We start from the raw sequence: 462,535 nt of genomic DNA, 5'->3' as shown, positions 1-462,535 counted from the left end.
TTCCATGGGACATGACAAAAATCATGAGAAACAATACTGTTTCTGTCCCATGACTTTTGGCATGTCAGTGTACAGTTCAGTATGAATACAGGACAATTTACATAACATTTAATAATAAAGTTTACAATTAATATATAAATACAGGAAATATATTTATTATAATTTAGAAGAAGGTCAGTTCACATTGTTCTGACATTCATATAAAGCAGTGTTTAAAGTGTAAAATATACTCTGTAATGTGTGCTATGAAAAGCCTGGCACTACAGCTGGTTTGCTGAGTCTATTCATTACAGAAATATGAATCCCATTTGCTTTCAGATAATAATTCTGGCAAGTTATGTTGTTTTATCATTTGTAGGATAGTAGTTATTACAAATTCCTTTCATTTTCTAATGGAACAAAAGCAAGGCATGGTCTTGTTTTCCTGTGCCTATTCTGTCAACACGTCTAATGAAAAATCTCACTTATCTCTTACAAAGAGCTGTAATGGATTTTCCTTAGAGTGTACGACAGAACTGGTACGCGAGGTTTAGATATTTTGATTTCAAGGTATCTAGTTCTCAGTCATATGTGTCATTGTAGTATCGGGGAACATTTTGCATCTCACAGATGAATATTTAAAGCAATCTTTATTGAATCAGTTTTGAATAATAATACTAGTCATATTATTTTTCACTATTAATGGTGTTTGATGTATTTTTCAGGCACAATTTACAAATAAAATATGAATTAAACAACTTACACCCCTTGCATCTTCACTTCACATTCTCAATCCATAGAGTTAAATATGATGTTTGCTCACCTTTTCCAGATGTTGTATATTGTAGATGTTGTAGAATTGTAAAACTATTTTATGTTGATGATTATGGCTTACAGCCAATGAAAATCCAAAAATCTGTGTCTTAGAAAATTAAAATATTATATAGGACCACTTGGTACTTTTGCCAGTGTGTCAAGCTGAATAAATTAAATCCGCATCTCCATCGCCATCATTTGCCCCGTTAAATCGCTTTTTCCACCGTCATCCAGCTCAAAGTAGCTCCACACCTCCTAGCTAGAATCTGGAGAGCCCTGACATTAAAAACAAGAAGCATTAATAACTTAAAAAGTGCACAAAAAGCTTATTTAAAACCATTGTTTACATCTCAAAATGCTAGCTTCAGCTCCATGCGCTGCCATTACTGTACTGAGAATAACATAGACATATATATACATACATACATACATACATACATATACAAACGTAGCAGCTGGCAGTCTATGTATGCACAGTCTATGTATATTTAGGGTGTTTGGAAAAACTGGATACATTTCTGGATACACGGATAAAAGGTAAGTACTTTTTTATCATGTTTTACTAAACCAAAAGTCAATTTTACTGCCTTGAGTGGCAAAAAGTTGTAAGTAAATATTAACCCTATTACTAGTTTCAATGGTTAAAACTGATTAGTCAAGTAAAAATGTACCCACAATCCTAGAATGGGCCATATACACTAAACCAACACAAAGTACAGTATAACTCAGGCTCCCAGACACTGAATGCGCCAGAACATATATCATAATCTCTGGTGGACATTACGTAATGACTTTCTACTTGTAGAGGAATGGTTTTAAATCTTTAAATGAATCACAGTCTCTGCGTCTGCAGAACTGTGAAGAATATGTCTGCTCCAGCCATCTGACTGTGAGGCAACTCTCTGCTCCAGTCTGAGGTAATAGAGGCTGAACTGCTCAGTCCATCTATCAGCCCACATATATCTCTAAATGGACTTTCAGAGAAAAAGGCCCCCCGAACCAAGACGAGAATGAACAGGCTAAATACTAGTCTGTCATTTTTTACAACAAAGGCTTTTGGCATGATAAATGTTCTTTCTGTACTAATAAGCTCCAATAGTCTCTGAAAGAATGTGAGAGAAGTCTATGGTTTCATGGACTCTGGCTGGGCTCTAATCCAGCAGATGAAATTCATAATCTTTTGACGTGTGGAGAGAGGTTTTTTTTGGAGTAATACCTTAATTATGTCGCTTCACGCATTTAGAATTTTCATATTTTCATTGCACTCAAATGTTTTAATAAGGAAGGGCGTAGAAGAGTGCACAAAAAAACAAAAGGATGACCGAGTAATACGATTATCCATTAGCTATAAAAGTGTGCGACACACCACGTTACAAAAAGAAGGAGATTATAAAATACATTTCAGGATGTTCTAATCCTTAAATCCATGTTTAAAGATAAGAAAGTCTCATATTATATGTTTCATTATTTAGCAGCTCTTAAACGAACAAAAAAGGAGCACTCTAGAGCACTGATTTACAATCTGTGGTGTCTGAACAAGGCAACATACAGCCAAGAACTAGTATTGATCGTGTCCCATGACTTTTGCCATGTTTCTGTGGGGTCTTCTGTATTGAATGCTCACAATCACTGAATTACTACAACCCACTGTGCTGTCCACTGTGGGTGGAAAGGACTTCAAGGCCAGTTAATCTGAAAAATGTTAAGAAATTTGAATGTATCCTCAAGTGCAGTCGCAAGGACCATCAAAAACATAATGATGAAACTGGCTCTCATCAGGACCACCCCAGGAAAGGAAGAGCAAGAGTTATCTCCGTCTCTAACGCACAGGATAATTTTATCAGAGTTACCAGCCTCAGATAAGAGCACCTAAATGCTTCACAGAGTATTTTGATTTGTTTAACCCTTGCTACATGATTCAGTATGTGTTCCTTCATAGTCTGGTATAGCAGGTCTCGACACTGGGTGGTGGTGATGGGGTAAATAAGTTGAGTAAAGCTAAGCTAAGTAAACAAAACTGTAATTCAAAAAAAAAAAATAATAATTATTTGAGTGAGTTCCCAAATTAAGTGCTTTCATTTATTTACAGTTAGCTTAGATTTCCAGATTTACACTAAGGCTGGGTGCAGCAGCATTATCATTAGCATCTAACTGCTAGCTGCCTGACAGTGCTACACAGAGAAACCCTGAGTGCTCTGGTAAGCCAGGGTGATTTTAGCTACCGGTTCATCCCACGTAGCTTGTTTTAACAAGGTAAACGAGTTGGCTACAGTCCAAATGGCGAAATAGCTAGCGCTGTGTTTAGTGGCTAATGCTAATGCTGCTCCAGCAGTGCTAGCCAGGGTTAGCGGCAGGCAACAATCTGATATTTTTGCCTCTGTATAAAGATGCACTTCAGCGGAGTGGCTTTACTGCTCCTTACATCCTGACTGATAGAATTGATACATAAGTCAGGTTGGTTTTTAAGATGCACTGATGAATTTCGGGAAAATTAAAGGATTTTAAGTGCACCTTGTAGTACACACACACCTCGTATAAGAGAAGTTTAGAGCGATGTCTTTTGTAAAGAGCTAGTGCTGCGGTTAGTGGCTAATGCTAATGCTGCTCTAGCAGTGCTAGCCAGGGTTAGCAGCAGGCTCTAGTTTGATATATTCGCCTCTGTATATCGCTGCAATTCAGCAGAGTGACTTTACTGCTCTTTACATTCTGACTGGTAGAATTGATACATAAGTCTTGTTGGTTTTTACGGCGCAGTGAGGATTTTTGGGAAAATTAAAGGACTTTAAGTGTGCCTAATAGTACGAAAAACACAATAAATTATCAAAAAGAGTTTAGCCTACTTTTTTTTTAATGTCCAAATAAAGCTTTATGCTAGAATTGAAAGCATCGCTGTGAGGATTTGATTGCATTCAGCACCTGTTCCAGTAGCTAGCTACTACTGTAAGAAAAGGTGTCCACAAACATTAGCATACATATAGTGTACAGTATATGGTAAATGAAGCTACATTTGGTTTGTAACACTATTATTATGCATTTATTATGAAGGAATGTTATGTCCTCTTATGGATATTTCACATCTAATGCCCTGTTGGTTTGTAAACATCAATTAAAAGCGTCATATTAGTGCATCAGACTTTAAATCAAGTAATTAAACATCAAAACATCATGTTGTTTTGTACAACACTGTACACACACACACCTCGTATAAGACAAGTTTACAGCGATGTCTTTTGTAAACAGTGCAGCAGATGTTGTGCCACGACCACGAGACAGCAGCACAATCTGTCCTCGTTTAAGAACATCAGGTCTAAGTTGATAAAATAATGATTATGACACAGGACACAGAGTCTCAGGAGGTTAATGCAATTCTGTTTAGTACTGATGCATAATAATGATTAAATGTTTGGATTTCAGCTCAAAAAAAAATCCAAAGGCTCAGAAACAAAGTGCTGTTATACGTTTCCTGCTCTCTCACCGTCATTTTTTATTCAAGTGTTTTGGACACCCAGCAGTGCTTCCATTAATATTCATACGCTCGCCCCTTCACATGTTTTTGAAGCTGAGTTTTTTTTGAGTCATTTTTCAAATGACATGCTTTGATTCATTGTATTCCAATGAGCAGCGTGTGATGACACAGGAAACGTCCAGAAAACAAAACAGAAAAATAGCCCCCTCAAATGTAAACTGTAAAAATAAAATACATTGAATTAAAGCTCACAGCAACATTCTCATAAACACAGAATAAAAAACAAAGTTGTTGTGAAAGTGTGTAAAAAAAAACTGGAAAAGACTGGAAAATATTACATGGTACCTCTAAAGTTGCCCTAAACTGAATTAAATCAAATAGGGTTATACTCTGTATACCTGTTTTAACTCTACCTCTTCACAACTTTAAAACTGATGCTCTCAAACACATTAAGAGACAAGAAGTTCGAGTAATTAACTCTTGATGAGTTCAGCACAGCTGTTAACTGAAAGCCTGAATTCCAGGTGACTCTACCTCATAAAACTGACCGAGAAAATCTAGCCAAAAGATCTGCAAAACTTCATAATGTAGATGAGAACATGTTATAATAATAAAAAAAAACACTAAATTTAAGTGCCTTGTTAAAATATTTAAATATTTTAATTGGTACAGTATGTATATGTACTGAAAATGTTGCACAAAGCCATATGTATCAGTTTCTCTTTTTCACTTTGTGGCATAATTTGTATCTTGTATCAGTTTTTACATGTGTCAAACGTTCACAATGAATGGACCAATAGAAATGTTACAAAATGACTACAAATGAAATCTGTTCACATGGACTTCCTCTTAAAGTTTGGTTTGGAAATACAATTTTATTTGCAGCATTATGGAAAGATATTTTTCTTACTAAACAATTCTGTATGTTTTTCTTTAGTATTAATCTACAATGCATATTGACAATAATGAAAATCAACTGCATTTAAGGCACGTCCAAATTTTTGACTGGTACTGTATAGAAACACTGCCTGTCCAAAAAAAAAGGCTCCACCTGGATTTAAGTAAGTAAATGATGTGGGGTTGATGCTGCAGTTAGTCTGCAGGTTTAGGTTCAGCAACAGTATGTGCTGAAAGAATGAGGTCAGCTGACTACCTGAATACACTGAATATAGACCAGCTTATTCCATCAATGGATTTTTTCTTCCCTGATGACCCTGATATTCCAAGATGAATAATGCCAGGATTCATGGGGCTGGAATTGTGAAAGAGTTCAGGGTTCAGGGAGCATGAGATCATCATTTTCACGCATGGATTGAGAGAGAGTTCACCACAGAGTCCAGACCTTAACCTCATTGAGAATCTTTGGGATGTGCTGGATGGAGAAGAGCTGCTTTGTGCAGTGGTCAGACTCTACCATCATCAACGCTGCTGCAAGATCTTGGTGAAAAATTAATCCAGCAACACTGGATTGAAATAAATTCTGTGACATTGCAGAAGTTTATTGGAACAACGCCACAGAGAATACTTGGCCAGGCTATGTATTTCTACAGAACAGGCAGTTGCAGACATTCTCACAATACTAAATATATTCAAGACTGTGTTCTACCACAGTTTAACATGTTGGTAAAGTTCTCGTTCACAGTTTCGAGGACAAAATGTTATGAAAAATGTGATTCATATCATTCATTATCATTGTGGCAAATGCTGCACAGTTGTAAGGTGCCTCATTGTTCGTTGCTCACCAGCACCCTTCATATACATCCTTACTGCCAGCTTCTGTGAGGACTGCACTGAAACAAAATCGGAAGTGCCTGCTAAAATGTAAAATATAATTAGAATTTAAAAACTATTTTTTTCAGGATGTGGGTAAAAATGTGTTTCTGTATTCATTTATCTTGTCATTCAGCTGCATTAGGCTGTAGCCTGAATTGTGTCTGTGAAGAAAAGCTAATTAGCTTGTTTGTTGAAATAACACAGTAGATCTGATTCATTGGGTGTAGCATATTTAGAGTCTACACTTTGCACCTTGTTAAACAAGTGTTTTCAAGGTTTCTTGCCGTATATTTTGGGTCTAAACATGGTTTTCATCACCACACCTGGAAAGGAGCTGCTGTTAGTACCAATTTTATCAGTTTTACAATTATAATTCTTGTGTTTTTTTTGTTTGTCTTCTTCTGTTAGTTTTTTTTTCTCCTTCTGTTTTTCTCTTTTTCTATTATATATGAAAACAATGTATTTTCTTTGTAGAACAAAGGCTTTTGTTATGCTATAGGTAAAGCTTAAAACAGTTTATTAATGGAAATATATGTAAAACGTCTCTCTCTCTCTCTCTCTCTCTCTCTCTCTCTCTCTCTCTCCAGAAAAAAGTACTTTGAGCTGTTTGAGCTAATTTTTTAATTGTAAAATTTGGTAGGATTCACTGTTCAGTTGCATTGTTTTCCAATACCTATTAAACTTTTTGTTTCACCAATGGCAAGCAAGTTTAAAAACTGTTCAAATCAACCTTGATTCACCTTAAATTTTAAAAAGGCTAAAAAAATGGGAGGGTAAGTTTGGAAGAGGCACTGGGTGATGTATGGGTTTAGGGGCAGGGCAGGAGGGAAAGCTGATATAGCACATGGCTATAGCACAATTGAACTTGTGAGAGAGTTGTAACCTTTTTTTTAAGGTTAGAAAAGGTTTATAACAATTTTAAGCAGGACTGGTATGTTTTATTACTTCAAAGGAATTTGAGCTATTAATAAAACAAAATATATGGTTTACGGTTTAGTGGCTCTCTAAAAAATCATGAGCCATGACTTTTGCCATGTCAGTGTATCAGTGTAAACTTCATTTATCAGTGGTCCTAATGTTATTGCTGATACCACAATGGTAAATAGTCCAAGAATACAGCTTTATTTACCCTATTTATTTGATTAGCTCCACCATGTGGCCAATATTGTTTTCCAGGTACAAATGGTAATCAATGGTAATAACAATACATTTTAATTTAATAAAGTATTTATAAATTGCAATTATAATAGTTATTACTAATAATTACATTTTGTTACTTTAAGTAAACCAAAAAACCCACACAAAACCTGTTGAAGGCAAGGCGATTATTTTTCAGACCTAATAAACATGTAAATCAATGCTGGTTAAAAAACGTTACTGTAACTACTTTTCTCAGACTTCAGTCACCAGTTGTGGTGAATTCCACTGTTGGAATTTCACCGGGCCGCTTTAACAGAAACAGTCAGTCACACTTGCATACGCTATTAAAGCAGCACAGTAACCAACACTTCAGCTGCCTTAGAATGACATTTCATCTGAAATGGCTTTATCCAGTGCACTGGAGTCCATTAGCTCTCTAATAGTTAGCAGCTTAGCTGATGCGGTGGCAGGCGGACGCTGCTCTGGTGTTTGTATATCATGGCAGGGCGAGTGAGATAAGTCTAGCGTTGGAGTGTGAGGGATAAGCTACCCCGTATCTGACCTCGCTCGCCTCGCGACGGGGTCAAACATTTCTCATTAGAGGTGAGCATACTTTCCCAGTATCAAAATCATACATCAGAAAGGTCACCGGCTGCATAATGAACTGTAAAATGTCAATTCTATTACTCCACATTTAAATATTGTACTTTTTCGCCAGAGGGAACATAAGTGATATTTACTCCTTTCCTGAAAGGCCTAAAGCAAAGATTGCTCTTCATTTGGCCTTAAGAGCGAAACCAGGATTGTGATTAAATGAAAGAGGAATATATCTGGGTCATTTCCAGCTCACAGAAAACGTTCTAAGAACGTTTAGCAATGTTTTTTTTTATTTCATTAAATTTCCAGGAAGGGTATACTGTAACTTTACAGAAATCATGTTCCAGGAACATTCTTGAAAATCGTATGACGTAATAATGCTCTAAATAACATTTCACACATAACATATCAATCTACATGAATACTGACATTATGGAAACATCAAAGTAACATTCCCAAAACTAAACATAAAAACACAAGAGACATTGCAGCAACGTTACCATAATGTAAAAAAAAATGAATTAATTAAATTAAAACATTTTAGGAGTGTTCTTAAATGTTAATGGTGACCTTTGGTCCGGTTACAATATATTCTGGTTCGTTTGTACCTTTTCGTTTAGGTTCAGGTGGGAACCAACAACCAACAACTGCACCAAGATTTATAAAAGAGACTAGAAGGTTCTAGGGGCGGGGCCAAAGGCACAATGGTCCCAGCTGAAATCTGATTGGACCCCTGATCTGTCACTCATGTACTTTTTACATACTGTAAAAATGCACATAAAAATGGTAAGAAGATTTTTATAAAGTTAATTTTATGCCTGATTTTGATCTTGCACCAGACAGCTCTGACCAATCAGAGGGGACAGTGTGTTAATGTGGTTTGTTGTGACAATAAGGTGCATTTAGGTTTTTGCGTGTGTGAAAAACAAACAAATCAAAGGGGAAAATATTTAAAGTAAGCAAACTTATCAACTGATTCAGACCAAATAAACCATTAGTCATATTGAAAGGATGAGAGGATGGACGTAATTGCAGATAATATACATTTAATAAAATGAAACAAGATAAAAAAAAAACAGAACACAAACACCAGAAAAGCAAAAAAGCACAATTTACAACACTGGGATGGCAAACTATAACAAAGACAAGAACAAAGACTAGGCAAAACTAAGAAAACAATAATACTGGGATCAAAAAAACTAACCTGATGCATACAAAGCATAGTAGAAACAAAAGGGCTTAAATACACGAAGAGGGTGAGGAACACTTGGGGAAGGTAACAAGGGGGCGTGGTTACAAACTAATGGCACTTATAAAACAAGGCCATGTACTTAAAAGAGCACATGGCTGGGAACACAAAACAGTAAAACAGAGGACACAAGCACATAGAACCAAGACAGTGTGACATCAACTACTAAGTTTAAATACGCCCTTAAAAAAGTTTTATTCAACTGAACCAGGCAGCACTGCGGACATGTCAAGAACCCCTCCCCCCCACATCACAAAAACTGTCAATAAAAATGGACAAAAAGTGCTTTAAATCGAAGGAGTAAATCTTTGAAAATATATTGTTATATATCACATCAAAACTGCCTTACATGGTTTGAATATAGCTAAGATTCTGCTTAGATCATCTCTGGTTGCGGAGTATAATATGGGGAAACAGCACCCCGGATGCCAAGTATTATGCTGAAAATGGCCTTAAATGTCTCTGCTAACACTCTGGTTGCCATATTGAAGAAAACTGTATATAAAATTGAGCAAAATGGGCTTCAAAGTGAAGGTTAACATTCCTTTATATGTGAAATATATGTTAATTTAAAGAGAATTCTCAAAAATACATTTTTACACAGTGTTTATATGAAATACAATATAATATTAATATGTTTTATATTAATATTGACGTACATGTTTTTGATCATGGTCAGTTTTTTTTTTTAATCCTGCTATCCAAACTTTAATAAACATCTAATATTAATATGGCGAGTTTAACTTAAGCCGAGATGTCAACACTGGATTTTTTTACAGCTATGGGAAATATATATGAAGGGAAAAGCTGGTAATTGTCAGTGTAATAATTTATATTTGCTCATGCAAAGAGGAGCACATATCTTCCCTCCCAGAAGGAATGTCTACACGAGCACGGGGGCTTCGAGCGGAGGGTGGGTGGCTGGGGGGAAGCAATGGAAGCCACAGCATTATATCAAAAGGGCATCTAAAGGAGAATGTTAATAATGATCCCTCTAAAACAATTTCCATTAATTTTCGGCCGCGTCACCAGGGAGTAATATCTACATGCCCGAGGCAGGTTTAAATTGCCCAGACAGCCCGTGAAAAGCACGCTGCCTCCCTAGTGTCCACCAGCAGCAGAGCAGGAGTGAGATCTCAGGAGAACACACGCCATCCGAGCCTATTACCACCAAGCAATGACACTGAGGATACGGCAGAGGATGAGACTCCAGCTGAAGATCCCTATTGTTTGTCAATGAGGAATGAAAGCCAATTAAGGTAAAAAATATCAAGTGCAGGGCGGATGCAGGGGGACAAAGACGAGCCTGTGCTGTGCATGTATTAAGTCTGAGCGAGTGTCCTACATTTAGCATACGATAAGTGCTTTCAAATTAGAAGATTAAAAAATATATACACAGTACAGGCTGTATAAATTTGGACACACCTTCTCTTTTTCAATGCGTTTTCTGTATTTTCATGAATATTTACATTGTAGATTCTCACTGAAGGCATCAAAACTATGAATGAATACATAAAAAAAGGTAAAATAACTAAAAAAATATAATTTGTATTCTAGTTTCTTCAAAATAGCCACCCCCCCTGCTCTGATTACTGCTTTGCATCATTCTCTCAATGAGCTTCAAGAGGTGGTCACCTGAAATGCTTTTCCAACAGTCTTGAAGGGAGGAGTTCCCAGAGGTGTTTATTAGCACTTGTTGCTCCTTTGCCTTCTTCACTCTGTGCTCCAGCTCACCCCAAACCATCTGGATTGGGTTCAGGTCCGGTGACTGTGGAGGACAGCTCATTTTTTGTTAAGTACATAAAACAAAAAATGTGTTTATTCATAGTTTTGATGCCTTCAGTGAGAATCTACAATGTAAATAGTCATGAAAATAAAGAAAACTCATTGAATAAGAAGGTGTGTCCAAACTATTGGCATATATATATATATATATATACCACTCATATAGATCAGTACAAAATGTGCATATATTTTTTTTGCATATATAGACAGTGTAGGTTCTGTTGGACAGAAGAGACAAAGTATTGATTTTGTGATATATAGTATCGTTTTCATTTGCGATACACTATCAACACATGGCATCAAATATTTTCACTAAAGTTTTACTAAACTAGATTTACTTAAAATTACTGCTTCATTACTCCACATGGTGGCGCTATAATCAAACAAATAGGCAAAACCTGCCATGAAGAATATTGGTTGTGAAATTCTGTGAAACTGACACCAATAATTCCATCATTCCCTTTAGTATTATTGAGTATTTTATCCTCTTAAAGTAACTCAGACGCTGAGATATATCAAGTATTGCAGAATCACAGTATTTTCATTATTGTGGGATGCCCTGTGATCTGTGATTCTCACCCCTATTACTGCATACTCTATTTTATGACTTCCTACTATTGTGGTTTAATCAATAACATTAAAACCACTGAAGTAAACTTTTCACATACCAAAAGTCATGGTACAGAAGATAGTAGGGATAAGAATGAATATATATTTTTTTTTTTTTCAATGTTAAGGATACTCATTTTGATATCATTGTTTCACAGCTGGGGCTTTTAGTTTTTTTTTTCTTTGCACAAGAAAATAAGCCTTGTATAGCTAAACCGTTTCTTTCACCGTTAATTTACCCTCATCATGCCCTAAGACTTTTGCCATGTATCATGAAAGGTAAATATATTACTGCACACTGTGCACCGGCGTAGCAAAGAAATGGACATGGACATCTGACTGTTGTCAGGTTTTGAATCAGTTAATACACCAGATATTTACCTGAACACATCTCATTTTCACACCACCACCATGCTCGTCAGTATAAATATATTTGTAAAAACCTTCACTAATTTAATGTGCAGGTGTAAGACATGAAAATGTCATATCAATGTCCTATATATACACCTTATATATTTAAGCAATAGAACACAAGAGGAAGTGTGTTATCACAAATAACATCACAGCCGTGATGTTATTTGTGAAAACACACAACCTCGAGTGTTCTATTGCTTTTATACAACAGTTTTTTTTTTTTTTACAAAATGAGTAAAGAAATGAACCTAACTACAAAGCGGTGTATGGTTCATCACAAATATCAGCACAGCTAGAAGTGTTCTACTAACTGTTCGGAACTAACTGTTGTATAAATTAAATATATACAATATATATATATATATATATATATATATATATATATATATATATATATATATATATATATATATATATATATATAATTGTCATGATGGGGCACAGAATACAGACACTCGCGGAACCAGTCAAGGATTTTATTAAAAACCCACAGGGTACAGAGAATGAGATTAGCAGTTGAAACAAAACACCAGTAAAGGTATACCTGGGAGCGGAGAGCTTAACAGGATAGTGAGGCAGTCCAGTGGTCATACACGAAGTAAGCAGTATCAGAGGCAATCCAAAAACAGAAACGATAAACAGTCCAATGGTCATATACAAGGCAGGCAGTATCAAAGGTGATCCGAAAAACATAAACGATAAACAGTCCAGGGTAATACACGAAAAAATCCACAACGAAGGCAAAGGCAAAAATCGGTAGTCAAAAAGCAAAAAGCAAGGTCATACACAGAAAATAATCACAGAAATAACGCTTTGTAATGTCGGACGAAACCTAGGCAATACGCGGCGCAGATGAGCGTCTGAGCAGTGCTTTTATACTAATGCTAATACTCAGGGCTTCCTGGTCGGAGCAGGTGAGGTGTCACGTGATCAGCAGTGTGTGTGTGTTGTCAGCGGGTGGTGCATTCTGGGTATTGTAGTTGTTAGGCTGACAACCTCAGTTGGAGACCAGTGTGGAAGGACAGGAAGTGCCTACAGCACCAGACATGACAATAATCTGTAATTTATTACAGAAATCTCTTTTGTTTGTAGGGCATATTTACTACCTGAATATTAAAAACAATAATTAAATTAATAAAAATTTAAAAAGGCTAGAATAGTTGCCCATATTAATCTCCATGTCTTACTAATGGTACTTTAGTACCATCAGCACTCTAGTGTTGCTAAAGCTCCAGTCAGACAGCAGTGGGAACATTCCTTCCCAAGCAGCTCGAAACTCTGTTCAAATACAATGTCAAAGATATGACCGATAAGCTATAGGCGTTTAATATTCTGACGCACTGCCAAAGTGCATCTCCCAAAGACAACAGGTCACCTACTTAGTCTGAGTGAATGCTGGACCAGCGATAGGAGCTTTGTTGAGAGGGGCAGGACGCGGGCCAGCAAATGTCATCAATCAGCAGGGGGATCTTCATAGACTGTCCGCTGGTGACAAGTCATCCTCTGCCACGTTGGCACTCGTTCTTTAAAGCCAGGTCATGCAGAATGGCCGGTCAGAGTGGGCACATCTCCTGGGCATCAGCACACCTGCCGGCCTGTCTGCAGTCCACCGGTTAACACGAGCGCACGTTCTTTCAGTGTTTGTCCTTGTGGTTCAATAGAAAAGCCAACACAGAAAAGAACAATTGAGATTATGTTGGCCTGCAGCAAGTAATATCAGCGTTAAATAAAGTTATATACTGTGTTAAAAAAAGTTCACAAATGTTCACAAGTGTAAACACCCTGCCTAGACAACCCAGGTACCAAAAAAGTTACATGAGCCCTGCTCTGGTTTTAGGGCCGGTTCTAGGGGGTGGCTAAGGGGGATGTTGCCCCCCCTCTAAATTTTGTTTTTGCCCCCCCCAAACGCAATGCAAGCAAGGACTAATTTTTTTAATTATCTCTGTAAAAGTCTCTAAATGCTTAACCAATCACGGAAACCCATTTTGCTGTGCAACCTGAAGATATTTCCTTGCTTATTTCTGATTGGCTCTTTAAGTCATATAAAAGCAGCTGACTATTTGAAGATTTTTTTATCAGAGACTTGATACCCTTCTGCATGTACTTTATGAATGTTTCTTTCAATTAAAATACACTGTAGGAAACCCTGCAATGCGTTGTTTTCTGTTGAAGACATGCATTGTTTTTATTTCTTTACTTCATGCATCAATTTTAGCCATTAGCCATCATTAGCTCTGACTTTAAAATTATGACTATCAACATTTTAAGTTTAAGTTTAATTTTAATTTTAAGTATGCTTTGAGTGTACATCTAAAATAAAAATAAAACTTAGATGTAAACTAGTAATGTGCTTGTATAAGTATACTTTTAAGAGTACTTTTGTTGCATATTTAAGTTTAATTTTGTAGTTCAAGTATACTTTGAACTATACCAAAAGTGAATTTATAGGTATACTGTTAGTTTACTACTTATAAACTTCTATTCCACTCTCTTACTTATTAGAATACACTTTTAAGCATACTCTCAGTAAAGTCTAGTACTTTACTTGTCACGTCCTCGCCCTGTTTTGTCTGTTCTCGTGCTTGTGTGTTGTTCCCACGTGGTCCCTGCTCCTCTGTGTCCCCTGTCTCAGTAGTTTTCCACCACGTGTCTCATTTGTAGCTCCGCCCCTTCCCCAGGTGTTTCCAATTCTTGTGTGTTTCATGTTACTATAAATAGCCCTCCTCTGTCACTTGTCCCTCGTTGGTCTTTGCACTAACCTCTGTTGTTTTGTCTCTCTGTGTTTCTCCACGTTTCATAGCCCTAGTTCTGCTCCGTGTTTATTTCTTGTTTAGTTTTCTAGTTTCTTGTTTCTTCCTCGTTTCCCCAGATCCCTGCTTAGTGTTTAGTTCCTTGTTATTTCCCTGTATATATATCCCTGCCTTGTTTAGTTTTGTATTTATTCAGTCCCTCGTTTGTTTCTTTGTTTATTTACTCCTGGTTTGTTTCTTTGTTATTATCTATCTAGTTTGTTTAATTTATATTCTCTGGTTTCTCTCGTTTGTTTTGGTTATTGGTTATTTGTTTATCTAGTTTCATTTATTTAGTTCACTCCCTTGATCCTTGTATATATCTCCCTGTTTTATGTTTAAGTGTTTACTTGTTTCTCGTTTCTTTGTTTATTTATATTTATTTATTAAATTATTAATTTTTGCCCTACCTGCACTTGCGTCCGTCTCCTCGTCTCCCTGCCTGGGTCAATCCTGACATTACTAGAAAAGTCTAGTACTTTACTATAAAATCTAGTGATTTTATATTTTAATACATACTTATAAGTAAAATAAAAGTTTTAAGTAAAATTTACATAATACTTACACAGTTTACCTCTATATTTTGTTTTTGCACTGTGACATTTACTACCAAGTTTAGATAAAAGTGTTTTTTTTATTCTTCTGCACATATAAAAATAAGCATGTTATATATTAACATATGTATGTGGTAATGGATTATAGTATAAACTAATGAAGCGTGTTAAAAAAACTCTTACACCTTGAAAGAATATTTTGTTATAAACTCTGACAAATGTTTATCTGTTCTGTGTTGGTTTATTAAACTTTACATTATTTAATTTTTAATTGTTGTACCCGGTAATGTATAGCACACAGTGCCAGTGTCCTTTATGTCAGTTCAAATTGTCTAAAAGCCCCCTGCTAAGTTTTGTAGCTGCACTAAACTTCTAAAGCAGTGGCAGCAAATATATATATATATATTGCATTAATAAATGTAGCAGAAACACTGTGCCCTCTGTGATTCAGACCGATTCTGTTTCATTTTGAAACTTGGCCCCATCTTTCTGAGCAGAGTATCCAGGGAGATGGCAGCCGGTGGGGGAGATAGGTGGATCTGGTGGCTGTGAGCTCTGAGTGGGAGGGGGGTTAGTAGTGATGGTGGTGGTGGTGTTTCTGCTGCTGCTGCTGGTGGAGGGGGCTGGTTTTAAGCAGAGAGCCAGGTCCAGGCTGTCTGTGGAGAGGACAGTCATGTCTTTATGGCTGTCCAGGGAGCAGGCTGTCCGTGGCAGGGGGTAATGAAGCAGAACAGGGCTGGAGTGGAGGAGGACCCAAGGACAACACTGCGCTCTGTGCACACTGCAAATCCTGCCTCGCCTCGCCTCTGCCTCGTTCACACCATCCCTCTCTTTCAGCGTCCATCCCTCCAGCCAAATTGCTCTCCGTGTGTCTCCTGGCATCAGCCATGCTCTCTTTCTCTCCCCCTCGCTCTTCCCCTCTCTCTCAAATGACTCTGCCTCAAATGAACACCCACTCACTACCATCAGCACAGAGACCCGAATGTGTCTCGCCCTTTGTCATCCGGACAGCCTCTGTCCTTTAGCCTAACGCAGAACAATACGTCTCACGCCTCCCCCTGCATGCGGCCCGTGTGATGATATGTCATGCAAACGGAGGCGTGCATTTGTAAGTAAGCGCACAAGGGCGCGATTTCTCACAGAACTCTGAGCCCGCCCGAGTCAAAGAAGACAAAAGCGCAGTGGGTAGGTCTAAAAAGGCCGCTTTTCTGCCGACAACGCCAAGTGAGCGGCAGAGGCTTAACAGGGCCGGGCCCCTGGCAACTGGAGCATCAGGGCAAGCCTGGGAGCCTGAGAGGATTACCCTGCAATGAATTTAGAGTATTGCCCCTGCAAACGTCCCTCTCTGAGCAGGGATTTTGACTCTGGACGGCAGCATGGCGGATACAGCCGTACACACCCGGCGAGAGCCAGCATGGGGAAGCAATCGAGCAATTTCACAAATGAAAGGAAATGAGACGACAGCATCCTCTGAAAAAAAAGGTCGAAACAAGGAAAACAGAAATAAAGAAGAACAGCAGGACAAGCTGCTGGAATAAGATAAAAAAAGGGGTGTTGAAAGACTGAGGCTTTGTACATATTGAGGTTTTTGTCTCCATTTTCAAAAATATCCCAGTCCAGGCCTGGTCCTGAATCTCCATTTGCATTTGGTAAGGGTCGTAGGTTACCTACAGACAAGAGGATCAGAAAAAACTGCCCGCAGCACATTTTGGTGCCTCTGCTGTGTTAGGTATTGTGAGAGTTACATTAAATTTAGCTGTAAATATATTATTAATCCTTAAATTGCAGAAAGAACAGAACCAATCCAGGTGCTGTCCATGTCTCAGGCTCATTCTGAACAGGCTAAGCTAATGTAAAGAAAAAAAGCAGACATGCACAGACTTGCTGTGTGACATTAGCGTTAACATTCAAAAATCTCTGTTTCCCCCGGCCATATGGCTCTGCTGGTGGTGGACTTTTCAAAAATCTCCACCTTGGAAGACGTTTTCGAATAGCTCTGTTTTCAGTGACCAAAAACGCCATTTTGGCATGGATGAAAGACCGAAACAGAGACTGTGGGCGGGGCCTGAGACAGAAAAAGAGAAAGAAAAGGGAGGAGCATGGTTAATGGAAAAAGTAGGATAAGTAAGAACTGAGAAACAGAAAAGGGAAAGAGAGATGTAAAAGATATAACAAGAGAGAGATCAGAGAGGTTTAAAAAAAGAGAGGAGGGAAAAGAAAGAAGAAGTGAGATAAGTACAGGAAAAGATAGAAAGTACAGGAGAGAGACAACAGAATGAATGCTAGTGCTGGTGTGTTTTGGTTAAGAAGAGATAGAAAGAAGAAGAGAGAGAGAAACCACCTTTTTGGCGAAAGATGCTAAGTATAATTCATGCCAGTAAAGCCATTTAAATTGTAATTATATTCCAATGGAAAAAAATAGAAAAATAGAAAGAGAGAGAGAGAAAAAATATGAGAGAAGGAAAGAGGGAATATTAAACAGAATGATAGAAATAAATGTGAAAAAAGGAGAATTAACAGTGAAAGCTACAGTTGATTTGAAATGATGAGGTTAGAAAGAGAGGTAGAGTCCAAGAGAAAAAGAGAAAACTAAGAGAAAAAGAGAAAAAAATTAAAGAGAGAAAGAGAGGTGAGAAGCAGAGAAACAAGAAGAGAAAGAGAAAGTTACAGATGATTAGAAAGAAAAGGGACGTGAGAAAGAAAGGTACAAAGTAAGGGAAAGACTGAGAAAATATGAGAGACAGAGAGAAAGACAGAGAGAGAGAGAGAGAGAGAGAGAGAGAGAGTGAGAGAGACAGAGAGAGAGAGAGAGAGAGAGAGAGAGGGAGAGAGGAAATATGTGAAGCAGCAACAGCACCAGCAGAGCCATGTCCTATTTACCTCAGCGATCCTGCCCAGAGAGACAATAAAATCCCTCTGTCAGAGTTATTTAACAGGAATCTGACACTGAGCCATTCCTCGTCCTTGTCACGGCTAACCTCGGGCAACTGTACAGCGGGACAAATTCCGACTGATGGTTTCAGAATTTATTATCAATAAAAACGTCTTGGAAAATTCAAGGTGCATCGGAATGAACATTGACTGGGGATGGCCTGGTGCCATCTACTCAAATGTTATGGAAAATAAATTGGCAGGAGCCATATGATAACCCCTGAAATGCCATTATTATTTAAATCATGTTCAAGTGGCAGAGCCCTCACAGTAATGCTGGAATGTATAACAATAGAAGTCTTTCAGAGGGACATTCAGTTAAGGGAGTTTTCATATCTGCACTTTTTATTTTAGTTAAATAAAACTCTAGCTCATTTTCATCTTTTTACTTTTTTTAGGTTTTGGTGGCACAGTGGCTTGGTGGTTAGCATGTCCACCTACTTGGGTCTTGGGTTCAAGTCCCAGTCTGGGTGGTGTGTTCATTTAGGTTTCTTTTGATACAGTCCAGTGCAAACACATTATACTGTAGGTTTGGAAAAGATTTGGCAACACAGAGACATGGTGTTAAGCTTGTTTGTCTCTCATTGCAGAGGTCCTGGGTTCAAGTCCCGATCTGTGTGTAGTTGTTCTTATGTTCTCATTGAGTTTGCATAGGTGCTGTCCTCCAGGTAGATGATTCAGGAAACTGATTCAGGCCAGAGCAAATAAATTATAGGTTTGCAAAGGCTTTGGTTGCATGGATACATGGTGTTTAGCTTGTTTAGCTTAGAGCTGGGGTCCTGGGATTAAGTCCCAATCTGTGTGGACTTTGTGTATGTTTCTACTGGGGACACTAGTTTCTTTCCACAGTTCAAAAAATAGACATCAGGTAAATTATATTAATGACTGTGTGCATTCAGTCCTGGGTCAACACCTTAATGCCTAATGCCTTAGTGTCCAATGCTGTCCTCCAGGTAGATGATTCAGGAAACTGATTCAGGCCAGAGAAAGCACATTATAGGCTTAAAAAATGTTTGGTGACATTGCATAATAACAGCGTGTTTAGCTTGTTTGACTCTCAGTGCTGGGGTCCTGGGTTCTAGTCCTAATCTATGTGGAGTTTGTGTTGGTTTCCACTGTGGACACTGGTTTCTTCCCACAGTTCAAAAACAAAGACATCAGGTAAATTTCTATAATTTGCCCTTGAATTAGTTACTCTAAATCGATCTGTTTTGATTATTCACAGTATGTGTGAATGACTGTATGCCCAAATATGGACTTGCACTCATTCTTAAGTCAACACCTTAGTGTCCAATGCTGTCCTCCAGGTAGATGATTTAGGAAACTGATTCAGGCCAGAGCAAATAAATTATAGGTTTGCAAAGGCTTTGGCAGCATGGAGACATGGTGTTTTGCTTGTTTGACTCTTAGAGCTGGGGTCCTGGGTTCAAGTCCCAGTCTGCGTGGAACTCTTCATGTTCTGCTTGAGTTTGTGTAGGTTTCCACTGGGGACACTGGTTTCGTTCCACAGTTCAAAAACACAGACGTCAGGTAGATTAAAATAATTTGCCCTTGACTTGGTTACTCTTAATTGCTCTGGTGTGAATATGTACAGTATGTGTATTGTCTGTATGCCAAGATATGAACTGGCCGATGCAGGCTTCTAATTGGACAGTCATTTCCAGTTAAGAGTATGCCGTTTGTGATTGGCTGCCCACTTTTCTTTCCAGAATGTGTTGGATGAGTACTGTTTTTTGTTTAATTTAGGGCTGAGTGTAAAATATTGTGCATATAATAAATTATTTCAGGGGATCTCATTTACTGTTACAGTAGGGTTTACAAACAAGTATACAATAAGGGGAAAAGTCCAACTTTAGCAAAAAGAAATTATTTGCAGAGCCATCAAACAACAAATGAATCAACAAAGCCCCTAGAACAAAAATAAATAAACAAATAAACAAGACAAAGAGGTGTTAGCCACACATGACTGTGCAGCGAGAGTCACCTCTATAGAAACAAATGGAGCAGTGGCGGCCATATGTCAGGGAGGTGGCGGCACTCTCTGCAGTTCAGCGGCCCCCTCTGACAGCAATGTGGCCCAAATCCCCCAGTCATGGCTGCCTGATGTGATGAATAGCCGCCCCTGCAAGGGAGACTGGGACCTGGGCAGCTTCAGCCAATCGATACGCACCAGAGGAAACACCTCGCATTTTAAACAGCGCCTGCCTCGCGTCTCCAGGCCGCAGCGCTCTCGAAACTCGAACCGCGGAAGGAGAGAGAGCAAGAAGCCGAGAAGCCGAGAAGCCGACGCACCGGTATGTAAGCAGGAGCCGAGCTGGGGGACCTCGTGTCAGCAGAATCAAGGTCGACGAGCCTCAGCGAGAAGCCAATCGGCAGGCCAGGATGCTTTCAGAAAGCCAGCGTTTCCCTGCGTGAGCGTCAGAACCTGCAGCTTCGACGAGTCGTGCCGCAAGTCGGAACCGCGAGCCGAGGCGAGAAGCGATGCCCCGTATAATGAGGGCTGTAATGGATATATTAAATGAGCGGCCTGGATTGTGTCCTGTGGGCACAGAACCTTCATTAGGAGTCAGCGTGAAGGCTTCAATCTGAGCGAGCCGAACGAGAGGTTGCGCGGTCCAGCCGAATCAATACGGCTGAACTGATTCGCCTCATTGGGCCAGTGATTCACGAAAATCACTGAGCTTCCACAGGCCATAAATAAAACATGAAAACTAAACAAATTCTTAAGGCAAATGAGAGGAGCTCTGTTTTTTTTCTTTAGATTCATGATAGAAAAAAAATAGCTGCACCCAGAAGGCAAAAGGTGTCAAAAGTATTCACATTCATCAGTCGGGAAGAAGTATAAATACAAATACTATTAGCTTAGGTTAAGTTCAAATGTACTAATAGTATAAAAGTAAAAGTAATGAAAAAACACATTTTTCGAAAAGCCATAATGACTAAAATGTTATATTAAAATGTTAATGTTGATACATTTGGGATGCACTTTGAATGCACCTGTTTCAGCTGTATATATTCCCATTAAAATGATACAAATACTATAGATACAAATACTTTTTACTCAGGTAGATTTCAAATCTACTTATAGGATAAAAGGAAAAGTCAGGTTAAAAACAACAATACGTTTTTCTAAAAGCCATTATGACTATTATGTTCTATTAAAGTATTAATGTTGATACATTTGGGATGCACTTTGAATGCACCTGTTTCAGCTGTACATATATGTCCAATATGAAAAATCAATGTATTTTAGTAGAATGTAAATAAATTAAAGCTATTAAAGCTTAATTGGGATGTTTTGAGAGCTGGAGTTCTCTTGAGTCTCTGCACGAATCATCTTCATACTAGCCTACATACGTCTGCTATGTTCTTGCTGGTGTGTGTGTGGGTGGGGGGGGGGGGTTGGAGGGGGGGCGTGTGCAGGTGTGATGTATCACAGTATAAACCAATAGGGAGTCAGAATATGATGGTATATGTTTATACTTCTCTACATCCAATCACAATCAGATTCACTCTATTTGGATGGAGAGATTTATCTGGATAAAGGTTTTTAATGAACGATGAAAATCTGTAATGAAAACAAGCTGAAATCAAATTGGAGTAACAATGCTTTTTTTAAAATGTAAGTAGTAGAAAGTTCAGATAATTGAGTGAAAATGTAATAAGAGTTATATAAAAAAAATTACTCCAGTAAAGTACAGATAACCAACCATAAAGTGTTTGTACTTTATTACTTGACACCTCTGCCAGGAGGAAGTGTTGGATTGCAATGCTCTTTTGAAGGAAGATAAAAGATAAAAATGATTTAATGTTTAGACTGACATAGGCAATATTCACTACCCACCAAGTGTCAATCCTGTCGGTTGATTCTTTCTGGGTTCAAGTAAAAAAAAAAATGTATATATATATATATTTATATATAATTTAAACAGCATTCCTAAAAAGATATACAGAAGAGACCACTTCAGTTTCTAAATCAGTTTCTCTGATTTTGCTATTTAAAGGTATATATTTCAGTAAAATTAACATTGTTGTTTTATTCTATAAACTACAGACAAAATTTCTTCCAAATGCCAAATAAAAATATTGTCATTTAGAGCATTTTTTTTGCATAAAATGAGAAATGGCTGAAATAACAAAAAAAGATGCAGATCTTTCAGACCTCAAATAATGCAAAGAAAACAAGTTCATATTCATTAAGTTTAAGAGTTCAAAAAGCAATATTTGGTAGAATAACCCTGTTCTCCTCCACCAGTCTTACACACTACTTTTGGATAACTTTATGGCACTCTGGGTGCAAAAATTCATGCAGTTCAGCTTGGTTTGATGGCTTGTGATCATCCATCTTCCTCTTGATTATATTCCAGAGGTTTTCAATTTGGTAAAATAAAAAAAACTCTTATTTTTTTCCAAAAGCTCTATAATTCTGTTTAGTTGTGATTAAATAAATGAATCTAAAAGTGTTGCAAGGGTAGACAGAACGAACCCACACAGCAGGCTTATAGGACAAGGCTAATGGTTGGAAAAGCAATGGCACAGCAGTCTTATCCATCCCTGCTACTGCTTCCCAGGCCTTTCACTGAGGCAGACATCTCCCACGTTTGATTACATTCTTCCTTAAGAGCTTCATTTTGCTCCTGATCTTTTGTATTTAAAGCTACATGTCTCTACTCCAGTGCTGTTCAGCATAGTTGGACAATAGAGGCAGTGATGGACATTCATTCTCTAGACTGTCTGATAAAACAAAAATGATGTTAATGTGGAGAGGAACCGGACTAGGTTATTTATAATGTGATAAAAAGGTAGTTTTGATTATAAAGATGTAATAACACACATATTTTCAGCCACAATGCACTGGCTGGTCCTAGATTCATAGCTGCATTTGATTAATTGATTGTTTCTTATTGTTTTTTGTGTCTTCATATTTTTTTTTCTGAGCAAGAACTAAGCAAATTAGATGAAACCAAATTAAATCAATTAAATGTACTTGTTCAACTATTTTTTACTCATGTTTTCGTAAAGCAGCTTAACAGAAAACTGGAAAAGAGGCAAAGGATCAACAAGTGCGCTAACAAAGACAAAATGAAGAAAGACATTTGGAGGAACAATGGAATAATAGTAATAATGATGATAATAATAATAATAATAATAAGAAGAAGAAGAAGAAGAAGAAGAAGAAGAAGAATTATAAATGAAAGCCATTAGTTTTTAACACAGATTTGAACTTTTTTAAGCTTTTTCTTTACTCTATTGAAATTGTAACAAGTGTGTGAACCAAGGTCATTGACAGATTTGGCATCCTCCATTTCAGAACAAACCCCTCTGGAGCTTCTTCACCAGAACAATTCCGGTCCTGACAAAAGTGGAGCGTCTTGGTTTTGGCACCCCATTTATTTTAGGTAGTGGGGTCTTTGGCTGGGACCCAGGCGACAAGTGAGTGTGAGGAAAGTGACACTGATTGTGTTCTTCTAATTAAACCCAGCCTGACCTCGGTGCTGGAAACCATTAGTTTCCGGTTGTAATCATCACACCACAGCAATTACGTCCTATTTGCTCCCATTTGCATTTGTGAGATTGCCCTGAACAATCAGGAAAGAGAGCGGGAGAAGAGCGGAAGTGTAAAACGGGGTGGACCGGGTGTCGGCTGTGGGTGAAGCTGAATCATGATGCTCTGAACATACAGTTTAGGAGCGGCTGAGGAACATATAGTGTACAGCGGCCATTACCAGTGGCATAGTGACCAGTAGAGCTGGTTTACTGGTGTTACACTCTGACACTCTGAGTATTGCATGTTCAGTATGTGGAATTTGAGGTTTCTGTGAGTTTTCATGGTTTATGGGTGACTTGTGCTCTTGTGATTTGTCTTTATTGTTGGATGCAGTGTAATAAAAACACATTTTACACCATAAATTAAATACATATTGCTTTTAGTAGTTTATTAATTTAATTAGTGTACCAGTACAAGAGTAAAAGGAATGGTTTAATATTATATATCAGCAAGCATTTCAACTGTGACTGATCTACTGAGCATCATCAGAGACCTTATTACCGAGAAAAAAGGACACTGACTGCTGTATGAATGGGATTTTCCTTGTAAAAGAAAAGTGCATTAAGTATATATATATATATATATATATATATATATATATATATATATTAAGTATATTTAACATGGAAAAGTATATACTTTAAACAAAAAAAAATTATATGTACTTAAATACATACTAAATGTACTTTTTTGGAACAACTTATGGCAACTTACTGTAGGTATATTTCAATTGTAATTAAGCTATATTTAAACACAAAAGCATTAAACTGTGCTTTTGTGTGCTTTTTTGTACAACTTCTACAAACTTAAGTAGATTTAAGTATGTTTTTTTAAACACCTTTTTTAATACACTTGAAATATATAGTAAATGTACTACTTTGCGTATTGATGCACATAATGTATGCTACTGGGAAAAAAACTACACTAAAGTGCACCTAAAGCAATATTTAATGCCACTGTATTTATTTTCTATCAACACAACATATAATTGAAAGCATATTAAAAAAAGTAATTTTATGGAAATGCAGAGAAAGTATATTTAATGTGAAAATGGACTTTTAGTATTCTTTACCTAATTTGAACACACTTTTAATGCTCTTAAGTATACTTCCTTTTCATAAGAGTTCTCCTAACATTAATCATGGCACCAGTTTAAGCATAAGGTCCCACCCTTCAGCAAGAACAGCCAATCAGCTCCCTGATTTTGCATAGAGCAGAGGAGCGTCACTGTACTAGGTGAGAAGTCCCCTTCCTAGCTGTGGAGATCTGGGCAAGCGCAGTAGCCATAACAAGCAGAAAAATTACGTTTCTAAAATGAAGATCCAACATTTAGTTGATGGATGACTGATCGTGCATGACTGGAAATAAAAGCACAGTCGCATTGCAGAGATATTCACAAAGTGAAATGACATGCCTATAAGGACTTTGGCATCATATAGTTGTTTTTGCATATTTGCTATTGCCTAATATTTTGGTAAGAGTATTAAATCAGTATAAAACAGTCTTTAGTCTGCTGGAACACTCTGAGCTCATACTGCAAGCGATTCATTTTTTTAATTATTTTATTTTAAAGATTTATTTTTTAAACAATTTTTGTCGTTTATGAGACTATTTTGTTTGAGTCACAAACAGATTAGTAAATTTCATCAATCAATTTCTTGATAAAAAGTCTTTAATAAGTGAAAGCGCAGCGTAAGTTCTACTAAAGACTCCAATGCTGCGTCACCTAATTACCTATCCAATCAGCTGTTTCCTTCTGCCTTTAAATAAGATCACTCATTCAGTACCTTTGCTGCCTTTCAGACGCTGATGGTCGTTCTTACCCTCCTCCTTGCCACCGCCTCCAGGTTGGTCCCGTTTGTTTGCCCGGGGGTTGGCTCCGCCCCTGTCTCCAACGTACGACAGGATCTGCAGACGATGGGACGATGACGGGGCCTACACCAAAGACTCTACTAGAAGAGACTGTTCTTTATATCCTCTTTATAATATGTATCTTTGTTTTGCTAAAATTGTTAAAACATTAAATAGTTCGGTAACACTTTAATTGGATGGTCCAATTTATGGCCTTGTTGACGCTCAACTGACATTCAACTAACACTGAATTGAATGTCCATTAAATTGAACTTAACCCGATGTTGAAGGTAAATAATTCAAAATAGAACCTAAACCTACACCTAACCCCAACCTTAACCATCAATCAACCCTAAAATCTAACCCTTACCCTAACCTTAACCTAAGCTTAAAATCTAACCCTAAACCCAATCCTAAAATATTAAGAGAAGCGTTTGGGTTAGAGTTGAATGTAGGGTTATATTCAATAGAGAATCATTTACTTTCACTTTTCAGTTCCCTTGCATTTAATAGACATGCAGTTGAATGTTAGTTGAATGTCAGTTGAGCATCAAAGAGGCCATCAAATGGACCATCCAAGTAAAGTGTTACCAATAGTTCAACTAACAACATTTCTTCTGGAGTCTTAATAGTAGAAGTGTTGGTTTCAAATAAAGTCTGAAACAATTGTATTTTGTTTTTTCTTCTATTCAGATTGAACATAAGCTAATTGATGATGTTTAGTAAAGTGCATGGTGTTTTATTCTCACCCTCAACAAGAGCAAAGCCAGCAATCCGGCCTGTTGTCCTTTTTTAATTTATAGAGGAGGATTTAGCAGCGTCTGCGAGGTCCTTTCTGGTGGGGGACTGCTAAACCCCAGTGTGTGCAAACTCCGAGGCCTCTTAAATGACACACATTATCACCTGCTTAGGCATGATGGAGCACCCCTCATTAACCGTAGTGGCGGCTCTGCTGCCATGGGAGAGGAGAGAGAGAGAGAGAGAGAGAGAGAGAGAGAGAGGGAGAGAGAGATTAGCGACGGGGCTCTGAGGTGGTATCCTGTTACTGTATTTTGGAAAGCCTACACAGAATTGCTGAGCTTCAAGTTTTATCGCCTACATAATATGCAGTCATTATCTCTAATGATTCTGGAGCCCCGGTGGGCTGCTGTTTTTGGCTGGAAAGTTCCCCGAAGCCCACAGCTCAGAGCAAACATCAGACAGTGGAGAGAGCCCGGAGGCACACAGGTGGTCTCAAGCTGGAGATATTATGTTTGTATCATGTGCATTTTTGAGAGCTCGCTGCATAATTTCAGCCGTGTTTACCAAAATGCTCGGCTGCTGGTTTTGTTTTTTCCTTGCATCTCATTGAGGATGTGAAGTCCTGAACTCCTTCCAATTAGCTTCACCTTCTTCCGTGTGGCTTTGAATTAGAGATAGACCACACAAAGCTGGACAGAGGTCGTATCTGAGAGAGCTGGAGCGACTTAATTAATCCGATTTCCTGCTGAAAGGGTTTAAAGTGCCCTTCAGATTTATGGCATCCTTGGTATAGATAGGCATTTTTTTGTTTCTATACCAAGAATGCCAAGAATTGTGGAGGGCAGTGTACATCTGTTAGGGCTGTGAATATGTGTGGAGCGAGGGAAAGTTCTGCAGTCTGTAAAAGTTTGAGAAAACAAGTTTTCCTAATTATTTCCGGATTTAGATGTAGTGCAATTCTCAATTCAGTTTTGTAACATTTACTGTTTTGTGTTGTTATGTATTAAAATAATGAAAATAATGAAAAAACACTAAATGCACTGTGTGCATTTATCCACATTATTACACTGTAAACCCAGAAGTTGTTTGAACTCAAATAAATTAAGTCTGTTTTACATAAAATTGGAGATTTCTAAACAATACTCAACTATTTTGAGTTAGTTGAACATTCGCAGGCACATATACACTTAAACTGAGATAAGTTTAATCAACTTATAATAACTGAGTTTAGTCCATTAACAGCTTCTTTTCCATTGGCTTCTGTCACAATCTATTTGCATACTGGGTGTGTCCCCCAGTTTGTAGCACTCACCATCAGTGTGTAGTGATTCAACCGGGGCTACGTTAGGTAAACTTGTAGATCACATATTATGATTAAATATTTGGTCTCTGTGTTGTAGGCTGTAAGAACAAGCATCATTTACTGAGCTGCAGTAACTCTGTGTTCTCTCTGTGCTCTCAGTACTTTTAATTCTTTACTGATTTCTTTCATCTACTTTTCTATGAGTATTTAAAACAATAGTTGAATGAAACCAGAAAGAAGACTAAATACAAGTTTAGGAAAATATTAATTTTAAATATAGATGTATATGTATTTGTTAAGTTCTCTGTACTTAAACATTATATTACTTGAAAATAAAATTGATTAGGTAATCGGTTATAACAAAAGTTTTGAGTTTAGTCAACTTATCGGGTTTTACAGTGTACTGACTGGTGCTGTTTATACACACCTGAAAAAAATAAACCTTAGCAAGTGACATTTTAAAAATTTAAGGCCATAAATCTTATTTTCTTCTCTGATAACATTTTTTTTTTACTAAGCAATGTGTAAGATTAAGACTAAGCAAGTGTTAGATTATTTTGCTTGTTTTAGGAATAATTATCTTCATCATTCTTACTTAGAATTTGTACCTTATTTTAAATTATTTGAACTCAAAATAAGCACAATTAAGCAGCAATCTGTCACATATTAGCCTGTGTCTGTCCTGTGTTTTCCCTCTTTTGGTTTTCTGTGCTCCTCTCTTTTTTTCTGTCTTGTGTTCCCAGCCATGGGCTTTTTTGAGCACATGGCATAGTTTTGTTGTTGTTCTGTCTCCACCCTAGCCATGCCCTAGCCCTGCCCTAACCATTAGTGATCTCACCTTGTGTCTTGTTTGTAACTCCGCCCCCTCGTTATCCAGTCCCAGGTGTTCCTCACTCTCCTTGTGTATTTAAGCCCCTCTGTTTCAGTGTTCCTCGTGGAGTCTTTTGTGTGCTACCTTGCTGTGTATGTGTCAGGTTGGGTTTTGATTCTAGTAATGTTGGTTTCTTAGTTTTGTTTATTCTTTGATCTAATCTTTGTTGTTTTAGTTATTTCAGTCTTGTATTCTTGTTTTGCGTTTTCTTGTGTTTGTTTTCAGTTTTATTTGCTGTATTTTTTTTGTTTTATATTATTAAACTTATAATATCTGCGCTTATGTCTATACTCTCCACCTTCCTGCGTGACACAATCAAGTTATTCTGATTCTTGTGTCCAAAAAGAGTGTCTTTTTTGCTTGATTTAGGTGTCACTTCACTCATTTTGAGACTTTGCCATTGCTTTTTGTAAGAAATCTTACTGAGAAAATTTAGCTTACCCCATTGGCAGATTTTTTTTTTTGCTTAATATACATATATTTGTCTTAATTTGCATATATTTCGTCTAGTTTTGCCAAAGGATTATTTGCAGTGCATTATTACTGTTGTGTGAGATCTAACATTTCTTAGAAGTCTCAAAAAATAAAAAATAAAATGCTACACTTACAATTGTAGGTGTCACATTTAAATACTCAGTTTTAACTGAACAGGATCAGGGTTAATTAAACAAACGTACATTTACACCCAATAATCAATTTACAGTACCAACTACAGCCACCCAATAAAACAGCTTTGTGAAAGAGAAGGTGCCTTAATCAAAGATTCAGTGCAATTAAAAATCAAACAGGGGCTTGTTAAGACAAATGAACAACACACACACACAGACACACAGGCAAAGAACAACTTAACTGAGTTTAAAACAAGACTTTGGCCCACATTAAAGTGGCCCTTCATCAGATAGACTCCATCAATTAAAGGGATGCTTAGCATCTCATCGCTCTGCTTTCATCAGATATGGGTTGAAATAACATATAGGAACAGAGCAGACTCAAGAGAAGAGCTGGCTCTCAGCCAACACACTATTATCAAGCCCCCCATCTCCAGAGAACCGCTGGGGATGGATGTGAAACCTCTCTTACTGACGGCCAGATTTTCACTCCGGCTCTCCACTCAAAGGAGAGACAAAACGGACCACTTGACCTTAATCTGCCCAAGTGTGAGCTACTGAGAAATGACATGCAACCTCAAAGGTAAAGGACAATGGCTTTTTTTCCCTCTTTCTGAAAGCCAATTTACAGACCCCGGGTAATTTCTCGACTCAGAACTGTTTCTGTTATGCTACGCTGGGGCCTTTTCTCTTCAGCTGAAATGAGGAATGGATAGTGGCCTTCAGTATTATAGTCCTTTATCACCCTGCAACCTGCTTCAGCTCTCTGCTGAATATCCGCCTGCAGGATCTGAATGGAGGTGAGATGCACAGGCAGATACAGTACCTGAGTGATAAGCTGTGCTGATAAGTTTAGTATCGCTCAGGAAAGAAGTTTGGTGTTGAAGCTGTAAGATTACTGCAGCTTAAAACTAATGTAAATCTATGTTATCTTAAATATTCTGTCTTTAGTTTATATTTTTAGTCTTCTTTAGAATTTATTTGATTGTGTGCTCATTTAATCCTTCATTCATCCATCTATTAATATATCCATACATCTATCAATCAATCCATCCATCCATGACTACATACTTTCAACTTTTCATTCCTTCATCTATCCAACCATCAATTGCTCCATTCAATCATCTATTCATCCACCTTTCTATACAGCCATCTATTCTTCCACTTATCCATCAATACATCCATCCCTCCACCTCAAGTTCATTTATCCATCCATCCATTTATTGAAATATTTTTTTTTATTCAGGTTTCCATTCATTTCTCCATTCATCCACCCATCCAGTTTCCAATTCTCCATATTTTCCATCCATTCAATGATAGAGTTATCATCCACCAATTTATCCATTCATTCAGGCGTCCATTGTTTTAATTAATTTATCATTTTTTCCCACCATTAGTCCATGCATCCATTCATCCATTCATCCATTCCTTTATTTATTTATCCATTTATTCCACCATTAGTCCATCCATCTATCTATTCATCAATCCAACCATCCGTCTGTTTAGCTATCAAGTCCTTCATTTTTTAAGTATTTATGCCATCATTAGTGTATCCATCCATCCATTCATCCATCCAAATATTTATCCATTCAACCAAAAATCCATCCATCTATTTCTCTATTCATTTATCCCTTAATCCCACCATTAGTTAATCCATCCATCCATTCAGCCATCAATTTCTTCATTTATTTATCCCTTTATACCACCATTAATGTATCCATCCATCTATCCATTTATACACTTAACCATAAATCCATCCATCCACCCATTCATAAATCTATCCGTCCATCCACAAGTCCATCAATCCATCCACTCATTCATCCTTTCATTTATTTAGTCGTCCCTTTATCCTATCATGGAAATGTTCTGGTTTTTGCTAAGTAAGTGAATATAATGCAAAATTAACTTTTCAGTTTTCAGTTACAGAATAATAACCTAAAATAAATCCTTAATACATTTCTTTAGGTTTAAGCTCTGCTACCAAAATAACGTCCAGTATTTTAATTAATATCTCAGTACAGACCAGACTCAGCGATGTGTTGCAGTGTTACAGAGCATTTTCTCACTGACAGTAAATATTAAACTTGTAGATTTTGATTTTTAATCAGTCTGCTCTGAATACAGAGCCGCTGTTCAGCCGTCCTGGCTTATCATACATCTTACAGAACTGTCAGCTCTGGTTATACAATAGTCAAGAGGACATGCATATTTTAGCGCTGTGTAAAACTGCAGAAATTAACCGCAAGTCAAATTCAGCGCAGAGACGCTGAACATAAATAAGTGATTTTGTATTAAGTTATTTGTTAACAATAAATATTCTGAGAGTGTCCCTGAAAGCATGATTTTTTTATATTTCAGATGTTTAATCTGTAATGCTCCGATCTTCTCCGAAAACAATGGTGCTTAACTTTAATTGAATCCTCAGGCTAAGATAATTATAGCTGGTGCATTTCAGAGTAGCCAGCGCCATTTGGCCCGGGGTGGGGGCTGCTTAGCTGCCCGATCTGTGCCAGTCATCCAGCAGCCCTAAAAAACAGCTCACACGATTCTGCACCATGCTGAGAGAAGAGCGGCTAATGCTAGCTGCTCCTTCAGCTTAAAGGCCCTTTTAAAAAAGAGAGATGTCACATTCATAGACACCATTATTAATACTTAACAGCATGGTGTTTCCTCCATCCTCAGGCTGTGATTAAACATCCGGATCAGTAGATGTGGACGGCCGTGGTTTCTCTGTCTTCTTGAATCCATGAAACAGCATAGAGATATATAGACTTATACTGTAAAATAAGTGCTTGATGAACAGTTCAAGGACAGATATGGAACATCTTTAATATTTTAGGCTCTTTAACTGTGAAAAAGGTTCTTCACTTCTCATTTACAGAGATTTTATTAAAAGCTGTGGCTGATAAACTGTTCCTCAGGTAGACTAACCTACAGCACCGTGCAAAGGTTTTAGGCATCTGTGAAAATAGTTTAATTAAAAAGCTTCATAAACCTTATCTGGACCATAAGTACCTACTGTATTTACTCAGTAAAACACTGGAGGTTTTACATCTTTAAAGCTTCCTGCATTGTGTCTGGGATTATTTAAAAAATCAATAATATAAACAGCTGGTTTGGTAAATCAGAGCTTAATGATGGTCAAAGTGTCTGACCATGAGAAGTTACCATGTGCAGGGTGTCTCAGTGCTGAGAAGCATAGAGCAAAAAAATCTCCAACCAAACCTCTGCTATTTTAGATTCTTCAAAGTAGCACCTCTTGCTTAGATAAAGACAGTTTTGCAAATCTCGGCTGGATTTTCTCAGTCAGCTTTATAAGGTAGAATCACCTGGAATTCAGGCTTTCAGTTAACAGCTGTGCTGAACTCGTCAAGAGTTAATTACTTGAATTTATCGCCTCTTACTGTGTTTGAGAGCATCAGTTGTAAAGTTGTGAAGAACTTTAAAAGAGAACTCTGGTGTAAAATTGACTTTTGGTGTAGTAAAACATGATAAAGAGTACTTACCTTTGTTGTATAGCCCACCTCTGCTCTCCTGCAGCTTTCTGAGATCCAGTAATTTTGTAGCATTTGCCCAGCACTCTTTACAACGGGCACTTCGGGGCATATTTTGCCCCAATAAATGGCTTTTTTGTACACAATTATCCAGGCCCAAAGTAGCTCCACATTTCATTGGTAGAATACAGAGAATCCTGACATTTAAAATGAGGCATTAATAACTTTAAAAGCTAGCTAGCTTTCAGCTCCAAGTGCTGCTATAACTGTTCTGACCATTTTAAATGTCAGGGCTCTCTGGATTCTACCAATAAAGTGTGGAGCTCCTTAGAGCCTGGATATTTGTGTAAAAAGCGGTTTATTAGTGCAAAATATGCCCCGAAGCGGCCATTGTAAAGCATGCTGGGCAAAAAGCAAAAAATTACTGGATGTCAGAAAGTTCCAGGAGAGCAGCTGTGTGATATTCAACAAAGGTAAGTACTCTTTTTTTTACTACACCCAAAGTCCATTTTATACCGGAGTTCTCCTTTAAGAAATAAATGTATGTCAATGCAAACAATTTTAAGAACTTTGAAAGTATCTTTAACTGCAGTCACAAAGACCATCAAAATTATTATGATAAAACTGGCCCTCATCAGGACCGCCCAAGGAAAGGAAGAGCAAGAGTTTCCTCTGCTGTACAGGATAAGTTCATCAGCCAGAGTTTCCAGACAGAGTTTCCAGCCTCAGAAATCGCAAGTTAACAGCTCAACCCCAGATAAGAGCATCTAAATGCTTCAGTATTAGTTTGTTTAACACTATTTTTTAAGTTACTACATGATCCATTGTACAATGTCCCATCATAGTTTGGATCACTTAAGTTTTTATTTACAGTGTATGAATAAAATATTGAATTATAAAATGTGCCCACACTTAACTGTACAAGCTTAGTATGTTGGTCATTATGATGTATTATGTATGCATTATGAATACAGAATTCATAGGAAGTGTTACCAAAAAAGCTTAGTGCTAATATACAGTTGCAAGAAAAAGTATGTGAAACCTTTGGGATTGATGTGTGTTTTTATAGGGCAGGGCAAGTTTAACCAACACATCCAGTCTCTTCACATTGATTGGACTCCATGTTGACTGACTCCTGGACTCCTCCTCCTATTAGCTCTTAGAAAAGTCATTAGCCTAGGGGTTCACATATTTTTTTTTCCCCTCTCACTGTGAATGTTAACATGTTGTGTTCAATAAAACCATGCAAACATATAATTTGTGTGTGGTATTAGTTCAATCAGACTGTGTTTGTCCATTGTTGTGAATTTAATTTATGCAGAAATCCCAAAGTAATTCCAAAGGGTTCACATACTTTTTCTTGCAAATAAATGTTCCATAGAGACGCTAGCTAAAATTAGCAAATGTCTAAAAATTGTGTTTGTTTTCTTATTTTTTGGACCAAGTTTAAACTTTTTTATGGCCTGAATTGAAGCTTTAGCTCTAATAGTCACAGTTCTCCAGTAGTCATCAGCACACCCACAGATCCACACAAAGAAAGAGGCACAGGTAGAAAACTGGAGGCTTTCAAGTGGGCTGGCATTATGTGCTGTCAGCTCACATGGCACTGAGGTTAACACTAATGGAGGCTCAGCAAGGCCACTCTGTCTTGCTTTTGTTTCTGAGCCGTCTAGACTCCAGACACTCGAGCCAGCCGGTACAGGGCCGCCGCTTTTTCCCTGCCACTCGCCGCAATTGCCTCCATTTAGCCTGTCAGCCGGCCCGGCCGAGCCGCGTTTCTCATTTGGTTAAGATGGAGCGTTCCTTTGCTGCTGCTAGATAAAGAAGAGCCTTTCACAGGTGGGGTTGTGTGAGGTGTCAGGAACAGCAGCCTCACACGGCTCTTCTCTTTAGACCGCTCTGGGCACCCGGCGCCAACTCGTTCCAACCCGGCCTGCTCAGGGGTGCAGGGTCTACGCGCCCGCGCTATACCTTCACCTGAGCTCATATTCATGTATCCACCCTGACACCGTCTGACACCTCCAGAGCACCCACCGAACGATAAATACAAGAAGTGTCTGTGAGGCTGAATATATATGTATATATATATATATATATATATATATATATATATATATATATATATATATATATATATATACAGCACAGAGTGTCTCACAGTTCACTGCTACCTCTAACAGCACAACCAGCCAAAGCGTAAACTGTGAACTGCAGAGACAAGTGCAGAGAGCCTGCTTCAGATAAAACATCACTTTCAGATGTAGAATGTAGACCACATTCTGTGTACACTCTGACTTAAACAACAGAAAGTTATTTTGAGAAATGTCACAGAAAAAATTACATTAAATTAAATGTTTCATTGGATTAGTAAATATAATACTAAAAATTGTAAATGTTAATTGTGTACCATTTACTATACACTGCTTTGGGAATTTTGAGAAACCTACATTCATCAGTAAAATATGCTTCAGGAAAGCCATTAAACCTTTCAGACCCACAACATACAACTTGAAAGCTGTCGTCCATCAGAATAGACCATGAACCAGCCAATGAACAAGTTATACAAGTATAAACCAATGAAACAGTAACTTGACCCCGCCCACTGCGCTGGAAAAAACAGTAGTACTAGAGCCATTGAGGCAAAGTATTGTTTTATTCTAGAAACTAAGGACAATATTTCTCCTAAATTCCAAATAAAAATATTTTAATTTAGAGCATTTATTTGCAGAAAATGCGAAATGACTGGAATAACAAAAAAGATGCAGAAAACAAGTTCATATTCATGTTCAAATGTTTTAAGAATTCAGAAATCAATATTTGGTGGAATAACCCTTTGGTTTTTAATCACAGTTTTCATGCCTCTTGGCTTGTCTCCCTCCACCAGTCTTACACACTGCTTTTGGACAACTTTATGCTACTCACACCTGGTGCAACAATTCAAGCTGCAGTTGGTTTAAAGGTTGATTATATTCCAGAGAAACTCATCATTTTTAAGTTGTCTTGGATTTTTTTTTTTAGAGCTGTATATCTTTAATTACATCTTCTTGACTATTTTTTTTTTACTTGTAAATAAGATGTATGAATGTAAAAATGCTAAGAGAATCCATTTCTAAATTTACAATAAGCCCAAAGACTTTAACTAGAAGCATGTATCCAAGCCATAAACCCGTACCTTTTATTTTTAAGAGCGCACATATGTGTATGTTTATTGGTGAATGCTCTGGATTATTTAAAACAGACAGCTGAGCAGAAAATCAGTCTGCTGATTGGACTGAATGGGGTTTAGTTTATTTTTATCTAAAAGGAATTTTAAATAAGGTCTCGTCTGAGCCCAAAGAGGCTGACGAGGTAAAGTTCTAGCCTCACTTTACAAAAGGTAAATTGCAAAGTAATTAAACAGCACAAACTTCAATCCCTGCGCTAATAACATTTCACAACTTGGAGAGAACATTGGACTCTAATTAGGAGGCTGTCACATGTGTGCTTTGAGGGAAATGTAGCGAGTGTGTAACGCGGGGACTGATGCTATCATTAGAGAGGACTGTCCCTTTGAGCTGGCAACTCTTTCAAGTTGCGCTCTCTTCCACGGCACGGCAGCCAACAGGTGTTTTCAGGAGATTGTTTAAACTTCATTAAAATCAAACGAACGTCTACACTCTCTAGTCACCCTAAAACCCACGGAACTAATGAACACCTCCAGACGGAACATGTGAGCAGTGGGCTGCTTTCATTTGCAGCCACACAGAGAAGAAGCGGGCGAGTATTAACGAGGGCTGATTGGACGTGCGTGCATTAGAGGATCATATTGATCTGATTTACTGAAAGCCTGATCTCTCAGCTGCCGGCTGCATCGCTACAGCACAGCTTCAGGGGTACGGAGGAAAAACAACAGGAGCCTCAGTGGAAATTTCTCAGTTGCTCAAAACTGCTCAGTTGACAGGAGTTAAGGGCTTTGCAGCCATCATACTAACAACACTAGACCATACTAAAAAACCTCTGTGGTAGATGGATGATCACAAGCCATCAAACCAAACTGAACGGCTTGAATTTTTGCACAAGGAGTAAAGGCATAAGGTCACCCAAAAGCAGTGTGTAAGACTGGTGGAAGAGGTTATTCCATCTACATGAATATGATTTTTTTTTTTTTTCGTTTTTTGCATTGTTAAAAGGTCTAAAAGCACTTCATCTAGTCATTTTCCTTGTTTTGATCATTTCTCATTTTCTGCAAATATATGCTCTAAATGACATTTTTTTTTTAGGAATTGGGAAGTAATGATGTCAGTAGGTTATAGAATAAAACAACAATTCAGTTAATTTTACACATTTTTATGCATATACATATAAATAGCAAAATCAGAGAAACTTTTATATATATAAAAGTTTATTTTGACATATTTTATATTTAAAAAAAATATATACAGTACAGTATACATTTCACAAACATAGTCATACATATTTTTAAAGTCCATTCATATATGTCAATATAAAATATTTTAAAAAATGCTTCACGTTATTTATAAAACATGTTTATACAAAAAAAATCAATCATTTGAAGTTTACTGATAATAATATTATTATTATTTTTTTTTTGAGTCATTTGGGTATCACTTTATTTGGATGGTCCATTACACATGTCTTATAGATGCTCATATAACATTTAACTAAATGTCTATTAAATTTAACTGAACTCTTAGTTGATTGTAAATGATTCTCTACAGAACTTAACCCTAAACCTAAAATCAAATTATAAAATGTTTAGATTAAAGTTGGTTTAGAGTTATAGCTGCAGAGTTGCATTCAGTATAGAATTATTTATTTTCAAACTAGGGCTATGGTGCATTTAATAGACAAGCACTACAACGTTTTTATTTGAATGTCTTTGAATATTTTTATGTCAGTAACATGGTTAGTAGTTTACTATATTTTATGTATTTGCTGAAAACTTGACCCTGAAAATGGTTCATGAATAAATACATAAATCATTACTAATTAAATTGAGAACAGATAAATAATCAGCACACAGAGTTGTCAAAACATTGTCTGCTTTCTTGCAAAGATGCTACAGCATTGTCCAAATGTTTTATCAATAGCATTGTCACAACTTTAGTCCTGTAACTTTTAGATATTTTAACTTTCTAAATATGTTTCATCACGTATTATGCCATATATATATATTTTTATTTACCACATTGTAAATTTCAATGTGTTTCAGTAGTATGTAACAACATTGTAACTATATATATAGTATATAGTATATAGCATGGTAACATATTCGTATACGTACACGTGTATGTGTATATGTATATATATACATATACACATACACGTGTACGTATACGAATATGTTACCATGCTATATCCAGCAGGAGGAGAGTATGACATCCCGGAGCTTTAGAACCCTGTGATATTCCTGCCCAGTGATGTAAGCGATGGCGTTACCATAACAACACACACACACACACACACATTTATGCATGTATTTACATGCATAAATGTGTGTGTGTGTGTGTGTGTTGTAAATTGTTACTGTGTTGTCATGGTAACGCCATGGCTTACATCACTGGGCAGGAACAGCACAGGGTTCTAAAGCTCTATGATGTCATACTCTCCTCCTGCTGGATCCTTTAAGTGCAGCTGCAGTAACTAGTGAACAGCAGTTATCTGTGATATGTGCACGAGAGACATGAACGATTCGGCCAGAGAGATTTGGAGTCAGCTGCGGCTGGAGGACAGAGTGTGCGATGTGGTCCTCAAAGTGGACGGTGTTCAGTTCAGAGCCCATAAGATCATCCTGTCTGCGTGCAGTGAATACTTCAGGTAAGACAGACGGACGACCCCTCGTAATCCGTCCAGCCACAGCAACGTCAGCTGTGATAATCACATGATTAATATTTAAGTTATTAAGTTTCCACTCAAGCTGCTGACTGATCATAACATTATGACCACCACCTTGTGCCGGGCCCATGTCTCAATGAGTCAAGAGAGGGTTTGAAGGCGTGAGGGGGGCCTACACAACATTAATCAGGTGGTTGTAATTATGGCTGATTGTGGTAAATACAGAATACAACAAGATTATGACCACCTTTTTTCTCTGCATCTGTTTCTTTGTATTTTTTATTATTATCCTCTTTTTTTGCACCTGTTCTTCAATACTCAAAACCCCACAGAATAGAAAACCAGCACAGAGCAGCTATTATTATTATTATTTAGGAAGTGGGTCATTGGCAAATTTTCCAAAACTTCCAAAAATGATAAATTAATTAAAAGAATGTCTTAACTAATCATTAATTGATACTAGTCAGAACATTATTAATAATTATAACTAACTAACTAATAACTAAATCAAAATTTGATGTCAGAATTAACACAGTTTTTTAGTAACTTTTCAGAGAATTCCTCGTGTTGATTGATGTTTATCTGTCTCTGTAATTTTCCAGAGTTCTGATGACCAGCATTCACTGGACGTGCTCTGAGCAGAGGGAGTACACCATTATAGATGTGTCTCCAGATATAATGGAGCTCATCATAGAGTACGCCTACAGCCACAAGACCGGCATCACATCTAAGAACATGGTGGATCTTCTGATTGCTGCTGACAAGCTGGACATCCAGGGACTCAAGAGCCTCTGCTGCAGCTTCCTGGAGAAGCAGCTCTGCCCTGAGAACTGCATCAGCATCTTGGGGTAAGAAAAACTGCCTCTTATGGGCTGGAATGTACAATGTGACCACTGTTTTGACGGATGCTAATTTGTCATAATGAGAGCTAGTCAGGCTAATGTACTGTATGGCCTCCACACTGGGGGGTTAGTTTAGCACACTGTAGCAAAGCCTTCCTGAATAAACAATTGCAACATTTGTTTTAGATAATATAATTTGAAATTGGTTAGGATTGGTGTGCACAAACCCAAAATTTGTATCTAAAATAAAGGAAGTCATTACAATTTATACACCAGTTAACCAGCCATGATCTTATTCATGATAATGCACTCCCCTCTCGTGTTCTATTGCTTATGTATTTAAGGTTCTATTCTCCCGGTTCTTCGTTGCAGGTTCTCTGAGTTGTACAGCTGTCATGACCTGTATCAGAAGGCGTACAGCTACACGCTGCTGCACTTTGAGGAGGTGATAAGGGAGCCGGTGGAGAACTTCCTGGAGCTCACCCAGTCGCAGCTGAGTGACATCCTCGATAACAACAAGCTGAGCGTGAAGCAGGAGGAGAGGGTATTTGAAGCCGTGATGATGTGGATTGACCACGCCCCTCAGCTCCGCTCAAAGTACATCCCAGTTTTACTGCAGAAGGTAAGGGGCGGCAGGAAGTCTCCAGTATCACGCTTAGCACATACACTAGGCTAATACTACATGAACTGTTTGTTATATTGTTGATTGTGTTTATCTCTAGGATTAAAGTCTACAACTAGTTTATTGATCTGCTTTGCTTTGCTTCTACTTTGTCTGTGTGATTAGGTGCGGATGGGCCTGATGAATCCAAACTACTTCCTGGAATTTGTGATGAAAGACCCACTGGTCTGCTCCAACCAGGAATGTCAGCCTATCGTCACTCGTGTCCTGGGAACTTTGCTCAGCATCTGCAGCAACGGGCCGACCGACAGCTTCTCCCAAGATCCTTTAAGCCGTCCTCGCACACCTAGCTCCTGCCTGTTCGCTCTTAGCGGCTGGAACAGTAGCTTCATCAATGCCGTCGAGTGCTATAACTCAAATGTAGACTGCTGGACGCCGCTTTCTTGGGTGGATATTGATGAAATCCCAAGAGGTTATTACGGAACAGCCGTTCTAGACGGGCATCTGTATGTGTTGGGGGGTTCCAACAATGGAGTGTACTTCAACACTGTAAAGAAATTGAACCCCCTTACCCAAACCTGGCAACAAGTGGGGCACATGCAGTTGCCCAGATGTTTCGTCACTGTCGCCGTGCTCGATGGCCTCATCTATGCCATGGGTGGCCACAATGGTCGCGAGAGGATAAGTTCAGTGGAGCGCTACGATCCCAAGACCAACCAGTGGAGCCTCATCTCATCCATGCAGGTGGTCAGAAGCGACGCCAGTGCGACCGCCCTCAACAGGAAGGTAAAGGCACGCTGTGGTGGTATTAACATAGCACGAAAAAAAAAAACAGATCTCAATTAATCTCAATTAATCCAAAGAATTCCAGTAAAATATTCATGTTCAAGCAACAGAAAACTAATGTGATAATGAATTTAAATAAACTCTTTATTTAATGGGATGATGAATGACATGCAGTGATTGTGTACTTACTTTGAAAAAGTAATCTGATTACTGATTACTCCTTTTAAAAGTAACTTTTAGTTTTATGGGCATTAACAAAGCAGTCAATTTTAAACAAGTTTAAACTCCAATTCAATCTCAAGTATGGCCTCCACACAAGAGGTTTAGTTTTGCACTCTGTCCAAATCTTTTGTTGTGAAAAGCTTGTGAAATTCATTGTTACAAAATAACAGTTGCCTAAGATGTTCTTGTATATTGTAATTGTAATTGTAATCGTTAGGAATTAAAAATTTTAAGAAGTTTAAAAACATATCTTGTCTTGCTACTTCCTCCAGATCTACATCTGTGGAGGCTACAACGGCCGGGAGTGTCTGTTCACGGCTGAGTGCTTTGACCCGCTGACCAATCGGTGGAGTTTTATTTCCCGTATGCAGTCGAGCAGGAGTGGACTGGGTGTTGCTGCTTTAAAAAATCTGGTGTTTGCGGTGAGCTCTTACTATACTTTCGCAAGTTTTGAATTTTCTATATATATATATTTTTTAGGACAAATCACATACAGTTTGTGCTAAACCTTTAGCACCAATATTTATGCTAAATTTAAGTTCATGTAAGTGAGCATTTAGCATTTAGCATCAAGGCTTCATGGTCATCAAAGTGTTAAAGACTGACATGTTTTTAAGTGAATGTTTCTGTATCTTTAATGCTGATTTGAATGTTGCTGGAGGAGCCTGTTAGGCTAGTTCTTACACATGGGTCTGATGCTAAATGTCTACAGTGTCAATGTGGGGTAGGTATTAAGCTAAAAAATGATAAATAACTTTAAATAAAACTGTAATTCTTGTTTTTTGTGCTCAGGTTGGAGGTTGCGATGGATTTAGACGACTAAATAGTGTTGAATCCTATAACCCCGATTTTGACCAATGGTCAATAGTCACCCCGATGTTTGAGCGTCGCAGCAATTTTGGAATTGAGGTAGTACAAAAAATTAATTTTCCTCTTTTATCAGTAACAGTAATTCACACTGAGATGGCAAAAGTTATGGGACAGCAGTATGTCAATTCTTAAGTGATTATGAGGTGATACCTCAGGGGACATATGTGGCATGTCAGCGTATCCACTGCAAAAATTGAAATCTTAGCAGGGTAACTTATGAATAAGTTCTTAATATGTATATAAATGCTTTAATGATCCTAAAATGAGAACAAATTGACATATAAGCCACATTTTAGAGTATTTCACTTGCTAAGATGTAATTGTTTGCAGTGTGTCTTCTCTTCTTGTTCACCATTATCTTTTCTCCTCTCCATTTTTACTTCCTCCAGGTGTTGAACGACCGGCTGTTTGTGGTTGGTGGCTTTAATGGTGTTAGTGCCACTGCCAGTGCAGAATGTTACGATGCCGTAACGAAGGAATGGTATGTATATCAGCTCATTAATATGAAGCAAAAATAACCGTTCATTTATGGCCAGCATCTGACAACTTGCAGCAGTGTTAATGTCTGTGAGCATCACGATGTGCTGCATCATTATCACATTACTGTTCAAAGAATTATATAAAAACACAACTCACATAAAAAACTGTACAAAATGTATAAGAAGCTCTTTAAAGGGAAGGTTAATTTTCCTCTGTATGTGTAATACTATGTTCATTCAGTAAAAATGTTAATAAGTGTATTGTTGCACAGTGTTAAAATGAAAGTAAATGTTATATTGATACTGGTGCTCCTAATCAGCTTCATACAGTTTCTGTTAAACAAATGTAAAGCTTTTCTGATGTTTTTTTGTGTTTTTTTTTTTTGCAGGTATTGTGTCCAGGATATGATGCTGGGTCGCAGTGCTCTCAAATGCGTTGCTTTGTGACAAATTCAGAACATTGCAGAATATTCTGTACAGCGGGAAGTTTGGCTCAGAGAGATGTCGTAATATACATACGATACAAATAAAAACAAAAAAGACAAAACTCTTGTGTAGTGGTTTAATGGTAATAACTAATGGTAATTAACTGTAGGTTATCTGATAAAGTTGTGTCAGGGTTATGCAGCAGCAGGGAGAGGACGCGGAGGCTGATTTAATGTTGACTAATACTGTACTATAAATAATGCAGATCAATAATGGAGAGTACTGTTTTTAGGAAAAATGACATACAGTTTGTGCTAAACCTTAATTTAAATAAATGTAAGTGAGCATTTAGCGTCAAGGCTTCATGGTTATCAAAGGGTTAAACATGGACATAGATACTATAGATAATGCAGATAGATAATGGAGATAAAGTACTGTAACTAAGGTAACCAGCTAAAAAACACATCAGTCTGAATAATGGTTGTAAATATGGGAGTAAACATATACAATTGAAGATAAATATATAAATAAATAAATAAATAAATAACTAAATACAAAAAAAACCTCCCGTAACAAAAATGGGCCAGATCGGTCTCCTGCCATAGCGTTTAATTTCGTTCAAATGTCGACAGTCAGTTTGCACTGACACTGATGCACCCTGAGCCTGCAGGACAGCTTGAGTCTCTTTGGAACTTGATTGGGGATTTTTCCACCATCCATACTATCCTGTGTTTTAATCAATCAATTTTTAATAATTTTTCTCTTCTCCTCTTGAGTATTTTTCTCTCCTTCAAACTAGTCCAACAAATCTGGTTCTGGTACCACAAAATCAGCAGATACTGTGTGAGAATATTGGAGTTTATCTTAATATTGGATTAATACAGGACTCCATTAGGAACCTCTACGATTCCATGCTGACATGTCTGGCATGTTGTAGCACTACAAAAATGATGACATGATGTCAGTGAATTACGAAAATAAGACAGAAATACAAGCTAAATTTATGTTGCAGGAAAATATGAATTCAGTAATGCAGCCAGAGCCCTGATTCCCCCAGGGTTAATAAATGAGGAACCAAAACAATGTAATCCAAGCCAAACAAGTGCTTAAAGGGATTGCTCTTGGCAACACTGAGTGCTGGATATACTGTGTGCACAAAATTACTGAAAATAAATGAATGGTGTAAACCCACATCATTTTCAGCATTTTCTAAACACTACATAGCATTTTCATTTACTGCATTAGTAGATTAAATATAACGTTATTACCAACTTCTTGTTTCCACACCTATGACCCAATTTGCCATTAGCCATATTGAACATTTTGGACACTTTGTAGTTCAATAATTACAGACTGTAGTTCTGTGTCTGTTTCTCTGCATACTTTGTAAGGTGGAGCAGCTACATAGAGTGGAGGACAGTGAGAGATTAAACACAGTGTTTAAAAACTCCAGCAGCACTGCTGCTGTATCTGATCCACAACACACACACACAAAGGGCCCTATTTTAGTGGTCCGTTTTAGTGACCGTCAACAGTGCACCGCGCAGCTCGATGAAGGACACGTCAGTTTGTCTTTGCTATCGTAACAACAGGAAAAGTACACCTTGCACCGCTCGACACCTGCAAAAGGCATGTATTGAGTCTCTTATTCATTTATAAAGGGTGTCTTTTGGACGTAATTTGAAATAAACCAATCAGCGTGTCACTTGCCATTCCCCTTAAGTGCACTCTGACTTTGATGGACTGCTATTTCAGGGGCGCAGCTACCTGGATGTAGTTTACATTGCCAAGATAGCAATACACCAAAAATTGACCTAAACACTCCTCATTTCTAGGCCACCACGACCATCAGTGTAGATGTATTCCCAAGAATTGCAATTAGACTGTTTGCCAGGTGTAAGATAGCAATGAGCATCGTGTAAGATAGGGTCCCAAGTATTGTATATAAGTACAATACAAATGTAGGTCTCGTTTATTTTCCATACATCAAATAATAAACACTAGGGAAGTGAAACAAACACTAAGGCCACTGAAACAAAGACTATAAAACAAAGGATTAATATTAATAAACAAGCAAAATAAGCAAAAAAGAAAGAAACAAAAAAAAAACAAACCAGAAACTAAACTTACACAAAACAGCAGGATAAAGGATAAAAAAAAGAGAAATCACACAAAAGACTGGGTCTACTAAGACAGGGTCAAAATACAAAGGCTAGCACTCACATAAAGACAGAGGGTCAAAAACAAAAAGCACAACAGAGAACAAAGGAGCACATGGAGTATTTATGCACAGGCACAGACAAGGGACACGTGTGAAAGTAACAAGGGGGCGGGGTTACAAATGAGAAAGGAGGGATTACAGATGAAAACAGAGCCATGTGAGGCACATGGAGCACATGGAGAGGAAAACAAAACAAGAGAACAGAGGACAGGAGCAGGAAGGACCAAAAAAAAAAATGAAAGACACAAAACTGACACAGGCTAAGGTGTGATAGATATGGTCATAATGTTTTGCTCGATCTGTGTATATTTATAAAGCACAAGTACTTTTGACTAAACAACAGCAAACACTGGAGAAACGTTTGTCCTAATGCCACAGAATTAAATGATATAATATACTCTGTGCCTATGTGAATGAGTGGAGAGAGAAGGAGCCTTTCTAAAGGTGTGATACAGATAAATCTATATCACTGGAGCTCTGGATGGACTCTGGAGACGTTTCTGAATACTATTCTCCAAGCTTGAGTAGGTTTTGATTCAGCTTCAGTTAGAGGAATTCTCTCAGAGGAAGGAGACGCTGCAGTGTATCTCATCCAGTGGTCTGGAATGAACTTTATTTGCTACTAAAGCCAGTTTCAGTGAACAAATCTGTATCATCTGTGTTTATTAAATATGCTATCAAATTTGTGTGTGCTGGAGGAGATCTGACCTGCTATACACATACTCTACACTGACATGCCAAATGTCATGAGACAACAATATATGAACTGGAAACTGTGAACTTCTTGCATAAGTTGTTAGGTGCTGTCTTGTGAGTGAGGTTAAGGTTGAAGTTTTAGAACACCCCCATTTTTTTCTCTTTATTTTTAGCCATATAATAACCAGAAATGATACAAAATCCAATGTATTATTCAATGAAATAGCAATGGAAATAAACTGAGTTTTGGAAATTAATATTAAAAAATGTCAATTTACAAAGCCTTTGTAGTATTTACACACTTACAGCACATTCACATTTTCATCATAATAACTAGAAAAAGACACAGAAACACAGAGAACTCTGTAACTATTAAAAGCAAAAGTCTTATCTTACAGATGGAGCCAGAGATCGGTGAGTACTGTTTCCTACACCTTCAAAAGAGTCTTAGAAACTCAGGTCTGGCTGACCCACATAGCAACAGCTTTAGCTCTTTACCTCAGCTTAACATGATTGGACTAAGTGTCCGTTTCAGCAGTGAAGAGAAGAATTAGAGGTCTGACAGGTGAAGAACTGCAGTAATGAAGGCATTAATAAGATGAGAAGATTAAAAAAGCAGCTTGTCCATACAGCACTGCAGCTACTGGACTGCTAAAAATAGGGGTGTTCTAAAACTTTTTACTGGTAGTGTACCTTTCATTGAATTTCACTCATGTTATTGTTGATTGCTCTGTACTGTATAATGTAATGTATTGTTCTGTAAATTTAATACATGCGTCCAATACGTTTAATAAAGTATTTACTACAAGGCAAAAGTCATGTGATCTAATATTACTTCTAATATTACTTACATTATTCTGTATATGGCATGTTACTTTTGTATTTTTTTATTTGGGCACTTGCTCTTTTATAGTTTTTTTCTGAAATCAAAGGGAATTAAAACAAATTAGTTCGTTATTATTTGTGCATTTTTCTTATTAAAATTATGACTCTTAAGAATTATTGTAAAAATTTCTTTAAAGTTTCAAAACTACTGAACTCTGGCGTCACTGGAGACCCCATGCTTGTCAGGACAAGGACTGATAAAAGTGGAGGTGGCATCTTCCAAAAGGCACGTTTGAAAACCGTAATATATTTCAGTGGTTAATTATTTCTTAATATTGGCATTTCTAATTAAGCAGCATAATTGGAAAGCCAGTACCAGCAGCTACCATTACAGCTCAGAATGATTAATTCATAGAGAAATTATTAATGAATGCAGCCTATTTTAATTGCTATGTAACCGTATTTATAATTGCTCGCACCTCCTCCCTGAAATGACGCGATGACAAATAGAAGTGTCATGTCAATGTATTAGCTGCTCTCTACACATCCTTCCATCAAAAGAAAATCCATCTCATTGAAAGCATGCTCAGTAAAAACAAATTAAGCCTGCATTTCATTTTCTATCTTAATTAATGCATCTGTTTTCAAGGTTATCATTTACTGCGACTGACACAAACAAACTCCAGAAAAAAAAAAGAAGAAAAGAAACTCATTCGGCACTGAAGAATGACAAATACATAATACAGCGAGTTGTATTTTATTAATAAAACATGTATGGAAAAGAGATTAAGGGATATAACTTCTGGAAACATGTATAAATAGTCACTGCAGCAGCAGCAGCAGCAGCAGCAGCATGACTCTGTATGAATATCAAGCAGGACTATCAGTGAAGGCAAAAGGAGGTGCGAGGTGTGCCGCTCCTGCAGCGAGTGGACGAAGGTGGCACTCCAGCCGGAATGTAATCACTGCTTAAGTTTTACATTCTCCCAGCCTTTCATCTTTTAAAGAGCTAATGCATCTTTTGAAAGTTCTACGAGTTCAGAGAGGTTGTCTGAAGGAGACTGCAATTAATGCTTTCAGAGAGCTCAAAAAACCCAGACTCCCAGAGTGCACTTCAACCTCTGCTGCTGCTGCCACTGCTGAAGTAATCTAAGTGCAACTCAAGCTGAGAAGTCTCGTGTCAACTATTGTAGGAAGTCCCAGTGTTTCAAACAGTCATATATTCATATCTTCAGCTGTTAACATGCTTAATGATTGACAGAATGTGCAATTTTTGAAAAGAAATATCTGTAACACTTCCTATAAATGTCTTAGGTCTATTAGGCTCTTTTACAATCAGTTATAACACATACATAGAAAGGGCAACAATGACCTGTTGTTTGCCAAAAAGTGAACCCACAGTCATCAATATTGTTGACCTTTCTACGTATGAGTTATAACTGATTATTAATGATTTTTAAGGCAGTTACAACCTAATTAGTAACCATTAATAAACTAATTGTAATCCGTTTATAAACGCTTTATAAAGGTAGTCTAATTTTAAAGTGGTAACAAAAGAACTCTTAAAAACTGAAATGCATCCAACAGTATGCTTAGGGAAAATATTAATAGTTTAATCAGTTAAAGTAATTATGTTGCTTTTGTTTGTTTGGTTTTTGTATTTTTTGGTTGCGATTTAGAAAAAGGTATTGAAAAAGGTATTATTTGGGTATCAGTACAAAATTTAAGGCACCTTATCATTACTATTATCGAAAATTTTAAAACAATACCCTGTTCTATGGTTGCAAAACCTTATTAAAGCAACATTAGGCTTTAATAATGCTGGTAAAGTGCATATAATGAAGACCTAGATGTAACATTTGTCTTGTTTTTATATAAAACAGCACTTCTTCTGGATTCAACTATTTTATTTGATATTATTTGATAATTACAGTTTAATACAGCATGTTCAGAAACATATAGGATCAGAAACACTATTTAAACCAGTAATTTGTCATCAGATATTAAGATTTCCAAAATATATTTTTAGATATGAACATGTAATCATATAAATAAAAGGTTTATTAGTTTGTATTTACATCTTTATTTTCTCCACATTGTTTTCTCTCTTACCTTTTAAGGTACAAATGTAACATTACATAAATGTATATCTAACACTTAACCCGTTCTCATTCCTTTAACTGAATACTGAATACTGAGGAGCTGTGAAACCCGACTGCCTATAGTGCATTGTTAAGCCTGCAGTGAAACTTGGGTTTGGCGAATGTCACATTTGAAGCACGTACGCCGCTCCTTTTCTCCTGGCACTGGTAAAAAATTAAAAGGAGGTGAAAACATGCAGCAGCTCGGAGAGAAAATGATGAGCTTTCAGACTGGCCTCTTTTGCATGCAAATCATATCTGAATTTCTCATTAGCATAAATGCATGAGCAACTCTAAATGCTTTTAATTTCCAATCTCAGCGAGCGGAGGAGTAATTTGTCACTGTCAGGGCGAAAATCTAAAAGGGGGAGAGAACTAAAGGCAGCCAAGGACTCCACACCAAATTGGAATCATAGGCAAATTTCTGATTTCTTAATTGACTGATGTGCAGTTCAAGCAAGCTGACTTAAAGGTGTAAATAATCACAGGAACGCTGGAGTCTGAAACTGGTAGGTGGATATGCTTCTGCGCATTACGCCAGTGTTACTTCAGGACATACTTTGCACAGCTTTTTTCGAATCAGGCATTTTAAAATCCTCTATTTTCAGCATAAAAATATCTCTCTTCTCTTCTTCAGTCTCCTCAGCAAGGAGTTATATGTTAGAAACACAATGAGTTCAATGAATCTCTTCACTAGAGAGCAGAACTGAGGGTAACTGAGTGTACTAAGTGTTGTACGTGGTTGTATTTAGTGAATTAACTGTTGTTCTAAAATTAAAAATCTCCTGTAAAAAAAACCTGGTTCAAAGCATGACTGGGGCGCAACATATTTAAAGGAGCAATTTGTGTGATTTAATGAAATAAACACACCACAATTAGATGATAAGTTAATAATAAATTGCTTATGTAAAATTTTACATTTCCAAACATCATTAACTACTTTGTGTTAGGTTATTAACAGTTGCTGCCACATATATACTACTTTTAAATAGGATATTTGACCTTGATTAACATACAGGTCTGGAAAAAAAATAGGAGACCACTTAAAAATTATAAGTTTCTTTGATTTTACCAAATTAAAAACCTCTGGAATATATTCAAGAAGAAGATGGATGATCGTAAGCCATCATCCACTCGGAGTGGCATAAAGTTATCCAAAAGCAGTGTGTAAGACTGGTGGAGGAGAACATGATGCCAAGATGCATGAAAACTGTGATTAAAAAACAGGGTTATTCCAATAAATATTGATTTCTTTTAAAACTTTATGAATATGAACTTGTTTTCTTTGCATTATTTGAGGTCTAAAGGCTCTGCATCTTTTTTGTTATTTCAGTCATTTCTCATTTTCTGCAAGTAAATGCTTTTAATTACAATATTTTTTTGAGAATTTGGGAAAAATGTTGTCTGTAGTTTATAGAATAAAACAGCCATGCTTTTTTTACTTAAACATTTACCTATAAATAGCAAAATCAGAGCTATATAATAATTAGGTTTAGTCTGTTGACACTGGCAGTTCAATCATCTCTAAAATGATAGAACTCCCTCCATCAGCAGCCAGACTCCGAGACAGAGCACAATTGGCCATGGTGCTCTCTCCCTTCATCACTTGCTTTGTGATGCTGGCTGGCTCAAGGGTCTGTTGGCTGATGTATCAGTGCTCAGGATATGGACATTTCCTCCAAGTGCATGGTGCATAGTGATGTAGAAAAATAGGCGGTGCCTTACTTTACATGTATCCGAGGAGGCATGTGCTTGTCCTTGTCCTCCTAGTGTTTCGAGAGCATTGCAAGTGATGGAGGGAGTACTAGTGAGTGTTTAGGTTATTGGGCTCAGTTAAGTTGGAAAGAAATTTAGATAAATAAAGTAGATTTCTCTTATAATGGGTCCAACATGGACCTTGTTTAGAGGTTCTAAAAATTGTCTAGGATTGTCCAGGAAGGTTAGCCTGTAATTTTACATACACAAGTATACATCACAATGTTATTAAAACATTTCTCACATAACATTCCCAGGTAGACAAATATTAACATTATGGAAATGTTAAAAGTTGCATTCCCAAAACTTAAAATTAAAACCTTTACACAAGTGATGCTGAAGTGACATTACCAGAATGTTAAAAGGGGACATATTATGCAAAACCTACTTTTTGTGTGCTTTTTGTATTTCTACTTGTGTCTCAACTGTGAGTAGAAAGATGTTGGTGTCAGGGATCATACTCTTCAATGAGACATTTGTATGGCTCCCTTACTGTGACAAAAAGTTTATCACAATAAGAAAATCTGCACCATCAACCCCCACCAGAGCCCTACCCACTACATCAGTTGAGGAAACACCATCTCGGTCATTTTGGTTGAGAACCTCAGATAGTACAGAACAGTATTAGCCAGCAGACTTCTTCTGAAGGAGGGATCTGTACCTACTGCCTGAGGCAAGTCAGCAGATGAGGAAGATGTTAGTACTTTTAAACAAGGAGTTTCTATCTAATAAGAGCTTCTATCACTGTCTTGATTATGTTTTGCCATTTAGCACAAGTTAACACTATGGTGTGGTAAATACTCAGCGTATATATACAAGGTGTGGCAAGGAACAGCTCGTTCGCAAAAAAGTGACAGAGCCCTTCAACGGCTCATTTTTAAAGGGACTGAGACTGGTAAGAATAAAGCTGGTGAGATCTATTTCTATATCTTTATTTGAAAGTCATTTAGTGCGAAGAGCTTGTGCACATAAATATGTTTTGTACTATAGCCCATAGACCTATTGTAACTTGTGTGAAAAAGGTATAATATGTCTTCTTTAAAAATGTTAAATATAAATGTTCTATGAACATCCAAAATGCTTGACAGACTGAACGTTACATATAGAAACCTTTTTACTAACCAAAAATTGTTAGCTTGGACAGTATTGCCTGTTACTGTAGACTTAAAGGTAAAACATTTGAAAAAAACTCCAGAAAAGTCTCCATCTCAGAGCGTTTTACAGAAATTTGGCTTCCGAACCTCCACAGCACCTCCTTCAATGAAGTACACGCAGTTCCCCAGAGCACCCTTGAGGATGCTGAAGTCTCCTTTCTCATACATCTCAAAGTCCAGCAAGTCCTGCAGCTCCTCCTGAAAGCAGGGCTTTGAAAATGTTCACACTGGAGATAAGACTGGAACAGTTGTAGCTGATAAGGCCCTGTTGAGATTAGAAGAAAAATGCCCAACGCTGCTGCTAAAATCCACTGCTCACATGCAGTGGCACTGCCTTCCCGCCATCACGCATTAATCTACACTTAAATATTTATTCGAACAAATTAGCTCTGTGAGGGAATGTACTGTACCTGCAGTCAAATAAGGAGTAACTGCATCTTAAACACATCTAATCAATAAATCAATTTCCATACCCGCCTGAGGGGCTCTGACAGCTCGGTTCCAATGGCTTTTTCATCAGACCACTTTCCGCGCTCTCTGTTTTTTCCACATAGTTTATGATTCCGTTCTTTAAAGAGCTGGAAAGTCGGGAGTGTCTTGTACCCTTCTTCATTCCCCTGTACTGGAAAACAGGAAACATCCATCATTTCTTACAGCACACACACTCACACACACACACACAGACACACATACACAAAATAATGGCAGGCAAACAATACTACTCTATGAGTGTGTGCGTGTGTGTGTGTGTGTGTGTACATATAGAAGTGCTGCCACTTATGAGGAAAAACAAAACACCAATTTCACTGAGCGATTGCAACCAATGCCCTGCTTTTAATAATCGTTTTAAAAAAATAAAATAACAACGTTCCAATCACAACAACATTAGTGTCACTCCAGTTTCAGCACAAAAGGGTTCAACAAGGAGATTACGCTGGACTAAGAGTGCCCTCCAGTGGTTCATACTGACAATACAGTAATAAGAAAAGGCATATTGGGTCAACAAAAAGGGAAATTAACTGCATCTTAATCTGTTTTGATCATAACTACCATCAATGATCCAGTTAGACTAAATGATAATGGACCTTCTTACTGTCGTATCCCATCATATCCTGTGGCATCTTGCCTAAAGGCGATGTACTAGGCAGTGTGTGTTGCACTGTATGTTACACTTTATACATAGTATTGTTTCCATTTGAACATTTGCAAATAAAAAAAGAATTTAAAAAACGCCACCATCCTATAACAACCAACATAAAAAGAAAGTGCAAATTGCGTAGTAACTATAAAATAAAATATACTTTAAAAATATGCACAGTGACTATATTTACTACTAGTTATATATTTTCTGACATTTATAAGGATTTTATTTTTATATTAAGTACACAGACTTGCTACTTGTAGCTTAAAATAACAGATATACAGCTCTAGAAAAAAAAATAAAAAAATTTTTTTTTAGTTTCTAAATCATTTTTTTCTGATTTTGCTGTTTATAGTTTTATGTTTGAGTAAAATGAACATTGTTGTTTTATTCTATAAACTACAGACAACATTTCTCCCAAATTCCAAATAAAAATAGTTATTTAGAGCATTTATTTGCAGAAAATGAGAAATGAAATATGCTGAAAAATATGCAGAGCTTTCAGACCTTAAATAATGCAAAAAAAAAACAACAAAAAAAAAAAAACAAGTTCATATTTGTCAAGTTTTAGAGATAGAGAGAGTTTAGAAATCAATATTTGGTGGAATAACCCTGGTTTGTAATCACAGTTTTCATGCATCTTGGCATCATGTTCTCCTCCACCAGTCTAACACACTGCTTTTGGATAACTTTATGCTACTCATTCCTGGTGCAAATATTCAAGAAGTTCAGCTTGGTTTGATGGCTTGTGATCATCCATCTTCCTCTTTATTTTTGCCATTTAAGATCTTCGGATCCAGCAAATAATCGTAAATTGTTTTGTTAAAGTATACTGTAAAAAAAAAGAAAAACATATATTATGTTAAAATGAGGGGGTAACTTTTAGCAAACAGTTCATTGGTTGACAGCTTACAGCTGGCAAGTAGCAATGGAAATAAACTGAGATCTGGAAATTTCCAAAACCTTTGTCTGTGGTAAAGCAGTGCTGGAACAGACCTTGTTATACTGCACTCTCTACTGCAGCATTCATACTTTTATCAAAATAACTAGAAAAAGACACAGAAACACAGAGAAACTCTATGACAATTAAAACTGGAAGTATTTTCCTCAGAGAAAATACAGATGAAGCCAGAGAGCAGTGAGTACTGTTTCCTTTACCTTCAAAAGACTCTTGGAAACTGGAGAAAACTGCTACAGGAGGAGTCAGGTCTGGCTGACCCACATGGCAACAGCGCCTTTAGTTGGGCTTAACATGATTGGACTAAGTCAGTTTCAGCAGTGAAGAGAAAAATTAGAGGTCTGACTAAAAATAGGGGTGTTCTAAAACTTTTGACCGGTAGTGTGTATAATTTGTGAGGTGTTATCTTGTGAGTGAGGTTAAACACTGGTCAGATTTGAAGTGAGGCCTGTTAGGGGCATAGGGACTCTTGCGTTCTATGGTGCATGATAAAAGTCAAGGAACATGATGAACCAGTCTCTGTCCCGTGACTTTGGGCATTTCAGAATTTTGTCCTACTTTTAACACATCACCTTCAAGATCTGACTGTTTCATTGCTCTTCAATGAACATCAATGATGTTCACTTAAACCATATATGTTAAGTCTATTTTGCTTTGTTGAAATGCTTACTAAATATAAAATAACAACTTTGTTCAACCACATTTAAAGGATTATTGTAAAATTTATACAGCATGTATAGACAGACACACACTCCTACCTGTCATCTAATAAAATTAATTAAAGATTTTAAAGAATACTCTGTGGCACAGACCACCTACAGCTAAATACCTGCCACTTTTAATTATATGTAATTATGTTTTGCTATCTTTGATGAATATAAATAAATCACAGCTGACAAAAAAATACATACTTTATTATGACAGTTATGACATCTCGTGTGACATATTCACTTTAAATAAAAATATTCTTTATTACCAAATATTTACATTATATTTGCTGTAGAAATGGCTAGTGACAATCAGATTGTTAGTTTATAACAATATTATTAATAATAATTAATTATATAGATTTAACTTCTATATTAGTGTTTTTTTTTTTTTTTTTTATTCACTGTTTATTCACAGTTACTGAATCTTCATGGGACATAAAGTCAACAAAGGCAATTTAAATACACTGCCTGGACAAAAAAAAACTCTCCATCTGGATTTAGGTAAGTAAATGATGTGGGGTTAATGATGCTGCAGTTGGTCTGCAGGTTTAGGTTCAGCAACAGTATGTGCTGAAAGAATGAGTTCAGCTGACTACCTGAATATACTGAATATAGACCAGGTTATTCCATCAATGGAAGAAAAAAAAATCATAAATCATAATAAACCATACAGATTTAACTTAAATAATTGTATTTTTATCCACTTTCTCACAGTAACTGTATCTGTACTGTGCTACTAAATAATTCACCTCAACTTTTGATTGATGTTTTGCAATATTAGAAATAAAACATATATTTATGTTTTGGAGAGACCATACAGTAAGAAGACATATGGGACTAGTATCATGTCCCATGTCTTTTGCCATGCCCCATGTAAACTAAAGAACACTGCACTGACCTGCAGGTTATATGTGTGGGGTCTCCTGAATTTAATATAGTGATTGTAGCCAGTGTAAATTTAATATAATAATAAATATACAGAAATATCACTGCTCATTATACTGGACAGCTCTAAACAGCCGTATAATTTAGTTATTTTAAATCATCTTGTGTATGTTTAGAATAACTGTATTCCCAGTAAAGCAGTTTTATTCTAACACTAAGTCTGAATGTCTGTGTGGTACAGTACAGTGTTTATATCCTCCCACAGCAGAGAGAATAACAGAGTTTTCTCAGTTGATTCCATGTTGAACTAAATCCATTTGTGTTTGGATGCGGTTCAGGCTCTGGACGGCTGTCCAGTGACACCCAGTTTTAGCCTGCTGGCAGATGCAGATACATTCTGCTCCAAAACGCCCAGGATTTGAGTCCATGATTTAATGTCTAACAAGGTTCTCTGAGCCTCTGGAAGCAGAACAGTCCTGCTGTTCTGTTCTATAGATAAGCGTATTCTGGACCACTCTAATTCTTACTGCTAGGTTCATACTAACTCAGTCTCAATGACACTTAGTAACCTCCAGTGTTGGGCACATTACTTTGAAAAAGTAATTAGTTATAGTTACTAAATGAGTTACTCCACTATAAAAGTAACTAGTTACCAGTAAAAGTAACAATTGCGTTACTTTTGTTTTAGTCGCCCCCGTAACCTCACCTTCTCAGAGCGTGTTTCATAAGCCAGATGAATAGAGTGCACGACAGCAAAGACGAGTACCTGCATAGAGGTTTGTCCATGACAAATTTCTCGTTCTGGGACTGTGCACATTGACCTCAGTGAGTTTGAAATAGTGTTGGTATTTCCATCTTTAAAAGGCTGTTTTGTCCTCCTCACTTGCCATCTCTCGCCACCATGCATGCGCTCCAAACACCCACCCACATATTTTCTCTGATTGGCTGAAGATATAATCATACTATACCTTAGCCAATCATTGCTTACGCGGTTATCTCATCCTTCCCTCCCTTGTGACTCACACACACAACGCACACACACACACACACAATTGCCCTCTTTGTCTGTATGGGCAAGGTTAACAAAAAAAACGTTTATTGCGGGGCTAAAGTAACGTGCAGTAACAGGGTGTCGGAAATGGTAACGGTGCTATAGTGACAGTCAGAGTAATTAGTTAGATTACTCGTTACTGAAAAAAGTTTAATTCAATGCCGTTATTCCCATTAATGGTAACTTCATGGTTCTTTAAAGTTCTACAAGGAGACTCTGCAAGCTTACAAAAAAATATAACAATTTAACAACTATCTCAGGGGTTTTCTAGGGCTGTGCATTGGCAAGAACAATACACAGGTTATGATTGGATAAATTGTGCTATATCACAATGCTGTAAGCAAAGCGACATATTCTGATTGTTTTGTCCAGAAAAAAACTGCCATAGTATAAAAAACATCAAAAGTCAAAAAGTTGGACACGCCGTCACAGTCAATGTTTTTATTTTTTATTTTCAGCAGTCTTCCAGACTATAAAGAAACGCATAAAATATACTTAAAAGTGTTAAAGATATAGCATACCAGAAACGGGAAACAGTCCACAGGTTATACACAGAGAGGGTAGAATCAGAGAGCAGGCAAAAATCAAGTTTGGAAAATTCTAAATAAAGGGTCAAAAACGAGAATCAAAAATACAGGCAAAAAAAAAAAAAATGTGTTGTTCAAGGATAAACCGTCAATACTCAGCAAAGAACAGGTAGAACTGAGCCCCTTAAATATGGTCTAACACAGCTGATTAGAATTCTGGTGATTTGCTTCCTGAAAGTGTAATGTGCTGTATCATGTGATCAGGATTAGGTGTGATGTCAGTGTGTGTGTGGTGCATCCTGGGCAATGTAGTTCGGCAGAGCTGAGTGTGGGAGATATAGGAGCGCTTTTAGCACCAGGCGTGACACTGTGGATCATTCAGGTGGCTCATACAGGGCCGTTTCAAGGCAATTAAGGGCCCTAAGCTAAATGGGCCCCACCACATATCATCACCCCAAGTGCACTGCTGAACATGTTCCAGTCTGGTTATATGCTACTGTCACTAACTAGTGGAAGGGGCCTCTTTAAGAGGAATTCGGATACAGTGTTGTTGTTCTTTCCTGCATTGACCTTCACATAATTTCTTTGACAAACTTATGCTGTGCAACAGAGGTAACTGTTGCTCTTCCTTTAGCAGTAGAGTCTTATTTTAAGGCAGATTCAGCAAAACATTTGTCAGGCGTGCATTATCTGACCCTTCATGAGTTTACAATGTGCTTAAATTAATTGACACATATTTCTGCTACAATAGATCAGAGATGGAATGGAAAAATAGGTTCATAAGATCATCTGGAGGACTGAAAAGAAATAGATATAGGTCTTTTTTTGTTGCTTGGTACAATGAGGAAGTTTTTGATCAGGCATGTCGGAAAAGGAGATACACTTTAATGTAGGTACAAATAAACAAAAACAAACAACTTTTTTTGTGTCATCTCTTGCTATTTTCTCCTGAAGGTGTCAGGAACTCCTGTGGGATTAGAACACTACTCACCACAAACCCAGTCTAATCCAGACACATTACTACACCAGCATAGCAAAGGACCTAACAACTATAACAATGATTTGATTGTAGAGCAATATGGGTAAATTGGCTAGTGAATTAATGAAGTAATTACTGTAGTTTTCTTTTTAGCTCAATCGGCCCTACAGGAGCACTTGAAATAGGAATATCCTGCTCCTGGGCTCTTATTATACAATCAGAGGTGTAATTCTTGCTTTTAGCCACCAATAAAGAGCACAAGAAATACACAACCATCACTGAAAGTGAAAGAAACATGTATATTATTATTTTATTTTAAATCCAATCCAACTACAAAACACTAACCAAAAATCTGGTAACTCTTAGTGTTTCATAAATCGAAAAAAGAGAAGTTTGTAGCTGCTGCTGTTGTCTGTTTAACAGCCTGAGGAAATCTTACCTACTGATTTTGTAGGTCAGTCTTTATATACATATATTTATATACAGCGTTTATATTCTTCTGTCTATATATATATATTTATACTGTGTGTTCATACTGAGATAACAGGACACATTTAGAATGCAGTGGGGTTTCCAAACACAGCCCAGCATAATTGCATAATGGGCTTCCTAGCAGACTTCAACGTATAGAGAGGTCACCTTTTACTCAATACAAGAACACAGCAGACCCGCGGATACCCCTTCAAAGGATGTGATTGGTCTCCTGTTGCCATGGCAGCAGTATCTGCATTTCCTTTCTGAAGGCCCGAGCCAAAGTCACCCGCAGGAAGTGCAGCACAGCTCATCCAGAGCCCCAGCGGAGCACACTTCACTTTCAGCACAGAGGCTTTCTGACAAGCTGACCCCTCCAGCACCGTCAAGCAGCGCACCTGGGGTATAGCCGAGGGGTCCGGCGGCTGCGCTGAGAGCTTCAATAGCAGTACTGTAGTGTAACACAGGAACTCTGCATCCAGTTCATCATTTAATCACATTACACCACGACAAACTGTGTCTGGGATGGGTTTGTCAATTAGCACTGTATTAAAAAATACATTATTCATCAGATGATTGGCCTGTAATGTGTCTCAGTGGGCCGAGCAGAATAAACGGGCATTATGTATTTAGGTTACAGAAATCAGACAGGCATTTAGATGATTTAGATTTGCTCTAGTGTCTCTGCTCATGTATTTCATGATCATGATTTCACTGTGGCACATACAGTTTTGAAAAAAAATAAGAGACCACTTTAGAGACCAAATCAGTTTTTATGATTTTGTTATTTATAGGTTTATGTTTGAGTAAAATGAACATTGTTGTTTTATTCTATAAACTACAGACAACATTTCTCCCAAATTTCAAATAAAAATATTGTAATTTTACATTACATTACATTACATTACATTACATTTGGCAGACGCTTTTGTCCAAAGCGACTTACAATAGTCAAGTACAATGTAAAATAAGTTTAAAGGTAAAAACAACTTTGGATAGGGATAAAAGGAGGACAAGGGGAATAATAGGATAGAGGTGTGAAGGAGGAGAAGAAGGAAATGAGGTTAGAAGTAGTTAGTGTGTTAGAGGTGTTAAGAGAGTAGGTGCTCTTTGAAGAGCTCTGTCTTCAGGAGTTTCTTAAAGATAGTGAGAGATTCTCCTGATCTGGTAGTGGAAGGTAGTTTGTTCCACCATTGGGGAACTCTGTATGAGAACAGTCTGGATTGCTTTGTGTGAGTGTTTGGCAAAGCGATGCGACGTTCATTGGAGGAGCGCAGCGGCCGGGAGGTAGCGTAAGCCTTCAGGAGTGATCTGTGCAGGTAGGAAGGAGCTGTTCTGTCATCACCTTGTAGGCGATTGTAAGAGCTTTGAATTTGATGCGAGCATCAACTGGTAGCAAATAGAGCTCAATGAGCAGCGGGGTGACATGAGCCCGCTTTGGCTGGTTGAAGACCAGACGTGCTGCTGCATTCTGGATCATCTGGAGTGGTTTTACTACACAGGCCGGGAGGCCAGTTAGCAGGGCATTGCAGTAGTCGAGGCGTGAGATTACCACAGCTTGTACCAGGAGTTGGGTGGCCTGTTGCGTCAAGAACGGTCTAATTTTTCGGATGTTATAGAGCGCAAAGCGGCAGGACCGAGCAACTGAGGCCACATGGTGCGTGAAGGAGAGTTGGTCATCAACCAGAACACCCAGGTTCCTAGCAACCTTTGTCGGTGAGAGAGAGAGAGAGTCGATACTTATAGAGAAGTTGTGTTGAAAAGATGGTTTTGCTGGTATAACCAGAAGTTCAGTCTTTGAGAGATTTAATTGAAGGTGATGCTCCTTCATCCATGAGGATATGTCAGAGAGACATTTATTTGGAGAAAATGAGAAATAGCTGATCTCAAAAAATGCAAAGAAAACAAGTTCATATTCATAATCACAAGTTTAAAGAGTTCAGAAGTCAATGTTTGGTTGTTTTTTAATCACAGTTTTCATGCATCTTGGCTTTTTCTTTTAAAAAAATTATGTCATTTTTTTTTACTGATTACATTTTGTAAAGTAGTTATGTTTTCCAATACAGCAGCAAAATAGTAAAACGTTTTCTTCAGATATTGATGTTAACATATGGACACTTTTTCCTCTTCAGGCAGTATTTACACACATACACACAAATTTATTCATAATCCATAAACACTGCTTTATTAGAACAAGTTAATTCCAATGTAAAAACATGATGGAGTGTGCATTATAAAACAGAGAACACACTATTAGAGAATAGACTGTGGGGATGGAGCTCTAATTTATGTGTAATACAAAAAATTATGTTTATTATTATAATTAAATCATATTTATAACACGGATTACATTGTGTTCAGTAATGATTCCTGTGCTGAATAATAAATTAATCACGAAATATATAAAAATATTAAATGTTTATTTTATTAGTGCACTACAGCGACACCGCTGGCCACATTGCGCTACTGCAGTATATTGGGACATGACTGGGTCACATGGCGCGTTGTGTTCAAGGGCAAAAACAAGCCCCGCCTTCGCCTGCGTTGATTGGCTGGTTCTTAGAATGGTGGGATTTGATTGGCTGAGAGGCGCCATGCGTTGGTAAAGCCCTCAGAAGGGGAAGAGCAGGGAAGCGGTGCTGGTGAGGAAAGCGTGTTCCACTCAGAGCGGCGCAGTTCTGTGTGTTATTCTCTTTATATTAAACCTCTGTGTTTATGCTGCTGTTTAGAGGTTTGAGTAGATAATTAGCTTTAATATGAAGGCCTGCTCTTACTGAGAAACACAGCATTACTGTTATATTAGTTATTTAGCTGATTAGCTTAGCTTGCTGTACTGTATGGGCAGAGCACTGTAAACCAAAATACAGGGTTCATATTCATATTTAAACTGATAATAACACTGTATTATCAATATTTACCTAAAGCCTGTGTATGATAGTTATTACAGAGACATATTACTGTTGTCAGACTGAAATAGAAAAGTGTAATTTATGGTAAAATCACTGTTTTTAGCCTTATGTTATTTCTATATGTGTAATTCTTACTTCTGGCCACTAGATGTCGCGAATGACCGTGTTATCGAAATTCATTCGGTTTAATTGGCTTTAGAGAGTTTAAATCCATTATATAATAAAGAGATTACACTCTCCTAAAATAATAATAAAATACGTTTTTCAGGAAATACATAAAAATATATTATAATTGTTATGACTTTTTACCAGACTTATACTAGTGCATCTCAAAAAATTAGAATATCATTTAAAAAAAGTTAATTTATTTCAGTAATTCAGTTCAAAATGTGAAACTCGTATATTATAGATGTATTACACACAGAGTGATCTATTTAAGTGTTTATTTCTTTTATTGTTGATGATTATGGCTTTCAGCCAATGAAAACTCAAAATTCAGTGTTTTAAAAAATGTGAATATTATAAAAGACCGACTGGTACTTTTGGCAGTGTGGGCAGAGTGTCCTGCTGGAAAATGAAATCCGCAACTCTATAAAAGTTGTCAGCAGAGGGAAGCATGATGTGCTGTTAGATTTTGCGTGAAAACACTCCACTGACTTTAGACTTGATATAACACACAGGAATGAAGTAGCCAATATGGCCATAAAATAATCTAACTATTTTTTTTTAGGGTATTTTTGGTGGTGTGGTAAAAATTTATTGATTTCAGTATTCATAATCCTATTCTGGTGCAAATAAAGTTTTTTGTTGTATAGCAGTTTTAAACATTCAGTAAAACAGATTTCTACTATAATCATTATTAGTGTATTTATGGGATGAATTGAATAGAAGAGTAAATTGTAGTGTTTTTTTTTAAGACTCTGTATGCACTGGCCAACAGTAGAAGCTGCTAACCTCTGCACTTGTCACTTCTGCCTCTGACAGTATACGTGACAAGTTCACCCAGAGGGGAAAAAGAGACCAGCCGTCCGTCTCATATATACATACACAGCATATGTGCACTCTGTGTGTGTGTGTTTGTGTGTGTTTGTGTGTGTTTGTGTCAGGGGAGCGAACAAAAACAGAAAAGGATGGTAAAAAAAAAACAGTAAACTGATAAATGTAAGAGGGTTTTGAGGCACTGCTGTCCAAAGTTTGGAGTCACTAGGAATATTTTATAGCGTCACTTATTTACAGCAATAATAATGAACACATTAAGATTAAAAAGGACTCTCTGGAGCAGATACACATGAACCTATTGGCAGCATGCCTAATGCCAGACATCTGATTAATGCACATGTTTTTCTTATTTTATAATCTTATATCTAATCATTTTCTGACCTGCAGGTTTTTACTTAATCCTAAAGCCCTGTATTTGAGTTCATACTTCAAATACTTATAATACTATATTATACTACAAATACTATATTATATGAAGTTTATCATATGAAGTGGTTTTAAGCAGCCAGACAAAGATGTCTGCATGTGTGGTTCTTAGTAAAAGGAATATGAACTATATTTCACATTTATTGTTAAAAAGTGAGTCTGATTCAGTGAAAGGACACCCTGGATAATGTCCAGATAAGGTTCTTCAAATTAGCACCTTAATATAGCGAAATAACTCCTCCTGTAAAGTATCATGGTCTTATTGGAATAGGTAAACAGATGGATCTTTGCTGTTCTTGTTAAAGGTGATGGCAGCGTCGGGGAAAGTGGCATTTGTTCGGCTGCCTCCTCTTCCCACCATCGGAGAAATCATAAAGCTATACAACCTGAGAGCAGAGAAGCAACTGTCCCAGAACTTCCTGCTGGACCTGAGACTCACAGGTGAGACAAAACCTGAGTATGGAACCCACAACCCTGTCATCAGTGGCCCAGTGCTCTGAACCACCACTGCCAGTAACTCTCTGTACTGTCCAGTAAAGACTTTATACTGGATTTTGGGATATTGCTGTGAGGATCTGATTCCATTCAGCAACAAGACCATTCGTGAGGTCATGACATTGTATGATCAACACCCCACCTCATTGTCTAATCCCCAACTCAGAAATCCCAAACATATTGGATGAAGAACCATTTCAGCCATAATTTCAGAAAACTTAGCTCCACTTAAGACTTTCACATTGCCAGCGGTATGTCACATTGCTTTCTGTTCTGCTCGACGCTGGTCTAAACACATCATTTTTTTTGTAAAACAGATCTGTACAATTATTAGAAAGCATCACAGTAAATGCCTTCATTATCACAATATGGATTTTGTTTTTATTATTTCAAAAATAATAACAATATTATTGTATCCTCAAATCAGTCGTTATGTGATTTCTGCTTTTCTGTCTCAGATAAGATAATCCGGCAGGCGGGGAATCTGAGGAATGCCCGTGTGTGTGAGGTGGGTCCTGGACCCGGGGGTCTCACCAGATCCATCCTGAACGCCGGAGCAGCTGATGTTCTGGTTGTGGAGAAGGACAAACGCTTCATACCGGGATTAGAGGTATGCAGATTAACATACACAGACATTTCTTTTAGAATTATTTTAGGAGTGTTATTGTGCTTCATAAGTTTCTTATTAAAAAAAAAGGTCAAAGCTCAAATCCTCTCTAACCAACTGTTTTTATGGTAATAAAAAAGCCATTCAGCTGTAAAAGTTCGGAGCATTCCTGTTATTTCTGAGCTTGTGTTGGATGTGTAAAAGCATGTGTGTGTTCCTGTGTGTCTCGCTTTTGAACAGCTCTTATCTGAGGCGGCCCCAGGCAGGGTCAGGATAGTTCATGGTGATATTCTCACATACAGAATGGATCAAGGCTTCCCTGCCCACATAGCCAAGAAATGGGAAGATGGTAAGAGAGATTTCATTTACAGTGGAACGGATTTTTCTGCATGAATGTCAAAGTAAGGACATTTATCACAGCAGTGTAGACAACTGCATTAAAACTGCATTAAACTATCAACATCTTTAGCAGGGCTGTGTATTGGGAAGAACTTGGCGATATGATGCATATCACAATACCCCCTGTTATGATTTGATTTCAGTAATGTAAGCTAGACAATATACAGTTGCAAGAAAAAGCATGTGAACCCTTTGGGATTATACTTGGATTTCTGCATAAATTAATCATTAAATGTGTTCTGATCTTCATCTAAGCTACAACAATAGACAAACACAGTCTGCTTAAAGTAATACCACACAAAAATTATATGTTTGCATGTTTTTATTGAAGACAGCATGTTAAAATTCACAGTGAGGGGAAAAAGTATGTGAACCTTTGGATTTAATAACTGGTTGATCCTTCTTTGGCAGCAAAAACCTCAATCATTCCTCTTCACTAAATTGTTTCATTTCAGCTATAATATTCTTGGGATATCTGGTGTGAATCTCTCTCTTGAGGTCTTGATGCCACAGCATCTCCATTGGGTTCAGGAGGTCAGGACTCTCCAGACGGTGTATTTTCTTCTGTTGAATTCATTCGGTTGTTGATTTATATCCATGTTTTGGGTCGTTGTCCTGTTGCATCATCCATCCTCTGTGCTCTGAGCTTCAGTTGGTGGAAAGATGGTCTTAAGTTTTCCTGCAAAATGTCTTGGTTAACTTGGAAATTCATTTTTCTGTTGATGATGGCAATCCATCCAGGCCCTGAGGCAGCAAAGCAAAGCAGCCCCAAACCATGATGCCTCCTCCACCACGTTTCACAGTTGGGCTGAGGTTTTGATGATGTGTGCTGTGCCTTTTTCTCCACACATATCGTTGTGTGTTCTTTCCAAACAACTCAATTTTGATTTCCTCTGTCCACAGTATATTTAGCCAGTAGTGCAGTAGTAGAACATCCAGGTGCTCTATTGCAAACTTCAAACATGCAGCAATGTTTTTTTTTTTTTTGGACAGCAGTGGCTTCCTCTGTGCTGTCCTCTCATGAACTCAATTCTTGTTTAATGTTTTTCTTATTGTAGATTTATTAACAGAAATGTTAGCATGTGCCAGAGATTTCTGTAAATCTTCAGCTGACACTCTAGGATTCTTCCTCACCTCATTGATCATTCTGCGCTGTGCTCTTGCAGTCATCTTTACAGGACTTTGCCACGCCTAGAGAGAGTAGATGTAACATTGTTGAACTTTCTTCATTTGTAGACCGTCTGTCTAACCGTGGACACACAAACATTAAGGCTTTTAGAGATACTTTTTTGGTAACCCTTTCCAGCTTCATGCAAGTCAACAGTTCTTGAACGCAGGTCTTCTGAGAGTTCTTTTTGTGCGAGACACGATTCACATCAAGCAATCAAGCTTCTTAAGAACAGCAAACTCAAAAGTGGTGTGTGTTTTTTATAGGGCAGGGCAGCTTTAACCAACACATCCAATCTCATCACATCCTGGCTTCAATTAGCTCTTAGAAAAGTCATTAGCCTAGAGTTTCACTTACTTTTTCTCGCCTCACTGTGAATGTTAACATGTTGTAATCAATAAAAACATGTGTGGTATTAGTTTAATCAGACTGTGTTTGTCTATTGTTGTGACTTAGATGAAGATCAGAACACATTTAATGACCAATTCATGCAGAAATCCAAATAATCCCAAAGGGTTTACATACTTTTTCTTGCAACTGTGTGTGTGTATATATATATATATATATATATATATATATATATATTAAATATATATAAAATTGCATGTATTGCATCACCGATTCTCACACAGACCTAATGTGAATGTGCAAGTATTCGTATTAAAGATGGTGTATGATATTGTATAATAATGTATTTTGTGTTTAATCAGATCCTCCTGATCTGCACATCATTGGGAACCTCCCCTTCAGCGTCTCCACTCCTCTGATCATCAAGTGGCTGGAGCAGATGGCCAACAGGAGCGGGCCGTTCGCATTCGGACGCACCAGACTCACCCTCACCTTCCAGAAGGAAATAGCGGAGGTGAGTGAGAACAGCAGGGTCCTGCATTATCTGCATCTCTTTAAGAGGACACGTCTGGTCAGACCTCCTGCTCACCTTCACTTACTTTGCAATTTAAATTTTCTCCTTGTTTCTTTTAGGAGAAAAAATGCTTTTCTCAACAAAACAGGTTTATAGTTATCCTTTGGGTACATTTATCTTCAGGCCTTAGCATTAGCTTTGTGTGTATCAACATTAGGGATGCAAATTATCGATTAATTCATTAATCATTAGTTGACTGGTCTTATCGATCGACTTTCGATTAATTGATAAGCGACGTTTTTCACCTGAATTTCAGTGTTTCAATAGGGCCTTTAGAAATACCAGCTAAATAGTTAAAACACTGAGTTCAAAAAGTATATATTATATTATGATAATTATGTTGTATTATATTATATTATATATTCTTATATATGCATTAGGAAAAGAAAATAGACATGTTTTTTATGGTATGACTGGTAATAAAAAAAGGAAATAAATTAAGGACTGTCTCAGTTCTTGCATTTGAAACATTAGACATATATATATAAAAAAAGAATAGAAAAAAACAAACAGAATATTATTGAGCCTATCGATTATGAAGAAACTGCATCTGGGCTATTAATTAGGAAATCCTCAACAATCCTGGCTCTAGGAAAGCAATGAGATTCTAAAAACCTGTACCATCAACTGTGTTGATTGGCATCCAATCTCTCTCGATCATGCTGCATATCCTCTCTGTAATGCCCTCCGCCCTTCTTTGCCTAAATTAACAATGTTGAAATGGTCCCACACCACACTTCTTTTCGCCTGCTGCATTTTGTTTTCAACCCTGGTCTCTCGCGAGACATGTTCACCTCTCGTTCTCACGCTCTGTTCAAGTTCTCTTTCAAGCATTCGTTTCGGTGTCTCACTATGGGATACGCCCCTTCCGCGTATGCCTCAGAAGCTCTATTCCACTACGCCAGCCAATGAGGCTGGCTGACAGCTGTGACGCTCGTGCTCACATCCCCCCGTATATAATACGGTGGCGCAGCGTCACCTCCTCATTCAAAACCTTCTTCTCGCTTCACACCAGAAGCCTCCACACACTCTCTCTTCTACAGGCCGCCTAAGCTAAACAGTCCACAGACGGAGTTAATACCTCCGTCGCCGGGCGCTTAGCGACTTTGAAGAGAAAGAGGATTTATTCTGGTCTTCACCATAGACCGAATATTTTCCTGTTTAGTCGGGTTGTCTCCAAACGACGGCTAAACGAACTAGCTAAGCTAACAACCACATTAGCATTAGCGCCGCGACTAGTTACTAGCCCCCTGTGCTAACGGTGAATAGATTGCCCACCACGCCATCGTCCACCGAATAGCGCGGTATAGCACAAATTAGCACACCAGCTAATTGTTTGCAGTAATGCAGGCAGTGCCGAGTGGAGATGGTGAACCCGCACGGTCGTGTCCCTGTGGGAATAAAATAGCTAACGGGACACGCACCATGTATGTGACGCTTGCCTCGGGCTGCGACACGCCCAGGCAGCGCTGGCCGATCCCGGTTCGTGCTATCACTGCGCGCGGTTCACCGTCAAAAGCCTACGCCGCAGGCTGGCGCGCCAAGTCAGCCTGTCGGGTGGGGACCCGCTCATATCAGGCGATGCGAATCCGCCCAGTACACAGCAGGTCGCCATGCCCGCTGCATCATCCACTCCCGCGGGGTTAAGCTGGGGTGACCAGCTAGACACCCTCGCCCCACTCCCCACTCTGCTAGACGCAGAAGAGGATGAGCTGGAGGGAGAAGAGGATGATATGAACGACGGATCCGAATTTCTCATCTCTGACGAGGATGATGAATTTGAGGATTCACCGTTCCTCCCCTCCGCCCAGATGGTAACACTCCCATGTGCCATGGAGGTCACTAGTGAATCGGGAGAGTCACCACACTCTCAGTTTCTAAATGTGGACCTCCAGGATGTGCTAAAGCGTGCAGCTGAAAAGCTGAACATCCCGTGGCCAGCCGTGCTAGCGGAGACTGCAAAGTCACGCTATGAGGGAAGGAGATTGCCTAGGGCGAAGCGGGCAGCGAGACAGCTACTCCCCATATTTCCAGAGCTTATGGAGGAGTTAGCTACGTGCTGGAAGGAGAAGCCCTTTACGGGAAAAACTCCTATCCAAGGAGGATCTGCTCTTGATCTGGAGCGTATGGAAGAAGAAGGACTTCTTCGCATGCCCCCCATGGAGCCCCTGGTAGCAGCACACCTGCATCCCAGCCGCTCAGCAGCCTCCAACCCCACGCTGCCCTCCAAGGCAGACCGCTTTCAGTCGAGCATGACCGATCGGGCTTATAAAGCGGTCGCCCTGTCTGCGAGAGCCCTTAACGCCATCTCCATGCTTACAGCCTACCAGGCTGAGCTGCAGGACGACGCGTCAGCCACGCCAGGCTCACCTCTATGGGAGGAGATTTGTGTTATCACGGATCTCTCCCTCCGTCTTCAGAGATGTGCGGTCCAAGCGGCAGGCAAAGCCATGGCCACGATGGTTGTCCAGGAAAGGGGCAGGTGGCTGAATCTCGCGAATCTCTCAGACAGGGAGAAAGAGGCCATTCTGGATGCACCGGTTGTGCCCAGGGGCATCTTCGGCTCCGCTCTCGCGCTGATGCAGAAGCGGTGCGAAGAAAAGAAGAGGGACGATGAAGCGCTCCAGCTGTGCCTACCCAGGAAATCACAGCCGGGACCTACAGCTCCTCCTCGCCCTCCTTTCACACAGGCTGCAGCCCGTCCGACTGTCGGTTTTCGTGTTCCTAAACGGCCGAGACCACAGCCGGATCAAAGCAGAAGCGCTGAAAGCAAGACAGCTTGGTCCAGGAAGCCCCAGACGCTACCACAAGCTGCCCAGCCGCCCCCCAACTCATCCTCACGGATGGTGAGGAGGCAGAAAAAGTCAGCCTGATGGGTATCTGGCGCGGGGAGGAAGCCAATCTGCCCCCCATTTACTGGCTCCTCTCCCTAATGTTCAGGCGAAACGCAGTTCAGGCGCTCCCATATGTTCTGTGTGCCAACCATGCCCAGTTCGCACACCAAGCACACCCTCACTCATTTCAGCAGTGATGTGTTCAATAAAGCCAAGTGGTTCTGTGTTTTATGCTCGTTACATGTTGCAAAACAGAATAAAACGCAAAATGTTGCAAAACATAAAAGGCATAAAGCCGAAGCCTCAGGGAGTGTCTCTGCTCTCTGGGCTAAAAAGCCACACACACGCTATCTCAGCACAGACAGGTCGCGCATGCGCAGTACACGACACGTGTAATCACAGTGCGCTGCCGCTGGAGGGCGCGAGAACCACATGGCTGGACAATTGGAGCACATGCGTTTCGTCCCGCTGGGTGCTCAGAACGATGCGAAATGGTTACAGGCTACAGTTCAACACACAGCCTCCCCATTTCACGGGAATCGTTTATTCTCGAGCCACAAGGGAATCGGCTCACATTCTTCAGGAGGAAATTTCCTCATTACTGAAGAAAGGAGCGATAAGAGTAGTGCCACCTGGACAAAATCAGGACGGGTTCTACTCTCGGTACTTTCTGGTTCCCAAGAAGGGGTCCCAAACTTTACGACCCATTCTGGATTTACGTGCTCTGAATAGATATTTAAGAAAATACAAGTTCAGAATGCTTACTCATTCAGCTCTACTGAAGTGTATACATCCAGGCGACTGGTTTACATCCATCGACCTGAAGGACGCTTATTTTCATATCAGCATATATCCCCCGCATAGGAAATACCTAAGATTTGCCTTCGCGGGGATAACGTACGAGTATTTGGTTCTCCCCTTTGGTCTCTCACTCAGCCCGCGGGTGTTTGTGAAATGCACGGAGGCGGCGATAGCTCCGCTGCGAAAACGGGGCATTCGTATCGCTACGTACATAGACGACTGGCTCGTTTTAGCTCAGTCGCAATCAGAAGTGACAGAACACACAATGTTCCTTGTGGAGCATCTTCTAAAACTGGGATTCCAGTTAAACACAGAGAAGAGTGTGTTGGTTCCAACCCAGTGCATATCTTATCTGGGGCTGACACTGGATTCAGTGTCGCTCAGGGCATGTCTATCTGCAGAAAGAGCTGCAAAGTTCAGAGTGTGTTTGGATGCCTTTCGAATGGGAAACACGATCCCATTTCGCATGTGTCTTAGACTTTTGGGCATGATGGCCTCAGCCATAGACGTTATCCCTCTGGGACGTTTATTCATGAGGGATTTCCAGCGCTGGGTGGCCTCGCTCAGGTTGGATCCGTTACGTCACTCGCGCTGGAAAGTGAAAGTCACGCAGACGGCGCTGATGGCTTTGTGTCAATGGAAGCGCGAGCGCTTCTTAACACAGGGGGTCCCTACGGGCGTCGTGCATGCTAGACGGGTAGTGACGACAGATGCGTCACTGTCTGGTTGGGGGGGCATTCACGAGGGCCGGACAGTTAATGGCAGGTGGAGTCACCGGCAGCGATCCATTCACATAAACTGTCTTGAGATGCTGGCGGTTCAGCTAACACTCAGACATTTTCTCCCTTTTCTAAAGGGCTGTCACGTTCTCGTGAGGACGGACAATACGGCGGTAGTGGCGTATATCAACCGTCAGGGAGGGCTGCGCTCCCGTCCGTTACACACACTGGCCCGCAGGTTGATTTTATGGAGTAGTGTTCACTTTTTATCCCTAAGAGCTACACACGTTCAGGGGATCTTGAACAGGGCGGCAGATCTGCTGTCGAGGGGTAATCCCCTTTATGGGGAATGGACACTCAACAGCTCAGTTGTCCAACAGATTTGGGAGCGTTACGGCAGAGCAACAGTGGATCTGTTTGCGTCATTAGGGAATGCGCAGTGCCCGCTGTTTTACTCGCTGCACGATCAGAGTGCCCCGCTGGGAGTCGACGCTTTCTCACACGAGTGGCCACGATCGCTACTTTACGCGTTTCCTCCAATCGCATTAATCTCCCCAACTCTAGCCAGAGTAAGGGAAAAAGGTCTGACCATGATCTTAATAGCTCCACACTGGCCGGGCAAGCATTGGCTGGCGGAGGTCACGCAGCTTCTCCATGGCAACCCCTGGCCCCTCCCATTGCGTAGGGATCTACTGACGCAGGCAGGGGGGGAAATATTTCATCCACACCCGGAACGACTAGCCCTATGGGCTTGGCCCGTGAGTGGTTTGGCTCAAGTGTAACAGAGTTACTGCCTAAAAAAAAAAAAAAAAAAGAGGGAGAGCTGCCTCCACTAGGTCCCTTTTTGGATACAAGTGGGGAGTGGTTTGAACAGTGGTGTTCAGAGAAACTTAAAACCCTGTCCCTATGCTCTGGGAGTTATACTTTATTTCTCACAAGACCTGAGAGTTAGGTATTTCCCCGCAGTTAAGCTGTACATGGCAGCTATTGCAGTGTGGCATGTGATGAGATAACATCCTTTAGTGTGCCACTTTGGGCACGGTGATTGTTACTTGCCTCCAAACCCCGTCTCTGTTTTGGGGTTTATCTTCAAATAGTACTCAGGTTAGCCTTGGCTAACATGAAATGTATTACGTAACAAAGACTATCGCACTGAAATTCAGAAGCGATTGCTTTGGCTTACACTGGTAAAGTGCCTTATTTAGATTTGGCTGGTTGACAGTGTGTTCGGGCAGGCTTGTCTGGCAATACGGGAGTTAGGATATCCCATAGTGAGACACCGAAACGAATGCTTGAAAGAGAACTTTAGGTTACTTGCGTAACCCCGGTTCTCTGATAGCATGAGTGAGGTGTCTCACCAGACCACCCTCCTTGCAGCGTGAAGCGAGGAAGAGGTGTGCCTGTTTTGAATGAGGAGGTGACGCTGCGCCACCGTATTATATACGGGGGGATGTGAGCACGAGCGTCACAGCTGTCAGCCAGCCTCATTGGCTGGCGTAGTGGAATAGAGCTTCTGAGGCATACGCGGAAGGGGCGTATCCCATAGTGAGACACCTCACTCATGCTATCAGAGAACCGGGGTTACGCAAGTAACCTAAAGTTACTTCAGTAGCACCCTCTAGCGATTAACCGCGAGTAATACATTTTGTTCGAGCAACCTCTTGATCGACAAGTAATCTAAAGTCGATTAATCATTTGCATCCCTAATCAACATGGAAAATGTGCTTTGCCGAAATAATAATTAATTTATTTTCTAATATATTATTTCAACAAATTGTTGAGGAATTTTTCGGTTTGACACAGTAACTTTTGTTTTAAATTCAGACATTATATTGCCCCTACAATAATTAGTTTGCCACTGTTATAATAATTATATAGAATCATACAAATGCAAATTTTAAATACTGTTAATCATGAAGATTTAAAGATGTAAAGTCAAATTAAAAAAATAAATACATAAATAAATAAAATAAATAAATAAATAAATATAAGGCTGACATACCAGCTCAGATACTTTAATAGGCTCACATTGCTTAAAAAAAAAAAAAAACATAATATAGATGATCGAGATCAGCAGAAAGGATTAAAGTAATCTCTCTATATATTGTACAGTAAGTTTAAAACATAATTTTTGTGGCTGCCCAAGATGGAGTTGATTTTCCTGCTTTCAATAATATGGACATTAAAAAATTATCATAAAAGGATGCATAGTAATGAATAATGATTACTAAATAATGAATAATAAATAATGGCAGTAAATAAATGACAGTATTATTAGAGTCCCCAGTACACTACTGTGATTGACAGTGTAAATGAACAGGGATCTGGACAGCTGGCCTATAGGGATGCAGATTAATTAAATGACCAATTAGAGCCTAATAAGCCAATTAGATGAGCTAATGCTAGCTAAATTAGCTTACTTCAGTGAGATCTATCTAATCTATCTGGTGGTCAGTTCCAGTCATGTTCCGCAGTATTCCTTTTAATTAATCAAAAGTTTAGCAGGTTTGTTACAGCAAGGAAATTATGGTAGTGAACTGTGCTAAACTCAATAACCCAATAACCAGATTGTACGCCATCAAATTAAAACACAGACAGATTAGTTGTATTAATCTTTGTATCACAAATTCATATTCATAAAGTTTTAAGAGTTCAGAAATCAATATTTAGTGGAATAACCCTGGTTTTTAATCACAGTTTTCATGCATCTTGGCATCATGTTCTCCTCCACCAGTCTTACATGCTGCTTTTGGATAACTTTATGCTGCTTTACTCCTGGTGCAAAAATTCAAGCAGTTCAGCTTGGTTTGATATCTTGTGATCATACATCTTCCTCTTGATTATATTCCAGAAGTTTTTAATTTGGTAAAATCAAAGAAACTCATCATTTTTAAGTGACCTCTTATTTATTTCCAGAGCTGTTTACATTGCTGTTTACATATGGATGATTTTGGAATGTTAAACAAACCAAAATACTCTGTGATGCATTTAGGTGATCTTATCATGGTTTCTGAGGCTGGTAACTCTGATAAACTTTTGACTGGTACTCTACAACTGCCAACATGCCAAAAATGATGAGACAGGAACTAAAAATATTGTGTCTCATGACTATTGTTATATCCCACACATATCCACTCACCTGTACTGTATGTGTGTGGGGCTTCTGCATTAAATGTGGACAGAAGTATCGGGACACCGGATTATTCATTGTATCTTCTGGAAAAAAATAAGAGACCACTTTTAAAATTATGAGTTTATTTAATTTTACCAAATTGAAAACCTCTTTGTTTTTTTGCACCAGAAGTAAAGGCATAAAGTTATCCAAAAGCAGTGTGTAAGACTGGTGGAGGAGAACATGATGCCGAGATGCATGAACACTGTGATTAAAAACCAGGGTTATTCCACCAAATATTGATATTTTGCTTTTGAACTCTTAAAACTTTATAAGTATGAACTTCTTCTGAAAGCTCTGCATCATTTTGGTTATTTCAGCCATTTCTCATTTTCTGCAAATAAATGCTCTAAATGAGAATATTTTTATTTGGAATTTGGGAGAAATGTTGTCTGTAGTTTATAGAATAAAAGAAAAATGTTCATTTTACTCAAACATAAACCTATAAATGTCTTAAAAAGTGGTCTCTTAGTTTTCCAGAGCTGTATTTTAGTAGATGTGAATCTTTCTATATGATGCATGTTTTAGACACACAGAAAAGCATTTTATGATGTAATCATTATATGATGCAATGATAACTCCATATAATCATCGTACTCCTCTGTGTGTTACACTCATATAGAGGCCCTGATGCTTTGATTTATTTATTTTGTATTTATTTTTTGTATTTTCCCCAGAGGTTAACAGCCAGCACTGGGAGCAGACAGCGCAGCCGCCTCTCCATCATGGCTCAGTATCTGAGCACCGTTAAAAGCTGCTTCACCATCCCTGGCCGAGCCTTCGTACCCAAACCAGACGTGAGTGTTCCTTCCTCCTGTCTACCGCTGCTCCTCACCTTTTACCCCTCCTACCCACACACACACACACACACACTTCACACGTGTTGATGGTGTCTCATTAAAGCCATGTTGAACCAGTGTCTTTAGATGTGACATCAGAACTAGTGACACATATTGTACGTAATGATGCCTGCTGGGCGTTTGGCACGCGGCGCTCTCGTGCAGCATGGTAATGAGAAGCATGTCTTCATTGTTGCATTTGCAATTAGAGGCTTGTTCGTTTGATTTGCAGCCGTTGCGTAACGCGTGCGGTTTGATGGGAAGCACTAGGGGATTGTGGGTGATAGAGGAGTCCCCTGAAAGAGAAGCCCCTCTTGCTGAGCCCACCCCCTTCTGTAAATATTTAATCCACGCAGGGTGTGTTGGCAATGGAGAGATAAAGAGAGGGAAAGTGGGACGGGGTGTGCGCTCTCTTACATGACACCAATGTGGCACCAATGATTATTTTATCACACGTTTCTATTTATTTTTTTCTGGTGCGTGTGAATGAGTGTTGGCCTGCCGCGGTTTTGCTTTGGGACATTATTCAGACAAGCGGTTGATAAAAAAATATGTTAGAATTGTGTTTTAACAGAAGAAAACATGCTGCTGTGGTATTGAGACGTGTCCACTGTGTATTTAGCGGTAAATGTAATTTATTGGTTCATTGGCCCAGTTGATTGGATTAGCTTGTTTTTGTTTTTAATGTTTAATTATCAGAAACCTATTGAATGATTGGCCTCACAGACACACGTCATGTTTGGTTCTGTTGATTTTAACTAAAGCATAATAATGTTTTCTCTCATTAAACACCAGAAATGCTTATAAAACTCAGGGTTCGTACGATCCGGAAAAACCTGGGGAAAAAAATAGCAATTTCCAGGCCTGAATATGTTTCGGAAAAATAAAAATACCCCAAAAGTTTAGGAAAAGTCATGGAAATTTGATCTACAAATCTTTGTGTTTGCGTTTATCGATGGAGAAAAATATGTCAGCCCAGAGTTAATTCAGTAATTTATCCCTACGCAATGGAGCTTTCAGTATCTGACACACTTTTTTAAATTAAAAATTGTGTGTCAGAATAATTTTAGGCTTACCAATATTATACCAATTTTGAATATAGTGTTTGTTTGATTCTTGGTTGTATTGTCTTTGTCTCTGCACTGATGTTTTAAAAATCATATGGTCATGAATATTTGCCTTGAAGGCATGAAAAAGTCATGAAAAATGTATTGGCTTAAATATATTGGTTAAAAAGTGTATGAACCCTGAAAACTAAAAAAAAAAGCTTAAAAAGCTTATAATTGCCTGTATTTAAACTAATATGCACTATATGGACAAAAGTATTGGGACACCTGCGTATTTAGTCAAAGGTTTTAAAAATAGTTAATTCTGCTTTTGATAAAGTAACTGTCTATATGGTCCAGGGAAGGTCTAGAATGAAGCATTGCTGTCAGGATATGATTGAATTTACCTCATTATTCACATATATTATAGGTTGTGCATTCCTATCGGCCAGACTTCAAAATACAAAGTATTGGATGGAGCTCCACAGCTCAATACTGGGGGGGTTTATACCCCATTATATAGGCCACATTTAACATTAGTGTAAGACTGGTGGAGGAGAACATGATGCCGAGATGCATGAAAACTGTGATTAAAAAACAGATATTGATTTCTGAACTCTTAAACCTTTATGAATATAAACTTGTTTTCTTTGCATAATTTGAGGTCTGAAAGCTCTGCGTCTTTTTTTGTTATTTCAGCCATTTCTCATTGTTCAGTGTTCTCTTCATTTTTTTAGAGCTGTAAATATACTGTGTACAAAACCAGTGACATTATGTTATTTCCTCACCCAAAATCACTAGTGAGCCACTATGTGTCTTGATTTGCTTTGAAATAAGACTTTAATATGTGTAAACACTTCTAATTAGGGGTGGGACAGAATATTGATATCATGATATGTTGTATTATATATGTTTGCAATATATTATTGATTTGTGCTGTCAAATATGAATATTTAATTATAACATAGAAGCTCTAAAATCCCTAAGAATCGCCCCCAATTTGACTTACTCAAGTCACTGCTTCATTAATCTACGTGGAGGCAACAAACAAATGAATAGGGCAATCCTGCGGTGAAGAATATTTTGGTTGTCAACATTTTAGAGGCGAGACAGCCGTGTTTGAGGTTCACAGGTTTGTCAGTTTCACGTACTAAACTCTGTTTATTCTTCTGTGCCAAGATAAATACAGTTTTCCATTCTAGGGCACCTTCAAACGCTTTGAATATCTGGTTTCTGTCACATCCGCCGTGAAAAATTCTGACACTTCTATAACGCTTTCAGAAATCTCTTTTAACATCAAACCACTCTGACTGAACTTGTTTACATCTTAAAAACTGAGGAAAACTGGTGAAATCATCCTTTAGAGCACACAATTGTCTCTGTCTTGGTTTTGCTGATGTGAATTCTGATGAATAGGTTTTTATACAGTCATTTTTAATGCGTATGATGATGATGTTGTTCAGAAAGGGACACATTGCAGTTATAGTAATATAACAGGCTGTAGTCCTGTATATGTTTCTCTTTATAGGTTATTGTCCTTCTTTCCTCATGTTCTTCAGTGGTCAGGACCTTACAGGAGAGAAGACCACAGAGCAGCTATTATTATTATTTGGGTGGTGGATCATTATACATTATATCAGCACTGCAGTAACACTGATCATCATGGTGGTGGTGTATGAGGTGTATGTTAGTGTGTGTTGTGCTGATGGTACAGTGAGCTGATCAGATACAGCAGTGTTGCTGGAGTTTTTAAACACTGTGTTTAATGATCACTCACTGTCCTCCACTCTATTATACACTCCTACCTACAGCTGCTTCATCTTGTAGATAAAATATAAAGTCAGAGAAAGAAGCTCTGAATCTGTTGCTGCACAGTTTGTAATGGTCATCTTCTAGTTCTTTACTAATACTAACAGAACGCTGTCCACAGAACACTGGTGGTGGACTATTCTCAGTCCAGCACTGATACCTGAGAGTGTTTAAAAACTCCAGCAGCACTGCTCTATTAGATCTTCACACTAAAGGACAATATATATATATATATATATACACTTCTGTTTTGAAGCTACACTGAGCCTAGGTATAGCCACACACCCTATGCTGTGGCTTAATGCACATCTCTCGTCCACTGAGCTGCCTACATTGCAGTTTTAAACTGCAGAGACATGAAAGCACGAACAGAGAAGTATAAATGGGAACAGCTGCATAAGGCACTCTCACAAGCTAACCAGTAGACAACGTGTTAACTCGACACAAAACGTATAAACCAGCCTTGACCCCCACTACCGTGCTAGTGTTATTCACTGCATTGCTTAGAATAATGATCCACCACCCAAATAATAATAATAATAATAATAATAATAATATCTGCTTTTTGGTGATCCTGTGGGATCCTGACTGTTGAAAGCAGGATTATAACATTTTAAAGTGCTAAATAGATCTGATTAGAAAATTAGAATAGAATAGGGCTGCAACGATTGGTCTTTATAATCGACAATGTTGATTTTTTTTTATTTGTCCACTACAAATTTAATTGCAGACTAATCGTTAATTTGTAACAGTACTGCATTACACAAAGTGCTGGAACAGAAGCGCAATGGGAGATGGGTAAATGTCTCACTCACGCAGTTTACGCTCAACTTAGTCTGTGTCTCCAAAAGTGTCCAAACACAACAGATATAATACATATTTACTCACTAAATATCAGTACTTTCCACATTTAAAGGACATCTAGACATTTAAATGCAATTAAATCTCATGTTTAGCTGTTTCTATCATTTTTAGAGATGAAAAACATCGCAGAAATAATCATTAATTAATCAATTAATCGAAAAAATATTCAGCTGATTAGTTTGTAATTATTGGTTGCAGCCCTAGAGTAGAAACATGGAGGTGATTATAATGCTTGTTCAGACTAAACTACATGTTATATGTCCCATTGTTAAAGCTAATAAAAATAATGGTTAATTCGAGGAATTAGAAAATGTATTAAAATTCAACCGAAGCATGTTTTACCTCTGAAAAAAAAAATACAGTTAATTACATAATATTTCACACCACACAAGATGCTGTGTCCTCACCTGCGAGACCCCTGCAGTTCTCATTAGACAGCGTAAGTCATTTGTAGGTGGAGAGGAGTTTAGTTATGCTGTGCAATTTGGAAAGTTGAATCTTTTCTAGATTGTTCTTCTTCTGACTAATTACAGTGTCCAGCGTTCGTGCTATTGTTCTGCAGGACTGCTTTAGCTGCAAATAAGCAGGTATGGATTGGCCTGGAGAGAGCTGTATGTCTGCTGCTGCTGCTGCTATGTGACTGAAGAAATTAAATTTGTGTTTATAGGCTTTCTGCAGCAGAAATTCTACAGCAGGAACTGAGTGAGTTCTTGTTTGCCACCCGCCGTGTGTTTATGTGTGTTTATGTGTGTGTGTTGTACACAGCCTCCTGTCATGCTTTCATCAAACTAAATGGATTGAGGCGGTCGCACTGTTTTTAGGCAATAACTGGAAGAATTAGCCTGCGTAGCTTTGTGCATTATGGCGAGTCTTTGGATGAATTATTCTGCTCAGAATGCTTAATTCCTCATTGAATGCCTTTTATAAGGTCGAAGGGAATTAGCAGCAAAATTTGAGGGCAGAAACAGGGTGGGTCTATTTATAATCACGAGCATTAACTGATATTGACATGCTGCGAGGAGTGTTTTTAATGTGGCTTGCCTTATGTCTGGCAGTCTTGTTTCACCCCTGCGAGGCTCCTTGTTCTGTCACATTGAGTGACTGTGGTTGTCCTTGAAGGCTTGTGTCCATGGTGATTGGCCAAGCCGGGCGCCTCGGGCCGCTCTTCTCTTGGTCTCTTCTGTCATGGATCACACTCCGAGCCCCCACCTGGCTGTCCAGTCACATGGCTTCACCCTCAGACATTGCTTACACAAAGACTGCTAATGACTCAAAACCTCAAAACTCAACATCTCTGAGCAGTGCTGATCTTCTGAGGAAAATAAGGCTATTTTTGGCGTCCTGCAGCGATTCAACTGAGCCGAGCTCGACTCCTGACTGTTTAATCTAGTGTTCCATATTCAGATCATTTATTTTCAGCCCATCATTCGCCTACATTTTCTTGAGGAGTGGCAGCAGCACATGGTGGAAATTAGGGGTGGGCGATATGGCGCTGAAATAATATCATGATATTTCATAGTATTTTTGCAAAAATGATACTCTTGGCCATATGACAAAACACTGAATAATAAAAAAAAAAAGATTTAAATAATACACCACTGCAACAACATGAAAATTAAATAATATGATAAATGGTACATCCCTAACTGAAATACTGACAAAAAGAATCGAAGAATTTTATCAGATTTATAACAGAACTCAGTGATCCAGAATGTCAGGTATTAAAGTAAAATAAGTGAAAATGGACAGATATAATCTGTCTCTAGTAGATATAGATATATAATGGAAATAAGAACGGGGGGGGGGGGGGGGGGGTAGTACCCTGATGTGATAATTAGGGGTGGGTGATGTGGCATGACGTTGTAGGGTCTAATATTGTTTACGATATTCAAAAATGTTTATTTTATTATGATATTATTGCATATGATACGATATGGCAATACAAAATATTAATCCATATTGTGATAGTAGTGGAACTATGGCTTAAAAGCAGTGAATTCTCTTTATGTTTTGCTATTAAATATGAAACTTTAGGGTATTTGTAGGGGTATAATTGTATATGTTTCATTGCTGTCCAATTATAAAACATAAAAACATTTTTGTCGATTTTCAGTTTGAACACACAAACTGTCCTTTACACTGTGCAATTTTTTTGATGAATAGGCCAATAGAAATACTTTAAAATGACTTCCATTAGAAGGTTTTTTTTCTTTCCTGTAAATCTTCCTTTTAAATATCATTGCAATTAGACCCTTTTTGGGCCTTCTGTTTCACACTAGAGGCTAGAGATAGCAGGGTCAGTGATGAGGCATATACATACATTGCAAATGTTGTTTTTCTAATAAGTACATTTTGTAATTATAATTATATAACCCACATTTGGTATATAGAGCATTGAGCTGTGGAGCAGTGGAACTTTGTTTTGCAGAATGAGAGTGCTCCATCCAATACTTTTGGGATGAATTGGGATTGATGAGGTTTAAGATTAATTTTCTATAGAATTAAAGATATACTCGATTCTGAAAAGGTGGAAAAATTGTTACAGTAAATAAAGAGTTAAGTTGGAATTAGGGATGTGCTGATTTGATCAGTGCCTGTCCAGCTATTTTCTGGATCAGGTATTGGCTATTTAAAGCCCAATCTAAATCTGATCCTTTGTTTTTACCACTGTATTCCTGCAGAGCGCCCTCTGGTGTTTTGTTAGCAACACAAACAAACTGTATTTCCAGTTTGCAGCTAAAACACTATCACTTATTGTATGAGAAAGTCTGAAATCTATGGTGTCTCCTCTTCGCTCTGTGACATCTGAATAAGTCTTTGTGGACAGGCCTCAAGGCCATTCAGCAGCTTCTGCATCACAGCAGCAGAGCTTCACAGCAGTGATGGCCATACGCTTTATGACCTGCCTGCCTCTGACCAGTGTATAAAAGCAGACGGGAGACAGTGGCATGGGAGCAGAAGTGCTGCTGATGCTGCTTCTGCTGCTGGTGATGTTTCTGCTGCAGGTGGTGCTTCTGCTGCAGGTGGTGCTGCAGTGTCCTCCCCCCACACAGACCAACACTCCCACTCACAGAAGAGAGTGGAAAGTGGCCAGAGACAGATTAATGACGGAGATCGATCAGAAAGCAGAGCGAGGACTAACTCAAACAGATAGTTGTCTGGGTGTCCTGAATAATGCCTTCTTCAGCTCCACCTCCAGCAGCTGAGGGGAGGAGCTTACAGATGTTTTTCATGTCCACAGTTTGAGGTTGTGTGATGCTAGCTAGTGCTGGGAGGTTAATTGATTGAGTTAATTGATTTTCAAAATAAGGTCATCAGGATTGTGCATCTTGACATCTTTAGTATGTCACAAAAGTGAGTACACCCACATTTTTGTGCATATTTTATTTTTGGGACAAGACTGAAGATATGAGACTTTGAAAAGTCAGTGTACAGCATGTGTTATATTGTGATTTAGCTGTACCAACAGCCATTAATGTCTAAACCACTGGCAACAAATGTGAAAACAGCCAGTTGCTACTGGAATCCTCTTTTACTCCTCCATGACGACATAACTAACTAAGCTGGTTAGAGACCTTGCACTCCTCCATCTTCCATTTGAGGATGTCCCACAGATGCTCAATAGGTTTTAGATCTAGAGACCTATTTGACCAGTCTATCACCTTCTTCAGCTTTCTCAGCAAGACAGTTTCATCTTGGAGGTGTGTTTTTGGTCGTTATCGTGTTGGAAAACTGCTATGTGGTCCAGTTTCTAAAGGGGGGGATAATTCTCTGCTTCAGAATGTCACAGTACATGTTGGATTTCAACTCCCCAGTGATGGCAGCACTTATAAAGCCCTAGATTAAGATGCTACCACCACCATGCTTGACTGTAGACAAGGGATATTTTCTTCGTACTCCTCACTAGGGCACTGTCAACCAAACCATACTTGGTGTACCGTACCCTTAATTAATCATTGGTGTGTTTTAAACTTAACATAAAATAAATCCAATCAGTGTGTCACTTGCCCTTCTTTTTAAGAGCCAGGTGTGCTCTGACTTAGTTTGGTATTTTAATGGTGCAGTGCTTGTATGCTTCTCAGCAAAAGGAACTGACCTGTGTGTTCTTGCTGTAAGGGTGTACATGCAGGTAATTAACAGGAACAGTCATGTTATTTTATTTTGTATGCTGTTTATTGTTGATGTAAAATTTGGGTGAGTTCTTGTGTTTGTAACAAGCAGGGGTGTACACACACTGAGTACACTATGTACCCTACAATGCCAAGATAGGCTGTTGTCAGGGTTTTAATCAGTCAGTGGTGCACCTGTGTTTTCTAACACTGTAATAGCAATATGCTAGAAATTTACCTGAACACACCTCACTTTTAGACCACCACACCCATGGGTGTAGATAAATTCATAGGTTGTGAAAGATTGTGACACTACTTTAATGGCATAGAAGCAAAGTGTGACAATAGACGTGGGTTTGTGGGGGGTGCCCACAAACATTTGGACACACAGATTGTGTAGGTTTGAGTGTTAAGATACTTATAAATTGATCATTAGCCATTTATAGCACCTTTTAAAAAGAATGTAATGTATTCTACAAAAGATATGTGTAAAATACTGTGTAAAAGACTAGTCATGTATTTAAATAAACTTATTTTATTTCAAGTATAAAGCACGTTAGTTTTATTATAAAATCAGTGTTTTACTTTTGGTCTGTTTGATGTCTGATGCAGCCTTTTTTCTGGTATTGGACGACTGCTGCTAACTGCGTATCGGATCAATGCTATCTCTGTCTGCAGCCTCTGCTGCAAACCACCAAACACACATCAAAACAGCTTCCCTCCCACCTACGAAAAAACACACAGGCCCAATAACACACTGTTACCTGCAGTCAGGACAATATGACTTAAGCTCTTAAGATTCTTAATCTGCAAGCTTATTATTCAGTTACTCATTTTCTGCTTAAATCTGACATGCCAAAAGTAATGTGACAGAAATTAGTACTGTATCATATCTCATGACTTTTGCAACATCCTATAAAAGCTTAATAACACTGCAGTGGCCTGTATGATATATGTTCTGAGTTTCCTGCATTAAATGTGGACATGATTTCTCCCAGTCACTTGTATATTCACACAGACAATTTAAGCCAGATGCTGCAGGTCACAATCTTTACCATTCACTATGCTTGCTGTCCACTGTGGGTGTTAATATTAGCTTTCTACGATGTATTCCCGATTCACCCGTTACACTGTGGAAATTGAATTTTCCAGCCACCTAGCACCCACTTCCAATCAGGTATTGCTCAGATTCTGATAATTTACTGTAATTTACCTTGCCACAAGCATGATGGTCCTTGTTCAACCTCACTCACAAGATAACACCTCACAGCATATACAGGTGTGGGTGCTCCCAAGCCAAGTTGTCCATTGGGGTAACACTCCATTAATCAATTTGCATACTGTTATCTTATGACTTTTTGGCATGTAGTGTATTATTCAGTTGTAAACTGTAAATTCTTCAGTAAATAATACCAATTTGTAGTAATAAACTGTGGAGATGTGTTTTTTTTTTTGTCTGAAACAAAACAAAATAAACAATTGCCCAAATGCTAATTTACTAAATATATTTTTTTGTAGCTTCTGGGCTTCTGCTACCTCTGCTAAAAAAATGTTAATGTTGGAGGAATCACTGCATTTTGTCTTAAAATAAATTTCTCATTGTCTGTATAAAACTTTTCACCAAAATTATTTTTGGACATTTTTGGATGATTATTTGGTAGCCAAATATTCAGTGCAATTGATGGCAATGTTGGCCATATATTTATAGCTTTTAGCTTGAGACTACACTTTATACCATTTAAGCTTTCAACTAACTGTATGCAAACATGTTTTATTTTTTTTTGTAACATCTTTAAACCCTGTTTTTAATTAACAGGTTAACTAAAACAATATATCTATTGGAACTAATAAAAAAATTAGCTTAAATCAATGGATTTTAAAGTAACGTAGCCAGTGTCAGCTAGCCAATTGTAGTAACACAATTGGTGCTGCTTTGTTCTTTTCCAGTGTACAGAAAGTATCGGTTTAAAATATCACCCAAATCTAGACATCGGTCTGATGCCGATGTTTCTAAAAAAGCTATTATCGGCTGATACTGATAGAATTCATTGTGCATACAGTACTTGGTTCCACAAACAGTCCCATGCAGTGTATAAGAGGTTATCACCAGATTAGGTTCAATACAAATAAAGACCAGATAAAGCCAAAGCAATTCTCATGACCTTGACCTGTCAGACGAATACAGTGTGCTTTAATTTGTTTGTTTTAAATATATATGATTTGTACAAATACTATTCCCGCCGTTCCATCACAGGAGGAAAGGAATAATAGAATATGGAATTAGAACAATAAAATCGGGGCAGCGGCTCCGTGGCAGGACCGGCTAGCGTTTGAGAGAGCTGCTTTTGACAAATGGGGTCAGATCCGGTATCAGAAAGGTTCCATTTGAATAAATGGGGTCAAATGAGGTATCAGGAGTATATGAAAGTTATTCCAATGTCTCTGAAGCCTGTGGCACCATTCTCTCAATATATCATAGTCCCAAGGTTAAATCTAAAAATACCCTGTTTAAAATGAAGCGCTTCGGCTGTTGGCCGCAGCTCATAATTAGTCCAGGAGAGCACGGTGCTGGATTACAGCTGAGTCCGCTCTGTTTACCTTTAATTATACTGGAATGTGTGAAAATGCTCTGTTTGTGATGAAGTTAAGTTGAGAAAGAGCAAGAATATTGCAGTATTTTATTAGTTTATTTAATATTTATTTATGGTTTACTTTGCCTGCCAAGGTCAGACTGGACACACTGTATGAAAGTCAATAGTCAGTCATTACGGCGTCTAAGAGTTCAATTAGTATTGATAACTTGACGTGAATTCTCAGTGATTTACAGCCTGGTCACAATGAATCCGCCTGTCAGGAGTTATTGATGATCAATTCATGATTGATGTCGGACAATCTTACAGCGGAAATGAGAGGAAAATGAGGCATTCCAGCATTTCCTGCACCTGCAGCATTTCCTTCAGATCACTCAGGCAGTGTCCCCTTATTTTTAATATCCTGTAAGTATAATTATGTTATCAGAGTGACCTTGATATTGTCCATTATGTTCCTTAAGACTAAATAAGAATAAACGTCTCTGGTATTGGATGTCATAATTATGACTTACTATCTCATAATAATGACATACTATCTCACTCATGACTTACTATCTCATAGTAATTAGTTACTTTCACATAATTATCACGTCTCATAATTGACTTATTGTCTCAATTATGATGATAGGTACTTACTGTCTCATAATAACTTGCTATCTCAATCAAGCCTTGCTATCTCATAATAATGACTTGCTATCTCATAATTATGACTTATCTCAATTATGACTTAGCATCTCAGAAATATCACTTACTTTCTAATAATAATGACTTACTATCTCATAATAATGACAAACTATCTTATAACTATGGCATGCCATCTCATAATAATTACTTGCTTTCTCATAATCATGACTTAGTATCTTATAGGTACTATAGGTACTGTCTCATAATAAAGACTTGCTATCTCATAATTGACTTATTGTCTTAATTATGACTTAGTATTTAAAAATTATCACTTTCTCATTATTGAGTTATCTCATAATAATGACTTAGTATCTCATAATAATGACTAACTATCTCATAATAATGACGACCTATCTTATAATTATGGCATGCCATCTCATAATAATAACTTATTTTCACACAATCATACTTAGTATCCCATATGTACTTACTGTCTCATAATAATGACTTGCTATTTCATAATTATGACTTATCTCAATCATGACGTGCCATCTCATAATTATGACTTACTTTTTTATAATTTACTTAGTATCTCATATGTACTTACTGTCTCATAATAAAGACTTGCTATCTCACAATTATGACTTACTTTCTCATAATCGACTTAGTATGTCATAGGTACTTACTGTCTCCTATTAAGTTGCTATCTCATAATTATGACTTACTTTATCATAATCATGACTTAGTATCCCATATGTACTTACTGTCTCATAATAACGACTTATCTCAAACATGACTTGCTTATAATAATGACTTACTATTTCATAATAATGACTTACTATCTTATAATTATGATGTGCCATCTCATAATAATGACTTAATTTCTCATAATTATGACTTATTATCTCAAATATGACTTAGTATCTCAGAATTATCACTTACTTTCTCATTATAATGCCTTGCTTTCTCATATAATAATGACCTACTGTCTTATAATAATGACTTACTTTCTCATAATTGACTTGGTCCCTCATAGGAACTTACTGTCTCATAATAATGACTTATCATCTCAATTATGACTTAGTATCTCAGAATTATTACTTACTTTCTAATATAATGACTTACTTTCTCATAATAAAGACTTACTATCTCATAATACTACCACATAATTGACTTAGTTCCTCATATGTACTTACTATCTAATAATAAAGACTTGTTATCTCATAATTATGACTTCCCCTTTCTATTATTGACTTAGTATCTCATAATAATGACAAACTATCTCATAACAAATTAGCATCTCATAATTATCACTACCTCTTTATTATGATATAGTATCTCGTAATTATGACTTACTGTCATGGAGGACTTTTATTTTTTTGGCAGAAATGGGCTTCTATATTATTGAGACATAGAGGTAAAATGTTGCTTATTTTTAAGCTTTTATAGCATCATTATCAGTTGCATAAAATTGTCTTTAAATATAATTAATGTAATTTATCTCCATTATTCCTGGGACAATTTATTTTCCAAACCAAATATATTCTGATGACGGGCCTAGTCTCTCCCTCTGTGTAGTGTAAACTAATGAGGGTGTAGGGATCCAGTTTAGTCACAGCCAGATGATTTTAATGCTGACTCACTTTGATCAGGTAGAATATGATGTTTCTCACAGATGTGAGTTAGCAGAGTTTGCTGTCTGAGCAGATGTTGCAGTATTTTACCTGTGACAGAAGCTGTGAGCAGTGCTGAATGTACATGTGCGTCAGTCACTCAGCTGCTGTTCACCACACCTATTTTTTTTTTTATTGTTTAATTTTTTCTAAAACAAAAACTAGTCCTCAATTTCAGCCTATAAGTGTGTATCTCTATACCGTTCTATATGGATCTTGACTTCTGTGTAATTTATAGCATGGTCTCAGTGAATCTGACCTTCATGAGTTATTGATGATCAATTCATGATGGACGTTGGACAATTTTACGGTGGAGCTGAGAGGAGCATGTCAGCATACGAGAAAGAAAGGAGCAATAAATTATACTTTCACCTGCTCTGTGAATGCTTGGTTTCAAAATTACTGACTTTTTATTTGCACGCCCATGAATATCCTATTTTCCACTTAAAGCGTACTGTAGTCCATTTTCTAGAATCAGTAGCACTGTAAACACATCACAGTGACATGAAAAATAAGAATAGGAAATGTTACAGAAATGCCATCTTGTTTGTTTATTTATATTTAAAAACGATACAAAAAAATAATTAATTAATTATGTTGAGAGTTAGTGTAAATATAACTAATTACATACAAACCAATACTTGTCTTATAATAATTATTTTTAAAATGAGTGCTGACAACTTTTATGGAGATGTGGATTTCATTTTCCAGCAGGACTTAGCACACTGCTCACACTTCCAAAAGTACCAATTGGTCTTATATAGTATGCAAATTTTCTGAGATACTGATTTTTGGGTTTTTAATTGATTTAATTAAGATATAATGGGGAAAATAGAACATTGTGAATTTTTCTTTTGATACAAACAGTAAAAAGGTTGTCATCTTCATTCATCATTATATTTCTAAGAACGTTCAGTAGCAGTTTAAAATAAGACTACTTTTATAGAGGGTTTATAAAGAAGGTTATTAATTGGCTTATGAATGCATGACAATTAATTAATAACCAGTTAAAACATTATTGTTATATTAATACCTGTTACAATCATACAGATGTCAAACAGCATTCTGCAAATGTCAAGGTACATAACATAGAATATTAATTTGAATATTAATTATGACTTAGTATCTCATAGGTACTTACTGTCTCATCATAATAATGACTTGCTATCTCATAATTATGACTTATTTTCTCATAATGACTTAATGTCTCATAATTATCACTCACTGCCTCATTATTATGATGTAGTATCTCATAATTATTATTTACTACCTCGTTATTATGATGTAGTATCTCATAATTATTACCTCATTATTATGATGTAGTATCTCATAATTATTACCTCATTATTATGATATAGTATCTCATAATTATTAGTTACTACCTCATTATTATGATGTAGTATCTCATAATTATTACTTAGTACCTCATTATTATGATGTAGTATCTCATAATTATTACTTAGTACCTCATTATTATGATGAAGTATCTCATAATTATTACTTACTACCTCATTATTATGTAGTATCTCATAATTATTACTTACTACCTCATTATTATGATATAGTATCTCATAATTATTACTTACTACCTCATTATTATGTAGTATCTCATAATTATTATTACTACCTCATTATTTGGATGTAGTATCTCATAATTATTACTTACTACCTCATTATTATAATTATGAGAAGTATCTCATAATTATTGTGCAAGATATTAAAAAATGTTTTTAAAAACACCACTGCATTTATAATTTGATAAAGTAATAAATGCAGTGGTGTTTTCACTCAAGTATATACCATGCTTTTGTTTTATAACAAACAATTATTTATCTACAGAACAAAACAAAACAAAAAAAAGAAAAACAAACTCACTTCCTGTTTCTCGATTGCAGAGCAGAAGGCTCACTCTGCATTGTTATTTTATTCCGCAACACCTCCCACTCTGTGTTCTCGTTCTGGACGTTTTCACACCAGAAAACAAAAGCGTATTTGGGGAAGCTGCCTGAACAGTTGTTTTGCTCCTAATTGGTCCGGAGAGCTTTTATATCCCGTGCTCCTAACCCTTCCCTAAAACCCTATTTTGGAAGATGAACGATGCTCAGCCACACAAAGCGTCCTATAAATATCCCGGACACCTTCTATTTACTGCAGCCTTAATTTGAGGTAAGAGGGCGTAGGAAGTATTTCAGCGCATTAAGCCTGTGCTTACTCCAGAACGTTACAAGCTGTGAAGCGTCAGATCTGATAGTATTATTTTCTTGTGGCCTCTTTTGTCTCTGCAGCCCATCCTGCCTGTCTCAGCAGTTTACAGCCCACCAGGCAAGGGCAGTATCATCATTTCTGAGAGCTACGCACTCGGGGCTAGTGCTGCAGAGACGCGCAAGTCCTGATCAGGGCAAGGTCATTTACTGCATGCACGTGTATGTGTGTGTAAGACAACCGTATTATATCGTCCAGTAGATGATAATGGTCTGTTCGAGGAAAAATGCCTCCTTTTAGCTGTGCTGAACAATAGCTGTGCCTTAACAGATCGTCCTCAGCCATGTATTATGGCCCACTATTATTGCTGATGGAGATTTGATAGCGGGAATACACTATTTCACTATTGCAAAGGCCCTATCAGTCATACGCTTATGAAGTGATTTATCCAGTTCTTCATACTTACCTGCAGAATAATGAAATGAACATGTATCACTGTGTCAGTGTGATTCATACACTATTTCACTCCCCCTCGCGCTCCCCCTACCCCTTGTGCTTCTCAGGCAGCAGCAACCTGTCACTCACACAGACACAGAGACAGCGCTGTGTATCTACTTCTTGTGTCAAGAATTGAAACATTGCAACATGTTGTGTTTGATTTAATTGACTTAAGTGACATTGCACGTCCTGCAATGTGACTATTGCGCATGCGATGAACATTGCGATGACTATGCTTAAATAATATATTGTGTAGCCCTAGAACGAGCTTTCATTCATCATTATATTAAAAATTTTTAGAATGTTCGGTAGCAGTGTAAAATAAGACTACTTTTATGGAGGATTTATAAATTGTTTATGAATTAAGTTATTAATTGGCTTATAAATGAGTGAGAATTAATTACTAACCAGTTAAAACATTATTGTTATATTAATAAATGTTACAAACATGAAGATGTCAGACAGCATGCTGAATGTCAAGGTAAAGAATATAGAATATTAATTTAGTCATTAAATATTTATACAGTATATTTCTATTTATAGCTATATCTCTCAAATATTGCTACCATGTCAAAGTGTTCTACCACAGTCTGCATATAGAGTACGTAATAGTGCATACAGAGTACATAAACACATTGTTGTTACTTCTTCTGCTTACTCCAGCGAATAAATCACAAAATGTCATTACCATACACTAGACTATAGGTAGCATCATTTCCTAGACTACATTATCATATCTCAGTGTTTCTCAATCCTGGTTCTGCAGGCATCACACCCTATACTTGTTAGTGTTTTTCCATGCTTTAACACACTCGCTGCACCTCTGAAAGGAATTGTTAATGAGCTGAATAATTGAATCAGGTGTGTTGGCAGAAGGAAAAACAATGATGTGCAGAGCAGAGTGGCGCCAGGACATAGACTGAGAAATACAGCCTAATCAGAACTTAATTCCAGCCTTTTAAATTACAGTAAATTATATTATTAGTGAAATATAGCTAAAAATAGAATGTTTAGCTGAGCATTTATAAGCTAATGGGAACCTACAGTAAATCTGAGTTTTCTTTCTCCGGCTCCTCTGGTCTCCCAAAGTAAATATACTTTTTATGTTAGTATTTCTTATAATATTTTCCTGTAGTCTAATAAATCTCTGCTGTATTTCACCTCTACCACTCCCCTCTGGATGTAAAATGGGCAGGTTTGAGTGACATTAGCAGAACCCTGACCAATCACAAGGCTCACATACTGTAGCTCCTCCCCCTCTCTTTGAGTCTGAGCAACCAGAACTTGTGAGCTGATGAACTGTTGCTTAGCAACCATCTTGGTGATCTAACTAGCAAGCTGTTTAAATATTCACCAAGAAAATCTGTTGGCAAAAACTTGACAAAACGTATGTAAATTTAGATGTATATGCTAATATTACGCCCCAAAAAAAATCTGCCAATGGAGTAACCACATTTTTTTTGTAAGATTTCCTAAAGGAAGCGATCACAAAGTTTCTTAATGAGTGAAGTAAGATTTAAATCAAGCAAAAATGTATTTATTCATTTTTTTTATTATTAAATCAAACCTGATTTTCTTTGGCTTAAATTTGGACATAAGAATCAGAATCAGTTGACTTTTGATTTTGTATTCGCATTATTTAAAATAAGTGTATATTAAGACTGTTAAAGTGTACAAAGTAAGGCTGATTAAGATAATTAGTCATAAAATAAGCAAAATTATTTAACAATTTGAAAAAAAAAATCTTGTCAGACAAAAAAAGAAAAACTTTGAAATTAGACAATTTCACTTGCTAAAATTTTGTGGGGTTTTTTTGTAGTTCAGAGATCAGCACAGCTTTTCTGTTGCAAGACTGTGTGCATTAGAATATTATAACCATTCCCACACAGTTCCTTAGGCATTTTTTTTAGGAGCGTTATAGGAAAAGCACACAATACTAATCAAGAAAACAATGCACAAAAAATACTAATAATATAAACCCAGGCACTATAGCTCTTGATGAAATGGTTTAGTTACTAGAAAAAATGTTTATAACACTGGCTCCATATCTGCAGCCATGGCTGCAGCACAGGCCTGAAAATACACAGTTAAATAAACAGAGAAAATTCCATCTTCTTCTCTACAGTCAGTCCTGTTTTGTTAATAAACATCCTCGCCAGATTAATCACGACTGGATGGATGTTTGTTCCAAAAATGAAACATTATGACGAGGGGCTGCCTGTGTCAATATTGATGTAATTGACCATGATGAGCTCAGACAAACATTAGTGTGAAGAGCGAGCCAGAAGCGCTAACACGCCACAGGTATCTTTACATACAGCCTTTATATAAAGAACCGTTTAAAAAGGAGTTTGCCAAGTGCGCCGGAAAGGCCTGCAGGCACATTAGGCAGAATGCAGATGATAAGAGATGGCAGCTCAGTGAGAGGGACACGTTCCGGATGCCAGGTCTGTATGACACAGCACACAGTGAGCCAATTCCAGCACCATCTCACTCTGGAGAGCGTTCAGATTGGCTGCACTGTGCCACAACCTGGATGACTAACCTGCTGCTGCTCTGCAGCCCACAAACCCTAATTAGACGCTTATACTTCTGCATCTTGTCAGCAGGCTTCTGTGCATTGGTGAGAGTTCCTACTGTTTTTAGGAAAACATTTCACAGGACTTTTACAGAGATTTTACATATATGACAATATGAAAACAGACATACAGTACATACAGCGCTGAAAAAAAAATGAGAGACCACTTAAAAAATAAACAATGAGTTTCTTTGATTTTACCAAGTTAAAAACCTTAAAAGCCTTCAAACCAAGCTGAACTGCTTTAATATGTGCACCAGGAGTAAAGGCATAAGGTTATCCAAAAGCAGTGTGTAAGACTGGTGGAGGAGAACATGATGCCAAGATGCATGAAAACTTAATAAAAAAACAGGGTTATTCCATCAAATATTGATTTCTGATCTTTTAAAACTTTATAAATATGAACTTGTTTTCTTTGCATTATTTGATTTCTGAAATCTCTGCATCTTATTTGTTATTTCAGCCATTTCTCATGTTTTGTAAATAAATGCTCTAAATGACAATATTTTTATTTGGAATTTGGGAGAAATGTTGTCTGTAGTTTATAGAATAAAACAAAAATGTTAATTTTACTCAAACATAAACCTATAAATAGCAAAGTCAGACAAACTGATTCAGAAACTGAAGTGATCTCTTTTTTTTTCAGAGCTGTATATACATCAAGCATAACATTAAGCATTTACCTGAACTTCATAATCTCATTACTGCAGATATAGTCTGAGTTGATAATCTTTAAAAACGAATAAAACGATAAAAACAAGTTAAACTCAAACTCTATTGAGCTTTTACTATACGATCATAGATTATATAGAAGACTAAGGTTATTTAAATCCTTCAGTTAATGTCATTTCACTGGTGCTGTGTTAAAAACTTCTTGCTTATTTTTGGTACCACAGTCTGTTTTCACTCATACACAGACTGAGAAATCCCAGAATATTCTGGTTAAGAAAATACATGGACTAAGAAATATAATTGAGCTAAAATACAGTCAAATGTCAATATAATAATATATGCTGTTTACATGCTAGAATAAGTACTTACTCATTGATGCCTTCATTCATCTACACTGGCATCTGTCAGGAGCAAGTGAACAGGCAGTTCTTGAAGGTAATGTATTATAAGCAGAACAAATGGGGAATCAATAGAATCTGAGCCACTCACTTGACAAGAGTCAAATTGTGATGGCTAGACAACTGATTAGTCAGAATAGCTCAAAAACATCAGCCTGATCCTGTGGAGTGTTTCCAGGAAGCAGTGGTCAGAACCTGCCAAGAGTGGACCAAGAAAGGACAACCAGTGAATCAATGACCAGGTCAAGGCTCATAGATGTTGTCTATGGTAGTCTCACCTCTAATATTTGATTGGACCGCCTTTAGCTTTGATTGCAGCACGCATTGCATTCATTTTTTACCAAGATCTTGCAGCAGAATTGATGATGGTAGAGTCTGACCACTGCACAAAGCAGCGCTTCTCCGTCTAGCACATCCCAAAGATTCTCAATGAGGTTAAGATCTGGACTCTGTGGTGAACTCTCTCAATCCATGTGTGAAAATGAGGATCTCATGCTCCCTGAATCACTCTTTCACAATTCCAGCACCATGAATCCTGACATTGTCATCTTGGAATATGGTCGTGTCATCAGGGAAGAAAAAATCCATTGATGGAATAACCTGGTCTATATTCAGGTAGTCAGCTGACCTCATTCTTTTAGCACATACTGTTGCTGAACCTAAACCTGCAGCCAACTGCAGCATCATTAACCCCACAACATTTACTCACTTAAATCAAGATGGAGACTTTTTTTACAGTAATAATCCCCTTAATCTGCAGTGAAAACATACAGAATAAAAAGTTGTGTGTCATATAAACATGTGGAAGCATGTGGACAAATGATTAACTGTATGTAAACATTGTACCATGAGAACCAGCCAATGGTAACCAGTCAATAAACTCACAGCATACAATGTGATGTAATCATGTAAAACCCAAACTTGTCGACAGCCTTTTTTATTTTCTTCTATCATGCATCAGATAGAAGATGAAGAATATTTAAATCCTTGAGTTTCAGTGTCATCTTGTGGCTGCGGTGTATTTTTGGCCTGTTTTCACTCATGCACACACTGAGAAATCTCAGAATACTCAGATTAGGAGAATACACGGATTGAAAAAAATCATTATTGAGCTAAAACCCAGCTCTCTTTATCAGAGTATTTATCAAGTATTATTACTGGATTTTACACTAATATAACTCAGGTTACACAGCAACACACAGTTCTGGAGAGAGGTTTTGTGCAGTCCCACCAAAGTTACATAGCGCAGTACCCTGGAGTTGCAATGAGCGAGATGCTATTCTACTTATTACAGTCAGTGTACCATTAACGTGCTGCTATTTTAAGGTACATTAACTACATAATGTTGCTTTACAATAGCTTTGCCACTTGGGAGCCCTGTGTAGACTCGAAAACAGACAGATGTCTTAATGTAAGATTATTGCCTAAATCCAACAGAGATGTTTCTGGTCCAGTATGATTTTTTTTTACTTTTGTTTGTTTTTATCTTTTGTCCAATAACCAAGAAACCTGTGATTTAAAAAAAAAGGTTGACCCATGTACTAAAACAGTTCAGTACAGTAATAGTAATATCCTCTTCGTAGTAAACTCCCAAATTCACATATTTATCAAATGAGACTCATATTCTACAAGGACATGTTGCTTCCACAAAATAGTTTTATTAATAAAAAATATAACTACTTGCACAAGCAGACTGAAACAACAGTAGATAAACATTTTAAACCTCGATTCTCTGCAAAATCAAAAAGTGCTGAAGCGTTCACGAAAAGAATTAGCTGCAGTTATCCAATTGAGAACCATTAGAATTTGTCACCAAACAGAACCAGGGGCCGCTCTGTTTTGCTTAGGCCACTTGAAGCTCATGTTATAATGTGCTAATAATAACAAGCTACACTGTAATATATATACTCTTAGTTTAGACTGGTACACTTTACCAGACCAAAATTTGCATTCTCTCCACACTAGTACTATTTACATTTCATCTGCCTTTCTTTGTGTTGTTGTTTTTTTTTTCTTTTTCTCAATGTTTCACCAAAATAAAACCGCAGTAAAATGGGGTTACACAAGAAAAGGTGTAAAATGTGTTGTCTTCTTATAAAGAAGATTCACTATAAACATGCCTGGGTGTTGGAACTGAGATCAGAACTGCATAATATTCTCTCGAACAAACCAAAAAGATTAGAACACAGAAGATAACAAAATAACAAGCTGCCAAATTGGCGATAAATACTGCTTTGTGGAATGTACGTAAAAAGGAATCCCAAAGCATGGAAAACATTTCTTTAAATATCCTGAATCTTTAAAGCCTCTCCTAGTCGACACAAACATTTTTTAGTTTATGATGGAATGACTGTCTCGGAATAGAACGAAAAAACCTGGAATTGGTCATCATGTTGGTGCTATGTAAACATCCATCTTTCCGTACCTGACAGGACAGAGGACGATCCTTTAAATCATAATCATATTACCTTCATCACTTCAGTCATTTGGCAAGCAGAACACAGTACATATAGATACATATTGCAAAAATAGACATGGATTTGGCACATTCTCAAATGAAACATGGCAGTGTATGGTTAACATGAGGGGGGAGGAGGGGTACTTATTGCATTGAGTAACGTGTGCATGGGGTAGTTATCATGGCCCAGGTGCTGACATTGTTGGCTGAAGGGTGGGCTAATCCGCCCCAGAAGGGCAGTGCGGCGCTCAGCCGTGCCCACTCAGCATGCCCACGGCTGCCTGCAGGGGGCGAGCTGGGCCTAGCCATCTGCTCACCCGTGGGAAATCTGTTTGAGAGGAAGAATGCACTGTGCCATCCGTCACTGCCAAAGCTTGCTTTGCCAGAGCAGAGCAGCAACATGGGAGATGCATTCCTCCCCTCAGCAAAGTAAGAAGAGAAGCATGACTACAGTAGCTTCAAAACCCAGCATACACACCATCCCACACATACACCCACACACACACACAGGCACACAGGCACGGGAGTTGTGAAATCGCGAATATCGAGTGTGTACATGCACTGCAAAACGTGCTTACAGCATGCAACTGTTCCTTCCTGGCTGCATGAGGCAGCATCCATATGCACTCATCCAGCCAGGAAAAACAGACTGAGGATGAGTATGGCAGTATGGCGCTGAGAGACGAAGAGTGGTCTGCTGCAGGTGGGAATCTGACAGCAGATGTACTGCTGACGCATTCGGAAGTTAAAATAGATGTTCGAATCTCGAGGGGAAAAGTGCAGTTTTGGGTAAAAAGTGGACATCAGCAGATCACAGATAGAAGACACTTAGAGCGTGAAAAACTGCAGCCTCACTGCCTCGAAAAACAGAGTCAACCAGAGTCGTCCAGAGTGTTTTTTAGGTAAATAACGGCTTTGGAAGATCTTTGTTGAAAGATCTACGGAGTTAAAGTATTATATTTAGGCTATGTTCAGACTGCAGGCAAACAGCAACCGATTTGTGTTTCAGATGTGATCTGGTAAGATCAGATTGAATTCAGATTGGAGTGGTGTTTCCAGACATCAGAAACCTATCTGCATGGGTTTCTTAGGTACTGATATAGGTGTCAGTCGCCAAGCTGTTGGTGTAGCTTTTATACATGGAAGCCAAAGAAATAGAATAGAAGGTGCATCATATGGCCCTTCAAACAATCGCCCTATCGCAAAGTTACAGGATCAAACTTTTTCATTGCAACAGACAAATTCAGCGATGCAGGTTGCTGCAGGTACATAATGAATGCAAAGTTCCATGCTGTAGACATGCTCAGCCTCACTGTCTTTGCAGTGTTTGTGCAGTGCCATCTGCAAAGAATTAACCAATGGGAACATGTAGTCCCTTGATAGGTGGCTTCCCAATTTCTTTTTTAAAGCTCTGGGGAACATTTTTACAGACTCTGTGGTAGGCTATGGTCGAGTCTGTTCCATCAGGTGATGCAAAATAAACGCAAAATTCTGATTTAAGCGTCCATAGCATCCAGATTGAGACGTCTAGTACATTTTCATTTATGGCATTTAGCTGACGTTTTTATCAAGAGTAATTATTTAAATGAAAGAGGTGGGCCAATTTAGAATTAGGAGTCTAGCCCAAGAACTTTTGGCTATTAGTGTAGCACAGCATTCAGTCACCCAGACAGGGAATTGAGCCCCAGTCTCACTGGCAGGTATGTTATCCACTGCACCACACCAACAAACCACAATACCACAGTATTAACGTACAGTACAAATCCAAGTGTAATTGCATTTCAAACCATCTCCAAATGTGTTTTCATGTGGTTTCTGCCTGTGCAGGCTATCGAAAATCAATCTAGATACAATCTAGATATGCCGAAAATATTGTTATATAGTATTCAGCCTGGCAGTCTGAGCATAGCCTTTGAAGCTCCTTTAAAGCAGCAGAATTGTTTGATTGGCAGGCTGCTGATAATGTCCAAATGAAGGTGAATGCGCAGCTGGGGTTGGTCCTCATGCCTCAAGAGAGAGGGGTGAAGTGGGTGTTTTCTCTCCAGACATTGATCCCTTTTGGACTGGAGTGACTTGAGAGAAAAAAAACAGCCTCCAGTACTGTGAGACAACAGAAGCACAGTGCCCGCCTGCAGTGCAAAGAGTGACACAGCCCCCCAGACGATGTATACACATATTTGGGTGCAGGACTCTGTTTCCATGGCAGTGAGTAGCGACGCGAGTAAAAAGCACACACATGCAGCTCACTCTTTCAGTGTGTGTGTGTGTGTGTGTAAGTTCGAGTGTGTGTATATGTATGCGCGGGTGTACACTTTTTTTGTTTGTGTGTGGGTGAGCGAGCAGCGAGCAGCATGCACTCAGCCTCAGCCTCAGCTTGATTTTGTGCGGGGGGCTAAATGAGAAAGCGTTGGAACAGCAACACGTCAGATTGTCCGTGTCTCATCACGTACAGGCATCACGTCCCATCCTCGATGTGCCAACCAGAGTGCGAGTTTCTCATACCTGACCCAGCAACCCCTATTCACTCTCTCGTCACGTCTACCAAACCCCCCAACCCCCCCCCCCCAAAACAATTCCAGCGCTATAATATTCTACAGCTTTTTTTTCTTTCTCTTTTTATATAGGCACAGGCAATGTGGCTATGACTCGTTCTCTACCAGGCATTCTGCTGCATTATGCACAGGCTCCAGTCAGCATGCTTAGGCAGGATATCAATCATTCTATCAGCTACCAAAATAAGACAAGACATTTCATTAGTTCTACTGTTACTCAAAGTGGACAGGTCCAGAAAACCATGAAAGGCTTGCAAACTGGCTTTCCCGTACTATTGCCTCAAAGAGACATCATATTGCCGACTTACTTTAAAATAGAGGTTACCAAAAGATTGTTAGCAGCTAAATGATTGCTTTTCATTTTCTAATCTTTGGGGAATGGGATGTAAGGGAAGGGGGATTGGGATGGGAAGGGGATGGGGTATAGTGAAAGATTTCCTCATAGCTAATCCACTCCCCAAGGAACTCTTAATACGATTTGCTTGGATACCGGATATCTGCATTTTATTTATCGTCTGCTCTCTCTCTTTCTCTCTCTCTCCCTCCGTCTCTGTCATTGCTTTCAGCTTCGGCTGCTACCGCAGCGCTCTCCCCGCAGCAGATCTGCTGCTGCTGCCTCAGTATTCACGATCCGTCTGTTCCAAGACGTTGCTTAGGGAATACCTCCACTACCGCTTGTGCTTGCCGATCAGAAAAAAGGGGGAGAAGAGGGAGGAGGGAGTGCATCAAAGTTGCTGTCCACCTCCCCCTTTCATCTGGTAATCGCCAGAGCCAGGGGTTTGTGCGTTTTTACGGCAGCGCCTCGCTCACACGTGTCTAGCTGAGGCTGTTTGTTTTTTTTTTTCCTTCTTTACACGTAGTCCTGCAGGCTGTAGCCAGTCTTGTTGTCCAGCGGTGATAGGGAGCAGTATTGGTGCTGGAGCTGCTCTTGGTGTTGTTGCTGGAGCAGCTGCTGCTGTTGTTGCTGCAGCAGGAGTTTGTCCGGAGGGAGTAAGATCAGGTCCTGAGGGCCATGGCGCTTCCCCGAACAAGACAGGCAGAAGATGGACCCACCGACGAAGAGAAAGCCTGCCGAGACGAACGCCACGTAGACTGCGCCGCCCGGCTCAAACTTGTTGCTTTCGGGCACGTTGGCATCCAGGAAGCTGACGATCACCTCGTTGGTGTACCACGACGCGGGCACCAGGCACAGGAAGCCAGAGGCTAGGAAGCAGGTGCCCGCCGCCAGCGCTGCGTGACGTTTGGCTCGCCGTCCACCACCCCAGCGAGTGCATTTGAGGCCCAGGGAGGCCAGGCACAGTCCCAGCGCTGCCAGCACGCAGGACAGCACCATGGTCGTGCGGGCCGTCTGCAGGTATGCGGGCAGTGCCAGCACAGAGTACTTCAGGGTGCAGCTGAACATGCCTGTGCTGTACCACGTGCAGTCCATCCACAGCCCCTGCATCTGCGAGATGGCGGTGATGATGTTGGAGCCCACGTCCGCACTCACCTTCCAGTTCGGCAGGAGCGTGGCCACCGTGGCGCCCAGGATGCCCAGGAGCGCCAGCACGAAGGCGAAGATCTGCGTGCCCGTGGACGCCATCCTGCCGCCGCGTCCTTCCGCCCGGCCACCATTCACCCAGGCTGGCCCCGTGGCTTGCCCGTCCGTCAGCTTGTCTGTCCGTCCGCTGCGTCTCTCAGCGGCGCAGCCTCCTCAGCATCAGCACCGGCGCCTGCCTGAGGGAAATGAAAGAGAGATTTGAGCGAGTCTCCTCCTCCTCTTCCTCCTTCCCCCCCACCACTATCACCACCGATACATGCACTTTTCCCTCACCGGGAACAAAGGGAAGGGTGCATGCAGACTGCCCAGAGTGAGCGTGAGTCCGAGACCGAGTGCGAGAGAGCGTGTGCGCGCAAGAGAGAACGAGTTTCAGAGAGAGTGCCTGTTCCTACTGATTGCTGAAGAGGGACCCTCTGATTTTGTGTTTACCCCCCTCCTCCTCATCATCATTATCATCTTCCTCTTCCTCATCCTCTGCCTGCCTATGTTTTGCCAGTGTCTTGAGCTGGCCTTTTCTGGAACTGTTTCTGGAGAAGCAGGGATGAGTTGGAGGTATTCACCGGGCTTCACTCTGTGCACTTAAAGCTGCAGCGTCTCTGACTGGAGAAAGATAAGGACAGTCCTACACACATTCAGGTAAATGAAAGTAGCTGGATGCTATTCCTTTTTTCTCTATTCTATCGTTTATCGCACTTAAGTGATACGCATTGTTCTGTTTATGTATAGTGTGGTTAATATATGAGTGAATTAAATATTAGAGTAGTTTTGAGCATTAGAGAGAGAGAGAATGCAGAAATGCTCTTACCTCGGCGGGTGCAGGTTGTTCAGCGGCGGCTCCCTGAACACAAATACCACAAACGCCCGGACCGGTGTGAGACTGAGCGTGAGAGAGCGTGTGCGCGCGCATGTGTTTGTGTGTGTGTGTGTGTGTGTGTGTGTGTGTGAGAGAGAGAGAGAGAGAGAGAGAGCGAGAGCGAGAGAGCGAGAGAAAGAAGGAGGAGGGGGACTTTAGAGGTTTTAACCGTGTCGATCCATTCATCTCACACATTTAAACCACAGCAGATGGGAGAGGAGGACACCGTCCATGCTAAGCTATGGAGATGATGCTGTTTGTTTACAGAGCTGCTTATTACCTTAAGTTAGCTAGCAGACTAGCACAGAGTAGACAGAAAAAAGTGCTGCATTATATCTACAGTATCTGCTACCTTCACAACCACTTTATACCCATTTTACCATTTTACTTTTAGCTTTTACATTAAATTTTACATTAAATGAAAGTTAGCTTTAGCTTTCATTACTAATATGCAATTAAAATTAAATTAAGTTATATTTAATATATTTTAGTTATGTATAGTTATGTGCTGTTTTTACTATTCTCTCATTAAAATATATCTAAAACAAGGCAGTTATGCAAATGAATGGTAATGCATAAACATTTACTTTATTAATTAAGACAAATAATAGTTGGTGTTACTACTAGCTAAATGACTTTTATTCAAGTAAATAAGAATGAGAAGTGAATGAAAAGATAAATGTTTTACTTTGCCACCTTTTACATATGTTTTGGTTTTATGCTAAAATGAATAATAATAATAATAAATGTACTTAGATTAAATAGTTAAACAGTTGTAATTTTAGGAATTCCTCATTTAGACACTTTCAAATCCCTTTGGTGATAGTAGACTAATGATAGTACACTTAAAAGTGCTCTAAATAGGCATCTTCACATGTTAGTAATATTAAATAGATATTTTTACTTTTAATTGTTTATCCTATTTGTAAATTACTTTTTGAGCTTTGCTTCAGAGCCCTTTGTGTTTCACAGCTTTGGCTTTTTGGTCTTCTGAAAGATCTGGTAACATAGCTGTAAAAACAGCATTGTAAATCCTATTCTTCTACAAAAGTGTCTTTTAATTGTATTGTGCAGTCAAATATTCTATGATATTTGCTTGTCTGACTAAGGTAATTAAACATTAGCTTGATTAGCTTGCTCTACAAACAATGATAAGCACCTATTAATTCCTGTCATGATAATTATATTATCAAACTATCGTACAGTATATGGATATGACCTGAACCATTTTTGCTGAAATGAATATTCCCTAATGGGTTTACTTAGTGAGAAATGCCTATTAATTTGAATTAACTGCCCTACTGACTTTAATATATGTGGCTTTTTTAAACATTTACTGTATATATACATTTCAGTTTCAGTGTTTGATTGATTATTCCTAATACTGTTGAATAGATAATTGCAATTTAAAACAGTGTAATTGCGCTAGTATGCTATAGATACAATATTGCCATTATATTGGTGGCATAAAATGATAAGATGGGTTATGGAACAATACTTTTTATATTGTCCAAAGAACATGTATGGTTATTACATTTCATTACATTAACATTTATGGCTTTTGGCTGATGCTCTTATCCAGAGCGACTTAAAAGTCCGTTCCTATTACAGAGTTGGGCTAATGTGATGTTAGGAGTCTTGTCCAAGGACTCACACTTACTAGTGTATCACAGTATAGTCACCCAGACTGAGAATTTAACCCAAGTGTCCCACATTATGTTTTAGCTCATAAGCTTTATTGTGGTGTATCATTGTGACATCCATACCTATTTCTATGTAATATTTAAATCTCTAAATCTATATTTTTAAACTGTTCATGAACAAAATGCAAGCACTATCAATCATTCATTTTTAGTAACATTTTTAAACAAAATGTTACTTCTGGCCACTAAATCACTGTGTACCCTTCACTTCTCATTCAGCCAGATGTTTGAGCTGCTCGGCGTGTCGGAGGACTTGTTCTCGTTCTCTGCTTTTCAAGGTGATCCCACAGTCCGGCCTCAGCAGCCCACACCTTATATACAGAATCCAAATACAAACCCTCAAGCAGATCACAAGCGACCACATGCAACTACAGGAGAGAGGAGAGGGAGGGGGACTACAGGAGGACTAAAGTCACAGCTGATGCCTTTCTGAACCTCCCCTTCACCCAGCATCACCACCACCACCACCACCACCATGCATGTCCCGTTTTCCTCCAATCCATTCTATTCCATTTCATTCCATCCCATCCCTTCCCCCTTTATATTCCTCTCTCCTCTGCAGAGGACGGAGAGGAGAGCGAGGGAGTGGCTCTACGGCCTTGATTCATGAATGACAAAGAGGGCAGGGAAGGATAAAAACGGAGACTGTATCTTTTTAATGACAACAAATGACAACAGCGTCGCTCTGCCTTAGCATCACTCTGAGAGCTCGACTCGCAGGAACGCGACCTGCACCACAAACAAGTGAAGAACTTAGTGTAGTTGGTGTGTGTGTTGTGTGCCAGTTGATTATCTTCAAGCTTTGTGGGCTTTCTCATTGACATCTCCTTCGTTACCAATCAATACGAGCAGGACGGCAAGCCAAACACACACCCTAGCAACAGCACACACCCCTACCCTTCATGGTAGTGGTAGTGCTGCTGCTGCTGCTGCTGACCTTCAATCGGCATGTTCTTGGTGGGTTGCTGAGATGTGAGTAAAAAAAAAAAAAAAAACGTCCTTTGCTCTTTTTTTTTTTTCCCCTCCATTATTTGTCACCTCACCTAGAAGAGGTATATATACTATATATATATATATATATATATATATATATATATATATATATATATATATATATATATATATATATATGATGCAGAAACTGTGCTAGAAAGAGAGAAAGGGAAGGAAATAAATAAATAAATAAATAAAGGAAGTAAACTACGTGGGGGGAAGGCTGTTAACATGTGCCTGGGGAGAGTGCTCGTGGGAGGTGGTGATGTGTGAAAGCATGGGAAGCTATTAAAAGTATGATGCCTTGATTTTATCACCTCTCGCTGCTCCTTGCTGAGGCTTGACTGGACAAGGAGATGGTCCCTTCTCTACATGAGGGATTTTTATGTCCAATTTGCATTTGCTTTATTTTCTGGAATTAATTGCTTTTTTCCCCCTCTCAGGTTCGCTTCAGAGCCCTTTGTGCTTCTTGTCTAACAGCTTTGGTTTGGAGGTGTTGCCTGATAACTCTAGTAACATGGCTGTCAAAACATTGTCCTGTTTTAAGTGTTACGGGAAGGAAGGTGTTCATACTAAAGCTGACATTCTTGTTAATAGTAATACTGTATTAATTAGAGATCCAGTGTGTTTCCAATGGCAAGAGTGTTTTTTTTTATTTTTTTTATTTTACTACGCAGTCAAATGCATTAATTGAATGAATCCTGCTGGGTAGTTGTGCCAGTCCTGCTTTTGTCTTTGACCAACAAACCAGGAGATGACCAACAAATCTGTGTGTGGAGGCACCAAGATAACCTTTTTTGGTTTGGGTTACAATTTTCTTTAAGTTAATAAGGTTCTATAATCAATGGCCCTACCTTTTTTAAATGCATACTCCAGTGCAGTATTTCAGTAGGACAATGCTCGTCCACATACTTCTACCATCTCAAGAACGTATCTTTAAGACACAGATACTATGCCATGTCCAGACGCATCGGCAGCCCTATTCCCAATTAGAAATGCATGGGATTCTGCTATTGGACCCACTATTGCAAGATCTATAGGAACTGTGTAAGGATATTCAAGCTGTATGGGATATATTATCTCTGGACACCATTAGGAACCTTTTGAACTCCATGATGAGATGTCTTCCAAAATGTAACATGACCAAGTCTTAAATTTTGAGATTTGTTTTTTGTTCATTTTTTTTTTTTTTTTATAATTTTATTTCTAATTTTTCCCCATTTTCTCCCCAATTTACACGGCCCAACCCACTCATTAGGACTCCCCCTATCACTAGTGATGCCCCAACACACCAGGAGGGTGAAGACTAACACATGCTTCCTCCGATACATGTGAAGTCAGCCACCGCTTCTTTTCGAGCTGCTGCTGATGCAGCACAGCGGCTCGGCTCCGGTACATCAGCTCACAGACGCCCTGTGCTGCAGACATCATCCTAGGAGTGATGTGGGGAGAGAGACCATCTACCCACCCGGAGGGAGCAGGGCCAATTTTGCTCCCTCTAATGCCGGCAGCTTGATGGCAAAGCTGCATGAGCGGGGGTTCGAACCTGCGACCTCCTGCTCATAGTGGCAGCGCTTTAGACCGCTGGACCACTCGGCACCCCTTGTTCATTTTCAGTAGCATTGCAATCAGCCACTTCCCACTGTGTGCACCTATTTTCGCAACCATTTTTTCAACAATGAGTATATTTTCTTGTTTTTATTCCTTTCAATAGCTGTAACTCTAACTGTCCTCTCGCCACATGCACATTTTAAGGGCCGGTATCCTAGAAGGCCCTCTCTTGGGGAAACACCTCTGCTGAGATGCTCAGGAGATCAGGCAGCACTTTAGGTTTCCATCCATGCCTTAGGCAGATTGTGACGCATTGGGAAGCACCTCATTCAGGCACAGCAGTGGCAAAGCTCTCTGCAGCAAAACGCAACCCAGCATGCACTGGTTCCTCCTCACGCTCTCCCCTTCCAGTAGAGGACAACCTCGCCACAAACGAAGTAATCGTGCTTGTCTTTTGAACGGGTCGTCATGATTAATGCATCTCGCCCTCGTGCAGGACTATTTTCTCTCTCTCATTGGTTTATGTATTCCCCAGATGTATTTTCCATTGTTCTCCTGGTCATTACGTAAGGGAAATGATGGTTGCTGTTAGCCCTGAGGGCCTGCCACCTCGAATGGATCATTTTCTGTAAGAAATGACACGCAACTTCACGCCCCCTTCGGATGGAGTGTCGGCACTCAGGTGAAAATTGGTGTGGGGACTTATGAAGAGTGTTATGAAGATGAATACCAGTGTCGTTCGGCTGTTCATGTCTTGTGAGGAACGTATTACTGTTAATGGTTGATTCAGAGACTAAAAAAAAGAAAAACTAAGCAAATTTAATTATATCTCACATCTCTGCCCTTTTATTCTGTAACATACTGTATTTCACCATTAATCATATTTGTTACTTTGTTACATTCGTAAATGTTAAGCTTCATCTACAGACAGATACAGACACAGATTTACCCAATGTTGTTGATAAATAAATTAAATAAATGTTAAACTAACTAATTAATAATTTAAGGTGTATAATATTTTTTATATATATATATCTGCCAGTGTGTGATTATGTACACCAAGAACGGGGGCTTTTATACTGATCTTATTGATATCTGAATTATATTGGATAAACTAAAATAAAATTTACAAAAAAAATTAATTTTAATATAAACGTTAAACATATCATCCAACTCACATCATTCAAATGTTTTGTAATACCCAATTACACTACCGACAAGTCATTTATCTAGCCAGCAAATGTCAGTTTGCTCAGGAAAAAATACTAATATTTGAATGAATGTTGTTAGTAAATAGTAATAAGTGTTGTAGTGTAATCCAGTTTTGATTTTTTGTGACCATCCAATACAGTCATCAGCCAGCACTGGTGTTGTGCTGAATTCTGACTCTCTGCCAGAATCTGTCATGCATGCTTCACCCAGCAGTATGTGAGCAACAGATTAATCAATGTCCTTTAAGACGTATTTGTGCTCCTGTTTCAGTCTGTTTTAGTTGGGTGGAGGAGGAGTGCAATTTTAGCACTTACTCATAAATATTCATGACGTGCATACGTTTCGCCTCTGATTGGCTAACAGCACTGTAACGCTCCCTTTACGGCTCTGCATAGTGAGGACATGAATCCTAATTTACGACTTAGTGACCCCCTTCCTCAGAAAAATAGTGATAGTAGCAACCTGAAGGAATCAACCAACAGTCTGTTCTGTTATTGAGTGGCTGAAAATGGCAGCAGGCTGTATAAATTTCCTGGTCTTGTTTTTTGTCTTGGTGGAGACGACCAACGAACCTGTCCGCAGAGACACCATGGAATTTGATGTCATGTGTTTCATGATATGGGGTTCAGATATGTATGATGCCAGATCCCCTTTGGTCTTTATTATAGGCACTCTGAGAGCCTAATGTTACATAAATTAGGTCCTGCAAACAGTGGGTGCACTGTTCCAACAGGACAATGCTCTTCCACATACTGACACAGTCTCAGGAGCTTTATTTAAAAAACACAGATATACTGTGTTGTGATTAGCCAATTCAGCAGAGTACATTTCATGTTTTATTTAATTTATTTAATTATTTATTTAGTTTAATTTTTATTAATTTCACGGTGATATCTAGAATAGAAGGCCCTGTGAGCTGTTTTGGTGCTTCTGTTTCAGGCTGTTTTAGTTCAGTGGAGGTGTGAATGGAGAAGAACGGCAGGATTTTGGCTAACAGCACTGTGATGCTCCCTCCACGGCTCTGCAGTGGGCGGTCATTAGCTGAGGTGGGCGGGGCCATGAATCCTAATTTACGGGTTGACATCAGTCCAGGGGATTTTCTTATTTCTTGCTCATTTTCATGTCTATTTTATTCTATCTTTTATTGGCTAATGCATGCAATGTAGGTTGAAGAGCAGTTTCACGTGCAGCATGCATATTTACTACTGTATTAAAAAAAAGAGAAAAATAGTAAAAGCACCCAGAAGGAATCAACATTTGTCATGTCACATGTCCCGAAAGCCTGGGGTCTTAATGTGATTGGATATTTAGTACAATGCCAGGTTCTACCTTCCCTATCTGGGGCGCTATTCCAGCAGGACAATGCTCCTCCATATCCTCCTGAGACCCGGACGTTAGCTTGGTGTGTATTTTTAATTTTTTTTCTAGCTATTTGGGAGGACCTAACAAGTATAAAAACTTAAAGACAAAAACCCAATGTCCTCATATTAATATTTTAAAATGCATCCTTGCAATTTGGGATCAGATGGAACCAATTAGTCCAAAAACTAAATGTTAGCCATTTTTTTTATATATATATTTTGTCCCATGTTTCTCTCTGGACTGGCTGTAAAAACTTTTGACTGGGATTCCCGCCATTTGTTTTTTTTTATCACTTAAGTGTAATGTTGTCATGTGACCACTAGATAGTATGGGCAGTATCTCCATATGAGGCTAAAGTGTCAACGATTTAAAAAAATAAGTATAATGGTGCAGAGAAGCAGAAATTGCTGCAGTCTCGAGAGTTTTCCTTTAAAACACAGATATTATGTCATGGCCAGCCATATCAACAGACCTATCCCAGATTTAAAACTTGTGGGAATCTATTTGCCTGGCTATCAACTCTATCACCATCAATAGCGCAAAATCTGCAGGAACAGGAAGTGAGAATATTCAAGCTGCATGGAATAGTTTATTGCAGAACAACATTAGGAACCTCTACATCTTCATGCTAAGGCATCTGTATGTGTAACTCAATAAATATGAGCAAGAATTGATCAAAGAATTTGTCTAAATGTTTTATAATTTATTGTTCCTGGTAACAGCATTGTAATCTAACGCTTCCTTCTGGGTGCAACTATTTTTTAAACCATTTCTTTTTGTATTTCTGTATTTCAAAAAGAGCAAGTATTAAGTGCCTTCTAGTGAAATTACATCTTTAAGGAGCGTCAGATTCTGGTGGGGAAACATAAATGAACCTGTGAATGTGCGCATGCAAACTATTTAACTGAGTAACAGTTATTAGGCACTTTAAAACCAATAATCTCCTCAGGAATGGTATGACAGCATGAGTAATGTATTCAGGCATGTCAGTGCCAGACCTTTATGAGCAATAGTTTTATGAGCTTATCACCTCATTCCTGAGAACATTCTTCAAGGGTAATGCCCAAGATTAGCCCAAATACTTGGAGAGTTGTTGTGGAAGTGAAGGCTGCTGCTAATTGTGGCTTAGTTCATGAATACAGAGCACAAGCACAGTAGTTCTTATATTGTGGAGTCTGCATAAATGAAGCCTTTGTAGAAGAAAAAATAGGATTAAATTAGCTCGAGAGAAGAGAGCTTTTTATTAGTGTGAATGTTGTGTCTTATGTAATGAGCCAATTTGGAGGGCAGTATTTGTGTGGAATTCATTAGGGGTTATGATTATCTTGCTTTATGTATTTTTTTTTATCCTCTATCTTCATGCACAGGCCAGAAAGAGAAACCCAGTTTTGTTAGACTGCTCCGTATTTCATTCCCAAGGATCTCTACCTCACCGCCAGACGAAAGCAAGATGAACGAGTGTCACGGAAAGAGAGAGTAAAGGGCTAAAGCAGGTTAAGGAGTCATTCCCAGGCTGCTGCACAGGAGTGAGCTTCACTCCACACACAGTATGACACAGTGGGTGCATCTTCAAGGCAGCGGCGATGGTGGTGGTGTAAGGGAGTGATTTAAGATGAAAGTTTCGCGTGTGTTAAGGTTATCAGAAGAGGATTAATGGTGGGAGCTGGATATATTACCGTCAAGCAGCAAGTGAGGACATGTAGCTGTCGTTTTCATAAATCACCCTCTAAAGTGATTGGGACAGCCCTGGTGGCTGAAATGCTGCTGCCTGTATAGTCTCAATATCGACTTACCCCAGCTGCCCTCCTAAATCAGGAGGTGCGGAATATAAATGGTCTAATTACTTGAGGAGAGAGCCGAATTAAAGGCATCCTTTTTCCACTGTCACTTTACAGCAGATGTGGGACCTTCCTGGCTTGGGCTGCATAGTTCCAGTTTATTATACACACATCTTTGGAAAAATAGTAATGGCACCCAGAAGGAGCAGACAGTCTGGCAAGACTAACCACCAAAAAGAAATTCAAAATGGCAGCAGGATATACAGTATTTAGGCTATATATGTCAACTAGTCCTGCTTCTGTCTTGGGGGGAAAAACGTCCAACAAACTCTTGTGCAGAGGCACTGCAGAACTATTTGGACACGTTTCACATTTCCCAAAAGCCTGATGTCATAATGTGGTTGGCAATTTCCCACAATGCCAGGTTGTACCTTTCCTATCTGGTGCGCTATTCCAGCAGGACAATGCACATCCATATACTGCTGCAGATTTTTCCTTTAAAATGCAAATATTATGTCATTGCCAGCCAAATCAGTGGACCTATCCCAGATTTAAAACATATGGGTATTTATTGGCCACACTAAATCACAAAATCTGCAGGAACTGTGTGAGAATATTAAAACTGCATGGGATTAACTATTGCAGGACACCATTAGGAACCTCTACTTCTTCATGCTGAGACGTCTGTATGTGTAGCTCAATAAATATGACAGAGTTGATCATATTTATGATTTTTTTTTTTTTAATAATTAACTGTTTCTGGTATCAGCATTGCAATAATCTGACATTTCCGTCTTCATGCAACTATTGTTTACTACCATTTCTTTTTTTTTATTGACGATGAGTGTAAAATCAGCATCCTTGCCTGCGTAAGTGAAGTGACAGACAGACAGGTGGCCAAATTGATTTACCTTAAAGCTGTACGTGATGGTTCCTCCTGCACAATTAATTGATGCAGATGAGTCAGTGGCTTCTAATCGCAGCTGTCACGCTTACCTTTTCCAGTCAGCTCGGACATAATGCGTCAACATTTGCGCCTCTAGAAGCAGAGCCGGCTTTGCGAAAGCCTCGCCTCTCGTCCCTAATTGATTTATAAGCAGAAGTGCTTCACTCGCTCTGGTCCAAGAAGCCCACAGCTGCTGCCTTCCCGCCTGCCTGAGGGGTGTCCTGCATCACTGCAGTACCGGCAGCTTAGACAAAAGTTAATAGTACACCAAGCCGGTGCGGTGCAGAGCAGTGCAGAGCAGAGCTGAGCTCTAAGAGAGCTCAGCACAGCACAGCACAGCAGCTTGGAGGAATCCAGAGCCTAATCAATTACCTTGTTTTTCTTCTCTCCTCGGACTAATTAAGTTTCTTCCCTCCCTCCAAAACCATATTATTCCACCCCTCTGCCCCTCTCATGGTGAAAATAGAGTAAGAGGGAGGTGGGAACAGCAATTAAACACTTTCATAGCACTTCAGCAGTTCAGAGCTGGTTTTGCAGGCATATATACAGTATATACGTACCTGTTTGTGATGTGGTCAGTCAATGACTGTTTGTCCTATTGCTGTTTTCCTATTTTCATCTTCATCTGCATCCACCAAATGATAGAACGTCAAGCCTTTGTTCGCTTCATTTAGTCCAATTAGTTCTTAGTCCTTAGTATCCAATAGTGATGGCTAATATCAAGGGGAAAAAACTAGCCACCTTTGGCTGCAAACAAGAATCCAGGATCCCTCCAGCCTCCGGTCCGCTTTGCTGCAGGTCGGGCTCTGGCGTAGAGGGGGGTTTAGACCCCCTTTGAAGCCCCATATGGGAATGACTCTTTCGACGACTCCCGACACACACTCGGATCAAGAGGAAAACGCCTCAGTTCACGTTGGGTTTGGCAGCTGTCTGCTTCTCGCCGATTGGCGTTGTGGCTCTTTTGTATGCAATTCCTTTTTATTGCCTACAATGAAAGGAAGAGGCGTCCCTCGGCAGGGGAAGAGAGAGAAAACGAGCATGCGAGGGAGGGAGATCTGAGGGGGAGCAGGGCTCTGCTGGGTCTGGCATGATTACTTCAACAGTTTGTCATATCAGCTTAGCGCTGACTGGAGGATTGGCGAGGCGGCAGGGAGAGAAGGAATGAACGAGAGCGCGATGAACGAGAGAAATGAACGAGAAAGAGAGAGAGAGAGAGAGAGAGAGAGAGGGAGAGAGAAGTGAGGGTCAGTCATTTGTTTGTTCTGAATACCGTCTCCTTCACTCTGGAAAGGGCGTCCAAACCATAACCTGATGTCCCAATACTAAAGGCACACCCACCATGAGTGACTGAGTGGCTGAGTGACTGTAGATCCTGCTAAAGGTCAACTCCTTGAAAACCTGGAGGAAACCAACCTTTAAATGATGCTGATTCTGTGTTTATTCACTCGAAATGCTGCATAATGCTGCAAAACACTGCAAACAGCAAGAAGCAGCAGCAGTGCGATGAGCGCCTTGCTTAGTATTCATATCTGAAGAGGCTTGTTTTCATGGCCCTTCAAACAGGTGTTACTGTGGCAACTAGAACTGGAGCTAGCTTGCCATCACATGCTGCGTCATCCCCCTCCTCCTTCTTTACCACTATTTCGATCCTTTTTAGACTTTCTTCCTTCCTTCCTTCTTCCTTTCTTTTTCTTTCCTTCCTTTGGCTATTTATCCAGATCTGGGTGGATGTGTGTACACATGTGGGATTGTGTGTGTGGCCTATTGCTATTGCTAGCTCTAGCATTCATAAGTGTGCATGTATGTGTGTGTTAACGTTGTTTCCTGTGTGTGTATTTGTGTGTTCAGGTGGATGTGGGGGTGGTCCACTTCACTCCTCTGGCTCAGCCCCAGATCCAGCAGCCCTTTAAACTGGTGGAGAAATTGGTCAGACATGTCTTCCAGTTCCGGGGGAAGCACTGCTACAAAGGACTCGAGTAAGTGCTTTCCACTCCATCTCCATCTCCTGCTGCACCTTTTCTGCTTTCTACCTCCCTGTGCTCTTTTTTTTAAGCCATAGTCTGCCTGGGGCTTCTGGGTAACCCTGTTCCTGCTGCAGAGCTGCACGCTGCTCTCCTCCTGGTACTCCTCCAAAGTTACTCGGGGGCGTAGCAGCGTTAAGGCCCATTTAACAAAGGAAGCAGTGCAAAGAGGGCAGCAATTATGAGTCATTGGGAATGTCATAGTGATACAAAGAGTGTGAGGGACTTATATAAGAGCAGCAGCAGCTGCTGCAGCAGCATGCATAAGCTGGCACTCTTTTTGTTTGGGCAGCGCAAAGTGAACATCTGCACGAAATATGCAAACGTAAAATATGCCATGTCACTTCCGTGCCAGACTGTCCTCATCTTAATGCTAACTCGTGGAGTCAGCATATGATGCTTTCCTCGTTATTCTTTCTCCCGCAGGAAGTTGTTCCCCGAGGCTGAGCGGCTGGAGCTGATCGAGGAGCTTCTCCGCAGCGCAGACGTTGACCCCACTCTCAGGCCTGCGCAGCTCTCCATCGCCCACATCCAAGCTCTAGCAGACGCCTACAGCAGGCTATGCAGGGAAAACAGCCAACTGTTCGACTACGAGTTCCGAGAAGAGCTGAAGCAAAAACGTCATAGCCACAGACGCAGCGACAGCAGCATCAAAAACAGCAGCATCAAAGATGGCATCAAAAGTAGCAGCACCAGCAGAGGCAAAATCGAGGACCTCACTCCTACCACTCAATAAAGAAAGGAAAGAGGAGAAATGTTAATGGCCGATGTTCGCACGGGGAGACAACAGACTGCTCTTAGTGGTGACATTTCACTCGGGGATGGGCATGAATTTTTTACGCCTTTCCTTTCCCTCTCCCTTGGACGGGAGAAGTGTGGCAAATGGCCAGCTGAAGTGTTACTGTGGCAGGAACAAGGGAATGAGTTACACCGGCCTTGGCTTGGCCAGAGGTGTTCTGGGTTGTATTGTGGTAACAACATCATTGCCAAGAGTTAAGCTGCATTCAGTCTGTAGCTCGAGAACTGCAGGTAGGAACAAAAATATATAAATAAATAAAAGCAATGAAAAATGTCACTGGCAACAAAAAAGTGCTGAAGCCCTTGTAATCCTCCTAATTTGCAACAGTGCGATAACAGAAGGTCCTTTATTAACAAAGTGTCTGACAAAGAGAATCTGTGGACAACTCAGGCAGGAAACATAAAGAGCAAGGAGCAATCACATTTCTAATTTAAAATCCTCCCCCTAAGAATTGGGACAACCCTTCAAGAACCTGTAGGTGACCCTGGCGAAATGATGTGATGGCAGTGGAGTGGTTTAACTAGTTAACTTCAGGGCATTGTATTTTTTTTACTGCCCATTTCATAATTTTATTCTGTGATGGAGAGCTAAAATTCATTTTTATTAGCTTTTATTTTAATTTTCCATTCCATTCTTTAATGTTGCAGCCTTTTGTCATGTGTTGCATCATTTAAGGTGGAATGGGAAAGTTAGCTAGCTATCTAGCTACCTAGACATACTACTAGTGATTTGTTTATGCTTGTTATGAAGAAAATGCCAATAAAACATTGAAACTACACATTAAACTATGGTAATATAGTGGTTATCATATTGTTTAACAAGGAAAATTCTCATATTTGTGGGTTTCTTTGATTATGTGATTCTCATATCACTCTGTTTTGAGTGTGCCTCTGAAAAACCTCTGTTTGAAGGCTCATGTAGCCCTAACACTTCCCCTAACCTACCCCTCCACCCTAACAAGAACTGGGACACCCTACCCCTACATGTGCACGAGAAAAACAAGCCAAGAGGTAAAATGAGAGTGGCCCCAAGTTTGAATTATTTGGGCTATTTTCCCTACTACAAAAGCTGTTCAGTTGGGAGCTTGGAGTTAGGAGTGAAGAGGAGAAGATGTGACATACTGTGAAATGCTGTCAAAGTTAAAAAGCTATAGGAATGCTTTAATCACTTCACAAGAAAAGAGTAAAAGCTGTTCCATTATGGCAATGTTTCCAGTGAAATCCTGTCAAGATGGCTGAGAGAAAAATAGCTAAGTGCAGGGGAACCTACTGCACAACATGGGGCCTGTACATTCTCTAGAGAGTGTGTTCAAATATGAAAACATAAATGGGTGGAATAGATTCAAGTTTAACAAAAAAAAAGGATTAAGAGTGTTGTGATGTCACTGGTGTCAAAGATTACTTTCTTAAAGGGGCGGGGTTATCCCAAGATGACAGGGTTAACAGGGAATTTTACTTTTGCAGTGTGAAACACTTTTCCTCAACGGTCCGGACGTTCAGACCATTTAAAGGAAATTGAGGCAGACTATCTTTAACCACTCAATATTAGACTAAGAAAAATAAGTAGCGTTGTGCTGAAATCTGACTGCCCTTCATCACGCAGCACTATGGGTTTAACAGATTACGCTGATGATTATTGTATCTACTGTAACTGTAGAATAACCCTTTTTATGAACAAAAATAAAAGGATTCTAAGGGGAAACAACTTATCAGGTCATTAACTTTAATGTTTTTCTCTAGGTTTACAAGAATTATATCTTTAGCCGGCTGTATTGTCAGTCCATCACTTCACTACGTGATTGAAGTCTGTTACAAAGTGAAGGATCCTTAATATACAGGAAACATTCAGACAATGTTGAAGGAAGTGACTGTGTCCATCACATCCTTAGGCCCACATTAGTGTGCCAATGGAGGTGAATTTGTGGCTTCAAAATGGTAACTTCACTAAAGAAAAAAAAATGGAAGTCAGGGTCAAAAGACTTTATTTAGAGGGCTGCACAATTTTAGCCTGGTTGAATCAGGTGCTGGTGTGTTTTTTTTTACTCTTGGTGTGGTTTGTTTGGGCTGATGTGAATACGTTAATCACACTCAAAGCAAAGAGCAAAACAACCATACCAACTCTTAAGAAGAGGTGGTCTCTGTCCAGTCCTAAGGCAACTCTGCATTGGTTGGTTTGTGGTGAGAATGTGATCTGAGCTCTATCTGATGAGACCAGCAAGAGTCCAGTGTGTGTCTGTCAGAGGTAACATTAATCAGAAACTGTTTTTTTTTTTTCCTGTATATTTGTTATTTTTTTTAGAAAATGGTGATGAAATGTATTGGTTATCATGTAGACTAAATGATAATGAATGTACAGTGAGTTATAAATTATTATTATTATTATTATTATTATTATCTTTTTTTTTTTTTTTGGACTTGAGCTTGACTACTAAAAGTCTTGGTCATCAACACTACAACACTTTACTAGTACATGTTAGCAAATTGCTTCCATTATCTAAGTAGGTTTGAGATGCTACCTTATTTTTTTGAGATAGTATGTCACTATTCAGAGACACTCATTATTTTGAGATACTAATGTATTATTTTGAGAAACTATAATTATTTTGAGATACTGAGTCATTTTTTTGAGATACTATATACTTATTTTGAGATACTAAGTCATTATTTTAGATACTGTCTCTTTACTTTGAGTTACTTATTATTTTGAGATATTGTCTCATTACTTTGAGATACTGTCTCATTATTTTAAAATACTAAGTTGTTTTGAGATAGATACTGTCTCATTATTTTTAGATTTTTAGAGGTTGTTATTTTGAGTTACTATCATAATAGGAGCTATTGAGTCATTTGAGATACTGAGATTTTGAGATACTGAGTCATTATTTTTAGACACTAAGTTGTTATTTTAAGGTGCTATCATTATTTTAAAATAATAAGTTATTGTTATGTCATAATAGGAGATAGTCATTTTGAGATATTTAGTCATTACCTTTAGATAGTATTATTTTAAAATACTAAGTTGTTTTTGCTATCATAATAGAAGATACTGTGATTTTAAGATAGTAGGTCATTATTTTGAGAGAAAATCTCTGGTAAAGGGCCAGTGTTGTGCCAAATTCAGCATCCCCGTCAGGAAAAGCACCCCCTCTCAGAGCGTATTTCGAAGTAAAGTTAAATCGCTTTTAACCAGAAGACAGTTCCTGGCGGGGGTGCTGAATTCGGCAAAACACCGGCACACAGTATCTGGTTAATGTGCGCTGCAGGGAGCCGCAGGGTGGGGGCGCTGTGGGAGTTCCCTATCGTTTGCGTCTCTCTCGGAAAACGGGTGGGGTAAAAACACAGAAACCCACCGCAGTTCGGGGTGGAGGAACCTGAACCTGGATGAGCCCGGTCTGAAGATTCTCCTCAGGACAGCGAAAAACCCCGCCGAGCCCGGTCTCTCGCTGTGAGTCATCAGGTACGGAGTTTATCTATTTAATAAACCTGCTCAAGTACGGAGTTTATATAATAAACCTGTAGGCGGAAGCGCCGCCTTTAGCTTTAGCGCTTAGCTCGTAGCTTTAGCTCTTAGCTTTAACTGGCGTTTTCTAACTACCATAACTCACTAGCTGAGCATAATTAAGCTCCAAACTCGACAGCCGCTCCACGCCTCTCCCTCAGAAAACAGTATTTATTCTCAGTTTTGCTGTCAGTTAGTGAAAATAAGCTGTACTGAGCTGTTTAATTAATGCTGTGTGTAGCTTTACCCCGGCTAGCAACGCTAAGGCTAGCTTAGCATACGGGCTAACTAGTGTTAGCTTACCGAGTGAACTAACACCACGAAAACACCTGGAAACGGTTTATAATTAACTAACTCAACCTACATACACCAACAGTACTTTAAACAATTATTAACTGACTCTAGTAAATACATTAAAATCATTACAAAAATTAACTAATGTCTCAATCCTGTTATTTATAACATTTCTAATCCTGTTTAATAATGTTTTTAGAAGTGTCAATTAATAATTACTGGAGACATCACTTACTACTTAACCATTTAACAGTGTTCATTACTGTAATAAGTACTGTTATTGTTATTTGTGACTTTTATTGTAAAGTGTTGCCTAAAAATATATTTTTATTTCAGCCTTCTGTCCGTTAAATAAGTCAATCTGAGTTATTAATGTTAAATTCAATTTTTTTGAGATACTAAATCAGCAAAAAAACATCTCAAAATAATGAGAGTATTTTGAAATAAAGACTTAATATCTCAAAATTATGAGAGTAATACATATTACGACTTAGAATCTCAAAATAATGAGTATCTGAAAATAACGACTTACTATCTCATGATAAAATCGCAATTTACTTAGCGTGGAAAAAAAAACTACAACATTTTTTTAACTAATGCCTTAATTCATTATTAATTACAATTATTATTGTTAAGTGTTACTAAAAACTAATATAAATTTTAACAGTCACCTAATCTGAGTCTTTCTTATCTAATATTTTATCTAAGTGGAGTTTTTTAAGTCAGTCAGGTTTGTATGGAAGCCCATTCCCACCGTCTAAAACAAAATAAAATCCAGCATATATATAGAACGCAGCAGCACGTCTGGTCTTCAACCAGCCAAAACGGGCACATGTCACCCCGCTGCTCTTTGAGCTCCACTGGCTACCAGTTGATGCTCGCATCAAATTCAAAACTTTTACAATCGCCTACAAGGTGATGTCAGAACAGGCTCCTTCCTACCTGCACTCGCTCCTGAAGGCTTACGCTACCTCCCGGCCGCTGCGCTCCTCCAATGAACGTCGCCTCGCTTTGCCAAACAAACATTCACACAAAGCAATCCAGACTGTTCTCATACAGAGTTCCCCAATGGTGGAACAAACTACCTTCCACTACCAGATCAGGAGAATCTCTCGCTATCTTTAAGAAACTCCTGAAGACAGAGCTCTTCAAAGAGCACTTACTCTCTTAACACCTCTAACACACTAACTACTTCTAACCTCATTTCCTTCTTCCTCTCCTTCACTCCTCTATCCTATTATTCCCCTTTGACCTCCTTTTATCCCTATCCAAAGATGTTTTTCCTTTAAACTTATTTTAAATTGTACTTGACTATTGTAAGTCGCTTTGGACAAAAGCGTCTGCCAAATGTAATGTAATGTAATGTAATGTAATTTTTTATTAAGTTAATTACCGTTTCATTATTTTAAGGTGCTCTCAGTGTTTTAAGATCTTGAGTAGTTTTGAGATACTATCTTCTTACTTTAATTTACTCTCTCATTGTGGAAAAATTATAGTAAATTTATATCACAATATATTTCTTCCTTTTGGTCTATACAGTATAATTCTGATAGCGATATAAACAGTATAAAGCCACGGTCCCTGATGTACGTAATCACACACTGATAGATGTGGGCAATATGGCAAAATATTATATCACAGAATTTTAAGATAATCTTATGATACACAGTACGTATTGTGTTTTGGCTCACTGACGATGCACCAGGAAAGTCAACTTCCTTAAAAATCATATTTAAATTCTCTTTTATACAGTACAGTGATTTCTGCAATTCTTTTGTTGCACATGATTCAGTTTAACACAAGTTTTTTTTTGTACACTTTTTGTAATTAAATGTAAAGTTAAGTCAGTGTTTGTAAGCAGTGGTGATATTCTCAATACAAATATTGATGATGCAATAAAATATAAATATATTGTCCAGCTCAAAAGTCATTACTTAAGTATCTCAAAATAATCTCAATGCTTCGCTCTGTCTGCCATCTGCCTCTTATCTGTTACTGGTGGATTTCATCTGTTTTGTGTGAAAGCAAGGGACATCCAGGAAAATTATTAAGGACATGCCTATCACTTTAGAAACCTACAATGTAAATAGGCAGTTTCAGTCACAGCTTTAGACATATTTTAGCAGTCAAGACGGTTAAATGTTTTATGCATGAATGTTCAGTGTTCACTCAGTCTGTAAATTAACTGAACTTTTTATTTGATTATTTTTTTGTTGTTAAATTACCTGGAATAACAATGTTCCAGGTAAACGTCCTAATTTATTGGTTTTGATTGATATAATGAAGAAAAAAAATAAATAAATAAAGATCCATTGCACAAGTATTACTGTCTCAAAAAATACAGGGAAGTAATTTTTGTAATCATGCTTTTAACCGTGATTTATCACAGACTATTATTGTGATTAATACAATAGTTTTTTTTTTTTTTATGTAATTGACACTTAAAAAAAAAAAAATAATATATATATATATATATATATATATATATATATATATATATATATATATATATATATATATATATATTTTTTTTTTTTTTTTTTTAAATATCCACTATTAAAGTATTACGAAGAAAAAGTCACAGAATATTATGGTGATTATTCAGAGTAATTTTTTAATCAATTGACACTGCTACATTTATTCCAGCATCGCCCTACAATAAATTGCTGATATCTTAAATATTTACAGCTCATTAAGTTAAAAAAAAATGTATGAATCTGTATGTATAAGTGTAATATTTGTTTCAATTTACAAGTTTGTAAAATTAACACGACAGTATTCTATGATTAATCACGCTGTCTTCTTCTTAAGACTTAACATTTTAATAGTGGATATTTTAATGTAAATAAAATAATTAATGTTTGTGTCAATCACTTAAACAAAATCAGATTAATCACAATTAAAATTATAATTAAAATGTCTTTTGGGAGGGAGAAAAAAAAAAGAAATAAAATCATTATGCGAATGAAAGGACCTCACGCTTTACTGCTACTTTTCAGAGCACAGCAGAAACTACACACGCCTTTCTCTGATAAAGATTGACAATTTTTTTTGTGATGTGTGCTTATTGATTTCCTGAGTGTCTATTGGTCAGTTTCACACACAAATCGGACAGAATCCACCAATGACTGATAAGAGGCTGATAACAGACTGACATGGCGAGAGCCAGCGTTATTGTCTCAGCCCTTGATAGCTGAAGACTCGAACCTTTAAGATTCATTTTCCTTAAAATAAATGGTATTATTTACATTAATTGTGTTAACGGTAAAATCACTAAATAAATATTTATTATACAATATTGTTGGTTGTTCCAGATCATTCCGCTGCCTGTTGCTTAATAGTGAGACTTACACTTGTTCACATTCAGCTCATGTAGCATGTTACAATGTTTATTTTAAAGTCTTGTGCATTGTGAAAGTTTATCAAATTCACTTTACAATGGCAGACATACTCAGTAGTAACCTATAGTGTAAATATGGAGCAGTTTTAGTCACAGCCTTAGACATCTTTTAATAGTCTGACTTATGGTTTAACATTTTATGTACTGGTATGAACCTTTTATAGTAACTATGTACTGAACTTTTTATTTTATTATTTTTCAGTTGCGAAATTACCTGTAATAATACTGCATTCCCTTAACCTCCACTGGGATTGACGTCAAACCCGTGTCGACTGTGTCCCAGGTAAGCATCACTAGCAGTACCAGATGATAACTTCTAATGTAAAGACTTAGTATCTCAAAACAATGAGAACATTTCAAAATAACAAGAAATTATCTATAAATAACGACATATTTATTTTATTTTTTTACTTTTAAAAAAAGAAATCTGGTGTGAAATGGATTTGGCGTGCATTCCGAAATACAGGGCTTTTAGTTGATGCTCCCAACAGGCTTAAAATGCTAGTGATAGTGTTGCCCATGCAAAGAAATTTCTCTTTACACCATTAACAAACTTTAAGTAGCTTCACACTTCAAAGGTAGAATTCTGAGGGCCCTGACATTTAAAGCGAGACACAGAACTTTAAAAATACTATTTATACGCACAGTACCTTTAGGTAGTTCTTTGGGCACTGCCATCTTGAAACTAAATTAAAAAAAAAAAAAATCTCAGTAAGTCGAGCGATGAGTACAAGAAAGAAAGGATACAGGAAAAGATTAAATTGAGTCTTTATAATCCTTGCAATATTTACCAACTCCAATCCATAATTAATGTGAGTATTCATGTAACTTATCAGCTGTAGTTTTGTTCGTGCTCATCAGATGACTTATTGTTACTTTATAGTTACGTTTTAGTTGGTGTGGCACAGTGGATAACACCACTACCTGCTTGTGAGCTACCACATCATGTGGGAGACTGGGGTTCAGTTTCTGGTCTGGGTGACTACACTGCGCTACACCAAAAATAGTCCTTGGGCAAGACTCCTAACACTACATTTCTGTAAGAGAAATAACATTGTAAAATCCCTCTGGATAAAAGTGTCAGCTAAAAACCTTGTAAGTGTAATTTTAAAATGCCGTTGCCCGCAGAACTGTGTGTATGTACACTTTCAAGGTTCTCAGTGCCTCGTTTTAAATGTCAGGACTCTGAGATTTCTACCAATGAAGTGTGGAAGTACTTTGAGCTATGTCCCCATCACTAGATTGTAAGCCTGTTGGGAGCATCGGCTAAAAGCTCTGTATTTCGGAATATTAGGGTGAATAGAGGGGGTCTATTTAACGAAAGTTTGGAGTTTTATCATGTTTTACTATCCCCCAAGTACATTTCACACCAGATTTCTCTGTTTCAGTTAAACAGTCAGATTTTAAAACATGCAGATGACCTGCAAGACTCACATTATGAGGTATATTTTTGCATGACAGCGAAGATCCAAAGCTTCAAAACCAAAAACCTTAGACTCTCATGCATTTACTATTAGTCGATATCTGTGTCAATATTGTTATATTGATCAGTCTCACTCTATTAGTCTTGTAAACATTTAGCAATTTTTTTAAACAAAAAAAATACACAGCACAGACAGTTTACCAGACATTGTTTATTTTTGTACATTTACAACACTTTTTTTAAATTCCTGAAACGTCAAAGGGATATACAGTATTAAAAATTAAGTTAAAGTACAGTAATTCGTGAAAAAATACTATACATATTTGGACATTAAAAAAAAGTAACCCTTTTTTACTTTTTATGGCAAGTACCCAACACAGCACGTTTTATTTTAACTGTGCTGATTGTATCCGACAGTGTGACTGTTTCGTACACTGTTCACTACACATCTCGGCTGCCTTACTAATTAAGATAAATTACATTACGACCCATGTCCGGATCATTTGCAGAGCTCCCGTGTATTATGTTGTACTTCAAGAAGAAAAAAAAATCAAGTCATTAACCCATGTTGTTTTGGCTTCCTATTAAAACAATAAATAAATAATAAAAAATGCATAAAAACTCCAATTACTCAATGATGTACAAATAAAAAAAAATGTAGGAGCAAAGCTAAAAAGTAGGCAAAATGTGTACGTAGTGCACAACAATACAGCAAGGCAGAGTCTGGAGAAATAATTATTCCTGTAGTTGTTTCAGAGTCCTCCACTTCTGTTAACACTGGAGGCAAAGCACAGTTTCAATAGTACCGGTCGCTGTGTGTGTGTGTGTGTGTGTGTGTGTGTGTGTGGGTTGACTGATTTTCTTTGCTTCAGTACTCAGACTATTAAATCAAGCTGGTATCAAAAGGGAAGTCACGTGACTTGGCTTGTTGGTGCAAAACCATCGCAGTCAAATGCTTCCTAACAAAAGTCAAGGTTAATTAGTTGTTTAGCAGGGAAACAAGCTCTAAACGCAGCTTTCGTGGAGGTATCCGTCACTGTGGCACTACTGAAGGTCAATAAATCTATAATTTTTTTTTTCTAGCTTTCTTTGAATCAGTTCATTTTCATTGAAGTTACCCTTTCCTCAGTTGCCAGCCACGCAAGGACAGGCAAGGTTGAAGACGAGGTCATACTCGCACACAGCCAGATGACATTCAGTGTAGATTTGATGTCTGGAGACATGCGGAGTTGTCTTCTCCAGGCACGGTTAAATCCTGGTGGACCTTAAAGCGTCGGCCTGCCTGATCACTGAGCCGACGGAAGTCTTTTGAAGCCGGTCAGCAGGTCAGGTGCAGGTGAGCTATGAAGTCGTGGCTGCGGTGGTGCTGGTACTGCTGCTCCCTGGCTTCTCGTTGGCATTGTCAAAGAAGCAGTCCTCATTAACTACAGAGGTCAGGCTTTGTACGCTGAACTCTCGCTCCAGCAGGGCATTGAGGTCCACACTGACCACCGCTGATTCCGATTGGCTGTCCAGAGAGCGACTGTGCTGCCGCATGGTCACTAGCGCCCCCTGGCGGCGCCTGAAGCTACTACCGTCTCCACCTGGCCTGCGTTTCACTGCACAAAAGTGGCGTCTCTGCAGGCTCTGAGTCTCATGCTGAGGTTGTCTCTCAGGAGTGTCTACTTCTCCTCCTTCAGGTTGGACTCGTGGAGCTCGTGGTACGTCGGACAGACGAAGCTCACGGAACTGAGCCTCGACTGAACCCGAACTGTGATCGGAATCGTGATGACCTAAACACTCGCTGTATTCGTTCTCTTCATCGCAGAGGATGTCTGATTCCTTCATGCTGCCTTGTCCAATGGATGAAGGATGGGAAGAGTTTTTAGGTGCAGCTCCTCCTCCACTGCTGGGAATCCCACTTCCCTCGCTGGCTGAATCCGAATCGAGGAGTTGGGACTTCAGCTGGTCACTTTTGGCAAGGGAATAGACGTCTATATGCTTACTATTGCCGAGCCAGAAACCTCGAGAGGAACCTGCAACACACAAACACAAAAACACACAGATGTTAAGACTCAAATGAAAGTGCAACCATCTGTTCCAGTCACAACCAGTTTTCCGCACACATATCATTGTGCACCGAGCACCAGACGGGTTGCGTCAGGGCAAGATTTGGCTTAATTTTAACTCCTTGAGCCTAAGGGCAGGAAATGAGTCAGCGGATGAAGAAAAAGACTGACCGAGTTTAGCAGAAGAAGGTAGAGTTCCCCTCACAGGTGGAAACCGGTCTTTGTAGGTTCTCTCAGCTGGATTAACGAGCTGGACATTTCCTCTCATGCCTCGCCGCACGTTCTCACGCAAGACAGAGCGGATCACCTTGACGATGTTGACTTTGCACTCCGGCATGCTGAACGAGAGAGAGAGTGAGTGAGTGAGTGAACACCATGTTCAGATTCTTGTCAGGTATAAATTAGTGCTTTTATTTTAGAATTGAACAAGCCTGTCTCCCACCTGCTGCACAGCTGGAACACCGTCTCTGGTCTGCCCTCTATTTCCGACTTGGTGTGGATCAGCTCCCAAACGCAGTTGGTTTCTGTGCCCAGAATGAAAGCAGATGAGTATTAATCCTTATTACAGCTGATTTGCATCAGGCTGAGAGACCCTGCAGGAGGGGGGGGCTCGTGGGGAGTATGCTAACTAGGGATGCACTGATGGAGCTGGGCAATATGACACTTTTATTGTATCAACAGTATCGTATCAAGAATATTATCAGAGCTTAAAGAACACTGACCAAATTGCACATTTTATTACAAAGCCTGTAAAGCATTTTTTTAATTGGATGAGGTGTAAAAAAAAAAAAAAAAAAACTCATCACTGTACTGCACGTGACAAAATATTAAAGCAAAAGTTAGGTTTTGCATTATGCATTATGTATGCATGTCAAAACATTGCGATAAATACCATGTATTGAGTGTTTTTATAGTTTGTGATAAAATATTTTTACCATATTGCCCAGCTGTAGTCCCAATATTAACAAAAGAAGCTGGATTGGGTATCATATAATTAGACCAACCAACCCAAACTTGCCCTGTGTTGGCAGCTACATGCCAGAATTCTAGGCTTCATAATTCAGGGTCAAAGTAAACGTAAGTCATGATACACATATCAAAGGAAAAAGCAATACTTTTTTTTTTTTTTTTTTTTTTTTTTTTAAAGTAACTCAATTTAGAAAAACTGCTAAAATATTTTCATTTAAATCCAAAATTTAAGTACCTTAGCCACCATCCAGGGCATGTGTACTGATATTTCTAAGAATCTTTCAGACTTTGTCAGTATTGTCCATTGTGTTCACATAGCTAGAGCAGCCCATTATTATGAACACAAGCTAGTATGTTGACTTTGTTTGATGTTTTTTTTTTTTTTTTTAGACCATTTAAACAGTTATATATTCCAGTTCTCAATATTCTAATTTATTAATAGCCATTACTCTTTAAAGGGATGCAAATGCATGTATATGCTACTGTATCACTGTTCAGGAGTATCTGATATTAATAGATGACATGTTTCCTTCACTAAGTATATCAGATTTATGTCCCTCATCTGCATTTATTTATTTATTTTTATTTTATTTTTATTTTTTGCTATTTCTTGATGTTTACAGGTAAAATCCAGTGTGAAATGGAGCTGTAGTGAAACGTGGTAAGTACAAACTTTTGTCTAATAGCCCACCTCTATTCTCCCCCAGCACTCTAAAATACAGGTCTTTTTGTTGATGCTCTCATCAGGCTTACCATGCTATTACAATGGTGCATAGAGTTACCAATGCAAATAAATCACTAGTCTTACACCATTATTAAGCTCAAAGTAGCTCCACACTTACTTACTGGTAGTTCTGAGTGCCCTGACATTTAAAGAGAGACACTGGGAGCTTTGTGTTCCCCTATCCTACCTTTTTGTTTGTGCTCATCAGTTGAATTATTGTGACTTAATGTCAAGATGGCAGCACACAGAACTACCTTAAGCCCCTATTGCTAGCACTGTAAGTCTGTTGAGAGCATTGGTTAAAAGCTCTGTATTTCAGAAAGCTGGGGGTGAACTGAGGTGGGCTATTGGACAATAGTTTGTAATCGTCATCACGTTTCACTATAACTCAAGACCGTTTTACACCAGTTTTCTCCTTTAACAGCAATACAGAGAAAGGGTCAAGCTGAACGAATCAGTTTAAAGCTCATGTGTACAGTATATTTATATATCTGATACCAATCCGATACCAAAGTTTACGTATCAGTATCTAAACTGTCTGAAGTCACATCAGTGCATCCTTAAAACTCACTAGAGAACTGTAAAGATTTTTCTCACCTGCTGTGTTGCCCAGTCTGACCTGCAGTGCTGAAAGTGGGATGAGCCAGCGAAATTTAAAATGGTCCTGATCTCCTCCATGAGAGTGTGCAGAACGTGGAACATTCTGAGACACAATGGGAATCAAGTGAGAGATCGTTTTGGATGAATTTGTTATTGTATTCACTGCACAGACTTTCTGACTGTCAAGAGTGAAAAGAGACTCACCATCTTCTTTTTCTGTTTGTTGTTCTCCCTGTAGACCAGAATCACCGCTTTCTTGAACACTTAAGAGAGGGAAGAGAGAGATTTTCTGTGAGCTTGGGAGCCCTTTAGACTCAGGGAATTGGTGAGAGGTCCTATATCATATTTCTCTGTGGAAGAATATGTCTGGCATGTCTGTAAGGAAACCATGTTTTCATATAAATCCATTGAAATTAATTCACAGAGGGATTTCTCTTGTATTCAATCTCAATCTATGACTGTAGAAAACATTAATACACTGGTTCAGATCCCTTCTGTTCTATAGAAATGAAGCCAAAGTTGCCTGCAATAGTATCAGATTTACAACCAGATCTGCAGTAGACTCACCCATCACGCAACCAAGTTGAGCACAGCTCCTTTATAATCAGTGTTGCCTAAAGACTAATCCCATTTCTCTTTTGTATCGCTAGTTATGGAAACCCTTCAATCGCCCGATACAGAAATATAGCAGTGGAGATCTAAAGTTCAGCAACCTAGATAACCTACTTATTTATTTAGTTTTTTTTTATTATTGTCAATTTTCCTTTTTCAATTCCATTTTTTGTAATGGGGAGCTAAAATGAGCTTTTATTAGCTTTCTTTCTTTGTATTGTTTAATTACACCTTAAATGTTGCAGCCTTTCCTGTTCCACCTTAAATGGTGCAACATACAGCAAAGTTAACTAGCTAGCTACTGAGACAAACTACTAGCGATTTCTTTATTTTTTTATGCTTATATACACATGGGAATACACATTGAAACTACACAAAAAAACTTCACTTTGGTAATATAGATGTTATAATTTTTAACAAGAAAATAACTTTTCTTTTGGTGGCTTGTGCCGCCATCTTGCCAGTAAATTTTATACTCCTCTGTTTTGAGTGTGCCTCTGAAAATCCTGTTTGAAGGGGCATGTAGCCCTAACACTTCCCCTAACACAATACTGACACAATACTGTCAATTCCAATGCATTACCCAATTAAAATTTTGTTTAAAACTGATTTCTTGGGAAATATAAAATTTAGCCAATATTAAAACATAATAATAAACAACTGGTAAGACAACTTGTCTGATTCTTAAGCCTATGCACGGTAGGCAGCTACAATCACATACAAACTCTGAGGGTTCCTTTTAAGCAGACAAGTTGGTATAAGAAAAGGTTATGGGAACACAGTGGGCACTTAAAACCTTTCCAATAACCCATTTTTCAAAATAGCCTGTATTAATCAGATCTTTATAATGTGTTCACCCCTCTAAACATACATAAATACCTGTGGAAACAAGAAATTCCTAAAGTGACCACTCACCAAACACAGTCAGCTCGGGCTCCTTCTTCATACGACCCAAGGATGGGAACGGGTTGAGCCAGATCACAGAGGAATGCATGAGGAATTCTCCCATGGAAATTTCAGTGACCTTTAGAGACGAAGATTTTATTTTTAAATGTCATAATAATACAAAATGAAAAAAGAGAAATATCTGATCTGTGGGAACTCTAACCACAGTAAATATATTTGTGCAGTACCTCTTTTTCTGGACCACTTTGTTCAGCCACAAGCTGGTCAAATACTGTCCCGTAATCCTCGTAGATCTTCTGCATCTCGTTTATGTGACTGGCCACTTTCTCCATGGCTTTCAAGGCCTCTGTAGCAAAGATGGGTCATTTGTTTATTAGTAAAGCCAAAAACTTGCTTTTAATACTATGATTTAATACAATTCCATTTCCAAAAAAGCTGGGATGTGTATAAAGTGTAAAAATAAATACAGAATGCAGTGATCACAAATGCCATAGACTATTTTTTGCCCCGATTAGAAAGAATTTAACATTGTTTAAGTAACTTTACCATTTCAAGAAAACTTTACCTAATTTATAACCTTATTGGAGCATCAGAGTTCAAAAAAGTTTGGGACAGAGCCCAACAGTGTGTAAATGTGCCATTCTTGTCTGGTGTAGGATAATAACTACTTATAAGTTGTGGGTCTGCATTGCCAGATTGTTTCATATTTACTATTTTTAATATTTCTGTTGATCTGCAGGCCAGATCAGCACCCACAGTCTTTCACTTCTATGAAGCCCTGCTGTTGTGACGGATGGGGTATTTGAAAGTGACATTGTCTGGATGGAAGCATATGTTGCTCTAAAATTTCTATATACTGTTTAGCATTGATATTTCGTGATCGATACTTGTGTGATGAGATTGATTCTTAAGTTTCAGTTTATCTTCGGTACAACCCCCACCCCCTGTGTTTTATCATCATCATCATAAATATAATTATTAAAGAAAAACGTACATAATAATAAAATAATCAATTAAATAATTCAAATTTGCATAATGATTCATTAAAACATTTGATAAATTGCTCTCCCCTAAACAGTAGGGCTGGGGCGACGCGTCGATTTGCATAACGCGCGTCGGCGCGTCGTAAACATGGCGGTGCCTGTGGAGAGCATGGACTCCGGAGAGCGATCTCCAGCTACAAAAAAACGCCGGCGGGCATCTAAAGTTTGGGAGCATTTCACGCAAAAGGGCAACAATGTGGTCCTCTGCCATATGTGCAAAATGGGGATGGTCTATCACAGTAGCACAACTGCTATGCAGGAGCACTTGAAGCGCAAACATCCAGGAGCACTATGTCAACAGAGTCACACAGTAAGTTACCGTTTACATCAGGGTCTCCGCGGGTGTCCTTAAAAAGACTTAAGGCTGTCTACCAAAGGTTTTAAACCTGCCACAGGCAGAAATTATACATTTTTGGTTTATATTTGTGCATGGCATTTCGCAGTTTCCAGAAACAGTAGCATTATTCATAAGTTCAGGTGTTTAGCTAAGCTAGCTGCCTTAAGTTATTTTAGCTAGAGCCGTCGGCGCTGCGGTGTTACACCGTTTTCTGTCACCGTCGGAATTTTGTGACCAGTGCTCACGGTTATGAGCGTTCATTGGCAAAACAGAAGCTTTCTATACCTACACCTTACCCTCAGCCCTAAACTTAACTGTTTTGGCCAGTCGGGGTAAACATTAGAAACGAACACGTATTCGAATCGGCCAGTGCACCGGTCTGCTGAGAACTACTTGCCAGTGGTCACAAAATCTAGCGGTCACAGAAAACAACACACGGAGGTGGTGTATGGGAGCTTATCCATTTTAGCGTAATAGATCTAAACAACGTGTTGTACATGTAAGTGATTATAAGTGTGGGGTTTGGTTTAGTAGGCTTGTGTTGTTGTTGTTGTTGTTGTTATTATATATAAATATAGTAATTTATCGTTTGCTTTAAAACGTAAAATAATAGTTATTTAAATATGTTTCTCAATAAATAGATTAGTCGACTAATCGAAAAAAATAATCGTTAGAATAATCGTTTAAAAAATAATCGTTAGGGACAGCCCTACTAAACAGAAGTAGGCGGTAGTAGTAAAAGTATATGTATTGTATCGGTATCGGCAATACTGGCCCTGTATTTACTTGGTACTGGATCAATACCAAATTTTGCAGTATCACACAGCCCTAGCTTCCACCACGGGCACCTCATCGAAAAAAAAAAACACCCTGATAACAAGCTGGATGGTCCATTTTCTCTTCAAGTGTTGCAAATTGCTTTTTTTCCCCCCCAAGACCACTTTTTTTTTTTTTTTTTTTTTAAGTATTTTGAGATGATTTGCTTTGCATTAATTTCTAAATGACCATATTTTTCCTTTTTTTTTTTGGATCTGTGCTTGTATTTTGTCTTCACATATTTTATGATAATCATGGATGCTGCAATATGTGTGTGATGTACCTGTGAGATGATAGTGCTCCTCACTGTCCGTGTCGGTCAGGGACACCAGCTCCCTCAGCAGCAGGGGATACTTCAGCACTCTTTGCACTGGCTTGATCAGATAGGACTCCAGCGTGGAGGAGTGCTGCTTGGTTGGATTCCTCGCGTCCAGGAACTCCTTAAAGGCTCGGTCTGTTTTAGCTGGAACGTACAGAAGAGAATGTGCATCATGTTCTGAGCTTGTAATTACTGTGGAGGACTTTGTGAGGACTGCATGTGGAGTAGGTGGCCTGAGGCTACGCGTGCTGCTTATGCCTCATCACACGTCCACAAGGAGGCAGCACAGGCTGTGCGACACCCCCTTTACGATCACTGCAGTAAAATGGCAACACTGCAGATACTGGGAACAACAAGGTGAGGGGTGGGGGGAGGAGTCATGCAGCATGTGTTCATGTGTTGGCGGTCCTTCTCTGAAGGACTGACGGAGAGAGCACTGCTGGAAAGCACTCCTGGAAGGCACTGCTGATGCGACAGCGCTATGGGATGCAGGGATACAGGGATGATATATTTATTTTTGGATGAAATATATCTCTGATTAACAGTCAGAGGGCTTGAACGCTGCCACACCTTCTGCACAAGTATCAGAGGTATTGGTTGCATTCGTGCTCAGTTCAAGAGGAGCTATTACAGCAATTATTGAGGCACTCCATGCCACAGCCGCAATGACACTTCAGAGGGTAATTGGCAGGCAATTAACAAGTCGACACAAAAAATCTTTAGCGCTGTGCGAGCAGAACTCTTGGCACAACAGAAGCAGTGTGTGAGATTGTGTAATTACCAAGAATGCTGACAGACGCCCACGCACAGCCTACGTCTCATCTGTGAGGCTAGTCATAGGACGGCCCAACGGCACGTGAGGGTTTTGTTTTGTGGTGGAAACGGCAGGTTTCCCTTCACCCAGCCCATTAAATTCCCATTCCTGTACCTGCTCGCAAAACTGTTGCTCTGATCCTGTAATGGGACGAATTAAAGAGACGCTGGGGTGCAATTTCCCCCCTCTTGATAGTTGCAGGCCAGCTGACTCTTTCATTCATTCTGCACTGGGCAGTCTGCCCGAGACTGAAAACCAGGCCAATGTTGCAGGCATAAATTAAGTTGAGCATTTATATTCAGTCACACACTAAGACTCAGAATTATGAGTGTGTACTGACGGTTTTTAATGATCCTAATGCCATTATAGAGCTGGCATTCTTTATGCTGGCCAAATTCCTGTTCGGACCAGATATTAAAATGTATTTGAAATAAAACTTGTACATGTTTGGATGACCAGGCATCTAGAGGTAAGTATAAATTATCACATGGATCTGATGCCCACCCTCCTTTTTCACAATATTAACAATAGTTAACCCACTAGTACAGCAGTGGGCAAGGACATGTGTGTGCCCTCTACCATACATGTGAAATCAGCCACTGCCTATTTTCAAACTGTCTCTACTGCAGAATCACTAGGCAGCCAACAAACATGTTTGGAGGAAAGCGACAGATCCCCAGCTTTGATACATTAGCCAACAAACATCCATACCAGCCAGCATCACAATGGAAACGATGCTGTGAGAGCGCCATCTACCCACCCAAAGAGAACATGCACACTTGTGCTGTCTTGGGCACCAGCTGCTGATGGCAGGGCAGCATGACCCAGTATAGTCTGCTGATCCACTCAGAGGTAGAGGATCTAATGCATTTTAAAGGTAGATGCTCAAGATGGTGAAAGCCTGATAGTTTTCTTTCTACTGCAGTGCAGCAAAAAATTCAATATTGTTACATTCAATACTTTCAGCCCTACATTCAAATAAGAAAGCATCAGACAGGCTCTGTATTTGCCTACATTTTTAACAATAAAGGCAACAAAAGGCATTTTCAAAGTGATGCTACAAAAGAAATCTCTTCTGGAACAGCTTTTAGAAAAGTATTGTCAGTATAATAAGGACTCTCTGGAGCAGATAAACACAAACCAGGGATGAGGTGGGGTTTATCTGCTCCAGTCTTGATCGAACTCAACACTCTACATGCATTTATTTATTATTAGTAATTGTATTCTGATAAATATTCTGATATTTTTGCTAAGTTAGTCCCTCTATTACACAGCGGTGAATGGATAAACCTTTGAATTATTAAATCAGTGCTCCAATGGTATACTGCGGCAATGTATAAAGATGGACAAAAATAAAATTGGCTCCTTTTGGTCCTGCCTGCTGCTCGCTAAGCCCCACCCTCACACACAATAACAACTCAGTTAGTGCATACATGCATAATGTCTAGGCACAAAAAAAACTATATATCTATTTAATTAGAATGTATTGAGCCAATAAAAAAAAATACATTTATTGATTGTGTTTAATCCAATACCCATATTTTTTTCAATCAAAAGTATTGGTCATTGTACTACACATGGAACTGATATTGTAGTGTAAATTACAATTCTGGTGTTGCACTTTTGCCTGTAACTATAAATCCACGACAGCTGTACAGTATGTGGGTCTGTGGCCACGTGGCAAGTCTGTTTACATTGCATTTATTTGGGGGGCGAAGAAAAAAAAAGAAAACAGATTTCCATTTTTAGACGTGAGAATATTAGCACGGGAAATACCACAGGCGAATTTCCGCATGTAAATGTGGGGGAGGGGAGGGGTGTCGCTCTCCTCAATAGGAGTTTTGCCCGAGGGACCACACAGAAATTTATGACATTAAGTGGGCTTCATTATTCACACCTAAAGGACAGGAATATCTAATTTCGCTATTTCAGTGATAATGATGCAATTTGACTGCAACGAACTTGTGGATGTAGGAAATTAAGATGTACCTCGTTCCAGAACCTTCTGGACCTTGATGTGGTTGGCACAAAAGCCACTGTAGAGTTTGAAGTGATCGGCGTAGTAGAGGAATGATCCACCCAGTGAAAACAGCAGCTTCTGCAAGGGGGAAAAGGATAGACAGAGATAAATATAAAGAGAAAGACAGGGGAAAACAGACAGATATAGAGAAAACGAAAGGCAGAGATGATTCATGAGACTCAGACAGGATGTTAAAAAGTGAAAAATGAAAGAGACATAGCATTATTCAGCTATTCTGAAGCACAGTGAGAGATTTCGAAATCATCCAGAACTGTGGAGAGACTGCTTTTTCAAGGCGAGCCGTGCTGTGCCCACCGCCGACTTCAGCTGCACTAAAAAGCCCTCCCCCATCTTCACATCTATGATCTGTCTCAGTACTGACAGCATGCACTTACACCCTACTACCAGCCCAGCCAAGCCATAAAAACACTCTCCATGCCTTGTCAGTACAATTCATCATTTCAATATATTACTCTCTTTCTTTCTTTTCTGGTCATTATATATAGAAATCTATTGTGTGTAAACGTGTACAGATATGTCAAAATCATAGGACAGCAGTATGTCAACTGATCAATAGATATTAGCCCATGGAATGGTTTGGCTTGGGAGTGTCTACACATGGTATGTGTAGTTGTGTAAGTTGTGAGGTGACATCTTGTGAAGAACACTGACCATTGTGCACAAGATAAGGAAGATATGGCAAAGCTTCTGACATGAATGATCAGAATTGGAGTGAGGCCTGATAGTGGGTGCCACTTGAATGGGATATTTCCATTCATCATTTAAGTTGAGTGGGAATATATAATTTCTCAGTGTCCATAGATCAACAATGTTGCTTCTATGGGACACACAATACTAGTTCCATGTCAGTGTAGATGCTAACAAGGTGTGTTCATGTATTTAAAGTGACTTGTTACCTTGAATTGCATAGGTGTTTCCAGAGTGCTGAAGTCTGGAGATGAAGCTATTCTCTCCTCCAGGGTTTGCAAGAAAACTTTCTGGAAGTCCAGCATCTCAGGTAGACTACCAAATAAGCTCTCCATCTGGAGAAAGACAAACAATTTGAGCAGATTTGATAAAAAAAAACTGAATCATTGTTTGGATAGTTGCATAAAGACCCCATTACCAAAAGATTCTAGTGGCAAATTGGCTAAAATCAGATTTTCTCTCCAAATCCTGGTTGCTAAGGCTGGTTTACACATGTATGTTTTAAATGTAATGTATATTAAACATCAAACCTTTCTCTGAACAGTTCACATTCCTAAACTGATGTTTATGCGCAAAACAGCAATACTTCACATAAAGCTTTGGTTTCATCTTCACCAGCATTACAGGAGCTACCAAGGAGTTCCTTTAATCACAGAGTTTGTTCCAGCCCGCTATAAAAGGGCATGTTTTCAGCCATGTCTACTTCTTTGGGTTGCTTTTTGTTTTGTTTTTATTAGGTTTTTAAGATTTTTTTTCTTTTGATGCTGAGTGCCTGTAGCCATTTATTTAGAAATGTCTTCAAATATATGTATATCACATGTAGCACATCTGTATAATCAGATTTGGCCACCTGCTCTGTGCATGTAACCTTAGCCTCAGTTATCCTAAGCGCAGTCCTTAGCCACTTGTTTCCTGCTCACTCTGAGTTAAGGGCATGTTCTTGTGTGTTAATGGGTCTTTAATGTTCACCACTCCTCTGCACCTATTGACTGATTTCTCCTCAGGGACTTCCTGAACCAACTTGGGGTCAAATCGAGTTCAGTGGGCTGCAGTACGGATACCAGCGAGGCCAGAATTATAGTCATTAGCATCAGTTACAATAAGATCCGTATTAGAACATGCTTAGCCTAGCAGCTTCAGAGCAAATGAGGTAGAACGGCTAAATGTGAATAAAGGTCTTTGATAATTCTGCTTTAATCTGTGGAAATTAAGAATTATTACTTCTATATTCGGCTGCAATGTAATATGTACTTACATAATTAGGCTACATATGGAGATACTGTATTCATTACATTTACACTTTTATATACATGGATTTACATTGTGGGTTGAATAGGTTTCATCTGATCCCCTATTGTTTGCTTTGAAACCAGGAAATTAAAGAAATATGACAAAAATGCAAAGGCTTATTTCCTTAAAAACGTACTGCATGCTCAAATTACTTTATTTATTAAACATTTCCTCTACTACTTACAAAAGTTTATCCTGCTTTTAATGGAATAAATGTCTCTACAGTCCAGGGTAGGCTTTCTACTAGATTTTGGTGATTTTAGTGAGCAAAAACAGCATTAGTGAGGTCAGGTTGTTGGACGAACACTTCACCTCCACCTTGAAAACCCAAAAAGTATTGAAAGGAGCACCATCATTCCATACAACGCAGGTTCTCTGCACTACAACTCAATACTGTGGGGCTTTATACCCCTCTGACCTACACCTGGAATATGGCACTGTGCCAAAAGCTTCCGGTTTGGGGCTCCGAGTGGTCCAGCGGGCTAAGTGGCCACTATGATCAGGAGATTCCAGGTTCGAATCCTGTTCATGCAGCTTGCCATCGGCTACCGAAGCCCTGAGAGAGCACAATTGGCCTTGCACTCTCTGGGTGGGTAGAGGGCGCTCTCTCCCCACAAGTTGCAATGGTTGCAACTTAAAATAACTGAAGGCATTAGTGTATGTTTTCAGTATTAATGTGTTGTAGCCTCAGAGCTGATCCTCGTGTTTGGCTTTACCTCATCCAGTGTGAGGAACGTCTCCTTCTGCAGAGGCTTCAGGTAGATTTCAAACAGGCAGCTCAAGTCCTAAGAGAGAAACAGGAGTCAGTCAGATACCTTCACACAGATAACCTCAATCACCTCTCAGGATTCCAGACACAGCTTCTGGCAAAGTCTATATGAATCATCCTCTCCCCCATCTTCCCCTGCCTCTCTCTCTTCCTCTCAATCACTTTCTCTTTTTCTAAACAAAAGATGTCCAAAAGTATCCAGTAGGGATGCATAGAATATTTAGCTGGGCAAAAAAGATAACTGGAAAACTCAGATAATTTATGTTGAACAATTGGTTTATTTTTATTTTTTTTACTTTATTGGTTTGATTTAAAAAAAAATATTCAGTATCCAATAAATATATTTAAATTGTAGTGTTATCGCCTTATCTTTTTAGGCTATTTAATTTATGCAATGGTGAAAAGTGGGAAAATTAATGAAATTCTACAAAAAAAAAAAACTGTTCGATATTTGTTAATCTTCCTCCAGCCAAAATTTTGCTTCAATTATTTCATTGTTTTGGGCAACAACTTTAATTTCTGTGCATTCTTAGTATCCAGACGGTTTAAATAATATACATCATTTTCTGAATATAAAACTTTCAGTAAAAGTCTTTAAAGATTTTAAAGAAATTAAATATTTTAATTGAAATTTTTACACAATGTAAAGCATTTGGCACAAATATTCAGAAATAGGTCTGGCCTCTTATGGGTTAAGAATAAAATAGTCTTTTTTTTTTCACAGAACACCGAGCCTATTTTGTTTAAAATAAATAAAAAAAATACTCTTCCTCCTCTTTCACTGCTCCAGCCGTGCGGTCCAAATGCTCAAATCCATGCCCAGCATCACCCACACAGATTCTTCCGGGCCGCTGTGGCCATATTAAGGCACTACTGGCAGACTGTCAGTTCATCAGCTTGGATTTTTCTCGTTAGGCTGATTTATAGCAGCCCACCAGTGCCAACGCAGCACATCATAGACAAATGGCTTCTGCTTTGACACAAGACACTCTGCCATAGCACCCCCACCTGCCCCCCACCCTTAACCACCTCCTACCCTCCAGATCTAAATCAGCAAATGTGGGGATAATCAACTGCTTTCCAGGCACAAATTATCCAGGAGGAGCTCACAGTCATCATCATCCTAGCCCCCCTTCAGCCCCCCAGATTTAATTCTGTTCTAAAGTTCACCAGCAGCATTAACTAGATGTGGATAGAAAACTGATTCCAGTAGGGACCTGCCATTTTTCCCCTTCGTTTGGACGCACGCCTCCACGTCTACTTTTATCCAGCAAACTGATGAGCCCTGGCATCTGAGGCGCATCTTCTTTACCTGTATAGAAGTTAATTAATTACCTGTCCCCAGGAGATCAATGAAGCATCTATCAGCTATTTAAGATACCCACTCTCTGCAGGAGGAGGCCTTTTGCTTTTGCCCAATTAGCTCCTCAATGTCAATATGAGCCACCTGCTGTGTGAATTATCTTACTGTACGGCAAAAGCCAATCTGGTGTGAAGGCGAGCAGTTACTTCCTCCAAGACTTGTGAAGGCAGTGACTGCATGTTTTTAAACAGCTTGTAATGCAGCGTCATCTGACTGTATGCTTGGAGGACAGCAGCCGTTTTATGTACTGTGGAACAGTGAAGATTTTTGTTGGCCAAAGATTTCTTTAGTAGACTATCATTACACAAGTGCATATCTATACCAGCCATTTTCGGTGTGAATTAACTGCTTCTGCTTGGTTCTGTTGAACTGTTTACAATGGCTGATTGATATTGGGGGGAAGAAATGACACTGCAATATATATCACAAAAAAAGTGATTTTTTTAAAATATCGAAATTTTCTAAAGCTTTCACCAGAAAATGATGGGCATGGTGTTATAATAGTAATAATGCACTCTGTGTATCCACTTTTAGTAAAAATAAATGTTATTGCGCAGGTAAATTCTGCCTCTGGCACTAAAGATTACTCAACCTAAAAAAAGCTAAAAAGAAAAACTAATAATAATAATAATTAAACAAATATTTAGCAATCATTTTCAGTTAAAAAATAAAAAGGAGGAGCTGCAGTGTAGTGGATGAGATTAGTGTATTTGTGAAGGGAAGTTTAAGTTTTCATTTTTTTGTTAAATGTTGCTGAATGAATCATAATTGGCCACAGCAACTCATATATTAACTTGAAAAGGCTACTAGTGTTGTGTAGTTAAAAGTGAGTGAGTGGGAGAGTATTATGTCTTACGTTACTTTTAACTAACAATCATTTGAAGTCATACTGCATTGTTTCCACAAATGCTAGGCTTTTTTTAAGTAACGGCAGCAGCCACTATTTTACGTGTTAAAATTGTATACATTATAGCCATAAAAGTAGTGAACATTGTGTAATATCTGGTTGTTTGGTCCATGTAAAGCAGGCAGAGAGCAGGGCCAACTGTATGAATAATGGAAATAGGCCAAGGAAATAACTCTATGCTTCTTTCTGCAATTCTTGGTATGAATGATTTGCTCATACTTGGTTCTGTTGAACAGTTATTAAGCAACTTACTAAGCAACTGGATTTACCTGTTTCACACTCAAAACTCTGAAAGAGAATATGATCTCTGTTTTTTATAGGATTGGTAGATTGATCTGTCAACTTCTACACCAGTTTAAACTGAACCAAGGCCATTTTCCACAAGAATAACCAAACCATCACAGATTTCAGGTCTAGCTTTAGCGATAGCAGTGTAGGAATAATAATACTGTAAGCCAACTGACAATGCAACAGTGACAACCACGAAACATAGTATTATTATCACAAGAAATGCTCCAATACCCAATATGTTATCCATTTTTCTGTTCATTTAGCAATACTAAAATATAAAAGAAATGGCAAAAATAATGTATTTCTTTTTTTCTTTAAACACTACTACACTACTAAACTTGCTTAATTGTACTGAAAAATGTTAGTTAAGATACAAATCTTAAAGTAGACCATTTAAGCCTAAGTATTAGCCTAGTAATTGCAGCGAGCATGCGGAAGAATCATTTTATTGAACTGGGCGGGTGTGGTGCGGTCTCCTTTCAGAGCGCATGAATCCGAATCCAGATTATGTTCAGTCAGAGAAAGAAAGAGAGCGCTCTCAGTCAGAAACTTCACTCCTTCGTTTCTTTGGTTTTACTATGAATACATTTGAATGAATGAGTTTCCTCTTCTGAAGTCTCCATTGCTCCACCAGCTGCTCGCATTCAGTAAAACTGAGCCGGATCCTCTTTTAGAGACTGTACGTGTGACATAAGTACATAAACACGTGTGACTTGGCCAGAACTCGCGCGAAAAGCGACCCGACACCACAGTTTTTAGAATTAATATACAGTATTAGACTTAGCAGGGATGGTTGTTCCAGCACACTGGTACCATTAAACACAATATTTTGTCCTTTCTTCACTCAGAAATGCTTCTGCTTTCAGTTTATAAACAAAACAATACAGACTGCCACTATAAGTTTCAAGTTCTTAACCTCTCTGTTTATTAACCTATGCCATCAGCAGATCACATGACATTTTAAGGGCTCTTACCTTGACGTAGGACTTCTCAGTGTCCACCAGCTCCTGGATGACCTTGCGCAGTCTCTCAGTGGCGGACATGTGCCGTGGGCAGGGTCTAAGCAGGGTGGGCTCCGGCCCTGCTGACTCCTTCTGGCTCTCCATCAGCCCCCCAGAACCCTCCTGGAAGGAGTGATACAGCGTACACACCGTCTCCACGCTCTACAACACACAGCAGACAGAGAGAGAATGGAGTAAGAGCCATGCGGATGCTGCTGACACATTCAAAATATCAGAGACACGAGATGATGCAAAACTTTCAATACTATCTTGTCGAGTAGCATTCCTCTGACAGTTTCGCTAAACAAGGAAGTGTCGCGTTTCTTCGAAAGTTCTGTTGTGAAGATTCAGATATCAAGTTTAAGATAAACTTTTTAAAGCCCTCATTCCATTACTGAAGGTTATCTGAGGTACATATGCATAAATAAAAGCCAAATATATATATATATATATATATATATATATATATATATATATATATATATATATATATAAATAAAGAAATATAATGGATATATTTTCCAGACAGAATTTATCATCTGCAGTTTGTGGAGCTTCCTCTTGAGCACAGCTTTGGCAACATTGGCAAATTTCCCCTAATGTATCTCTACAGTTTATTACGAATGACTTTGCATAGTCAAATGTGTCTAGCCTGACGGAGCAAAGCAAGTCTAGTGCTCAGAGAAATGCAGCGCCACCCCTTTCATATATTCTAATCTAAATTCTTTCAATGGAGAGGTGCCACCGCTATGACACTGCCTGTCAGCATGGATAAGACGCCGGGCACGATGACCGGCCAGTCACGGTGTCTCTTTTTTTTTTTTTCTCTCTCTAATCTTTCTGCTGAGATGCTTTTGGCTTTAAGGATCCAAAGCTCAAGGTAAAAAAAAAAAATGATAAGAGAAGAATATATTAGATGGCACTTCTGCCTTGGGCCGAGTTACTTTAGGACACCATATATATATATATATATATAAAGCACTGTCAGAATAAGCATAAATTCATAAATTTGAATCAGTTAATAATTGTAATATCTCTCTAGCTAAACACATAAACATGTCTCAACACCAAATAGTTGCGCAGATATACAAATACTCTCAAAAAAAAAGAGAGAGATTAATCTCAAAGACTAAAGGATTAAGTTCATTGAATGTCCATGAAAACAGAAGAACAATGAATATTTCAAGTCCCGGACAAAATTATTCATACGCAGTTGAAATTAAATGGGCTTTTTTAAGCCCTGAAGTTCACTGGATCGGCGGTGCTATTTGAGTGTCTTCGTTCCTAATGTACAAGAGATGAGGAGATGGGTAGAGAGCCAAATGAGGCACAAAGAGCAGCATTATAGCCGCATTATAATGAATCACAGTATAACAGAATAAGAAAAAAACATCCTGATAAATGACCGATAAATATATATTTTTTATCATTGCAATATCAATATGCAAGTTTTCACGATAAATACATTGAAAAAGCTGCAATAACACTGTGAATAATAACAAACATAAAACTGTATGACAACAGAGGAAGCTCTTTACGCTGCAGATTGTGCTCATATGACATAAGACTGGAGGTAGAGTGAGGTAGAGCAAGGTAGTAAGAGAGTGAGAGGTAGAGATCCACAGTGAACGCTGGGAAAAATCAGTGCACCAAAGTCAAATGATGAAAACAACAGAACTTGATGAACAGAAATGATGGCAACAGAACTTCTCGAAATCCAGATTCTGTTGTTTTCAGTTAAATAGAGGATATTTAATGGTATGGCACCTCACAATTTTGTCATTGTGTCACTCTAATAGTGTCAAATCAGATTTATTTGTAGCTTTTTACACCTGATGGAATCCCCATTGTGCAGTCCAACAGAACAAAGGCAAAAAAACATACAGCAACAATAATTATAAAACAATATTTAAGTAATAATAAAGCATCATCATTTAAAGCCATGATTCAACATAATTGGCAGTAGAGCAGTAGCGTTCAATCTCAGCCCCAGACTACTCCTGCAGTGCCCAGTGCTGACCTTTGCTTTCCATCAGCTCATATCTTCTGTGAAAGGTCACACTTGATCTGAGCCATCATGTTGAGGGCGATTCTAAAAAGTAATTAGTAGTAAAAGGGAGTGGATTATAAAAACCTCCACCAGAGGCTGAGGACAATTCTTCTCTTCTATCCTTGCATTTAGTAACACATGAAATGCTGACATATCATGTCACAGCCTCATTAGAAATTTCCCTCTGACCTCCTTAAGGCCCTATCTATAGATGTTTTATTTTTAACTTCTATTATTTTTGTACTTAACCTCTTCTATTATTTGCACTTCAATATTGTAAGTCGCTTTGGACAAAAGCTTCTGCCAAATGTAATGTAATGTGATGTAATCATGTTAATGGCCCAACAAAGACAAAGAGCAAAAAATCTAATTGTAAATCGTTGGATTTTGAGAATTGAAGCCATTGGTCAGAACTCATGTTTTTGTAAATGGTTAAGTTGCGTTTTATTTAGGAATGATTATGATTATGATAACCAACAATGAATTGGCCATCCATAAGAAAGTGTTATGAAACAGAAGTTTGCACTACTCTGTAACCGTTTAATTGCCATATTTTTTTTTGTATTTGCCAATTTAATTATTATTTCTATTTAATATAGATGATTTATACTATATACCATGTTGTATATATCTGCACTTTATCCTCATCACACATTTAGATGTTGGCATTGTCAGTCCTGCACTGTTTTGTCTGTTTAATTCTCAATTCTGCTATTTTTATTGTATTTATTATAACAGTGTTCTAGTTTTATGTTGCACAATTTGTTGCACATTCATTTGCACTTTATGTTGTATATATATTGTTTGAATTGTACTATTGGTGCATCAATTTCATTGTAGTGTGTATTTGCACTCATGGAATAACAATAAAAGCCTCTTAATTTGACATATATTTTTTAAATCGACAGATTTAAAATGTTTATAGCTACATAATGTATCATTTTGTCCTTAAAATAACGGCATTATGATTATATTCATGATTCACTGACTGTAAGCACTATGTGGAAGCAGGCCAGACTACACTTGCAAGAACTTCTTAATGCTGCATACAACCTCAGCCCACATGCTTCTTTCTGTATATCTCAGCTTGTCCAGAAAGGCACTGTTAAAGTTTGTTTGGAATTAAGCTTTTCAACTGTAGGAGGAGCACAAGAGCAATTATCTAATGCCAATTATCACATAATGCTTCTTAGTAAACAGAAGTTCTAGTAAAAGTGGCCTGGTACTGTGCCAATAAATAGGTCATTCAATGGCAAAACCGTTGGACAATGATCTTCCACAGACGCTCAATAACGTCCCGACATGATGATCAGGTTGTCTGGCATGTAAAAGAATGTAACAGCCATTGAATAATGCCAATCAATTCTAGCTGTCAATGACTTTGATTGATGAATACCAGAGTATAACAATAATAGAGGACCACCAAAACCAGTTCAGGCCATTTTAACCCTTAACCTGCTTCTGCTGGGCTGGTGTTCCTTGCTGACTGTGTGAAGAAAGCTGCAGAATAAGTTAGCATCGATTCCTTGTAGAGGTGAGCTCCACGCTCAGAGCTGCGTCAGCATTTCCACAAACACAATGGCCGCCTCAGATACCGTCCCCTTCCAAAAGGTAGAGAATCAATACCAGCATGAATATCACTTACAATAGAGGTCCCAAAATAACCGGCGGCAGCTTGTGCTGCATCACTCAGCGCCGTGTCCTCCGGGGAGCTGAGAACACAAGTGTGTGTGTGCGTGTGTGTGTGTGTGTGTGGAACCGCAAGAAACCCAGCAGCTCCAGAGCTCCCTTAAGGCTCCCTGAGAACGTAGCCAGTAAACAACGAGGAACCCACAGCAGTTTACTGCATAAACCCGCAGTTCTGCTCACTGCAGTGTGTGTGTGTGTGTGTGATTGTGATGGTTGATCTTTGGAAACAAACCCGTTCACCCCGTGTGCGACTTACGTCCTCAGACACACCAGCCAATCAATAAGAGCAGCAGGGAACAAGCCACAGAACAGTGTGTGTGTGTGTGTGTACATGCAAGAAGCGATGAGTGGTTGCACATGAGCGAAAGAGTGAGGGCTTTATAGAGAAAAAAAAACAGAAAGACAAAGATGGAGAAAGAAGCTATTAGAGAAGTGAAGGAGGGATCGAAAGAGAAAAATGGAGAAAGAAAGGAACTGATAGATAGAGAGGGATCTAAAGAATAAAATAGATAATGCGAGAAAGATAAATAGAAATAAATAGATAGATAAAGATGGAGAAAGAGGAACTGATAGAGAAGGGGTCTAAAGATAAAAATAGAGAGACAGACTGAGAAAGAGAGGAACTGATTGAGAGAGAAGAAAAAGAATGGGTCTAAAGATAATAGAAAGAGAGATGGAGAAACAGAGGAACTAATTGAGAGGGTAGAAAGTATAGATCTAAAGAAAATAGAGAGAAATGTAAAAAGGGAGGAACTGATTGAGAGAGAGAAGAAAGACAATGGGTCTAAAAAGAAAAACAGACAGAGATGGAGAAAAAGGGGAACTGATAGGGAAGGGGTCTACAGATAAAAATAGAGAGACAGAGATTGAGAAAGAGAGGAAATGATTGAAGGAGAAGAAAGAGAATGGGTCTACAGATAAAAAATAGAGACAGAGATTGAAAAAGAGAGGAACTGATAGAAAGAGGGAGAAAGAAGGGGTCTAAAGAGAAAAACAGAGGTGATTGAGAAAGAGAGGAACTGATAGATATAGAGAGTGAGAGTGGGGAAGGGACAGCAAGAGAGAGAGTGATGGAGAAAGCCTGATGCAGAGAATAAGCAGGAGAGGAAGACCGAGGGGGAGAGCATAAACTTGTGATGGGGTGATTGAGAGCCTCATCAAGAGCGTGAGAGAGAGAGAGATTGAAAGAGGGAGGGAGGAAAGAGTGCAAGAAATACAGGACGAGATGTGTGCAAGAGGGAAAGAGAAACATGAGGAGTTGAAGACAGAGGGTGATGACGGGCAGATAAAGACAGAGAGAGAAAACAAGTGATCAACAGAGAGAGGAAGGAGAATAGAAACCAGACAAAGATGAGCGAGAGAGAACAGTATAAATGCACAAGACTGAAATGAGAAGGAAAGAGATAGAGAGGGTGCAAGTGGGAGATAGAGGACAAAATGAAAGAAAAAGACAAAAAAGAAAGCAAGACAAAGACAGAGGGCAAAAAGGATAAGCAACATAGGAATGCAAGAGAGAGACAGATGAGTGGAAACAAGAGAAAGATTGAACAACAAAACAGAAAGATGGAGAACAATTAAGAGGATGGGAAATACAAGTGCAAGACTAAAAAGAGAGAGAAAATAAGTGAGCAATAATTGAGACAGAGTGGTATAAGTAATAAACTGGAGCAAAAAAAGAGAATGATCAAGGATGAAAGATTAAAACAGACTAAAAAGACTAAAACAAAAGAGAGAGGAAAAGAAACTGAGAAAACAAGTTAGCAAGAGAGATAGAGAGGAAAGAGTGTTGTCAAAAAGGCATAAAAGAAATTGGAATGCATTAGAGAAAGAGATGGTAATGAGCAGGAGTGAACGACAAAAAGAGAGAGAGAGAGAGAGAGAGAGAATGACAGTGGAAATAATGAAAGAGATAACTACAAGACTGAAACAAGAGAGAAAGAGAAAGAGAGAAAGATAAACAGAGAAGGGTAAAAATAACCAATGAGAAGATGGGAATACAAGACGATACGAGAGAATGATCAAGAGGGTAAAAAAGGATGGAAGATACAAGAAAAAGAACAAATATAGAGATAGAGATGGAAAACAAGTCAAACGAGTAAAAAAAAGGCAAAATGTGATGAACAAGGTAGGCAGACAAGAGCGAGAGACAGAAAGAGATTGAGAGAGTAATAAGCAAGAGTGAAGAACAGACAACTGAGAGGCAGAGAAAATAAGCAGAAAGGAAAACAAAAGAGAAAGAGAGAAACAGAGTGAGGGAGCTTTGGATGAGTCAGTGGCTTAGCCGTGGAGTTGGAGGAGGAAGGCGGAGGGTCTCTGGTGGAGCTGGGAGCTTTGCTGTGCTGCACTGTTTGCTAATTACAGTGTGGTCACTCCAGAGACTGTGTGCAGAAGTGGCTTCAAAGCTGGTCTGCTGAACTGGGGGGAAAGAGAGAGAAAGAACGAGAGAGAAAGAGAGAGGGACAGAGGCAAAAGGGGTGGGGGAGGAAGGAGCAGCCGGGCTGGATGACAGTGGATGGCTGAAGCTCAGAGAGTAGAAGTTGCCCGGCTCCAGAGGCGGCGGAGACGAGGAGTGAAGACAGGACCACCCACGTCAGCAGTGGAGTTCCCACAAGCTCATCTCTCTCATTAATTACACAGAGATTAGAGCCCCTCACAAACACAGAGCACAGGCTGTCTGCACTACACTGAAATACCAAGCTCCATCAGCTAAGCAGATTAAACGTTTAGTGCATGTTTAATAGACGTATGCAGCGTAAACAACATAAATACTGCATGGGCGAGCGGCAGTACCGAGTCATTAGATACGACTTCAGAAGAGCGAGAAATACTGAAAACTGAAAAATATGTTTACAGAAAAAAGTGAATTTAAACCAGTTACATGTGTTTTTTTATATAGAGTGCCGAGCATAGTTAGTTCATCCTTACACCACACACTGCCGTGCCTGTGATCATGAAGGGTTACCTTGGAAAACGGCTTGGGGATTGCCAATGTGTTCATGGCAAGGCGATGTGGAATAATTAGAGTTGGAGCAAGGCCTCCAAGAGAAAACAAGAAAATAAGAACGAGAGATAGAGAGGAAAACCAGCACGGTCAAAAAGGATTCTGAATGCATTAGAGAAAAAAAAAAGAGAAATGAGCAAGAGGGAAAGACAAAAAGAAAAAGAGAGAATGACAGAGGGTGGAAATACTGAAAGATAAAAAGTACAAGACTGAAACAAAAAAAGAAATAAATGAACAAGAGAGCGATGTAACAGGAGTAATAAGCAAAAGTGAAGTATATAAATTTGTAATTTGTGAGGCGGTTTCTTGTAAGGGAGGTTGAACAGTGGCCAATGTGTTCATGGCAAGGCGATGTGGAATAATCAGTGTTGGAGCGAGGCCTGACATAGGGGGCCAAATGAATGGGACATTCCATTTCTGGAGCTGCATGGGCCTTCTCCACCACAAAGAGAGAAGGAGGAAAAAGGTTCTAGCACATTTAACCAGTATTAAACTAGGTGTGACTATTTTGGACAGCCGGTCCTGTCTCTAAATATCTTAGACCAATTAGTGTTAAGTTGCAATTACCACAGTACTACTCTGTGGGGGCAATTTGCAGTGGTCTTGAAATTGCCCCAGATTTCTCTCATTGAAGCCTATGTTCATTGTTTTATAAAAATGTAAGAACTCTCAATGCAATATCAATGGGTTCTGGGCTTGCTAGCACTTGTGTGCTTGTATCATAACCTGGGTTGAGTGGGTTTTATTGGTGTCAGTTTCACAGAATGTGACAGCCAATATACTTCACTTATTTTAGTTGTGGTCACCAGTGGGCAAAGACCAGCCCTGGAGGGCCATCTCACCCAGCACAGCTGGAAGAACATTGCAAGGCTAAGGAAGAAAATACCTGAGAATAATAAGGCACTTCGTCTTTTCCCCTTACAGTACTGCACCAACACAGATCCAGGTCTTCTGAGCGCGCTCAGTGACCCAGCCCGGCCAGCAGGTACACCAACGCATGGCTGATCTGAGGCACTGCAGCACAGTGAAACAGCGAGCTAACAGAAAAGGGTTGTTCGCACGACGGGTGACCCAAATAACCAATTAAGAGATGAGAATGGGAGCGTGTGGAGGCGCGAAAGCAGGAGAAGAGAAAAAATAAAAAACACACAATAATGACACACACAGCTGACAGCTTCTGTCCTGATTTCCCTCCTGCTCTTTAAGATACAGATGACAGCTCCTCCAACGCTCTTTACTGAGTGTCAGTGTGTCTCAGCTCGACCATCTGCAGAATCCCCAGCCTGTCAGCACCATTACCACACCACTCCACACTTAAAATTCTCTAAACGTGTAAACTTGAACCCTGACCCCATCTAGAAAAGTCTTGAAAGGCATCAACTAGTTCGATATGTTAACTTTTACATGTTTGTGTGTTAAATTTAATTCTAAAAAGGAGTTGTGCCACATAAGTGGTTCCAGCTTGTTGTTAGGGAGTTGCCATATGGTTGCTAGGCTGTTGCTATTTGATTGTTATGGTGTTACAAGGTGTTAACTATGGTATTCCAGGGATTGCTATATGGTTGCTGTGGTGTTGCTAAGTGCCTGCTAGGTGGTAGCTATGGTATTCCAGGTGGTTGCTATTGTATTGCAAGGTGGCAATTGTAATGGAGTTCCTAAGTTGTTGCTATGCAGTTGCTAAATGGCTCCTACGGCTTGCCTAGTAAATGCTAGATATCCAAAGCGGTTGCTCAGATGTTGCCAAGGGGTTGCTGTGGTAGCCCAGATGGATGCTATTGTGTTGTAAGGTGGCAGTTGTAATGGAGCTCCTAAGTTATGCTTGCTATGCAGTTGCTAAATTGTTGCTATGGCTTGGCTGAGTAAATGCTAGAAATTCAAGGCGGTTGCTCAGGTGTTGCCAAAGGGTTGCTGTGGTGTATGTCATGTGATTAGTACTAGTGTCACATTAGGCACATTAATTAAAACAAAACAAAACTGCATTTCCTAATAAAAACAAAGAATGGATGTATAGCTTAAATGGTTCCAGCTAGCTGTTGTTGTTGATGTGTGTTAATATGTGATTGCTGTGATTGTGTTGTAGGTGAATGCTGTGGTGTCACAGGTGCTTTCTAGGTGGTTGCCACGGTGTTACTAGATGGTTGCTATAGAGTTGCTAATTGGTTGCTATGTTATCCCATGTGGTTGCAAGCTGATTGCTGTGGCATGCCAGGTGATGGCAACACCAAAGGAGCTGCCAGAAAAATCATAGCATTGTGGTTGCTAGGGTGTTTTTAGTTAAGTGCAAGGCGGTTAGGTTATGATATCCGAGGTGGTTGCTTAAATGTATTGTTATAAATGGCCGTAAACATGCCTTAAAACTTATGAAAAATTGTTACTATTAAAATTACTTTCAATATTTCTAAGTAATTTTACTCTAAAGATCATATTTAAACAGATGCAGGCAAATGTAAATACAGTAAAAGAAATAAATAACTGAAGTATCAGCAAGCAGTTCTAGAGAAATTCTGGTGATTTGCAAGCAATATTGTTTCATAAAACGCTTTTTCTGCCAAATTTTCTTGAATTTGCTTTAATGAAATGAGCCCCTGGACAATAAAGCTTGGTTCCAGATTTCTCCTCAAGCCCCCAGTCAACGCCCAAGTGGAAGCTTTCAATTCAATCACCAGCTCACCATTAATGATTTAACATTATTATTCACTGATTTACCAAACCACAACATCTTTATACAATATTATACCAACTAATAACACCAATAAACCGTTCAACTGTCCATTACACAAAGTGTAAACAGCACCATTGATGCCTCATGACTCACCTAATGGTGCCCATCTCTTCCCATGGCCTAATGCCAACTGTCCACTGCCCCAACAACTCACTCACCATGAACAGCAGCCTGTAGAGGATCCTCCAGGCCACTCTGGCATGGCGCTTGGTTCTTCGGACCAGGGACGAGCCCTTTCTCCTCAGCTTGCCTGTCCTCAAGGCCGGCATGGTGACAAAATGGTCAATTCTTGTGGTCAAATGGCTACTTCTCCTCCTTTAGACCCTCTTCTCACACCAAGTCATGTTCAGCATCTTCCTCCCTTATCTCAGAAAGTCTGAGAAAATCCTCAGAATCAGGCTAGGCTAACGATTTCCTCAGGGCTACTCTTTTGATGGGATACACCAATCGATCAGTAACCAGTTCTGAGCACGCAGGCAGAGGAGAAAGTGGACAAAAAGAGAAATGCTGCTGCCCACTGAAATCTGCATATCAATTGCTGTTCAGCAGACAAAAACCTCTGGCTGTGTGCATTATGGGAAATGCCTCCCCTAAACAGCATGACCCGCTGCAGCTTCCAGAGCACAGAAAGAAGAGGCCAGACAGTGGGAACGCGCTGCCAAAGGCCAAGGCCTTTCAATAACACCAGCACAATGCCGACTTTTCTGGCTGGTCTACGACCACTGCGTCCAAACCACACAATTAAGGTGGATTAGGCAGGGAAAGAGCAGGGAACCGGACAGATGCCATTAGTTAGTTCTTTGGGACTCGTCCCACAGCATATGGTGCAGCCCTACAAAACAATTTGGAGGTGTTTGAGATATCCAGGTTGATTCATTTAAGCTGTAAAACAACCCCACAGGTCATACCGTTAATGTTAAAACTGCTGAAACTGCTTTCTGTATTAAACAGTGCTGCCATTGTTGCATTGCCCAGGCATGCCTGCTATTTATTTCCTGCCATCTTAGCAATGACGTTCTTACTACCACTCCACCTGTAAGTTTGTCTTTTGCACTGAAAGGTGTTGTCATGTGAGCTGCATATTACACAAGCCATTAAGCATTTAACCTTAAAATATAAGCTTCAAAATCATTCTAAGAGGCATACAGCAGGCTTGGTGCACTGCTTATTGCACTATGTAACTTTGGTGAGGCAGGCAGAACTGCATAATGCAGCATAAAGCATTGACATGGCAGAGTAATATTACCAGGTTCTACAGAAGCAAGTCATCTTTCAGCAAATGCTGGAGCCATTTGGTGCTCTTATCTGGGGTTCTGTTAACTTGGTTTCTGAGGCTGGTAACTCTGATTATCTTATCCTGTACAAGAGATGGTAACTCTTCCTTTCCTGGAGCAGTCCTGATGAGGGCCAGTTTTCATAGCATTTGATGATCTTTACAACTGCACTTTGATGATGCATTATATATTATGAAATTATATATTATGAAATGCCATTCCAGGTGACTCTACCTCATAAAGCTGACTGAGAAAATCCAGACAAGATGTGCAAAACTGTCATCTAAGCAAGAGGTGCTATTTGGAAGAATCTAAAATGTAAAAAAAATGGTTTGGTTGTTTACTAGATAATTCCATATGCTTCTCAAATACTTCCATTGCTACAGACCAGCTGCAAGTTTTTGTAACCCATGACTTGTTTTCCTTTTTTTCAGTTTCTTTAGTTTTTAGTTTACTGCTCAGCTTTGTACCATGTAAGGTCACCGGATTTTGTACCATTTCAGGTTATTCACTGGACTTGAACTGTTTGAATGTCAATAAAACCTGGAAAAATTGGGACCAGCAGTGTATAATTAAGTTAGCTTATGGTGATTAAAGAGTTACAGGCTGGATTTGGCAACGGCACGACTGACTTTCCAATCACCTTCAGCAAACCTGTATCAAATCAAAGCGCTGTCAGTCTTTCAATTGGATTAGCTTCAGTAAAATTCAATCACAGCTCTGAAAAAGCAACCAAACCCCAGCAGCTGTCTGGTATGTCCTACACGTTCAACCAGAGATATCCTCATCTTTCATTTCCCTTTGAAAATCGCAAGTAAAATTCCCCTCACAGCTCTCCAGCTAACACCAGATTATTCCTCGGAAGCTGGGAAAGAGGTGCATTTTCAGGAAAACTAGCTGTAATGTGTTGTCTGGTCGCACTCTGCAGACAAAACAAAGGGATTGGACACCCCTGTTAGTAAACACAGCGTACTCGGAGGTCATTAGGCATGTGAGACGGGGCTTTGTTCATTCCAAATCCTGCTCTCCTGAAACTAAGCCTTGGCAGGTGCTATGCAACACTTCAAAGACAGCAGCGGTGGCACACACTCATACACACACATACACCTGCACTGAGGGGGAAAAAAACAGCACGACTGAACCCGGACCACCAGAACATTCAATTATACACACACAGACACAGGCAGAAACATTCACACTAGGATGTGTATGATGTCTGAAGTCTTCAGTAACACATATACCACATCGAGAAGCATGTGAACAATTTGTTCTGTTCACAATGCAGAGATTCGTCTACTCAAACACACAGCCAACACAGCCAAAATATACCTCTAGCCTTGAGTACTAATGTTGAGTTGTGATCTTTACCATGCTCAGCATGCTGCTACCTGCACTATGTAACTTCAGTGAAGCAGGAAACACTCAAACACTTATTCGCTCCCAGTGCTGCATGTAGGGTCATGTGACTGGTTCATTTAATGTAACATGATGACGTTCCATCAGTATAATAATATCATATGATGCCTAATGAACTCACACTTTCATAGGACTGGAGTGAGGGTACTGTAATAAGCTCAGCTTTGTGGTGTGCTGTCTCATGCTGGTCTGTATGAATAAAAACTTGTTCATGTATAAAGGCTGCTTGTTTGGAGGAGCTTCTGCATAAGGAAAAATGCAGTTATTTCCAATAAAACTAACAAAAAAAGGAGCAATGATTGAAGCGTTTGTGAAACTAGTGACTTGAGCTATGGTTAGAAAAAAGTTCTTATATTGAAAAAGAAACCAGAAATAATAAGCTGTGTGAAATAAGTGTAAAAAAAATGCCCTGTAACACTACATATAAAACCTGTGTAAAATCTTGGAATATCATGTGCTCCTTTTACTTTTAATGATGGTTTTCTCCTTTTCACAGGGTTGCAAACAAATTCTGTGTAAAATGTGTTCTTTGGTGTCTCAAAAAGATTTGTTTCTATTAATGAAACAGTAACGAAACAATTTCCCCATTTCTCTATTACTGACAATGTTGTTTATTATCATTTTGTGGCTATAGAGTTAAGACTTATTTTTTTCCTCTTCAAAAAACCTAATATAACTCAACTGTCCCTTTGAGCATCACGTCTCAACCAGCCTTAATTTACCCCATAAATTTTAGAGTGCTTCTCCAGATCCATATCAGTCCTTAGTGTGGTCCTCTTTTTTCATAAAGCTCATAAAGCAGGCAATATTTGTAAAATGCTGCTTGTGGAGATCTTTTTTTGCCACTGAAGCACATTTAGTGCTGAATCAGTCAACTCTGCACTAAAAGATTGTACAAGACAAGCAAAATACAAATATCTCCATGTTACTGCAGTGCTACAGCTCCTGAGTAACCTTCATGTTACTGTGGGGCATCTTCACCAAAATATCATTATCCTCTTACATGCAGTGTTTATATATCTAATATTCTTTATTTTGAGATTATTGTAGCTAAGCCAGTCATCAGTACTGCACATTTTAATTCCTTGCAGTTTTATGCATGTAAAAATGTAATTATTTTGTTTAATCCTACAATTTAGAAATGTGCTACAAAAATACATACGCCAAAATTCTTATTAATAAAGGTTTATTGCTGAAAATCTTGAATCTGCGGACTTTTGCGTTTCATCTTTTAAATTTTAATCATGTTTCTATAAGTCTCTATAGTGTATCCTTACACCATATAAGCTCCACACAGGCATCCCCCTTAATTCAGCGGATTACAAATTGATTGAGAATTTCTGTCATTTTATTTACTGTAGTATCATACGTGCATGTATTTATTTAGTTTTGTCTCTTTGTTACCCTTGTTATTATTCAGTAATTTCATATCCTGAGATTTTTTAATATTATTTTATTCTATTTTATTTTGTAAAAAAAAAAAAAAAATTATATATATATATAATATATTATATATGATAAATATATATATATGACAATCTTGTCATTTCTCTCCATCATTATTGTGACAGTACATCATCCAATGTTATTGTGACCAGCCTAATTATAATAGTAATATAATGTTATTAACTTATTTTTAACTTAGTTTGGCTTGTTTCAAATTATTTTAGCTAACAAATGCATCTTAGTTCTCTCTGTTAATAGAATAGTTAATTTATGCAAGGTCTATCAAAAAATAATGCATGAAAAAAGTAAAAAGAAATAGTCATCAATAACCAAAAAAATCTTGTATTATTCTTACAACAATGTAAAACTTAGATATATCAGATATTTATATTGTATTTAAGAGTATTAAATTTTTTAAAGAAGTTAAGTGAACTGTAAAAGCATGTTCCTGAGCTATATGCAGGTTCTGCAGGTGATTTCTTTATTTATTTACTCTGGATCACGTAGTTGATGCAGAGCAGCAGCACTGAACTCGGTAAGGTCAGAAGAGGCAGTGGGAGGCAGGAGGATTATGGCTCTTATGTATGTCTGCCAAGAAGAGGATTAGCCCTATTTGGTATTTTCCATGAGCAGGGCACTAACCTGCCACACCTCAACTCTCTCACACTAACCTAACTTACTTAAACACATTAACCCTTAATTACCTTCACACTCGTTTATACCTATAATCACAACCTAATCTCTGTATTTAACCTGTTCATTAACAGATACACACAGTAAACAGCAGCGCAAACCATTAACCACCTTATCAAATAACTGTTCACAGATTCTATCAGTAACAGTTATGCCAAACCACTCGCTGTAGAAAATATGGATGCCATGGTTCTGTTCTATAGAAATGAAGCCACATTTCTCCGTTATGTTGTCAAATTTGTAATCCTGAGTTCACACTGGCAAGCGACAGGTCAGGACAGACTATTCATATCCTATGGCAGGACCTTGCGACACGGAGTTGAGATTTTCTACGTTTTATGCAAATTAATTGTGACACGGGGAAGCGACATTCCAACCTGATTGGCTTCTAGCTTTTATTTGGACCAATCACATACAAGGTGGTTCGAGGTACTCAAGCTTCTGCTATCTGAACTTTTGGTTCCTTTCGCATTTCGTTCCTACCACACAGAAACGTCAAATACTCGAGTTATAGCTGCACAATAAAGAGGCCAAGCAATTCATCATACTTATACCATATTTTCCTTCCAAAATATATATTTTCAAGCTGAAATAAAAATAAGTGGATGGTGAATGCATATATATATATAATATGTAATATATATATATAATAATATATATAATATGTTTCCTTTCCATATATGTTGGTATATATATATATATATATATATATATATATATATATATATATATATATATATATATATATATATATATATATATATATATACCAACATATATGGAAAGGAAACATATATATGTTTGTATGTTTATATATATATATATATATATATATATATATATATATATATATATATATAAATAACATTCACCATGTCTTACTAAAATCAATTTATTTTAAACCAGTTTAGCAATCTTAATTTAGTTAGCAAATACATACCTAATACAAAGACACATTTAATAAATATTTTTTAGGGCCATTAAACCAGTACATTTTTTTGTGCCTTTTATCTTGTCGGAAGCTGGACCATGATACACGCTTGTTGAACACACTTTGACACATCCACAAGCGACAAATGAGGGGCGACACGAGCGACTCTTCGCATTCTAGTGTGAACGTAGAGTAAGCAAGAGATTAGAGGCAAAATTTGGATTTAAAATGTTTTTGTCGACCCGCCCCACTTTTTTTTTTTTTTTTAGACGAACCAATATAATATAGAAAATAGGAATCACAGAGCAGCTCATAATATACGATATCACCAAAATATGCTACCTAATCTATCACAAGACAATACTCTATGATACTTCAGAGCATCTGTTACTGAAGAGGATAAACAAGCCTAAATAATCAAATACCAGGAATTATGGATTTATTGGTGTCAGTTTCACAGAATTTAACAACCAATAGTCTTTGCCACATGTTTACCCTTTTCATTGAACTATAGCGCCACCATGTGGAGAAATAAAGCAGTAACTTTAGTAAATCAGATTGGGGAACAAGTCTTAGGGAGTTCAGACTGTCTCTGTTTCAATAAAAATAGCCATATTTGATGCCACATATCAATAATGCATCATAAACACTACAAAACAATCAGATATACAGCATTATAAACATTTCGCCCCACCATTAGAAATAGAAAAATGTGGCAATATTATCACAGGAAAAACTAACTATTGGAATTAGACATTGGATAGTGAGAGATATTTAAGAGGAGAACAATTTTTGATGGAAATTTGGTGGGGCTGTTTTGTCAATGAAACACATGGGGATAACCATTGTCCATGTACTTCTATAGTCACTGGGCCAAAACTATGACAATTGACTAGAATTAAAAAGAATTCAAAACAGGCTCAACATAAAAAAAAGATTATATGCTGTATTCTTAATGTATTATTTAGCCTAAAGAAGGCTGCAGCAGTGGTTGGTAATGATTGTGACCAGCAGCATCTGGCTATAATTGTCCATGCAAACAAAAAAAGGCGACTCCACAATATTAACCTGATACTGATATCCAATAATACAGGCACCATAATTCTCCAATATAAATGGGTGTGTCCATCTTTCATTATCCATTTCAGATTTTTACAGACACCAGTAACATAACAATATCAACAATATCAGCCAAGTACCTTTTAATCCTTTTATATTTTTTTAATTAAGCGATCCATTTTAATTGACCAATGGTGACAGCCCTGATGTCCAGTGTTCTCTCCCCACTGATAAACACATTCACTCCACCACATGCGACCCCTTACAGAAAGCTGGCACCACAAACAGAGATCTAAACCAATAATCTCCAGCAGCTGTTCCTGTAAAGTGCATGGAGGGAAAAAAAAAACTAAAACTCCCAGAGATGCCCAGGTAAAATATGGGATGTCCCTGGTGTGAGCTGTGCCCATTGCTCAGACGAGAACGTCCCGTCATGCAGTAGTAAAAGCTCTGACACACTGTGATTCATCCCTGAGGTGAGGGCTATTGTGCCACGCTGCCATCTTCTTTTAAAGCTCAATAAATAAAGACACTGGAACATAAATCAATGCACAGAGCCACGCAGGCGGCACCGCTCTCCCCATTATAGGCTCCAGAGCTCACCTTAAACTAACATCATTACGCTGCCTCTCTGAGGAGTCCCGCTATAGGCTTTAGTAATGCAGTCCTTTTGTATTAAAAGCCAGTCTGAGCCAATTTCAGAGGCAGACAGAGCCTATATATACAGCATTCACAGGGTTCAGTGTGATGCTAAACAATTAATATAAAAAGGTAATACTCAGAAAAGAAAGCATGGGCAGAGTATTATCTTATATACTGGGAGAGATGGATAGTAATGTGCAATATCAATGCTATCAGTGAGATTCACAGAATTGCACAGAAGTGTTAAGCAATAGCATGTGTTCAACATAAATCATACTAAGTGTTCTGCAGAAAAAAACTGAATGGAAAATGCCCAAAAAGAAAAAGAAACAGACAAATGACAAAAAAATAAATAAGATTTTACACTACAACAAGGTGGAAAATCTAAAGTACAGCTAAAAATAGCCAAAAATATATACATCAACAATCAACCACTGGTATGCCCAGATCAAGTGTTTCCACACCTCCCTTTGCTATCCCATAATACTATACTAAACTATTCTATACTATTTATATTACTCTAGACTCTCCTAAGCTACACTATACTACACTATTACATCCTACACTACCATTTACTCCCTATACTACCTTATACAACCATATCCTATACGACCCTACACTTTTCAATACTCCCTACCCAAGGCTACACTATACTACACTATAACACCCAATACTACAAAATACTCCCTATATACTCCCTATATTTTTTTCCTTATACTACCCTGTACTTTCCAATGCTCCTTATACTACAGTATTATATCCTGCACTACAGTATACTTGACACTACCTTACATAACCTTTTCCAATACTTACTTATACAACACTATACTTATAATACTCTCCATATTACTATGTACTACCCTATATTATCATATGCTACCCTATACTACACTTTAACACGCTATACTACATAATACTCATGATGCTACCTTATACATACCTTCCCTATGCTTACTTATACAGCCTTATACTTCACAACACTCCCCATACTACTCTACACTACTATGAACTACCGTATATTACCATATACTAACCTACCCCACACTATAACATCTTACACATCTTACCTAATACTCCTGATACTGCCTTAACAACCCTTCCCTATACTTACTTATACAGCCCTATACTTCACAACACTCCCCATACTACTCTACACTACTATGAACTACCGTATATTACCATATACTAACCTACACCACACTATAACATCTTACCTAATACTCCTGATACTGCCTTAACAACCCTTCCCTATACTTACTTATACAGCCCTATACTTCACAATACTCCGCATACTACTCTATACTACTATGTACTGCCCTAAATTACCATATGCTACCTTATATTACACTATAACACCCTATACTACCATATACTCCTGACACTATCTTAAACAACCCTTCTCTATACTTACTTATACAGCCCTATATTTTCAATACTGCCTATACAACTCTATACTATACACTAGGGGTGGGCAATATCATATCGTATACAATATATCGTGACAGAAATATCATGATATTAAAAATCCATATCGTGATAATAGAGATGTTCTGTCTTAAAAGTAGTCTATTATTTACTGTGAAGCTTTAGGTGTATTTATTGTATAATTATTTTAGTTTGCAGTTTATATGCATGCACTAAATATTCTGCAATATTATTTGCTGCATTATTTTATTTTATGCTATATTATTTATTTTGCCACATTATGATTATTCTGTTATTCTATTATACTATATTCCTGAAATGAATTAATTATTTTAGTTTTCCTATATCGCCAAGTATATCGTTATCGCAAAAATACCCTGAAATATCGTGATATTATTTTAGAGCCATATCGCCCACCCCTACTATGTACATTACCATATAATACCTTATAACACTATCTCTCCATATACTCCCCACATTCTCTTATACAACTATACATTATACTTACCTATACTATTATGCACTACTCTATTTGACCATCTTTGACCATCTTAAACTCCACTTAACAACACACTGCACTGACACCAAGGACAAATTACTGTTTACTGTTTACCAACATGGTCACTTACTTGCACTGAGACACTTTATCTCCACTGCTCTAATTCACATTATCATGCTGCTATAGCACACTTGCACTCTGGACTTCATGTTGCTGAACCTTCTACTCTCTATTTATTTTTTTTATTCTTGGGATATTTATCTATCTATTTTGTATATTCTATTTCTTTTATTGTATTCTTTTTTTATCTATATATCTATTAATAACAGCTCTTTGGGTGTAAAACTGGATCGTGAGATCACAATTTCGTTCCACCTCATGTACCACATGTGATGCGAATGACAATAAAATCTCCTTGAATCCTTGAATATGCTACCCTATAACTACCTTATACAACCCTTCTCTATAATTACTTTCCAATACTTCATATACTACTCTATACTACCATGTACTACCCTAACACCCTCAGCAACACTATACTACACTAACAACCTACCTCATACTACTTTATACTCCTCTATACAACCCTACCCCATACTTACTTATACTACTCTATTCTCCTTAGTCACTGCTGGTCCTGTCTGGTCTCTCTAAACAAAACTGTCATAAAACTTCTGCAAACAGCTGTAATGATGATTCATTCCAACAGACCAAGGTTCAGTTTCTCCATTCTGCTTGTTTCAAAGCTTCTAGTAGCCTACACCACCATTAATTATTTCACACAACCTTATGGCCGTGCATATAATCACTTTTATGAAACATCTGGATGGAAACCTAGCTAGTGACTGTTTAATGCATACAGATATATGCATTAAATTAGTTAAATTAGGCCAAGTCTATTGAGTTAAGGAAACAACTAGATTCAATATCTGTACACTTAAACCTAAACTCAACTTCTTTATTAAAATTTGGCACATCTGTAGCAAACAGCCAATTTATTATCACTGTATATATATAAAAAAAAAATTTAAGCATAAAAGTGTTTTTTTTTTTTTAGTCTATCAGACACTTCAGGTTCTGAAGATCCTGCAGCAGTGCAGATACATCACTACCCATGGTATCTGAGACTATGCTACAGATGGAAAAGAAAAGTAAAGGCTGAAAATAAACTGAAATACTCTTTACTATAGTGAGAAACGCCAGTGTTCCTCAAGCTTTGCACCCACAGTATATTGTAAGTAAGCCAAGTAGGTTACCAGGATCACTGATCCCTCAGTCGCTTTCTGGCACGCTAAGCAGGCGGCCATGTCCTCCAGCAGGTGGGCCAGCTTGTCCAGAATCAGCCGACGCAGAACCAGCAGGGTGGAGCTCAGGAAAATGTCCTTGCCCTCGTCCACACACTCGGGCCAGAACCAGCACATGGCCAGGAAGGACCAGAGGGCCTCGGCCGGAGAGTGCTCGCGGAGGAAGAGCTCGATGAGGGCGGAGAGGTAAATGCACGGCTTGGCATCGTGCTCGGTCCGCTCGGCCATCGGATCCGGCCCGCGCCCATCGGTGTCCGTGGTGGAGGTGCTGTAGGTCCTCAGCAGCTCGGGCTGTGCGTCTGCGTCTGGCGGTGTAAAGAGCTGCTCAGACTGGGGTTAACCCAGCGTGTAAGCTTGGATTATTAGCCAGCTCAAGGCCATATGTTGACTGGCGGGCTTAGCGTTCCCATCCCCCCCTGGTTTACGCTTAAGGGCACGGGTCAAGGGTCTGACAGAGGTGGCTATAAAAACACAAAAACTTTTGGACGTAATATCCTGCAGATTTCAGCATAAAATAAGTAAATAACTGGGTACTGAAAGGGTTTTCTTATTCAGTTTAGGTTCTGTAGAATAGGGGTGTGACACATTGTGTTATACACAGTAATACGGTCATCGTTTTAGAAACTATAAAAAAGCGGCATACTGACTTGAAAGAAGTCTATTTAGTATTTGTTTCATTATTTACATTGAAGCTTTAAGACTATTTCATCTTTTTTTTGTTGTAAAATGTATACAGTTGCACAGACAGAGAGAGGAAATTGGAATTTAATCCATATTTTAGCACAAATAAAAAGTAATCTACCTTCTGAACTCAGTAGTGATGCAGTAATCACTAAATAAAACCTCTAATACATCACCAGGCTCTGTAAAAAGTGTGAATTACATGAGGAATTGGGCAAAATTTGGTAAAATTATAAGTTTTTGTTTAAACAAAGGAAACATTAAAATTTCCATATTTATTGCATGCATTAACATGTTATAATTAACAGCATATACGTTTATTTGCATGCAGTATTTTGCACATTAGCTTTGTGGTAAATATTTTGTTACAATATTTATTTTTGTTAGTATGTACTTCTTAAAATTGTTTTGTTATAGTTTGCAAAAGAATGGAGATAGACTTTGCTTTTACTGACTGTATGGAACTGTTATTTGAAATTTACATGTATACTTTATTTACATTTATTGTTGTTGAAGTAAAATATTCTTTAAATTACTACAATGTTGTCAATGTTCTGTCAAAATATCGCTGACCCCTACTGTAAGCTCCAGAGGGATGCTGACCAAAGACACATTATTAAATTAATAAAAAAGAGCCAGATAGTAATGGGGTCAGGACTGGCTGCTGGGGGTGAGGAAACGCTAACATACAGTAAAACATTAAGAGCTGTGATTAAGGATAAATATTTTGCATGCTCGGCAATTTGTTACTAAACAGAAACTGGGTTATTCCGGCGCTGGAAAACAAACTGAACTGATGAAACCATTGTTCACACAAGTTAAATGTTATGAAATGTTTATCACCTTGCATTTTTCCAGCAGTCTCAGTAAAAGCTAAGCTAAACATCTATAGAACATATGATGATATGAAATAATTTTAAAAGTTATGCATTTCTCTGACATACACTGTGTTTAATCAAGTCTACAGCTACACAACAGGTGTGGTGATTATAAAGTCTTATTTTTAAAAGGGCAGAATCATTTAACAAAACAGTATAGTATGTTTATTATGTAAGTAATGTATATTGTATAAGTTTAGTCTATTTTTTGTGTTGTATATAATTGTGTTTTTTCTTCATATTTAGTGGGATCATGCACCCAAGTGTTTTTTCATTCATCTGTACACCTAAACTTTGGCAATATGACAAACTTGATTTGATTTTAATAGGTGGAAAAATAAATGAATAAATAGAGAGAGAGAGAGAGAGAGAGAACAGAGAGTAAAACAGAGAGAGAAGGTAAGAGAGAAAGAGAGAGAGAAAACAGAGAGAGGGTAAGAGAGAAAGAGAGAGAAAACAGAGAAAGAAGGTAAGAGAAAGAGAAAACAGAGAGAAGGTAAGAGAGAAAACAGAGAGAGAAGGTAAGAGAGAAAGAGAGAGAAAACAGAGAGAGAAGGTAAGTGAGAAAGAGAGAGAGAAAACAGAGAAAGAAGGTAAGAGAAAACAGAGAGAAGGTAAGAGAAAGAGAAAACAGAGAGAAGGTAAGTGAGAGAGAAGGTAAGAGAGAAAAAAACAGAGAGAGAGAATGAAAGAGAAACATAACGAAAGAGAGTGAAACAGAGAAGGTACGAGAGAGAGAGAAAACAGAGAGAGAAGGTAAGAGAGAATGAAAAAGAGAATAGAGAGAGAAGGTAAGATAGAAAGAGCGAGAGAAAACAGAGAAGGTAAGAGAGAAAAACAGAGAGAGAGAGAAAGAAAGAGAGAAACATAACGAAAGAGAGTGAAACAGGAGGTACGAGAGAGAGAACGGAGAGAGAAGGTAAGAGAGAGTGAAAAAGAGAGAGAGAAGGTAAGAGAGGGAGAACAGAAAGAGAGAAAACAGAGAGAATGTAAGAGAGAGAGAGCAGAAACAGAGAAAGAAAAGGTAAGAAAGAGAGAGAGAGAGAGAAAAAAGAGAAAAGGTAATAGAGAGAGAAAACAGAGAAAGTGAAGGTTTTAGAGAGAGAAAGAAACAGATAACGAAAGAGAGAGAAACAGAGAGGAAGGGAGAGAAAGAGTAAGTAAGAGAGAGAAAAAAAGAAAGCAAGTCACTGTCCAGGACTGATCTATATACTAAGATCAAACTGATCATCTAACTAAAAGCAAACATGGACAAAAATAACTGCAAATCTACAAATCAGCTGAAATAACTGTAAAAAAATCATCTGGAACTGGAGCTGCACAGAATTAGAAACGACTCTTGGCACTGTGTATGTGTGCAACTTTTGTTTAAAAGATTCAGTAAAATTCTTCTTCAGGTTGTTTAGGATGCATGAAGAGCTACAGCTACCTGAGACCTTTACATTTCTCAAAAGTTCAGCCAGTGAACAGCGATGATGAGACAATCATACATCCTGAAAGCCTCGGAGCTCCTGACCATTATTCTTATTCAGAAGGTTCTGTGACATTTAATTTTTTTTTTCTAGAGCTGGTATGTTAGAACAGATCAGAAACAATGAAAAGGTTGTTTTTGGATGCAGCTGGGGGTAAGAAGAAAGCTGTTCCTATAATAAACATCCTGCTCTTGTGCTGCCAGCGCAGTATTATTATTATTACAGAGACAAACACTGAATATTATTACAATAACTCAATAAATATTAACTGCTCTCACTTGTATTTCATCGCTGTCCAATGAAAAACATGCATCTCCAAATCAGCAACTTTACAGGAGAGAGAAAAAACCTTGTAAACCAGGGGTGTCCAAACTTTTTTGTTGGGGGCCAGAAGGAGAAATATATTTGAAGTCATGACCACACTCTGTAATAAAACAAATAATGAAATATACCACTTTAAATATTACATTTTCCTGATTAATTCATTTACACATCATTTTACTTGACTTACTATCTTTATCTTTGACAGTGTTGTGTAAACTAAGATTTTTCAAATTGATGTTTAATTTCATGATGTATCTTAATATTAAACACCTTAATTACGGCAACTTTTAGACTCTCTTGCCCGTTTTTCTGCGCTAGAAATGCACACCCTCTCCGCTTTTAGACTCTTTGGTTTGTTTTTCTGCGCTAGAAATGCGCACCCTCTCCGCTTTTAGACTCTTTGGCCCGTTTTTCTGCACTAGAAATGCGCACTCTCTCCGCTTTTAGACTCTTTGGCCCGTTTTTCTGCGCTAGAAATGTGCACTCTCTCCGCTTTTAGACTCTTTTGCCCCGTTTTTCTGAGCTAGAAATGCGCACCCTCTCTGCTTTTAGACTCTTTGGCCCGTTTTTCTGAGCTAGAAATGCGCACCCTCTCCGCTTTTAGACTCTTTGGCCCGTTTTTCTGTGCTAGAAATGCGCACCCTCTCTGACTCTTTGGCCCGTTTCTGACACCTAGCGTTCAAACTTTGAATCTCACATTATAAAAACCTGCTTAACAGCGGGCCAACTTTCATTCTATTTCTAAAATACCTCGCCGGCCGCTCCGAAAAAAGAAACGGGTCGCAAATGGCCCGCGGGCCGTAGTTTGGACACCCCTGTTGTAAACTTTCAATGGAAGTCAATTGTAAAAAGATTTTATTTCAGGTAATTTAGAAGAATTTCTATTGGTCCGTTCATCAAGAAATTTTGGCACAGTTAAGGGACAGTTTGTCTGTTTAAATTATGTAGTAAACTAAAATCAACAAAAAAATAGATTTTTTTGTGTTTTTTTTTCATTGGACAGCAACGATTTTTGTGTATTTGTGACCAACAGCAGCAGCAGCAGATGGAGGATCATGACCATCATCACTAGGCAAGTGCCAGCCCTCCTCACAGCAAGCATCAGAAACTCCCTGCTTTACAGTCGTTATCTAACAGCCCCATCATCTGCCGCCATCCAGCTCTAAAAGTGATTAAATCTACAGTATTATTAGTGGTGTTAACATGATCAAGCCCTGTTTCAGACCCGTAAATCTCCACCATGTAACTAAAATAAAGAGCTCTGAGCTTCCAGGCATCCCGTATCAGTCTCAGCCAAGCACAGCTGATGACATCACGCCCATCTTTTTTCCCAGCATTTCTGCTCTGAGGCATAAAACAACATTCTGAGAGAGAAACACTGACAGTGAAGATAATAATCAGATCAAGGCCCGGCAATCTCCAGCCGAGAAACGGCCCTGAATACCAATAGCATCTCGCTCCTGCCAGAAAACTGATGGGCGCATTAATAGACGCTGGGTTTGATTGAGACGTACTGCAGAATAATGAAATTCAGGATATTTCACAGAGGGACCAGAGCTCGTCAACGGACAAACAGAGCCAGCAGGAGGAGTTTACCCAGCCTAATCCACTTCCACTGATCAGAAACTGCCCAGCCAATATGCTCATGGAGGGTTTGCATGGGTGGAACGTGGTCTAGGAGAGTTTAGAGTGGACATTGGCCCTGAGTGGGTCTGTAGTGGGGTGAGCAATATATCATACTTACAATACACTCTTTAAAAAGTGAGTACAACTCTCACATTTCTGTTAATATTTTATCACTGTATCTCTCGCACCGGATTATAAGGCACACTATCAAAGAACGACTATTTTCTGGTCTATTTTCGCATTATGTGACACTAGTAAGGAACAGTGGTGTCGCCATGTTTTCCTTCTAATTCACCAGGTCTTAACGTGGCAGAACCTGTAAAGCTAAGCTAAGTTACGTAAACAAAACTGCAATTCTTAAAAAAAAATCTTTTAAACTGAAACGAGCACGGAATGTTAATCTAGACAGATTTCTCTCCTGAAAACTGTTTAATTGAGTGAATAAAGTGCTTTTGTTTATTTAAGCTCAGTAAGCTTAGATTTAAGTAAGACAGGGTGATATTAGCTAGTTGCTCATGCTAAATAGCTTGTTTTAACACGATAAACACACAGACTACAGTCTAATATACTCACCTCTGAACGGCGAAAGAGCTAGCGCTTAGCCTACTTAGCGGTTAATGCTAATCATGCTCCAGCAGTGATAGCCGGGGTTCCTAACGGAATCATGTAGCAAAGCAAACTGAGTATATAAATATGAATTCTTACAACCCTGAAAAAAACTTACTAACTAACTCTTAGCTCTGAGTGTGTAAAATGAGCAAATTTAAGAAACTTAATAAGAAACAGAAGAAGCAGAATAATACAATCGCTTTCTAACTCATCACAATTTTTAGCATGTCTTTTTATCTCTCTTGCATCCATTCCATGCTGCTGTGCCAAGGACAGTTTAATGTGACTCTGAAATCCAAACTAATGCCTTTAATTAATCCATTTAACACATCAAGAGTGCTCCATACATGACACCAATTAACAGCACTGTAAAAAAACAAGAGAATTAAAGCCACTTATCATTAGAAACCAACTGATACTTACTGCGCAGTGCTCCGAGTATTAAAAAAAAGAGTCACAAAACCAAGAAAGCAGACGAGAAAAAGGATTTACGTCCTTTTAAATAAATATCTCACAGCTACAAAAGCAAGCTTTCCCACAGAAGAGTGAGCACTACTCACAAACCAACAAACTAAAAACACCACACTCACAAAGTCTGTTTCTGTTTCTACAAAGTAAAGAAAGTCTGAGCTGTCTCTCTCTCTAATTCTATTACACAGAGATGATGTTCAGCCCTCCCTCGTTCAGCTTCCCTCCATTTCTGTAATTTCTCTGCACAGCCTGCCTGCTTCAGACAACCAGACTAAAGACTTCAGCCCAGCGTTAGCCTGTTAGCTCCCCGTCCGCGTCGGCTTCACCGCAAGGGGAGGCAGCGGAGCGTCTGGTCCGGCAAGCGTTTCGCCCTCAGCTCGGGAAGCTGCCGGTCTGTTTGTGACAGTAATGAGCGTGCTGTGGAAAGGCCACAGAGCTGTGAAGAGGGTAATCACTGAGTGATAACTAATGGTGCCAATCAGGCTTTGACACCGCAGCTGCTTCCACATGAACAAGTGGAAAAACACACGAACCAAACACCAACACAGACACACTTGTTTATGTTTTTAAGATATCAGAATTATACTGGTTTTGACAAATAATTGCTTAAAAAAAAGAAGTAGCACATATGAGCCATACTCAGAACTGATATTCGCTTACATTTTAAAAGAGTCTTCCAATGAAAAACCATATATTTGATATATGATTCAATGAACAAAGAGATATACGTCTAAATAAAGCATGTTTTAGTTTTTTAATCGCTGTCCAAATTAAAGTGGCAGTCTTATTATGTATTATTTTGTTTCTAAACTGAAAGCAGAAGCATTTCTGAGTGGAGAAGAATATAGATAAAATATTGGGTTTAATGGTACCAGTGTGCTGGAACAACCATCCCTGCTAAAGCCAATATATTCATTCTAAAAACTGCGGTGCCGGCTCAGTTTTACTGAACGTGAGCGGCTGGTGGAGCAACGGAGACTTCAGAAGTGATTCTGCATTTTATAAATTTTAATGCATTTGCAGCTTACAGATATACATTCTACACTGCCCGGCCAAAAAAAAAGTCAGTGTGTGTTTTTTTTTTTTTTTGGGATGCTGATTTAAATGGTTTCAGTTCCAATTTTACATTATACATGTTTATCTATCAGTATCAGCAATAGCAGTATCATATGCCTATAGTTATATAGACAATGTTTATAAAAAAGTACATATGTAATAGGCATATATAATAGGATTTGTGTATGTAAAAGTAGCAATCAAAAGTTTAGACCCTTTCTAATTCCATGTTATTATTTATATACTTACTTATATAATTTATATTATTTTCTACAATGTAGATTAATACTTAAGATATTAAAACTATGGAGGAATGCATATGAAAATTCGTAAATATGAAGTAAACAAAACAGTGTTTAATATGTTTAATGAAATATCTTGTATATCTTATTAAAATGCTGGGTCTTATTTATTCATTCATTCATTCATTCATTCATTTGTTAATTTATTCTTTTTCCTTGACAATCACTTTTCTTTGTATTAACTTGGATAGAATGTAAATGAGGGCCACTCTCAATATACTGATTTTTAAATAACCATTGATTAATTGATTGACTGATTATACAGTACTTTGATTCTTCAAAGTTGCACCTTTTGCTTTGATGCCAATTTTGCCCCACTCTTGGCAGTATTTACTCAGACAGTTAGAGAACCATTCCAGTTCTCCCTCATGAAGCAACTAAAAGAAGTTCTAGGAGTTCTAAAAATTACCAATAAAGAACAAATATTAAATTAAAATGTGCGTCCAAACTTTTGATTTTTTTTGGGTACTGTATGCGTGTTTACACCTCAGTAACCAACAAGACTTTAAACACTGTGTCCTGAAAACCTAGGAAAACAAGCGCACACAGAACCACTCTACTCTATTACTGCATCAGAGCCTCACACACACACACACACACAAACACACACGTCCGTCCTGCTGCATCAGAGAACAAACATCAGAGAGAGATGTTCCTAAAATACACTGTTTTTGAAGCTGTTCTGAATTTAGAATCAGAATCAGACTAGAAGCTTCTATTTATAGATTCAAGTCTTTTATTTTATTTTTTTGTCCTACAAAGCGAATCAGGACACGCACTCCTCAGAATGAGCAATCACTGGTTGTGACACGGAGGGGGAGATGAAATTAAATATCTGTGGACTGTTTGGAGACGCGCTCGGTGTGATAACGCGATTAGATGGGCCTCTCTCGCTCATGTGAAGCAGAGTTAACCCTTACCTTGCTGTGCTGCACTGCTCTGTGGTGGGGGTGCTGCAGACCATTCTCTACAGCTTTAGCTGCTCCGTCTCCCACGCAGGACACATCTGTGGAAACAGAGGGGGGAAATAACACTGATTACTGAAGCTCTCTACAGACGCCAGGAGGTGCTTTACAGGTGAACTGCTGCAGACAAAGAGTAGAAAAGAGCAGTATTCTGTATTTGTGATTTTCAGGCAGAGTACAGCTGTGTAGAATGAAAAACAGCACATTTTTTTTGTTCTTGGTAATTTTATTGAGTTTATTTCATTTTTAAATGTTCTAAAACTGTAAAAACTACTGCTATTTGACGCATTTAAGCACAGACTATTCTCAAATTTACACAAAATGCATCAAATAACACAAATCAAACAAATAATCATATTAATAATCATATTTTTACATCACAATACCAATGTCGTAACTGTTAAAACGTTTAGAAATTACTATTTGCTATAATAACCTTAAAAATGTAACTGTTTTTAAAACGGCAGCAATCTGAGAACTACCTTAAGGTACTGTGTGCATAAATTAAATGAGCCTTCCAATGGAAAAAACATATTAACATCTTTATGAAGGATTATAAATGCGTCATTAATAGATGACGCATTTATAAATAAATAAAGCCCCTTTTATTTTTTTTAATGGCTGTCCAAATTATAGAAATAAAATTATCTTAAAAAAATCCATAGAGCAGCAGAGGCAGTGTTTATTAATAGCAGTATATTATCTATAGCAGATAGATAGATTAGATAGGTTAGATAGGTTAGATAGACAGACAGACAACTGCATGCTATCAGCAGTTTAGCTCAGATAAATAAAACTATATTTGATAGCTGGGTTGGATCGAGATTACAGCAGAAGTAAGATAATTACAAATGTATGGCTTGAGTTTATAATTCAACGTTGACAGCTTTAATTTTATTTTATATTAAAATAAGCATTAGTGACTACATTCCTTTACCCTTCAAGCTTACAGAAATAATAATGATCATAATAAAACTTTTTGCAGTCAGAATAAAGCAAAACTCTCTTCTTTTCTCTCTCTCTCTCTCTCTCTCTCTCTCTCTCCCTCTCCCTCTCCCTCTCCCTCTCCCTCTCACACACACCAACACACACTCACACTCACAGAAGAGCACTTATTGGGTTTGAGATGTATATAAATAGACGTTTCCCTGTGGAGCGTGCTTTGTGCGTGTGGAACATGCCACACATTGTTAGATGTATAATAAGAGCGCTCAGCAGGCCTGATTTCATTAAGCGCAGTCTCAGTTACAGCGCGCATCTGATCTCCCATCTCAAAGACCTGCAGAGATAAAACAGCACCCCTACAGGCAGAGCAGCGCTACTGCAGCCGCAGGGCACCACTGCGCACCCCCACTATGCTCCAGGCTGATGATATTTATGGAATAAAAGAGAGTATAAGTGAGGATATAAATCACATTCAGGTCAGAAGATCTAATGAACTGAAGTGATACCAGGTATAAAAAAAAGCAGTGGAATATTTTCTGCTACCAGTAAAACCTTTTTTTAAAGTTGTTTTTCCTTATTTTTTATAATTTTCATTATAATTTCATCATATTAAAGATGTCAAAACTATGAAGGAACACGTATGCAATTAAACAAGCCAAACTATGTATGAAATAACACATTTTAGACTGTATAAAAGTAGCACCTTTTGGTTTCATGCCAACTTTGCCCACTCTCGGCTGATTCTCTCAGTCAATCGGCTTCATGAAGTATCTTAAAGGGGTTCTAGAGGTTTTATTTGAGGTGTTTGTCAAGTACCTTACAGCATGTGTTTTTCTTCTTATTTTTAAGTCTTTAACATGAATCTACAATGTAGTAAATAATAAAAATCACAATATTCACAATCAATATTAAAGAGGATGTGTCCAAATTTTTGACTGGTACTATATAATAAGTCTAAAGAGTTATAAAACGCCACTACACTACTGTTCTGATGTTCTGACTGTACTTTTTTTTAGGACTGTCACAGTAAACACATTATTGATTTATTGTACAATATATGAACATGACCTCAATCATTTTAGCTTATTTTGATATTTCCCAATTGTGTGTTCTTGCATGTTTATTTCCATAAGAAAGCCAAACGTTGTGCTCTCTCAAGGCTCTGGTAGCCGATGGCAAGCTGCATGACCAGGATTCGAATCGATAATCTCCTGATAATAGTGGCGGCACTTAGCCCGCTGGACCACTCATAGCCCAAACAAGTATTTAATTTGTTAATATTAATTAATCTCTTTACAATTCTCAGACTGGATTGGATAATAACGCTAATAATTTTAATCTCTAAAATAGAGTTGTGTGTAGCTTTTGTTTCCTGATGCCTGTGTTAACATGAAGTCATCTCAGAACCAAAAAAGGGTGGGAAAAAGTTTTATATGGTCGCCCGCACACACCTCACTTTATGTTTACTGATAGCTTTAATTAGGTCATGCAGGGTGAGGAATACTTGAATCATATCCTCTGGTTTGATGAGACCGGGATAAATTTATTTGGTTCAGATGGTGTCAAGTGTCATGGACCAAGACCAGCCTGTCTTGTCTACAGTCCAGCATGGTGGTGGTAGCATCATGGTCTGGGACTGTATGAATGCTGCCATCACTGGGGAGCTGAATTCCAACATGTACTATCATACTCTGAAGCTGTGTGTTGAGTTATTTTGAGGATACTACACATTTATAGTGTTATATAAGCTGCACATGGACTACTTTACATTGTATCAGTCATTGTGTGTCTCATATCTTCAGTGTTGTCCCATTAAAAGATTAAATAAAAATATTTACAAATATGTCAGGGGTGAACTCACTTTTGTGTAGGGCTGCAGCTATCGGTTATTTTAGTAATCGAGTACTCTACAAAAAAAAAACCGATTTGATTGATCAAGTAATCGGATAAAACATAAAATAAGAGATTTCATAAAATAAAAAAAATTACTTAATAATGAATGATCAATTGACATTAATACCACAAGTAATAATTTAATAAATTAAGTTAAATTATTTCAACTTTTGGTAAGATTTTTTGTAAGCAATAAATATAGGGCCTTAATCACTAATAAAGGCAAAAACATTGGCTTTATGTTGTGCATCTTAGCTAAATGACAACACAGTAAGTTCATGGCCAGCTAACTTTAACATGTATTTATTTATAAACTCTACAGCGCGTTACAGTTTACTGATTACATAAAGCCTGTATTAAGTCTAGAACTTAGTCTAGATCTCTGTTATAATAAACTAACAACACAAATTATTCACACAGTATTTCTAATAATCCACATTCCACAGCGATGCCGTTCTGTTATTAATCTCATTGATTTTTTTATAATTTAATTTTACCTGCTCTCTGCTCTAAAAACCTCCTCCTCCTCCACTTCCTACTTCCTACTTCCTGCGGGTGGGTGACGTAATGCTAAACGTGCTATTTCACATTAAAAGTCTGCAGTAAAGTCCGTGCTGTGTTTAAAAAAATTAATTCAACGATTCCTCGAGGCACAGAAAATTAATCAATCCATTTTTTTAATCGAGTAACTCAAATTACTCGAGTTATCGTTTCACCCCTACTTTTGTGAGACTTTTTAACCTGCAATAATCTAAACACAAATATAAAATGAGCCATATGTCGTAAAAAAAAAAAAAAAAAAAAAACAAATGCCCACAATATTTTCAATGCACAAAAATGTAAAAATAAATGAAATAAATAATTGAGTTGTGATTAAGGTGTATTACCACAGCCAATACGTTATGTGCTAACACAGTCTAAGTTTGCAGGTGTGAAAAAGAAAACTGCGATGTCAGAGGTGTCCGATTCTCTAGAAATGACCCACAGTCAGTTTCTGGTCATCGTTAAAGTGCTGATCACTGCTGCTGTGACTGAGTAAGTGCAACACACTCTTACTGAAACAGAGCGGCACACCACACGCCCGACCTCAAGTGTTTGTGGCTGGGTGTGTGAGTGAGCGAGTGTGATATCCTAGCACAGCTTTGGCTTTTCTTAGTAACTCATATGACTGTAGGCAAGAACAGCTCCTAAATATATACATCCAGGCAAAAATATGAAATGAATAAAAAACTATATATAAAATACACTGGGGGAACTACAAATACAGTATTAGAAGAACATGCATTCTAATAAATGCATTCAGCTGTACTGTATGTACAGATGGCAATAGAATAGGACTCTCTGGTGGACATGAATATGAACCTATTGACACCAGGTGTAATTTCAGCTGTGGGCCATTTAGAGGGGTCTAAAAAACCCAGCATTGAGATGAGGTCTGAAACAGTAGAACGCTATTCTTTGGAAAGATGGGGCTCCATTTAATACTTTGTTTTTTTTTTTTGTTTTTTGTTTTTTAGTTTGGGATGAAGTGAGGTAATTAACCATCATCTCATGAACACTTGTTGCTAAATGCAATCAAATTCTCACAGCAGTGATCAAAAATTTTACAAAAAAGAGAGGACAAAAGCAGGACAAACCTTTTTTTAATACCCAGTGTGAAAGAACAGAAGGGTACCAATACTTTTGCCCACGTAAAAAAGTACTGGTAAGTAAATGATGTAATAAGATGGCACAAGTTGCACCATACACGAACAGAGCCACTTTTTTTACATGTATTTATGTGCTTAATCCAATTAAACAAGACTAATTGTAAGATTATTATTATTATTATTAAACCTGTAATTGTGCATTGGGCAGAGTTTGCTGTACTTACAAGATCTAAATTACACTCAGAAACTCTTCAATAAAAGTCAATGTAAAAAAAAAAGAGCATCATTGGTCCATTATTTTTGTGAAAAAAACAAAAGGAGATAAATAAAGATAAAGGGTTTTAATAATAAACTCAGCCCTATGATAAACCTTTCGCAACTGATTTATACTCATCATACTCATAATGAACGTAAGACTTAAAAACTTAGACTTTTTATTACATTTATTTATGTGCTCAATTTAATTAAAATATGACTAATTTTAGGATTAGCATTATTAATTTATGCAATGAGCAGTGTTTCCTGTACTTACAAGATCTAAAATACACTCAGAAACTCTTCAATAGAAGTCAATGTAAAACAAAAAGAACATCATTGGTTCATTAATTGTGAAATATTGACGCAACGTGAAATAAAATAAAATAAATGAAGATAAAGGGTTTTAATAATAAACTCAGCCCTATGATAAACTTTACATAACAGACTTTTTTTTTTTTTACATTTATTTTAGGATTATTATTGTTAAACATGTCACTATACATTGGGCAGCATTTCCTGTAATGACAATATCTAAAATACACTCAAAAACCTGCAATATTTACATATTTTATCAATTAAACAAATATAAAATATTGCTGCACTGCCCTTTATGTACTATAATCAACTTATTCAAGTTATTTTTTTGCAGTTTTCCAGAACAGAACATAAGATACATAATAAATAATAGAAATATTAAAAAAATCATTTTTCATAGATTTTAGTCTATTCTCCATGACCTTATCCGTAAAAAGCTCTCTCGCCTCTCCACACTGATGCAGAGTCATTGAGATGTCATAAGATGTGGGCACTTACTCCACATCCGTCATAAACCTGACACAACAACAACCCAACCAGTGTACAAATACATGAGAAGCCTGTGAGGTCTCCAAAAACTCCCCAAAAGCCCAGATAGCTCTCAGAACAGCTTTACCAACATATACATACACATACAATTTATAAAATGTACAGGGGAAGGAAAAACCTTTACTCTTCAATAGAAGACAACGTAAAAAAGTGCATAATGTGTTCATTCATTATTAATTGTGAAAAAATTAAGAAGAAATTAAGATGTAAAACAACTAAAAATGAAGATGCAGAGTTTTAATAATATACTCAGCCCTATAATAAACTTTTCATAACTAACCTAATGTACTCATAATGAAAGTAAGATAAAAACCTGGACTTTCTGTTTCAGACAGACAGACAGACACATACAGAGAGACACTTTTCACCTACCAGAGCCGCTTCAAAACTTCTTCAAACACTGAAACTAACGTGCTAATACGCTAAAGCGCTAATGCACACGGTGACCCTGCTTCTTACAACACTCAGTCTGAGTGGGATGCTATCAGTTATCAGGCGAGTGTACGAGTCCGGCAGTCAGAACAGGAAGATTCCTCCAGCTGAAGAGAGCAGAAGGCAGTTTATAAGAGCTGCCGAGAGGAAGTACGTGGTGAGGTGGGGCTAACACCACAGCGCAACTTTAAAAGGCAGGAAAGGAAAGTTACTGCTTACTGCTGTAATATTACATAATACAGGTAATTCTATTATCTGATTAAATACAGTACTAGTCACAGCATAAATTCAGTGTTCATTCATTTTTTTGAAAATATTCTGCATTGTAAAATTATTTAGTAAAATTAACAAATTGCACACATTGTTGATTTAATTGTTTATATGCATAGATGCCAATAGAATAGGACTTTCTCGTGGACATTAATATATGAACCTATTGGCACCAGGTCTAATTCCAGATGTGGGCTATTTTAAGGGGTTTAAAGAACCCAGTGTCGAGGGATGAGGCGTAAGGCACTTCGAATGACCGTTGTGTATAAAAGGTCCTATATAAATAAACTTGCCTTGCCTTATATTTTTGTTTTTGTCACCTCTTGTTTAGATGACCGCTTTAGTCAGCTTTATGATTTAGAGTCACCTGGAAATCAGGCTTTCAGTTAACAGCTATGCGAAACTCATCAAGAGTTAATTACTTGAATTTCTTGTCTCTTAAAGTGTTTGAGAGCTTCAGTTAAAGTAAAGTTGTGAAGAGGTAGAGTTACAGGTATATAGTGGATAATAGCTCTATTTGAGTAATATTCTAATCCAGATTATGGCAAAAACTACTAAAATAAGTGAAGAAAAAGCATATATTTTAAGAAATGAAGGTCAGTCAGAAAACAAAACAAAAGCTTTAAAAGTATCCTCAAGTGCAGTTGCGAACACCTTTAAAATGTTATGATGAAACTGGCACTAATCAGGACAGTTCCAGGTAAGGGGGTGCAAAAATGGCATCTGTTGCACAGGATAAGTTTAGATAAGTTAAAAAAATAAAAGACTGGTACTGTATACAGGCATCTGTTGGGGCAAAGTTTACAGCTTTGGTCATCCTCCAGTCCTTTATTATTGCTTACAAGATACTGTTGGTAGACTATTCTCAGTCTAGCAGCAACACTGAGGTGTTTAAAAACTCCAGCAGCACTGCTGTATCTGATCCACTCACTGTACCAACAGCACAACACACACTAACACCTCATACACCTCAAACACCACCACCATTGCTGCCAAAGGAGGATCAACCAGTTATTAAATCCAAAGGTTCACATACATTTTCCCCTCCTCACTGTGAATGATAACATGTTGTGTTCAATAAAAACATGCAAACAAATACTTTTTTATTAGTTTAAGCAGATTGTGTTTGTCTACTGTTGTGACTTACAGGGGTCACGAAACTGAAACTCCTTTCATTTTAGTTTTGCTGGCGCATGTGTGTTTTATTATTGTGCTCTAAAACCAGGTGCTTCAGTTTCATTGTCCAACCCCTGTGGATAATGATCAGAACGATTTAATGACCAATTATGCAGAAATCCAAGTATAATCCCAAAGGTCTCACATACTTTTTCTTGTAACTGTATATAATAAACTGCATAGCATTTAAAACAAGCCCACAACCCAGCACACATTCACATCCACACATACTCACCCATACACCCTCACACTCTCACCACAGCGTTAACAAAGTAATGGTGTTTATGTGGAAGTGTGATGCACATTTGCATGCCATCTGTCAGGCACAGGCGGTTTCGGCTGCATGTGTGAAGCTTACATTTACAGGCAGGTCTGGACTACCTCAGCGATTCAGCACTAATGGGAAATAGTGTCAGACTAGTGGCACAACGTGAACACACTGTAGTGACACTTTTTAAAAGAAAAACAACACGCAACTTCCGCTTCTCACACAATAGTGTGCGTTATATTATAAATAAGAGAGCACTTCAGTTTCTGAATCAGTTTCTCTGATTTTGGTGTTTAGAGGTTTATGTTTCAGTAAAAAGAAAATTGTTGTTTTATTCTATAAACTACAGACAGCATTTCTGCCAAATTACAAATAAAAATATTGTTATTTAGAGCATTTATTTATATTTATAAAAGATGCAGAGCTTTCAGACCTCAAATAATGCAAAGAAAACAAGTTCAAATTCAAAGATTTCAGAAATATTCAATATTTGGTGGAATAACCCTGGTTTTTAATCACAGTTTTTATGCATCTTGTCATCATGTTCTCCTCCACCAGTCTTACACACTGCTTTTGGATAACTTTATGCCTTTACTCCTGGTGCAAAAAGTCAAGCAGTTCAGTTTGGTTTGATGGTTTGTGATCATCCATCTTCCTCTTAATTATATTCCAGAGGTTTTCAATTTGGTAAAATCAAAGAAACTCATTATTTTAAGTGCTGTGTATAGGGGGATCAATTATTTGTACATTTTCAGGACTAATATAAGCTGATTATACAGTATAACCCTAACTATATTATACAATATTGGCTAACAGCATTCATAACACAATTATTTTTCTTTTAGTGGTTGAAAAGTTTAGAATCACTTTTAGATTTGTTAGTATATAAAAGTCCTGTGTATGTTCACACATTTAAAACAATCATAAATAAACTTTATATGAAGTGAAATTTAAATGAATATCCAGAATATTGCATTTTAAAAACTTATGATCAAAGCTCAATGCAAAAAAACAATAATTACAGCCATGCCATAAGTAATAGGACAGCAGTATGCACGTTAATCATGAAGTGTCAATAATCATTTTAAATTATGTCTAAAACTAAAAAATACAAATTTACCTGACAGTGACTATATAATTTATCATATATTAAAGTCTCTTATTTCCAAACTAATACTGAATTTGATATAGAGGGGTTGGACAATGAAACTGAAACACCTGTCATTTTAGTGTGGGAGCTTTCATGGCTAAATTGGAGCAGCCTGTTGGCCAATCTTCATTAATTACACATTACACCAGTAAGAGCAGAGTGTGAAGGTTCAATTAGCAGGATAAGAGCACAGTTTTGCTCCAAATATTGCAATGCACACAACATTACGGGTGACATACCAGAGTTCAAAAGAGGGCAAATTGTTGGTGCACGTCTTGCTGGAGCATCTGTGACCAAGACAGCAAGTCTTTGTGATGCATCAAGAGCCACGGTATCCAGGGTAATGTCAGCATACCACCAAGAAGGACCAACCACATCCAACAGGATTAACTGTGGATGCTGTAAGAGAAAGCTGTCTGAAAGGGATGTTCGGGTGCTAATCCGGATTGTATCCAAAAAACATAAAACCACGGCTGATCAAATCACGGCAGAATTTAATGTGCACCTCAACTCTCCTGTTTCCCCAGAACTGTCCGTTACCACAATAAATGATTGTGGTCTAAAACCAGGTGTTTCAGTTTCATTGTCCGACCCCTGTATGTGGGTCACATTTGTACAAACCCACATCAATATATTGTGCGTCATTTTTTTTTTTTTTAAAGTGTTATAAAGAGTTATTACCTGTGGCAGACTTGGCTCTGTGATGGCGATACAGGAAGTCCTTCAGTAGCTGCTGCTGGCTGCTACTGCTGCTGCATGTGTGCGAGGAGGAGGCGGAGTCATGTCTGTGTGATGGAGGGTCTCGTCTGATGGTCAGATTCAGGGTCTGCTCACTGAAGAGCGTCTGGATCAGCACCAGGTCCAGAGACGACACTTCACAGCCGTTCAGAACCACGATCTCGTCACCCGGCCTGAGACCTGAAAATCATACAAACAAACAGAGCTGAAGAGAAAGACTGCAGAGACATGAAGCACAAGGACAACTCAACAACAGTATCACAAAAAAATATGATAATAATAATAATAATAATAATAATAGTATTGAGGAAAGTGTGCATGAAATGAATGAAATATGAATTAAAAGTCATCCTTTCTCTCCTGAACGTCAGTTTCTGAATCCGTTTCTCTGATTTTGCTATTAACAGAAAACGCTTCATCAGTCAGTTTATAAACAATAAACTAAAATATAAGTGTTAGTTTGCCACAGGTAACTTTTTTATGACAAAAGATTGGCCCAAAACCCATTTCATAAATCCATATCAAATATGGATATATTTTATGTACAACAGATTTTAATGGAGTTATAATTGTGTGCATAATTCATGTTTATTGTTTATTATTGGTGTATTGTGGAGCATACAAGAGAAGGTCCAAAGTGACACTACATTGTGACTGTTTATACAAATATAAATATTAATGCACATAAAAGTTTACATAATTAAGGTGTATTTGCATTTCTGTACTTTCTGTAATACAGGATGTACTGGAGCTCTGACGCTGACAACTTAACATTTTATATTAAACAGGCACATCATTATTTCAAAAAAAAAAAGTTGCTTTATTTTTTTTTTCCATCATAAAATTTAATTTATTTTTATATTATTGCATTATTTACTCTATGATAAAAAAACAGAAATGCTCCAAATTGCATCATGTGTTAAATGTACTTCAACTTGCAAAAAAAAATAAATAATAATAAATAAATTTAAATAAATTAAATGTAAAAAAGCAACTTTATTGGAAAAGGAAAAAACGTAAAGTAATTTTAAAGGTATTTAAATTAGTCAGTACATCATGGAATTCCAGTATATAAAGAACTGCTGCTAGAATAACAATATCAGAAATGTAAAAATTTGTAAATGTAAAAATTTCTTTGTGTGATACTGGTGTTATATACAGTTTGAGATCACTTCATTTTCTATATCAGAAACAAAATTCTCTGATTTTCTATTTATAGGTATGTTTAAAGAAAAAGAACATTGTTGTTTTATTCTATAAACTACAGACAACATTTCTCCCAAATTCCAAGTAAAAATATTGTAATTTTAGAGCATTTATTTACAGAAAATGAAAAATGGCTAAAATAACAACAAAAAAAAGATGCAGAGACTTCAGACCTCAAATAATGCAAAGAAAACAATAATAATATTAAGTTAAGTGTGTATGAAACGAATGAAATATGAATTAAAAGTCCTCTTCCTCCTCTGTACTGCAGATAAGTGTGTAGTTTGTGCAGAAATACCTTCACTGAAGGCGATTCCATCAGGGAGAACTTCAGTGACAAAGATGCGGCTGTTTCTGAGGCTGTCGACATGGCCTGTGACAGCGAACCCTGAGGGGCAGGAGAGCAGGAGGTGAGAAGCTGTGTGTCGGACTAAGAAGCCTGAAACCCGGGAGACCACTGATGCACTGCACCCCCCTACCCTCTACAAGCACCAGTCACTTACCGAAGTCCCCTGTGCTCGAGGGCCTGGTCATGCGGAGAGAGCACAGGTTCAGAGGGCTGATCTCCAGCTCATCATACGACTGAGGACAAGACAGAAAACAACTCATCATCAGACATCATAGTAAAATATACAGGTAAAATCTAAATATTAGCTCACCACAGGTGACTCGTTGGAGCGAAACCCTAAATATTCATATTAAAGATGGATATATTTTATGATCTACTGATTTTAACAGGTATAATTGTTGTGCGCATAGTTCTTTTTTATTGTTTATTATTTTTGTGCATTGTTTGTGGTATTCATAAAAGGCTTATTTATGTTACAATTTACTCATCATATTTTTTTTGTACTGGAGCATACAAGAGAAGGTCTAAAGTGAGACTGCATTGAGATTGTTCATCATACTCTATAAATATTAATGCACATAAAAGTTTACATAATTAGGTATATTTGCACAATTTCTGCAATACAGGATGTACTTCTGTTCAGATTTCATCTTAAAATGGCACAGTAAAATCTATTTGAGTTGCTTTTTTTTTTTTTTTTGACATCATAAAAGTACATTTATTTTTACATTACTGCATGATTTACTCTATGATAAAAACAAAAAAAACAGAAATGCTCCAAATTGCATGAGTGTTAAATTTACTTAAACTTGCTAAAAATTAATTTTAAAAGGAAAAGGAAAAAACTCTATTTTTGGAGAAATGTTGTCATTTCTATTAGTCAGTTCATCGTGAAATTCTAGTATATATAGTCATGCTGCTAGAAAAACAATATACAGCTTTGGTGGAAAAAAAGAGACCACTTCAGTATCTGAATCAGTTTTTCTGATTTTGCTGTTTATAGGTTTATGTTTGAGTAAAATAAACATTGTTGTTTTATTCTATAAACTACGAACAACATTTATCCCAAATTCCAAATAAAAAATATTGTAATTTAGAGCATTTATTTTGTGCAGAAAATGAGAAATGACTGAAATAACAAAAAAGATGCAGAGCTTTCAGACCTCAAATAAGGCAAAGAAAACAAGTTCATATTCATAAAGTTTTGATAGTTCAGAAATCAATATTTGTCATATCAGTTTTCATGCATCTTGGCATCATGTTTTCCTCCACCAGTCTTACACACTGCTTTTGGATAACTTTATGCCTTTACTTCTGGTGGAACAATTCCAGCAGTTCAGTTTGGTTTGATAGTTGTGATCATCCATCTTCCTCTTGATTATATTCCAGAGGATTTTAATTTGGTAAAATTAAAAAAAAAAAGTCCAGAGCTGTATATATACACACTATAGCTATAGACATGCTATAGATTTGCTATTGGTCCATACCAAGTCCTGCAGCAGCTCATGTCCTGCTGGAGTAAAAACCTGCATCCCATCATCACCACATCTGCGCAGCCGCAGACAGTGCAGACTTGGGTTGAGGTTCCTCATCTGGAAAGAGAGAAATTCTATCAGAACACAATATTTACAGCATATAACTCCAAACACCTCCAGACTCTGAAGCATCTAAATCAGTTATTTAATAAACTGGAAGTATTTGGTCTTATATTGGTGGTAAACAGGCTCTCTGATCTATAGCAGTTGAGTGTAGTACACACAGTGGTCAGATGGTGGCGTACCACGCCAGAGCAGATAGTGAAATGAGTGGGCTGCAGTAATTTGGGTTAAAATAAACTGGCTGTTTGTCACACTGCTGTCACACACACCCACACTCCAGCACAGAGCTGCAGGGCACACTGACACGATGAGCATCTGTGAGAACATCACGTTTTCACCATTATCATCCTCTGCTCCATTACATGTCTATAATATGACAGGTGTGTGTGTCCAATAAATGATCTCCTCTCCTTCTCAGGTCAACATACAGACCTGCATGCAAACACATCAATCAGGCAGGCTCTAAATAACAGGGTGGAGGAGGGTGTGTGTGTGTGTGTGTGTGTGTGTGTGTGTACCCACTGTATTAATACAGACTGTTGTTTATACAACACACAGCAGGGGTATTCAGTGTTCTCTATATGGGGATTGTAATGCACATCATCACATGTGACCTTTTGACCTGTTGTACTCTACTTACTCCAACTCCCATAATTCATAGCACCTTGCCATGAGCACATTGACCAGTGTTCAGTCTCACTCACACGATAACACCTCACAACTTAGTCATAATGTCCCGTGACTTTTGGCATCATTAAAGTCTGCAGGCCTACGAAACATCTACAGAGACGCAGGGAGGCGTTTTCTGAACTGACTCTGATCCCCGAGTTATTTATTTAAGATTTACCTGCTCAACACTTAGTTTAACTCTTAGTTTTTACATACTTTTATTATATTTATTTATATTTTCTTATATTTGTACAAATTAATGCAACAGACAGAGAACAAAAAGGCAAAAAAAAAATCCCTAACCCTATATACGTATAAAGTACCTGTAAAAATTAGGACACACCTCTTTTTATGTAACATATTTTCTTCCTTTTGATGATTGAGCACCAGTGTTCAACCTCACTCACACGACAACACCTCACAACTTATAGTCATGACGTCCAGTGACTTTTGGCATGTTAGTTTATAATGCTGTTATTTGACTTGCAGCAAAAGCTGTGTTTCCTATAGAAACACAAAGGTTCAACTTTTGTTGCAAATCCATTAACAGCATTATAAACCAACATGCCAAAAGTCACAGGACATCATGACTGTATAAGTTGTGACGTGTTATCATGTGAGTGAGGTTGAACACCGGTCAGAGTGCTCATGGCAAGGTGCTATGAATTATGGGAGTTGGAGTAAGCAGAGTTTAGATTCTCTGCCAGAGCCAGAGCCCAACCTAATGCCCGACCCCCCGACCACTTTTTCCAGGTCGAGTCAGGTCAAAAATAAAGGTCGGCATTTGCTTTTAATGCTATTTTTTATTTTATATAGTAACAGATCAAACTGTGTTTTAAAAAAGTTGTACTCTAGGGGTCCTGCATTATATGTTCAGTGTTTTGTCTGATGCTTTGTTCTGTAATACATATATATGCTACATATTAATATTCATACTTTTAAACCTTGTTAATTATATTAGAGTAGAGGAAAGTTATTATAAATTATGTCATTGTTGGTCTTTTTCGATTTAATGATTATGCCGTGTATAGATGTATTGCTGTTTTGTGTATTTTTGCACTTAGGCTGTAAGTTCAATATCAAAAAAAAGTTTGTTTTTTTTTTGTTGTTGTTTTTTTTTTTTTTAAACCATGTTAAATTTATTATTAGATTAAAATAAAGTGGACAGGGCTGAGCAGTGCAGTGGGTGGTAATGATAGCAACCTGCAGTTTCTGGCTAGAATTGTGATTGAGAACAGACAAGCGACCCTGATAGAAATCACAGGGACTTTACATGCATATCACAGGTCAGTTCAGTCTTCTTTAGCTTCATGTGATGTGCCAAAAGGCATGGGACACAATACTAGTCCCATGTTTAATGATATACTGTATCACGGCATGTCAGTGCAAATGTAATGAGCATGTTTCTTTGCAAAATGTAATGTTATAGTTATTTATTTTTTGCTGCACATCATTTAATTAGCAACTTGTTATAACTTTTGTAACTGGATCTTGTGAATACAATTTTGTTGCACTTGACAATAAATGATAAAAAGTCTCCTTGAATCATTGAAATAGGATTTTTTTTAACTCTCTCAGTAATGAAATGTTCAGTTGGGTCATTGTTTCAAAAGAAGTGATGATATCCTCAGTATGATTATTGTCAGCACCAGAGACTGTAAAAAAAGATGGACGCTGTGTCACCGTTCCCATTAATTTAATGAAAATGAAGCCAAAATCTTCTGCCATGTTTACAATCCTGATACCCGAGTCTGCACAGTAGAGACCAGAGGAGGGAGAAAAACTGTGGAGAGACAGCCTACTCATTTGAATAACCCCGCCCCTGAGGGCTGCCTCGAGGTCACAGGCTGCAGAGCGGAGCGGAGCTGACGGTCTGTTATTGGTCCCGCCCATAAGCAGCCCTTTTACAATAACCACATCTTTTTTGAATAGAGCTCAATAACGTTTTAAAAAACGAATTCTGTGGGGATATAAAAAAATATCAGTATAAGCAGAGGTTACACTAGCTGCTGCATTTAAATAATGGAGGTAGAATTACAGTATATTAGAAAAAAACGTGATTGAAAGTTGTCTGTTTTGCCATTGAAACCTATGGGGATGGGTGGAGTTACACAGCTTTCTGAAACCAAACAGCAGGAGATGAAAATGAAAAAATGAATGAATACAATACATTAAAATACCAATATAATGTTCAGCTCTATTTGAGTGAATACCAACACTTTAAAGTCTTAATAATAACAAGAACAATAATAACAATGCACTGTACTATGTGTTTTTCACAACTGACAACTGAAAAAAAAAAAAACATCCTGCATATTGTTTCAGTATTGTGTATTATGAATCGGTCCACCCCAAACACACACAGAGCTACAGTACACAGCAGTATTGCTAAGTCAGGGCAGTGCAGTGCGGCTCTTTTGACTCTGCATTAAATGAGATTACTACTCTTTATACATCAGGGAGATGAGGTTATAAAATCTCCCGGGAAGCTTCCCTGCAAAACCACATCATCTCTGGAATAATCAAAATCCCATTAGCGTCTGCCATCGTCCCTAATGCCTCCTCACAAAAGCCCTTAATAAAAGCTGCTCCTTTATAAATGAATGAACAATGAAAGAAGCGTTTACTGTCTTTTTTTTTTTTTTTACCTTGCAGGCCTGCGTGAGAACCTGCGTGACTGAGTGCTGGGGTTTCACAGCCACTGTAACGGCCTGGCAGTCTGGCATGTTCACGCAGGCTGGGGTCTCTGAGCCGCTGTTCCACTGGCTGCCTTCAGGTGGTGCTACAGAGTAAACATCAGGCAGGCCGTCCAGCCGCTGCCAACCAACCAAACAAAGAGAGAGAGAAAAAAATAAACGATCAATACATTTCATCAGAGCAAATGCAGAAGCTGGCACCGGCTCAAGCCCTGCATCAAGCTGCCACCATCTAAACCGCTTAGAAACAGAGTCACGTCAGGATCTGGTCGTTATGGATAATTCTGATTATAATGATCATGTAGCTGCTAAATGATTGCTTAGAAATGAGCGTCATTAAAGTCTGCAGGCCCACGAAACATCTGCACAGACGCAGGGAGGCGCTTTCTGAACTGATCCAAACTCTAACTGATCCCTGAATAATTTATTTATTTAAGCTTTAACTTGCTCAACATTCAGTTTAACTCTATATAGTTTCTATATAGTTTTATTATATATTTCTATATGTTTTTCATATATTTGTGCAAAATAAAATGCTCATAAAACAAAGATAATGTAAAAGATAGTGAATAAAGAGGCAAAAAAGAAAACATAAAAGCTATATACATATAGAGTACCTGTCACAAGTTAAGACACACCTCCTCTCATTTAACGCGTTTTCTTCCTTTTGAAGATTTATGATTTATGTTCGAGTTTGCACACAGCTATCCCATGACTTTTTGGCATTTTAAGTTCTAAGAAATGGTGATAATATAAAGTACCATTTAAAACTTTGGACACACCTTCTCATTTAGTGTTTTTATTAATTATTTATTTATTGAATTTATTTTTTACATAGTAGATTAATATTAAAGACATCAAAACAATTAAGACACAGTAAACTGAAAAAAAGGTGTTTTTCTTCCACAATCACCTGACCTGTCCTGATAAATAAGCTACTTCTAAAGTACAAAAACAGTATATACTCTGCTCTTAAATGGAACCAATTAACAGAGAGCATTAGAAGAGCACCAACACTAATAACTTTTAAATGCAGACTGAAAACTTACATGTTTGATCAGGCCTTCAGCTCAGCTTAAAACACTTCCGTTCCACCCACTTTTATTCTGTGACGGCACTTTTATATCATGTTTTATTCATGCTTTATTCTTATTTAAGTTTTATTTCCAATTCCTTGTTGTTCTTTTACATGTTTTTAAATTTACTTCCCTTTGTTTTAACCATGTTTGAATCAATTATGCTTTATTCTTATTTTAGTTTTTATTTCCATTTTTACTGTTATTCTTTTACATGTTTTTAAATTTTACTTCTATGTGTATTTTCTAATTTGCAAAGCACTTTGAATGACCGTTGTGTATGAAAGATGCTATATAAATAAACTTGCCTTGCCTTATATCTAAAGTAGAATCTAAAGTATAAAACATATGTATTCAATAGTAAATGTGCTATGTAAAAACATTATAATAAGAAAGACAGGTATTGTATATATTCAGAATAAATGAGAAATCATGAATATAAACAATATTTTTTTATAGAATGTTTTTTTTCTTTCAAAACTGAAGCTTATTCCACATTTTGGTCTATTTAAAATATATTAAAAATGTGCCCAAAAAAGTGGTAAGGAAATTTAAGCCAATCACACACCGGTGATAAAATTGTTTAAAATTATCCAAAAGATTTAAACAAATTAAAAAATAGGAAAATACTGTTTTTAAGTAAATACAAACCATCCATACAAATCCTGACGCATCACACATTTCCTATTAAAATCCACTGCATGTTTAACCACCACCAATCAACAGGTGACTCATAACTACCCCAAACACAAGTGCTTATATATACAGAACAGTCCTACACGACTCTCTGAGCTCGTCTAGAGACAGTCGTCACTGCGGTCGCCTGCCAATGCGTCACTCACAACACGTCTCACTGCTGCTCATTCATTTATCCTCATATCTCTGCTGTAGGAAACACCCCTCTCCCCCCTCACCGACCACTCAGAATAACAGCATGACACTTCAGGTGTGTGGAAACTCCTTCTCTCACACAGAGCTGCTTTCATTTAGCTTCAGAACGTTACCCAAACCTGAGCCAAAGTAAAGGAACCCGATGTTTCGGCAAGAACGTGTCACCAGCCAGCGAGACACCTCCAGACTGTGAGCTCAGGAGCTCAGTACGGGCTGTCACTTCTGAAAAATCACCATTTACAGAGAGACCATAGAGACCATCTTTTATTTTGTTGATGTTTTGTAGCTCATAACACTATTTGAGACCATGAACCAGCCAATGAAAAGCCAATGGAACAGTAGATAAGCCCCGCCCACTGCACTGGAAAAATACAAGGGCTCCTTTTTTCTAATTTTATGTTATTTAAAACCATTTTTATTCATATATAATAAGATGTTAAACAGGCATCCAATGCAATGGACATTAAAATATATTCAATATTTTAGTTAATTGGATTTCATTTTTTATATAGATTTTATATAAGAGTATTTTTGTGTGTGCATTACAAACAGAAAACAGCATTCATAACAGCATGTCACTGGAACATAATTCAGGTCTGAAAGGGTTAAAACATTTAATCGGATTAACCACAACAATATTCTGTGATTTACTGCAATAAATCACGTTTGTTCTTATTAAGACGCAAGTTTTCATAGTGGATATTTAAATATAAATAAAAGAATGAATGTAAGAAACGTCAAATGCAATTATATATATATATATATATATATATATATATATATATATATTATTACTCGCGTCAATTAAAATACTAGTTTATTAAGTCAACCTGGTGCGCTGAAATAAAGAATGCATGATAAATTGGATAGAGGAAAGTTTTTTTTTTACTTTATTGTAAACATCTCAGTTTGGTTGTAAGGATTTCTGAATTAGAACTTAATTTGCTAAATATTAAAGGGCATTTCCACACCTGTGTTTGGTTTCTATGTTTAAATATTTGCTATTGTCCCTTTGAAATAATGTGAATCTGGTCGTTGTTCTTTAGATCCTGTCAACTGACCAATAGAAATGCTCCAATCTAGCTTAGAATTAAATACTAATGAGCCTACCTAATCAGGCTTACACTTAAAGCATATGTTTAGATTAAAGCTCATCTTTAGATTAAAGCTCATCTCTAGATTCAAGGTTTATCTTTAGTTTAAGGCTAGGTGGCTGCTATGGTATCCAAGTAATTGCCATGGTGCTGCTTTGCATTTGCTATTGTATACAAGGTGGCTAAGTGGATACTATGTGGTTGCTATGCTGTTGCTATGTGGTTGCACAGTTAACCATCTGGGATACACTAGAAAAGTGGTTGCTATGGCCTCCAATTGGTTGCTGTGGTGTTCTTAAGGGGCTCTTATGGTTTCACAGAGAGGAGACTGCTTTGTTGTTGCTAAGTGGTTGCTATAAACACATTAGGCGGTTGCTGTGGTGTTTCAGGCAGCTCCTATGATGATTAATAACTAAAACTACAGCATCTCATTCATCCTCATGGGAATAAATAAAAAATCGACAAAAATGAATGGAAACCATAAATCAATTGGTTATTAGCTATTCTTAACTGGCGGGTCGAAACCCAAAAGTAATCCACCCCAAAATTAAAATATAAACAAAATTTTAAAAATATAACAAATAACTGATGATTTTATACTAATATTTTACATTGGGGGGGGGGGGGGGGGTGAATTCTGAATGTAGAGAAGTGAAATATCTAATTTTGTGGCCTTATTTATTTTGTGTAGTTTTTATATTTATTTATTACATTTTATTTATTATATATATATATTTTTGTATTTTTTTCATGTAGTTGTCATGTTCCTCCTCAGTTTCTTAAACAAAATGCCCATTAACTCAATTTGCATGCATCTGTTTGCTTAAATGGGTATTTAAAGGCTATTATTGAGAAAAAACATATATTTGGTTTATATTCTATAAAAGGGGGTCACGAATTAATGACCATGAGAAAATGTGGGTCCCGGGCTGAGACCAGTTAAGGAACCCATGTTGTACTCACAATTACACAAAACAGCACAATACACCAATCAAAATTCTTGGACTAGGCTCCTAAGTCTACATTAATATGTAACATGATTTAAATATAAGTTCATACATCCTCTGGACAAAAAACATAATCTAAATACAATGTACAAATGTAAAAATACTGAAACAGTATTGAGGCTTTATTGATTTTTCCTTCCCCTCCTAACAGCCACCCATTACACCCATTACACCCAGTCTGAACTCCTCTACTGACCAGTACCACAGTGTGTTCACTCATTCCTCCTCTACAGGCCACAGCAGCCCTCAACCTTCCATCACTGACCAGGGCCAGCAGAGAGACGTAAGTGTACCCAGCGCCTGACTTCAGACTTTCCTTTCCACAATGGTGGCTGATCTTTTATAGCAGCTTCTGTGTTTTTAAAAATGGAAACACGGCCGAACACACATTTAACGTCTGAGCTAACCACCACGCCATAACAGAATACGACTGGAGCAACGCCTCTTAGCAACAAGGCAATATTATGCCTACAGGAAACGGCAAAACAGCTCAATAAATAACTAAATAAATAAATTACATAAAAAATAATATTTCCAGGGGAAAGAAAAAAATGTGGGGAGGGGGACCATTTAGAACGATAAATACAAGGGTATGTATTAAAGTACGCATTACAGAGGCTGATCCTAATAATAAACCAGTAAACCTCAACTCAATAAAATGAATATTATTATTATTACTATATTTCACACAGTCTTAAAGAGGCTTTGACACAAAATACAGCTCATGTCCTCGAACACAGGGCCAGATGCATCAAACACAGGAAATGAGAATCTCGGAAAAGCTCTCCTTATGAAAGGGAATCTTTGTGAACTCGTTTCCATGGCTGGATTTAACCATTAACTGTACTGAACAAAACAGACCCTTCAAACCATGGAGGACTTGGGAAACTCCGTATTAATGAGCAGCATTGTATCCTCAGAGAGACAGTGCTGTTCAACATCAGAGCAAAAGTTCTTCTGTATGAAATGAAACTTTGTGCACTAGAGCAGATTGACACCAAATAAAAAACAAAATAAATAAATAAAATACAAAAACACACACACACACACACACACACACCTTTCTTTTCTCTCTTTTTTTTTTTTGGTAATATCATTTTATTTCTCATTTTTACCCCATTTTTTCCCCAATTTACACAACTAATTACCCAACCCACTAATTAGGACTCCCCCTTTTACAAGTGATTCCCCAACAACAGAAGGGTGAAGACCAACACATGCCTCCTCTGATACATGTTAATATTTCTACTGTGTTGCACAGAATTGTTTGGTGAAAAATACAGCAGTGTGTGTGCCTGCACTTAAATACACACAGTATTTCTTTGCATTTGAACAATCTGAGGAATGTTCTACTATTTGAACCATTTCAGTGTTATGACAAAGCTTAGTAAAGATAGGAGTGCTTTTCATTATTCACAACAGTGTGCAGTTGGTTAGACACAAATCTGGCAACCTGAAAGAAGTGTGTGCTATTATCTGGTGCAAACGTTTGATTGTGATAATGATATATGTCGTTTTTTGCAGTATAAATGAAGTATTTTGCAGTTTGGGTGTGTAGTTTTGTGAACTGTCTTTTGATAGTATACAGAATTGTGTTTTAGCAATTGGAAAAAACTATAATACTATCGAAAATAAAGCTTTTAATATTGCACGCTTGCCTCTGGAGTCTTCCTGGTAGAACAATGATTCATTTATTTTAAATCATGCATCATTTTAAATGCAGTGTTTCCTCTAATTTAGGTTCTAGTAGGCCCACACTCCATACCCTGTACACCTCATGTACTTTACAGACGTCCTGTAGTAAAAAAATAAATTGTTCCACCTCCTCACGTGAAACGTAATCATGAACGGAGCTTATGATTCAAAGAAAGAGAAAACCCAGGAAACACCCCTTTCCAAACACAAGCGTTAATTATAGAAATCAAAACAGTCTGAAAGCAAAGCTCATCTTCAGAACTGTAAAACTAGCCTTCAAGGCTGGACAGGCCTTCCTGGGAGCGTTTCTTACCTCACTGCTAGAAGGAGGAAGATAGCCAACTTGTTCTCCATCACAGTCAAAGATCTGAAAGAGAGGGAAAAATAAACACATCAACACCGTCTCATAAAACTCTTACTCACCCTGCAGCCAGACAGAGGTGGCCAATAGCAACGCAAACACTGCTGCAGACAAACCAGCACTCGGCCTGCAGTAATTACACACCAGCCACATCCAACCTCCTGCTCTGATACTGTCTGAATGAGGAGCAGAAGCCCTGAGGCAGACTGGGGTAATAAGCAGTGTGGTAGTGCAGGGGGACGGAGCTGAGGGACCAGCCAGGCAGACTCGGATTCAGACCTGTGTCATTCGGGGAAACAGGTTAACCCACATAATGAACTTCCTTTTACTGTCCTGAGCTCTACAGACTCAACGGGCTCGGGTTTGATCCCCACGACCAGACCTCAAACCCCTAATTGCTCCCTGGAACTGAAGAGGCTGCCAATCATTTATTGTGGTTGTGTGTGTGTGTGTGTGTGTGTGTGTGTGTGTGTGTGTGTGTGTGTGTGTGTGTGTGTGTGTGTGTGATCACTGCAATGAATTAAATGCAACAGCTGAATTACTTTCTTAAAAATACACCCACATAAAATAAGTTCAACAAAATGCAAATTCAAATAATGATCAGCTTTCAATCTTCAAAGAAGAAGACAATTTTCCCATATTATTTATTTAATTTACCTGACTTTTGATAAACTTGAAATACGTAATTTAGCAAATTATTAATCCGAATTTAAATTATTTTACTGGTTGTATTTTTGTATTTTTATAACTTGTGAGGTAATAAAATTTGACAGTCAATAAAAAGATTTTCAAAAGGATTTTTGGATCCATATTTTTCACATTCATGAATTCAAAAAGGAATTTGATTAAATCTAAATATTTATGGATATGAATTTTTAAAATCTGAATATATATAGAATTGATTTTTAAATTCTGATTACTTATGTATCTCACCATTTTTTAAAATCTGAACATAAATGGACCAATATTTATATATATCTATTTATAAATATTCATGAATATTCATGAATATATATATATATATATATATATATATATATATATATATATATATATATATATATATATATATATATATATATATATAAATATATATATATATATATATAAATATATATATATATATATATATATTTTTTTTTTTTTTTTTTTTTTTTTTTACAATTTGAGTATTTCCAGATGTGAATTTTTCAAATCTGAATTTTTGGCCTATTTTTATCAGCATGTAGTATTGTAGCTCGACCGCGCACATGAGTAATGTCACTTTCTGTGACAAGTCCATGCATTTCCACAGGAGGAGTGAAGTGAAGGTGACCAGTGACATTGTTTTATGTGCTGAAGATGATCTGAGATTAATAAATTCAGGACTGGTGACAATTGAGAGATCAGTGAAAGAGGCCTTGTAGAGTAACAGGCCTCGGGCAGAAAGATCAGTCTCTTTCACTTCTTCTTTGGGGCTTTTTTTTTGGGTCCCTAGTGGACAAAATAATAGAGATTTGATTTAGAGATGTACAGTTACAGGGCCTGCTGTTTTAACACTGTTTTTCAAGCATCAATATGAGCATCCATCAGCTAGAAGATGAAGATGTGCTGTGTTTCACTTGTTGTGTTGATTCATAGTTTTGTTGACGATGGAGAGATCACTGAAAAAGAGAGAGAGAGAGAGAGAGAGAGAGACTTAGGCTAAAAGATCCGTCTTTTTAGCGCTAGAAGCACATTTATTTATTTCCACACCCTTTTTTTAGTCTCACTGAACAAATAAAGAGATCTGGCTCAGAGATAGAGCTCAGAGGACGGTCCTCAGCCCCGCTGTGAGAAATTAAACATCCTTTTGATACTTTCTGATTCTACAAAAGAGAGGAAAATAACAGATACACCTTTTCTCTGAGGCGGATGCGCGAGGCTTCCATATAAAGGCCGAGCTGTTTAATATTTAGTGCCTTGCGCAGGTCTCTTACACAAACCATCTGTTTGTCACTGCAGGGCAGCATACAGCAGGCTGCAATTTACCACATATGGCTTTTAATAATTTATAAACCATTTCTCCCCCTCCTTTCTCTCTATCTCTCTCTCTCTCTCTCTCGCTCGCATTCTCTCACCTCTGCCTTCTGCGGTGTGAAATGAATTTGGGACTCATTAGCCGAGCCGGCCGGATCTCCCATTACCCGACACATGTCAGGGAGGGATGGGGACACTCCCCCAACAGTGATGGGAGCCACTTTGTCAGAATTAAGGCCACCTGGGAGAGGTGCGGAGCGTGTGTGGGTGAATGTGTGGGGGAAAGGTTTCAGGCAGGGGCATTGTGCTGCAGTGAGCAAAAAGGAGATATAAAAATTAAATAAATAAATAAAAAGAAAGCAAGCTAGCACTGGGGACTCTATGATATAGCATACAGCCAAAAACCCAGCTCTGATACAGTCTTACCTGAGAAAGGCCACTCTGAGAACAGTAGGTAATGTTAATGCAGTCCTTGTTATGAGAGATAGATGAAATAAAAGAGAAAAAAAAAAGAAGATAATCTTTTCACCAGCTAGAATTGCTAGTGTTTTTAAATACTTCCAAAGTCAATTTTAATTGGATTTGGCTTTAAAATAAGATGCATTTTAACTTAAAATGAGTTTTAAGGCGAGGCAAAGTAATATCCAAAAAAGACACTTTTGTGTTATTTATTGTTCCCTGCTTAAAATAACCTGCATGGCTAGCTTTGGCTAAGGAATCTTTTTAAATCAGTTTTAATCTGGTGTGAAATAGACTTACCCTGCGTTCACACTGGAAAGCGACAAAGCGACAGGCGACCATTCATTTCCTATGGCAGGGCGCGATTTGTCGCCGCGACACGCGAGAGGCGACAAAGCGACAGAGCGACAAGCAACACGGAGATGAATTTTTCTCAACTCTATGCAAATGAGTTATGACGCGGTGAAGCGACATTCTAACCCGATTGGCTCCTAGCTTTTCTTTGGACCAATCACAAACAAGGCGGTTCGACATCCTCTGAATTTCTAGTTTCTTTCCCGGTTCTTTCTGTTGAACGGGGTGGACCCACATCAGTCTGTGGGAACGGCTGCGTTTCCAGCGCAGTTAAATCACAGAAACGCACAAGAGTCCAGCAAGTTTGGGAGTTATAGCTGGAGAATAAAGTGGCCAAGTGATTCCTTTTTTGTGCCTTTTTTCTTGTCGGAGGCTGGACCATGATAAATGCGGTCGTTGAGCTCTACACGCCCACAAGCGACAAACGCTGGGCGACACAAGCGACTCGTCGCGTTCCAGTGTGAACGCAGGGTTAGGGTGTAGTAAAAGATGATATAGCCCACCTCCATTCATCCTCAGCATTCTGAAATACAACACTTTTAGTCAATGCTTTCAACAGGCTTACAATGATGGCGATAGGGGCATCATTCTAACTATTCGTTCGTTTAAAGATGATGTAAAAAAATAGCTATTTCTTTGCATGAGCAACTCTATGCCCCTATCTCTAGATTGTATGCCTGTTGGAAGCATTGGTTAAAAGTGCTGTATTTCAGAATGCTGAGGGTAAATGGAGGTGGACTATTCAAAAAACAGTTCATACTCGTTATCATGTTTCACTACAATAAGTCCATTTTACACCAAACTTCTCCTTTAAACACATTAAACGTGTGGACCAGTTGTTGTTAGCTCTTGAGCTCTTGGAACAATATAACAATATTGTGATATATCGTATCGTTTTCTTTTGCAATACATTATTGATGCTTGGCTACAAATATAGATATTTTGATTGAAATATAGGTGCTCTTATACTCCTCAAGACTCTCTAATTATTGTATTAATTAATCTATTAATAGAAAACATATTATGATATCTTGTAAAACGTCGTGAAGGGCCTGAACTAAAAATCTCCAAATTAGTAGCACCAATTTTAATTGGTTAATACCAAAGGGTTTACTCATATATTATTTCTAGCTTGAGATACAGAACATGACATCTTTTAAAATATGGTAATTATGGATATGTTATGAATTTTCTGATTTGGAGTGATTAAAAAAAGAGATTCAATTCACTTAAAATGTATTTTAAGAACAAACACAATTTTAGAAAACTATTAATATAAAACATTATCCCTAATTTAATGTTCATAACTAACTAGATTATGTTTCATAGTGATCTCTATTAGTTTTATTCCTGTTTACCGACAGTGTGTTGCCTTAAAGCACAACAAATAGTGTGGATTAAAGCTACTCAAGCAGAATCAAACTCTCAGAATAAATATTTAATATCTAAATCTGTTTAAATATAAATTTCCCGCAGCCAAAAACAGAAAAACAGAACAGCATGTTTCTCAGAGAGAAGGCGGAGATAGGAAATTGAACACCATCAATAAATAATGACTCTCAAGGTAATAATTACCGAGCTGACAGGATTTATAAAAGGTGCTTATTTGCTCTCGCGTGAGGAATTTCCCCAGCAACATGACGCATTAAAGCAGAATTTAACTCCACCTGTTAAACAAAGCTCTTTTCACTGCAGGTATTACTGCAGCACAGGGAAACCCTGCTACTGTGAGGCGCCTGAGATAAATCAGTCTCTCTGTGTTGCAGGATTATTAGTTCTGCGCTGGTTAAACAGTTCAGGTTAAATCAGTGGTGTAGAGCAGCTGAGCTGAATGTGGTACCTGTGAGGCGGAGGGTCTTTTATCACGGCCGCGTTTGGTGAGGCTGTCCAGACCTTTCAGAGAGGAGAAGACCCCCCTCCGGCTGCGTCCTCTCTGAGACAGAGACAGGGAGCGCTTCCTCAGCGTCGCCTCATCTCTGGAGCAGATCTGAGAGAAAGTTTTATAAACAAAAAATGCCAATCATTTGGCCAGTCTTTAAAGACCCCCTTCTGAGGGCATATCTTGAAGGCTACTTCTACTGCATGTTATCTACAGGGGTTGGACAATGAAATTGAAACACCTGGTTTTAGACTACAATAATTTATTGTGGTGACGGACAGTTCTGGTGGAAACAGGAGAGCTGAGGTGCACATTGAATTCTGTCGTGATTTGATCAGCCGTGGTTTTATGTTTTTTGGATACAATCCGGGTTAGCACCCGAACATCCCTTTCAGACAGCTTCCTCTTACAGCATCCACAGTTAATCCTGTTGGATGTGGTTCATCCTTCTTGGCATTGCCCTGGATACTGTGGCTCTTGATACATCACAAAGACTTGCTGTCTTGGTCACAGACGCTCCAGCAAGACATGCATCAACAATTTGTCCTCTTTTGAACTCTGGTATGTCACCCAGTGTTGTGTGCATTGCAGTATTTTGTGCAAAATTGTGCTCTTAACCTGCTAATTGAACCTTCACACTCTGCTCTTACTGGTGCAATGTGCAATTAATGAAGACTGGCCACCAGGCTGCTCCAATTTAGCCATGAAACCTCCCACACTAAAATAACAGGAGTTTTGTTTTCATTGTCCAACCCCTGTACATTACTCAACTGCACTCACTGTTTGTTACCTGCTATGTTTTTCACTCTTACAGCCCCCTATCTTTTATTTTAATAGAGTACCCTCAGGTCATTTTTTGGAGCGATTACATAAAGTAATCGCTAAAGGAGTATGCATGCACGTGCTGACTTTTATTTACTGCAATTGCACTTTAATGCTCACTACTTAACCCCTTAAAATGCATTGTACTGTATACAGGCTACAGGTGTAGGTGATACAAAACCTTTTTTTCTGTAGTAAAAAAAAACTTTACATTCTGAAAATGTGAGGGCTTTGAAATGTCCTACAGGACACTGCCTCTTTTCTGCAGGTTTAAAAATAGACAAAAAAAAACTAGAAAAACCTAATGAAACTAAAGGTTTGGAGGACATTAACTGTTTGATTTGTGTTCAGAAAAATATTAATTTTAAAATAAATTTCAGGAAAGATACAATTTTATGATTTTATTCATTATATTTTGACATTAGCAGATATTTTTGTTTCTATTACAATTATGCTTTTCAGTAATGTTCCTCATAAAACATAAAAGTTATGTTATCTTTATATAGAAATCCTAAAGATTTAGTGGTGTAAGGCAGGCAATTGACAAAAATCCTTGCCTGTTAAGGATTAAATAGCTAGACCCCTATTCCACCTATTCAAATATGCTCGACTTATCATGACTTAATTTCAAAATGTTTTAAATGGTGTAAAAATAGTGATTTTTTTTTTGCATGGGTAACTCTATGCCCCTATTTACTAGCATTGTAAGTATGTTGGCAGCATTGGTTAAAAGCACTGTATTCTGTTAGGCCAGGGGGTAATTAGAGGTGGGATCTTTAAAAAAAAGTTTGTACTTGTTATGTTTGTACATGTTTCAGTTCACCTCAAGTCCATTTAACACCAGACTTCTCCTTTAAACAAATTTATTATAAAAGTTAGCCATACTGGTTATTTTAATCAGGGCAAAATAAATAACACCAAAGTGTGAGGTTTGGATATTACTTTGCTGTAGTTTGAAAGCTATAATGGTAGCCTTATAGCTCAAAATTGTCCAAAATAACTTAATTAAATGGTAAATAAATTATTAAAATAGTTGGCAACTAATTTAACAAACGATTAATAGGGTCTATGGCGAGTCGTAAGCACTGCTGTGCTTTTTTTTCTCTCACTTAGTGTTACTAAAGCCTGCTAGAGCGTTTAAACAAGCAGCATGTTTTCCATTCCACCTTAAATGCAACAGAATTTTTCAGTATAAAAAAATGAAGCTTTAAAGCCTTTTTTAAGGTATTTTATGACTCTGATGTTGTATGAAAGTGTTTGAGAATCACAGTCAAGTGTTTAAATACTGCAATACATACACTGTTGTTGTGTCATTAATAATGATAAGAATAACAATTAAGTAAATCTCTGATTAATTATTGTGTGTTCCTTATATAACTACAACATTAGTTCTCTAAAATCTTCTGAAGTCTGAACAACATCTGGTGAAATATATATTAAATATGTTAATTATTTTATTTTTGTTCCTGATTAACAAATCTAAAAAAAAAGAAGTAAATAATTATCAAAATAATTGTTAATTGTTGCCCTACTGATAACCTGGAATGTTCACCACTGTTTTAGAGCTAGAAAGTCCAGTTCGCCTCACCAAACACTTTACAGGTGTAACGTGTTCAAATTACATCAACTATGAGACGAATTATAACAAAAAAAAAAGGTAAACCTACCAGTGCATGGAAAGAAGAGACGGAGAAGATTCCCAGTCGTCCGAGAGCAGCTTTAGACGGTCGGCTGGCCGTGGCCAGAAGACTCTTTGGGTTGGGCAGCTCTCCTCCCTGCAGGCTGGCCAGGTAACAGCGCATGCGGAACAGGTCGATATTAAACCTCTCCAGATTCTGATCCCACTGCTGGATCTGTGAATAATCAAATCAGACAGAGATTAAAACAGACTTCTGAATGCCTTTCATTTCTCACTAACATCGCTAATTAGCATTAGCATTAGCGGTTAACTGTGCTAAGCGTTAGCTCTTTTGTCGGTTAGACGTGAGTATTTTAGGACTGTAGCCTGCTGCCAATCTCTGCTAGCACTGCTGGAGCAGCATTAGCATTAGCCGTTAACAGTGCTAAGCGCAAGCTCTTACGGCATTTAGAGGTGAGCATTACATAATGTAGTCTGCATGTTTACTGTATCAAAAAAAGCTACTTGGGACAAACCGTTAGCTTATATCAGCCTAGCTCACTGAAACACTCAAGGTTCCTCAGTGTAGCACTGTCGGGCGGCATTAGCAGCTAACCACGGCTAGCGCTAGCTGTTATCTGCTAATGCTAATAGTGCTGCTCCCAGCCTAAGTGAAAATCTGGACATCTAAGCTTACTGTTAATAAACAAAAGCGTTTTACTGACCCAAATAAACAGTTTTTAGGAGAAAAATCTGTGAGGATTAACATCCAGCGCTCATTTAACTCTAAAATAAAACGCTTTCTTTTCTTCTTTTTTTTTATTACAGTTTTGTTTACTTATGTTAGCTTTACTTTAGTTACCCCACCACCACCCAACGTAGAGGACTGCTGAATTAGAAGGAAAACATGGAGACACCCTTGTTCCTTACTAGTGTACCATAATGCACCTTATAATCTGGTATGTCTTGGGTATGAAAATAGACGTTTATATAGACGCGCCTTATAATCCAGTGCAAATTCAGTAATCATCTGCACATTACAGCAACACAGCAATATGATAAGCTAGGAATGCACGAATACTATTTTAGTGAGTGATAAAGTGAAAGACTGAGTAAAAGAGAAAGCTAATAGATAAAGAATGAGGGTCAGAGAGTGAGAGAGGTGTATCAGCAGAGCTGTAATTGCTCTCAGATGTGAGAAGGTCATGATTGAACACACAGTGTAGGGGGTTGTTGGGGGGAGGGGGGGCTTTACTGGTAATGGCGTTGTGGGGGGGCAGGGTGGGGATCTCTCGTAAACCCCCACACTGATCATTTACTCCCTAACTAAAGTCATGGGAGGTAGAGGGAAAGGGAAAGGTCTGTAATACTGTACTGTTTCTCCACCCCCTTCCCAAAATCACCCTACCTCCCAGCATAAAATCAGTCTGCCCAGTCTCTCCAGTCTCTGGGGGGGGAGAAAATCATGCCAGTGCATTTTTACCACTCGTATTATTTTTGCTGAGGAAGGAGGGCGATGAGCACCATTACGGTTTTATGAAGTCTGCAAATAGAGATGGATCTCCACATTAAACAGCAGGCTGTGATGTCTTCCTGCTGATACAGATCTCCCCACTTCATTTAGTTAATATAAATAAATTATAGCGTACTGGAGTAATAGCAGAAAATGGGAAATTGCGTCGTCTGGAATGAACAGCATGGTGCAGGCGCAGCTAAAACCAACAGCAGAGCTTAAGACATGTTCGATTTAGTGTGCTTTTGGTTATCGGTGTTGACTAAACTGAGCATTTTAACATTAATCCTGCTTTTGCTTGTTGATTGAGCGTCTTTGCAATAGAATCAGAAAATCTAAATGAGCTTAAATCCATAGGTTTACAGAAGATATCAGTATGTTAGTTTGTTTGTCCATTTTTTTTTTTTTTTTATCATACAGATCACAATTAAAACACTTTTCCTTTTCTGCTGTATAAACATTTTAGAATGAATGTGTCCGTTAAAGCTGAGAGGTTAATGTAATTCATTGGATTACCTGAATAACTGTTTAAATACGACTTTAAAATGGTAAAATGGAGATTGTACATCTTTACATATAAAAGTTGCAGAGGGGAAATCACAGTAGACAGGCTGAAATTTACTTCTGTCAGAAACCTGTAAAGAACTCCTATGTGACAGTGAATTTCAGTGAGTTTTACTCTTTTCCTTTGTTGAAATATAAGGTTATGTTTGCACAGTGTTTAATATAAAAGCTGCATGTAAGGTTGTAAGGGGGCTGCTTACTATTTGTCGAAAGAAATACTACCAGTGATGGTATAGTCACTTTGAAAAAGTAATCTGGTTACTGATTACTGATTACTCCTTTAAAAAGTAACTTAGTTACTTTATGGATTACTTGATTTTAAAAGTAACTAAGTTACTTTACAAGTTACTTTATTAGTTACTTTCAGCAGCTGCAGACACCACCTCCCGCCGCCTTAACATAAACATTATAACCAGTTTTGCCAATACTCCCTTTATTGGAAAATGCATTTTTAACAGCAACAATTTATCTCTAAGTTGAACGATTTCCTAGAAAAATAAGTTTTTTTTTTATAAAAATAAAAAAATTAACAAATATTTTTTTTAATAAAAAATAAAATATGGTCTTTCTTGATTTTACTAAACATAAATACTTGTTTTTATAACAAATATATAAAATAAAGAAAGTCTTACTTGACCTGATATATTTAACACTGTAAAACTGAACATTGAACTTGTTGTTCTCTGCAGGGCAGCAAGGAGTGATTTTATAAAACAGAACCGTGTATATGGTCTAGACCAGGGATCACATATTTGCAGACTGGGGTCCGGGTCCGGACCCAGACGTTGTCCAATACGGACCCATACCGGACCCAACTACTGAGAAGGATTTAATTCTGACAGTGTTCATTTAAAGCACCGGAACTTTTCTTGTCTTTACGGTATACGCGCAGTGAACTTCCAATCACGTGTGGTGTAAAATCTTTAAATGCTCTCCTCTGCCAATCAGATTTGTGGCAGACCGCTGCCCTGGCTAGTGAATTGGGACTCGGCCGCAAAAAAAAAAAGCTTTAATAAAGAGAACTGGCGAAAAACGAAAACGGGCGGAAACTAAAGACACGCCGAGCGCGAGAGAGAGAGACGCGTGTGATTGGGGAAGAGCGGAGGGGGAATGGGTAAGGGAGCGGTGTGTGTGTGTGTGTGTGTGTGGAGGAGATGAGGTGGAGAGAGAGAGAGAGAGAGTAACGCACAGTGACTTAAATAAGTAACTTTAATCTGATTACTGGATTGGAAATAGTAACGCGTTAGATTACTCGTTACTGAAAAAAAGGGTCAGATTAGAGTAACGCGTTACTAAGTAACTACTAATAATTATATATATATATATATATATATATATATATATATATATATATATATATATAATATAATATTATATATAATATTTTAAGAGTTCAGAAATCAATATTTGGTGGAATAATTCTGTTTTTTAATCACAGTTTTTATGCATCTTGGCATGTTCTCCTTCACCAGTCTTACACACTGCTTTTGGAAAAATTTGGATACAGTTCAGCTTGGTTTGATGGCTTGTTATCATCTATCTTCCTCTTAATTATATTCCAGAGGTTTTTAATTTGGTAAAAATCAAAGAAAAGAATCATTTTTTAATGGTCTCTAATATATATATTATATACATTTAAAGGAAACGATAGCTTATGCATCACTTTAAATGGTGCTGCATTTATACACATAAAAAACTAAACTAATGTAAGAACTGAAAATCTAAATAGTAATGAAAAATTGCTTGTATATTGGCGAAATATCGAGATTTTTTTTTTTCCAATATCGTTCAGTTCTACTGTCAGTTTTTCTCAATTCTATTTTTCAAATAATTAAAATGTATTAAATAGAGCATAGACATACATACAGTCAGTCACAAAAACAAATATCCAACCCTATATTTCTGCAAACTCTGTATACAGTTATGTATCGGGCAGATATATACCGTATTTTTCGGACTATAAGGCGCACCGTATTATAAGACGCACTATCAAAGAACGCCTATTTTCTGCTATTTTTCCATACATAGGGCGCATCGCATTATAAGGCGCGTTAAGTGACACTAGAAAGGGTGCCTATATCAAAGTGAACAGGGGTGGCGCCATGTTTCCCTTCCCCCACCGGGGGTGGTCGCTTGCCGGTGGAGCGTCTCAGTATACAAATCTAGCTATTTCAAAGTCAAACGAGTGCTGGATATTAATCTACACAGATTCCTCTCCTGAAAATTGTTTATTTGGGTGAGTAACGTGCTTCAGTTTATTTACAGTAAGCTTAGATTTCCAGATGTCCACTAAGGCTTGCTGCACCAGCGTTAGCATAGCTATCCGCTAGCACGCTAGCTAGTCACCTAAACTAGTAAAGTTAACCCAAACTTAAACGACAGCGTTACACTGAGTAATCCTGCGTGTTCTGGTAAGACAGTGAGATATTAGCTAGCGATTCGTCCCCCGTAGCTTGTTTTAACACGGTAAACAAGCAGATTACAGGCTGATAAAACTCACCTCTGAGAGAGTTAGCGCTTAGCATCTAGCTAATGCTAGCCAGGCAAAGCAGCACAGACTTACAGGCCGATAACTCACCTCTGAACGGTGAACGCTTAGCGATTAGCATCTACCTCTAATAATACTGCTCCAGCAGTATTAAAAGTGCTAAATTTAGAAAATACTGATCTCTGAACAGTGAAAAAGCTAGCTAGCTAAGCGGTTAGCATCTAGCTAATGCTATTGCTGCTCCAGCCTCGGAGCGGCACGGCTCTGCACGGAGTGTGTGTTTACTGCTCCTTACACCTGACGGGTAAAATTTAGATAATACTGATCTCTGAACAGTGAATAAGCTAGCTAATGCTATTTGCTGCTCCAGCCTCGGAGCTGCACGGCTCTGGACTCTGTATAGCACTGAAACTCTGTATAACGCTGCACGGAGTGTGTGTTTACTGCTCCTTACAACCTGACGAGTAAAATTTAGATAATACTGATCTCAGTGAATAAGCTAGCTAGCTTAGCGGTTAGCATCTAGCTAATGCTATTGCTGCTCAGCCTCGGAGCTGCACGGCTCTGGACTCTGTATAGCACTGAAACTCTCTATAACGCTGCACGGAGTGTGTGTTTACTGCTCCTTACAACCTGACGAGTAAAATCCATACAAAAGGCGCACCGTATTATAAGACGCACTGTCAATTTTTGTGAAAATTAAAAGTTTTTAAGTGCGCCTTATAGTCCGAAAAATACGGTAAATGATTCTATGTGTGGTGTGGTTAGACATGCCACTTGCCACAAGAGGGTGTAAGTATGCTTCTCTCGCTCTTCATAATAAAACACTGGATAGTGTACCTCTTGGTGAGAAATTAAGGACTATTAGACAAATCTCCACGGTGGCCAGACTGCAACACTTTCTTGAACTGTACGGTTGCCAGATTTATCAACAATTACGCATTTATTAGGAGGGTATATATAAAACAATAATTCACCTAACATTGCAAACACTATTAGTGAGTAGGATACATTAACAGTTTTTTTTTTTCTAAATGCTCTGGCTAGGTTCTGGTTGCCAGATCTGGTATCATCCAAAAGACTTGGGCCAGCTCTGTAAGCGGTCATACATTCTGGAACCGGCCCAATTCTGGCTGCCAGAGCTGGGCCAGATGTGGGCCAGAGGTTTCTGCTGGCTGGGACATATTGAGAGAATATAGGCTTAATTAAGATTAATTGAAGCCGTATGAATCTCTAAAGGATCCATTAAACCCAGTGGAAAAGGGCTGGATAGAGATCAGGCGTTAGAGGGATAGACAGTGGAATCGTAATCTGAACCCTCATCATCAGTGTTTACAAGCTTCAGTGTTAATGCAACTCAAACAAATTAGTAACACTTTGGACTATAAATGCCTGTTGACAATTCTGAGAATGTAAATCTAAAGACTCACAATTGTATTTAATCAGCATGCTAAATATAGTAATGTCTCTGTTTAAGTAAAAGTACAAAAAAAATGAGTATTTTTATAATTACAAACAGATAGAGCTGTCATGATAATTATATTATCGACTTAATTTACAATATCTGGCCTCCATAATTTTTTATTTATAACCTAGGCCTATTACGAGAACTAGTTTTGGTTATATTGGTTATTGGACCATATATTGATGTAGAAATTAGTGCAAAAAAAAAAAAAAAAACACTTTAAAACCATTTTATGCCACATATATGCAATAAACCTTTAATTATTATCAATGTTTTGGCAATGCATACCATCTGTTTAAAGTTTATGGCGTATTTATATATTTCTAAATATTTTTTTACATAAAAAGGCATTTTGGGCATTTTGGGGTTAAAATACAACACAGTATTATAACCACTGAAAATCTAAATAGTCTTTTTGGGAATTAATACAGTATCAGATTAAATAATTCTTCAGTACATCAATATATTGGTATTGAGTCTTATCATTGATTTACTTTGCAATTATACAGTATTATTATTATCATTATATCAGTGGCATAAAATGACGATAATATAATTGATCGCAATAATATACTGTCCACAAAATAAACAATAAAATAAAAATAAAAAGAGTTATCGTGACAAGACTACAAACACCCGTTTTAATGAGCAACAGTAACTCAATGTCATCATCCCACCCAATTCCCACCAAACAGAGTCTTCTTTCCAAGTGGATTTAGTGGTTTACGACACACTGACTGGACCCATCTGGAACCAATGGCTAAAGTCATTAAAACTAATGTGGAATTCACCGTTTCTCCGCATAGATCCTTTTTCATTAGGCGCTCTGTTTTATGCACACTTTAAACAGGCAGACGTTTAATTGTATCAAATGTAGGATCATTATGACTCTGACATCTGAGGGACAAGAAAGAGACTTCAAACAGCGACGCCCAGCTGGCACTGATTTAACAGGACAGCACTTCAAAGTGCTCCAGATTCCCAGACTACGCTAACCTCTTACCCCTCTCCAAAATCCTCTGTACACCGCCTGGCACCCAGTAACCGGGATAAAGCCCGAGCTCGCTGCCCTCTGACCTGCCCTGACCCACTCTGACCCCGGCACCGGCCTTAGGAGACCCCACGGCAAATAACTGACTGCTAACGGGAATCGGCAGCACTGACGTAAGAAAGAAACGCTAACCTGCTAAACCTGATTTAGAACTAAAACATCTAAAGCTGGGCCTCCCTTAAGTGTGGACAGTGTAACAAGTCCTGCTGGAAAATGAAATCCTCATCTCCATAAAAGTTGTCAGTAGCAAAACTGCACTGATTTTAGACTTGATAATAAAACACAGTGGATCAACACCAGCAGATGACATGTCTCTCCAAACCATCACCGATTGGTGGAAACTTCACACTAGATCTCGAGCAGTTTGGACTGTGTGTCTCTCCACTCTTCCTCCAGACTCTGCTCCCTTGGTTTGGAGAGACATGTCATCTGTTGGTGTCATCTTTAAATCTTAAAATCTTACACCACTTCATAATTGCCTTTGCTTTTTGGAGATGCAGATTTCATTGTCCAGCAGGACTTGGCACACTGCCCATAATGATAATCTTAATTTTTTTTGAGATGCACTAGTACTTTGGCCCACATATTCAGGTGTGAAAATGCCCTTAAAGCAGCTGAATGTTTTTTTTTTTTCTTAGAAGGATTGTCCACAAACATCTGGACATGCAGTGTCCAATTTCGAATGGGAAGTTGAACAGGCTAAGCCACTTCTTCAAACCAGACCACACGAACACACTCAATATGTGAATCAGGAAGTCTAAGACAAACAGACAAACAGAAGCGACAGTCTTAAGACTCATCATCAGTAAGTCCAACACAAACGCAGAGCTGAGATCGATGGCAGAACAAACAGGCTGGATCTAAAGTAAGCACTGTCCACTACACTGTTTACACTGGTTCTCAGCCAGACAGTCAGTCAGTCAGTTAACTGACCGGATCTAAAGCAATCACTGTGAAGATAAGAATCTAAGCCAGACCAGCTCCACCTGCTCACCTGGTTCTCGATGGCCTTCCTGTTCTTGGGGTCGTTGACGATGGACAGCTGCAGCTCAGCCATCTTCTTCATCTTGCCGTCCATGTCGATCTTCTGCAGGAGGCCGCGGATCTGCCCTCGCAGCAAACGCAGGGTGTCCTCCTTCCCGTAACGCTTCGCAAACAGAGACGCACTGGCAGAGTGGAGAGCCGTTACCCAGTTCTCCAAGTCTGTCTGACTAGTGGCCTAAAAATCACAAAAGGAAATAAGAAAATATTCATTAGTTAATTAATTAAACATTCTCGCATTCATAGCAGAGAATAATATTTCAGTACTAGTAGGCCCGTCACGATACCAATTTTTTTACGAACTATATGTTGTCCCAGAAATTATTGCGATAAACGACATTATTGGCATTTTAAGACCATTAAATGGCCCTAAAATATAACATTATGATGACACCCTATCGTAACAAAGGAATTAAACCCTTTTAAAGACCAGGTTCTGTTCACACACCTAATTTTCACACACATTGTGATGTGCGGAGGGTCTGCCCCACACCATGACGTGAAGCCCCGGTCTGCCCCAGCTGGCTCACGTTGGACCGGCATAAACATGAGGCAACATGAACCTAAGAGACACTAAAGTTACGCGACTACAGATGCACTGAGCCGTTTCTCAGTGCATTATATTTTTTATTTTTATTTAAGTTCATTTTTGGTGTTGTTGGAGTGCATTTTTTCTAACAAAAGTTACGTTTTAAGTTTATTCACTGCCTGTTTCTGTGTCTCTCCGTGCATTTCATAAGTGCAAACACAATAGACGATATCACGTTATTAAAATTATTGAGATCATGTCCATTTATTGAACGATATGCCGATAATGTAATTGTTGTGACAGGCCTGAGTACTAGTACTCATTTAATGCTTTTATTTTTTATTTTTTCAACCTTTTAAATGAATACTGGAGTCTTCAAGACTATGAAGGAACACATAAGTAATCATGTAGTAACTTAAAAGTGTTAAACACTACTATCTGGGGTGCTGTTAAATTAAGGTGATTTTCATGAGGCTGGTAACTCTGGGGCTGTCCTGATGAGTGCCAGTTTCATCATAACATTTCTTCAAATATACATTTTGCTAAATAGTTGAGTAATTCCTGCCATAATACTTATTAGAGCATGATTTAAATAGGGTTATTCACTGTAAACCAACTCTACCTCTTTACAACTTTACAATAGGGATTCAATGATTAGTCGATATAATCGACAAGGTTGATTATTAAAATTTGTTGACTACAAATTTCATTGTCAAATAATCGTTAATTTGTAACAGCACCGCATTACAAGTGCTGGGAACAGAAAAGCAATGAGAGATGGGTAAATGGATTGCTCACACAGGTTACACTCAACTTAATCTGTGTCTCCAAAACAGATATATTTACACAAAAAATATCAAAACTTTTCATGTTTAAACAACATCTAGACATTTAAATGCCTTTTAAATCTCATGTTAAACTGTTTCTATTGTTTTTAAAGATGGAGGACATGGCAGAATAAATCACTGAATAATCAACTAATCAAAAACAAAAATCATCAGATTAGTCGACTACCAAAATAACCATAAATTGCAGCTGTACTTTACAACTTATGCTCTTGACGAGTTCAGCACAGCTGTTAACTGAAAGCATTAACATTACAGGTGACTCTACCTGACTCATAAATCTGACTGAGAAAATCCATCCAAGATGTGTAAAGGTAAATTCATCTAAGCAAGAGGTGCTACTTTAAAGAAGATTAAAAAATATAAAACATATTCTGTTTTGTTTAACGTTTTTTGTGTAATAAACAATTCCACATGTTCTTCTTCATAGTTTGAATGACTTTACAATACATCTACCATGCAGAACCTTTTTAAATAATGAAAATACATTAAAATCAAAGTTTGTCTACATTTTGATTGGTACTGTATCTCGTCGCTGTCCAATGAAAAAAAAAAAATCCATTTTTGACGATTTTTAGTTTTCTACCTAATTTGAACAGACAAACTGTTCCTTACACTGTGCCAAACTTTCTTGATTGACAGACTAATATAAATACTTTAAAATGACCTAAATTAAACTCTTTTTACATTGACTTCCACTGAAAGTTTAGAAGGTTTTTTCTCTCTCCTGTAAAGTTGCTGTTTTAAAGATATATTGATATATTTAGGCACAAATATGCCAAATCTAATATGGCAGGACCCTGACAGCGAGTGGAGAGAGTCCGGCAGTGATAAACAGTTTTTCAAATCCTTTCCCCATTTCTCTAAAGCCCTGCAAGAGTGTGGTCTGAGACACGTCACACGGAATCGTCTGGCTGACTAAGCAGGAAAATGTTATCAAAACCAACCAGCTTGAGTGCAGGAACGAGCTGCGGCTTCTACAGAGAAAAAAGAAAAAAAAAAAAACGAAAAACGCCACTTAAAATAACTCCTGCTCCTTATTTCTGGGCTGGAGAGTGAACAGCGCTTTTCAGGACACAGAGCAGACCGCTGGTTCCGCATGGACACCGTCCAAATGTTCAGCATTCCACTGGACAGATGTACTGCAGCCTGTAAACCAACTTACGCAGAACCCTGAAGCTGTGAAGGACGTGTGTTAGACAGGAGATACGATACAGAGGATACAATTCAATATATTAAACATGTATAAAATGTTAGCTAGGTCAATTGTCACAACACAAGGAGGGTGAAGACCAGCACATGCCTCTTTCAATAACCTCTTTTTGAACTGCTGCTGATGCAGAATAACCAAGTGGCATCACGGCGCTTAGAGGAAAGTGCGGTTCTGATACATCAGCTCACAGACGCAGCCTAGTGTTGATCCACATCACCCTAGGAGTGATGAGGGGAAAGAGTGCCAGCTACCCACCTAGAGGAATGAGAGCAAGGCCAATTGTGCTCTTTCAGGGCTCCGGCAGCTAATGGTAAGCTGCATGACTGGGATTCGAACCAGTGATCCCCCTCCCCCCCCCCCCCCCCCCGATCATAGTGGCAGCACTTTGAACCGCTGGACCACTCGGCACCCCACGTGTAATTTATTTATTCTTTTATGCAAATAAAAGACTTTATCGCATTATAGGTTTTATTTAGAGATGTAAACACTGAGTCTCTACTGTGGAGTTGAGTTTAGATTAGGTAGATAAATTTTCTTCATGCCGAAATATGAACTTAATTTCAGATCTTACACCTCTATCTTTATGTGTAATCTAATTATTAAAAATCAATACCGAACCGCAAAAACAAATCATTACTCAGGTAAAAGTACAGATATTAGGGTTTAAAATACTTTTGTAGAAATTAAAGTATCAACTCAAGCTTTTTACTCTTTAAGTAAAAGTGTAAAAGTACTGGTTTCAAAACTACTAAGTAAAAGTAATGTAAGCAGAAAAAAAATAATTTTAACTAAAAGCCATAATGACTAAAAAGTTAAGTTAAAATTAAATTTATGTAAATATATGAAAGAAGCTTAGTGTGTGACTGTTTTAAAAGATTTTTTTTATTAGTTTATTTTTCTTATTTATTATTACTTTTAATCTTTTTACTTTCTACTATTATTCATTTTATAATTTCTTATTATTCTCAACATTTTACTTTACTTTTACTATGATCTTTTTACATATTTTATACATTTTTACTTTTTGTATGTGAATGTATTAATGGTATTTTTGAATTTTCTGTTTTACATATATGTTTTATTTATATATATTAAATGTTGATTTAAAAATAGTACTTCTTTTATTTTTTGTATTATTGTTTTACTGTGCAGGTGTGATGGATCACAGTATAAACCAATAGGGTGTCCGAATGGTATATGTTTATACTTCTCTACATCCAATCACAATCAGATTCACTCTATCTGGACGGAGTCATTTACCTTATTGAACGGTGAGAAGCTGGAATTAAAAAACAAGCTGAAATAAAATAGGAGTAACAAGGCTTTTTTTTTTTAAATGTAAGGAGTAGAAAGTTCAGATAATTGTGTGAAAATAAAAGAAATTAAGGTATAAAAGTCAGCTGATAAATAATTACTGCAGTAAAGTATAGAAAACCAGCATTCCAGCATTTCTACTTAAGTAAAGATGTAATGAAGTATTTAAATTTAGTTATTTGACACCTCTGACAAAATATCACACATTTTACCTGCAGTTTTTAAAGGTTACTGAGATCTTGGTTATATAACTCAGGTGTGTTTTCTTTGTTTAGAATAAAGAAGAGTCTCTGGTTCCTCTCAGGCTGCTTTGAAGACTGGTCTTCATGGTTTGATGCATTTTTCATCAAGACCCCGCATCATCAATTGTTATGCCTCAAATACAGCAGCTTTAAAACATTGATATCAAACCTACTCCAAACGCAGTTACCTTTCTGCACTCGGCTTCCTATTTTTGGCATAATTCTCATTTTTATGCTGTTGACTGACCTGAAAGAGGTAGACATCGCCGTAGGCATTGCTGAGGCAGAACACGTTCTCTTTCTTCGGATGCTCGGGAACAGCCTGAACTATGCCGTCCTCCGCCAGCAAAGCGTAGCTCGGTAACATCTCTTGCTCCGGAGAACTCTTTCCGTAAGTCTCGTAGAACAGCAGTGTACAGCCTGGGGGGAGAGACGGGTAATAAAGCACGACCTCAATAAGATCTCAGGTAATTAAAAGTGCATATGCTCACACTTTCAGGGATATTAGAGTGTAGTCTTAGACAAATGGTGCTAAATGCATCTGAATTTGGCCTATTTTAAAATTAATATACAGTGTATATATAAATCTATATCCTTTGGGATAAAGGAAATATACAAAAAAATGCCAAGAAAAAAAAGCATTCAGTGTTTGGCTGAACATCTAAAAAAGAACTAACTACTAGTCACATATTTAGCTACAATAGCTATAGTGAGGTAAATTTATGCTTAGAATAACTGTCAAATAATCATGATTAGAAAAGCTCTACAGAGATAAATGTATAATTATACTAACTATACTGAGGTAAATGTATAATTAAAATAGCTATACTGAGGTAATTGTATTAGAATAGCTCTACTAAGGTACAGGTATTATTAGAATAGCTCTCCTAAGGTAAATATATTATTAGAATAGCTATACTGAGATTAATGTATAATTAGAATAGCTATACTGAGATTAATGTATAATTAGAATAGCTATACTGAGATTAATGTATGATTAGAATAGCTATGCTGAGGTAAATGTATGATTAGAATAGCCCTACAGAGGTAAACGTACAATTAGCTATACTGAGATTAATGTATAATTAGAATAGCTATACTGAGATTAATGTATGATTAGAATAGCTATGCTGAGGTAAATGTATGATTAGAATAGCCCTACAGAGGTAAACGTACAATTAGCTATACTGAGATTAATGTATGATAAGAATAGCTATGCTGAGGTAAATGTATAATTAGAATAGCTATACTGAGGTAAATGTATGATTAGAATAGCCCTACAGAGGTAAACGTACAATTAGCTATACTGAGATTAATGTATGATAAGAATAGCTATGCTGAGGTAAATGTATAATTAGAATAGCTATACTGAGGTAAATGTATGATTAAAATAGCTCTACAGAGGTAAACGTACAATTAGCTATACGGAGCTAAATTCATGATTAGAATAGCTCTACTGAGGTAAAGGTGTGATTATGCTAAGGTAAATGTATGATTAGAATAGCTATACTGAGGTAAATGCATGATTAGATAGCTCTACTGTCAAAAAATCATGATTATAAAAGCTATACTGAGGTAAATGTATGATTATAATAGCTATACTGAGGTAAATGTATGATTAAAATAGCATAACAGATGTTAATTCATAATTACAATAGAACTACTGAGGTAAATAAAATGATTTTTTTACCTTTCAGTGTTACCCAGTACTGTTTCCACTTGCGCCGGGCCACCAGCTCCAGCTTGCGGTCCTTGTGCAGGGTGAGCAAAGGCTTGAAGGACAACCATCCAGCTCTCCTGACCACACCCTGCTCTTTCTCAAACAGCAAATCCAGCTGCTCCAGAGATCCCAGCGTCTCCTGACTGCTGCTCTCCGTCTCGTCCACGGAGTTCTCCTCCCGCTCCTCTCCTCCGCTTCCTGCGCCCGTGTGACCGGTCTCCAGCTCCCTCATGAAGTTCTCGTAGATGTTCTGCCGCAGGGCGTCCGTGTCCATGTGCAGAGCGCCGGCTGAATCGCTGCGGGAGGGCAGGGCCTGGGACTGCGAGCGGGCCCGGGACTGAGCCTTGGGGTACCACAGCAGACTGGAAACCTGAGAGGGAGAGCTGGTGTCAGCAGTGAGGCCATCGACACCACTGTCAAAGCAGTCGACGGGCTCTTTGTATCTGGGCTCCTAGAAGATAGGGTGGAGGAGTGGTATGAGTGGTGAGATTGAGGTTGGATGCCTCACATTGAAGTGCATTAGTTTAGTTTAACTGCAGTTTTTGAATAGCAACAATGGCTGGTGTGAGTGCGACAATGCACAAAATAATAATAAATAAAAAACATATATGATACAGTGAAGTTAGGGCTGAACAATTATTCAATAATAATACACTGTATGCACCATCCATGATTAAACTGAGACTTCCAAGTAACACCTATTCGGGCTACTGTGGGCCTTGTCTGCTTGATTAATTATTGTTTTTGGTCAATGCAGTAAGCCTACTTAACAAACCTGTGGAAGAAAACAGGAGTTTGAGGCAGTGTACTGACCTACTGTAACATGGCATGCCCCTTGAGCCCTATGTTAATAATACACCCATTATCTCTACTGAGGTAAACGTGTGTTTATAAAAGCTCTACTGAGATTAAGAACATGTCTACTAACAAAAATTAATTATTACAATAGCTCTACTGGTTCGAATCCCAGTCATGCAGCCTGCCATCAGCTGCTGGAGTCCTGAGAGAGCACAATTTGCCTTGCTCTCTCTGGGTGGGTAGATGCTGCTCTTTTCCTTATCACTCCTACAGTGATGTTGATCAGCACACGGCTGTGTCTGTGAGCTGATGTATCTGAACAGAGTTGCTGCGTTTTCCTCCGAGCGCGCTGTGATGCTACTCGGCAATGCTGCATCAACAGCAGTTTGAAAAGAATGTATCAGAGGAGGCATGTGCTAGTCTTCACCCTCCTTGTGTTGTTGCATCACTAGTGACAGAAAATATACAGCTAAGTAGCAGCTGATTAGGTGGGACAATAGGCCTGGCTAAAATATTTGGGGGAGGAATAGCTAAACTTAGAAAAAGCATGATTAGAAAAGCTCTAATGATGTACATTCAAAATTAGGAAAGCTCTAATGAGCTAAATTTATGATTTCAATAGCACTACTGAGGTAAATCTATGATAAAAATAGCTCTACTAAGACTATATCAATACATTTTTGCAGAGCCATGCACCAGCTATATCCAAAGGTTCTAGGTCCTACTGTAGAGCCTATAAAACTAATACCTGACTTCCTTTTCTCTTAATGTGTTTGAGAGCATCAGTTGTAAAGTTGTGAAGAGGTAGAGTTACAGGTATACAGTGAATAGCTCTATTTCAGTAATGTTCTAATCCAGATTATGGCAAGAATAAAAATACTTTAAGAAATGAAGGTCAGTCAACCCAAACATTTTTAAGAACTTTAAAAAGTGTCCTCAAATTCAGTCGAAAAGACCATCAAAAATGCTACAATGATTAAACTGGCTCTCATCAAGACTGCCCAAGAAAAGCCAGAGCAAGAGTTTCCTCTGTTGCACAGGATAAGTAAATCAGAGCTACCAGCCTCAGAAACCACTTTAAAGTTACTTTCATAGGAATTTAAGTTTAAGTTTAATGCAAAATTGACTATTTTAATTATAGCTAAACCCTTTCGATGTACAAAAATATGATTGAAACTGGAGTGTCCACTAATCACACTGAGTGCAGCTGAGAACTTAACTCCGTCAGCTGTGTAGTGTTCTTCACAAGATTATTCTCTTTCATGAGAATGAAAGGCTACCTACACTCTATTACATTAGAGCATTGATTCTCTGCTGAACACACAGAGGAGTGCACTTCAAACGCAACCTGGACACGAGGGCCCTTCCCCAGGACTCGCCTTTAAAGTCTACCTCTCTCCACCAGCTGCCTCTAATTACAAACCAGGGTTCAGACGCCCCTGACCCTCAGCCCTCCACCTGCTGTATACAGACTCTCAAATTCTGCCTTATAATAATAATAATATTTCACACTGCTGTATCAGAGCTTCTCCAGATTAAAAAACACTGAGCGCAAAAACAAAACCAACGTCATGAGGGCAACCGCAGACACGAGGAGACGTGACACTCTGAGAGACGGGAGAGGAAGACGAGGAAGAGAGAGGGCCCTTTAGGCTTGTCAAACACTAGTTTTAGCTTTAGATGCTCGGCGTTCATGTGGGAGGACTGTCTGAGGCTGAAACAACGTTTCCTTCCTTTCAATATTTATTGTGCTTCAAAACTGAACTGTCACAATTCTCCAGACTAAAACTATAGACAGTTGCATTCTGATGTTTTATCTGTTTGATAGGAAATGTTTTTTTTTTATTATAAAGCTAAATGCCTGATATTATAAGCAGCAAGCAGCAGCATCTCTACATGATGACATGAAGAATAAACAATAGGGCACGAGATGTCGCAAGACTAAAACGTGACAATATTTCTCGTCTTACGGGAAGAAAAAAAAACTGTTCTGGCAACACAGTAGCAATGGTTGAGAGTGCGGCATTTTTGCTTCCCAGTGGAAAACATAAAAGGTAATAATCAATAATCTCTTAGCTCTGTAGTGTATTTGGAAAAAAAGAGTTCTGTGTCCATTTGCACTTGAAGCATAGTCTTAATATGACTGGTTATGGTTATATATTAGTTAAGTTACAAGAGACTTAGGAGAAGGAGAAAAAAAAAAAAAAAACAGAAACCATAGGCTTAATATGGATGGTTGTTGTTTGCACTTATTGTGTGTTTTTATTTTTAATTTACATTGTTTCTATATCATATAGACTCAATTTGTGAGAGAAACCAGTCTCAAGTTTGCGCTATATAATTTTGTCAAATAAAACTCTATTTTTAAAGTTATTTTTATTTTTATTTTATTTTTTTTTAATGTTTTAAAACCTCGGCTTGTCTCGTTATCGTGAACCCAGTATCGTGTCTTGTCTATTCCCCTGTGAGATGAGTGTCTCGTCACACCCCTAAATAGGGGTGTGTACGGCATACAAACGTTACAGTTTAGTTCACACCATGCTTTGGACCAAAGGGTTAAGTACACAATAATACAACTAAGAAAACTAGGTTTCTTTTCATCTGAAGTGTAAAGTTACAGTTTGTTCTATTCATCGCTGTTAGGTGCCCCCTTCCATTTCTAACTTTTTGATACAATATAAATCTGAACGTTGCTCCGTACATTGGGTCACAGCAGTATGATTCATGAATAGACAATTAGAAATGCTCCAAAATGACTTACATTTATGTTCAAAGATTTTTTTTTATTCTAGAGCATATAAACACACCTACATTCTTCCCCAATATCTATTTAGCATGACAGTAACAATATGGTAAACGGTTAGGACAAAACAAGACAAGACAAGAGACAACAAGACACGACAAGAGACGAGACGATAAGAAGAGAGACGATAAGAAAAGAGACGACAAGACAAGAAACCATAAGACAAGACGCAACAAGACGCGACAAGAGACAAGACGAGAGATGACGAGACGAGAGAAGATAAGAAAAGAGAGGACAAGACAAAAGACACGATGACAAGACAAGAGACGACAAGACAAGACAAAAATGGACAAGAGACGACAAGAAAAGAGACAACAAGACAAGATACCATAAGACAAGACAAAAGAGGACAAGACGAGAGAAGATAAGAAAAGAGGACAATACAAGAGACAACAAGACAAGACAAGAGACAAGACAAGAGACGATAAGAAGAGAGACGACAAGACAAGACACCATAAGACAAGACAAAAGAGGACAAGACGAGAGAAGATAAGAAGAGAGAGGACAAGACAAGAGACAACAAGACAAGACAAGAGACAAGACAAGAGACGACAAGGCAAGAGACGACAAAAAAGGACAAGGGACGACAAGACAAGATACCATAAGTTAGGACAAGAGACGATAAGACAAGACAACAAGACAAGAGACCATAAGACAAGACAAGAGACGACAAGACGACAAAAAAAAGGACATGAGACGACAAGACAAGAGTCAAGACAAGAGTCAAAACAAGAGACGACAAGATAAGACAAGACAAGACAAGAGACGATAAGACAAAAGACGACAAAACATAACACGACAACACATCTAATCTAAAACCCTGATTTTGGTGTACTGGTAATTCCTGAGTCTCCACAGTTACCTGTTGGAATACTAAGACAGCATGTTTTACTCTGATGATCATCACCATCCACTGCTGCACTGTCCACAGCCTTCTCTATGTTCCCAACTGTCTTGCCCCCACCATCAGATCATTCTCAAACCCCAATAACTCTCATAGCCTTGCATAAGCATGTTGACCAGTTTACAACATTAAACACGACTCCTTTATCATCTTTCATAAACTCCAGCACAGACACTGAGTCACTCTCAGACTGACGCCCAGAACTCCACTGTACCCTGATCAGCTGCTGCATAACTCTGGAGTCGTATTACAGAAACCCTGCACTGCCTAACCGTGAAACTCAGTCTGGAGCCAAGTGACCCACAGCACAAATCTCTCACACAGGTTAGAGAGAAGTAACACCTCCAGCAGACTCGCAATATCACTACGCTTTCTGATGAGACACTCTGGGCAGAACAGCTTTAACAAAACTAGAATAGATCCTTCAAACAAAAAACACATGGTGATTATTCATGCAATACATTTGGTCATTTACTTTTTTGAAGTAGATAAATGGTTATAGATGTTTCTATTGAATGTCTGAAAGTGTTATACTAATCAAAACTTTATTTATTTTGTTGCAGAATATTCTTGAAATAGAAAAGATACATGTTTTTTTTGTTTGTTTTTTGGGAAAATGCCTAAGTTCCGGTATTACATTCGACAGAGTAATGTTTTGTACACATAACATTATAGAAAAATAGTAATTAAAGGAGCAGCATGACTTTATTTCACAATCTGCAGTTACAGTACTTTATCTACAAAAACTAAATAACTACCAAGAGTAAAACTGTGAACACTTTATCATTAATAGATATTATGTAGACACATAGACAGATACTGTATGTACCTTTTAAATATCCAGCATTAAAAATAAATACTGGATATTTTAATATTATACCTTGTTAACATTTTTTATTGTATCATTATTTCACCATTTCTTGGAAAAATTTTAAAATACCTTAAACACACAGCATTTACCAATTAGGGATGCGCAATAGATCATTTGAGCATCATCGCAATGTGCAGTAGTCGCATCACTGGACATGCAGTGTGGGGCCCTATGATTTTTAGCAATGTAAAGAAAGAGACTGAATCACAAAAAAGCAAATTTCAGACAAAAATCCTTCAAAAAGCAATCAGCAAATCTGAGGAACAGATAAGATTTAAGGAAAAAAAAAATCATAGGGCCCTGGCAAAGTCAAATAAGGTGAATAAAAATATTCATGTCATGCCACAACTTAATCCAAAATTAAAGTTTGTGCAATTTTCATTATGTACAATCATTTTTATGAAAAATTGCAGTTTTACAGTTGTTTTTCAATACATTTAAGTGACTCAGTTGGACCCAAAGGATCATATGCACCTTTGAGCATATAGGTTTGACACCCCCTTTCTAAAACATCCCTGTGTTGGGTTTAAATAAAAAAAAATAATCAATGTTGAACTTCTACCTGGAACCAATTTAATTTCCATTCTATTATCATTACTATGATTTTACTAATGTGTAGCATTATATTTAGATCAGAAAACCATTTCAAAAGAATACTAGCATGATTCCCACACACACAGATATTCCAAAATATACCCAGAACATTATCAAAAGCACCAGAGATCCCGCATGCAGTCTAATATAGTAGCTACCCACCCAAAAACGACCTTGGCCTCCGAAAAGAACCCTCCGACTTTCCATGTTCAGAAAGAAAATTCAGCATCTCATTTCTCCACCAAGCCAAACACGTCCTGCACCAGTGCGTCACGATTCTCATCTGATAGTGCCCTGTGGCTTCTCACTCTCAGACAGCTGGCACTGTGAGGCAAGCAATATTGTTCACAACATGAGACGGTGTTCCTCTCCTTACAGAACAATAGTGAGGGCAGTGGCACCTTGCCCAGGCAGAGACGGGCTGATCGAGAACCCTTTAGTTCATCACTTCCTCTACAGCAGAGTCTGCTCTAACTACAGGTGATCACCAGGTAAAGGTGGCCAATATAAAAAGACAGAAAACAGCAAGACAGTGACTGCCACTGTACACAAAGAAAACTCCATAATCACCTCTTACTGACCTTAATATCTAATATCCAGACTAACTGATAATAAAGAAAACTAGTTTTCATCATCAGTTTTACTGGCCCTTGAGTAAAACCCTAGATATGCTATCTCAACCAACAGCCACCAACAGGTTACAACAACAGAGTTTCTGCATTACAGATAATAGCCAAATTAGGGAGTTAACACTATAGTTCACTGCTTGGCACTCTTGTTGTTTTCCTCTGTCTAAATTAGGGCTGCACAATATTGTAAAAAATGTACATTGCAAATGTTCTTTTTTTCTGTGATATATATTGCAATATTAAACAATGCAGGGTGCATGACGTCACCAGCTCTGCCCTTACCCACTCTGTCTCACATTCGGACTGATTAAGAGCTGAGTCAGCACTGAGCACTCAAAACTCGAGAAAAAGAGCAAAACAGTAATCGGCCCTTTAGTCAGGCTTTTAATGGCTTTTTAAAAGATAAATAAGAGCATTTTTCTGGGATTAAAAGCGTAAATTGAGCTGTAACTGGACATATCCGCACTGTAAAACTGTGCTGGACTGAGGTGCACAGCTTTCAAAATGTGTGTTTACAAGCACGTGCCCAACCATGTGGATGGAGGCCATGCAGTTACCTTGTGTTTACTCCTGCCCCCCCCCCTCATGCTTCTAAGGCAGCAGTAGGCTGTCACTTACACAGACACAGAGACAGTGCTGTGTATCTACTAAATCCTTCTGAGATTCTGATTCAGATTCAGTAGGATTACTGTATTAACCAGAAATTACAAATTCAACAACTTACCATAATACTAACCTAAAGACTGCACACAATAGGTAAAGAACAATGGGTGAAAGCTATAGTATATATATGGATATAGGTATAGGTGTGATATACATATATGTATATGAATATGAAAGATATAGGTATGTTTGTGGATTACAGGTCTTGTTTATAGTGTATAAATAAGCATGTACTTGGAAATTTGAGTTTGTTCATTGGTGGTACATGGTCTAAAAGGCTTGAGAACCACTGCTCTAAACCTAAGGCTAAATGACTCATCATATTTTTAAAAATCACCAAAAACTCAAACAGCTTAATCCAGAGAAACCACTCTTCACATATGTAATTATGACCCATAAAATAAGAGACACACCCTTAAATTTGACTTGTACTCTTGTCATTTTGAATTTGCATGTAATCAAATATGTATGTACCTCCCAGCACAAGTGATTTGACTGCAGTGTTCTTGTCTTTGTGAACACAGTGGTTATTCCAAAGCTATTAACCAACATATTGTGAAATATTGGGATACTGTACACAAGCTAATGTATTGCAAATAAATGTTCCCACCAATCTTTACATAAAAATTAGGACCCTGTGCCAATTATGAGTTATATTTTATAGTCTGATGGACCTTTAGATAGCTAAAAAATGACTAATTATGTAGATAAGACCTATGCGTGTTCATTTGAGATGTATATATTTGTGATATCTTTGCTTGTAACAGGCAATAAAGACATCATATTATTGAAAAATGGCATTGATAATGTACACTCTAAGATATAATTGAGTAGAACTGTCACTGAGGCAGTATCCTCAAGGAGACGTCATCTTCAGTACCTAGATATATTTTAAAAATATTTATACTATACTTAATTGTTTTTCCATACATTTAAGTGACTAAGCAGGACCCAAAAGATCATAGGCACCTTTGAGGGTACAGGTTTAACATCTAAACAATCCCTGTTTTGAGTTAAAAGTGTGGATTAAAAATGTATATGGTCTCATCCAGCACGACAGACCCTCAATACTGAAATATGGTTAAAATAATGTTAGTTTCAATGTTGAAAAAAATTTATATACTTAAATAAACAAATTAACTCAACATTGAATTTTTAACCTGGAACCAATGTAATGTCTGTTATATTATCATTATTATGATTTTACTAACATGTAGCATCATATTTTGATCAGAAAACCATTTCATATATCTAAATTTGTTTATTTAAAACCGAACACACCAACAACATACTAGAATGTCAAGTTTGTGAACACATGTAGAGTGAAATGGGAACGTATTTTATAAATAAGTTCATAAACTGTTGCAAATTAGAACATTGAAACAATATCGCAAATATCTATGTTGACGTATCTTTTCCAACTGAAACATAATTGAACGTTGATTCAATGTTAAATGTGATATTCATTCGATCTTAACCCTTTCAGAACTGATTTATGTTCCAGTGACAAATTTATATAAATGCTGTTTTCTATCTGTAATGCACACACAAAAATACTCTAAAATAAAATCTATATAAAAATGAAATCCAATTAACTAAAATATTGAATTTATGTTAATGTCCATTGCATTGCATGCCTAATAACGATGGTTATAATAACATAAAATTAGAAAAAAGAAGCCCTTGTTTTTTTTTTTTTTTTCAGTGCAGTGGGCGGGGCTAATCTTCCCTTTATTGGCTGGTTCCAGTCATCAAAGAAAAAAACAGTAAATACATGAGTTCCATTGTAATGGAAGCAGAGTCTGAAAGGGTTAATATAATATTGATTAAAGTGTAAATAAATGCAACATTTCCAGCTGGGGTGTTTTTGGCATTTTTGACAATCAATAAATTATCTTAAAACATAACTTTGCAATATTTAAGTGTATCAATATATATGTATTTTTTTTTACATCCCTACTAAATATACACATTTCTAAAAACAGACCGACGTACCTTCGATTTCTTCTTCTTTCTAGTCAGACTCCCAGTCCAGTCACTGAGCCGCCTCATTTGATTCCTGATAGACTCCTTGGCTCCAGAGCTGTCTGTGATTGGTTTGGACTTGCGACAGGGTAAGGTGAAGGACGAGTACTGCAGGCCCTCGCTGCAAGCCTCTTCAGCAGGTTCTTTCAGCACAGACCCAAAAGAAGCCCTGTGTTTGTAAGGTGTGCCGTTTGAAAACTGCAGATCTTTGGCGGTCGGGAACGTGGCAGCGATGCTCGGGTCTCGGTAGAGATCGGATATCGTGACGCCGGGTAGCTGTTGATCGTAGAAATCCATGCAAACTGGCGAAAGAGCTTCGGAAACCCTGTTGGGAGAGGTAGAGTCTTCGTTCAACTCGCCGCCGGTTCCCCAAGGCGAGTCGTACCAGGAGCCTTCGGAACTCAACGAGCTGCCCTTGCTGGTTCTTGTGGTGGAGCTGGCAGCCACTGGTGCAGAACCATGGTCAAGATGTTCAGAAACATGTAGAGGCACTGTAGATGAAGTGGGCAAGGAAGAGGAGGAGTCCATTGTGGGAGAGAACTTCAGCAGCTGAACTGGTCCAGTGTACTGGTCTGGAAGCAGCCTGGAGTTGTTGGCGACGTTTGCGAACTCTACTCGTACGCTGCCGTCGCTCTTGATTACGACCCTGGGGCTGCTGCTCTGCTCCTCCAGCACCTCCAACCTAGATTTCCGCTCGGGGGTCTTGTACCCAGTCAACTCATTATGCCCAGTATGGCCATTACAGTCTCCCTTTTCATACCTGCTGTGCCCATTTTCCTTGGGTCCTTCCTGGCAGCCATTCTCCAAAGGAAGAACCAACGGTGTTCTTGACGGCAAGCATTCAGAAGAACCATTGCACTGGTCACTGGTTCTCTTCACCTCATTTCCATTGGTGACGTAGTCATAATGACGAGACATGTACGCCGGGTGGCTCTTGGACTGAGACAGGCATCCACGAGCCATAGCTCTGGATTTGAAACCAGAAACCCCTGATCCCACCCTCCACCAACCATGAGTTGATAAACCTCCCTCCTTGGTGGAGCGAAACTTCAATGAATAGGGCTTCTGTCTGCCAGGGAGGACGAAGCCGTTACTCCTGGACCCCTGAACGCTGTACTGGCTCTCTGTGTTCCCCATTCCTGAGGTGGGCACACAGGAAAGACACCATAAGTAATATTAAAACAAGAAATCAGCAGTTCTTAACGTTACAAATCCCTAGCTCTGCTCCTCGCTCAAATTAAAGTGACTTTGCTCTGATCTGAGATTCATCACAGCCTCAGCAGGTCACATTAATTTCACGCGCAAATTGCCGCCCATGACAAATGATTTCAAATGATTTCATTACTCGTGCTGTTTCATGTAGGGATAAATTAAACATGACAGTATGAAAGTATAGCCTGAAGAAGCAGCAGCAGCTTCATCAGTAACATTAACTCAGGACTAATATGAGAGGAATGGGAATCCTGAAGGATTCTTGAGGATTAAAAGATCTTACCTGTGTCTTTAAACTCCTACAGAAATCCTGCAGACTGAACGCTCATCATCTTCTTCCAGGTCAGCTGGCAATCAAGATCTGGTGAGGGCATCTGTGTGGTGCAAAAGAGCATAATGATGCATTAGCTTTTTATTAAAAGGTCATTTTTAAATGGCACGCCAAATTTCAAGAAAAAAAGACATGTTAAAGTTTCATTTATAGTTCTAATTAAGTATAACAAATTAAACATTCAGTAGAAACAAAAAAAAAAGTTTTTTTTTGCTCTTTTAAACTGTTTAGCTAATTTGTTATCACTTAAAAAGTCATTATAATGATAAAGATTGTTGTCTACAATACAATATGGCACATCCCTAGTCAAACCTTTATCAAATCATTTAAGATAGGAGCCCTATCTTAAATCCTGCACAAGGCACGTCACAATGCTCATTGCTACTTTACAAAGTTTACGAATATATCTACATATCTCTAATGAGCGCAGTGTAATGGAAGTGAGGTGTGTTTAGGTAAATTTTGCATATTGCTATGTTTGCAATGGAAAGCACAACATTCAGATGATTACTGCTATCTTAGCAACGCAGGCACACCATGCATTACGAATGCACATAGAGAACTGCTGCGCCAATAAAATACCAATGCGCCAAAATCAGAGCACATCTTTTTTCTTTTTTTTTTAAAGAAAAGGCAAGAGTCACAAAACACAGCCATGATTAGTTAAGATAATTCGTTCATGCCTTTTGCGTGTTTCGTGCCTTGGAAAGCATGCTTTTCCTGTAGTTACAATAGCAAAGACAGTGACACGCTCTAAATCCAGCTGCATTGTGCGCGGTTGGACTGCTCGCCTATTGATCGCTAAAATAAGGCCCAAAGTCTTTTAAAGAAAGCCAACATGGCATTATGTGGAAAACAACCAAACTATCAATCCAGTTTAGAGTCTTTGTTTTAACCACGGCACCATCTGGTGCAATCCTAAAGTGCCATTACCAGACATTACTGTCCTGCCCTCAGCACTGAGGAGAGCTCTCAGTAGGTAAATAGAAGAGTTCTATTCGAGTCTTTCACTGTGGAACTATTTTACAGTGATTAAAAAAATGAACTATAATATCTGAAACTGTATAAAAACTGTAGTCAACAAACAACACATCATTTTAAAGTGTGTACCCCACACACACAAACACACAGAATAAAAAAAAAAATAAATACACTATAAAACAGTAGAAATATATCAAGAGGGACAAATTATATAAAATGTAACTAAAAATAAAGCAATTTTACTTCAGTTTTAATCAGCAGAACATTTTATTTAAAAGCAGTGTGGATCTATTACTATGCAAATGCAAATATGGGATTGGATCAGTACTGAATGATATTTAAGAAACAATACACTCAACATTTGTGCTACAGCAGTGCCAGTATTACACGTTATAGCACGAACCTCGAGAGTATTATTGCGACTATACCCCAGTTCCATTATCGCTGTTTATTGAAAGATTTCGAGTTAAAGAGGACGAGAAAATACGATCTGTTTGGTTATAAAAACTCCATTGCTTCTCTGTTTGTAGCTGCGCTGTTTGGCTTGTAAGCGCTGCATCGTTGCTAGGTTACCTGTATGTTGTGGAGTAATACATGGAGTGTTTCGGTTACAGTGCATTACCGGCTGATAATGGCACTCATAGAACGCCTCTAATCAGCATTAAGAGACTCAGATCAGATCAAAGAATAAAAAAACCCGATTGGTGCATCTCTAGACCAAACACAAAGGACGAGGTAGGAACAGCAGCTGTATTTAAACACATTAGTCTGAAGCACATGTTTGGCGGATGCTCAGATTTCAGGTTTAATGGTTCTTTAAGCTCTTCTGGAGTCAGATGAGGTCTGGACTACATCACTGAAGCTCTAGGCTGGGGTGTTAGTGAAGGAGAAGAACTCAGTTTCCCTCAGACTCCCAACGTTACTCACATATTTCCCCGTGTATCAGAGCTAAATCTCATCTCACCGAACGGTTGGGAAAGTTTCTGAAAGTAGCCTTTATTTCATCCTCTGTTTATTTTTAAACACACAAATTCCACACAGCGTTTTTTTCCCCCTCTGCCGCGCTGCCAAGCAGAGTCCGGCGCAGGATGCCAAATACAGCAGCGGCCAGAAAGCACTCCTGAACATGACCCTCCCCCGTACACACAACACTCACCAACACTCTACACTACAGTTAACCCAAATTAGGGCAAATCAAGCTGTCAAATCCAGTTAAAAAAAGAAGATTTTAAGGGGTTTTACACACACAAATGCTCTGTCCTCTCTCTCTCTCTCTCTCTCTCAAATGGCTTTATTGGCATGAATTGCAAGTAACAACTGTTGCCAAAGCAAACAATTCAACTAATACAAATTATGACAAAAATTGAAGGATAATAAATAAATTACAATATGTGAAAAAACAGTAATAAATAAATATACATATAGTTTATGTAATAATATATATATATATATATATATATATATATATATATATATATATATATATATATATATATATATATATATATATATATATATATATATATATATAATTATATAAGCAGGGTGGTTTAGTGTAGGGTGGGGCTCTGGTTTCTCAGGGTGTGGCAATTGTTTACATATTTAGCAGATAATCCAACACATTCTGGAATCTCTCCTAAATACAGTCTGATCAGATCTTCCTCTGTTATTATCTGTTATTATCTCTCTCTCTCTCTCCATTTTTTTCTCTCTCACTCTCTTCTCTCTCTCTTTGTCTCTCTTTCTCTCTCTGTCTTTGTCTCTCTCTCTCTCTCTCTCTCTCTCTCTCTGTGTTTTTGTCGGTCTCCATTTCTCTGCTGTAAGCTACCTATGGACCTACATCACTGTGCTGAAGACTCTCTTTCTCTCTCTGTCTCTCTCTCTCTGTCTCTCTCTCTCTGTCTCTCTCTCTCTGTCTCTCTCTCTCTGTCTCTCTCTCTCTGTCTCTCTCTCTCTGTCTCTCTGTCGGTCTCCATTTCTCTGCTGTAAGCTACCTATGGACCTACATCACTGTGCTGAAGACTCTCAGACTCTATCTCTTTCCATCTCTCTCCATCTCTCTCCATCTCTCTCCATCTCTCTCCATCTCTCTCCATCTCTCTCCATCTCTCTCCCTCATGATTGCATCCTCTCGAACGCTGTGAATGTACACACTGAACAAACAGAGCAAAGCACATCTGCATGTCAGTTTAAAGTCAAATTTGCTTCATCAAGCTGACGGCAGCTTATTCAGCCTCTCCCTCTCACCCCTCTGTGGGAAAATTTGAGCCTAACTCTGAGGGCAGGATTAGGAGAACATCTGCTCCTCACACACACTGCCTCTCCCCAACATCTCCCCCCAGCTGACCTCCCGACTCCCTGATTAAAAACAGCCTCCATTCCTCACTCCTCCACTGAACGGGTCAGGAGAGGGGAAATCCTTTCACATGCAGCTCACAAAAACGCATTTCAATCCAGACAAATGAGTGTGCAGCATGCTGCAGTCAACCGTCAGCCTGATGGAGTCAACATAAAGGCAGTTCTTTCACAATACTAGCACCACAAACTCACAGAGCGACTCCCGCACAGAGCGGCCATTCAGAGAGCAACGAGATTCAGGACATCTACAAGTGTCTACGAGTGTGAAAGAACTTTATTTTAGAGGTACAAACAGACCGGGCCATTCAGACTCCAGACACAGGCCTTCTCCTGCTGGCTGAACACTAATGTAAGCCACTAGCACCTTAAAAAAGAAAAAAAGGAGAAAAAAAAAGGCCCTAAGATACACCCTTGAGGAACTCCGCTGCTGCTGGCCAGAGAAGCAGGGCATCTGCCTGCTGCTTGTGTGGAAGGAAAGGAAGATCTTACTCACGAGCTGAAATAAGTCTAAAATAGTCTCCTCCAACCTCTAGCGCCATACACACTGGAACCTTTTAGCCAATCATGCTGCAAAAATAGATATATAGGATTTTTTCCCTTCTTATATTTTTATTTTGTCGTCATAGAGATGAGGAAAAATCTATTTTAAAGCTATGACTTCACGACTGCAGAGGGTGATACAGCAAATAATATTCTAACACCATGATAATTAAATATAATTACATTTTCATGATACAATCACATACAAACTGTACCTAATAGCTGCCAACCATAGGACTAATGCTGCTTTCAGCTTACCTGGAAATAAGTTGGGAATAACATTATTGTCATAGAGCTATTCTCTGCCAGATATATGTTTGTTAAAATAATCTTAAATTAATAGTGCTTAACCCTAAAGCCACAAAACAGTTTATCTATATACAGTTTATCTAACTCTATATAAAAGGTTTAACACTAACAAGAGGAGAAAAAAAAACCTACAGGAAAACAAAACTGTAATTAGAATTAATATGAAGGTTTAATGTTTTAATATTTGGTATTGTTATCGGCCACAACTTTGTTTAGGTGTGCTTTAGCAAACTATATTTAAAATAATGAATCTAAAAATGAAGGAAAACATTTTATCTGTGGTTGTTTGCTGTGGGTGGGTGCTTTTCATAGTGTTTGTTTGGGAGGACTTTTATTGACTGGTTTCCCTCCAAAACGGCAGGAGGTGACATCACCACACTTCCTTTTTGAAGCTATTTGAGGCTATTTAAGGCTTTTTGTTTAGCTAGGTTTCGTTTGGGAGTTTGATAGTCAAAAATAGCTTTAATCATTAAATTTTTTCTTCTATTTTTTTTCTCTCTTTCCACTTCATTCCACTTTCCAACTGGACTTTTATAAACACCACCCTCTTGCTTCTGACCCAAAGCATCCTCCCACCAGTTTTTTTGCAGGACCATCACAATCATGCACTAATTAACAGCGTTTCATTTCAACATTACAGTAACTGCACACTAATTCAGAACTTTAAAAAGGCTCTGCTGTAAATGTGACTGCATAAATAAGTGTCCCTTAAAGCCAGTGCCTATTTGTCCTTGAGACAGAAGAAAAAAAAATCACTGGTGACCCGTATACATCTACTGAGGTTAGCCCTCCTTATCTCAGCACAGCAGCAGCAGGCTGATGTAGAATGGCCCTTGTGAGGAAAACCCTCTCGACCTTCACAGAACACTTGAAGGAACAAACCAGATCGGCAAATCACCAACCAGGGAATTCTCTGCTTTGTAGAAGCTGAAATGAAGCAATCCAGCAGTAAAACAAAAGATTTAAGGGTACGCTAAAAGGAGAAAACATTAAAACGTGTGGTTATTAATAAACACTGAAACAACGCTGCAACAACATTTTAAACAACAGCAAACAGAATAACTAGCCTAAGAAAAATAAGTGTAGCCGGGACAAGTGCCAATAAACATTTAAAGTAGCTGTCTGAAGCATTTCTGAGTGTGCTGGAATGACTATCCCTGCTAAGCCTAATACTGTATATGGTATCGGGTCGCTTTTCGCGGGAGTTCTTCTGGCCACGTCACACATCTTTACGTACTTGCATCACACGTACAGCTTCTAAAAGAGAATCCGGCTCAGTTTTACTAAACGCGAGCGGCTGGTGGAGCAATGGAGACTTCAGAAGAGGAAACTAGGAGCTCAGTAGCTCATTCACTCATAGTAAAAACAAAGAAATGAAGGAGTGAAGCTGATGACTGAGCGCGCGCTCTCTCTCTCTCTCTCTCTCTGAATAAAACATAACCTGGAATCAGATTCTTCCACTCTGAAAGGAGACCGCATCACACCCGCCCAGCTTAAAATTATTCTTCCGCATGCTCTGTGCAATTACCTATTCTGACCAGAGAGGGCCCTAAATCCCCCAAATCCCAAAATGTATAGACATCAACTTTAAGGAAATTAAAATAATTTAGTATCATAGTATCTTAAATGCAGAGATTCTCAACCTTTTCCACCTCATGACCCACCTGTTCATAACAAGAAACAACCAACAAAAAAGGAGAAAAATCTTTTTTTTTAATTAATTCTATTTTCTGGTCTACAGGATTATAAGGCGCATTAAGCAACACTAGTAAGGATGCCTACGTTAAAGTGAGAAAGATTCCAATGGGTATGCTGAGGGAAGCGCCTAAGTAAACAAAACTGTAATTTTTAAAAAGAATTTTTTTTTTTTTAAGTAAAACGAGCGCAGGATGCTAAACTACACAGATTTCTCTCTGTAAACCATTTATTTGGGTGAGTAAAGTGCTTCAGTTTGTTTACAGTAAGCTTAGATTTACAGTATTTTGTCTGGATGCAGCACTATTAGCATTAGCCGCTAACCAAAGCGCTAGCGGTATGTAAATGACACCCGATAGCGCTAGACTAAGGAACCCTGAGTGTTCCGGTAACCCAGGGTACTATCAGCTAGCGGTTCATCCCATGTAGCTTTTTTTTTAACATGGCGAACACGCAGACTAGCGCTGCGGTTAGCAGCTAATACTAATGCTGCTGCACCCAGCCTTAGTGCTGTAGAAACTTCACTAAAAACTCACCCTTATAACCCTCTACTTCAGCAGAGTGGCTTTACTGCTCATTAATACCTGACTGGTAGAATTCATACATAAAACTTTCCCAATTGTAGGATTTTAAGTGCGCCTTATAGCCCGAAAAATACGATAATATTAATAAACAAAAAAGATACTACATGATTAACTGAACAGACAGGTTGCTCAAAAAAAGGGGAAACTAATGAACTCATTGAAACTGTTACACCCACAGGATCACAGCTTCACACAAACACAAGGTTGTTAAGGGTTTCCCTGTTACATCACAGGACACTTATTATTAGCTGCCCAGTTCTCAGAAGCACTTCCTCCACAGAAGCACACATTAGAGTCCAAGAAACAGAGTCTTATCACCTGCTGGCAGCGGCAGAGAACTGCTTTTAAATGGATAAAGAGAAGACAAAGGTCACTCTCGCTGAAAACAGACATAATAGAGTAACCACAGGAAGACAAATGACTGTATGAGAGAGAGGCAGGAAGCTATTATGGTTAGGAACACACACACATAAAATACACACACACACACACACACAGATATAAATGAACAAACACACACACACACACTACTGTTTCTGACAAAGGACCTGGTTTACCATCTCTATAATACAAAGCACAAAGCAGAAAATACCATATTTATTTAATTAATTCCAGTCTGTCTCCGCATGTCCTCTCAGTCTGTTCTCAGGAGGGATTCAGACCCCTGGCAGAAGCTGTAAATGACTGTGACAGACAGTCTGATAGCAGCTCACAGAGTGTCAGAATATTTCAAAGTGAACGCAGCATCAATGCTCAGTTCAATAAGTGCCAAAGGAACATCTTCAGCTCTTTCCTTTAAACTAGTGCTGAGCGGTATGACAAAAACCTACACCACTGTATTTAAGATTCTGAAGGTTTCATGGTATATCACTGTATTTTTATAATTATTATTTTATTTTTTGCAAGACTGGGCTTTTATATAGGTTTGTGACTTAGTGTACTGTTAGAAGTACATATAATATAAAACACTAAGGCTTTAAAATTAAGGCTTTGATTACTACTGGGTTTATTTTGTCCCACAAAATCACTCAATATATGAAGAAATCAGAGTTAATTATCAGAAAAACAGCTCAAAAATATAAACAATAGACCTTAAAAATAGATAAGCCAACAACTTTAACACAACTTCCTTTACAAAACTCTTTTTATTTTTATTGTTGTCTTCTTAAGTAAATTATTTTTTTAATTAACTCAAGTAAATTATTCAAGTGCTTATTATTATTATTATTATTTATTTATTTATTTTTTTAAATAGTTTTACCACTGATTTGCTTTCTTTTAAATCTTGTTTTTATTTATTGTACAGCACTTTGGTCGACACTTAATGTCTTTTAAATGTGCTTTATTAATAAATTGACTTGACTTGACATTTTAAATAGTTCCATAAACACTGTAAATGGTCCCAAAATACTCAAGGTTTAAATATTTAATAAGATATTTCTCAAAAGTTCTATTGCAGAAGTAAGACACACGTTTAATATAAATGTATAATGTTTTTCTGGAGACATTAGAGGCATTACAGTATTAAAACCAGCCACAATTCCCTTCTTTCTCCAGATAACAAATACATACAATTCAGGGAGCAATAATATTATACTTTAAGCTACAGTATTAATATATTTAAATAGATTTAAAAGGTTTTTTGCACCTCTTATCCAAAGATTTAGGAAGTTTAATCACTTGTATGTAATAAATGATTCTATACCCAGGACTGATTCTGGACTCGTCTCTGAGCTGTGGATTGATTGTATAATTCCATTAATCTTTTTCTGAGTATATAGTTGCTGTTTGCTGTTGTTTTTCTATTTAACTCGGATAACACTAATTACTCTGGTATACTGCCCAGCAGTACTTTAAACCTTCAACAAGTGACTATCCAAACACAGCTAGCCCTGAACAGAGGTGGGTGATATTTTAAACAATACAATAATATCATGATACATTATCCTTTAAGTACCATAGTACTAGTTTGACATAAATGTACTAGTGTTTTATAGTGAACCCAACCAAAATATGCCATAATAATATGCCTCGGGTAATGTTAGCACTGTCTCACATTAGCATCAATTAGAGGTTTTAGTAAATAATGAAGCATTAGATCATATTTCATGCATCCAAACACAATAAAAAAACATGTCCACAGACAGAGGTGGGGCAGTACTGTGTGTATATGGCTGATTTAATGAGACATGCTGTAAAACTGATTTAATAAGACTGTTAAATACTACTGCTTTCACTATTGTTGACATGTTTGTGTACCTGTGTTCGAATGGAATAGAGAATATTCCTGCTCTCTTAGTAATAAACTAATGGGTTGGTCAGAGTTATAGAAGTACTGATACTGATAATCAATCATCGAGGACAAAATATGACATATTGCTTAAAAACCCTACATTTAACACACTACAACCAGTCAAACAAAACAAAATTGAGATGTCCTGCAGTAAAACATGCAAATGTCAATTAGCACAAATTATGTCCTCAAAAAAAGAATATCATGGCACCTTGCAAGACTGTCTGGATGGGCAAATCATTACAAAGCCTTACAAACTGTGCTGCTCCAGTGATCTCCACCACTGTTACTTTTACCTTGGCATGCCAGGCACTGCACTATGTAACTTATGTGAAGTGGGTTGGAAAACGCAGTCATATAATGAGTCATATTAGTGTAAAATCCTATAAAATGACTACCGCAGAGTTGTACAATCCCAAGCCCATACCCAAAATCAGCCCACCTCACTCCATTTGCTGTATCTTTCAGCTTGTCCAAAAATGTGTGTACTTTAGAGAATGCTTGAAGCACAAAATAATAATCCCCACATTTAAGCAGATAATTTATTTTCTATATTTAATGAACCATGCAAACTTTCAAAGTCCACAACATCCTCAGAAAACTAAATTAACTGGAACAGATTTGATCACAATAATGTCTAGATATATTATTCAGCCCCTACCTTAAGTGTCCCTACTTAACTCTACCATGACCTCAACCCCAGGCAGGCACTATCACGAACATCATGTTTTAAAAAGTACAGACAGAACTTTCCGACTGCCACAGGAAACTCACGCCAGGTCCAATCACACTGGAATTAGATTAACGCTCCATAAATGAATCCAGACATCACAAAACACGGCAAAGTCAATCCATTACAAACAGCTACAGACAGACCACCATAGAGCACACACCTGCACACCTCACGCAGCCCTGTCTCAGCATCTGCCTCTAAATCCTGTTAATATCAGAAACAAAGCCTGAACCTGCCTGAAGAAAGGAAAAGAGAAAAAACTTCTTCTTACCTCTGCAAAAGAGCTTTAATCTCACTGGCTTTGAAGAGCAAGCAAGCGAAATCCAGAGCTGCCTGATCTCAAAGTCGATTCTCACACAAGGGCTTGTACTCTTAGAGTGACAAACTTAGACACGTTGAGTCACACACACACACACACACACACACACACGGAAACTCCCTCCCTGGTTGGCTCTGAGACCGAGTGACTCTTAATCCTGAGCAGGACAACACAGAGAGAGAGAGAGAGAGAGAGAGAGAGAGAGAGAGAGAGAGAGAGAGAGGAAAATCTGAGTGCCTCACTGTCACTGACTGGAGTCTACTACACTCACTGGGCCTCAGATGTTCAGCTGGACAAGCCAGAAGTTTTCCCTCCACTTTGGTCTGATCTGTGGACGAAGCTCCACACTGGGCAGCTTAAAATAAACTGCTGTAATAGAGGCAGCAAGAGCAGAGTCTGAAATAAGATCAAGACAAGGACAGAGTCTGAGTTAGAAGCTTAAGTCTGATTTGAGATATGTGAAGGGAAACATCAAAACAGAGTCTAGACCAAGACCATTAAATAATACACAAGTTGTTATATATGTATAAAAAAGAGTAAACTATAGAGTTATGTTGTAGTCTAGACAGCAAGTCCAAGACCAAGACTTTTAGTAGTTGAGTCAACGTCCAATTTAAGATTACGTCTAAGTGAATACCAAGACTCTTAGCAGTACTCAGAATCAAGACAAAGGCAGAGGACACATCAAGTCCAAGACAAAGACCATTAAATTGTGGTTAAGTCAAGGCAAAAAAAAAAAAAAAAAAAGGATTTCCTACAGAATCCGAAACAAGACCAAAACAGGGACACAGAGTCTGAGTCAAGACCTGGAAAGGGAAACATCAGCACAGAGTCTAGACCAAGACCATTAAATAGTGGTCAAGTTGTGGTTTAAAAAAAAGGTTTCAAACACTCTGGCCTGAACACCTCGAGTCCAAGACCAAGACCATTAAATAGTGGTTAAGTCGAAGTAAAAAATAAATAAATAAATAAATAAACTAGAAACTACAATATGGTCTGATCTGTGGACAGAGCTCCACACTGGACAGCTTAGAGAAAACTGCTGTAATAAAAGCAGCAAGAGCAGAGTCTAAAACAAGACCAAGACAAGGACACTGAGTTGAGTCAGTAACATTAGTTTGAGTCACGACCTGGAAAGGGAAACATCAAAACAAAGTCTAGACCAAGACCATTAAATAAGTCAAGTTGTTGTTTAAAGAAAAAAGGTTTCATACAATCTGGCCTGAAAGAGCTTCCACACTGGACAACCTATAGAGTCATGTTGTAGTCAAGATGGCAAGACCCTAGTACAAGGCAAGACCAAGACTTTTAGTAGTTGAGTCAACGTCCAATTTTAGATCAACACAGGGAAACAAAGTCTAAGTCAAGACCAAGACTCTTAGCAGTCAACAGGATCAAGACAGAGGACACATTGAGTCCAAGTGCAAGATCATTAAATACTGGTCAAAAAAGATTTCCTACAATCTGGCATTAACTTTGGAAAGAGCTTCACTCAACAGAGTAAACTATAGAGTTATGTTGGAGTCAAGATTGCAAGAGCCTAGTTCAAGTCAAGAGCACGACTTTTAGTAGTTGAGTCAACGTCCAATTTAAGATCAAGACTCTTAGCAAGACTCTTCAGAATCAAGACAAAGGCAGAGAACAGATCAAGTCCAAATGCAAGACCATTAAATAGTGGTCAAGTTGTGGTCAAAACAACTAGAAAAAAAATACAAAGATTTTCTAAAATCTGGTCTGAATTTTGGACAGAGCTCCACACTAAACAACCTATAGAGTTATATTGTAGTCAAGACAGCAAGAGCCTAGTCCAAGTCAAGACCAAGACTTTTAATAGTTGAGTCAACATCCAATTTAAGATCAAGACAGGGAAGTGGAGTCTAATGAAGACCAAGACTCTTAGCAATAGTCAGAATCAATACAAAAGGCTGAAGACACATTGAGTCCAGACCAAGACTCTTAGTAGTCGAGTAGTGACTAAGACTTTTAATAAAGTCCAAGACCAGGAGTGAGTGAAATACACTGACCAATTCCAGACCCAGTCTTTCAGTAGCCAAGCCTAGTCAAGTCAAGACCTAGACCAAGACCTGAAGTAGCCAATACCTAGATAAAACTAAGAGACTAAGAGAGATTAAGGTCTTATCATAGTAAAAAAAAAAAAAAAAAAATATATATATATACATATATATGATATATGTATATATGATACATACATATATATATGATACATATATAAAAGCATATTATTCCACCATGTATCTGAAACTAATTATAAATATAAATAAATAAATAAAGTAACATAGTCCAAACTTACTATTAATCATTTTATAGTCATAATTATACAATAATACAATAAAAAACGCAAAATGTGTAAATTCAGTGTGATAAGATGACCATTATTAGGCCTGGCACAATAACAATATTTGGTGTACTACATATTGTCCAAGAAAATATGTTTGTGTGAAACTATTATTGTCAGTTTGAGACCATTAAATTTCATTGACATAATAGCATAACAAAGCAAGCACATCCTTTTAAATACAAAACTAATTCATCTTGTGTAGTCCATACTGTGTGTATGTAGTCACAGTTACAACAAACATACAAATAAACAACAGACGATATCATGATTATCAAATGATTATTATTAAGGTAAATGTCCATTTATTGTATGATAAATCCATAATGTAATCATCATGACAGGCCTAATCATAATATATAAAAAATAAATAAGTTATTAGTTAATAAAATACATGGTCAGCTGAAAATGTTGAATGAAATGAATGAAAGAGGATTAACATTCACCTGTTAATGTAATGTTATAACAACCTCCACCTCACTCCAAGACCAAGACAAGACTGATTCCAACTGAGGTTAAAGAAGAGAGAACAAGACTAGAACAAAGACTCAAAGCCAGTCTAAAGCCTGAGTTTAGACTACAGCACAACACTACTACTACTACTAACAGAGAGGCTATCCAGTAGTAGAAAGCAGTGTGAGGCTTTCTACCCTCTGCTCTGTGAGTGTGAGTCTGAAAACCCCCACCAACCTCACCCAGCCCAGCAGTCTGAGGCCAGCCCAACCAGTCCAGCCCAGTGACTGGTTCAGCCAGTGAGGGGTATGGGGGGAGGGATAAGCAGGACAACAGGGTCAGTCAGTGAAGCTGTAGAAAAAAGGGAGTACGAGTTTCTAAACATGATTATGCAGAGGAAACAGGATGCATGTCGAGCCCACACAAGTTTTTTTTAACTTTTAAACTAGGGCTGTATGATATATCGAATGCACAACAGTCATACGCAGTGCAGGCGATGTCACATCTTGCAATGTTTAGATTCTTATCACAAGAAGTAGATACACAGCGCTGTCTCTGTGTCTGTGTGAGTGACAGGCTGCTGCCGCCTGAGAAGCACACATTTTGAAAGCTGTGCACCTCAGTCCAGCACGGTTTTGTGCAGATATTTCCAGTTACAGCTTAATTCACACTTTTAATCCCAGAAAAAAAACATTTTTATTTACCTTTTAAAAAGCCATTTAAATGCCTGATTAAAGGGCTGATTACTGTTGTTTTACTGTTTTCCTCGGGATGATATTTTAAAAACAGATTCTGTTGAATCTGTCTTTTTCTGTGGACTTTTTTAACGTTGGTTGACACTTGAGTGAACTGTAGAGTACATAAGCACATTAATGTTTGTTGTGTTTTAGCCACCCATCATTCTTTGCCTTCTCTCATTAATGTCTGAAGGATTCCTTATTTATACCTTTTACCTTTTACATCATCCTCCAACAATGATAGACTGCGTGTACTCTTTCATTTCGTGATCTCTCTCTCTCTTTTTCTCTCTCTCTGTGTCTGAAAAGAAAAATAAACTGTAGGAGTGGATGTCCTGGCATGCTCCGCTCCAGTGTTCTGGGCTCATTCCTCGCTGTGGTTTTCTGAATGCGACTGTTTGAATGAACTCTCTCTGTAACCTCAGCTATGCTCTGGGCTTTTTAATGGAGTCGGTTGGGCAAGCAGGCTGTTGGGTAAACACGACATTTGGTCTGCATTCGGCTTTATTTCCCCTCGAGGTTTAAAGTAGGGCTGCATGATATTTGAAAAGTTTACATTGCAATTCTTTTTTTTCCAAAGATATATATCGCGATATTAAACAATGCAGAGCCCGTGACGTCACCAGCCCCGCTCCCGCCCGCATGCTGACTCGTGTACGGACCAATCAAAAGCTGAGTTAGCGCTGAACTCTTAAAACCCGAGGAAAACAGCAAAACAACAGTAAGACACTTTAATCAGACATTTAAAAGGCTTTTTAAAAGGTAAATAAGAGCGTTTTTCAGGGATTAAAAGCGTGAATTCAGCTGTAACTGGAAATATCTGTGTAAAACTGTGCTGGACTATGGTGCACAGCTTTTAACAGATGCTTTTATTAGCACGTGCCCAACCATGTGAATAGAGGCCATGTGGTTACCTTGTGTTTACTCCCCCTCGCACTTCTCAGGCAGCAGCAGGCTGTCACTCACACAGACACAGAGACAGCGCTGTGTATCTACTTCTTATGTCAAAAAGCAAAACATTGGAACATGACGTGTTTGCTTTAATTGCCTTAAGCAACATTGCACGTCCTGCGATGTGACTATTGCGCATTCGCACATCACAAATGACAAAGTTAAAGGATATATTGTAACGCCTTCTTTATAGTGAAAACAACCGTACTAATGTGCACTAAGGTCAGATCATTGACCTGATGCAGTAAAACAGATCCTTGAGGAACGTGTGGCGGTTCTTCAATTTGAAACTGTGGTAGAACATTTCATGGTTCTGAAAACATAATTTCTCTAAAAAATCTGTTCTTAGTTCCTCAAAAAAACAAAGAAGATCCAGACCAGTTTCAAACAGAAACATTCCAGCAATAGTTTCTGAATAAACTCACAGATCACACTTTCTAACTGAAGAGCTCATCTGTCCAGTGATCTCAGTGGAAAAACAGGAAACACACTTGATTAAAAAGTGACAGCATAAATATCTATTCATAATGAAACCTTAAGATTTATTACTAACTGTTATATGTTTATTTGTCATTGGTTTCCTAATGAAAGAGCAGCTTTTACAGACTGATTTATTGGTATACTATAAAACCCGCACTAAACTATGCTTATCAACTTTCAATCTATATAATGTCTATTTAATTATGAAAATTAACTTTACAGTCTGTGAAGTTACAATCTTTCCTCTCAAAGTAAGTATTTTTTTTTAAGATTCTTAAGAACTGTACCTACTGATTTGGGAAAAATACTTGTCTTAGAATAAAATCAAAATCAACATCCATTATTAACAATTCAGTAAATAATTTACGTTTGCAACAACTTTTTATGTACTTTCACCTGACTTAGCTAGGCCTCTCTTGTAAAAGATCATCAAGATTAATAAGTAGGGTGAACTTAAAATAGTAAAAGAGTTAAAAGTTAGTTTATAAATACATATTAAGAATCAATTTGAGCAGCTACATTTAAAATAAAATTACTAAAAGACTCGCTCGCCGAGCCATCACTGACTGATCGCCAGTCACAGATGCCTGGCAAATATTTGGCATGCTAGATATCTGACCCAGTCAGTGACTGGGGGTCAGGAGCAGCGGATACCCACAGTTAATGGAATTAAGGAGAGAGGGAGATTCACTGGTCCAAAAAGCACCACATGCATAACCAGAGCCATTTATGGAGAGTTTGACCACTTTCTGCCCCCCTGTAAATGTTACACTCTAAAGGGAGGCAGTGAGTGAGTCCCCTATGAATGGGTTGAATGGGGCAAAAAGCTAAAAACTTGAGATTTAAATTAAAAATAAATAAAAATATTTATTTAATATTAGAAAGTAGGATAATGTATTTTACAAAAAAAAAGCAAAAAAAGCATGTCTTTATATTTCAATTTATCTACAGAAAACTATAAAGCAGTAGCATTACTGCTACTGTGAGCTGACTGGTTGATGAGCTGATTCTGGAGATACATCTAGAGAAACATGAAATATTTGATATAGTTCTGTGTTGAGAACATATTGCTACATATTTCAGAATAAAACTGATCAGATATTTATAAATTCTGATTTTGCTCAGTTGCTTTATATGAACTCATTCATTCATTGCACTCACTTTAAGTGCGTATTCTCCTCTGTAGAGATTTTCTGGCACGGCATCGCTAGTTCTTGTGCGTTAAGTTGTGGTTAGCTGGTGTGTTCCCGTGACGAAACGTGTTTTTGGAGAGTAGCCTGGTGAGTCTGTGATTTCCCACAGAGAAAGAAAAACATGTAATTTGTGACCCCGTGTCGCCAATCAGTCATGAAGTGTGAAAATCCCAAAAACTGAAGGACTCGCGATTACAGCACAACCAGTTGTGACGACTTAAAAAGTTGTGTAGTGTGAACCTAGCATAAAGTGCACAAAGGTCAGATCATTGACCTGATGCAGCAAAAGAAATGCAATCACTGTTGAAGTTCCTTGAAGAACCTTTTGATGTTCCACAATTTTACAACACTATTCTTATTAAACATGTTCTTGGTTCCTCAAAGCCCTTAAATGAGATCAAGAACAGTTTCAAACTAAAGAATCCCAAAAAGTTCTCTTAGGAAATGCTTATTTTTAACAGTGTAGAACAGTTTATAGAAATATCAGTGATAAAACCATTCATTTCATACATTACTGTTCAAACCAGTATCTTCAGCAGCGTGAGCATCTACCCACTGATGGTAATTAGACTGCTCAGGTATTAAGTGATTTCACGAGGAGCTTTGTGAATGGCTTTACAATGAAGGCCTCCGCTGAGCACAATGGCTAAAGAGGATCAGCGCTTCAATGGGCCTGGATTCAGCAGCATTGTGAGAGGTGAGGAAGGGGCTGGAGCCTTTGAAATGTGAATGGCTTTGTCAGGATTAGGTTCTGACCGGGGGAGCGTGAGGTCATGCATATTCACTGAAGGCAGGAGGCCGGCCAGGACACACCGAGAGGTTCTCTCAGGACCTAATTAGCACTCGGAAAAGCCCAGAAACAGCAGCTAATTTATCCAGCAGATACGATTAACAGCCAATTAACAGCATCAGCAGTGTCTCCGGGCGGATCATCAGTCCTCTATATAAATTAAACTAATACTAACTGACCTTTTCACTATTAAAACTGTGCTAAAGCAACTTTACTGTACTGTGAAACTGGTCTAATGTGGGGATCTAATTGTGTCTGCAGATGACTGCTCAAACAAATTACTATTGAGTTGATATTTAGAGTTAACCTTCATATTTTAAAGAAGAACTTTTTTTGGTGTAGTAAAACATGATAAAAAGTACTTACTTTTATTGTATAGCCCATCTCCGCTCTCCTACTGCTTTCTGAGATCCAGTAATTTTGTGATTTTTACCCTGTACTCTGTACAACAGCCGTATCTAGGCATATTTTGCCCCAATAATTTATTTTTTTACACCGTTATCCAGGTTCAAAGTAGCTCCACACCTCCTTGCTAAAATCTGGGGCCCTGACATTTAAAATGAAGCATTAATAACTTAAAAAGTGCACAAGAAGCACTGTTTACATTCCGTGCCGCTACCTTTCAGCTCCCTGCGCCGCCATCATTGTACTGATAATGACAGACAGCGGCCAGAGCCAGGAGGCTTTACACATACATTTCAAGATATCTAAAAAAAAAAACTGTGAAAAAGGAGATACTGTGAAAAAGTAAGCTGAAGCCAGAGTAGCAATAATTTACATGATATTCTCAATATCACAAGCTAGTGGAGCTTTAATTAATTTAAAGCTGTTATTTTATACATAAAAAGCTACATAATGTTACTTTAAAATGTGTTGAAAAAAGAAAGAGTTACATGAGGTGTTACCTACGAAATTTAGATATTAAAATTGCCGTACAACTACCATATCTTCTCAGAATCTGAAACTGTCACAAAGCTCTCACTCAGTTCTCCAACAGGTTCTACGCTCTCTTTCCATCAAACGTGAACGCTCACGGTGTAAACACATGTACTTGCATTGTTGAATAGAGTACAGGCCAAAAGTTTGGACACACCTTCTCTATTTTAATGTGTTTTCTTTATTTTCAAGACTATTTACATTGTAGATTCTCACTGAAGGAATCAAAACTATGAATGAACACATGAATAAAAAAGGTGACATGATAAATATTAAATATAATTTATATTCTAGTTTCTTCGAAACAGCCACCCTTTGCTCTGATTCCTGCTTTGCACACTCTTGGCATCATTCTCTCAACGAGGTGGTCACCTGAAATGGTTTTCCAACAGTCTTGAAGGAAGGAGTTCCCAGAGGTGTTTATTAGCACTTGTTGCTCCTTTGCCTTCTTCACTCTGTGCTCCAGCTCACTCCAAACCATCTGGATTGGGTTCAGGTCCGGTGACTGTGGAGGACAGCTCATTTTTTGTTAAATACATAAAACTCTACATGTGTTCATTCATAGTTTTGATGCTTCAGTGAGAATCTACAATGTAAATAGTCATGAAAATAAAGAAAACGCATTGAATGAGAAGGTGTGTCCAAACTTTTGGCCTGTACTGTATGTGCAGATACCTGCCCTCCTGCTCTAACTGGCAGTAAACATCTGAGAATGTTCCCCCAATTCTCCCTCCAGGCAGGACTCAGCATACGTGCTGTAATCACTACATCACCCTGTATTCACCAATTTACACCAACCAGCTTCAGAACTCTGCATCCTTTTCATGTGTAGCCCTGAGGAAGCCGGACACGCTCACCTGTCCAGCCTGACACATCGTATTTTAATGGACTGTTCACACATCAGCATATTGAGCGGATCATCAGAAAACGACAGGTTTACAAAACTACAGCAGATAAAAAGCCCTGGCTGACCTCAGATCACAGCAGAGCGTGTTATTATTCAGCACACACTCACAAAACAACACACCACAACACCAAAGTCAGCTCAAAGATGCCTGCCTGACTGACTGATGAAAGTTATTGGGTCAGATTTTCAGACAGGGTTTGGGCCTAGTCTTAAAATGCACAGCATTCTGAATAGAGATTTTCCATAGATGGAAAATATAGTATATGATAAATTCCTGTCTCTGAAACCAACCCTATACTAGTGCATCTTAAATAATTAGAATATATCATAGTATATATACATATATACAATTCAGTTCAAAATGCAAAACTCATATTAAATAGATGTATTTCACACAAAACGATCCATATTTTTAAAAATCAGAGTCTCAGAAAAATTTGAATATTTTATATAAAAGACAGACAAATTGGTACTTTTGCCAGTGAAGGCAGTTTGCCAAGTCCTGCTGGAAAATGAAATCCAAATGGTCTCAGAGCGCTCCAGCAGGTTAAGTGCTCCCACTATTATCAGGAGATGGCCAGTTCGAATCCTGTTCATGTAGCTTGCCATCAGCTGCCAGAGCCCTGAGAGAGCACAATTGGCCTTGCTCTCTCTGGGTGGGTATATGGCGGTCTCTTCAAAGGGTGATGCCGATCAGTACAAGGCTGCGTCTGTGAGCTGATGTATCAGAACTGAGTCGCTGCACTTTCCTCCGAGAGCGTTGGGATGCTACTCAGCAATGTTGCATCAGCAGCAGTTTGAAAAGAGGTGGTGGCTGACTTCACATGTATATAGTGGCAGCACTTAACCCGCTGGAGCAATTGGATTTCATTTTCCAGCAGGACTTGGCAAACTGCCTTCACTGCCAAAAGTACCAATGTGTCTTTTATATATATAATATTAAAAAAATTCTAAGACTCTGATTTTTTAAAATATGGATCGTTTTGTGTGTAATACATCTATACAATATGAGATTTACATGAAGTGCTGTAAGATTTTGCAGGAAAATACTGCACTGACTTTAGACTTGATATTAAAACACAGTGGATCAACACCAGCAGATCACATGTCTCTCCAAACCATCACTGATCATCAGTAAATTTTACATTTCATTTGTAAATCAAGGGAGCAGAGTCTGGAGGAAGAGCGGAGAGACACACAGTTCAAGCTGCTTGAGGTCTAGTGTGAAGTTTCCACCAATCAGTGATGGTTTGGTGAGACATGTGATCTGCTGGTGTTGATCCACTGTGTTTTATCAACATGAGCTCAGTTTATCACACTCCTTTCCTCATTGAACATCATTACTGTGAACGTCGCTCACTGGGGACGGGGTCGGGGGCTGAATCACTTTAATTTTACAAATTAATTCTGGAGGCAGACGAGAGCGGACGTCTGGAATTCAGCCGCAACAGGATATAGTGTCAAAGGTCTCCATCACTTAGACCCCCCTCCACCACATCATTTCCCTGCTTAACTCTCCCACCTGCCTCAGCCTCACACTGAGATTTATTACCAGGAGATTTATGAAGCTGCGGCCTCCAGTTTCAGCCCAAAAGGCAGATCAAAGGAGTGGACGACACAAACTAAACAGACTGAGATAACAGAGCACATCACTTACACACTGTCTTCTTCCTTTATAACAGTGAGACGTTTTAAATGCAGAGGATCAGTTTTTATTTCAGTGTGCTTATACAGTATCTAAAGCAAGTGAACCATATAGTTTCTCTCTAAAGTTCAACACTTGATTTATACAAATAAAACATACACAATTATTGAAAAGTTTGGAAGGCCAGGTGTATGTACAGTATATTTTAAAAATAATTTTCAACAAATGTGAAAATTAAGAGTTCTTAGCAACTTCACCAGTTTTACATTGATCTGAGACTAATGAAGATGTAGAATATCAAGAATATGGTTAAAACTATTAAAACTAATATTTCTTTAAATCTTGGCACAAATCCTCTGTTTATTCTGTTAAAAATTTAAGTATTTATAGCAAACAATAATTAGGATTTTCTTTGCAAAGCAAGACAAAATACAACTGAAGTATCTGATTTATGTAGTCTTTTAAATAGGTGGCAAAATTCCTTGATTTTACCAAATGAAAAAGATTTCAGACTGAACTGCTTGAATTTTTGCACCAGGAGTAAAGGCATAAAGTTATCCAAAAGCAGTGTGTAAGACTGGTGGAGGAGAACATGCCAAGATGCATGAAAATTGTGATCAAAAACCAGGATTATCCCACCAAATATTGATTTCTGAACTCTTAAAACTTTATAATATGAACTTGGTTTCTTTGCATTATTTGAGGTCTGAAAGCTCTGCAGCTTTTTTGTTATTTCAGCCATTTCTCATTTTATACAAAAAGGCTCTAAATGACAATTTAGAGAACAATTTAGACAACAAATGTTAATTGTTGGTCTTATAAGTATTATATATTATTCTATTTTTTGGGGTTTTCATTGGCTGTAAGTCATAATCAACAATAAAAGAAATAAACACTTAAAATAGATCACTCTGTGTGTAATACATCTATATAATATATGAGATTCACATTTTTAACTACCGAGTTACTGAAATAAAGACACTTTTCAATAATATTCAATTTTTTTTGAGATGCACTTGTTGCGTCATATCGCCAAGAAAATAGTTACCACAAACAATCCTATAATAACGTGATATTATATTAGGGTCATATCCCCCACCCCTGGTGGCAACTCTATAATTTAGTATCCCTATGGTCACATTTTCTTAAGTTTTCCCAGGTGATCCCAGATCAGTCTCCTTCTGCAATCCCAAAAGCTGCCCTGCCTCTCTGCCTCTCTGCCTGCCTGGTCTCCAAGCTCCAGCCTTCACTCCATGTCTTGTCACTTGGTTGGGTTCAAAAGACCAGGAGAGCTGTCAGGCAGGAAGTTGAGATTGACAGAGATGAATCACCAACTCCGTTCCCTTGCCAGAACTCAGCTTTGTAAAAGGTCTTTATAAAAGGCCTGGATGTCAGTGGTGCTCCACTGAGCTACTGCCTCTGCCTCCACCGACACGGACACTAAATCGCCAGCCGGCTACGGAACTCGTAAACATGTTGGTGTCATGTTGAGACGAAGGCCAGTTTTGTACGCCCCCAGAGAATGCCAGTCTCTATTTAGTCCAGTCTGCCAAGTCATGCCTAGTGTGTGCTGTGTTTGAGTTAAACAGAAAAGAAGAGATAGAGTAAAAGAGAAAAAAAAAAGTCTCACTTCTTCTTACAGAGAACAAAAAAAGCAAAGAAAATCTATGTCTACAATCTCTCTCTACAAAAACTCAATTTATAACGTCAAACTGTCCAAACCTTTCGGCTCACCTGCAGTCAAACCACGGACACAGCAATGTGATTCAACTAAATCAGCAATAAATCCACCAATACACAACAGACACCATCAATACTGCTTTAGTTCTGGCTACACATCTAAAAAGACTGGCATGTGAACATTTGAGTAAAGTGGTCATTCCAAACCTGTATAAAGATGTGAAACACGGTGGCACAATTAACTAAGTTACATTAAATGATGTGAAAAAACAAAAACTAATGTAACGGTTGTGTTAAGTCTATATAATATAAAACACTAATATTTTAATAATAGAAATTTGAGTGTTCCTTGTATAATTACATACATTTCATAATCAAACTACAATTTTTATTGTAACAGATTTTTCCCAAAAATTAATCGATTTTGAATCGAATCAGGACCTTGTAAATCAGAATCGAATCGAATCAAACTGGGAAATCAGTGACGATACCCACCCCTAGTCATACACAGTGATGGGAATAACGGAATACGGGGGCGAGTAACACAAAAGTAACGAAACAGTTACTTTTACTGGTAACTGGTTACTTTTATAGTGGAGTAACTCAGTTACTTTTTTGGAGAAGTAACTAGTACCTATAAATAATTACTTTTTCAAAAGTTACGTGCCCAACTCCGCCCAGCACTGCTACTGGACTAATAAACAATAAGGGTGTTCTAAAACTTTTAACTGGTAGTAGGGGTGGGCAATATTATATCGTATACAATATATCGTAACACAGAAATTTTGTGATATAAAAAATCCATTAAATGCATGCACTAAATATTCCGCAATATTTTTAATGCATTATATTATTTTATGCTATATTATTTATTTTGCCACATTATGATTATGCTGTTATACTCTTATACTATATACTATAGAGCCATATCGCCCACCTCTGACTGGTAGTATGAGATATATATGATAAAAATCGAATCACTTAAATTATTGTGTTCAATTATAATTTGCTATAGCATTGTTTTTAAAGATACCAACAGGATTAATGAAATTCCAACATTATCATCAGGTAATTCTACACATTATTTGTCCTCCACTGTAAAATCAGTGATACAAGTATCTTATTGTATCTAATAAATTCTTTTGTCTTCAGCTTAATGTGGAGAACTAAGCAGAATCAATACAGACAACCAGAATAAACACCATTAGATCATCAATCAACCAATCAGAAAACCAAACCACTCCTGATAAAGCAGCAGGAATTTCTACCCACAGTCTGCTCTGTTCCTTTCATGTTAAATGCAAATTCCTCTTAACATAATCTAACACTGATTGTAAACTGTCTCCTAGACCCATCTGTACCATATACTCTAACCCACGCATGGGGGTCGTCTAAACGATGTTATCTGGCCTTTAATCGAATCAGGTTGACTTGACCTGTCGCGTTTCTGTTACGCACCAATCTGTCAGCTCGGGAGGCGCGAGAGCACGGTTTAACCCAATCAGCTGAGCTCTCTCTCCAGCTCTGATCTGGACACTGAGAGATGGATTAGAGAGAGCACAGCCTCATCCATCAGAGGAATTGACCGGCGCCCAACAATACAGGTCACAGCGAGACGGTGAAGAGAGGCCTGACCAATCAGAGCCGCATTCACAGTCCGGCTGATTGTGTTCACACTCTCTTCCTCCTGCTCTCTCTCTTTTATTCAGTAAAGGAGATGTTTCATGACGTTTCCAGTTGAGCTGAATTACTGCAGCTGTCGTGCTGCTAAAATAAATCCTTACAGAGTCGGGTTTGTGGACAAACATGAACTTTGGACTTTACCACCAGTAAAAAATCACTGTTTTTCAGAATTATTGTAATCACTGGGGCATTTAGAGGATGGTCTCTCATAGCCCTGACCATGCAACTGAACATGCCTTAGTATCTGTGTCTTCTTGGGAAAAAAATTAAGAGACCACTTAATTTTTTCAACCAGTTTTTCTGATTTTGCTATTTATAGATATATGTTTGAGTAAAATGAACATTGTTGTTTTATTCTATAAATTACAGACAACATTTCTCCCAAATTCCAAATAAACATATTGTCATATAGAGCATTTATTTGCAGAAAATGAGAAATGGCTGAAATAACAAAAAAGCTGAAGAGCTTTCAAATCTCAAATAATGCAAAAAAAGAAAACAAGTTCATATTCATAGTTTCAAGTTTTAAATGTTCAGAAATCAATATTTGGTGGAATAACTCTGGTTTTAATCACAGTTTTTATGCATCTTGGCATCATGTTCTCCTCCACCAGTCTTACACACTGCTTTTGGATAACTTTATGCCTTTACTCCTGGTGCAAAAATTCAAGCAGTTCAGCTTGATCGTTTGATGGCTTGAGATCATCCATCTGCCATCCGCCATCCATCTGAGGTTTTCAATTTGGTAAAATCAAAGAAACTCATAATTATTAAGTGGTCTTTTATTTTTTTCCAGAGCTGTATTTAATAAGAAGGCTTTGTAATGTGGACGAGCACTGTCCTATTGGTAAAGCACACTGCTGAGTTGGATTTGTGCACAAATATGAACTCTGAATTTTACTATCAGTATAAAATCACTGTTTTACAAAAATCGAAATTATTATAATTAGTAGGGAAAACTGGATTTGGCACACAGAGGATGTTTAAATATCCTAAATATACTAAATAAAAAAACAAATTAAAGTATAACCATTGGTTTTAAACAAAATTGATCAAATTCTCACCAAGTAATTTCACCATGTGCAGTTTGAATATTAAAAATTAAAAAGTTCCTTGACATACAAAATAGGAATAATTGATTTATTATGCTGTTATATAAACACAGTTAAGGACATGTTATTGTGACAAATCTGATTTTTCTACTTTTTATATTTTTAGCTCAAAATGAGTTGATATAAATATTTTATATCACTACAGTTACCACCTTGTACCATCTTTAATAATTCCTGTAATGCTGTTTATTTATCTAACTCATTTTAATTAGGACTATTCAAAGAGAAAATTTCAAACGTATACTTTTAGGTCAGGTGTTAAAGTCTATTTGTTTTAGAAAAGGCTCCAGCTTGGTGCAAAAGGACCGAAACACTACATGTGCTGGAAAAGGTGAAGGTGCACAGCAGCAGTAACACACTAAAGCAGCTGAACACACATTAAAGAAGGTATGGGATCACAGTGGGGCAGCGCAGTGGGACCCTGTGAAACCAGAGCTGCTTTGCATATCTAATAAATCCCTGCTCGAGCTGCAACTGATCTAACTAACATACAGTGAAGGGAAGCATCTATAATGCTTACTTATTTACTTACATTTACACATATACACTTATATAACACCTTTTTGCCATTATTAGTAATAATATTGACTAATAATGCATTCTTTTTCACATTTTAACACAACAAAGCTCCAATTATGCACTAGCAAAGGTCAACATGGATAAAACATAGACCACACAGAATAAATCAGTTTTAAATATTTATTTTAGGCTTTACTGAACAAATGAGGGTTCTGTATTGTGTATTTTCTACGTTTAATGTTTTGCCTGATTCTTTGTCCTCTAATCATGTTTCTGTAAAGCTGCTTTGTGCCAACACCAGTTGTAAAAAGCGCTATAAAAATCAATTTGATTTGATGATTTGATGGATCAATTAATTAAGTCCTAATTAAGTTTAATTAAGTTTCTGTTTCTTAAAATTAAGCGCTACCAAATATATATTTCTGCCTTAACTGTATAGTTTCCTAAACAATTCTGAGTTTTAAGACTAGAAGGTTTAGTATAACTAATCTATACCAGCATATATAAATAGTCATAAATAGAAGCTGTGAGTCTGATTTGCTATTCCAGCTCCTGTGTGTATCAGATCTATTAGTGGTTGGTGTGTATTTTAAGAAAGCTCTATCCAATTACCCGACTGTTCTCTCTCTGAGACTCAGGACTATCAGAGCGGAGTGTGAGGTGACTGTTTTGGTTCACATAAACAAACACAAACTCACAATTGTGAGAGTAATGAGGTCTGTGAGTAAATCCCCCTGTAAACACAGCGTCAGGACCCTCAACCCCAGAAGGTCAGGTGTTACATTAACAATGCACAGGAAACGCTCAGCTTCAGCTGCCAAATGCTGTTTATTTACACGATGAGTTCACACAGTGGAGTAGGAAACTCGCTGTGTAACAAGGCTGTAAGTGTGCTGTGTAACAGGGTTGTAAATGGGGTGTAAGAGGGCTCTTAAGGGTGTACTATAGGGCTGTAAGTGTGCTGTGTAACAGGGTTGTAAATGGGGTGTAACAGGGCTATAAGTGTTGTACTACATTTTAAAAGCATGTCGTTTTTTTAAACATTCTACATTTTGAAAATTGTAAATACAGTGTAACAGGGCTGTAAATGCAGTGTAATTACATTCAAAAACAAACAATAGATACTGATTGATACTGAGTATTGTTAGTAGGAGACTGTTTGATAGCATTATTGTCTTTAGTTAGATTCCATTGTTATGATTGGATAAAAAATAAAATTTTCTTTTACTCAGATTGCTTAAGTATGAAAGAGTTTTTATTTCATGATGGTTTTCTATTTTTTTTTTTCCTTCACACCACCTTCAAATAAATATCGCAATATACCGCAATATATTAAATTGTAAGCCCTTTATCAAGAAATGTATTGTACATGTCTGGTTGTGAATGCTTGCGATGTATTTACACAAGAATATATATTGCAAAAAAGCTGTGTAACAAGGTTGTAAGAACTAAATAACAGGGTAGTAAATGCAGATAATTACCCTAAGAGTTTTTACACAAAACTTGCTGAGTTACAGGGTTGTAAGTGTGCTGTGTAATGGTGCTGTGTAACAGGGTTGTAGGAGTGCTGCGTAACAGCATTGTAAATGCAGTGTAACAGGGTTGTAGGTGCTGAGTAATAGGGCTGTAAGCATGCTGAGTAACAGGGTTGTAGGCATACTGTGTAACAGGGTAGTAAGTATGCTGCGTAAGAAAGTTACAAGTGTGTTGCATGGGGCTCCAAGTGGTCCAACAGGCTAAGTGCTGCCACTATGATCGTGGGTTCGAATCCTGTTCATGTAGTTCGCCATCAGCTACCAGAGCCCTGAGAGAGCACAGTTGGCCTTGCTCTCTCTGGATGGGTAGATGGCGCTCTCTCCCCACATCACTCCAAAGGGTGATGTCGATCAGCACAAGGTGTCTGTGAGCTGATGTATCAGAATAGAGTTGCTGTGCTTTTCTCCAAGTGTGCTGTGATGCTATTTGACAATGCTGCATTAGCAGCAGTTTAAAAAGAGGCGGAGTCTGACTTCACATGTATCGGAGGAGGCATGTACTAGTCTTCACCCTCCTTGTGTTGGGGTATCACTAGTGATAGGGGGAATCCTAATGAGTGGGTTGAGTAACTAACTGGCTGTGTAAATTTGGAGAAAAAAAAAATAATAGAAAAAAAGGAGTTTACATTCTAGATTTTAAGCAAAGGTGTGTAACAGAGTTGTATGTGGTGTATAACAGGGTTTAAATGCTGTATATCAGGGTTTTGATGGCAGCATTCAATGACCTTCTGCTTTAAACTCTTCACAACAAAAGGAAACCATTATAGACTGCGTCTTACTGAACTGTTATCTTCCAGTCTATCCCAGTCCTATGCTCAACTCAAGACACTGGAAAATCAAACTCAAAGCCCGAGCTAATGAGGCTTATCTCGATCCAGAAGCAGATAACCAAGAAAGACAGGAATCCCATTCATTCTGCCGGCTCAGCACTGTGAGCGTATTTACGGCCAGCAGAGCAGAGCTGCCAGCAGAGCCAGCGCCGAGGCACAGAGGAGGAATACTGCTGACAGCTCACTACTGCCAAGGAGCAAGGTTACCCTGACACTCTCCACTCACACACAGGTGCTAACCTACACACCAGCACACACACTCAACATACACACACAGCGCTGAGAGTACAGAGCACACCAACTTGAATATGCCAGGCCAAGAACCCTACACACTTCTCAATGTATAATATCCACATATAATTGGTTATAAGACTGGTTAATGGGTTCTTCAGACTGGTGTAGATTCAGAATGGTTCAATACAGGACCTTTTAAAAGCTAGTTGTGTTACAGACAAGTCTAATGGCAGAAAATCAAAGAAAATGGCATTTTAAAATGTCATTTTTTTTTCTAATTATAACTTACTCATAGAAAGACTTTAAAAAGGCATTCATTTTGCACACAAAAACAAATACTATACAGTCTAAAAACTAAACTGAAGCTGCTGCGAATGGATTTTTTGGGGTAATGCTGTAATGCTTTAGGTTCCATAAAAAATCAGTTTGAACAAGAGCTATAATAACTAATTCAAAGTTTCAGGGTGCCTTCATATCAACCATGTTTGGCATGGAACTGCTTTCTTTTCAATCAAACTATCAGGTTAAAGGTACCTCAAACCACTGCAATGATTAGTCACTATAAGTCACTGTAATTAATAATGTTGACTATAGTATAGGTAATGCATCACAATATAACTTAATTTAAAAAAGTAGAAATGCACTAAAATGAAGACAAAATGAAAACAATCTAACTCAAAAGATCAGAAAAAATGGGTAATGTATCATATATCTCAATTTTCAGAGCAGAAACTGTACTATAGTGAAGGTATGGGGACTGTATTACAGTCTAACTCAAAAGAGGAGAAGCTGCACTAAAGTAAAAATATGAGTACTGTATCACAATCTAACTCAATTAAAAGATCGGAAACTGTACTATAGTAAAAATATGGGGATCTAACTCAATTAAAAGGGCAGAAAAACTGTACTAAAGTAAAAATATGGGGACTGTATCTCAACCTAATTCAATTAAAAGAGCAGAAACTGTACTAAAAGTATAAGTACCGTATCTCAATCCAAGTTACTAAACATGAGTTATTTCCCTTTGTAAACATATTCTGGACATTAAAAGAGCATTTATAAACGTTCAGCTTTTTTCTATTTTAAAGAAATAGTGAGGACAGCCAAAATAATGAATTATAAAATAATAGTTGAAGGCCTAGAATTTAGCAGATGTTGTAGAACATACATTGGAGCAAGAGTCATGCTCATAGGACGAAGTAATTGAGGGCATAGCAGATATATAAAAATGATCTCTTACAATCGCCTACAAGGTGATGACAGAACAGGCTCCTTCCTACCTGCACTGATCACTCCTGAAGGCTTACGTTACCTCCCGGCCGCTGCGCTCCTCCAATGAACGTCGCCTCGCTTTGCCAAACAAACATTCACACAAAGCAATCCAGACTGTTCTCATACAGAGTTCCCCAATGGTGGAACAAACTACCTTCCACTACCAGATCAGGAGAATCTCTCACTATCTTTAATAAACTCCTGAAGACAGAGCTCTTCAAAGAGCACTTACTCTCCTAACACCTCTAACTAACTACCTTCTACTACCAGATCAGGAGAATCTCTCACTATCTTTAATAAACTCCTGAAGACAGAGCTCTTCAAAGAGCACTTACTCTCCTAACACCTCTAACACACTAACTACTTCTAACCCCATTTCCTTCTTCCCCACCTTCACTTCTCTCTCCTTTTATTTCCCTTCGACCTCCTTTAAGCCCATCTAAAATGGGTTATCTTAATTCCTATTACTTTTGTACTTGACTTTTGTAAGTCGCTTTGGACAAAAGTGTCTGCCAAATGTAAATGTAATGTAATTAAAAAAAAATAAAAGAAAGAAAGAAAATAAACAGTAGTTGCAGCCTTCGATAAAGTCCAACTCCAATTTTCTTTTGGACTATCAGGTGTAAAAAATGTCCTAAAAGAAACTTCACTCTAAAGATTTTTTAATAAATTACCAAAGAACCAAAGATTGTCCAACTTCTGCTTCTATGACTCTTTTTTAAGACCATTTTTAGAACATATAGAACCTTTTTTAACTTGGAATGAAAAAACATTTGGTCAACAATGAGCCTTTAAAATGGAAACAGCAGAGTATGAAGAAGTTTAAAGGACTGTTGTGAAAGTTGACTGGCTGCACCAGCACTAGACGACGGCTGAGAGCGAAGTCATGCTGTGATGCCGTCATTTTACTATGAAGGTAATGAGGTCACACGCAGTGACTAACAGATTTAGCGTCTGGAGATGAGTGCATGCTGCTGGCCCTACTCAAATATCCAACAGATGGTTCAGAACCACCAGAAACCTCACACACACTCTACTGAAGTGCCCACTGATGCCAACATCAGCCCAACACTTACAGCAGCAATATACTGTATCAGTTTCAGTCCAGCGAACAAAGAGATCCACCGGACATCTGTACAACACACTACTAATTTTACATTGCAAATCTTCTTTTTTTCGACGATATATATCACAATATTAAACAACGCAGGACCCGTGACATCACCAGTCCCGCCCCCCACCAGTGAGCTGTCTCGCGTCCAGACTGACATTCATTTCTCACCTCTCCTGTTATTTTCTAGGTTAAATTGACCCATTTTAAAGTTTGAACGTCTATGAAAAATAGTTAAAATAATTATTCTTGCCTTAATTAGTGTAATCAACATATAATAAGAAAATGGGTTTATTTTTGTTATTTTATGAAAAACGAGTGAATTATTGTGTTGCTTAATGCATCAAGTTAACTTTTTACTTTATTTAGATTTTTATTAAATACAATTTTTATTTATTTATTTATTTTTGTAAAAAGCAAAGAAGGTGTATAAGACCATTAACTTTACTTTTTATAGTGTTTTTTGGAAGAAATTGGTGTTATTTTTTCTAGTTATTTATTGTATGATGTCACTTCCTGTTTGGGTCACTTCTGGGGGATTTCAGGAGCTGCGGTTTTGCTTACCTCCATCCTAGGCACATTTCAATGAGGCAATGCCGTAAGTTCATCTAACAAAATGCTTGTGTTATAGTTCAGCTACCCGTGTTGATATGGTTAGGAATTATGTTTGTTAATTTAGTTGAAAATGCATTGAGCTGTGTGAGAAGCTAACCGCATGGTTACTGCTAGTCAGAGTACAGGACAGCTTTGTACACACATTGTTGCTTCCAACTACAATGTAATGTATAATTAAGACAGAACATGTGTTTTGTGTTGTTTGTTTACAGTTTTCACCTCAATGTTAATGAGGAAGAGTGAGTAAATGGTCAAGCTTACTGCGACTCTGTCTTCATTGGCTCTGGTTTAACTTGGTGTTTAGTCAGAGTTGCAGCACTCTGCACGAGAACACTATAATTATCCTAATTGAACCATTACCTGTTAGGTAAGGAAGACCACTGCACTAAATACTAAATATTGATAGAATAATCAGTATAATTAAAGTTAGTAATGAAATATTCACACTGCTTGTTAGGATTTTTTTTATATTTTTAGACATCTTTTGGATAATTAAACATGCACTTGGTGAATATGATATGGGAACACCATTGCTGATCCTCACAAATGAACATAACAGGAGGATTAAAGTCATTTTTTCTTTATGTAGTTGAGTAGTTCTTGCCATAATATGAGATATTATAATATTACTCAAATAGATCTATTCACTGTATACCTGTAACTCTACCTCTTCACTACTTTACAACTGATGCTCTCAAACACATTAAGAGACAAGAAATTCAAGTAATTAACTCTTGACAAGTTCAGCACAGCTGTTAACTGAAAGCTCAACCTCATAAAGCTGACTGAGAAAATCCAGCAGAGATGTGCAAAACTGTCTTTATCTAAGCAAGAGGTGTTGCTAAATAATTTCATACATTTTTGTGTGTCGAAAATTGTGACTGGTACTGTATTACAAATATCTAAAAAAAATTAAAACAATTCACTCTCTGATATTGTTGGTATTGATACTGTGTGTATTGGGTGTGGAGTATCATTTAAACTGGTATCATTTAAAATTTCCAAAAATCTATATCCATCATTAATTTGAGAACACTACTTCTATCAGTTGTTCACAGACTTAAAGGACTTAAAAATAGATAATCAAATATGGCAAATATCCCTAAAATAACAAATATAGAACAATAATTGACCCAATCCTGTGATTATTACTAAACAAAAATAAAGATGGAGATGGGTTGCATTCTGCAGGTCTAGTTTGCAACAAAAAAAAACTAAACTAAACCATTAAAGCTGAGTGTGGGTGAATGTGGGGAAGCAGAGACATCATTCAGTGTAATTTACAGCAGAAGCTGGAGGTAATGAGCAACACATGCCCTCCAACTGACAGCTGACGTACAGTAGTACAGCGAGTGTCATGTCACTCTCAGCTAAAGGTACAGCTGATGTCATTTTTTGGAAATGTGGCGGCAGATCCAGCGCTACGGTCCAATAAACACATGCTGTCTGCTGTAGCTCTGCTGCTGCTGCTGCTGATATTCTCCAGCTCTCTTATTGGCTACAGATTGAGAGGCTGAACTCTTATTCTACAGAACTGTCCTACAATAAATTCTTAAAAAATATTTTTAAAGCAACTTATTGCAGCAATTTCACAGAAGAACCACTTTCACTGTCACAATAATTGCATTATTGACTTACCATATAATATATGGACATGACCTCAATAATATTTGATAATTAAGATATTTAATAACCCCAAGCAGTTTGGACTGTCTCTCCACTGTTCCTCCAGATTCTGGTCCCTTGATTTCCAAATGAAATGTAAAATTTACTGATGATCAGTGATGGTTTGTAGAGACATGTCATCTGCTGGTGTTGATCCACTGTGTTTTATCATCAAGTCCAAAGTCCAAAGCACTTTATGCTTTGCTCTGCTGACAACTTTTTTGGAGATTTTTCGTGGATTTCATTTTCCAGCAGGATTTGGCACAATGGCTACACTGCCGAAAGTACCAATCAGTCTTAATATAATATTCTAATTTTCTGAGACTTTTCTGAGTCTATGATTCATTACAACTTTGTTTCTTCCAAAGTTTATAATTGCTTTGTTATGCTATTCTATTATCGTTATAGCAGTGGTATTTAAATTGTTTTAAAATTACAATAATTAACGCAACAACTTCTCGACCGAGGCCTAACCAAAATGAAGAAATACTGTATATCGTATATCGATATACATTTCAGCCATTTCATCCAGCCCCAATATAATAGAACAAACACTCAAAACTTGGTCTAGATTCAAGAAAAGTGTAAAAACGCCTCACTAGGAGCTTATGATAGACAGAGAGAGATAGTGAGAGGCAGAGAGAGAGAGAAAGAGAGCAAGACAGAGAAAGAGAGAGAGACAGAGAGAGAGACAGACAGAGAGAGAGAGAGAGAGAGAGAGAGAGAGAGAGAGAGAGACAGACAGAGAGTGAAAGAGACAGAAAAAGAGAGAGACACACACACACACACACACAGCCCTGAATGTGAACATCTTTAATTATTTTTTTTTTCTGTACCCCTTTATATAATATAAATATTACATATTTTTTATGTTGTTCATAAAGCTGTTCAAATGTTTTAATAGTGTTCAGCAGATTTCATGTTTATATATTTATTTTTGGTTATACATCTGTATTTCTTAATGTTTAGAAAGTCCACTTGTGTTGTGCTAATGCTTTGGCAATACTATTGAACATGGTCATGCCAATAAAGCTTATTTGAATTTGGATTTGAATTTGAAAAAGAGAGAAAGAAAGAGAGAGAGAAAGAGAGAAAGAAAGCGAGAGAGCGAGAGAGAGAGAGAGAGAGAGAGAGAGAGAGAGAGAAGGAGAAGGCTGTACAGCTGAGCGTTTTTATGGCCATTTCAGAGTGAGAATTGCTTCCAGGTCTATTTCCCCCAGCTATGAAAACCTGAAGTATGGGAACGAGCCGAGAAAACAAGTGCCAAGCACGTCCGACTGCGCCGGCCTGCTAAAACCGGCCTGAAACAGATAGCTGGAGGGAACAAACTCTACTGTACTGAAAGTTAAAAGGTCAGAGGTTAATGATCTCAGAGTTATAAGTGAAGGTGACAAGTGCTGCACTTGTGCAAAGCAGAAGAAAGAACTTCCGACTGCTGACTCGTCACGAACTCACACCATACACAGTTCTACTCTCTGTAGTAGAAGTTAGAGGTTACGGAGATCTCACTCCTCAGTTTCTCACGCTTCTCGGGCACGTCTCCAATCCCGCTCAACATAGCGGGCCTTCATTTATCACGGTCATTCATCTTCCTCCTTCAGGACACGACTGCTGAAATGAATCACGGCCATGTTCTATCAAGCAGCGCGTGAGCCGACAAGCAGATGCTCGGGCTCAGAGAGGTCGGGAGGGGTCAAGCTTCTCTTTCAGTGAAAGGGCAAGAGAGGATTCTCTCAGAGCCTGAGGAACACCGGCCGTGCAGCACAGCAAGACGAGTGCAGCTCGCTATTTTACCCTGGAGGCAGAGCAACAAACAAAACAAGCTCTGTTAGACCTGATACGAGCAGAAGCACGGACCTCCAAACCCATGAGCTCTGGAGAAAGGCTAACCTCCACTCTGAGCGAAGGCAGGACAGCAGCAGGACAGCAGCAGGAGCGATAGACACCCCTGACGTGCAATAGATCCACCCCCAGAGAGAAGCTTCAGAGATGCCTCAGCCGCCAGTGAGCAGCGATACTCACTGAGACGATACTGGAGCTTCCAAACACACACCAGAGTCCAAAGCTGAGGCTCGCATTCTACAGACCACCAAGCGCCAGGTTCAGCTTTCAGACGCCTCGCCTCCTGCGAGTCTATCACTACTACACTGAACTCCAACCTCCAAGAATAACAGCAGGAAAGAACAGAACGAACACTTTAACAATACAGCCTGAAAACCAATCAAAAACATCTCAAGTCCAAGCCAAAAGCCTAGAACAGAGAAAACAAGAGGCAAGAATGAATTTAACATCACTCTCACTATGATCAATTTACTTATACTTATGTTTTAACGATATTTAATTGCTTTTTGATTTTGCTATGTTTTATGTCTGTCTTTGTATGGTTTGTCAAAGCACTTTGTATTGACACTGTGTACGAAAGGTGCTTTGAAATTATAGTTGCACAATATTGGGGGGGGGAAACAAAAAAAACAGTACAATATATTCTTTTGCAATATACAGCTCTGGGAAAAATGATGAGCCCACTTCAGTTTCTGAATCAGTTTCTCTTTCTCTTTTTACAGGTTTATGTTTAAGTAAAATGAATTGCTGTTTTATTCTATAAACTACGGACAACATTTCTTCCAAATTCCAAACAAAAATATTTAGTCATTTACAGCATTTATTTGCAGAAAATGAGAAATGGCTGAAACAATAAAAAAGATGCAGAGCTTTCAGACCTCAAATAATAAAAATAAAACAAGTTCATATTCATAAAGTTTTAAGAGTTCAGAAATCAATATTTGGAGGAACAACCCTGATGTTTTAATCACAGTTTCATGCATCTTGGAATGTTCTCCTCCACCAGTCTTACACACTGCTTTTGGATAACTTTGTCACTCCTGGTGCAAAAATTCAAGCAGTTCAGCTTCTTCCTCTTGATTATATTCCACTTATAATTTTTAAGGGTCTCTTATTTTTTTCCAGAGCTGTATATATTGATTAAATATATTAAAACATACAGGTTTTTTCATTAGATCATCAGACATTGTTTATCCATTATATCATGTAAATAACAATACATGCCATGTATGAAGTATTTGAGTAAAATTAATAATATAGGCCAGACATAATCTACATAAAAGTATACAGTAATCATATTTTTGTCTGACTCAGTTTTTTCACACTTTACCTTTTCCACCACACAATAAATTAAACAGGCCTAAATGTATTTTGTCATGCTTTTTAAATAAATTAAAAAAAAATTACGTCCCAAATGTCAGGCCAACATAATATACATAATACACCCGAGCTGTGCTATTCTAATCACGAATAGCACATTTACACTATTTACGCATAGAAATATAGCTGGTATTGTTTTGGTAAACTAACAAATGCTACGTCACTTTTGAAGAGCCGAACAGTTCACGGTTTTCAACTAATAAACAGGCAGTTTGTATCGAGGTAGGAAACTCAGTTAAGTGATGCCAAGTGTGAAAAGTGAAGCAGAATGCTTTGCTTCTTATAATTTATAGAATTATAGAGTAAAAAATGAACTTAAACATGCCCTTTCTCAGCTCTCCCAACTGGCTCTCTCCCACACTCCCTGCCTTATTTACACAGCAGTGGTCTGAGATGCAGCACCACTGGGGAAGGAGGTAGGGGTGGATTATGGGTCTGTGCTGATGCTTAAAAAAATCCTAACATAAGAGGAAACACTGCAATAGGGATTTTAATAAATCATCCATTATTAAAATTCAATCAGTGATAGAACTAAGTTAAACATGGGCTTTATTTGGGTTGTTTAAGACCTGTATAAAATTAAGGTGGGCTGTAATGATGGGCCCAACAAAGTCTCATAAACAATAACTCCACATAGCCCACTTTCCACCCATGTGAGCCCCACATGAGTATGTTAACTGCCATAAAACACTGTATTTAAGCACGGATGTTCTTTCCTACCACAAATCAGTGTGCGTGCCACCAGAACAGTCACGTGTCACGTGAGCGCACTATGGTCAGAGCATGTGTCTGAGAGTGTGTGGGTTTAGGCTGGGGGTGCCTCTGCTGGAATCTGTTAAAGTGTGCCGGGTGTGGGATGTCTGTTTAGTGGAATTCCCATAAACGACAACAGAACGCAGCCCTGCCAGAGGAAACCCGGCACTAAACCACCAGCAGAGACACGGCCCCTGTTAAAAACTCGCTTCTGGCAAATGGGAAGCTCCAGGTTTAATTATAATGGCAGACAAACCTGCTCTCCACAGCTCTCAGACCATGATTAACCGCTCCAGACTGGACAATGAGCAACGCCTGAAGATAGCCGCACAGCGATAACGAGACATTTCCACCCCTGCAATGAATCGTTACAGTGAGAAAACAGGCGGGGGATTTCCTGTTCACAGCTGAGATTACGATTAAACAGGAACCAGAGGAATAAGAGACTAATAAACATGCTCATATAAAAGCGAACCAATTACTGTATTAAGATATGAGCAATTACCAAACGCCAAAAAGCAAAAGTGTATAGGATGCCTACAACAGATGTATTTACCCTCATTTCTTTCTTTAAAAAAATATTGTATTTGCCTTGTAATGCATATCAACCAGTGACAGATGCTATAAATAATTGTAGAATTAAATATAATAAATGTATTTAAAAATAAAATCACCGTTATAATTGCAATATGATGCATTCAATTAATTTTCAGGGCTCTCAAGTCTCATGCATTAGGCGTGAGACACACAAATTTCAAGCAGTTCACATGCTCTCACGCACAGAAATTACTAGAACACCACCCACCAAGGTGCAGCACCATTTTTTAACTGTGGAAGAAGAGCAGCATCAAACGTTTTCCCACAGAGTTCAGAAGAAGAGTTCCACACACCAGTCAATAAACTGAGAAACGTAGATTTCCAACAGCCAATCAAAAAATAGCACTATTGTATCTGGGTTAAATTTATATAATTCCATCAGTAAAGAAGATACTGGACAATGTGTGAGTGACATTCAATGAGTAACCTACAGATCAGCCTACAGTAATATCATCATTTGATTCTATATATTTCTAAATATAAATTGGTTCTTGCATCATAAAAATAATGATGAATGAAAAAAATAATGACCAAGATAATGAACACTGGATCCGTCTGTTGACTGTCATTTTCCCACCAACTAGTGGGACCATCTAACAGCCTCCCTAAGGATATGCGTGATATTTTATAGTTGGGGGAGGACTGAGTAAATAAACATAATATTACTCTTCCTAGTGTCTGGAAAAGTCGTTTCACTGGAAATGATGGCCAGCAGGAAAGCGTCTTGTTTAACTACTGTGTTTGTTTGATTATGGCACTAATGTAACAAAAGCTACTGTACAATAATACAATGTATTTTTAATAAGCTCTAAGCAAAAAACAAATTTATGTAGTACTGGAAAGATTGCTTTGGATTTTACTAGTTGTGGAACATGTTTTGGTGCTATATTGATCCATTTAATGACCTGTAGTAAAACTACAGCTCTAAACCTCCCCATGTAGAAATCCTTACGAATAGGCCTTTTGTCATATTCTGGTTAGTACCACTGACCTTAGTAAAGAATCCCTTTTAATGAATCAATGATTTGCATTGCAGTTGTGGACCAATGCCAACGTTCCAGAGTTTTTTATGTACATCTACCAATAATTTAAACACCATAATTATGTATAAATGAATACAGGTAGATATTAGGGATGCACCGATGTGGTAATTCTGGGCCAATGCCTGTATCTAAAGCCTGTATATACTACATATGTATATACGATATACAAATTTCTAACTTTAAAACTAATAAATATAACAAAAAATAGCTTAAAAAGTAGTAGAAAAGAAACAGAAGCAGAAGAAGAAGAAAAAGCAGAAGACGACGAAACAGAAGCAGAAGAAGAAGCAGAAGAAGAAGAAGCAGAAGAAGAAGAAGCAGAAGAAGCAGAAGAAGAAGAAGCAGAAGAAGAAGAAGAAGCAGAAGAAGAGGAAGAAGAAGAAGAAACAGAAGAAGGAGAAACAGAAGAAGGAGAAACAGAAGAAGAAGAAGAGGAAGAAGGAACAGAAGAAGAAGAAGCAGAAGAAGAGTAAGAAGAAGAAGAAACAGAAGAAGAAACAGAAGAAGAAGAAGAAGAAGAAGCAGAAGAAGAGGAAGAAGAAGAAGAAGAAAAGAAACAGAAGAAGGAGAAACAGAAGAAGAAGAAGCAGAAGAAGAGGAAGAAGAAGAAGAAGAAAAGAAACAGAAGAAGGAGAAACAGAAGAAGAAGAAGAGGAAGAAGGAACAGAAGAAGAAGAAAAAGAAGAAGAAGAAGAAGAAGAAGAAAAAGAAGCAAGAAGCAATTATCGTCCAATAACAATATAATTCCAATATCATCTTGCATCCCTATCAGTTATATATTTGTTAAAAAAAATTCTTTACTAGAAAAAAATAACCCAGAGAGGTCAAATCTAAAATAATTGTAATAATTTTAACCACTTACATTAGTAATATTTGGAGCAATTTTGTAAACCCAGGAAATTATTTCAGTGCTTGTGTTAGAAAGCAAATAAATACATCTAGTCTAAACATTATCTAGTCTAGTCAAATCTAGTCAAACTTAAAAGGTTAAAACTGTTTAGAGAATGTGCTTCAGAAACCCCCCTCACCCCCCACTGAATTCCTCACCGTGGTCCGTTTGGAGAGCCAACAAAAGCTCTGTTGAGTGTGAAGCATAGTGGGCCAGCGACGACCCATGGCCACTAATCCTTTAGAGGAGTGCACACATACTCAAGACCCGACCACGGCCAGAGGCATTCCATCAGAAACTACTTACAGCAGTCAGAGAACGGCCCGCTTCCCCTGAAAACTTAACTCTAAACGTCTTATAAACGCTGGTGCTCCAAACATCGCTCTCCTGGGCCTGTCGTTAACGCCATCTACGCCTGAGCAGAGACGGATTAACAGAAACGCTTCTCGAATGACAAACTGAATCTCTGCTCCCAGGAATAGCTTATGGTAACACAGCCCAACTGCACCAGCAGAACTGATCTGAGTGTTCGCAGTATCAGCCAGACATCGGGACAGTTTTAGAACAAACTGAATCAAGTACTGACTGAGTCTCTTAGGCTACGTACTCTTTTACTACTTACTCCATTTTCCTCTGAAGTGGCCCAAATTAAAAAGGCAAAAAAATAAATAAATACTTTTACTGTATCAACAATAAGCACTGATTACATGCTAAATGCTAAAATAGGCATAAAAAGTACACTTCCTTACAGTTTAAAATGTAAAAATAAAATAAAATAACTCAAAACAGAAGCAATTCTGAGCGGAAAAGTGATTAAACACAATATTTTCCCTGCTAAGCCTAATAAATATTATGTCTAAAAACTGGGGTGTCGTGTCGCTTTTTTTCGAGTTCTTCTGGCCACGCTACCCATCTTTACGTACTTATGTCACATGTACAACCTTTAAAAGAGGATCTGGCTTAGTTTTACTGAACGCGAGCGGCTGGTGGAGCAATGGAGAAGAGGAACTCAGAGCTCAGTAGCTCTAACTATTTACTCATAGTAAAAGCAAAGAAACAAAGGAGTGAAGTTTCTGACTGAGAGCTCTCGCGCTCTCTCTCTCCCTCTCTGTGACTGAACATAACCTGGATTCGCATTCATGCGCTCTGAAAGGAGACCGCATCACACCCGCCATCTTTAATAAAATGATTCTTCTGCATGCATGGTGCAATTACCCATTCAGAGCTCAGTAGCTCATTCACTCATAGTAAAACCAAAAAAAGGAGTGAAGTTTCTGATTGAGCTCTCTCTCCCTCTCTCTCTCTGACTGAACATAACCTGGATTCGGATTCATGCGCTCTGAAAAGAGAGCGCATCACACCCGCCCAGTTTAATAAAATGATTCTTCTGCATGCTCGGTGCAATTACCCATTCTCACCATAGAGGGCCCTAAATCCCCCGAATCACAAACTAACGGACATTAATTTGAAGATGTGCAGCAAATAAACTAAATGTTAAAAATCACTTGAACAGCAGTTTTAAGGAATCTGACACTACTAACGCAAATATGCAGCACAGCTATAACCAAAATTGGAATTAAAAATGTCAGATTTAACATGATTTGAGCCACTTTCACCTTCTGTATAAACAGTCTTCCTTCCATAGCCATCACCCTAAATTAATCACCGTGTCCTTTTTCTAGCTTTGCTAAAAACACAGTCTGATGGTTTTAAAAGTCTAAAAAGTGCTTTAACACAGAACCCATCTCCAGTTCTCTCCACACTCTGCAATGCTGAGACTCTCTGCATGACTGAGTGAGCAGGTGAAGTTTACTACAGGAAAAGTAAATGTGTTTACAGAGCCGTGCCAGCATGTAATAGCAGCAGCAGCAGCAGCGCTCTGAAATCCAAGCTCCACTCATTCAGATAACGGCAGTCAGAGCAAGAGAGAGGAAATCAACACTTTCCTCACTGCAGAAACATGATCACAGCGTTTTGTTTATTAACCAGCCTGGCCAGTTTATATGGCCACTCTGAGGTAAATCACAGTTACATAACAGCACAGATCCAGTTTTAGTTAATTCAGATTCACCCTGGATGCTCCCTGACTTTAATTACACCCTAAGGATTACTAACCAGTAGATACATACATACAAGCAAGGCAATGCTAACAAATGTGCATGAGGTTATCCTAAGTTCCGTGTAAAACAAATACAAATTCTATTCTTGTTCTACAGAAAGGGCTGTAAGAATTATCACCAGAAAACATTACAGTCATCCATCAAATACATTGTTTTATCAGTTAAAATTATGGAAATTTTATAATTTAGATGACTTGTATATTTTATTATTTATGTATAAGGCTCATAAAATATATTAAGTTCAAACATCCAAATTAATTTTGTGAAGAGAAAAAGTTGTTATAATCTTAAGGGGATAGAGATTTCAAACTAGTCTTAAGGAGCGTGTGTACTGTAATTCAAGGAATAAGATTATGGAATAATTTGAAGAGTGATGTTAAAAATGCTAGCTCAATGTGTGTGTTTAAAAAAATGATCAAAGCTGGTCTGTATAAAAAATATGAATTGGTATAAATGTGTAACTATATAAACTGTTGTTTAAGAAGGATTTGATGTTTTTTGTCTAGTTTTTTTTTTGTTTTTATATTTACTATTGTTCTTAATTATTTTTGGGATAAAAGGGGCAGATATAATAATCTTCTTTCTGCTGCCTTTCATTTTATTTGTGATTTGTATATTTTTTTTCTTCTGTAAAAATGTATTTTGTTTATAATGAAATGAATAAATCTCCTCCTCCTCCTCCTCCTCCTCCTCCTCCTTATTCTTCTTCTTCTTCTTCTTCTTCTTCTTCTTCTTCTTCTTCTTCTTATTCTTATTCTTATTCTTATTCTTATTCTTATTCTTATTCTTCTTCTTCTTCTTCTTCTTCTTCTTCTTCTTCTTCTTCTTATTCTTCTTCTTCTTCTTCTTCTTATTCTTCTTCTTCTTCTTCTTCTTCTTCTTCTTCTTCTTCTTCTTCTTCTTCTTATTCTTATTCTTATTCTTATTCTTATTCTTCTTCTTCTTCTTATTCTTATTCTTCTTCTTCTTCTTCTTCTTCTTCTTCTTCTTCTTCTTCTTCTTCTTCTTCTTCTTCTTCTTCTTCTTCTTCTTCTTATTCTTCTTCTTCTTCTTCTTATTCTTATTCTTATTCTTCTTCTTATTCTTATTCTTATTCTTATTCTTCTTCTTCTTCTTCTTCTTCTTCTTCTTCTTCTTCTTCTTCTTCTTCTTCTTCTTCTTCTTCTTCTTCTTCTTCTTCTTCTTCTTCTTCTTCTTCTTCTTCTTCTTCTTCTTCTTCTTCTTCTTATTCTTCTTCTTCTTATTCTTCTTCTTATTCTTCTTCTTCTTATTCTTCTTCTTATTCTTCTTCTTCTTCTTCTTCTTATTCTTATTCTTATTCTTATTCTTATTCTTATTCTTATTCTTATTCTTATTCTTATTCTTATTCTTATTCTTCTTCTTCTTCTTCTTCTTCTTCTTCTTCTTCTTCTTATTCTTATTCTTATTCTTATTCTTATTCTTATTCTTATTCTTATTCTTATTCTTATTCTTATTCTTATTCTTATTCTTCTTCTTCTTCTTCTTCTTCTTCTTCTTCTTCTTCTTCTTCTTCTTCTTCTTGTTCTTGTTCTTGTTCTTGTTCTTGTTCTTGTTCTTGTTCTTGTTCTTGTTCTTGTTCTTGTTCTTGTTCTTATTCTTATTCTTATTCTTATTCTTCTTCTTCTTCTTCTTCTTCTTCTTCTTCTTCTTCTTCTTCCTCAGACTACTAATCTGATGGTTATTGCTTAAATTAATAGATTAGTCAATAATTATTTCTACCATGCCCTCCAGTGCTTTAAAATGATAAAACAATGTAGGAGTTAAATACTCAGGTGGTGTTTAAATGTGGAAATTACTGATATTTAGTGAGTTAATAGGTAATCTGTTGTGAGTGTGAACCTTGTGAGTGAGCCCATTACCCATCTCCCATTGCCTTTCTCTTCCCTTTCTCTCTATTAGTTATACATTACCAATATTGTCTTGCGATATATTGAGTATAGCAGCTTCACTGTATCATGATATCATTGTTATCGTGGGCAACGTATTGTAATATTGTATTTTTATGTGCCTTACGATTTCCTTTGATTCCCACTCCTACAAATTAATGATTAGTCGACGTTTATATTATATTCAACACGGTTGACATGACAGGGTTGTGGGTTTGATACCTTTATTCAGCAAGCTATAAGGTTCATGTTCAAGGAGGAGACTACTTTCCATCTGTCTGTTGGAGAGTGGTAAGCACTAAACGTTGTCTTCTTGACCAAAGTGTAAGAAGTTTTGCCATCCCAGTCAATCATTTAGTCCAGTATTTATGATGCTCTATATACACTGCCTTGCACATTTTAGTGCTTTCCCTGCTTTAGCACATCCCTAAAACCCCAAAATAACTCGTTAACGAGCTGATTAGTTGAATTAGGTGTGTTACAAGCAAATAAAATAAAATAAATAAATGTGCAAAGCAAAGAACTGGACTGAGAAAAACACAAAAATATAATTATTTTCGTATCACCTTCACTAATGAGACAACGGCAGCAACTTGTCAAAAGAAATTTTACATTTTTTCTAAAGATAATTACTCTGTGAAGCTGAACAAAGGGGCACGGACAAAAGGTCCTTCTCATCACATACGACTTAAGACTCATAAATATAGCAGAACCCTCTTAATGCTGTATTTTTTTTAAGAAACACAACAAAAGGTCTTTTTTAAACTCTTTAACCAGGCACAGATCTACTTAAGCATTAAAATAGTTCTTAAAGATTTTGATTGCTGTTTAGAGCAGGGATGCAACAATTTAAAAAAAATTCGGACAATGAGAGTGCATGCTATTTTACATACATCTGTTTAGAATACAAATTATAAATACTCCTTCTGGTGAAATAACATAATATTTAAAGTCTGTTAACAATAGTGTGATCTCTGCTTTAAAAATATGCCACTAAGCCATTTAGGAGTCTCCTAGACGTCCATTTCCTACACATTTCAATAAACAATGTCTGTATCAGGTTCACAGTATAAAAGATCAAAAAGTTTCTCCATTCTAAACAGTTTTAATCCTCACACTGAAATATAAAGTATGAAGAAGAAACTATTTATACAATTCCAGGAGTTGGAAAATGTAGCACATCTTTCATGTAATGCAGCCAAGATTCCTTAGATAGATTCTCCAACGAATCATCCAACACTCATATCTGGACACTATAAAATACAAACGGCTTTGGGTGAGATTCTGTACATTATTATTACACACAGTGGACACATTTTTAAGGATATGAACCTAATACTCTACTTCCAAAAGCAGAGAGCAGTGGAGTCCTGCACCTAAAACACTTTGGGTCAGTTTCACAGATAGAGCTTAAGTCTAGTCTTGGACTACAAAGCAAATTGAAGAAAAATATAGTCTACTAAGCTTAATCCCTGTCTGAGAAACTGATCCTAAGGGATTCTTTCACCAGACTTAGTCTAATTTTCCTTTCAGTGGCTCCAGTGAACTTCCATTAAGACTAGGCTTAAACCCTGTCTGTTAAACTTGTCCTTAAAGTCCATTTGTATGCAAAAAAAAATCTGTAATTGTTACTGAACCTCATAAAAAAAACACAAAGAAACTAACTCAAATGAAGGTTTTTTGCAATCTATAGGTTTTAGAAAGTGGCTACACACCTATAGTTGACCTAAACTGCAACATGATGTCCCTAAGACCATGTTTTCCACTCTCAACCAAGACAGAACGTGAAAAACATGTGAAAAAAGTGTTAGGCAGACTCTACAGTAGTTCCCCGCTATCGCAGCAGTGCAGAACAAACAACTAGCTATGCATTAACACCATCATGAAACAACCACCAGTTTATCACCTAACTGATTTTTCCCAGCCACACCTCAAGACAAAGGAACGTTTACTCACAGCGTTCACACTGGTGACAGGAGTTTAACACTAGGCAACACAAGCACAAACACAAGCTCGCTTAGACAATATAAATGAGTGAGTCTGAGTTTTAAACTACAAGTTCCAGAGTTACAAACTTAACTTAATAATGTCTCTATAGTTAACCAGCTGGAGGCAGGTGATGCTGTAGAGCTAAATCAACACAGGGGGTGTTAAACTGGTTAATTTTTAGGAACAGACGTAAGAGGTATTTTAAGGCTGCTTTCACACCTTCCTTGTTTGGTCTGGACTTTCAGACTTTTCCCAAAATAGTAAGTTTGAAATGGGGTCCAAAGCATGGTATGGATTAAAGACCAGAATTGGGTCTAGATGGCATTTTTCTAGATGGCTCAGACTTTCGTAAACAATTACAAAAAAATGATACACGCAGCTCTCAGCCTTAAAACAAACCAGCTATAGGGCGCCAAGTGGTCAAGCAGTCTAAAACCGTTTGAATCCTGGTCATGCAGCTTGCCATCAGCTTCCGAAGCCCTGAGAGAGCACAATTGGCCTTGCTCTCTCTGGGTGGATAGATGGCGCTCTTTCCCCTCATCACTCCAAAGGGTGATGCCGATCAGCACAAGGCGTCTGTGAGCTGCTGTATCGGAACAGAGTCGCTGCGCTTTCCTCCGAAATGGTGCACGGTGATGCTGCTCAGCAATGCTGCCGAATCAGCAGCAGTTGGCATCACCTGTGATGAGGGATATGTAGCTGAGTAGCAGTTAAATCAGTGGACAATTGGCCTAGCTAAATTTATAGAAAATGGGGAAATGTTTTAAATAAATAAAAAATAATCTGAAATCTTACTTTCCTTGGCGTGCAGGAGCATCACACAGCAGTATGGGTTTCTGTATCTACTGTAACTGTAGATTAACTCTTATTTCCAAACAGAAATAAAAGAAATATGTGAGGAAGCTGTTATGCTCGTTCTGCTGTGTGACACACATGGCCACAAAAGGGAGTCAAATTCAGGTAGAGAGGTAGAATTTGGCACAACACCTGAAAAAGCCACTTGTAGAAATGGGTAGCTATCTACAAACCAATTAACTTAAAGTATGGGAAGTAAGAAAACTCCTCAGTACACTCACTAAACTGCAGTGTAAAACCAAAACTAACTGCACAAATGTACACAATGTAACAAAAACGCACACCTTGGTCCTTGAAATAACAGATGTGAAAATAAAAGCAATAAGAATTCAAATACTTCATAAGTGTGAGTAGTGTGGTGTGTTAACTACCACACTATACACATTAAGACTGGCTTAATTATTTTACTGCTCAGAATCAACCCACAATTAAAGTTAGGGTCCTTCTTTTTTGAATGGGCAATTAGCAAGTGACACGTGTGTGGTAGGACAAGAAGATTGTTGCCTTCAAAACGACACGTCTAAAAATTTACTTGATAACATACAACTAAATTTGTTAATTTACTTGTAGAAAAATGCACACCCATGTATCTATACAAATAGGTGTTTAAAAAGCAGGACTCATATCTTCAGAGCACACCGTCTAAAAATGAGTGAAATACACCCATGACTAGGATTGTGCAATATCATATCCTATGTAATAATATCGCCAAATAGAAGTTTAATATAAATTTTCTTTTGCAGTATTGTATTCTTGAAATTAATTATTTGCTTAAATTCAATGTTTAACCTACAATTAAATTAATCCACAGCCAACTCACACAGAACCACCATGGTGGTCAACCCAAAAACCCAAGGGGGAGCAGATCACACCTTCCATCCATCAGCAGGAACAATAGAAGATGCCCTCCAGAAGTCTCTGTTCTGTTTCTGAGTTTCTGTCTCAGCTGTGTTTGCTCTTATGATTAGTCTGAGTGGAGCGGCTGTTCCAGTAGCAGCTGAACTCAAAGCCCATCAATCAAGGTTTCAATTAGTGATCTGTTCAGGCAGTCAAGCCCACCCGTACGATCAGCCAGAAGCTTCCTATTCAGGTATAGAATACACTCAAACAGCTTTTTGTTTAACACAAGGATGTGGTGTTGTTATAAAGTTCTATAAATGCTTTGTTAAAATAAACTCCTTTACTAAAAGTACTGTACTATATACATAGTACTTATTACTTTTTATTAGAAACGGGCAATATGGCCCTAAAATACAGTATATAACAACATATATCACTAAAATCACTAAAATGAATAATCTACTGCAACAAATATAATGTTATCTTTATTTATTTATTTATTTTATATAATTTTATTTCTAATCTTTCCCATTTTCTCCCAATTTACATGGCCAATTACCCAACCCACTCATTAGGACTCCCCCTATCACTAGTAATGCTCCAACACACCAGGAGGGTAAAGACTAACACATGCTTCCTCCGATACATGTGAAGTCAGCCACCGCTTCTTTTCGAGCTGCTGCTGATGCAGCATTACCGAGCAGCATCACAGCGCGCTCGGAGGAAAGCGCAGCGACACGGTTCTGATACATCAGCTCACAGACGCCCTGCACTGCAGACATCACCCTAGGAGTGATGAGGGGAGAGAGCGCCATCTACCCACTGTTACAAATCTGATACAATTGTTTTTTTGTTTTTTTTATATCTCAGTTAGGGGTGTGCCATATCATATCGTATGCAATAATAAAATTTGATTTTTTTTGTATTCTGGAAATAATGTGTTTTTCATTCAGTGTTTTTTCATATCACCAAAAGTATAGTCATCACAAAAATACCATGAAATATCGTTATATTATTTGAGGGCCATATCGCCCACTCCTACCAGCTACCAGCACTTTTTTTTTAAAAGATAAAAAAGATAAATGAGTGCTCACCAGTAACAGACTGAACCACGTTCACATTAGCAGCAGCTCTTAGCTCCATCCTGCTGTACAGTAGGCTGGATAATGACCGGCGTTTCTGAATAGGCTGAGAAAAGCTGCTCTTTTCAAGTAAAATGCAGATTATTACAGTGCTCTGGACGGACTGCAGAGTCCACATCTCGAGTGGTTAAAAGGGTATTCAGGATAATAAAATGATAAACATAATACTGTGCTCACAATGCTGTGCATTTTACCAGCCTCACAAAGCTGCAGCTAACACAGCTAATGCCATGTGGTAAAAAAAAAAAAAAAACACCCCGGACCCCCGAAGTGCACTCAGCAGTGACAATCAGCACACCCCTCCACACTCAGCACAATAAGCTTAATCTGATCCTTCATTTAGCACATCACTTAAGCTCTGGCTGATGTTTAATCTTCATTCTCCTCTCAGAACACGCAGCAGAGGCTGAGACGTGACGTGAAAGAGCCCGAATCAATTTAAATCGCGGCATTAATCTTCACAAGCCTTTTCAATTTGTCGCCATTTAGGGGTGTCGACCCGAACACGAGCGAGACGCGGGTTTCCATCTGTTCAGCTCGGTTCGTCTCTCTCGAATGGGCAATTAGCAGGTGACACGTGTGTGTGTGGATGGACAAGAAGCGTGCGGAGGTGCCTTCACCCCTGTAAGCTGTTAATTCATCATTTATTTGGTCAAAATCACACAAAACATCTTGTTTTCTTGTTTAGTTACAGTTCTTTCTTTAAGGAAAATCAGCCTCATAAACATTTATAAAAACAATAGCAAAATGAATATGCATTTATTGAGATTAACTTGTGCTAATTCATAATATACAACTAAATATGTTCATTTATTTGTAGAAAAATGCAAACTAGAGTTTAGATTCTCTGCCTGAATACGACCCAAGGGCCGGGTGGGGCTAAAAAAAAATAAAAAAATAAAATAAAAAATAAATAATTATATTTAAATATTTAAATAATATTTTTATTTTATATAAAGATATGGGGTGATAATTACAAATTAGCGAATTAACAATCAATCTACTCATTGCCTTATTACTGTTTTTTGTGTTTTTGCACTTAGACTATAAGTTAGCTCAATATAAAAAGTGTGTTTATTTAGAATTTATTTTCTATTCCTAAACCATGTTCAATTATATTAGCTTTGAGGAAAGTCATTCAGGCATCATTCTTATAGCCTAATTTACAGATGTTCAGGTTTGAGGATCATAGTTCACATTGTTCATATTCATGTTTTAATCTTTCAGAGATCTGTTGTTAATAAATATTTTCTTAAATAATAGGTCTATGCTTCTTCAGTGTTGCAGTGTTATTTTAATATAATTCTAAACACATTTCGCTCATTCGAACAGCCCCAAAATGTTTTTAAAAGCTCAGTTTTAATGCTCTACTTACTGAAAAAAATGTGCTCGGGCTTAAAATGATGTGAACGTGAACGGGCTTGGGGCGGATCGAGCTTGATATTTTGGGCCCGATCTAAGCTCTAATACACACTCATGTATCTATACAGATGTGTGTGTGTAATTAGGTTAGGCAGTTTAAAAAGGAGGACTTCGGTGCGCACAGTCTAAAAATGAGTGAAATACACCCATGACTAGGGGCAATAATATCGCTAAATAAAAGAATCATATTCATTTCACTGCAGTAGTTTATTTATGAAATTAATTACATTTTTTATCACATCGCCAAGAATATAATTATCACAAAAACAGACATTGTGGTATGATTTTAGTACCATATTGCCCACCCCTACCCATAATATGTTAACACTAATAAAAAAAATTATAAAACACCTAAATATCTACTGCACTGGATTGTTGGTTTTATTAAATTCATTATAACAGCGCAATTAACTAGCCGTAGCTTAGATTTGTAGATTCGTAGCTTTATAAAAGGGAAATGGATGAGTTTGGTAGCAGCTCACATGTGGAGCATCTTTTGCTGGAGTGGAGAGAAAACAGCTGGTCTGAAGTTCATGTTCAGGTCGAGGAGGTGAAAAAGGCCAGGTGGTTTGCTTTTGCTGTTTTTGCAGCTATAGCTGCACCGCTGCACCAAGAGATGTGTTTGTGGGTACAAAAGAGAAGCACGTAGCGCTAATGCTAATGTGTGAAAGCAAAAAGAAGCGTGAATTCGGATTTGGATGTTCACATTCATGTTGCATGTCCATGGATTGGATACGCATCTGATTTAGGACCACATATGAAGTGACTCAAATCTGATTTTTTTCATGGCTGTGTGATCGTGCCAAATTTTAAAAAATCAGATTTGAGTCACTTTTATATGTGGTCCTAAATCAGATACGTATCCAATCCATGGACATGTTACATGAATGTGAACGGTCAAATCAGAATTCATGTGTCTTTTTGCTTTTATGCATGTGCTATGTGCTTCTCTCTCTGAGAAACATTGAGCAAAAAATCAGATTTGAGCCACTCCAGACACATGCCACAATGGTGCCGAGTGACCAGTAGTAGTAGATGTTAGTTTACTTGTTACTGAAAAAATGGTCAGATTAGAGTAACGCGTCATTACTGCCATCACTGTAAGTGACCACTCAGTACTCTGTAACAGTATGGCGAGTTCTGCTCTACCGCGGTGCTCTGTGGTTGGACACAGAACAGGGTGTTGACCAGACCTGTGGTCAGGAGCTCTGCGTCTGCACTGCCAGGCCGGCGGGGTAAGAGGAAGCCACCCACGCTGCCAGTTCCTGAGTCTCCTTTCTGCAGGACCGTGGTTCAGTCCCTCCATAAAGCTTTCAGCGGCTTTCTCTGTTCACCTGCTTTTTATAGCCACGACCAAACACAGCTGTCCACGTGCAAAGAAGCTACACTTCTGCTGTTAGTCTACAGTCAAATACAGATTTCACCACAGAGAGAGGGAGGTGCTGTACGTCATCAAACTGCACAGACCTTTCTTCGCTTTATAATCGGTCAATAAAATCCAAGAGTAGAGTTGGGTGAGACTATATGAGGACTGTTTACATTTTAAACTTAAATTTAGTCTAAAATCAGACTTTTGGAGATCTAAACTGATACGGACCTGGCCCCATTTATTTTAAAATAAAGGTTGGACATCAGTGTAACATAAGAGCATATTCCTAGTTATTTTATATCACTATTATTGGAATATCTGTTCATTATTTTTTACATAGTGTACAGAGCAGCAACAGAGTTCAAACAATGGAAAGAAAAAACAGAAAAACAGACATGAGCGTCTGCGCTTTCGTCTGCTGATAACTTTTATGGAGATGCGGATTTCATTTTCCAGCAGGACTTGGCACACTGCCCACACTGCCAAATGTACCAAATTGGCCTTAATTTTATTTTAATTGGTCTTAACTTTATTCTAATTTACTGAGAGACTTTTTTCTGATTTTTCATTGGCTGTAAGCCATAATCATGAAAAGTAAAATAAAGAAACGCTTAAAATAGACCACTCTGTGTGTAATACATCTATATAATATATGAGTTTCACATTTTGAACTGAATTACTGAAATAAAGTAACTTCAAGTATATTAAAATTTTTGAGGCCTAGAAAAAGCTGTTCTTTCTCTACGCATGGGTCAAAAAAAGCCAAAAACATGAGTGAGTTTAGCACCAGCACTTCAGATTTCCCATTTAATCGGACTTAAACTGAACACATATGAAATTTTAAACACTGGAAAGGAACTGGCGTCCAAAACGCTGAAAATAGAAACAGCTCTCAGCAGCACAGTGAAGAGGTTTGGTTCAGAGAGAGCAGGTCAACCACTACTACTGCACCACTGCTTCATTCCTTACTGCTCGCCCTGCACACACAGACAATAAAAGACCCCCACACGGCCTTATATGGGGTGAGATCTCGCTTCCACATGAAATATAGGACTTCTCTCATTAGCTGGTGGTCTCTTAAGTAGCCAGCTACTTAAGAAACTCTTTTAAAAGAGGAGCTAAAAGGCTAAAGGTCAGACCCTCACACTCGTGTTCTGCTGCCTGTAGAGCACAGCTATTGTTGTGTAGTTATTAAAGATTTAATAACAGAAATAAACACAGAGATGGAACTATAGACCATCATCTGACTCACAACTATGTGGGGAAACTATATTAGTGCAGCTCTGGCTGTCATAGATTATCATTAGAGGCTGGAAGACCATTAGGCCTACAGTGTTTTAACCGCACGCAAAAATATGGCCGTAATGTTCCCTGTGGTCGAACATTCCTGTGTTAAAACAGAATCCCAAGAAATGAAGCTTTCAAACAATCCAGCTCAAGCCAGTGATTTAAAGCCACAGCAACCGAGGAGGAGAACAAGCCTTATTATACTCGAATTCCAACGTTCAGACGCTTTGTTTGCATCAGGACTGTCATGATATGTTATATTGTCTAAGAAAATAACATGGTAAATTTTATTTTTGTCATTAAAGCTGGGCAGAATGATCAAAATATATTATATTACAATATTTAAAAAGGCATTTTCACAATACACAGTATTTATCACAATGTTTTTACCCACAGATAAAAAAAAATCAGATTCTTAAAACCTCCCATTTAAATACACTATCAATACTCAGTGCAGTGACTCTTATATAGGGGTGTGTGATATGGCCCTACAATAATATCACGATATTACATGGTATTTTTCGTGATAACGATATTCGTGATAACGATGTTTTAACACAGGAATGTTCGACCACAGGGAACATTACGGCCATATTTTTGCGTGCGGTTAAAACACTGTAGGCCTAATGGTCTTCCAGCCTCTAATGATAATATATATATAACGATATTCTTGTGTATATATATATATATATATATATATATATATATATATATATATATATATATATATATATATATATATATATATATATACGAGAGAGAGAGAAAGATATAATCTCTAGTCTCTAGTAGATATATAAGGGGAAATGAGAACAGTGTGAATTTTTCTTTTGCTAAAAACAGTAAAAAAGTAGTACCCTGATGTGATAATTACGGGTGGGTGATATAGGGGAATATTTCAGGGTATAATATTGTTCACGATATTTAAAAATGTTGGTGATATTATTATTGCGTACAATACGATATGGCACTCCCCTACTTTAATAACATTTTTGCTCTTTTTTCCCCTTCAAATGAAAAGTACAGTTAAGTCAGTGATCCTTAAGAACTGATTGTATCAATGAGACACTTTTTAAAATATCTAAATCATCATATCTAACGGTTATGTTAAGACTATTTTCTGCCACTTTACAGGCCATTTAGGCTCGTCAAGATACCTATTATTTATTAAATGATATACTGGCCCAAAAATGATCACAATGATTGATATTATTGCCATTTTAAGACCAATTTATTCCACTAATATAACAATTATGTACAGTAACTGTTTAAAAAAAATTACACTCTTTTAAACGAGCAATTGCCTTTTGATAGCTAATTAAGAACATTTAGACATTGCAATTGGAATATAAAAAAAAAACTTAAGCTTAAATATCTAAAAAATAAAATTTGGCAACCAAAATTGACTGAAAATAAAGAAACTCACAGTTTTTCTTTAAAGTTTCTGTTTTCTGATTTTTTTTTATAATTGTCTTTTTGTCTACAAAAATACAGTTGGGCTATTCAATTTCTGAGGTGGTGGAAAAAAAGTAGCAAGATTAATTTTGTTTTGTTTTATTTTGTTCGGTTTTAGACAAAAACTATCATTTTGGAGGATCCCTACTCATTAAATAAACACAATGGGTAAAATTGATGCCTGCTAAATGTATTGAGGTCATGAAAATGTATCATACAATAAGAAAATATAAAAACAAAATTAAAAAAGCACAATAACACCTTTACACCATATGTAAAAATTAAAACTAAACATTTAATTAACATATTAATAGTTTGCTAATAAGTTGAATCCATTGTTGACACAGATGTGCAAATGCACAAACACACAGCTTATCTATATGGTCCTTCTAGCAAAATACTGCCAATAGAATAGTACTCTCTGGAGCCCAAAAAAATAATAATAAACAGGATGAACCTATCGGCACCATCGTGCCTAAAGCCAGGAATGGGCTATATAAAAATGGGGTATAAAGCACCTAGCAGTGTTGAGCTGATGCTTTAGGTCATACAGCATACAAAAACAATACAACAAAATTTCACTAATGCTCTCATCACTGAGTGCAATCAAATCCTCACAGAAATGCACCAAAGTCTAGCAGAAAGCCTTAATGTGAACAGCAGAGATAAGACAGTAGGGGTGGGCGATATGGCTCTAAAATAATATCACGATATTTCAGGGTATTTTTGTGATAACGATATACTTGGCGATATAGGAAAACTTATATAATTAATTCATTTCAGGAATATAGTATAATAGTATAACAGTATAATCATAATGTGGCAAAATAAATAATATAGCATAAAATAATATAATGCAGCAAAAAATATTGCAGAACATTTTCATGCACATAAACTGCAAACTAAAACAATTATACAATAAATACATTTTAAGCTTCACAGTAAATAATGGACTACTTTTAAGACAGAACATCTCTATTATCACGATATGGATTTTTAATATCCTGATATTTCTGTCACAATATATTATATATGATATAATATTGCCCTCCCCTATAAGACAGTCAAACAAAAAGCAGATTTTTTTTTAATGATCATAATCAAAGAGAAAACAACGAATGAGCCGATTCTCCTTGAGAAATCTAGCAAATTGTTGCATTTTTGTTAAAAATCGCAATAAATATCGCTGTGCAAAATATCGTACAGCACTACAATACTCCAATCTATATGATCCACATGTCAAACATTATACAAACAGCGCACAAATCTCCCGTGTGAGCTAAAGTTACAAGGTAAGCACATAAACGTCATTTCAGATCCAGAACAGCTCATGACTGCTGCGGATAAAGTCAAGAAGCCCACAGGTCATAAAAGCACGCTGTGGTCAGATGGGTTCCTCATGGTGCTTTGTTACCATGACCGAGCCCCCCAGTGCCAAATGGCATGTCTTCCTCAACCTTATGTTTGTTCAAGCTGCTGGAACACCACAGGCGTCCGGGGGTCTCTATGACAGGGTAGTATTCTTCCCGGAGCAGACGCCGCACCCTGCCATTATACCACTCCCCAAACAACAAAAGGCTCGAGCTGTACCACAATATTGGGAGCAAGGGTCACCGTTTATGAGATGATTAGACATACTCTGTGTCTATTTATCATCATCACATATAACCCCCTACCATCCCTGTTGCAGATTTCTATACATTTATTATTGTAGTTCATTGCAAACACTCTGTGCTTAGCTGAAATCCATAGAGAATCAGACTACTTTAATCGTGAGATTTTTATATAAAAGGTGTTAGGAAAAGTTGGACAGGTTGCTACATATATATACAGCTCCGGAAAAAAAATAAAAGACCACTTAAAAATTATGAGTTTCTTTGATTTTACCATATTAAAAACCCCTGGAATATAATCAAGAGGAAGATAGAAGATAGAAGCAATCAAACCAAACTGAACTGCTTGAATTTTTGCATTAAGGCATAAAGTTATCCAAAAGCAGTGTGTAAGACTGGTGGAGGAGAACATGATGCCAAGATGCATGAAAACTGATTAAAAACCAGGGTTATTCCACCAAATATGGATTTCTGAACTCTTCCTTTGCATTATTTGAAGTCTAAAAGCTCTGCGTCTTTTTTGTTATTTCAGCCATTTCACATTTTCTGTAAATAAATGCTCTAAATGACAATATTTTTATTTGCAATTTGGGAGAAATGTTGTGCGTAGTTTATAGAATAAAACAACAATGTTCATTTTACTCAAACATAACCCTGTAAATAGCAAAATCAGAGAAACTGATTCAGAAACTGAAGTGGCCTCTTATTTTTTCCAGAGCTGTACATAAAAGTGTAACCAAATCCTCAAATAGCCATAATCCAGAACAAAGGTTGATATTATGTTCTTTATAGTACAGGTAGGTAATATTGTAGCAAAATAGTATCATGATGTTTAAACTCATTTTGACGATACAAAATAATCATCACACTATTTTAGCATGCAGACAAAATACAGCAGTAGCAGCACATATTAAACTGTAGGGGTGGGACAATATATTGATATACTTTATTGATTTCAGAGTATCGTATCTTAACGTACCGATACGTGGCTTCAAATATCTATATTTTAAAAAATATGTTTAGCGCTCTAAACTTTCTAGAACTCACCCCCAAATCTAAAGTTATTGCTTTATTACTCCACATCCATAATTCCTAATATTTGCTTATTTAGGAGTATATATTATCATCTTAGTAACACAGAGACGAAAAGAGAATTGTCATGTATTGTGATTGCATAGTTATTGAGGGCAACATATCGTAAGATGCCCTTTAATTCCAACCTCATTAAACACTGCAATCCAAACACTTTTCCACACTTAATACAGTGATTTTTATTCAAAATATGCCTCACTTATTCCAACTAAACAGAACTGACTGTGCTCACCGCAGTAGAACATGTAGTTACTCAGTGTTCCTGACTGTGCTATGCATGAAAGAGAGTGTGAGTAACAGTTTTGAGGGAAAAAAACAAAGTATAAACCTTTTCTCAGGGTTGTTTGAGCTTTTGTTTGTTATTTATTGAGAAAAAAATATTTTCATACTGAGCTTGATCACCCTTGCAAAACAACTACAGCACACTCCACTCCTCTATAAGACTCAATCACTCTCCTACAGCAGAGTGCTCCCCCTCTCTCTCTCTCTCTCACTCTCCAGTATAAACTCACTCTCAATAAAATATTAAGTGTTATAAAACAGTAAAAAAAAACAACTGGAAAACTCCACCTAAACCTGCACTGCTCTGATTCACTCCAAATATACACTCAACACAGTCACACACTGAACAACAGTGTGACTCTACACAGTTACACCACTGCACACACACAAACCCCGTACACACAGCTCACCAAACACTTACACAGGCCACCAAACACAGTCAATACACTTACTAACACTGTGACTCTCTCTATACATTATTACCACTGCGCACACAGTCCACCAAACACACAAATACAGTCCACCAAACACACACTCAGTCCACCAAGCACATCAAACACAGTTAACACACTGTGCAACACTGTGACTATCTATACATTGTTACCACTGCACACACAGTCCATCAAACACACACTCAGTGCACCAAGCACATCAAACACAGTTAACACACTGTGCAACACTGTGACCATCTATACATTGTTACCACTGCACACACAGTCCATCAAACACACACTCAGTGCACCAAGCCCATCAAACACAGTTAACACACTGTGCAACACTGTGACTCTCTATGGTTACACCACTGCACACACAGCCCACCAAACACTGTCCACCAAACACATACACGGGCCACCAAACACAGTCAACACACTGACTAACACTGTGACTCTCTACACATTGTTATCACTGCACACACAGTCCACCAAACACACAAACACAGTCCACCAAACACACAAACACAGTCCACCAAACACACAAACACAGTCCACCAAGCACATCAAACACAGTTAACACACTGTGCAACACTGTGACTCTCTATACATTGTTACCACTGCACACACAGTTCACCAAACACACAAACACAGTCCACCAAACACACACTCAGTCCACCAAACACACCAAGTACATCAAACACAGTTAACACACTGTGCAACACTGTGACGCTCTATGGTTACACCACTGCGCACACACAGCCCACCAAACACACCGTCCACTAAAGACGCACACACAGCCCAAACCCCACTGCTTAACTTTTACTAGTTTTACCGCACTTTCCCACACACACGCGCGCGCGCGCGCACACACACAAACACAAATCACTCACTCACTCACTCACCAAGCACACACAAAAACCACCAAACACAGGCTGGAACAGCCCTCCACTGGTCAACTTTTACCACTTTTACACACACACCGAACACAGACTGGAACAGTCCTTAAGTTCCCCACTGCACAACTTTTACCAGTTTTACACACACACACACACACACACACACACACACACACACACACACACACACACACACACACACACACACAGACTCTCTCAGTAGAAGCCCGTAACTTTGCTGTACTCACCCACAACTCTTTGTCTAACAGCTCAGCTCCTCTCTCTCTCTCTCCGGCTTCTCTTTTCTCTCCAAAACATTATAACCACTCTGCGCCTCTGTAACTCCGCGCGCGCGTGAAGACGCTCCTGTTATCTGCTATAATCTGATTCCCAGCAGGATAAAGAGTCTGAAACTCTCCGCACGCGCCGCAAACCGGGAATCCCTCCGTGCTCGCTCCGCGCGCGGGGAGGCGCCAAGCCCCGCCCAGCTACGGTGAAGAAGCGGCGCGTCCACCAATCAGAGCGCAGCGGACGGGGGCCTAATTAGAATATGAATAATAAGCAGGGGGTTAAGCGGGGGCACGTGGGGGGAGGAGCCCGCCGGAGTGTGTTAATGAGAGTAACGCATTTTTACGATGTTTTTACGATGATGTTATGAGGACGTGTTGGTGGGTTTAGGGGGTTTAGAGGGTCTGCAGGGGGATTTATGTGGTGGTGTTTTTGTGGTGGGAACGGAAGTCAGAGACTGGGGAAGATTAGTTTGTTTGTCTAAATGATGTTATAATTTGTATTTTTACATTACATTACATTACATTACATTTCATTTGGCAGACGCTTTTGTCCAAAGCGACTTACAATAATGAAGTACAAAAGTAATAGGAATTAAGATAACCCATTTTTAGATAGGGCTTAAAGGAGGTCAAAGGGAAATAAAGGGATAGAGAAGTGAAGGAGGGGAAGAAGGAAATGGGGTTAGAATTAGTTAGTTAGTTAGAGGTGTTAGGAGAGTAAGTGCTTTTTGAAGAGCTCTGTCTTCAGGAGTTTATTAAAGATAGTGAGAGATTCTCCTGATCTGGTAGTGGAAGGTAGTTTGTTCCACCATTGGGGAACTCTGTATGAGAACAGTCTGGAAAAGGGACATTTTATATTTGATGGGTTTTGAAGTCTGAATTAAAAATAAATGACTTGTTTGATTGCGCCGAGAGTGCATGCTGCCTGTTGCAGTAGCTCCCATTTGTGTTTTGGTTTTAGCGTTTTATGACTTTTATTTATCTTAAATAAGACCTTTTTGTTCTACTAGCACCTTAGTGAAGCTGTACCCTTTCGAAACATGCTAATAGAGAGAGTTTTGTTTAGTTTGTTCGCCGTGAAAGCGCTTCTTTCTCTCTCCTGGTGTACTGCGGCGCAGCAGCATGGTCCATTTGTTTACACCCGGGATCAGCTGATCGCGCTGCAGCCGGCTGGCATGGAGATCAGCACAGTAAACATCCCGGAGGAGCTTTGGAGACGGACGCACAGGGGATGTAGAGGAGGAACTAAACAGCGCACGGAGAAAGCGAGGGCGAAACGACGCAGGCTTATAAATAAAAAATATAAGCCGATTCTTCCCACTCTTGTCATGGGTAACGTGAGATCGCTGGCTAATAAGGTGGATGAGCTAACAGCGTTAGCCATGAGTCAGAGGGAGTACCGGGAGTGTAGTTTAATGTGCTTTTCGGAGACTTGGCTACACCAGGACATTCCCGATGACAATGTTTCCATCACTGGTTTTCAGACGGTTCGAGGAGACTGGGACTGCAGCGAGAGCGGTAAGCGTAAAGGGGGAGGGCTAGCTGTGTTAGTTAACACCCGCTGGTGCTTCCCTGGTCACATTACTATTAAGGAACGTTTTTGTTGTCCGGACATTGAGCTGTTGGCTGTCGGGCTCAGACCATATTACTTGCCGCGGGAATTCTCCCATGTTATTATTGTGGCTGTTTACATTCCCCCCTCTGCGAACCCGACGTCGGTATCTGACGTCATTCACTCCGTCATAGCACGTCTCCAAACCCAGCATCCGACTGCTTTCATTGCCATATCAGGTGACTTTAATCATGTCACTTTGGCCAGGACATTACCAAATTTTACACAGTATGTGGATTGTCCCACTAGGGAGGAGAAAACATTGGACCTGCTGTATGCCAATGTTAAGGATGCATACAGCTGCTCCCCCCTCCCCCCTCTTGGTGGATCTGATCATAACTTGGTCAACATCAGCTCCAAATATGTGCCTCAAGTGAAGAGTCAGCCTGTGACCACAAGGTTAGTGAGGAAATGGTCAGAGGAGACTTCTGATGTGTTGCAGGACTGCTTTGAGACTACAGACTGGCAGGCACTCTGTGAGCCTCATGGAGAGGACATTGATGGGCTCACAGAGTGTATTACTGATTACATTAATTTTTGTGTGGACTCCACTGTCCCAACCAGGACGGTTAGATGTTACCCTAATAACAAGCCGTGGGTAACAACGGATATTAAAACCCTCCTTAATAATAAGAAGAAGGCTTTCAGAGCTGGAGACCGGGAGGAGGTGAGGGTGATCCAGAGGGAACTAAAGAGAACCATCAGGGAGGCAAAAAACAAATATAGGAGGAAACTAGAGAGGAGATTCCAACAGAGCAACATGAGGGAGGTCTGGAGTGGTATGAGGACCATCACTGGCTATAGGTCCAGCAACAACAGGGGAGTATATGGAAGTGTGGAAAAGGCCAACGAGTTAAATATGTTTTTTAACAGATTTGACACTGCGAACTCTGACCTCCCCCTGTCTGGCTCCTCTGCTGCTGGGCCTCAACAGCCTACTCCACCCCCCCTCCCTCCCCTTCCTGATAGCCTTTCCTCATTCTGTGATAGTCAACTTCACATATCCTCTCCCCCCCCACCATTTACCTTTACCTCTACAGTGAGTCTCACTGCTGACCAGGTGAGAAGACAACTGATGAGACTCCACACGAACAAGGCTGCAGGCCCGGACGGGGTTCTTCCCAAGGTGCTTAAAGCCTGTGCCTCTCAACTTTGTGGAGTCCTGGAATATGTCTTTAACATGAGCCTGAGTCTTCAAAGGGTCCCAGTCATGTGGAAAACGTCCTGCATTGTTCCTGTGCCGAAGGTGCCGCGGCCCAGTGACATCAAGGACTACAGGCCTGTAGCACTGACATCCCACATCATGAAGACTATGGAGAGACTTGTCCTGGATCAGCTTCGGCCCATGGTCCAGCCACTTCTTGACCCACTCCAGTTCGCCTATCAACCTCGTCTAGGAGCGGAGGATGCCATCATCTACCTGCTTAACCGAGTCTATGCTCACCTGGATAAGCCAGCTAGCACTGTGAGGGTCATGTTTTTTGACTTCTCAAGTGCATTTAATACCATCCAGCCTGCTCTTCTGGGTGACAAGTTGGAAATGATGCAGGTAGATGCCCCCCTCGTGTCCTGGATTGTTGACTACCTGACTGGCAGACCTCAGTATGTACGCCTGCATCACTGTGTGTCAGACAGAGTGGTCAGCAATACTGGAGCTCCGCAGGGAACCGTCCTCTCTCCCTTCCTCTTCACCCTCTACACCACGGACTTCAACTATTGCACTGATACTTGTCACCTTCAGAAGTTTTCTGATGACTCCGCCATAGTTGGATGTATCAGCAGGGGTGATGAGGAGGAGTACAGGGCAACAGTGGATGACTTTGTTAAGTGGTGTGAGCTAAACCATCTGCAGCTCAATGTTATGAAGACAAAGGAACTGGTGGTGGACCTGAGGAGAGACAAAGCCCAGTTGGTCCCGGTTTCCATCAGGGGGGTCAACGTGGACACTGTAGAGGACTATAAATACCTGGGGGTGCACATTGATAAAAAATTGGACTGGGCTAAGAATACTGACGCCCTCTACAAAAAAGGCCAAAGTCGTCTCTATTTTCTGAGGCGTCTGAGGTCCTTCAACATCTGCAGGACTATGCTGAAGATTTTCTATGAGTCGGTGGTGGCAAGTGCTATCCTTTATGCTGCTGTATGCTGGGGCAGCAGGCTGAGGGTGGCAGACGCCAACAGAATCAATAAACTGATCCGTAAAGCCAGTGATGTTGTGGGTGTAGACCTGGACTCTCTGATGGCAGTGTCTGAGAGAAGGATACTATCTAAGCTGCAGGCCATCATGGATAATGGCTCCCATCCACTTAATGCCACTGTGATGAGACACAGAAGCACATTCAGTGCAAGACTTATTCATCCTAAATGCACGACAGAACGCCACAGGAGGTCATTCCTACCAGTGGCCATCAAACTCTATAACTCCTCTCTCACGGTTATCACTAAGCGATAGTAATTAACAAGACTTAATACAATGTTAATGTCTGGAATAAATAGGTTGTGTAATCATTTTAATTATTATTATTATTATAATTATTATTATTATTGTTTATTTTATTTTATTATTATTTCATTATTATTATTTTTTTTCTGCTAAATCACAGTATGTGTTCTTGTACTTATTATTACAGCTAATTTTTATATGTGTACATATTGTAATTTTCGAGTGATTGAGTGATTATTATTCAACATAAATGGTTGTTACTGTAATAACTGTAATTTCCCCCTGGGATCAATAAAGTATTTCTAATTCTAATTCTAATTCTAATTCTAATTGTTTGCATATCTCTCTCCCTTTGATCTGTTCTTTTTAAGATAAATAGATTACACAATAAAAGACTGACAAACAAATAAACCACAGATAGGAAAACAATGTTGAATCAATCTTTATTTTTCCATCTCTAATGTATTGAAACATCTTTGATGTACGACATCAGAATTTATTTACGTGTGTACAACAATTTTACATTGATTCAACATTATAGGGTTTTATATGTATAGTTTGTGTTCAAATTTGCATGCATTAAATATGTACGGTATACCTTGTTTTTGTATTCTTATAGTCTGTACTGTGTTGGTCTTGCAGTGTAGACATTTGAATAATAATAATAATAATAATAATAATAATAATAATAATAATAATAATAATAATAATTACTATTATTATTATTATTATTATTATTATTATTATTATTATTATTATTATTATATATGTTAATTATGTGGCTATAATATTATAGAGCTTTTTTATGTTTTAATGGGAATAAAATATGGGTCTATATGAGATTTTGTTTTAGTTTGCCTTTTTTTGTTTTCTATTTAATATTTTTTTTTTGGAATTGCAGTTGTATACAGTAACTTTGTCCTGTTTATTAATTTTTTGTCTGTGTTTTGTTGTGGGAAAGAAAGTCAGAGACAGAAATATAAAGTATCTAAATTACTATATTAGTTTGGATATTTTACATTTAAAAATGGTAATTTAATCTGAAGGCAGGTTTCCTATAAAAAAATTACTTACATTTCAAATAACTGAAATTTAGAGTTAAATGTTCATATTAAAAATGGTGGTCCTTAAAAGCTTCATCTTAAAAATGTACATTTAAACAAATGTTTAGATTAGATTTAGATTTAGATTTAATTTATTATGTCAGTATTCTACTTGTATAATCATAACATGCAACATTTTATTGATCATTAGTGACAGATGGACAAAACAGGAAATAAAACACGTAATACTGCATAAAGGAACTGCATAAACTGCATAAATTGGACACTTAACACAGCCGTACAGTACTATTCATATAAAGCAGAGACAGTGGGGGTGAGAACAGCCCTGCCGCTCTGGACCTTGGTCTATTATAAGGTCAGGTCTGGCAGCTCCTGGGGAGGCTGCCGGGCCTGTATCCAATTATGTGCAATTGACTTTGAATGACATCCTGTCCCCTCCATCCACACTCCCTAGACAATGGCTGGAAAGGAGGCAGGCATGTCCAAGACATGTCTCATCAAGCACACCTCTACAGTGTGTGATCGGTCACAAGCAAGGTAACTTACAGGGCGTTTTCACACCTGAAAATCTGGACCAGATTAAAAAAAAATTTATGTAATTGAAAAGTTACTTTATTTCAGTATTTCAGTTCAAAATGTGTTAAAAACTCATATATTATATAGATGTATTACGCACTGAGTGATCTATTTTACGTGTTTACTTCTTTTATTGTTGATGATTATGGCTTACAGCCAATGAAACTCAAAAAACAGTGTCTCAGAAAATTAGAATATTATATAAGACCAATTGATACTTTTGGCAGTGTGGGCAGTGTTCCAAGTCCTGCTGAAAAATGAAATCTGCATCTCCATAAAAGTTGTCAGTAGCAGAGGGAAGCATGAAGTGCTGTAAGATTTCCTGGGAAAACAAAACTGCACTGACTTTAGACTTGTTGGGTCCGGACTTTTAGACTTTTCAAACCAAAATAGCAGGTATGAAAGGTGCTGCAAACCATGGTCCGGACCAAGAGAACAAAATTTGGTCCATCCGAAAGAGGTAGTCCTGGTCCAGATCACTGTGAAAACATTTTTTGGAGTTTTGGACGTTTACAACAGTTACAGAAAGTCACCTTTTAACCAACAACAAAAGATGAAGAAGAACAACAGGTATTGGGATGAAATCTGTTTCCCTTTTGCAGGTAATTCCTGTAAATATTGTAACTGCAGATTATCCCTTATATAAGTGGCTTGTGTCTCCACAAATTTGGCTCTTGTGGGTGTGTTTGCAGGAGCTCACATATGAGAGTGTATTGGCATGGCCATTTGGCATGCTGGCTAATTTACTGATCAAGCCATTTGCTACTTTCCTCTATGCTTAAATGTTTTAGTGCAAAAATGGATCATATGTCTCTTCCATGTACAGAACCACACTGCTGGGGGTAAGAATGAAATACAGTAGGAACCAACGGAGCAGAACCTGGGGACGTCAGACTGACATGCCTATGGTTGCCAGGATGTTGTAATAGAAGTTCTTAGTGCAATTAGTCCCTAAACTGCAGTGTAGAACCAAAAGTAACTGGACTAATGTACTGTGTACAATGTAAAAACAAAAAATGAACTGTGCTTTATACTTTGGTCTGGAATTACGGGTGTGAAAACTCTCCCAAAATATCTCTTTTTGTCTTTTTGAAACTGAAACACCTGTCATTTTAGTGTGGGAGGTTTAATGGCTAAATTGGAGCAGCCTGGTGGCCAATCTTCATTAATTGCACATTATTGCACCAATAAGAGCAGAGTGTGAAGGTTCAATTAGCAGGGTAAGAGCACAGTTCTGCTCAAAATATTGCAATGCACACAACATTATGGGTGACACACCAGAGTTCAAAAGAGGACAAATTGTTGGTGCACGTCTTGCTGGAGCATCTGTGACCAAGACAGCAAGTCTTTGTGATGTATCAAGAGCCACGGTATCCAGGTTAATGTCAGCGTACCACCAAGAAAGGACCAACCACATCCAACAGGATTAACTGTGGATGCTGTAAGAGGAAGCTGTCTGAAAGGGATGTTTGTGTGCTAACCCGGATTGTATCCAAAAAACATAAAACCACGGCTGCCCAAATCACGGCAGAATTCAATGTGCACCTCAACTCTCCTGTTTCCACCAGAACTGTCCTTCTCCACAATAAATTATTGTGGTCTAAAACCAGGTGTTTCAGTTTCATTGTCCAATCCCTGTCAGAGGGGGCCATTGTCCATTCATTGGTTCTAAAATGTGCTGTAAGTAGCAGCTCTGCAGCATATAACAGTCAGCCCGTGCCGACCGCTACCAGCACTTACATTTACACTTCAGATTTAATATGCTTTAATAGCCATGGAAATAAGGTCATCACAGCAATTGTGTGACAGGCCCAGTAAGTGATTCTTTTCTCACACAGCGCTCCGTGGATATGCTTTTGTACAGTACCATCCAGCCATTATCACCCTCTCCTGCTCAGAGCTCACTCAGAGACAACACTCTTTCAGCGGCTGTAATTGGCGTGGTAATTTGGCGTGGTAATTTGCTACGGGTGTATAATGGAAGAGGCTGGGGAGGCAGGGTGTAAGGCCCGGGTACCAGTGTGTGAGTGTGGGTGAGTTACAATGGGAGAAACTATATGAGCACTAATACATCATCCAGCAGAGAATATGAACTTGAAGATGCTGCCGCTGCTAGTCAGTATAGTGTACAAGTATAAGTATTTTTAGCAAATTTGACCATATAAATATTTAAGCAATAATACACTCGAGGTTTGTGCTATAACGTGTAATATTGGCACTGCGGTGATAAGGTCAGATAAAGAGCAGCACAGCAGTGCCAATATTGCAAGTTATAGCACAAACATCTAGTGTATTATTGCGATTATACCACAGTTCCATTATCGCTGTTTATTAAAAGATTTTTAAGAGTTAAAGAGGACGAGAAAATACATAATCTGTTTGGTTATAAACACTCCGTCAGTTAAAATAGTTCCATTGCTGCTCTGTTTGTAGCTGCACTGCGCTGCATCGTTGCTAGGTTACCTGCATGTGGCGGAGTAATACATGGTGAGCTTCGGTTACAGTGCATTACCGGCTAATAATGTCCCTCATAAAACGCCTCTCAGCCAATCACATTGCAGAGTCGGAGCTAACCTTTAACTAAACACACGCATGTAAACAAATTTTTATAACAATAAAAAGTGTTTTTAAGGCACAATTGTTGCACTACAAAAAATGGTAGTTGTTAGTGTTTTGCAGTATGGTTACGCTGGTATTCCAGGTGGTTTCACTGATCTTACTAGATGCAGTTGCAATTGTGTAGGGAGTTTGCTAAGTGGTTGCTATGCAGTTGCTTGCTAAGTGCTTGCTAAAAGGTGTTGTTAATGGATGCTAGGTGGTTTCAAGTGGTTGTAAGATGCTTGCTATAGGGTTTTGGGGTGTGGTTAATATTGTATCGCACATGGTTGCCAGGTTCTGCTAAGAAGTTTATTAGTGGTTGCTACAATATCCCAGGTGGTTGATGTACTTTACTTAGTGACTGCTATAGTGTTGCTTCATGGCGCCTATGGCTTTCCAAGGTGGTTGATATGGTTTTAATAACTAATTGCTAGGTGGCTGTTATGTGGTTGCTGTGGTATCACATGTAGGTGCTATGGAGTTGTTAAAAGGCTGCTAAGTGATTGCTGTGGTAACCGAGGTGGTTGATAGGGTCTTGCTAAGTAGCCTAAAGTTGGTGTAAACTATATGTTATTGTTAAATAGTTGCTAAGTGATTGCTATGGCATCCCAGGTGGTTGATGTGGTTTTACTAACTAATTGCTAGGTGGTTGTTATGTGGTTGCTGTGTTATCACAGACGTTTGCTATGGTGCTGTTAAAAGGCTGCTAAGTGATTGCTGTGGTATTTGAGGAGGTTGACATGGTGTTGCTAAGTAGCTGTTAGGTGGTTGCTGTGGTATCCACCAAGACAGATTCTGTGGTGTTGCTGACACTAGGCCGGATGCTACAGTGTGGCAAGTTGAATGGTATGGTGTGTATTTCAGGCATAGTGTTGAGTAGAGGTTCCTTGGGTGTTGCAAGGTGGTTGATAGGCACTGCTATGGTCTCCAAGGTGGTTGCAGTAGACTCTGTCTAGGTGTTCTCTGGCTACTTTTAGTTTTGTCCTGTTTTTATTTATAGTTGCATGCATTTAAATGTTGATATGTTTAAATTAAAAAATGTTAAACATGTTTTATTGGGTGTTTTTCCTCTTCTGCACTCATTGCCACTCTGCTGATGGTTTATAATAAAGGGTAATGGAAGGGGAGTGTATTAATAATGCAAATAATTCAGTCTTTATTCTCAGTGGTGATGTTTAATGAAAAGAAACCCATCTTCCACAGTGTTTAAGTGATGCCTACATGCTCCGAATGATCTGGCTAATGGGAAATCAATGAGACTAATAGTAGATTGACCACTGTCATCTCTGCGGGAAGGGTTTTATACATACCGCCGCAGCTCAGGGGTCAAGCAAAGGCTCTTTTCACCAGCTCGCCCTGATCTATGCATCTAATGATCTACGCATCTCATGGCAGGGGTCCAAAAGAGCATACTGCAGATCCACTTTATGAAAAAGCACTCAAGTCTATAAAACATGACCATAATTGATTGAGAAGATGGAAAAGAACAGGGAAGACCTATTGTTTAGACTGAAGAGGTTGGCAATACGGTTTCAATAAGCTTGTCAATTTAGAGTTCCAGCAATCTTACAAGTAGATGATCTGTATATTAGTCTGTCCATTAGTTTACACAGTAAAATCAATAATATTAAAATCTCTGGCAGTTATTCTAACAACAGTGTTAAACAACCACAGAATCATTTATTTATAATTATCTTGGTGTTGGGTTGTAAGACAGATAAGAGTCTCCACCAGAGAACCACTGGTTGTTTAGTGGCTCTTCCTTCCATATAACTAACTTAGCTACTTTGTTATCTCCTAATGTTACATGCGTACCTTCTGTACCTACTGTTTTATTTAACTTTACAAATAAAAGTATTCTATAGATACTGTTTTATAGTTTTAAAAGTAATAGGATGTAAGTGAACAACATTTCAGAAAAATATTTATATACAAATGAATGAAATTGAACATTGTCTAGAGCAGGGATGTCCAAACTTTTTTTGTTGGGGGCCAGAAGTCTCTATAATAAAACAAATAATGAAATATACCACTTTAAATAATACATTTTCCTGATTACTTTCATTTACACATAATTTCCTTCATTGAATTGAATTGAATTTACTTATCTATCTTTGACAGTGTTGTGTGAACTAGGATTTTTCAAATTGATGTTTCATTTCATGATGTCTCTTAATATTAAACCCCTTAATTACGGCAACTTTTGGACTCTTTGACTCCTTTTTTCTGCGCTAAAACTGCGCAGCCTCTCCGCTTTTAGACTCTTTGGCCTGATTTTCTGCTCTAAAAATGTGCACTCTCTCCACTTTTAGGCCCGTTTTTGAATCTCATATTATAAAATCCTGCTTAACAGCGGGCCAACTTTCATTCTATTTCTAAAATACCTCACAGGCCGCTCCAAAAAAGGAAATGTGCCGCAAATGGCCCGCGGGCTGTAGTTTGGACACCCCTGGTCTAGAGTAAAAAAAAAAAAAAAAGAAAAATAGAAAACTGTAAGAGCCCTAATCTTACACCCTGCGCAAGGGGCGTTGCAATGCTCATTGCTATCTTACACTCCACCAACAGTCAATTTGCATGCCTTGTATCTGCGTCATTTGGATAGCAGCAGAATCTTTGAATATATCTACAATGGTGGGCGTGATGGTCTGTAAGTGAGGTGTGTTCAGGTAAGTTCTGGCGTATTGCTATCTTGGCAACAGAAAACAAAGGTGCACCACTGACTGAATACAATCCAGACAGATGTCAACAGTAAGATGTTCATTGCTATCTTGTGGTGAGTCTAATTGAATTAAGAGCACCTATGTTTTAATAGAAATATTAAAATTGTACTCCACGTGTCCATAATGTATCACAAAAACAATACAATATATCATAATAACAACATTTTGCAAATGTATGTATCATTTAAGATACATCTTTATGCAGTATAAGATACAGCCTGTCACACAGAGAGGCCTTCAGTACAGTTCCTTTATTAGCAGTAGTTTATTTAGTACTTTAATCTGCAGGATTGTCTATGTTTAGCGACTCGCAGTGACTGGAGCTAATCCTGGGCTGCTTTTAGCTGGAGCTGTACTCTAGAATTCTCTATTAATCACTCGGTTGTGAGTTCTCCTGATTTGTGAAGCTTTTAAATGAAGACTTTACGCAACAGGACTGTCCTCTGGGAAACGTTGCAGCTTTGAGCTCACTGGGAACCTAATGAGTTGCCACTCTGGGTCAGAATGTGGAGATAAATGCTTAAAAATGCCCTAGACACAATATATATTTATATAAACTATGTCCCACTGTATTTTAAGGCATGGTAATATATTAAAAATGTCAATATATTAGAAATGGTTTATAAAAGATATAGAAAATTACCTTATTTTAGGGAGTTGGGCGATAAAGCAAAAGTTTATCACAAAATTTCTAAAAATTTTTACAATATATGTTGTCGCTGTCCAGTGAAAAACAAGTATCTCAAAAACAGCAACTTTACAGGAGAGAGAAAAAAAAACCTTCTAAACTTGCAATGGAAGTCAATGTACAAAGAATTCATTTCAGGTCATTTTGAAATACTTCTATTGGTCCGTTCATCAAGAAATGTTCATACAGTGTAAGGGACAGTGTGTCTGTTCATATTATGTAGTAAACTGAAAAATCCAAATCAATAAAGATACTTGTTTATTTGTATTGGACAGCAACGATATGATATTTATTATAATACATGTGATCACAGCCAAAATGCAATAGATCAGTCGTGACCAGTGATGTCAGTAATGCGTTACTCTAATCTGACCCTTTTTTCAGTAACGAGTAATCTAACACGTTACTATTTTCAATCCAGTAATCGGATTAAAGTTACTTATCCAAGTCACTGTGCGTTACTCTCTCTCTCTCTCTCTCCACCTCACACACACACAGCCACCGCGCTCCCTTCCACAAAAAAACTGGTTATAATGTTTATGTTAAGGCGGCGGGAGGTGGTGTCTGCAGCTGCTGAAAGTAACTAATAAAGTAACCTGTAAAGTAATTTAGTTACTTTTAAAATCAAGTAATCCATAAAGTAACTAAGTTACTTTTAAAGGAGTAATCAGTAATCAGTAATCGGATTACTTTTTCAAAGTAACTATACCATCACTGGTAGTGACATATCATTAAAAACTACTATACAAATTAGGTGCAAAAAGAAAATATTGATATCATATAGTATCACAATATTTTTTTTTTTCAAAATGCAATATCAATTTTCAATTAATATTTTAGATGTAAAACTTCAGAAAGTGTGTGTGATTAGATCCCTGATTCTGATAGGATTAAAAACTTTGTCAAAATGATAAGAAAATATATTACAATACAATAAAACTCAGAACTGCTTGCTCAACTCTACCATACAATAATATCATGCCTGCCAGGATAACATTTTTATTTATTTACTGGATCCCCTTTAGCTGGGCAGATGCCCCTGCTATTCTTTCTGGGGTCCTACTTAAGAAAAAAAAAAAATAAAAAAAATTTAAACAAATAAAAAACAACAAAATAAGATGTGTGTGCAATAGAATAAAAAAAGTGCATAGGCTATTTATATTGATGACCTTTAACATAGTACAGTCTTGTGCAAATTACATCATGGATATAATACAATTAAAGGAAGCACTTTATATTACTTTAAATCTCTAACAATGAAACATCTAGTGTAGTTTGCAGTCAGTGCAATTGTCAATTTATTATAAATACAATTATATATATATATATATATATATATATATATATATATATATATATATATATATATATATATATATATATTACGTAGATACCCAGAAAATCATGTATGTGTGTAAATCATGTGAAATCTTTATGGTGTACAGAACAGGCCAAAAGTTTGGACACACCTTCTCTTTTTCAATGCGTTTTCTTTATTTTCATGACTATTTACATTGTAGATTCTCACTGAAGCATCAAAACTATAATTGAACACATGTGGAGTTTTATATACTTAACAAAACATGAGCTGAACCTCCACAGTCACCAGACCTGAACCCAATCCAGATGGTTTGGGGTGAGCTGGAGCACAGAGTGAAGAAGGCAAAGGGGCAACAAGTGCTAATAAACACCTCTGGGAACTCCTTCCTTCAAGACTGTTGGAAAACCACCATTTCAGGTGGCCACCTCTTGAAGCTCATTGAGAGAATGATGTCAAGAGTGTGCAAAGCGGTAATCAGAGCAAAGGGTGGATATTTTGAAGAAACTAGAATATAAAACATGTTTTTTTTAGTTATTTCACCATTTCACCAGTTATTTCACTACAATGTAAATAGTCATGAAAATTAATAAAGAAAACACATTAAAATAGAGAAGGTGTGTCCACACTTTTGGCCTGTACTGTAGCATCTACAGTATCTACTGCACTCATTGATTTTACATTAGCCAGGTCTTCAGGAGTAGGCTAGAGCATTACTTAAAGAGCATTGAAGATGTGTTTCCTTTCATTAAACCTGAGAGTCACATCTGAGTCTCCTGTAACTGTTTTAAGAGGCCCTGAAAAGAACAGATCTCACAGAGGAACAATAGACCAGAACCTAAAGATTCACAGAGTTATAGTATTCATCCAGGATCATATTCCTCGCTGTTTTATGGGACCTACTTGTCCTTGTCACCAGAAACCAGTAAGAAAGTAGGCCTGTGAAGACTCTGTATGAAAAGAGCTCACAGACCCCAGGCGTAAGATATCAGTAGACACACCCAGGATGTTTCTTTTTCTTATTGTTCAGATTAGAGACATTGGAAAATGAACATAGAGTACATTGGAATATTTGAAGAATATTTAATAGAATTTAGTAACTAAGCTAAGTAGCAATCATTAGTAGCTCATTATTATAGCGGGAGTTATAACCTGTGTTACACTTAATAACAACTCATCTAAGCAATGCATGAATGTATGAACAACTTTAAGAATGTAATTTTAAATGCACTGTAAACCCACTATTTGTCTGAATTAAGCCTGTTCTACATAAAGATAAAATATATTTCTAAACAGTACTCAACTAATTTGAGTTACCTAAACATTTGTGGGCACATATACTGTATATTCAAACTGGGATCTTTGAGTTGAATCAACCTGCCATTGGCAGCTTCTTTTTCATTGGCTTCTGGCACAATCTAATTGTATACAGGAAGTGTTTCCCTTTTTCTGGCACTCACCATCAGTGTGTAGTGATTCCTGCACTCCCTTAGCTAAAGTTGTAGATCATATATTATGATTACCTGTCTGTTCTCTGTGTTGTAGACTGTAAGAACAAGCATCATTATCTGAGCTGCAGTCACTGTGACACTGTGTGGCTGTGCTCTCAGTATTGTTCATTTTATAGCTGATTTATGTGGATTAATGATTTCATGAAAAGACGACTAATTTAAGCTTGTTTTATCTACTCAATCCAGTTAAGAGTCATTGTTTATTTATTTTTTTTATATTTGATTTTTTTGAACAATGTATGAATGTATGAACAACTTTAAGATTGTAATTTTATATAAACGTCTTATGCACTCTAAACCCACTATTTGTCTGTTTATAAGTCTGTTTTAGATAAAGATTAAATATATTTCCAAAAATTACTCAACTATTTTAAGTTAAAAAAAAAGCTGAACATTTGTGGGCACATATATGTAAATTCAAACAAAGATCTTTGAGTTGAACCAACTTAAATTGCCATTAGAAGCTTCTTTTCCATTGACTTCTGGCACAATCTATTTGCATACTGGGTGTATCAATCACTGTCAGTGTGTAGCCACTCCCCCTGGGCTACCTTAGGTAAACTTATAGACAGTAGATCATATATTATGATTAACTGCTTGGCCTGTTGTAGGCTGTAAGAACAAACACTATCTACTGTTCTATGAGTTTTAAAAAGTATATAATATAAAAACAACTGATATAAGAAAACATAATATATTATATATAAAAAAAAATAATATATATATATATATATATATATATATATATATATATATATATATATATAATTTTTTTCCTGATCTTATATATATATATATATTTAGCTTTGATAAGCTAACTCTTCATATGGCGGCTCCCATTGACAATCTCATTTCATTTATTGTTGTTTTTTTTAATCAAGAGAATTAACATTTTCAGACCCAAATTATGTACCAGTCAGAGAAAATTATATGAATTAAAATACAGTTAACTAAAATATTGAATTTATTTTAATGTTGATTGTATTGGATGCCTGTTTAACCTGTTTAAAATTGTATTTTATATTAATAAAATTGGTTTTAAATAACATAAAATTAGAAAAAAGAAGCTTTTGGGTTTTTTTTTCCAGTGCAGTGGGCGGGGCTAATCTACTGTTTCAATGGCTTGCAGACTTTTCATTAGCTGGTTCATGATCTCAAATAGTGTTATGTGTTATGTATTCGATGAACAGTGTCTCTACTGTCAAAGGAAAACTTTTTTCATTTTGGTTTTGAAGCATTTCTGTGAAGATTTGATTGCATTCAGCAAACTCCACCACTAATAGGTGACAATAGGTTCATGTTTTTCTGCTCCAGGTGGTCCTATTCTATTGGCAGTACTTCTCTACAGATCCTAGACAAGCTGTGTGTTCATGTAGATATATGTATGTGTTCAGCCTAAAATAGCCTAATATAACTGAATGCATCCATTGCAATAGGTGTACACAAACATTTGGACATATAGTGCACATCATGCTCGAGGACTGCAGGTAAGCATTAGCATTATTGATCAGTTGCAGGTTTAACACACTCAGCACTGAACCTTAACCCTGCTGAAACCCAAAGCCATTAAATGATCACTTTATCAGAGTGTAATAACTCACACTAATGGGAATGGCACAGTGTGTGTAATATGTAAGTCAACTATTTTTTTTAGATAGAATAAAAAAAGTTATAATTCTTTTCTCATCATTTTTAATTCTGTATATTTTAGGGTGATAATCAATGACATTCACAAGACAGTGTTACAATATCAGCTATAAAATGTCATTTTACTGTTAACCTGATTTATTAGCGCACATTAAACAGATGATATTTTTTATCTCAGTGAGTCTTTTGGTTGGAATCTAAAGTTAGGCTGTGAGTCTAAAGATATAAAGGCCTCCAATAAAATAAAGCACTGAGCTTTATGAGCAGTGAACTGGGCAGATACTGGGTTTGAGCAGAGAGAATTCTGGGATGCTGTTTGTTTAGAGTGGGGTGAGAGCAGCATGGTACACAGCGGCAGATCAAAAACGGATTAAGAAACATGCTGGGACAAAAATTGTGTTTGCTGTATTATTATTAATATTATTATGATAGTGTAGACCACGCCCTGGAATAACTGAGTAACTGTATGTATTCATAAATTGTTATAGTCCTTCTATCCAACTTAAAGAAGTTTAGCCCCACCCATTTATACACTGCATTTACAGCTCTGGAAAAAAATAAGATGCCACTTAAAAATGATGAGTTTCTTTGATTTTACCAAATGGAAAACCTCTTGAATATAATCACGAGGAAGATGGATGATCACAAGCCATCAAACCAAACTGAACTGCTTGAATTTTTGCACCAGGAGTAAAGCAGCATAAAGTTATCCAAAAGCAGTGTGTAAGACTGGTGGAGGAGAACATGAAGCCAAGATGCATAAAAACTGTGATTAAAAAACAGGGTTATTCCACCAAATGTTGATTATTTCTGAACTCTTAAAACTTTATGAATATGAACTTGTTTTTTTTTCTTTGCATTATTTGAGGTCTGAAAGCTCTGCATCTTTTAATGTTATTTCATCCATTTCTCATTTTCTGCAAATAAATGCTCTAAATGACAGTATTTTAATTTGGAATTTGGGAGAAATGTTGTCTGTAGTTTATAGAATAAAACAACAACATTCATTTTACTCAAACATAAACCTATTAATAGCAGTATCTATAGAGCTGTATCCATTTTCTGTATCCTTTTGTGTTTATGAAGCTTAAGTTCACATTACATACAGCATTGTGAACAGAAAATTGAATTTTCTGAATGAACGATAAAACAGAGCAGTTTTTGAGCTTGTTAAAAAAAAGCCTGATTCAAATTAAAGTTTGAGCTCCTATTTTACTTTATAAGTCTTTTATATTATTTTTTACTTGGAAAAACACGTGATGACTCACATGATAAAGAGAAAAACAGCAGCGTGACTTTGTTTTACAGTGCAAACAATGCCTCCAGTGTTCACTAATCTACAATTGCTACAATATTGTAGTTAAATACAGCACTTTTCAAATGTACTGTAATGAGATTTTACTCAATTTGCAAACAACATAACCATCAGGGGCAGAATACTGTAACACTGTGTTCCAGTGAGAGCTTCATTATGTGTGGAGTGCTATGAGAGAAAAGGCTGATCCGTTACTCCTGCACTATTTAGCATATAAAGATCACACCCATTAAGCTGTGATCCTGCTGGGAGGTGTTTAAGTGAGAATATAAAGAGAATAAGACAGATTTCTGCTAAAAGGCTCCAATTAGACTAATAAACCGCAGCCCAGTCAATTTTACTAATGAGGATCAGGTGCCCTGTGGTTTCCAAAATGAGAACTTTGTCTTAATGCTATTTGTAGTGTGACATATTTAATATACTGTACAGTCTTAAATTTCATAATCCATGTAAGTTCATAAAAATGGGCTTTACTCACAACACCAGAAATTTCTTATTAAAACCTGATTACGCAGTTTATAAAAAGATACACAAATTCACCAATGTTCTCTTATTTAGGACATTTATTAAACACACTTTCTTAAATGCTATATTTCCAATAAATTAATAAATAAATAAACAAATGTTCTTTAATAAAAATGTTCTTAAAAATGTCACTTTTTTCCTAGGCACACATTTTTCCTTTATTCAGTTATATCTGTTTAAACTGGAGGGAAATCAGACTAAAACAAATAAATAAACAAGAAGTAGAAGTGCAGAAGTGTAGAAGTGTAGAAGTGATGCTGAAATAAAAAGCAAACAGAAAAATATTTCCTTCTTGAGACTATGGGAACTGTGGCATCACACTGAAAATTATTATTTCCCTAATGTAAAAACTAACAGTACTAAGAACACTGTTTTTAATCTGGTTCATTTATACATTTGTTCTAGAAATGTAACTACTACTACTTAAACTGATCATTTTAGACTCTTCATTTCTGAACTCTTATAGTCTTAGACCAGTATGAGTATATTATAAAGTTATTAATTATTACATATTTAAGAATGTAATTCTATTTTTTGGGAACATCAGTTGTTCTTATATATACAGCTCTGGAAAGGTAAAAAATAATAGACCACTTAAAAATGATGAGTGTCTTTAATTTTACCAAATTGAAAACCTTTAATCAAGAGGAAGATGGATGCACCAGGAGTGCAGGCATAAATTATCCAAAAGCAGTGTGTAATACTGGTGGAGGAGAACATGATACCAAGATGCATGATAACTGTGATTAAAAAACAGAACATTCTTTGCATCATTTGAGGTCTGAAAGCTCTTTTTTTATTTCAGCCAGTTCTCATTTTCTGCTAATAAATGCTCTAAATGACAAATGTTGTCTGTAGTATAGAATTAAAAAACAATGTTCATTTTACTCAAACATAAACCTATAAATGGCAAAATCAGAGAAACTGATTCAGAAACTGAATTGGTCTCTTATTTTTTTCCAGAACTGTATATACAGTACCAGTCGAAAGTTTGTACACACCTTCCCTTTCAATGTTTTTTTTTTAATATATTTATTTATTGATTTTTTTTTACATTGTAGATTAATATTAAAGATATGAAATCAATAAAGGGACACATATGGAATTATGTAGTAAACTGCAAAATAAAAGTGTTTGTCCTCCACATTAATCCCCTGATCTAAACCTGATGAACTGAGATACAAGAAAAAGCAGCAACTATTGTTCAGAACCTCCAGGAACTCCTTTCTTTAAGACGCTGAGAAAACTATTCCAGGTGATTCTTCCTCATGAAGACACTGAGATTAAAATACCAAGAGTGTGCAGATCTGTCCTCAAAGATAAATGTGATACTTTTATAAAAGAATCTAAAGTGTAAAACTATAATATTCTGGTTTGTTTAACACTTTTTGTTTACAGAGTAATTCAGCATGTCCTCCTATATAGCTTTAACCCTTTCAAACCCTGCATTCATTACATTTTTTTTTTTAATGTTGAGTTGCACATTAACACTAATTGACTCTAACTGTTGTCCATCAGAATGGAGCATGAACCAGCCAATTAACAAATTAACAAGCCGATGAAACAGTAGCTTAGCCCCGCCCACTTTACTGGAGAAAAAAAGGCAGCTCTGGCATTAGAGTGTGGCAGCACTGTAAAACCAATTAGGCAAAATAATAAGAGCTAATTTTGGCTAATTTTGTGTGATTAAGACACTTTAACTATGATAATTTATTATGTAGGAATGGTTTGTGATATAAAAAGGTCAATATCAAATAGTGCTGTGCGATATGACGATAAATATCGTGGGGATGATAGAAAAGTATCTATCGTGTCCCTATCGTTTCTACTGTAATTTCATCAATTATTTATGCAAATATATAAAGTAGGCTACGATGAAATGTATTGCCATGGTCACTTCGCATAAACTCGGTTTATATAAGTGATAATAAAGTAATCTTCACAAAAAAAAAAGCTTCATAATGTGGTTTTGCAACATGACGCTGCTTTACGTTATTTGACGGACACTTTAAAAAATGTTAATTGAGTTTATTTTGATAACTCAATTTAAATACCTGTATAATTTTGAAAAAAAAAATAGCTACTGCATCTACCTCATCTGTTTTCATTAGAAACATATATATAAATATATATACATATTGAAAAAAGTAGGCAATGATATTATTTTGTCATATTTTTCGAAGAATAACTGAAAACATACTCATATGTGGTATATCGTGATATATATCGTTATCGTGATCTAAAAAATTCCATATCGTGATATATGATTTTTCCCATATCGCCCAGCACTAATATCAAATATAAAATCAAAATGTTGGCTTCCAAAACAATAGACAATGAAAAAAATAATAATTACATATTTTAGTTAATTGGATTTAACTGGATTTCATATTATGGGATTAGTTTCTTATTTTGTGTACATTGCAGGTAAAAACAGCATTTTTATATCACCGGAACATAACTAAGAATTGAATGGGTTAAATGTTAAATTGAAGGGTACAAAGGGTGGGCAATATTATATCGTATACAATATATCGTGACACGATCATGATATTAAAAATCAATATCGTGATAATAGGGTTGTTCTGTCTTAAAAGTAGTCTATTATTTACTGTGAAGCTTTAGGTGTATTTATTGTATAATTGTTTTAGTTTGCAGTTTATATGCATGCACTAAATATTCTGCAATATTATTTGCTGCATTATATTATTTTATGCTATATTATTTATTTTGCCACATTATGATTATTCTTTTATACTATTATACTATATTCCTGAAATGAATGAATTATTTTAGTTTTCCTATATCGCCAAGTATATCGTTATCACAAAAATACCCTGAAATATTGTGATATTATTTTAGAGCCATATCGCCCACCCCTAGTTAAGACACTACAGTATTTTATGAATCTGGCTGCAGATTTTTTCGATCCCCCTGCCCTCAGTGCCCCACTATGAAACTGGATCTGTTAGACTGCGGGAGGAAGTACTGTATATGAGAAACGGTTTAAAGCAGTTTCCGTCTCTTGGAAACTCAATGGTATGTGGTTTATTTTTGATTCGGTCAGTAATAGTCTATTATTATAGTCAGATGCCAACATTAAAAAGTGGCACAATCAGCACAAACCAAGAGCATTTACATGCTGATACCATATTCACAGCCCTGAGAAAACTATAGCAGCTCTGTCTGAGAGCGTATAGAGTGTATACAGTCACGTTTCACCTGTTTTCTATTCAGAAATGCTATAATAATAATAATAATAATAGGAGATGCAGTAAAAGCTGATAATTCGTGACTGTGGTTGTAGAGCACTGAAGCAGCTCTGTGTATGTATGTGAACGCTGGGATGGACGGTGGAGATGTTTAACTTTAATTTACTGCGCCGGTGCTGCAGAGCGTGAGGTAAAGCGAGGTTATTACACGCGTGCTGAAATGTAAACAGTGTGAGCATCTCCTGCAGCCGAGCGGAGGAGCAGACCCCAAACTAAGCCAAGCCGAGCTGGGTGGTGTGCCATCAGGCTCCTGGTCCAGCATGCCATGTGAAGAATAGCTGAGTTACTGCTTGTGTGAGTAAACTCACATAACACTGTGGGGGCTGTAGTAAGAAGCTAAAAGTGAGACCTCTTTTTTTTATAATATTATTTAAAAAAAATTTCCCACTCTGGCCAGTCTTTAACCTTACACAATTACAAGATACCACCTCACAACGTATACAGGTGTGGGCATTCCTAAGTCATCCCCTGAGGCAATACTTTTTTATAGGTTTACATTTTGTTTTCAGATGTGCTGTAGTTCTTTATACTGTGCAAAAAATTCCTGATTATTGGACCAAAATAAATGTTTCAGAATGACTTGGAATAAAATCTTTTTAAATATATATATAATGAAACTGAAACTCCTGTCATTTTAGTGTGGGAGGTTTCATGGCTAAATTGGAGCAGCCTGGTGGTCAATCTTCATTAGCTGCACATTGCACCGGTAAGAGATATACAGAGATATATAGAGATATATGCAGATATACAAGGGTTGGACAAAAAACTGAAACACCTGTCATTTTAGTGTGGGAGGTTTCATGGCTAAATTCGAGCAGCCTGGTGGTCAATCTTCATTAGCTGCACATTGCACCAGTAAGAGCAGAGTGTGAAGGTTCAATTAGCAGGGTAAGAGCACAGTTTTATATTGCAATATTGCAATGCACACAACATTATGGGTGACATACCACAGTTCAAAAGAGGACAAATAGTTGGTGCACGTCTTGCTGGAGCATCTGTGACCAAGACAGCAAGTCTTTGTGATGCATCAAGAGCCACAGTATCCAGGTTAATGTCAGCATACCACCAAGAAGGACCAACCACATCCAACAGGATTAACTGTGGACGCTGTAAGAGGAAGCTGTCTGAAAGGGATGTTCGGGTGCTAACCCGGATTGTATCCAAAAAAACATAAAACCACGGCTGCCCAAATCAGGGAGAATTAAAAAAAAAATATATATATATATATATATATATATATATATATATATATATATATATATATATAATTTTATTTCTAATTTTTATCCCATTTTCTCCCAATTTACATGGGCAACTACCCAACCCACTCATCAAATACAAGTTTGAGGACCCTTATCTAAAAATATGTCCTTTAATATTACCACATACACTAACATGCCAAAAATAGGACTTTTTATTCATGTCTAATGAAAGATAAAGAACTGTGGAGTATGCAAATGAAGTCCTTTGCATTGAATGTGGAAGTGATTTCTGCCAGAGTTGCTTGTCTGGGTGGTAATACCTCATATGACGTATTGGTGACACACTATTAATTTTAAATCTGGCACCCACTATCAGGTCAAGACTCCGCCTCTTTTAGAACTGCTGCTGATGCAGTATTACTGAGTAACATCACAGCGCACTTGGAGGAAAGCGCAGCGACTCGGTTCTGATACATCAGCTCACAGATGCCCTGTGCTGTGGACATCAATGTTTGAATTGATGTGGGGAGAGAAAGCTTTGCATTTCTCATTTTCTGCAAATAAATGCTCTAAATTACTATTTGTATTTGGAATTACTTTAAAATTTACTCAAACATAAACCTATACATAGCAAAATCAGAGAAACTGATTCAGAAACTGAAGTGGTCTCTTAATTTTTGCCAGAGCTGTATGTTCAGTTTTCTGTGAACAAACCACAAACCTTTTGAATGCTTTCACACACACACACACACACACACAAACTAATCCCTGTAGAGAAGCACCGTCAATAGAATAGGGCTCTCTAAAGCAGATCAATATTAACATATGACACCAGGTGTGGGTTATATAGAGGGGTATAACCCAACCCCCCAGCATTGAGCTTTTTACTGGTATGATGTGCTTCATCCAATAAATAATCATGTGTCCCAATACTTTTGTCCTCATAAATAACTATGTATATAACCAGAGGAGGACACACTTGTGCATTAAGTATATTTCAGATTAATTAAAGAGCAATTCTGAGCTAAAACGAGTCTTTAATCTGTTATTTGTCGAGTTGCACAGTAATCTGTAGCCTCAGCTTCATCAGTTTAACTGAATTTGTGTTTTTTTTATTCTTTTCATGTTTCCAGTGATCAGTGTTCAGCCCCTCGCCACAGTACCCAGCATGAATTATGCAAATATACCAGCTGTCAACCAGTGCTGACTGCTTAGTAACTGATCTATAGCCTAATAAATACAACCAAGCGCTCCAAGCTTTAAGTAGTGTAACTCACACCTTAACCATCAAACAGAAATAGCTGCTCTATCTTTAGATTGCCCTTTATTCTTCATAGCTATTACATAACAGACTGCAGAATTTAATCCATGACAGTCAACACACATACACACACACACACACATCAAATATGTCTAAAGTATTCCCATTCATTATTCTGTAGGTAGAAGTATAGACACTATGGTTTAATACTTTAATACTTCAGTAGACTTTGAAGTATCAACTCAGGCTTTTTATTGTACTTTTTTTTTTTTTTATAAAAGTAAAAGTAATAAAAGGGGGAAAAATAAAGGAATTTAGGACAAAAGCTTAGTTTACGCCACATAATCCTATAGTGCACTACCCCCCTCCCCAAAACACATTTTTTCTAAAAGCCAATGACTATAATGTTAAAATATTAAAATGTTAATGTTAATAATATAATTAGGGATGCATTAGGCTGTTGCCTGTTTCTGCTGCATATATGCTCATTAAAAATGAATGTATGTTAGTAGAATGTAAATATATTAAAGAAACTTAGTTGGACTGGAGTTTGTCTGGAGTTCTCTTGAGTCTCTGCACGTATCATTTATTTAAGCCCATGTTAGGTTTTTGCCTTTACCTGCACTGTATTTTATAGCTATTTGCAGTATATGTATGTTGATGTTTTTTGTTTGTGCAAAAATAAAAAATACAAAATATATTTATCACGGCCACCTAAAAGCTTTCAATGTAAACCATTCAAAATGAAAATGCACTGTGTTGTAAAAGTCTGTGTTAAACGTAGATATTAGGCTAGTTTAAGCCTTTGACAGGTGGATTTTTCCTAGACCTGGCAACCCCGGCTACAGTTTTCTCTTTATCACTTCGAAGAGACCAGAATCCACTTTATGTTGGATTTAAATGCTAAGAATATGTTCAAATGTATAATGAGCTGATGTACAGTGAGTATGGGTGTTGTCTTGTCCCTTATCTGGTGTGTTTACATTTTTGGAGAGACGGAGAGTGAGCTGTGAAATTCTGTTTTGACATTTTTCTCAATTATGAAGGCTACCCTTGTAAAAGAAAAGTGTATTAAGTATATTTTAAAAGTATACTTAACACATAAAGTACATATGTTTTGAAATTAAAATATGTTCTGAAATACATACTAAATTTATTATTTGGTAACAACTTAAGCAACTTAAGTATATTTCAGGTGTAATTAAGCTATATTTCTACACATATATTAAAGTATTAAATTGTGCTTTTGAGTGCTTTTTTTGTACAACTTGCGCAAAATTAAAAAGATTTAAGCATGTGTTTTTTAAATATCTTTTTTAATACCCTTGAAATATATTGTAAATGTACTACTTTGTGTTTTGATGCACATAGTGTACACCTTAATGCTACTGGAAATAAAAACTACACTAAAGTTAGTGTATTTAATGCCAACAAAACGTAAAATTTAAAGCATTGCTTAAAAATACATTCTATGGAAATATAAAGAAAGTATATTTAATGTACTTTTTTAATAACGTATATTGAATTGAAAATGCACTTTTAGTATTCTTTACCTTATTTAAACAATTTTAATGCTCTTAAGTATACTTCCCTTTCACAAGGGTCATCATTGCAGCTTTACTTCAGATGCTGATTCAGTTCCTCTTACAGCTTGTCAACAAATGCAGGTATACAGGGGTTAATGGACAATGAAACTGAAACACCTGTCATTTTAGTGTGGGAGGTTTCATGGCTAAATTGGAGCAGCCTGGTGGCCAATCATCATTAATTGCACATTAAGAGCACCAGTAAGAGTAGAGTGTAAAGGTTCAGTTAGCAGGGTAAGAGCACAGTTCTGCTCTAAATATTGCAATGCACACAACATTATGGGTGACATACCAGAGTTCAAAAGAGGACAAATTGTTGGTGCACGTCTTGCTGGAGCATCTGTGACCAAGACAGCAAGTCTTTGTGATGTATCAAGAGCCACGGTATCCAGGGTAATGTCAGCATACCACCAAGAAGGACCAACCACATCCAACAGGATTAACTGTGGACGCTGTAAGAGGAAGCTGTCTGAAAGGGATGTTCAGGTGCTAACCCGGATTGTATCCAAAAAACATAAAACCACGGCTGATCAAATCACAGCAGAATTCAGTGTGCACCTCAACTCTCCTGTTTCCACCAGAACTGTCCGTCACCACAATAAATTATTGTGGTCTAAAACCAGGTGTTTCAGTTTCATTGTCCAACACCTGTAGGTGTACAGCTGTCTAATATGAAGCGCTCAAAGCTTGATTTGTATTTACTGTAGTGGAGTAAACTTGAACTTCTCTCCTTATCCCTAGAGGGAGCTCAGCAGCAAAAATAACAGTTCTCATATAAATCTGCTTTATGTTATTTAACTAACTGAAGAATTCTGCTCTAAAAAATGCCCTCCATCTCCACCCCAGTGCTCCATCCTGTGCTCCAGCATGATCTCAGGCTGGAACAGAATCGGGTACTGGAGCCGAGGCCCTCGCGGACATCTGCCAGGTTATGTTTCTCATTTTCACCACTGCTGTTCGGGGACGGCTCTCCGGGTGTGAGTGTAAATATGTGAAGTTGGGGGAGGGTGGAGCAGGCGAGTGGAGCAGGCGAGAGCACCGCCACGCTTGCTCATGCATGAGCTCCCTCAGCACCTCCTCTCCTCCCAAAATCGATACCAGGAGCAGAACAGGGACCCGCAGCTCCCTCCAGCCCAGACCAGGAGGGACGGTCACTCATAAATCCCCATTCTGGAGGGCAGGAGAGTGGAGCTGAGCGCTGAGAGCACCGTGCTGCCTCAGCACTCCTCTGATTCCACCCATTTCTCATTTCATTCACTCACATCCCATCATTCCCACAGCACTCTCCACGCAGGAAAAGCTACCTGAAGAAAGAGGGAGGTCTACAGAAGACAGAGAGCAAAGACAAGCTGCTTTTATTAATCATGAAAAGGTTAAAGAAGAAAAATAGGTAGAGGGATTTTAAATGTGTGGATTAGATCTTGCTTATGTTAGGATTATTTGGCAACATATTAAAGCAGTAGTCCTTAAGATGTCCTCTGCAAGCGTGAGTGCAGTGCTGATTCGTTGGTATTTCCTATGGTGTTGATAGGTTGTTGCTTAAGTGTTGCTATGGTCTCCATGGTGGTTGCTATGGTGCTGCTATGGCGCTGCAGGCCAAATATTTTCCAAGCCATTATGTGGCGGGCCACAAAAAAAAATTCTGTTTTGGAAAATGAAGTGTAATGTGATCGAGTGCTACAGACTAGTAGCTCTCCAGCCCAAAGGGTTGTTGAACCCAATTGCAGAACAGTGGATCTCAAAGCAGGCAAACCCAAGAAGAGGAAAAAATAAATAAACACACTGTGTGTGTAGTAGATCCTGCTTATGTTAGGATTATTTGGAAACACATTAAAGCAGTAGTCCCTAAGATTGCAGTGCTGATTTGTGGGTGGTTGCTATGGTGTTGTTAGGTTGTTGCTTAAGTGTTGCTATGGTGTCTATAAAGTATCTTAATATTTGCTCTTAATATCTCAATTGAAGACACATTTAGGCACCTAGAATCTTATCAAAATAAAAAATATATGTTTTTAGGAAAAGCTACTTGAAGGAGGGAGGTCTACAGAAGACAGAGAGCAAAGACAAGCTGACAAGGTTAAATAAGAAAAAATAGTTAGAGAGGTTTTATAAGGTGCTGTCTGGACAAATGTGTGGATTAGATCCTGCTTATGTTAGGATTCTTTGGTAACATTTCATCAAACATTAAAGCAGCAGTCCTCCTTTTTTATTTTAAATCTAAAGCAGCAGTGTTTCTGAGCGGAGAGAGGACAAACTAGTCTAACTCAGAGACTGTAAAAAAAGATGGACGCCGTGTTGCCGTTCCCATTCATTCAAAATCTTCCGCCATGTTGGCGATCCTGAAACCTGAGTCTGCGCAGTAGAGACCAGAGGAGGGAGAAAGACTGTGGAGAGACAGCCTACTCATTTGAATAACCCCGCCCCTGAGGGCTGCCTCGCGGTCACAGACTGCAGAGCGGGGCGGAGCGGAGCTGATTGTCTGTTATTGGTCCCGCCCATAACCAGCCCTTTTACAATAACCACACCTTTTTTGAATAGAGCTGAATAACGTTTTTAAACTAATTTAAACTAATTCTGCGGGGATATAAAAATTTGACAATATAAGCAGAGGTTATACTAGCTGTTGCATTTAAATAATGGAGGTAGAATTACAGTATATTAGAAAAAAACGTGATTGAAAGTTGTCTGTTTTGCCATTGAAACCTATGGGGATGGGTGGGGTTACACAGCTTTCTGAAACCGAACAGCAGGGGGCGCCAGACCTGTGGTGGCTTCACTTTTGAGAGACGATGCTCTGTCCAGCTATACACAGCCTATGTTCTAACTAGATCGCAGTTCCTGCAGAAACTTCGAGCGTGATTGCTGTGCTGATTCGTGGGTGGTTGCTATGGTGCTGCCCTGATGCTGCTAAGGTGTTGCTAGGTGGTTGCTAAGGTGTTGGATTGGCGTCTGTGGTGGTTGCTATACAATAAATGGCATCAATGTGCTTCTGCTACCATTCCTGCAAAGCCACATTTATTCATTCTAAAAACAGGGCGTCTAGTAGGTTTGTCCTGCAACGATTAGTCGTGATGTCATTATCGACCCTAATTCATTAAAATGTGATGGTGTCTCTAAAAAAGTTTAAACACAGCAGATAAGAGACACAGAAACGATGCAGAGAGCGAGTTTACCGCAAAATTACTGGAGCATACTGGATGTGTAAAAATGTTTGTAGATTAAATAAAAAAAATGCTGTTTAGTATTTACTTTCTCTTTAAAACGACATTTGTTTTTCTGGAAAAAAGACAATGAGAAGACTAGGACTTCAGGACATGGCTTCAGAGATAGGAAGAAGATTAAGATGGTTAATAATGATTTTAAACTGGTCTTTGGACATGAACAGTGTTGTCCAGAAGACTTGAAACAGTTTTGAAAGAGTTTTTCTATCGCATCTTGGATTGGATTGTATGCTCTGAGTGGATCTGTTTTATATGAGGCAGCAAATCTTTTATTTCTTGCATTGAGAAACCCACAAATAAGCTGATTTATGGACCAGAGCACTATATAGAAGAAATAGAGCTCTGTCCTACACTATAATAAGCCAATAGACAGACAGACAGGCAGACAGACAGGCAGACAGACAGGAGAGGCAGTACTGTATCTTGGCGCTGAATATCTGAGTATGTGAGTTCCCCCATACAGTGTGAACCTTGCGCTCCCTCAGGCCAGATGCCGTGTCACAGCTGGAAGCTCAGAGAGCCTCTCTAAGGCTTCCTGTCCCTCAGAGATCCCACCCTGCTCCCTCCGAGGGAGGGAGGAAACGGCTCATTTTTCCATTTAACGCATCAACGGCTCCATAACCAGGCGTGTGTTAAATGAGGATAAACCTCACACTTCAATCCTTAATCTCATCTCCTGTTTGGTCGCAGTCGTAGGGAGAGGGCACATGGGAGCACAGATGCCTGCGGTCATTAATAAACATGATCATGAATAATTAATCCCCATAAGTGGGGGAATATTGATGAAGCAAGCTGACTGACCAGATTGGAGGAGCCGCTGGGGAGGGGTGATTGAAGGCTTGAGACTTAACGTCTCAAGAAAAACAAAGCCAAAATATGAGATTTAACTGGGGTTTGTGGCATCATATCAAAACGCTGCCTGTCATTTTCGTATATATTTTGTGTGCACCATTTGATTTGCAGGATTAAGTGGGGCAAATGAGGGCAAAAACAATGGAAAAGCCTTCACCTCGATGTAAGTGAGTAAATGATGTGGGGTTGATGCTGCAGTTGGTCTGCAGGTTTAGGTTCAGCAACAGTATGTGCTGAAAGAATGAGGTCAGCTGACTACCTGAATATACTGAATATAGACCAGGTTATTCTATCAATGGATTTTTGTTTGGTTATTTCAAGATGACAATGTCAGGATTCATGGTGCTGGAATTGTGAAAGAGTTCAGGGTTCAGGGAGCATGAGATCATCATTTTCACACATGGATTGAGAGAGTTCACCACAGAGTCCAGATCTTAACCTCATTGAGAATCTTTGGGATGTGCTGGATGGAGAAGAGCTGCTTTGTGCAGTGGTCAGACTCTACCATCATCAATGCTGCTGCAAGATCTTGGTGAAAAATTAATCCAGCAACACTGGATTGAAATAAATATTGTGACTTTGCAGAAGCTTATTGAAACAATAATAGCATATTAAAGGATTGTGTATGATAAACTGTAGATGCAATAAGATATAGTATCATAATAGGGTATAGAATCCAGAGATTTCCTTCAAAATTGAGAGCCTGTATAATGTTATTTATACAGATATGGATTAAACACATGGATCATCTATGAAGCCCTGAGTACAAGTTTGAGGACCCCTATCTAAAAATATGTCCTCTAATATTGCCACATACACTAACATGCCAAAAGTCATGGGACATTCTATTCATGTCTAATGAACGATTAAGCGATGTGGAGTATGCAAATGAGGTCCTCTGCATTGGATGGGGATGTAATTTGTGCCAGAGTTGCTGGTCTGGGTGGTAATACCTTCTATGACGTATTGGTGACACACTATTAATATTAAATCTGGCACCCACTTTCAGGCCTATCTAGAACGCCAATTAGATTTGTATTGTCGTGCCACAAGTGCGCTGGCCAGTCTTCAACAGACCTCACTCACTCACAAGATACCACCTCACACTGGATACAGCTGTCATTACTGTCATGTAAGTCATTACTGAGGCAATACTTTATTATCAGTTTACATTCTGTTTTTACTGTGCTGTTGTTATCTCTTCATACTGTGTAAAAAACAGTTCCTGATTATTGGACCAAGAAATATTTCAGAATGACTTGGAATAAAATATTTTTGTATATATATATATATATATATATATATATATATATATATATATATATATATAATTTTATTTTTAATTTTAAACTCACTTTCTCCCAATTTACAAAGCCAATTACCCAACTTACTTATTAAGACTCCCCCTATCACTAGTGATTCCCCAACACCAGGAGGGTGAAGACTAACACATGCCTCTTCCGGCACATGAGAAATCAGACTCCGCCTCTTTTTCAACTGCTGCTGATGCAGCATTGCCGAGTTTAATCACAGCGCACTCAGAGGAAAACGCAGCGACTAGGTTCCGATACATCAGCTCACAGATGCCTAGTGCTGAGCGACATCACCCTTTGGAGTAATGTTGGGAAAGAGCGCCATCTAACCACCCAGAGAGAGCAAGGCCAATTGTGCTCTCTCAGGTCTCCGGTTTATGATGGCAAGCTACATGAACAGGTTTCGAACCTCCTGATTATAGGGGCAGCGTTTTAGTCGGTTGGACCACTCAGAGCCTCCTGGAATGAAATCTTTTAAAAATGAACTTCAATTAAAAGTACTTTTGCATGACACAGTCCACAATAGTCCTAGACTAAATACTACGGTATTGTTTCATTCACTATTGTATTTTTTGTGCCTCTTATATCAATACCTTCCTCAGAATTTCAACATCAGATTCCTGATTTAAAAACAAATCACTGATCAAATTAATGGTGGATCGCATAATCATCGTAAACTAAACAATTTGGGAATCCTAAAATTGATTAAGTAGGTCTACTGATGGCACCATATCAACAGTAGAGTGATTTACAGTCTGCATGCTTGTGTTGGACTGATATCTTTTTTCCAAAGGGCAAATTCATACCTGAACACACACGGCATTCATATAAATCATTCATCATCAGTGAGCACGAGGGGGGCAGTGTCTTAAAATAGATTCAGTCTTCTGCATGTGTAATTCTTGTTTCTTCTTTCTAAATCGATTAAAACATTTAATCAGATTAATCACAACAATATTCTGTGATAAACTGCGATTAATCGCACTTGTTCTTCTTGAGATGCAAAATTTTATAGTGGATATTTAAATGTGAATAAAATAATTAATGTAAGAAATGTAAAATGCAATTATATTTATATTATTATTGGTGTTAATTAAAATACTAGTATATACTTATTATATGTTTGAGAGGAGATAAAATTTAAAAAGTGGGGCGCTGGAATAAAGAATGCATGATAAATCGGATAGAGGAATTATTTATTTTTTTTATTTATTGTAAACATCTCAGCTTGGTTATAAGAATTTCTGAATTAGAATTTAATTTAATGAGTATAAAAGAGCGTTTTCACACGTGTAGTTGTGAAAGTTTCTATAGTCTGAAATGGGTGGGTGGGTGGATGGATGGATGGATGCTTTATTTATCCCGAAGGAAATTTGGAGTGTTTTCTACCTCTGTTTGATTTGGTTTCACACAGACATAAACCTAAACGCACCAAAATATGCACCAATAAACAACGCAAACACAGTGTCTCCTCTGATTGGTCTGAAGCTGTCTAAATATAGAAAGAAGATTCTGTGTTCCAGCGCATTTATATCTGTGCAAAGTGAAGCTGCTTTAAAACAGAATGCTGGAAATTTACCCTTATACGTTCAAACACAGTGTTTTCATATGTGCAGCACAGATGTGAGCAGTGAACGCAGCACAGACTCCGCTCAGTGTGTAAACAGCATAGAGCAGCAGCAGAGACAGCGTTTGTTCATAGCAGTATATTATCTGGCTAATATATCAGATTAAACTGCACCTAATCAGCAGTTTAAATCAATTAAAGAATTAAAGAAGTATATTTGACAGCTGGGTCAGATTGAGACCAGATCAAGCTCTCAACACTGCGGAAGTGTGACTCAAACTTGGTTACTTAACACACTTAACACTGCATTAAAAAAAAAAAATAAAAATAAATAATAATAATAATAATAATAACCTAAAATAAATAATAAATAGGAAAACGTTGAAGCTCAGCTCGCTGGGATCACTGAACCATTTTAAACTTTTAGTTTCTAATCACCATCAGAAAGCCTGTGACTGTTTTAAATGACTTTTTTTTATTAGTTTATCTTTTTTCTTATATTATTTATATATATATATTTTTTTTAATTTATTTTATTCATTTATTTTTTATTTATTTATTATTTCTTTTATTTTTTATTTCATTTTAATGTTTTGTATTTTCATTCTTGCTCTTAGTTCTGTTACTTATTTAATCACTTATCATTTTTAATATTTTACTTTACTTCTACTATTATCTATTTACTTATTTTATATTTATACATTTTTTATTTTTATGTCAAATTAGTTTTTTTATGGTATTTTAGAATTTTCTGTTTACATATATATTTTTATTAAATGTTGATTTAAAATGTGTACTTTTATTTATTTCTTTTCTTTCTTTCTTTATTTACTATTTTATTTCTTATTTATCATTACATGTATTCAATCCCTTTGATGTTATAAAGGCTCGGCAATCCTGTAAATGAGGGTCACCCTCAATGTTTCTTTCCGAGTGAAAATAAATATTTATTGATTGATTGAAATAACTTAATATAAAAATATATTAATAACCAAATCCATCATGTGCATTAACGCTTTAAAGTTTACCTAATTTAAAGCCCTTATGCATTTTCTTTTATCTATAATAAATACAGACTGTAGTCCTGTATCTGTTTCTCAGTATACTTTATTATTATTATTATTAATATCCTCATTTCACCCTGTTCTTCCATACTCCATGTGTGTTGTGCTGATGGTACAGTGAGTGGATCAGATGCAGCCGTGCTGCTGGAGTTTTTAAACACCACAGTGTCACTACTGGACTGGAAATTGTCCATCAACAGCATCATGTGAACAGCACAACACACACAAACACACCAGCACGCCATGTCACCATGTAATTGATTGGTGTGTGTTAGTGTTCTTATCAGGTCCTCTCTGATGTTCAGAGAGTGTGTGTATGTGTGTGTGTGTGGTCGGCATGTTTGAGGCAGGTTCTACAGCACACTTAATAAATGTCTCTGGTTTGCAGTGTCTGAAAACAAACAGGAAGTGAAGTTGAGCCTGGGGGCAGAAGAGCAGTCATGTACATCTGTTTTAAAGCGGCTCTGTGGAAAAGGGGCTGGTCTTCAGAGCTATTCCCCAGTGGAAACAATGAGATTCCTGTCACACTGTGTTGAACCAGGTGTCAGGGCCCGAGGCGGCGGGTTAGTGCGCACGGTGATGAGCTGATCCAACACGATCCAGACTGGAAAACCTTCATCCCCCTGCCCTCATACAAAATGAGATTTAACCTGTTTTTATAGATTTCTGTGCAGCATTTAATTTACTGAATGTCGTTTTTACTTTTTATGAATGTTTTAGGAAAAATGCACCAACAGAAAAGTAACAAAAACTTTACATGCACTGATGTGACAAAGATTGCTCACACTTACCGTTACAATAAAGGTACACTAGGTAACAGTACTACAGAACTACAATGCTTACTACAGAAATACTCATTAAAATATTCTTGGGCCGGAGGGAGGGAGAGTGTGAGAGAGAAAGGAAGGATGAGAACAGAAGTGAGTTGTAAGAGGGTGAGGGTTAATTACGAGATTTAATCCATACTTTAATAAAAAGTGATCTACCTTCTGAACTTATCAGTGGTGATGCTGTGTTTTTACCACAAATATAAATATATATATATGAAACTAATACAGATATGACTGCCATTTTAGAGATACAAAACTTTTATACATTTTATATATATTTTTGGGATTGTATTGGATATATTAGAAAAAGAGGATACAGTAACATTTGTACAGCATTTGATTTGCAGGATGTCCTTTATTTTGTATAAATATTTAAGGACAAATGAAAACAAATAGAAAAAGTCCAAAAATCTATACATACTGATAAAACATGGATTCAACACTTTATATACTATATTAGATACAGGGGTTAATGGACAATGAAACTGAAACACCTGTCATTTTAGTGTGGGAGGTTTCATGGCTAAATTGGAGCAGCCTGGTGGCTAATCTTCATTAATTGCACATTAAGAGCACCAGTAAGAGCAGAGTGTGAAGGTTCAATTAGCAGTGTAAGAGCACAGTTCTGCTCAAAATATTGCAATGCACACAACATTATGGGTGACATACCAGAGTTCAAAAGAGGACAAATTGTTGGTGCACGACTTGCTGGAGCATCTGTGACCAAGACAGCAAGTCTTTGTGATGCATCAAGAGCCACGGTATCCAGGGTAATGTCAGCATACCACCAAGAAGGACCAACCACATCCAACAGGATTAACTGTGGACGCAAGAGGAAGCTGTCTGAAGGGATGTTCGGGTTTTTTGTATCCAAAAAACATAAAACCACGGCTGATCAAACCACGGCAGAATTCAATGTGCACCTCAACTCTCCTGTTTCCACCAGAACTGTCCGTCACCACAATAAATTATTGTGGTCTAAAACCAGGTGTTTCAGTTCCACTGTCCAACCCCTGTAATATAGTAGTGCATCTCAATAGAATAGGATATTATTAAAAAATGTCCTTTATTTCAGTAATTCAGTTCAAAATGTAAAACTTATATATTATATGGATGTATTACACAGAGTGATCTATTCTAAGATCACTTTTTTTTTTTTTGGACTTGATATAACATGTGGACCAACAACAGCAGATGACATGTCTCTCCAAACCATCACTGATTGGTGGAAACTTCACACTAGACCTCCAGACTCAGCTCCTTGATTTATAAATGAAATGTAAAATTTACTGATGATCAGTGATGGTTTGGAGAGACATGTCATCTGCTGGTGTTGAGCCACTGTGTTTTATTATGAAGTCTAAAGTCAGTGCAGTTTCGTTTTCCCACAAAATCTTACAGCACTTCATGCTTCCCTCTGCTGACAACTTTTATGGTTTTATGGAGACGCGGATTTCATTTTCCAGCAGGACTTTTTTTTGAGACAGTGTTTTTTGGGTTTTTGTTGCCTTGGAGTTTTACATTTTGAACTGAATTACTAAAAAAAGTAACTTTTCAATGATATTCTAATTTTTGAGATGCACTAGTAGGATACAGTAAGCTTTTTCTGTACAATATAGTATCCAGGTGTTCTCGAACCCGTGCCCAGGGCCTTTCAAGACTGGGGAAAACTTTCATCATGCTGCCATCACCCATCCTCTGATGTAATATCTCTCACTCTCTTTCTGCCAGAATGAGAGAACGCACTGAAATCAAACAGCTAATAGCAGCAGTTAAATCTTCCTTTTTGTCTACAGGGTATTTTTCTCCTCCTCAGAACTGCCGGCTCTCTCTGTGTTTTAAAGCTCGGGCACAGGCTTGGCTCCCGTGCTCTGCTGTGAAACCCTTCAGGCTGTGCCAGCTCGACCGCATTCGGCATCTTTCCCTTTCTTTCACTTTAATAAGCTCAGTGGCATCCCTGCCTGCTGTGATCTGCTCCAGCTCCTTCCCAAACGCCGATCAGCAGATTAAACTGCTCCACTGGTTGCTGGCGCCTCGGTAAAGACTCGGTCCTGCTGACCCCATCAGACAGTGGCTGAACTCTGACCCCATCCTGCACCCCACCCCCCACTGTCCTGCGGGGGGATTCAGACAAAGAAAGAGTGACCCTGTAATCCTGGTGAGGCTGTGAGCTAACAGAAATATGCAATTACTTTTAGAACTGTGGCTTAACTATTACAATAGCATAGCAAGCTGCCACACCACTGACCTCCATTAAGAAGACTGGGGTTCAATTCCTGGCCAAGGCAACAGTGCAACACGTTATACAGGTTTAAAAAGTGGTGATGTTTTTTTATGTTTATCTAAATACAGTAGTGGGTAAAAGTTTCGGCACCACTTGAAAATTAAGACGCTTTCACGCCTATAAGCATGGGATAAAAAGTCTGCACCAGGGTTCATCATGTCTTTGGGTCGTTTAATTTCGGTTTCACGTTGTTCATTGACGGGCTAATCTGATTCTGTCCTCATCTTTTATATTGGGGGAATAAAAAGACAGAGTTTGTTATTAATGTACTTTGAATGCAGAGAAGTAAAATATCTAATGTTATGGCCTTATGTATTTTGCGCAGTTTATATATATATATATATATATATATATATATATATATATATATATATATATATATATATAAAACTTTTATATATGCAGTTTTCATCTTCCTCAGCTTCTTAAAAAACGCTCTTAAATTCACTTTGCATGCAAATGTGTGTTTAAATGGGTATTTTTCAAGGCTATTTTAAAAAAAATAAATTTGCTTGATTTGTATTCTATAAAAGTGGGTCAAAACTTACTGACCATGAGAAAAAGTGGGTCCTGGGCTGAGACCAGTTGATGTACATTATATTATACATTTCTGAAAAAAAAATCAATGACCACTCAAGTTTCTGAATCAGTTTTTTTCTGATTTTACTATTTATAGGTATTTGTTTGAGTAAATGAACATTGTTGTTTTATTCTATAAACTACAGACAACATGTCTCACAAATTCCACATAAAAATATTGTCATTTAGAGCATTTACTTGCAGAAAATGAGAAATTGCTGAAATAACAAAAAAGGAAGAGCTTTCTTACCTCAAATAATGTAAAGAAAACAAGTTTATATTCATAAAGTTTTAAGAAATCAGAAATCAATATTTGGTGGAATAACCCTGATTTTTTTTTTTAATTATATCAGTTTTCATGCATTTTGGCATCATGTTCTCCTCCACCAGTCTTACACACTGCTTTTGGATAACTTTTTGCCACTCCTGGTGCACAAATTCAAGCAGTTCAGCTTGGTTTTTCCTCTTGATTATATTCCAGAGATTTCAAATGAGTAAAATCAAAGAAACTCATCATTTTTAAGTCTCTCATTTTTTCCTGAGCTGTGTATAAATAAATAAATATTTTAAATATATTCTGTACTGGACACTTGACAGTTTCAACATCAAGCACTAGCATTAACTTTAATACATATTAAAAGCAGGTTTTCATTTTAATGTGGAGTGCTGTAATTGAATTGATTTTACTTCTGAAAGCTTTTTATTTAATGCACTCTGTTCTTCACTCGTGCTCTGTGTACCTGGAGCTCCTCCTCCAAACTCCGTCACTGAGACTAACAATAGACCATTAACCCTATAATTTCACCTGCCTGCTGTTAGTAGAGAAATACTGGGTGTCAGTGAGCCAAAGGCAGCAATAATAACATCTGATAACAGTTTGTAGGGTCTTAACTGACGGCTACAGCATGTGTAACATGGTAAACCCATTACACAACTGATATCTGAGTTTCTGAGACTGAAGACCGGCAGTTAAAGGGTTAAATATTGTACAATAAGGGTGATTCTCTAAATATAAGCAAATACTTACTTTTAATGTAAAGACTTTGCAGGTTACTGCCAAAATGGTAATATTAGTAACTTTAAAGTAGAAGTAATAAACCTTTTTAAGCATAAACAGAATAGAAGTCAATGGAAAATTGATTTTCATTTTGGAGCATTTGTACTAGTCCATTTTTTATTGGATTGAATGAAATAGGAGTAACGAGGCTATTTTTAAAATGTAAGAAGAAGAAAATTCAGCTATCTACTTTTATATATATCCATTCCTATCCAATCCCTGTCTGGAAAACTGACCCTATATGCAAAGGTGTCCAGTACTGACTTTAGACTTGATAATAAAACACAGTGGATCAACACCAGCAGATGACAGACATGTCTCTCCAAACCATCACTGATTGGTAGAAACTTCACACTAGACCTCAAGCAGCTTGGACTGTGTGTCTCTCCACTCTTCCTCCAGACTCTGTGATGGTTTATATCAAGTCTGATAACTTTAATGGAGATGCGGATTTCATTTTCCAGCAGGATTTGACACACTGCCCACACTAACAAAAGCACCAATTGGTCTTATATAATATTCAAATTTTCTGAGATACTGATTTTTGGGTTTATATTGGCTGTAATCCATAATCAACAATAAAATAAACACTTAAAATAGATCACCCTTTTTTGAACATTTTAAACTGAATTACTGAAATAAAGTAAGCAAATTAAAATCACCTAAACATGCCTTTTGCAATCATTTAGTCCCCCGTGGGCAATGCAAAATCACTATTACAAACTGTACAGAGGCAAGACTTTCATTGACATGAAAGACTTTTAACAGACATGGATATACTTTAGAGAATTCAGAAGTGAAGTGAGTTTTAATGGGAGCCACGATGCTCCTGAACGCATCCCATCCAGCAGGGGAAAAAACACTGCCCACTCCACACTAAAAACTCACTAAAACCCCTCTCTGTTTTGCATGTGCTTCATGAATATGCACACGAGGGGACACCTCTCTATCCCTCTCTCTCTGTCTCATTCACACATGTGATTGGGGAATACATTTAAATTCAATTCAATAAAAGTTTGTATCACCTGTGTGCGGGTTTGTGTTCCGGGAAATTTTATCTGATTTAGGGGAATCAGGGAGCAGTTATTGATATGTGGTAGACTTGGAATGTCTAGCTATTAGATATGCCCCTGTTATTACTTCAGTATAGATAACATACAATTCTACTTTACTTCACACCTCTGCATATACTGTCAGTTTCCCAGAGAAGGATTAAATAGGGATGGATAGATATATAGGTAGATAGTTTATTGATCCTGATTTTTTTTAATTTTATATTATTTTAAATTTAGCCATTTAAGACACATAAGCCACAGACTATGTTTTTTCTTTCAATGGAAATCTCTGTTCAAAATCCTGTGCAGTCCAAGACTAGTCCTAATCTCTGTCTGGGAATCTGCTCACAGTCTGCAGTGTATGATTTAATATTTAATAGCATTCTACAGAAAATAGAGACCATTGATTTTGGACACTGCAGCATAAATCCAGCTGTTGCCAGTCTACCAACCCAGACAACCATGTAGAGTCATTTAGAGCTTGCAGAAGAGTCAGTGTGCCCTCTAGTGAACAAAATCAGCATCTGCTCATGTGCATCAGATATGAGCTAAGAGTAGGCCATCAGACAAGATGCTACAAAAAGCGGGACCACTTTAAAATAAGACTACCTTTGTAAACGATTGTAAATTAGATTATTACTTGTTATTGATTAGGTTGTAAATGCACTAAACCTGTCAATCAGCATTAAACCTGTCATATATATATATATATATATATATATATATATATATATATATATATATATATATATATATAAAATATGACAGGTTTAATGCTGATTGATGGAAAACACAAAGTATAATCACAATCTAGAAAGATCTGAGGTTTGACCGTATGAATGAGTGTGGAATCACTACTTTGCTCATTTCCAGTTCACAACCCTAATTAATAACCATTCATAAACCCTTTATAAACCATTCATAAATCCTTTATAAAGGTAGTCTTATTTTAGAGTGTTACCCAACAAGCTGTAAAAAATGTGGCTGCTTATGATGATAATTTATACTATATTATAAAGATAAGTTATATGGTCATAAGGTCTATACTAATGGTAAACTCTATAGCAGTTGGGTATATGGGTAGGAGAGAAGGCTTATGGGGGTTTTGGGGGTATTTTTTCCACCATCAATAACAGCCAAATAAAATAGCCCGAAAAAAAGCAGCTAATGGGTTTGAGGAGCTCCCTCAAAATACATTTAATCTAGAAACTGATCAGCCATAACATTAGCACCACCTGCTGTCAGATACTTATTGGTTATAGGGGGGTATAGGACAGAGCAACCTATTATTTCCCTGCAATATATACAGAAATAGGGTTGTCACGATACCAAAATTTTGACTTCGATACCGATACCAACTGTAGTATCACGATTCTCGATACCAAAACGATACTTGGAAGAAAAAAAAAAAACAATAAAAATATCTGAACATAAAATGTTTATTTTTGACTGAACTGGATTGAACACTGAACAATCGGTGCAAATGTTTTTATTCTAAAATGAAACATTTGAACAAAAAACAAGTTTCGTTATTATAACCTTAACTATAACATAATTATCTAAACACTTCCTAAAAACTAAAACTAAAACCAGAGGTAATGGTAGCCTGACTATGTGAACCTGACGGGCGGGCAGAAGTTAAGTTCTGAATAAGGAAAATAAAGAGACAGAAGAACATTACAATGTTATGTTCATTTTAACACTCACTGCTCCGTTTTATTAATCAACCGTTTACCATTTTTAATAAGCCCATGTTCAGTGTAACGATCAAGCAGGCTACGTGCCTGACCACAGATTTGCGATGGAAACGCGAAAACGTAAACATCTTGAGTTCATGTTTCACAGCCAATGGGATAATGGAGAAATAGAGAAAAACACGGGTCCAAAACAAAACTCCTGCACACTCCTCTCCGTGTTAATGTGATTTACTAGCAGTCGCTAGTAAATCTTAGTAAAGCTACAGACAGAGTGTATCTTGACTAACTCCACTAACCTGTCTACTTCTCAGCTCTTTGTAGAGATCAGGGTGCTTGTCTGCTAAATGAATGAGCGAAATATGATCAGAATTATGTTAAATAACACTGTAACATAGAAGCATAGAACTATTATTTAATTAAAATGATTTTTAAGAACAGCTAAACACAGTGCTGCAGGTCAAACGCGGAGGCGTTCACGAGAGAGAGACAGAGGGAGAGAGAGAGAGAGACACACAGAGAAAGAGACACAGCGAGAGTGAGAGAGAGAGAGATTTGCGTGTTCTGATGTGAGCTACTCACAGGTAAAGGTTCTCTTTTATCTTCTCGTGCTCATATTCTAGTCCCACACATAAGTCTGCAGCTCCCTCCGTGTTTTCTGTCGTATTTTGCGGCTAGCGCGAGCGCTTACAACTAACACCGCGGACCGCGAGGTGCCGCCGCGCTTGTGCCGAATCCGCTACTGAATCCGACTCCTGCTTCGCGGACAGAATCGGCACAACACCCCCCGCTGTACAACTGCGGGAGTGAAAACAGCGCTAATAAATAAAGTAGTTTAGTTTCACTTTTCGTTATTCTATTTAAAAATAAAAATATAAATAAAAAACAGATGCCTACATCTCAGACTATTTTCCCACACTTCACTCCTCGCGCCCGTTTTGTCCACAAGTCGCGGACGAGAGACATCTGTTATTTTAGCCGTCGCCATTCTACACTCGCTGCTGCTCTGCTGGCTTGCGCGTGAATCGATTCATTTGTTCAGAACACTAAGTTTATCTGAATCCTGCCACACCGACTGCTGCGGTGTGAATCAGTTTTCTTATGAACTGAATCAAATCGCGCCTACTAATTTGACTCATTTGAAGCTAGTGACTGGGCTATATACAGTATCGAAAGCATCGAACGCTAAAGAACCGAATCGTTTGTGATGACGTAGTATCGAAAAAGAATCGAACCTTCGGTACACCATGCAACTCTATACAGAAATATTAAAAATACAGGAATTTCCACTAGATCTCATCAAAAGTATACTATATGCATGTGTGTTCAACAGTGTTAAGGTAGAGTCACCTGGAATGTTCAGCTTTCAGTTAACAGCTGTGCTGAACTCATCAAGAGTTAATTACTTGAATTTCTTGTCTCTTAATGTGTTTGAGAGCATCAGTTAAAGTAAAGTAGTGAAGAGGTAGAGTTGCAGGAATACAGTGAATAGTGAATTTTTGAATAATGTTCTAATCCAGATTATGAGAAGAAAAAACTACTTAACTAAGTAAAGAAAAGTCAAAGTCAAAAAAAGTTTAAGAACAAGCACAAAGGCCATCTAAAATGTAATGATGAAACTGAACCACTGAGAAGAGCAAGAGTTTCCTCTGTTGTGCAGAATAAGTTCATCAGAGTTACCAGCCTTTAGGAACAGCTCCTAGATAAGATCCTCGTAAATGCTTCACAGAGTATTTTGGTTTGTTTAACACTTTTAAGTTACTACAGGATTCCTTGTGTGTTCCTTCATAGCCTGGATGACTTCATTTTTAAGGCATGTGAGCCTATGTCGAAATACAGCTTTATGTTTGAGTCAAAATGAACATTGTTATTTTATTCTATAAACTACAGACAACATTTCTCCCAAATTCCAACTGAGAATATACTTATTTAGAGCATTGATTTGCAGAAAATGAGAAAAAGATGCAGAGCTTTCAGACCTCAAATAATGCAAAAAAAGTTCATATTTATAAAGTTTTAAGAGTTCAGAAATCAATATTTGGTGGAATAACCCTGGTTTTTAATCACAGTTAACATAAGGTCTGGAACACATCCACTTTTAATTAACCGACATATTGGCTGGCTGATTAATCTGATCAATTTTTTTCAGATAATCGGGATCAACCGATATATGAACACTAGGCATTCTGGCCGTTAGAGCACCCCTTATGTCAGTGAACAAACAAGTACAAGAGCACAAGCCTCCAACCTGCAGTTAAACGCCGTTTATCAGAGAAAACGACAATAATTTAGAAGCTATTTGTAACATACGCACAATAATCTGCCAAATTTAGCTTTAACATGATCAACTTGTCAAAACGTTTATCTAAACTAAGCTTTTGTTGAGGGGCATAATATATACTCTTATCACCAGAGGTGGAAAGTAACTAATTACATTTAGTCACATTACTGTAATTGAGTAGATTTTATGAGTAATTTGTCATTTTTAAAGTAGTTTTTAAAATAGTTCATTTTGACACAAGTAATTTACTTCGCTACATTGGAAAACTCACCGTTATTGAGTAAAAACTGAAATACTGGGGAAAAAATTGTCTGAATAAAAAAAAAAAAATGAAGTTTTGGCAGTGCAGCTGAATTTCTCCATGCAGTGTTTATTACGGTTAGCGGGAGAGACGCTGTGTGAATCAGCTGTGCAGGCGAGTTATGCTACCTATCGATATGTGTTTCTTTACGGCACTGCACATGCACCGACCAACATTTTTTTTTGTTATAATATATAACAACATGTTTTTCATTATAATTACTTACGTTTGTATTAGGAACATCTGCTTGAATGTTAAAAAAACATGTAAATATCAGTTAAAGCATAACAATAGCAAGTTAAAAAATAATAATGAACTGTAAAACTATAAAAATACAGTTTATATTCACATATATGTGACCATAACGTTTTAACTTTTTAAGAGCAAAGAAAAAAAAAATAGAAACCTATGCCACTTGCTCTTGAATTTTTTTTATGGGGTGGTCTGAACAAATACTAATAAATAATAAATTATTTATTGTATTAATTATTTAATTTATTATTTGTACTTTTTTACATCAAATCATTAAAAGTAACTATGTAACTTTTACTCAAAGTAAATTTTTAACTGAGTACTTTTTAACTTTTACTCGAGTAGATTTTTAGATGGGTACTTTTACTTTTGTAGAATTTTTGTAAAGTAAAGGTAATTTTACTTAATTACAACTTTTCAGTACTTTTTCCACCTCTGCTTATCACATAACTGTGATCAAGATTATTTATTTATGGACAAGATAGCCGTGTATATGTAACTGTAACGTGTTTGGAATAATGCAATTATACTTGACCTATCTTTGGGTTTACTCACCAAATATATTTGTTTTAAAAATTTCAGATGGCTGGACAGAAATCAAATTTCTTGTGTGTGCTACTGTCTTCACTAAGAATTATTTTTTTAATGAATGTTCATTCTCAAAATGTATGTTAAGTGCACTGAAATTTTGTATTCTATTTAACTTTTTGGGTTTTTTGGTATTGCTTTGTGTTTGTTATTTTAATAAACTGCAAAAAGAGCAAAAAAGAGTAGACTGCCAAACAAATGTTTAAGTTCAGTAGTTTTGTGTCTTGTTTATTAGTATATTATTGTATTTTATTAGTTGCAATAAATCTGCCACTACTGCTGTCTAAATATCTGCATTAGCCATGAAAAAAAAAGCTAATATCCACTGTGCTCAGCACTGTGTGTGTAAGCTGTGCTCCTCCACAGGCTGCTGTATCACCGAGGCATGTTAAGCTATTGTTGTATGGCTCTGATAGGCACAGGCTGACACAGGCCGCTCAGTGCAGTCAGCTCTGGAGCTTCACGGACGTGAGCAGAAAGGTGAGTAATGAAATGTGAAAAGTCTACCAGGATGCTGCTTCCGGTTCAGCAGCTCTGCTGGATGGCGTTCATCACGCAGGCCTGCGGGCCACATCTGGGAATAAGCAGATTAATTGACCCTGTGATAAAGCCTCCTGAGTTCTGATGAATCAGGCAGCAAAGCAAAATGTCAACCAAAACTGTCCGTCAGCAGCGAGAAACGGGCTTAATAAGTCGTGCTGCTGCTGCTGAACTGCGTAAATTACTACCACTGAACACTGTATGCAGTCTTTTAGCAGCTAATTCACTCTTTCTTTCTACTCTTTTTTCACTGACTCACATTTAACTGGCTGCCAAGACACTTATCAGACTGTGTACAGGCAAGAGCAGCAGCACAAAATTACCTAGGATACACTAATGTGGGAATTATGGGCTGATGCCGATATCTGATATATATATATATATACATAAAACATTTAATCAAGAGGAATATGGATGATCACAAACCATCAAACCAAACAGAACTGCTTGATTTTTTGCACCAGGAGTAAAGGCATAAAGTTATCCAAAAACAGTGTGTAAGACTGGGGGAGGAGGACATGCCAAGACGCATAAAAACTGTAATTAAAAACCAGGGTTATTCCACCAAATATTGATTTCTGAACTCCTAAAACTTATTTGAGGTCTGAAAGCTCAGCATCTTTTTTTTTTTAAATATATATTTCAGCCATTTCTCGTTTTCTGCAAATAAATGTTCTAAATGACAATATTTGTATTTGTAGTTTGGGAGAAATGTTGATTGTAGTTTTTAGAATAAAACAACAATGTTCATTTTACTTAAACATAAACCTATAAATAGCAAAATCAGATAAACTGATTCAGAAGCTGAAGTGGCTGCCTAATTTTTTCCAGAGCTGTATATTTTATATTCGTATATATTCGTTTTTTTTTTTTACCATTTAGCTCCATTAACCACCCTTTATTAAGGACTTATTTGTTTGCAGGTCATCATGTACTGGGTTAGGATGTGGTTTCAGGCTTACAACCACATCCTAACAACACAGAAAATAGAAATATATTTTTAAAAAAGAGGTGCGTACATTGTATGGGACTCTAAACTTCAATGGATATTTTTATTTTATTCCAAGTCATTTTGTAGGATTTCTACTGGTCCATTCATTGTGAAAGTTTTATACGAAGTGACAAGTGAATGCTGCTGTGTTCAAACGTAATAAAAATCGTGAAATACGTTTGTCATTATTCATTGTCTATATTCTATTGGAAATGGTCAAAGTTACTACACTATATTATACATTATATTATTCTACAGGGACAATATAGTATAGCTTATTTTTTCACAAAAGCCCAGATTAATATAACCTAAGATAAGGTGTATCACAGTTAATTTGTCCCCTCTGGCTGATATCAGATGGAGTGTATAGGCCATCAGTGTATTACTACTCAATACTTTATTCATTCTGTGCTGGAAGAAGAAGAAGCAGCAGCAGCACAGAGAATCCAGCCAGCTATTCATCACAGTCAGCCTGCGCTCCCCTCTCTCATAACCTGGCATTAACACACAGCAGAACGGAGAGCTGCTGCTGCTGCTGCTGATTCTGCACATCTCACGTCTCCTCTCTTTTTTTCCCAGCAGAGGAAGAGAAGGGAATCAGCATGGCAACAGCCCACCAGCCCACCTCCCACCACCATGCCATTCCTTTTGTTCCATCGCTCTCCATGCCAGCACCAGATGGCTGGACAAGCAGCGTCTTCATATTGTGATCAGAGCAGCCCGTTTTAAGCCTGCGTGTGTAACAGCCATATTCACGAATATCATAAATGCTCCTACAATCCATAGGGATAGGAATCGTGTTTCAGACGTGAATGTAAATATAAAGATGATTAAAGAGGGAGATCCTTTAAACAGGATTTTAAACATTTGTGCAACAAGTGATTCAAATCTGACTCATTTCAACTTCTGCAGAAATGATTAAGGAACTGATTTTAATTGCAAATGCAAGCCATTAAATCTTACTCCTTTTATTAAGATTCAAATTTGCATATCTAAAAAGTGTGGGCTTCACCTCAGCTTACACTGGCAGGCTCATTATCCTATTCTCTGTGTGCCAGGGCACAGCCCAAACAGCGGACCTTCTGACCATTTCATTACATTTACAATGCCCATAGCACCAAAGACTTTATTCACCTTTATTCACCTTATTCTGTGATGCCCATTTACAAGTTCATATTGTATTTAAAGTAAATGCTTAAGTACTAAAGTAGCAGCTGTAGTGGACACCGATTATAAAGAAGCTAGATACAGTTTGGCAGGCTATTAAAAGATGATGTTTACAGTTATTTAGGGGCATTTGTGGGGAGACCACACAGCTATACAGCTCTGAGAAACATTTAGACCACTTTAGTTTCTCTGATTCTCTAATTTTGCTATTTATATGTATATGTTTAAGTAAAATTAATATAAATAATCTAAATATTGTCATTTAGACCATTTATTTGCAAAAAATAGAAATGGCTGAAATAACAAAAAAGATGCAGAGCTTCATATTCATAACGTTTTAAGAGTTCAGAAATCAGTATTTAGTGGAATAACCCTGGTTTTTAAACAGTTTTCATGCATCTTGGCATCATGTTCTCCTCCACCAGTCTTACACACTGCTTTTGGATAACTTTATGCCTTTACTCCTGGTGCAAAAATTCAAGCAGTTCAGCTTGGTTTGATGGCTTGTGATCATCCATCTTTTCTCTTGATTATATTCCAGAGGTTTTCAATTTTGTACAATCAAGGAAACTCATCGTTTTGAAGTGGTCTCCTTTTTCCAGAGCTATAGGCAGGTTATCTAGTTTAACTAGTTAGTCAACATACATATCCACCACCTTTCAAAGAAGAGGGAGCTGCGTCTGTGGTTGAAGGAGCTTAGGACATTCACACCTGCAAGTCTAGCCCAGAGTCTGCACTAATGGTTGTGTTTGTTACCATGTAGACCTTTATTCTGTTTAGTTAAGTGAGCGGACTTAAGATCTTTACTACATCCTATCATCAGCTATGTGGGCGGAGTCTCTTTGTACTTAGATATATATATATATATATATATATATATATATATATATATATATATATATATATATATATATACACATATATATACACACATATACATATATATACATACACATATATATACATATACATATGTATATATATATATATATTACTGATGTAGCATTGCAGAGTAGCATCACAGCGCGCTCGGAGGAAAGTGCAGCGAATCGGTTTTGATACATCAGCTCACAGATGCCCTGTGCTGATCAACACCACCCTTTGGAGTGATGAGGGGAAAGAGCAAGGCCAATTGTGCTCTCTCGGGCTACGTACGGTGATCATAGTGGCAGTGCTTTAGACCGTTGGACAACTTGGCACTCCCTTACATTACTTTTTTTGTATTCTTTTAATTATGTCTTGTAACTTTCTTTTAAAATTGTTTTGTATTATATATTTAATTTATATTCCAATTTTATTCATTTTAAACTCTGTTTTAAATGTTATATTTTGTATATATAGTTTGCATTATTTTATTATTTTTTTTCTTTTAATTATAAAGAAATATATAATAGTTCATCGACTTGCTTTGCTAGGGGTTGACTTACTCAATGTTCTGTAATTGGTCTGAAAGTCTGAATCTTCTAGAAAAGTGCTTTCAAACTGCAGACAAACCGGATCATGATTCAGCAGATCCATTCACACCTGCTAATTTGTTTAGAATCAAAAAAGGTAGATATGAAAGCACCCTAAAACATCCATCCAAACATTCATACTACATCTTGTTTTGTTTGATCAAACAGTTGTAGTACATGAAGGGCCTTTTTTTTATAAACTTGTGTATGGGACTATGGAAACTCCAGTGGAAGCAGTTCTAGAGAAAGTTCAAGGTATTTGTGCAGTTACCTACTAAGGCATTAAGTCTGTGTGCCCATGTGTGTATGTGCCCGTGTGTGTGTGTGTGTTTGAGTGGTGTGTGTATATTTTAAAAGCACTACAATTTACCAAAGGCAAGGCTGGTGGTCTCATGACAAAAGCCAGAGTCAGGCAACTCTCTATATAAACACTTAGTCTAGTAACTCTCTCGATCCAACAGCTCCACCTACCCTGACCTTCAGTAACTTCTCCCACTGGTACCACTAACCCCAGGGTCCAGTATGATGTGGTTGATGGTCAGTTACGGTGATCTGTGTGCAGAGAATTCTCTTCTCAGAAAATACAGTCCTAAAGCATGTTTAACAAACAAAGCATGTTTATTTGAAACTAAAACAGAGTGCTCCCAAAATCCATTCGTCTTTCCGCAAGCTTTTCTGGCTGAACGGCTGTATATTCACTGCAGTTTGATGAAGAAAAATCAGACATTTAACATGGGGATAGTACATCATATTTTAATCTTTTTTTTTTTTTTTTTTTTGGTTCCTTTTAAAGCAACTAAAACTCACTGTTCTCACTGCATTGGTTTTGCTTAATAGACAACAAGCATAGGACACCACAATGGCATTCATTTCAAACTTTTGCGGCTGCGGTTTTTGAAAAGAAAAGACAGAACAGGCCAGTGACCGCTGTTTTCAAGTATTCTGCAATCAAACCATTAGAAAAAGCCAGGATCCTTACACTCTTCCATAGGAAGGTCGAAGCACCCCCGAGCAAAATCGCCCCCACCCACCCCAGCATTTACAATTAGGCTACACAATATTTTGGCAAGCAAGTTCCATGTATTCACCTAGTTTAAAACAGTGGGCTTGCATTAAAACTAAAAAAACATAAAATAACAATTAAAATAAAATATTTAAAATATATCACCTACCATTCAAATCCTCTATAGAGAGCCATCTATGATGTACATCATTAGCGTGAAACGTAAAATCATTTGTTAGGGTGTCAGGCAGCAATGTCATGAACTGAGCAGGTCCTGTGGAAGCCTTTGAAATAAGTACAGAGATGACAACTATACAAAATGATCTTTTACCTACTGAGTGATGATTATGCTTCCTCAGTGTCAGTTTTCACTAGCTCAGGATCAGTCTCAGCTTCTGCCTTCGGCCCAGTCTGTTCACTGTGTTCACTGTCTTTAACCGCGAGGGGGGGTGTGGGTGTTTGTAAGGGCTCCTCCTGTTTTGGGGGCTCGTCGGGGATGATTGTGGGCGTGGCTGTGGGATCAGAAGGAGGAGAGGGGGTGCGAGAAGCCTCGGGAACGAGCTCTGGCTTGGGCTCGATGAGGTTAATCTCAGGTTTCGAGTCTGAGGTCTCCTCCTTCACATCACAGTCTTCTTTTTTCACTGTGCTGTCCGTGGTCACTTCAGGGGCAGCGGGCGACTGGGGTTGAGGCTGCTGACGTTGAGGCTTTACTTCAGGCTGAGGTTCGGCTTGTCGTGCTGGGTGATGCAGCTCGGGCCGATGCACTTCCTGTTGCGGCGGGTGTGGCAGCAGTGGTTTAGGCTGTAATTCAGGCTGGGATTGGGGCAGGTTCAGTAGGGGAGTGGGCAGAGGGAGTAGAGGCTGGGACTGAGGTTTGGGAAGAGGGAGTAGGGGCTGTTGGGGGAGTGGTGTCCAGCCACCACCGCCTCCGCCGCCACGTTCTCGATCCCGATCTCGATCTCTTTCCTTCTCCTTGTCGTTATTATCACGCTCCCTCTCTCGTTCCCTCTCTCTGTCCCTGTCTCGATCCCTTTCTCGCTCTCGTTCTCTCTCGCGCTCGCGATTGCGCTCTCGTCCACGGTCTCGGTCCCTCTCCCGGTCCCTGTCGCGGTCATGCTCTCGACCGTGCCGGCTGCCGTTCATTTCCCTGCGGAAATCACGGTCGTCGCGGTCCTTCTGTCTCTCCCAGGGTCGGCGACGGTCATCGAAGTCCATGTTGGCGTTGAAGGCCCCTCCTCCACCTCCTCCTGCTCCTCCTCCGCCTCCACGGTTCCAGGCTGGGCCTCCTCCTCCTCCACCTGCGACTCCTCCAGGGCGCATCTCAAATCGATTCTGGAAGTTGGGATTAGGACGATCCTCCTGGAAGCCCTTGGGGGCTCCTGCTGGCATTCCTCTGATGTCACGCTCATCAAAGTCTCCTCGTGGAGGACCCCAACGAGACTCTCCTCGGAAACCACCTGGCAGGGAATCCCTCCTTCCTGGTCCTTCTCTGTTCTCAGGTTGCATACCTCCTCCACCTTGCATGCCACCTCCTCCGCCTTGCATGGCACCTCCTTGCATGCCTCCACTTTGCATGCCTCCTCCACCTCCTTGCATGCCTCCTCCTCCTCTAGGTGGCCTCTCCAGCAGTGGAGGTCTAACAGGGGTGGGCTCCGTACGCATCTCCAGTGGAGGAGTTTTCAGCAGACCTGTACTCTGTTTTTCAGGTGGTGGAAAGCGATAGTCCTGATCACCCTCTTGCTGGTTTCCAGCATTCGAACTGTTAGGTGTCTCGTTGTTAACCTTGTCCAGGTTATCAGTTCCAGCAGCTGCAGGGTTTGGGGTTCTCGCGAAGGCTCCTTCCGTCCTGTTGAAGTGCTCCATCTGAGAGAAAGGAGCTCGAGCACGGGCCTGGGCTTGCAGGGAGGCATCCAGAAGGCTGTTGGCCTGCTGAGCCAGGCCCTGCTGCATCAGGAGTGGGAAGCGGGCTCCAGCTCCCTGAAGGAGGTTGGGTCGCAGATCGAGGGGCAGCATACCGGGCAGTCTTTGTCCAGCAAGAGGATGAGAAAGAGATGCAGCAGGATGCATGCCTAGCAGCCCCATTCCACTGCGTGCTGCATTCTGCATTCCTGTGATACAGAAAGAAAAAGGGGGTTAAATTTCAAGTCATATAAAGCAGATAACGCATGTATTGTGTTTCCAATCCAACACATTTGGATTAAAATGTAAATAAGGTGCAAATCGCAAACATGCTGTTTAAATTTCACTGCTTAATCCACTATAGGCTGTAGGATTAACTACCTGCTACCTGGATTAACCTGGGATGACCCCCTAGTAATGATGAATGGAATGGGTGCCATAACTAGGACCAGGGTTCATACTCGATTTAACCCATAAATTACCATGAGTTTTTCATGATTTATCTATGCTTTCAAGGCAAAATTTTTATGATCATACAATTTTTAAAACATCAATGCAGACATGGACAATAAAACACAAAATCAACTAAAATAAAACTATCATCAAAATTGATATGTCTAAAATTAATCAGATAAAATGCTGACACAAGCTTTAACAATAAAATGTGTCAGATCCTTAGAGCTCCATTGGGTAGGGCTAAAAAACTGAATTATCTCTGAGCTGACTTATTTGTTAGCTCAAAATAGATTTTCTCCATCGGTAAACTGAAAAACAAAGATTTGTAAAACAAAATTTCAAGACTGGTTATTTTTATTTTAACTTATTCATGCCTGGAAATTGCTATTTCTAAATTCTATGATTTTTCCATTTTTTCTATCCGTATTAACCCTGTAAAACTGAGAAACACTGGGTTAACTTCACAATTTTGAAGACCTGATGCAGGCATCAGACCTAATATTTGGATAATAGTTATTGATTACCCATATTTGATTTTTTTTTACTGCATTTAAAATTAAAAGAGTTCTTTAGTTAGTAACAACCTATTAACAAATGTTTGAATATTTCAACTAAATTTATTTATTAATGTCACAATTTTACACAGTTTTACCATATAATTATGCAAACCCTATCGCAACCAGTCCTTGCGATAAAGGCAAATATTTTTCACCGTGTAATTTCAGTAGTTCATAAATCAAGGTATTTAGATCCTTTTTAGGTTAGGTGCTTCTTTTTTCTACATGTAAATCATAAAAAGAAAAAAAACCCACAGAAATTCCTCACCTTGTAGTGTTAATTCTGTAGGCGTGTCCATGCTCTCTGTAGATGGAGTCTTTTCAGCACCAGCCTGCTGAGCATGTGCTGCTGCTGCTGCTGCTGCTGCAGGGTTAAAGACTCCTGCTCCTGCCATTGCTGAGGGGATGAATCCTGCTGGAATGGAGCTTGTTGGAGGAATTAAGCCTCCAAATGTGGAGTCCTTGTTGTGTTCTTGAGCAGCTGACATCGAAGACTGCAACAGAGCTGGTGAGAAAGTTGGAAAAGAGGCACAAATGCAGAGATTACTGATCAGCCCACACTGAGTCAATATCAAGAAAAATCTGATTTTGCTAGTTATTTAACTTACTGGTTTGGGCTGAGGCAAGACCAGTTCCAACAGCTGACTGGGCAACAGCAGGTGTTGCCATGAAGCCTAAAGATGAAGAACACATTGATGAGTGAATCACTAAAGAAAAGAAAAACAGTTTGTACACCAGAGAACTATCTTCAAATTACTACCTACCAGGAGGAGGCTGTGAGGCGTTGAAACCTGCCCTCAGGAAGGGAGGCGGCGGGCCAAAACCTGGCGGGGGCATTGCCATTGTGACGGGGAAGGCAGGCGGTACCAGTCCCACTGCAGGGACTGTCTGTGCCACTGGGATCTAATAAAGAAGAAACAAATTCCAGGAACTGTAAAATGCTGACTGCAAATCTTTCAAATAAACATTCCTACACACTTTAAATCATTTGTTAAAAGGTTCCCTCAGGCCAAAATAAATGTAAGTATTTAAAAGCAGTAAAAAAAAAACACTGCTCTGTATGTTTTTCTCTCAGCTTCATATTCACCAATGCAGTTTGTAACAGATCAGGAAAATTAACACATGCCTACTTTTACAGATTTAAAAGATGGTGATGCAGACATGTTTATCATTCTGCATTACAAACTGCTTGGCAAGCCCAAAAGGAAAGTCAGAAAAGGGTATCAGAAAAAGCAGCAGAAGCCACACAGGACCCTGCAGTGTTTCTCCTCAATAAGAACACAGGCACAGTTTACTGTTCACTTTTTAAAGACATTTAAAGTTATTTTGTGTTTAACCAGCAGGATATTATGCTACAACGCTTCAGTAAAGACTTTCCCAAATAAGGGAAATTATAATTTATGAATAGGTAAGTCTAAGTTTTTATATAAACTATCCAAACAAGAGATCATTTTTGATTACATATTGAATTACACAACAAGTAGCAGTATGTTTTAAAAAGATGTATTGCCATATTTTTCAGGCTATAAGGCGCACTAGAGCTGGGCGATATGGCCCAAAAAAAAATCTTTGTTTTTTTTTTTTTTTTTTTTTTAATCCGATTTTTGATTTCAATGTAAATTTTTTCCCCTACTAAAAATCAAACTAAAGATGATAAAGAAATGGGAGGGAGGGGCTAAGCTCACTCTGAAGTACAGGAGCCCACAGGGGAGCGTCGGTGGTGAAAATTAAAACGCAGAGAAAAATCGATTTTCATAAAAACACATCGTCCTTAACTGTAAATTCGCCCAGGTGCACTATTAATAATTTGTATTTTCTGGTCTAATTTCATACAAAAGGCGCACCAGATTATAAGGCGCATTAAGTGACCGTAAGGGGGAAAAAAACAAACTATAAAAAAATATATATATTTTAAAGTTAAACAGATTTCTTATCTGAAAACTGCTTATTTGGGCAAGTAGCACTTTCATTTATTTACAGTAAACTTACGCTTCCAATATTTTGTCTAAGTGGGACGTAAATGCCACCCAATAGCGCTACACTGAGGAACCCTGAGCAATATCAGCTAGCGGTTCGTCCCACTTCATTAGTTTTAATACGACAAACACGCAAACTACAGTCAGATACTCTCACCTCTTATATCTTTTGTCAAATCGCACAGACCTAGTGCATGTTAATATGGGTGAATAAGATAAACAGTAAGAAGAGGAGAAAATGATTTACCTGCACAGGCATCATGGTGACGGACTGTGTGAAGGCTTCATTCTGGGAACTGGTCACTGTAGTGGCTTCAGCAGCTACAGGCTGAACCTGGGTCTCTTTAGCCGCCTCTGCTGAGTTGCGCTGAGCTTCCCATTCTACCACAGAAAAAAAAAAAAATCACAAATAAAGAAAAAATAATCAGGTCATAAATCTATAGTTGTATTAACAAATCCCCCCAAAAAACACAATTCTATGGTAAAATATTTTATTTAAGATTATTTAACTGTGAGCTACAATCAGGCACATGTTAAGGGACTGTGCTAAAACTATGTGAAAGACATTATTAGATAAACCTTTGTATTTTCTCATTATTAGACTAAAAAAGTTTCTTTGTAATTTAGAAATTTCACTGAGATGCATTTTATAAAATCTCTGGAATATAAAATGGTTGCATGGTCAAACCAATATGCAATATGCATAAATTTCTCACCATTGTTGACTGTTTCCTGGTCAATCATCCCTCCTTCAGCAAAGTCATCCAGGTCATCCAATTTAACCTTCTCCCAAGGGATATAGGTCACACCAAGATCCACATCCCAGAACTGCTTGTACTCTTGCTTTACACCCTTATTGAGAGCCCAGGCAATCTACACACAACAAAGAAAAGAGCAAAGAATTGGACATAATCTACACAAATCTAGCAAATTCTTAGAAAGTAATACAAAGACCCTTAATGGAGTTAAACAAAAAGTCTAAGAAATATAGACTGTCAATGGGTAACTCTTTATATAAACCATGTGTATTCAGCTATATTACACATTTTACACAGCTTAGCAAGAAAATATTACCAACCTTAATAACCTTAGAACCGATTTTAAAAGAGCCAGTGCTTAATTTCTGTCGGGCGCGGTAAGCATCTTGTCTGTGAACCATGCAGATATACGCACAGCCCCTGGGAGGAATCATCTGCAAACAGAGAAAAGAAAGGGGTTAGGGGATCTCTAGTCATTTTAACAGCTGATTCAGCTCAGAAAGACCATAAATTTAGTTAAAACTGAATCAAGTTTGGACATAGGAACATGAACACAATCCATTTAGTTCAAAAGCTTCTTGACTGAGGACATTGTGATGTGAGCAGGCACAAGTCACATATAGGTTTGTGACTTACTTTACTGTTAGAAGTACATATAATATTAAACATAAAGGCCTTAAATTAAGGCTTTGATTACTATTGGGTTTACTTTGTCCCACAAAATTACACTATATATATATATATATATATATATATATATATATATATATATATATATATATATATATATATATATATATATATATATAAATATATGAAGAAACCAGACTTTATTATCAGAAAAACAGCTGTAAAAATTCTAGACCTTAGAAAAAGATATGCCAACAAATTTAACACTGCTTCCTTTTTAATATTAATATTAATATCAATTTATAATGTTTATCTAAAGACATTGGAGACATTGCAGCATGAAAATTAGCCACAGTTCTCTTCTTTCTCCAGTTAAATAAAATCAGTTCCGTGTGCATTGATATTCTCCTTCAAGCTACAGTATTAATATATTTAAAAGAGCTACAGTTACTTCCTCATATCCAGAATTTAATCTCGTGTTATGCTAACTGGCTAGCGTTATCTAGCGAGCTGTGTGTCTTCTTTGGCGGCACTGTTCTACACTGTGTGTTTCTGCACAGCGCTCCGCAGCACCTCTACTGGTATGGCGGTATGGGAAATATTCATACTCAAAACTCGGTTCAAAAGTATCCTTTGGAATACCGTATGAACCGGTATAGCACCCAGCACTAGTTCTAAGTAAAGATTAGCAGAATTTCTACACAGCAAAGAAAACTCACATTAATGGATTCAATCTGGCCAAACTCTTCAAAAAGGTTAGTGAGGTCCTGCTGGGTGGCCTTCTTGTCCACTTGGCCCACCCACAACGTAGTGCTGCAAACTAAAAGATAAACAGAGCAATAAATAAAGGGCACTGTAAGAATAACTTACTAGAACACAGACAAAGCAATTTCTCAGGATTATGTAATCCCATTCAGTTCTTTAAAGGATAATTAAGAATTATATTTTCTAAAGTAACTCAAAACATGATCAGGAAGGATCTTCAGACATTAAGGAAACATGGGGTTTAAGCACTGGGAACTGTGGACAGCAAAGTTTCAGCCAGTATTTTCTTACTTGATCCATGGTGTAGTAAATCATAGTAATCTGTGAGGGATGAATCCCCAGAAACTGACATTTCCACAGGGTTGCCAGATATAGACAACAGAACACAAACAGTGTGCTGCAGCAATTCATTTTTCTGCTGAACAGGTAATCACTGAGCTTCAGTAAGGTTTGCTAACCATAGATAGATCATTCAACACCACCAATTGCGGAGTAGAGACTGGAGTTTTGGACACTGAAACATATACAGCACTGGGAAAAAAATAAGAGACCACTTCAGTTTCTGCATCAGTTTCTCTGATTTTGCTATTTATAGGTATACGTTTAAGTAAAATTAAAAATTAACATGGCTGTTTTATTCTATAAACTACAGACTATATAGTTTAATAGTCATTTAGAGCATTTATTCGCAGAAAATGACAAATAGCTGAAATAACAAAAAAAAGTTGGTGGATTAACCCTGGTTTTTAATCAGTTTTCATGCATCCTGGCATGTTCGTCTCCACCAGTCTTACACACTGCTTTTGGATAACTTTATGCCTTCACTCCAGAATCACAAATTCAAGCAGTTCAGCTTGTTTTGATGGCTTGTAAACATCCATCTTCCTCTTGATTATATTCCAGAGGTTATTAATTTGGTAAAATCAAAGAAACTCGTAATTTTTAAGTGGTCTCTTATTATTTTCCAGAGCTGTATATTCACTGATCAGATACAGAGTAAGACTTGTCGTCACTTGCCATCAGAAAACTCTCTCCAGTGTTTGGAAATTGAACCCCTGTAGCCATATTATACACACGCTTAACTTTTGGAAGGGTTTTAATTTGTGAAAAGGTAATCAAATTTACTTTTCTGATGTTTAAGTAAAATAAAATAGACTTGAACGCACCACTGAGAAATTTGGAGCGAATAGGAGGAAGGCCTTTCTTCTGCCGCTCTTTTTCTCTCTCTCGAGCTCGTCGCTCACTGGAGTAGGAGCGAGAAGATTTCCTCTTCCTGTCTCTCGACCGTGATCGTGAGCGTTTCCTGTGTTTGCGCTTCCGAGAGCCTGAGCGTGACCTGGACCTCCTCCTTTTAGGAGATCTAAAGTAAAGAGAAGTGACCAGTTAAGAGAGTGTAACCACACTATAACTCACAAGTAAATACATTTCAGATCTTTAATTATTTGACAGGTTCTCAAACCTGGAGCGAGACCTAGAGCGTGTTCTTGAACGAGTTCCACTGGTTTTCTTCTCTTCTGACTCAAAGATCTCCTCGTCCACAGTATCTTGTCCCTCATCAAGATCCATGTCCTGTGTATAATACATAAACAAACTGTGTAAATGTAGTGTAATGCACAGTTTAGGTTTTTGTCAGATATAAAATTCACCATCACATGATAATATATATTCTATAATAAATATAATTCTATAATATAATTACAATAATTGGAAGGCACTGTACAAAATCAAGCATATCTTGTTTAGGTATAAATTAGGATAAATAAGCCTAGAATACTAAAATACACATCCAGATATTGGATCTTGCCTGTTGCTGGTTGTCAATAGAGTCGTCCAGTTTAGTTTCCTGTTCTTGGAGCTGTGTTTGGCCTGTGCCCTGTGATGGAAGAGCAGAATTCTCAGAACCAAAGATATTCTCCTGGTTTTCCATTGCCATGGACTGAAGAAAGGAGAAAACAGAAGACAAAAAAAACTAAATTACAACAGAACATTATTTTTTCCCCTATTTTTTCATTACCTTTATGAGAATCTCTGAGAAGGCATTAACAGGTAAGTCCCTGTTCTTTCAATTCCCTCATTCATGTACTGACATTTATTTACTTTCCTAAAGTGATCCAGACTTTGACAGTACACATAAGGAATCATGTAGAAACTTAAAAGTGCTAAACAAACCAAAATACTGAATATGTGAAGCATTTAGGTGCTCTTATATCTGGGGAGCTGTTAACTTGCAGTTTCTGAGGCTGGTAATTCTGGTGAACTTGTCCTGTGCACCAGAGGAAACTCATGTTCTTGCTTTCCTTGAGTGGTCCTGATGAGAGCCAGTTTCATCATAACGCTTTTGATGTTCTTTGCGACTGCAATTGAGGATATGTTCAAACTTTCTGACCTGAAAATATTTTTTCTTTACTTAGTTGAGTAGTTCTCTATATAATATGGATTAGTACATTACTCAAATATTCACTATTCACTGTATACCTGTAACTCTACCTCTTCACAACTTTACAACTGATGCTCTCAAACACATTAAGAGACAAGAAATTCAAGTAATTAACTCTTGATGAGTTCAGCACAGCTGTTAACTGAAAGCCTGAGTTCCAAGTGACTCATAAATCTGACTGAGAAAATCCAGCCAAGATGTGCAAAACTGTTATCTAAGCAAGAACCTAAAATATAAAAAATATTCTGGTTTGTTTAACACATTTTTGTTCAGTCAATAATTCCATGTTTTTCTTGAACTGACTGGTACTGTATAAAGTAGATGTATGTAAACTTTGCTGTGTTCATCAGTACCTTCTGCTGATGCTGTTGATGCTCCATTATTTGCTTCTGAAACTGTTCAAGGTTCTGCTGCTGGAGCTGCTCAGCCAACTGATGGAAAATAGAGCTGTTGATTGAGTCTGAAACCATGGGCCTGAATAAAAAGAAAAAAAAAGATCATTACCCATCATTAAATAATTAAACAATTTAACCAGGGAGCCAACATTTGTTTGTTTTCTCATTAACAATAACATACAATACAATGATCAGAATATCTAATCAGCATCATAATACACCTACAAGTATAAAACAGGGTTCATACACTTTTAAACCAATACATTTCCATTATTTTTTCATGACCTTTCCATGCCTTCTGGGCAAATTTTCATGACCATACAATATTAAAACATCAGTGCAGACATGTGCAGTAAAAACAAAACTCGAACTAAAACTATAATTAAATTGATTACAGTAGGTCTAAAATGAATGATAAAAATTGACAATTTTTAATAATACAATGTGTGTCAGATCCATTGTATAGAGCTAAATTACTGAATTAAATCTGACCTGACGTATTTGTTAGCTCAAAATTCTTTTTCAATCGATAAACAGAAACAGGACAATTAAAGGACAATTATATTATAGATAACATTTTCTAAAGTAACTCAAAACATGATCAGGAAGGATCTTCAGACATTATGGAAACATGGGGTTTAAGCACTGAAAGCAGGAAAGTTTCAGCCAGTATTTTCTTACTTGAACCATGTTGTAAATCACAGTAATCTGTGTGGAATGAATCCCCAGAAACTGACATTTCCACAGGTTGCCAGATACAGACAACAGAACACAAAGTGTGCTGCAACATTAAGATTTGAAGACCAAATTTTCCATGACTTTCAAAAACTTTCTGGGTGTTTTTGTTTTTCCAAAACTTATCCAGGCCTGGAAATGGCTATTTTCCAATTTCATGACTTTTCCAGGTTTTTCATGACAGTATGAATCCTGATAAAAGAAAAGATTCCAGTAACAAAAATAGCACATACAGCTGAGATGATCCTGTGTCCTTTTTAGAATCCTCACTGGCTTCTGATTCACCACCAAAATCAAACTGACCCAGAAGTTTCTGTAAAGAGAGAGGATACTGTGAAAACCACTGTGTTAGTACTTATAAAACACCTCCACATACAGCATTTAGTTTTAAATCTAAATACACAACAGCATCAAGTAAATAAAAATAAAAAGGTTGTACCTTATTGAAGGAGGAAACTCTCTGCTCCAGGGGGTTGAGGGTGTTTGCTGCAGCTGCGGCTGTGAGCTGGGCGGTCAGAGCCTGTAACTGGACCACTAGGCCTGCGTCCAACGCCTGCAGCAGCGACGGCTGAGGCTTCTGCTGCTGCATCTGCAGGCTTTGCACCAACTGCTGCAACTGCAATTAGAAAAAACGGCTTATAATCGAGTGGGAAGTGAAAGTAACAGTACAATTTCACAATTTTATAAACTTTAAAGTGGAAAAACTTGGGCAGGGCAGGTAATTGAACACGATTCAAAACCAACATTCAGAACCTGTAATCAGCTTAACCCTCCTGTTTTGTTCTGCGTCAATTTGACCCATTTTAAAGTTTGAAGATCTAGGAAAAATGGTTAAAAGTATTTATTTTATTTTTTTTTTAGTATAAAACTTCTTCTGCTTGCCTTAATTAGTGTAATCAACATATAATATGAAAATAGTTAATCTCACATATTTGCAACCACAACCACAACAAAAATTAAACAAAAAGTGCAATGCTATGTTTCAATCTTATGCAAAACTATTGTTTTAAAAGTAATAAAGATTATTTTTTAAATGTATTTAAATGTTATGAAAAACGAGCGAATTATCCTAATTGACCAATTACCTGTTAGAGGTAAGGAGCACCACTGCACTGCAAATATTGATAGAATAATCAGTAATGGATTTAGTAAAAAAAAAAAAAAAATAAATAAATATATATATATATATATATATATATATATATATATACACTGCTCAAAAAAATAAAGGGAACACTCAAATAACACATCCTAGATCTGAATGAATGAAATATTCTCATTGAATACTTTGTTCTGTACAAAGTTGAATGTGCTGACAACAAAATCACACAAAAATCATCAATGGAAATAAAATTTATTAACCAATGGAGGCCTGGATTTGGAGCCACACACAAAATTAAAGTGAAAAAACACACTACAGGCTGATCCAACTTTAATGTAATGTCCTTAAAACAAGTCAAAATGAGGCTCAGTATTGTGTGTGGCCTCCACGTGCCTGTATGACCTCCCTACAACGCCTGGGCATGCTCCTGATGAGGTGGCGGATGGTCTCCTGAGGGATCTCCTCCCAGACCTGGACTAAAGCATCCGCCAACTCCTGGACAGTCTGTGGTGCAACGTGACGTTGGTGGATGGAGCGAGACATGATGTCCCAGATGTGCTCAATCGGTTTCAGGTCTGGGGAACGGGCGGGCCAGTCCATAGCTTCAATGCCTTCATCTTGCAGGAACTGCTGACACACTCCAGCCACATGAGGTCTAGCATTGTCCTGCATTAGGAGGAACCCAGGGCCAACCGCACCAGCATATGGTCTCACAAGGGGTCTGAGGATCTCATCTCGGTACCTAATGGCAGTCAGGCTACCTCTGGTGAGCACATGGAGGGCTGTGCGGCCCTCCAAAGAAATGCCACCCCACACCATTACTGACCCACTGCCAAACCGGTCATGCTGAAGGATGTTGCAGGCAGCAGACCGCTCTCCACGGCGTCTCCAGACTCTGTCACGTCTGTCATGTGCTCAGTGTGAACCTGCTTTCATCTGTCAAGAGCACAAGGCGCCAGTGGCGAATTTGCCAATCCTGGTGTTCTCTGGCAAATGCCAAGCGTCCTGCACGGTGTTGGGCTGTGAGCACAACCCCCATCTGTGGACGTCGGGCCCTCATACCATCCTCATGGAGTCGGTTTCTAACCGTTTGTGCATACACATGCACATTTGTGGCCTGCTGGAGGTCATTTTGCAGGGCTCTGGCAGTGCTCCTCCTGTTCCTTCTTGCACAAAGGCGGAGGTAGCGGTCCTGCTGCTGGGTTGTTGCCCTCCTATGGCCTCCTCCAAGTCTCCTGGTGTACTGGCCTGTCTCCTGGTAGCGCCTCCAGCCTCTGGACACTACGCTGACAGACACAGCAAACCTTCTTGCCAAAGCTCGCATTGATGTGCCATCCTGGATGAGCTGCACTACCTGAGCCACTTGTGTGGGTTGTAGAGTCCGTCTCATGCTACCACGAGTGTGAAAGAACCACCAACATTCAAAACTGACCAAAACATCAGCCAGACAGCATAGGTTCTGAGACGTGGTCTGTGGTCCCCACCTGCAGAACCACTCCTTTATTGAGTGTGTCTTGCTAATTGCCAATAATTTCCACCTGTTGTCTATTCCATTTGCACAACAGCAGGTGAAATTGATTGTCAATCAGTGTTGCTTCCTAAGTGGACAGTTTAATTTCACAGAAGTTTGATTTACTTGGAGTTATATTGTGTTATTTGAGTGTTCCCTTTATTTTTTTGAGCAGTGTATATATATATATATATATATATATATATATATATATATATATATATATATATATATATATATATATATATATATATATATATATATATATATATATTTACACTGCTTGTAAGGATTTTTTTTGGGTTTCAGACAACTTTAGGATAATTAAACATGCACTGGGTTAAATTAACCCCAAACACCATTGCTGTTCCTGACAAATGAACGTGATAGGAGGGTTAAGTTTGCTCACGGGGATTTTTTATGTATTTTATTTTTTTATATATATTAGTATTGTGGACAATCAATGCAGTAAAGGAGGAGATGGCTGCTGACCTGTTGCCCCTGAGGGCTCTGTAGGATCTGAGCTACAGTCGTCATCGTGTCTGAGTTAGAGATCTGAGAAGCCCAGTCTGGTAAACTCGGTACTATGTTGGCTGGAGTGGCAGGAGTTGCCGGAGTGCCTGTTAAACAGAGAAACAAATGACAAATCAGGATTATAATGTTAATATGAGAAATATACAGTACAATGATGCAGCTTTATAGGCCACAGTAGATGTAACTGTTTTTAACCACTAGGTGTCAGTCAACTCCAGGGCACATCAAAATGAACAGCAGAAATGTTAGAAGAACTGATGTAACACATAAACCCTAACAATATGAGGGCATGAGCAAACATTTGTAGAAAAGGAACTGACCTATACTAGGGGTGAACTATATTTCAAAAATCTCGATCCCAGTACAGTGATGTTTATTACTGTATTGTTTGGACTATAAGGAGCACTTAAAATCCTTTATTTTCCCAAAAATCAGCAGTGTGTCTTATAATCCGGTGCGCTTTATGTATGAATTCTACCAGTCACGTTGTAAGAAGAAGTAAAGCCACTTCGCTGAAGTACAGAATTATTAAGGCGTTTCAGAGAAGTCTCTCCAGCACTAACGCTGGGTGCAGCAGCATTAGCATTAGCCGTTAACCACAGCACTAGCTCTTACACCGTTCAGAGGGGAGTATATCGGACTGTAGCCTGAGTTTTCACCGTGTTAAAACTAGCTTCATGGGACGAACCCCTAGCTGACAGTGCCCTGAGTTACCAGAACACTCAGAGTTCCTCAGTCTAGCGCTATCATGTGCCACTCACTTCCCACTAGTGCTGCGGTGAGCGCACCCAGCCTTAGTGCTGGAGAAACTTCACTGAAAACTCACCCTTAGACAAAATACTGGAAATCTAAGCTTACTGTAAATAAAAGGAAGCGCTTTACTCACCCAAATAAACAGTTTTTAGGAGAGAAATAGGTATAGCACTTGTTCGACTTTTTTTAAGGAATACTGGTTTTTTTTTACTTAGGTTTTTTTTACTTAAAATGGAAGGGAAACATGGGGACACCCTTGCTCACTTAGTTGTAGGCATCCTAACTAGTGTCGCTTAATGCGCCTTATAATCAGGTGTGCCTCATGTATGAAATAGACCAGAAAATAGATGTTTATTGATGGTGTGCCTTACAATCTAGTGCACCTTATAGTTAAAGAAATATGGTACATTATTGCAGCACTTTCTCTAATTAAACAGGATAAACTCTATGTAATGAAATGTACAGTCAATCTAAGCACTTTAAAAATCAAAAAATAAACAAATAGAGTGTAGTGGTCATCAGCAATACATATTAGTGTAGCTGGAAACACAGAAATCTTAAATGCATGTATCGTTACAGATTTCCCAGAGCCACACTGTCAAAAATGCCGCCTACACTGAGGAGCATGAGAGCGTGTGAGTGAATGAGAAACTAACCAGGAGTGGCATTGTTGACAGGGACAGCACTGCTGGCAGTTACTGGTGTGACACTTGGGGGTGGTAGTCCTGCTGCCATGTCCAGTAGGGGCTGGATAATGTCACTTTTGAACACACTGTTTTTCTGCCACAGATTGAGGACCCGGACAATCTTGCTCTGAAACAAAAAAACAGACTGTTAGTAACCTGTAACTGAGAACTACAATAAACAGCAGACAAAAACATAGCAGAGAAACTACCTTGTCATCAGAAGGGCACCGATACAGGTTCTGAAAGGTGTTGATGATGTTTTTACTGAAGCGGGGAGCAAACACATCCTTCTCCTGGCCAAACTGGTGCCGGGACTGCCGGACAATAGAGTCGATGACGTACAGACCAGGGACCTTGTACTCAGGCTTGCACTGCAGAGAGAGAGAGGGAGGATATTGTGAGACCTCACATGAACCAATTGTTAACTAGCTTTGTGCTAAAGAGCTTTAACAACTGGATTAAACAAAGCAACTAACCTTCTGAATGAATTTTTCCACACTCTGGACGACGTGTTTGTAGAACTGAAAAAGACACAAAAACAAAGACAGAAGCAAAATTAATTATTTTATTCACTAATGCAAAACAGCTGGGAAGGGAAAATTGAGATTAAGGTCCAGAGAAAATTAAAGCTGTACAGTTCTATATTCCTCGCCTAATGCCAAGGATCTTACAACAAATCAATTTCCAGGGTTAGGATAAAATAATGAGAGTCTTGCTAGAGATGAGGTTGTTTGAACTATAATGAATGATAACGGAAAAAATAATAAAATGCTTTTATGGTGAGCTTTTATTGACATATATCTCCCCTGTCTCTCTGTCGCGCTCGACGTGACTTTAGTTTCCTCCCGTTCTCGGGCTCCCTATCTCCTCACAAGGAATTTTTTTCCTGGCCGTGTCCCAATTCACTAGTTGCAATTGGGTTCAACAATCCTCTGGGCTGGAGAGCTACTAGTCTGTAGCACTCCATCCTATTACACTTCATTTAGCTAAAAAAAAAAAAAAAGAAGGAGAAACTGGTGGAGATGTGGAGTGAGCAAAGTGTCTCTTTGACTTGTCTTCCCATTTATACCACGACAGATTGGAATAAATAATCATCTTTTATAAATAAGTAACATAAATACAATTTTGTTCTAAATAATCTCAGAAAGAATCTAGTTGCAGTCTTGCAAAACAGTGACCCTGCAAAAACCCCAGTCTTTACAGTAAAAAGTCTGTGTGACTTGTCTTTAGATGTGAGAGGGTGTCAGATTTTGGTCTATTAAAAGTCTCTCTCTTTTTTTAAAAAAAAGTCAGACCTTTTTTTTTTTTTAAGTTGTCTTGTGTATGGTAAGCATAATATGCTTCCAGGCAAATATCAAAGAAAAAAACATGTCTAGTAAAAAAAAATGAAGGAACATTAATACAAAACACTAGCATGACCAATTGGGCTGTCTTGGGCTCCAGCAGCTAAATGGCAAAACAGCATAAACTGAAATCCGTTTGCTCTTAGCACAGTGCCAGTGTATTTAGTATGTAGCCCCCCTAGAAGCCCTTTAAGTATTTTTCTTGAGATGTTTTCTTTGAGGTTTTCAGTAAAAAAAGTGTCAGCTTGAAGGGAGGATTTTCTGAACAAAGGATCAGTGATGCAGCGCCATTCGAAAGACAAAATAAATCACAATACAAAAAAATGTTTTGTTAAAAGCTTTTGAGCAAACACTGAGGAACAAAATACCTGTGTCAAGTCAACATATTATGAAAATCACTTATACAGGAAATAGCCAGGAAAACAAATTGCTTAGACAAGCAGAGGAAATAAACAACAGATGAAGTGAGGCCTAAACGGAATCGTGACAGATTGTGCCCTACATAACTAATTTTAAACCATCCTTCAGACAGAAAGACTCCACAACTTGTGTTGCACATTCAAGGTGCAATAATTCTCAATTTTCTCAACACGGTCACACGTTCTTGCAAGAGAGCAAAGCTGTCTCCCTCTCTCTCTCTCTCTCTCTCTCTCTCTCTCTATTTCTCTCGTTTATAAAATGTCACTTAAATAAAACGTTGCCATGTTACCAACGCCTCCACCATCTTCATGCACAACAATACAATATTGTAATTACGCTTCAGCTATGGCTGTTAGTCACTGAGGTGCTACAGTGGAAACACAGGAGAAAAAAAACACAGATACAGAAATTCTGATAAAAATGCACAATTATGAAGAACTTGATGCACAAACTGACTGCAACCAGCAGTGTCTGACTGTAACAGTCGAGACCACATCCACATCAAATCCCATCCAAATCCAATGCAATCTAAGGCTCTTCACTATTAACCCACAAGTCAATGCAGCGTTCTTTACCTTTAATAGGACACAGACCAAGTTCATGCCACATTACACATGGAATGTCAGTGTACATGTAATGCAAACATGTAATACTGAAATGATATACAAGATGAGATAATGTGTATATACTCTGTATTTTAATTTTGTAATGGTTTAATTGTTATTTAATACTGTAAAGGACCACACACCTATTTTGTTTTTTCCTTTCAGCATGTGTTATTGTAATGTGACATTTGATTCCATATGATTAATAACTTATCAGGCAACATGTTGATTATTTCTTTATCAATTAAAAAAAAAACGCTAGATCTATTTTTTTTTTTTTTTAAGCTCTGGTCTAACCAATATTAAAGCCTCATTCGCAGATTAACCTGAGAAGCCTTAGGGTTACAGAGACTGAGGTACGTGAACTGGTTCATGTTGAGCTTGTGTTCAACAATGTGGAAAACACAAAACACCTTTAGTGCTCAGAGATCTGACAGGTGGACATCTCTAAGAACTGACATGAAGCGTCTCAGGGCACTTTTTACACCTGTAGTTCATTTCTCTGGTCTGAACCTGTTGAGTTCGTTTACTTAACGCACCAAAAATGAGCCCCAACAAACCATGCGAGCATGATTCCTCTGATTAGTTAGAGCTGTCTGGTGCAGGAGCCAGAAAGTAATTAATAGACAGTATATTTATGGAAATAAAGAGAGATGTCCCATGTTTAAGAGTAGCACTATCTATCTGTACAGTTTAAAGGTGCTTTCGCTCGGAGCAGTAGAAGAAACAGCACTTATTCATGATTTTGTTTATTAGATTTAGTGATAAATCCCAGCTGGCTAGCTAAACATGACTACTACTTAGCCATTTTTGTTTGAACCAAAAAAAAGCATTTCTGAAATTACCAGCGACAACGCAGACCAGAAAAGTCTACCTGATGATGAACTGTGGATATAAAAGTGGGTCAAAACAGCTGAAGCCTCATTTATCAAGCATCTCAGAGTAAAGGTGGTGATCTTAGATCATGTCTCATCAGGTGTCTAATAGAATGCAATAAAATGATTTAACTGATCCTAGATCAGTATTCTTACTTCTATAAGTTTGATAACTATGGTGTTTTGTGGAAGCTGTGTCTCTATCTTCACAGAGATGGAGAATGTCTTTAAGTAAAGAGTTCTGTAAAGAGTACAGTACATTCTCTTAGCTTTAAAAGTTGTTTATTAGTGAGGTTGAATGTTATTAGGCAGGTATCACTTGCAATGCACTACATAATTAGCTACAATAATCTCTGTTCGTGTAGCTCTTAAGACATTTGTAAGCTGATATGCATTGCTTACTTTAATACCTCAACAATAGTCATCAGGCACAATATGTTGGAACACACATTTAATAAAATATGCTTTAACATAATACTGTATTATACTATACTTTCACTTTCAGGATCTACTTTTTTCAACTATTGAAACTTTGTTTAAACTAGCGTTCATGGCTTCCAACTAGACCCAACTTTAGCACTGGTTTTCTTTAAACTAGCATTTACTCCTTCTAACTAGACCCAACCTCAGCACTGGTTTTCTTTAAATTAGCATTTACCCCTTTTAACTTAATCCAACTTTAGCACTGGTTTTCTTTAAACTAGCATTTACTCCTTTTACCTAAACCCAACTTTAGCACTGGTTTTCTTTAAACTAGCATTTACTCCTAACTGAACCCAACTTTAGCACTGGTTTTCTTTAAACTAGCATTTACTCCTTCTAACAAAACCCAACTTTAGCACTGGTTTTCTTTAAACTAGCATTTACTCCTAACTAAACCCAACTTTAGCACTGGTTTTCTTTAAACTAGCATTTACTCCTCTTAACTAAACCCAACTTTAGCACTGGTTTTCTTTAAACTAGCATTTACTCCTTCTAACTAAACCCAACTTTAACACTGGTTTTCTTTAAACTAGCATTTACCCCTTCTAACTAGACCCAACCTCAGCACTGGTTTTCTTTAAATTAGCATTTACTCCTTTTAACTAAACCCAACTTTAGCACTGGTTTTCTTTAAACTTGCATTTACTCCTTCTAACTAAACCCAACTTTAACACTGGTTTTCTTTAAACTAGCATTTACTCCTTTTAACTAAACCCAACTTTAGCACTGGTTTTCTTTAAACTTGCATTTACTCCTTCTAACTAAACCCAACTTTAGCACTGGTTTTCTTTAAACTAGCATTTACTCCTAACTAAACTCAACTTTAGCAATGGTTTTCTTTAAACTAGCATTTACTCCTAACTGAACCCAACTTTAGCACTGGTTTTCTTTAAACTAGCATTTACTCCTTCTAACAAAACCCAACTTTAGCACTGGTTTTCTTTAAACTAGCATTTACCCCTTCTAACTAGACCCAACCTCAGCACTGGTTTTCTTTAAATTAGCATTTACTCCTTTTACCTAAACCCAACTTTAGCACTGGTTTTCTTTAAACTAGCATTTACTCCTAACTAAACCCAACTTTAGCACTGGTTTTCTTTAAACTAGCATTTACTCCTCTTAACTAAACCCAACTTTAGCACTGGTTTTCTTTAAACTAGCATTTACTCCTTCTAACTAAACCCAACTTTAGCACTGGTTTTCTTTAAACTAGCATTTACTCCTAACTAAACTCAACTTTAGCAATGGTTTTCTTTAAACTAGCATTTACTCCTTTTAACTTAATCCAACTTTAGCACTGGTTTTCTTTAAACTAGCATTTACTCCTTCTAACTAAACCCAACTTTAGCACTGGTTTTCTTTAAACTAGCATTTACTCCTTTTACCTAAACCCAACTTTAGCACTGGTTTTCTTTAAACTAGCATTTACTCCTAACTAAACCCAACTTTAGCACTGGTTTTCTTTAAACTTGCATTTACTCCTTCTAACTAAACCCAACTTTAGCACTGGTTTTCTTTAAACTAGCATTTACTCCTTTTAACTAAACCCAACTTTGGCACTGGTTTTCTTTAAACTAGCATTTACTCCTTTTAACTAAACCCAACTTTAGCACTGGTTTTCTTTAAACTAGCATTTACTCCTTCTAATTAAACCCAAATTTAGAACTGGTTTTCTTTAAACTAGCATTCACTCCTTTTAACTAAACCCAACTTTAGCACTGGTTTTCTTTAAACTAGCATTTACTCCTTTTAACTAAACCCAACTTTAGCACTGGTTTTCTTTAAACTAGCATTTACTCCTTTTACCTAAACCCAACTTTAGCACTGGTTTTCTTTAAACTAGCATTTACTCCTTTTAACTAAACCCAACTTCAGCACTGGTTTTCTTTAAACTAACATTTACTCCTTTTAACTAAACCCAACTTTAGCACTGGTTTTCTTTAAACTAGCATTTACTCCTAACTAAACCCAACTTTAGCACTGGTTTTCTTTAAACTAGCCTTTACTCCTTTTACCTAAACCCAACTTTAGCACTGGCTTTCTTTAAACTAGCATTTACTCCTAACTAAACCCAACTTTAGCACTGGTTTTCTTTAAACTAGCCTTTACTCCTTTTACCTAAACCCAACTTTAGCACTGGTTTTCTTTAAACTAGCATTTACTCCTAACTAAACCCAACTTTAGCACTGGTTTTCTTTAAACTAGCATTTACTCCTAACTAAACCCAACTTTAGCACTGGTTTTCTTTAAACTAGCATTTACTCCTTTTAACTAAACCCAACTTTAGCACTGGTTTTCTTTAAACTAGCATTTACTCCTTCTAACTAAACCCAGCTTTAACACTGGTTTTCTTTAAACTAGCATTTACTCCTTTTAACTAAACCCAACTTTAGCACTGGTTTTCTTTAAACTAGCATTTACTCCTAACTAAACCCAACCTCAGCACTGGTTTTCTTTAAATTAGCATTTACTCCTTTTAACAAAACCCAATTTTAGCACTGGTTTTCTTTAAACTAGCATTTACTCCTTTTAACTAAACCCAACTTTAGCACTGGTTTTCTTTAAACTAGCATTTACTCCTAACTAAACCCAACTTTAGCACTGGTTTTCTTTAAACTAGCATTTACTCCTTTTAACTTATTCCAACTTTAGCACTGGTTTTCTTTAAACTAGCATTTACCCCTTCTAACTAGACCCAACTTCAGCACTGGGTTTCTTAAACTAACATTTACTCCTTTTAACTAAACCCAACTTTAGAACGGGTTTTCTTTAAACTAGCATTTACTCCTTCTAACTAAACCCAACTTTAACACTGTTTTTCTTTAAACTAGCATTTACTCCTTCTAACTAGACCCAACCTCAGCACTGGTTTTCTTTAAATTAGCATTTACTCCTTTTAACTAAACCCAATTTTAGCACTGGTTTTCTTTAAACTAGCATTTACTCCTTTTAACTAAACCCAACTTTAGCACTGGTTTTCTTTAAACTAGCATTCACTCCTTCTAATTAAACCCAAATTTAGCACTGGTTTTCTTTAAACTAGCATTCACTCCTTTTAACTAAACCCAACTTTAGCACTGGTTTTCTTTAAACTAGTGTTCACTGCTTCCAACTAGACTTAGGTTTAGCACTGTGCAACCATTTGATGGCATTTACCCATTTGATGGCATTTACCCATTTGTTATTGTTGTTGTGTTTTTTTTACAACATGGCCTTTAATTAACTGGCTCCTAAAATGTAAAAGCCACTGCTGTAAATATTTTTTTCCCCTCTGTATCTCCTCTACTGTTTATATATGCTTTTGCGGTCCATAAAAAGGTTTGCAGAATATTTTTTGTCTGACATCAGATGCAGTAAGATGTAGTGATGTGTCTGGTATCATCCAGCACTCATGAAATCTGATCAGAAGCGTCACTGGAGACGCATTCAAAGCACATGGAAAATGCCAGCTGTAAACGTCATTCCTCTCGCTGCCCATATGTCATCAGATCAAACCACACAGACTTTAATATCTGGGCATTAAATTACTGATAAGCTGCATACACCATCAGCATTTGTTTCTCAAATGTTTTTATTAATCAACACCTTTACTCATTCAGTGCATACTATACTAGCTGTGTTAGCAATGTGGGGATAATTTAATTAAGGGATCATACACTTTTTAACCAATAAATTTACATGATTTTTCCATGCCTTCAAGGCAACTTTATGACCATAAACCAAAAATACACTAAAACTGTCATTAAAATTGATAACAGCAGGCCTAAAATGAATCTGATAAAAATGTTGACATACTCTTTAATAATAAAATGTGTGTCAGATCCTGAGAGCTTCATTGTGTCTTAGCTGATGTATTTGTTTTTTCAAACTAGATTTTCATCAATAACGAAACACAAAGATTTGTAGACCAAATTTCCATGACTTTTCCAAAACTGTCCAGGTATTTTTATTTTTCCAAGACCTGGAAATTGCTACTTTTAAAATTCCATTACTTTTCCATGTTTCCAGTTTTTCTTTTAAGTTCTAATCAACCTCAATGTAATCTTTAGTTGAACTAAGCAGCTCTCTCCATTGAAATGTGTAGAACGCCTTATGGCTAAAGTACTAATGGACACGTACTGAAGGTACTGATTTTAAGGGCCTGCAGATACCCTGCAATCAAACAGACACAATGATACTGAACAAAACAATCACACATACAGTGCAATTTGAAAAACTGTATGAAAAAAACTGATTAATTCACATTTCTTCCAGAGGAAAAAAACAACATTATGGAGCTTCCCAAGGCTGTGGAACATTGTGACAAGCAGCCACAAAAAAGAAAATGCTTTTTCCCAAAGCATGAAAACCCTCTCTTCTCTAAAGCTTTTCAACATCACTAACAGATACTTAATCTGCCACCTCTGTGCCTTAATTACACAGCCAGTCCCCACTAATGAAGAGAGTGCTGTAATACGCCATGAGAAAAACAGCAGTAATAAAACATGACATGTTCACATCAAACAATCCAGCAATTACGTCTTCACAGAAAGATCCCCAAACTGTTTTTTCCAGAACTAAGCAATGGGTTGGTAGCAAGACTTTAGATACTTAGATGTTTAGATCCTGTATAATTTCAATGTGGAGCTGAGAAGAGGAAGGCTGATTATATAAGGCTTCTTTCGTAAAAGCAATAATTCTACATTTACCCATAAAAATTTAACCCATGAAAAGAAACAAATTTGAACATGTAAATAAACAACAACAACAACAAAAAAAAAGATTTCTTCCATAAGAAAACCTGTGGATGATTGTTCCTTATAGCAGCTAAAGACTTTTCTTTTAAATCAGAGAGAGTACTATTACTGAGTTGGGGGGGAGGGGGTGATAAAATATGATAAAGAGCAGTAATATGCTTCTGCTCTCATGAATGCAAATCCACATATAGCTCTGGAAAAAAATAAGAGACCACATCAGTTCTGAATCAGTTTCTCTGATTTTGCTATTTATAGGTTTATGTTTGAGTAAAAAGAACATTGTTGTTTTATTCTATAAACTACAGACAACATTTCTCCCAAATTAAAAAAAGATGCAGAGCTTTCAGACCTCAAATAATACAGAGAAAACAAGTTTATACTCATTAAGTTTCAAGAGTTCAGAATTCAATATTTGGTGGAATAACCCTGGTATTTAATCACAGTTTTCATGCATCTTGGCATGTTCTCCTCCATCTGTCTTACACACTGCTTTTGGATAACTTTATACCTTTACTCCTGGTGCAAAAATTCAAGCAGTTCAGCTTGGTTTATTCCAGAGCTGTATATTTATTCATATATTTAAACAGGGTGTCCGGTAGGTCCCAGGACTTTTTTCTGACAATAACAGTTACTTGAACAATCCTAGCACTGCTAATGGCACAAATACAAGAGTTACTGCAAATATAAACACATAAGAATTGCAAACTTTGTCCTGAATTTGTGTTTCTTTGGTTTAAAGAAGTGTGAATGATCAGATTGAAAAAAAAAAACAGCTATAGACTGTACTAGCAAGTAATCAGTCATACACTCGAACTCAACAGTACTTATTTGTTTGTGCATCTATAAGGACTTGCAAGTTTGTGGTAAAGTTTGTGAAGGGACTAATCTACATTTTAGGGGGAAATACAGAATGCTGGTCATCCTTTAGTACATTACTTCTAGTGCAGAACTGGAGCTCAAATTGTGGTAATTTGTAAGCTCTGCTGTGTTGTGAGGATTGCTGTACTGTGCTGAGTGATGTACTTTTAAAAGGGGTATCTAGTTAGTACAGTTGCACAATATCAAAAGTATATTGCCACTGGACAATTGTTGCTTTTTATCTTTTAAAAAAAAAGCATCATGGTCAATCAAATAATCTATTAGTGTTAATTTAACACTGTGAATGCAAGGTTCTTGAGGTTGTAATTTCAAACATTTTAAGACCATTCTCAGTGAGTTCTTCCTTTTTAGCCCCAATCTCAGATTGTGTCAAATTGTTTGATGGCTTGAGCCCACTGAGGATTTTCTCTTTCAACACTAAATGTGTTGATGTGAAAAATAATTTTCATTAGCTTTTCTGTATAACTGTCACATAGCTGCAATTGGTGCTTTTTTAGTTTTTATTTTTTCGGTGCTAAGATTAGGCACTGGCACTCAACGTGGTGACTGTTTTAGGACACAACACCTTCCTCAATTCTCTAAACTACCTCAAAGGTCAACAGACTACAGAGTGATCATTCAACAAACAATGTCAAATTGTAAATTCAAGAAGTAAAAACTATACCAACCTAAATTTAATAAAATCAACTATGATGCTTTTAAATGTAATTTGACAACATCTTTACCAACACAAGTGTCCTGTAGCAGAGTCTCCAAAGCCCTTAAAGTTTACAGAATGTAAATATATAAAACAATAATACTACATAATACATTTGTTCCATAAATAAATAAAAAAATATCACGATTTTTCTACGACTTTTCCATGCCTTCAAGGCAAATTTTTATAACTATATTATTTTTTTCAAAACATCAGTGCAAAAATGGACAATAAAACCAAAAATCAACTAAAACTATAATCAATTTTGCCTGAAATGAATTTGACACAATCTTTAATAATAAAATGTGTGTCAGATACTGAGAGCTCCATTGTGTAGGTCTAAATTACAGAATAAAATTACTGTATCTCTAGCTCAAAATAGTATTTTTCCGTCGATAAACTGAAACACAAAGAAACACTTATCCAGGACTGGAAATTGCTTTTTTCAGATTGTAAAATAACTGAAAATAACTTGTTTTACTGCAGATAAAAAGGGTTTTGCATCACCAACACTTGTAGCCTGTTTATGGGCCAAGGCCTGACGAAGGCTTAAACCAAAGCCCAAACGCTTAGGTACCATTTAAAACAAAAATAATAAAAAAAAATAAAATAAAATAAAAAGCTTTGTAAATAGCCATAAACTGTTCAGCATATGCCTCAACCAGCAATTAACTTTATACCGAAGAGAAGAATCTCCCATTATACAACTTAAGTGTTAAAAGCAAACTCATTGATAAATCAACCAATTATCTGCTTTAAAAAAAAAAAATCACAGTTTATATTAATATTACCCACCATTAGATTCACATCTTGTGGGACTGGTCAATAACATGGTAATTACCAAACCATAACTAGTTCATCAGGTTTAAATCAAGTTATCTACTGTACTGCACAGTGATCCACCACAGAGTTGGAGATCTGGGTGTCTGATCTACTGCACAGTGTTGGCAGTGTGTCCAGTCAAATTAAAATATGACGAGGCATGCCTCAAGCCTCAGAGGTCACTGTAATGTGACACAGGGAGAAACCCTGAGAGAGGAGTGAAGATGAGTGACCCTGTGTTCACCCGACATCTGATCCTTACAGAGACATTTTGCTGAGATATAAATATGTAAATGTATATTTACATTTTTGAAATCAGCCGACCAAGCTGTCTGTATAGACACAAAGCTGTGTTTGCATTTCAAAACATTGTGTTCATTTCCCAGACAGGGATTAAGCCTTGGTCTGAAGTAGACAGCATTCTGAATTAGGGGTGGGCAATATTATATTGTATACAATATATCGTGACAGAAATATCATGATATAAAATCCATATCGTGATAATAGGGCTGTTCTGTCTTAAAAGTAGTCTATTATTTACTGTGAAGCTTTAGGTGTATTTATTGTATAATTGTTTTAGTTTCCAGTTTATATGCATGCACTAAATAATCTGCAATATTATTTGCTGCATTATATTATTTTATGCTATATTGTTTATTTCGCCACATTATGATTATACTGTTATACTATTATACTATATTCTGAAATGAATGAATTATTTTAGTTTTTCTATATCGCCAAGTATATCGTTATCGCAAAAATACCCTGAAATATCGTGATATTATTTTAGAGCCATATCGCCCACCCTTATTCTGAATGCAGAGTCTTCTCTATTGAAAAAGAAAAACTATTCAGGACTGGGGTGTGTATTGGCTATGCGCTACTTATCACAAAACAATGGTTATGATTACATATATTAATATTAGAGGTGGGAATCCTAGGTCAAATCACAATACGATATTATAATAAATGGGATTTTGTAATACACTATATATCACAAGACAATTATGTACAGTAATAAAATAGTCCTAAATAAGTAAATACCTGGAATTTTGGATTAACTGGTGTCACTTTCACAAAATTTAATAACCAATATTCTTCACCGCAGGTTTATCCTATTCATTTGATTAGCACCACTACCTGGAGTAATAAAGCAGTAACTTTAGTAAGTCAAATTGGGGGTGTGTTTAGAGAGACTATGGTTTAATAAAACACTGATATTCGACACCACCTAACAATAATGTTTCGTAAATGAAAACTCCCCCTCTCAATATATATTTTTAATTGTGGTTGATATAATATCCTTCCAATATCAATTAATATTAAAACCATGAAGAAATGGACAAAATAGTTTACTATTCTTCAGAACAGAGCGCAAGAAGATGGGTTTAAACAACTCAAAATAAAACACAGTTTGACACTAAGCGTTACACTATTAATCTTTGCATCTTCAACAGGAGTGATGCAAAACACACTGCAGCATTAAAATACTTTAATTTTTACACTCCCACCCAAGACTATGCTTAATCCTGTAAAAACACACTTTGTGTGTTTTCAGACACAAGTCTATAAATGCTAGTAATGGTCATGATAAACACATTTAAAAAAGCAAAAAAAAAAAAAACAATCTAAAACTATGAATTTCTTTATCAGATTTCATAATTTCTAGAAAAAAAGCAAAAAAAATAAAAAGCACTGGCCTGCAGGTCTATAACTCAAAAGCCACTATAGAACAAATGCCAAATATAATTCCTGAAGTCCAATTCTCCATTTCTTCTAGCTCAGCCAAAAAAGGATGTCTGCTCAATATAAATCTGAGCAAAATTAATGAAGCACGAAACAAGTTTAAAGGGATTTAAGAAGCTACAGCCTACAAACGCTGTTCAGTCGGTTACAGCTCACATTTAAAGAATTTACAGAAAAATGTTTCCCATAACCTCCTCAGAAACGTTACTGACATAAGAATTAGTAAATTAAACGATACACTCTAAAAAAAAAAAAAAAAAATTATACACAAACAAACAAATAAATAAATAAATAAATAAAAATACACTGAGGTACTGGGAGTCTGATAAATTGGTATTGTAATATTGCTGTACTTAAGGGTTAAGAGCTAATAGTGACCAAATCACAATCTATAGCTGCTTTGAGACCTGGCATGTTTGATCCAGACATCTGAACAATTTGATCCGAACCAGAATTGCAAAAGTGAACGGTGTCGCAAAACACAGTCCAGACCTCAGCACCAAAAAATGGCCCGACAAAGAGGTGGTCTTTGGCCTGGACCAAATTAACCATGTTCCCATTTAATGAAAACTCTTTTTTTTCGGACAAATTACAGAAAGTTAAGGCAGGTTACTGTCACTCATTAAACAATACAGATTATATAAGAATCTGTGTTATGCCAAAATATGAGTCCACTGCATGTGTATGCTTGTCACGCAGCAGAATGAGCACACCCAATTACACTAGTGATTACTGTATCTACTGTAACTGTAGATTAACCCCTATTTATAAACAGAAATAAAAAAAATACACACATTCTACTGCAAGATGCACATGCATGCAAAGGGGAGTCAAATTTTGGCAGAATTTACAACACATGAAAAGGGAGGTTACCCAACTGACATTATAGAAACCAATTAATATGAAAGAACAACAGGAAATAGAAAAGTTCTCAATAAACTGTAGTGTGAAACCAAAACTACCCGGGCCAAACACATACACAATGAAAGCTTGGTTACGAATCTGATCCAAACTTTCAGGTGTGAAAACCCTAATAAATTGTCAGTGTCAAGAATGTGACTTAAGCCTAAATAAAAGGTGACTTATTTTCAAAAGCTTTCCAAGATGGAGCTAAATACACTGAACTAATCTCCACCATTTAGGCCCGTCCCCAATTGATAAGCTAGCTAGAAATGCTCTACAATTTGTTGCTGTTAAAATGTTGTCTTTTTATTCAGTATTTTTAAAATGTTGAATTAGAATTTCTTCTGACTGGTTCTACTGCTCGACTGTGTGATAAATTATCTTCTTAAACCACTGCTAATTTTTCAATATCTATCTATCTATCTATCTATCTATCTATCTATCTATCTATCTATCTATCTATCTATCTATCTATCTATCTATCTATCTATCTATCGTTCAAAACATTATGTTTTAATAATCTAAAATAATCTTTTCATAAACAGTTTTTTTTTTTTTGTGAGCCAATCATGCTCATTTTACAGACATGGATAAAGCGCTGGCTGCCACATCTCGGTGTGCATTCTGTTTCCTCACTTATTAACCAACATATTCCCTGTGGGACACTTACTACTACGTAGTACTGGGTACTAAGGCAGTAGAACATGGCAGCAATGCTTTGGATACTTCCTGACTCCTACTACACGCCTCAGGGCATACTAGCCACACAGGACCAACCAGTGTGAAAACAGCACCAGAACATGCTGGTGGTGTGCTAGCTGAGAGGTATTGCTATATTGTGACCTCATTCAGATCTTCAGATAAGAATTTGAGGATCTGATGAAAGAAATTAAATAAAATTAAGGAATTGGCCAATTAAACACTGATCCCCATTTCAGAAATAACCATGGTCACACATACAAAAGCAATAAAAAGAGGAGAGGCTCCAGCTTAAGGTGCAAATTGTCTGTTGTAAATAAAATTGGCTTGAGAAAGCTGGTCTGAGTGTTGAATCCAAGTTTCACAGCTCAAAAAGTAGCAAACCATACCTTAAAAATATAACAGTAATTACTATAGCACACTACTAGGTATAGTACTATTGAAGCACCAAATATATTCAGTAAACAAAAATATTCACCCAGAGAAAAAGAGAAAGTGTGTGTTTAAACTAATTAGTTCAGACAAATTAGATTAATTCACTGCAAGACTGGATTAAAACATTATTCAAATTTAAACAGTTTGATGTTCACTAGGGCTGCAACGATTAGTCGATATAATCGACAATGTCGATTATCTAAATTTGTCGACTACAAATTTCATTGTCGATTAATCGTTAATTTGTAACAGTACCGCATTACACAAAGTTTTAGAGCAGGGGTGTCCAAACTTTTATTGTTGGGGGCCAGAAGGATAAATATAAATATATAATATAATATATTTGAAGTCACAGGCCACACTCTGTAATAAAACAAATAATGAAATATACCACTTTAAATAATACTTTTTTCCAGATTATTTCATTCACACACCATTTTACTTGACTAACTATCTTTTAGATAGTTCACTTGACTAACCGCTTTTAGACTCTTTGGCCTGTTTTTCTGCGCAAGAAATGCGTGTCACTCATGTGACATGTGTCACTCACACAGTTTACACACAACTTAATCTGTCTCCAAAAGTGCCCAAATTCAACGGATTACATATTTAATCACTAAATATCAAACATCCAGACATTTAAATGCCTTTTAAATCTCATGTTTAGCTGTTTCTATCGTTTTTAGAGATGGAGGAATTGGCAGAAATAATCGTTGACTAATCCACCAATCAAGAAAATAGTCAGATTAGTCGACTAGCAAAATAATCAATAGTTGCAGCCCTGATTTTTGTGCCAATACCAATGTGACCCATGAAATTATTATACAAAGTCTGCATTCTGAAATTAATTTAGGCTTTGTTACCACAGTCAGATCCTTTATCAGACTCATGCAATTTGTGGGCAAGCAGTTTACCTATATAATGTGAATTGCCAGATTGGATTTCATGCATCATTTATGATCATTTATAGAGGAAAGCAAAAATAACAAAAAAAGTATGTAGCATTTGGCTAGATTTTGCACAAAAAGTGATTTTTCCAAAGATTATAATGTTTCTGCAGAAGTGACATGCATATACCCATCAATGTGCACATGCACCCATTTCAGGGACAGATATGTTCACATTACACACAAAAAATGGAATTGAATAATGAAGACTAATGTGAACGTAGCCTTATGTGTCTCACATAAGTCTTCATTAGAATCCAATCAGATCACATTTAGGGGTTTAAGGATTGCAGCAGCTCCTCTATCAGAGAAAGCTGCAGTTCCTTAAGGTTAATTTTTATCTGGCCCCACTCACAATCACAACTCTCTTATCAGTGATTGGCCAAACGAGAGATTTGATATTTTTGGTTTTAGCTGAAATTAAGTTTACATACAGAATCAGAGGCCTATGAAAAAAATCGCCACATCTTGGGTGGCTAGAGGAAATGTTCAGCACCTAAAAACAATACTAGGGCTCCAGTTTAACACTGTTTCATCATCCTGGGGATGGTACAATTTTTGGGCCGCTTTCAGATGGAGAATTTGTGTGCGGTAAAACCAGTTATAAGCCGTTTTTTTAAATAGAACGCCGTTTGTTTGAAATATGACTGGACTTTTTCCTATTGCTTAGCATACAGTCTTACAGTCAAGCTTTTTAACATAGAGCCAATCAGTGGGGAAAATATGTGGGGAAATATTTGTGGTTTGTGGATTGCCACCTCAGTCAACTGTGGAACTTCAAAAGTGGCAACTGTAATACTTCTCCACCTCCAGACCAATGTCAGAATTGTGGTTGTAAGACCAACAGATACTGATGGACTTCATGGCCCCTGGACTGATGGCCTTCAATGTAAGACTGTTAATGTGCCAATCAGGGGAAGAAAAAAAAAATTGTGGCCAATGAACCGTATAGTGCAGAACTGTGGTACTTTCCACATCATTGACCTGTAGATAACTGGAGGCAGAATTTACTATGCATTTGATTCTGCTTTTCTTTAAAAGCCAGTTCACCAGAGGAGGATATCAGGGCTAATGCTCCTAACTAAAGACGTTGGTTCCAGTTTGTATCTGAGCTTGGAGGACATTCTGTACAGTATTCAAGCTGCTATCATATTCTAGATCTTAATACAACCCATTTCTTCACTATTGACCATGTGCATCACCAACAGAGCCGAAAGTCTATTATTAACCAACCACAAAGCTAAAACAGAATGGTTACCAACTTCTGTACGAGTCCACTTTACCCAAGGCTTAGACTTCAGATTATTAACAACTTTCTTGCAGAAATGAATTCCATAATAACAAGGGCCAGGTTAAACACACTATAACCACTCAAACCCAGGTGAAGCTAGTTAGGTTCTTCAAAAAAAGGTATTTAAATATACAATAACCGAACATGTCCTTAAAAAATAAATAAATGTATCCTCTTCACACAGCAGGTAAAATCGACAAATCCTATATATTGTTTAGGCTGTTCACATAATATTTGTGTAACCCATCATTTCTTTCATGGCATCTATATGAAAGGTTTTCACTTTGTACGTGGCACTCATGGGCTTTATGTTAAGTTTCACTTTAATCCCAGACAGATTCTCAACAGCTATAAACAATTTTAGAATGCAGCCCATCTTATAACTGAGAATTCACTCTAGCTAGATGAAAAGGACACATTATTCGGCCCTGCTCATGTTTTTATTTATGTATTTATTTTATTAATGTTTGACAATCTGTTTGGCCAATTTATCAGGAAACCTAATAAAGTGCAGATCTGTATGAGGCCTTGTTTTTCTGCCACTTAGGTCCTCAAACCACTGCTGCTATCAATTTTTCTATCTACATATTGTCACTTTCTGCTCTCCTCACAGTCTTTTCTTTTTCTATTTGACGTAAAATCCTCACAATTTCAGATCTGGCTGTTCAGACAGTTTTGCATTGCCGTAAATTTGGACATATATCAAATTTCAATACCACATATTAAAGAGACAAATCCAATCAGATTTAGGACACATTTACATGCTCTGTGAACTACGCCAAAGCAACTACAACTCCAGACAATACAAGACATACAAAGAGTTTCAAAACCCAAATCCTAGCAACCCATTTAACCAATCAATTTGCTGGATCAATAGTGGTGGATAAGGTTTGGATCCAAATCAGCAGGTAGGTAGCTCCGCAAGAGTTCTGACCACACTGGAAATTTTATATAAAACTTCAGCTTTTGTCAATAGTAGACCACAACAAAAAGTAAGACGTAAAAATCAACATTAAAACTAACATCCGGTCACTTGAGATTCAGCCCAGTTCAAAAAGTTGCATCAATCTAAGCCACGTTGACTTAAAAAGACCTATAAAGTCTATAAAAGATAACCAAAAGACAACTCCACAGCAGTTAAACTGTAGGCAGCTACATAAAAAATAACAAAATGTTGGTAGTGTCTTGGTTCTGACTAAAAGTCAGAACGTTTTTGAGTCATTTCTTATTTGACTTCTTCCATCCTCCTTTTAAAACAGCCCATCTCCTACCTAAGCTGGTTAGGGGTTCCCTTATCTCTTTGAAACTCTCTCACGCCCCATCCTCCTGCTTCACTTTCAGTGCTTTGGGGGAGCTGGGAGAGCTGCTGAGGGAAGGGGAAAGAGGTGTTATTCACAATAAAACACACAGTCACACAGCAGGACAAAAGGAATCAGCTAACAATGCATTTACACTGTTACACAGAAAACTGTTCTAATGCTCAGTGAATGTGTGTAAGAATGAGTGCAATAATCACACAGACTTCTTTAGGCTTACGAAGTTACAGTGCTGAAGCTTCTTTCTGAAGACAAACCTCTTAAGTGTAAACTCACAAATCCTGAACTTTTAATTAATATATAGCATATAGTGTATGACCCAATATTAATGTAATGACTACTCAATAGAAATTTAGTTCAGCCATAGGGATATCAAAATTGTCATCAACTGACACTATGACCCCGTCCACCCGAATCCGGATATTTTTAAAAACGTAGGTTTTGGTTTGCCTGCTACACGAAAACAGCGGTTTAGGTAAATAAAAACACAGTTTTTTAACACACCTCCCAAAATCTGTCTATCTTTAACGCGTGTTTTTGTGTTATTTTTTTAGGAGCTACGATCATCATTTGAATAGTTTTGCATTTCTGTGTGGATGGGATATTGCCGAAGATGCTGCAAGTAAGGACAAAGATCATTTTTAAAAATGATGACAAAAATATGAGGATTCACTCTGAAGTTTCTACACAAAAAAAAATAATACTACTGGCAAAAAAACTAAAAAGATCATAAAAACTGATGTATAGGTTTAAAACCATGCAAATTACAGCCTGCAGACAAATTAAAATTGCATACTGACTTATTCTGAGCAAATATGATAATACAATACTATTGTAAAATCCCTTCACCTGATGACAAAGTAAAATACACCAGCACTCCCTTCAACTACAGGAAGAAATACAGCACCAACATTTACCATCCTTTACCAAAAACAAAAAGAGCCAGCGACAAATAGCCATTACACATCCAAATAACTCACATATTTCAAAAATAGACTTGCAGAATCTGATCAGATTTGTCCTTTTTGTCCTCCAAAATCCAATTCTGCTTTCTATAGTGTGCATCAGGCTGATTGAAAAAAAGCCAAACTTATGTTCATCTTTACAGGAAAAGGAAAAAGTCTTAACTTTTAGTGGACATTAACGCAAATATAACTGTATTCATGTTATTTTGGAGCATTTCTATTGGCCCATTAATCTGTCTTCCACTACAGATGATATACAGGCTACATCCATACACAACAAAAACCATGTCAGTCACATGTTTAAGTGGCAGGTGCTACATCTTCATACACACACTGCTGTACTAATTTACTTTTAAAAACTCAATAAAAAAATTAACTAAAACTAGTTTTTCTTATCTGCTCAGACCTGCTATTATCATCTGATAATCAGCACGCCACTCACAATAAGAATTAGAGTTAGACAAATAAAAGTACACACATCACAATAAGTTCATAAGCCTGACAATTGCTGCTTATCCTCTAATCCTACATCAAGTACAATAATGTAAACATGCAAACAGAGACATTAAAAAATCAATTTGTTAGATAATATACTTATTAGTAATTAAGATTTATCTACCCTTTACTAAGAGAGCTGCATTGTTTAAATGGCTAATTCTGACGCTACTTAAAAAGCTAGTACAAAAAAAAGCCCCCGTTCTCTGAACTCACTGATTCAGATTCAGACTATTTACCAGAGTAAAGTACTAAACAAACCGGAAAATGTTTAATGGTATTTAATACAAGATCAGGTGGCTGTGGATTAGGAGGTCCCTCCAAGTCCAAGTCAAGTGCCTACATACTCCTGTCCATACAGGGGTGTTTTTATATATCAGATCCCACTGTTTTAATTGGATACAAAAAGTACTCTTTTACTCAGATTTTTTACTTCATATATTTAATATTTTTCATCACAAAAAAAGCCTTCCTAACAGTATTGCAATATAGCTCAGTAAAAAAAATTGAGTTTATAGGTTTATGTTTGAGTAAAATGAACATTGTTGTTTCATTCTTTAAACTACAGACAACATTTCTCCCAAATTCCAAAATAAAATATATTGTCATTTGGAGCATTTATTTGCAGAAAATGAGAAATGGCAGAAATAACAAAAAAGATGCAGAGCTTTCAGACCTTAAATAATAAAAAAAAAACAAGTTCATATTAATAAAGTTTTAAGAAATCAATCAATCAGAAATCAATATTTGGTGGAATAACCCTGGTTTTTAATCACAGTTTTCATGCATCTTGGCATGTTCTCCTCCACCAATCTTACACACTGCTTTTGGATAACTTTATGCCACTCCTGGTGCAAAAATTCAACCAGTTCAGTTTGGTTTGATGGTCCATCTTCCTCTTGATTAGAGGTTTTCAATTGGGTAAAATCAAAGAAACTCATAATTTTTAAGTGGTGGAGCTGTGTATTGAATTGTAACATCTATATTGTGATGAGCATCATATTGCCAGACTCTTTCCAAGAGACAGCCGTAAAACCTACACTGACCGTCTGCAGTAAGTTACGGAAGAAAGGGATATACTTGGCAAAGAGGTCTATACTAAATCACAAGACAGGGCAGGCTAGTTCAATCACACCTGAGAACCTCAATACCACTAACGATAATACAGTTTTAAAAAATTCTGACCATCTTAGATATGACCTATGATCTAAGCCAACCACAATGTAAAATCAACTGGAACTGATTAAAACAAGGCAAAAAAAAAAAAGGAATGCCCAAAGGAATCGGCCTGTATGGTTACTGTCTGCACGGTATCTACTGATCGACAGTTATGTAGCCTGCAAAAACAGCAAAGCACTCTTATGTCAGATACGTAATGAATTCTTCCTCAAACTAATGAGCTAACAGCTAACTTTGTCAAAAGTCTGCCAGACCAATACATTTTCATTGTTTCTGAACTACTTTAAAACAGTTACAATGGCTTTTAGCTCAGCCCCTAAGGACTTGGCAATAGCTCATTAGACGATTGTCTGACAAACTCACCCTTACTTGCTGTAACATAGACTGTTTGTATCATCTGAATTGTATATGTAATCATCTATGTTACAGATAATGAAAATCTTACATACATTTAAATAAACCAACTACCACAAATTTCTATATTCTCCTTCTTTTCATGTACCCTTAACAATGCACTCACATTAGGGCATTCATTTTCAATAACGTACAAATATAGAAATGTGTACTTTTTTTTTTTATAGTGCTTTCAAACTGTTGCACTTAAGAGTAGTACATTATGTCCTCAAACAGCTGCACATCCTAACAGCTCATCACTATGAGACCCACCTGATGAGTTTACCAAAAGTACTCTGACTTAGGTTAAGACAGAGATCGGCAAACATTAAATATATTTCAGTGTTTAGAATGTGCAGTTCCTGATTTTACTAATTTAAGCATTTACCAAGCATATATTATCCCTACATAAATAATTGATTTACTTCTCAGTCACACACTAAGTTGCTATTAAATACTAGAAACTAAAAGAAAAAAGGAATGTAGGAGCACATTCAGGCAGGATTTATGGTTATAAAAACCGAGGCTATGATGCTACTATAATAAATAAACCCAGGTAATTTCCTGGGAGCACAGTGTAATCTGTGAAGACAGGGATTTTGAGTTTCACAGGTCAGTGAATGAAAATAGAAAGTTTTTAAAATTTTACTTCTTTTGCTTGTGGTGATCTAAATACTTACCTTTATAGCTTTAATTGCAGACTTGGTAATCTGGGTCATCTTCGCTTTGGAGATTGGAGGCTTGTATTCGTTGAGAGAGTACAGCTGAAAAACATCAGAAACACATTTTTAAGTATAAAACAATATCACAAGATGGCTCCTAACATGTGACAAAATGTAAAATGATAAAATGTAACTCTGATAACAGTGTTATTTAGGTGGTTCTTTGGGTGATGCCCTAGGAGAACTACACTTGATTCCAATAAAGATCCACATTTGTGGATATAACACACACACACAGCAATAATGCTTAAAGTGAAGAGAACTTAAAAGCAAGTGAAGTTTCTTTTAAGCATATCTTAAGTTTACATAAAGTATCCTACACTCAGCTGTTCACCAAAACAAAAACACAGAAAACAATTAGATACCAACAGATTCTCATGCTGTGATTTATTGATGACGGGCAGAACTTCTCCATATAATAAACGCTCAGCCTAAAACTATGTTTGTAATTTGAAATCAAATAAATATCAGCAATTTAATTAACATTTAAAATCACCTGTTTATTCATTTTGTAAACTGTTGTGTGGGTAAACGATAACAGAATAGGTTTTAGGATTTAACATTTCTTTAACATTTTAAGCAAAATTACATCTTCTACAACTCTGAAACTCTACAACTATTTTTTTAAATCACTGGACATATGAACATGTTTTGCATGTATTGCCTTGACTGATGGGCATGGCCACTCCACTCACTCCTATAAACTGACATATGTGACATCAAACCAGGAATCTCATATATCTGCCTTATGGAAGCTTTTTCATTAAGTAATTGATTGAATGAATTTAATATAAGTGAGTTAAGCAACAAGACACTGACTTTACAAATACAGGTAGACAGACTAGCAGCATCATATATAAAGTATATTCAGCTGCAAAGAGACAACATCTGTAATTCAAAAAAGCATGCAATTGCCAATTACTAATCATTGTTTTTTTTTTATTCAGGCATAGTGTAACATAAGATCTGAGCAAAATAGATCATTAAAAATTTGGAGGCTATGACAGGGGAATTGAGATCATGTAGACCTAATGTACAGTGACCTTTGAATACTGTGCATCTTTTACGTCTAGATGTTTATACTGAAGGAGCAGTCAAAAGGACACACCTTAAGTTCAGTTTTTTTTATTATTTAAAAATGTTCTGCATTGTAGATCAATACTAGTCACTTTAACCATGAATAAAAACATGGAATTATTTAATAAACAAAAAAACACTTTCTGCTGCGTTAAACCATTTAGATGTTAGAATAATTTTACTTTAATAAAACCTAGAGGCAATTTGCTTTAATAAACATTAGCAATAAATAACCTTAAATTAATAACACAAATAGTGCAAAAATAGTAAAACCAAAGTTCATCATACACCACACATACCTCTTATTTGGATAAAACTTAATAACTAAATTACTAAAACTGACTAAAACTAAGACTAAAACTCTAAATCACCTGTCAACATTATATAAATAATGAACAGCAACCCAGATAAGAGCATTTTTGCTTGTTAAGTTTCTACATGATTTCTTGTGTTCCTTTATAGTCTGGATGATTTTAGTTTTAATGTACAATGTAGGGAACAAAAATAAAATAATAAAAACACTAAAGGAAAAGGTGTGTGCAAACGTTTGACTAGTACTGTATCTTTCAAAGTATCTTTGGCCTATACACCCTTTTTTAGAGAAATTATTGACATCTGTAAGTCACTGTATAAAGTGTATACTGATAACAAGAATCAGCTAAATGCCATAAACACAAGTAAAAAGGCTGTGCCACTTTATTCTGTTTATGACACTCATTTTAACGGATGGCATTCTTAACTGAAGAGTCTGATGTGAAGATGAGAGATCATTTGACAATTCATTTTTCATGTTGCATAGATGTAAACTAAAATGTTACTGAACTAATAAATGAATGAAGTGAAGACACTGAGGTCATCTGAGAGGCAGTGTGCGGGATGAATACTAAACTCTGCAGTGTGGAGGAGTCTTTCAAAGAGTAGGACTCAGAAACTGGAGTGACTAAAGGGGCTCTGAATTAAGTATTCAACCTAAACCTTTTTCATGCAGCATGTATTTTCTACATTGTAGATTAACACTAAAAGCATAAAAAATTAAGGGACACATATGGAATTACAGTAACACTAACCAGTAAAAAAAGTGTTTGTCCTCCACATTAATCCCCTGATCTAAACCTGATGATGATGATTTGAGGTGATTTAATTGGGATGAGCTGGAGCTTCACAGTGTGAAGGAAAGCAGCAACTATTGTTCAGCACCTCCAGGAACTCCTTCCTTCAAGATGCTGAGAAAACTATTCCAGGTGACTCTCCCTCATGAAGACACTGAGATTAAAATACCAAGAGTCTGCAGATCTGTCCTCAAAGATAAATGTGGCTACTTAAAAGATTCTAAAGTATAAAGCATATTCTGGTTTAACAGTTTTTGTTTACAGAAATGTTCTGCATGTATTCCTGTATAGCTTTAATGTAATAAATAATTTCAAATTGTAAAAAATAATCATAAAAATAAATAAAAACCCATTGAATGAGATGAGGTGTGACTTTTGACTGGCACAGCATTTGCTGTTGTAAATTTAGTATTATTAACTAAAATCAGACAGTACTTTGAGCTAGATTATGCCATGCACTGCTCAATAACAGAGCTACAGTAGGTTAACAGTAATAACAGAATTATTAGCTAAAACTTAGGTAAAACAGCTCTGGTAATAATAAAATAATAAGAGGCCACTTCAAATATTCAAATGATGAGTTTTTGTTTTTACCAAATTGAAAATCTCTGGAACATAATTAAGAGGAAGATGATCACAAGCCATCAAACCAAGCTGAACTGCTTGAATCTTTGCACCAGGAGTGGCATAAAGTTATCCAAAAGCAGTGTGTAAGACTGGTGGAGGAGTACATGCAAAGATGCATGAAAACTGTGATTAAAAACAGGATTCTTCCACCAAGTATTGATTTCAGAACTCTTAAAAGTTTTTGAATATGACCTTGTTTTCTTAATTTTCTGAGGTCTGAAGCTCTGCATCATTTTTGTTGCAGGCATTTAGAAGTTTATAGTTTACAGAATAAAACAACAAAATATAGTCAAAACTATACCTATAACTAGCAAAATCAGAAACTGGTTTAAAAAAACAAAGTTGTCTCATATGTGATGTATCAACTTCTACCCACCAATTGTATTAGATAGAGATATGATGAGAGATTATATTTAGAAAAGAACATTATTACAATAAAAGGATGGCGCATTAAAAAGGGTTGTGTTGCCTGAGAGCAAAACCATCCAAAGAAGGTTACCCAACCTATATTTACAATGTAGAAAATAAAAAACAAGGAAAACATATGGGTTTGTCCAGGTCTGTCAAGATATTTTACTGGTACTGTATTTGCTGTTGTAAGGTTATGATTATTAGCTAAACTCACCCAGTATTTTATACGTTTGTTCATGTACTGCTCAATAACAGACATGAGGTTAACAGCAGAAAACAGGTGAAATTATTAGCTGTAACTGAAATATTAGCAAAAACATAGCTAATACAACAGATATATAATTTAATTAACAAATTTCTCAACTTCTACCTACTGATTATACTGGATGGAGACAGGCTGTGATTATATTTAGAAAAGAACATTATGATAATTAAAGGGATGGTGTAAAAACTAAAAGTGATTTGTTGCCTGAAAGAAACATTACCCACAGAAGGTTAGCTGAATTAACAACGTGCAAAATCATAAAAAAGAAAACATGAGGTTTTCCAGGGCTGTCCAGACTTTTAACTGGTACAGTAACTTATTTGTTGTTGTAAATGTAGGATTATTTACTACACAGCTAACTTCTACCTATTCATTGTATTGTTTGGTGATATGATGAGAGGTTATATTTAGAAAAGAACATTGTCAATTAACGGGATGCACAAAATCATAAAAAGGAAGAAAACACATGGGTTTGTTCAGGTATGTCCAGACTTGGAATTGGTACAGTATTTGCTGTTGTAAATTTAGGATTATTAACTAAAATCTCCCAGTTTTTGAGCTAGGTTATGACATGCACTGCTCAATAACAGAGCTACAGTAGGTTAACAGTAGCAAACAGGTGGATTTAATAGCTATAACTGAAATATTAGCTCATAAAATAGCTAATAAAAGATTCATAGGTTTGATGTTTTAAGGCTTATGATATTTTACAATCTAAACTTCCCAAATTTACCATTCAATCTGGTTAAATGCGCCTTTTTGTGCTGTTTGGCTAAAATAACTGAAACGCCGCATTAGCTAGAGTGAGCTAACGCTAGCGAACTAGCCTAGCAACCCGGTCAGACTGATGTTGCTATAGCCATTTAGCTTAGCTTAGCTAGCTAACTAACAAACATAATTAAATAAATATATAAACATAGCTAAGTATTGTTAGACTCTGCACGCACTCATAGCTAACTAGCTATATAAATAGCTCATTTAATCTATAAACTCTTATTATAGCTACACAAGCAAATATATATATTTTGTAAAGTTAGCTTGTTAGCTAGTTAGCTTAGCTAGCATGCATCTGCTCTGCTGCGGCTTTTGTGTTAGCCTAGCTTTAGCGTTAGCATTAGCATTGGCTGACAATGCTGCGCACTCAATTTACTAACCTAGCCTAGCTAACCTACCTTAACTAGCTGCACATATAATTATAGGTAATGTTCGTTAACTTATATTTAACATTAAATTCTAGACCTAATATATATAAATACGAGCCCAATTAGTGCTTAAATTCATTACGTTAAACATAAGTTAAATTTAGCTAAGAGCAGCTCTATGGAGCTAACAGTAACTAGCGTCAGTTACTGAGCCCAGGCCTGTAATAACCCACTGCACTCAATCAGAAATCCCGATCATTCACACATCTATAGACGTCTACTGACGAACGAATCTCCAACAAACCTCGCCATTAAACGCTTTAACTGCCTCCATGTCAGCAGCGGCGGGTTCGGCTCCTCACTTCCAGCTGAATGTGGATTTTGGTGAGGTGTGGGTCGCCTGCACAGCCCGGTCTGAGCTGCGCATGTCCTGTGGTCGGTGGTGGAGGGTGGACGTGGTAGTGGTGGGGGTAACAGTGGGAGGGTGAGATGAAGGGAGGACTCTGCACTGGGGTTCACATTACCAGGCAGAAGTGAATTAACCCCTTTTAAATCAGATTTTTTTTTGCTCAATGTGGCTCAGATCTGATTTTTTTTCCATGGCTGTGTGTACGTGCCAAATCCGATTTTTTTTTCAAATCAGATTTCAGTCACTTTGGCTACGTTCACATTAGAAGCCACGTTGCTCAAATCTGATTATTTACACAGATCGGATTTGGCTGTCCAGGCAGAAGTGATTCAAATTAGATTTTTTTTGCTCAATGTGGAACAGATCTGATTTATTTCAGATCAGATTTGAGTCACTTAGGCTCCGTTCACATTACAAGCCATGTTGCTCAAATCTGATTTATCTTGACGGTTCACATTCACAAATGTAAGGCTACATTCACATTACCAGGCTGAAGTAGTTCAAATCTGAATTTTTTGCTCAATGTGGCTCAGATCTGTTTTTTTCATGGCTGTGTGAATGTGCCAAATTTGTTTTCTTCAAATCAGATTTGAGTCACTTAGGCTACGTTCACATTACAAGCCTCATTGCTCAAATCCGATTATTTGCACAGATTGGATTTGGCTATATACAGTTCATTTTCACAAATGTAAGTGAGCTGTATCTGTGTGTAATGTGAACAAATCTGTCCCTGAAACGCCTCACATGCGCACACTTATACATGTATAAACGTCTCCTCCTTCACCAACAACAAAAAAAAAACCCTCATATTTGAGAGACGACTCGTAGCTTTTTTAAAGGGCAATGGATGCATTACCAGCTCATATGTGGACATTTTTTGCTGGAGTGGAGAGTAAACAGCTCATCTGAAGTTCATGCTCAGGTCGAGGAGGTGAAAAAGGCCAGGTGGTTTGCTTTTGCTGTTTTTGCAGCTATAGCTGCACAGCTGCACCAAGAGATGTTTGGATATGAGAGAGAAGCATATAGTGCATGCGTAAAAGCTAAAGGACACATGAATTCCGATTTGACCGTTCACATTCATGTCCATGGATTGGATACATATCTGATTTAGGACCACATATGAAAGTGACTCAAATCCCATTTGAAAAAAATGAAAAAATCAGATCTGAGCCACATTAGGCAAAAAATCCGATTTTAATCACTTTAGCCTGGCAATGTGAACAAACATTTTTCTTTTATATGTGCTCCTAAATTCTATTGTTGTTTCTTTTTTTTTGCGTTATTTGAGTACGGGTGGGAATCACAGGGCATCTCACAATACAATGTGTTGCCCATGGTATTGATGATTACATGATACTGTGATTCTACCATACTCAATATATTGCGTGACTCAATATTGTTAATTTTCTTCGATACTTTACATATTTTTTGTTACTGAAAATAAATTTGCGAAAACCAAGAATTTTACCAGGATTTATTTCACAGAAATAATATTTGACGCAATGTATCGATACCGTATGTCAAACGAAATTCCATTAATTGAAAATCTGTGAAGTAAGTTTGGAGGATATAAAGAGTAACCTGATTCAGAGGAAACGTTTTTATCTTTTTTTTAAATAATTAATAATTTTTAATAATTAATAACGTCTTAAAAAGTTTAAACGAACTATTAGTTGGGATATTGTGCTGTAAGTACTGTTAATTAATTTACCCTTATTTCAAAGTGTTACCTTTTCTAATTTACATTTGTGACAAAAATATGGATTACCACTATTGTTATCATTGTGCAATGACAGATTTTTAATAAATATTGCTAATACTGAGCCCTGTGGTAAACAACAAATCTGTCCCATGCCTTACAATTAAAATATAATATATAATATTTTATTCTCCCCTAAATAAAAGCTAAATATAAATGCAAACAGAGATATCAGCAATAGTGAACAATAGAAAAAACACCAAAAAGAGTTACATTGAGAGCTTTGCTTCATTTGTGTAAAGGTGTTATTTCTCCAGTAGAGGGTCACATGCAAGAAAGACTGTTTAATATGTCTCCCATAACACACACACACACACACACACAGAGCCAGTGAGGAGCTGAGCGTGGTTGTGTGGACGTGAGTTGAATGTGATGAAGCTTGGCACTCCTCTGTCACACTGGCCACCTGCAAATATGCCTCTGTCACTTCCCTCAGAGACCGAGGAGAAAACACACATAGGAAAAGAACATTTAATCAAAGTTCACTTTTCCATCTCTAATGCACTGATACAATGTTGATTTCATTTGTGCATGTTGATTTTAGGTAAATTCAACATTGATTAAATGTTATGGTTATGTGTTGTTTCCTCCAACGTTCGGAAAACACTAATGTAATGTTCTAAAAGTGTTACACATGAAAAGAGAAAACATTTCCATAATCATGTTAATTAAAACTTTCTAAAAACTGCTTGACAACATAATCACAGGAGTTTTGTATTATTTCATAAACTAGTGGACTACCAAATGGACTAGTGGACTACCTACTAGACTAGTGGACTAGTGGACTACCGACTGGATTAGTGGACTAATGGACTCCCAAGTGGACTTGTGGACTCCCAAGTGGACTTGTGGACTAATGGACTCCCAAGTGGACTTGTGGACCACCAGGTGGACTAGTGGACTAATGGATTACCAAGTGGACTAATGGACAACCAAGTGGACTTGTGGATTACCGTGTGGACTAGTGGACTAGCGAGTGGACTACTGACTGGACTAGTGGACTACAGAGTGGACTAGTGGACTAATTGACTACCGACTGGACAGTGGACTACCGACTAGACTACTGGACTCCCAAGTGGACTACTGGATTTATGGACTACCAAGTGGATTTGTGGACTACTGAGTGGACAGGTGGACAACAGAGTAGGCTAGTGGACTACCAACTGGATTAGTGGACTACAGAATGGACTACCAAGTGGACTGCCAAGTGGACTAGTGGACTAACAAGTGAATTAGGGGACTTGTAGACTACCACGTAGACTAGTGGACTACCAAGTGGACTACTAGACTACTGAGGGGACTAGTGGACTACAGAGTGGACTAGGGGACTACCAAGTGGACTAGTGGACTAACAAGTGAACTAGGGGACTTGTAGGCTACCAAATGGACTAGTGGACTAACAAGTGAACTAGGGGACTTGTAGGCTACCAAGTGGACTAGTAGACTACCGAATGGATTAATCAACTACGAAGTGTACTAGTGGACTACCGAATGGATTAATGAACTACCGAGGGGACTAGTGGACTAATGAACTACCGAGTGGACTAGTGGAGTAGTGAGATGGTTAGGACGCTTGTAACAGTGGAGTGACTATATTTAAATTACATCTGGAACCTGTACATTTTTCATAAAACCAAATTTGTTATTCCAGTATCAATAGTTTTTGATTTATTGGAAAAACTCATCAATTTATTAAAACATCTGCATCTGTTCTAATGTGATCTGCTAATGTGAGAAATGCATATAAATAAATTTGTTTAGGTACTTTAGATATTAAGATCACTAAAACACTAAACACAAAGAGTGCTCATTAAGCAATATAGTTTTTAAAGGTACAGTATGTAGCATTTTCCAATAAGCCAGTTTACCTGTATAGTCTTTTTAAGTACTGACTGATGTACTGCAGACCCTCTGGCTGGCTATGAAAGGGTCCCTGCACCCTCACAACATATTATCATGTTCAGTCAATTATATTGTTACATTATATTTATTTTGGTTAAGATTCAGTATACAGTTTTTAAAGGAAAACTGCTTATTGCATATTTAAGAGAGTAGGTAATTACTGTCAGTTTGCATTGTGGTTATAGGAATATAGAGTGGCAATACAATAGTTTGCTGAATGCTGCAGTGCCACCATGTGGACAACACTTACAATAACATGTTACATTTTTGTAATCAGGGCACAGCCAATGTTTTAAGAGTTCAGAAATCAATATTTGGTGGAATAACCCTGTTTTTAATCACAGTTTTCATGCGTCTTGGCATGATCTCCTCCACCAGTCTTACACACTGCTTTTGGATAACTTTATGCCACTCCTAGGGCACAAATTTAAGCAGTTCAGTTTGGTTTGATGGTTTGTGATCATCCATCTCCTTTTGATTATATTTCAGAGGTTTTCAATTGGGTAAAATCAAAGAAACTCATAATTTTTAAGTGGTTTCTTTTTTTTTTCAGAGCTGTATGTTGAAAATGTAAAATTGTTTATATATATTGAAATTTAAGATTAGTAGAAATATTGTTTGTGTTTTTATACAGTACCAGTCAAAATGTTTCTTTTTCCATTTTTTCCTACATCGTAAATAAATACTGATGTGATTGAGACTATGGAGGAACACATAAGGAATCATATATAAACTTTAAAAGAAAGTGAAAGAAAGTGTTAAACTGTTAACTTGTGGTTTGATCTTATCCTGTGTAACAGAGGAAAATCTTGATCTTTAAACTAAATGAGACTGCATTAAAGCAACATTAATTTCCCACCACAGCCAGGGTTTTGCTTTCAAAGCGAGTTTATTTACACTGATAAAATATTGAATTAAATAGTGTACATCTACACTCTATATTCATATTTTAATTAATGCATAAGTTTAGATAATTGCACAAGCTCACTGAGGACAAATACCCCCTAGAAAAAAGGGCGGAGAGTACAGTTTCTAACAGCCTATGGTTGATAATTAAAAAAAAGAAAACACCCTGAAAAAGTTAATGTACTGAATTTATTCCATCATTTTAACATGAATGAAATACTACGTATACTACATCAGCACAATTTTCATTAAAAGGAAGTAAAAACACAAAAAAAGACAAAGCTGTGCTGATGCACGTGTTTCATTCATGTGGAAATGATTCATACTGTTGAATTTTGAAAATTCGATGCATTTCAACTTTTTTCAGAGCATGATTGTACACCTCATATTTGGAATAGCTAAATAGCAGCAATGCAGAGAGTGATGAAGCTGAGGAAACAGCTGAGTTGGGCTCTTCTGACCCAGCAGCAGGGCTTTAGCAGCACAGCTCAGCAAGAACAACTGATGCAAAGCTACTTCAATTCAGACCAATATGAGACAGAAGAGCTGCGGTGCAAAATAGGATCCTGTATATATTAATATGAGCTGTAGTTTGAATACAAAAAATGTTTTACAGTCTAAAATAAATAAAGTGTAAAGGTGCTTCAAATGGTTCTCTGAGTTATTTCAAATGAAATACTCTGAAATGTGATTTTGTGTTGTTATTATTATTATTATTAAGTTGAGTGAAGTTGAGTACAACTCAATAAAATGAGTTCAGAGAACTTGAATCTGAAATCTTAAAAATGCTTGTTGAGCCAGTGAAAATGAGATTTGAACCAACTTTTAGTTACTACACATGTCAATGCTGTTTCTACAGTGTTGGTTCACACAGCTTTCCCATAGGTTCCTGGCACCACATATTTGCATGTGGGTGTGCCCCCTCTCTTATACTTACTTTCTCATCTTGTGTTGCCTGTTGCACAAAGCAACCTTATCATAGTTGTGCATTAGTGTGATATATGTGTTGATTGTCAACAAAACTCAGGTAAATGTTATATATTTACAACTTAACTGGGTTTAAAGCAAGATAATTACTTGACTGAGTTAAGTTGAGCCAATAAATTTTTTTTCTATATTTTTCATAAAAATTGTTCAGTTTAGTAGTGTTTTTCTGTTAATATGTACAACAAACACTTTGTTAAACAGTTTGTTAAACTAACAAAAAATGTTTTAGCAACTAATTTCAACACATTTTTTAGTTGGCAAGTCTAGCATACATATATTTAGTTATTATATTTTAGTTACTTATATTTTATATTTTATTTTAGTTACTTATATATTTTTAATATATATAATAAAATATATTATATTTTATTATATATATATATTATATTTTATTATATATAATAAAATATATTATATTTTATTATATATATATTATATTTTATTATATACAATAAAATATATTATATAATAAAATATATTTTATTTATGTTTTAGTTACTTATATTTTAGTTACTTATATATTTTAGTTACTTATATTTAGTTACTTCAGCCAACTTAAAACTAACATTTAAGACTTGTTAGGTCAACTTAATTTTGTAAGCGCAGAAAACAAATGAGCCATAAAGTTGTATTAACTTTAAAAAAAAGTTTCTTAATGATGTTAAGTTGGAGTGACTTCAAATTTTTTTACAGTGCATTACCGTGCTTTATATTTGGACAATTCAACCAAAATATAAATACACATCACATCTTTCCTATTGGCTCCTGGCAGCTGGCATCTTTTTGCCATTGCCCTTTTTTCCCATTCACCATCAGTGTGTATTAACTCTCCACAGGCTATGTTCCCTTAGGTGTGTTTATACAGTATATTTTTTTCATATTTGATACATTCTTACATTACCACAAATTAAACAATGAGAGTTTTTGACTGATAAATAATAGTAAGGTTGGTAAAAGTAAGTCTTTGCTGCTGATTTGATGTATAAACTGGACAGTGGCTAAGTGCTGCTACGAGGTTGTTACAATGTCCCAGGTGGTTGTTATGGTGTTACTAGGTGGTTGTTTTGGTGTCTCAGATGTTTTATGTTAATATTTCGTCTAAATATAGTCAAAAAACAGTTTGCTAAATAGTGGAATGAAAATATATTGAGCTAACATTGCATTTTATTGTCTATTTATTGCTGAAGTAAAATTTGGGTTTGTGCACTGCTGCCATTACCATTATTATGTCACACTTTTTTTATAACGTTCCTATACCTTCCTGAAACTTTTTAAAGTTTTAAACTTTGGGTTTGTGACTGCTATCTTGTCAAAGTGATCATTTTTTGTTAATTTATTTAATGCACTGGGCATTTTTTAACATGGGTAAACTTATCCAGGGTTTAAAGTGCAGACATGGCTTTATGGAACTTGTGCACAGAACCATTTGAAGCACCTTCACTTGTAAGAGTGTGTGTGTGTTTGATTTGTGTGTAACAAGCCTGTTCATTAATCTCTAAATACTGATCATAAATGAAACAGTTAGCATTTCCCAACACAACACCTAAAACATCACTGAGTAAATCTAAACCTACGGCATGTCCGGGCTTCAGCTGAAGGTCATTGCACTGTAAAACACTGAGACGCTGTTAGCTTAGCTTTATTCCCACAGAGCATGAACTGAACATGCAGCGTGGTCTCAAAACACACCAATCAGCAGAGCAGGAGGGGTCAGATCCTTCGGTATTATTCTGAAGGTGTGAAACAGAGTGTTGAAGAGGGTTTCTTAAAGTGCAGGTGAAGCAATTCTGCATGTGTTTTCTTATATAAAGAAAGTGCAGGCTTGCAGGCTCCTTGCAGATCGCGTGATCGTTTATCTTTAGATGACTTCTGAGGAATGAGAAGAAAGAGAGAACAAAAGATTACAAAGAACCGTTTAAAATGCTTTTGTAATGCTACCCTATTGTAATGTACAACCTCAAAGCAGGAAAAGTTGGGACACAATGAAAAATGCAACATAAAATAAAAGTGTTTCTTAGATTTACTCTGACTTTTTAGATAATTGCACACAGTACAGACTTAAGATATTTTGTATTTTATCTGTATTTTATCTGCTCAACTTAATTTCATTTATTAATATACATACAAAAAGCAGGACAGGTGGACAGGCAGAGCTAGTGATTAGGTATACATATATACATTTACTTCCTGCTTGCGCTGCAGTTAGCGGCTAATGCTAATGCTGCTGCACCCAGCCTAAACGCTGGAGAAAAGTCTAAGCTTACTGTACATACAAAACTGCTTTACTCACCCAAATAAAAGGTTTTCAGGAGAGAAATCTATGTAAAATTTTGTTTTAATGTTTTTTGTTTAATTTTGCTGCCTTCAAGTCCTTCTTGGACATTCTTACTTACTTATTCGTAACATTTCTTATCAAACATGATGCTTGAATAGAAATCTACAAGACTTGTGTGTATAATATCAGGCAAAAATGCTGGTTTTTAACAGCTTATGCCAACAGGTGATTATAATCATAGCACACCTTCTCAACTGCAAATCTGCTTTTGTGGGATTCCCATGCATTCTGTAAAATAGTGGCTTATACAAAACTCACCTACACAGCAAAAAAGGCAATTGGCAAAAACTAGACAAAAATTAAGACATATGCTAATATAAAAAAAAAAAAAAGAATGCATTCGCAAAGTCTCAAAATGATTAAAAATAATTGAAATTAAGCAAAAATCCCCTTAAATTTGGACACAAGTATCAGAATAACTTGCTGAATAAATTGCTGACTTTTTGAGTTCAAATTACTTTAAATAAGAAGAAAATTGTTAAGACTGTTTCACATAATTGTTGCTAAAATAAGCAAAATCTAAAACTTACAATGTTTAGTAAGACAATAAGTCTTTATAAAGAAGAAAATAAGATTTATTTCCTGCAACAGGTGATTATAATCATAACATACCTCCTCAACTACAACTCAGCTTTTGTGTTATTTTCATGCATTACCGGTGTTACACCATTTTCTGTGACCGTCGGATTCTGTGACCACAGAGAGCGCTATTGCACAATTTCTGTTCACGGGCACGAGCGCGCTCCGTAGACTGCGTAAGCTACGCGGACTCGCTTTATTTTCTCCTTCTGCTGCTGTCGGTCCGCCGGACGATGAGAAACGGTGTTTACAGTTTATTTTGTCTATAAATAAAATAAACGATCTTAAACATGAACGTTTCATTATTAATTCTCTACATTTTCACCTTGTATGAAGAAGGCAGGGGGGGAGTAAAAGATTAGATAAAACCTGAGTAACACTGAGTAACTGAGTAACAGAAAACTGAGTAACACTAAGAAAATGTTTACTTTTATCCCATTACTTTTATGTTGGTAGTATTACAAAACAGAAGAAAACGGATTGATTATCTCATACTTTACACCTGTGCTATCATGCTAAACATACATTAGATAATGTGTATCATATTTAAACTGATATATGATTAATTCAAATGGTAGTTATAATGGCCTTTGGGTTGTTAAAAGATAATTACATTTATAAAAGGTTTAGGTTATTTTTTCATTGTTTTCTGATATTTTGGAGACAAAATGGGCTGAAACATGATGCAACTGTAAATATGTGCCTTTGCCAGGTCCTATCTTAAGCATGAGTTTTTTTTTTTGTGAAAGTGATGCAATCACTGGGCTTTACTCATACTGACAGCTGGCATCAGAATATGTGACCCTATTCCACCTACATTTAAAACAGTGTAAAACTAACCAAATCTTCTCAGATTACTCACTATTCCTTCACCTTTTCAGCTACAAAAACATTTATTACTGGACTTTACCATAATGCTTTATATTAAGGGTAACAGATTCTGACAGCTGGTATCAGAATATGTGACCCTATTCCATCTCTATTTAAAATAGTATAAAACTAACCAAATCTTCTCAGATTACTCACTATTCCTTCACCTATTCAGCTACAAAATAAAATCAAGAATGGTATTCGCAGGTAAGCCTTGGCATAGGGGTCACACTTTCTGACAGCTGGTATCAGAATATGTGACCCTATTCCCTCTCTATTTAAAATAGTATAAAACTAACCAAATCTTCTCAGATTACTCACTGTTCCTTCACTTTTTTCAGCTACACTCAGCATTTATTACTGGACTTGACCATAATGCTTTGGAACAGGGGTCACAGATTCTGACAGCTGGTATCAGAATATGTGACTCTACTCCATCTCCATTTAAAATAGTGTAAAACCAACCAAATCTTCTCAGATTACTCACCATCCCTTCACCTTTTCAGATACAAAATAAAATCAAGAATGGTATTCGCAGCTAAGCCTTGGCATAGGGCATACCTGTCAAGTTTTAGATTTAAAAATAAGGGATATTTTCCTCTGTCCACTTAAAGCCGTCCCACCAGCCCAACGAAGGTTCAGTATCCCTTACATTTTAAGACAGGTTTAAAAAAAATCTAAAATAACCACATGTGAAACACTTACACTACAATTAGATGATCAGAATCTGAAATGTTGTGGACATTCCTACATATGTCATTATTTTAATGCAGCCAAATTAAAAATCCTTATCTAGATATTTAAAAAAAAGTTAAGATTTCATGTCTTTTTTGGCATAATGCACTCTTTTATATGATATATATATATTTTTATTTAATGGATTTAAAATTGAACAAAGGGTGCACAAATTCTGCAAAATGACTGTAGGTGACCTAAAAAATAGTATCATGAGCTTTTACTAAAAGGACAAGGACCAGATATATTCCATCAGTAAAAATTAGTCCTAATGGGCCTACACAATTAATAATTTTTAATTAATACTTCTTTCTTTTGATCACTCCTGATCAGTTCAGTTCATTTCGGTCCTCTACAAATTTCTAGTTAAACTGAGTCACAAACTTTATTTTTATAATTTTAAAAGGTTTAATCTGTGTGTTTTATTTCGGAGACAAGTATTTTTAAGCAGCTATCAGAAAAATCTCATCATAGTTTCCATTAGCCTACCGTTACTTTTATTTTAGAAAAATCGCTGTATATACAGATAGGTTTTAACATCAGCTGCTCCGACGAGCTGCCTGAACTCACCGCGACGGGGGGCTTCCCCACACTGACCCTCCTTGCAAGCTGATTGGCTGTTTCTCCTGAAAGGCGGGACTTTCTCCTTGAACCGGCTCCACGATTGGTTAAGAGACACAGAGCGGTCAGTGCCCTGTCTCCTCAATAATATATATATATATATATATATATATATATATATATATATATATATATATATTATTTTAATATAATACGGGAAATTTACGGGAAAATAATAATACGGGAGGACGGCGGGAAAGAGGAGTAAAATACGGTAGGTTCCCGGCCAAAACGGGAGACTTGACAGGTATGGCATAGGGGGTCACGGATTATGACAGCTGGTATCAGAATATGTGACCCTCTGCCATCTCCACATACAAGAGTGTAAAACCAACCAGATCTTCTCAGATTACCCACTGTTCCTTCACATTTTCAGCTACAAAAACATTTATTACTGGACTTTACCATAATGATTTATATTAGGGGTCACAAATTCTGACAGCTGGTATTAGAATATGTGACCCCTTTTCCAAAGCATTATGGTAAAGTCCAGTAATAAATATTTTGTGTAGCTGAAAAGGTGAAGGGATAGTGAGTAATCTGAGAGGGTTTGTCTGGTTTTACATTATTTTAAATAGAAATGGCATAGGGTCACATATTCTGATACCAGCTGTCAGAATCTGTGACCCCTATTCTAAAGCATTATGGTAAAGTCCAGTAATAAATATTTTGTGTAGCTGAAAAGGTGAAGGGATGGTGAGTAATCTGAGAGGATTTGACTGGTTTTACACTATTACACTTTTACACATGACGCAGTTGCGCAGTGCATCATGGGTCCGACGCGTCGAGAGCGGGGGATGCGATGCGATGAAAAGTTGAGCCGAGCTGAACTTTATGCAAATGAGTCCGTCCAACGCAATGCGTCTATCCAATCAGAGAGCAGGTGTTGGCCTGTAACTCGTCCTCAGCGCAGCGCATGAAAACATTTTAGTTCCGCTTTCAAGCGTCCAGAGAAGCCTGGAAGAGAAGTTTCAGGCTTCCCTGTTCTTTATAAAATCCCTGCTGATTTACAGGGACTCTGTCAGCGAGAAGAAAGGCTGCTGTGATTGTTGGAGTCTCTGGTGGGTTTTTAAAATATTAATATGTAATTTAATTGGAAAAGTTTGCTTTTTTCAGCTTATATACTGCTCACTAGACAGTGTAATGAAGCTCATTCAAACATTTATATCTATAAAGACACATTTATATTTATTAAGTATTGGAAATAATAATATCTTATATAAAAAGCATTTCCCATTTATTAAAACGATTTAATTGGACGACGCAGGGAAAGCCTTTGTCACGCCCACATGCGACCGGTTGGAGGGGGGTAGTGCGACCATGTGCGTTTTCGCGTCGGAGCAGTGTAAATTCACCGTAAATTCACCGTCATGGGTCCGACGCGTCGAGAGCGGGGGATGCGATGCGATGAAAAGTTGAGCCGAGCTGAAATTTATGCAAATGAGTCCGTCCAACGCAATGCGTCTATCCAATCAGAGAGCAGGTGTTGGCCTGTAACGGTGAATTTACACTGCTCCGACGCGACAACGCACACGGTCGCACTACCCCCCTCCAACCGGTCGCATGTGGGCGTGACAAAGGCGTTCCCTGCGTCGTCCAATTGAATCGTTTTAATAAATGGGAAATGCTTTTTTATATAAGCTATTATTATTTCCAATAATTAATAAATATAAATGTGTCTTTATACATATAAATGTTTGAATGAGCTTCATTACACTGTCTAGTGAGCATTATATAAGCGGACAAAAGCAAACTTTTCCAATTAAATTACATATTAATATTTAAAAAACCCACCAGAGACTCCAACAATCACAGCAGCCTTTCTCCTCGCTGACAGAGTCCCTGTGAATCAGCAGGGATTTTATAAAGAACAGGGAAGCCTGAAACTTCTCTTCCAGGCTTCTCTGGACGCTTGAAAGCGGAACTAAAATGTTTTCATGCGCTGCGCTGAGGACGCGTTACAGGCCAACACCTGCTCTCTGATTGGATAGACGCATTGTGTTGGACGGACTCATTTGCATAAAGTTCAGCTCGGCTCAACTTTTCATCGCATCGCATCCCCCGCTCTCGACGCGTCGGACCCATGATGCACCGCGCGACTGCGTCTGACGGAGGCGGCGCTTCCCATTGAAAATGAATGGGATCCGTCGCTGTGCGTCGTCGCGTCGGAGCAGTGTAAATTCACCGTAACGCGTCCTCAGCGCAGCGCATGAAAACATTTTAGTTCCGCTTTCAAGCGTCCAGAGAAGCCTGGAAGAGAAGTTTCAGGCTTCCCTGTTCTTTATAAAATCCCTGCTGATTTACAGGGACTCTGTCAGCGAGAAGAAAGGCTGCTGTGATTGTTGGAGTCTCTGGTGGGTTTTTAAAATATTAATATGTAATTTAATTGGAAAAGTTTGCTTTTGTCAGCTTATATACTGTTCACTAGACAGTGTAATGACTGCTCTCTCTCTCTCTCTCCACCTCATCTCCTCCACACACACACACACACACACACACACACACACGCGCGCGCGCCCTTACCCATTCCCCCTCCGCTCTTCCCCAATCACACGCGTCTCGCTTTCTCCCCTGTTTCTCTCTCTCGCGCTCGGCGTGTCTTTAGTTTCCGCCCGTTTTCGTTTTTCGCCAGTTCTCGGGTTTCGCCAGTATCTCTTTATAAAGGCGTTTTTTTTGCGGCCGCGTCCCAATTCACTAGCCAGGGCAGCGGTCTGCCACAAATTTGATTGGCAGAGGAGAGCATTTAAAGATTTTACACCACACGTGATTGTAAGTTCACTGTGGCGCAGAGCGCACATACCGTAAAGACAAGAAAAGTTCCGGTGCTTTAAATGAACACTGTCAGAATTAAATCCTTCTCAGTAGTTGGACCGCAGTCCGCATATATGTGATCCCTGGTCTAGACCATATACACGGTTCTGTTTTATAAAACCACTCCCTTCTGCCCTGCAGAGAACAAATTCAATGTTCAGTTTTACAGTGTTAAATAGGTCAGGTCAAGAAAGACTTTCTTTATTTTATATATTTTTTATAAAAACAAGTATTTATGTTTAGTAAAATCAAGAAAGACCATATTTTATTTTTTATAAAAAAAAAAAATTATGTTAAGTTAATTTTTTTATTTTTATAAAAAAAACTTATTTTTTTAGGAAATAGTTCAACTTAATAGAGATAAATTGTTGCTGTTAAAAATGCATTTTCCAATAAAGGGAGTATTGGCAAAACTGGTTATAATGTTTATGTTAAGGCGGCGGGAGGTGGTGTCTGCAGCTGCTGAAAGTAACTAATAAAGTAACTTGTAAAGTAACTTAGTTACTTTTAAAATCAAGTAATCCATAAAGTAACTAAGTTACTTTTTAAAGGAGTAATCAGTAATCAGTAATCGGATTACTTTTTCAAAGTAACTATACCATCACTGCTCCCAGCCTTAGTGCTGGAGAAACTTTTCCTGAAAACTCACCCTTATACAAAATATTGTAAATCTCAGCTTTAAGTGCTTTAATCACCCAAATAAACAGTTTTCAGAAGGGAAATCTTTGTAGATTAACATTCAGTGCTCGTTTGACTTTAAAAGAAAATGTTTTTTTAAGAATGACCCCATTAGAAGGGAAACATGGGGACACCCTTGTTCACTTCGATGTAGGCATCCTTCCTAGTGTTGCTTAATGCGCCTTATAATCCAGTGCGCCCTATGTATAAAAATAGACCAGAAAATAGATGAATGAAATGTATGTACAGTATCATTATACATGAAAATAAGTTGATTAGATTTAGCCTGAATTATCTTGGGTTTATACTGCCTGCAGTGAATTTAAAGTCACGATAAATGTAAGAAACACAGAATTTGTGGTTGCTTTAATGAGGTCAATAATCCAGCAGCACATCACTGAAAGCATGCTGTGGGAGATCATTTCTAAATACGGTCTGTAGGGAAGGATCTCTGACCTGCTCTCTGATGAGCCTGGATCTCATCCAGGCCGGTGAGAGTACGGAGGGACCTGCGCTCTTTAAAGGCCACTGCAGGAAGGATGTCCTCCTCATTCTCCAGAGCTATCTTAGAGGCCTTTGATGGACTGGGCAGCTTGATAACGTCTTCTAACGGCAGACTGTGAATAGGCTTTATATTCTCATTCGGAAGACTGTCTTTCATTATGATACTGGAGGAAGCAGGTTTCTATTGAACACAGGGAATCAAATGGTTAATCAGTTATGGAACTGCAAAAAAATCATATATAAAATAAGTCAATTGAGACTATGCTTATTTTAAGCAAAGAAAATTTGCCAATAGGGTGAGCTATATAAGCTTTAAGGCAATTAACTTTTTTAGACCAATTGTTCCACCCATCACTGATGATGCCACAACACCAGGAGGGTGAGTACTAACACATGCCTCCTCCGACACATGTGAAGTCAGACACCTCCTCTGTTCGAACTGCTGCTGATGCAGCATTACCGAGTAGCATCACAGTGCACTCGGAGGAAAGCGCAGCGACTCGGTTCTCATACATCAGCTCACAGATTCCTTGTGCTGATTGACATCACCCTTGGAGTGATGAGGGGAAAGAGTGCCATCTACAGAGAAAGAAAGGACAATTGTGTCCTCTCTGGGCTCTGGTAGCTGATAGCAAGCTGCATGACCGGGATTCGAAACAGCGATCTCCCGATCAGAGCGGGAGCGCTTTGAACGTCTTGACCACAATGAACTATTTTTGATTGTAGATCCTCTAAAAGGTCTTTTTAGCGAGGCGTTACTCACCTACAAGTAACCTTCTTGTGCAGAACAAACTTGTGCAACAGTTACCACATTTTTCACCAATTGAGCATGTTTGGGTCTAGCTGGGATGCCAGCTCCAGCTACCTACAAGTGTGCAGGATCTATAGGCGCAACTGCAGCAATATCTGTAGGTTAATGTGCTACAGGATGCTATACAGAATCTATATACCTCCATACCCAACCACATCTTATCTTGTATTCAGGAAAGAGGTGCCCAACAATGTACTATAGAGCCTCCTTTTAATTGCAAATTGAGTTTCATCCAATAAACAGATTATCGTTATTCATTCTGATATATTATCATGTATAATCATGAAGCCTTAATTCATTTCACTGGTCTTACCTTCTCAGTTGCATCTGTTTTTCGTGTTCTTTTCATAATTTCGTCTAGTCGCTGTGGAGATAAAAGAATAATTAAAAAAAAAACAATACAATATCATCAATAAAACTGCATATAATAATACAAAAATAAAAATTAAAAATGCCTATACAGTCTATTAAAAAAATCTGAAATCTCCCTTTTACTGGTTTTAATTCTCCAGACTGTGAGATCTCTCTCGGTGCTCAGCACCGCTGACCTACATTCAGCAGCAGGCACTGATCCACGCTCTCGGCTGTCATACCTTCTTCCTCTCCAGCCGCTCAGACTCCTCTCTCTGGAAGCGTTGCTCTCTCTCCAGCCTCTGCTGCTCTTCTATCAGCCTCTGTCGAGCCTCCTCCTCTTCCCTCTGACAGCCAATAACAGCACAGCATTTATTATCTCACATAAAACTGAAGTATTTCTACAATGTAACAGCATACAGCTCTGGAAAAAATTAAGAGACCACTTCAGTTTGTGAATCAGTTTCTCTGATTTTGCTATTTATAGGTTTATGTTTGAGTAAAATAAACATTTTTTACATGTTTTATTCTATAAACTACCAACAACATTTCTCCCAAATTTCAAATAAAAATATTGTCATTTAAAGCATTTATTTGCAGAAAATGAGAAATGGCTGAAATAACAAAAAGATGAAAAGAAAACAAGTTCATATTTATATTCAAAGTTTTAAGAGTTCATAAATCAATATTTGGTGGAATAACCCTGGTTTTTATTCACAATTTTCATGCATCTTGGCATGTTCTCCTCCACCAGTCTTACACACTGTTTTTGGATAACTTGTTACTACTCACTCCTGGTGCAAAAATTCAAGCAGTTCAGCTTGATGATCATCCATCTTCCTCGTGATTATATTCCAGAGGTTTTCAATTAGGTAAAATCAAAGAAACTCATACTTTTTAAGTGTTCTCTTATTTTTTTTCCAGAGCTGTATATTGTACAACACAAGCCAAGTGCTGTTTACTGCAGATGAGAATAACAGGACATCCAAAGATACACAATTATCAAGATATACTGCCCACAATAACATTAATATCACAATTCTCTACGATATTTCACTGCATCAGGGTTACTAAAGAGCATAAAATACTCCTAAATAAACAAATACCAGTAATTATGCATTTATTGGAGTCTGTTTTACAGAATTTAACAACCAGTATTTTATATAAGCATTTAAACTCCAAAAAATTAAATATTAGCAAGTAAAATGATCAAATTTCAATGAAATAAATGTTTTTTTTTCTTCTCTGCTAAACATTTTCGATTATATTTTAGGACCACTGACCTCAATGTGTTTTTAAGTAATTTGAAGAGTATTTTAAATTTTATTTTTAAAAAATAAAAAATTGTTTACCCATTTAACAATTAATATTACCCGTTTAATATAACCATATACATCTCAATTTACTTTTTTTTTTTTTTGCAAATACATTTTTGGCAGTGTACCCTATTAATTTAATTAGCGCCACCATGTGGAGTAATGAAGGCGTAACTAGTTAGTTATTATTAAATGCATATTATAATATGATATTTGATTAGTATTGAATGGTCACTATCTGAATGCACAGTATTCATATTAGTATGTGTCCTGAAAGTCAACCACTAGGATTAAAAAAAAACATTTAAATTCATAAATAGATTACAGAGAAGTGCCCACTGAAAACAGCAGGATTTACAGGTGATTTCTGTTCTCTCACCTGTTGCTGAAGTCTTTGTTCCTCCTCTCTGTGCCTCTGAACTTTCTCTTCCTCTGCCTTTCTTTGTTCCTCCTCCTCCCTCCTCTTCCTCTCCTCCTCCAGTCTCTGTGCTTCTGCTTCCTGCCTCTCTCGCTCCTCAGCCCTCCGACGGGCCAGCTCTTCTCTCCCTCGCCTGAAGACATGATGCACACAGAAATAGATCCAGCACCCGCTCTTGGATTTTCAAGAGTTTATACCTAATATCCATGTTTAACCATAATCATGTCAAAATCAATTAGTCAAACTAATCGTTTTTTTGTTTGATAGCAATTTTTGTCTTACCAAGCACTGTATTTATCTGAATATTGTGTTTATTTAAGAACAATGACCTTAATCAGTCTCACTTAGAATTTTCACATTTTATTTTTTAGTCATTTTAAATTATCCTTACATCCTTACAAGGATTTTAAGATTGTAAGCTTATTTTGAGGAATCTCACTAAGAAAAAATAGTTTAATGATCGCTTGATTTTTTTGCTCAATAAAAGCACATAGATTTTGTCTAGTTTTGGAAAAAAAAATTTTGGACAATGTAATGTAATGCACAGTACCAGTACTTGGCCATTCCAAACATACAGAATTTAGACAGTAGTTACACAGTATTTAACAGTAACAGGTTTTGATCAGTATCCTAGTGCAGAGACGTGCAGACATAGACATCAGGTGGTGCTAAAGCACCACTAACTCTGCCCTTTATCAACCAAAGTGCCCTTTTGAAACTTCGTTTTTATTATTAAGATTTTACTGAGGCTGGTTTGAAATGATCTTTTGAAAACCTGAGCGATTAAAAACGAGTGAAAACAGAATACCCAGAAATCAGCTCGCACACACCGACACCCGACCTCTCTTCCTCTGTCACGTGACCCCGCGCGGTCGCGTGCAAGGCACACTAAGATGCGCTGCAGCAGCAGCAGTTCAGTTCAGCGAGTCTTCAGCACAGCACGCACCGCAACAGATAGGCTTCTTCTCCCCCGTGTCCCACCAGCCAGGTAACACACACATCAAGTAAAATCCTACCGTTTGCCCTCAAAACCCAACCTGAAATCATTTTGTTGTGCAGTAAAATGTCTCATAGTTACAATATTAATATTAATTAATATTGTATATGTATTTTATCAGTTGGTGGTGTGACATGTTTCCATTGAAAACTTACGTTTAGAGAATGTTACAAATAAAAGTCAACGTCAATTCAACATGTGCGTATAATTTTATTTTATAATGAAGTGTTCCACGTGTGCTAAAAAGTGCCCTTTCCCCCCCTGAGCACTTGCCCCCCAAAATGTCTGTGCACGCCACTGTCCTAGTGTGTAATATACTGTCAATATTAAATGTTGAATATTTGGTTAGAATTGATTAGCCAGTTTCTAAATGCAGAACCAGTATTAAATGACCAGTTGCTGAACATGTGGTTTCCATATTTACAATTTTTACTAACTGTCTACTAGCTCTAATAAATGTCTAAATGTAGAGTATTTGTCCAGTATTGTTCTACAATATTAAATATTTAATACTTGTTAATATTGTATGAGCAGTTTCTAAATGGCCAGTATCAGAATGTATAGGATTAGTAGTACTGAAATGCTAATCTGAACACTAAACAGCTCACCTTTTTTTGTTCTTTCTGATAATCCTAATTGTAATAAAAAATGTTTTTAAATATTGAAGTAAATTTACAACTGTCAAAACATCATAAATAAAAATCACAAAATTGGCACGTTCCTAAACTTATTAAACCTAGAATATTTTCCTGAATACAAATCAAATATTTCATGTTCTCCAAATGATCTAGATCTGTTTTCGAACATGCAGTATATAAGGTTGATTCCTGTTATTGATTTGAATTGATTACGTAGAGTAAAGAGTGAACAGACAGCTTCTCTAAGTGTCCAAAAGTCTCCAAAGCCCTTAAAATGTTCAGAATGTAAATAACTTATTTTACTGTAGATAAAAAGGTTTTGTTTCACATACACTTGTATTCTGTATATGAGCCAATCGTATAGTTTATTTAATGTGAATTAAAGATAACCCCTTGCATGAGAATTTTAACTTTCTAAAGACAATCTATAAAAAAAACAGACTCTCACTCAGATTTTTTCCTCACCTCTCAATTTCTTCTCTCCGCCTGCGTTCCTCCTCTTCTCTCTCTCTCTGCAGCCGAGCCTGTCTCCTCTTCTCCGCCAGCAGGCGGGACGCCTCTTCAGGGTCTGTGGTTCCTGCTGAGGGTCTGCTTTGCCCCCCAGCAGTAATCGAGCTTTGCACTGAAAACAAAACAGAAAGAAGTGTTTATTTTATATATTATTTATTACATTACATTACATTACATTACATTTGGCAGACGCTTTTGTCCAAAGCGACTTACAATATTGAAGTGCAAATAATAGAAGAGGTTAAGTACAAAAATAATAGAAGTTAAAAATAAAGCATCTATAGATAGGGCCTTAAGGAGGTCAGAGGGAAATAATGGGATAGAGGAGTAGAGAAGAGGAAGAAGGAGATGAGGTTAGAATTAGTTAGTTTGTTAGAGATGTTAGGAGAGTAAGTGCTCTTTGAAGAGCTCTGTCTTCAGGAGTCTCTTAAAGATAGCGAGAGATTCTCCTGATCTGGTAGTAGAAGGTAGTTAGTTAGAGGTGTTAGGAGAGTAAGTGCTCTTTGAAGAGCTCTGTCTTCAGGAGTTTATTAAAGATAGTGAGAGATTCTCCTGATCTGGTAGTAGAAGGTAGTTAGTTAGAGGTGTTAGGAGAGTAGGTGCTCTTTGAAGAGCTCTGTCTTCAGGAGTTTATTAAAGATAGTGAGAGATTCTCCTGATCCGGTAGTGGAAGGTAGTTTGTTCCACCATTGGGGAACTCTGTATGAGAACAGTCTGGATTGCTTTGTGTGAAGCGAGGCGACATTCACTGGAGGAGCGCAGCGGCCGGGAGGTAGCGTAGGCCTTCAGGAGCGAGTGCAGGTAGGAAGGAGCCTGTTCTGTCATCACCTTGTAGGCGATTGTAAGCGCTTTGAATTTGATGCGAGCAGCAACCGGTAGCCAGTGGAGCTCAATGAGCAGCGGAGTGACATGTGCCCGTAGGTTTTGGTTGGTTGAAGACCAGACGTGCTGCTGCATTCTGAATCATCTGTAGTGGTTTTACTACACAGGCCGGGAGGCCAGTTAGTACGGCATTGCAGTAGTCGAGGCGTGTGATGCAGTAGTCGAGTAGTTTAGTATATATATACTATACTATACTATATACTATACTATATACTAAAAATGGTGCATCATCCAAATAATAATCATTAATAAGCTGCTTGCTGAATTTATCTGATTCAATGTTGAATTTGGCATCAATATTCAGAAGTGGGTCTTGGCTCTTATGGGTTAATTGGATGTATTAGCATTTGTTCTACATCTCAGTAATTTAGCATCACTGAATACAGTGTGTAAAACACTCAGAAGGGTATAAAAGTCTCTCCGGGTCCTAAAACAAACCGAAACGCCTCCAAACAGAACAGCTCTGCGTTTCTTACCTTAAGGCCAGAAGGATAAAAATAGCTATGGAAGTTCTATTCTTTCCTCACCGTTGGGAGGCTGAGTGCAGGCAGCAGGAGCTGGGGGTCCCAGAGGGGCCGTGTTTGGCAGGACTGGACCGTTCTGTCCAGCATCTTCTCGCAGAAACGGAGGAGCTGGTTTATTACACTGAAACTGAGTGGAGTCAGACACAGGCTCTGACTCTGTGTCCTCCTCAGCCAGGGGAGGCAAACACTCCTGTCTGGGAGATGCTTGTCTCGGAGGCGGTCTTACTGAAGGACTTAAAGGAGCAACAAATAAAGAAATTAATATAAACTTAATATACACTTTATATACACTACCGTCAAACATTTTATAACATTAGCAGTGCTGTACAGCCAAGATAAGATGAGACCAATGTTAATCTGAGCTATAGGCTAAAGCTGTTGCCATGCGGGTCAGCCAGACCTGACTCTTCCTGTAGTAGTTTTCTCCAGTTTCTCCAGAGTCTTTTTAATGTGTAGAAAACAGTATTCACTGCTCTCTGGCTCCATCTGTAATTTCTCTATAAAAAAGACGTTTCCTTTTCCTTTTAGTTACAGAGTTTCTGTGTTTCTGCTAACTTTTTTGTACCATCTCAGATTATTTACTGGACCTGAAAAACTTTAAATGGCATAAATAAATGGAACAAAACTGGGGGTCTTCTAAAAGTAATGGCCAGTATTGTATAATTAAAAGCTTTGTTAGCCAGTATTGTCAATTTACATTATTAGAATTGGAAATATTTTACTGTAATTTTACAGGACTAAAATCCTAGTAAGGTAACACTTTATAATACTGTTCCATAGTTAATAGGTAACTAAGCAGGAACTAAGCAGTAACTAATTAATAGTGCTGCATTAACACCTAAATATTTTCTATTAACTACCAGGGAGTACTGAATAATTACTCAGTAGATAGTACTGAACTTATGATTATAGTAGTTCACTATTAACTCCACAATAATTACTGAGACTTACATATCTCCCAGAGAACTACTTACTAATTATGTCTCCTTTATAATAATTATTCATTAATTACTGCTCAAATCAACCTTAACTACTGAAAACCCTTACATCCCACCTGGGGAACTATAGATCTAAATCAGGCATATTTGAGTTAAATGCATATTAATTCAAGGCATATTTGAATGAAGCAAGTGACACCATTTGTAGTAGTAGTAGTTAATTACCTTATTATCCTCAGTTCCTTCCAAATATTAGCAACATATAGTAAAATACTACAGTGTGTATGACTCTGCTTAACCATCATTTTTGAAAGAAAAAAACAACATTATAATGTAATATTATTGCATAGAAGACATTGATGAAAGTTCTCCAGAAGGCATCTAAGACTCTAAGAATGACTGTAAGACTGTAATAATGTAAAAGTGCATCTTCAGCGTTTGCAGTCTCACAGAGATTTATTTCACTGCGCATTATTAGGGTAATTACGGTAATTTCACAGCGGACGCAGCTCTCCTGGTCCTTCGTGTAAATTCTCTGCTGTGCGCTGCTGCTGCTGCTGCTGGAGGAGGATTAAGAGAAACTCTGCTGCTTTCATATTTCTGTATTTGATTGAAAATAAACTAGTAATCAAGATATTGAGATCTTTTCCAGCTGATTTTACCCCCGGATCAGAGGAGGACTCTTTGTGGGTTGTTAACCAGCTTTAGGATGTGTGTTAGCTAGGTTAGCTAAGTTGTGTGTGTAGTTAGCGTTAGCCAGCTAAATTAGCTAGATTATGTGTGTGTTAGTTAACTGGCTAAGTTAGCTAGGTCATGTGTGTGTTAGTTAGCAAGTTTAAATGTGTGTTAGTTAGCTAGATTATGTGTGTGTTAGTTAACTGGCTAAATTAGCTAGATTATGTGTGTGTTAGTTAGCAAGTTTAAATGTGTGTTAGTTAGCTAGATTATGTGTGTGTGTTAGTTAACTGGCTAAATTAGCTAGATTATGTGTGTGTTAGTTAGCAAGTTTAAATGTGTGTTAGTTAGCTAGGTTATGTGTGTTCGTTTGCTAGCTAAGTTAACTTTTATGTGTGGGTTAGTTAGCTAGGTTATATGTGTGTTAGCAAGTTAAATGCGTGTGTGTTAGTTAGCTAGGTTAAATGTGTGTTAGTCAGCAAGCTAAGTTAGCTAGAGGAAATGTGTGTGTGTTAGCTAGGTTACTATTGTTAGCTAGTTTAAATGTGTGTGTTAGTTAACTAGGTTAAATGTGTGTGTGTTAGTTAGCTAGGTTAAATGTGTGTTGTTGTTATTATTATTATTATTATTATTATTATTATTATTAATGTATATTTCCCTTTATAATACTGTGACATGATTTGCAGTAACTCCTAAAGAAGAACACAGTAACTCCTCAGTAATTAGTAATTAGTTAACATGTTTCTCACTTTATAATACTGTGGTATGATCTACAGTAACTCCTAAAGAAGAACACAGTAACTCCTCAGTCATTAGTAATGGGTTACCATGTGCTGCTGTTAACTCCCGAAAAAAGAAGACAGGGACCCCTTATTAATTATCTATGAAGAACACAGGGATGCCTAGTTCGTTATCTAACACAAATATTTATTCATTTAAACATGATTTCCCCCAGAATAAAGATGTAGGACACAGCCTAGAGTAAAGCTGTATGTGAGCCATCACTTCTACTGAGCACATCTCCAGGAGGACTGAAGAAGAAGGTTTAGAATAAACACCTGTAACACACTGACAGAACATTACAAAAAATGGGGGTTAAGCAGACTACTGCACATTTCAGTGTGTCTAACATTTGGAAGATATTGAGCATACTAAGGTAAGTAAGGTTAATATATGATAAGTGGTGTCACTGACTTTAATATCACCACTGATAGAATAACCTGCAGCAGCAGATAAACACACTGATAGAGGCTAGCGGTCCGGCGCTGTGGAATTACCGTAATTACCCTAATAATGGGCACTAAAAGTCTGTGAGACTGTAAGGCTAAAGATGAACGTTTATAAGGTTGGTGCTGAAAATTAAAGCAGTGACCATTAAAACAAAATTGAGTACAGTCAGTCTTAGAGTCTTCTGGAGAACATAAATAATGTCTACTATGTAATAATATTACGTTATAAAGTTTTTTTTTCTTTCAAAAAAGGGGTTTAAGCAGATTACGACACACTGTAGTATTTTACTATATGTTGCTAATATTTGGAAGATAATGATGGTAATTAAGGTTACTACTACTACAAATGGTGTCACTCAAATATGCCTTTAATATCACCACTGATAGAATAATTGTTTGTGTAGACTGATTTAGATCTATAGTTCCCCAGGTGGCATGTAAGGGTTTTCAGTAGTTAATGTTGATTTGAGCAGTAATTAATGAATAGTTATTATAAAGGAGACATAATTAGTAAGTAGTTCTCTGGGAGATATGTAAGTCTCAGTAATTATTGTGGAGTTAATAGTGAACTATTATAATCATTAGTTCAGTACTATTTACTGAGTAATTATTCAGTACTTCCTGGTAGTTAATAGAAAATATTTAGGTGTTAATGCAGCACTATTAATTATTTACTGCTTAGTTACTGCTTAGTTACCTATTAACTATGGAACAGTATTATAAAGTGTTACCTCCTAGTAATAACCATAAAATATAAAATATAGTACAATCCTGTATATACACAGTAAATTAAAAAGTCAGTTGTAAAGTCACAAAAAGTTAGTAATATATAGTACAGTAACATACAGTATACAGTTATATACACTATACAGTAATGTACAGTATGACTGTAGTTTTACAGATACAGATCCTGTAATAACTGAATGGAAAACTATCCAATATGATCCAATATACAGTATATCTACAATAAAATCAGCAATGTGTTTATAACTTAAGAATACAGAATGTGTTAAATAAATAAATTCCTCTGCAGTGAAACTATTACAGATGTTTCATACGGCCTAAACTACAAACATAAATATAAACAGTTATTATGTTACATTAATTAAAAAATAATGTAGTTTCTTATATTTCAGTGTAAATAGCCTGAATACAGGAGGTTATTTTAAATTTTATAGCTTTTTTGTTACAGTGTGTTATTAATATCTGTAGTAAGTATTTTGTAGTAAGGTCATACCCTGGTGGTGATGAGGAGAGTAGTGATTTGTCCTGTAGAGCCGTGTCTAATCTGGAGTTGGCTTTAGCAGCCGCTCTGTGAGACTGTGGCGTCTTCCACTGCCTTTTCTCAAGATTACCGTTTGACCCCTGAAACATAACAAAAAAAAAAATATATATATATATATATATATATAATTAAAATACAAAATAACAGAGAACAAGAAAGGACAAAGACATCATCATTATAACCATATTGTTTCCAGCACAAATTATTTGTGTTGAATAAATTGTAAATATTATATTATTACAGACAATATAATACCATAATTACAATATATGGGCAAAAGTATTGTGACACTTATTTATTATTAATTAATTAATTCATTACCCTGTCTGTCTGTCTGTCTGTCTTTCTGTCTATCTACCTACTTCCCTGTCTGTCTATTTACTTACCAACTTATCTACCTACTTGTCTGTCTACCTGCCTACCTATTTATTTGTCTGTCTTTCTGTCTACCTACCTACTTACCTGTCTGTCTAAATACCTACCTATTTTTGTCTGTCTGTCTATCTACCTACATAACTACCTACTTACCTGTCTGTCTGTCTAAATATCTACCTTTTTTTGTCTGTCTTTTTGTCTGTCTGTCTGCCTACCTACATAACTACCTACCTACCTGTCTGTCTGTATACCTATACACTTTCCAACCTACCTGCCTACCTGTCTGTATCCCTACCTACTTACCTACCTGTCTATCTGTCTATATAGTTACCAACCTACGTAACTACTTACCTGTCTGTCTGTCTACCTACCTTCCTACCTATTTCTTTGTCTGTCTGTATGTCTATATACTTACCTACCTACCTGTCTGCTTGTCTATATAGTTACCAACCTACCCACCTACTTGCCTGTCTGTCTGTCTACCTACCTACCTACCTACCTACCTACCTATTTCTTTGTCTGTCTGTATGTATGTACATACCTACTCACCTACAAAACTACCTACCTACCTGTCTGTCTGTCTGTAAGCTTAATACTGGAGGACTTTATAAACGTCTAGGCCACATGGTGCCAATAGGTTTATGCTTATCAGCTCCAGAGAGTTTTACAAACATACAACCATATCAGCACTTCTCTCCAGTCACTGCAGGATAGAAACAGATGTAGGTATAGCTGAAGAGAGTGAAATCTCACCTGTTCTTTGCTGGATGATCTGTGGCTGCTGTTCTTCACCCCGGGCCTGCTGACGGCTCTGTGTGGCAGCGCTCCTCCGCCCTGACGCGTTCTCTGTGGAGCACTGGAGCTCATAGAGTGGCATGAAGCTGAACGTCGACAAACATGAACAGCTGAACAATGAGGTATGGATTTTTATTTTTTAGTGAAAAACAATGGGAGAACAATGAAATGAAATGTGAAACAATGAAATGAGAACAATAGGAGAGAAAAGCAAGCAGACAACTTTTAAAACAGCTGATTTTAAACCTGACTCAATTTTCCTTAAAACTCTACACTGCTCAAAACACTCTACACGCTATACACTGACATGCCAAAAGTCATGGGACAGTGCACTATAGGACTCTGTGGTGCGGCCTAATCTTTCGTCCTTAATGGTTACATTACTTTTACTCATAGGCGAAGGAGCGGGTTTGACATTGGGGGGCCACATTTGATAAAATTAATCTAATCCCACCCTATAGTAATTTAGAAAAACATTTGTGTTATTACAGTTAATCACATATAAACAAAATTATTTTTTTCTGTATTTCTGTTTATTATTAGTTAAATCCAACCAAAGGTGACTTTACAACCTAAACATGTTACTCTACATTACATTTACTGTTATTAGAAAAAAATATGCGTGAAATGTCTGAATTATATAAATATATGACAAAAACTGATAAGTTATCACCTATTTATAATAATACAACAGGTTAATATTATTATTATTATTATTATTATTATTATTAGTATTGTATTTGCCAATTCTTTTGTATACTTAAATTTTCTCCACTCTTTAAAAAAAAAACTGAGTAGTGTTGGGTCCTGTGTTTATAAATTTTTGGCAGTGTTAATATAAACATTAGATAACCCAAACTCTCCTAGTCTGTTAGCAGAACAAGACATTAGCCAAAAGTCGTTTTTATTGCAGTATATTGTTATTGTTGCGATTTATTGCTCTCAGCACTGATCTCACGTGTAAAGCCAGTGTTATGTCGAATTCAGGACCCCCACCAGGAAAAGCACCCTCTCTCAGGAGCTAACTGCTTTAGCTAACTGTAATTGGATACACGCTTTCGAGAGGGGGTGCTTTTTATTGCGGGGGTGCAGATTTCATTCTTTTGAATTAAAAGCTTGAGTTGATGCTTCAACTTCTACAGAAGTATTTTAAGTATAGTATCTATACTTCTACCTACAGAGTAATGAATGGGAATACTTTTTACACCTCTGCATATGATGCTATACTAGTTCTTGTCCCATGACATGTGGCAGGTATATCAGTGTATAATATCAATGCACTGCAATATACTGTAATCTATTTACTCTATTTGGTTACCTTCTCCTCGTGACAGACACACAGCACTTCTGCTTCTGGCTAGATAAGAGATAGTGGGGGTCTGAAGACGGTTAACCAGGTCTATCTCCCACTGACTAAGAGAGCGGCGTTTAGCTGGAGAAGAGCAAAGCACACACACACTGATAGCAAAGTAAGGGAAGAGGTTAGGATAGAATTAGTACAGAAGATGCACAAAGCCCACGATAAGCCTTAGTTGAGTGAGCTGTTGTATGGAAATATGAATCAGATATTTACCATTTGTGCTGCTCCTGGCAGTGCCACCTCCCCTCTGACCTGTGCCCGCTCTCTGTTTGGCTTTCTGACTCCTCTCCATGGTTTTCTGCACCACAGATTCGTACCGCTCCTATGAGCCAAACAAAAAATATGTTTTCTGCGCTTCTATTTCACTACACTTTCCTAGAAAAAAGTAATTTTGATTGAACGTCGATTATGCATAAACATAAAAATACGCTGGTATGAATCAATTATTAATAATGTTTTGCATGTAAATATGAAGGTATAGTTTTATTTTACCCCAACAATTGGGTTTAAAAATTGGGTTATTATTTAAAATAGAAAGGTAAGACTGCAGTAACTCCTAAGAGCTCGTCAGCCGGACTCACTCTCTCCTCTTTAAGCCTCTGTTTGCGTTTCTCCTCCACCGCCATCCTCCTCCTCTCCTCCCGCTGTCTCTGCTCCTCCAGCTTCTTCCGACGTTCCTCCAGGTGCTTCTCGTAGAACCTCCTGGCCCTCTCCTCTCTGTCCAGCCAGCCTCGCTCCCGGCTCGCTACCGAAAAACCAGACACAACACTGAGATTATGTAGAAGTTTACATTCTGAAATAATGGCCAAAATGGCTAAAACAAATGTTTGTTGGACATAGAATTAATACGTTTAATTAATAAATTTAGCAACACAGCTTGTTTAGGCCCTGTAGGGACATATTGCCAATATAATAGGACTTTCTAGACTTTCTATCAAGAAAAACATGAACCTATTGACACCATAATGTGAAGCAGTGGAACAGTATGTTGATGGAATTGGAATGATGGAGCTCCATCCAATACTTTTGGGACTGTGAGTTGGGGAGTGCAAACAAATCCTCACAGCACAAGCCTTTTCTAAATAATAAAGACAGTTACTCCAACAAAAGCAGAATAAACTCTTTTTAGTATTCTGAATGAGCAGGTGACCCAATACAGGCAGGCAGGCAGACCGACAGACAAACAGACTGAGTGACAGACAGGTAGGTAGACAGACAGAGAGACAAGCAGGCAAGCAGACAGACAGACAGACAGACAGATAGTTATGTACATAGGTACATAGGTAGGTAGGTAGGTAGGTAGGTAGGCAGGTAGATACACAAACAGACAGACAGACAGACACATATGTAAGTAGGCAGACAGACAGACAGACAGATAGATAGATAGGTAGACAGACAGACAGACAGACAGGTAGATAGATAGATAGACAGACAGACAGACAAACAGACAGACAAATAAGTAAGCATAGAAGATAGATAGATAGATAGATAGATAGATAGATAGATAGATAGATAGATAGATAGATAGATAGATAGATAGATAGATAGATAGATAGATAGATAGAAGTTTTACAAAATTGAGATAAATACCGAGCTGTTTGAGGTGCTCCTCTCTTCGCTCACGAGCTAGTCGTAACCTCTCATCCACCTTTAGTGCTTGTGACTCTGAGAAACAGAAGAGCAGTCACTGTACAGCAGCACTGAAACAATACAACATATACAATACAGAAAATACAGAAAAGGACTGTTATTTCCAAAAAAATAACATCAATAGAATGTAAATCATCGCTGCTACACAGAAATAACTCTATTTTTGACATGTTGGTCATAATGAATGAGTCAAAAGAAATATATATGTATATATATATATATATATATATATATATATATATATATATATATATATATATATGTATAAAGATCTTTTTACATTGACTTTCATTGACAAATAAGAAGTGCCTTTCCTTCTTCTGTAAAATTGCCCTTTTGGTGTTACAAATTTCATTACATAACATCACATTATATTTAGCGGATGCTTTTATCCAAAGCGACTTACAAATAATGATGTACATTAGAAATAGAGGACATAGAAGTTCAAGACAAAAAAAAATTTAAAAAGTGTCCAAAGGGAAAATAGTGGGATAGAAAAGAAAAATTGGGGAAGAAGGGAATGAGGTTAGAAGTAGTTAGTTTGTTAGAGGTGTTAGGAAACATGCAGATTTATTACAGCATAAAATGTAATTTAATCAGAATAAACATATTATATTTATATATTTATAAAGTCAGATAACCTCAGGAAACTGATAAGACCCAGAACAGCTAGCACTTGCTGAACTTATCAGATCTAAAATAAATAGACACATTTTAGTCCCAGGCTGCAGTTAAAACGCTGAATCAGTCACATGCTCTTTTATGTGTTTTGCTCAGAGACAAACTGGAGCTGTGCTGGTAGTGAGTGCTGCGCTGTGTCCGACACTGTGTTGGGTGAAGCTAATTCAGGTGACCCCAAAAGAGGCAAGCAATGCCACTGCACCACATACTGTATCCTTATCTGCAGCCTGGAAAACTGGAGCTGGAGAGATTCCAGATTTACTCCACGTTTAGTCAGTCTGACTAGTTTGATACCTAAAGTTTGCTTCTTATTTAAACAAGTTAAAGGGCTACAGTGTTTAGGCAGAAAACAAGCAGTGGAAGCTTTTAGCAGCCAAGTTTACCTGAAGCCACATACCCAGGTAACTGAGAACATTCTAAGAATGATTAGCAATGATTTGAGGAATGTTTAATGAAGGTTAGCCTGCAATGTTGCAGAAATACTTTCAAGGAACATTTTGAAAACATGTAACATAATAATGGTTGGCATCACTAAATTATTAGGATGTTTCTCAGCTGCATTAATAATAACATTGTGTAAATGTTAAAAATAGGTCTCGTTTTCCCAGTGGTCCAGCAGACTAAGATGCTACCACTAATCAGGAGATTCCTGGAGGTTCACATCCAGGTTATGTAGCTTGCCATCAGCTGCCAGAGCCCCGAGATAGCAAAATTAGCCTTGCTCTCTCTGGGTGGGTACAGTAGATGGCGCTTTTTCTCCTCATCACTTTAAAGGGTGATGTTGATCAGCACAAGACGTCTGTGAGCTGATGTATCACAACCGAGTCGCTGCGCTTTCCTCCGAGAGCGCTGTGATGCTGCTCGATAATGCTGCATCAGCAGCAGTTCAAAAAGAGGCGGAGTCTGACTTCACATGTATCGGTGGAGGCTCGTGGTATTGTGGCATTACTATGAAAGGGAGAGTACAGATGAGTGGGTGGGATAGTGACAAAAGAAAAAAGTAAGTCTTAAACGTTAAATGTAGTCCCAAAACTAAAACACTGACACAAGTGACGTTGCAGCGACGTTACCAGAATGTTTCAAAACATTTAATGAAAATATTCAGAAAACTCAGCTATCTTTAGTTTGTGGAGCATTTTCTGAATGTTACATTTAATATTCTTAGAATGTTCAAACTGTCAAGTTTTCTTGATGTTTTCAGAATGTTCTTAGTTTAATGTTTTTTAATGTTCTGGTAACTTGTGTCAAAACTTTTTTGATTTTCAGTTTTGGGAATGCTACTTTTAACGTTTACAAAATGTTAGGATGTTGCCCACCTCTGAATGAAGATTTTGGAGTGATCTAGCCAATGTCAGATTGTCTGAATTAAAACAATTCTGTAAAGAAGAGTATAGCCAAAATTCCTCCACAGAGATGTGAAAGACTCATTGCCAGTTTCAGTAAAGCTTAACTGCAGTTGTTGCCGCCAAAGGTGCACAACCAAGTTATCCCTTAATGAATGAGATTATATTTTAAATACTGCTTTTTTATATCACGAAATCTGCAGGGAGAAAAAAACTTTTTCACAGCACTTTCATAGTTATGCCTATTTAATGTTCAGAAATCATATTAAAATGTCAGTAGGTGATAGCTTTCATGATACTATCCTAATGGACAAATCCACCCCGCTGTCAGTGGCAGTTGAGTGGTTAGAGTGCTGAGTTATCGATCTCAGGGTTGTGAGTTCAATATCCACAGCATCACTGTTATGTGTTACTTTAACATGAGCTAGTTAGGTCCAGTACAAAACATCACACAAACATATCTCAGCTGATTCACTGCATATATTTGATTTTGGGTTGATCTGGTGCATAAAGAGAGCAGTTTCAGACCTGCAGCGCTGCCATTTCTTCTGTGGTTAGTGAGCTGTGCTGATGTGGGCACAGATGGGACACAGCCTGTTTGTTTGTGCTCCGGTTTGGGCGTCATGTCGGGCCCAGTCTCTGAAAAACAACATTAGATCTGATTCTGTGCCCAGGGTAATGAAGCTCTTAATGGACTGATCTGTGTGTGTGTGTGTGTGTGCAAAAACATGGGTTATCAGTACAACAGCGTAATAATAATATTGATTAAAAGAAACAAATGTCCTTTTAAAAACAGTCATATAAACTGTATTGTAATGGCAGCTTTTATGACATCCATAAAAATCCATATCCATTCAAATCCTGTTCATCAGCTGCTGGAGACCACAATAGGCCATGCTCTCTCTGGGTGGGTACAGTAGATGGCGCTCTTTCCCCTCATCACTCCAAAGGGTGATGTTGATCAGCCCAAGGCATCTGTGAGCTGATGTATCAGAAGCGAATCGCTGCGCTTTACTCCGAGCGTTAGCACTGTGATGCCACTCGGCAATACTACATCAGCAGCAGCTCAAAAAGAGGCGGAGTCTGACTTCACATGTATCAGAGGAGGCATGTGCTAGTCTTCACTCTCCTGGTGTTGGGGCATTACTAGTGATAGGGGGAACCCTAATAAGTGGGTTGGGTAATTGGCATTGTAAATTAAGAAAATTAGGAAAAATAGATTATGAAACTATGAAAAATATGTTCTCCTATTATCATTTGTTGGCCTGATGTCATTATAGTCTCTTAAAAACATGCAGTGTCTCTAAATAGTTATGATTTAGTGAAGGTGATTTAAACCGATGCAGTATAATCAGAAACACTGTGAGATAAGCAGGAAGTCTGTGCTCTATGCTTCATGTATGACTAATCAATGTAACAGACGGCTGTGCTGATTATAAGTGATTTTCCATTGGATTTCTCTCTCAGATATGACGTCATTCACACGACCCACATATTTCAGCATGTATTTAGACTCAAAACAGCTTGTTTTTAACAAATGACTGATCTGATCCTCCATATCAGAGTGTTAACATTTATGGCACTTAGGCCTGTCACAATAATTAAACATAATCGATTATTTATCTGCATTTCTTTTTTACCTTTTAGTTTTTTTATTATTTCATTTATTTTATTCCCTGTATTAATTGTGGCCTTTTATCTTTTTATTTTATTTACTTTTAGTACTCTATTTCTTTATTTACGTTTATATTTTATTATTCTAATTATTTATCTCTTTATTTAATTGCTTTAAGTGTTTATTGCTTTAAATTTTAGCCTGTCCACTTATCCTTTTATTCTGAATTATTTTATTTCTTTTCATTTAAATATTTTATTGTTTGCTCGTTTTTCTAATGCTTTTTACTATTTATTATTTTATTGTTTTCTCACTTCGTTAAATACTCGACTTTGATTTAAATTAATTGTTAGTCCCTTTAAATTGTAAATGCTCGGCTGCTTTGAAAATGAGGATTGATTGACTGAATGATTGATTGACCGAATGATTGATTGATTGATTGATTGATCGATCGGTTATATAAAGTATAGCCTTAATCTCAATCATTTTTGCTAACCTCAGTATAGCCCACTGTTTTTACTATGTAAAGCTTGTGTACCAACTTTGTTATAAGAATTGTTTTATTGTTTTCTATTTATTCAGGCATTTACACATTTGTATATTCCAATTTCTATATCTAAATATTCTAAGGAAGGAATAGCTCTTAGAAAATAATGTGTAAAGGCCTAAAAAAATATTATATTATTGTATTATTAGTAGCCTATATCATATTCATGACACATTGCAAAAAATTACATGAATAACACTTTAAAATATCAAAATTAATGTCCAAAGAAATGGCTACTGTGACAGGCATATTTGTGGTGCTTAAAAATATTCTGATTTTTTACATTTTGATAACTGTAAATATGTAAAAGTTTAGGAGTGTAACTTTATAATTGCCACTATTTAGGGGTTCGAGCACGTAGTGCTAGAAACCCTATTGTAATTGTTCTGATTATTATTATTATTATTAGGGGTTCGAGCACGTAGTGCTAGAAACCCTATTGTAATTGTTCTGATTATTATTATTATTAGGGGTTCGAGCACGTAGTGCTAGAAACCCTATTGTAATTGTTCTGATTATTATTATTATTATTATTCTTATTCTTTTTCTGCCATAGAAGTGATCGGGCAGAAGAAACCGTAAGGCCTACAGGGCTGAGACTTGGTCATATGGTAGTACTTCTCACCGCTACTCAGATTCAAAAGATGAGCCCGATCGGCCTCAAGGGGGCGCTATGGCGAAGGTCAACGCGTTAGGCCTCGTAACTGCCACGCCCTGATAGCTAGAGCAAAAATTCTTGCATTATATGATTCCTTGGTTAATGGCAAATCAAAAAGGTCAATAGAACCACTAAGCTCCGCCCACTTAGATTTTTTGCTATTTAGCATAATATGCAAAACCTACTTTTGAGAACTTGTCCTAGGGTCATTGACCAATCCTGTCATATTTGGTGTCAAACAACTCAGCCGAGTCCCAACCTCAATAATTATCAAAAAAATTGTGAAATTTGTAAACAATATGGCCGCCATATGCAAATTAATCTTACCGTGGCACACCCAAATTTACTCTAACAGCTGTAACTTTTGAATGCTTAAACCTACACTAATGCCACTTTAGACCGTTGATGCCAACATGATTCTGAGGTAGCCCGTCAATCTGTGTAGACATACGCCCCCAGGGGGCGGAGCCAAAGCTAAAAATCTGTTTCTCAGGAACCGTACAAGCTATGAAGCTCTCCTTTGGCATGTATCATCTATGGCCTATGTCCTAATGTTTTACAGAAGGAAAATTTGATATGCAAATTTTTGCGATCGTTATTAGCCAATCAGTTTCCAGCAAGCTTTTGACATGCTAAACAATGACCAATCAGGACGATACTTATACCCTACATGTATCTCAGGGCCTTCTATCATCCATTAAAATATGGCGTTGATTGGCCTCAAGGGGGCGCTATAGCAGAAAATCAGTTATATCTAAAGGTACAAGTGGCCTAGGCTTGTTATTCTTTTTTAGTTGTATACTTTGCTGTAGCCTTTACAACTTTGTAATTACATGTATTTACCAAAAATGGAAAGATTTTCATCAGTGGCCAAAAGAGTAAAAATTGCTCTTTTCGAACTTGTCTTTAAGTCCTTAATCAATCAAAATAACTTTGGTCTTGATGCGATCTTGAGACCCTGTAGGTAAATAATTATCAAAAAAATCTTGACATTTTAACTATTTGAGGCCCATAAACCTTGATCAAACATGTATGTGAAAGCCTTTTCAGAGTTATTTGGCCAAAACTCTGTCAAAGTTTAAAACATGCCAAAACTGTTGAAGCTACTAATTAACAATGACATTTGAAGCACATTTGCCAAGTATGAGCCAAATAAGTCTTCAGTAGGCTCTACAGTGAAAAAATAACTATTTTCAATTTATTCTATTTATCGCTATTTTCCAACCTAAATGGACAGAAGACAGGAACCTTTCACCCTATCAACACACAAATTTATACACATATATAGACTGATAATCTAATCTTGATTGCAAATTTTCAGCCAAATCGGACATGTTTTCCCTCTACAACGGCTGGAAAACTACAGCGATTTTGTAGGCCTCAAGCCTGTATTATCGCTTTTTTCAAACCTAAATGGACATAAGTCAGGAACCTTTGACCCTATCGACACAGAAATCGACATACATATATAGACTGATATTGTGATCTTGATTGCAAATTTTGAGCCAAATCAGATATTTTTTGCCTCTAATATGGCCAAAGAGCAACAGCCATTTTGTAGGCCATAAGCCTGTATTATCGCTTTTTTCAAACCTAAATGGACAGAAGTCAGGAACCTTTGACCCTATCAACACACAAATTTACACACATATATATGCAGACCACTTGATCATGAGTACCAATTTGGAGCCCAATCGGACTTTTCTTCTCTTTTTAATAAATAGAAACACACTGATAGGGAATGTTCTGTCTTACTTATAGAGTGACAGATTTCCAGCAGGTTATATGTGGTCTCTTGCTGCGCTCTGGTGGTCATTTGGTGAAACAGCTACATTTTAATTATTCTAAATTAAAGCTCTGCTGAACTTATTTAATCATTTTTGTCTTGCTTAATTGAACATATTTATCCTTCTTGGTCATGCTAGTCAGCCACCTGGGTCATTCTTATTTATGCTCCACCCACTTAATTTTTTTTTTATTTGCATAATATGCAAAACCTACTTTTGAGATCTTGTCTTTGCCTCCTTGACCAATCATGACATGTTTGGTGTCAAACAGTTCAGCAGAGCTTACTCCTCAATAATTATAAAAAAAATCTTTACATTTATAAACAATATGGCCGCCATATGCAAATTAGTTTTACCATGGTGCAGTAAAATGTCTTTAACACTTATAACTTTTGAATGCTTAACCTCGATAGCTGTTTCTCTACAACCATACAAGCTATCAAGGTCATCCTTGCCAATTATCATCTATGGCCCATGCACTAATGGTACACCAAATGAAAATTTGATATGGACACTTTTGTGGTCACTATTAGCCAATCACATTCCAGCAAGCTTTTGACAGGCAGAATGTTTATCAGGTCAAAACTTATACACTATATATGGGTTATTTATATGCCCTTTTTATGCCTTGTGTTTTTTGAATTTAAGAACTGAAGTTGTTTCACCAAATGCCCACTAGAGTGCAGCAAGACACCACATAAAACCTGATGAACACTACAGCTCAATTTATCAATGCTTTTCAACTAGTTTACTCACACCACTCATCTAGCATTGTCATTTTGGTCTTTATGGTCACGCTGGTTACCCAGCTTGGTTATCCAGTTTGGTGATGACGGTCAACCAGCAACAGGTTTTAAGCCTAACTGGCCTCCAGGGGCCTCTTTGCCTGTGACGCTCGAACCCCGTAAATCGCCGCTTGCGGCTATATTTAGGGGTTCGAGCACGTAGTGCTAGAAACCCTATTGTAATTGTTCTGATTATTATTATTATTATTATTATTATTATTATTATTATTATTATTATTATTATAGTTCTTATTCTTTTTCTGCCATAGAAGTGATTGGGCAGAAGAAACCGTAAGGCCTACAGGGCTGAGACTTGGTCATATGGTAGTACTTCTCACCGCTACTCAGATTCAAAAGATGAGCCCGATCAGCCTCAAGGGGGCGCTATGGCAAAGGTCAACGCGTTTGGCCTCGTAACTCCTACGCCCTGATAGCTAGAGCAAAAATTCTTGCATTATATGATTCCTTGGTTAATGGCAAATCAAAAAGGTCAATAGAACCACTAAGCTCCGCCCACTTACATTTTTTGCTATTTAGCATAATATTCAAAACCTACTTTTGAGAACTTGTCCTAGGGTCATTGACCAATCCTGACATATTTGGTATCAAACAACTCAGCAGAGTCCCAAACTCAATAATTATCGAAAAAATTGTGAAATTTGTAAACAATATGGCCGCCATATGCAAATTAATCTTACCGTGGCACACCCAAATTTACTCTAACAGTTGTAACTTTTGAATGCTTAAACCTACACTAATGCCTCTTTAGAGCTTTGATGCCAACATGATTCTGAGGTAGCCCGTCAATCTGTGTAGACATACGCCCCCAGGGGGCGGAGCCAAAGCTAAAAATCTGTTTCTCAGGAACCGTACAAGCTATGAAGCTCTCCTTTGGCATGTATCATCTATGGCCTATGTCCTAATGTTTTACAGAAGGAAAATTTGATATGCAAATTTTTGCGATCGTTATTAGCCAATCAGGTTCCAGCAAGCTTTTGACATGCTAAACAATGACCAATCAGGACGATACTTATACCCTACATGTATCTCAGGGCCTTCTATCATCCATTAAAATATGGCGTTGATTGGCCTCAAGGGGGCGCTATAGCAGAAAATCAGTTATATCTAAAGGTACAAATGGCCTAGGCTTGTTATTCTTTTTTAGTTGTATACTTTGCTGTAGCCTTTACAACTTTGTAATTACATGTATTTACCAAAAATGCAAAGATTTTCATCAGTGGACAAAAGAGTAAAAATTGCTCTTTTCGAACTTGTCTTTAAGTCCTTAATCAATCAAAACAAATTTGGTCTTGATGCAATCTTGAGACCCGGTAGGTAAATAATTATCAAAAAAATCTTGACATTTTAACTATTTGAGGCCCATAAACCTTGATCAAACATGTACGTGAAAGCCTTTTTAGAGTTATTTGGCCAAAACTCTGTCAACGTTTAAAACATGCCAAAACTGTTGAAGCTACTAATTAACAATGACATTTGAAGCATGTTTGCCAAGTATGAGCCAAATAAGTCTTCAGTAGGCTCTACAGTGAAAAAATAACTATTTTCAATTTATTCTATTTATCGCTATTTTCCAACCTAAATGGACAGAAGACAGGAACCTTTCACCCTATCAACACACAAATTTACACACATATATAGACTGATAATATGATCTTGATTGCAAATTTTCAGCCAAATCGGACATGTTTTCCCTTTACAACGGCTGGAAAACTACAGCGATTTTGTAGGCCTCAAGCCTGTATTATCGCTTTTTTCAAACCTAAATGGACAGAAGTCAGGAACCTTTGACCCTATCGACACACAAATTTACACACATATATAGACTGATAATATGATCTTGATTGCAAATTTTGAGCCAAATCAGATATTTTTTGCCTCTAATATGGCCAAAGAGCAACAGCCATTTTGTAGGCCATAAGCCTGTATTATCGCTTTTTTCAAGCCTAAATGGTCAGAAGTCAGGAACCTTTGACCCTATCAACACACAAATTTACACACATATATATACAGACCACTTGATCATGAGTACCAATTTGGAGCCCAATCGGACTTTTCTTCTCTTTTTAATAAATAGAAACACACTGATAGGGAATGTTCTGTCTTATTTATAGAGTGATAGATTTCCAGCAGGTTATATGTGGTCTCTTGCTGCGCTCTGGTGGTCATTTGGTGAAACAGCTACAGTTGAATTATTCTAAATTAAAGCTCTGCTGAACTTATTTAATCTTGCTTGTCTTGCTTAATTAAACATCTTTATCCTTCTTGGTCATGCTGCTCAGCCACCTGGGTCATTCTTGTTTATGCTCCACCCACTTAATATGTTTTTTAATTTGCATAATAAGCAAAACCTACTTTTGAGATCTTGTCTTGGACTTTTCTTCTCTTTTTAATAAATAGAAACACACTGATAGGGAATGTTCTGTCTTACTGATAGAGTGATAGATTTCCAGCAGGTTATATGTGGTCTCTTGCTGCGCTCTGGTGGTCATTTGGTGAAACAGCTACATTTGAATTATTCTAAATTAAAGCTCTGCTGAACTTATTTAATCTGGCTTGTCTTGTCTTGTCTTGAACATCTTTATCATTCTTGGTCATGCTGGTATGCCACCTGGGTCATTCTTGTTTATGCTCCACCCACTTAATTTTTTTTTTAATTAGCATAATATGCAAAACCTACTTTTGACATCTTTCCCTTGCCTCCTTGACCAATCATGACATGTTTGGTGTCAAACAATTTAGCAGAGCTTGCTCCTCAATAATTATTTAATAAATCTTTACATTTGTAAACAATATGGCCGCCATATGCAAATTAGTTCTACCACAGTACAGTAAAATGTCTTTAACACTTATAACTTTTGAATGCTTAACCTGACACTAATACCACTTCAGTCCTTTGATCATTACATGATTCTCAGATACCCTGTCAGTTTAAGTAGACATACACCACCCCAGGGGGCGGAGCCAATGCTCGATAGCTGTTTCTCTAGAACCATACAAGCTATCAAGGTCGTCCTTGCCAATTATCATCTATGGCCCATGCACTAATGGCACACCAAATGAAAATTTGATATGGACACTTTTGTGGTCACTATTAGCCAATCATATTCCAGCAAGCTTTTAACAGGCTGAATGTTAATCAGGTCAAAACTTATGTACTATAACTGATATTATTGGTTATTAATATGTGCCCTTGTCATGCGTCACTGCTAGGCTCTACGAATGCCCACTAGAGTGCAGCAAGAGACCACATAAAACCTGCTGAACACTACAGCTCAGTTTATCAATGCATTTCAACTAGTTTACTCACACCACTCATCTAGCATTGTCATTATGGTCTTTATGGTCACGCTGGTCACCTAGCTTGGTTTTGCTGCCCATCCAGCTAGGTCATTCTGGTCATTCACATTGGTCATTATGGTCCTGCTGGTCATTCAGCTTTGTCATTATAGCAATGCTGGTCATCCAGCTTAGTCATACTGGCCAAACACCTTTGCCATGCTGGTCATCCAGTTTGGTGATGCCAGTCAACCAGCAACATGTTTTAAGCCTAACTGGCCTCCAGGGGCCTCTTTGTCTGTAACGCTCGAACCCCGTAAATCGCCGCTTGCGGCTATATTGGTATTTATAATCGCTTCACCTGCTTTTTCTGACCTAGAAGTGATTGCACAGAACAAACCGTAAGGCCTAGAGAGCTGAGACTTGGTCATATGGTAGTACTTTAGACCCCCACTCAGCCGCATGACATGAGTCCCGATCGGCCTCAAGGGGGCGCTATGGCGAAGGTCAATGCGTTAGGCCTTGTAACTCCCACGCCCTGATAGATAGAGCAAAAATTCTTGCACTATATGATTCCTTGGTTAATGCCAAATCAAAAAGGTCATTAGAACCACTAAGCTCCGCCCACTTAGATTTTTTGCTATTTAGCATAATATGCAAAACCTACTTTTGAGAACTTGTCCTAGGGTCATTGACCAATCCTATCATATTTGGTGTGAAACAACTCAGCAGAGTCCCAACCTCAATAATTATCAAAAAAAAATTGAAATTTTTAAACAATATGGCCGCCATATGCAAATTAATCTTACCGTAGCACACCCAAATTTACTCTAACAGCTGTAACTTTTGAATGCTTAAACCGACACTAATGCCACTTTAGACCTATGATGCCAACATGATTCTGAGGTAGCCTGTCAATCTGTGTAGACATACGCCCCCAGGGGGCGGAGCCAAAGCTAAAAATCTGTTTCTCAGGAACCGTACAAGCTATGAAGTTCTCCTTTGGCATGTATCATCTATGGCCTATGTCCTAATGTTTTACCGAAGGAAAATTTGATATGCAAATTTTTGTGATCGCTATTAGCCAATTAGTTTCTAGCCAGCTTTTGACAGGCTAAACAATGACCAATCAGGACGATACTTATACCCTACATGTATCTCAGGGCCTTCTATCATACATTAAAATATGGCGTTGATTGGCCTCAAGGGGGCGCTATAGCAGAAAATCAGTTATATCTAAAGGTACCAGTGGCCTAGGCTTGTAATTCTTTTTGAGTTGTATACTTTGCTGTAGCCTTTACAACTTTGTAATTACATATATTTACCAAAAATGCAAATATTTTCATCAATGGCCAAAAGCATAAAAATGGCTCTTTTCAAACTTGTCTTTAAGTCCTCAATCAATCAAAACAAATTTGGTCTTGATGCAATCTTGAGACCCTGTAGGTAAATAATTATCAAAAAAATCTTGACATTTTAACTATTTGAGGCCCATAAACCTTGATCAAACATGTACGTGAAAGCCTTTTCAGAGTTATTTGGCCAAAACTCTGTCAAAGTTTAAAACGTGCCAAAACTGTTGAAGATACTAATTAACAATGACATTTGAAGCACATTTACCAAGTATGAGCCAAATAAGTCTTCAGTAGGCTCTACAGTGAAAAAATAACTATTTTCAATTTATTCTATTTATCGCTATTTTCCAACCTAAATGGACAGAAGACAGGAACCTTTCACCCTATCAACACACAAATTTATACACATATATAGACTGATAATCTGATCTTGATTGCAAATTTCCAGCCAAATCGGACATGTTTTGCCTCTACAACGGCTGGAAAACTACAGCAATTTTGTAGGCCTCAAGCCTGTATTATCGCTTTTTTCAAATCTAAATGGACAGAAGTCAGGAACCTTTGACCCTATCGACACAGAAATTTACATACATATATAGACTGATATTTTGATCCTGATTACCAATTTGGAGCCCAATCGGACTTTTCTTCTCTTTTTAATAAATAGAAACACACTGATAGGGAATGTTCTGTCTTTCTGATAGAGTGATAGATTTCCAGCAGGTTATATGTGGTCTCTTGCTGCGCTCTGGTGGTCATTTGGTGAAACAGCTACAGTTGAATTATTCTAAATTAAAGCTCTGCTGAACTTATTCAATCTTGCTTGTCTTGCTTAATTGAACATATTTATCCTTCTTGTTCATGCTGGTCAGCCGCCTGGGTCATTCTTGTTTATGCTCCACCCACTTAATTTTTTTTTTTAATTTGCATAATATGCAAAACCTACTTTTGAGATCTTGTCCTTGGATCCTTGACCAATCATGACATGTTTGGTGTCAAACAGTTCAGCAGAGCTTACTCCTCAATAATTATTAAAAAAATCTTTACATTTATAAACAATATGGCCGCCATATGCAAATGAGTTCTACCATGGTGCAGTAAAATGTCTTTAACACTTATAACTTTTGAATGCTTAACCTGACAATAATACCACTTCAGTCCTTTGATCATTACATGATTCTCAGATACCCTGTCAGTTTAAGTAGACATACACCCCCCCAGGGGGCGGGGCCAATGCTCGATAGCTGTTTCTCTAGAACCATACAAGCTATCAAGGTCATCCTAGCCAATTATCATCTATGGCCCATGCACTAATGGTACACCAAATGAAAATTTGATTTGGACACTTTTGTGGTCACTATTAGCCAATCACATTGCAGCAAGCTTTTAACAGGCGGAATGTTAATCAGGTCAAAACTTATATACTATATACGGGTTATTTATATGCCCTTTTTATGCCTTGTGTTTTTTCAATTTAAGAACTGAATTTGTTTCACCAAATGCGCACTAGAGTGCAGTAAGACACCACATAAAACCTGATGAACACTACAGCTCAATTTATCAATGCTTTTCAACTAGTTTACTCACACCACTCATCTAGCATTGCCATTATGGTCTTTATGGTCACGCTGGTCACCCAGCTTGGTTATGCTGGCCATCCAGCTTGGTCATGCTGGCCATTCACATTGGTCATTATGGTCCTGCTGGTCATTCAGCTTTGTCCTCATAGTAATGGTGGTCTTCCAGCTTGGTCATACTGGCCAACCACCTTTGCCATGCTGGTCATCCAGTTTGGTCATTATGGTCTTCCAGCTTGGTCAATATGGTCAACAAGTTTGTCATCCAGATTAGTCATGCTGGTAATCTAGCTTGGTCTTCACGGTCATGCTGGTCATCCTCATCCAGTTTGGCGATGCCGGTCAACCGGCAACATGTTTTAAGCCTAACTGGCCTCCAGGGGTCTCTTTGCCTGTAACGCTCGAACCCCGTAAATCGCCGCTTGCGGCTATATTTATTATTATTATTAGGGGTTCGAGCACGTAGTGCTAGAAACCCTATTGTAATTGTTCTGATTATTATTATTATTCTTATTCTTTTTCTGCCATAGAAGTGATTGGGCAGAAGAAACCGTAAGGCCTACAGGGCTGAGACTTGGTCATATGGTAGTACTTCTCACCGCTACTCAGATTCAAAAGATGAGCCCGATCGGCCTCAAGGGGGCGCTATGGCGAAGGTCAACGCGTTTGGCCCCGTAACTCCTACGCCCTGATAGCTAGAGCAAAAATTCTTGCATTATATGATTCCTTGGTTAATGGCAAATCAAAAAGGTCAATAGAACCACTAAGCTCCGCCCACTTAGATTTTTTGCTATTTAGCATAATATGCAAAACCTACTTTTGAGAACTTGTCCTAAACTCATTGACCAATCCTGACATGTTTGGTGTCAAACAACTCAGCAGAATCCCAACCTCAATAATTATTAAAAAAATCTTGAAATTTGCAAAAAATATGGCCGCCATATGCAAATTAATCTTACCGTGGCACACCCAAATTTACTTTAACAGCTGTAACTTTTGAATGCTTAAACCGACACTAATGCCACTTTAGACCTATGATGCCAACATGATTCTGAGGTAGCATGTCAATCTGTGTAGACATATGCCCCCAGGGGGCGGAGCCAAAGCTAAAAATCTGTTTCTCAGGAACCGTACAAGCTATGAAGCTCTCCTTTGGCATGTATCATCTATGGCCTATGTCCTAATGTTTTACAGAAGGAAAATTTGATATGCAAATTTTTGCGATCGTTATTAGCCAATCAGATTCCAGCAAGCTTTTGACAGGCTAAACAATGACCAATCAGGACGATACTTATACCCTACATGTATCTCAGGGCCTTCTATCATCCATTAAAATATGGCGTTGATTGGCCTCAAGGGGGCGCTATAGCAGAAAATCAGTTATATCTAAAGGTCCAAGTGGCCTAGGCTTGTTATTCTTTTTTAGTTGTATACTTTGCTTTAGCCTTTACAACTTTGTAATTACATATGTTTACCAAAAATGAAAAGATTTTCATCAGTGGCCAAAAGAGTAAAAAATGCTCTTTTCGAACTTGTCTTTAAGTCCTTAATCAATCAAAACAAATTTGGTCTTGATGCAATCTTGAGACCCTGTAGGTAAATAATTATCAAAAAAATCTTGACATTTTAACTACTTGAGGCCCATAAACCTTGATCAAACATGTACGTGAAAGCCTTTTCAGAGTTATTTGGCCAAAACTCTGTCAAAGTTTAAAACATGCCAAAACTGTTGAAGCTACTAATTAACAATGACATTTGAAGTACATGTGCCAAGTATGAGCCAAATAAGTCTTCAGTAGGCTCTACAGTGAAAAAATAACTATTTTCAATTTATTCTATTTATCGCTATTTTCCAACTTAAATGGACAGAAGACAGGAACCTTTCACCCTATCAACACACAAATTTATACCCATATATAGACTGATAATCTGATCTTGATTGCAAATTTTCAGCCAAATCGGACATGTTTTGCCTCTACAACGGCTGGAAAACTACAGCGATTTTGTAGGCCTCAAGCCTGTATTATCGCTTTTTTCAAATCTAAATGGACAGAAGTCAGGAACCTTTGACCCTATCGACACAGAAATTTACATACATATATAGACTGATATTGTGATCCTGATTGCAAATTTTGAGCCAAATCAGATATTTTTTGCCTCTAATATGGCCAAAGAGCAACAGCCATTTTGTAGGCCATAAGCCTGTATTATCACTTTTTTCAAACCTAAATGGTCAGAAGTCAGGAACCTTTGACCCTATCAACACACAAATTCACATACATGTATATACAGACCACTTGATCATGAGTACCAATTTGGAGCCCAATCGGACTTTTCTTCTCTTTTTAATAAATAGAAACACACTGATAGGGAATGTTCTGTCTTACTTATAGAGTGATAGATTTCCAGCAGGTTATATGTGGTCTCTTGCTGCGCTCTGGTGGTCATTTGGTGAAACAGCTACAGGTGAATTATTCTAAATTAAAGCTCTGCTGAACTTATTCAATCTTGCTTGTCTTGCTTAATTGAACATATTTATCCTTCTTGTTCATGCTGGTCAGCCGCCTGGGTCATTCTTGTTTATGCTCCACCCACTTATTTTGTTTTTATAAATTTGCATAATATGCAAAAAATACTTTTGAGATCTTGTCCTTGGATCCTTGACCAATCATGACATGTTTGGTGTCAAACAGTTCAGCAGAGCTTACTCCTCAATAATTATTTAAAAAATCTTTACATTTATAAACAATATGGCCGCCATATGCAAATTAGTTTTACCATGGTGCAGTTAAATGTCTTTAACACTTATAACTTTTGAATGCTTAACCTGACACTAATACCACTTCAGTCCTTTGATCATTACATGACTCTCAGATACCCCGTCACTTTAAGTAGACATACACCCCCAGGGGGCGGAGCCAATGCTCGATAGCTGTTTCTCTAGAACCATACAAGCTATCAAGGTCATCCTTGGCAATTATCATCTACGTCCCATGCACTAATGGTACACCAAATGAAAATTTGATATGGACACTTTTGTGGTCACTATAAGCCAATCGCATTCCAGTAAGCTTTTGACAGGATGAATGTTAATCAGGTCAAAACTTATACAATATTATTGATATGATTGGTTATTGATATGTGCCCTTTTATGCCTCACTGCTTGGCTCTCAACAGGATAAATGTGGCTTGTGTTTTTCAATATAAGAACTGAAGTTGTTTCACCAAATGTCCACTAGAGTGCAGCAAGAGACCACATTAAACCCGATGAACACTACAGCTCAATTTATCAATGCTTTTCAACTAGTTTACTCACACCACTCATCTGGCATTGTCATTACTGTCTTTGTGGTCAGGCTGGCCACCTAGCTTGGTTATGCTGCTCATCCAGCTAGGTCATTCTGTTCATTCACATTGGTCATTATGGTCCTGCTGGTCATTCAGCTTTGTATTCATAGCAATGTTGGTCATTCAGCTTGGTCATACTGGCCAACCACCTTTGCCATGCTGGTCATCCAGTTTGGTCATAATGGTCTTCCAGCTTGGTCAATATGGTCAACAAATTTGTCATCCAGATTAGTCATGCTGGTAATCTAGCTTGGTCTTTATGGTCATGCTGGTCATCCTCATCCAGTTTGGTGATGCCGGTCAATAAGCAACATGTTTTAAGCCTAACTGGCCTCCAGGGGCCTCTTTGCCTGTAACGCTCGAACCCCGTAAATCGCCGCTTGCGGCTATATTTATTATTATTATAGTTCTTATTCTTTTTCTGCCATAGAAGTGATTGGGCAGAAGAAACCGTAAGGCCTACAGGGCTGAGACTTGGTCATATGGTAGTACTTCTCACCGCTACTCAGATTCAAAAGATGAGCCCGATCGGCCTCAAGGGGGCGCTATGGCGAAGGTCAACGCGTTTGGCCTCGTAACTCCTACGCCCTGATAGCTAGAGCAAAAATTCTTGCATTATATGATTCCTTGGTTAATGGCAAATCAAAAAGGTCAATAGAACCACTAAGCTCCGCCCACTTAGATTTTTTGCTATTTAGCATAAAATGCAAAACCTACTTTTGCGAACTAGTCTGTGGATTTTTGACCAATCCTGACAAGTTTGGTGTCAAACAACTCAGCAGAGTCCCACCCTCAATAATTATCGAAAAAATCTTGAAATTTGTAAACAATATGGCCGCCATATGCAAATTAATCTTACCGTGGCACACCAAAATTCACTCTAACAGCTGTAACTTTTGAATGCTTAAACTGACACTAATGCCGCTTTAGACCTTTGGTACTAACATGATTCTGAGGTAGCCTGTCGATCTGTGTAGACGTACGCCCCCAGGGGGCGGAGCCAAAGCTAAAAATCTGTTTCTCAGGAACCGTACAAGCTATCAAGCTCTCGTTTGGCATGTATCCTCTGTGGCCTATGTCCTAATGGTCTACTGAAGGATATTTTGATGTGTCAATTTTTGTGGTCGCTATTAGCCAATCAGATTACAGCAAGCTTTTGACAGACTAAACAATCACCAATCAGGACGATACTTATATTGTACATGTATATGAGGGCCTTCTATCATCCATTAAAATATGGCGTTGATTGGCCTCTAGGGGGCGCTATAGCAGAAAATCAGTTATATCTAAAGGTACAAGTGGCCTAGGCTTGTTATTCTTTTTGAGTTTTATGCTTTGCTGTAACCTTTACAACTTTGTAATTACATGTCTTTACCAAAAATGTATTGTTTTGCATCAGTGGCCAGTAGAGTAAAAATTGCACTTTTCGAACTAGTCCCTGGATATTCAACCAATTAAATCAACTTTGGTCTTTTCACAATCTTGAGACCGTGTAGGTAAATAATTATCAAAAAAATGTTGGAATTTTAACTTTTTATGGCCCCAACACCTTGATCAAACATGTACGTGAAAGCCTTTTCAGAGTTATTTGGCCAAAACTCTGTAAATGTTTGCGGTATGTCAAAAATATTACAGACACTCATTAATAATGACATTTGAAGCACATTTGCCAAGTATGAGCCAAATACGTCTTCAGTAGGCTCTACAGTGAAAAAAAAACTATTTTCAATTTATTCTATTTATCGCTATTTTCCAACCTAAATGGACAGACGACAGGAACCTTTCACCCTATCAACACACAAATTTATACACATATATACACTGATAATCTGATCTTGATTGCAAATTTTCAGCCAAATCGGACATGTTTTGCCTCTACAACGGCTGGAAAACTACAGCGATTTTGTAGGCCTCAAGCCTGTATTATCGCTTTTTTCAAATCTAAATGGACAGAAGTCAGGAACCTTTGACCCTATTGACACAGAAATTGACATACATATATAGACTGATATTGTGATCTTGATTGCAAATTTTGAGCCAAATCAGATATTTTTTGCCTCTAATATGGCCAAAGAGCAACAGCCATTTTGTAGGCCATAAGCCTGTATTATCACTTTTTTCAAACCTAAATGGTCAGAAGTCAGGAACCTTTGACCCTATCAACACACAAATTTACATACATGTATATACAGACCACTTGATCATGAGTACCAATTTGGAGCCCAATCGGACTTTTCTTCTCTTTTTAATAAATAGAAACACACTGATAGGGAATGTTCTGTCTTTCTGATAGAGTGATAGATTTCCAGCAGGTTATATGTGGTCTCTTGCTGCGCTCTGGTGGTCATTTGGTGAAACAGCTACAGGTGAATTATTCTAAATTAAAGCTCTGCTGAACTTATTCAATCTTGCTTGTCTTGCTTAATTGAACATCTTTATCCTTCTTGGTCATGCTGCTCAGCCGCCTGGGTCATTCTTGTTTATGCTCCACACACTTAATTTTTTTTAAAATTTGCATAATATGCAAAACCTACTTTTGAGATCTTGTCCTTCGGTCCTTGACCAATCATGACATGTTTGGTGTCAAACAGTTCAACAGAGCTTACTCCTCAATAATTATTTAAAAAAATCTTTACATTTATAAACAATATGGCCGCCATATGCAAATGAGATCTACCATGGTGCAGTAAAATGTCTTTAACACTTATAACTTTTGAATGCTTAACCTGACACTAATACCACTTCAGTCCTTTGATCATTACATGATTCTCAGATACCCTGTCAGTTTAAGTAGACATACGCCCCCAGGGGGCGGGGCCAACGCTCGATAGCTGTTTCTCTAGAACCATACAAGCTATCAAGGTCGTCCTTGCCAATTATCATCTATGGCCCATGCACTAATGGTACACCAAATGAAAATTTGATATGGACACTTTTGTGGTCACTATTAGCCAATCACATTCCAGCAAGCTTTTGACAGGCTGAATGTCAATCAGGTCAAAACTTATGTACTATTATTGATATTATTGGTTATTAATATGTGCCCTTGTCATGCCTCACTGCTAGGCTCTCCGAATGCCCACTAGAGTGCAGCAAGAGACCACATAAAACCTGCTGAACACTACAGCTCAATTTATCAATGCATTTCAACTAGTTTACTCACACCACTCATCTAGCATTGTCATTATGGTCTTTATGGTCACGCTGGTCACCTAGCTTGGTTATGCTGCCCATCCAGCTAAGTCATTCTGGTCATTCACATTGGTCATGATGGTCCTGCTGGTCATTCAGCTTTGTCATCATAGCAATGCTGGTCATCCAGCTTGGCTATACTGGCCAAACACCTTTGCCATGCTGGTCATCCAGTTTGGTGATGCCAGTCAACCAGCAACATGTTTTAAGCCTAACTGGCCTCCAGGGGCCTCTTTGTCTGTAACGCTCGAACCCCGTAAATCGCCGCTTGCGGCTATATTTATTATTATAGTTCTTATTCTTTTTCTGCCATAGAAGTGATTGGGCAGAAGAAACCGTAAGGCCTACAGGGCTGAGACTTGGTCATATGGTAGTACTTCTCACCGCTACTCAGATTCAAAAGATGAGCCCGATCGGCCTCAAGGGGGCGCTATGGGGAAGGTCAACGTGTTTGGCCTCGTAACTCCTACGCCCTGATAGCTAGAGCAAAAATTCTTGCATTATATGATTCCTTGGTTAATGGCAAATCAAAAAGGTCAATAGAACCACTAAGCTCCGCCCACTTAGATTTTTTGCTATTTAGCAGAATATGCAAAACCTACTTTTGAGAACTTGTCCTAGGGTCATTGACCAATCCTGTCATATTTGGTGTCAAACAACTCAGCAGAGTCCCAACCTCAATAATTATCGAAAAAATTGTGAAATTTGTAAACAATATGGCCGCCATATGCAAATTAATCTTACCGTGGCACACCCAAATTTACTCTAACAGCTGTAACTTTTGAATGCTTAAACCTACACTAATGCCACTTTACAACTTTGATGCCAACATGATTCTGAGGTAGCCCGTCAATCTGTGTAGACATACGCCCCCAGGGGGCGGAGCCAAAGCTAAAAATCTGTTTCTCAGGAACCGTACAAGCTATCAAGCTCTCGTTTGGCATGTATCCTCTGTTGCCTATGTCCTAATGGACTACTGAAGGATATTTTGATGTGTGAATTTTTGTGGTCGCTATTAGCCAATCAGATTACAGCAAGCTTTTGACAGGCTAAACAATCACCAATCAGGACGATACTTATATTGTACATGTATATGAGGGCCTTCTATCATCCATTAAAATATGGCGTTGATTGGCCTCTAGGGGGCGCTATAGCAGAAAATCAGTTATATCTAAAGGTACAAGTGGCCTAGGCTTGTTATTCTTTTTGAGTTTTATGCTTTGCTGTAACCTTTACAACTTTGTAATTACATGTCTTTACCAAAAATGTATTGTTTTGCATCAGTGGCCAGTAGAGTAAAAATTGCACTTTTTGAACTAGTCCCTGGATATTCAACCAATTAAATCAACTTTGGTCTTTTCACAATCTTGAGACCGTGTAGGTAAATAATTATCAAAAAAATGTTAGAATTTTAACTTTTTATGGCCCCAACACCTTGATCAAACATGTACGTGAAAGCCTTTTCAGAGTTATTTGGCCAAAACTCTGTCAAAGTTTAAAACATGCCAAAACTGTTGAAGCTACTAATTAACAATGACATTTGAAGCACATGTGCCATGTATGAGCCAAATAAGTCTTCAGTAGGCTCTACAGTGAAAAAATAACTATTTTCAATTTATTCCATTTATCGCTATTTTCCAACCTAAATGGACAGAAGACATGAACCTTTCACCCTATCAACACACAAATTTATACACATATATAGACTGATAATCTGATCTTGATTGCAAATTTTCAGCCAAATCGGACATGTTTTGCCTCTACAACGGCTGGAAAACTACAGCGATTTTGTAGGCCTCAAGCCTGTATTATCGCTTTTTTCAAATCTAAATTGACAGAAGTCAGGAACCTTTGACCCTATTGACACAGAAATTGACATACATATATAGACTGATATTGTGATCATGATTGCAAATTTTGAGCCAAATCAGATATTTTTTGCCTCTAATATGGCCAAAGAGCAACAGCCATTTTGTAGGCCATAAGCCTGTATTATCACTTTTTTCAAACCTAAATGGTCAGAAGTAAGGAACATTTGACCCTATCAACACACAAATTTACATACATGTATATACAGACCAGTTGATCATGAGTACCAATTTGGAGCCCAATCGGACTTTTCTTCTCTTTTTAATAAATAGAAACACACTGATAGGGAATGTTCTGTCTTACTTATAGAGTGATAGATTTCCAGCAGGTTATATGTGGTCTCTTGCTGCGCTCTGGTGGTCATTTGGTGAAACAGTTACATTTGAATTATTCTAAATTAAAGCTCTGCTGAACTTATTCAATCTTGCTTGTCTTGCTTAATTGAACATATTTATCCTTCTTGTTCATGATGGTCAGCCACCTGGGTCATTCTTGTTTATGCTCCACACACTTAATTTTTTTTTAAATTTGCATAATATGCAAAACCTACTTTTGAGATCTTGTCCTTGGATCCTTGACCAATCATGACATGTTTGGTGTCAAACAGTTCAGCAGAGCTTACTCCTCAATAATTATTAAAAAAACCTTTACATTTATAAACAATATGGCCGCCATATGCAAATGAGTTCTACCATGGTGCAGTAAAATGTCTTTAACACTTATAACTTTTGAATGCTTAACCTGACACTAATACCACTTCAGTCCTTTGATCATTACATGATTCTCAGATACCCTGTCAGTTTAAGTAGACATACACTCCCAGGGGGCGGGGCCAATGCTCGATAGCTGTTTCTCTAGAACCATACAAGCTATCAAGGTCATCCTAGCCAATTATCATCTATGGCCCATGCACTAATGGTACACCAAATGAAAATTTGATATGGACACTTTTGTGGTCACTATTAGCCAATCACATTCCAGCAAGCTTTTAACAGGCGGAATGTTAATCAGGTCAAAACTTATATACTATATACGGGTTATTTATATGCCCTTTTTATGCCTTGTGTTTTTTCAATTTAAGAACTGAATTTGTTTCACCAAATGCGCACTAGAGTGCAGTAAGACACCACATAAAACCTGATGAACACTACAGCTCAATTTATCAATGCTTTTCAACTAGTTTACTCACACCACTCATCTAGCATTGCCATTATGGTCTTTATGGTCATGCTGGTCACCCAGCTTGGTTATGCTGGCCATCCAGCTTGGTCATGCTGGCCATTCACATTGGTCATTATGGTCCTGCTGGTCATTCAGCTTTGTCCTCATAGTAATGGTGGTCTTCCAGCTTGGTCATACTGGCCAACCACCTTTGCCATGCTGGTCATCCAGTTTGGTCATTATGGTCCTCCAGCTTGGTCAATATGGTCAACAAGTTTGTCATCCAGATTAGTCATGCTGGTAATCTAGCTTGGTCTTCACGGTCATGCTGGTCATCCTCATCCAGTTTGGCGATGCCGGTCAACCGGCAACATGTTTTAAGCCTAACTGGCCTCCAGGGGTCTCTTTGCCTGTAACGCTCGAACCCCGTAAATCGCCGCTTGCGGCTATATTTTCTACTTTTTATTTCTACTTTTTCTCCCCAGTTTAGCCCAATTACCCAACCCACTCATATAAACTCCCTCTATCGCTAGTGATGCCCCAACACCAGAAGGGTGAAGACTAGCACACGCCTCCTCCGATACTGATGCAGCATTGTTGAGTAGCATCACAGTGCGCTCGGAGGAAAGCACATTCACTCGGTGCTGATACATCAGTTCACAGATGCCCTGCGCTGATCGAAATCACCCTATGAGTACCATTTACCCACCCAGAGAGAGAAAGTCCAATTGTGCTCTCTCGACGCCCCGGCAGCTGATGGCAAGCTGCATGACCAGGATGCGAATCAGCGATCTTCCGATCATAGTGCACTTTGGAATTTTTTTTGTGTGACAGTGTCAAAAGTCATGGGACAGGATTATATCCCTTGACTTTTGCCATATACCCTTGATCTGTGGGATACGTATGTGGGGTCTCCTGCATTGAATGTGGATGTGATTTCTTTCAAAGTAGGGTTGGGTGATATGGCTCTAAAATAATATCACGATATTTCAGGGTATTTTTGCGATAACGATATACTTGGAGATATAGGAAAATTTAAATAATTAATTCATTTCAGGAATATAGTATAATAGTATAACAGAATAATCATAATGTGGCAAAATAAATAATATAGCATAAAATAATATAATGCCGCAAATAATATTGCAGAATATTTAGTGCATGCATATAAACTGCAAACTAAAACAATTATACAATAAATACACCTAAAGCTTCACAGATAGTAAATAATAGACTACTTTTAAGACAAACCATCCCTATTATCACGATATGGATTTTTAATCTCATGATATTTCTGTCACGATATATTGTATACAATATAATATTGCCCACCCTTATTTCAAAGGCATAAAGGACAATTCTAGCCAGATGCAGCCAGACACAATCATTACCACAATCATTAGCCTTCTATGACAGATTCTTGGTACATTTGTGCCACTGTAGATCTCAACCTCAATTCTGTCCACTGTTAAACCTCACAACCTCACTCACAAGATAATAACTCACAACTTGTGAGATATTACAAGTGTGGGTGTTCTCAATCCATCCCCTGAGGTAGCACTTCACGCACTTTATGATCAGGTTGGATACTTCTGTCCCGTGACTTCTGCTCAGTTTTTGAGTAACTACAAAAAGTAACTAAAAAACACAGAGAGCAAGCTTAACGTGAGGCATGTCGCATGTTGCCTCTGAGTTTTTCCTGGCTATAAACATAGCCCAAGGCCTGCTGAACGCTACAAAGACTACATTTGTTACAGGGGAGATGTTCTGGCCAGCAGATTCAGCGCCTGACTTCAGAGAATCCTCACAGAGAGCCTGAACTCCAGCGACAACACAACACAACACAACACAACAACAACAGGAAGAGGAGTGATGGAGGAGGCAATGACGGGAACAAAGTATGTATCTGTATGTGTATATGAGTTTTCTGCACTCGGACCTTATAAATAAATCTATCTTTGGCATGTGTGTTATATAATAGACTGCCATGTGATTGCGAAAACACACCTCTGGGAATGAGGGGCTTCATCGTGGCCTGTAAAACTAGCAGCATGCATTATTAATTATTAATATGAGCAAAAGGAAGAGTATTACTACGTCTTATACTTACTACGTACTGTATATGCATACTGTATTTAACATTCACAGCTGGGCTGAACTCCAGTGATGTGTATTGTAAATATACACTGCATATTAAACTGAATACTATAATATATTTAATTGATTTTCACTGTATTCATAAGATGATATAAAACAAATATACTGTACATACTGTATGTACGTATGATTACTCAGCTAAGCATAAAAACAATGGGCACACAGAAACAATGCCTGCAGAAGCTACTGCATGTGTTTCCATTATAAGTAATGGGATAATATCACAAAAATCAATCATGACATCATGATTCTATCAATAAGTTAGATTATATTTTATTATATTATATGATATGATGATAGTAAACCCACCTCTCCTATTCCTGGCAGTGCCGTCCATCTTCTTCTTGCCCTCTCCTGGTAGAATGGACAGCCCCAGTGCTGCAGCTCTGCCAGCCTGCCTCCACTCCCTCTGCTGCCCTGCCAGGCTGATGCACGGGGCTGGCATAGCGATGCTGCGGCTGAGTGTTTATTCTCCTCTCCAGCCTCTGTCTGTGTGCTCTATTAGAGATGCTGCGTCTGCTCCAGGCTCTTCAGTGTATAGCAGCAGCCTTCCGCTCCAGCTAACTGCTCATCTGTGCCTCTCTGTACCAGGAGTGGGCAGGGCTGCGAGAGAGAGAGAGAGAGAGCAAAAGAGAGAGAGAGAGAGAGAGAGAGAGAGAGAGAGAGAGAGAGAGCAGCTGATTCAGTCCAGCCCAGCCTACGTGCCTCAGAGTGTCCAGAGATTTCATAGAAAATTATACAATTATTTATATATATAGTGTAGATTTCCCCCAGAGCATACAGGCATGTGTATAATATAATAAAAAAAGCATCCCCACATACATATCCACTCACAGCCAGTTCAGTCAAGAGGATATCACAAAAGCAATCATCCATAGAGAATAAGAGATTAATTAGCCCATTATAATAGACCCATACAGACCTGAACTGAATTAATCAAATGCAATGTAATGCACTGGATTCATGCAAGACTCAAAATGCAGTTAAAGCTTTGAAAAAAAGAGACCACTTAAACATGATGACAAATTGAAAATCTCTGGAATATAATCAAGAGGAAGATGGATGATCACAAGCCATCAAACCAAACTGAACTGCTTGAATTTTTGCACCAGGAGTAAAGGCATAAAGTTATCCAAAAGCAGTGTGTAAGACTGGTGGAGGATGAGCATGCCAAGATGCATGAAAACTGTGTTTGTTTTGCATTATTCAATTTTTTATGTGTTCAGTTTTAGCAACATATCCTTTAGAATATTCTGTAGCACTTTATTTGATCATAACACATTCATAAGCATTGAATAAGGCATTTATAAAGCTTATGTCAGTACTGCTTAGTTTAATTTAAATAATTCTGCAGAATTTCTATTGGCCCATTCATTCAACAATTCACACAGTGTAAGGAGCAGTTTGTGTGTTCAAACTATGTAGTAAACTAAAAATTGACAAAAATGCAGATACTTGTTTTTTATTAAACAATGACAATAGGCATGTTGTGTCAATACAGCCAAGTTTAACCTATTTACAAATATTACATAATATATATATTACCTATTTACAAATATTAAAGCACAGTTTTATGAAAAGTTTATGGGCTCTGTTAATACAGAATGAGCTGTACCCCTGGCTGGCTTCCTGTTGCAGTGTGTGAGGAGCTAATACACTAACCATTATTGGTAAAAAAAAAAAAAAAAAAAAGGTTTTAAAGATTATGTTTAGCCTAAGAATGTAACCATACATGGTGCAATATAGTTTTATGCATGCTGGTTGTGCCCAAGATTCAAAAAGGTAGTCAAAAACAGTCCAGTCCTACAAGAGAAGACAAAAGTACGAACATACCAAGACTGGTCAGACAGGCAAGTGTCATACACAGTGACAAAACTCACTATTAGAGGGCAAGGTCAAATACTGTGCCATGAACAGCTAAACTAAACAGGATCAGCACACAGAGAAAAACAAGTCAATGGAAAAGATTTGTATAGTAGGAGAACTGCAAACAATGCTCAGCAAGGGACAAATGACAATAAATAGGGATAAATAGCATAGACTAGCAGGTGAAAACAATTAGTACTCAGGTGACTGTGATCAGTGTAAGAGATTTTGAATCTGTGTGAATGGAGTCTGTTAAGTTTATTCTTTCTTTGAAAACAGGTGTAGGCAGGACAAGACTTTGACAGGAATTGACAGATGTGACTCTTTCAAACAGCCCACCACAGCCACAGTGGACTCCAGTCCTCTCTCTGTGAGAAAACTGGTCTGAGGGTTTGTTGTGGTGCACTTCCCCTTTAAGAGTCAGCAGTGCTGTCAGGGTCCTCAGCTCCAGCAGCAGCGTCTCTCGCGTCACAGGGTCACATTGGTGGCGGACAGCAGAGCCGCCGCAGAGACGTCAGATATTCAGAGAGCGACAAAAAGCCCAGCCGGGTTCCCGAACGGTTGCTAAGACACAGAGAAACGCAGGGAAGAGGGTGACGCTGCCTGTCTGAGTCCAAACCTGACTGACAGCTCACCAGCCAGATGGAGATTTATACAGCGTGGCACTGAGCTGACGTCAGGTCACGCCCCCCGACGTCTCCTGTCAATCATATGAAAAATATACGACAATTACTAAAGCTGTTATTCACTTAAGCACAGGAAATATATATGGAGTGTTAAGGGTATATTTCATGCTGCCTTAGCATTCCCACACATTTTCACTGGAGCACTGAATGTAAAACAGTAATAAATGTCCTGTTTATTCAGGATCCTGTGAATGAGCAGAAGCCTGGGGTTGGGCATGATGCTATTAAAAAGGCAAAAGCCTGTTCCTGGGCATGAGGCTGTAAATAGGCAGAAGCCTGTGACTGTGCAGAAGCCTGTGAATGAGCAGAAGCCTGAGACTGGGCAGAAGCCTGTGAATGAACAGAAGTCTGAGACTGGGCAGAAGCCTGTGAATGATCAGAAGCCTGTGAATAGGAAAAATCCTGTATCTGGGTGTGATGCTGTCAATCCTGTGAATGAGCAAAAGCCTGTGACTGGGCAGAAGCCTGTGAATGAGCAAAAGCCTGTGAATGGGCAGAAGCCTGTGAATGGGCAGAAGCCTGTTAATGGGAAAAGCCTATGATTAGGCAGAAGCCTTTAGATGGGAAGAAGCCTGTGAATGGGCAGAAGTCTATGAATGGACAGAAGCTTGTGGATGGGCAGAAGCCTATGAATGGGCAGAAGCCTTTAGATGGGAAGAAGCCTGTGAATGGGCAGAAACCTGTGAATGGGCAAAAGCCTATGAATGGGCAGAAGCCTTTAGATGGGAAGAAGCCTGTGAATGGGCAGAAGCCTGTGACTGGGCAGAAGCCTGCTGCTGGGCATGAGGCTGTGAATAGGCAAAAACCTGTGTCTGGGTGTGATGCTGTGAATCCTGTGAATGGGCAAAAGTCTGTGACTGGGCAGAAGCCTGTTAATGGGCAAAAGCCTATGATGGTAAGAAGCCTGTGAATGGGCAGAAGTCTATGAATGGACAGAAGCTTGTGGATGGGCAGAAGCCTATGAATGGGCAGAAGCCTGTGAATGGGCAAAAGCCTATGAATGGGCAGAAGCCTTTAGATGGGAAGAAGCCTGTGAATGGGCAGAAGCCTGTGAATGGGCAAAAGCCTATGAATGGGCAGAAGCCTGTGGTTTGGCAGGATCCTGTGAATAAGCAGAAGCCTATGTACGGGCAGAAGCCTGTGAATGGGCAGAAGCCTGTGAAGGGGCAGAAACCTATGAATGGGCAGAAGCCTTTAGATGGGAAGAAGCCTGTGAATGGGCAGAAGCCTGTGAATGGGCAAAAGCCTATGAATGGGCAGAAGCCTTTAGATGGGAAGAAGCCTGTGAATGGGCAGAAGCCTGTGAATGGGCAGAAGCCTTTGAATAGACAAAAGCCTATGAATAAACAGAAGCCTGTGAATGGGCAGAAGCCTGTGAATGGGCAGAAGCCTGTAGTTGGACATGATCCTTTGAATGGGAAAAAGCCTGTGGCTGGGCACGATTCTCTGAATGAAACAAAATCCTGTTAATGAGAAAAAGCCTATTGCTGGGCATATGCCTGTGGTTAGACAGGATCCTGTGGATGGGCAGGAGCCTGTGGCTGGGCATGATGCTGTGAATAGGCAAAAGCCTATCAATGGGAAAAAGCCTGTGGATGGGCAGAAGCCTGTGACTGGGCATAAGACTGTAAATGGGCATAAGCCTGTGAATGGGCATTAGCCTGTGAATAGACAAAAGCCTGTGGATGGGCAGAAGCCTGTGAATGGGCAGAAGATTCTCTGAATGGGTAAAAGCCTGAAGCAAGGTGTTCTAAGCTATTTCTTTAAAACAAAAGGCACAAGTGCCAGGATGTTCCAATGTTCCAATACTTGCTCTCAAAAAATGTGTGGGTTTAAACCAAAGATGCTTCAGCTCTTCTGAACTGTGTATCAGATCCAGATGTAAATCCATGCAAATAAAATCTGAAAGGTTTATATTTTGTCTCATATTCATATTTTAATGCAGAACTCAAATGTTTTAAATCTACAGTTAAAATAATGGACCGGCCTCAGTGTTCCAACATTTTTGGAGGAGGGGACTGTGTACCTATTTACCTCACAGTTTGCTTTAACGTCTCATAATAGACAAATATGGTGGAGCTCTAAAGTTATTTATTGACATTGCAGTAAATATGTAAATGTATTCAGCACAGGGTAAGCAGGTTACCTGTAATTACTGAGAAAACTGATAAGGAGAGAGAGAGTGAGAGAGAGGGAGAATGAGGAAGTCATTTGTTCTGTTGTACTGTGAGAGTCTGTTGCTGTGTTGACAGGGTCAGGTAGAACAGGCTACAGAGAGTTCTGAGGCTATTACTGGATCACAGCATGTCGGACACACACACTCACACACACACCTGGAGATGAGTCTGACTGAGCTCTGCTTATGAACTGCTGAGAGAAAGATCACGAGGTCAGGAGCGACACCTGTAAAAATATATAGAGGTGAGTGACTGTACTGTATATTATAATCCATTATGATTTATCTTTACTAGCCTAAACTAAACACTTTAACCCCTGGTCTCCTCAGATTTACTAAATAAAAACACCCTTTATTCTTATTTAGCAAATTAAACCTCAACAAAATTATCATACTGTAATTAAAAACTGTATGTTAGCAAAGTGTATGTATATTCAGTGGTTCTCACATTACTGCACCTGACCTCAATGTTTTCTAACACAAATGTGTGTGTTTATAAAAGATAAAACACCTTGGGATCAAAAGTACACATCAAAGAATGCCAGTGCATATAAAATGTGCTCTGAACATTGAAAATATATTATTTTTTAATTTTTTTACTGTCCTCATTAAATTAGAAAAACAAATCAATATGAAGCACAAAAATAGTATTTTCTTTTATCAGATATGTTTAACATTGAATAATAGGGAGGTTTAATGCTTTAAATGTCTTTTGTGTGGACCACACTTTAGTATCATATAATAACATACAGTACCATTGTTCAAAAGTTTTGACACACCCCTTCTCACTGAGACTTGTGTTCAAACTTTTGACTGGTACTGTAACTCATATTATAGTTCCACAGTATTTATATATCACAGCTGTGAGACAAAAATCTTGCATTTTCATTTTTGTCGTTTAGACTTAATAAACCTGTAAAAATAAAAAAGTAAATCGGTCAGATTTTTTGTTTATTGGGTCAAAATTGTGTCATGATGAATGGACCAATGTTTTTTTTTTACATTGCCTTCTTTTAAAAGTCATTGTAGCGATAAAATTTTGTAAAAAAAAAAAAATACTGTTTATATAGACAGAACATAAATCTGTGTAATAATTGCACATACTTACATTTAGGCATATATGTTAATTTACATATGATACTGTTGCATAAAAAAATATCTTATATTTTTCTGCTTTTCTCATTTTTTCATAATATAAATGTATAATATAATTGTTCTTTATATGGATGAATGGACCAATAGAAATGCTCCAAAATGACATGGAATTAAATCTGTTTTAAAAAGTCAGAATAGAGATAAAATGTTTTGTGGCATTACAGAAAGTTGAAAAATACTCTTTTTATATAGACAAATCATAAAAAACTGTGAAATAACTGCACATACTTAAATGTTTTAATTAAACGTATATGTTAATTTACATATGCTACTGTTGCACAAAAAAATATCTTACATTTTTTTGCTTTTCTAATTTTTCAGAATTAATATGAATTGGCAATTGTTCTTAATATAGATAAATGGACAAATAGAAATGCTCCAAAATGACTTGAAATAAAATATTTTTACACTGACCTCCTTTAAAAGTCATTATAGAGATCAAATGTTTTGTGGCATTACAGAAAGTTGAATTTGGCAATTGTTCATTATATTAATGAATGGACCAATAGAAATGCTCCAAAATGAACTGAAATAAAATATTTTTACATTAAATGTTAAAGTTAAGAAGATTTTTATTAGATATGTGTTTATTGTATAAAATATAATTTATTGTATAATAAGGTCCTAAGGTAAAGGGGTTAATTTACATTAACGTTTTATTGTGTATTCACACTAATATCAGTTCAAACAACACCGACAAATACTTCAGGATTTCTTTCTCTACACAAACCAATTCCTCACACAGTCTGCTGTAAACTTTGTGACTCTTAAATATACAATAGGCTTTGTATTCTGCTGAGCGAGTGAATGAGGGAAACAAGACAAAACATAAAGTGTCTTATCATGTCTTTTGTTGTAAGAACCAGTTTCACGCTTTTCTTTCGGCTCTGGGGTGTGGCAGAATCTGCCCTGGTGGAATCTGAAGCTTTTATGTTCTCATCACCACCTGATAAGAACGCAGGCCTTGATCGGAAGTTACGTTCAAGTTATTATGCAAGATTTCCAAAACAGGCTGAAATCTGACTAAAAAAGATGTGATTTGTTGCATTTTCATAGTAAAGTAACCAGGCATGTCATGATAACTACAATACTGGTTTATTGTACACTATATGGACATGACCTCAATCATTTTTGCAGGCCTCAGTACTGTCCATTGTGTTTCCTTGTGTGTTTATTAATATTAAAAACCAATGTTAACAAAATTTTAGCTCACTCAGTCTTACTCAATAAATAAAAAGGCTTTAAAAATCTACTGCAAATGGTTAACAGGAAGTATGAATTGATGAACTGCAAAAGACATGCATTTCTCAAACTATTAACAATTAAAGATTAATTGCTCTTTAAAAGACTATTATTATATCCCTCCTGCTATCCTCAAATTTAGTAACACCCTTGATTCTCTGGGTCAATATGATCCCAGCAATTCAAAACTCCAGAAAATTATAATAATTAAAGATAATTAAACATGTTAGCAATGTTTTTTAGCCATTTTCTTGTGTTTATTTGGCAAATTATCAGCAGTTCTGGCATTTTTATAACTTTTTAAATGTTTTATTAATATTATAGAAGTATTATAAGTATTGTGTTGTTAGGTCAGGACCTAAAGTGAAGGGTTATTTAGAGAAAGATTATAAAACTGAATGTCATAGTGACCTCAATATTTTTGCCACACAAATATGTATAAAATATTAATATTTCTTATGTTTTATACCAATAAAACAGACATTGATGTTGAAACGTATGAAACATTTTATTTTTTACTATTTTTTACTGTCTTCATCAAATTACGAAAAGACAATAAATATGAATCACAAAACTAATGACAACTGTTTTTTGAGAGAATTTAAACACTAAATGAGGTTTAAATGAGTCCCCAAAGATAATAGGACGGATATTGTTATATAGTCAATATATTCTTTGTCTTTGTCTTATAACATTTACATTACATTTACATTTTACATTGCATTTACAGCATTTAGCTGACACTTTTATTCAATGTAAGTTCTATTACAGAGTTGGGCCAATATACCAATATACCAGTAGTGTTAGGAGTCTTGCCCAAGGACTCTTATTGGAGTAGTGCAGCATTCAGTCACCCAGACCTGGAATCAAACCCCACACAGGAAATTTGGCAGTGTTAAATCAACACTTATTAGTGTTAAACTTTACACTCTCAGTGTTAATTTAACACTAACAGTGTTGATTTAACACTGCCAAATTTCCTGTGCAGTCTCCCACATGATGTGGTACCTCAGTAGCCGGTAGTGGTGTTATCCACTGTGCCACACAAACCACAATACTATAGTTTAATATAGTTATGATTATTTCTGGCATGATTTACTATCCATACAAAATAGTTATGATGGCAGGCCTACACAGTAACCCAATTCATAGATTCTGACTCTTCTTGGATTGAATGGAAGCATTAATACAATGGTTTATTTTTACATTTATATGTATATCTCTCACCATAGAGACAGGTTCTCTGGAACAAGCCTGTTACAATAGTGCTTAAATGTTCTGAAACTGAACCCTTTAGATTTGTCTACATTGCTGAATAAATTTGACAGAAAACATCATCAGATTTCCTAACCTAAAATCCTAAAATTAGATAAGCAGAAGCAAATCAAACAAATGAGGAAATATATTAGAGGTAAAATGATCCAATATTACAGAGCTGTATCTGGTGTGACCCTTGGAAAGCAATAAACATTTCAGCAACTGAAACTAAATGTGACAAAAAACAGCTTTATATTTTTGAGGAAATATGAGGTCTAAAGTGCTGGCACTATGATCTGGAGATCGCTGGTTCGAATCCCGTTCATGCAGCTTGCCATCAGCTGCCGGAGCTCCGAGAGAGCACAATTGGCCTTGCTCTCTCAGGGTGGGTAGATGGCGCTCTTTCCCCTCATCACTCCTAGGGTGATATCGATAAGCACTAGGCGTCTGTGAGCTGATGTATCAGAACCTAAATTGGGAGAAAATGGGAAAATATCTGTTAAGTTTGTAGGTTTTCTTTAATTACTACTACTGCTTTTGCTTCTTCCTTAACATTTATATTGGATTAAGGTCAGAACTTCGACAGGGTCATTAATTTTATGCTTCTTTAACCATCATTTAGTAAAACGACTTGTGGCTTTAGGGTCATTGTCTTGTTGAATGACCCATGTTCTCTAGAGATTTGGCACACAGACAGGTTTCATTTATACATCAGTATTGGCAAGAAATCTCAGCCGAGAGGGAGCAAAAACGTGCCAAACCATGATGCTACCACCACCATGTTTCACTTATGTTCAACATGTTTTTTGTATGAATTACGTGTTTAAACCAAAGTGCTAAATTTTGACCTCATTTGTAAGGGTGTGACGAGACACTAATATCACGAGACGAGACGAGACGAGACACGATATTGGGTTCATGAGAACGAGATGAGCCGAGATTTAAAAATACAATTTTAAAGAAAACGTCAAAAAAAAAAAAAAATGGCTTGAAAACTAGAGTTTTATTTGTCAAAATCATATAACGCAAACTTAACAGACTGGTTTCTCTCACACATTGATTCTATAAGAAATAGAAATAAGAATAAAAAATAAAAATAAAACTTTTCTAGGTCTTATATAGTGCAAACAATAAGTGCAAACCACAACCAGTCATATTAAGCCTATGGTTTGTGTTTTTTTCTCCTAAATCTCTTGTAATTAAACTATGCATAACCATAACCAGTCATATTAAGACTATGCTTGAAGTGCAAACAGAGACAGAACATTTTTTTTAATACAGTACAGAGCTAAGGGATTAGTACAGCTGCCTATGAAACAGTCATGTGTAGGATTTACTTACAGTATTTACATATGGTTTGTGTCTTGTTGGTCACTCTGTTACCGTTTATTGTTTCCACTGGAGCCAAAATGCAGCCAGACATACAACTGAAAAGTAGCAGAAGCTTCTTCTATGCAAATACCTGAATTTTCAACTTCTGCTGAGAGCTGCTTGTACTGCTCAGCCATCATACTCTATCGCGATCGCTACTGGGTTGCCAGATCCCTCTTAAAAACTCCACACTTAACTGTTTTTTTGCCCTGCGAGACAGGTTTTAGCCTGACGAGAAATATCGTCCGTTTTAATCTCGCGAGATCTCGTGCCTACTCATTTGTCCACAAAACATCGTTCCAGAGGCCTTCTGGATTGTTCATGTGATCTTCAGCAAACTGCAGCTGGACAGCAATGTTCTTTATGGAGGGTAGCGACCTGCTATTTACACCAAAGAAAGGTCTTTATAGTTGCTAAGAAGTTACCATGCATTCCTTTGAGACCTCACAGACTGTTACACACCTTGCTTTTGAAGTGATCTTTGTTGGTTGATTGTTTCTGGGGAGGGTAACAATAGTCTTAAATTTCCTCCATTTGTGCACAGTCTGTCTGACTGACCAATCTGTGAATTGGTAGAAATGGATTTTTATTATATAATATATAGTTTACTTTACATTAGCTTCAGTATTAATAAAAAATTGAGAACTCTAAGCCTAGAACTAAATTCTCACCAACTAAACAATGAATCATAGCAGCTCATAAGGCCATAAACCTGTTAATAATACGTGTTAATACAAACCTGGTACAGTTAATAAACTCGGTAAATAAAAAGTGTAGTAAGATACAGCTGGAAATGTTGATGCTTTTTTTTTAAAAATACACTTGCTCTCTGCACTGTATGCCAGTCTGCAGCTGGGTGCCCTGTTCCTGCCGCCCGGCTGGGCTGGAGAGTTGGGTTTCATGACCGTCTGGTTTCATCTGATTTCCAGTGAAACTCAGTCAGAGGGGTTGTGGCTGAACCAGCTCTGACTCCTGTTCTCATATCTGCTCTGTTTGAGTTTCACCTCCTTTTATTCCATATCTGCACTGTTTATTTAGTGGGCTATGGTCTCAAAACTATGAAAAGATATCACGTGACCAATTATGGGCCAGGTCAAGTCAGTCAAGCCAGGTTTAGTTATAAGGCACTTCTGAAAACAACAGATTTTATCAAATAAAAACATTTATTGGTAAAGCTTTACGCAAAGAGTACAATAATTAACACTACTTGCAACAGAATGTCTCAATTAATTATTAATCAACACAATAACACTAATTAATCATTACTAATGTTTTAACTAATGTATCAAATTCATTATATATGTATTATATTATTAAGCATGAGAAATTAGTAATGTTTAATAATGTATTAACTAGTGTTAATTAATAATTAATTAACATTACTTACCCACTTCACAATGTTTATTACTGCTGGACGTACTGTTAATTGTGACCCTCATTGTAAAGACTTACCTAATTATTAATTAAGAGGAAGTATATTCTATACAATTATTATTTACTGGAATAAACTGTCTGATACTAAAAGGCAGGAGAGGTTTCACCGCTGGTCCTAATGTATCCCATACTTTTCAGCTAAGTAAGGGCTTGTTTATTAAATGCATTTCTTATATAAAAAATAAATATAAATATGAATATAAAATGTATATAAGATATGAAGGATGAGGTGATTACAAACAAACAGACAAAATCAAAACAAAAACTAAATAAATAAATCAATCAATAAATAAATAAACTGTTTATATTATTTGTACAGTCCACAGTTTTTCAGCCCTGGCCCTGAAGGTATCTTACTGTTCTTATTTTTAGTCAAGTAGTCAAGTCAAGTAGTTTTATTGTCAATACTGCATATGTACAGGACATACAGAGAAATGAAATTACGTTACTCTCCTTCCCAATTTTACAGCAAGTACAGATTATAGATATAATAAAAGAAAGAATGGGAGACACTATGTGTACAATACAGCAGGGACACAAATAGACATACATGAGACAAAAACAAGGTGCAGTAGTGTGGGGGAGAAATAGATATATAAATATAAGTAAAAAGAAATAAGATATATAATCTAAAAGAGTGGGACACACTTTATGTACAAAACAACAAGACACAATAAACATACGTAAGACGGAAGTAAATAGTGCAATATTGATGGTGATTGAGATGGAAAGACAGAATAAATAGTATATAACAGTAGTGCAAAAATGGTATATAGCTTAAGGCTGGTAAAGTGAATTTTATCTTAGTGATTTTATTGATTTATAAATGAAATATTCAATCTGAAAAGGGCTTGTTGATGAGCTCGAGCCCGAGTTTCCCTAAAGCATCTTCACTCTATCATAACTTTCAAATGACCAAGTGAACATTGCATTAAAAACCTCTACCAGTTCTTACTAGAAGATATTGACACTTAGATGCTTTTGGGAAACTGGGTACTGATTGGTTGAATTAGGTGTGTTGAGAGGAGGGAAAACCCTAAAATGTTCAGCAACCTCAGGATCAACACTATTGCCCTATAGGGCAATTTAGATTGGAGAGATACTGTACACTGATCAGCCACAACATTAAAACCACTGACATCTCAAACACCTAATAGAAGAAAAACTGGGGTCTTAAAAAGGAAATCACAAAGGGTTAAGGGCTATCATTGCAATGGTCTGTGTGCATGTAGTCCTACATAGGGATGTGCTACATCATAAAAAACCTTATATCATGATATCGCAATATTCTGGAAAGCAGTATATTTTATATTTATTTCACTATTTACTGTACTTTCTTTTCATTGTTTGTTTGAAGTTTATATGTACTAAATAAGCTACACCTTATTTACCACACATTATTATTATTTAGTTACATACATTACTGAATGTATGTAACTGTTGTAGTAAATTATTCCTAAAATGATTATTTTTAAAGAATTTTGTCACATCGCTAATTACATCTTTATTTCAAAAATAGCCTAAAATATTGTGATATTATGTAAGGGCCATAACGCCGAGCCCTAGGCCTACGTCATGCAGCCGTCTGCCAATGGTGCTGGCAGTAACAGGATGACTTGTGGAGGGCAGGGTTAGAGTTAAACCTAACCTTCACCCTAAATGAATTTCTAGTCCTAAAAAGTGACATCTCTTTAACTCAACTGCCAACTGTTGGAAATGCTTTTTAACTCTTCTTATACTTCACTTGCAAAGGATGCTACCAACACAACAGCAACAGCTTATACAGCAACAGAGTCAGTCAGACAGAGAGATAAAGTCCATCACTGATTTCATCACATACAAGGCTGGGCATGAAATTTAAATCATTTTACACACCAAGTTTATTTTTTGTTGGTTGATTCCTTCCGTATAGCATGTGATGTGTTATCCGACCTCATTTGCCTATCAGAGCCACAATGCAAATTAATGTGTCAAACTGACACTCATAAGTCATGTTTGTTTTGTGTTCATCTGCAGAAACGGCACTATGGCACCGATCTACGTCGCTCTGGGGGCCTGGGAGGCAGCAGAGTTACCAGGGGTCGCAGTTTTCTCACTGGTTACGCTCTTCATCATCACCATCACACTCCTCGCTCTGTGCTCAAGATGTCAGAAGTGAGTTTCTTCACTCTCTACACAAATCTACTCCATTTCAACACCTCTATCTGTCCCGTTCCTCGACTGACAGCTTCCCCTTCCCTCATTCATTCATCCTCACTGCTCTGAACATTCCACTGCAGCACGGACGGGTTTATCAGCTCTGAGATGATGTCAGGAAGCAGGCGTTCCTCGTTCTAGATAAAGGATAAAGGGCAGACCTGCATTTTACTAGACTTTAGTCCACTCTAGTCATCTGTCACGACCAGTTTCACTCTCATAAAGATCTGCTCGTGCTGAAACTCAGCCCCAGGCAAACTCACAGCGCGTACTGTGATGTGACGACTCACAGAAAGCATATTTTACATTTCAATGGCTGCATACCTGTTGTGCTGTCGTGTGTAAAGCTTTGATGCTGTATTACCAGAAACTTGCATAGCAAATAGAGAGGATAAAAAGGCTTTAAATGGTATTAAAGTTCTCTTTGTACCCTGACGAAAAATAAATTATATACTTAATTGTACTTAAAACATATTGAGAAATATGCTGTAAATGCTGTAAAACAGATTTATGCACTTACTTATTAAAATATAAGATAGATAGATAGATAGATAGATAGATAGATAGATAGATAGATAGATAGATAGATAGATAGATAGATAGATAGATAGATAGTGTGGTAGGCCCCTGGGGTTAGGGGCGTGACCACTGTGACCCGGAAGGAGGAAGCACACAGAGATACACAGACACGGGGATTAAATGAACTCAAAACGTACCTTTATTGGCTTTTAACGCCCTACACCACACCCAAAATAACTTAAATAAACATAACTCAGCCCAATGGGGCTCTAGAGTTCAGTAGAATTAACTTTACTTTAGTTTTAAAGGTCCGTGCAGCCTCAGCCCTCAGCTCCCCAGTCAAGAGTCCTCTCCTTGAGTGAGCTGAGGCTGAGTTTTTATACCTGTCCCAGCTGGCTGCTTAATCAGTCCTCATGCGGGCCAGCTGGGACACATAGGGCTGTGCGCTCTGGCGTGGGGAGGACCCCCAACTCCCCCGCCTCCTCACGCCACAATAGATAGATACTTTATTTATCCCAAAGGAAATTTAGGCATCCAGCAGCAACAACACAATACAATAAGAAACATATTCAAACATAAATCAAAACACAGAAGAATAGAAAATATATAAGGCTATAAAAAACTTACTATACAAGGTAAGGATCTATCTGTAAACGGAGCAGTGCAGTAGATGTTGCTAATGGTCATTAAATAATTAAATAATTAACAGAGTGCAATGTGCAATGACATTGATTATGAAAGTGGCTTATGTGACATAGAAATATAATATAAATATGCATCTTTAACAAATATAGTTCTAAGAGTAAAGTGTACTTGAATGTAAGTGAGGTTGGGGAAGTGTTAGTGTAAATAATTAAGTGGTTGAATAATGTCCATGTGGTGTGACTGGATTAAACTCAATCGGCAGCAGCATCCCGTCCGCTATGGGAGGAGTTAAAGAGTCTGATGGCTCTCGGAATAAAGGATCTTCTGAGTCTGTCTGTTGTGCAGCTCTGTAACAGCAGTCTGCCACTGAATAAACTCCTCTGCTTCATGATGGTGGTGTGAAGTGGGTGACTATCATTGTTCATGATAAAAAACAGTTTATCCAAAGTCCTCCTCTCAGCTATTGTAACCAGAGATAAAAGCTCATTAGTATTATACTTTCATCAAATGTTTGAAAGTAAACTTTGATCATACTTTTAAAAAAGTACAATATAGTGTATTTTTCAAAAAATAGAAAAAATACTATGAAGCACTTTTAGTTTAATGTATCAGTTCAATATACTTCTAAAATACTTATTTCCAAATATACTTTTGTACATTTGTAGCAAAGTTTGTTACAAACAATGTGTGTTATAGTAGTTCACCTAAAGTACAATGTATCATGTAACGTTTTAGAAAGTAAATAATTTTTTTTTAATTAATACATTTAAAAAGTTTAAAATAAATTTGTAACATACTACCAATTGTAGTACAATATATTATAACATAATTTTATACCCAACAAAGTATACTAGAAATGTACTACATACAAAAACAGGAACAAGAAGCATATTTATATTTGAATGTAAATAGATCACATATATTTAACATCAATTCTTAGTGCATTTCTAATATACCCGGTGTATAATAGTGATACAGTTGTAACTAAAAACTCATTAAATGCATTATGATTTAGCTGTAAGCATACTTAAAATATGGGGTTACATACATGAAGTAGTATGTTTAAATGTTACTTAAGTATATTTAAAATAGTTCCATTGTCACGAATGACCCAGGCAGGGAGACGAGGAGGCGGACACAGGTGCAGGTAAGGGCGATATAAATAAATTTATTAAATAAATAACAAAGAAAGACAAAGAAACAAGTAAACATGTAACAAAGATAATAAACCAAAATACTAACAAACAAGGAACTAAAACAAGACAGGATTAACTAAACTGGGCAAGGGAAATATATACAATGGAATAAACTAATAAACTTCAAGCAGGGGTATATACAAGGAACTAGGGAACACGTAAGTAAACAAGAAACTAGAAACATTAAACAAGATATAAACGAGAAACACGGGACTAAGGCTTAGGAGACAAGAAAACACTGAGAGAGACTATTAAACGGAGAGAAAGACAAAACGACATGGGAAGGTGCAAAGACCGACGGAGACAAAGTGGTAGACGAGGGCTATTTAAAGAAACAAGAAACACTCTAGAATTGGAAACACCTGGGGGAGGGGCGGAGCTACAAATGAGACACAGGTGGAAATCTACTAAGACGGGAGACACAGGGGAGCACAGGTCACGTGGGGAAGACACACAGAGACACGAGACAGGGCTAAGACCTGACATCCATTTTAGTACACTTAAGTACACTTGGCACATTTTAAGCAAGACTTTTGAACTATTTTATACAATTAAAGTATAATAAGTTCAAAAAACGTTGTTTTAAAATAAACTGATTAATTATAATGTGGCTACAAGAACACTTTAGTGCACTATAGCATAATAATGCTTAGTACACTTTAATCAATTTTTTTTACTAAGGTAATCTATTGTTTGCTTTGATTCATTGTTTAGCATGCACACTAGATGTATTTTTAAATTATAATTAACATACTTCCTTAAGTAAAGACATACACTGGCATGCCAAAAATCATCAGTATGCAGGAGAGGACAGCAGTAAATAATTCATTAGGTTGGCCACTGGCCAATTTAACATGACTAGATCCACAGTATAAAATATAGACGGCATTAATTACCACCCACAGTGGAAAGCAGCGCAGTGGGTGGTAATGATGGTGACTGGCAGTGTCAGGCTAGAATTTTCCATGTGAACAGACAAACAAGTCCACAAAATCCACATTCACATTTAATACGTGACAACATACGCACACACACACACACACACACACACACACACACAACTAGTTCCTGTCCTATGACATGATGACAGCAGTGACCATCAAATTTGCACATTTTTCTACCATATACAGAACATACAGAACCTCTTCTAATTCAATGTGTTTTATTTCTTTTTATGATTTTTAACAGAAAAAGTATTCAGTGTGTAAAAGAGCTTTATTTCATTTTCTTAACGTAATATAGGAAAATAATGTTTTTTTTTTTTATTATTCCTACCCCTCACAATCTAAATTTTAGGACAACTAAATTATGTTGAATTATACCATTAGTGTTGCTACAAGATGCAAAAATGGAAAAATAAGAACATTGAGTTAAGTAGTTTTCATATTCTTGAAATTCAGTTTGTGAAACAGATATTTATTTATTATTTAATGCTGCTATTAGCTCATAAATTATATCTCACAGTAATATGTATGTGAAAATAAACACTGTTTATTATTTTCTATAAGTGTTATAGAACAATCTAAAATTTAGGGTGCAGTGATGTAACTATTCTATATTACATACAGTATTTTTGGCCAAGGGCTAATAAACATTGATTCATTTGTAAACTTGATTCATTTGAAACTAAACAAATTTTCTACTCATATCTTGAGTTTAATTCATTTTCTTTTACATTTTATTAAAAAACTAATAAAAAAAAAGAGTAGCACTTTGTAAAAGAAATGTAACATAAGAAAGGTAAAGGGCAAATATTAACCATGTAAGCTGTTTATATTGCTTGCAATTTAGGTGAAGCAAGCATGTGTAAAGCATTTTAATGTAAAATTGCTTCATTTTGCTGGATTAAATACAAGTAACCTAGTAAACCAGTAACAAAAATATGAACACCACACAAGGGTTAATATAAGATTTAATCCAATTAAACAGTTTGCAATAAAATCTGCATTAGGTCAGTGTTTTTCTTGTCCTAACATGGACCTGGATTTTACTGATAGCAGATTGAACACAGAATTACAGTGAGAGACAGTAGAGGGCAGAAAAGAGTTTTATAAGCTTTTTTTTTTTTGTGACCTTTACTCTATTTTAGTATGATTGGCTGAAAATGAGTTTTATTCTTAACCAACAGAGGGAGCCGGTGAATAAAGCCTTTGTGCTTTTTATTGTCTCTAACCTTTGCACTTGTTTTGTCTGTGGGGCTCATAAATGATGATCTTTAATGTCTGTCTAATATCTCAGCTCACCTGTTTAACTCCTGATTTCTGTGTTTATTTACAGGCACTCCTTTGATCTAGATCACAGCGCTCCTGAAGACAGGAATTCAAACCTAGTCCGAGTTGTAAGCACAGTAATATATTATTCATCACTCATCATTTCCCTGCTGATCAAATTCAGCCTGACCTGCTCAATCTGGTGTGTTTTTCTTGGAGTTTGATGGTTTAGCTGGTCTACAGCATGAGCACAGATATATCAAGTTGACAAAAATTTATTTCAGGAAGGTACCCTCAGACTTGGACCACCCACCCATATACAGTTTTGTGCCAATATTTTAGGCACCTGTGGGAATTTCAGTAAAGAAAAAGCTTCTTATCTGTGCAGTAAGTGTTTACAGTCCTGTTTTCCTTAAAGCATCTCATAATCTCTCCTCCTCATCTGAGTTTAATAGAGTTTTTGCTAGTTCTCATCATATTAATCAACACCTGGTTTGGTAAATTGGTAAATGTGGTAAATCAGGTGAGCTGCTGATGTAACTGAGCATAATATACACATGCTGGCTGAGGAGCATCCAGGAGAAATCTGGAACATCTACACTTTGTTCTTCAGCTTGGCTCACAGGATATAACATACTTAGTTAAAAATGAGAATTTCTTGTTACGTTTTTCTGTATGTTTATTTGCATCTGTTCCAATCATATTACTTAGATAAATGAATTAGTGTAATTTGCTTAGGTGTCTAAAACATTTGCACAGTACTGTATATATATATATATATATGCATCATTCAGTCCCCCGTGGGCAATGCTACAATCACTATTACAAACAGTACAGTGGGCAATACTTTCATTTTTTTTTTTTACTTTTACTAGACGTGGATATACTTTAGAGTAGTCAGAGGTCAAATGAGTTTTAATGGGAGCCATGATGCTCCTGAATGCATTCTGTCCAGAAGGGAAAAAAACACTGCCTGTCCACACTAAAAGCTGATTGGCTGACTCACAGACTCTTTGTAGAAAACAGTCCAATGAGAACCCTCTCTATTTTACATGCGCTTCATGAATATGCACACGAGGGAAGCACCTTTCTTGTCCTCTCTTTTCCACACGTGATTGGTTAAAAAAACGTCTGTGTCGCCTGCTTGCACGTTTGTGTTAACTCTTGGCCACATCCCAGTGCAGTAAAGCATCTGCAAGAAATCCATTGGGAAATACACCTAAAAAATAAGATCTACTTTGAAGTTCCTTCCTTTATTCTTTCATTATAAAGCTATATATTTGCTAAAAAAAAACACATAATCAGTTGTATTTACATTCACTCTCTAGTATCTGAGTAAATCACATGATGTCATCATTGCCACTGATACCTCAAAGGGACTTTTCCCTGACTGTCAGGTTTTTAGTATCTACATGTATCCTAGAGGTGTGATTATCAAGAAAAATAACTCCGCCTGATGGTTCATGGTTATTTTTTACAATGTAATGAACTATCATCAATATTCTTATGCTTTTAACTCATAAGCACTCTAGTCTAACCATTTTTAAAAATATATTTTAGGTGTGAATATATTTAAAGTCTATACATTCAAAAATAATAAAAAAAACAGGCGCTTGGTAAAATTTTGACCAAAACATGATCAGTTCTAGGAGAATATAACAATTCTGCTTCCTTTTACATTTTAAATGATTATATTTTTGAGCAGCTGTATGTCTTCTGGAGTAAAAGAGATCAGGTCATGTGGCTGATATAATTACTGTGTTATTATAAGAAAAAGAAGAAAAAACACACCAAAACAGCCTACGGTTCAAAGGGATAGTCTAATTTTAAACTGTGGCCACACAGAGACTTGCAATAATCATAATGCATCTAAAACTCAACCCCCTTAAAATAAAAATAGCTTAAACATGCAAATCTGTCCCAAACAGGTTCAACTGGAAACCACCAACATGTCCATGGATAACCCCGGTGCTGCTGACATCACCAGAGATGAGAAGTGTAAGCTAAGTGCTCGTCTCACACATACTGGAGCTCTGCATTCCTCCCTGTAACTCAATTAGCATTAAAAAACAACTCAACTCACTCACTCACACACTCTCTACCATTATCTCACCAGATCTCAGCACATTCCGTCCGGACGGGGCGGCAAAACCTGCTGCAGCGCGAGACACCGGGACCTGGAGGAGTCATACACTAGGCAGGTTTACATCTTTATTACAGCAATAAAAATGCATCCAGACCCTGATAGTGGAGAGAACTTTGAATAAATTTACATTTATTTGGTTGCATTACATCTTTTAAAGTTAATGATGGAAAAACAACCTTTAAATAACCTTTGTCCTACATTGAAATTCTGTTGAAATTGTGTTAAAATTCAATTTGACCTTAAATCAATGTTCATTTAGAGGATTTGAATATTTGAGGCTCTAAAACTACACCCACAATAATGCTTTAAGGTGGAAGATGCTCCCCTATAATAATAATTAGAGATGCATTAGGGTTGGGTATCGTCACTGATTTTCTAATTCAATTCGATTCCGTTTTAAAATCGATTAATTTAGGGAAGTTTCTGTTACAATAAAAATTGTAGTTTAATTATGAAATTTATGTGATTATACAAGTAACACTCAAACTTCTATTATTAAAATATTAGGGTTTATATATTTTATAGACTTAACACAACATTAACATTCTTTTTTTAACATCATTTAATGTAACTTATTTTATTTAAAATATAACGTTCTTCCAGAACATTAATGAGGCTTCGGAAGCCGGAATCGTTTTCAACAACACTGTATGAACATATGTACTGACACTTTAGTAACATAACATAACAATACCATAACATGCTTCATAAATTTCTTATTTATTTGCAAATATAACTGTGAAATTTACCCATAACCACTAGTTCAGATGTGATACTACAGTGAGCGAAATAATAATAACAAGCAAAATCAATAATGTTAAGAGAGAAAATTACTTACATTTGTACAGAAAGTCCCCCCATAGTGCCGGATCCTGTGTGCTGTGCTTAACTGATCACCCAGCCAGAGGGCGGTGCATGAAAAACTTTAGTCATAAGATTTTAAAACTGTACACGTGTATGGCGAAAATGGGCCAATTCTAAAGATTGATTCAGGTTTATATGAATTGACATCACACTTTTTAACACACCCCTAGGATGCATGAATAGTTTTTAACAACAGTGTACAAGTATATGCATTTTTTTGTGTTTGCAGATACCAACACCAATACCAATAACAATAACAATACCTATACCTAATTAGAATAAAGCAATCAGGAGCACTGTGTAAAAGTGTAGTTGTTAGTGTAAAGTAGTGCAATGCAACAGTTAAATTTTTAATTTTAAGTTTCATTGTATAAATATTATATAGACTAAATATTTTATAAAAAAAAACATATTTTATTAACCCAGCACATCAGGACCACATCAGCCAATCAGATGAGACTTTCAAGGAAAATACAGAAAGTAAATAGAAGTAATATTTACTGCATGTGGATACTTGCCTTTGGTTGTATGAGCTCTTTGGCGTTAAGGTGGACTTGCAAATGCTGGATGTAGTTATACATAAGTGTCGCCCAAGACAAGTCAGAGGATCCAAATGCAGGTTTATTTTACAAAAATAAAACACATGTGAACATTACAGAAATGGGCAAATCCAAAAATCGTAGTCAAAAATACAGAACAACAAACAGAGATCATGAAAGAAACGGTTTAAAATGCTGTAAGGATACAAACAAAACATCGCACCAATATTCCGGTCTGGCGTTCTTAATTAGTGCAACCTCCTTTGTCTGGGAGGTGCAGCACCAGGGTCAATCGTGACAATAAGTTTTGTTGCACTAACAACAGTTTGCTGAGCTGCTTGGGTTTAGAGTTTTGACCACTGCTTTCTTTCTATAGTATTATTATTTTAACAATGTGCTGAAAATTGTTACACCCTAATAATGCCATACAATGTAACAATCTGAATATGTGTGTCTCTTTAATGTAGAAAAGATCTGATGTATGATTCACAGTCTGTTATGTTTTTGTGCTCTGCAGATCGTGACCCACAGAGGATGATAAATGGTACTGGGCCAGCACCTTCTTTTTGAGAGTATTTGAGAGTATGAACACTGGACATGATTATAATTCTCTATAAATCTCTATTCCACTACTTTTCTACACATTCAAGCATAAAAATGGGTTCCTTAAGGCTTTTATACAGAACCTTTTCTAAATGGTTCTTCATTGCACAAGAAAAACACATATTATGTAGTGTTTTTTTATACAATCTTTAAAAAAATGTTTTGAGTTAAGGAACCAGTTTGTGCTTAGAATGTACAACCATGCATTTTATTATTAACCTTAAAGACACTGGACCTAACATTTTAGATATTAGTTTCATATTACTTACTGACTGAATCATAGTATTTGCCTGTTAATAAGATTTAATAATAATAATTGTGGTAATACACACTCTTATCAGGATATTATGACCACCTCCTTTTCTCTACACTCACTGTCCATTATAGCAGCTCCACTGACCATATAACAGCACTTTGTAGTTCTATATAATTACAGACTGTAGTCCTGTATCTGTTTCTATGCATAACTTATTACACACTGTTCTTCAATGTTCAGAACCCCACAGGATAGACCACCAGAGAGCAGATATAATAATATAATTATAATAAAAATAGCTGATATAATCTATGACATAGTAAACTAACTTTAACCACTATCATTATAAAGCTATTTTATTTCAGTAATTCAGTTCAAAAAGTGAAACTCATATATTATATAGATGTATTACACACAGAGTGATCTATTTTAAGTGTTTATTTATTTTATTGTTTATGATTATGGCTTACAGCCAATGATATAGCCTTGATTTCCAAATGAAATGTAAAATTTACTGATGATCAGTGATGGTTTGTAGAGACATGTCATCTGCTGGTGTTGATCCACTGTGTTTTATTATCAAGTCTAAAGTCCTGCAAAATTTTTCAGCACTTAATGCTTCCCTCTGCTACTTTTATGGAGATGCAGAATTCATTTTCCAGCAGGACTTGGCACACTGCCCACACTGCCAAAAGTACCAATTGGTCTTATATAATATAATATTCTAATTTTCTGAGACTGATTTTGGGGTTTTGTTGGCTGTAAGCCATAATCAACAATAAAAGAAATACAGTGCCTTGCAAAAGTATTCACCCCCTTGGATTATTTCCCTATTTTACTACATTATAACCTGTATGTATTTTTTTTATCTGAATTGAATGTGATGCATCTGCACAAAATAGTCCACGTTTTAGAAGTGAAATGAGAAAAAATATATATGTATATAAAGAAAATATGAAAATAAAAAACTGAAAATTGGCATGTGCATATGTATTCACCCCCTTTGTTATGAAGCCCCTAAAAAGTTCTGGTGCAACCAATTACCTTCAGAAGTCACATGCTTAGTGAAATGAAGGCCACCTGTGTGCAATCTAAGTGTCACATGATCTGTCAGTATATACACACCTTTTCTGAAAGGCCCCAGAGGCTGCAACACCATTAAGCTAACCAAACAAGACCATGAAGACCAAGGAGCTCTCCAAGCAAGTCAGGGATAAAGTTGTAGAGAAGTATAAGTCAGGGTTGGGTTATAAAAAAATATCCAAATCTCTGATGATCCCCCGGAGCACCATCAAATCCATCATCATCAAATGGAAAGAACATGGTACCACAACAAACCTGCCAAGAGAGGGCCGCCCACCAAAACTCTCAGCCCGGTCAAGGAGGGCATTAATCAGAGAGGCAGCACAGAGACCAAAGGTAACCCTGAAGGAGCTGCAGAGTTCCCAAGCAGAGACTGGAGTATCTGTTCATGACCACAATAAGCCGTACACTCCATAGAGTTGGGCTTTATGGAAGAGTGGCCAGAAAAAAACCTTTGCTTACAGGCAAAAATAGGAAGGCTCTTTCGAGTTTGCACAAAGGCATATGGGAGACTCCCAAACTGTATGGAGGAAGGTACTGTGGTCAGATGAGACCAAAATTGAACTTTTTGGCCACCAAGGAAAACGCTATGTCTGGCGCAAACCCAACACATCTCATCACCCCAAGAACACCATCCCCACAGTGAAACATGGTGGTGGAAGCATCATGCTGTGGGGATGTTTTTCAGCAGCAGGGACTGGAAAACTGGTCCGAGTCGAGGGGAAGATGGATGGTGCTAAATACAGGGATATTCTTGAGCAAAACCTGTTTACGTCTGTCAGTGATTTGAGACTAGGGCGGAGATTTACCTTCCAACAGGACAATGACCCAAAGCATACTGCTAAAGCAACACTTAAGTGGTTCAAGAGGAAACGTGTAAACATACTGGAATGGCCTAGTCAAAGCCCAGACCTTAATCCAATTGAGAATCTGTGGTCAGACTTGAAGATTGCTGTTCACCAACGGAAACTATCTAACTTGAAGGAGCTGGAGCAGTTTTGCCATGAGGAATGGGCAAAAATTCCAGTGGCAAGATGTGGCAAGCTCATAGAGACTTATCCAAAGCGACTTGCAGCTGTAATTGCTGCAAAAGGTGGCTCTACAAAGTACTGACTTACGGGGGTGAATAGTTATGCACACTGATGTTTTCAGTTATTTTGTCCTATTTGTTGTTTGCTTCACAATAAAAAAAAATGTTAAATGTTGAAAGTTGTATGCATGGTCTGTAAATTAAATGATGCAGACCCTCAAATATTCCCATTGAATTCCAGGTTGTGAGGTAACAAAATGTGAAAAATGTAAAGGGGGGTGAATACTTTCGCAAGGCACTGTACATCTATATAATATATGAGATTCACATTTTGAACTAAATTACTTAAATAAAGTAACTTTTCAATGATATTCTATTTTTTTTAGATGCACTAGCGTAATGAGAAACAAGGAGGTGGCCATAATATTCTGTCTAGTATATGGATACTGAGTAATACTCAGTAATAATCATGTCCAAGTTATTTTATTACTAATATTTCCATTTTCAATACTAATGTACCATCATTAATTAATGTTTAATCACAAAAAATGTTCTAATGCTCTTTCTCTTTAACCCAAACAGGTAGTATAAGACAAGACCTCACCATCCGTAACCAAAACCCCAACCCATCAGCATTTGAGCCTTCAATCACTGAAACAAGCCAACAATCTGAGGATCAGACTGTATCTACACACACTCCAGAGCCGCACGAGTTCCAAACAATCTCACTGGATGATCAGACTGATCAGACTGAACCTGAATCTCCACCACCATCATACACCCCCACCCAGCACCTGTATGAAACTGCAGAAGAACTGAGACGTCCAGGAGTCTCTATGGAAACTAAACTGAATCCATACGCTACATATGAGTCCATCATGACAAACAGCACAAATGACACAAATGAGCCACAAGAGGGCTGGTCAAATATGCCGCCACCACCGCCGCCGCTGGCAGAGGAGCTGAATGAAGGTCCCAGTAGTCCAGTTATTGACACATATGCCAGAGTCAGCAGGAAAAACATGAATTTTAACGCACCAGTTGAGCTGACGCTTGAGGATGAGGCAGAGGAAGCAGAGCCACCTCTACCACAGAGGAGCTAAACAATAGAGACATTGTTATGAGGTGCCACAAGTCTGCTGAGATGTGTTAAATCCTAGGGCTGCAATGCTCATTGCTATATTACACCCTGTAAACAGTCTATTTTCACACCTTGTGCCCACGAAAGCATCTAGGATTAGGAATAAATCTACACTGATGGGTAAATACAGGTGCGCCACTGATTGAAATGAACCCAGAGAAAAAACCCAACTTTTAACTCAACAGAATAAAGAATAAAACAGAACAAAACTCAATAAACAGAATAAAGAATAAAATAATGTTGCTGTTTCCTTAAATGAGCCTTTAGATGTAAATGTACCTTTATAGCGTAAACGCGCAGGTCAGTATCCTCTGCTGAGACACACAAAAGCACTGCACTGTTAAGATACTAATGCGCCAAAGTCAGAGCTCACCTGACTCTTAAAGGGAATGACTACTGGCACACTGATTGGTTTATTTTATGTTACACCCAAAATTAACCACACCCATGATTAATTAAGAGAATTAGTACATGTTTTTTAAATATTTCGAGCTGTGCAAGGCGTATTTTTGTGCCTTTATGATACCAAATACACACGACACACCCTAAATCTAGCTTCGTGATCCGCATATGTATGGTGTTCTATTGTGCTATTGCTAAAATAGGGCCCCTAATCTCAAAAGCTGATTCAGCTATTCAGGTCTTTACGTAGAGATCCCAGTGGTGATACTGATTCAAATTGATTCAATTTCCGATTTGATTCAGTTGAATAGTTTTTACAAGGTTTAGTTTGGAATTAAAAATTTATTTTTAGAGAAATAATGTTAGAACTATACAAGGAACACTAAATATACCATTATTTAAAACATTACAATGTTTACAGAAAGATTTAACCTATTACATTACATTAATGATTTTATTTTTATTTTTTTAATTGTTAAATGTGTCCATAACACAAAAATCATGCACATACAATGTAAACATACACTTGCTATGATCCTGACACACTTCGGCACGACACAAAGACCTTGAAAAAGGCCCAAACTAAGGTAATTAAGACTTTGCTTTTGTCCAGCTCTTCCCTGCAATTATGGTTTTGAATGCAAAATCTAACCAGACCACTGCTTTTCAGTGCTGGATCTTTGCAAGAATAAAAAGGGGGTTAAAGATTTATGCACACATAGGGAAAATATTTTAATTTAAAGCTCGATCTGTGGTTTATGTGATTTAATATCGTATCATGTCATGTCATAAAATACCACTCCAGGCTGGACTGCTGCTACTGCACTATGGAACTTTGGTGGAACTGCACAAGAACTCTCTCCAGAACTCCACAATTCACATGCTCCTTTCAATTAGATGCTGCTTCTGCATCCCTCAGCTTGTCAAAAAGTGCATGTGTACAGCTGTCTATGAGGGTGGCGCTCTCAGCAATCAACACTGTTAGTGTTAGATTAACACTGTATCTGTGTCCAAAACTGTGCCCTTTTTACTATGTAGTGCACTACCTTTGGGTTCAGATGTTTTGTACTAGTGTTCAAAAACGTGTTGCCGTATGTCCAGAGCACTACAACAGTCTCACAATGCACTGTAATGTATATAGTCTACAAATGATGTACAGTATCAAACATGGAATACCCATTTTCCATCACCTGGTTGGGTTTGAAGATTTGCTCACAGCTTTTTTCAGAAACATCGACATTCAGTAGGGGTGTATGAAAATACTGATATACTGAAGTATCTCAGTATTACATTTTGGAACACTGTATACATTTTCACAGTGCTGATTTTTAATAAACAAATATATAGTTTGCATGTAAAAGATTGGTGTCAGACAATGTTCGTTTTATGTTTAGCTGAAAACAGTTTTCATAATCCCTAATCCCTAATTACACACTGCTTTTGGATAACTTTATGTCTTTACTCCTGGTGCAAAACTCCAAGCAGTTCAGTTTGGTTTGATGGCTTGTGATCATCCATCTTCCTCTTGATTATATTCCAGAGGTTTTTAATTTGGTAAAATCAAGGTAAAACATCATTTTCAGTGGTCTCTTATTTTTTTACACAGCTGTATATATTTATATGATGTGATATGAAGCTCAATCGGTCAGCTAAATGGGGGCAAGTGTGTTCATGTCCGTTGACGTGATAGATTAGTGTAAATGCAGCGTAAGAGCATTACGTAAAGTTAACACGGATGTTTACAGTGTATTTTAAAACATGTGTTCCTCTATAGTGTAGTGGAGAGTATCTTCAAGGCCTGAAAGTTAGAGAAGTGTCCTGGAACAGAAGGTGGTCTGTTTGATCCCCTCAACCTGTGGGGGTGGAGTGTGGAGGGCTTTTGTTGTCCCTCAACAATCACGACTGAGACGCCCTTCAGCAAGACACCTAATCCCAACTGCTCCTTAGGCTGTCTGTGTGGGGGTGTGTGACTGTTGTCCATAGAGTCACTAAACTGGAGGGTGTGAGTGTGTGTGAGTAGGGGTGGGCGATATGGCTCTAAAATAATATCACGATATTTCAGGGTATTTTTGCGATACCGATATACTTGGCGATATAGGAAAACAGAAATAATTTGTTAATTTCAGGAATATAGTATAATAGTATAACAGAATAATTATAATGTGGCAAAATAAATAATATAGCATAAAATAATATAATGCAGCAAATAATATTGCAGAATATTTAGTGCATGCATATAAACTGCAAACTAAAACAATTATACAATAAATACACCTAAAGCTTCACAGATAGTAAATAATAGACTACTTTTAAGACAGAACATCTCTATTATCATGATATGGATTTTTAATATCACGATATTTCTGTGTCACGATATATTGTATACGATATAATTTTGCCCACCCCTATGTGTGAGTGTATTTTCAGTGCCACAGATAAAACTCAGAGGCAAAATTCTAATAGCCTGCTGTATTCATTACATTAAATGCATGTTTAGATTTTTTTAAAATGTTTTTTAGATGTTGCTTTCTGTCGGTTTTAATGTATCAAAATGAAATAATGTAATTATGTTATTATATACAGTACCAGTCAATGGTTTGGGCACACCTTCTTATCCTTAGTGTTTTTCTTTATTTAATTTATGAAATAAATTTTCTACATTGTAGATTAATACTAAAGACATGAAAACTATATGTGTCTCTTACCTGTAGATAGGAAATTCACAAAATGCTTGACCAAACAATTACCACAGCCTATTTAATATTACAGTACCTGTCAAAAGCTTGGACACGCCATCTTGCTCAATCTTTTTCTTTATTTCTTTATTTAATTAATTTTCTACATTGTAGATTAATATTATAGAAATGAAAACAATTAAGGAACACATGGAATTCTGTAGTAAACGGTAAACTATTGTTCAGCACCTCCAGGAACTCCTTCCTTTAAGACGCTGAGAAACCTATTCCAGGTGACTCTGCCTCATGGAGACACTGAGATTAAAATACCAAGAGTGTGCAGATCTGTCCTCAAAGATAAATCTGCTACTTTTATAGAAGAATCTAAAGTATAATAAAACATATTCTTTTGTTTACAGAATAATTCCAAAATTTAAAATCATAAAAAACGCGTTGAAATCAGAAGTGGTGTGTCCAAACTTTTGACTTTTGTGTGTCCAAACTTTTGTACTGTATTATGAAAAACTGGAGATATATTTGATATATTTCTTATATTATTTGCCTTCTTGTCCCTGCTGTCATTAGGACATTCTGAATCTGTCCTGCTCTGCCATTAAACAGTACAGTGTGCAGTGTTTTGGGCACCACAGAAACTTATTTGAAGCAGTGAAAGCACTAAAATCTCTCAAAGATCAGGAGAAAGACTGATATAATCAATTATACTGAGAAAAAGAGTGATACAATTCAATACAAACATATCTAAATAAGAATATCTGATGTATAAAAGTGTTTTTTGTGCTAGCTGATGGTTAATAGTGATAACAGGAGGAGGAGGAGGACGAGGAGGAGGAGGAGGTGAAACTAGATATTTTTAGTTTAACATTATTTCCCCCACCCACTAGTGCAGTGCTGTGAAATCCAAAATGAGAAGACCTTTGAGATATTTTCAGAATACTGTGCCTTTTAGTGTCTCCTATTCTTTAAAAGAATGCTTTAATTTAACATTGCTGACCATTTATCATATTTATAAGACTTAAAATAATTTTATTTTGGCTTATTATTCGCTTAATTAATGTTATAATAACGTTCAGCATTGTTTTGAAAAGGTTCCAAAAAAGGTTGCCTATGTTATAGCTAATGTTCCAAGAACATAAAAAAAAAACGCATGACATAAAAATAGTTTATATGAAAACATTTTTAGAACGTTTTTCACATAACATTCCCAACTAGATGAATACTAACATTGTGGAAACCTTATAAGTGACATTACCACCAAAACTAAAAATTTGAATATTGACACAAGTGAAGCGATTAAAACATTAAATAAAAACATTTGACAAATTGAATGTTTTAAGAATGTTAACTGTAATGTTCATAAAATTTTTACTAATTAAAAAATGTTAGCTGGGAATATTCTGTGAGTAATCACGCTTAAAAAGGAAATAACTGAATAATACTTTCAAAAGAACTAAAGAATACTAATTCCAAATTAACAAACATGTTTTTAAAAGGATATGCTTCCCTCGAATTACAACAGAAATGTTCCTTTTTACAGTATAAGCCATATTTTTTTACTGAAAAAGAAAAAGGTAAAATTAGAGAGCATACCGTCACTGTCCAATAAAAAACATGTATCTTCAAAACAGCAACTTTACAGAAGAGAGAAAAAACATTCTAAACTTTCAATGGAAGTCAATGTTTAAAGAGTTTATTTCAGATCATTTTGAAGTATTTCTATTGGTCTGTTCATCAATATGAGCTTGTTTTTCATTGGAATGATGATAATAACTAGAGTTAAATTAAACCAGGACAGGTGGCTAAACATGGTCAAATGAATGTGTTCATAGTTTTCAGTGTTAACATATAGAAACAGTGACAGCACTAATTAATATAGTGCTGTAGTTTTATGGAAAATATAAAAGCTATTAACTGAATTCACAAACTAAAAGGAATGTTGGGACACTTCTGGAAGTGCACAGCTAAAATATATAAAGCTTTTGGTGAAGTTCACTGCAGACCAGGACTAGGAAATGAGGGACAGGTTAAAGAATAATGTCTAAAGAATAACCCAGCTGTTGCACAACCTGCTATCAGAGTAAATGACTGCTGTGACCTCAGGCCCAAATGAAATACTCCGGCACGTATCACAGGCTCAGTTTCTTGGCAGGGATTATGCCTAGTTGTAGACTAGATTTTCCTTTCAATAGAAAATCTCTATTTAAAATGCTATTTAGTCTAAGACTAGGCTTAATCCCTGTCTGGTGAACACAGTGTCCCATAGTGTCCCATAGTGATAGCTTTATGACACTCTTAACCCATTCAAACCCTGCTTTCGTTACAATGGATATCATGTATTTTCTTATTATTTGTATTTTTATCAAATGTTTTGTTGAACATAACAGTAATTGAGAGCTGTTTTAATCAGAATAGACTATAAACAAGCCATAAACAATAATTAAATTAAACAATTCAATTAAACAATAGCTTAGCCCCGTCCACCGCACTGGAAAAAAAAATCAGCACTAAAGCCAAAGAGGCAAATTAAAATAGCTATTTTTTTTTAGAAATTGTATGTAATTATCTTTTTTCATGTTTATGTAGTGTTTAGGGATGGCTTGTGAACAAAAAAAGCCAATATCAAATCGAAAAATGTTAAGCACAGGCTTCCAAACCAATAGACATAATAAAAAACAGTTACTTATTTTAGTTAATTGGACTTAATATTTTTGTGATCAAGAATTTTAATTTTTTCACACAAAATTTTTTCATCAAGGGGATGGGGAGCAGTAGACAAATAGAAAAAGTGAACGCAAAAGAAAAAAGGAGCATGAATGACAAGTTTCTATGGGTACAATCATCTTCACAGATAACAGGAGGAGATACATAGAAGGAAGTGTTTGTATTCAATGCATACTTTGCAGAAAATCCAAAATATTCAGCCCAAAAAAGTCTTTAATTTAATGTTAATATAGATTTTATATTATATTTTTTTCAACACTGGCACATAATTCAGGTCTGAAAGGGTTAATATAAAAAGACCTCAAGAACCCTTAGTATTTTGAACGTGTAATAAAAGACATTTATTTTGTAAATCCCTAAACTAAATGTCTGGGAACAGAGGGGAGATAGATATCATCAGCCTTACAGTTGATCACTAGGCCCAGTTCTGTTTGTCTTCATGTGCTCACTTAATAATCACAGCCACCAGGTGTAGCTATAAACACACAGATCTGCAGACAGAACTTTTTTTGCAGCTATTTTCTGCATACAGTGTCCTAAAAATGAGTATAAACCTTTTACTTCTACTCCTTACATTTTATAAATAACCTTGTTACTGCTATTTAATTTCAGCTTGTTTTTATTCTGGCTTCTCATTGTTCAATAAAAAACCCTATATAGATAAATCTATGCAGATGAAACACTAGGGAACACAAATGTATCAACATTTACATTTTAATAGACCATTATAGTCATTATGGCTTTCAGAAAAATGTGTTTTTGAGCGAGGGGGGAGTGCACTATAGGACTCTGTGGTGTGGCGTAAGCTTTTGTCATTAATGTCATTTTCCCCCCATACATCACTTTTACTTTAATACTTTAAGTAGTTTTGAAATCAGTAGTTTTACACTTTTACTTAAAGAGAAAAAAATAAGTATTTAAAAACTCTATCTATACATGTGTAAAGAATGTCAATACTTTTGATATCTTTAGAAATCAGTAAAGCAAGCTGTCTTTTCAACTCACCGTCTTGCTTGTAGGTTCTGCCTGAAAACTCTCCTCCAGACCTTCTCCTGCCTGCTGACCCTCCTCTTCTCTCCTACTTCTATTTCCCTAGTACAATGTAAAAGCTTCAATTGTCACTACTCAGTACCACAGACAACCACATAGAATAAAAGCTGATAAAAAATAGAATTATCTTTTCTATGTTCTAATATCATGATATTCGAACTTACTTTGTTAATTAACAAAAAAGCACCTAATGAATAAATAAATAAATAATAAATAAATCAGCCAAACTTTTGAATCAACTTCAAACACAATTAATATACTATTCAGCTATCTACTCATATTGTGTTTTAGTAAATGACTGTGTTTAAACCAGTGTGCTACTTTAAATGTGGTTTACAGTGTATGTTTGTTTTGGTAACAATATTGTAGAAATGTTCTGTTCTACCTTAAAAGCTGAAGCCTTAAAAGTTCAAAGCCCTACAAATCACATCTTCATCCTGAAGCCTGTGTATTACCGCAGCAGCATTTAAGGATTAATGGTAAATCTGAACAATGTAACATCTGTATATGAAGTAATTGGCTCAATGAAATAAAGTGTATTTAAGAAAGCTAGATATCAGCTACTTAAGCCCTATCCGGACCTCTGTGGTTTTATTTGCATCCGGAAAGACCATCTATTCACTGGATCCAAAGGATTCACTGTATTAATATTTGGGTTTCCTGTAGAACATTAGATTACACTGAGCCTGTAGTATATGTTAAGTGCTTTATGAGTTTTATATATTTCTGGATTCTTAATTGAATAATAATCTGTTCTACCTTAAAATCTGAAGACATTCAATTTAAAGCTCCTAAAAACGCATCTTCAGTCTAAACCCAGTGTGTTGCCACAGCAGCATTTAAGGTGGAATGGTATGGATTAGTAAATTAGTAGCATTTAACATGGACTGAACCTGGCAGTTAATTTTATTATCATTGTTTACTGACATCATTTCATACTTTAATTTAATGGCTGTGATCCTCAAACACATCCACGCAACTTCAGAGTCAGAAAATAGCTTAAAAAGGCTGTCAATTAATTATTTGAAATGTTTGGCCTGATTTACTACTATTTTGAATGTAGCTAGCTAGTTGGCTATAATTGCCGTCGCATTTAAGGTGGAACAGAAAACTGACTAAACTGAAAACTGAAGCTGGCGGAGCTGCCACATTTAAGGTGGAATTTAATGAATAAGTTAAAACTTGAGTGTAAAATGCCATGGTTAACTTGTTCGCTAAACGTGAGTGAGATATAAATTTACTAAAAATGAGACACATCTTGTTTAACTACTCTGGCAAGCTCTAGTAACACTGAGTAAGTGAAAAAAAATAGAATTAACTTACTATTTGCTATTATTAACTTATCATGACTCTCCTTCACCAATGGGTCCATGTCATACTGCCCTACATTAGGAGGTAAGTTAGCAACTTTAGCTACTTTTGTATATAATGTAAACCCAATTAACCAATTATTAATTTAGTTGCCAACTATTTTAATACTAGGTAAAACACTTTTTTTGTTTATTACGTAACCCAATATGTGTCCCTTAAATTATTTCCTATCAGAATATGTTTAAAATACGGCGTTATTCAAAATTTTGAGTATTATTGTACAATGCGTTGTGTTGTTTGAAGTCCCAGTTTCTGCCTGCCTAGCTGTTGAGTTGTTAAACTGCCACACCACCCCGCCCCCATTCTCTCATTGCATCATGGTTGTTGTAGTTTTTTTGCATAAAACTACACAAAGTTACCTTAAATGCACTGTAACTGTGTTAAACTAATGCTGTTGTGAATGGCTGAAATGTAATGCTCATTTAACTAATTTAACTATAAGATTTACTGTACAGAGTTTATTATGACGCTCTTATTGAAAATATATACTGGGAAAATATGTGGCTTATTCCTTTAAAATATGACATTTATCCATGCAATTATATGTTAAGGAAACACTGTAATGTGTGTGTGTGTGTGTGTGTATTGTTTGTGGAAGCTGTAATAAAAAAAAAAACTTGCTCATCTTAATGAGAAACTGTAATCTGAAATAGTTTTTATTGGTTCTCTTGTATGAATTCCTAATTATTATAACTTTAACTACCACGCAACGTCCGAGCCATGAAACAGCCTGAAAAGTGCTTTAAATGTATTACTGTTTGGATTGATTTTCTATTATACTACATCTGCTACACATCTGCAATGAAGAAAATACATTAAATTAATAAATATATCAAATATTTTGTTTATAAACAGATGTAAAGAAAAAGTGGAGACCTTGTGTGATATTTTACCCTTTTTATTTTTTCTCTTTTTTATTTATTATAATAAAAATACAAATTGATCATATTTGTTCTACAGCCATGTAAGTGTTGAAATTTTGTAAACTATGATACTTCCACATAATATATTACACAATTCAAAGAAGAATTAAAAAACATTTCGTGTATTTTGTGATTTGACTGTAAAACAGATAATTTTATGACAACAAATCGATTATATCTGAGCTTAACTACTTAAAATCAATAGGCTATAGTCAATACTATACTAATCAACATTTCTTACTACTTTCAGCGGCACGAAACAGTACAAATCAAGCTATACAGCAAGAAAAAAAACACAAAACATAAAATACAATAGATTATATGCCTCTATTCTGCCTGCAGTTTATCGGTGTAAATGTAAACACTCCTAATCCAGCGATATTACAGCACTAATCTGCACTAATATAAACATTACCTGGCGGATTTACACCAAATACAGTTTAAGAAGGGAGCAGCTGGTGAAACAGGACTCCTCTAACAGTTTATAATAGATTTAAACCGCAGTGAAAATAGTGAATTCGTCCGACTCGGTCAGTCGTGTTTCCGACCTGCTGAAAGAGTCGTTCATTTGAACCGATTCAGAAGATTCAAAACGAGCACCAGTCAGATATGTGCTTTCCTCAGTCTTCACTGGAAGTAGAGTACTACTAGAGGACTACCTGAATATACTGAATATAGAGCAGGTTATTCCATCAATAAAATGTTTCTTCCCTGATGGCATGGGCATTTTCCAAGATAACAATGTCAGGATTCATGGGGCTGGAATTGTGAAAGAGTGATTCAGGGAGCATGAGATCATCATTTTCACACATTTGGATTGAGAGAGTTCACCACAGAGTCCAGACCTTAACCTCATTGAGAATCTTTGGGATGTGCTGGATGGAGAAGAGCTGCTTTGAGCAGCGGTCAGACTCTACCATCATCAATGCTGCTGCAAGATCTTGGTGAAAAACCAGAAACACTGGATTTAAATAAATATTGTAACATTGCAGAAGCTTATCGAAACTATGCCACTCTAAAATATTAGTGTGTTTATTTTTTTTGGTGGTCATTTTGTTTGTCTGTCTATCTATCTATCTATCTATCTATCTATCTATCTATCTATCTATCTATCTATCTATCTATCTATCTATCTATCTATCATGTAATATGAGTATAATGAGAGCTCA

General features: G+C 37.5%; 7 protein-coding genes and 2 long non-coding RNA genes across 23 annotated transcripts; 4 read left to right on the top strand and 5 right to left on the bottom strand.

The window, feature by feature from the left end:
* The first annotated feature begins 38,164 nt into the window (after positions 1-38,164).
* Positions 38,165-42,715, top strand: LOC103041454 (kelch-like protein 10). Its single transcript, XM_015605628.3, has 8 exons — positions 38,165-38,335; positions 38,956-39,201; positions 39,568-39,817; positions 39,983-40,603; positions 41,098-41,247; positions 41,618-41,734; positions 42,085-42,176; positions 42,564-42,715. The coding sequence occupies exons 1-8, from the start codon at positions 38,187-38,189 to the stop codon at positions 42,619-42,621; spliced, it is 1,683 nt and encodes a 560-aa protein (XP_015461114.3). The 5' UTR covers positions 38,165-38,186; the 3' UTR covers positions 42,622-42,715.
* A 17,971-nt stretch (positions 42,716-60,686) lies between these two features.
* On the top strand, positions 60,687-114,021 carry tfb1m (transcription factor B1, mitochondrial). Of its 2 annotated transcripts, none has more exons than XM_022673207.2 (8): positions 60,687-60,756; positions 62,754-62,889; positions 63,402-63,553; positions 63,791-63,899; positions 65,828-65,979; positions 74,243-74,362; positions 112,265-112,392; positions 112,864-114,021. In XM_022673207.2, exons 2-8 carry the CDS (start codon positions 62,757-62,759, stop codon positions 113,171-113,173), a joined length of 1,104 nt encoding a protein of 367 aa, XP_022528928.2. In that variant the 5' UTR covers positions 60,687-60,756; positions 62,754-62,756; the 3' UTR covers positions 113,174-114,021. The 2 variants fall into 2 exon arrangements, with proteins under 2 accessions (XP_022528928.2, XP_022528927.2); XM_022673206.2 differs by having other exon boundaries at positions 60,734-60,794.
* LOC103029479 (claudin-20) lies at positions 95,105-111,463 on the bottom strand. 2 transcript variants are annotated; one of them, XM_022673208.2, is made up of 2 exons: positions 110,977-111,463; positions 95,105-100,194 (listed from the first exon to the last, which is right to left on the bottom strand). In XM_022673208.2, exon 2 carries the CDS (start codon positions 100,058-100,060, stop codon positions 99,329-99,331), a length of 732 nt encoding a protein of 243 aa, XP_022528929.1. In that variant the 5' UTR covers positions 100,061-100,194; positions 110,977-111,463; the 3' UTR covers positions 95,105-99,328. The 2 variants fall into 2 exon arrangements, with proteins under 2 accessions (XP_022528929.1, XP_007248517.1); XM_007248455.4 differs by lacking the exon at positions 110,977-111,463 and adding an exon at positions 100,824-101,276.
* Positions 114,022-122,047: 8,026 nt separating the features above from the next.
* On the bottom strand, positions 122,048-329,084 carry tiam2a (TIAM Rac1 associated GEF 2a). 5 transcript variants are annotated; one of them, XM_049464139.1, is made up of 28 exons: positions 329,063-329,084; positions 222,106-222,196; positions 220,581-221,749; positions 211,294-211,774; positions 209,851-210,023; positions 205,414-205,638; positions 197,388-197,573; positions 194,860-195,006; positions 192,633-192,677; positions 190,161-190,214; positions 184,037-184,204; positions 180,609-180,713; positions 179,276-179,354; positions 179,071-179,160; positions 177,510-177,746; positions 167,879-167,964; positions 139,362-139,550; positions 135,774-135,842; positions 133,977-134,102; positions 133,029-133,137; positions 130,190-130,369; positions 127,938-128,056; positions 127,720-127,828; positions 126,397-126,455; positions 126,190-126,295; positions 124,342-124,423; positions 124,071-124,237; positions 122,048-123,866 (listed from the first exon to the last, which is right to left on the bottom strand). In XM_049464139.1, exons 3-28 carry the CDS (start codon positions 221,745-221,747, stop codon positions 123,193-123,195), a joined length of 5,232 nt encoding a protein of 1,743 aa, XP_049320096.1. In that variant the 5' UTR covers positions 221,748-221,749; positions 222,106-222,196; positions 329,063-329,084; the 3' UTR covers positions 122,048-123,192. The 5 variants fall into 5 exon arrangements, with proteins under 5 accessions (XP_049320096.1, XP_022528930.2, XP_022528933.2 ...); XM_022673209.2 differs by lacking the exon at positions 329,063-329,084 and adding an exon at positions 280,125-280,335; XM_022673212.2 differs by lacking the exon at positions 329,063-329,084 and adding an exon at positions 280,125-280,335 and having other exon boundaries at positions 211,294-211,693.
* LOC111193253 (uncharacterized) lies at positions 126,196-139,423 on the top strand. Of its 3 annotated transcripts, none has more exons than XR_002650392.2 (3): positions 126,196-126,316; positions 126,431-126,517; positions 139,332-139,423. It is a non-coding gene; the product is annotated as an uncharacterized LOC111193253 (long non-coding RNA). The 3 variants fall into 3 exon arrangements; XR_002650393.2 differs by having other exon boundaries at positions 139,335-139,422; XR_002650391.2 differs by lacking the exon at positions 139,332-139,423 and adding an exon at positions 128,450-128,698.
* On the bottom strand, positions 328,931-371,851 carry scaf8 (SR-related CTD-associated factor 8). Of its 4 annotated transcripts, XM_049464141.1 has the most exons (21): positions 371,674-371,851; positions 366,697-366,780; positions 345,264-345,308; positions 344,997-345,158; positions 344,758-344,914; positions 343,307-343,434; positions 340,642-340,818; positions 340,436-340,533; positions 339,426-339,546; positions 338,440-338,571; positions 338,095-338,204; positions 337,802-337,995; positions 336,590-336,690; positions 335,561-335,674; positions 335,199-335,355; positions 334,730-334,863; positions 333,271-333,409; positions 333,115-333,180; positions 332,775-333,011; positions 329,926-331,702; positions 328,931-329,143 (listed from the first exon to the last, which is right to left on the bottom strand). In XM_049464141.1, the coding sequence occupies exons 1-20, from the start codon at positions 371,701-371,703 to the stop codon at positions 329,940-329,942; spliced, it is 4,149 nt and encodes a 1,382-aa protein (XP_049320098.1). In that variant the 5' UTR covers positions 371,704-371,851; the 3' UTR covers positions 328,931-329,143; positions 329,926-329,939. The 4 variants fall into 4 exon arrangements, with proteins under 4 accessions (XP_049320098.1, XP_049320097.1, XP_049320099.1 ...); XM_049464140.1 differs by lacking the exon at positions 328,931-329,143 and having other exon boundaries at positions 329,191-331,702; XM_049464142.1 differs by lacking the exon at positions 328,931-329,143 and having other exon boundaries at positions 329,191-331,702; positions 338,107-338,204.
* On the bottom strand, positions 347,595-351,670 carry LOC125781097 (uncharacterized). The gene is made up of 3 exons (XR_007424197.1): positions 350,632-351,670; positions 349,534-350,372; positions 347,595-349,221 (listed from the first exon to the last, which is right to left on the bottom strand). It is a non-coding gene; the product is annotated as an uncharacterized LOC125781097 (long non-coding RNA).
* Positions 371,852-376,309: 4,458 nt separating the features above from the next.
* On the bottom strand, positions 376,310-427,280 carry map7a (microtubule-associated protein 7a). Of its 4 annotated transcripts, XM_022673214.2 has the most exons (15): positions 426,901-427,279; positions 403,772-403,882; positions 401,160-401,234; positions 400,151-400,314; positions 399,783-399,891; positions 399,528-399,641; positions 398,168-398,319; positions 396,992-397,119; positions 392,916-393,145; positions 391,462-391,618; positions 389,323-389,494; positions 387,870-387,974; positions 387,590-387,640; positions 386,418-386,646; positions 376,310-379,201 (listed from the first exon to the last, which is right to left on the bottom strand). In XM_022673214.2, the coding sequence occupies exons 1-15, from the start codon at positions 427,034-427,036 to the stop codon at positions 379,191-379,193; spliced, it is 1,944 nt and encodes a 647-aa protein (XP_022528935.1). In that variant the 5' UTR covers positions 427,037-427,279; the 3' UTR covers positions 376,310-379,190. The 4 variants fall into 4 exon arrangements, with proteins under 4 accessions (XP_022528935.1, XP_022528936.1, XP_022528937.1 ...); XM_022673215.2 differs by lacking the exon at positions 403,772-403,882 and having other exon boundaries at positions 426,901-427,280; XM_022673216.2 differs by lacking the exon at positions 399,528-399,641.
* Positions 427,281-431,368: 4,088 nt separating this feature from the next.
* si:ch73-204p21.2 (uncharacterized) lies at positions 431,369-452,444 on the top strand. The gene is made up of 7 exons (XM_022673218.2): positions 431,369-431,564; positions 439,795-439,932; positions 444,612-444,672; positions 446,473-446,542; positions 446,661-446,741; positions 448,611-448,637; positions 451,648-452,444. The coding sequence occupies exons 2-7, from the start codon at positions 439,805-439,807 to the stop codon at positions 452,166-452,168; spliced, it is 888 nt and encodes a 295-aa protein (XP_022528939.2). The 5' UTR covers positions 431,369-431,564; positions 439,795-439,804; the 3' UTR covers positions 452,169-452,444.
* The last annotated feature ends 10,091 nt before the right edge of the window (positions 452,445-462,535 follow it).

The sequence above is a fragment of the Astyanax mexicanus genome, chromosome 14, assembly GCF_023375975.1.
Source record: "Astyanax mexicanus isolate ESR-SI-001 chromosome 14, AstMex3_surface, whole genome shotgun sequence".
Lineage (NCBI taxonomy): Eukaryota > Metazoa > Chordata > Actinopteri > Characiformes > Acestrorhamphidae > Astyanax > Astyanax mexicanus.
This window is presented reverse-complemented; position numbering and strand designations above follow the sequence as displayed.

Coding starts and splice junctions, on each gene's coding strand:
- LOC103041454 (XM_015605628.3), top strand. CDS start 38,187: ATGTGCACGAGAGACATGAACGATTCGGCCAGAGAGATTTGGAGTCAG. Junction 39,202..39,567: donor AACTGCATCAGCATCTTGGG/GTAAGAAAAACT, acceptor TCTTCGTTGCAG/GTTCTCTGAGTTGTACAGCT. Junction 41,248..41,617: donor TAAAAAATCTGGTGTTTGCG/GTGAGCTCTTAC, acceptor TTTTGTGCTCAG/GTTGGAGGTTGCGATGGATT.
- tfb1m (XM_022673207.2), top strand. CDS start 62,757: ATGGCAGCGTCGGGGAAAGTGGCATTTGTTCGGCTGCCTCCTCTTCCC. Junction 63,554..63,790: donor GCTTCATACCGGGATTAGAG/GTATGCAGATTA, acceptor GCTTTTGAACAG/CTCTTATCTGAGGCGGCCCC. Junction 63,900..65,827: donor AGCCAAGAAATGGGAAGATG/GTAAGAGAGATT, acceptor GTGTTTAATCAG/ATCCTCCTGATCTGCACATC.
- LOC103029479 (XM_022673208.2), bottom strand. CDS start 100,060: ATGGCGTCCACGGGCACGCAGATCTTCGCCTTCGTGCTGGCGCTCCTG.
- tiam2a (XM_049464139.1), bottom strand. CDS start 221,747: ATGGGGAACACAGAGAGCCAGTACAGCGTTCAGGGGTCCAGGAGTAAC. Junction 195,007..197,387: donor TCTCTTCTTTCCATGCACTG/GTAGGTTTACCT, acceptor ACTTTCTCTCAG/ATCTGCTCCAGAGATGAGGC. Junction 128,057..130,189: donor GGAGCACTATCATCTCACAG/GTACATCACACA, acceptor TCTTTGCTACAG/AGGCCTTGAAAGCCATGGAG.
- scaf8 (XM_049464141.1), bottom strand. CDS start 371,703: ATGGAGGCAGTTAAAGCGTTTAATGGCGAG. Junction 338,205..338,439: donor CTATTGACAACCAGCAACAG/GCAAGATCCAAT, acceptor TATTATACACAG/GACATGGATCTTGATGAGGG. Junction 334,864..335,198: donor CCAGGAAACAGTCAACAATG/GTGAGAAATTTA, acceptor TTTCTGTGGTAG/AATGGGAAGCTCAGCGCAAC.
- map7a (XM_022673214.2), bottom strand. CDS start 427,036: ATGCCAGCCCCGTGCATCAGCCTGGCAGGGCAGCAGAGGGAGTGGAGG. Junction 400,315..401,159: donor GGAGCACCTCAAACAGCTCG/GTATTTATCTCA, acceptor GTTTTTCGGTAG/CGAGCCGGGAGCGAGGCTGG. Junction 387,641..387,869: donor AGCGGCTGGAGAGGAAGAAG/GTATGACAGCCG, acceptor TTATCTCCACAG/CGACTAGACGAAATTATGAA.
- si:ch73-204p21.2 (XM_022673218.2), top strand. CDS start 439,805: ATGGCACCGATCTACGTCGCTCTGGGGGCCTGGGAGGCAGCAGAGTTA. Junction 439,933..444,611: donor CTGTGCTCAAGATGTCAGAA/GTGAGTTTCTTC, acceptor GTTTATTTACAG/GCACTCCTTTGATCTAGATC. Junction 446,543..446,660: donor CATCACCAGAGATGAGAAGT/GTAAGCTAAGTG, acceptor TTATCTCACCAG/ATCTCAGCACATTCCGTCCG.